The 574,254-nt window shown below is 42.5% G+C and overlaps 27 protein-coding genes, 1 long non-coding RNA gene and 1 pseudogene across 56 annotated transcripts; 14 read left to right on the top strand and 15 right to left on the bottom strand.

Moving 5' to 3' along the window:
- Nucleotides 1-406: 406 nt before the first annotated feature.
- On the bottom strand, nt 407-11,571 carry LOC117428968 (alpha/beta hydrolase domain-containing protein 17A). 2 transcript variants are annotated; one of them, XM_034048037.3, is made up of 5 exons: nt 10,908-11,571; nt 9,335-9,666; nt 8,086-8,280; nt 6,106-6,285; nt 407-5,055 (listed from the first exon to the last, which is right to left on the bottom strand). In XM_034048037.3, exons 2-5 carry the CDS (start codon nt 9,661-9,663, stop codon nt 4,830-4,832), a joined length of 930 nt encoding a protein of 309 aa, XP_033903928.3. In that variant the 5' UTR covers nt 9,664-9,666; nt 10,908-11,571; the 3' UTR covers nt 407-4,829. The 2 variants fall into 2 exon arrangements, with proteins under 2 accessions (XP_033903928.3, XP_033903925.3); XM_034048034.3 differs by having other exon boundaries at nt 9,335-9,696; nt 10,908-11,531.
- A 1,492-nt stretch (nt 11,572-13,063) lies between these two features.
- On the bottom strand, nt 13,064-19,549 carry LOC117428817 (AN1-type zinc finger protein 5-like). Of its 4 annotated transcripts, none has more exons than XM_034047767.3 (6): nt 19,401-19,549; nt 17,495-17,667; nt 17,280-17,394; nt 16,429-16,574; nt 16,138-16,257; nt 13,064-15,582 (listed from the first exon to the last, which is right to left on the bottom strand). In XM_034047767.3, exons 2-6 carry the CDS (start codon nt 17,637-17,639, stop codon nt 15,434-15,436), a joined length of 675 nt encoding a protein of 224 aa, XP_033903658.3. In that variant the 5' UTR covers nt 17,640-17,667; nt 19,401-19,549; the 3' UTR covers nt 13,064-15,433. The 4 variants fall into 4 exon arrangements, with proteins under 4 accessions (XP_033903658.3, XP_033903660.3, XP_058870116.1 ...); XM_034047769.3 differs by lacking the exon at nt 19,401-19,549 and adding an exon at nt 19,209-19,394; XM_059014133.1 differs by lacking the exon at nt 19,401-19,549 and adding an exon at nt 19,103-19,202.
- An 18,555-nt stretch (nt 19,550-38,104) lies between these two features.
- On the top strand, nt 38,105-53,291 carry LOC117428883 (nuclear receptor ROR-beta-like). Its single transcript, XM_034911968.2, has 10 exons — nt 38,105-38,416; nt 45,367-45,452; nt 46,028-46,169; nt 46,641-47,006; nt 48,207-48,328; nt 48,498-48,630; nt 50,100-50,207; nt 50,425-50,535; nt 50,623-50,735; nt 50,973-53,291. Exons 1-10 carry the CDS (start codon nt 38,410-38,412, stop codon nt 51,132-51,134), a joined length of 1,350 nt encoding a protein of 449 aa, XP_034767859.2. The 5' UTR covers nt 38,105-38,409; the 3' UTR covers nt 51,135-53,291.
- A 1,578-nt stretch (nt 53,292-54,869) lies between these two features.
- Nucleotides 54,870-61,270, top strand: LOC117428886 (secretory carrier-associated membrane protein 4-like). Of its 3 annotated transcripts, none has more exons than XM_034911630.2 (7): nt 54,870-54,998; nt 55,557-55,612; nt 56,179-56,307; nt 56,896-57,052; nt 57,438-57,539; nt 58,120-58,237; nt 58,334-61,270. In XM_034911630.2, exons 2-7 carry the CDS (start codon nt 55,606-55,608, stop codon nt 58,517-58,519), a joined length of 699 nt encoding a protein of 232 aa, XP_034767521.1. In that variant the 5' UTR covers nt 54,870-54,998; nt 55,557-55,605; the 3' UTR covers nt 58,520-61,270. The 3 variants fall into 3 exon arrangements, with proteins under 3 accessions (XP_034767521.1, XP_058870142.1, XP_058870141.1); XM_059014159.1 differs by lacking the exon at nt 54,870-54,998 and adding an exon at nt 55,007-55,118; XM_059014158.1 differs by lacking the exon at nt 54,870-54,998 and adding an exon at nt 55,169-55,358.
- A 705-nt stretch (nt 61,271-61,975) lies between these two features.
- Nucleotides 61,976-70,412, top strand: LOC117401268 (splicing factor Cactin-like). Its single transcript, XM_059014157.1, has 10 exons — nt 61,976-62,799; nt 63,687-64,950; nt 65,274-65,369; nt 65,997-66,142; nt 66,516-66,678; nt 66,987-67,101; nt 67,576-67,768; nt 67,943-68,065; nt 68,317-68,693; nt 69,114-70,412. Exons 1-10 carry the CDS (start codon nt 62,321-62,323, stop codon nt 69,602-69,604), a joined length of 3,447 nt encoding a protein of 1,148 aa, XP_058870140.1. The 5' UTR covers nt 61,976-62,320; the 3' UTR covers nt 69,605-70,412.
- Nucleotides 70,413-72,291: 1,879 nt separating this feature from the next.
- LOC117401471 (semaphorin-4E-like) lies at nt 72,292-92,619 on the bottom strand. Its single transcript, XM_034002219.3, has 16 exons — nt 92,365-92,619; nt 90,251-90,337; nt 81,000-81,389; nt 80,433-80,578; nt 80,094-80,156; nt 79,834-79,932; nt 79,451-79,550; nt 78,519-78,629; nt 78,245-78,396; nt 77,356-77,528; nt 76,814-76,970; nt 75,254-75,476; nt 75,002-75,117; nt 74,197-74,363; nt 74,022-74,074; nt 72,292-73,777 (listed from the first exon to the last, which is right to left on the bottom strand). The coding sequence occupies exons 3-16, from the start codon at nt 81,112-81,114 to the stop codon at nt 72,996-72,998; spliced, it is 2,457 nt and encodes an 818-aa protein (XP_033858110.3). The 5' UTR covers nt 81,115-81,389; nt 90,251-90,337; nt 92,365-92,619; the 3' UTR covers nt 72,292-72,995.
- A 3,866-nt stretch (nt 92,620-96,485) lies between these two features.
- On the bottom strand, nt 96,486-100,302 carry LOC117966316 (sphingosine 1-phosphate receptor 3-like). Its single transcript, XM_059014255.1, has 2 exons — nt 100,079-100,302; nt 96,486-98,508 (listed from the first exon to the last, which is right to left on the bottom strand). Exon 2 carries the CDS (start codon nt 98,337-98,339, stop codon nt 97,206-97,208), a length of 1,134 nt encoding a protein of 377 aa, XP_058870238.1. The 5' UTR covers nt 98,340-98,508; nt 100,079-100,302; the 3' UTR covers nt 96,486-97,205.
- Nucleotides 100,303-127,838: 27,536 nt separating this feature from the next.
- Nucleotides 127,839-140,753, bottom strand: LOC131721050 (mesoderm induction early response protein 2-like). 3 transcript variants are annotated; one of them, XM_059014080.1, is made up of 13 exons: nt 140,588-140,674; nt 138,790-138,877; nt 137,286-137,425; nt 136,591-136,716; nt 135,901-136,024; nt 135,521-135,615; nt 135,298-135,367; nt 134,661-134,812; nt 134,201-134,282; nt 133,600-133,694; nt 133,074-133,201; nt 132,363-132,505; nt 127,839-129,966 (listed from the first exon to the last, which is right to left on the bottom strand). In XM_059014080.1, the coding sequence occupies exons 1-13, from the start codon at nt 140,594-140,596 to the stop codon at nt 129,452-129,454; spliced, it is 1,767 nt and encodes a 588-aa protein (XP_058870063.1). In that variant the 5' UTR covers nt 140,597-140,674; the 3' UTR covers nt 127,839-129,451. The 3 variants fall into 3 exon arrangements, with proteins under 3 accessions (XP_058870063.1, XP_058870064.1, XP_058870062.1); XM_059014081.1 differs by lacking the exon at nt 140,588-140,674 and adding an exon at nt 139,732-139,798; XM_059014079.1 differs by lacking the exon at nt 138,790-138,877 and having other exon boundaries at nt 140,588-140,753.
- Nucleotides 140,754-141,406: 653 nt separating this feature from the next.
- LOC131721051 (testicular haploid expressed gene protein-like) lies at nt 141,407-148,039 on the bottom strand. Of its 2 annotated transcripts, none has more exons than XM_059014083.1 (7): nt 147,950-148,039; nt 147,419-147,491; nt 146,363-146,418; nt 144,217-144,283; nt 143,106-143,232; nt 142,635-142,815; nt 141,407-142,067 (listed from the first exon to the last, which is right to left on the bottom strand). In XM_059014083.1, exons 2-7 carry the CDS (start codon nt 147,478-147,480, stop codon nt 141,820-141,822), a joined length of 741 nt encoding a protein of 246 aa, XP_058870066.1. In that variant the 5' UTR covers nt 147,481-147,491; nt 147,950-148,039; the 3' UTR covers nt 141,407-141,819. The 2 variants fall into 2 exon arrangements, with proteins under 2 accessions (XP_058870066.1, XP_058870067.1); XM_059014084.1 differs by having other exon boundaries at nt 147,960-148,030.
- A 4,754-nt stretch (nt 148,040-152,793) lies between these two features.
- On the top strand, nt 152,794-157,594 carry LOC117966289 (insulin gene enhancer protein ISL-1-like; annotated as a pseudogene).
- Nucleotides 157,595-161,132: 3,538 nt separating this feature from the next.
- LOC117428866 (interleukin-6 receptor subunit beta-like) lies at nt 161,133-181,840 on the top strand. Of its 5 annotated transcripts, none has more exons than XM_059013855.1 (15): nt 161,133-161,322; nt 163,339-163,452; nt 171,516-171,608; nt 173,153-173,461; nt 174,636-174,756; nt 175,762-175,943; nt 176,333-176,493; nt 176,821-176,980; nt 177,179-177,261; nt 177,347-177,872; nt 177,959-178,105; nt 178,668-178,802; nt 179,396-179,492; nt 179,986-180,067; nt 180,856-181,840. In XM_059013855.1, the coding sequence occupies exons 2-15, from the start codon at nt 163,362-163,364 to the stop codon at nt 181,363-181,365; spliced, it is 2,697 nt and encodes an 898-aa protein (XP_058869838.1). In that variant the 5' UTR covers nt 161,133-161,322; nt 163,339-163,361; the 3' UTR covers nt 181,366-181,840. The 5 variants fall into 5 exon arrangements, with proteins under 5 accessions (XP_058869838.1, XP_058869837.1, XP_058869840.1 ...); XM_059013854.1 differs by having other exon boundaries at nt 173,138-173,461; XM_059013857.1 differs by lacking the exon at nt 163,339-163,452 and having other exon boundaries at nt 173,138-173,461.
- Nucleotides 181,841-186,275: 4,435 nt separating this feature from the next.
- On the top strand, nt 186,276-209,825 carry LOC117428969 (phospholipid phosphatase 2-like). The gene is made up of 6 exons (XM_034912111.2): nt 186,276-186,910; nt 205,755-205,906; nt 208,112-208,392; nt 208,480-208,537; nt 208,994-209,170; nt 209,548-209,825. The coding sequence occupies exons 1-6, from the start codon at nt 186,859-186,861 to the stop codon at nt 209,689-209,691; spliced, it is 864 nt and encodes a 287-aa protein (XP_034768002.2). The 5' UTR covers nt 186,276-186,858; the 3' UTR covers nt 209,692-209,825.
- A 6,236-nt stretch (nt 209,826-216,061) lies between these two features.
- LOC117428888 (MAP kinase-interacting serine/threonine-protein kinase 2-like) lies at nt 216,062-233,262 on the bottom strand. The gene is made up of 14 exons (XM_059013858.1): nt 233,089-233,262; nt 232,249-232,424; nt 231,147-231,234; nt 230,751-230,852; nt 229,825-229,922; nt 226,547-226,626; nt 225,958-226,031; nt 225,558-225,662; nt 224,951-225,006; nt 224,562-224,657; nt 220,528-220,722; nt 220,041-220,205; nt 219,856-219,896; nt 216,062-219,576 (listed from the first exon to the last, which is right to left on the bottom strand). Exons 2-14 carry the CDS (start codon nt 232,297-232,299, stop codon nt 219,318-219,320), a joined length of 1,410 nt encoding a protein of 469 aa, XP_058869841.1. The 5' UTR covers nt 232,300-232,424; nt 233,089-233,262; the 3' UTR covers nt 216,062-219,317.
- A 7,868-nt stretch (nt 233,263-241,130) lies between these two features.
- LOC117428938 (MOB kinase activator 3A) lies at nt 241,131-250,084 on the bottom strand. 2 transcript variants are annotated; one of them, XM_059013821.1, is made up of 5 exons: nt 249,752-250,084; nt 248,628-248,727; nt 245,797-246,308; nt 243,997-244,199; nt 241,131-243,421 (listed from the first exon to the last, which is right to left on the bottom strand). In XM_059013821.1, the coding sequence occupies exons 3-5, from the start codon at nt 246,212-246,214 to the stop codon at nt 243,392-243,394; spliced, it is 651 nt and encodes a 216-aa protein (XP_058869804.1). In that variant the 5' UTR covers nt 246,215-246,308; nt 248,628-248,727; nt 249,752-250,084; the 3' UTR covers nt 241,131-243,391. The 2 variants fall into 2 exon arrangements, with proteins under 2 accessions (XP_058869804.1, XP_033903873.1); XM_034047982.3 differs by lacking the exon at nt 249,752-250,084 and having other exon boundaries at nt 248,628-248,881.
- A 1,505-nt stretch (nt 250,085-251,589) lies between these two features.
- On the bottom strand, nt 251,590-319,810 carry LOC117401315 (tyrosine-protein kinase ZAP-70-like). Of its 2 annotated transcripts, none has more exons than XM_059013819.1 (13): nt 319,708-319,810; nt 258,691-259,151; nt 257,781-257,941; nt 257,374-257,512; nt 256,908-256,989; nt 256,757-256,788; nt 256,467-256,506; nt 255,755-255,947; nt 255,004-255,210; nt 254,577-254,769; nt 253,916-254,056; nt 253,092-253,204; nt 251,590-252,220 (listed from the first exon to the last, which is right to left on the bottom strand). In XM_059013819.1, exons 1-13 carry the CDS (start codon nt 319,757-319,759, stop codon nt 252,106-252,108), a joined length of 1,929 nt encoding a protein of 642 aa, XP_058869802.1. In that variant the 5' UTR covers nt 319,760-319,810; the 3' UTR covers nt 251,590-252,105. The 2 variants fall into 2 exon arrangements, with proteins under 2 accessions (XP_058869802.1, XP_058869803.1); XM_059013820.1 differs by lacking the exon at nt 319,708-319,810 and adding an exon at nt 274,593-274,795.
- On the top strand, nt 278,574-314,020 carry LOC117966318 (A disintegrin and metalloproteinase with thrombospondin motifs 10-like). The gene is made up of 25 exons (XM_059013818.1): nt 278,574-278,890; nt 285,933-286,310; nt 290,463-290,806; nt 291,683-291,842; nt 293,174-293,391; nt 293,776-293,859; nt 293,973-294,118; nt 294,197-294,240; nt 294,601-294,706; nt 296,289-296,435; nt 296,744-296,885; nt 297,134-297,241; nt 297,555-297,700; nt 297,884-297,947; nt 298,101-298,203; nt 302,288-302,421; nt 303,656-303,779; nt 307,679-307,759; nt 307,922-308,085; nt 308,272-308,398; nt 309,267-309,396; nt 310,269-310,473; nt 310,911-311,087; nt 311,826-311,982; nt 312,767-314,020. Exons 2-25 carry the CDS (start codon nt 286,193-286,195, stop codon nt 312,874-312,876), a joined length of 3,339 nt encoding a protein of 1,112 aa, XP_058869801.1. The 5' UTR covers nt 278,574-278,890; nt 285,933-286,192; the 3' UTR covers nt 312,877-314,020.
- Nucleotides 319,811-321,327: 1,517 nt separating the features above from the next.
- On the top strand, nt 321,328-352,195 carry LOC131721063 (unconventional myosin-If-like). The gene is made up of 28 exons (XM_059014183.1): nt 321,328-321,875; nt 331,813-331,941; nt 334,902-334,991; nt 335,211-335,305; nt 336,320-336,407; nt 336,681-336,770; nt 337,857-337,988; nt 338,579-338,713; nt 338,915-339,047; nt 339,681-339,877; nt 340,129-340,209; nt 340,691-340,777; nt 341,078-341,164; nt 341,480-341,647; nt 342,344-342,429; nt 342,529-342,610; nt 343,574-343,680; nt 343,841-343,939; nt 344,366-344,510; nt 344,809-344,923; nt 345,844-346,013; nt 346,409-346,554; nt 347,686-347,832; nt 348,255-348,403; nt 348,745-348,813; nt 349,528-349,726; nt 350,218-350,393; nt 350,703-352,195. The coding sequence occupies exons 1-28, from the start codon at nt 321,873-321,875 to the stop codon at nt 350,777-350,779; spliced, it is 3,282 nt and encodes a 1,093-aa protein (XP_058870166.1). The 5' UTR covers nt 321,328-321,872; the 3' UTR covers nt 350,780-352,195.
- Nucleotides 352,196-354,095: 1,900 nt separating this feature from the next.
- On the top strand, nt 354,096-361,258 carry LOC117401534 (zinc finger protein 414-like). 3 transcript variants are annotated; one of them, XM_034911634.2, is made up of 7 exons: nt 354,096-354,186; nt 355,135-355,296; nt 356,011-356,118; nt 356,208-356,313; nt 356,802-357,358; nt 358,049-358,201; nt 358,929-361,258. In XM_034911634.2, the coding sequence occupies exons 2-7, from the start codon at nt 355,239-355,241 to the stop codon at nt 359,003-359,005; spliced, it is 1,059 nt and encodes a 352-aa protein (XP_034767525.2). In that variant the 5' UTR covers nt 354,096-354,186; nt 355,135-355,238; the 3' UTR covers nt 359,006-361,258. The 3 variants fall into 3 exon arrangements, with proteins under 3 accessions (XP_034767525.2, XP_058869937.1, XP_034767526.2); XM_059013954.1 differs by having other exon boundaries at nt 354,106-354,260; nt 355,139-355,296; XM_034911635.2 differs by having other exon boundaries at nt 354,106-354,260.
- Nucleotides 361,259-363,543: 2,285 nt separating this feature from the next.
- LOC117401329 (acidic leucine-rich nuclear phosphoprotein 32 family member B-like) lies at nt 363,544-370,539 on the top strand. Its single transcript, XM_034001924.3, has 7 exons — nt 363,544-363,759; nt 365,482-365,631; nt 366,649-366,771; nt 367,767-367,950; nt 369,222-369,349; nt 369,614-369,671; nt 369,851-370,539. The coding sequence occupies exons 1-7, from the start codon at nt 363,706-363,708 to the stop codon at nt 369,925-369,927; spliced, it is 774 nt and encodes a 257-aa protein (XP_033857815.3). The 5' UTR covers nt 363,544-363,705; the 3' UTR covers nt 369,928-370,539.
- Nucleotides 370,540-371,687: 1,148 nt separating this feature from the next.
- On the top strand, nt 371,688-378,694 carry LOC117428912 (alkaline ceramidase 1-like). Of its 2 annotated transcripts, XM_034912037.2 has the most exons (7): nt 371,688-371,993; nt 372,303-372,475; nt 373,891-374,005; nt 375,014-375,152; nt 375,927-376,064; nt 376,555-376,692; nt 377,317-378,693. In XM_034912037.2, exons 2-7 carry the CDS (start codon nt 372,383-372,385, stop codon nt 377,492-377,494), a joined length of 801 nt encoding a protein of 266 aa, XP_034767928.2. In that variant the 5' UTR covers nt 371,688-371,993; nt 372,303-372,382; the 3' UTR covers nt 377,495-378,693. The 2 variants fall into 2 exon arrangements, with proteins under 2 accessions (XP_034767928.2, XP_058869938.1); XM_059013955.1 differs by lacking the exons at nt 371,688-371,993; nt 372,303-372,475 and adding an exon at nt 372,897-373,462 and having other exon boundaries at nt 377,317-378,694.
- Nucleotides 378,695-382,558: 3,864 nt separating this feature from the next.
- On the bottom strand, nt 382,559-385,223 carry LOC131721060 (uncharacterized). The gene is made up of 3 exons (XR_009319838.1): nt 384,651-385,223; nt 384,025-384,506; nt 382,559-382,692 (listed from the first exon to the last, which is right to left on the bottom strand). It is a non-coding gene; the product is annotated as an uncharacterized LOC131721060 (long non-coding RNA).
- Nucleotides 382,663-406,584, top strand: LOC117966224 (protein ENL-like). Of its 2 annotated transcripts, XM_059014175.1 has the most exons (12): nt 382,663-382,791; nt 387,762-387,942; nt 389,663-389,745; nt 394,062-394,205; nt 395,094-395,219; nt 395,676-396,326; nt 396,752-396,839; nt 399,202-399,313; nt 399,563-399,662; nt 400,174-400,242; nt 400,471-400,542; nt 401,261-406,584. In XM_059014175.1, the coding sequence occupies exons 1-12, from the start codon at nt 382,780-382,782 to the stop codon at nt 401,387-401,389; spliced, it is 1,767 nt and encodes a 588-aa protein (XP_058870158.1). In that variant the 5' UTR covers nt 382,663-382,779; the 3' UTR covers nt 401,390-406,584. The 2 variants fall into 2 exon arrangements, with proteins under 2 accessions (XP_058870158.1, XP_058870159.1); XM_059014176.1 differs by lacking the exons at nt 382,663-382,791; nt 387,762-387,942; nt 389,663-389,745 and adding an exon at nt 392,230-392,551.
- A 298-nt stretch (nt 406,585-406,882) lies between these two features.
- On the bottom strand, nt 406,883-429,431 carry LOC117401427 (long-chain-fatty-acid--CoA ligase ACSBG2-like). Of its 2 annotated transcripts, none has more exons than XM_034002137.3 (15): nt 429,281-429,431; nt 421,262-421,391; nt 420,253-420,374; nt 418,710-418,972; nt 417,558-417,646; nt 416,250-416,370; nt 415,988-416,068; nt 415,694-415,843; nt 414,945-415,121; nt 413,094-413,275; nt 411,999-412,232; nt 411,354-411,571; nt 410,927-411,066; nt 409,777-410,023; nt 406,883-409,149 (listed from the first exon to the last, which is right to left on the bottom strand). In XM_034002137.3, the coding sequence occupies exons 2-15, from the start codon at nt 421,366-421,368 to the stop codon at nt 409,031-409,033; spliced, it is 2,250 nt and encodes a 749-aa protein (XP_033858028.1). In that variant the 5' UTR covers nt 421,369-421,391; nt 429,281-429,431; the 3' UTR covers nt 406,883-409,030. The 2 variants fall into 2 exon arrangements, with proteins under 2 accessions (XP_033858028.1, XP_033858027.1); XM_034002136.3 differs by lacking the exon at nt 429,281-429,431 and adding an exon at nt 424,511-424,656.
- Nucleotides 429,432-434,600: 5,169 nt separating this feature from the next.
- LOC117962345 (DNA-binding protein RFX2-like) lies at nt 434,601-469,166 on the top strand. Of its 5 annotated transcripts, none has more exons than XM_059014288.1 (18): nt 434,601-434,796; nt 452,054-452,166; nt 452,598-452,687; nt 453,561-453,640; nt 454,457-454,724; nt 456,469-456,543; nt 457,479-457,660; nt 458,356-458,475; nt 458,808-458,929; nt 460,540-460,658; nt 462,851-462,963; nt 463,737-463,888; nt 464,273-464,370; nt 464,659-464,808; nt 465,420-465,628; nt 465,996-466,149; nt 466,425-466,467; nt 466,701-469,166. In XM_059014288.1, the coding sequence occupies exons 2-18, from the start codon at nt 452,062-452,064 to the stop codon at nt 466,823-466,825; spliced, it is 2,205 nt and encodes a 734-aa protein (XP_058870271.1). In that variant the 5' UTR covers nt 434,601-434,796; nt 452,054-452,061; the 3' UTR covers nt 466,826-469,166. The 5 variants fall into 5 exon arrangements, with proteins under 5 accessions (XP_058870271.1, XP_058870274.1, XP_058870270.1 ...); XM_059014287.1 differs by lacking the exon at nt 434,601-434,796 and adding an exon at nt 450,137-450,203; XM_059014289.1 differs by lacking the exon at nt 434,601-434,796 and adding an exon at nt 451,450-451,470.
- A 58-nt stretch (nt 469,167-469,224) lies between these two features.
- LOC117428898 (F-BAR domain only protein 1-like) lies at nt 469,225-506,905 on the bottom strand. Its single transcript, XM_059014292.1, is given in 29 exon segments — nt 469,225-469,969; nt 470,984-471,151; nt 471,793-471,857; nt 472,995-473,188; nt 473,468-473,600; nt 473,720-473,875; nt 474,163-474,274; nt 474,835-474,973; nt 475,343-475,452; nt 475,874-476,797; nt 479,337-479,416; nt 479,847-479,898; nt 480,226-480,291; nt 480,404-480,428; nt 480,903-481,077; nt 481,627-481,691; nt 482,183-482,207; nt 482,526-482,565; nt 482,568-482,642; nt 484,204-484,300; nt 486,085-486,183; nt 487,612-487,716; nt 487,858-488,010; nt 488,393-488,534; nt 489,025-489,099; nt 491,068-491,159; nt 501,333-501,394; nt 502,942-503,006; nt 506,780-506,905. Coding segments are annotated over 27 exon segments (3,423 nt in total). The 5' UTR covers nt 501,360-501,394; nt 502,942-503,006; nt 506,780-506,905; the 3' UTR covers nt 469,225-469,940.
- Nucleotides 506,906-511,124: 4,219 nt separating this feature from the next.
- LOC117401451 (microtubule-associated protein 1B-like) lies at nt 511,125-539,257 on the bottom strand. Its single transcript, XM_034002172.3, has 7 exons — nt 539,062-539,257; nt 529,787-529,888; nt 519,120-519,202; nt 518,823-518,963; nt 515,110-518,431; nt 514,550-514,773; nt 511,125-514,192 (listed from the first exon to the last, which is right to left on the bottom strand). The coding sequence occupies exons 1-7, from the start codon at nt 539,216-539,218 to the stop codon at nt 514,037-514,039; spliced, it is 4,185 nt and encodes a 1,394-aa protein (XP_033858063.3). The 5' UTR covers nt 539,219-539,257; the 3' UTR covers nt 511,125-514,036.
- Nucleotides 539,258-540,133: 876 nt separating this feature from the next.
- Nucleotides 540,134-543,924, bottom strand: LOC117428918 (cocaine- and amphetamine-regulated transcript protein-like). Its single transcript, XM_034911645.2, has 3 exons — nt 543,564-543,924; nt 541,742-541,825; nt 540,134-541,295 (listed from the first exon to the last, which is right to left on the bottom strand). Exons 1-3 carry the CDS (start codon nt 543,810-543,812, stop codon nt 541,188-541,190), a joined length of 441 nt encoding a protein of 146 aa, XP_034767536.2. The 5' UTR covers nt 543,813-543,924; the 3' UTR covers nt 540,134-541,187.
- A 5,692-nt stretch (nt 543,925-549,616) lies between these two features.
- LOC117428907 (survival motor neuron protein-like) lies at nt 549,617-556,666 on the bottom strand. Of its 5 annotated transcripts, none has more exons than XM_059014295.1 (9): nt 556,435-556,664; nt 555,907-555,966; nt 555,533-555,649; nt 554,587-554,913; nt 553,095-553,388; nt 552,538-552,696; nt 551,790-551,948; nt 551,212-551,312; nt 549,617-550,819 (listed from the first exon to the last, which is right to left on the bottom strand). In XM_059014295.1, exons 1-8 carry the CDS (start codon nt 556,480-556,482, stop codon nt 551,214-551,216), a joined length of 1,263 nt encoding a protein of 420 aa, XP_058870278.1. In that variant the 5' UTR covers nt 556,483-556,664; the 3' UTR covers nt 549,617-550,819; nt 551,212-551,213. The 5 variants fall into 5 exon arrangements, with proteins under 5 accessions (XP_058870278.1, XP_058870279.1, XP_058870277.1 ...); XM_059014296.1 differs by having other exon boundaries at nt 549,617-550,009; XM_059014294.1 differs by having other exon boundaries at nt 549,617-551,312.
- Nucleotides 556,667-563,413: 6,747 nt separating this feature from the next.
- Nucleotides 563,414-565,714, top strand: LOC117428915 (growth arrest and DNA damage-inducible protein GADD45 beta-like). The gene is made up of 4 exons (XM_034047946.3): nt 563,414-563,656; nt 563,931-564,032; nt 564,174-564,396; nt 564,822-565,714. Exons 1-4 carry the CDS (start codon nt 563,613-563,615, stop codon nt 564,933-564,935), a joined length of 483 nt encoding a protein of 160 aa, XP_033903837.3. The 5' UTR covers nt 563,414-563,612; the 3' UTR covers nt 564,936-565,714.
- The last annotated feature ends 8,540 nt before the right edge of the window (nt 565,715-574,254 follow it).

Raw genomic sequence — 574,254 nt, 5'->3', positions numbered from 1 at the left:
GGCTAGTCTAGGGGTGAATCGATGCACTGTCTCGTAATAGATGTCTGTAGCGTTTGCATTGAGATGCAAGAGCAGAAAGCACAACAGAGCTCATTGTTATGCATCACACAAGTAGCCAATCAGGACCACCGCATGCATTGTGATACATACCGTATTGTGACCTGCATATCGCGATACATATCGTGACATCAGTGTATCGTTAAACCCCTAGTCTAGTCGACCCATCTCTTTCCACAGCGCCCTGTGTGTTGTAATAATGGGTTATCTGGCTCTGGAATAACAGTGCCGAGCACACAGCAGTGTTTGGCTGGCTTGGAGATTGATGTACATAACACACTGTATGCAATTTGCTGGCTCTTTAAAGAATCCACTGACTGCAGTGAATTTGCTGGTTCAGAGTTGCAGATGTGTTTTTTTTTTTTTTTTTTCAGTTCTGGTTTGTGCAAAACATTGCCGGCATGCTCAGGAAGAGCGCTCAGCCAAATGATTAATAAACATAATGATTCAGTAATAATATTGATAAGCAAGCAAGCAGAGCACAAGCGAGAACGATCAAGTCCGGATTCTGTCATTTGCAAGGACGGAAATCAGACTACCAAAGCAGCTTCACCCATTCCAGGTATTAATACGAGCTTGGTTAGCCACAGTATGTAGGTATCAAGCTCTGGTGTGTCTTACTAAACTCCCAGTAAAACCAGGAAGCGATCAAACTGCTGTGCAGTGCAATTTATTTCCATTCCTGCTTTTGAGAAAGGACTGCCTTAACTGATTTTTTTTTTCCGGGCTCGTCACTTTATCAGTCACGGCAGCGACTGCTTCACGTTTGTGCTCTAGTAGTGTTCTTCGTTTTGGTTATTTCATTACAAGAACAAAAAAAAATATTTAAAAAAAAGACACTTGACTTTCAGACGGCAGTCAACTTTACAGTTCTGGAAAAGAAAATGCTAGCACAAGAAAATACAGTACGCAGATTTCAAAACAGGACCTTTTGTTGGTCTCAGACGCACCAACCAGAGTGCAACCCAAGGTAAGGGAGCTCGCTGCCTCCCTCAATTGAAGTCGCATTCCGAACACATGGTTTACGGACCAGAAGACTGAACAATTCCACTGCATTCCATTAGTGGGAGCTGAATTACACCTGAGCTCAATTAAAAAACATGCCACGTAGCTCAGATAAAGCTTACAGTGGAAGGCTCAAACCTTCGTTTATTTAGCAGACACCTTTATCCACTTAGAGACTAGGGTGTGTGAACTGTGCATCAGCTGCAGAGTCACTTACAACGTCTCGCCTGAAAGACGGAGCACAAGGAGGTTAAGTGACTTGGTCAGTCACACAGTGAGTGAGCCGGGCTTTGAACCGGGGACCTCCTGGTTACAAACCCTTTTCTTTAAGCACCTGACCACACCTCCTCCTAACGCAGGGGCTGTGTTCACAAAGCATTTTCCACCGTGCTAAGTTTGAAACCTTTGTTTTTGTGTTTTGTTTTTACAAATAAAATTGGTGCTAACTTAGCACAGTGGTAAATACTGGGATAAATTCTGCTATAAAAACAGCAAGTGGAGCACTCAGTTTCCCTGAAACAGGATTGGAGGGAGAACGCTGTTCAGAACCCTGCAGAACACTGCGTTTACACGAGAGAATTCCTGTCATATTCCGGATATTCGGAATGCTGGGGTCAGCATTTCTGCATCTCGTAAACCATGGCTGGAACACACGCTCCAAGAACAAAGAAAATATTATTTGCTTGTAAAGTGATTACATAACTGCTAACGTTCAGCAGATTCTTCCTAAACCAGATCAATAAAAAAAAAAAAGAAAAAGAAACTCCTAAATTACAAACCTACAAAAGCTGCAATACCCTAGCCTTTAAAAATGCACTGCTCATCCTAAAGGGCATTTGGTATGGCTGTGACACATCAAGAGTTTTTCAGATTAATTTTGTATATCATTCTCAGTAGCAGCGATTACATCCTGGTAACTTTTTAAAGTTTTAAAGCACCGCTGTGGTACATCAGGTACACCACAGTGGTACCATTAACCTGCCCCACTGCAACACCGCTAGCGGATGCAAGATACCTCGTTTGCCGATCCCCAGACTCTTACTGCAAACATGGCGTTTTTGACGTCCACTGGATGTGGGAGTGAGATTATTTTTACACACTTTTTATTACTGTCCATTCCATCTACAATAAAGCATTGAAAATCTCTCCAACATTTGCATCTACCCTCCACCATTACGAAGAAAACATGTCATAGCAACTGTACAGCCTGGAGATGCCAAAACACAGCTTCTCGGGTTTATTTTATATATATATAGACAAAGAGAAAGTCACAGTATAATCCAGACGGAAATAAGCCTCCTATTGCATGGCACTGACTCCAGGTTTTAATGTGCTTGCTTAGCCAGTGTATACAGGCAACAAGCTCAGGTGTGTCCCATTACATGACAAACTGCTCTGCAACAGGAATCTTCTTTCCATCTCTGTAATACTCGTTCTGGTTCTTTAAGGGTTAATCCCGTTCGCACAGGGAGACCGAAAATCAACAGATCCAACACCGCCCGTCTGTTTGAACACACAAACACGCGCGCACACGCTCAAACATGTTCTGTAATAGAGCAGATATGGGATCTAGGAGTCCTAATGCATTCTTTCCAGATTCAAAGAAACAATGACCCCCCCCCCCCAAAAAAAACAGAGACAAAAACACGCAAGGTGAAGCGTGTAATCCGTACGGGATGTCATGATACGACCCAAATAAAACCCCTGTGAGGTATCGCCTTCATTGGAATGGAATGGCTGGCAACTAAAAAACACACTGGTTAAGGGTATGATAAACCCTGCTGCCCCATTTTAAACAGGTCAAAATATATCAATGACTTTAGGGGTAATCATATCGGGTAAGGAAGGACCTGCAAAATCATGTAGTTATACCGCTTGACTTTTTTTTTTTTTTTTTTACTAGAAGAAATGCTATCCAGTTTTCTACATTTCGAAAGTTTTTAATATATAGGGAGAGCTTTAATTACCCTCAATTGATCCCCGCCTTCTAAACCACGTGACCAAGTCCATAAACGCTTTCCCCAGGGTGCGTTATTCTTCCCCTTTGAACTCCGAGTCTCTGTGCGACACAGACACAATCAAGCCATTCAAATCACATTTCTAAATCTGGAACCGTCCACACCTGCGCCTGACTACACAAGACTACGGGCTGTACAGACAGTATAAAAGTTTGGGTTATTTAGTGTTAGCGGTTTAGTGTTAAGGACCCTGATGTGACCCTGGGGCAGGGCTGAGGTGGGGGTGCCGACAGGCTGCCTGCCTGCAGTACAATGAATAATTACGCCACGTATGAAACAATACAGCTATCTATCTACTCCCCTCTACAAAGGGACTCCAAATATTAGCCCACGTTTCCGAATGTAAAAATCCATCCAGAATACATCAGTGACACATCTCTAGCTGAGCCCTAGATTTTAACGGCAGCACTACTGTTCTGTTTTATTTATTTTTTGGCACAGTCAGTCAAATTGAGTCAAGTAATGTATTTATTTAAATTATGAAACATACTGTCCCCGAGTGTTTGATCATTGTAAACAGCGTAGGAGGGCCTTCTACACAGCACTGAGTCCCGTCACGTTACTTAATCAAGATCTATAACTGCATGACAACTGATTTGGTTAACGAGGAAAAGAGCAGTAAATTGGGATGCATTATCGAAGGAAATCAGAATGCACCTGAACTGGAGTGCTGACAGTAGCTGCATCATCACTGGGTGGGGGGGGGGGCTGGTTCATTCAGACCCTGTCCTCTTCAATACCGATACTAGATACCAAAACGTTCTGGCATTCTACCCGGCCAGCACGGCACTTTGAAGGGAAACGGTCCGAGGACCCACAGGAAGGGATCAGGTACCAGGAAGTACACCAGGTAGCAGCACTTTCAATTTGAAAAATCTATAGTGCAGTATTTTTGCTTCTAGTTAAAACACAGGTTACAGAATCCAAACTGCGATAACGGGGGCCGCAGTGTTGCTGAATCCAACAAGAGGTCAGGTTTTTAGGATTCTAAACGCCCCTAGGAACTCCCCTTTTCCAGGTTTAGACTCCCAGAATACCCAGGACTGTTTCTACACCACAACTCATCCCCAGTATCAATCTCACCAGGGAAATGAAAGGGACAGAGAAGTGGGGGTTCAGAAGAGGAGGGAGGAAGGAAGGAAGGGTGGGGTCTGCCGGTTGAAAGGGAGAAAGGGCCCCCTGCCCATCTCCGGGACTGCAGTACAGAGAGGGGTATAGAAACGATCTCCCTCCTTGTGAGTGCTGGAAGTCGAAGCTGTTTAAAACACACCGCTCCGGGGGTTCAGTCATGGGAAGGGATTCAGCACTGCACTGAGGGGGTCCAGGGCCACGCTGGCCAGCTTTTACACCACGCTTACAATTTGAAAAATCTTGAAACTTGAAAAATCATGCTCGCTACTTCTCATTAAGCCTACCCTCCACCTCCTACTGAATCCCACCCCCTCAATCTTTTTATTTTTTTTTATAAAAATAGAGCAGTTCTTGTAATTTTTGTGTGTGTGTATATATATATATATATATATATATATATATATATATATATATATATATATATATATATATATACACATATACACACACACACACACACACACGTGTCTATATATAAAAGCAGGCTTGGTTTAAAACATGGTTTCTTTCCCTGGGTGCCAGGATTGGAAAGAGATATACAGAGGGGTATAAAGAGATCGAGGCAAGGGGAGACAGGGACCTCGCAGGCAGGCGGGCAGGAGGACAGGGAGGCATGGCTCAGGTCCGCTGGCTCGCCAGGTCTTGTGTGATGAACTTGCGCAGCCGCTCCAGGTACTGGCTGTACAGTTCGATGTCGTTGTGTCCGGCGCCCTCCACCCACAGCGGCTCCACGGCCTTGGGGCAGCGCTCGAACAGCGCCATCCCGTGAGAGAAGTCGATGACCTCGTCCTCCGTGCCGTGGATGATGAGGACGGGGGAGGTGATCTTGGAAACCTTCTCGATGCTGCGGGACGAGAGAAGCAGCGCGCCGTTACCGAGGGCAGTCTGTGATTTTTTTTTAACCCTTTCATGCATGCATTATTGAAAATAGCCACTGAAAAAGGTCGTTTTGGACACATCATAAATATATTTTTCATTACAAAATGTTTTCATTGTTTTTCCATTGCTTATAGGGGAAGAGAACAGCATCCTCCTATGAGGTCATCATGCATTTGCGTCTTCCAATGTCCCCATATAGAGAGCAGAAGTTTTTTTATCTGTTCCAGTACGAGGTCGCCATGCATGGAAGTTTAGATTTTACAACATAAGGAAATCCCCCATGCATTGCGTTTGAAAATGCTTTTGTGGATGGGCTGTAAACTCAACGGGCTGGTTTCACAGAACCCTGATTAGAAGAGGTCTTGGAATACCCAACGTTACTCTCTGTGCTAAATCGACTGGTGGCAAAGCACTGCATATGCAACACACTGATACATATTACAGGGTGTCATCAATCAAAAAGCAACTCCAATCAAACTGTTTCATGCACTGTAGACTAAGCTTACAAAAGTGTTCCTTACATGGATAGCGGTACTAACTATGTATTGTGATCACAAGAAGACTTATACTGCAAGTGACAGTCCTTAGATGAAGTATTTTTGCATGGTAATTGTTGCAGTTTTGCCAGGCTTCTCCCATAGCTAACCCTGGTTTGCCACGTTTATTAACCCCTTCAGGTACCCAAGGAATAGAGCCGGTTCTTCTTAAACATTTGAGAGTGACTCAAGCATCACAAGAAGGAAACTGACCATTCGGATGACCAGCTCCAGTCAGTATATTTTAAACCCTGTTTCGTGCACCTCGTTGCAAAAATAAGAAAGCTAGCATCATTTTATTTGTGGGACACGTATGTCCCTTGTACCTTAAAAGGGTTAATAAGCTTTATCATACCGTGCTATTCTTTACAATGCTTTCCTGTGCTTTAACAGGCTTTCACTGTGCTTTATTACACTTTGCTATGCTTTTGCTATGGGAAACCTTTAGAGAGAGCTGTACGCAGTGCAGGGGCACCTACTTGGGGAAGGCGTCGAAGCAGTAGGTCTTCTTGGTGTCTGGGAATGCCACCCTCATGCCGGAGGTGAGGGGGGAGTGCAGCACCACCGCGGCGCACTCGTAGCGCGATGCCAGGTCCACCGTGGGCACGGTGCCAATGCTCTGCCCGTACAGGATGATGTTCTCCGGGCTGATCCCGAACCTACCAAGGGGAGGGAGACGGAGAGTTAATAAGACACACCTGAGCTTGTTATTTACACACTGTGGCTAATCAAGCTCGTAGTGAAACCTAGAATGGGTGAAACTGGAGACCCCCTCTCAGCAGCTCCAGGGCTGGGTCAGGGCGTGAGTTTCCTGGTCTCCCAGATCAGGAGTCTTGTTGCCATCCCTGGAGATGTGAGAGCTGCTGTGAAGCAGAGGGGCAGCGGCGAACAGACGACTGGACAAACAGCACAGCAATGGTCAACCTCAGAGACTGGTAAGTCAACTAATCGCACGTCACATGATCGTGAAGTAACTGTGAAGCGTGGGGTTTTCAGATGGACCCAAAGCACAGCTGCATTTGCAATCCTTTAACATAGAAATGACATTTTAGAACATTAAGTTTCAGGCAGTTTTAAAATAGAAGACGACGACTTCTTTACCTAGCTGATAACTCCAATTGATGTGCAGCTGTGGCGGTGAGCCTCTCACACACAGTACCTACTTGCTCAATAACTCAATAGAAGTCTTTCTCAATGTCTTGTAAAAGCCTCTACACACCAGACTCGATGCGACAAGCGAAACTGTGCATTTCAAAGAAACTGGATAAGCCTGGCATGTACGATTTATTGTTGAAATACTGTCAGAGAAAACACTCTGAATTTCCACATCATGTTGAGGAATATGTACCAGTCTTGATCATAGTTTTGTCAATAGCAATTTTTTATATAGTTGTACAGATCTGGCAGTTTTCAAACTCTGTGTCCTTTCTGGTGTGTATGGTCATGTCGCAGCGAATGCGTCTCGAGGCAGCCTTAATGATGCAGAGCCGTGGAGCTGGGAGGCTGTGGGATTCGTTCCCAGGGATGGCGTGTTGTTGGATTAGTCTTTTCTAGCGCGCCTGACGGTTTTAGCACCTCCACGCCAGGGTGAAGTCTGGGCCTGCCAGCGCTGGATCTGTTTGAGGCCCTCAGGCAGATCCCAGGAATGTGGTAGGAGTTTCTCAGAGAGAGGCAGCGGAGCGGCCCCTGATCTGGGAGACCAGGAAGCTCACGCCCTGACCAGCCCTGGAGCTGCTGAGGGGGGGGCTCTGGCTCCAATCAGACTGCCTCTTGCCTCCCTGAGGACTGATCTCAATCAGTTTAGAGAACATACAGGAAGAAACATTGCCCAACTCCAGTTACGCAACATCTTAAATGTAATTTAGTCTATAACCAGCAACCTAAAAGACTGTGGTCAGGTATGTACAACTCTAGCAGGGACGGAAATAAGTCTCCCACTGCATAGCAGTTTCACCCATTCCAGGTTTTAATGCAAGCTTGATTAGCCCCAGTGTATAGGTAAGCTCAGGAGGGTCTTAAACCCATAGTAAAACCAGGAATGGATCAAGTGTCTTATTTCCATCCCTGGAATAAGATATACTGTGCAACTCTTCAGCTGTGTAATACCCAATGGAAATAGTCTGAACACACTAAGCCATTCCCACCTTGAAGACATTGGACCCGATTTTTCACTGTGGGCAAACACAGGCCCGTCTTCGTGACCGATTGAAGGATTCTCAAGATATAGCCAAGTGCGACGCTAGCACGTACACCACCGTGATATCCCAGCCCACACTAGCCCTGCACTCAGTCCAGGGTTATATTTATTTAAATGATCAGACGTTCTGATGTTAAATACAGGGCTCCATCCTTACAGCTGCTGCAAGAACGCCTCCCATGAGTAAACCTACAGACTCAGGTGTGGTCAGTCCAGCGTTAGCAGAGCCCCCCCTCCCCCAGCTCGGGTCGTGGGGCCTCACCTGGACCGGAGAGCATGCCAGGCGGCGTCGATGTCTGCGTACAGGTTCTTCTCGGACGGCTTGCCCGTGCTCACCCCGTAGCCCGAGTAGTCGTAGGAGAAGATGTTGCAGTTGATACGGGTGCCCAGGCCGATGTAGAAGCTGCTCATCTGCCCCAGATCCACCGCGTTCCCATGGGAGAAGAGGACCGTGAACCTGGAGGACCCCCGGAGAGAGAGAGCGAGGGAGAGAGACAGCGATCAGGATCGCAACCCCCTCTGTACAGCACACACCAGGGCTCGTTACGCAGCCCACCCAGGCTTTGGTAAGAGACGTCTTTTTTGACCGTTTACAAAATGAGAAATAAAACTGCCTAAACGTACTCAAACCTGCTGCTGTGTTTGTTTCTAGCTTTTTTGCAATGTTAGCAGATAAAAAAAATTAAAATAAAAAATGTATATATATATTAATTTAATCTTTGGAGTAAAAAAAATCAGCCTCACAGTATGAGTTTGATCATCTTGTGGCTTGCAGGCAGTGTGATGGATTTGCCCAATGTGAGATAATAACATGTAGGTTAGGTTGGCACAGCCCCTGTCCTCCCTTCCCCTCTCCTCTGTGGTTTGCTACCTCCCTCTCCCTCTCCCTCTCCTTCTCCTCCTCTGTCTCTCTCCCTCTCCTCCTCCTCCTGTCTCTCTCCCTCTCCTCCTCCCTCTCCTCCTCTCTCCCTCTCTTTCTGTCTCTCTCCCTCTCCTCCTCCTCCTCCTCTGTCTCTCTCCCTCTCCCTCTCCTCCTCTCTGTCTCTCCCTCTCCCTCTCCTTCTCTATGTCTCTCTCTCCCTCTCCTCCTCCTCTGTCTCTCTCCCTCCCTCTCCTCCTCCTCCTGTCTCTCCCTCTCCCTCTCCTCCTCCTCCTGTCTCTCCCTCTCCCTCTCCTCCTCTCTGTCTCTCCCTCTCCCTCTCCTCCTCTCTGTCTCTCCCTCTCCCTCTCCTTCTCTATGTCTCTCTCTCCCTCTCCTCCTCCTCTGTCTCTCTCCCTCCCTCTCCTCCTCCTCCTCCTCCTGTCTCTCCCTCTCCCTCTCCTCCTCTCTGTCTCTCCCTCTCTTTCTGTCTCTCTCCCTCTCCTCCTCCTCCTCCTCCTGTCTCTCTCCCTCTCCCTCTCCTCCTCCTCCTGTCTCTCTCCCTCTCTTCCTCCTCCTCTCTGTCTCTCTCCCTCTCCCACCTGGCAGCACACAGCCCCTTCCCTTCCCTAGCTTGCTCCCCCTCTCCCACCTGGCGGAGGGCACACAGCGGATGTACATGCAGCCGATGCGATTCCCGCGGCTGGAGCGCGCCAGGAACACCTCGGTGCTGTCGAGCTCCCGCTGCGAGTACTGGAACTCGGCCCTCTCCGTCAGGTGCAGCTTCCAGCGGGAGGAGGCGTCGGGGGTGCGGCCGCGCAGCGACGCGCTCCCCCCCGTGGGGGAGGGCCCGGACTCCAGCTCCGGCAGGAGGGAGTAGGTGGGCTCCGGAGGCAGGAAGGCCAGCTTGGCTGCGATCCGGCCAGGGCAGGGGGGGCAGCAGAAGAGGCAGCACAGCTCACTCACCGACAGACCATTCATCTTCTACCCAGGAGGAAAAGCAAGACAAGAGACCTGTTAGGAGACCACAGATAACACTTAAAAACAACCTCTAGAAAACTAGAGGCAGGTGAAGGCACTTAACATTGAACAAGAAGAATTAAGGATCTAGCACCACCATGCTTCATAAAGCCTGTGTGTTACTTTAACTGCTTACAATAGACACCCTTTGCTCCAACTACTAGTACAGGGGTGGAAATAAGACACCCAGTGCATAGCAGTTTCACCCATTCCAGGTTTTAATATGTGTTTGATTAGTAACAAGCTCATAGTAAAACCAGGAATGGATCACACTGCTTTGGAACTGGGGTCTCATTGCCATTCCATCCCTACAGTACTTGCACAGGGACACAGGGCACCGTTTCCTCACATGTAGCATTCTCCCCGTTTTTTTTTTTTTTTTCAAATTGGGCAGTAGTTTATATCCCGCTAGTTTTGTGGGTGGGTATCGTCTTTCTACCAAAGCAAAGCTTCATATGTTGGGAAAATGTCAAGTTAGTAACATGTTCACAGACACACACCGAGATGCCTGATCGGGTCAGAAAGAGACGGGTTTTGACAGTAGTTCATTTGCATGACAGATTCTGACCAAACAGCTAATTATTGTACCATAACCCCTTCAGTCATAGAGTGTATATGTGTGCGTTGTTTATGTTTCCCATTTCTGTATCTATTTTAAAATGAATAGATGCGTTTTTTTCCCCCAAAGTTTTGTTAGGACACCTTCTTAAATAAAACGCAATTAAAAACCGTGACCGAAGCGGATAACGAAATGACTCGCGAGTTGAAGCGTCACATCTCAGTTGCCTGACACAGAAACTCAAGCCGGGGTGTGTTGCGGTTGACACTAGCGAGCAGTTTAAAATGTACATCATAAACACAGCGGATCGATCCGAGGTTTGTAACCAAATCTAAAAATACAATTGCTGTAAGATCGTGTTGCAAGAGTTTTTTTTTTGTATACAAATGACAGCTGATCAAATGCCTTGCTCTCTATTTTGTACACATCGGCACGGCTGTGTATGAATTTTCTCAGATTACAGGCCACAGTCGTAACATATAATATAAGATAGGAAACATACATTTAATTGAATACATTATTCATTAAACAATAAGCGGTTGTGTATTTGAAAATGTGGGTTTGTGTCTGACTTAGTTGGCACATTTTCGCTAAACCTGGACTAACAATAGCAATGCACAATAAATAATAAGAATAATAACATTACCTTGTTTGTTTTTTTGTTTTGTTTTGTTTTGTTTTTTTTACCCCAAGGATATTCGAGTTAAATTAATGAGTCGCCTGCGAAATCTCAATAAATAAATAATTAAAAAATAATGCCTGTTGATTAAGCAACGTCAAATGTTGATTTAAAAAATAACAAATAAAACTAACTGAAAAATTAAAATAAAATAAAGCTATTTTGAATAAAGCTGAAAATTGGTAAACAAAGTCCGGACGGTACCCATTTTCAGAACTGGCGATGCTATTAAAACAAACATTTAAATGTAATAATGTATACTAAGAACTTAAATAAAAGCACATCCTATAGCATTCGGGGTATAACGAGATAAATGGTTTATATCACGGATTAAAAAATCTAAGAAGTAAAAACTGCTCGACTGTAATACATTTGAGTCCTTCTCCTCAGACGGTCCGTGTCTGCCGATCCAAACAAACCGAAAAAAACACGAAAGAAATCGGTTCCGTTGCGGATTGAGATTCTCCGTGGACAATATCGATATCTTACTACTGATACGGACTTGGCAGGACCAGAAAAAAAAACAGCAAGTATTCCTATTTTCTTTTTCTTCAATTTTCTTAATATAATTTGTGTTTTCCTCTCCAGGCTGTGCCGCTGCCGGATGTGACGAAGCCAGGACGTGACCAAGGCTTCAATTAAAAATAACTAGAAAAACACAAAGAAGATTCGGTAAAGAAAAAAATAGAATAATTAAACACGAAACAGTTTGTGGGAGAATCGTGAGCCTAATAAATCCTACCAAAATAAAATCACAGACTAGGGGGTTGGAATGAAATACAAATACAGAATATAATACTACAGAGGGAGGGGGCGAGCGAGTGAGAAATTAACCACTTCGTTGCCGCTTTTCTTCGTCTGCTGGTATTGCGAATCCCGTTTTTGTTTTACTGTGAAATGTTTTGTTCTACCGCTACTGCCACGAATAAACTTCACTGCCTGCGTCACCCACCTAGAAACAGCTTCACAAGTTCCAAAAACAGAAGTCAAACTCAACAAATGTTGTTTTTTTTTGGTTTGTTTGTTTCTCACAAAGGTTGAAATTTGCACTCTGATACTCCCAGGTGCAGGGTGGGTCCCCTTTCGGGGTGGGGGCGAGAGAAACTGGATTTCCTATAAATGCAAATCACAGATTAGCTGTGGGTGTGAAGCAAATTTGCCCAGTTTTGCTACAGTACTAATTTAATACAGGGGCACATACACACACACACACACACTGTTGGCTCCACCTGCTCTATAACAGGGGTGAGAGAGGCCTTGTGACGCTTCCAAGCACCCGCTTTCACTGCAGCACTGTCGTTGTTTTTTCTTCTTTTCATCAGATTTCAGTTGGGTTCCCTATTATTATTTTTTAAAAAGGGTTCCCCCCAAACAAACAAAATTGGAACCTTCTCTACTCCACAGAATGATGGAAATAAGACTCCCGCTCCAATTCCTAATCATGCACTGGATTTACAGAATCAGTAGATGGGTGACATGCCCCCCCCCCCCCCATGAAACCCTTTCCCCTGGCTGCTGTGTGGCACATCAAGAGCCCAGATGTGGAACTGCAACATCTGCTCCCCCGACTGGCTAATCCAAGCCCGTCTGAGACTCTGAAGGGGGATCAGAACTCTCTCTCTCTGCTTTGCTGTCAATTTCAGACTCACATCACCTCAGTCTAGGTAGGTTAAGCTAGACAGAGCATTTTAAGGTTGAATCCTTCTAAGCTTCCAAGTCTTATTGCAGTCAGCTACCAAAACACATTTAAAAAAATTAATAAATAATCCTCTGCTCCATAATGGCAGGAATAGCTAGACAACTGAGTACCACTAAAAACATGAAATAAAAATAAAGCTTAGTTTCATAGTACTTTTGACTTCTTACAGCAGTAAAGATATTATCAAAGACTTTTTAAATTCATACCCAAGTTACAAGCGATTGCCCTTACTTCCCTGTCGCTGCAGTCATTTATCCAGGTTTCAGCCGGCAGGGCCTGCAGCTGCAGTGTTAGTTACTGATGTTTAATTGTAAACACGACCACGGTGATATTTTCATTGCGTTTGAAACGTTTTACCCGCAAATCAGTGAAGGGGTGGACAAGTGGCACAGCAATAGCATAAATAAAAGCAACAAAAACAACGTTTGTAAATTTAAAATAAACTTTTTGTGATTTTATTCTTTATTCACATAATACAATCCTAAAATTAAGAGTAAGAAAAAAAAACATTTCAGCCTATGATGAGAATGAAGTATGTGATGACACACAGGAACACAAAAGTTTGTAGTCAGCATAGGGAAAGGAAAGACTTAAAAACTGACATCATGTCTATGCCTCACTGGCACCCCACTGGTGTGTGTGCAAATACACACACACACAACAGTGAGGGTGCCCAGAACAAAAGACTCAACCCTGAGTTTCACTGAAAAAACAGAACACCTCAGGGTGTTCCCTTAGCTGGCTCACATGCTGGACCCTGACTCCTCCCTCTGCACAGATGAGTTTGAGCAGCTAGCTGGCTGGATAATGGCCATTCTTGATTAATTCACCTGTCTACTGTGTTTGCAGTACCACTTGGGTAGACAACGTCTTGCACACGTGCAGTATGTTACACGGGGATTTGCAAAGATGGGGAGCGCAGAACCGAAGCATGCAGACATACATTACACGTGAAAGCCATCGTCATTGCGAAGCCTAATCCACGACAACAATGACGTCTTTGCAAGGGTACCTGCAAAAAACCTGCCGTCCAGATTAGCCCATCGAAACAGTGAACTGGCCAGTCGCTAGGGACTAGTGGGGCCGTCTCCTGTGTTAAAGTCCCTGTCTAATGTGGAGGAGCCCATCAGCCGTGGGTCACCTCCAACCTACAGCGCAAGGTCCCAACTGTCTTGTATGCAGGATGATCCACAGTGTACATTTGTACACAACGAAAAGCACGTTTTGTTGGAAGCTTTTCAAAAAAACAAAACCAAAAATAACACTAATAATAAAATAAAACAAGTGTCAGGGCAGATTAATATGAACTTTACATGATTCTTAAATTAATGAGAGAAAAAAAGAATTGGAAGATAAAAAGATTATTGCGTGCGCTCACACACAATCAATCAATCATCATGCCAATCCTGCACAAACCTCTCCTAAAAAACAAAATCACACAATCCAAGCCAACTACAATATATTAATAACAATAATAATAATAATAATAATAATAATAATAATAAATCCTCTGGTGCCATACATTAAAATAAAAAGGAAAACAAAAGCACAGATTCAAATCACTCAGTCATCTCAGGACCACCCACCCCTCAAACTGACATATACTGTACATGGTTCCAACACTGTAATTAACTGAAACAGTGGAGCAGAGGTTACAATCCCTCCTGAAAAGCAAGTACAACAATCTCAATTACAATCTCCATTCATCCATGGGGGGTGGGGGCACAGGCAGTCAGAAGCTGAACACACATTTATGGTATACTGTAAATTCGGCACTTCACTCTCTACTCCATCTCAACAGTCCAGGAGTTTGTATTTTATATTAAATATGTACTTTATAAAAGGTGCAGTAACAAGTCTTTGATCTTAACACCGGTGGTCACTCTGCCCTGCTGCAGCACTAAATGTCTGGCGGCAGCACACGGCTTCCTCGCTCCAGCTTCCTCCCTGCGTTACAAGTCAAAGGCTCCCACCTGACCTCACATGGCTTCTTATGGTCAGCATGGAACTGAAGTGTGAAGACTTTAGGTAGGATCTTGTAACCTGTTACACAAGCCAAGCAGGATGTAGAGTTCTGTGGAGAAAAAAAGGAGCTTCCTCTCTCCAGTTTACACCAGTCCAAAGTCTGCCTTCGTAGATATGATAACGTAAGTGCAGGTTATATATCTGGCTTGTCAGAAAGTCAATATAACTGCTAAACAATGCAATGCTGTTTCTAGTTACACCATCACAATTTGCTTTCTTTCCCAGACCTTGTTCCTCACATTCAAACTTTGTACCAGCAGCCGATGATGCTGAATGTCCCAATTTCCATCGGATCTCTTAAGCGGATTTTTTTAAAAAATAGTTTAGTCACATATTAATGCCAGTCTAACCCCCCCCCCCCCCCCCCCCCCACAAACACACACACACCCCCATTCTCTTCTCAGCATCAAGTTTCAAACCACACTCAGGAGCTCCCTTTTCACACGAAACACATTTGCATCATCATCCCCAAGTTCAAAAAGGTAAAAGCATACTGCATCTCTCGCTCTTGATTTTTTTGTGTGTTTTGGGGATTTTTTAAATATATATACACACACATCTTTTCAGTTTTTTTGTTGTTTGTTTTTCTTAAAAATCTCGTTGTCCATTTGTCCTGTGCCCCCGCTGCGGACGCCCCTAGTTAGTACAGGAAAGCATTCTCGGGTTCTCTCAAGATGTGCCACAACGACTTGTTTCGTCCTCAGGTTTGTTTCATTGTCAGTATTGTTTAGTTTAGTTGTTTTTTTTTTTGCACGGGAACGTAACGTTTTCACAGTTTCTGGATCTTCTCTGCCACCACGATGGGGTTCTCCTTGCGGATCTTCTCTGCTGCCTCTGCCCTGTAGTCGTACGGGCAGCTGTGCTCGTCAGAGTAGCGATGGATCCCGCAGAACAGGTTCCCGCAGCGGCAATCGAATCCTGCAGGGGGGGGTAAAGCGATGTCGTGGTTATTAAAATAATTGAACTGGACTCGGGTATGGTACTGGGGGGCCAGAATTACTAGCTTAATCTAAAAGAAAACCAATTACGACACAAACGCTTTGGACTTTATGGAAGGCAGAAGTTGAAATGTTTGTTGAGTACAGTGCTACTTAAGCCTTTTCAAAACCGGGTAACGGCTGAATGTTTTCCTAAAACCTGGAGGACCAAAGCAAGGACCGCTGCATATAAACTTGTAGGGCTTTCTTTAAGCATTTCATCCCCCACTGCAAAATTTTAAAAAAAGCTGCTCAGAAATAAACATCCAAAAGGATACTTTAAGTGCTTAACCTAAGTTGTTACCTCTTGGTTTTGTAACATATTTACAGTTGTTTCTTCCTTTTAGAAAACACAACTTAAAGGAAAAAGCATTACTGTGCACACCATTATTCTCTGTGTTGTTTTTTTTTGGCTAGGCGGGTCTCGGAGACCAGTCGTTGAGAGTCGCTGGTCAAGTATACCTGTGGCCCCTCCCTATACTGCTCAGTCACTTACCTGTTAGACCCAGCTTCTTCCTGCAGATAAAGCACCTGTTCTTTTTCTTCGCCTTGTCTGGTGTCTTCTCCTCCCCTTCAGAGGAACACTGCGCCGCTTCCAAAACTGCTCCAGAGCAACCTGACGAGAACAATGGAGGCCAAGAGTGAAGCGCTGCGCTGCTACGGTGAAGTCGTCTGCACTCACATAAGGGCTACTTTCCAAAAAAGGGGCTAAAGTCCAAAAAGGAGCTACCGATTCCTGGTTTAATAAAACCCCTTGTTTGCTACTCCTTCAAGGGCAGCGTGTTACCTGTTGATTTGGCTGCTCCGCCCTCCACCTTCTCCTCCTGCTGCTGCTGCTGCTCCACCTCCTTGCCCCCTCGCTCCGGCTCAGTCGTGCTGTCGTCCCGGGAGATGCTCATCGCTGTCATCTGCTGAGTGACGGGACTGGGGGTGCTGTGGACACAACACACACACTGTCATTTAACTTTCTTTTTTTTTTTTTTTTTTTTAATGTATGGACATAGGTTTTTGGTGCCTGTGAACTCTGTGCAAGGGACAACAGCACCGGTCAGTCACGCACGGTGCTTTAGGCATCACGGGAGCTTCCCCTCACAGCTCTGACAGCGATACGGTCTGCTGTTACGGATTCTGACCCCTGTCAGCGAGATGAGTGTAATCTGCACACAAGCCTGTCTCTTCTGCGCAGTGGTTAAGACGTCCTGTCATCTAAGCGTACCTCAATCCTGGGGTTTGTTATGTGATGTGCAATACTGTCCATTGGGGGCCAAGCTGAGACCCCCCTACAATTCTCTTGAGAGCACAGGTGAAAAGCAGAAACATTCACACATTCATACCAGTTAACTTTAGAGACCCCGTACAGAGATCACTTCTCACGATCGGATCACAGTTTACAGGATCTTACTGTGACAGCCTTGAAAGGAAATGTTCAGATCTATGAAGGACAGAAACACTTAAAAGGAGGCAGGAGCTTAAAAAACGAATTCCATTAACTAAAATCGGGACAAGGGCTTTCTCGATCCCACTATGTTAAATAAACTGCCCAAATGCCCCCCCCCCATCTTAAACACAGAGCACCTTATACAGGTACTTTGCTTCTGTCACCGGTCAGTGCCCAGCAGCGTACAGTCCCACCCCTACCTGGTCTTGCTCTCTTCAGACTCGGGGCTCCCCTCTGTGCACTGGACTGGGGTGCTCTCCCCCGAGACACTGCACCCCCCGGACCCACTGACCACCGAGGAGGGGGAGGAGGCCGCTGGAGAAAAACAAACACACACAACATGTTACCCATCCATTCACTCGTTCCCCTGGTCTATGGCGTACGACACCCCTCTCTCCTCCCAGACCGCACTCACCCGGGGGGCTGCTCCGGCCCTGCTGCCTCAGCAGGTGCTCCTTGTAGCAGACGGAGCACATGCCGTTGGTGCGTGGGTTTCCGTAAAAGCCACAGCCCATGGCGCACAGCGTGGGCACCTGCGTCTGGTTGGTCTCCTGTGCCATCCTCTCCGACGGGGGGCTGAGGGCAGTCCTAGGGAGGAGGATAAAAGCATTGGGAGGGTCAGGAATGCTATGCAATGGGAGTCTTATTTACATCCCTGCAGTCTCACCATCTGAAATGTTTTTTTTTTAAAAACGCCATTCAAAAGGTGTTTTAAAAGTTATGGGTAATGAAAATAATTAGAATATGAAAAACACTACTCATATTAATAGCTGCATCGAAGAGGACAATAATTGAGTTTCTACATTATATAGCATAGCCCACAAATCAAGGGGCTCCAATTTCAGACTCCCATTGCATAGCAGTGGTTGATCCATTCCTGGTTTTACTGTTTAATAAGACTCGCCTCAGCTTGTTACCTACATACTGGCTAAATCAAGCTTGTAGTAAAACCTAGAACGGCGAAACGGCTGTGCAAAATAAGTCTTATTTCCATCCCTGAATAAAAAAAACAACCCAAAAAACATAAGATCTCTGATATTGGGTAAGGGTTTAGCTGACGGTCCATTCTGTCTTTTTTGTGTAGGTTCGAGGTGAAACTATAACTGACAGCACCAGGAAGCCAATCATAGCGCGGAGACGGCTCAGCAAACCCGCAAATCCACCAATCACGACAGGCCAAATAAACAATGGGTCAAGTCGTACAACTACCTGGCCAAATAGCTGGAATTAAGCCGTAGCCCGATACGCCAGTCCGAGGCTTTGCGGCCTATCCGAAATATTTTCTCATTGTTGGAAACATATATATATATATATATATATATATATATATATATATATATATATATATATATATGCAAATGTAAATATATTTATTTATAAAAATGTCATTTAATCAGTTTGACCTCACTGGCAAAAGGAATATTTTGACAACGTAATCCAAGGTTTTAAGAGCAGTAGCAACTGGTAACGTATCTGGTTATGATATAAAAATCTATTCTGACAACGTATACAATATAGGTTTATTATATAGATTATAAAGATTTGTTTTATAAAGTCCTGACACAACAAACAATAAGAACATCCACAAATTTTTTAAAAAAATCAAATACTTAGCGTAAATTGTACCTGGAGAGTTCAGGCCGTTTGAACGATGATGTTAGAGATACAAGTTTTTCAGAAAACATTCATAAAAAAAGCCAGTGTTTTCAAAACCATGGGCTAAACTTCAAACTGTGTTGTTAACATGCGTGAAACGAGCTAAAAAAAACAACACGTCAGTTTCGACAACAATTTAAATAAACAGCATTAGTTCTAAACATCAAACTGTAAAACTAAACCTTTTCAAATAAACAAACGGTTCTCATTTGAATAGACACTCGCGTTTGATTAAGACTGGAATACACGTTTCAAGTGCTACTTAGGAATTCAAGCAAGCTTTAGTTTCATTACAACTCTTTAAAAAAAAAAATCAAAAACAAAACAAAAAAAAGTCATTTGGCAATTTCTCAAACAGCAGACGTACGTGAATTAAACCCCTGTTTCAGCGGATCAATAAAACATGCAGAAAACACACTTCGTACGCTTAAAAACGACTGTAGAATTTAAAACAACATGAAATTGTCGCCAACCTCTTTTTAAGTCGCCGCGTCTCGCAGTCTGTGGTTATTTTTAAGGGAAATATGGCGTTGATGCCACCTCGACCCAGCAGCGAATCCAGCTCAAATAGAGCAAACAACGGCGCAAATAAAGGCTTTAAAACAGAAGGGCAGCACAGAAAAGCACAAAGAAATGCATAACTATTTGATAAACCACGTAGTTACCTGTAAGGCAAAGAATGTTTACGCCTGCTTCTTCAATAAATAGAAATAAAAATAACAATAACAAAGCACTCGGCGTCTTTTAGAATTACTGTCCTTGGAATCCCCTCGATACACACACGTGAGGTCATCGTGATGTCATTAAAAACGTCATTTGTTGTTATTTTGGGCTTTGTTTTCTATCTAGCACTACAGTATCTTATATTTTGCGAAAGTACTTAATAATAATAATAATAATAATAATAATAATAATAATAATAATAATAATAATAATAATAATAATCCTGTGTCTGTATTTCAAGAATAGCGTAATTATAACGAGTTGGTGAAATCTGAATGATGTCACACATAATTCAAATACGTACAATATTATACACATGTGCATATTATTATTATTATTATTATTATTATTATTATTATTATTATTATTATTATTATTATGTATTTCTTAGCAGAGGAACTTATCCAGGGTGACTTACAGTTGTAACAAAATCACAGTACAAAGTATCACATTACAAAATATCAGATTTCGGAATATCACATTACAGATAAGAGCAGTTGTAAATAGCACAATAAAATCAAATCCGTAGCAAAAGATCAAAATCAAATAAGAGCAAAAGAAAATTGAGAATACAGTAAATAATTACATGTAAGAGCGGGTTCGACTGAGAGCAGGCAATTTATATGAACACGATTTGCTTATATGAGTAAAGTCCAGTAAGAGCACATAGTGAGTACGATGAATGGATGACAATGAATAGGGATACCTATAAGAGTAAAATCAAATACCAGGTACAGGAAGCAGTTATAATTAAGAGCAGTAGTAGAATCCGGTAAGGTGTGAGGCAGCTCCGTGCAAGTACTATAAACACGAGAAATGCATTTGCAAACACAAAAGTAATCTCTCTTAATTTCTGCACCGTTCTCTTTCAATGTGTTTTTTTAATTTTTTTTATTTTAGGTGTAGTTCTGATTTATAACACTAGGGGGTGCTGGTTGCATGTCAGTAAACCGTGTTTTTTATTCAATGGTTGTAATTTACACATAATCATATAGAATAATGACAGCATTTAAAAAAATATATATATATTATTACAGTTTAAGAACTGCAGTTTCATAGTCTGCTTAGTTTCCAGTTAGCACTGAAATAAAAGCTAAGCAAACACACACATATCATTTTCTTTAGCGATTTGGTTTGGACAGACACGTTTGACTCCACAATGGTCAAGTGAAGAGTGAAATATCGATATCTGGGACATTTAAAGACGTAACCGTGAACAATTTCGATTTAGTTGTCGGAAAAACTAGTAAGAGCCGGTAATCTGTATTTCAGTTGAGAGAGTTCTGTCCTTTTTATATTATTTGTATTTAAGAAAAGAAATTGTGCCAAACTTTCCACCAGCGGGGCAATGGTTGAGCAATCCGTCCCGATTTTATAAACACAATTATTGCTGCACATTCAGACCACAGATGTGTATTTATTTATTTTTTCTTTTTATATTGAACCTCCTGGTTAAAAGTCTATCAACAAAAACACAGCAAGCCCACTATTATTCCAGGTGAAATGGCTGGCCCTTTCAACAAAATTGAGTCATCATTCTCAAAACATTCTGGGTTTGAAAAACACTTTTTTTTTTTTTTTTTTTTTTTTATCGTGCCATTGTGTGCGCGCTGTGTCTTTCCAAGCGTTGTCGTAGAAACCAAACCGCTGATTGCCAACAACGGCAGAGGGTCTGAAAACAGAATTACATCTGCCCACCCTGACCGACTCCCTCAGTAACAAGGCTGTGATCGATTTTTCGTTTCATAAGTATTTTTTTTATTTGTGTAAGCATGATTTTTAGCACTTGCCCCAATTTTCTTTTTTTTAATTCCAGTTTAACGGGGGGGGGGGGGGGGGGGAGGGCGACTCGTAGATAGAATGGCGCTCCAGATTTAAAACTGGCCGGCAGTAATTATCCGACCCCAGCCTTTAAGAGCTGCGGCATTCCCCTTTAAGGATTTGTAACCTCTGATCGGTTTAGCTCCGCGCTTGTAGAAAAGCGCCTTTCCTCTCCTCCTCATCCATCAGATTTGAGCTCCTGTTATAATCTCTCACTCCGCCTCTAATTCTTTTTCTCCCTGTCTCTCACACACATACTCTCTCTAACTCTTTCTCGGTCCGTCTCTCCTCCCTCTCCCTCTCTTCCCCGACCCTCTTCCTCTGTGTAACCCTTTCCGCCAGTCTCTCCCTCTCCCTCTCTTTCTCCCCCTCTCCTCTCACCTCCCTCGGGGGATAGTTTGGGAGACACGCAGGACTGTTTTGTCACACTTCCACTATGCCTGTATTTCAATCATAAATACACAGAGCTGCTGTTTTTTCAGTAGAAACGTGTGCATTGAAATCCAGACCAGGATCACCCTTTATAATCCCGTGCGCCATGACCAACACGTCTCCTGATGACGTTCAGCGGTGCAGATGCACCTTCATCTATGACGTCACAAGCACAACTCTGACCCAAGGTTTTGCATCCCTCTATAGAATGAACTCATTTTGCTTCGTAAAGTCAAATGAAACCTGCTGAATAATGTCATTCAAACGTAATTATCTACTGCATTGTTTTTATGTTCTCTCATTTGAATTTGCTCTTACTTACTGTTGACTGTATTGTATTTTATAACTGCTCTTATTTGTAATGTGATTCTTTGTAATGTGACAATTTGTAACAACTGTAAATCGCACTGGATAAGGGTGTCTGCTAATAATAATAATAATAATAATAATAATAATAATAATAATAATAATAATAAGAATTAGTTAACATATTGAATTACATGCAAAAATAGCAAAAATTGAAAAATCTGAGATTTCACTGTACTACTATTATGGCTTCCGGTAGACTTTTGCGATATCATTTTGTAGTTTCTCTGATTACACAATGGTAAATAAAATATCTAAATTATGTTCATATAGTTTTATTTATTTATTTATTTATTTATTTATTTATTTATTTATTTTTAAAAAATGATGTCTCAATTCTAAAACTCTAGGTGATGCAAAAGATTTGTCCATGGCTATTAAAAGCATTTCCTTTCATTTGAAAAAGCTGGTTAAGCGTATTTGCTCAGTCAGCCTTTTTGTCTTACAGTTGCAGCGTGTCAGTGTCCTAACAGCAACAACACCATTCTCCTGGGCTGCTCGGCTCACACTATTGCAGAAACCCGGCCACACAAACACCGGCTACAACAAAGGAGCTTATATCTGTGACTCAGCCGCCTACAGAAGTTTCCCTGGGCTTTGCAAAGGCGCTGGTATAGAGAGCGTCCTTGCGCTATTCACAGGCTGACCTGGCTGTGCTAATTTCATTCGCTTCTGCATTGATTGTACCCCTCTTCGAGCTTTCTATTGTACGAATCCTCTTTCTTGAACAAACTCATTCATCCTCCCTGGATAGGGCAATTTATTTTCCATCATTTATTCAGAAAGTACGCTTGTGCACGGGGCTTTTGCTGCAGTAAAATGATTAAAGAATTGTTGTATTTTTTTTATTCATATTATAAGTAATAACCATGTCTTAGGTAACCGTTTTGTTCTCTCCGTGTCTTACATTGATTTCCTCTTGTAGGTCTCTCTTTGACTTTATCCCTGTGTGAAGACTGGTTCGCATTACATCTTGTTTAACTGCTAGTCCTAGTATTACCTGCCCTGCTATTCCTGTTGCAAGGTTATTAAATATAATTTATCTTCACAACATTGAGTTTGATTATGGGTTCTAATTATATTCCCAGCACAACAACCTCGACCCAGTTCCGAGGAGCACAGCAATCCCTATTCAACATGGAAGGAGAGAGAGAGAGGTAGAGCTTTATAAAGAGAGAGAGAGAGAGAGAGGAGAGAGGGATAGAGCTTTATAAAGAGAGAGGGCTTTATCTCTCTCTCTCTCTCTTTCTCTCTCTCTCTCTCTCTCTCTCTCTCTCTCTCTCTCTCTCTCTCTCTCTCTCTCTCTCTCTCTCTCTCTCTATATATATATATATATAAATAGCTAGTTTTTTAAAAATAGACAATGTCACGCTGACTATAAACCACAGAACTTGAACGCTGTCCAGTTTTGACCCTGGCAAAATGCTACAGTATGAATCATAGAAAATGAATGCGGGCCAAATACAGACAATCTAAAAGAGAGAAGCCTGTGGAATTGGAAAAAAAAACACATTTGATTGTTCTGCAGTAAACATACACATGTTGCTATTGGGGATGTCTTTGTAAATGTTACATGCAATTTGAATTTTTGTATATTGTGTATATTATTATTATTATTATTATTATTTATTTCTTAGCTGACGCCCTTATCCAGGGCGACTTACAATTGTTACAAGATATCACATTATTTTTACATACAATTACCCATTTATACAGTTGGGTTTTTACTGGAGCAATCTAGGTAAAGTACCTTGCTCAAGGGTACAGCAGCAGTGTCCCCCACCTGGGACTGAACCCACGACCCTCCGGTCAAGAGTCCAGAGCCCTAACCACTACTCCACACTGCTGCCCCTCTGCTGACATCTGGCCCATGAGCTCCCAGTTAATGGCAGCCATCCTATAGTTAAATGGTAATCTAGCATTTCATTGTAAGTCATTTCATGTCATTTGGGAAGGGGCAGACAGCCAGGATCATGTTTGATTTACTCCAATTTACCGTAGTCCTGCTTCCCTTTGATCGACAGCAAAGGCAACAAACCAGCTATGTCATTTTTGTGAACCACTAATTGCCTCCTTCACTGCTTCTAGTGAGACAACCCTCTTATCTATGCAGGATCTGAAAAATAAAACAAAACCATTTCTCTGTGCTCTTACGAATGCCACAGTGATGCTGCGGGGCTTAAGAGTCTTCTTCGAATCATCTCTGTAATGCTTGAAGCCGCTGTTACCCAATGCTCCTCCAGAGAATCAATGTCAAGTCGTGAGCCTGCAAATCTGAGTGGACAGGCCTGGAAACAGGGGGTCCTGCTCTCCAAGCAAGTCCGCACGCCTGTTTATATACTACAATAAAAGCAACTACAGCAAATTAGCATTTATTTAAGGACTATATATGTTGAGTCAGCATCTCAAGATTTCATAATTGTGCTCCCTTCAGTCTAGAGCAGGCTTGAGGCATGGAGACCGAACTGCTCCCTCCCTCTCTCACCCCCCTTAGAGAAAGGGTGCTCCCTCCAGTCCAGGGCCATTAGGTCATATTAAAAGTGTTATATTTGACTGTTTAAGGGCCCTTCCCTAATTCTTTGTTTTCAGTATTTTCACACTCTTATTTTGTTTGCATGTGTAAATCCCATTGCCAAATAAAGAGGCAGGTAAAGCTGTATTTGTGCATCGCCTTGCTGTTGCAGTGTGATTAAAAGTGGTTTGTGTTTGGAATTGCTGCTGGAGTTCCTGTCTCTGGCGCGGGGTGCGGGGCTGGCGGTGTCGGGTTGAGTTACTCACGCCTGAGCGCTGAAAGCTCTCTCAGACATGCAGGGGCTCAGCTGCTGCACCGAGAGACTCCCATCCCGCCCGGCCGCTGGCTCACAGGAAGCGATTCTCTGCTAGCACGACTCCAATCAGCCTTATCACAGTGGTGGATGAAAACTACCACCTTCCTTTAAAATTAAAAATAGAAATAAACAAATAACACTCCAGGACCAATACCAGGAACTCAATATGTATTGCAAATAGCCCTTCTGAAATTCATATTTTGGGAGTCTTTTCAGAAGCCTGACCGTGGGGTTAAAAGGGGTCGTTTTTTGCAGAAACAGCGATAGGGAATGACAGAGAAAACACGACAGGATTTTAAACAGATCAGAAAGTCTATATTTGGAAAGTTTAGGAGTATGTCCAAGGTTTTCTCGATGCTTTCCCCACGTTTATACTGTGCATTCACAATAGTTTACCATGGTTTGCCAGTTTTTATAATTTTTTTTAACATGCTTTACCATACCTCTGGGCTTTACAATGCTATGCTTTCACTGTGCTTTATTACACTTTGCTATGCCTTTGCTATAGGAAACGTTGATAAGGATTGCTGGCTGTCTAGGACAAAGATTGTGAAATCGCCGCTGGTTCTGTCAGCCTCCTCGCTCCCTCGCACAGCAAAGCCTGAGGGGCAGCTTCAAGCTGGCTTAAAATAAAGCCTTTGAGAGCCACTGTTCTCCTGACTCCACAGCGTGCTTAGCATTAGTATGATATCTTTATGTATGCTGTTTACAGCTGGTACCCTGGCCTGCCTGCACTGTGCTGCACACTGCGCCGCCGCTGCTAAAAATGAACAGGATGTTTTTCTCCTTTTAAAAAAATAGGAGTGAATTAAAACGAGAGGAAACACTTTGAAAAAAATCAAACCCTCCCCATTTTCCTCCCACTTTCTCTTTTATTCTCGTTTACGCAGAAAGCTGACGACTGGGTCCCAGAGTGGCTTGCGTGGCCAGTAGCTCGCTGACATCCGCTCTGGAGTTCGTGGGTGTGGAAGAGGAAGCTGGCTCGGTCATGGGATCGGAGGACGCCCGCTGAACCTTCACTTTTCTTAAGCTGTGTGGGGGATTGCTGCGGTGAGGGGAAAAAAAATGATTGGGCAAGAAAGCTGACGACAGGCCACACAATCAGTCTTAAAGGGTTACTGCTGCAGTCCTTGATGTTTTAATAGCAAAGTCAGTGAGACCCCCTGCGGAGAGCGAGAGCGAGAGGGAACGTGCGTGTCTCTGAGTGTGCCAGCCCGCGGGGTGATGGGAAGTTAACGGAGGGGGAAGCGAGAGAGAGAGAGAGAGAGAGAGAATCGACTGGTAAAATGATTGCCACAAACCTTTGTTGCTAATGAACAATTTGATCATTTTTAGGGCAGCAGTGTGGAGTAGTGGTCAGGGCTCTGGACTCTTGACCGGAGGGTCGTGGGTTCAATCCCAGGTGGGGGACACTGCTGCTGTACCCTTGAGCAAGGTACTTTACCTAGGTTGCTCCAGTAAAAACCCAACTGTATAAATGAGTAATTGTATGTAAAAATAATGTGATATCTGTATAATGTATAATGTGATATCTTGTAAGAATTGTAAATTGCCCTGGATAAGGGCATCTGCTAAGAAATAAATAATAATGTCATATATGTGCTGGGCTATTATTATCTGCACAGTTACAAAACCAGCCAGTTTTTCCCCCCCCACTAGTTGAAAGATATTTAGTGTTTTGTACAGTAATGCTGTGCAATGTGAAGTAGTATTACAGCCCTACCCTTATCAAAGTCTCCCCTAGTAAAAGCACAGCAAAGTTTAATAAAGCAGTGAAAGCATGCTAAATCATAGGCAAGCTTTGCAAAGACCAGCTAGGTATGGTAAAGCGTATTACAAACAAACATGGCAAACAAGGGTAAACTATAGGAACTGCATAATATAAGCATGGGAAAAGTGCAAACATACATGAGAACCTTTTATAAGGGTAACTTCAATTGTCTTTAACAATTTCTTGTTTTTTGACAAACTGTTCAGCAGGGATTATGCAGTTTTTCTTCGCCAGGTTTGCAAACCGTGAGGAGTGGGAATGTGTCTCAACATTATGCAAGACGCCCCGCTGTTGAGATGCATCTCTTACATAATCCAAACCCAGGGGAGTCTCCATGGAGAGACAGACAGTGCAGCAACACACTGTGGAGCACGCCCTGCAGAGAGACAACTAACTAGAGCAACGAAGAGGGGAAGAGCTCAGTCCTGGGGAATGCATGGACTGCGGACTCCCCTTTTAAAAGTCTGGGGCGGTATACCATTCTAAAAGCAAAGTCAAGTTTAGTAGTTCATTATATCATTCAACCCGTTAAGCCTGGAGTGGAATGACTTATAAAATGGGAAATTTGCAAGGCAGTTTTCCCCAGATGTTTACCACAGCTGATTTTTGATATGCTCTGCCATATATTACTGGGTTTTACAAAGCTTCCCTGTGCTTTATCATGCTTTCACTGTGCTTTACTGGTGTTCTTTTGCTATGGGAAACTTTTCTAAGGGCACCTAGCAACCCGTTCCTTCTATCGTTTCATCAGCGTCTCCGCTATCTAGATGGTGCTTCTTCTTCTTCTTCTTCTTCTTCTTCTTCTTCTTCTTCTTCTTCTTCTTCTTCTTCTTCTTCTTCTTCTTCTCATCCTCCTTGTTTTTCTTCCCCTCCTCAGATGTGTTGTGTTTTCTTTGAAGTGCTTTGGCTGCATGTAGGTCACTACAGCTCAGCAATCCATGGCCGAGACTAGCTGAGCACTGGAAGTAGGTCAGCCACACATCGACGGCCATGCAGAAAGAGGCAGCCGGCTTTCACTGACTCTCCAATAAGCAAACCTTCTTTACTATGGAAACGCAGCGGAGTGTGTGTGTGTGTGTGTGTGTGTGTGTGTGTGTGATAGAGAGGAGCACACTTAAACACGTTGACCTTAGTAAAAGCATAGGAAAGTGTAATAAACCACAGTTCAAACATGGTAAAGCACAGGTAAGCATTGTAAAAAATAGTGAGGTATGGTAAAGCATATTAATAAATATGACAAACTATGGCAAATGCATAGTATAACCATGGGAAAAGCATGGGGTACAAACTGCAAAAATACCATGCAGAAATACTGTGGTAAACTTTACAAGGGCAAGAGGGTGGGGAGCCTGGTTTGGGTCAGTGGATTGGATGCAAAGTGTCCTGCGCTAGCACAGTCACAGAGGCATCAATACAGGCTGTCAGTCACGACTTCTCTGTTTGGCAATACTGGAGATTTTCTGATTCCTGGTTTCAAGTTAGGGATAGAAAGCATGGTAAAGTGCATTAAATTGAATAAATGTCATGACAAAAAAAAAAATACAGATCCCAAGACGTTTCTCTTGCCACAGTAGAAGAACATGTTTATAACTATGAATTGATTTCTATTCACAAAACCTTATTGACTGTGTTAAGGAAGGTTTCGTTAAGGACGTTCATTTTGATTAATCAGGCGTGCGGTTCATTTTTCCACCAGAGAAGATTCAAACACCTTCTCGGTTTACAAAGCATTTTGAAACCTTAGAGAATGGTTTATAAACACTCTTAAAAAAAAAAAAAAACTGATGATAAACTGATGATAGCAACTGATGCTTTGAATGTCAAATACTCTTTCATTATGACTGAAAATCAGACAAAAGACATTGATCTGCGTCAGTACTGGACCTCCGCAGGTTACACTGGCTCGAGATCTCTTTTTGTAATCAAGGGCATTGACGTAAGCCTGCTTTTTTACAAGACCAGGCTAACTGAGAGCTATTTAAACATTTCATTTTTTTCCCCTTTAAACTAGCATGATTAAAGGAGCCCTAACCATTACTCAAAAAAATAGGTCAGTTGTGAACTACAACATGAAGTGATTAGGTACCAGGAAGCAACAGCAGCAACTTTTCAAATCTGTAGTGTGGTGTTAAAAAAAAAACAAAAAAAAAAAAAGTGCGTATTCTACATTGAAGTGCAACATTGAAGGAACATTTATTATAGATGGAACAGCCAGACTTCATAGCAGGGCATACCAGCTGCATAAGGAGAATGCCTCTCACGCAAGCATCAAGGGTAGTATTCATGTAAATGTGACGTGACTCCTGAGGACCAGGCACGCAGATCACACAGTGTTTATACAGTACATACAGGTCAGAAAGTTAGTAGGGCAGTTCAGCAGGTTGCAATAGCGAAAGGACTCCTGAGGTTTGGGCTGTTGCACTAGGATGGGTATGTAGGGTACTGCCCTGGCATATCGGTTTCTCGGTCCTTTCTATTATCCCTCCTTCTGTTTTCTCTTCACCCTTTTTCTGTCCTTTCCTCTCCCGTCACACTCTCCCTACCCCCTTTCCCCCTGCCCCTCTCTCCACACTCTTCCTTCCCTCTTCTCTCCTTTTACCCTCACTCGCTTCCTTTCCCCTGTCCCTCTCTCCCCACTTTCTCCTCTCCTCTTCCCTCTCTTCTTCCCTTGTCTGTTTCTGCTCTCCCCTGTCCCCTCCCTCTCTTTCGCGCCCCCTCACTCTTCCCTTTCCCTTCCTTTTTCCCTCTCTCTTTTGTGCTCTTTCCCTCTCCCTTCCCTCCCATCCTCCCAGAGCAGGAACAGAAACCGGAAACGGGTGGGGGTGTGGGTTTACCACAGAGGGCTTTCACTAACCAGATAGAGGTTGAATAGCAGGTTATCGTGACAGAAGAGTCGCGGTGTTTGTGGGCTAGGTCAAGCCCCCTAAGTAAGGAGTGAGGAGGCAGAGACACGGCTGGAAAAAAACCAAACGCACGCCTTTCCCCTCTTCACGCTTGGCCTCTCCAGATCTAAAGAGACATCACGGTCTGTCTGATTGATTTCAACAGCAGCAGATCTGAAAACACCCTTCATTTAAAAGCCATCCTGACTTTTTTTTTTTTCGGCTTCACATTTTTACAGGCAGAAACCAACTAAGAGAGGCTAATATGTATGACGTTTGATTTGCATAACCTCGGGCCTTTTTATAATTCATTTTTTTAATAGTGTTGCTTTTGAGTTGCGCCCTGGTTAATCGTTCCCTGCTGTCATAGTGCGGGTTACTCATCTAGTAATTAAAATGACAGAACCTTCCAGAACATCCTAAAAAAAAAAAAATATTGGGAGACCATTATAATGCCAGTAGGACAGTATTAGGTGAAGAAATTAGCAGACAATTTAGCGTTTTTTTTTTTTTTAATTTTCCACTGCATTTATCTCTCGTACCTTTTATTTTTTTCTGAAACATAAATAAAAACTATTTTGAGAGGGGCACCTATCGTTGTTTCATGTGGTTATTTATTTAAACCAATTGACTCTTTCATGTAGCCCTCATGCTGGTACCAGAGAGTGTAGGCTGATATTTGAGATTTGTTTATTGCACACTAGCAGATGAAGTGGTCATTTATTGACGTTATTTTGTGAATGCAATAGAATCATATTCCAAATTACAGCCAAGCCCTGCGTGTCGGAAGCTGTGCTGTGATCCATGCTGCGTTTTCACAGAGAGAATTGTCTCTCTCATGGCGTACTGACCCAGTGGGTCCTGTCACTGCGGGTGGCAGATGCCAGTGGATTAGTGGCTTTGCCTCAGATTCATGTTTTTAAATGGTCTTTAGCGAGCTGGGGGGCTGGGCTGGAAGATTAAGACCCACGGAGTCAGTACTGTACAGGACTGAATCATTCTTAATACCACGCTTCTTTTAAAAGCACACTCCTCGACCTCCGCTACAAGCTAACGACGCGAGGGAAAAAACGAAAAAGAAAGTTCTGACTACATGACTTCTAACACTTCATCCACAGAAATAAACTCTGAGGTCATACAATAAGAAACTCTTAACACACACACACACACACACACACACACACACAGGGTGAACAGGGCTTAATATTGAAGTCAAGCAGACAGGCTTAAAGATGCCTTGTCTTGACTCAAGAGAGACACAGCGATTGGAATATGATTTTTTTTATTAGCTTTTAGCCCTCATAGACATCTGCTCTTAAGCACAGTTTTTACACTGCATCCCTAAATCCAACCATCACTGCTTTAAGCTGGCTGTCTGTTACTTGTAATAAAGCATTTCCTTTGCTTGAAGCTCACATATCCTACTTGATAATTACATTGTCCCTGAAGAGACCCCTGTGTTGTATCTTCCGTGCTCAGTTTAATTCTGTCTGTTTAAACTGCATTACTTTGGCATTAACTACAATGGGGTTTTGTTTACTGTCTGTGTCTATTAAGGCCTGCGGTGAGCTCTCTCTCTCTCTCTCTCTCTCTCTCTCTCTCTCTCTCTCTCTCTCTCTCTCTCTCTCTCTCTCTCTCGTCACCCTTCTCCTTTCTGTGCCCCTCGTTTGCAGCAGGGCTGATAACAGACCATAATTAAGCGATTTCTTCATCTTTTTTTTCTTTTTTGTTTTTTTTCTAAGCTGCTGGGAGATACCGGAGCTACACCACTCCGATGCTTACATACTTGGAAGCGTTGCTAAGGCACCTTAGCTTGGTAACCAAATGCAGCATTACAGTATAGAAGAAGACAGGATCAATGCATGATGACACATGAGGGGAGGATGACTGAAGAGAGAGGGAGGGAGAGAAAAGTCTCTGCTCATGCAATTACAAAGAAAAACACCAAACAATACATGCAGGGCTGAATTAGGCCTTTATCCAAAAAAGAGCATTCAAATATTGGATTCATCTAAAAAATAGTGACCCAAACTCTATGATAAAGCCATGCAATACCAAGACTTGAGCCCAGAAAAGAGTCCCCTCAGCCAGCTGGTCCTGAAGCTCACCGAGCTGAGCAACACTGACATCATTCAGCTTCAGGACAGCACTGCAAAAACAATTCAAATTATAAAACATCTGAAACACTCCTATCTGGACCATTGGGATACAAACACTAAAACACAAAACTAAAACTCAATAGAAATGACACCCTGGCAGAATACCTGGTAACTGTCAGAAACACAAAGCAGAGGCAGATCCTGACCAAATACCGGCTCAGTGACCACAGCCTGGCCATTGAAAAAGGCCGACGCAGGCAGACCTGGCTGGCCAGGGAGAACTAAAGGGAGACTTCAGTTTTTTCAAACAGTGTTAGTGTGATGGTGTTCTAATGTATGAGCTGCTTTCCAGCATATCATGATAGGCTGCTAATAAAAGTCTAATTATAATAAGCTAATACTAAATCCAGGTAACAGTCACTGACTGACTCACTTATATTGCCGTCACTTCTCTCTGAAATAAGCCACTACTGCCAGGGTTCATCCTCTCACTCATTCTCATCCAAATTGAGTTTCAAAGTGGCCGACGTGCGTAATATTAAACTCTGCCTGGTAACAGTCAAAAGGGAGCGAGCGCGAGGGATCAATAATTCACGCGGTTGAAATCCGCCCTCTCTTCTTTTTTTCAGAAGAATATGAGCGCATGGACTTCATTGCAAACTGCAAGCTTTACTGACAGACTCCCAAGTGGGGCGGGGCAGCAGGTTAACGTGCTGGAAGTCAGGGTTCGAATCCGGCTTCTTGGATAATAAGTGAAATGGGTTTTGGAGGTCTCAGTTTTGTAGCCTTTATCCCCCAGTGCACAGAAGTGTAATACACGTGACCAGGGTGCTCCCTCCGGTCCAGGGCAGGCTTGAGGCATGGAGACTGAACTGTTCCCTCCCTCCCTCACCCCCTAAGAGAAAGGGTGCTCCCTCCAGTCCAGGGCAGGCTTGAGGCATGGAGACTGAACTGCTCCCTCCCTCCCTCACCCCCTAAGAGAAAAGTTGCTCCCTCCAGTCCAGGGCAGGCTTGAGGCATGGAGATTGAACTGCTCCCTCCCTCACCCCCTAAGAGAAAGGGTGCTCCCTCCAGTCCAGGGCAGGCTTGAGGCATGGAGACTGAACTGCTCCCTCCCTCACCCCCTAAGAGAAAGGGTGCTCCCTCCAGTCCAGGGCAGGCTTGAGGCATGGAGATTGAACTGCTCCCTCCCTCTCCCCCTAAGAGTAAGGGTGCTCCTCCAGTCCAGGGCAGGTCTGAGTCCTGCTCGCTGTGGCTTGGTATTGTGGGGAGCACACATTGCTTGTACCCTGGATTTTAATAACCAGTGAAAACTGTACTTTCCTAAGATCATATTTCACATCTGCTTAACAACACAGCATCATTTGCAACAGTGCGATTCGTCATGTCTGGATAGCCCGAGACCCCCAAGCAATACAACACGTCAGCCCCCCTGATCTATAAACTTGTATTCAATCTCAAATTCTCAAATGCTGAGCGACCTTGGCTGGGATTATTTCAAGAAGCACCTTTTCACCTGTAAGAGATGCATCGCAGACGATATGACTTACAGCTGCAGATCGATGCAGCTCGGCACTTACAATATTAACTGGGATAACAACATAAAAACATGTTGTGTAGGTCATTCAAAGGACACGCTGGTTAATGCGGGGAAAACTTCTCTGAGGTCTTAGCAGCTGTTTAAAAAATGGATTTAAATGGGATCTAGAGTTCCTGCTCTTTACAGACAACGCAGGCTGTTTGCGATAAGCAATGACACACCGGTAGCAGGATACTGTTTGAGTTTTTAATTAGGCGGTAGCTGTAGGCAACTCGTAGTGATGGATTTAAAATGACGGGCACTAAATTGAATTTGAGGAAGGCATCCAGCCGCAGCGCATCGTGCTTGCGTATCGGCTGTTTAAAAAAAAAAAAAAAAAAAGAATTTAAAATGAAGAAATGAATAAAGTAACGATGTGGAGTGAGTGCTGGTCATCTTACTACAGACTAAATTGAATTTTGCAATTCCCTGTGCTTTTATCCTCTTTACTTCTGCTGTGCGCGAATAATATAATAATAATAATAATAATAATAATAATAATAATAATAATAATAATAACAGGTGCCATTCCTGGATGATTAGACGAGAGAGAGAGAGAGAGAGAGAGAGAGAGAGAGAGAGAGAGAGAGAGAGAGAGAGAGAGAGAGAGAGTTAGCAGGAAGGTGAAAGTGCCCTCTCTTTTGTAAAGCACTGTAATTGCGCTGGCAGAGTATCTGTCTGTATTTATGCAATGGAAGATGCTGATCGCCGAGTGTTTTCCTTTTCAAGGGGCTCGTGTGAAGTGGGTCTCTGCCCGAGGCTAACGAGCCTAACGCTGCTCCACACAGTATTTCATTTTGCACTGTACTGTAAACACATCATTAGAAACAAAGAAAGGAAGAAGACATGCAGTAGCAGTATATAATGAGCTCTTCATGTTTTCTGTTCCTGAAACACATGCAGACACTTCACTGACCCCACGCGCACAGGGACAGGTAAGCCCCCCTGTTTGTAATGACAGCACCATGAACACTTTCACCCACACACAGCAAACTTCACTTCAGAGCCGAACCATTGGTGTAGCAAGACGGGCTACGACGGGTCAGCTGAGAGAATTTGAATACTGAGCTCGAGGATATCTTAATTAGGGTTAGGGTCAGGACCAGGGTTCAAAGAGAACGTTGCACGTGTTCCAAAGAATGTAGTGCGGTTTTACATTGGGCGGTTTTTTTCAGCACCAGGTAAAGAGCGAAGGCCGTCTTTCTGCACCTATCCCTCCATTCAATTATCGCTTGGAAACAGAGTTTCACATCAGCAATACAACGCCAAAACCGAAAACCTTGTACATCCAATTTGTTTTATTGCATGGATTTACGTTTTCTTCAAGCTCAAAGTGAAGTAACGGGACCCTGTGATAATTCAAGATGGCATGTAGGCTACTATTATTGAGGCGCTAAAATATATATTTTTGTACTGTATACAGGATTCTGCAGCAGATAAAAACATGGGGTCCACCGCTCGAGGCCCTGAGAAAAAAAAACAAAAAAAACGAAAGTTAAATATTTCCTATTTTAATATTCCGTTTTGATATACGGTTATTTAAATTGTACGTCAAATTATTAAAAAAAAAAAAAAAATCAAGTATGTAATGTTTTTTTCTGTTTTTATCATTATTGTTATTATTATTATTGTTAAGTACTTTTTGTAATCAATCATAGATTGTATTTTGGAAACATGGTAGTAATAATAAATTAAACAGGATAGTGCAGCAGTAATCCCCTTGCTAGGGTAAGAGAGAGAGCAGGTAGGAAACTCAAGGCCAGTGTTGCTGGGGAGTTAAGCAGCCAGCGGTCTCTTAGCACCCGGCTCCACTAACAGACTTTACACTAATCGCAGGAGCAAAACCACCAGAAACACACAGCGTGCCTATTAGAGGGGTTTACTGCAGTAATACAGCAGTAAAAGTGCGGTAAAGCACAGCGCCGACATGGTGACTCACTGAGTACAATGGTAAAAACACAGTAAGTGCATACAGGCATGGAAAAGCATGCAGAATTTAAAACCAAGCACATTTACACAATGTAAACTGTCAAAGGGATATTGCACTAAACACCTCTTCATGTTTATAAAATCCTGACTAATTACAGTTAGTATCTCTTGCATCCTGAGTTAAATCAACACCGTGATGTATTGAACTAAAGGAGAATGCAGAATTATATATATATATATATATATATTCTACCCATACGATATTCCCAGATTATCCCCTGTGCAGTATCATTTGAATAAATTAAACCCTATTTAGATAACCGTTAAAACTGACTCAGAAAACTGCTCTTAATTTGAATATACAATTGATATTTAAATTAAGGGTAATTACTTGAAAAGCATCAGACTGTTTCAAAGGACAGGCCTACTGTGCTGGCGAGACACGGTTTACTCAGCTATTCCTGTGCGCTACGGTAACATTAAAGATCGTCAGGCATCTCGCCTTGAAAAAAAAAACTCCATACAGCTGCCATAAAAAGGTAGCTGCTGTTTGATCCCTGCGTGAAAGCGCAGTAACATTCCTACTTCAGGCTGTCTGATTTCTTTGAAAAATAAAAACCTGCGAACTCAGCTTATCGGAAAACATCGACATCTGAACCAAATCCTTTGATCGGGAGAGGGCCCTTTCCAACCGGCAAGAAAGGACTGAGCCGCACTGGGAAATGGGATAGGCAGCTCTAGTATTACAAAGTACAAACTTTTTAAAGTTCCTGTTTGATATTCATGAAACTTTTCTATAACTCTCTTTAGCTGTTTGTTTTTACAAAGAAACCTAATGTTCAATGACAGGCCTTTGAACGAGAAGTCTTTCTCCGTGTCTTTATTGAAGGCAAGCTACCATACTGGGTAAGACAGTCGAAAAGTTTGTCATTTAACTTATTATGTTCCTTTTGGTATTTCTGTTGGTCCAGAGCTATTTAAATCGATATCAAAATGTATCGAATTAATCAAAACGGACTCTGGTTCGAGTGGGTTAACACAAACACACACAAACACACACACACACACACACACACACACACTGGAGACACACAGACACACACACACTAACACTAACACACACTCACACACACACAAACACAGACACACACACACACACACTAATACTAACACACACTCACACACACAAACACTAACACACACACACGTGCACACACTGGAGACACACAGACACACTAACACTAACGAACACACACACACACACACTGGAGACACACAGACACACACACACACCAATACTAACACACACACACACACTGGAGACACACAGACACACACACACTCAAACACACACACACGCGCACACACGCACACACAGAAAGACACACACACACACACACACACTAATACTAACACACACTCACACACACACACACACACACTGGAGACACACAGACACACACACACTAACACTAACACACACTCACACACACACACACACACAAACACAGACACACACACACACAAACACTAACACACACTCACACACACACAGAAACACACACTAACACACACACACAGAAACCCACACACACACAGAAACCCACACACACAGAAACCCACACTAACACACACACACACACACACACACATGAATCTGATATAAAAATACACACTGAGACTACATGCATCTCTGACACGAGTATGTATACAACAGACATACAGCTATGGCCAAAGGATTTGCATCTCCATGTAGAATTAACTCATTCTGCTTTATAAAGTTATTATTATTTATTTCTTAGCAGACGTCCTTATCCAGGGCGACTTACAATTGTTACAAGATATCACGTTATTTTTACATACAATTAAATTATTTTTTAAAATACAATTCCCCATTTATACAGTTGGGTTTTTACTGGAGCAATCTAGGTAAAGTACCTTGCTCAAGGGTACAGCAGCAGTGTCCCCCACCTGGGATTGAACCCATGACCCTCTGGTTAAGAGTCCAGAGCCCTAACCACTACTCCACACTGCTGCCGAGTTGCGTAAAACCTGCTGAATAATGTTAACATATTGAATTATATACGCTTTGCAGTAGTACAAAAAACTGACAAAATTTGAAAAATGTGGCATTTCGAAATCTAACATGAAATACGGTACTACTATTATAGCTACCGGTAGAGTTTTGCAATATCATTTTGTGGTTTCTCTGATTACATGATGCTAAATAAAAGATCTAAATAATGTTCATACAGTTGTTTTGTTTTTTTTAAATGATGCATCAATACTAAAATTGTAGGTGATGCAAAACTTTTGGCTATAGCTGTACACACACACACGCACGCACACGCACGCACACGTATTAATCACGATATACAAGCAGAGACACAGCCTCTTACAAACTTGCTGAGAAACAAGATGATTATACGACTATGGGGAAAAACCACAGGAGGGTGTGAGTTATACAGAGGTGTTAAGTGTTCCCTGTGAAAACTCTATATGGTGCTAGGCAATTAGCAGCAACACTTGCAGGTGACGCGTGCTGATAATGCAACTCACTGTTAGTTTTTTTTTCACAGCACATAATCCCTACACATGTACCCTGTCTTGCTCTACGACTTTGCCATGCTTTACCATATTTAATGATATGTTCTTCCACCTTTTAATCCAAGCTTGATTAACCACGGTATAGGTAACAAGCTCAGGTGTTTCTTATTAAACTCATAGTAAAACCAGGAATGGATCAAACCGCTATGCAATGGGAGTCTTATTTCCATCCCTATGCTATCCAGTAGACTGAGTAGAGGCTTGGCATCTCCTCCAGTCCTCCTTAAGAGCGCTGCAGTTTGATTGGAGCGTTGCCCCGGGCAGTGGGCGGGGCTCCGGCTCCGGCTTCGGGATCATGTGAGCTTCCACATGCAGCCAAAGCCAGCCTAAAAGTAGGTTAGCAGAGAAACAAGGCAATCGATGCAGAGAGGCGGAGAGCCAGCAACGACATCACCAAACTCTCTTATCACCTCTTCTGCACTCAGTTACGCAGCAAGGGGAAAAATAATACACAACCGAAACAAGCATACAAGACCAAAACCTACTAGAAAGATTTATAAACCGAGAGCGCCTTTTTTTAAAAAAAAGAAAAATATTTTTAACACAGCTTTTTGGGGCTTAAAAAAAAAAAAAGAAAATCGACATCTGGTTCTTTTCTCTTTGGAGTTACATGACTGTGGAAGTATAAACAGCAAATATGAGAGGTAAGTTACAGAAATATACATAGATGGCTCTGTTTTATGAATTCCAGCCAAGATATACAAAAATAAATGCTTTAGGGGCTTAATTCTATGCAGCTGTTTGGTGCTGTGCCATGCAAAAAGAAAAAATATGCATATTTCAAAAAGTTAAATATGACAGGAGGGTTTTTTTTCTTCATTTTGTTCTGTGCCTGACAGTCTGCTTGGAATTACAGTTGTGTAATTCACAGCGCTGTCCTGTCAGTCACGCTGTCATTTATTACACGGCTATGAAAAAGTTTTTAAAAGTCATTTTTTGGTGCAAGTACACGACTGCCCTGTGTTGAACGATTTGTTTTTCAGTGAAAAAGAAATGTTATGTGAGTTTTTATTTCACAAAGTGTCAAAGCAATTGCTTTTTAACTGGATTTGCTTGTGTTTTTTTCTGTGTTTGTTTTAGCGTGTGTTTAAGCTATCGGTGTCGTCTTTGTCCTTGCTTTAGTATCTTTCTGCGTACTAATTATTTCTGCTGGTTTAATAGCTGTCGTTAAATGAAAACTGAACGTGTTTGAGAAGCCTATGCGTTTAAAGGATTATAACATTTTCATTTTTATGACGGCTTTCTGTGTTATGTAAGAAAGGGATAAATACTAAAAAAAGGTACTGGCTATGATAAGTCACAATCATAATATGAATCTTAATAATAATACAATAACAACAGAACCCGCATTATAATATATATTTAATTTTTGGGTTATAAATATATCTGTGTATTTCATTGCTGACACAATTTGAGGAATCATCCTCAGTTTTATAAAAGTGTTTTATTTTTTTGGCGTGCATGGCCACACCAATCCGGTTGCAAGTTTTGCACAGATTGCTTTTCGGTTTGATCTTGCCGGTGATTGTGTAATAATTTCGTGTAGCGGTTTTAGTGTTGACTGGCTGTTGTTGGTGTTGCTGTTACCAGCGTGCTGGAGAATAAGCCAGCCCCACTGACCCAATTCTGTCACTGTGGCTTATCCACCTGAGCTAGGGGGCTGGGCTTCAGGCGACATGTGTACCTCCATGTGTAGCAGAGACTGTCACAGCACTCCTGCTGGCGGAGACGGGAATAGCACCGCGCTGGGACAGGAGACGGGAGGCAGGGAGGGGGACAAGGGGCTGCTATGGAACAAGCAGAGAGAGGCAATTATCCCTAAAAGTATGCCTTGATAAAAGGAAAGCATGGTAAAGTGCAGTCTGCAGTCTGTGCAAATTTACCCTGTTAAACGTATATAAGGATACATATTGCGTTGGTGATTCAGGGGTCAGCATTTGTTTAACTACAGCAGAGGTATAAAATGAAAGGCATCATTTGCATTTTATTGGGTGAATGGAGCATTACATGCAAATGTACCTATTTCTGTAAACTAGTATCCCCACCTGTAGACAAGTAAGGCAAAATTAATAACCCAGTTGTGTGGGTATTTCAACGACCAAGAAACCAGTAAATGTGGTTTGAAGTCCCTACTGCTGTTCACCTGCAAACCAGTGGAGTTGCTGGGAAGTCCAGCAAGAAATTCCAGCTTTCTCTAATAAAAGTTTCACATCGTAAAAGCACAGCAAAGTGTGAAAGTAGGTAAAGCACAGGGAGCCGATGAAGGGGGTTTGAGAACGCTGCGGTCACGTCAGGATTAGGACCCCCGCGGCCTGGTGGAAGGGTTGCCATGGTGACGAGACACTCACCGAAGTGGAAGATATTCTAGTGACATTAACCCTTCGGATCTCGTGGGGGGGCGGGGGGCGGGGGGCGGGGGGCGGGGGGGGGGGGGGGGGGGGCGGGGGGGGGCGCCCATTTTGCAGAACCGACGGCGGATCTGTTTTTATGATAGCAGCACAATCAACACGCGACGTGTGAAAACGACTCGGGGGCGCTCATGCACAAGCTGTCCAGGAATCTAGACTGACCTGCATTCTTGTTTTTAAGCTGTCCGTTTCAAATTGTATAAGTAGGAAAGCGCCCTGTTAAATCAGTCTGCATGTTCATTCAAATGAAAGGACTGTAGCAGGCTGTGTGAATGAACTGCATCCATTTGTGAGAATTCCACACTTACTCAGCACTCTGCTTGAGAATTCCACACTTACTCAGCATTCCACACTTACTCAGCACTCTGCTTGAGAATTCCACACTTACTCAGCATTCCACACTTACTCAGCACTCTGCTTGAAAATTCCACACTTACTCAGCATTCCACACTTACTCAGCACTCTGCTTGAGAATTCCACACTTACTCAGCATTCCACACTTACTCAGCACTCTGCTTGAAAATTCCACACTTACTCAGCATTCCACACTTACTCAGCACTCTGCTTGAGAATTCCACACTTACTCAGCATTCCCAGCTACTCGTTGTTCAGTGGACTCTTGTTGCTCTCGATAGCTGCTGTTTTTTGGTACTTCTGCACCTGACTCCGGGTTTGTTTTAGCTGGTACCCCTGGTTAGGGTTTAAATCATACAAAACGTAGCGGTGCCAAGCTGTGACTGATTAAAGCTCATGTGCTTGATTAGCCACAGCGTATAGGTAACAAGCTCAGGTGTGTCTTAGTAAAACCAGAAATGAATCAAACTGCTATGCAGTGGGAGTCCTATTTCCATCCCTGTATAGTCATAGTAAAGTAAACTGCAAATCGCACAGTATAGTGCTCTGTGCAAAGACACCATGTTAACCCTGGTGTATGGGAGAGCTTCTGTATTCCGTGACACTGTTAGAAACACAGAGTCCTACGATTTCACAGTCCTCTGCAGGGAAGCAGGCAGTCGGCCAGGGCTTAGCATTGGCATCAGCAGCTTTGCAATCTGGATGCTCACTTCACTGGCCCGCAAATTTACTGCCTTTAAAGAAACAAAACTGATCTGCTTGTTTCTGCCCGAGACAAGCTTGCTATTCGTATAATTGAGGAGCTGCCCAGCCCTTGGTATGAATGGGTGTTAATATAAGCGCTGTGTAACTGATGCATTGGGGGCTGTTCTGCACAGTACTTTTGAACCTTGATTTGGATGTGTATCACTCTCTTCACACTCTGTTCATTTAGGATGTGCTTGATGGGAGGAAAAAGGCAGGCGAACCTGCCCACGCCATGGGAAATAAACAATTCACTCTCTCAAGAAGAAAAAAAACAGACCCCAGCCCTTCCTATAAGAAGACTACAGCTAACGAGTAAAAGTTATGTGCTCAAATACACCTGATTAAACTCACAATTTAAAAAAATGTATAAGAACTATTAAACAGAATTGAGTACAAAGTTTTTTCCCAGTGCAATTCAAGAGCTGAAAATCAGAACTCCCAAGTGTATGGCATATGAAGGTTAAATATACAGCAGTGTGTTGCATAATGCAATGCTACAGCTAACCTTTGAGCCGCGCTAAACAAACCAGGCTGTGTGCTGAGTGAGCGACAGTGTGCCTAACTCTGCACCAGAAACAGCAGACCAGCAGGGCAAATTCCACATGCACTGTGAACATTAACCCAGCCGTCATGGCCATTGCATGTATTATTAGTTTATTTGGCAGACACCTTTATCCAAGGCGACTTACAGGTGTTGCAGGGCAGTACAGGGTTACAATGCAAAAACAATATTTAAATACAGTCTAGCATCTACAACGACATACTAGTATCTACACAGTCAGAGTGCAAGGATAGGGCATTATCTGAGAATCCAGTGACATGGTGCTCAGGTCAGGCAAGCCCAGTCTTTTGAAGGAAAACATTCTGTCGAATTCAGCCACAGACAGCTATTCCCTTGTGCCAGATTACTGATTGACAGTCAGTTTCATTTTAATAAATGGAAAGGGAAGATGAAACACAAAATAATTTCAAAGGCTTTCGCCGTGCACTCCACAGACACGCCTAGCAGAGGTTTTCTCTTTCTATATAGAGTAGACTTCTCGCTAATCCAAACCCCGCTAGTCCAAAATGACACAGCGTGATCCAAACCAGCGGTGGGGTTCTCAGCCAATCGATTCACCCGAATAGTAAATAAACAGGGCCTGTGAACCAATGGGAGGGGAGCAGTGAGTGCAGGCGGGGCGGGTGCTGCTTTGCTAAGGTGATGTCATAATCAGGTGTTTCTTTGTGTAGGAAGTGTCCAGCCCAAAGTGTCAGCTGTGATACTGGATTTATACTCTGTAGGGTGTCCACAAATACTAAGCATAGGACACTAAAGCAATGTGTGTGATACCGGACAGTGTATTTTATATATGGATATAGCATGGTACTGAGAATTCAAAAAACAGCAAGCAGCTCTCTATGCAAGGAGAGTCAGGATCCAACAGGATGCTCAATCATCACTAGAAATACTTAACGAGGACAATTGATAAACTGATTATTACAAGAAACCCGTCATGCAAAACTAGCAACCTTGTATGTAGTAACCAAAAATGTAGGAAAATAAAAAAATCTGTAGGAGAGACAGGTATTATATAATAGAGTGCAGAATCACCTCTCAAATAGGACAAATACAAAAAGAAAATGAACCAGCAGTTCAACACAGAACATGAATGACCATTACCAGGGCATCAAAGGACTATAAGAAGTACCTCCACTGTTTGTTTCAAGCACGCTTTCCCTTGACAAAGGCATGTTAAACACACTGAAACGTTGAGAAGTTGGCACTTTTGAGCAATTTGGCCAAGCTCCATTTCCTAATGTGTGTAATAGAGCCCGGGTAACGTCAGTGTGCCGGTGACTCACACAGGCCTGGAGGTGAGAAGTGTCTGTGAAAACCCAATTACCTTCAGCAGTTCCGCCACAGCCTTTAATTCCATATCGCATGGAAAATTAAAATGTTTTTCTGAGAACGCCTTCCCCTATTCTAATGTAATAAGGTGCTGTTCTTGTCGGGGTTGAAACGGCGTTGCTGAGGTTTAATGTCGCACCTCATCCTGTAGTTTCTAAAAAATAAATAAATAAAAAAAATTAAAAATTAAAGACCACTTGGCATTTCGTTTGCGTTTAAGAGTACGTACATGGCTTTTAAAGCAGTTTCAATGTTATTCATTTGGGAAGCATGTTGACAGTCTGGTTTGGTTACATGTGCCACGGTTTGTTCTAGGTGTGGGGGACCACATTCCCGTATTGAAACCTGTTTGTCAGCAAACCATGAACCCAACAGCTGTTTTTTTTTCCAGAATAAATGAAGTGTCTGTCTCACTGAGTACGTACAAGAATAACATCATACAATCATGTAAAACCAATTCAACAAACAAGGGCTGCCAAGGCTGCAGATATTAATAGGAGGCAGCGTGTGGGATTGAGCGTCACGCAGCACTGTGCTGAATGAGGACGAGCTGCACAAAGCTATCCACAAACCTGGGGCAGGGGACTGGTGAAAGCAACCAGGATAATGTGAAAATGAAAAAGCCTCCTCGATGAAGAGAGTCTGAGGACGGTTGCTACGTTTGCAACCCTGTTCTGTGGGTTTTTAATTAATTCTGCAAAGAAAAAAAAAAAGATTGTAAAAATGCACAAAAACATTTTTTTTTTCAAACTGCCCCGAGCTTCTAAGAGCTTGCTTTGATGTTTTTTTTAGTTTTTTTTTTAAATATAATGTTGAGCATTGAATGAAACCACAGAACCTATATTTAGTCAAGTGCTTGATCAAGTACAAGGATACACAGAACAAGAATCGTGCACCCTGTCACCCCGCTGTCTCTTCGGTCTCCCAGAGATTTGTGTAAATACAACAAGCATTGAGAGACCCAGCAACTTCTTCATACCCGCTGGTCCTGAGAGCGCTTTTCAAACCAGATCTCATTTTAGAAGCCGTGTTGCATTCATTCAAGTGCAGTGACAGGAGGACAGGGCTAACTGCTCTGTTCCGAACGACGCTGCGTTGCTCAGCAGGAAATTCAGAGAGCAGCTGTTAAATGTAGATTTAAAACAAGGGGTTAAAGTGAAGTGGCCGTTTCTTTCATGAGGGTGGCTTGGGGGCTATTCATCTGACCTCAGTCGTGGAGTAACTTGTCCTCTATGAATATTCATGGTGAATCCTCTATGTAGAGAGAGAGAGGCATGCTCAGGCAGCACTGCAAGCACTCCAGGGTCGTGGAGTATTCCTTTCTGTATAACCAGTACAGTGTATGGATAAGAAAGCATGATCTTGAACTGCACAATCCAGAGACTTGCTTTCCTTAAATCAGATTCGGACTTGAAAAGCGCGATTTGCCCCAGTCGGTGTGGAGCTGGATTGGTATAAATGCAAGACAAGATGCAATTAAAAAAATAAACATAGGCAATGCATTTCACTTAAATGCAACTGTTGTATACCGTGGAAAAAGCTTAGCTTGTAAAGCAAAGTGCAGCGGCTAGCATGGTAAAGCAGTGAAGCATGGCACAGACATACAGAGGTATGGTAAAGCTTGGTAAAGGCATGCTGTATATTGTGGACATGTACCATGTCAGTCTTTCACAAGGGTGTAACCAGAAGGCTTTGTTATAGTTCTAATACAGCATGTACAGACATTATTTTCCATGGCAGCGACTTGCCCTGATGACTCACAGTTGACGTCAGAAGAGTTTTTGTAGTCATGCATTCAAGCCAGAGAAACGACAGAGCTGCAAATGAGATACATTACAGCACTGCTGGGTCATGCACATGACTTGTGCATTTTGCATTGATACATGTGGGTTGAATCGAAGCACCATTGTACATACTGTATGCATAAGAACCCTTGTAAAGGTTTGCCGCAGTAAATGCGCACAACAGTGTTTTCCCATTTACCACGTCATATGCTTTATTACATGCTGCTGTGCTTTTACTAGGGGAAACTTTTATTAGGGGCAGCTAGGAGGCTTGTTCACTTATTGTCACACTTACATGAACTGGTTCTTTCCCCACCGTGGTAGTGCGCTGTACAGAACCTCTTGTTTTTTGTGATCCTGTGCTGGGATTAATGGATGTCTTCTTTCTCTCCTCTCGGTTTGCTTCCCAGCTCAAATCGAAGTGATACCGTGTAAAATCTGCGGGGACAAGTCCTCAGGGATACATTATGGCGTCATCACCTGCGAGGGCTGCAAGGTGAGCGTGGGCCACAAGGGGGCAGCGTCATACCACACAGCATCTTTAATGACAGCCGAGAGGCAGCTTAGTCCCCTCTTTTAAAAGGATTCCCATAGCATAACCAAGGGGAAAGCATGCAGGCAAGCCATGCATAAATTGCTGTGGTCATTTTATTTTTTTAGAAGGGATTTCCTATAAGAAAACAGCAGTTTCGTTTTGAATCCGAGTATCCAGAAAGCTCACACATGTGTCTTACATTCTCTGCTAAATAATTGCAGTAGTAAAATGGGACAAGAGCTGGATCAAGCAGTGTCTTGAATTTCATCAGCAGGCTGGATTCTCAAAGCTACATACCAAGTCATTAGCGCACTTTTTTTTTTGAATGAACACAAAAAGCAAACTTAACGCTCTGTTCAAACCCCTGAATTAAACGACTTTTATTTCTGGTCTGGTGACTTTATTGGGTGCGTTTCTCCTTTCTGATACAAGAAACTGAAACAGGTGCCAGTGACGATGGGGATAGCTGTGAGAATCTGGCGCTGTGTGTTTTGCGTGCTGTTATTTTACCCGGCTGCCTTGTTTTGTGGTTCCAGGGTTTTTTCCGACGCAGTCAGCAAAACAACGCCCTGTACTCCTGCTCTCGCCAGCGCAACTGCCTGATCGACCGGACCAACCGAAACCGCTGCCAGCACTGCCGCCTGCAGAAGTGCCTGTCCCTGGGCATGTCACGGGACGGTGAGTCCCAGGGGAGGACACCAGACTCCCACTGCATAGCGCTTGATCCGTTCCTGGATTTACTAATAAGACGCACAAACTGGTTCATTAAAATCGCAAGAAACAATTTAGGGGGCAGCGAACAAAACAAAAACATTCCGTTTTTTTCTAGCTCCGTGGTCTTGGAAATAAACTTCAAGACGAACTGACACCTACTGTCTTGAGACCTTTAAAGGAGTTCAAACAAACAAAACAAAAAAATTAAATAAAAATGGACATCTATATGAAATGTGTTTTTGTTTTGGCCGCTACTCTCTTGTATTGACTTTCTTGATCGGATCTCCCTTGGAAAAAGAGAATATAATCTTAATCCTGATTAAATAAAGGTTGCATGCATGCATGTATGTATGTAGGCATGTATACATGCATGCATGTATGATGTATGGACGGTCCCGGAGTGTGACCGGCGCCCCTCCTTGTCTCCCCGAACAGCGGTGAAGTTCGGTCGCATGTCCAAGAAACAGCGGGACAGCCTGTACGCGGAGGTCCAGAAGCACCAGCAGAGCCAGGAGCAGGCGGCCCCCAAGGAGGAGCCCGAGAGCCACAGCCACTACAGCAACAGCTCCAGCGCGGGGCTGAGCGACCTCGATGACATCAGCGCCCTGCCGGACGGGCTGCTCTTCGACCTCCCCCTGACCCCCGAGGGGGCCGGCTACTACAGCGCGGAGCTGCCGGCCTCGGCACAGTCCTCCCCGGAGCAGTGCAGCGTGGAGCTCTCGGACGCCAGGCTCATCAAGCAGGAGTACGAGCCCAGCCTCTTGTCTCCCCTGCCAGAGGGCACCTCCGTGCTGGAGATCGGTGAGCGCTCGCATGCACGCAACAGGGGTGGAAGTGAGGCTCATAGCTGTTTGATCCATTTACTGTGGGTTTTTTGTTACCTGTTCACTGTGGCTAATCAAGCTGCTATTAAAACCTGGAATGGGTGAAACTGCTATGCTACAGGAGTCTTATTTCCATCTCTGCACAAGCACACACACACACACACGAGAACATCAGTGCTCGTCCGGTTCCTAGCAGCTGATAAATGATACAAATTTGTCTGCTCTTGAAGGATCCCAAGTCTGTGCTCCCACTTGCACACACTCACTCACTCAGACTATCACAGGAAGGTATAGCTAGTGTTATACAGACCTTGCATTTACTGTGAGCTCTACCATGAAAGCTGATATCTCCACATTACATTCAGAGTGATAAAAAAGCAGCTCACAAACCTGACTTTTTTCCAGAAGGGTTAATCTTGTGGTTCATGTTGGCGTTACTATGTGCGCAGAAACCCCTGGGTGAAGCTTTGTGTGGCACTGGCATATCCCAGCAATCAGCCACGGGGAGTCTTTTCAGAAGCATTCCGAGTTGGAATAGTTAGCAAGCAAATAAACCAAGCAGAAATAAACTATAGGGAATCACAGAGTACGCACACACACAACCATCAAACAGATGAGAAATTAAAAACAAGCAGATTACCTAACACTTACCCCTTTGCATTAAGCTGATCAATGACAGTGATGAAGAGCTGCTTGGAGCTCCGGGCCCCGGTTCCCATGCAGCCTTTGTGCTGTCCGCTCTCCCAGCAGAGCACTCACAGGAAAGGTCATCTGTAATTACCGCGGCTGGGAGCTGGCAGCGACAGGGGAAGGCTGGGATTTAATTGCAGGGGGTGCTGGTGGAATCCAAATTGGTTATAAAACGCAGTTGAAGTGCTGTCGATTCACAGAGAGGTTTCGGGGTAAATTGCATGAAAGGAAAGCTCTGAGTGGATTGCCCTGGAAAGCCCGTACAGCCACGAGAGAGAGGCTACACTGGGATTAGCTGCGATCAGCCAACAGCACCCTGAGTGACGGGGCTTCTAACCCAGCGATCAGCACTGCTTAACCTTCTCTTAAAACCTTTCTTGTGTTCTTTTGCTTAGCTGTTTGGATCAATTGAATAGACTGAGAGCTTTTAGAAGGGTCTGCACTGTAGCGAGCAGGTTTCTGACCGTCTCTCTTCTCTCTGTCTCAGAGCGGGTCTCGCAGAACATTGTCAAGTCTCACTTGGAGACGTGTCGGTACACAGCGGAGGAGCTGAAGAGACTCACCTGGACTCTGTACACACAAGAGGAGATCCGGACCCTGCAGAGCAAGGTAACCCCCCCATGACCCCTACCCTCCACCCCCCCCCCCCCCCTCCCAGGACCCGTACCCCCCCCATAATTATCAGCAGGATTCTACAGGGTCTAGTCACTTCAGTAGGTGTGTTAGCAGGTATATTGCTGGCAGTGTCTAACCCCCACCTGTCTCCCCACCCCCTCAGTCCACGGAAGCTATGTGGCAGCATTGCGCTCACCAGCTCACTAATGCCATCCAGTACGTCGTGGAGTTTGCCAAGCGCATCACCGGCTTCATGGAGCTCTGCCAGAACGACCAGATCATTCTGCTCAAAGCGGGTCAGTATCACAGCCAGCAGCGCTGCAGTCAAATAGGGAACAGTTTTGTGTGACAGTAGCATTCCGCATTCCCAAACTCACTCACAGTATGACACATTAGCTGGCTTAAACACCTGATATCTGATGGTAACCACCACTGACTCACAGTGCAAGACATGCCCAATGCCACCCGTAGCATTTTAAATCCGTTAGTACTTATTACATTTTTACAAGTCGTTGGCCAAATCGATTTTGCTATCTTGTGCCGAGTTTGTGTGGCACTTAAGTTAGGAATTGCATCTTATAAATAATACAAATAATAATAAATGAAACTGATTGATCAGCCTGAATGTTCGTTTGAAAACCTGTTTGAAATACCAAAGCAATGCTCGCTCTAACGTTTGGCCTTCTTGTCTTTTTGTCTCCCCTCCTCCTCCCTACATATCTTCTCAATATGTTCTGTTTAAAAATGTCCAAAACATGGATTTCAATGAAAACGTTTCAAATCCTTTTTTTTTGTGTTGCTTGTTTTGGAATTCAATTTGTTTTTCGTGTCTGTCCCGGGATGGTGGAGCCCTCCTCTCCTCTCCTCTCCTCTCCTCTCCTCTCCTCTCTTCTCTCCTCTCCTCTCCTCTCTTCTCCCCTCTCCTCTCCTCTCCTCTCCTCTCTTCTCCTCTCCTATCCTCTCCCTCTCCTCCCCTCTCCTCCCCTCTCCTCTCCTCTCTTCTCCTCTCCTCTCCTCCCCTCTCCTCTCCTCTCCTATCCTCTCCCTCTCCCCTCTCTCTCCTCTCCCCTCTCTCCCCTCTCCTCCCCTCTCCTCTCCTCTCCTATCCTCTCCCTCTCCTCTCCTCCCCTCTCCTCTCCTCTCTTCTCCTCTCTTCTCCTCTCTTCTCCTCTCCTCTCCTCTCTTCTCCTCTCCTATCCTCTCCCTCTCCTCTCCTCTCCTCTCCTCTCCTCTCTTCTCCCCTCTCCTCTCCTCTCTTCTCCTCTCCTATCCTCTCCCTCTCCTCTCCTCTCCTCTCCTCTCTTCTCCCCTCCCCTCTCCTCTCCTCTCCTCTCCTCTCTTCTCCCCTCTCCTCTCCTCTCCTCTCTTCTCCTCTCCTATCCTCTCCCTCTCCTCCCCTCTCCTCTCCTCTCCTCCCCTCTCCTCTCCTCTCCTCTCTTCCCCTCCCCTCCCCTCTCCTCTCCTCTCCTCCCCTCCCCTCCCCTCTCCTCTCCTCTCCTCTCCTCTCCCTCTCCTCTCTTCTCCTCTCCTCTCTTCTCCTCTCCTATCCTCTCCCTCTCCTCTCCTCCCCTCTCCTCTCCTCTCCTCTCCTCCCCTCTCCTCTCCTCTCCTCTCCTATCCTCTCTTCTCCTCTCCTCTCCTCCCCTCTCCTCTCCTCTCCTCTCCTCCCCTCTCCTCTCCTCCCCTCTCCTCTCCTCCCCTCCCCTCCCCTCTCCTCTCCTCTCCTCTCCTCCCCTCTCCTCTCCTCTCCTCTCCTCTCGCTCAGGGTGCCTGGAGGTGCTGCTGATTCGTTCGTGCCGCGCCTTCAACCCCGTCAACAACACGCTGCTCTTCGACAGCAAGTTCGCAGGGACTCCGGTCTTCAAATCCCTCGGTGAGAGAGAGGGAGAGCACGAGTGAATTAGAGTGAAAGTGTGAGTGAGCTGGAGAATGAGAGTGAGAGAAGCGAGTTGGAGAGCGAGTCACAGAGTGAGAGAGTTAGGAAAAGTGTGAGCGAGGGAAGAAAGTGGGTGAGTGAGAGAATGAAAGAGCGAGCGACAGCGAGTGAAGCGGTCGGCCATCGATTGACACTCCTCCTCTTGCACGCACAGGCTGTGATGACCTCATCAACGCCGTGTTCGAGCTGGCGAAGGGGCTGAGCCGCCTGCAGCTGACGGAGGAGGAGATGGCTCTCTTCAGCGCCGCTGTGCTGCTGTCACCGGGTGAGTTCACGCTGCACACCCCCTCCCCACCCTCACCCTGGCGCTACCCCCGCTCACTAACTCCCTCTCCCCCTCCCTCCCCTCCAGACCGGCCCTGGCTGACGGACACTCAGAAGGTGCAGAGGCTGCAGGAGCGTGTCTACCTGGCCCTGCAGAGCTGCCTGCAGAGGAGCCCCACCAGCAAGGAGAAACTCACCAAGGTACCCGCAACCCGTCCGTCTGTCTGTCTGTCTGTCTGCGAGGGTGGAGAAGTGGGATAGCAGCCTCTTTAATATACAGTAGTCACTGAAACACTGAAAACATAGCGAAGGAAGACAGGAAAATATAGCATTTGAAAAAATACACTGTCAAATGAAACAGCACTGTGTGTATGGCAGAGTTGGAGCACTTTTGCAGACCGAGACCCTAACCCCCCTCTCTCTCCCTCGGTCACCCAGATGGTCTCCAAGCTGCCTCTGATGAAGTCAATCTGTAACCTGCACATGGACAAGCTGGAGTTCTTCAGCCTCGTGCACCCCGACACGGCCTACAGCTTCCCCCCCTTGTACCGCGAGGTCTTCGGCAGCGAGGTGCAGTACCCCGATTCCAGCGAGCGCTAAGCCAGGGGGTCCCCCAGGAAAATCCACTGACGCAGCGTTTCCCCCGGCCCCGAACCCCAACACAGAAAGCACTTGAGTGACTGAATGTACCACTCCTTGGACAATCCACCAAGGACCTACCCAACCGACAAGCTGCTCCAGCCCAGAGAATGTGTAGAACAGTGCACTTGAGAGACAGCGGAGGGGAGAGCCAAGCTGAGCTGTAGCTCAACCCTTCTAAGAGTTTTCTTAAGGAACAAACAAAAGGGACCAAGGAAACGAAGAGGGCAACCCCAGATGGAGCAATCCCCCATCTCCCCAGCCTGCCTCCATCCTCCTTCCCCACAACGCACACTCACACTCAACCCAGACACCGCTTTTCCTTGCACACCCACACGGGATAGAATTAGGGAGACTTTTAAACATGCTTTTTAAATTTTATATATAAATAGTATATATGTTCTGGTAAGGCCAGGCCTGATAGCCACCAGTTGTCTGACTTTTCAAGACGGGAATGGTGGTGGTGGGGGGGGGCGTTGCCCCCTCAGATTGCCGTGTGGGCTACCTGACAAAACTCCCAATATTGAGATATTGACAGTGCTGTACAATACTGACCCTCCTTCTAGTTAGAAAGCTCAGCCCGGTCTGGCATTGCGTAGCCATGGTAACGATCCGGTCTCTAGCAAAAGAGTAAAGAAAGTGTGCCACCTGCTGGACTTTTAAAATATATATTTGAAATGAAAAAAAATCAGAAAGTTGTCCCCACTGTTGGAGGGAGTCTCTCAGTGTGGTCCAAGCAGGACAGCTCAGACTGCCACCTCCAGGCTTGTACCCGGGCCTCTGAAAATTAAATAAATACATAAATAAATAATAACTTGTTTTGTTCGAAGCTCTCTCTGTAAATAGAAAGGTCAGTATTGTCGTCTTTTTTTGTACATTGGTGCTGACCGACAATACTGCTGTTTCCATTTGACTTGTCCGCAAACATGAAGGGACAGGAGATGCATTCAAGCCATGATTTACTAAATGAACTTATTAGCGATCTACCTTTGAATGGGACACAATGCCACACGTGAGGGCAGGACCATACAGAGGGATGCAGATTGCACTACAACACCCTACACTATTTTGCAGTATTTGATACAGATATTTGACAAAAGCAATAGTATAGGTTGTAAAAATCTTGTCGTGGGCTTGTGCAATACTCAGGAGTGCGCTATCTAGTGACGGGAGTGTGGCACTGCGGGCGGGCGGGCGGGCAGGCAGGCTATACAAGGGTACACTATCAGTTTATCTGGGCAGTCGTCACCGGGCATGGAATACATTCTGTATTAAAAAAAAAGACAGATCACTAGCCCCCTCTAGTGGAATGATTAGGGATTGCCAAAACAAAAACTCCTGAAAATGGGTTAACATCATAAAAAATGATGTTTAATACAGTATTTGTTACTTTTGTAGGATCTGGATTGAAGTTTATTTAGTAATCAAGGACATGGTTGGGACAAAGACCTGGACTGGAAGGTCCAAGGTTTATTTGCTAGTCTATCTGCTTGTACCACATGGTTTGTCAGTGATCTCTGCTTTGATTCCTGCTCACGCTGGTGAACACTCAGGGTGAGAGCTGAACTCTGCCAGCGTTGGGAGAAGCGTGTCGTTAGCGGAGTCTTGCTCAGAGTAGCATTCTGAAAACCTGCATCACGGTGTGCAATAGATGTTCTTGTGAATGTTGCGAGGAGAAAAGAACTCTAAAAAGCTATACACAGATATATGTTATTTTTTTTGTCTGTAAATGTAAAAAAGCTAATAAGCGTATATGAAAGTTTAAAAAAAATGTTGATGGATGTTATTTTTAGAATGCTAGCCTTCGTTTCAATGTGTTTTCTTTTCCCAATGTTTTTTTTTTTGTCTTGTAAAATTGTAATTCTATTTTTTTAAAAAGAACAAAAAAATGATTCTATGATGATGCTGAAGTTGACCAGACAGAAAATGGAAAGTGGATAAATAAAAATAAAAAATAAAACTAATCTGGATTTTTAATAAAACAAGAAAAATATGATATAATATATTATTATTATTATTATGGTTTAATGAGTTTAAAAACATGTGCATATTGTTGTATATTGAAAATACAGTATGTGGTTTTAAGAATGTAATAAAATAATTTTTTTTTATAGAAAATTGGGTATGAATAATGTGCTGTGATGGATTGTCGTGGGTCAGGAGTGTGCCATCTAGTGACCAGAGTGTGGCACTGCAGGCAGGCAGGCAGGCGGTCTGTACAATCTCCTTGAACAGGCAATGCCAGTCTGAAGGAGTCCTGGCTGTGTGTCACATGCATGTGTGTGTAAGAATGTTCTGTGCGTGTAAGTGTAACACGCCTGACAACAAAACTAACCTGAAGCTGCAGCATCCCCTTTCCGAATCCTAGTCTTGCGTGGACGCCAACACCCAGGCACATGAGCACAAGCATCCTTACAAGAGCTCACCAGAGTATTCTGGCACTTGTCCCATGCTTTTCCCATGGTTCTACTCTGCATTTACCACAGTTTACCCTGGTTTGCCATGTTTATTAATATACTTCACCATACCTCTCTGTGCATTACAATGCTTCCCTATGCGTTGCCATGCTGTCACTGTGCTTTGTTACACTTTGCTGTGCTTTTACTATGGGAAGCTTTTATAAGAGGCACCCAGTTAAGCTGAACTGAACCACACGGACCTGTTATAATGATCAGCCCAGCGACGGAGCTCTGACAAGACAATGAAGAAATGAATCAGAGAGCCCCAGAGGTATCAATATTGAGTATTGATTACTAGCTGCAGTTCTGTAATGACTGTCATGTTTCTCCTGGGTCATCGACTCTCAAACTCACTACAGCCAAATATTACTTATCAGCATTAAAACTCAAGACTCAGTTTAACAGCCCTTCTTAAAACTACACAGGCATATTTTTTTTTTTTTTTGTAAGCCAAGTTACTAGCCTACAGGGTGATTCATAATTCGCGCAACATGGCCGGGCATCGCAAAAACTGGGGTGCGCATGGAGGAGGAGGATATGCAAATGTGCCAGAGACGGATTGCCATCAAGTCCCAGACAAGGCTACCCTAGGGGGCGTTTTCTGAGATTGACCCCGCTGAAGGTTGTGTGTATGGGCAAGTGACTGACCTGACCTGTACCCTCACAATGCAAACCTCTCTGTCTCTGCAGGTCTCTCTCTCTCTCTGGTTTATTCAGACACCATGTTATGTTCTCTTTTTTTGGTGACCTCAGAAGAGGACTGATAAAAAAAAACACACCTAACTATCTCCTAGTCTTTATATGGGGACATATAGAAGACGCAAATGCATTTTTTAAAATGTATTTTATTGTAAAGAGTTGTGATGTGTTCCATCCGTCGCTTCATTGTGTCTATGTTTACTGTCATGCTGGTCGTGCGGTGTTGAGTTGAGAGGACACGTCTATTAGTGTTTTTTTAAGCATGACCCCTCCCATGTGTATGCTGCGTATACCACCCCCATCCTGTTCAAAGGCGCTGTATTAATATTTATATTCAATCAACAAAAAGTGGCATTGTTGTGACTCTGGACCCATCTGGTCGCCACATCACGCAACACAACAGCAACAGCTGCGCAGTGTGTTCTCTTATTAAACTGTCCACAGCGTCGGAGTCGTTCTTGGACATCATTTTTGGACATCACATGCCGACCACTCGCCCTCACGAACCTCCCTCTGGGGTTTGTAGTCTAGAATGCCGCGGCTGTTGCTTGACTAAACGTGGCACGGTGCGTCACGAGAACTACAGCTCCCAGAACCCTCCACGACAAGCTTCCTGGTTACAGGGGCTGGACTCTGCTCATCTAGAACTGCGCGTAGCGGTTTTCAGGTAACGAAATAAATAAAACAACACGGTTTTTGTTTGCTTTATTAACACAATTAGTCTGCTGTTATTTAAAATCGTTGTTTGTACCGGTAATCACAAGCTGCCCAAAAAGTTCAGAAGTCGGTCAGTGTCTTGCTCAGCACATTACATTACTATTGTATACATCGACGGTACACGTACTGGACTGCACGATAGTTTCTTCTCGCCCTAGTCAGGACTTTATAACTTCTCTAGCTGTGCTTATTATTGAATCAACAGGTGCGAGGAGTTTGAGGAATCAGGCCGCTGGTTAATCTGCTTTGACCTGATCACACGTCTCATCACAGCATGACAAGTCGCACCCGAGCCTGCAGGTTTACTGATGTTAGTTATTCGTGCAGCCTACTATAATGGACGGACAATGTATTTAACATTACGCGCCTGGATACTTCAATAATGTGCTTCATTGAAAGTAGTGCTGAAACCCCGGGACTGGTGCGAGTTTCAAGCCACGCAGACGGGTATCACAAGGTGAGATCGTTTGTGTGTGTTTTTTAAATCCTATTTATTTATTTATTTTAGCAGCTGGAGAACGGAGTGTGACTGACGGAAGGGAGCAGAGTTCACAGAAATGACGGGTGAGCAGCACTAGAATGGACGGAGATTGCAATGCAAATACACGGGGTCACAAAACTGGTAAAACCCGACACCTCTGGGGATGTGAATCCTGTCTTAATCCCAATCAATCCCTGGCGTTAAGAAGGGTAGGAGGGTTCCTTGGACTGATGCGTTATTAAGAGTATAAGAGAGTGTGGGATTATATGGGATTACCTGTATTTAACGGGTGCGATCACACATACAGTTTTCAATGTAACGAGTATATATCTGAACAACAATAGTCATAACACAGACAAATATGTAAATATATATATTTATATATATATATATACACACAACTCTGCTACAATAATGATCATTTTGCTGAATACTGTATATGACAGGGATGGAGATGAGTCTCCTTTTGCATAGCAGTTACACCCATTCCACGAGCTTGATTAGCCACAGCGTCTAGGTAACAAGCTCAGGTGTGTCTTATTAAAGTCACAGTAAAACCAGGAGTGGATCAAGCTGCTATGCAATGGGGGGGTCTCATGTCCACCCCTGTTTGGCTTCTCATTTCTCGTTTTTGTACCTGCTCCTGCAGAAAGGGTTAACAACTTCCCCCCGCTGCCCAAGTTTATCCCGCTGAAGCCCTGTTTCTATCAGGACTTTGAGGAGGACATCCCTGCAGCCCACCAGCAGCTGGTCAGGAGAGTGTATTACCTCTGGATATGTAAGTGCACCCCGCAAGGCAGTCAGAGCTCCATTCCTAACCAGTGCTGCACCGGCTGGGAACAGCAGGGATGGAAATACGTCACAGATTAGCCACAGTGTGTATGTAACAAGCTCAGGTGTGTCTTATTAAATTCTTTGTAAAACCAGGCATGGGTGAAACTGCTATGCAATAGGAGTCTTATTTCTGTCCCTATGTTGCATCTTAAACACTCTCTCTCCCTCTCTTCCTCCCTCTCCCCCTCTCTCTCCCTCCCTCTCTCCCTCTGTCTCTCCCTCTCTGTCTCCCTCCCTCTCTCCCTCCCTCTCTCCCTCTGTCTCTCCCTCTCTCCCCCTCCCTCTCCCTCTCTCCCTCCCTCTATCTCTCTCCCTCCCTCCCTCTCTCTCCCTCTTCCTCTCCCTCTCTCTCCCCCTCCCTCTCTGTCTCCCTCCCTCTGTCTCTCTCTCTGTCTCCCTCCCTCCCTCTCCCTCTCTCTCTCCCTCCCTCTCTCCCTCTTCCTCTCCCTCTCTCTCTCCCCCTCCCTCTCTGTCTCTCTCCCTCCCTCTCTCTCTCTCTCTCTCCCTCCCTCTCTGTCTCTCTCCCTGGCAGTGTATTCAATCACACTGGCCGTGAATCTCATCGCCTGCCTTGCCTGGTGGATCGGGGGTGGGAGTGGAGCTAATTTCGGGTTGGCGTTCGTGTGGCTGATCCTGTTCAGCCCCTGCAGTTATGTCTGCTGGTTCCGGCCCCTCTATAAGGCTTTGAAGTGAGTGCTGTTTTTTTTTTTTTCCTAATTTAAAAAACAAAAAACAAAATTAAACTGATGCTGTAGGCAAACATTTCTCCAGATGCACACAAGTCAGATCTGTCCATGTTTAGAACATTTTACTTCAAGGTCTGATCCCTGCTAAAGTATCCTTCACTTCAGATGCAAATCCTCAGCAATAAGGATACAAGTGCATTGGTATTTTACAGATATCTTGAAGACGTTTGGAAAGTCGTTTCATTCACATTAAATAACTATCAATGAATACAAGGATAATTGATATAAGTATAAGTAAATAACACCACAGCCCTACATGTCTTTCTGTATGTAGAGGTCTGATGTTTTTTTACTTCTTGAGTGTAGTTTTCGTTGCTGTTCTTTGCAGGACTGACAGCTCCTTTAACTTCATGGCCTTCTTCTTTATCTTCGGGGCGCAGTTCGTGCTGGTGGGGATCCAGGCTCTGGGGATCTCTGGCTGGGGAGCCTGGTGAGTGTGTTTGTGAGCCAGCCCGGGGTAGTCTGTCCACTTCAAAGCAGAGTTTAAAGCTGTTTATACAAGTGTTGAAAGCTTCGGGTACGTTCTTCATAGTCAACGCTGCAGAGTAAGATTCATTTTTTAAATTGATTTCACTTTGGGATCTACAGTACCTTGCATTCAAATCCAACTACAGAATGACCCCACAGATCCAAACCACGGAATTGATTTTAAAAAGGAATTGGAATTGAAAAACAGGAATTGACCCAACCCTGTTAGCAACCTGCATTATGGTTCAGATATACTGACACGCTCTCCTCTCTCCCTCTCCCTCCTCTATCCCTTCTGTCCTCCTCTCTCTCCTCTCCCTTCTCTCCCCTCCTCTCCCTTCTCTCTCCTCTCATCTCCTCTCCCTCTCCCTTTCTTCTCTCCCCCGCCCTTCTTTCTCCTCTCCCTCTCCCTTCTCCTCTCCCTTCTCTCTTCTCCCCCTCTCCCTTTTCTCGTCTCCCCCTCCCTTCTTTCTCCTCTCCCCTGTCTTTGCTTCTTCCCCTCTCCCTTCTCTCTCCTCCTCTCCTCTCCTCTCTCCTCTCAGCGGGTGGATCGCTGCAGTCATGTTTTTCAGCTCCAATATCGGCGCAGCCGTGGTGATGCTCGTGTCAGCCATCATGTTCACCGTGGTTACCGTCATGATGGGCGTGGCGCTGTTTAGGGTAAGTCTCATTTTGCAGGGATGGAGATTCTACTCCCATTGAATAGCAGTTCCACCCATTCCCTGTCCGTGTCTCACCTCTCTGTTACTCCTCCAGGTGCACAGGATGTATCGTGGAGGGGGCGGAAGCTTCCACAAGGCGCAGGAGGAGTGGAGCAGCGGCGCGTGGAAGAACGAGCGAGTCCGCGAGGCCGGGTTCCATGCTGTGTCCGGGGCGGGGAACACCCTGCCCCAGTATCCCACTCCCGTCCCGAGCTACCCCAGTGATGAGCACTGGTCCTAAACACCCGCGCCCCCTCCCTGCACCCCGTGAACCACCAGACTCGCACACAAACGCTTTCTTGCAGCTTACGAAGCGGCTTCCTGAAAAGGGGCCGTTTTTAAGCACTTTTCACTTACGACCCAAATTGAGATTATTTTATAATCCGGTGAAAATATAATCAGTTTAATCAGTCGATCAATCGATCAATTCCTCTATTTAACCAGGTAAAAAAAAATAATAACAGAAATAATTCTCAATTTTTAAAATGAGTGATCTGGACAAGAAATCCCCAAACTGCAGCAAAGACGACATATAATTAACATCCTTCGTAAAAAACGAAAAGCACTAACAGAACAGGAAGAAGAAAATCGCTTGCTGAGCTGCAAGAAGAAAGTTGCCCTGGTGTTTCATGGGCTTTACCTTCCCAGAACCGGACCGAGGGGGGCTGTATCTGCAAAAAACCAAACAAAACAGAAATCTACAGGCCCAGCAGTGGGGTAAGAGATACAGGACCAGTTTGACAGCCCCTGATTTGTACTAGACTTGGACTGCGTGATGTTAGATTAGACAAGACAGCCCGAGATTAGTGCGAATCAGGGTCTGAAAGCAGCTGTCAGACTGCTAGCTGTTTAAAGACATTACAATGAGCATCGTCATGCCTGAGCTGCATTACACATATTGGAGCTGCAACTCAGACCCTGTCCACAGTGTCTACAGAAGGCATGATCGCCACCATTCACTTCATGCTCCGTTTTCAGCGTGGGGGGTTGGGCAGTATTTTGGTGGCATGAACAGGGCATGCGTTTCCAGGGAAGTCTGGAATGGCTCCAATGCCATGCAACAGTAATCTATTACCTGGATACCTGGATAGTTTGATTTTTTTTTTTTTTTTTTATATATATATAACAGAAAGTGGCATTGTTTTTAATTCAGGTGGATAACCTTCTTTCCAAATGGTTTACATTTCATATCACAGAACCGGAGATGCGTGCTCCGTCAGCTTCTCATTTTCTAATGTAAACTGCAATTGCTACCAGCTATTTTTTTTTAACGTTTTAAAATCCTTGCTAGATTTCTTTTGCAAGAATGCAACGGGACCAGTTACACTGTATTATGCAGCTCTGTTTTAAAGGGGACCTAATGCAGTCATATCCAGAGAACAGTTCTGTCTACAACTGCCATGTTTATATCCCATCCCCAGAGCCAAACTGCTCTCCCCAAAAGAGATATCTGTGTGCTTTATACAACGGAGCTGTCTGATTCTGCATGTGGGATATTCTAGATAAAACAGTAAAACATTGCTCTGCATACAAATTGTTTTTTTTTTCTACAGATATAAACATGTCAGTGGTTTGAACAGCAGTGGAGCTTAATATAGTAACACAGATCACTCTCAGCTGTATATTGATTGTAATAAATCACACAGTTGGAAAACACTAGCACGTATTTTGATCAGGCGCAGGCATGGAAATAAGACTCCTGTTGCATAGCAGTTTCACCCATTCCAGGTTTTACTATGCGCTTGATTAGCCACAGTGAGTAAGTAGCGCAGGCGGGTCTTATTAAACTCAGCAAAACCAGGAGTGGATCAGACTGCTATGCAGTGGGAGTCTTATTTCCATCCCTGTCCAGATCATTAAAATAGACTCTTATTAGTGTCTTACTGGGCTGTTGAAGGAAATCAAAGCTCCCAGCAGCTTGAATGGCATTCTTATTGTAGTGAATTATTGGGAATGAAGGTACAGCCCCCTTCTTAACACTCCTCCAACCTCCCCTCTCCTAGAGACACGAGGTGGATAAGTAAGGGACCAGACTGGTTTGTACAGTGCTTTGCAGAGTCCACACTGTACTGGTTTAAATCCCTGTAAAAGAAGGCAGGGTGGTGCAGAAACCAGAACCGGTTTTGTTTTTATAGAGCTGAAAACGTGACTCTCATCTGCTTGGAGAGCTTTCTTTTCTTTTTTTTTTTTAGTTGGCTGATGTGCTGAAATCTTTGCGTGAATAAAAGGGTGGGAATCAGAATGGCATTGCGAACCGTTTTGAGCAGCTCTGGTGCCTCCCAGGCGCTTGAGTTAATGACAATTGCACTTAATTACGCCTAATTAGACAATCATGTGCTTCGCATGCAAACCCCCTGGTCACGTCTGGTTCCAGGAACTAAATTCTTTTTTCCATCCCTAGCATTAGTTCATATCATCTTAGATAGACAGATTTAGTGTGAGCGATTTTAGTTCCTTTATGACATGACTGAATTGATCAGGTGTTGGTCTTGACTACATGTGCCTTCGTCACTTGTCTTAATTTAAGCAGTGTAACACAGTGGAGTGATATGAGCCTTTTGATTATACCTTTGATGGTGCCTCTCTAAATTGATTTGGGCTGCGTCTCCGACCCATAAACTGCAAATCCCCTCGCCATAATGTGCTGCTTAACTCCTGCTTAGTGTGCTAAAACACTATTATAACAACGACTACAAGAAGTACACACTAAATAGTAAACTTTGGCAGTACCCAGCAAATAAAGGAGGATTCTCATTCCAGTACCTGCTACATAAGAGAAGTACAGATGTTAACAAACTAGCCACCTCTCTCTGCTTGCTGTTATCTATTCTATATATAACTGACATTTCCATTTTTGTGTTTTTTAACTTGAGCCTTGACAGTGTTATATTGTATTTTCTTAATCTGCGTTAAGGTGGGATTGTTGTGTTAAATTGTATTGTTGACTGACTATACTGGATCTACACTTAATAAACATTCCTTTGTCTCAGCATCGTAGACTCTCGCTGTGTTATTATGGCTATCGACAGAAAAAAAAACAAAAAAAGTTAAAAGACCTTGTCTGGTTCTAGTTGTCGATTGCTCTCCAGACTCAGTAAGGGATCCCAGTGATTCAGTATGAACAACATGACCAAATCACCTGTTCCATGCCCTCAGCACTCTGTGTAAAGCAGTGTCCCTTCCCCTCTCTCCTGAAGTCTCAATTTCATTTTCAGCTGGGTCCTCTGGACCTGGTTTCTGTGCTGTGCTCACAAGCAGATGCAACTTTATTTTTTTTGCTGCAGAACAGTGTGGTGGTCGCAACAGTAAGGGGGGGACTGGCTGACAGTGCTGTAACTGCAGATTATCTAGAGTAAAAGTCAGAGAAATACACAGAACCCAAGGCATACAGGTACAATCTTAATATATAAAGAAGAATGTCTGTCTGTCTGTCCTTTACGCATTCGGACCCTGCAGGAGCCAGTGCAACCAAACTCTGCACGGCCTCCTCTTTCATCCAGGGGAAGATCGAGGGCTGCGTTTGGATCCAAAATTTTGACCCCCCGGGGTCTTTATTTAGTAACCCCATTGCTGGATCACTACAGTAGGCGTGTATCTCAAATGAAAGAAACCCACAAAAACAAAAAAAATAATATAAATGAGAAAAAAACTCAAATAAATAAGGGAACGCCAGCGCTCGTTAGTATTTTGAATACTGTACAACAACCCACGTGACTCGGAGGGCTGCCCAAGTCACGTGATATTTCTAACCTGCGACGCAAAATAAAAGCGCCCATCGGTAAGAAGATAAAACAGAGTGTCTTTATCGCTGCCTAAAAACAAACCAAACAACTTAATATGTACCCAAGTCTTTTACCCTACATTTCATTACATTTACGTTTTTTTCTTGATAACGTATACTTTACAACGCCAGTGCACCCAAGACATTTAATAAAAACACATGTAGACATATTTAATACAGTAAATTATTAAGGCCACCTATATATGCGACGAAGATAGTGGAAGGTCCTAATCTCAATCTGAGAACATTGGTCAACACGACATGGACTCGAAATCGCGGAGGAGGTCCAGGTCGGTGTCCCGGGATCGGAACCAGACCTGGGACCGGCACGGGTCCAGGAGGAGCCGCTCACAGGAGCGGAAGAAACGACGAGAGCGGAGCCGGTCCGGGTCCAGACACCGACCCGGAACGGGGTTAGGAAGCAGAGCCGCGAGAAGGCAGGTTCGTTCCCGTTCGGGTTCCGCTGGTTTGAGGAGGTCCACGTCCCGTTCGGTTTCAAGGAGACGGTCCGGATCTAGTTCTGCGAGGAAGTCGCGGTCCAGTTCCCGGTCTCGATCTAGAGACGCTCTCAGGAGAAGCAGATCCAAATCAAGAGACAGTCCAGCTAAACGCTCCCAATCTCGGTCCAGTTCGAGTGTGCGTTCCGGGTCCCAATCCGATTCTGATTCAGGGAAGAGCGAGGGAAGCCGTTCCTGGAGACGGGAGCGAAAGAAAGCCTCTCCGGCCCGAGAAAGACGCCGGTAAGCCCGTCTGTGTGACCAGACAGTACCGCACTCAGTTTCCAGAGTGATAGAACCGGTAGAAAAATCTACTGGCGGCAGCCTTTGAGCGTTTTTATTACCAGTACACGTTCTACTGCCAGTAAGGAAGCCCGCAAAGACTGCTGCTAAAAATGTGTTCTGTGCAGCTACTGGCAACAGCGAAATCAGGTGTCTTACTGCCAGTAAAATATCAGACTGGTACAGTAACACCTGCCTATATTTCCCCCCTGATTAATAATTCCTATCAGTCTGTTTACTCCGTTCTTCCACCAGTAGGCGTTTTAAATGCACGGTAACAAAAGTAAAACAGACGCATGTGGAAACAGGGTCAGCTTTGCATATGTCCTTGTATCGATGATTTGTGATAGAGAGGCTGTATTGTTTATATCACTTTTTAGCCCCATTCACACTGGCATGCTCTACCCAGGTCAGACCCTGAGGGTCGACTATGTGATTTCACACTGCTTTTGATAAAGCAGGTTGACCTGGGTGACAGACGCAAGTACACAATACGCGTATCAATGCCCCGGAAGCAGCTTGTTACAGAGGCTTCCATCCAAGCTTCTCTGGATTGAACCGTCTGCCCACGTGTTGATTAGAGCAAATGTTTCTACATCCCTGCTGCCACCTGGCTCATGCTGTGTCGCAATCAACAAAAATATGGATAAACAGAAATGCCGGGTCAGACTGTGTCGACCCACATCCTGAGGTGGGTCGCTGAGACCCAGGTCGACCCAGGTACGTGGTTTCACACGACGCGGGATTGTTACCCGCGTAGGTGTGCCAGTGTGAAAGGGGCTTTTGAAGTGGTTGGCAGTGAGAAAAAAAAACAACTGATAAAACCTTTCTTTGGTTTCTGTATATAGATCTGGATCTGGAGACAGACGGCATAAGAGGAAAGCGAGAAAGCACAGAAGTGAGAAGAAGAGAGAGACCAGGAGCCGTCGGTCTGGGAGCTCAGACTCCGAGAGAGAGAACCGGAGGAGAGAGGGAAGGGAGAAGGAGAGAGGGGAGAGGGAGAGAGAGAACAGTGAGAGGCTGAGGAAAGAAACAGAAAGCAGAGAGAAGGAGCGAGAGGGAAGGGAGAAGGAGAAGAGGGAGAGAGAGAGCAGTGAGAGGCTGAGGAAAGAAACAGAAAGCAGAGAGAGGGAGAAGAGGGAGAGAGAGAGCATTGAGAGGCTGAGGAAAGAAACAGAAAGCAGAGAGAGGGAGAAGAGGGAGAGAGAGAGCATTGAGAGGCTGAGGAAAGAAACAGAAAGCAGAGAGAAGGAGCGAGAGGGAAGGGAGAGGGAGAAGAGGGAGAGAGAGAACATCGAGAGGCTGAGGAAAGAAACAGAAAGCAGGGAGAGAGAGAGAAAGGAGAGGGAGAGCCACAAGCAGAAGAACCGCAAGAGGGAGGAGAAGAGAGATGGAGAGAGGAGTGTGAGAGAGAGTCCAAAAAGACAGAAGAGAGGGAGGAAGGAAAGGGGGAGCAGTGACAGCAGCGAGAGAGAAAGCCTGGAGAGGAAGGAAGCCGGGAGAGGTGACAGCAGTGACAGGGAGAGAGGGAGGAGGGAAGCAGGGAGAGGTGACAGCAGCGACAGGGAGAGAGGGAGGAGGGAAGCGGGGAGAGGTGACAGCAGCGACAGGGAGAGAGGGAGGAGGGAAGCGGGGAGAGGTGACAGCAGTGACAGGGAGAGAGGGAGGAAGGAAAGTGGGAGCAGTGACAGCAGCGAGAGGGAGAAAGAACACTCGGAGAGGGGGAGGAAGAAGAAGAAGAGAGGAGGAGGCAGGAGCTCTCCGTCTGGGTCCTCGGTTACGTCGGGCTCCTCTGACTCCCAGTCTCGCAGCCCCGGGGGCGGCAGCAGCAGCAGCAGTGACGGCAGCAGCAGCAGGGGGCGGCAGCAGAGAAAGCAGGAGGCCAGAGCCAAGGACCCTCGCTCGGTTCGGCTGGAGCGCCACGCTCGGGAGGACATACTGAAAGCGATGGAGACGCCCGAGGAGAAACGCGCCCGCCGCCTGGCCAAGAAGGAGGCCAAGGAGCGCAAGAAGAGGGAGAAGATGGGCTGGAGCGAGGAGTACATGGGCTACACCAACGCAGACAACCCCTTCGGAGACAACAACCTGCTGGGCACCTTCAAGTGGCAGAAGGTGAAAACTTGGGGCTCCCTGAATTGAGAACCGATTAGCGTTTATTCAGTTCGGTGTGTTTTTTTAAATTTTTTTTACAGGCAAATATTTAAAAATCATTTGAAGATAACTAAATCAAGGAGAAGTTTTACTTTTATATTTGTGATTTTACGCCTTCGTCGGCATACAATTCCTTTGCTGTAAGTTTTTTCTTTTGTATTTGTGATTTCAGTGTATTTTTGATTGGATTTCGCTTGGTGTTGATCGTTCTGATGAGCCCCGTTTCTCTCTGGTTTCTCTTGGCTCTGCATGTAACCTGGCTGCCTGTGTTTTGTTGCCGGCAGGCTCTGGAGCTCAAGGGGATCGGGCACCTGGGGGAGAAGGACCTGAAGGAACGGAACAAGCGCATCCAGGAGGAAAACCGCCGGGAGCTGCAGAAAGTAAGTGGCCAGAGGGGGCGAGAGCGAGCAACGTTACCCAGCACTTCTGTGTATGAGGAATAGACTGTGAGCAAATACATTACCTCGTGCTGTACAGTGACAGCATTTATATTTCACACAAATTTAGACAGTATTCAGAACATGTAACATTTAAACTGTAAAGTATTCACACCCTAGTCGGGGAATGATCGCTCTTCAGAAACTATACCTTTCTGTAAAGTTGCTGAGAGAAACCAAGGCGTGGTTTCACACAACCTGATTAACACTGATCTCCACTACCTTACCTAACATAGCAGTAGAATATAATATACGTAGGCTAAGATTAGGCTTCATTGGAGTCTGTGAAACCGAAGGATAGTGATGAAAATAGAGCTGAATGTGTGGCTCATTTATAGACACAGCTGAATGGGATTCCAGCTACCTGTTTGAGGAGTTGATTCACAAATCTCTCTCTCTCTCTCTCTCTCTCTCTCTCTATATATATATTCTACATGTAAACCAATTTCAAACTGCAGTCGGCAGGTGGTTTAATGGGATTCAAGTGCACGCTGTTTCAGAAGCATTGTTTCTTACACTTAGTGCTGTTTTTGGCGTTGAACGTGTGTGTTTCTCTGGCGCCCCCTGCAGGTGAAGCAGCTGCGTCTGGAGCGTGAGCGCGAGAAGGCCATGCGGGAACAGGAACTGGAAATGCTGCAGCGTGAGAAGGAGGCGGAGCATTTCAAGACATGGGCGGAGCAAGAGGACAACTTCCACCTCCACCAGGCCAAGCTGCGGTGAGAGACGTTGGGACCCCGGGGAAAACACACTGCTGCCACCCAGTGGTTGGAGTTGCATTAGTTAACAAAGTTAACCCATTTTATATTGCATGTAACTGTGGGCTTTTGAGCTAGTAAACTCTGTGGGGGGAGGGGTGGAGATGAAATGTGTATGCAAGTGGTTTCTATTGCACATCAGTTTCCCCCATTCCAGGTTTTAATACTAGCTTGATTAGCCACAGTGAGTATAGGTAACGAGCTCAGGAGTGTCTGATTAAACTCGTAGTAGAACAGGAATCAAACCGCTATGCAGTGGGAGTCTTCTCTCCATCCCTGGGTCTGGCTGTGTCCGAGCCCTGCTGTCTGTAACCCACCTCCTGTGCGCCCGCAGCTCGAAGATCCGGATCCGGGACGGCCGGGCCAAGCCCATCGACCTGCTGGCCAAGTACATCAGCGCGGAGGACGATGACCTGGCTGTGGAGATGCACGAGCCGTACACCTTCCTCAACGGGCTGACCGTCTACGACATGGACGACCTGCTGGAGGACATCAAGGTGCGGTCCGGGGACACGGAGAACAGCCAGGGGGGGAGGGCAGGGGTGCTGTTATTTATTAAACCAGGAGATTTACACATTGAGACCGAGCACTCGTTTACAAGGGGGTGAAAATGTTCAACTTTTTCAGTAACAGGGGGGAAAAAAATAGTAACAAAGTTTTCTGCTTCATGGCTGGAGTTTTAAAAGCATTTTCTTTGGGGGTGAGACGCAAAAGAAGGCGAGTTTTATAGCAGCGCTAACACTGCGCACTCCTCTGTCTGTTTTGCTGTGTTTCTGACCTGGATTACGATGCCCCTCCTCTGCAGGTGTACATGGAGCTGGAGCAGGGGAAGAACGGGGATTTCTGGAGGGACATGACCATCATCACAGAGGACGAGATCAGCAAGCTGCGCAAGCTGGAGGCATCGGGCAGGGGGCCTGGTAAGAGACTGCACTCCCCACAGCGCTGCACAGAGAACAGGCCTCGGGGAAAAATACAACATCTGTGCTACATATGCCCTTCGGTAGATTTTTTTGGTGAACCGGGGTTGAAGTTGCCCTGGGATGGAAGAAAGACTCCCATTGCACAGCAGTTTAATCCATTCCTGGTTTTACAATGAGTTTAATAAGACACACTTGAGCTTGTTACCTAGACACTGTGGCTAATCAAGATTGTAGTAAAACCTGGAATGGGTGACACTGCTATGCAATAGGAGTCTTATTTCCATCCCAGTTCTCCCCTACATGCTTGTGAAGCAAAAGCTACGCTCATATACGTAGGAATACAAACTGATGGACTCGTTGACTTAGTTTCTTCTAGTTTCACCCTTTGAGAATTCTGACTGGGTGCTTTGAAGTTATGGTTCCGATGACGCTGTGGTTATAATAATAATAATCCTTCGTCCGCTGGCGCAGGGGACCGTCGGGAGGGCATCAACACCTCGGTCAGCACCGACGTTCAGACCGTCTTCAAGGGAAAGACCTACAACCAGCTGCAGGCTCTGCACCAGAACATCGAGGGCAAGATCCGCGGCGGCGGCTCCAATCTGGACATCGGATACTGGGAGTCCCTGATGCAGCAGGTCAAGGTCTACATGGCCCGGGCGAGGTGCGTCTGGGGAGGGGGAGCCTGTCAGCCTCTTGCTGTGCAAGACACACAATCTGTTTGCTTCTTCAGTCTGGTGGACAGGCGCTGTGCTGTGCTACACTGCTCTGCGGTGCTATACTGTGCTGTGCTACACTAATCTGTCCTGTGCTGACTCCTGTATCGTCTCTTCTCCAGGCTGCGGGAGAGGCACCAGGACGTGCTGAGGCAGAAGCTGTACAAGCTGAAGCAGGAGCAGGGGGTGGAGAGCGAGCCCCTGTTCCCCATCGTGAAGCAGGAGCCCCATTCCCCACAGTCACAGTGAGTGCCGACTGAGCATCCAAGAAATGGTCTGGTTTGAGATGAAAGTATTTTTAAGCAAGTGCAAAGCCACGTTTTGCACAGAGATGGTATTGAATTAGTATGGGGGGCTCAGTGACTTTCCTAACCGGGGTGAAGGGACATGTGAATATAACTTATCTGGGGAGAAGGGCAGCTGGAATTTGTTGAGCTCTGTATCGAAGGTGATGTGCAGGACTACTGTATGTACAGCGTGGGTGTCTGTGTTCCAGGTCCTGCAGTGACGGGGAATCGGCAGAGGTGCCAGGCACCTCCTCTTCCACCAGAGGGCAGGAAGGAGAGGGGGCTGGGGGAGAGGGACCGAGCGAGGGGCAGGGAGAGAACCAGCAGGAGGGACAGGGAGAGAATCAGGAGGAGAAGCAGGACGAGGGACAGGGAGAGAACCAGGAGGAGAAGCCGGCTGAGGGGCAGGGAGAGGCTGTGCTCACAGAGGAGGACCTGATCCAGCAGAGTCTAGATGACTATGACTCCGGGCGCTACAGCCCGAGTCTCCTGCAGAACTCGGACCTGCCCCTCGACACGCACCTGGTGGAGCCCGAAGAGGACCTGACCAGGCTGCAGGTGGCCCGCAACCAGATGCATGTCACAGGTGAGTGAGGCGGCTTTTCACTGTGGGGTTGTGTCGTGGAGCAACGCACACTCGCTCTGAGAGGGGGGTTCACTTTTTGTGCAATAAAGGAAAGCCATTGCTAAAATATATACATCTATTTATATATTTACAGGGCACGTCATAAGCCAGGCATCATAGGCAATATCATATATAATTTGGATTGGCATGTTAAGTGAAATTGGGAGGCCACACATCAAAATTATTTGAACTCTTTCTTTTTTGCTTAAAGAGATATATGAACAGTTATGGAAAAAATATGAAAACTTAAAATGCATACATACCTAACTGCAAATGCTTTGTATGGATGGCGTGCCACTGGTATAGTGGGCAGCGGAGGGGGCACATGGGGGGTCTGTGATGTGTGACGGAGGTGTGCTCTTCTCTCTCCCCGACACACAGGCGATGCCAGCGAGAGCGCGGAGGATGCGTTTGTGCGCAGGGCGCGGCAGGGCATGGGCGGAGACGAGGCCCAGTTCAGCGTGGAGATGCCCCTGACGGGGAAGGTGTACCTGTGGGCCGACAAGTACCGGCCCCGCAAGCCGCGCTTCTTCAACCGGGTCCACACGGGCTTCGAGTGGAACAAGTACAACCAGACCCACTACGACTTCGACAACCCGCCGCCCAAGATCGTGCAGGGCTACAAGTTCAACATCTTCTACCCCGACCTGATTGACAAGCGCTCCACGCCGCAGTACTTCCTGGAGCCCTCCCAGGACAACCGCGACTTCGGGGTGCTGCGCTTCCACGCGGGGCCCCCCTACGAGGACATCGCGTTCAAGATCGTCAACCGCGAGTGGGAGTACTCGCACCGCCACGGATTCCGCTGTCAGTTTGCCAACGGGATCTTCCAGCTCTGGTTCCACTTCAAGAGGTACCGCTACAGGAGATAGACGGGGGCGTCTGCGTGGACTCCGCGAGGGAACTGCTGGGGTTTTGTGGGGGGTGAGAGGGGGTAGATATTCACATTTCATCCACGGTTGTTGCTGACTTCTGATTTAACTCAGGATCTGAAGCAGTGATTTGATGTTCTTTTGCATTAGAAACTGATGCCATCTCAGAATAGAGAATCACGCTTTTCATATTGTGATCTGTCTGATCAGATGTAAGGCTGTACAGTTTTTTTCAGAGCATTATTGGACTTTTTTTTTTATTAATAAAAATAACTAAATAATCTTTGTTTTGTCACACCGTCTTGTGAATTACATGACATTTAAAACTCCTCAAAGCAGAGTTTAGATCCCTGAACTAGTTTTTGGTAACAGATTATTCTGAATTTGTAATATAATTAAGTTTCTAGTCACAGGATCCATGAATGATATTTAATGTTACTAGAAAGCAGAAAGCTGATTTAAAATAACAAGAGTAAAACTACTTGCTTATAAGTACAGCATGGTATAGAATTGTATACAAGGGCTCCACCTACTGGATTGACTTGAAATAGCGTTTGAAGAGCAACCCAGATTGTACTGTTGCTACCCGTGGAAACGTGTGCAGTACAGAAACACAAGTGTCACATTTCATTCTGAAACCCTTTTATGTCCTCCTTGTTTATTGTACATTAAATGCCTTAAATGATGCACCCAGAAGAGACACACAAATCATGTATTAGATATTTAACCAGCAGGATCTCATTAATTATGTATTTCCTGGTCCTCCAGCATCTTGCATTAAAGGATTCCTACACCGCGATCCTTTGAACTTCTACGGTTCAACAGAAAGAAAATTTCGATCCGTTCAGTTGCAGTTGGTGGTTTAAATTCTGCTGTTGCACACAGGCTTGTGTTGAGGTTCTGACCTCCACTTTCTTATTAGCAGTCTTTCATTTCTCTTCAGTAGTTCCATAAATTCCAGTTTTAATTTAATTTAATGTAATCTTATTTTCTTTTTGTCATGCTGCCATGCTTTCTGAATGGTTCAGCGCTCCGTTGGCTCTAACACCGAGATTCATTGCTATCCATTTTTTCCCTGCTATTGCTCAATCGAGCTGGCTGCCAACTTGCTTGCAGGCCCATGTTGTTTTGCCTCATTGTTCCTGGTTCTTGAAATCAGGTGATACTCTGGATTCCGCCTGCTTTGTGGCCAGTAAATAGTAAGCGTAGCTATTTGTCCTTGAATCAAGATGCACACCTACAAGTAGTACGATTATGGAAATAAGACACACTACAGCAGGGGTGTCACATTCCACTCCAAATTTCCCACCCTCAATTTGAGGATAAATATGCATAAATCAAATATTCATTTACAAAGATACAACCTCAATTACGCATATGGAGGCAGTTTGCGGTCGTCTGCTGCCACACAGAGCATTACAGTGATGTGCTGCTTCTCATTTCTAGTCCGGATTACCCACACCTGTTTTTCTCTCAATTTTCTGAACTGTGGTATTGCTTGGCATGTCGAAAAAATACGGGGGTCTGATCAGCAGTTCCGATCTGTCCAAGCTGGTCCTGTTGTTAGAAATGCTGAAATTGTAAAAGCTTCTCTTTGAATTCCTCAGGAAGCTAATGACGCTTCTATGAAAATGGCTGTCTGTGTGTCATGGATGATTCGAGATCGGGCAGTAACATTTTGGTTGTCTTTTGTCAGCAGTCAGTCACGTTGCTGCTTGTGTATTCGGGCAGTCAAGTCTTTTTGTTGCAGATTTTAATACACGCATCTTAAATTCGAAGGAATACGGTACGGAATTACTTCAGGGTCTGGATGGCAGTTTAATTCTTCCAATTAAACAATTTAGCACAGGGCTGAAACAAAGACCACGACTGGACGGGCCAACTTTGGCCACCCCTGCATCACAGCTACTGAGCAAACCAGAATAAAAAGGGTTAGAGACAAAAATGAGAATTACAGAAATGTAATAGACTGCTCCAAACTATTACGAGATAGTCAGAGAGGGCTATGTTAAGCGTTCTAAAAGACCCAACTTAACCCCCAAAGCAGAAACGGGCCTCAATGTGCAAATGCACTGCAGTCTGTGTAGGGAAATAGGTTCCCATTGCCCTCCCTGATAACCACATACACCAACACAGGCCTGGCGTGTCAGAAAGGAGTACCAATGGGTGCTGTATACACATGCTTAATATAAAAAGGTACACATCTGAATATACCTTCACTTTTCAGAGCAGCGTACAATTCTTGTTGTATCCTTACTGCTCGTGAAAAGCTGGGTTCATGAAATTCAACAGATCTAGTTGTTTATCAAGTGGCATTGCCATGATTTTAAGTATGTAGGGATGACAGCCTCCCAGCCTCACCTCTGGATCCACAGCAAAAACTGATAGCTGGCAAGAGGAATGCTATAGCAGAGCTGTAGAGCCCCAAGTAAGCAGCCTGACGTACACAAGCAGGCATGTGGTATTGTGGGGTGGGAGTGTAGATACCACTGGTATGGGTGTGCTGAAGTAACTAGGTTTTTACACCCCGACAATCAAGACATTTGGGATAAAATGTAGAGAATCTTGTACCGCAAATGGGCAAAACAAATAATTTCCAAACGGTATCTGATAGAGAATTCAAGGATTAGGAAAACAGGTAGATGGTGTTCTCAATGTAAATTATCCATACTACAACAAAGAGGAAGTGATTTCTTTTTTTTAAAATTTATTTTAAAAGTTAAAACAAGGATCACTGACAGTACCAAAACAATTTTTTTTTACAACTGAAAATCTGAAAAAAATAAAAAATAAATCCCTAGAATTTTATTTCATCTCCAGCACTGCACATTTTTGTTCAAAACTTGCTTTTAGCTTTTTTTTTTTTTTTTTTTTAAAAAAAGGTACATTCTTAAAAATGTGACTATACTAGTTTTAACAGCAATTCAATATTAGTTTCAGATTGTTTCAACTATGTACATATAATTACAAAATACTTGGAAATGTAAAGTGGTTTTGTAAAGTAAGAGACAACAGCAATGAAACTAGAAAGCTATTCAATCATCCACAGGCCCAACATTGAGTGCACTTGTTAAGAGAATACCACAGCTGGAAAAAAATCTGAGACTCAATCCAAAGAAAGGTTCCTGAACGAAAACTGTGCAAACAAACAGTCGCTGTCTGCAAGCGATCAGATTCCTTTTCATTCTCCAACATTAAAACCAGCAACAATATCGCTTGGACAGACAACAGAATTTAAAAACATTGAACAAAAAAAACAAAAAAAAAGTACAGGTCAATCAAGTTCATTTACATTTAAAAAAAAAAAAGAGAACACACTTTTGGGAAGTAACAAATAAGAAAAATCAAGGGAAAAAAGTTAGCTGCCTCAGTTTAAAAAAAAAAATATATATCAAATTTCAGATTCCTCATCAATATATTTGAAGTCGTCTGCTCCCAGTAACATCGAAGGTATAATGAAAGAGTCATGGTCCTTGCATTGTCGAGCAGCGTTATTGTTGTTGGTAATCCTGCTGTTCACAGTCGTTCCCGTCTGGCAGTTGTTAACCAGGGGGGATGCCTCAAAGTGTCCTCTAGCATTGAAGGAGACCTGGTGCGCGGTGGTGTCCACGCCGTCGATCAGCACCTTCCTCGACGGCTCCTTCACCTTTGGCTTCACGCAAGGCAGCGGCAAGTGCCGCTTGTACAAGTTCCAAGTCAGCAAACAAACCAGCAGGCATGCTAAAATGCCGACTAAAATTTGCAAGACCAGCACCCTTTTGTCATCCGTCTGCAGCATTATTTTCGGGTTCCATTCGCCTGGAACTATTGGCGGCGTGGGTGTGAATCTGGTGTTTCCTGGGGACTGTGTGGTCCCCGGGGACTGCATGGTCACTGCATTCTCAGTGTTCTGCTCCTGGCTCTGCTCTGGCTGTAGATTGTAAACGGCCATTGTCAGCAGGTATTGCTTCCCATTCGCTTGCTCCACAGACTGACAGGTGTACTGTCCCGTGTCCGCCACTGACACATTGAACAGAAGAATCCCACCGTTGTAGGTGTGGTATTTGGGGTTGCTCAGCTGAATGGAGCTCCCATTCAGAGTCCAGTGGATTTGTGCCAGGTTTGAGATGGGACTGCATTTGAGCTGAATGGTATTCCCAGGAATAAATGTGCGCTTTTTTGTTTTGATGTTTCCTGGGGGAAAAACAACATATTTAATATGGGAAGACGGCTCCTTTGTTCTTTAAATATTTTAAAGAAAAAAACAAGACTATAAAAAGACTGCAAGAATGCAATTGTATTTGTAATTTTTTATCAATTGTTTTGCTTTTAATGGTTTTGTATTATTTTACCACATGCAAGGTGGAATTTAGAGTTTGCCTCCCAGTGAATTTTTTAAATGCTAACTTTTTTTACAACTAAAATCAAAATCACATACCGAGATCTGGGCAGCTAGAGGCATCTCCTTTGCCTACACTCTGGATCAAGTTCCTGTAAGGAGGAAAAAACAACGTTTTGGATCAAAACCAAACACTAGTCTGTAATGTAAAATAGGAACTATAAGGGAAAAGATATATTATTATAAAAAAATTAAAAAACAACGAAATGCTTACTGTGGATCAGCAGTCCTATCAGCGGTAGCAGCACACCGATTCACAGCCAGGTCCCATGCACAGTATGGATCCCTCGCTAGCACGCAATCCAGACACGTCTCGTACCGTCTGCACACTGAGAAAGGCATTTGCACTACGCGGGACGGGGACCCGGCATAGACCTGACCCTGGCATCAACACACAACAAACAAGGACCATCTATCACACACAAAATCACTTACGTTAAGGACGAGAAAGAAACCCACAGGGCAAAAAGAAATCCAATCCTCATGCAAGTAAGACTCCTACTGCATAGCAGTTTCACCCATTCCAGGGTGTAATATGTGCTTGATTAGCCCAGGTGTGTAGGTGACAAGCTCAGGTGTGTCTTAGTCATACTAAAACCAGGAATGGATCAAACTGCTATGCAAGGGGAGTCTCATTCCCATCCCTGCTCATGTTATAAATGATATGGCAAAAAAGGCTACTTGTCCTAAAGATACCCAAATTAGTGGGGTGGGAGGGAAACACACTGTTAATTTCTAATTTGGTCTAGGTCGTGTTCGGATAATTTAATTACAACTGTGAAATGGTTTATTTGACTTTCCCCAATCAAGAAACCTCTTAAAAATGGTACAATTCAACCCACTTAAATACAGAACATACAGTACTGCACTGTTCTGTAAATACCAAAGATATTGGGCTGGTCAGCGCATTTTCTATTATGTTTTTGAATAATTCAAGGTTTTAATGTATTAATAAAGGTATAATGAATAGAAAGTGAAGGTTGGTTCACTTTAGCATTTGAATTGATATAAAAGGTTACCTTTTTTGAAGACAGAGTAAGACTCTGGACTGGCTCAGGTGGTTGAAAAAGCTGGACCTCTTCAATGATAAACATCTCCCCGTCGAAGTTCACAGCTTTCTGCAGGAACCCATTCTCTGTCAAGCAGAAATAACAACAACATAAATAAGGTTAATTGGACACCACCTGTAACCGATCTTTAATGAGAGAATAATAGAAAGCATGCCCAGATCAATGACCCAGACAGAGCTCATGTAAACAGGAGGCTCACACCTGTTCCGATGAACATGACATCGTATGGTTTGCCGTCCAGCGCTGTGATTCTGTCCACCACGATCCTGCTGAACCGGGACCCCCTCTTCACCAGTCTGGGCTGGCCGCCAATGGGGGTCACTGAATCATCCATCAAAGGATGGTCTCTCACGAACTGCAGCGTTTTGTCAGGCAGGTCGAGGGAGCGGTTGATACCCATAGCTCTTGCTTGGTTATTAATACACTATTAAAAAAACAAACAAAAAAAACATTTGCATATGTGCTAGATGCAGAAATGATGTATTTTATTGGCAGTGTTTAAAATAATCATTTTAAAAGCACGTTTGGGTATACAAACTGCTGCACAACGCCAACACTTGTCTTTGTTTATTGTATCAATTTAATGCAAATATACTGGACAAAATAGTGACACGATTAGTTTCAACATGCATCAATAAAACTATTGCTTTTGTTTTTAAATCAATGTCAGCCACTTTTACCACCGTATTTATTACAGGTCAGTACAAGGAAATTACCAAGGTTGCATCACCATTTCAAAATGAAATATGCAAAGCTGAAATATGAAACCATGCTGGGGTTAAGCAATACATATTAGTGCTGGGACAAACACGGGATTTCCATGTTTGAATATTTGCTCATAATTTAAATAGTAATAAAAGCCATTATCTTGCTCTGAACGCAGGTAGCGACAGCATAGCAGGGGGGCGTGGCCCGTGTGTGTGTGTCTTTATTTTACAGCAAGACGTTACACGTCAAAGTAGAAAAATATCCCAGGAGTAAAGAATTTTTTCATTCCTTGCCATCGCCGTTCTTCACAGTAAACAGCGGGCATAGACACATTTTCATAAAGTAATAATATGAGGTTAACTTGTACCTTTTTGCAGCTGAAGCAAATGTAAACTGAAATTTAACTTTAAACACTTTGAATAAAACAAACGTGGAAATGGCGTTGTAAAACAAAGGGGGAAAAAACTCACCGTTTTGGTTCTCGTTTATTACATAAGTCGCAATATAGAATATATAAAATCTATATAAAAAAATCACTACACAAAATTTCCAGCGAGTTGGGTACTGTATAAGCGAGGCATTTCAGAATGAAGTGCTTGCCTTTTTTTTCTGTCCCATGAGACTGACTCGCTCTAAAGCAGCACACCGCGTTTTTGACCCAGATGGCCTTCCATAGAGATCACTATGCATGCGCGCATAATCTGGTTTGCTTACTTTTTGCTGTCTAAAAAACTTTTAAATAGAGGCTTGAGCTGCTGTATTGATCCTGTGTTAGTTTTTATACATTAAATCTCACATATCACACAGAGCTCTTTTTCATTTGCCATTTTTGAAACTGTCACGCAAATTCTGGTGAGGCGGTAAATAAGTGCAAGGCATTTTTGTCATTTCTAGCGAATACGAACATTGGATATTTGTCCCAGCGCTAACATACATACATACATAAATAAATAAATAAATAAATAAATAAATAAATAAAAATTATTTTTATCCCCCAGCTGGACTAGTTCCATTTCATACACTACTGAAATCTGACTGGTTAGAAATACTCACAGCCCCAGGCCTGGGCACAGGCACCTCTCCACTGTACATCACCCACTTCACATGAGAGGACTCCACTGTAACGGGAGTTTTGTATTTCCCCTCTGAGAAAACATCCTGAACCGCGGTCATGCTGTACGCACACACTGCAGAGATATCCAGCGCCCCCCTACGACAAAATCGACAAAAACAAGTTACGACACACTGCTTTACACGCTGGCATCACATTTTTACGTATTCCTCTTAAAACACATAAAAACAAAAATGCTAACACCTCCTTAACAGTTACTGTTACTTTTTTTTTCTTCAAAATATAAATTTTAAATTTCTTGAAAGTTGAAATGTGTACTTAATAAATAGGTTACATGTCAAATAAACCGTGGTTGATGCTTCCCTTGAAATAATCATTTTTTTACTGATATTTCGTACCATAAAAACAAACCAAGTGCCTGTGCAACTGAGAAAGCCGCTTCTACATTTGTAACCAAATCAGTGGTAGCAAGAGACCGCATTTTTGTAAGGTACTTTCACTTCAGTATTCGAAGTCTACTCACGACTGCGGGATGAACACGGCGTAGAAGATGTTCTCTCTCCAGTCCTCCGACTTCAATACAAACACGTCCTGGACGATGAGCTGTACGTTCAGCTCTGGGACAGAACAGACCAGGCTGGCTTTTAAGAAGGTCGTCCATTTCTTCTGCAGCGTCCTCTGGCCTCCTAGATCACCCTGTTTAATTGTAAGTTACAAGGAGAAACAAAATAAAATGCACTTCTCAAACAGCAGCAATAAAAACACTGTGTTAGGTATTCTTTTTTTTTTGGCCTGGAATTAAAGCAAGTCTTTCAAATCTTAAAGGAATTGACATAGTTAACCTGAACAAATACTTTAAGCACAGTACAGAAACCAGGACCAGAGAACACAGTTGGAAACTAAGTGGAGATAGACTTAGGACAGAGGGAAGGAGACACTTCTCCACACAGAGCGATGAGGGTATGGAATGGGCTACGCAGTCATGTTGTTTAGACAGAATGACTTGGATCTTTTAAGACCCAACTTGACAAAGTTCTGAGATCAAACAGCTGCTAAGAACCTGACGGGTTTAGATGGGCCTAATGGCCTCCTCTTGTTTGTACATTTTCTTATGTTCTTATTAAATCTACCAGTGCAAATTTGACAAGTACCACATTTTATGCAATTCAAGTTTATGTAGAGGCTGCACTTGAGTTAGGAGTTACCAGACTGTTCTGACTAGGTACCACAAATTCAGGGTTTGACACCTTGGCACATGAAACATCAGGTCTATGGCGGCCGTTCAAGCCACTTACAGCATTTGCGAGACTGATAACTCACAAGTTAGATTTAAAATATAATTTTCCTCCAGAAGACAAGCTTTCTACTTCCACCGTTATTCTTTAACGCTGCTTTGTTCCTGTGAAACCAACCTTGCACACACGAGCAATCCTGGACACCAGCAGCTTGTTGTAGAAGTCGTACTCCACAGCAGTTTCACTGAAGAACAGGTACACTTTATCATCGTCTCCATCTGCGTTGTTCTGGCTCTCCTCCACCATGTCCATGTAAATGAAGTTGGGTTCTGAAAAAAAAAAAAAAAAAAACTTAAGGCAGTCTGTGTGACTTGATAAGAAACAGGGGTACACAAATACATATATAAAAAACAAAGTCATAATAACAGTGCCTGTGAAGAACAGTGCTGACCATTGAGCCAGGAGGCCTTGAATTCGGTCCGGAGGAAGTTTCCTGAATTGCGTATGACCGCTGGTTCCGATCCCAGGAAATTGATGGAAGTCGCAGCGTAGAGATGATCTTCTGCAATTGAACGCAGAGTTAACACTTGGATAAAAACAAACAGCTAAGTATTGACAAGAAAAAAAAAGAAAAAAAGAAAACCTTGGTCAGGCAGTAATACAATCCCTGCCCCCACTCTTTACAGGCACTCCAACGCCGCTCCCTCATCAGTCCACAGTGCACGGCTGACTCTGCTCCTTATCAGCTGAGGAGGGAGTGGAGGGAGCATGTACAGAGGAGAGTCCACATACACTCAATTAAGATAACTTCAGGGAGTGGAGGGAGCATGTACAGAGGTGAACAGAGGAGAGTCCGCATACACTCAATTATGATAACTTATAATTTAAAAAACATGCCTCATTTCTATTTTGCACCATTGCCAGAAAGAAAAAAAAACACATTTCATGAGCATTACCCATAAATGCTATGAATTTATATACAACTAATGAACTTATATACAAAGTGATACAGAACATGCATGTTTCTTTGTTACAATAAGCCCATTAAATACTTACTTGTGCCGACTATCTTTTTTTCTAATAAATCTGCATTTGGTGTGTATGTATTAATGGCTAGATAGACCAACCAGGGCAGATACAGGGGAGCACACATTCTGCTAACCTGCAAGTTCACTTTCCTACAGCCTGCAGGTATTTGAAGACATTTACAGCGGAAAAGGGTGCTGTGAAATAGCCCCCAATCAATGCGGCACTGCAGCTAATACACAATGTGCTAATGGTTTATGAATATGGGAATATGCATTCGGGCAACCCATCAAACAGGCCTGATTTATCTTGGGTCTAAAAAAAAGAAAAGAAGATAAAAACTGATACTGTACATACCAACCAGAACTGAGGCGTACCTCTGGAAGGGGTCAAAAGGACACTTGCCCTTACCCTCTTCAAAATTGTTTTCAAGCAGCAGTTGTCCTTTATTGAAAGTCTATTTAAAATAAAAACACACACAAGATTTAGTTTTATAAAATGCAGTTCACTTTAGTTAACAGCAAGGATAGAAATAAGACTCATATTACATAGCAGGTTTTACTATGAGCTTGATTAGTCACTGTGTGTAGGTAACAAGCTCAGGTGTGTCTTACTAAACTCAAAGGAAAACCAAGAATGGATCAAACTGCTATGCAATGGGAGTCTTATTGCCATCCCTGCTTCATAGAAATAGTTAATAGTTATGTATTATATAACTAGAAATACTTATTACAACTTACCATATAGGCACAGGTAGGACTGAAGGCATTTGTCCCACAAACATACATTTTGGCATCATCTATTTTGTGTAGGGTACGAATGTAGTTCCGACATTCTGTCTGAAAACGCAAAACATACATACATTAATACTTTCACTGCAAACTTCATCAGCTTTTAAAACAGGTAACTACTGCCAAGCCAGTGTCAACAAGTTTGAGGTCAAGCTCTACGATGTTTAAAAAGAACTCAGGTTGGTAAAAAGAACAACGTAAAAACACACATCTTTGTTTTTTCCTTTGTTGGTGCATTCACGCTGTTTGCTCTCCGGAACTGTCCAGTAAACCTGCAACACAAAAATAAAAGGCAAGTGAGTAAGGACAGAGTAAACTGAAAATGCCACATAGTCCCGGACTTCAACGCTTTTCAAATCACACATGTTTTTGCAGGCTAAATTAGTCCCATTCTTTCTGCGTTACCTAGAAACACAATGATCTTTACACCTGCAATTCAGCCTGGTGAAAACAAAAAAGAATTAGAAACAAAGTCATACCTGAACACTGACTACATGATTACAGCAAAAACAAAACAAAAAATAAACATGGTTTTGTTTTAGACTTACAGTAGATAGTCTCTCCGATATGTCCTCCATGTTAAGGGCATAGACGGCTTCCCTGGCTCCCACAAACAGAGTGTTAATGTCTTCTCTAACCAGCATGGTTGAATAATTGAAGAATCCTTCCTCTTTGAAAGTTTTAATGCTGCCATCTACAAGCAATAAATAAATCAATCAACAAATAAATACATAAATACATTTACAAAATATATAACTGTATATATAAGTTCTAAGTTATACATTAAGTTTCAAACCTTGTAGAGTTTACACTCTTCATTATTGTAGAACATATGTTTAACTAATAATTTAAAATTAAAAACACTATGAAATGTCTCTAGTATATGTAAGCAGTAATAATTTGTTGGTTTTCTTTCCCCATCTCACCTGGGAAAGTCCCAGTTTTAACACCATCATTATCATCTTTTGTTAGTGGAATTTTAAAAGGGAAATTGGTAATCCCAACAACAAAAGGTGAGGTCAGAACTAAGCTACCACTGCAGTTTCAAACATTTCTGTTCAGTAAAGTACACTATTGCTGACAGATTATGTAAATAAAACAAGAGAAGCCCTTACTTTGGTGGAGCACACTTTTCCTGGGGATGCAGTTTAACATAGAGGCGTCGAGCCTTCGGTTCAATCCACACAGCAGCAAGCAGAGCAAAGCTGCCATCGCAGTATTGCCAAACATTCTCAAGTTTCAGGTCTTTATGTACACTTTAAAAAAGTTAAAATCAGATGAAGTACCAGCACTGGCAAGCATGCTAAAAAAAAGTGGCTCTTGTCAGTTTCCCCCACCCCAGTTAATGAGTCTTAGGTCGGAGTGAGTCTCCAGTGCAGAGGCCTGCAACCTCTTGAAAACCTCTTCTGAAAATCCATCGCAGTAGTGCCACACATTTAGAGCCGGGATAGAAGACTTCTTGTTTTAAAAAGTACAAGCTGGTGCAAGATCCCTGCAGCCATTATCTGAAAAAGAATATATATATTTATACATTAATAGATTTAAATGGAAATAAGTGAGTGTAGTTACTGTGGCCTCAAAAGCCCAAACACACGTTCCCTTGACAAAGGTATTAAACATACCGAAAAGTTCGGAAGCTGTCTTTTTTTGTGAACAATTATTTTTTATTGTTTTTACATTTTACAAATAAAAGAAAGGAAATGAACGGATACAAATTCAATCAAAATACAACACAGTATGAACAAATTAAATAAAGTATATCAGAAAAACAAAAGTAAAATATATATAATTACAGTAATATAAAGTAACAAAGACATACATATATATATATATAAAGAGATTACACTATGAGAAATACTACAGGCATATTTCATGACCGATGTGATACTTTAAAACAACATTATATTGGAATGCACAGGTGAGATTATACAGGGATGAAAGTTACAACATACAAAAATAAAACATTAAAAAAAAAAAAGGAGTTGGGAATTTGACGTACAAAAAGAAAAGACTCCCAGCATCTCAATGGACAGCTCTGAAGGCAGGTGACTTGCAGAACCTTTGGATAGCTGGTAGTTAAGGGCTTGTGTAGAGTGCAGTAGCTCAGGAGGCAGATGTACCTAGGTCCCTTCACACCCCGCTTTGGGATAGTGAGAAACCTGGCCTACCTGCACCCCTGCACGTTGTGTGATTTTAAACAGGGATGCCAACACAGATTTGAGCAAATACAGCGAACACTGTCACAACACAGGGGCTGGGCATGTTGACACAGATATGCGTTTTTAAACCAACTGTAAACTGTCTAATGACTTCTTAAAGAAATAAGAAAGGCAACCATTTATTTATTTTTTCACTTGGCAAAGACACATTAATCTTCCAGAACGAATTATTTTACCCTTGCCCATGCCAAGACAAACATTCACATACTTAGCTACACTTTCAGCTTGCCCTCTATAAAGATTATCTGGCAGACAACAACCTCTTTAAAATATAGGCTCCCAACACATATTCACCTCCAACTTAGAATTACTCTTAAGCTATAGCAGAGAGAGAAGTCAGATCAGTCCTGTGCTAAAAACAGAAAGGTAACATTAACACCACCACCAGCATCATTATTTTGTTTGAGAAATAATAGGAGTTAGCACTGTTGCACACAAACAGCATTATGTAATAAATGTTTAATACCAGCAGAAATACCACTTCATCAGGAAGCAACTGAACCTGGCACTTGCAGGCACCTCACAATGTGCAAAGAGATATTTGAGGTCCTTCATGGGGAAAAGAGGCAGCATATCTATCGTATCTATATCTATAAACTGATTTAGCCATGACATACACAGCATGATCAGGCCAATGCCGCTTAACTTACATGAGCCAAGATCTGACTACAAGGTGGTCTGGCTTCAAGTTTTACACCCTATAGCTGCTCTGCCATACAGAGAAGTATGTACTGTATAATAAAATACACTGGATATTTTGTATGCACAACAAAACACAGTGTATTAAAATAACGATTCCGTGCAGCTCATACCTAGTTTAGTGTGTAAACATGCTGTCATATATGCTCACTGGCTGTCTCTTGCAATATCTTGCTCAAAATAGAGTACGCTTTTCCTGCATTAACAGAAACGTCACGATAAAGCTCCAGGTAACATTTAGGGCCTACATAAAAAGGTAAAGTGAAAGGTAAAAGGGCCCTGCTTATAAACAGTGTGGTTTGGGTATTGGAGGTGGTTGGCAGGGGTGGGGTTAATTTCCTATCCCTGTGAGAATGTGGCTGGAGCCTTACTTGAATGATTAATGGTTAATTAGGCTCCAGCCACATGGTATTTAAGGATGGGGAAATCCTTTGTTTGGAAGTAGGGAGTTGGGTGTGTGTACACTGTGAGTGTTTGCTGTTATTATATTGAAACTGTGTCGTGAAGGCTAATGCCCAGCCTACAGCTGTTTAGTATTTTGTCCTTTATTTTGGCCCTTGAGCCGGTTATTTTGTTTCTGCGTTTGGCTCATGTTGTTTGAGACTTGTTTTGTTAAACCTTGACTTGCCACCACACATCATTGTAGCTACATACTGGTTCGGAAAGCATCACTGTCTGTACCAGACTCTACAGCTGCAACAGAAATCCTCAGGTTAAAACACAACTTTATGTAAAACACCCGCAGAAGGTACTAAACACTGTACCGTACTTCCGTAGTGCAGAAAGCCTGAATTATTTCACTGCCATTTTCTCTACCCATGATGCATTGCAGTTTTCCTAAGAAAAGCTGGACAAAAGCATCTGCTGATGCATACCTGCTTAGGGAAAGTGTAGGTGAAAAGCTCCTGGCACTGTAAATTGGTGATATACATTTTAGGGAGTGGACTTTTCCCCTTAAACTATAGGTTTGCAGCTGAGCTAGATAAACACCTTTTGTTGGCTAACTGAAGTGATTTATATCAGGTATTGTATTTGTATACAGAAGTAGGAATGTACTAACAGGGAATGTATAACATGTCTATCTTCTTTTCTCAATAAAAACTTAATTATCACTGTACGAGCCAAAATGCATTGTGTTTACTGTACCACAGGGCAGTTTCATTTTCACTTAAATTTACAGATAAGCCAGAATACTTGTTGACTTTTGATTATGAACCAGTTGGGAGTCGATGAGTCAATGTCCTTGTGAGAGACCCGTGCACAAGATGTTGCAGTGCAAGGAGGAAGTGATGACACAGGAGAAATAGTAAATCATATCAATAACCATTAAAAGTAGCTGCCGACTGCTAGAGGTATTTTACCCCAGTCCCTTTCTGCTATTATAAGAGCTAACTTCCTCTAACTCTCCCTTTCTTTTTGAGCGAGGTCAAGGATCAGGTATATATACACCCCACCTCCTAGCCCCTCCCCTGGAATATACTATTTCATACAAACATATACAATCATTTACCAAACAGATTTAAAACCATCAACTTATAAAAACGCACCATTTACAGATCTACACAATATCTGCATTCAGACTGTCATGGATAGGTACTCTTTAGGCAACTAACACCCTTCACCATTTCAGCTTCCCTCTCCATAGACTAACATTAGGCACGTCCCTGCTATCCTGTGAAATGGCATGCATGACACACACGCCCGCCCTTACAGTGTACTGGCTACACACAGAGCACGCAGCAATTAAGTAAAAGCAAATGGTTTCAAGTTTCATAGCTGTACTTTGTCATATTTTCTTCCCCAAGGCTTTCCAATAACGTTTATTTAATTGAATCTTTGTTATTTACTTGTTGGTTCTTCATTTATACATAAGGTGACCATATGGCTCCGGGTTCACCGGCACAGTTCAGGCTTTTCAATTCACAACCCAATGCATTCTGGCAAGCGTAGTCCTGCTTCTCTTAAAGGAAAGAATGGTACCTGTGCCAGGTAAAACGTACCAGAATGCATTCGGTTGTGAGTTGAAAAGCTTGAACTGTCCCAAACTGTCCCGGTGAACACTGAGCCATATAGTCACCTTATTTATACAGAGAAACGCTGCAAGTTCACAGAGAGTGCACATGCCCAGCGAACCCCTACCACCCCTGCACTACCCGGGACCCAGACCCTAAACAATGCCCCTCACAGGTCAGTACATTTTGTTTCCTTATTCATGTATTTCAGGCTTAAAATATACTCTACTCGAGATCTATTACATACACAATAACAAAGTCTGTATTGTACATGTAGGTTGGTAATGTCAGAAACGGAGGGGATTTCAGTGCGTTACAGTCCTTATCACGTGTGCTCACACTGATTCACTACAGTATTGCACAGATATGTCATCTTCAACACTACAAGTAAGGTTATATACCCTGTAAAAAAAAAAAAAAACTAAGTGAAAGACCATCTGCTTATTAAAATACTAGTTTCAGACTCAGTCAATGGCATTTACTACTATATAAGCTTGAGAGAAAGGGATGACACAGTAAAAGACGTACACAAAGTAAAGCAAAGAAAAGTGATTTTCCACACATTAATGCACACAGGGATAGATTTTCATAGCTTTTACTCCAAATCACCAGCAGCACATTTTCTTAAGTAAAAACGCACCCAATAAAGTTCCTAAACTAGAATTAAACAAGTTAATTAGACATTTAACTTAGGGGCTTGTAGGTAGTCTCCAGTGGTTTCTTATTCATTTTAGTGTTTTCTCCTTTCACGCAGAAATTGCACCAACGACAATTTGGAGAAAAGGAAGTGTTTATTAAAGAACACTTTTACACAGCAGACAAACGTTTAGTCTTTCTTAACACACCTCCAGTACTGAACTGTCTGTCAGTAAACACCGTTTCAGAATCTGAAAATCCTGCTGAGCCAGACAGCCCTTCAACAACAAGCTTCAACAAGTCAGGATCCGAGGTTTTGCACAGATCTCAGATTTGTTTTTCAGGGCAGCTCTAAGATTTTTTAAATATATTAATAATTGTGCAACAGCCAAAAAAGTATTTTCTAGGAGACAAAAACAGCTTGTAGTAGGAGTCAGATTGCACTCCCATTGAAGGTAAATCAGACATCTTCAAGAGTCAACACATTCAGGTGCGACTAACGTAGTTACATTCACACATATTAAGCTTAACAAAGACTGAACAGCTATGCAAGTGGAGCCCGTAGTCTGTGCTACAGTACGGTCAAAATGCAGAGTTTCGCCAAAAAGAAATACACTGCACAACCAGTAGTAAGTTAATTTTAACAAATGGGCTTGAAGACAAGATTGTGTGGGAAACTGTAACGGAAAAGATAAAACACTTAATTCAGAGAGCCTGAGAAGGCACAAAAACTCATTCATATCTGGGAGATCACATACTTATCTAGACTTGCCACTGTATACTGTGTATTCAGTGCATACAATTTAAGTGGCAATGTCTACAACATTAACATTAATGAGTCACGGTTGCCATTACACTTTCCTAAATATTTCACTGATTGGTTAAAACGCTTTCTACTGTTCAAATTCTAAAACCAGGGAAGAAAAATTCAGCAGTTACAAAAGAGTGGGGCACAGATCATGCTTCCAACATCAGTCAGATCTGAATGCAATAAATGGTTTTCAAGCTGTCTGATGCTATACTTAGGGCTGGAGAAAACTCAAAAGACTGAATCAAAATTAAATGTACACAATAAAACACTTAGATTTCAAATAAGGTGGTGTGCTTACTGCAAGGCAAGAGGATCGTCAAACAAGACATCTACCTTAATCTACAAACAAGACACTGCAAATCTCAGCATGCAAACACTCGAGGAGACAGATTAGTGCCAGGAGATACAACCACACCCCAGAAAATCGAAGCCATCTGCATAATCCACATGGAGGTCCAATGGAAGCTTAATGATGAATTACAAATAGCCACTAGTCATGGAAAAACTCTCTCTTCTTTTGTGTATGTCTGTCAGTGCTAAGCCAACAATGGCTTTGCCATTCGATTAGAGCGCTCCCCCTTATAATGCTGCAGTCAGGAGCCATAGGTAACTGTGCAATTTGTGTTTTGCCTTACGAAAGAAAACACAGGCGCTAGTGTAGGGTCATTGCAAGGGCAAATGGGACCATACTGCCTTATAACCTGTTGCTCGTTATAAATGAAACACAAAATCAGATCAGTCGGGAAAAGGATGAGATGATCCAGTGCAATGATCATGGATTGCTACTAAGACTAAAACTACAGTGTTTCAAATGATTTACCGGGTTTTCAGATCAACAGACTGACTTTACGGCTACTGAACTTTACCACTGAAAAGTCAGCAGGCAGTCTCCTTTGCTGTCTGCAGTTCTTCTAAAATAAAATCAATCAAAACCATGCAAATGACTTTGGTCATTTGCCTATGATGAATAATAGACACACATTCAAATAGTTTTATGGGGGGGGGGGGGGGCACAGCCCTTAACTTTAAGGCATTTTCACAAAGATCATACATTTACAAATAATGCATAAATCATCAACCTGTATCACATGCTATTGGAAATGTACAAACCTGACTTAACTAATGAAGCACAATTATAAATCCCTAAGTGAACAATGTTGTCGCTCCATGTTATGTTATTGGATGAGCAAAGAGCAGCTCCACAGGCGTGGTTGCTAACAGTTATAAGCTGAAGTATCACAGAGAAGGGAAAGGGCTGCTGGAAAACACACTGGTACTTGCTTCAGCTGTGCTGAATATTCCCTTTGTACTAAAATTCAAAAAGAGCAAAGGACAGCAACAAAACCTCTGATAGGATCCTTAACCTGAACAATTTGTTGAACATTATTAAAAAGGTTGACACAGGGAAAGAGACTCCCACTGCAGAGAAATTTCAGGTTTTACAAGCTGTGCTTATTAGTTACACCTGACATTAAGGAAAAAACAAGTTACAGGTTCAGGTGCAATTAATTAAGCTTGCAGTAAAACTTGGAATGACTCCTACTTCCATGCATGCTTTAAATGTAGGCTGGAGTTATTAGATGTTGTTGGCCCAATCGGAGCTCACAGGTATTTCCTACAAAATGTTATTGGCAAACAAAAAAGATGCAATAGTCTTGTTTAAAAACAACAGAGCCTGTAGTAGACTGGAAGCTTTAGTTGAGGGACCATTTCAAATGGCAAGCAGGTTTCACAGGAAAGGGCAAGCGAACCAGGCTCCCTGCGGCTAAAGGAATGTAAAATATTGTCTGCTCCCTGATTGCAACGTCACAGTAGAGTCGTAGTATAGTGAATAAAAGAGACTTTGCAAAACAATCTTTGAGTATTACTACTACATATCCAACTACTGAGTGTTTTATACTTATGGATGAAGGCTACAGAAGAATGTACTAAAGGAAAGCATTTTTATACAGATTATATAAATCTTCTGTGCGGTTTGTGAGATGGAAACGAGGTGCAGATAAAATCCCTGCCTCCCCTCCCTAGCAGACACCGGTATATAGTTACGTTTGTTTAGCACCTCATGCGTCACCAAATGGCCCCACGCAGGGTGACAAGTCTAGCAGCTCAACACCACCTCCTTATCAGTGCCATGCCAATGATTCCAAGAGTTCCTTCGGTATTTTAAGACCAGAAGCTGCTGCGAGTTCAAACGGCCTGGCCCCTAGCTGTGGTGTTTGCAATAATAATGTTGTTGTCTTAATGTGCTCAGTAGTAGTAAGAGAGGGAGGCAGCAAGGTGTCACAGTTGTATTCCACATTCCAGTTTTATTTCCGTCACAACCCAAGTTGTTTTGATCTGGTAGCTTATACCACTGCTGACAAACAAAAGCAATCCCTTGTATTGCAAAGCCACTATGGGACAGATATACAGTAGAACATCAAAGATACAAACCCCTCAATTACTCTCTGTTGCGATTACCCGAACACACCAACTGAAACTAGAAACAGGGCTCCTGCCTACTGTTAAAGACTTGAGGAGCACAATTAAATACATCTCTCCTAGCTTATTCTTTTTTTTTGTCCTGCTGTTATTATTCCTCAGTTTTAACATTAAAGACAGTACCAATACTACAAGTGATATCATTGCAAATATTAAAAGGTTTCAGAGTAATAAACATTTGCAGCTTTATGAATACCCTCCGGTCCTGATGCGTGCGTAACTTTGAGGTTCGACTGCAGTAAGCTTTTGCTTCAGTGCAAAGTTTTCTATGTTAAATTGTTTTTTGAAATTAGTACCAACTGACACGCAGACAGGAGTCTATGACTCAGGAGATGCTTAGTAAATCAGGCTCAGTGTTTTTTGATGGGCCATTCTGCAGGTGCTCCTCATCTCTTTCCATCAATATCTTACTACAGCAGTGAGAGACGGGAATAAAAGCCAGATTGTTCAACGCTTGAATACATTTGCAGGTTTTCAAAAACAACAAAAGATGTGTTGATTACTCAGTCTTTACAGCACCATTACTGTGTATCATTGTAAATAGGAACTGTGTCTTCAGCCGATGTGCTAAATGTCTCTGGAATTTCCTCTTGAATTAAAAAAACACCAACAAGGTGTTGCTTATATGCCATCAAGCTGTGAACAGTTGCCACCATTTAACATAACAATTGGAGCTAGCAGCAATCAAGCAAAAACAGCAAGTAGTTTAATCAAACAGGACAGTATTTTGATAGCACAGGCACAGCATATTAAAAGGTGTCCAATTGTATAATTAAATAAATGTTAAAAAAAAAAAATCTGTTGCACTCAGGAACGTGCATTTGTTCTTACCCGATTTACTTTGATAAGGCATCCCAAAACCTTTTTGAGTTTGTGATATTTAGGAAACTTGGCCATCTTGTGAAACAGCAACCCAATGCATCCCTGTGCATTCTGCAGTGTTCACCGTCCTACAGGCTAACAACTCAGATATGTGCGTCACAGGCTAATGCCGTCAGCAACTGGACCAAAGAAGATGCCCACCACAGGCTGTGCTGCTTTCAGAGAACTTCTATTAGAGCGGTGCAGGGTGGCCAGGAACCTGTTACAGTAACCTTGTTGTCTACTTTTCACCTCCTCCTTTGCAGCTGGCTGTAATTTCAAAAACTAAAAATGCAGGTCTCGATTGCCACACATTTTAATGCAAAGTGCATATCTTTTCACCCGCTGGAGGCTAACTGTAGTGTTGTCCTGAACTATAGAATATGGTTCTTGGTTGCCTTGCTTTAAATATGAAAATGTGAAACCAGAACTCACCCGGAACAGCTGCTAGGGACGTATACACACTGAACAGCAAACCGGAAGACAATATCAGAAAGGAAAAACGGGCCTCGGGGGGGGGGGATTGTATTTATCAAAGGTTTGTTTGTTTGATCTTACCGTACAGGACTAATGAGATACACCTGCACTGTGTTCACATTTAGGGCTGAGAAAGAACAGCAGAAACAACACTTTTACCAGTCACTGACCTTTTAAACAAACTGGAGGCAAGTCTTCAAACATTTTGCTACCGGTCACAGGTCCAGTGGTTAATATATTCCATGTCTGCTTACACTCTGTGGGAGGAAAAAGAAAAAAAAAAAAAGAGTGCTTACGATAGCGGACAGCTTGTTCAATGATTTACAGAGATGACCAAAAAAAAAAAGCAAGATCCATTTCAGTAGTTTCTTTGTGAACTCCAGACACTTAATAAATACAACCTGTCCCTAGGACGACTGCTAAGACTGGTATGTCCAACTCACTTTGCACCAAGTCTTTCAAATTAACCTGTAGAGTGTATGTTACATTTTAATAAAACAACTTTAACCAAGAGAAAAGCACAACTTTTGGGCCAGTTCATTCAAAGTAAAAAATTGCATTCACTGTTACATCTCGTACATTTCTCTCTGGGTAAGTTGAAATGCTGGTCTTGTGTACAGTAAAATGTCTTTATTGATGCAAGTTTTGATAATGCAGCCAGTCCTTATTGTACTAAAACAAACATTTACAAAGAAAATAGAAAAGTCACAAAGGTAGAATCATAAACTACTCCTAACACACCCAGTGTAGAAATCTGCTCATCTTTGCTGGTTTCTAAAATGAATTCAAGCAAACGTGCCCTGGCAAGACTGAAAACCCTAAAATGATAGCATGACAACTAGGATGACTAAGCACCTACAGTAAACAGGCAAGGAGAGTGATATACTTCTTAAGAAGAAAAAAAAGGTTTGCAAACACACAGAACCCGAGTATACGGGTAAGCTGTGGTGTCCTACATGCACTTCAATTTAAACTAAGATAGGATTTCATGGTTAATGTTTATTGCAGAACCAACCAGGCCTGGTTGACTCTCCAGTTTGTTTACATGTCCTTGAAGCCTTTTTGGTCACCCTCTGAACTACGGAGGCCCCTGCTACCAACTGCAGCTGCAAGAGGTATACATGCCACAAGCCCCACTGCCACTGCAGCTCAGAGACACAAAACAAATAAAAACTGAGAGGGGTTCTCCTTCGAAACATGACGTTTCCAACAAATGCATACTTGATCTGACAGTTTCAGGTTCCATAGAGTACTTTTTTTTTTTTTTTTTTTAAACACATCACTTAATTACAGAGAGGTTCAACCTTATATATACACCTTATGGTGTAATTTGCCACACAAAGAAAACACTTAAATTAAGTTTGAAAACTACACTGTTTTCAGAGATTATGTAGAGGTCTTTCAATTTAAAAGGAAAAACCCAAATCCTATGTAACCCTGTCACGATGTGGAACTGCAATGCAACCGATTCAAGGCAAAAACATGCTGTGATATCCTTGTTTAGTTTGCTTATATTTAGCAACACATCACGAAACAAAATTAAATACTGTAGCCGTTGTAAGGCTTTCTACTCAGCCAATGTCATCCCTCCACCGAAATCTGGCAAGAAGGGATTAACGTGGTCTGCAAAACTGACTCGCAAATGTCAGTAAAAATCAAAGTGTGGCTGACTAAAATACACACGACATGACGATATTCAGATAAGCGCTTTTGAACCTCGGTTGCGAATTTATTTAATTCATCCCTATAATAGAAAGATATACTCACATTAATAAACATAACTACTTTCAGAATAAATAATTATACTTAATAATAAAACAAATTAAAAAAAACACTGACTGCGATAAGATTATGATTACGCTGAATGTAGTCATAAATTAATGATTAAATGGTCCAATGATAACGAATAAGCGGCACTGTTTGCAGACACTGACTGTAACTTTACAATAGAAAATACTCCCACTAAGGCAATATAAAGATTACGAAATTGCGATTATGAAATGTTTCAAATGATTCTCGCTTGACCTTTGCGCTTTCAGTTAAAAGAATAGCTGCATTTAAAAAAAATTACACATTTAATTCCAGAAACAAACGACGTGCTGCTTTAGTTTAAACAAACGTACTGTGGTATATATATTATATATATATATATATATATAAAGAAAACTATAAAAACCTGTGGCGCTGAGCGAGTCGGAGTCTGATGGTCTCCCGTCCTTGCTCGAATTTCCAATATAAATAATCGATGTAAACGCGCACACACACACAAAAAACACCTTCTTACCGTGTCTCTGTAACTTTTAGTCCCGTCAGGAAAGGGTATAAAGAAAAGTGACTGTGCTGAGTTCTGAGTTAACAAAACCTGAAGTCGGAGAAAAAAATTCTTTTATTTCACAATACTTCCCACAGCGCTTTTAAGTTTCCCAAGATATTATCAGAGCTACCTGAACTGCGTCTCTCAGTCTGAGGCAGTGACGGTTAAGAACGTCACGTGACCACGTCACGCAGCGCCCTTCGGCTCCCCTGCAGTTCAGGTATAGTGCGTGAGACTCAATTCTACTTAAATTTAAGCAGTCTGTAGTATTTTTGTTATTTATGTTTATTTGGTCTGGATTTCACATTGTCGTGTGTTGCAATGCCTATATTACTGTAGTTTGGAATTTATATACGCAAAGATAATATAAATCTAAAAAGAGGCAATCTCCATTAAAGTTTACTGCGATCAAACTAATAAAGCCTTGTAAAAGTGTGGTAACGCACAGTAAAGAGTGACTCTCTGGGTACTATGGAAATAATCATGGTGAAATAACAGGTATGCATGTGAAAAAGCAACCGCAACACTACCCCACATAAGAATGGGCTGACAGACACAGAGTGGTGAGCTGTTTTTTTGTTTGTCTGGGGGCAGATTGAAACGATAAGAGTCTACTGCAATATTTCAGTTCACACTTAACTATTACATAAACATGACAATCGATAACAGCAAACAAACTCCTTCCGGCTGTCGGATTGTTTAATTGGAGTGCTGGGTGAGTCATCCCTCCCCCCTCTGTTTTTGTAACACATATAATTTACAGGGAATACCTACACCCACCATTTCTCAAATACATATATTATTATTATTATTAATTTCTTAGCAGACGTCCTTATCCAGGGCGACTTACAATTGTTACAAGATATCACATTATACATTATTTCACATTATACAGTTATCACATTATTTTTACATACAATTGCCCATTTATACAGTTGGGTTTTTACTGGAGCAATCTAGGTAAAGTACCTTGCTCAAAGGTACAACAGCAGTGTCCCCCACTGGGGATTGAACCCACAACCCTCCGGTCAAGAGTCCAGTGCCCTAACCACTACTCCACACTGCTGCCCACATTATATATATATATATATATATATATATATATATATATATATATATATATATATATATATATATATATATATATATATATATATATATATATATATATATATATATATATATATATATATATATATATATATATATATAGCGCTTGTCAAAAGACAGATTGGCCGTTTTTTGTCATTCAAAATGACATTTTTCATTTATTTTTATTTTTTAAGAATGTTTTTCCCAGTTTACTGTCCTGTGGCAGGTGAGTGTAGCAGGATTCTTGTGGGTAACAATGTACCTCAGACTCATAAGCAGGCAACGCAGTACAGTAAAACATAACTAATAAGTCACTTGGTGTGGGGGTCCATTTGCCTGTTGCGCAGGAAGTGCATTTAGTCTGTGATGTCAGTATAAATTGACTTGAGCCAAAGTGAAAATAACACATGGAAAACTTAAACTAATCTTCTGCAAAATGAATGATATTATACTAAAATCAGAGGTGAGAGAATCATTCTGAAAACTTGTTTATTACAGCTTGAAACAGCCAGCAAGGTTCAGCCCCTTTACTGAACTTTGTCTCTCTGCTAGTCTGAACCAGTCTGAACCAATTAAACCTCCATCCAGACCCTGAAGTAGTTCATTATATCATTTTACCGGTTAAGCCTGGAGTGGAATGACCCTCCAGGACCGTGACTGGACACCCTGGAATAGGATATGAAGGTCAGGCACCTAGCGACTATTTGATATTTACAACCATTTCCCCTCGCAGTGGATTCAAACATTTTGTAACCAGTGTTCCTCAAGTGGCTCCAGGGTGTCTGCCCATCTCAAGCAGACACAACAGAGAGCAGGTTCACAGGCAGCATGCTTCCATCCCTCTGCCGAGCGACGCTGCATTATTGAAGGGGGAGCCGTGCCCCGGGCTAGACTGGAGAACAGAGCGAATGATAATGAGGCTATTCGTCTAATGCACTCTCACACAGGCATGCATGTAAAACAAATTAAAAGACTTTTTAATTATTAAGTAATTCATTATTATTAACTATGGACTTCACTTAGAAATGTCGCTGAAGACACAACACTCTGAAAAAAAAAGTTTCAATGCACAATGATTAGGGTGGCAGTGAAACTGTCACTGTTATCCACTTTTCTAAGTAAATGTTTTTTTAAGACAATGCTAACACACTATATATATATATCTATATATGTGATTATTATATATAGTGAGTCATATAATAATTACAGTTATTATGTTCAGTAAGTATATTGTAGTTTTCCAGGGTAAAAGCATAGCAAAGTGTGACAAAGCACACTTAAAGCATGGTAAAGATTAGGTAAGCATTGAGAAGTCCAGACAGGTATGGTAAAGCATAGGCTGGAGCTCCAGGCTCGGGTGCATTCAGACCCATGTCTGCCCAGGACCTCGACTCCGGAGTGGAGGCTGGAGCTCCAGGCTTGGGTGCATTCAGACCCATGTCTGCCCAGGACCTCGACGCCGGAGTGGAGGCTGGAGCTCCAGGCTCGGGTGCATTCAGACCCATGTCTACCCAGGACCTCGACTCCGGAGTGGAGGCTGGAACTCCAGGCTCGGGTGCATTCAGACCCATGTCTACCCAGGACTTCGACTCCGGAGCGGAGGCTGGAGCTCCAGGCTCGGGTGCATTCAGACCCATGTCTGCCCAGGACCTCGACTCCGGAGCAGAGGCTGGAACTCCAGGCTCGGGTGCATTCAGACCCATGTCTACCCAGGACCTCGACTCCGGAGCGGAGGCTGGAACTCCAGGCTCGGGTGCATTCAGACCCATGTCTACCCAGGACCTCGACTCCGGAGCGGAGGCTGGAACTCCAGGCTCGGGTGCATTCAGACCCATGTCTACCCAGGACCTCGACTCCGGAGCGGAGGCTGGAACTCCAGGCTCGGGTGCATTCAGACCCATGTCTACCCAGGACCTCGACTCCGGAGCGGAGGCTGGAGCTCCAGGCTCGGGTGCATTCAGACCCATGTCTGCCCAGGATCTCGACTCCGGAGCGGAGGCTGGAACTCCAGGCTCGGGTGCATTCAGACCCATGTCTACCCAGGACCTCGGCTCCAGAGCGGAGGCTGGAGCTCCAGGCTCGGGTGCATTCAGACCCATGTCTACCCAGGACCTCGACTCCGGAGTGGAGGCTGGAGCTCCAGGCTCGGGTGCATTCAGACCCATGTCTACCCAGGACTTCGACTCCGGAGCGGAGGCTGGAACTCCAGGCTCGGGTGCACAGCTGCAGGGCTGGAAGCCTCACCAGTTTATAATTAAACATCAATTAAATCTGCCCATACAGGACTGCTTGTGTTCCCAGTGTGGATTCAAAAACACACTCCCCAAATGGGAGTTGTTTTGATGTGACTTTCCCTTAGATATTACCTAATGTTTTAATTGGCTGCGTACCGTGTTTTACAGTGCTGGCAAAATCACTGTCTGGGAAACTCGCCAGCATTAACGAATGTGCTAGGCCAGAGGTGGTCAGCCCTGGTCCTGGAGAGCCACAATCCTGCAGGTTTTCTGAGTATCTTCAATAGCTGGAAAAAATGTTAGTGTTGACCAATTAAAAAAATAATTGGTTCAATTAAGTAATTGAGAACTCGGGTGGAGTGGAAACCAGGAGACCTCTGTGCTAGGCTGATATACACCTTCACTGGGGCAGTTCTTATTTTTTTTAACTTGCATCTCAAATGCATTGAGGTTACTTTGGGACTCTAAGAGAAGTAGGACTACAAGTACCAGAATGCACTGAGGTTCCTTTGGGACTCCAAGAGAAGCAGGACTACAAGTACCAGAATGCATTGCAATGCAAGTCGAGCTGTAAACTGACCCTGTGAAGTCAGAAAAAAAAAACACACAGAAGCAACGAGCACATCCACACAATATTGTAATTTGTATTTCTGTCACATTGTTTTTTTGTTAAAGTGCTCTATTTGGAAAGATATATGTACAGTACACAGATGTCAATGTAGACTAGTGTGATAACAACACAAAAAGATGCTGCGGGCATACATGACAGATCATTGTTTTTTATTTAAAACACTGTCTTCTCTGATTAAAATATCCCCATTTTTTCTCCGTTTATTTTACAAAAATAATTTCTGCTAGAGTGCTCTGTATTATTTTTTTTAACTGCAATATGTTTATGTAATTTCATTCCAATGGCATTTTAAATAAGTGCTAACCAATGTTTTAAGATCCATTTTCATGCATAATTCCATCACCTGACCGTCTTGCAGCCCAATAATTCAGTCTCAAAATGTTCAGAACAGTAATACTGCGTCTGGTTCTTCTGTTGGAAAATAAATTACAACTCGATAAAAACAAATCACTTTTACATTCATATGTAGAGCTTATATACATGCGTGGATCCCAATTCAAAATCAAAGTCACGATAATCTGCCAATATGTACAGGCAGTATAAAGGGTTACACTGATTTGTAAAGACAAAAAGATTATAGCAACGCGGTCCACTCTTTTCAGAGGCACAGTATTTTGAAATAGTTATTTGGGCTTAAAAAGTAAAAATAAACTTTATCTGTATGAAAAACCACACTGTTAGAGCAGTATGACATCACCAAAACGAAAGGGGCGAATTTGTAACCCATTTGATCACAGGTCCCTCTGAATATCAGATAATCCCAGGCAGTTTTATATCTCACAAGTAAGTAGCCTGGCTGGGCTGCACACTCTTTCAATACAAGTTTATTCGTTAGTACGACACTGTACGTCCCGTCAGAACTTGCCCTTTTGGGGGGAAATCCCGCTGGCTTTGACGAGCACGGCCGATATGAGCACGACGGCAGGGGGGGAGTCCGTGTCCTCCCGTGGTTTCGGGGGGCTACCGCCGCTGCTGGATTTGCTGTGGCTCTTGTCCACAGTCGGGGTGAGGGTCACGTTCTTGACCTCCTTCGCTCTGAGCTCGCAGCAGCACAGCAGCTTGAAGAAGGCGCTCCTCATCTCCCGGCTGGACAGGGTATAGATGAGAGGGTTGAGGGCCGAGTTCAGGACGGCCAGGGCGATGGACCAGTCCACTTTGTAGAGGAACGGGCACTCCTGGGGGCTGCAGGCCACGTCCAGCATGAGCAGCACGAAGAGGGGCCCCCAGCAGATGATGAACACCCCCAGGACGATCGCCACGGTCCGCAGCAGCGCCATGGAGCGCTCGGAGAAGCGTCCCTGCTGCCTGGAGGCGACCCGCTGGCTGCTGGAGTTGACCAGCCGGTAGATGCGCACGTACAGGATCACGATGGCCAGGAGGATGCCAGTGAAGATGGTGATGCAGATGGCCAGGTAGCTCTTGGAGTACAGGGGCAGGACGGTGGAGCATGAAGGCAGGTTCCCCATGCAGTTCCAGCCCAGGCTGGGCAGGGCGCTGAGGAAGATGGAGACCAGCCAGCAAGAGCCCAGCAACACGAAGAGCCGGTACCTCTTGGTGGCGCCGTAGGGCTTCATGTTGACCATGGTCATGTGTCTCTCAATGCCGATGGCCAGCAGGCTGAACGTGGAGGCGCTCAGGGCCACGAACATGCTGCCCTCCCTCATGAACCACTGCATGGGGGTCAGGAAGAAGGTACGCCGCCCAGAGCTGAAGATATTGACCACGTAGGCCACGCCGGCCAGGAGGTCAGACAGGGCCAGGTTCCCGATGAAGTAGTACATGCGGTTGTGGAACTTCTTGTTCTTCCACACGGCGAGGAGCACCATGACGTTCTCCAGCAGGATGAAGGAGCAGATGACTAGCAGCACTACAGTCTTGCCCGTGTCAATGCCCTTCTGCCGACCCCACTTCCCCGAGCTGTTGTAGTGGAGGACGATGGTGGGGTCCATGCCGATCTCCATGCGGCTCTGGTTATCGTACCCTTCCATTCTGCAGCTCCAGCTCTGCTCTGTTCAGTCCATAACTTTCCACACCTTTTTTTTTTTTCGAAGCACAGTCCCGTTCTCATACACACGAGGGCGCACTTGACACACTGATGCGAAACTTTTTCTAAGAAGTCCACATGTTGCAATGCGGTAAAACTTTTCAGGAGCTTATCTGTAAGAATAAAAAATAAAACAAAAAAAAAACAGCGAGTCAGTACAGAATAAAACTGAATTCTCTGTAATACACAGAATGCATCAAAAAGGCAGAAATGGAATAAAAACACCAGCTTTGTCAGGGCTGTCCAATCCGGTCCTGGAGGGCAGTTCCACTCCAGGTTTAACAGGTAAAATTAGACAATGAACTACTTCAGGGTCTGGATTGGTTCAATTAAACAATTTAGAACAGGGCTGGAACAAAGACCAGGAGAGGAAGGGCCAACTTTGGCCACCCCTGCTCTCACCTGACCTATGCAGTAACCTGTCTCTTACCAGCCCTTACCCACCTAAATGCACAGGGCAGAATCTAACTGTTTCTTTGTAATGCATTCACCTGGTAGTGAAGAACTACCATGCATTCCCAGTACAAATAAAACTGCTTCCTCCCTACTTTCTATTCTGAACCTCGGCTTTCATTTGCATCCTGTGACCCCACACTGTGTACTGAAGCAGTTGACTTGGGAACAGCGTTTGGGTTTCTACAGCCCTAACCCTAAACGTAGCCCTTACCCTCAGCCTAACCCGTCTCTCTTCCAGGCTGATAATCTGATTATCTTAACTTGTCTTTAGAGCTCAAGCTATCAGGAGCTCAGACCATCTTGTTTGCCCTTCCCTTCCAATAGCAAAAGCACAGCCAAGCGTAATCAGGCAGAGTGAAAGCACGGTAAAGCACAGGAAAGTGTTGTAAAGATTAGTGAGGTATGTGAAATACTAATATAGCACACCAGGGTGACCTGTGGTAAATCCACAGTATAACCATGAGAAAACTGAAAAAAAAAAAATACCACGTAAAACCAGAATTGCTGATAAAATGTTACAGCTAACTTGAAATACTATGGGGACCTTTTCTAGGCTGTCCTTCCACTCCGATGGATTAATACAAGCTTGACTGCACTGGAATTAGGCGCGTTAAATAATTATTAACCCCCAAAAACACAGTAATAACAGCAGGTTCTGTAGAAACAAAGAAAACAGAGGTATCTCTGCAAACGGCATACGCATTCTATTAATCACAACACGACACACGCGTTCATAACGATGTTATCTATGATACATAGAGAGATTAATTGGACCACGTACAAAAACAACAGTTTTTTGCAAACCTAATTCCCCGGTGTTTTTTTTTCCCATTCCTAGACTCCATGTTCTACCATCGTTTATATATTTTACGCGCTCTGCTCAAACACGTTTCCCCGTGTCATTCCCTTACGCTTCCTTCTCGTTTAACCATACGCCTCGTTATACTTCACCATGGTATACACAACCTACCGCAAACCACCTAATCTGGGTTTAACAGCATCTTCACACTTTTAACTGTACACTATTATATTTGCTCACTTACTTTGCTGATATGTGATGTACTCTATTAATTATTAAACAAACAACTGTTCGTCTCTGTATCCTAGTATTTGAACATATAATAATATGTGTTCAAATACAAATGAGAAACGTAATAATAATAATAATAATAATAATAATAATAATAATAATAATAATAATAGAAGGAATCGTGATCATATACATACCTGCTTTTGTGTAATATTTATTTCCAATATGTTTCCTTAAAAAAAAAAAAAAAAAGTTTCTTTCTGTATTCTTTCCAGAAAGGTTTTTGCTTGGTTGGTTAAGTATATTGCTTCCCGCAATGCTTCCTTTTCCGTGAATGTTTAAAGATAACGGTGTCGTTCTTCATGTGCTAATGCAGACGCTCATACATGTCCTTCCCTTCCCACTGTCCCGACTCGCTCTGTCAAACTTTCCCAAACTTTGTCCAGTATTTCGCTGGTGTGGGAGGAGTCGGGAGGCGTGGCCATCTCGGACTACCAAGCCATTCCACCAATCAGAAATTGGACAAAGATGAATCCGATCTAAATTATTACAAATACATTTAGAAACAGCAAAACAAAAAGAAAACAACAGCACTGTCGAATTTGAAAATGCTGTAATGTGCAACCCATCACAGAAGGAAGTGCACCGTACATGCAATGCTGATAATGACATTTATTAGTATTTTTTTGACATCACCCAGACAGTGATGTTCAGAGTTTTATTTTGCGGGTTTTAAATGTGGAATGCGCGTCACTTGGGTGGTCTGCAGCAGATCCTATTCGGGATGTTGTGTAGTGATGTTTGGCCTTCTCGACTTTTTTTTCACCCAATGGAAACACAAACTGGGCGTGAAACTAACAGAACGAGATATTCGACTTGCCTCAGAATGCTAAACCCTGGGAAGTGTCTCTCAGGCCGTTAGGAGCCAAACCATCCCAAACCTGCGCGGTTCAGGGGCGGTCCTGAACAACCAACGTGACAATATAATCCACTCCTCTTTGACTAATCTGCACTGTCACTGCACACAGCGTCACTGTTAGTTTCGATTACAGGCTAGAAACCCTTGTGGCACGAAAATAGATTTCACTATATTGGCATGTATTGTATGATATATTTTGTAATATATTACTTTATATTTTTCAATAGAGAGAGAGCAGTGTTTGTTTCTCTCTGGTAATGTGTAACACGTGTAACTGTTCTAACGTCGTCACCAGTACCCAACGAGAGGGCTCACATCCATGCTCACCCCCGGATAACTTTCACCCAGGCTCATTCTCACTCACATGAAGTTTATTTTATGATGGTTAGCCGGAGGTGAGCGCATTAGGCTGTGACACCAGCGTGAAAAAACTCCGGTTCAAATTCAGCGTGCGGGCGCCTACATCTTCGGGATGTAGATAAATCAATGGATCAGACGCAACGGTATAAATTCATATACATCAGTTTGCTTTTATGAGTTAGATTTCTCTCAGCTTCGTGATCTGGTGTTTTTTTATATGTATAATTTGCATTTTGCTTAAGTAGCGAATCAGATTTGTAACCAGTGTGTGTGTGATGCATTCTGGTAGGTATCCGTTTTGAACGATGTAGGCAAGTCATGTAAAGCTATTCTTGTATACTTTTCTTGTTTAAAGTGACAGCAGTAGCCGTACATTAATCTCGGTTGAAAATGCAAAAACATTTTGTATTTTTGATTCCAGGGCCAGCATGAATGCAGCACAGTTTGCATCAATGGCCCCAAGGCGAATTATTTTGTTTGAACTATTTCAACACTCTATACAGGTCTGGGGAAAAATAACATTGCAGTAAACTGATGATAATATACTGTGCATATATCTATGGCAGTTAACATTTTTTCAGCATGGATACTGTTTATCTAATTATCCTAGGGTAGTGTAACTCCTTAGTGCTGGAGGACTTACTGAAATTACACCTTATGTTTTTGGCAGTATTAGTGGACATTTACTGCAGAAATGTTCTGAAAACTGATTATTGGAATGGATGCAATGTATAAATAACACTTTGACCCAAAGCTTATTATTATATTTCATTGTTCTGAAGAGCCACCACCCAATTGGTTTTAAATTAAGTTTTATTACTCAACACTTCAAATCAGGCATCAGGCAGCTTTTTTGAAAAACACTTCTACACAGTGAAAAACTTCTACACAGTGAAAAACTTCTACACAGTGAAAACACTTCTACACAGTGAAAACACTTCTACACATTTTAAACACAACAAATGTGTTTTATTCTTTATTTAGTTTTGGTGTAAAACAAATGCTGTCGTTTTATTTCGCGTGTGTAGCTTGAGTGGCATAACTTTGCCTGTGTTGATTAAAGTTCTTTCTCATATAAAACACTCACACGAACACAGCACAATATACAGGATCTGCTACATTAGCAATGCATGTATTTATTATATAGCTCTGTCATGACTTCAGAGATAACAACCGCTACAGCAGCAAACATGAGGTTGCTCTGGCTTGTCAGAGCTTATTAACCCTTGTTCTCCTTGGCTCCACTCCCCACAGGCTAAGCCGCCCCTGGTACCCTGACACCCTGGTGCCCTGATAGCTGCCGCACAGTGTCATAGTTAAGTTTCCACTGGGTCACCCCCAGACCGGGGCTGAAGAACCCGTGTGTGTAAGAGACGGAGCAGCATCGTATCACACAGCGTCTTTCATGATATGCATTAAAGGGCAGTTTAGTCATCCCTTATAAAAGTTTACCTTGGCTAAAGCATAGCAGTGTAATAAATCATAGTGAAAGCATGGTAAAGCATAGGTAAGTATTGCAAATGATAACAAAGTACGGTAAACTATGGTACAGGCAAAGTATAACCATGGGAAAACTGCAAAAATAACTGATTGATCTCAACACTTTGCCAAGTCTGGTCTTGATGGATCCTGGCATTAACAACAACCTGGCTCTGTAGCCCATTCCATCCCCTCCCCACTCTCTCTGTGAAGACACGTCTCTTGCCTTCTGTCCTAAATCACCACTTCATTTCCATGTTGTGTCCTCTCCTCCTAGATTCTGTGCTGTGCTTAAAGTATTGGCTCGGGTTAACGTGGTCAATGCATTGCACACTAATACAATACAACGCAACTCGAAATCAAATCTGTGTTCAAGCAGGGGCCAGCATGCTGAGCACACTGCAGCCTGTCAGTCAGGCAGGTCAACAGTGTTACTGAGTTTATCAGGGTGTGCATCAGAGGTGCTGTTTAATACCTGCAGAGTCACTAAAACCTCACCCTGTAACGATGCAGAACAGTGTGTGTCTGGAGCTTTTGTTTCTGAACTTCCTGTACTTTTGCTTGCAGTGCTAATTTCATGCAAGAAGAAAAACAGTCCCTGTTCCCAAAACTATAAGGAACGCTTTATCAAGGACTGTTTTCGGTAAAGTCCATTTTAATTATTGAAATCAAGTTTGCAGTTCAGAAAACCCCCCTTTTAGCGGCTTTGAAGAAGTTATTAGTCTCTACACATTTTTTTCAAAGTTCTGTTTAACCTAACAGAAGGTTTATAAACACTCTTGAAAAAAAAAAGTCCTTAAAAAACATTCTCTAAAACAGTTGTTGAAGTTCAATCAGAGAAGTGGTGAATACAGATGAGCTATATTAGAAAAAGAAAACTTCAAGGGGTAAGACAAAATCATTTAAGAATTTAGTATAAACTCAAGATGCCACTGTGACTTGAATGTGTCTTAGTCTAACAGTATCTCTAAAAGAACTGAACGAGGGACCAGACTTCATGGATCTACAGAGCAATCAGCACGATGGATTTCTGTGCAGCGGTCTGGACGATGAAGGAGATGAGAGAAGAGGAACAGCAGCTGCTCCTTGAGACAGAACCACACAGTCAAAGCGCAGCCACCCTCGCCAGCGATCCTGCCAGGATAGATGCCAGCGCGGACCACCACTGCCACCCTTAACAGGTTAAAGGTTAAAAAAAAACGCTTTCCGCTGGAAGGGATTTCCCAGGAAGCATTTCTTCGCTGTGACTTGCTCGGCTGAGTCAGGCTTCAATACATAAATAATCACTGTCATTCGTCACAAATGTAAACTGTTTAGATCGAATCAAACAAGCAGTTCCCATCGCTAAACCCTCGGCCGTGTATTCCCACATGGGGGTGTGTCAGACCTTTTACCTACATGCTAATCGTGAGCACCGATTACTAGAAGGAGAAGCAGCTGGCATTAGTGCTTTTGAAAAGGCACTCTGTCTGCTGTGAGCAGTTAACCTGTCTGAGTTACTTCATGCGTTTCCGTCCATTTAAGTTATTTTGTTGTTATTGTTGCTTTTGTGACCATTAAAATAATTCAAACCCACGTACAATGCAGTCCACAAACCAGCTGGACGAGCCCCACGCCATAATCGCCCAGTATAAGAGATGGTTTGGCGTGACGTCTGTTTCCTGACCTTGTTTGCTAAGGGTTATAATTGCCTAATTGCAGGATTCCGTTGTTTACTGGATTCCAGAGTATAAATCGGCCAATGTCAAGCACAGAACATTTATCAGCAGCAAAACTCAAAGCAGGAATACATTGTGAATTTCAATTACAGGTCAGCTAAGCCCCTTCCCTTTGCCATTGGGATCCTCTTATAATACCACAGCCCTTCTAGAAGCTCACCATAGGAAAGGCATAGCAAAGTGCAATAAAGCACAGTTAAAGCATGGCAAAGCAGAGTAAAGAATAGCAAGGCATGGTAAAGATATTAATACACATGGGAAACTTTTATAAGGGAGGCAGACCACAGCATTGCCAGCTATAGCAACAATGGATTGCTAAGACAAATTCAGCAGAGCTACAAACAGAGTAGTGCAATGTATTACATAGGCAAACATTACCACAGTGGCACAGTCCCCCACTGGCAGCCATGCACTACAGAACCCCTGCATTGGCATTGCCTCAAATGCATTGCCATGTGTGCGTTTGCATTGCTCAGCTGTCTTGTCCTCACCTCCACTGTTCTCGAGTCTAGCCCCCTATATAAAAAATATCACTATAGGGACTACAGTTGTTTATAGTACTGTAGTACATACTATAGTCTGTTATAGAGCTTCTACAAACAGTATGTAAGTTGGTGGCTAGGGTTACCTCCGTGTCATGCGCTACGGGTCTGCCCTCTGGGTAAAGACAGCTCTGCAGCTGCTCTTTGTAGAGGTGAGTGTTGGCATGACTTTCCCCATCATGCTGGGACTTGCACACTTTACAGTTAGAGGCGTTTTCTCCATGCTCGTTAGCATACTCTGTTTCTTGTTCCAGTTTTGCCACCTTGAGCCAAACCTGTTTTTCTAAACCATCATCTGGTTCCTCACTTATCCCGTTTAACACTGATCTTGGATCAGCTAATGTTATTTATAACTTCAGATGGCTCAGTCAGAATTCTAAGATGACTCTACAAGAGACGAAGTGTGCTTTAGGACTTAGTATGCTTACTTGGTTTCCAATAGTTGTACCTTATTACCTAATGTACCCTTATGATGGCAGGTGAAATCAACTGTATAAACTATCGAACGTCTTCTCGCCTCGTTCACTTCCTTCCTGTGTCTCCGCTAAATAGGACCCCGCCTCTGATCGATTTCCTTTGCAACGCAGAATGTGAGTGTAAGGCTCAGGGGGGGACCCTATTACCTGTAACACAGGAAGTGGACAATTGTGATGTACTGGTTTAGAGATCAGCTGGAAAACAAATGTAGGTTACTTTATTTACTGGCGGAAACAATGGACTGCATGCAAACTTTGTAGCACACCCCTCACCTCCCACCTAACACCCCCACACACTCACTCACTCTCACTCTCTCACACCCACACGCTCACAAAAACAATCAGAGCTTCAGTTATTTCCAGAGAGGCAGATCGTTTTATTCAGAAAGCATTTCCTTCCGTTGTGGTGAGAGCCGTACCCGCTCCAGGACAGATTGGTGCAGCAGTGCAGACGCTACCACTGCTTCCAGTTTAACCACGCACCAATCAGAATGAGACAAAATATATAGCACATATTCAAATGAATCCATTCATAAACATGTGCATGCTGGTAGTACCCTTATGAAAGGTCCCCATAGTAAAAGCACAGCAAAGTGTAATAAAGCACAGTGAAAGCATTGTAAAGCATAGGGAAGCATTGTAAAGAACAGCAAGGTACGGTAAAGCATATTAATAAACCAGGATAAACTACGGTAAATGCAGAGTATAGGAGCAGGAAAAGCATGGGAAAAAAGCAAACACGCTGAGCAAAGATAGCGTAGTAAACTTTTATAAGGGCACAGCGATGATGGACTATTAGAGGTTAAGGGCGATCGTGTATTCATACCAACTAGAAATCACATCTAGGATACACAAGGATCCACTCCTAGCACTGACAGAGAAACTGCTACAGCTGGCCTTAGGTACTGTATGTTATATTTGATAACAGGCAGTCCTTTTAAAAAGTTTACCACACTAAATTTGCAAGGTCATTTTGCAGTTTTCCCATGGTTATACCATGCATTTACCATAGTTTACCATGGTTGGCTTTATAATATCCTTTACCAGGACTTTACAGTTACTGCCTATGCTTTACAATGATACACATGTCACATATTATTATTATTATTATTAATGTTATTATTATTATTATTATTATTATTATTATTATTATTATTATTATTTGTATATTTAGCAGATGCCTTTATCCAAAGCGACTTACAGAGACTAGGGTGTGTGAACTATGCATCAGCTGCAGAGTCACTTACAACTACGTCTCACCTGAAAGATGGAGCACAAGGAGGTTAAGTGACTTGCTCAGAGTCACACAGTGAGTGAGCTGGGATTTGAACCGGGGACCTCCTGGTTACAAGCCCTTTTCTTTAACCACCTGACCACCATAGCCTCCATACATATACCAGCACACCATAAAAACCAGCATATTAACAAACGAAAACACTGTTTCAAAGTCACAGAGCTTAAAGGAGAGAGGAGAGATTTTAAACTATGTGGCTAGAAAGAGCCTGCTGTCTGTCTGTCTGTCTGTCTGTCTGTGTCTGTCTGTCTGTCTGTCTGTCTGTCTGTCTGTCGTCTGCTGCTGCTATAAACAGAGTCAGAGATGGTGGGAAATGACAGGGAAGGAAGATCATTCAGCTCCGTGGGACAGAGAGGCTGAAGATTTCCAGTCACCTCTTGGCTGTTTCATCGCCCCTTTCCCACCATTCACCCTCTACACAATAAACAAACATCTGGCACCAAACCAAACCCATGGCAACTCTTACAAAGATGTGCTACAGTTAAAACACAGCAAAGTGCAATGAAGCACAGAGAAGGCATGATAAAGCAGAGGCAAGCATTGCAGAGCCCAGAGAGGTATGGTAAAGCATATTCAAAACAGTGTGATGCACGATAAACTAAGGTAAATGTATTGCACAACCATGGGAAAAGCATGGGCGGAAACTGCAAATTTACTGTAGTAAACTTTTATAAGGGATCTCAATCACGGGGCATGTTCACCCAGCCTGAGCGAGCCCGAATTCCTGCAAAGCCCACAGACCCTGGTTCTTGGGATAATTATAGCCTGGGCCCTGGCTTCCATTTCTCAGTCTGCATGTGCAGTAATCTCCCGGAACGATCTTCCCACACTGACACACCAATACATGTTTTTGTTTCAAACTCTTTTTTTGCATACGTTCTTTTCTGCAGTCTTTCCCAGCAGAGTGTCACAATGTAATAATAAACAGATCCACAGTCTGAGTGCTTTATTGCATGGGGAATGTACAGCCACTTGGAATGTTTACTAAACTTTGATGGACATAATTGCCCTTGCCCAAGGGACTGCTACAATGTTTGCATGGCACATTCTAGTATTATAACTGCTCTTTCTTTCTTTCTTTCTTTGTGCACAATGTGGATTTATCTTTATTTAATGGCCCGCTCGTGCAATTGTGCTAATTTTCTGTGTTCCTTTGCCCCCATTCCTTAACGTGAGCCCCATCTTTATATTTATTTTATTTATTTATTGCATTTATACAGCGCTTTTTATACAAATGAATCACAAAGCACTGTACAGTACATAGCAGAAAAAAAGAACAAACCACAATACATTTGTATAGCATGTCACACATATGACTGCCACACTCCATTGAAATACAGATTTCACAGTATACACATAATACAAAAGCAGCAAATTTAAAGTTACATTAAAACCCACTAAGATAAGCCATTTTATAAAAGTGCGTTATTATCTTTATTTTTTTATATAGCGCCTTTCATAGTGGACCACCATCACAAAACGCTTTTTAGTCTTGACTTGAAAACTGTAATGGTCCCAGCTTCCATGACAAACGAAGGCAGAGCATTCTATAATTTAGGAGCTCTACAAGAAAAAGCCCTAGCTCCTGTATTGCTTTTGTTGACCCTAGGAATAACCAGCAGCCCCGCGTCCTGTGATCTCAGAGTGTGGTTTGGAAGATACGGGGTCAGTAACTCCTGCAAATAACTAGGTGCTAATCCATTCAGGGCCTTGTAACAGCAAAATCTTAAAATCAATTCTGCACAGGGAGCCAGTGTAAAAAAGCCAAAACAGGGGTAATATGTTAACTTTTCCTGGTTTTAGTCAGAATTGTAGTGGCGGTATTCTGAAGCTGCAAGTGAGATACCACACGTTTTGGGACACCAGAAAAAAGTGCATTACAATAATCAATTCTAGATGAAACAAAGGCATGCATTTGCTTAAACAGCTTCTGTCTTCGGTGTGTTGCTCAGCATTATGCGATGTGAAAGCAAAGTACTGGATGCAGCCACTAACACACGTGTGCTTTGTGGCTGGGAGGTCTTATCAGCAAAGAGGTGAGGAAATTAGAAGCGAGATACTTGAAGAACCAACCACTGTCACTGGGAGAGGAAAAGCAAGTTAAGAACAGTATCTGCCATTACAGAACTTAAAATTTAAACCCTCTACTGGAAACTACTGCTTATTTACTTGTGCTACTTCTATACTATGCCTAACTGCAATCATAGCCACAGTAACGTTATATATAACGTCACAGTCAACCAATCAAAACGCCAGCTTTCAGAATATTCAGAAGTGTCGTCCCGTGCAGGCTAGACTGCAAACATTACAAACTCGATAGAAAAGTTCACGTGTGCGGTTGACCTAATTCGTCATTAGCACCATTTTTTTGCAGAAAGGAGAAACCCACCCAATAAAGTTACTATACCAGAAATAAACAACTGAGACTTTTAATTCAGAGGCTGAAATGGTCTCTCATTCTAATTGCGCTAATGACGATTAGGAGCTAATAGCTTTGAGAATCGAGCCCTGTGTCTCTTATGGTAGGACAGTGTCCTCTCGTGAGCACTTTGGGTGGCAAGAGGCTGGCAAAGCGAAGCTGAGCCGCTCTGTCATTGACTTGTCGTGTAAGCTTCTTGCAGGGTGCCTCATGCTACACAGAGAGAATCAGATCATTGGGAGGGCATTTCTCCTGATGTTCTCAGTCTGTTGGCAGGAGGTCATTGTTATCACTGGTAGGGACAGACAATGCCAACATTTGGGCAACACTGTAAGAATGAAAGCATTGTTCATTGTGCAGCCAAGGCGAGGAGGTGCCTTCAAGAAGAACAGCACACTTAACTAAATATTTATTTCCGCTGCACGGTTTTCTTTCCTTGAGAGAATCGAGTTGTTATTGGCTGACAGTAACCCTGTCCAGGGCTACTGGGAAGTGTCTGGCCAGTGAGTCCCACAGCAGAGACAGGTTGCAAAGCGTTCTGCTTAGCAGAGGATTAACAGATGTGTTTTTTTTCTTTTACCCTGGCTTCGAATCCAGTGTTGATCCTCGCTGAATTCCCACCGAACACAACAGGAAATACCCTCGGTGATCCGGGCTGATCCCTCGTGAAGTGACTCGGAGGGCGGCAGGAAGCAGCTTTGACACTACAAATCCCAGCGAGCTCAAGACCATCGAAGAAAACGTTTTTTAAAAAGTACAAGAACAAGAGACCCTGAGAGGGGGCAGAGGCGTCTAAACCACGTGGCGGAACGGGCACATGACCACACCCTCCCTCTTTGAAAACAGAGAGCGGTCAGACTCCTGTAACTCATTGTAGTTACACTATTGGCCCCTGCTCACTGCTGAAAGCCTCAACCCGTGAGTTATGTACAGGAATACAACGTTACCCCATGAGCGTTCATTGAGTCCTGTAGGTATTCCAGGTCTGAGGAGAGCTGGATAACTGGACGAGTGGGTGGTTGTAGAGAATAACCACAGGACTGTTTGTTGTATAAAGTGGTACATTCGTGACATTTTTATAGGCTACTGATAATGGGTGTCTCTATCAATCCTGTCCAGTCCAGGACCTTGTCAGAAGTTCAGTTCATGATTCCGGGACCTTGAGAAAGGGACAAAGCGAGTTCCACCGAGTCAAAGCTCTACGGTCAGAGTCCCAATGGTAAGGATGTTAACCGTTGAGTTCCTGTCTACATGTACAGACCAATTTAGATTCCTCAACGCTGCTGGTATGACTGTGGCTGTACTAGACCAACTAAAAATAGCCGTGAATTGCACTACAAATAGATTACAAATGACATGTGAATTGGTACGATAGGAATTCTTATCTTGCTGGTGATTAGCAGGCACTGTGGTGAATTAAAACAGGAGCCTGCATCAGCCCCTATCAGCCGCCTGCACTGGTTCAGGAGAAAGGCAGGCTGCATCAGGAAGGCAGTGTAACAGACGGAGCTCCAGGGATAAGTAATACTCAGAACAGCGGTGATAACACTGCTCCAGGCTGTACAATGCTGACGTTACTTAAACCATAAAACCCACCATGCACTGGTAGGTGCTGGATTTTCATAGCGCTGGAACACAAAGAAGACCTCAGTTCAAAGCTCTAGAACCCGATGTGTTCCGCCCCTAGACTTGAGCTGACCCCGTTAACCCTTTATATTCTGGATACACTCAGAACAGGCCCTATTGTATACTGTGCACCCTCTTCCTATAGGTGTTACTTGTACTCAACAGCTCTGGCCAAAAGTTTTGCTGCACCTAGAATTTTAGGATTGAGACACAGAGCCTCGAATTTCATGAAGATATTTTTGTGGGGTGTTTTGACCCCACACGAGGGACGCCTCTAATCTAAACAGGTGGAAACAGGAAGCAGCACAGATAAGCTGCTCCTCTGACACAGTGTTTCATGACGTTGTGCGGCGCAGTTTCTCTTTCTTCCTGTGACAGTTTCGAGGGGTCTTTATCGTTTCAAGGGTCACAACCGGAGCTGTCTGGCCCTCGTCGTGTTTGGATTAGCCGGTGAATCGCGTCTGAGTGGCTCGTCTGTCACTGTTTATCTCCCCCCACCTGGTAACTGTGACCCGGTCACTGGAGCCAGCCTGGACACCAGGAATAGCTTGGGGGTAATGGGAAAAGGACGAAGAGACAATGGGGGGCTAATTTCAAAAGCTTTTATTCCCCAAGAGTAAGTTTAAAAAAAAAACACCTCCTGCTAAACACAAGTTATAAACGTATTGTTAAACCTACCGCTCTCATCACTGTGATCTCTACACTTTGGTTGGCTGGCCCTCACTTCAAACACGTTGGCTATGTCGTTGGTACAGACTCATTTATAAAACCCTAATCGGGAAATCACCCCTCTATTTAAGCGAATTGTTGACTATATCAGTCTCCTATTCCAACCTTCGATTCAGCAATTTGATTAGTTTAATTGTCCCTCGTGTTTTTACTGCTGTTGGCCATAACTCATTCCAATATGTAGCTGCTCACAATTGGAATGAGTTCCAATCAAGGCTTAAACTCCCTGGTTTTATCTCAGAGGGTGCTTTCTTTTCTAGACTTGAAGCTTTGTTCCCTGTTTCATGTGCTTGTCAGAGCAGACACGGATTTTATTAGTTTTTTTTTTGTACTGATTTCATATTATTGTAATGTTTCTGTCTATGTATTGTTGTATTTAGTTGCCTCTTGGCCAGGTCGGCATTTTAAATGAGAACTTGTTCTCAGTGTCTTTATCTGGTTAAATAAAGGTTCGAATTGAATTGAATTGAATTTAGTCATTTAACAGAGATTGGGGGTGAACTGGCATCCCAGCTGCTGCTGCAGAGTCACTTACAATGTGACCTCGGCTTTATGTCTCATCCGAAGGAACGGAGCACAAGGAGGTTAAGTGACTTGCTCAGGGTCACACAGTGAGTCAGTGGCTGAGCTGGGATGGAACCTGAAACCTCCTGGTAACAAGACCCTTTCTGTAACCACTGGACCACCAAGCCCAGAAAGGCATCACATCAAGTTTTTAGATTGGCTAGATGGTTTTATGATTCAGTAACTTAATTATTATTTTTCCTTCTGTTGTTTGAACAAATTACAAATACCCTAAATGTGGGGCTCTAATGTTTGATAAATTCAGGTCAACGCATTCGAAAAGCATGGGAATCTATTTGCAGATTTGAGATTTATGTTCAGGGATTCCCCGCCCCCTTGCAGAGCTGTCTGCGTTGGCTGTGACATCACAGGGCTGGAATGCAATGGGAAACAAAGAGAGAGAGGAGTCAGGATGAGACCCTGACCTCGCTTCTCCCACACACTGCTATTGATCCAGCTTCCTATTATACAGTTTAAGTTTCAATGGGTCTGATCTACAAAGCATTTGCTTCAGTGCACAGTTTGCACAAATATATACACTGAACTGCTCCCTCCCTCACCCCCTAAGAGAAAGGGTGCTCCCTGCAGTCCAGGACAGGCTTGAGGCATGGAGACTGAACTGCTCTCTCCTTCACCCCCTAAGAGAAAGGGTGCTCCCTCCAGTCCAGGACAGGCTTGAGGCATGGAGACTGAACTGCTCTCTCCTTCACCCCCTAAGAGAAAGGGTGCTCCCTGCAGTCCAGGGCAGGCTTGAGGCATGGAGACTGAACTGCTCTCTCCTTCACCCCCTAAGAGAAAGGGTGCTCCCTGCAGTCCAGGACAGGCTTGAGGCATGGAGACTGAACTGCTCTCTCCTTCACCCCCTAAGAGAAAGGGTGCTCCCTGCAGTCCAGGACAGGCTTGAGGCATGGAGACTGAACTGCTCTCTCCTTCACCCCCTAAGAGAAAGGGTGCTCCCTGCAGTAAAGGGCAGGCTTGAGGCATGGAGACTGAACTGCTCTCTCCTTCACCCCCTAAGAGAAAGGGTGCTCCCTGCAGTCCAGGACAGGCTTGAGGCATGGAGACTGAACTGCTCTCTCCTTCACCCCCTAAGAGAAAGGGTGCTCCCTCCAGTCCAGGGCAGGCTTGAGGCATGGAGACTGGACTGCTCCCTCCCTCACCAATCCAGGTATCTTTCTACAAATGGCTCTTCCCATTGTAGCTGTGTTTGTGCAGAATGCACAGAAGCATTGCATTGCCATGTTAATGCTAATGCTTACACTGCCACAGAAGGTCATTTAGAAGGGCTCCCTACGTTCACTGGAATTTATATCTAGAAGACAAAAATAAAAATGCAAGGAACAGTGTGTGCATTTCTCGGAATACAATTTCTCAAAATCGGAGAAGTACCCCCAGTGCCTGCTAGCTTACTGACGTCGATCAGAGAGGTTTTATATACAAATACACGTGCGGAACCTTCTCAAATAACTAAAAATAGCAAACACCCTAAAGAGTCAAGCTTTCATCTAGCTAGCAAGCTGGTATGGCTTTGGGCAGCTTTGCTGTTCTGCTCTGTTATTAGTTTTTTGTGCCTCATCCACTCCTGTGTTCTCAGATTGGAAGCTGTGTTCCTGCCCCTGGGAGTCTGGAGACCTGAACAGAGCACAGCTTGGGTTCATCCTAAAATGGGACTCGGTTTCCTTCCACTATGCAATGCAGTTAGGCTCTGCTGCTGATTGACTTACCAAATTGAAAAGATGCCACCTGGTGGAGTCCCTTTGAAGATGCTGCATTCTGACCAATTCTGTGCTTTCCTCTCCATCCGAAATCCCCTGTGTGTATCGACCCAGAAGGACTGAAGGTTCGACAGGTGCCCTCCTCCCCTCCTCCTAGTCCACTACAGTAGTGTGTCAGGACTTGTCACTCATCAGTCTAAATAAAGCAAGAAATTCTAGAAGATCTCATAAAAGCAGGTGGCGTAGTCGGACAGTATCCTGTTTAGCACTAATGGACTGGCCTTCTCTGTACAGGCACTGCATGACCCATGAGGGTAGAAACTCGATTGTTATGGGTAGGGTGGAACAAACCTACAGGTTTTGGAAGGCCGTCGGAGAGAATATTTAAAACAGACTGCAACTCCACTGCCTGCACAGATCCTGAAGCACTCTTTCAGATAAGACTCAGGTCTGGGTTATTCTCAATTATTTAATGTACTTAATTATTCTTATTTATTTAGTGTTCCTCATGCCACCTAAAAGGAGAGTCTGATCTCAGTTGGGGCTCCTTGGTTCAATGAAGGATTTGACTGAGGATCCTTTTCACAGTGAATCCAACAAGTAAACACACAGAGCCATTCTCTGAAGGACAAGCTGTGTGTCTCTTTACACTTTCTCCAGAGGGGGAGACTTTCGCTAGCAGGTGTGCAATGGGGAGCTTTATTAATGGTCTGAAGCAGGACCCCACCCCTGTTTTATCATTTGACCTGGGTTCACCTTTTGCAGCACACTCCTATGATCGAATCGCAAAAAAAACAAAACAAAGCAAGCAAAAACGCTGGCAAACATAAAAAAAACCTTCCAGGAAACTTAGTCAATTAGAGGACTGTTTGGCTGGGCTGCCCAGGAGGAAGGAGAAGGGCATGTGTTTGGGAAAGCATGTTAGCAATCTGAACCGCCCTGCCCTCAGATCACATTTCTCCAAAGAAGAATATAAAGGGCTGTTTATCATCTACCAGAGAGGTCTGATCAACAGACCATTTACCACCAACACTTAGCTCCCAGTCATGAGCTGAGAGTATACTTGTGTTGCGTGATTCACTCGCATTACGGATTCTGTTCCCTGTCGGTGAGTTGAGATGAGGTTAAACGCTCTAAAACTATGAATGCAAAAGAGCCGGGGTTGCTGGTTCACGCTCCCAGCCTCCACCCTGTTACGATCAGACGTTTTTATTCTCTAAATAAATACATTTAAAAATGTTTTTATAATTATCCTTTACAAACTGGTTACTGTACCTTCAAGTAACAGATACGGGTCTTTAGCGCCACCTACTGGGTTGAATGTCTCTCAGTCGCGAGGAGGACGGAGAGCTGTGTAGACGTGCCATGGATGTATCTCGAGTAACGTGGGTTAACCAGCGGGCTGAATAATGTATAAGAACGTAAGAAAATGTACGAACGAGAGGAGGCCATTCAGCCCATCTAAGCTTGTCCGGTTCCTAACAGCTGATTGATCTCAGAACTTTGTCAACTTGGATCTTAAAGGATCCAAGCGATTCTGCCACAACAACATGACGAAGTAGCCCATTCCCTACCTTCACCACTCTCTGTGTGAAGGGTCTCCTTCCCTCTGGCCTACGTCTATCTGCACTTAATTATAGGAACATGCTATAGACTGGCACTGTGGGACTAGGCTGTGGATGTTCTGAAACAACTGACTGCTAAAATGAATGTGCTTGTACCTGCAGTCCGAGTCTGGACTCTCTATACTGCCTTCTGGCCTGGATTAGACTGAACCAGCCTGCCCAGCGTTACAGTGTGATGCCGCCTCCCTTTAGTTTTGCTGGTTCCGTTAGGATGTCCCGTTTTGATTAGTTGGTGATGAACACTGAGGAAGGATCATCAGACATCATCAGGGCAGAAGCACTAACCCGGGACAGACTCAAAGCCCCAGGCACCCGGCACAGTCTATCCCTTGGTGGTTTCTGGGAATCTGCCCGTGGTTTCAGTGCCCTCGCGTCAAAGCCTGGATGGCGTTTCCATAAGCAGCATTTCAAAAGCACAGCTTTTCTAAATATACACATAGTCATTCTTTTATTTATTTGTTTTGTAAAATCACAGGCTGGAAGAACAAGTGGTTCTACAGATGTTCTGCTAAAGCATGCTTGTTAAAATATCAAGGGCAACACGCAAGCCTTATCGGTCATTTTTTGATTTTTTTTAACGTTTTATGTGAACTCTATGGGGTATGTTCACCAGGAAAACAGATATGCATTATAAAGCACAGTGTTGCTAGGAAACTTGGCATAGTCTAATAATACACACATTGACCAAAGAGTGTATAGACAGCAATGCAAAATGTATCTTGTTTAAAGTTTGGACAATATACTTAAAGCAATGGTGAAGGATTCTGCATGTCTGAGTGTATACTCTGCAAAATGAAATATGAGTGTGTAAAAAAACAAACAAATGACAGGCCAGCTTGAGAAACCAATTCTAAACTCACGTCTGTGTTTTTTTTATTTTTCCATTCGCTGTGGATTGCGTTGTTTAGTTAAGACTTGAGTCAGTTGAGTAGGTCATTAGTTTGCTAGGAGGAGTCTCTTATTGTACCTTGGAACACAGACAGGAGCTCTAATAATATTTTGCATGATTATTGAATGTTTAAAACTATCTTAAGCATACCTGTGAAGTGCCTGGATGCAATTGGAAGTCTATTCTGTGTCCCATACGCATTTCATTTGATTGAATTTGTATTTCTCAACCTTTTTACAATAAGAGTCTCTGATATTCACAAAGTTTCTAAATTGAAATGCTGTGGCTCCCAATATGGTAAAAGTGACATTAGGTCTAGGGTTAAGAGCTGAGTAAAGCCACCACTGGCTGGGGCAAACGATTTCCATTTAAAAAGAACGAATAAAGTGAGCAAAATAGACAAGAGAGACAAGTTCCCAGAATGCCAGCAAGTTTCTCCTAAATGATACAAACTCCAACTTCCTGTTCCAGATGAGGTCTGTGGCTCTGGACGTCTTTCCTAATTCTTTCCCTGGGGAGCTGAGTAATCGGTCCTCGCCCCCCTTTTCCCGTCTCCCTATCTGGGTCATGTTGTAAAGGGGGCGCAGGTTAGAGCCGTGTCGGTCACTAAACCCGCCCCCCTGCCAGTACATCGCACCTCACTGCTGGTGACTCAGTCACTGGAGATCGCATCCCATCTGTTTCCTGGTGTCTTCTCTGTTACAGCAGTAAACAGTGTGCTCGGCGTGACACACACACCTAAACTCTGTCTATCCTGCTCTGCATCTAGTCAGTGTGTGGTCACTTTGTAAGGCTACTTATTACAAGTTTCCAATGACCTGCAGAGAAAATTACAAGGGGCGAAATCCTAAAACTCAAAACCATCTCCCAGAATAATTTCACGGAACAACCAAGTCTCTCCGGCAGTCGAATGGAGAACGAAGTGTGCAGACGTGCCTCTCTTGGCTTTATAACAGTCGGTGCTTTAGCCTTCCCCAGACTGGAGCTCCATTCGCAGGGGCCGCAGCTTCTCAGGAATGTACCCTACAGTCAGTGACCCGGCAAAAATGCAAACGGATTGCTGCGCCGAAGGCAAAATACCAAAGTGGAAATAGATTCTGTGGGTTAAGCGATTCCATATGTTCAGAACGACAGGAACCTCCCCCACACCACCTCCACACACTCTGTGTAAACATCTGGCAGATATTTCAGTTTGCTTGTTAAACCTGCTGAGTCATTCTGGATTTCCATCAGACTTTGCACGCTGCGTGCTTACTAGAGATGTAGTGACGCAGCTGTAGTGAAGAGGGATCCAGAGCTGCACTTTGGAAAAAGCCTTTCAGTTGCAGGGCATATGCTACATAGAAACGACCATGTCATTATTTGGAAATGTAGTGTATTTAATGCAATTGGGGGTGACCTTGTAGCTATGGGGTAACAAGGTTAGAGAACAGGGAACATACTCTCAAGTTGGTCAAATGAGTTCTCGGCTCAGAATCTGATTCACGTTCTGCTGTACTTTATTCCATGTCTCCAAGCTGACGAGAGCGTGCTTTTGCTGTCCATTGCCTCTCATTGAAATACCCCATGCGTTCATCCGAATGCTGATGCAATCTAACCTTTCTGTGTCTAGTTGCCGGGAGTCAATAGAAAGATAAGATCAGTGGTACAAAGCTGTGAGCTCCACAGTGAAAGAGAAATGCTTACTCGCTGAGATGAGCAGACGCCAGGACTCTGGGGCACAGTCTACTGATGGAGCAAGATACAGCTGACCCCATCGATGCTACTTTAGATCAAGAGCAGTACTCTATAATCACGCATTATATACGCATGCGCCTATACTTGGGCAGCAGTGTGGAGTAGTGGTTAGGGTGCTGGACTCTTGACTGGAGGGTCGTGGGTTCAATCCCAGGTGGGGGACACTGCTAGATTGCTCCAGTAAAAACCCAACTGTATAAATGGGTAATTGTATGTAAAAAAAAAAAAAGTGATATCTGTATAATGTGAAATAATGTGATATCTTGTAACAATTGTAGGTCGCCCTGGATAAGGGCGTCTGCTAAGAAATAAATAATAACAGTAAGATTTTTGAGAAAATACTGCAGATCCTTCAGTTTCATAGATAAGCCCAGGTCTCCAAGTACTCATGATCTACTATTAAACACAGAGGTGCTAATCGTGCGGCAGTGTTCTATGCATGGGATGACATCTGTAAGCCAGATGAGATAAAGGAATCCATTCCTTTGTAATGATTGAATTCTAGTCTACACCACACTTCTTCAGGGTAATAACATCATGGTGACAAGTCCTGTACACAGAGTTACTCTTCCACGAGCTCGTCTTGGCTCATCAAAACTAAGCCACAAGATGTTCTCAACATGCTTCACAGCGCGGGGTTGAGCGTCCAGTCATGCTTTGCGTTCAACACCTGTGCGGACGCCACATCTGGCCGGGCACAGCAACAGAACCGTCCTGATCCGATCGCGCCCGCAGGCCTCCCTGGAGATGAAGAAAGTCTTTTCACTGCTCCTCCCCCCCCCCTCGCCCCGCTGTTTATTTACACAGAATCAATTCGGTACAAAGAGGAATTTTCAAAAGGTCACGTCGCAGACATCCAAGGAATGGCGGCCGGTGCTTTCATTTGCCGTGAAAATAAACAGCCTTGGCTCTTCGGGAGGCAGAGGAACAATGTCCTTTCAGAGGAGGCTGCAGCACGGTGGAGAATATTACTGTGAAGGAGCTATCGCTCCCTCCCAGGTGTGCTCCAGATTCAGGACCTCTGTAGACAGAGACACTGCGGCTCTGTCTTAACGAGAAGGGAGCTCTTCCGGCCTCCCGCCACCTGATACTTCTGCTAAACACTGCAAACTGCAAGTTTCAGCACAATTTCAAACGTTTTCCACAATATCTGAAACGTGAAGTACAGATGGGAAGATGTACAGACGGAAAGTGAGTGCTTTTCTTTTTTATATAGTTTTTGTTTTGTTTTAAATGCTGGCTGTGCAAATCTCAAGCAGAACCCTTTAATTTTCTGATAAGTGGTATTGCAGGGTAAAGCAAGCATCTGGCTTTGGTTAGCAGAGAGGAAAACCAGATCACGTCTCTTTCCAGAGTTTACAGGATTAGACATATATTTACAAACATGCCCGTTTTATTACACTATATATATATATATATATATATATATATGATTATATGTTCTGCAGTGTAGAATAACCCACAATGTAAAAATGCTAAGGTAAAGAAACTAAGTCTAGTAGACCTGCATTCTGACGACCTCTGACCTGCCCGAGCCCTGGGCAGGAGCTCTGCTGCACGGAGCGGAAATCAAATCCCAGCACTGCTCCTGCGGGAACGGAGAGACACAAACCGGAACACAGGGAGCAAATGGAAGCTTCTGAGGTCTGGCCCGTAGATCCTAGAATTATATATTTAGGAAACAAAAGAACAATATTTCCTTTGCTGAAGAATCGCTGTGATTTACTGGCAGCCAAAGACTGTAGTGAACGGCGCTTGTGAACTCATTTCTGCCGTGGATTTCCATTTAATTGCCCGACACGTTCAGGAATGCTGTGAGCGGAGCACTTGGGTGCTTCCTGGGCTCTGAGCTCTGCACACTGCGGGAATAGCGTGGGCAATGTTAGGGTTTTCTTTTATTTCCACTGTCGTCAATCCCGTTTATGACCGGCAAACCATTATGAAATGGAATTCAATGTGATTGTCGAAGCCCACAGTAAATCAAAAGCAGTTGCTGAAGTTTCTAGCTTGCTCTGAATCGTCTATGAAGCATCTATAAAGCGCATCTCTCTATATTCATGTTGCTGACTGCATCTCCACCACGCATGGCATCGACTGTGCTCTCTCTGCTACGTAACACAGCGTCTTTTGAGATATACACAATCAAAGGTTTTAAAGACAATGATCATTGTTGTTATTTCTCTATCAGACCCTCCTGATGCAATAACACACTGCTATAGTAGTACAGTGTGAAAATAATACACTGCCTGTCATCTAGATGTTCTCTGTACCTTGCGGGGTTTGTGACTCTACAGTACAAAATCTCATCTACGTCACAGCATCCACAATACTCCCAGCATACAGAGGTTTGGGGTGGGCGGGGCAGGCTAATCTGAGCAGGATTAGAGGCACGCTGGGACTGCTGGTCGGAGGGGCCGCTCACGACCAGGGCTGAACAAACACAGATAGAGCCGAGTGGGACAGCACACGACAACACTGCTCTGGAGAGAGAGAGAGAGAGAGTCATTCCAGTAAAGCACTTTGAATTGAAATTGAATTGAATTGAGAGAGAGAGAGGAAATGTGCGTCCTCTAAAGGGTACAATTATCATAGACCATAACAAAAAATATGTTAGGCCTTACAGGCACATAACACAAGTAGTATTCAAAACATGTAACTATATAACAGAAAAAACATGTATAGAGGTTTTCATCCATAGCATGTACCTCAGAGAGAGAGAGAGAGAGAGAGAGAGAGAGAGAGAGAATGAGAGAATGAGAGAGAGACGCAGACACACACAGACATATAGAGAGAGGAGAGAGAGACACACACACAGAGACACAGAGAGAGAGAGAGAGAGAGAGAGACAGAGAGAGAGACACAGAGAGAGAGAGAATGAGAGAGACACACACACAGAGAGAGAGAGAGACGCAGACACACACAGACATAGAGAAGAGAGAGAGAGAGAGGAGAGAGAGACACACACAGAGACACAGAGAGAGAGAGAGAGAGAGAGAGAGAGGGAGAGAGAGAGAGAGAGACACGCACAGAGACACAGAGAGAAAGAGAGAGAGAGAGAGAGGGAGAGAGAGAGACACAGAGAGAGAGAGAGAGAGGGAGAGAGACACAGAGAGAGAGAGAGACACAGAGAGAGAGAGAGGGAGAGAAGTTGAATTTGAATTTGAATTTGAATTTGAGAGGGGGGGAGAGGCTGAGCCCCGAGCACTGCATCTTTAGCAGCATGGCTCTGCACTGAAGCAGCACATGGGCAGCTGTATCGGGACAAAGCTGCTGTTGGTAGAGCAGAAAGAACCACAGCGTGGGTAACATTGGTGGCAGACAGGACGTACTGAGGGGCAGTTCAGGTCAGGACTCGAGAGGCTGCAGAGCTGTGAGGGGTAGTGATTTGTCCCTCACCTGCTCTACTTCGCATAGTCCAAAGCGTGTTTATAGTTTATATTTCAACAGCCAGCTTGTATCAGCGTGACGTCACAAGGGCAAGGTTTGAATTCAGAGCTCCCCGTGGCGGCAGCAATGTTTAATCTGTAAAAATAAATGACCTATTCCATTCTATCATCATGGTGTGTTTTTTTGCCCGCGGCTCGCTGCGTTTATGTCTTCCCCTACTCCCTGTGCATTACCCACCGTGTTTCCCTTATAAAAGTTTCCCATAGTAAACGCATAGCAAAGTGTAATAAAGCAGAACAAAGCATAGACAAGCTTTGGAATGAATAGCGAGGTATGGTAAAAAATATATATAAAAGAAGCATGGTAAACCAGGGTAAACTATGGGAAACAGCATGGCAAAACTGCAAAAATACCATGAAGAAATAATGTGGGGAGCCGCTCTGTATGAGCACCACGATTCACAAGACTCACGAAACAGAAGAAGTTTGCGGGGGTTCAGAACTTTCCACCCACTAGAGTCCAGGGCTCCAGCGACACACACAGAGCTATCCATCATGCCTGTCAGTATGGCCGCCCCGCAGCCTCGCTTTAACAGAGGGCTTGTTTGGATAAAGGTGGGTAATACTTTTGGGGCCAATAAAAACAGCCGGCTTGTCCTTGTCAAAACAAAGGTCGGGAGCGATGCCAGAAAAGTAAAAAAATCCTTTCCGTTTTTCATCCCCTGCTCAAATGCACAAAAGCTGAAATCCGTTCCAGCTGAACTGTGTGTCGTTTGGTTTTCTGATTACACTCTGCCTGGTGGCTCAGTTAAAGTGAATTACACTTCAGGATACCAGTAACCTTCTCTGGTTTCCTGAGGAGTCAGATGCAAACCCAGGAGCAGGTCAAGCCTGCGGGCCGAGAGGTTCTCCCTTGTTCTTGGAAAGGTCGGACTGTGACTCACACAGCCAGGCTTCCTAAAGACTTCCTGCCCAGGCTCTGATCTCGCGGGCCGGCCACGCATCTGAAGCGAGAGTCATCAGAAACTGGGAACGCGAGGAACGGCACGGCATGATTTAGGAAAGTGAGCTGGAGTGGAGTCACGGACGCAGGGAACGTCACGCACATGTATGGTTAAAAGGACACGCACACAGCACCACCCCCTGATAGAATTTTTGGCCAGAGGTGAAGTCATGCTGTGGATGCTGAATCACAGGGATCCTTTGACAAAGTTCTGAGATCAATCAGCTGCTCTGAACCGGACGAGCACTGATGGGCTGAAGGGCCTCCTCTCGTTCGTAAACTTTCTTCTGTTCTTCTGTAAATGTCGAGGATTTGGTCACATTGTTACGTGATTTAAATGGAATGAGGAAGGCTGTTCAGTCCAGACAAGCTCAAAGCAAGTTCAACGTCCGATAAGAGCGAATTCCTGGAAGTGAACAGGCAAATCACATTCTGTATTGACTTAAACAGCATCCCTTAACTCAGTACAAGCATCCTTTAACTGAGTACAAGTCTCCACACACACACTCATATAAACACACACATACACACGCATACACACACTCATATACACACACACATGCCCTCACTAACACACACATACACACGCATACACACACACATGCACACACACACACACACACACACACACGCACACGCACGCACACACACCACAGTTCTGATGGATTGTTTCCATTTCCTCGAATCTCACAGTACAGTCAGTTAAGCACGGGGGTCTCCAAAAAACAAACACGATGGTGGCTGATAATATTGCTTAACAAGAGTTTTCTTTCTTCAAAACAACAACTATATACTATATATATATATATATATATATATATATATATATATATATATATATAAATAATCAATTTAAACCCAAAAACAAGAGACCTTATCATCGAGGCAAGATAAGAATTTGTTTTCTTTTCTATTTCAAAGAGACGTTGTTTTGACTTGGAGACCATATGGATTTTTTCGCAGCGCGGACGACCGAAGATGCCAGCAAGGTTTCTGAAGCCAAGACCCCACAGAGAAACAGAGGCTCGCTATCAGCTCATCGACGCTGCTCAACCTGTCCAGCATCCTGCTTTGAACAGTCCAACTGGAGCCACTCCGCCAGGAGGAGGGCACAATTCCATCCGCTGCATGGCAACTGCTGGATTTAAAAAGTGTAGCTACAAAAAGTTACTGCTAAGTTTCTACCTCCTTCAAGTTGGGACCCCTTATAAAGCCAAGGGAAGACAAAGTCACTTTTTTCAGGAATAGTGGGTTGAAACCTGTCTCCAGGAGATCTAGTTTGAGGCAACTTTGCTGTATCAAACCTCTTGGTGGAAGTGGAGACAGAGGGAAGGAGACACTTTTTCACAGAGGGACAGGGTATAGAATGAGTTATCTAGCCATGTTGCTGATGCTGAATCATGGGGATCCATTAACACCCAACTTGACAACATTTTAGGATGAATCTGCTGCTAGGAACTGGACGAGCACTGATGGGTGAAATGGCCTCTCGCTCGTAAACTTAGATCCGAATACTACAAATCTTCACTTTGTTTTCAGTTCTGTTTTGTGTGCTTCAGCACTTGGGAATGTTATTGAAGGAGCCCCCCCCTGACAAATACTTTTCCCCTAACGGCGCATTGCCACTCCTGCATCACAACCAGTGGGACTGGCCGACTCGTTTAGGAAAGCGGGCAGGAGAAGCTAGGAGTCCAACATCAACACGTTTCAGAAACAAGTTATTCTGGGAAGGGAGCCAGTGGAATGCCCATTAAATGAACATAATTACATCCTTTAAACTTGGAGCAGATTGAAACGGCACGATCGGACTCGCTATCGTACACTGCATCGCCCGTGACGGGAGCGTCACTGCAGATACATGCAGACCAGAGTGCCCAGCATGTCTGCAGGTTTCAACTGCAAGAAACGGCTTTAATCCCCCCTTTACTTTCGCAATACTACTGCCAAGGACAAGGGTCTCCAAGATGGGACTTTTAACAACCACAAATGCAACATTTACTGGGGAAGTTGTTTCGCCTTAGAACTACCTATACCTGAATAAATGAACTTCTTTGTGGGCCCACTATACCATAAACAACAACGTAGTAAATATTACAGATTTTGTCATCACTTGTAAGCAAAATTTTATAGACGCTTGTCTTTTACTGTCCTTAGAAATGTTTGCTGTGGTACCGATTTACCATAGCAAAGGCATGGAAAGAGTTGACACGCATTGTGAAGGCATGGTAAAGCACAGGGAAGCAGAGGCAGGGGTTCAGTTGTAGTGTTAGCCTTTGGATAGCATGACCACCCCTGGACAGCAGTGCCGTGTGCAACATGCTGTGGAAATGTTATTAACAAGCAGGACTGTGTTGTTAAACAGAACCTGCGTCCCTCTTATTACAGAGCCACATGAGACTGACGCGTGGCACAGGAACATGGGAATCTCACCAAGTGGATATTATTGGAGTGGACCTGGGCCAAAAGTGGCATTTTTCAACAGTGATGTCACCAACACGGGGGATTTAAAAAAACAAAAAAAAATCGAAAATAACAAAAAAAAAAAAAAACCATTTCCTGTTAAACAAAAACACTAGTAGGAAAAATGAAATCCCTTTCCTGTTTTGTTCAAAACCCGATTTTGTTCATGAGCGTAGAGGTTATTTTGAAGCCAGCTGTAAATACTGTAGCTGCGGCAGTGTGCCTGATCGTAGGACAAGCGTGCCAAGCAGGATCCAAGGAGGGGGAAGAAACGTGACTTGAACTACTTGTTAACAAACTGGACCATCAACAGAGTGTGCGTCGAATACAGAGCAGGAAAGATGGAACAGTGCACCACACGACGAGCGCTGTATCAATTCAATGCTATTCGCCTGGTATCATATTATGGAAAACACACACACAACAGTAATCTGGTGTAATTCTTCCTCCTGCTATCCTCTCATCTTGACTGTTGCGCTGTCTGCGTGCCGTCATGCAGGGCCTCCACGCTCGTCTGAATTTCAGCAGACTGTTTTATCTCTACCATTTCTCAGCCCAGGCGCGCTTGCATGCAGTCCACACAATCAGCTTACACACAAAGCAGTTTCTGCAAAATCAAGGGGAGGCGGCTGGATAACCCAGCGTGCCCTACACTTACCCTGCAGGGTTTGAATCTGGCTCAAGAGAAATGAGTTTGGGGGTCTCAAACTAGCCCCCACAGAGAACATTAATGTGCCGCACAGTTCAGTGCCTGCTTTAGTGTGGTCGAGGACTGTCAGGAAAGGTTGTTTGCCCCTCGACAATGACCCAGCTCCTTGCCCGGCTCACTTGGCGATATTCATGAAGAATTGTGACCAGAGAAAAGGTGCAGCCTGGATACTCCTGCTGGTCGATAAGCTGAAAGAGAAACCAGGCAGCTCCCAGACTTTCATTGTGAGTCTGTGCGAGTGGGGGAAGTCCAAGGTGAATTCCAGCTCCGTGCACAGCGTTCATGAATCGCGGAAAAGGCCGGAGCGTGCCAGGAACCACATTCCCATTCCTGGCAACTGGAGGGAAGCTTGGGGGAAACAAATCAAACGGACACCAGCAATCTGGATGTGGTGTAGATGCAAGGCGAGACCAGTATCGGGGGAGAAGAAGAATATCTCATGTCTGCTGTCAAGCTTTCTAGCTGCATGCATTGAGCAGCATAGCAAGCGTTTACTGTAGAGATCCACGTGAGAATGAGAAACTAGATTAAATGAACAGGACGCTTTCAGGGTTACAGTAAAGGAATAGAAGACATCCTCTGCCTCTCGTTGGCATGGAGATGAAAGATGCTACTGTATGGTACTGTATGCTATATAAAATAAAGATTGATTGATTGACTATCATACTAGTACTGCCCCCTGGTGGCTAATACTGCAATGGCAACTTTCAAAATTTTCTACAAGCTTGATTAGCCACAGTGTACAGGTAACAAGCTCAGGTGTCTGATTAAACTCATAGGAAAACCAGGAATGGATCAAACTGCTAAGCAATGGGAGTCTTGTTTCTATCCCTGTTTTTACCGTGGGACACCGCAGTAATCCACAGCGATCTTTTTTCTGCTCATCAATAAATAACAGACACATTAGACTCACAAGTATTAACAAAGATTTACAAGTTTATTGTCCTTGAGAAGATGATATCGCAGTGTGTGTGTGTGTGTGTGTGTGTGTGTGTGTGAAATAGTCCAGTGTCAATAAATGGCTCAATATACTGTTTTTATAATACAAAAAAAACAAAAATATTTACAAAAGGTTTCTTTGTGGAGTAAAGAAACAGAATATATACCCAGATCCTCCCCCCTTTAAAATCCCCTCAGAAATTGTAAACAAAAATATTTTTTTTCTTCTTCATAAAACTATTCAGTAAAAATGAAAAAAAAAAAGATTGCGCTGAAAAATAAATAAATAGGAGACATCACCGATGCCACATCTGAGAAACTGTTAAAATGAAACCATAATAATAATAATAATAATAATAATAATAATAATAATAATAATAATAATAATAATAATAAATAAATAGGTTTTGTAAAAGAAGCTGAGCAAACACTGTGGTGGTTTTGAAATTCCCACAGAGCTGCGTTTCCACTGCGCTCCACGCTCTCCGGCTCCCCCCCCTCCGGATAACGCTCCTCCCTGCAGCGAGTTAGCAAAGTGTTCCCAATGCGGGCTGAGCCGGCACACAGGAGGAAAAGACGCCACACGTGGGTAGGCACTGCAACACGACATCTACCGCCTATACAACACCCAGCGCAACTTTCTTTCCCCCCAGGATTAAGGGGTTTGTGCTTGAAAGCATCCTAGCTTGGAATTGGAAGCAACGGAGCACACATCTGAGCACAGTTCTACCCAGCAGGGGAAACACAGACTGGGGCTGCGTCGACAAAACGGAGCATGGGAGCCAAAGTACAATATCCGAGCTGGGTTTGGTGTGGTTCACACACACACCCACAGCCACCCACCTACCCACACACACACGACTGTACGGTCAAATACCAAATGCAAAGTCACGTTAATAAAGGTCATACACTCTACAAGGGCCAGGGGGGGTCGACTGGGAATAGCGGCACAGTCCAGCTGCTCAACACGGACACGGTTACCGCAGCAGAACGTTATGCTTTTCTTGGTTTTAATAATCGAGTAATTCACTACATACGTTTCAACACAACAATAGCATTAACGAGCTGACTGTGTAAAAATGCCCGAGTTGTTCTTGTTAAATCGGGGGTTCGGCACAAGCCACTGGGAATCTGAACTGCAGGTGTTTTATAGCAACTGGCCGCTGGTCCTTATACTGCTGTGGTCTCTCAAAGCTGTACTGCAATAATGATGTAGTGGGAGAGGAACTAAATCCGTTACAATCTACCACGACCTGCACTTAACCTTAACCTGTATCATAACGTCATTTTTTGTTTTACATTTTGGAACAAGTGGTTCAATGTTAAGAGAGTAAAATGATCATGCACCCCTCCCACCCACCCCAAGGGTTTGTCCCTAAAAAATATATTTTTTAAAATCTCTGCCGTGTTGTATAATCCTAGCCTGTCCCGTGCTTTCATTCTCAGTGTGTGACGTAGTAAGACTGCCCCCTTGTGGCGTGTAGCACACATGGCCAGGCTGTCCAGCATGACACAACACACTGGTGGCGCCCTCTATAGAAACAATTTGGAAGCGTCTGGTATTTGCTTCTGGTAAGACAAAATTTCTGTTTCTCAAAGTGCTTTGGTCCACAGCGATGTAGTCTGGAGCGCTGGAAGTGAGCAAAAAGGTTGGGGGGGAAATGCCTCTTGTTTTTCATATATTTTCTTCTTTGTTTTTTTTACAAAAAAATATATATAAAAGTACAAATATACACTGTATATAAAAGTGTTTCTGTGACTTCAAACATATAGATAATAATATAGACTCACACAAAAAGTCTGATGATCACAAATAAACCTGCTACAATCAGGTAGAATAATCACACCTCGGGCTGAATGCAGTTCTGCCAGACGAAAAAAAATAAAATGCATATAAAAAAATGTAATTAAAAAAACCACACCACACAGAGAGTACAGCACGGCGGCTTTCAGTTTCTTGGGGGGCCTGTGCATCCCCCAAACTTGCAGTAGAGAAAGGTTTTTGGGAGCTACACCCTAAACTAAAACCCAGGGGGGTCGTTCTGCATTTCTAGGCACAGTGCTCCCCCTTTATAACGCTGTAGACGGGAGCCGTAGTTTAGAGACCGTGCTTTTTGTGTTCTGCCTTATAACAAGGATACTAGTGTGGGAGCCATGACCATACCACCGTATAACCGGTTCCACAGTATAAAGGGCCGCCTTATAAAAGGGAAGCACCGTACCTTGCTGTATGTGAGAGGGGTGAGCTGCCGACCCAAAACAAATGCCCTTTCTGAACCCAGGGTGCGAGAACGGAGTGCTCTTGACCATCATTCCTTTCACAACACAGACCCATCTCAAAACATCGCCCGAGGTCTACGGTTTGCCAGCCACCTACGTTTGATTTGCTTCCTGTCGTCACCGACACGTGCAAAACGCTCAGAATAACGAGTTGAAGCTGCAAGAAAGAGAAACGGTCGAGCGAGCGACTTCTTCAGAATCACACTGAAGAAAGCGGCGGCCGAAACGTTTGTCTGCTTCATTTAGGTTTCTTACACCTACTGTCCGTTATCGTCATTTAAAGACGTTAGCGTTGTGTTACTGTAGTCAATAGTAGCAGGTTGCTCAAACTCTTGTGTTTCAACTGCTATAAAAGTTACTTGATTTAGTTAAACGCATGGTAACACGGTATTTGTCTGACAGACGTGCAGCGCGTTGAGAAGAACCTATTGCTTGTGATTTCATCTGGGACGCAAAGACTAACACAACCAACACAGGGATGGAAATAAGACTCCTACTGCATAGCAGTTTCACCCGTTCCAGGTTTTACTAGGAGCTTGACTAGCCACAGTTTATAGGTAACAAACTCAGGTGTGTCTTATCAAACTCATAGTAAAACCAGGAATGGATCAAACTGCTGTGCAATGGGAGTCTTATTTCTAGCCCTGCAATACTGTTTGCTCAGCTTTTTTTTATATATATATATATTTTAAGTTTTGATTTCATTGAGATAAAGGTTCAGACTGCTGCACTGTGCTGGGGGGGCACATGGGCATCTGGCCACTGAGAAAACTATTTACATCGCTAACACTGATTGGTCCAAAGTCGGTAGTCAAGGATACGGACACCTGCCCCGTCGTCGTTGCCGGGGAGACGGGCCGGGACGGCTCTGCGGGGAAACTTTCAGGGAGGCTAAACCCGACCTGTAACCTCTTGGCGGCGGCGGCGAGGTCTGTGGGCGGCTCGGGTGTGTGCGTGGCGAAGGGGTCCAGCTGCAGCTGGTAGAACACGCTGTCTGGCAGGTTCAGTTCCTGGCTGGTGGAGGCAGGGCTCCTGGAGGGCTGCCCAGCAGAGGGCTCCGTGGTCGGGCTGCTGTACGGACAGTCTGTGCTGGAGGATGCGGAGGGAGGCTGGCTGAGTCGGTACAGGGGCTCCCTCTCCTCCTCCTCCTCCTCGTTGTTGGTCTCACTCGCGTTCCCCTCGATGATGAACTCTCTGCTCTCCTGCCTCTCTTCGTCTGGGAACACAGATAAGACTTTACATCTTCGAGACAGGAATAGGTAGGCCGTGGTTCTGCTGGTACCAGACTCCAACCATATTAACAACATGTATTACATTACAGTGCTGCAGAGATGGAAAGAGACTCCGACTGCATAGCAGTTTCACCCATTCCAGGTTTTAACAGTGTCTAGGTAACAAGCTCAGTTGTGTCTAATTAAACTCATAGTAAAACCAGGAATGGATCAAATTGCATGGCGACCTCATGTGGGGTTGAATAAAAAAAAACTCTTCTAGTCTTTATATAGAGACACATAGTAGACGCAAACACATGATGACCTCACGTGAGGAGATAGTGGGTTAGCTTTGAATAATATATTTATTACGTGTCCAAAACTACTTCAAATGTTTGTTTTTTCAGTTATGTTTAATATTTTCATAGTAAAACCAGGACTGGATCTAACCACTATGCAATAGGAGTCTAATTTCCATCCCTGGTGCTGGGACAAAAGTTGGAATATTCAAACAAACAGTGCTTGAAATGTATTTGGTGGCAAAAAGTACAAAGTTTGTATCCGTTCATAAAACAGGATTGACCAATGACTGGATCAAACAGATATCACGCAAAAGTAAACCAACTGCATGAACAGCATCCAAAATAAGTAACATATATTTTACTGGAGTGCGGAGTGTTCCTCTCCTGTCTTTATAGCAGGTCATTTGATGGGGGTTCTGGTTTTCCAGTTAATTCCAGCAGAATATCTGAACATGCGTTTCGAATTTTAAAAGAATGTTCTAAAATGAAAACCCCCCTATTTTCATCCCAGCACTTTGCGTTAGACAATAAAATGAAATTAAAAACGCAGAGCAGAGATATTTGTATTCGTTTCTGCTGGCTGTTCTTCATGAAGCATTAGTCAGATCGCTCCTGCATGGTCACTGTTAACCTTCATAAAGCATTAGTCAGATCGCTCCTGCATGGTCACTGTTAACCTTCATAAAGCATTAGTCAGATCGCTCCTGCATGGTCACTGTTAACCTTCATAAAGCATTAGTCAGATCGCTCCTGCATGGTCACTGTTAACCTTCATAAAGCATTAGTCAGATCGCTCCTGCATGGTCACTGTTAACCTTCATAAAGCATTAGTCAGATCGCTCCTGCATGGTCACTGTTAACCTTCATAAAGCATTAGTCAGATCGCTCCTGCATGGTCACTGTTAACCTTCATAAAGCATTAGTCAGATCGCTCCTGCATGGTCACTGTTAACCTTCATAAAGCATTAGTCAGATCGCTCCTGCATGGTCACTGTTAACCTTCATAAAGCATTAGTCAGATCGCTCCTGCATGGTCACTGTTAACCTTCATAAAGCATTAGTCAGATCGCTCCTGCATGGTCACTGTTAACCTTCATAAAGCATTAGTCAGATCGCTCCTGCATGGTCACTGTTAACCTTCATAAAGCATTAGTCAGATCGCTCCTGCATGGTCACTGTTAACCTTCATAAAGCATTAGTCAGATCGCTCCTGCATGGTCACTGTTAACCTTCATAAAGCATTAGTCAGATCGCTCCTGCATGTAATCGTAGCGTGTGGTTTACCTGTATGCGTCTAAAGCTCAACTGTGTCGTTACGGTTTTAACTGTATGCGTGTTTGTCGCCTCCCGCTACGACCCCCTTGGACATGAGATGTATAGCTCAAGGATTCTTCTGCTGGTTGAATAAATGAAATGCATAAAAACAAAAATAAATGGCAAAAAAAAACACACACACACATATACACATTAAACAAAACAATCACTACACAATGCTTAAACACAAATTCTAAAAGGAAACTAAAACCATTTGAAGATGGAATCCAATGATAAACCGAAATAAATTCAAACTCACACACTTTTCCCCGTTGCTGGCAACCCCTGCGTGTTCATTATTGCATGCGCACATGGAGTGTGGACAGCGGCTTAAACGTTTCTGCAATGGGTTGTTCCCGTACCCCAGCACCTGCGGTTCTCCCTGCCCCACTCACTGTGCACTGGAAGGTAGCGCTGAACCGTTGTGATGGATAGCGCAACTTTCTTCAACGGTAAAGGGGAGACGCTGGCTACAGACTCCATAGTTACTGTGTTTTTTTGTCCCTAAACTGAATTTAGTGAGAGCTGCTCCCTTACCTTACCTAGCAGAGCCTGACGGCTGTGAGTTTAAATCCCAAAAGCCCAAGGCTAAAGCGTGGGTCTTACACTGGTGGGATCTCTAACCTGTGTGCGTGGAGGGAGCTGCAGTGTAGGGTAAGGAACAGCCAGGCTAACGTCCTGAATAATTATCAGTGTGGTCAGGGAGCTGCCACTTCAGCTCTGGAGCCAGCTGATCGAGGTCCCTATGCTCCCGGGACCCTGACAACAGGCACAGCGGCCCTTACCTGTGGCCCCCAGGTGGAGAGGGTCCTGGAGGAACTGGGAGTCCAGCTGGCTGGTGGTGGAGGGCACTGGGGTTGAGGGGGAGCTCCGCGAGTGGTTTGCGCCGTCCCCCTCGCCCGAGTCCATGTCCTGATCACCATCGTCTCTGTGAGGACAACAGAGCAGGGGTCAGGGTGGGAGACAGACAAGTGTTGAGGGCAATTTCTATTCTTTCTAGTGGTGTGGCTGGCTGGTGATCCAAGGGACACTGGTCCTCAGAGCTCCGGCTGGTCATGCTGCACGACCGTCTCCTGGTGGTCACAAGACTAATGTGTGATCTCTGTCTTAACTGATTGAACGCCAGGATAAAGTAGTTACCATTGTCCCTGTACTGGGACTTACAGAACACCAAGTTCATGTTAATTATTATTATTATTATTATTATTATTATTATTATTATTATTATTATAAGTAATGCTGTAAATCTATGTTTAAAAATGCAATGCCATTTAGGAGTTTTCTTTTTCTTTAGACTTAATCAGAAGTTAATAAAGCCTCCTACTGTATAAAGAAAACTGGTCCAGTGCAATATAATAATCGAAGAATAAATCACAGAAACGAACATGTTTCATTATATGGGGTTACATCTATGTCAGTGCAAAGTATTACTGAAGCATCACACCACTGGCAGGGCGTATGCGTGCAACGTGGGCACTGCTTGCAGTATTACTTACATTGTCTCTGGGTGTAGGCTGAACTTTTTCCTCCCGAATCTTGTCTGTTGCGTGAAATACTCATACCGATCTGACTTCTTCCACATGTAGTAATATTCCACGCACTCACCCACCGAGCGAGTCCGCACCTGGGGAGCCAGAGAGAGGGTCAGGTAGGGCTCTGTCGTGTGCAAGGCTTAACCTGGTGCAGTATGCATCAAAACGGCTGGCATTCCTGCTATAATATGCATCTCCAGCACTGTGCATCACCCCCAGGCGGTCCCCAGAATATGTTTGAAACTTGTGTAGAGTAACAGTGGTACAGTTCTTCCTTCTTGTTTGCTCTTTGCATTTTTCCACAGTTTTCAGTTGGAGGTCTCTATGACTGGTTGTAAAACAAACAGTCTGAGAAAACCTGACCTGCTAGACACGGTTTTATGAAAACCAATGCTCATTCAACGCACGTTTTTCTACCCGAGGTCATCTGGGGAAATATGCGAATGCGACTGTGGTCTGAACAGCTTTTCTGTGATGAAAGGCAACCTACTTTGTTGGCCTGTATGAGGTGGAAGTTCTTGCCGTGAACCCGGTAGCCGTGCTCGAAGTTCCGACACTCATCCTCGCTCCATGCACACAACTCGTCTGAACAGAGAGAGAGGGGGGGAGAGGGGGGAGAGAGAGAGAAAGAGAGAGAGGAGGGGGGAGAGGAGGCGAGAGGAGGGGGAGAGAGAGAGAGAGAAGGGGGAGAGAGAGAGGAGGGGAGTTAGAGAGAGGAGGGGAGAGAAGGGGGAGAGATAGGAGGGAGAGAGGAGGGGGAGAGAGAGAGGAGGGGAGAGAAGGGGAGAGAGAGGAGGGAGAGAGAGAGAGAGGAGGGGGAGAGAGAGAGGAGGGGGAGAGAGAAAAAGAGAGGAGGGGGAGACAGAGAGAGACAGAGAGGATGGGAGAGAGAGAGAGATGGGTCAGCTTTTAGTCCACTGAATCAACTTCACAATTTCAAAGGTAAAACTATACGGAAAACCAAGTCAAGCAGACAAACTTTTTTGTGTTCAGTATTCAGCAAACAAGGCACTAGCCAAAACGTTTGTCTGCTTGACTTGGTTTCTTTAACTTTTAAACGATGGCTGAAAAAAAAGAGAGCGAGGTGTTACCTCTTATTACTTTCACATTGAACCGCAGTCTTCTCAGCGCTTCTTCAGTGTTAAAATGACATTTCACCAGCTCGTACAGGGCCTGTGGAGTGGAATGTTCTCATCAAAGAGCACGCGGGCAGCGGAAGTCTACAGCAACTCAAGGACGTTCTATTTAATGAGCACGGCTATTAGTTCACAGTAAACCACCCTTATATTAATACAGCAAAAAACAAACGAGGGAGCAAAGCAACAGGGGCTTCAATTCAGGATGCTTTCAGGAATGATGGCGCACGTTTGTAACACTGAAATGCCTGCACAGAACAGGAGTTTCAGTGTAGTGCACTCTATTGATAAAGTGTCCTAGCACTCAGTTTGCCTTGGGTGGCGTAGTCGGGTTTAGAAAGTTACTTCCTCTCTTCCCCGTTCTCCCTCCCCCTCACCTTCCCGTCTCCTCCCCTCTCTCCTCTCCCCTCCTCACCTGCTCGTTGTCCCTGACCAGCGTTTCCTCCTGCAGGCTCTCCAAACTGGCCTCCTCACAGGACCTCCTCTCCGCCCTGCGCAGGAATCGCTCCACCTCCCCCTCCGGCAGCACGTGGGGGTCCCACAGCAGCTGGTCCTCGCTCTCGTACGCTGGCCAGAGGAGAAACAAGCACTCAGAACCAGATAACCCTGCCCATGCCGGCAAACCCTGCCCACGAGTAGCCCCACCCACTCCGGGTCACCCCGCCTGCACTGAGGAACCCCGCCCACACCGAGTAACCCCGCCTGCTCTGGTTAACCCTGCCCACACCAGGTAGCCCCACCTGCTCTGGGCAACCCCGCCCACACCAGGTAGCCCCGCCTGCTCTGGGTAACCCCGCCCACACCAGGTAGCCCTGCCTGCTCTGGTTAACCCCACCCACACCAGGCAGCCCTGCCTGCTCTGGTTAACCCCGCCCACAACAGGTAATGCCACCGCAACTGCATCCAGAGCAGGAGAGAAGAGAGTTAAAGAAACGATATCTGGGCTCTGTGAATGGATCATCACTTGGTCACTTAATGATCTAGGCCAGTTGCCTTTACAAATACCAGCTCAGTGAATCACATCATTAGCGTGTTGCCCTGCACTGCCTTACCTCTTTCTTGGTGTGTGTACAGGATGAGTGGAGGTATCATTGCCTGGTACTGAGGTCCCACCATAATGTCCTAAAACATAAAATAAGGCTTAACTGACCGCTCTGTGATGCATGCTGCTTTCAAATCGTAAAGGTTTTGAAATGGGGAAAGGTCAAGCGGTCCTGTAGGAACACACAAGGCATTAGAGCCCATCTGAAGAACACGCTCGACAGCTCCACCCACCTTCCTGCACTCGTTCGAGGGAACTGAATCGTCCTCAGACTCTTCCTCTGAGGAGCTGGAGGACGAATCTTTATCCTCGTCCACAATGGAGTTTGCTAGAAAACAAGTTTCCAGTTCTTCTTAATTCACATGAACCAGGAAAACATTCAGTCAACGCACTGACACCGAGTAACAGATTGTGATCAAGCACAAAGATCGCTGACTAATAAACAGTATTACATTTTAATATTGATACATATTCACATATTAGTCGTCTTTACGATTTCTTATAGAAGTCATACTATTATATAGTCTAAATGATAAAAGCAGATCTTTAATTCGTGTGATCATCTGATGTTAGGAGCTACCTCCTTTATCAAACCCCTGTGTATAAAACGTACTGTGCAGCGGATGTGGGAAGAGGTCAGATGCATCGTGGGATGTGACGGACGGAGTGAGGTCGTCTGCGGAGGACTGGGCTTCCTCCTCCTCCTCTCCAGACAGCAGGTCCTTAGCAATCTGCTCCTACCAAAAATCAATACAAGAGACATATGTTACCATGTGTTGACCCTGGGACGTCTTCTTAAAATGAAGAAAGCTTTTCATTGAAGGTCTATACTGTGCGAGTTTAACTAGTCAAAATGTATAGATTAGTTCTGCTGTGTCACATAAACCACACAGTAAAACTGACTTGAATTTAACTTTTCAGATATGAGCCTAAAATTACCCAAAATGGCACCTATAGCAGCCTTGCTCCACGTTATAAACCATGTATCAGAAATCAACCACAGACTTGTCAATATTTCAGTGCATCTTGTCCTGCATAGAGACATCATCCTGTACACTGAACACACGTTTAAAAGTATTAATACATTATGCCTTGTTTTCCAATGCCTTAAACCTTCAATAAAAACCTTTCTTCATTTTAAGAAGACGTCCCAGGACGTGCAGGGTGTTTATTAATACAGCTCAGCATTGTGTTGCCGATTCGGACCTCTCTCCTCTAACTGCAGAGATCTCTGTTATCCATGACCCTGCGTGCGACGCGATATCCGACAGTGCGGACGGGAGCGCTTCTCCGGCAGGCTCACCTTGTCCAGCGTCATGTCGGGCAGGCTGTGCGGGAGGTCGTGACCCTCGCTGTCGTGTTCAGAGACGGGGTCTGAGGCCTCGTACCCGTACAGAGCCAGCAGCTCCTCCAGAGGCATCTCGCTTCCCTGCGGAGCAAGCACAGCCAGAGGGGGTTAATAAACAACGGGACGGAACCAGGGAGGGAAGAACACTCCCATTGCACTGCAGTTTGATCCAGTCCTGGTTTTACCATGAGTTTAATAAGACACACCTGAGTTTGGTATCTGTACACTGTGGCTCGTAGTAAAACCTGGAATGGGTGAAACTGCTATGCAATAGGAGTTATTTCCATACATGGGTTGAAACACACTGTATTGCAAGCGCTGACCCGTCTGGAACAAGAGAGAAACGCTTGTGTATCTTAAAAAATATAAAACCTGTGTGGCTAAAGGAACTGTGTTGGCTCAGGTTTGTTATAAAGATACAGAGCGGGACCCAGTGCAGGTTAATGATCCACTGCAATGTAATCGTAACGCTTGTTTCAGAGTTACAGATTCTGGTCCGGTACCTGCTGTCCTTTATGGTCTCCCCAAATTCAGCAGGTCTCCTATCAGCTGCTGAAAAGCTTGCCTTCCAGACGAGTGGAAGTGGCTGCGGTCTCACGCAGCTCTCTTGCAGCTTGCTGCTAAAAGCAATAGGGGTGGCAGCACAGTACCTCCGAGCCGTGGAGGCTCTTCTCCAGCTCGTCTAGGGATTTCTGAGCTTCACACTCCTCCTGGTGCTCCCGGGAGCCATAGCTGTGCGACAGGATCTCGGCTAGATTGAATCCGTGTTCATCGGAGCCCATTGAGCCAGCTAGCGGAGAGAAAACATGACTGTGAGGCCCGGAGATCAACGTCTGCAATCTGCTCTAGCGAAGGACGTTTGAGACTCCTTTGCAAGCAGGTAAGGTAGCAGGTTTGGTAGAATTGTCCCACCACGCTTTTCACACTTTCTTATCCCATATCATCTAAAGTAACCATGTACACGTATTCAACAGTAGTGCATTAAACAGCTATTGAGTTCAATTTAATCTCGGCAGTGTGCAAAGACTTACTGAAATGAATAAAAACAGCATCAGTATTACGATTAATACAATAATCATTTTTATTAAAAGGCTAATAAGTCAATTGGTTAAACTCTCCTGTTAACTTTAAGCTTGTTTTTCAGTATTGCTTTGCAGCGGTGTATTAGTGTTTGCCTTCTAACTGCTTGCATAAACTCACTTGTGATCAATAAGCTTTATTGATAAACCTGGAAGCGAGCTGAGAAGTTGGAAAGCAATGTGTATGTGTGTGCTGTAGTAATGAAACTTCAGCACATCCGAACCCCAACATTACAGTGTGATAGACACGCGGGCGGGACTGCAGCGCAAAATGAAATACTTCTCACAATTCTGATTCAGAATGCATCCCGAGTTCTCCTGAATGCTAACGTGGACGTCCTCACTTCAACACAGTAAGTTAACATGTGTATATGCATTAGTAAAACATACACGCAAGGTATTATTGAAACTGAAAACTGATGCGTTTGAGTGTCGTTTATTTTTAATAACAGAGAATAACCGATTTTGACAAATCATAATAAAAAAACACCCCCAAACTCTAAAAAACGAAAAATTCAAGCCCCAATTATAATCCACGATTCTGCTCCGCTAGCAGTAACTTTTAGGGTGCCATAACGGAATGGGACTTTAAAACTCAAGGGGTTCTCCCCAATTGATCTTAACAGTGGTGGATTTTAATATCACAAGACCACAACAGAGCTCACTGTAGTTCACCAAGGTGCTCTTGAGTGAAGAATAAGAGGGTTTTTATAAGTGGTATGGATACATACTCTCCCTATCCCATTTCATGTTTGTCTTAACATTATAGCCCGTCATTAGAGGATCGTTTGATCTTATTATGCATCATACAGGCAGCCCCATCAGACCATTGCATGTATCGCGATGCATATTGTATCGCAACCTGCATATCACGATAGGTATCGTGAGATTAGTGAATCGTGACGCCCCTACAGTATGATTTCATTGGCGGTCGTATTAAGATCCGACACCCTTTAGATCAATTGAACACATCCTGTTCTAAAGTGGGTTCCGACAGTGTAGCGCAGACAACCCAGGCGCTGGATTGGCCGGCGATGACGTCACGGTTTATGAAGATCAGTAAAAGGGGCGGTACCTCCTGCAGTCTGAAGGCCGTTCTGTACAGGACATGGATTGCGGGTTCGATACAACGCTACCCTGGGGCTCTGTCTTCGGACGGAGGTCTTTAGGGGAGACACAAAGGAGAAAGCACATAATGTCAGAGCATGAGACTCCCCACAGAGTGGGGGGCCATGGCCCCACTGCCCCTGCCAGCTCTGGAACCCCTGCATTCCACCAGACCAAGATCAAGATCAAGACTGAAAATTGAAAAACAACAACAGTATTATCAGCTAACTACCACCAGGGATCACAAAGAGCCATGCTGTGTATGTATATCTGCATTACCTGCTCAATGTGTCTCAAAGTAGGGCTCTGTCATTCAGATATCATTACAGACAGCAGACAGAAGCACTCTCACAGGGACAAACTCCCACCTTTGGAGGAGTGGCATCTTTCAAATGATTGGAATGCTGTCATTGTTTTCTCTGCTGCAGCATTCCAAAGTGGTCAACTGTCTATAAAGCAGTCTGCATCACATGCTTTCTCTTACAGTTCAATCACTGCAGTGGCCCTCCGTAGCCATACACTTTAAACACAGAACATCTGATAATAACAGGGACCAGTGTTTCATACTGCTGAAATCTATCTTCTAAAATCTATCTTCTCTCTTTGTATTTACACTCTTCCTTTATATATATATATATATATATATATATATATATATATATATATATATATATATATTTTCTTTGCATCAGTTAGGGTTGACATTAAAACGACAAAAGTAGGGAAATACTATGAAAACTAACTCCACAGCCCCCTCCCCCCCTTTACTAGCAACGGAAGGGGTATGTGTTGGTACTTACAATGCTTCACACACATTCACTGCTAGTATTACTCTACCTTTCAGTACGACTCGAGGGAACATAACTTCTGGTCTCTAAAAAAGAAACAACAGCGGAGAAAACTAACTCACCGTTTACCACGATGATAACGTTAGAATGCGTTTACTTCACTCGGACAGCTAGTACAGCACCTGTACCTGCAGCGGTAGCGCTAGTGTCTCCTGACTGAAGACAGTGTAGTTTCTGTCATACAGACTGTACAGTAGAGCTGATCAAACCTGAAGCAAATTCTTTCGCGTACTTTAAAACTACAATATTTTTAATGTTTCATACTCAGAAAAAATAAAGCTGTATTAATATAGCATACGTGATAAAAATAACAACACCAGCAATAATAATAATAATAATAATAATAATAATAATAATAATAATAAAGCCGCTGGCAACTCCTTAACTTTCTCGCTGTCTTGGTCATTACGTGGTGTATGCATTCAGCTACTGATGCTATCCCAAGCGTCTTAGTGCTGAAATTTCATATAAAGCCATATTAAATGACATAACGGCTGCAAAGATGCTTGGCTCTAGACCGTAGCTCTTTGCATTGGCTCTGCCAAATGAGTCAAGTTAGTTTACAAACAATCCAGTCATTTAAAGGCGCATGCTTATCGAGGCGCACCTTGGACACTTTTGAGCAGCGCCGCGAAGCAGAGTCGCCGCTTTTCCTATGGCTCACTATCTGGCAGCTCGGGGATGGCTGTGTGTATGTTAAAGAACGCCGAGAAACCAGACCCGAGGACAGCGTTGCGAACACCCCATCTTTACTCATTTTAATAGCCGAGCTGAAGCCGAAATGACCGCCCGGAACCCTCGAAGCCGGGAGAGAAACATCTAATTGACAGTCTGTGCCGGTTGAAACCCAGCAAGACGCGGCTGTTTTAGAAAAAAATATATGATTATTATTCACCCCCAGCCCTTTGGCTCACTTACCTCCGCCATTCCGTTCTACGCAGGCTGAGTGGAATGCCCGGATGTAGCAGAGAGCTACAATAGGCGTTGATGTTTCTGGCTGATAACTAATGTTATAATAATGTAGCATAGGATGTTCCACTACAGGGTGTGGCGAAAGGACGGGGTACATATTACTTTTAAGAGAAAAATAAATAACAACAATAATATTATTTGTCTAGGTACACATTTTAATATGACTCGGTTTTTATAGGGTACCTCTACTTCACTCTTTTTTTTTTTAAGAAGTTCGTAATAGCACATCATAACCTATCCTTGAGGTTGTATTTAATAATAATAATCATAATAATAATAATAATAATTAATAAATAAAAATAAATAAAAAAACGATGTAGCCTCGAATTCTCAGGTTCAGTTGGAATGCATCATATTTAATATATTCTAGTATGTATGGGCAGATCAGATCAATAAGGTTGTATTTAATATTTGAATATGAAATAATAATGACACTGAGATTGATGCTGTGGGCTTTGGAAAAAAAATCCTGAAAAAATAAAAACAGGTGAAAGGTTTAAACCATGAGGGTTAAAAATCGCCCTCTGTGCAATACCATGTTCACGACTCCCTTATCGTCGTGTTGTACTTGTGCTGCTTATCGAGAGCCCCCCGTTATAAAAATTAATTTGCACAGTAATTTAGCAGTTTTCCCATAGTTGTACTATGTATTTAACATAGTTTCCCCTGTTTTGCCATTCTTTAAATATGCTTTACCATACCTCTCAGGCTTCCTTTGTTTTACCAGGCTAATACAACGAATTGTTTACCCATCAAACTTTTTTTTTTTTTTTTTTTTACAGTATCAAAATTATGAAAGAGCAGAGAAAAGGCTTACACTGTCAGAGCTGTCACTTTGCTTAACAAACATTCATACTAAACATTTCTGCTGGAAAAACAGAGATGTTTTATTAGAGAATAAGTCAATTCTAATGTTAGTTGAAGCTGAACTGCTGGTTTCACACAGTCATGATTAGCACTAATATCAGACTAATTTACCTAAACATTAGTGATTGGTTTCACAGACCCCTAAAATAACACAAGGTAGTCCAATATTAGTGCTAACTGGGGTCCTGTGAAACCGAACTAAAGCACTGTGTAGCAGTCATGAGGTAAGACAGCCTGAACACCTGGCATTTCATACACAGAAATTTATTGTAAAAACCAGCGACTGAATCTGCCTCTTCCTGGGTGCTTTCCTAGATCTTCTTGTGCCGCACTTTCCGTGGGAGTGGCATGGAGAGCTCCAGGACCCTCGGAGACGCCTGGGCCTGCTTGGCGGTCTCTGTCACTAGGTAGGGGTCGTAACCCTCGAAGATTCCCTTCTGTACTTTGGGTTTGGCCAGCATGTGGACGCGATCGCTAGCCACGACCTTCATGGCGCTTTCAGGGACCGGCCATGCCGTGGGCTTTTCCGGGAGGAACAGGGCGTGCACTTGTTTGGCCGCTGGAGGAAAAGAAGAAGGAAGCGCTGGATGGATTTGGGCAGGTGACCAGGGGCCATGATACCGACCCACAAGCTTTTTGTGTTACTTTTTCAAGTAACTACAGCCGTTGCAGGGGCAATTTTACAGCAAATCTTACCACATGACGAGTTCAAGCAACAACATCAAAATAACCTGGTGTGTGGGTATGAAATATGCATCAACTGTAACGGTTATCTTAACTAGCGTGATGTTATTGCTGTTGAGAATCACTTTGAATACCTCCTTCAATCATCTCATCCAGATGACTTTAAAGCCGTATATTAAAGCAACGAGTGCATGAAACCAGCAAGGAACGATTTAGTTACAGCAAAGAGCTGGTGTTTTTTTTTTTTTTTTGCTCTGAGCAACTCTTCTCTTGTTTTATACTGCTCAGATTGTTTTTATTTCTTTCCAAAAAAAAAAGGAAGAAATGGTCTTTGCATTTGCACTTGCTAAACAGAGAAAAAACAAACAGCAGAAAAACAAGGGCTGAATTCACTTTTACTGTAAAGGAAAAAAAGTCAGTAGTTAACGCAATGATGGCTTACTTGCTAGGTCCTGGAGCCGGGGAGTGGCGACGGCGCTGCACGCTGCCTCAGTGACAATGCTGATTCCCTGCTCCGGACTCCAGATCAGAGACTCACGAGCCACAGGGGGGTATCGCCTCTTGGGCCGGGCCAGCTGGAGAATGCGTGGGCTGGGGACTGCACTCTTCACAGCCTCGCTCACCTGCATTTTCACGTATTCCAGGTTTTGTTATGAGCTTGATTAGCCACTGACTACAGGTAACGAGCTCAGTCTTATTAAACTCACAGCAAAACCAGGAATGGATCAAACTGCTATGCAATGGGAGTCTTATTGCCATCCCTGATAAAGCATACTAAAAAACATGGCAAAGTATGATAAATGCAAAACCATGGGGAAAGCATGGAGGATAACTGCAAGATAACAATGGTGGTTTACAGTGGTGAAGTTTTAGAAGGGGGAATCATGGTCGTATAAGTGGGACTGTTACTTACTACTGAGTAAACGAAGCGCTGTGGCTCCCACTCCTGGCTAAGTGCTTTGGGCTGGGCTAGCTCCTCCAGTCTTTTGGTAGCCGTGGATTTAAGAGCAGCTGCACTCACTGTCCATATGGGAGAGCGTCTAACAGGTGAAAAAAAAAACCAACAACAATTTTCCAATTTTTAAGCGCTTTCCGTTTTGAAAAAAAACTTGATACCTTTATATAACACAAAACTACTGTGATAAAAAAATTATAAAACACAGGCAACAAAACAGCTGCAAAGGCCAATTTACTATAAAATTTAAAGACAAACCGATGCTATAACATCAAAAGCTGAGACGGTTGCAAAGGTCAGACTATGGAAACTAAGACTGAAGAAAATCTGAGTCCTTTAATACGCTTTGGAATTGCAGTGTTTAGGTGCTATACAGGTCATTTGGAAGAGCACGCGCTCCCTGGGTAGAGAATCTAACTCTCCACCAATAAACCAGATCTTGAGACAGCAGGGCACGACGGCCCCCTGTGGCAGAAGCCCTGCTGCTGTAAATAGTGTGTGTGTGGGAATGTAAGCTTGACAGGGTTAAATCTGTCCCTGCCAGCATCACAGGTTTGGCCATTCAACAGTTAGATAATTGAGGAGTGGCCACATGTATATAAAGATCCAGAAAGCCCGAGTGTTTGTGCTGTGATTTTCGTATTGTTTATTAGCATGGTAGTGAAGGCTAATGCCCAGCCTACACATAGTTATTCTTTTGTTTAAACCTTTTATTTTGTCCCTCATGCCGTGTTTATTTTGTTCCTGTGTTTTGTGTTATTTTGTTAAATAAACGTGCGCGTACGCACTCAAACCTGCAGCTTTCTATCTCTTGGTGTAATTCCTGCCGGTAGCCAGCCTGGGCCGTGACGCCACCCTGTCACACCCCCATATATTCATTCCATTACCCTCTTGTTAAAAAATACAAAACCAATAACCTGACATTTAACATCTTCTTTCATAACCAAGCCTATTTGCTTTATAGACAGCAGGAAAAACTAAATAATTAAAAGTAAGGTATATATATATATATATATATATACACACACACACACATATATATATATATAATAATCATCTAAAGGCTCACCTATCCTCGCTGTACTTCGTATTCAGCGCTTTGAACTGGCTCAATTCAGACAGTCTAGGTGTTAATACTGAAAAAGGAAGGAGAGCAGGATCCTTTTAAAGAGATGGTATTACACTTTATTAGGGTAGAGGAGAACCTATTTGGACCACTGGGGGGAGGGGATGACAATATTGACTACCATTGTACCCTGTTCAATTTACTCTATAAAAAACACACACACACACACACACACACACACACACATATATATATATATATATATATATATATATATATATATATATATATATATATATATATACATATATATATATATACACAGTATATTTTGATTTGATTAACACATTGTGAATCATGTATATGTTGTATAGATTTTTTAATTTGGGGTGTCCCATCTATTGAGATTATTAAATAAATAAATCACTATTCTTTATATTAGTAATAATTTATGTTAATAAGCACCAGCATGACCTAAAGCTATCTATTGCCAAAAATATAAATATAAAATAACAAAATAAATAAAGGAAACATGAGTCAAAGTGTCCGATCCCTAGACCTCTTAGTTCTATGAAGACACTTCGGTGGATCTAGCGTAAGATGCAATTGAGCACAGACTTATAAAACATCAACAAAATAAAAGACTTAGGGGCTCATATAAGGATAGGCGCTGTGACAACAATGGAGGCCAGGCAATTATTTTGCACTGTGGCCTATGTAAACTTAAGAGCAATGCAAATTACTCAACACGCGTAAATGAAGAGCTGCAATCATGATAATGAGGGTCTCAATGAGCGCCGCCTGTGCAGCGGGGTATTTAGCGGCCGCACTTACAGCCCAGACTTGAGGGGAGTTAGGAGTGCAGAGAGCAGCAGGCACTGGATGCGATTTGTGGAGCACGAAAATCAAACCAAACAAAAAAATATGTCAGAGGAATGGCAGCAAAGTCCTGTTGGTGCACGGAAGAGAAAAGTATTCAGAGGAGGAGCTGAGTGTCATTACAGCTGAGGTCACTCAGCATGAAAGTGAGTTATTAGGAAAATCCAACATCAGTTATGCTATCAAAGAGGCCATATGGTCCTCTATAGTGGAGAAAGTCAATGCTGTCAGTGTTGCCTGGAAGACCAGGTGATGAAAAGGTGGCAGGACCGGCGGTGGCAAACAAAAGCGAAACTCGCAACGCAGCACAGGCCTGCAGCAGGAACAGGAGGAGGGCATCACCGCTGGAGAGGCAAGCGGAGAGGACAACCCATCCCAAACAAAGTGACCCTGGCATCTCCGCCTTGCCCTTCTCCTCCGAAGGTTTTCCTGCCTGTCCTCAACAAGAGCCAAGCGTCGCCGCATCAGGACCACAGACAGCAGCCATCCTGAAGCCAATCACAGGTCTCTGAAGGTGTGTGGTTTTATGCAGCTCTTAATTACTTGCTTCTACAATGGTTTGCACCTTGTCAGAGGAGGTGCAAAGTTTTTGCAGGGTGAGCAATTGCCCAAGTGCAAGGCAAAATCCTTACATCTCACTGCAATGTTTGTGCCCAGTTAGTATTCCAGATCCCCACCCAATTCCATGCTTTTTTCTTCACTTGAATACATTTCAATATCATTTAAATGGATTAATGATGGCAAAGTGCTAATCTGACAGCGGGTGCAGAACGCCAGGTGAAAAACACTCTTTATATAAGCCGCATTTTTAGCGACCGCTAAAGTCCCACTTACATCTGCCCCTTAGTATTTAAGCAAATGCAATCAGAACCACTAGGAATGACAGCAAACATGATGAGCTTTACTGAAAGTTAAAAGCGACTTTCTCTTTAAATGCATTGTCATTCCCTCTCTTCCCTTATAAAAGTTTACCACTGTATTTGTGTACTTTTTCCATGCTGTTCCCATGCTTATACTCTGCATTTACCATAGTTTACCCTGCTGTGGCATGTTTATTAATATATGCTTTACCATATCTCGCTGGTCTTTACAATGCTTACCTGTGCTTTACCATGCTTTCCCTTTGCTTTATTACCCTTTGCTATGCTTTAATTGTGGTTCACTTTTATATGGGTTTTAAGAGCATGGCTGCTAAAACTGAGGCCAGAAAGTTGCTAAAATGAGGCATGCCAGTCTGCAACCCACTACTGCGTTGTGCCAGCCTCCTTACCACTGGTAGTTGCAGCCCTCTGTGAAGGCATGTTATCCAGCCAGTATACAGAATGCCTGCAAAGAAAGCACACACACTGTAAAACAAGCTTACAGGACAGCGTTATCCTTCGAAAGAATTATCACAGTAGGTTTGTAGTTTTCCCCATGCTTCTGCATTGGCTACACTGTGCATTTAACATAGTTTACTATGGTTTGCCATGCTTTAAAAATATTATGCTCTGGGCTTCCCAATGCGTAACTATGCTCTACCATGCTTTCACTATGCTTTTACTACGGTAAACTTGTTTAAGGGAGATCACTGTCAACAAAGACATGCATTTAAAAACAGGCAATTCTTGTGCTATAACAGAGTGAAAAATATCATAACCTCCTACTACTGCAATTAAATACTGGGCCATGCCAATTGTATTACAAAGTAAAGAAGTGGGTTTCAATTGCAGGAAAATTTGGGTTCCAATCTACAGCTAAATTATTATTATTATTATTATTATTATTATTTATTTCTTAGCAGACGCCCTTATCCAGGGCGACTTACAATTGTTACAAGATATCACATTATACATTATTTCACATACAATTACCCATTTATACAGTTGGGTTTTTACTAGAGCAATCTAGGTAAAGTTCCTTGCTCAAGGGTACAACAGCAGTGTCCTCTCACCAGGGATTGAACCCACAACCCTCCGGGCAAGAGTCAAGAGCCCTAACCACTACTCCACACTGCTGCCCTAAATCTACGACTGAGAGAATGTAAACTAACTGTACAGTAAACCAAGTCAACTGTGCACAGATGGGTAATCTGTGATCCATTGGAAACTGGTTTAAAATGTGCAGTTCACTAATATAATCAGTTTATTGAAAGTGAGGAAAAGTGAAGTTCCTGAGTTTTAAATATAAATATAAAGTACAATGCACCTTATGTAAGTTTATAGAGATATGCATCTTAAACATGTATATGATTATAAAGACTTTGATCAAAACAGCCAACTTCCCACACAAAATCTCTCTCTCTCTCTCTCTCTCTCGATTTTTTTTTTTTTTTTTTTTTTTTTACCTGTCTGGGAATTTCAGGAAATTCTTTTTGGGCTTGGCCAAAACATCTATCCGAGTTTCCATTACGAATTAATCTGGAAAATCAGTTACATTATTATTATTATTATTATTATTATTATTATTATTATTATTGCATAATGAGAAATATACATGTATTTGTCAGAGATTTTTATGATAAATACTGTACACAATTTCTGTACTTTCTCGAATACAGCACGAGTACAGTGCAAAAAATGTTTAATTAAATCAATACAAATTACAGAATTAATTAATTCTACAAATACAATTCTACATTGATTAATACAATGTTTTACTTGCACTAACGTACTATAAAGTAGTAACACATAAGCTATATTTTATAAATAGGCCTACATTACCATTAGCTAAGAAATAACTGATGATAGCGAGGCACCGCATTGTTGTGAAGCACGTTATCACTTTGCATAGTATTCAAGCTAATGTTTAATTTGCAGATAATGCAATTAAAGGATTTACGAACCAAAGGCGTGTTTTATTTGTTTAGGTACAGTACCTGTGTTTACCTTTGCTCTCCCGTGCCGATACAGCGTTCTGCAGAAAACTCTACCCGTCGCTGGGTAACTGTGGACGCGAGACACTGTTGCTTGGCAACACAAAGAATTCGCAGGTTCCCTGGATGACTTTGTTGCTGCCAGACCCCCGTCATGTGACAGGTGCGGTTACCTACATTCTTTTGAAGTAGAAAGAGTCTGGTATATAAAATGCATTCTCTAAAGTTCTGAAACGCTAACACAGATTATTAAAGAATGTTAGATTTTCATATCACAACGGAATGGCAATTCACCGTGCTTGTTTTAAACCATGCTTGCCTCTGGAGGCTGTGTGGTCCATTGGTTAAAGAAAAGGGCTTGTAACCAGGTCCCCGGTTCAAATCCCACCTCAGCCACTGACTCACTGTGTGACCCTAAGCAAGTCACTTAATCTCCTTGTGCTCCGTCTTTTGGGTGAGATGTATTTGTAAGTGACTCTGCAGCTGATGCATAGTTCACACACCCTAGTCTCTGTAAGTCGCCTTGGATAAAGGCATCTGCTAAATAAACAAATAATAATAATAGCTTTGTAGTTACTGTGCTTTTAATATGCATGCTATGGTGCACCTCAGCAGAATGTATACGACTCCCACAGGCCAGGGGGTTGTAAACTCTGTACAGTTTGTGTGTCTGAGGGTTATCAGATCCTTATCTCCAGGACCATGGCTCATTTGAAGTAGAAGCAGATCCTTTCCTCTGGACTGATCAGCCTCTCTCAAGTGGGAGACTCTTCATACTCTTTGTGTGTGGTCATATCATCACCCCCTATACTAGTCCAAACAGCCGCCTCTGATACTGCTAGATAAGGGAATGGTAAAGTAGCCCAGCAGGAAAAGAGATTGTGCTGTCGCTGGTGACAATGTTTCATCTGATTACTGGACCTGGAGAGTATCGGTGCTAGTCACACATGCACAAACACACGCACACAGACACACACACAAACACAAACATATGCACACACAAACAAACATGCACAAACACATGCACACACACAAATCAAATCTTTTTAGTTACTGTAAGACCAACTAACCATGTAAATACCAAGTTTCATCATAATTTAATAAGCAGCAATGTTCACGATATTTGCAAGAATGTAAGGCTGACGTAGAGATGGACACATTTATGGACAGACAGACAAATAAACAGACAGATAAACAAAGCAAGCGACAGTATCAGCTTTCATCACAATCGGATTAGGGGTTACATGGAAAAATAAAGTAAAGTGTGACTCACTCAAATCGGATCGTTTTTGGCACTGTAAGACCGACAAGAGACATTGGTTAAGTGGTGACCTGGGGAGCCGAGAGGGGAACCGGCCCCTGTTGAATATTACAGCAGCTGCTGGTGAGCGGGTGCAAGGGTGTGGATACCCAGGAGGTGCCGGTACATTACACAGGAGCACAGGTCTACAGCACTGAGATTCAGATAGGAGACCACTGCTGGTTCATTGATTTTAGAATAGTCAAGACTGACACGCGTATGGCCCATGTTAATATCAGATCACCAGATCACAGACCCCTATCCAATTACTAACCAGGGTCAACCCAGCGCAGCTTCCCAGATCTGGCGAGATCTGGTCCAAGGCTGCAGGACTTGCCCATATCTCTAGGAATGGATCCTTGTTCCATACTTGTCCCTTATTTGAATAAGCTGTTCTTTTAATCCACCCCCCCCCCCCCACACTCACACTCTTGCGTTTGACCTTGCGTGGATCCTCTATCCGAAGTTTCTTAATTTTCTCTTTTCAAACTTTCAGGGCTTTAATCTATTCGGTTCCCAAATTACCCCCGGCCCTAATGAAATTGATTTAATATTCGGTGACAGGTCTGTAACAAGCAGAGGACGTCCCCCCCACCCCCCCGCTCCTAACAGCTCCGTCCCGACACTTCACATTGCTAGTAATTAAAAGCAGCCCAATGGCGCCGCGGCCAAGTGATAAATATATATGCTGATCAGGCAGGGAAACACGCCCAGCAATTTACTCTGCTGGCTCCAAGGCTCCTAGCCCTTCCCTCCTCACTTTGCCTAATATAAACAGGGGGGTGAAAATGAAGAGGCATGTGTTTTAATTTTGTGAGGCATATAAAAAACCCTGCATTAGGTATGTATATTAATCACGGCTCCAGTGGCTGCAGGAGATGCAGGCCCCCTTCTTCGATCACAGAGAGTGAAAGTCAACGTCTATACAGCTAGGTGATTTACATTTTTCTTATTTGCAAACGCTGATCAGCTCTCAGCCCCCCTGAAATCATAATAACAATAACACTATATTGCATGCAGGAGAGAAAAATTAAACACGGGATGTAAATGTGCTGGCAGTGATGAATGAACCCTTCCTGTTATAGGAAACTGGACGGCAGCTGGCTTTCTTACCCAGCTCTGTGGAAGCCAGGGTAGATGGGGCAGGACAGATAGATTTGAGAACTGAAACCAGCCCCCTTGGAATATTACAGGTTTTCTTTGTGTTTTTGGGGTGTCGTGTCAAGAACATTCATTGTAACTTTAACAGATCCTTCTTCTATAGCCAGATTCCATTGTACCTTGTGTCTCTCTATCCGAAAAACACGTCCCCTGTGCACCTCTCTAGAGGAGGAAAGTGTAACCAACGTCAAAATGTCAGCGCCCTGGATGAGTGGAAAATCCGCTTCCAATCGGCTTTTAAATCACTCAGTGCAGAAGTTAATTGCCAGTGAGTGGTGCTCAATTGTAAAGGTGAGGGGAGGACAGCTTTTCCTGTTTTGAAATCAACACAGTAGTGAATGGTTTAATACCTGCCGGTGAATGCTTCTTTTAAAGGTGAATGCTGCTGTAATATGTAATTACAAGTGTGAGTAACAGTACAACCCAAGAGATATGAGTTTAGAGTCTTTCGCGGCATCCACCTCAAGCAGTATACAGTCCAAAAGCAAGCTAAAACATAGCTTTGTACAGGGGTTAAGGCACTGTAGGTGCTGGGATGCAGCTGATCAGCGTGGGGTGAGGGTGCATGTATGTGAAGCACTGTAGCAGATACTGGCCACAACTGCACACTCCCCACACAAGCTTCTTAACCGCTGTACAAAAGAGCGAGGCTGCTTTGTGAGAGCAGCTCTAGAGTCTGTAACCTCGTCTTTCCTGCGGGGGTCAGAGGAGGTGCATCACACGACGCGGCCCATTACTCTCACACTCTACAGTGAGGTGGGGAAGGCTGAGACCCGGAACCAGCAATACTCAACGGGACAGGGGACAGTGTCTCAGACCAGAATCAATCTCAGCAATTCGAAAGGAAAACAGTGACCTGGAATTATTAGACTACTGTTTCAATTGACCCTAAGTGTCAGAAAGCAGAATTGAAAGCAAAAGCAAACATGTGAAACGTATTTAACGTTGCAGTAAAGCAAATAGCATAAGCATAAAAAAAATAAATATATAAAACACCCAATAGTGCTAAATTTAAAAATACTAAGAGCAACTTAAACATAAATTCAATGGTAAACATTTCAACTTTTTTTTTTCAATGTCTTCTGTGTTGAAACAGTTTTAATCAGACATTATAAAAAGCTAAAACATCACTCATTTCAATTTAAGTTTCTTTTAGTATTGCATGATAGATGAAATGGGAGCTGTATCAGTCCAGAGATGATAGACAAAGAGAAGGAGAGGTGATATCTTTTACTGGACTAACTAAACAATAATCAGAAGCTTTCAAGATCTCAACAGTCTCTTCTTCAGGTGAAAGTAGGAAAGAGAGATTGGGCTGGGGGGGCTGGTAATCTGTGTCCATTTTCCCTGTGACGGACTGTGCGGGTCTCGCTAGGATCCACTCTCCCTTCGTAAATCTGCTGACCTCCTGCCCAGGCAGACGGAGCGGGGCTCTGGATGGGCAATTCATCTGCAGTCTGAAGGGCACAGGGGGCTGATTTATGCACTGTGCTCACGTTACTGTCTCACACAGACACTCACGCACACCACGGCTGCTGGGGGGGAAATTCTCGTGATTTGTGTCTCATGGGAAACATTGGCGCGCATCCCTGTCCCCAACCCACCTCTGGACTGGGGAAGAGGACGGCTGCAGAGGTATGTGCCATCATAAATGCATCAATCAAAATGTTGTATGGAGCAAAACAGTGTGCGTTGAGTTGACACTACTAGATGAGCTGATAAATAGTACATTTGCAAAGTAATTGTGCAGCTTAGCATGAATTTACCATAAACTATCGTGGTTTCCCATACTTATTTCATACCTCACTTTTCATTTTACCAAACCGTGCCGCAGGACTCTTATAGAATATTTTGAGTCAATATATTCTTTAAAATCAGCTCAATTAACCACGCAGACACACAGCCAACAAAACCAGTGCTTATTATTCCCCTGGCGCTGTTACTGGAGTATGATCTGATTCAAGAACACGCTTGTTTTGAGCCAAGCCCTAAACAGGGTGGATGCTTTGATAATAATTCCTCAGAGTCCTTGCTGTCACTCTGTATTGCACCCGACAAGCAGCTGGACAAATTAGTTTTAATTTTAATAACTTGGTGGGCGGGCTGCATTCCTTTTGTTTCCCTAATGAGGGGGTGGGGAGCTGGTCGCCACTGTCATTTCCCTAATAGATTAGGTGGCAAGGCAGTGCGTGTGTGAGAGTGTGTGTCGGGAGGGGGCCAGAGGTATAAAAGTGACTCACATCACAAAGTCTGGATCAGCTCTCTGTTGGAACGGGTTACTGTCTAGCTCTATCCCCGTCCCGGCAAACAGCAAAGAAACGCAACATTGTACAGGCTTTGCAGCTCTGTAGCTGAGTCTGGGAGGGGAGGAAGACAGCTGGGATCAATGGGAGAGGCTGCAGATTCAACAGAAAGTGAGTTCATTATTTTTCAGTAAGCATACTGTGTTATAGTACTAGTTTTAGTATTATTATTTATGATTCTTCTCATTATTATTATTATTATTATTATTATTATTATTATTATTATTATTATTATTATTATTATTATTATTATTATTAATAATATATGATACAAGGGTCACGTTTACAAAGACAGATCTCGCTGTAAAGTTTGCTGTTTCCATCATTACAGTACAGCCCAGTGTTTTCCTAGTGTTTGTCTAGCTGACTGTGTTTGTGGCACTGTACCACACTATGGGTAAAGTGACCGATTTAAAAGCTGCAAATTCTCGACTATCCTAACACTAACGTACATACTATAGTGTATTATAGGAAATGTTTTTAAACAGCACTAAAGTACTGTTTCCCCATTGATCACTGTTTGTGTAATTGTTAATGTTAATGGTTTAAAGTAAATCTATATTTCAATATGTAAGTCTTGGCAGGGCAGCTTCTCGTTCCCCATACAGCTTCTAAACATGTGTTTTGCACCGAGCACTGATGCACTTTACCCTGTTGGTCGTCTACCCGTCAGTGAGGTTCTCAATCAGAGAACGAGGGCTGTGTGTGCAGTAAGCCTGTTTCTGTGGCACAGGGGCGGTGTGTGCGGGCTGCGGGCTGCAGATTCGGGACCCCTTCATCCTGCACGTCTCCCCCGATCTGGAGTGGCACGCGTCCTGCCTGCGCTGCTCCTAGTGCCACTGCAGACTGGAGGACAGGGACAGCTGCTTCCTGAGAGACGGCAGGACATTCTGCAGAGAGGACTACCTCAGGTAGGAGCAGGCGTACATAAACATGCATACAGACACACAGGAATACACACACACACAGGCATACAGGGACAAAGGGCCACAGGAACATAGGGCATAGAGACACAAAGATATGAAATCCCACAAACACACTGGAACGCAGAGATGCAGGCATTCAGACATCAAGGAGCATAGGCACAGCATGAGTTCCCTACTTCTCACTATGTATTCTAAGTCATATTACTGTCGTGATTTCTGATGCTGGTCCTTTGTTTGTTGTCTATACAGTGCTGTATGTTTGTGTTGGGGTTTAGCAGCTGTTTGGGGGATTATCCCCTGTGCTTGGCAGCGGTGAGTCCTGGAAGCATTGCCCTGGTGTGCTCAGTGTACCGGTGTGTGTTGTGCTGTGTTCCAGGATGTTCACAGCAAGGTGTGCCCAGTGCGGGGGGTCCATCCTCCCCTCGGACCTGGTTCTGAAGGCCAGGGGGCGTGTCTATCACCGGCACTGCTTCCGCTGTGTGGTCTGTGCTCGGCAGCTCCTGCCTGGAGACCAGTTCACTCTGCAGCCAGGAGGGCTGCACTGCCAGACTGAGCAGCCAATCCCCGAGAGCCCAGAGGAGGGGGGCTCCGGCAGCCCACAGCCAGGGCTAACAGGTGAGCATGTTCAGCAAGAGAAGGGACTCAGAAACTCACAGGCTGTGCCCTCGAGAGAAGAGAAATACAGCTCACAACAGGGGCCCGACCCCTATACGAGTTTCCCAAGTAAAAGCACAGCAAAGTGTAATACAACACAGTTTAAGCATGGTAAAGCACAGTAAAAGCAATGTGTAATAAAGCATAGGTAAGCATTGTAAAGAATAACGAGGTATGGTAAAGATTATTAATAAACATGGCAAACCAAGGTAAACTTGTAACACTTTAGTTTAGAGGTCAGTTAATAGTGATTATAAACATGTTATTAATTATGCTATTAACAATTATAGAATTTGATTAGAAATAATAACACTATTTTATACACTTTTGCCATTGTTTTGTTTTGCTATTGTTTATAGTTATGACGGCTATAGGGCTGGGTTCACAGACCCTGATAAGCACTAATTTTGGACTATGTTACCTAAGGTTACATTAGGTAATCCAAGATTAGTGCTAATCATGGTCTGTGAAACCAGCCCATAGTCTATCTGTCTGTCTGTCTGTCTGTCTCCCTTTTCCGTTCTTTTTGTCCTTCTATGCCTGTCTGTCTGTCTTTATATTTTGCTGTTGTTTATAATTCCTTATAACGGATCCCTAGACTAAAATGTTACCAGTAAACTGTGGTAAATGCAATAATACAACCAAGGGAAAAACATGGGAAAACTGCAAAAATACTGTGCAAAAATACCATGCAAAAATACTGTGCAAAAATACTGTGCAAAAATGCCATGCAAAAATACTGTGCAAAAATACTGTGCAAACATGCTGTGCAAAAATACCGTGCAAAAATGCTGTGCAAAAATACCATGCAAAAATACCATGCAAAAATACCATGCAAAAATACTGTGCAAAAATGCCATGCAAAAATACTGTGCAAAAATACTGTGCAAAAATGCTGTGCAAAAATACCATGCAAAAATACTGTGCAAAAATGCTGTGCAAAAATGCCATGCAAAAATACTGTGCAAAAATACTGTGCAAAAATACTGTGCAAAAATGCTGTGCAAAAATACCATGCAAAAATACAGTAGTAAAATTTGATAAGGATTATTCACAAAGCTTTAACTGAGTTATTCAAAGAATATGTTTGTTTTTTTTATTTTTCAAAGTTTCTGTGAACAAATTAAAGTCTGATGTTCAGGAACCTTCTTTCACTGTTTCAATGGGAAGACAGCAACAAACTTGATTTCATTCATAAAAACTGACTTTGAACAAACAAACTAACCATATATATATATAGTGTGAATGTATCTACATGTACAAGGCAGCGCTACATTTTTGTACTGAATCCACACCTTTCTCATTTTAACTAAATGACAGTGTTTAATATTAATTCCATTGAACTCAACTGATCCTTGTACACAGTCGTAAGTTGACCGTGCTGTTGCTCTTTCTTTCCCCTCTCTCCCCGGCTGTTTGTTCTCAGGGAGCCCGTGCGAGGGTAAGGTGCTCCGTGGCGGGGAGAGACTTGCCCGTGTGCGCACTGTCCTGAGCGAGCCGCAGCTGCTGGCACTGCGGTCCTGCTATGCGATGAACCCGCGTCCTGACGCGCTGGCCAAGGAGCAGCTGGTCAAGGTGACCGGCCTCAGCCACCGCGTCGTACGCGTCTGGTTCCAGAACAAGCGGTGTAAGGACAAGAAGAGGATGCTGCTTCTGGCCAGGCAAGAGCCACTCACCCCCCGCGACAACACGGTGAGCACAACAAATACGCAGTTACCCCTCATGCTGGTTCCATGGTTATACTAAGCATGTGCCTGACCTGGTTTGTCATGTTTTTTTTTAAATATGCTTTACCATACCTCGCTCATCTTTACAATGCTTGCGTTGTGTGTGTTTTTTTTTACATGCATGCATAATATGACGATTGACATGTCTTCTCAGTAATACCCTTAGAAAAGTTTGACGGTAAATCTGCACGGTGACTTTGGAGAAATGGAGAAAGTCTTCGAAATGCTTGGCGTTGAAGCTTCTTTTAGTGTTTCTAAGCTTTTGCAGAAAGGGAAGCCACACAGCCCAATATACAGCACCGCTCACATTGGATTAAGCAAGCCCAGGGTCAGACAGCTGGTAAGGGGGACTGGGTAGTGCTGAACTGGATTTGAAATGCCAACGCTTCTGTCACGATTCAATCCTAACCTTTTTGTTTTATATATACAGCACAGTGCAGTTAACATAGTTTTTGCATTTTGCTGCAAGGTTATGAAAACCAACATTAACTCAAGTGACGGTGGTGTGGGAGTCTCTTTGGGATCCACTTGAACACAACATCTTTTTCGTTCAACCAGACTGGGGGTCGCTGCCTGCTGGCCAACATCCTTCCAGGGCAGGCTTCACTCCCGGCTGACGAATACTCCTTGGGTTTTGCAGACGAACACTAATAGCTGCATCGTGGTTCCACCATATTTTGATGCCATACTTTGCAAGTTTACTGTCTGAAAGGACGCCTTCTTGAGCCTGCAGGCAAACATTTTTCAGACGTCACGGATTGCTGCTCGTTTATCAGTTCCTCTTCTCTCCTGTCTTGTCTGTTTGTTGTCAAATCTTAGGAATCTCAAGATACTTTATACTTTTATCATTTCGAATCCTCTGCAGAACATCTGCTGTTGTATATCTTGAATATCGACGTGTTGCCATGTTGATGACCTATAGGAGACTACTCATGAATCAAGCTTGTTTTTATTGCAGAAGCCCAACAGATTTTCAGGAAATCACCTTTGTAGTTTCAGTCTCTGTTTTGGGGGAAACAAATCTAAGAATAGTAAAGCAGCATGCATGGCGGAGAAAGCAGAAAATCTTGGACCCAATTAATATGAATTCCTTAAAAAAAAATTGAATCATAACTTTCTGTAAGAACATTGCAGACATAGTTTCTGACAAAGTCAGAGGAGCAAATTGTGAGAAATGAAAAATAAATGGCAGCATACAATTGTAGTGCTGGGGGTCCAAAAGGTGATGAGGGTTAATCTGAATGGAGCCCAGTCTGTGATGAAGGCTGCCCAGTATACTATGAGGATCTCTGCTGTCTCTCTTGCAGACGCTGCAGGGTGTGGGTGCCACTCTGCTGGTGGCTTCGAGTCCGGAGCCCCAGGATGCCAGTTTCCCGCGCAGCCCTCTCAGGGTGGAACGCTACGAGTCGCCGTGGCAACGGCTCAGCGGCCTGCCGCTGCTGTCGGAGGAGCAGGAGACGCTGTTTCTGAAGCTGGTGGGTGCACTGGTATACTGGTATCACTGGTTCAGCGCCTGTCTGGCCCTGACCTTATCTAGGGATGGTCAGGAGACCCAAATGGCCCTTCCTGCAGAGTGAGAGAAGAGCAGTCATGTGACAGCATGGTTCTGCCAGTGGATTCATTAAACAGAACAAAGCTCTTCTCTGGAGCTGCTCTGCTGCTCCAGTGATCGCAAACACCAGTAAATACATGTGTGTGAATGAGTCCTGTTGTTACACTGATCCTCATGCCTCATCGTATTGTTTTTCTTTAATCATCACACTATGAAAAAAATATACATGACAGAGAACGAAGTACATTGACTAACAATTAAATGTAATTTAGGATTATTGTGACATAAAAGTTGAAATGCTTCATATATTTTTTTTTTATTTCATTGTATAAATATTTTCCTGTTTTATAGGTCAGCTTCTCAAAAGAATGGACTGATTCAAATTCGCCTGTTCCGGGTGATGCGCCACCTAGAGGCACCAGCATAAACTACACTATCATAAGCCAGGCAGCCAACCAATCACAACCGCAGTTCATCCAGCCCTGAGGATTCCGTAGCTGACTTTCCGGGAACAGCTGTAACTTCTGTTCTCATTGAGATGAAAAGCAAATGGCGATGACAGTCTCCACTGCGCTTCCAAATGGACCATTCGGTTAAACTGAGCCACGCAGAAACACCGTCCGGAATTACACCCACGTTTTTGACAGTGCCGTGGCTACATTCGCCTCCACCATCATCACTTTGTTTCAAAACACGAACCCTGTTGCTGTATTCACAATGCATTCTTTTGGCAGTCTTTTTTATTTATGGATTCATTCTACAATCAAAACGGATTCTTATGTAATCGTGCACGAATTCCTTTTTGAATTTAAAAATCTGCATCTCTTGAATATTATTGAATCAATAGTATTTGGATTTAAAATGCATTCGTATATGACCGTGATATTAAACATTTAAAAGCACTTGGGCTGTTGAAATGTGTCTGATAATGACTGAAATGTGCTTAGCATTATTAAACTTTGTTTGTTTTAATGAATTCAATGTTATTGCATAAATACTGTAACGCATGGCATGACATTTATAAGCATCATTAATATGGAGTATTAAACATAATTACTGCATCTTGCCATTTAGTCTTGTGTGAGCATCTGTGCATCTAATATGTTGCTGCTGCTGTTTAGTTCAAGCACTTTCTGTGTAAATAAAGATGCATTTATGCAGTTTTGTCACACACTGAGCAGTCGAATGGGCCTTCTGTATGCACAGTGACTGATTCTTTATGCAATTCCACGTTTTCGCCACTTGGTGGCAGCAATAAAACATCAGTGGGGAAATTCTTCTAGGGTGATTCAGAATGCAGAGCAACTGCTTTTCAAACTGTCTCTAAATTCCGTGAAAAATGATCTTGGGACTCTAATGTCAGAGTCCGTTTATAATTATAATCATTTTAAACTGCTCATTATTATTATTATTATTACTTATTTGGCAGGCGTCATATTATTATTATTATTATTATTATTGGGCGTTTGTTTCTATAAAAGCTTGTGAGTCTTATAACTGGTAATCGACTTGTTGAATTCATTTGAAAATATGCATACGCATTCATTATGGGGCAACGAAACGCAAAGTAGAATTGCAGATTATTATAACAAAGCTTTCCCCCAAAAAACACATAGAAAACACACCCCGTAAACCAAACAGCTAGCGCACTATAGCGGGAACCTGTTGTTAATAGATATTGCAACGCCTTGGTCAGAACGGAAGGGTGGAACAGGAGTTCTTCAAAAGCAGCAATCACTTTTACTTTGCATAAGCCCCGGATACGCAGGTCAGCAATACAGGTTACACGGGTACTTCTCCCACTCTCCACCCCCACAGCACGCAGACTGCCGCTTTATCCCACAACCCTTACAACAGTGTTTGTTAACCCCGACCAATCAGTGGCCGCTATCAGCCGCCCCACTCCCCCTGCCTCCTGCCAGGTGCACTAATGATCTCGGGAGCCCTTTCCCGCGCTTGGTAGGGGTCAGTGCTGGTGCAAGGCTGCCCCAATAGTCCAGTACAGGGGAACGGTGTCTGCAGCAGGGTAAACGGCTCCTACGCGCGGGAAGCACCGTTGCAGACCGTGCAACTTAGCTCTACAAAGCGGAATAGTTCAGTGCAAGCACAGACGCGCACACAAAGACCCAGCGTCAGCCCTTTGTTACAATATAGATAGGCCTATTTCTGTTTTGCAATGTATTGTCTCCTTTGGGCTTTTGTTTTCATTTCTTGCTGCTGTCATTTCAATTTGTGAAACACAAAGTCACGACGCTTGCTGGCCAGTTTTCAAACTATAACTCCTCTTCAGTTGTGCCTGCGTGTGTGTTACGTGCAGAATGTCGCGTGGGTGCTCCTTTTCTTCATTTGAGGTGTTCCCTCTCAACGTCACAATGCCTCCCGCTACCTATTGAAGGTTGTTGCACCTGAGTTATTGTTTTAACATTCAGTCAAGAGGGAACAATGTGGGCAGCTCAGTCTGCGATCCGTCTTGTGAAGCGCTCTCGGAGGGAACGCAGCAGCTTCGTCCAGGAAGGTGGGAGGAAGAAGTAAGAAAAAAGGCGCTGTTAATATTATAGTGATGCTAGCAGGCTCACAGATATTTATTAACCAGGAAATCTATACTTAACCAGTGGTACAGCCACAGCCGTGTTACTGAGAGTGTGACAAAATAAGAAAAGAAAAAAAAGTCCAACACGCTGTTTTGGCCTCGTGTTACAGCCAGCTAAGTGCGGTCTCCGGTTTCTCTTTCTGGTTCATTTATTCCTGCTTTTCTCTGGCTCTCTTGCTGTTTCTTCTCCTATTGTCTCTCTGTTCTTCAGCGGTCTGTCGCTTCCCGCTCTCGACCCCCTCATTGTTACATCGATCCCGCTCGCAAGGCAAGCCGAGCTTCTGATTGGTGGCGATTCTCCCGTCTCTGACATCTCTGCTGCAGTTGAACTTGACTCTGTGTCACAGAACCTTCCCGAACGCGGTCACAGCAGACCCCGGGGTCGTTACAATAGTATACTGTAGTTTTATTTGTATTTTATAATAACAAGGTTAACTGGTTAATCGCACTCGAATCAGAGTTAAATACTTCTTAACATATACGAATAGAAACCCTCAACTGAAAAGGAGAGTTAGCCAGCACTTTCATTGAACATAAATGAGTCAGCGGCATGTTGATGATTATAGAGGCAGACCCAGAGCTGTTAACCTCATCTCACCTCACCGGACAGAAGCCATTAGGACAGTGAATCACACAACACTGCCCGTAACACATGCATGCATTTCCATTACAAGGGCATTTCTTTCCCAAGAAGCTACCCTGTATGTATGTGGCAGGGCAGGGCCCTGCCTGTAAAGAATAATATTGTGTGGTGATTTTGGTGGTGGTTGGCGGGGATGGGGTTAATTTCCTATCCCTGCCAAAATACATGTGAGAATGTGGCTGGAGCTAATTGAGTAATTGATAATTAGGCTCCAGCCACATGGTATAAAAAGAGAAAATCCTTTGTTTGGTGGTGGGATTTTTTGGGTGAGGGTGAGGGTGAGGGTGAGGGTGAGGGTGAGGGTGAGGGTGAGGGTGAGGGTGAGGGTGAGGGTGTTTACAGTTTGTCACGGTGTTTCTGCATGTTTTGTTTGACAAAGTACAAAGTACGAGGTTCAGGGAAGGCTCTGCCCAGCCTGAACAGTTTTGTTTAAACTTTTGTTTTGGCCCTTGCGCTGGTTATTTTGTGAGTGTTTACTGTGTGTGAGATTTGTTTTTGTTTGCCCTTTTATTTCTGATCGGTGAGTAGTGTTTTATCTTGTATTTTTATTTTCTGTTTATTGATTAAACCGCGCAGCAGCGCTTCAACTGCAGTTTCCTTGCCTGAGTCTCTTTGCCTGCCGAATAACATCTGGGCCCACGACGCTACCCTTTCACAATGTATTGTAGCAGGAAAAAAAATGCCGTGATAAAAAACAGCAGCTTTTTTTTCTACAAGAACAGAGGGTAAAATAACAACAAACTCGGAGAGTTCCCTTTACTGTGGCGGGTACTGACTCTCCCCTAGAACCGCTCTCAAAGGGGCACGGACGAACCGAACATGTTCTTAAACCTTTTCAGCACAACTTTACTCGCTTACCATATTTTTTTCCCTGTAGACTTCATTTCCACTGGGATCATGATACGCCCGTTTATCCTGACGCCACACTCCAGATTCACTTCCTGTGGCAGGTAATAATGTCCTAATGGCGGGATTAAGAGGGAGCCACGTGATCATGGAACACTGCGGTTCCACCAATGAGGACGAGCCGATGTTCCACAGCTCCCCGAAGCGGGTCGAGAGAGTTGTTCACAGCCTTACTAATGAGTGAAGTAAACACAGCGCTCCATGAAGGCCATATATAAGCTTGTATATATTAAGAAATGGATAATAGTGGAAGTTTAAACCTAATAGCTGAGATGACAGTTCGTGACCTTTATTATGCTAAGTAGGAAGATAGCAGAACGCCTTAGCCGCGCTTTACTGCACTGTAACAAAAACGATTTCAAATGAGTTTTGTCTAAGGACCTCCATCCCAATCCCGTTGGTCTCTATTTTTCAGTCTCAGTACGGTTTTGAATCGCATAGTAGTACTGAGTCATCTGATTCAAATCTCTGAATGAAAAGTAGAACTGTATTCAAAGCAGTCCTAAAGAAAGTGATACAATCGCAGCAAAGCATAGAGGCTGCCTGTGAGAATTACGCGCTTCTCAATTCATATTCAAATACTCACGCTGAAGCACGCATGAAATACAGAGAGCTGGTGAAGTTCTCTAAAGCTCATTAGTGGAATGAAAAAGAAAATCTAATATTGTTGAATTAGCCGCAATTGTAATTGAAGGGAAGGGGGCTGGCTTCCGCATTCATTACTTGTTCCATATTTACCTCTAATTCTAACAGCTAGAGGATAGAATCCAATTAAAAAGTTGTAGCGAACAAAATAATCTCATAAATCTTTATCCATTGCACATCCATTCTGTATATGGGTCCCCAAGGTTTTTAACACATTCATAGCAACAGCAATTTGATTTTTTTAAAATGATATCTGGTAGTACACTAGATTAGAGGCCTCAGTTTGCAAGTCATGTTTTCGGCCAGTGTTGCACTTCCTTGGTCAACAGCTTAATTGTGGCAATCATTGTAAAAACAACAACACATCACCCCCTGTCTTGCCCAGCTGCACTGGCTACCTGTAAAGTTCAGGAACACTTTCAAAACTCTCCTGCTCACCTACAATGCCCTTCATCACACAGGCCCCGAGTACCTCCTCAGCTTGCTGACCCGCTGTGTCCCTACCTGCAAGCTGAGGTCCTCCGACTCTGGCCTGCTTGTTATCCCAAAAGCACACCACACTCGGAGATCGCTCGTTTAGCTTCATGTCCCCGACTCTCTGGAACTCTCTCCCGGCCTTGCTGCGTGATGCTCCCACCATCGCTCGCTTTAAATCAGCTCTCAAGACACCTGTTCTCTATTGCTTTCCATGCTCTTTAAGCCTGATATCTGTTATTAGCTGCTGTGTCTTCGCTAGTTCTAAGTTTTTTTTATTTTATTTTGTAATAAATGTATTATATATTGTTTTGTGTTTGTTGAAACTTATAAAGTGTAGAAAAATTCAACGGGGGGGGTAATACGGGGGTGAAGATAATTTAAACACTCCGCGCGAGTGAGGTTTCTCTACAGCCTAATAATCGTCTAGCAATAATGGCACCGTGGCAGTCATCACACAGTAATTGCAGTGGGAGTCACTTTTATTAAACTGAGGGTTTTCATTTCACAGTCCTCTTTAGACGTCAGCGCTGAATGCAGGTTGCGCTACCCCTCAAGACACATTGCTCCTGTGCCTCTGTACAGACGCTGCTATTGGTTACAGCTGAGACGCAAGGCCAGTTTGGTGAGAATAATCCCATCTATCATTTGTTTTTACACCAGGCGATATTGTGTTATTTATTCAGCAGAGCGAACCACTGGTATTAAAAAAATAAATTTATGAATTAAAAGAAACAGAAGATAAGTCTGTGAAGCAGGAGTGTAGCGCTCTCTCCTTCAAAACAACGAAACCTTGCCAGTGTATTTTTTATCTACAGATGTCATTGTTGCTCCTGACTCACACACTGATTAATTTCCCTGGAATAAATCAGAAAATTATATTACAGGAGCATTTCTGTTATCCGAACTAGTGAGTAATAAACCAACAGGTCGAGTATATGGATCAAGCGCTTTAATGGACGTCGGACACAGTAGCCGCTAGAGGGCGCTAAAAAGCGGTGTTGAAATAATAGTACAAAATGATTTTAATACTGTAGTAACACAGATAGGTTTAGGGGTTGAGATTAGGTTAGTTGTAGACATTAGGTTTAGGGGTAGGGGGTAGATTAAGGGGTTAATAGGCTAGTAGTACATACTGGCCCATTCCTATGGGATGATTTTTGCTTGATAACGTCCCATTGAATCGACTGATCTCAATCAGATCGGCTGTGCTGGGAGGGTATGGTCAAAAATACAGATTTTCTAAACGATTTTATAAAACCTGTAATTATTAGCACAAAATCGGAATGCTTACTAATCTGCTAGGGCTAAACGATATATTAACAAATTACATTACTGTAATTGCAGTAACTTCATATCTGGACGCATAAGTTACAGTTCAAACGGGGATGTGTGACTTTTCTCTATCAAGATGTACAATTCTATAAACAAAATAATGAAACAGTGGATTGTGATATGGGGATGAACCAAACGATAATAGTTAAGTCTTAAATCTTAATAGAGAGCTACCTTCCCAGTAACCCCTGTAGGCACAATTTGTAACCATTTCTATAAAACACATACATTATATACATACATTGGACTGTGTTGGATTAGGAGGCGTGAACCGAATTTAATTACAGCACTGTGTATCCAGACTGATATTGCGCAACCAACAGCGATACTGTCAACCATCGACGTGTTGTTCCTTATAATTCCTTACTATAAGTGCTACAATACTAACGCTGCTCCTTCGAAAGAAACACCTTTAAGATGTCTATAGTTTTTGGCCCCGTGTATGCCTGACGCGGTAAAGCTATGAACCCTAAACGAATGATAAAACATCACTGTAAAATTGTGTATCATCGTGCATAAAAAGCCTTCGTACATAATTGTAAACTGCGGTAGGATTACTATAGTGCTGGAGTGTATTCAGTTAATCCTACCTGGTTTCATGACAGTTAGCGTGTGTACACATCACTTTGAAATACCACTCCCCAAGTTCAGACCACAGAATTATTCACAGCATTTTCCTTTTGGGTCTCCTAAACAGAATCCGACCAGCCATTGGCTAGCACCTCCACCCCCCTCCTCTTTAAAACAGCCGCTCACCTCCCGTTCTCTCACCGAGCAGCACACTCGTAAATAGCAGGCGGGGAAGGATGTATTATAGTTTCCCTGGCTGTAGCGTAGTATGAAAACTTAATTGATAGAAGAAGAAGAAGAAGAAGAAGAAGAAGAAGAAGAAGAAGAAGAAGAAGAAGACTTTTCTTTCTCTCATCCCCTGCGATATATCGCTCCACCCAACGCAAAGGTAAAATGTATAGAAATGTGCGTCTGCGGTGTACCTGTGAGTGTGTCTGTTTATTACTCAAACGGTAAAAACTATAGTGAAGCGCATCGCAGAAGACACTGTTTAATGTTTAGCATTATAGTTTTACAAAATAAGCCTGGAGTTTTCCATTGTATTTTGTCTTGCCACGATGTACACAATTCTTTACCTGAAGCTTGAGATTGACCATGCCTGCGCATCACTGTGATTTCACTGTCGTTGTTATGTATGTATGTATGTATGTATGTATGTATGTATGTATGTATGTATGTATGTATGTGTTATCATGGTGTGTTTCAACAAACTTTATCAGTAGGGGAGACCGGGGAGAGTTGTAACACGGGTTCAATTGTAACACTTCAAATTTCTCCAATCTGAAACCAGCTAGTGATGAAACTCACTGTGCGCATGCTCTGTTAGGTACCCTACCTGACTCTAGTAAAGAAATTACCTGTGCTTAAATCATAAGATGTTATAAAAAAAAAACGATTTTTGAGGTAGGGAAGTACATTTTTATCACTGACTTTATTTTTGTGATATATTCCCGAGTTCACGAATCCAAACCTATATATACATATATATTTAACATGAATCTGTGTACTTATAATTGACAGCGTTGATTGATGTTAGCTGTGTCGTTTCTTGTCAAAACATGACGTTTAATAATGGCTCCCAGGGTTGGGGCCAGTTGACTCCATACAACACTAGCTCGTTACTGTATATATTATTTTGCTTTCCGTATGCTAAGAGTTAGACAAGTGAGAGCGTACCATGACACACATCCTGGAGAAGGCATCCGAGTGCAGAATGAGGGAAAGCCAGTGCGATCTGGAAAAATCATTTGATATTTGCCATGTAACATTGTCCAGATTTTGTAAGGCCAGAAGTTAGCTGGGGAAGGATCTAGAAAACTACCTGACAGGCTGGTGCAACTCGAGTCTTCACTGAGGAGCAGGGGGGAGAAGGGCAGACTAGCTACTGAAGGCTGCAGATTTGTGTTCTGGAGTCCGCAACGTCATTCTAAATAAATTAAATCAAGTTACATTAACTTCAATTCAAATTGTATTCATAACACTCATCCACTTTAAGTTAGTTGAACATTCAAACGTAAATAGTTTAAGTAGAAGCAGGGGGCTAGATTCCCATCAGGCCTTGCGGGACTTGTACAGTTTATTTTTGGACTCGTTTATTGTGTTGTTTCGTGTGTGTGCGGTTACACGCGTGTGTTGTGTTTGCTTGTCTTTTGTGTCCACGCCTGCTCCCTTACATGTGTTCACCTTGTGTGTGTGTGTGTGTGTGTGTGTGTGTGGCCACCCTCGTTTCTGAGTAGTGACGCGGAATGTAAAAACTGTTACAACTGTCCCTGGTCTCCCCTACTGCAGTATCCACACGTCTAACACAGTCGCAGATTTTTCAGTTTTATTCAGATATTCCCTTGAGAAAATAAAGACCGCTCGTATTTATCAAATTAAATCTACTCATGATTAAGACTGTCGAAACGCATTGAGATTTTGTTTGTGTTTTTTCGCTTTCTAAAAAATGTGAAGAGAAAACCTAATATATAAGAATGATGGAAGCAGTTTGTTAAAATAAATTATTTTTCGTTAAGAATTAGTCTTTTTCACTCGAATCAATGTATTCGGACATACCCAACATCTACAGCCAAGATTGGGTTCATTTGAAGCCAGTTTAATTGACTTAACAGTGACTTCAATTCAAGTCATTTAACTGAGAGAAGCACCTTTTAACAGAATATTGCTGATTGCAATGGTGTTCAGTGATGTGTTGAATGAAAGGGAATGGGAATTGGAATGGAATTAGAATGGAATTGGAATTGGAATTGGAATGGAATTGGAATGAAGGAACAGGAATTGGAATGGAATTGGAATGAAGGAACAGGAATTGGCCCCACCCAGTCTGCACGGTCTTATTAATGCTTCACTGATTCTGCTTTTGAATGCTTACCATGTTATGGAAGTAATGTAAAAGTGCAAGGCTTTGTGATAAACCACAGGCACGCATTGCAGATCACAGATAAGCATGGTAAAGCACAGTAAATTCTTGCAAATATGGTGATAAGCTACGGGAAACCTGCACACTCACATCTGAGGATACCAGTTAATATTTCACAAGTCTATACTTATCTAAAAGTTACCATACAGGTTTGTGGTTAGTAGACACCTCTGGGTTTTGGTTTAAAGGTCCATTCTAAGCAATGATAATCTGTAACACTTTCATTTAGGGATCTGTTATGGTTATAAGTGCTTATAAACAATAGCAAGAAAAAAACAAACCACAATGGAAAAAGTGTGTAATAACTGTGTTGTGAAAGCATAGCAGCCCCATACAATTGGTGAAACTGACATAAAAAACACACCTGAAAAGACAAACGGACTATATCCGTTATCAGAGATTATAAACAACAGCAAAATAAATAACAGCAGAATACAGCTCCTCTGTTTCCTGCTTGCTGTACATGCAAGCCAGGGTTCAAAGTGTTCTCTTGCATGTGTTCTGTGCCACTTCCCAGAACCCTGGTATTATTTTCTGCCTAGGAAATGACCTCCTTATCAAGTGGGATTATCATACCCACGGCTTCACCCCTCAGGGCAAATTAAAATCAAGACTACGGCTGTTGATGTGGCTAATGAATTCATTCCTGAGCCGGTGAAATACATATTTATCATGACAGTATAAAGCGAAGCACTCATTGATTAAAGGAGCAAGTAGCCTAGACTAGATCTTTTTTTTTTCCTTGTCAGTATCACAGACGCAGTAAATGTATGCGGTGCTGTGTCCCTTACCGTGTTCTTCAGCTTAAGGGCACAACAGGTTCCTGACCTGTGGACATGCATGTTAGACAGCTGTTCACTTCTCCCTGGAACACAATACATTGTGTGTTATCTGAATATAATATAATGCGCTGTGCACGGGGCCAGGCTCATTGCTTTGTTCATGTTTCACGTTGCTCCTGAAACGCTGGAAGGGACAACGACTGAAGCTGCCTCTTTGTGTGAAATAACAGCTTGTTCATAAATATCATCATCGCTGCCAATTGCATTCATCTAATATGGAAATGTAGCCCCTGCTGTTTGCTGTATAAATAAAATGTTTATTGTGCTCAATTTGCACGTAGTTTTTGTGGTTTACCTTCCTTTTACTAAGCTTTTGCCGTGGTATAGCACAGTATGCATTTATAAGAGGAATGCCACTGTTTCCTTCGCACAGTGAAAGCATGCTAAAGCACAGGTAAGCATTGTAAAGCCCAGAGAGGTATGGGAAAGCATATTAACCCTTTAAGTGCCATTGTCCTTAATTGAGGACAGGCTACTTTTGTAATTCTTTGGAGCATTTTTATCTACCTGTTATTTTAATTTTCTCTTGAACTATATTTTTATGATAACTCTAATTGTGTTAATTGCAAAAGTCTAAATGTATCAAATTACATAAATACAGCTTGCGTTCTGATTTTTGTTCAAAGAAAAACTCAACTGGTACTTCATGGGTAAACTATGCATAGTAAAACCATGGGGGGAAAACATGGGAGAAACTGCATAGAATACCATGCAAATGTAAAGGAGTAGTTTTCCAAGGGAAAGTGTTGGATAATGAATGGTAAAACCCTGGCTAGTACTGTAATGGAGTGACCTGATATTCCCATTCACATATGGAGTACATGGGGATTTCTCATGCACTTCTAGCTCTACTGTACTTCGAATCACAGCAGCGCAGCAAAATCTAACACAGCGAGCAATGTCTGCCATCAGCTTCCTGCCATTGAAAGCTTTACAGAAACACATTGTCACAGAGCAGAGACTGAGCTGGTATAACAATAGACCTTTCCTTTTAACCTTGTAAGGCACAAGAACATGTGTGTTCCACAGATAAATACAACACTAGCCTTCTCAGTTTTGCGATGAGGTGCACGGATCAGGGTTTAAAATGTACTGACCGGTGGGATCTGGTCATCCGAATGGTCAGTTTCCTCCTCGTGATGTTGGCATGGCAATGCTACCATAGTTTACCATGATTTGCCATGTTTCTTAATCCACTTTACCAGCCTATATGGCTTTTACAATGCTTGCCTCTGCTTTAGCATGCTTTCACAGCGTTTTATTACACGTTGCTATGCTTTTACTATGGGAACCTTTTAAGGGATGACAGGTAGCCCACGCAGGTCATTTTCCATATTGTAACTTTGCATTCAGTTTGTGTTTAGTATACTGTATTCCCTTTCTCTAAGTAATAGGACATGAAATTGGTTACAGGCCTCGATATTAATAAATGCCAGTTAACTTGGAATGGTTCTGGTTGAATTCTATTGAATACAGTCTTTGTGTTTATGATTTAAATAGGAATGCGTCATGCTTAGTGTCTGTATTGGAAGAGAGATGCCAATTTGCTTTGAGCAGCCAGAGATGACAGTTCAATGAGAATCCTACACTGCAGAGCTGCAGATCATCCTGTGTTGTATCTGATTGTATTGGACTGCCAGCTGTGTGATGTGATGGCGGTGACCGGTTACAATAAATCATCTTATCATCCCTACGGTGCATATATTTAAAAAAAAAAAAAAAAAACATCACACGTGTAAAAACAGGCTTCCATTGTGACATCACTGTGAACGTTCACCCCTGAAGACAGATCATTTTGAGTTTAGTTTGCATTAAAAAAAAAAAAACTTTAAATTCTCCCACGTACTGTATTTTACAAGTCTATGAAATGATTCAATATGTGTATTTAATTGAGTGCAGCTCACCTCAGAATGGATATCCAAAGCTGAAACTGTATATAATACAGGGATGGAAATAAGACTCCTATTGCATAGCAGTTTCATCCATGCCAGGTGTTAATACGAGCTTGATTAGCCACAGTGTATAGTTAGCAAACTCAGGTGTGTCTTAGGAATGGATCAAACTGCTATGCAATGGGAGTCTTATTTCCTTCCCTGTGTTATTTGAAGTCTCGATCATATAGGCATTTGGCACCTTTTTAAAGACTTTACTGGCAGCTGTGGCTTGACATTTCAGGCACATTCACCCCGAACGTGCGATCAAAGCAGATGAAATGTGCCCTGCCCTCCCACTTCCTTCAAAATATATATATATAAAAAAAAAAACGATTTCCTTTTGAAAAAAACTGATTTTTATCTCTCAAAACAGAGTTCTTTCGTGTGTTATTTAAGTGTCTCTTTATTGTGCAAGATGCTGATCTGGTTTAGTAAATGCAGCTCAGAAACTATCTGAGATACAGGCTTCATATTTGCCAGGGTACACGTGCTGATGACCTCCAATCTAATAGGGCTGTCGTATTGTGTTTGTGTGACTCCTTTTTTGGCTTACAGGACCAGAATTTAAAGCACTGCTGTGTTCTATGATTCTAGTACATTTGGTATTCATGCTTGTGCAATATCTTGAGATTATCCCGAATAAAAGTTTCCCAAAGTCATAGCTTAGTGTAATAAAGCATATGGAAAGCATGGTCAAGTACAGGTTAGCTGAAGCGCAGAGGTATGGTAAAGGCTTACTGTAAAGCATATTAATAAACAAACCAGGGTAAACTATGGTAAATATAACTATGGGAAAAGCATGATCATTCTGTAGTTCTGTGACAAATCAAAACAATGAGCAAATACAAAATTGGGTAACATTAAGTGTCTCGGTAATTACTATGTATTTACATAGCAGTTACTTAGTAGATACACGTGTGCTTCCACATAATAGCAATGTTATTATGCATAGCTACAATGTACTTCATGTGCAAATCTTTGTGCACGATATATCCCGAACCCGTTTCTGATGCAATTGTGTGCTTGCATATATCATGCAAAGATGGACCCGTTAAGTGCATTGTAACTATGCATAATAACATTGTGATTCTGTGCAAGCACACATGTGTTTACTATGTAAATCCACAGTAAGACACTTCATATAAGGTGTTGCCCCAAATTGTTTCATGCATCGTATGGCGCACAAAGATGGTGTTTTAATAAATGGTAGAGTGTTCCTTTGTGGAGCCGGTTCTTAAACAGGAATCAATCTCTCTGTCTCCTGCTCTGTTGTTTAAGAGCAACACAGAGAACTCACTGGGGAGTTCTTACTCAGAACCCAACCAAGAAAAAAGAACATTGCTAAACAGAGTCTGCTATGAATCAGCAGCACTGCCAAACACTCAGAATGAAAATGCATATCCAGGAACATGTGGTTTTATTAATGCTGTGGAATAACACTCCAGTTCACTAAACTTGTTTTCTGCTGTCTTCTGTTTATCTGACCTGGACTGGGAGCAGGTGTCCCTCTCCTTGAATTTTTATAGAATTAATTTATCAGTGGGAAGCAGCGAGCGCTTGGTGATCCCTGTGTGCGTTTCTCCCCCAGGCTTGGCCAGTGTGACTGAGAGGATGGTGTCTGTGCAGAAACACTGGGAGAGAGGCTGGCTCTACCCGCTGCTGTGGCTCACTTTGAAAGCAGGTGAGGCAGCTTGTACACCAAGTAAGCAGCCAGCCAGTGGCCAGGTGACCAGTAACAGATCACTGCGTGGGGGCAGCGTGGACCGCCATCATTAACCCTTTCAGTCCTGAATTGTTTTTGTGGAGCTGAAGAGAATGTGAAATGAAGTTCCATAATTCAAAAAGGAACTCCTTTATTGAGTACACATGAGAACAGGACAACCTTTTTTTTTTTTTTTTGCTAAACGGCAATCATTTTAAAATCCCATCATTACTTTAAGACACTCAAACGTCCACCTATTGAAAATGTGTGAAATTACAGTTAAGAACATAAGAAAGTTTACAAACGAGAGGAGGCCATTCGGCCCATCTTGCTCGTTAGGTTGTTAGTAGCTTATTGATCCCAGAATCTCATCAAGCAGCTTTAGGATTGATACAACATTAAAAAATGTATTAATATAATTGAGATCTTTTATTTAACATCGTGTAATCAAATTAACTTACAAAATGTATTGCAAAAGTCTACCGGAAGCCATAATAGTATATTTCATGTTAAATTTTGAAAGGTCACGTTTTTCAAATGTCGGTTTTTTCGTAGTATATTGGAAACTTCAAAGCAGTATATAATTCTATATGATCACATTATTCACCAGGTTTTATTAAACTTTATAACGTTAAATTCGTTCATTCGGTGCAAAACCTTTGGCCATAGCTCGGTATCGGCCATCGATATGTGAACCGACCTGAAATATATTTGACCCATAACTAAAAAATAAAATAAAATAAAATAAAATAAAACACCAAAGGGTGGCACATTTTAGAAATTCAATTAAAAAAAAAAGTGACTTTCGGTTGAAACAGATTATTATCCAGACCTACGGGAAGGGTGTCACGTTCATGTTGGATTTGAAATATCTGCATGATTGCAGTGAATTGACGCAATTGAAAATTGCAGTTCTAATATTATTAAAGTTCATGTTTTAAGTAGTATCGACACCTTCCCTCAGCCGCGCTGACACACAGCTTCCTGTGCCGCGCTGTGTTCCGACCCACTTGCAGTGCTTCGTTCCTTTCTGTGGTTCACTCTGCCTATCTAGCTGCTGATCAGGCTGCAGTGTGGGGTGGCTCCCTGGCATCTGATTAGCATCGCTGCTGTGCTTGGCACATTCACAGATTAGCATCACGACTATGCTATTGGTTCACGAAGGGGAGAGAAATGTGCCACAAACCACAACGAAAAATTTCGAAAAAGTGATGACAACAGGGTTAGTCATTATTAGTTCTACAATTGCGATTGAGTTTTTAAATAACGTCTAATTGAAATGTTGGGGCATTCCGGAGTGGTACTTTTGAAGTTCTAGAACATGATGTTAACGCATTTTATGTGTTCTGTTTTCAGAAAAACAGAATATAACCGAATCATGCAACAATTTTTTATAGAATTGCGAACCTCATACAGTCAAAGGTTCTACCATGCCATGCTGTACCAATTTCATATATATAGTGTTCAAGTTCGAGCATCCCAGGGCGCTACACTAAAATAAAACCCAGCGTTTCTCTTCTTAGGTGCAGAATCGTCATGGCAGGACTGCAGCACCCTGACGGTGCGCCCCCCTGTGGCCAGGCCAGGAAGTGCCGTGAGCGCGTCCTGTGTGCTGAGCCCTGCCTGTGCCCGGGAGCGCGGGGTTAACGCTGCGGACGTCGCGTGGAGGCTGGACGGAGAGGAGGTCCCCAGAGACCAGTACGGCTCTATCGGGAGCACCGTCTCCACAGTGACCCTGCCAGCCCTCCCCCTGGCTGGGGCCAATCTGAGCTGCCACGCCCGCTATGGAGGGTCCGACACGCTGCTTCAGAGCAGAGAGATCAGAGTGGCCTGTGAGTTTGTAATGCAGTACAGTAGCAACCTAAATAAAAACATCGTGAAAGAACAGTAAAGTGTAATAGAGCACGGTAAAGCATTGTAAAACCCAGAGAGGTATAGTAAAGCATATTAAAAAAAGATAAACTGTGGTACATACACAGTTTAACCATGAGAAGCATGGGGTGAGGAAACTGCAACATTGATGTAAAAATGTTTAGAAGGGACTATTTGAATCTTGTTTTGGTCCCGGCACAGTAGTTTGGTTTCTTATTTCATTGCAGTGGTTTTGATCTCTGCACAGTAGTTTGGGTTTGGTTTCTTTTTTCATTGCAGTGGTTTTGGTCCTGGCACAGTAGTTGCTGTGGCCGTTTACAATATTGTGGGCAACTGTGAAATTCCAGTTTGTCAGGTGGTTCTGGATCCTGTTGATCCAATAGCGAATTATTGTCATTTTTGTCTGTCTGTGAGCTTGTCTGGGAAATACTAACTGGCTAGGATTGAGCAGACTTGGTGGTTCCATTCAAATCATGTGACAGGCTGACCTTTGAACCTGTCTGGTCCCACTCACTCACCACCTCTTTATGTAGAGTGGGTTTGGGCTAGCAGAGTTGAAAGGTCACGTTGTCGCATGGTTTGAATGGATTGCGGTAGTCTGTTCAGTGCTGGGCAGTCTCTCCAGCTAAAGGCAGGTGTTGAGGAGAGAGATAATAACGCAGAACACACTCTCTGAACGTCACAAGAAGACAAGGGAAAGGCAGTATGAGAAAGAAAAGACATTTACTCTTTAATAGAGAGGCTATTTTGTACAGTAGGAACACCTGCAACTCTGGGGTCTGCAGATTTCTCAATGGTAACTATGTTAGATCACTGGTATGTAATATAAATGGTCTGCTAAGACCATTGTTAGATGTGCCCCTTATTACCATAGTTTTTCTAAGGTCAAAAAAGACAAAACGGAGGCAAATGTTGCGGCTAGTGCCTTCATCAGTGTTGAATGCTGTCAGCTTGATCCAATACTAAACGAAATCGAAGTTCAATGACTTCTGCTAGACGTCTTTCTCAGGAGTCTTTTCCTGAATGCTTTTGTAAGGTCTGGACCTAAGGGCTTCATCTCTGACCCGATTACCCAGCCCCTAACTCTCAAGGTCCCTGTCCACTCTTCACTCTGTTTCCTCTCTCCCTTCACAGCCGCCCCTGCACAGCCCAAGATCCTGTCCTGCATTTCCATTCATCTGGCCAACCTCAGCTGCTCCTGGGACCCTGGACCCGAAACTCTGCTGAGGACCAGCTTCACCCTGAGCGTGATGGAGTGAGTAGGCAGGGAGGGGGCAGGCAGGCTGGGTATCCTGCACTCCTCTGTGTGGTCCAGGAACGCCATGGTCGACTCGGTGGTAATCCATTGCCAGACCACTGCTTAGCATTGCCACCAAACCATGCCCAACTTGTCATTGGCAATGCAGACTCAGTGGCACTACAGACCAATGCAGACAGACAGTGGCACTACGTTGGCATGTTGTCAGTGCCGACAGACAGTGGTACTACATTGGCAATGCAGACAGACAGTGTGCTGCAGCATCAAGACCACTGTCTGGGCAAGTTGTGCAAATGTCATGCGTTGCCATTACTAGCAATGCTGTATGCAATGGGATTATAGTAGGATCCCTTTTTTTTAAACCGTTCAGGCTGTCTAAGCATTTGAAAGATCGGTCACTTTAATGGTTTTGTCAGCAGGTGAGATGAGAGATGGCTCTCTTGAGCACATGCCCCCCCAGTCTGTTGTTACCTGAGTGCTCCTGATCTACTTTGTGTGGCTGAGAGAAGCTCTGCACCCTCTGTGGTTTATCTCTTGTACGAGGAGTCTGGGGTGCAGGCTTGATCTGACTAGAACAGTTTCCCTGATAATGCGGAAGCATCTTTGCACAGAAATCTGATGCAACAAACCAGCTGATGTAATCAAACTCCCTTTTGCAAGTCAGTCTTGATCGGACAGCAAGTAGTGGCTTCGGTAGAGGCCTGGGATAGCTGGGGCTTGGTTGGCAGGTGCTTCTGGATCCATGACTGCTTAATTGGCCTTTGTACCACAGACTTAAGTGGAGCTTGTTTTCAGTTTATGGAAGGGGAGGCGGTGGACCAACATACCAAGGAATTTGCACACCTGGACAGATTGCTGTTCTTTATTGAAATAACCCGAAGCAACACCTTTTAACACAGTCCTTAAAGGTTTTGTGCATGAGGTCCCATGTGTTTGAAATCATGCAGAGATACCACTCTTTCTTCCAAGGCTGAGCTCGTTTCTTCTTGCTGGTCCCTATAGGGTGATGAGACGCTGTGGCTCCAAATTCAAAGACCCCCTGGAGTGCCGGGCTGCCCCGGGTGCGAGGTCGTGCCCAGTGCCCGCCAAGAACCTGTATGCTTCCTACAACGTGACGGTGAGGGCAGAGAACGAGCTGGGCAGCCAGACCTCCCCTGTGCTCTGCCTGTATGGAATGGATGCAGGTGAGCCCCCCCACACTCCCTTCACTCGGAGTAACAGCTGGGAAATGTGTCATTCTGGTAGTTTAATTTAATCAATTCACAGGATTGCTTGCCTTGAGTTTGCTATACATCTAGAGCATAGCACAGTGTAATGAAGCATGGTCAATCATAGGTAAGCATTGTAAAGCACAGAGAGGAATGGTAAAGCATATAAAAAAAAAAACATGGTATACTATTGAATATGCATAGTATAACCAGACTTATAAGGGTCGCCCCAAAGTGAAACTGTTCTGCTAAAAATATTACATTTCCATTGGGACAAAACTAAGAACTCCCTGTCCGATAGCAGTTCTTACCAGCGAGACCAGCCTGCTGTCTCAATCTCTGAAACTCTTTCTCTGCTCCCACAGTGAAGCTGTCTCCCCCGAGGGTTGTGAGCGTGTCTGCTGTAGCGGGACGGGAGGACTGTCTGGCGGTGATCTGGGACCTGCACTACTCGGAGATACACGACGCCTCGTCAGCTCTCTATGAGCTGCAGTACAGGGCAAGGGGGGAGAAGCTGTGGAAGCAAGTGAGCCCAACCACAGTGTGCAGGCTTGAAATAATCACAGGAGATGCAGAGCAAAACAAGATACTTGGTTTTAAACAGTTAGGCAGCACTGCTCGCTTTCATAGCTTGTTACAGGTGGCACCACACACTTACTGCAACAAATAAACTTATCTGAGATTGAAAAGCAAGCTTTTTTTCTTTCATGCATTTCTGAAAACGGTAGAGAGGGATGTATCTGAACATGTACTTCTGAGTAACCAATATTCTATACACTCCATGGAATCAGTAGCTACAGTGACATGCTTTGCCAGATGTTTAAGAGAGTCCCTCTGTCTCTGTGTAATGCAGACTCTCATTGATGTGAGAGAGGCCAGCCCTGTGCCGGTGAGGCTGTGTGACCTCCCCGCCTTCACAGAGTACACTTTCAGACTGAGGAGCAGATACAAGAGCGACATGAGCCACTGGAGTGAGTGGAGCAACAAGGGAGAGGCAAGGACACCAGAGAGAGGTGAGAGAGGCAGCTAACTACACAGCTAGCTGTACACACTGTGACTGCTGGGCTACACAGCTAACCCTGCTCACTGTGACTGCTGGGCTACACAGCTAACCCTGCTCACTGTGACTGCTGGGCTACACAGCTAACCCTGCTCACTGTGACTGCTGGGCTACACAGCCAGAGTTTACAGCTTTTGCTATTTATTTTCAGCTCCATCAAAAGAGCCCCAGCTTTGGAGACGCATTGAGCCTCTCGATTCGGAGGGAGAAAGACATGTCACACTCCTATGGAAGGTAGGGCTTCCCAATCCGACCATCATCAGAGCCTCTGAACCCCGCTATTCTGCAGACTAATCTCTTTTCTAACCCCTTCTCTTAGCCGCTGCAAAGACACGAAGCCAACGGCAGGATTCTGGGGTACAGGGTATTCCGCCAGCACCCGGGTACCCCAGAAAAGACAGAGCTGAGCGAGTGCGACGGCACCACTCCTCTAGCCAGCCCTGAATGCAGCGTCCTCCTGTCTGCCGAGCGCTGCGTCCTCTCCCTATCTGCGTACAGCTCCGCAGGGCAGTCCCCCCAGGCCAGCATCGCCATCCCAGCCGCCGGTCAAGCAGCGCTGCCCGGTCTCTCAACCCTGGCCGTGTCTCCTGCAGATGACCACAGCCTCCTGGTCCAGTGGAAGCCCCCAGAGAGGCCCTCTGTGTCCGGCTTCATCCTGGAGTGGTGTGTGCTGTCCGAGAGGGAGGGCTGCGTCCTGCACTGGCACCGACTGCCCCGTCACTCCAGGGACGCGGTCATTTCAGAGAGCATTGAGCCCGAGCGTCTATACAGAGTGTCTGCCTACGTGCTGGATGAGGGAGAGGCTGGTGACCCAGTGTCTGTACAGGCCTACTCCAGGCAGGGTGGTAAGCACCCCATACCATTAACACAGTGTTCATACGCTGTACCGCAGCTATGTACCTCATGCTGGCTCTCTCTGCCCCCCCCCCAGCTCCCTCCCGCGGCCCCTTGCTCCGTCCCAAGACCACCTGGAAGACTGGGTTGCAGCTGGAGTGGGACCCCATCCCGCTGGACGATCGCCGGGGGTTCATCCAAAATTACACCATCTTCTACCAGAGCGAAGGCGGGGTCTCGGACTGTGAGTAACACTGCCAGTCAATATATAATACAAGCACTATATAATACATGCAACTGTGGCTAAAAATGTTTTGCATCACCTAGAATTTTAGGATTGAGACATAATTAAAAAAGAAAACAAACTATGAATTAATTTAGATCTTTTATTTAACATTATGTAATCAAAGAAAGTGCAATGTGATATTGCAAAAGTAACAGTAGTACAGTATTTCATGTTAGATGTCTCATGTTTCGATTGTCAGTTTTTCGTGAAGTATATGGAAAACTACAAAGCGGTAATTCAATATGTCAACGTAACATTATTCAGCAGGTTTCACGCGACTTTATGAAGCAATATTTGTTTATTCTACATAGTGATGCTAAATGTTTGGCTATAACTGTATAATATAAGTCTCCACTTGGTTTGTGGGCCCATCGCCTGGCAGTTTGAACAAGACGTGGTTGGAATAATAAGGCTGTGATCAGGGGAGGGGGAGGTTCGTGAATCGATTCAGTGAAAGAGGGCGGAGTGAGGTGCTGTACTGGGCTCTGATTGGCTGTAACAGGCCCCTCTTGTCTTGCAGTTGTGGTGGTGAACGGCTCTGTGCACCAACTCCGGCTGGACGGTCTCTCCTCGGACCAGGAGTACAAACTCCACGCCGTGGCCTCGACTGACCAGGGGGGCACTGCAGGGCCGGACATCTACGTGCAGACGCTCCGTGAGTACTGGGGGTAGCGACATTTAAACGAGGGCAGTATGTAGATCAAGCAACTAGACCCCCATCATCTGAGACACCTTACATGGTAACTTATTACAATTCATCGCAGATTCATGAACTGCTTTGTGTGGAGGATGGGCGCAAAGTGGTGCGCACCGCAAAAGAGCGAGAGCCGGGCTCATCTGCATTCATGGATATAGAGCTTTTAACCTCATCTCACCGACAGGGAACAGAATCCGTGATGCGAGTGAATAACACAGCACTGCCCTCGCATTAACACGCTGCTGCTGGGTTCTTAATTCTAGAATTGTGCTGTGAGTTCTGTGAATGACATCACTGTACACAGCCGTGACGTGGTCAAAGGGCTGCTGTCCGCTTGTGTCTCAGATGTGTTTAGTTATATCTTGAGCTGCTCTTTCAATGTAAGCCCCAGACTTGGTATGGACATATCTTCTTCCTTCAGTTCTTCAGCACTAAATTCACAAGCAGTGTTAAAAGAAGAGAAAAAAACACAAATAATAATGTGCACTCTACTCTCTCCCTTCTCCCTCTAACTCTCTCCCTCCCTTCCTCCCCCTCTCCCTCCCTCTCAGGTGATGATGGTACCATGCTGCTGGTGATCCCTCTCTCCGCTCTTCTCACCCTGATCTCCATCATCATGCTCCTGGCCTGCGTTCAACAGAGGCAAGCGTAGGTACCAGGCAGCAAGGTCAACCGTTCAGAGTGATCACAACCAGCTCCAACAGTCCAGCCAGCAAACCTCAAAACCAGCGCTAGCCAAAGTGGTCCCTTCCACTCCTGGTCTTTGTTCCAGCCCTGTTGAGCCAATTCAACCTCCATCCAGACCCAGAAGTAGTTCTTTATCTCATTTTACCTGTTAATCCTGGAATTGACAGAGTCCTCCATTGAACACCCCTGGTGTAAATAACCACTGTTAGCCAGCCAGCACCGCGTCTCATCCCAGGCTGGAAGGACTGCGTGGGCTATAATCTTCCACTGTGGGCAAACTGCAGGCAAATTGCCCGCTCCGTACTAAATGCAGGAATGTACCTACGCTATGTGGTTAGCAACATGCAGTCAACCACAGAGCTAGCAGCAGCATTGAGCGTTCAGAGCACTGTGCACGGACAGTAGATTTGAGTAACACAGCTTGACTCTGATTTTTTGTTTGTCTGTTGTCCAGGATAAAGAAGCGTTTCTTTCCGACAATTCCAGACGCTGCGGATAGCAGCCTGGCCAACTGGATGCCCAAGAAGATCTGGATGGTAAGAGCCGTCGCTGTGAGCCGGGCAGGCGGGCAGGCGGGCAGGCAGGCAGGCAGGCCCCTTTTAACACAATGGAGCTGCAGGCTGCTTTCAAGCAGCTTAATACAAGTGGCAATTTCAAGCAATGCGAGCAAAGAACAACACAGTCTAACCAGCCTAGAGCTTAAATGCTTAAATGTCAACCTTCAGTTTGCTGTAACCCGTTGCCTGAACTGCAGAATGCACCACAGCTAACGTGAATTACCAGCACATTCACATTTATGAAGGATGTACACATTATAGTAAAAATATGTACCTGATGGGGGGCTGGGGGAGAGGGGAGAGATTTTTTTTGTTATGTAGATTGTGCTTGATCTCATGTTACCCTTTGAACAGATTACCACAGTAAATCTGCAGTGATTTTGCAGTTTTCCCATGCTATCACTGTGCATTATTGCACTTTGTGCTGTCACTGTGCTTTATTCCACTTTGCTGTGACATCGCTGTGCTGTCACTGTGCTTTATTCCACTTTGCTGTGACATCGCTGTGCTGTCACTGTGCTTTATTCCACTTTGCTATGACATCGCTGTGCTTTATTCCACTTTGCTATGACATCGCTGTGCTGTCACTGTGCTTTATTCCACTTTGCTATGACATCGCTGTGCTGTCACTGTGCTTTATTCCACTTTGCTATGACATCGCTGTGCTGTCACTGTGCTGTCAGTGTGTTTTATTCCACTTTGCTGTGCTTTCACTGTTACAAACTTTTCTTTTTAAAGAACACTGCTGTAAGTAAACATGCTTTCAGGATTTCAGAGACTACCAGGATGACCGCTGCCTCAAAGCACAAGTTGACATCGCCGCACCCCGGCCTGGCACCGTGCAGGAAACGCTGTCCTCGCTGAGCCGGCCGGAGTGCCAGGACCCTGCCAGCCTGGGGGGCGGAGTGACCATTCCCATCCAAACCTACTGCACCGCAGCGATCCTGCAGCACTGCACTGGCGAGGACTACGTAAGAGAAACTCCCGGGAGGAGCTGTGCTGAGCAGGGCTCTGTGGAGTACTCCACTGTGATGGGCATCGCGGGCGGGTATACCCAAATACCCCAAGCTAAGCTTGCCCTCCTACCCTGTAACCCTGATCTCAGAGTCCAAACCCCCTCCCAAGACCTCTTCAATAAGACCTATCAAAGCCTGTTGTATCCTGATATGAAGGACCCAGACCAGGGCACTGAGGAGGAGGAGGAGGGATCTATCAGTACGTCCCCCTTGTTACTGGAGCAGCTGATGCAGGGCATGGCCCAGAACTCAGGGCTCTGAGCCCGATAACAAGCCCCTGTCCACTGTGGAGGCTCAACTAGACAATACAATACAGATACTTATAACAGAGATGGAAATGAGACTCCCTGAAGTTTGATCCATTCCTAGTTTGACTATGAATTCAATGACACACCTGAGCTTGTTACCTATATAGTGGGGCTAATCAAGCATGTATTAAAACCTGGAATGACTGAGACTGCTGTGCAATAGGAGTCTTTATTTCCATCCCTATATAATGTCCTGAAAGTGAAGCTTTCCGTTTTTTTCAGCAACCAGAGGATTGAGTTCTGAAATAGAAATTTAGTAAAAGTCCACAAAATAAAAGAAGTGGGTTACTTTACTTCAAGAGTACACCACAGTACAGAACTGACCAACTATCAATTTCTGTACATTCAAATAATATTGAAAATATTCTTGTAAAAAACAAAAAATATTTTAAAAAGATGCTATTCTTGTAAATTTTTCAAATGTATTTTTTGGTTCAGACCATGTGGTTGTTTTTCTGATGAAGTGAGCCGATTGGAAATGCTTTTGCACTTTTAATTTTAATTCTGTGGGTTTTGGTATTATTGTGTCTTTGTGTGTTTTGAAGTTATTAAAAGCAAGTTACTGAATTCGATGACGTAATGTTGCTCAAGCAATCCGGAATTACAGTTTACAAAGGGTTAGTGCCATTCCATTTTGTTTCACTAGATGGCACCAAACTCCCTTGTGTGCATGACTTGTATTTTTTTAAACCAGCAGATGGCGCTATATATTATTTATTTATTAGCAGACGCCCTTATCCAGGTCGACTTACAATTGTTACAAGATATCACATTATTTTTACATACAATTACATTATTTTTTATACATTAATTTTACATACAATTACCCAGTAATTACAGTTGGGTTTTTACTGGAGCAATCTAGGTAAAGTACCTTGCTCAAGGGTACAGCAGCAGTGTCCCCCACCTGGGATTGAACCTACAACCCTCTGGTCAGGAGTCCAGAGCCCTATAATTTGCTCTGATAATCAAGCTCACAAGTGCAATGGGGGAATGTATGTTATTTTATTATGAATAATAGTATTATTAAAAACCAAACAAAAAAACTGATGAAAAAGAGTTATTAATGTGCCCAGGAAAATATAGGAGGTGAATGGAAAAGGAACTTGTATTTGCTGTGATTGGTTTTATTTTTCTTTATCTTTTAATACATTGATTTCAGTGTATCTCAAGAACCACTTCCCTTATACAGAGGTACCACAGTAAAAGCACTTCAAGTGTAATAAAGCACAGCGAAAGCGTGGTAAAGCAGAGGCAAGCATTGTGAAGAATAACGAGGTAGGGTAAAGTACATTAATAATCCAGATTGAACTATGGGAAATGCATCGTGTAACCAGGGGAAAAGCATGGCAAAAATGAATAAACAGAGTGCAAAAGATTTCTAATTGTTGTAGAGACCTATGTTTCCCTCAGCCATTGTCCAGATCTCATCTTACAACAGCACAGCTGGTGTGAATCTGTGTATTGTGTTAATTGATTCTTTAACCCCACGTAATTGAGCTTGTGTTAGTTTGTCTCTCACTGTCTGTCACCTCAGCTTGTCTGGTGCTGACACCTTCCCACTGTATGGATTGTAACCCGACCCTGAGGCTAGGAAACATGTTGTGTGTATTCAAAGGCAGGCCTGTGTTACTGGTTTCAATAGGAATTGTTGATCAGTCTGTTTTAAGCTCTTCTGCCCTGAGTTCAGGAGAAGCTCTCCAGTTTGAGCGGCCTGCCATAAAGGTCGGCCATCATGTTTGATGGAAACAAGAGACAGCGCCATCTAGTGATTGGCCACTTTGGATCAAATGTCCTTTTAGTTATGCTTGTAATACATGAGCTGTGCACTAGATGGTGCTGGTGCATACTGATATCAACCTGGCAGATCTAGCCCACATTATAGGTCTGAGGCAGGCTGTAGACACACTAGCCCGAAGTTTCAACAGTATATTGTAGTGCTAATCAGTTTTTAATGTTGTGTTGTTTGAGATCGCTGTGTTCCAGCTTCTGTCTGCCAGAACAAAAATAAATCTTGGAAAAGGCCGAGCAGTTAGTGCTAGGTACCGTATCAAATGCCAGAGCGAGATAAGGCAGACGCTTCCACCTAGACAATGCTAAACTCCAGACAATGAGTCTATTGTTTTCAAAGGGAAATCGAGGGGCAAACACTGTGCGCCTACCAGGAGTGTTGGCACTAGAGGGAATTATTATTATTTATTTCTTAGCAGACGCTCTTATCCAGGGCAACTTACAATTGTTACAAGACTTCACATTATTTTTACATACAATTACATTATTTTTTTACACATTATTTTTACATACAGTTATCCATGTATACAGTTGGGTTTTTTACTGGAACAATCTAGGTAAAGTACCTTGCTCAAGGGTACAGCAGCAGTGTCCCCGCACTTGGGATTGAACCCACGACCCTCCGGTCAAGAGTCCAGAGCCCTAACCACTACTCCACACTGAAGAAAACTAAACTTTACTGTAGTCTCAGTCTCAAGCTAGTCTTTGTTGAGAACCGAAAGCCGGCTCCCGCCTCACAGCAGGGAGAAAGTAAAGCTAGGGCCAGGTCAACCCCACCCAAGCGTCCTTGGGATAGCTGCAGTGTTGAGAGATTTCACTTCACAGTTATGTTCATTTCACACACATCTCCGTGTGGCTTGCTTCTGATGTACCTATGCATTAGGCTTGGGTAAGGGCGTCTTAGGCTTCCGCAACGTCCCGCCCCTCTGTGCCGTGCTTCCCTGTGCTATTGTGGTCTGCAGGCACCGTACTGCCCATCCCAGATGTGTAACAGCTTTAAATAGAGCAGGGCTGGTGCTGCTCGCATGAATTCAGGATCGGATGCAGACTGTCTGGTGTATTTCACCACCTGTTGCTTTAATCCATTCTGGACACACAGCGTGAAAATGAACTGGTGTAGATTGGTAAGGAGGTCCTCCATGGCACGGAGGGGTGCGCGCTTCATGGACAAGATGCACCAGCGGCTTTGGAGTTTATCTTTAGAAGTACCAAAATAAACTACAATTCAAATTGATAGTCTTATATATGCTCCGTGTTTGCCGATGTCCTGGTTGCAAAGGATCATGGGAGTCACGGCATCACAAAAGGCTTTGGAACACAGTTCCAACGGCTGTGTCTCCTAAGAATCATATGATTTGATGAGCTTCCATGACTGCTTGTGTGTGTGTGTGAGAGAGAGAGAGAGGGAGAGAGAGGGAGAGAGAGAGAGAGAGAGAATGTCAGCTCACAAATCAAGTCACCTACTCATTAATCGAGCAAACAACCCCCCTCCAACCGCTAGACAGTATTATTCTCCTGCTTATGATAAATCCATTGATTAACCCCTGTTAGAGGTGCGAGACTAGCCTCAGCCCCTGAGCAGGAGGAGGGCGCGCCTTTCCACACCTCCCCCGTCACTCCAATTCAAGGTGTGCAGCTTACCACTCGTAACCCGATACTGTCCAGCTACGCATCTAAACAATACAGACAACCTTCTATTAAACCTTCTTAAGAATGTCAGGAAATATACAAAGTACGGTTTTACCAAAACTCGTCAAGGGTCATGGGTAAATAATGCAAGATTCGCTTTTGTTTAAATCGTTGTTTTTTGGTATGTTTTTAAATGACATATATATGTATTATCTAAAATTATTTAAATCATTTTAAAATAGAAATACAAAAAAATGCTTTTACAAGCCTATACAGCACTTGGAATTATTGCATTAGTTAATTGATTATTATTATGATGATGATGTTGATGATAATTATTATGATGATGAGGATGATGATGAGGATGATGATGATGATGATGATGGTGTATTCTGGGCTGTGCGTTGCTGAATTGCTATTTGAGGATATCTGTGTTCTTTGCTTCGATACAGTGTTGCTCACAGATGCAGACCCGTGCACTAAATGATACAGAGCATCCGAGGCTAGCTGACAACATAAAGCGTCAAAGTGCAGTCAACATACATGCTACCGATCTGCTGCCTTTAAAATACTTTAACCATTTAAAAGCTGTCACCGTCACCACTCCTTTAAAAACATATATTTTATAGCAACCACAGTGCATTGCAGAGATAACACCCACAAGCACACATCAAATTATATATCACAGATCTCGAAATAGGTCTACTGTATGCGTTTGCCGTTCTTTCCTAAATTTTAAATACATTCTCAACATAACCGTAATGTGGTTATGATTCTTCGTGCAATGATTTTAAAATGTGTGTGCGTGTTTCTTTTTCCATTTATGGCTAAACGTCTAAATGAGTTCGGGTCTACAGCCCTGCAATGCCCGAGCATTTTTCTAAATGAGAACAGCTACTTTATTTATGTAGCTGCATTCCGCATGTGACAAATTCAGACCTGCGAGGCTGGTTTTAAAAAAAAAACAAAACGTCTTCAATTCTAAATACAGTCTCGACCTGACATCTGCACGTACGTGTGGTATTTCAAAGCAAACAGACCACAAACACAAATACATCTTCGTATGAAAGATGCTCCGAGTCCTAGTACTATAAATATTTCTTCCTATGTTAATGCATGTACTTCTATATGGTGAATCTACAAGGCTGTTGGAAAATTCTGAAATATGAAATTAATTGATACACAATTGTATGTCGACCTTAAAATTCGCAGCTTTTTTAATAAGACACACGCAAATATACTATTATAATTGATCTGCAGATTCGAAATTATATTTGCAGAATCAACAGCGAAAACCAGAAGCACTCCCAAGTTAAATAGAATAAAAACGCATGCAGCGTATTTTCCATTAAATGCATCCCTGCTTTCAAACAGCATGTGTTTTTAATGGAACAGGAAAAGGGTCTGGGTTTTAAATTTCCTTCAAATATATGTCGGTCATCAGGAAGCGACGTCTGGAGCCGTCTTCGTTCATTGATATATAGCAGCCAAGAAATTCTGTGAGCAGGACTTGTCGTTGTTTTTAAAAAGAAAAACATGTTTTTTTGAAACCCGTCCAGGGTTTAGGCAAGCGAAGCTGGCGTGACGTCAGGCGCAGGCAGGAGAGAGTGAGAAAGGGGAGGGATGACCGGAGCTACTCCTTGTAACCTTTTTCTTTTCTCCTTTCCCCAAAAATGTTCCGAAACAAATGACATTGCGAATGAAATAGCTTGGAGACAAAATGCACAAAGGACCGAGACAGGCTCGGATCGCAAACTAAAAGGCACCTGGGTTATTTTCTAAGATTTCCAGTTTGTTTTGGTGTTGTTATCGTTCCATAGTAGTACTGAAACAATCCAATTAAACAGGTAGCTCACCTCGAATCCGGAAGAACTCGCCTTGCAGGTTGTTGATAGCACAGCTTTCTCTAACTTCTCTAAGCAGTCTGCCGCATTCAGTTGTTTTTGTTTTTTACGCTTGTTTATAGTCCGAGGAGGGGGGGAAAGGGGATCAGAACCGTAGGCTATACGGATTAAGAGACAACAGGATGGAAAAAAGAAAGATCTTTGTTTTGGTGGACTTTGCGTGTGTCCTAGCGGGTAAGTGATCTGACAAATGTTTCTGTTAAATTAGTAAACTCTGGTCCCCGAGCGCTGCAGTAGCGTTGTAAAGGGAACCAGAAAGCTTGAGATGTTGTGAGTGTTACAATAAATACATAAATAATAACATCTTTTTTTTTTTACATATATTTTACTGTACTGAATTTTTTTTATTATACACAGGCGAGTCTGTGCTGGAAACGTTGCATAATAATAATAATAATAATAATAATAATAATAATCATCATCATCATCTCTGTCAATGTAGTATTTTCTATTAAGTTGTATAATTGCATCTTATTTATTTATTTTTATTTTGAACAATAAATGCACTTTTTTTTTTAAAAATAATCCTCATTTTTTTCTATTAGGCATTTTTCTCGTATTGTAAGCTGTCTGTGTAATCACATTTATTAAATGTTCAAACGTGCTTAGTACAATATTATCCTAGTTATTTTCTGTAGAGCTAATGTATACCCATTTTTGCAGATGGAAGTGAAATTGAAATCCTGACTAAGTGGATTGCTTGGAGACCGCTGAGCTGGAGTTTAGCATTTCGTTTTTCTCCAGTACAGTAGTGTCCTTCCTCGAGTGTCTGGTTTCTGCAGGGGTGCTGTACGGATTACAGTAGTTAAGCAGCCCCGTGTTTGCATGGTGAAACGCTGCCTTTAGTAAAATATAGCCTTTGATTGTTTTTCATGGATTGCAGCCTGACTGGTTATGCTGTTATTGTACGATATGCTACCGAAAAGCGAGCTGAGCTCGACAGTGTATGTAGATGTTATTTGTAATAAAAGCATCGGTGTTAAGCATTTCTGTGTGTTTTCATAGTTAGCCCAGGTGCATTTGACAACCCAAATGTGTTGTGGTTTTTATAGAACAGCTCTTTCTTTCTTTCTTTCTTTCTTTCTTTTGGTACAGTGTCCCATATGGCTTTTATTATTTATTTACTTATTTATTTATTTTTCTTACACGTTTCAAGACTATTTAAAACATTAGCTTTGTAACTTTCGTTTTTTATCTTGTAAAATATTCTCGGTATACAAAAGCATGCAGGGCAGCAGTGTGGAGTAGTGGTTAGGGCTCTGGACTCTTGACTGGAGGGTCGTGGGTTCAATCCCAGGTGGGGGACACTGCTGCTACACCCTTAAGCAAGGTACTTTACCTAGATTGCTCCAGTAAAAACCCAACTGTATAAATGGGTAATTGTATGTAAAAATAATGTGATATCTTTTAACAATTGTAAATCGCCCTCGATAAGGGCGTCTATGAAGAAATAAATAATAATAATAATAATAATGGTCCTGACTGGCTGCTTGCATGATGCATAAGAAGATAAAATGGTCCATAGTTGGTATGTAGTCATACCAGCTATAAAACACCCGGGCCTTATCCTTCATTCAGTGTTGTGGTCTTGGCCTTGTATCACGATACACGCAATAGGATATAGCGTGTAAAGAAAGTATCGCGATTCACGAGGAATCCTTCCGCCCCTGCTGTTAAATCCTCAAGTGGTTTAAGTGCACTGTTTTTCAAATATGTCAAGACTCGAGGCCTGTTGTCGTGTTTCTGTTAATCATTAAGAGAAAAACAGTCTGCAACGCTTTTTACGCATTGTTTTTCTAAATCTTATTAGCCATGTAAAAAAAAAGGCCTCTGATAACCCAGACTGCCTTTCCCCTTTCAAATCTCTTTTCACATCTCCTCGAGTTCTGTTCTTGCTGTACTCGGCTGACGGTTTTTTTTTTTTTGTTTTTTGTTCTGTCTCTTTCCAGGATAAAGGTGTGTGTTTGAAACGCTGACCCTGAAAAGGTTGCAGTGTGCTCGCACTTTCCTGACGTGATGTGTGCTTATTGTTTTTTTGTCTTTCTTTGCCAGCAGCAGCAAATTCCTTTATTATAAGCACTTCATTTGAATTTTGTTTAGTGGACCAAAATCCCTGTCGCAACATGCTGCGGGCAGTTTTCTTAAAAAAAAAAACAAAACAAAACTACATATTGTTTCTGCAGGTTTAGAATGAATTATTCAAGCCACTTTGTGTGTAGAACAGAAACAAGCATGGGCTTGTTACCTCTACACACTGTGGCTAATCAAGCACATAGTAAAACCTGGAATGGGTGAAGCTGCTGTGCAATAGGAGTCTTATTTCCACACCTGTATTACATTAAAGGTATTATTTCATTAGCTTAGAAGACATTTTTGTCATTTAAAATGCTGTGCTGTGGCTGGCTTACTTGTTGACCTCCATTGTAATGCAGGGATGGAAATAAGACTCCTATTGCATTGCAGGTTCACCCATTCCAGGTTTTAATAGGAGCTTGATTAGTCCCAGTTTATAAGTAACAAGCTCAGGTGTGTCTGATTAAACTCATAGTAAAATCAGGAACGGATCAAACTGCTATGTAATGAGAGTCTTATTTCCATCCCTGGGGTATCAGGATCCATCAGGGGACAGTGCTGTGTGTGCTCTGTCATGGAACGTGCCAGTGGGATGGTATAATGGGGTGAGTGGGAGCCTTGTGGTCTATAGGGCCACCTAATAAGATAGCTTTAAAGTACACAGCGATCCCTGTATTTTAAAAGCCATTATGTTTAAAAGTGCAGTAGAGTTAGGGTCTTGCTCAATCATGCAGCCTGTGTTTTAAGCTAAGAAGGGCAGTAATTACACAACGCTGACTCTGGCACTAATGTGGGTTGGGTTTATGATAGGTACCATGTGCCGAGGGGGGCTAGGTTGTTTGTGGTCACTTTGTAGTTTTCCGATAGCCCTTCATTTATTACTCAGCAGCAGCACAAATCTACCTGAACCGTGTAAAGAGCTCACGGCACTGACACTACACAGACAGAAGGAACCGTTAGCTATCAGTATCAAAGCGTTGTATAGTGATGTTCCTCATGTTAATAAAAGTCGACCGTCGATGGACTGAATGTCTCAATCTCAACGTGCGTTTCTTACCTTCTCCAGTTCATTGTCGTGCTGCATGTGCTGCGGTTGTAGGGCTTGGAGATCCACTTCCTCGTGATATTTAAAACCTTGTTTTGTTTTGTTATGTCGTGCCACTGTGAAGGAAAATAACAGGCAGATGTTCTGAGTTTTCAGCAAAATTTGTATATTTACATTAACATACATGTGGAAACAGGCATTTGAACAACTTTTTAGAGTACACTGCTAAAGACAGGGAGACATGCCGAGGATGGAAATAAGACTCCTATTGCACAGCAGTTTCACCCATTCCAGGTTTGTAGGTAACAAGCTCAGGTGTGTCTTATTAAGCTCCTAGTAAAACCAGGAATGGATGAAACTGCTATGCAATGGGAGTCTTCTTTCCATCCCTGGTTGCTTTTTGCAAATGCTGTCTGTCGCAGACAGGACATCTGGTCATGTTTATAACGGCATTACGGATGGACCGATTTTCTTTTGAATGTGGCTGCAGAGTCGATACTTGGTTAAATACTTGGTAAGCTGAAGTCTTTCCTCAGTACTGAGTCTCGCAGCGGTTCAGCTGTCTGCTAGGGACCCCTGTTGTGTCTGCAGAGCAAGACTCTTCAGCTGGCAGCCAAGTGGCCCGCCAACAGTCAGCGAAAATGATCAAAATTAACTAAAATAAATATGGAAAAGAAAAAACAAAAACAGCAACATCGTAAATCAATTTGTGATTAAGACGTGTTTTATTTCTGTATCCGGTAAAGCAGCGTGCGCATCACACAGCCCTGTTTTCTTTAAAGGTACATTTTTAATTTTAGAGGATTTTTTTAAGTTTTTTTTTTTCTGTCATGAAACATTTTGTTCCCTAATATTTATTCATAATGTGCAAGTCCTTCCTTTAGTAAGATGGTGGATGCCCGTTGGCAGCTGCGACGCTGATTTCTATAGAATTTCTCCAGACATTAGATTTACTTTGACTGCCACAGTATAAGATCACTTCCTGTGCAGCAAGTATTAGGACCCCCAGGCCCACAAAGTCTGTGCTGCATAGAATTCGAGTGAGAGGCACAGGTGGGGGCTTAATACTTGTTGCACAGGAAATAAATGTAGTTGAAAGAGCCGTGTTTAAGTGTTGTGCCAGTCAGTGAATATATATTCTGGAAAATGAAGAAAAAACTGCATTTACAGGTTTTTATTTCTCTTTACAGTGTAGCCATGGTGCGCCAATATGATATTACTGTAGGTTTAAGAATTATACAAGTACTGACAATGAATTGCATACATGACAATTGCAGATTCCTCTTAACTTAAAAACGAAAAGTGAACACATTACCTATGAAAATGCACATGCAGTAGATTCCTGTGAAATGCATATCCCGTGTGCCTAACACTTTTATACATTTAACCAGAATAAGGAACATACATTTTCAAAAGAAATGTGCTTCACAATTGTATGCAATTATCAGGCAAACAATTAAATATTACACTGTACCAATAATTGCATAAGCTGGTAACGACAGAAACATGTCTCTCTCTCTGCTCTAGCTAGTAACAAGAGAAAACGATGGTGAAAATCTTAGATTGGACCAATTCTTGTTTATTTTACCAACTGTACCGAAAGCAAAGCCAGTTTATGTATTGTGCAATGAATGTGTGTCAGTAGTACAATGTGAAAAGGCATTTTGAAACCAAACACAGAGCTTTTACGTATCCAGAGGGCTCTGCAGTTAGAGGCTCAGAGGTAGAGACGCTGTTCTCTTCCTCCAAGGTGCTTGTGCAGCTGGGCGATCTTGCACTCATTGATTGTTTTCTGAGATTCATTAGACAGTATACCATACAAAGGAGAGTAACAGTCTGGTTAGAAACAGCGAATTATTTGGGAAGTTAACCAAAACATAGAAACACGATTCCGACCCTTTCCATGGGACTGATCTGTTTTGTTTTTAACGTAGTTTTCATTGTTGTGTCAGAGATGGAACAGAAACCGACACAAGTTCATTTGTTTCAAGTGGCACTCTCACATGTTGAAAGTTTTTTGTGTCGCATCTTTACCTTACTTACAACCACACTGTGGCACAGTTCTCGCTCTCAGACTGTATATAATAGTGTATATCATAGTATAACTGTTATACTGTTACTATGTCACGTGCATTTTAAAATGTCATTCTCACAGGTCTTTGGCTACAGAAATAAATTGCAAAAGATTAAACAAAGGAAAAGGGAAATAAATCAACTGGAGACAGTCGAGATCAAGGGTTTTACAGACCTTTGTACTGCCTGGATCCGGGATGGGGAGAGACACTTATGTTGCTACGTTACCTGTTTGTCTTCCATGGGAGAGGCGGGGGCGGGAGGGGGAGGGGGAGGGGGAGGGGGCAATTGGAGAAACACGGCAGCATTTGTGAAGTTTTTTAGGGTGAAGGATTGTGAGCTTTGGGAATGGGATGAGAAACCCACACATGCCGCTCTCCCAGGGTGGTTCAAATCAGGTCGCCCGGTCGACGTGCAACCTTCAATTTGAATATGGCCAGTAGATTTGGCGACTAAGCATTTACAGTAAATACAACCGAACTTCAGTTCTGTAATAAAGGCTTTCTGCTTAACTGTCAGGATCTGCACCGCCCTGCTGATCTCGCAGAGCCAGTCCTTTCGTGGAACCAGTCCCCACTTTCTTGTTTCCATAGTAAAGAACTTTAAAAGGAAGTAGGTTCCCCTCACCCCAAGAACAACAAGGAAAGAAAGGAGTGTTGAGGTGTCTGTGCTGCCTTACCGCACAGACAGGGGGGGGGGTTAGAATAACTGCACGGCTTTTAAAAGATTCTCCGTGTTGCCGGAGGACTGCAGTGCTACAGGCCGTTGGGTTTCCCCCGACTCGCTCGGCTGATCAGCTTAGACTGCACGGGAAATTTAAAAAAAAAAAATTTTTACTTCTTACTTACCCAAAATAAAATGTCAAAGAAACTGAAGCAACAGTCAAATCTGTTTGCATTTGGATTTGGAAAATCCACATCTGGCCAACTCCATGACAATGCAAATGTAACACGACGAGAGGGCGTTATCAGAGTGCCAGTATTCTAGCCAGCCTTGACAGTAACTGTAAAATAAAGAAATGTGTTCACTTCCCTGGGATTTTTATATAGTTATCTTCCCTGGCATTTGATTCATATAGTTCTGTTTCCTGGAATTTTAATGTATCTAGTTCCCTGGCATTGTATGGAGTTAGTTCTCTGGCACATCAATTCTATATAGTTCCCCTCCCACAATATAAAGACAATTAAAAAAAACGCCCATTACATGAAAACAAAGCATGCAAATGCAATGAGTGTGCAGCATATACACGTCTCCTCATATTGAAAATGTGGGCCACCATAAAAGTTCACTTGGCCACCAGGTTTTGAAAGCTAGAGACCAAATGGCCACCAGGAAGGGTGTAGTGCTGGGGGGTCAGGGGGGAGTGCCGCCCCCCCACTTCTCTTGGGCAGGGAGAGCACTGCTTCTGTGCTTCACATGTAGAATATTGAACTGTTTTGCTCCTGTTGTTAATATATGGAGATATCCATGTGTATAACCCATACAAATAAGCAAAGAATACAATAACCACAAGAAACCCTTAAGAGATAGAGAATGAAACAGTTTGAATATAGCGTGCCTGGTCTGGAAGAGAGTAAGAGAGGTGAAGGGAGCCTGTATCAACGCTGTGCTGAGGTCTCAGCAGTTTACAATTAGATGTAATAATTCAAACAGTTCTTATTTTTAGACCCATATATAAGAAATAATGTAGATAAAATAAGCTAAACATTTATTTAAAAGATAAAACTCAATCGCAACAAACAAATAAAGGGTACCTGTGGCCTTGCACATCTTTTTTTGCAAACGGATGCACTTCTGTTTCAAAACTTCAGTCTCGTTCGCTCTTAAGTGGCTGCAATAGGACAGTGAGACGAGCTGATTCTGGACCAAACCATTCAATATACGAGGAGGGGGGAGGGGGGAGAGGGGGGAGAGGGGGGGGGGTTACGCATAGGATTAATAATAATAATGACTGCTTTTTAATCATGTGTGTAATAGTGTATGAAACTGGTTGAGGAAATGTGTACAGTATTTATTAATTAATTAATTTATTTATCTTTAGCTATTAGTCGCTATTAATAGTTATTAGTAGTTGCATTACAATAATACCTCAATACCTGATTGTCTGAATTTGTAATCAATTGGTACACTTGTTAGCCGTTTCCAAAACTTAAACTGTGGTTCTGTTGAGTGTATGAGGAAAGAGGGACTTCAGGCACGTGGTAGGGTTGAGAGAGCGGTGTGGGGAATAGATAATAGCGACCCCTCACTTCTAAATATAGCACTACACCCTGCCCTCTCAGTAACCAAACTGCAGTGGGACCACTGGGGAATAAAGCTGGATAGCAGTATTATTTGTTTATTTAGCAGATGCCTTTATCCAAGGCGACTTACAGAGACTAGGGTGTGTGAACTATGCATCAGCTGCAGAGTCACTTACAACTACGTCTCACCTGAAAGACGGAACACAAGGAGGTTAAGTGACTTGAACAGGGTCACACTGAGTCAGTGGCTGAGGTGGGATTTGAACCAGGGACCTCCTGGTTACAAGCCCGTTTTTTTAACCACTGGACCACACAGCCTCCTCCAGTACATATGGCCAGCTCTAATCTAAAATCAAAAAGCAAATGGTATGTGTGTGGGTGTGTCAAGTGAGGGTCATTGAACTGTGAATGAGGTGTGTGTTCAAGGTGGGGGAGGGAGTGGTAGAAGCAGTTTTAAGGTGGATTGTCTTGTTTCTCAGTGTTTGCTGTGGATCCTTCCCCCCCTTGCTCAGGAGCCCCCAGGTTTACAGCAAACAAACCAAACAAACTGAGGTTGGTCATTGTTTCCCAGAAACTCCTGGGATTTCCTTGTTAACAAGATGTTTCTTATCAAGCTGTTCCAGCGGGCTGGATTCTCAAAGCATTTCTTTCTCTGTCGTTAGTGCAATGTTTGGAGAGGAAAAAACCCCAGTTCTAAAATGTTGAAGAAACAACCCCAGACTATGCACAGCCCTTCAATGAAACGGCACGTTTCAGCTGTTGATTTGTCGGTAACTTCCAGGTGTTTTTAAAAAAAAAAAATTAACAATAATAATCTGAAATGTGCTAATGACGATTTGGAGTAAAGATCTTGGAGAATCTAATCCAGTGAGTTTTCACTGCGGTCTGGCTCATCCCCGTGTTTCTCGCTCTGATCTTGCTCTGTAAAGTTCAGTATGATTCAGTTTCCGGAGTTGTGCTGCTGTGTTGGTACATGCCCCATGCTGTGTTGGTACGTGCTCCATGCTATGTTGGTACATGCTCCATGCTGTATTGCAACACCTGTGTGTTCTGGAGAATGCTGATTTAGGTCCTTGTGCGCTTGCTTCCTCTGAGTACTGCCTGTAAGCAGAGAGAAAGGCTCTTTCACTGGGATCTTGCATTGATTGTTTCATTTTTATTTTTTAATATTTATAATATTTCTATACATTGTAAACCACTGTAATTGAGCCGGCTGTGAAAATCAATCTAATTTATTAATAGATACCGAAGTATAATATGAAAATGTGACCTTTTAAATATTAAATCAAATCTACTTTTTTTTATTGGAAATGTGTTTGATAAACACAATTTTATAAGCGACGTTTTAATCTGTGTAACGGTTTGCCGCTTTAGCAGAAAGTGAAACTGGTTGATCTAAGTGGAATGTCAGTAGCTTCATATTACACTGAAATCAGGGATGGGACTCCTACTGTGTAGCAGTTTCACCCATTCCAGGTTTTACCACAAGCTTGATTAGCTGCAGTGTTTATGTAACAAGCTCAGGTGTGTCTTATAATGAAACCAGGAATGGATCAAACTGCTATGCAAAGGGAATCTTCTTGCCATACTTGGGTATTACATCTGGATAATGAGGATGATGAAGATGATGATACTTAAACCACATGTGACGGAGAACAGGGGTTCAGGGGGGTGTGTCGTGTGTGTACATGCGTGCGTGCGTGCAGTGACCCACAGTGTCCCACAGTAAAAGCACAGCAAGGTGTAATAAAGCATAGGTAAGCATTGTAAAGACCAGTGAGGTATGGTAAAGCATGTTATTACAAATGGCAAACCACGTTGAACTTTGGTAAATGCGTAGTCTAACAATGGGAAAAGCATGGGAAAGCTGCAAAAATACAATGCAAAAATAAACTTTTATAAGAGAACTCACACTGCCATGTGGTTCTGAAAAGGTGGTCAAAGTGACAATTGTACGGACCTTTGATCTCATTCTTCCCATGTGGGGAATGGCCTTCACCAATAACGTTATCATTGTAAAGGATTTATGTGTGTAACTTGGTTCACTTAGAGCTGGACTGACCCAATTCACTAGAACTAGAACAAAACTTAATTTTACAAACTAAGTAGTTTTCTATTTTATCTTATGTTCCGTATTCCTTCAAGATTAGACATAAACAGGAAGATGTTTATTAAATGAGTCATAACCAGAGAAGGCAAGTTCCAACAACTGTCCCGGGTCCTCTTCTTACACTGAACAGAAATGAATCTTCCTCTATTGCACACTGAAAACCCAGCCCTTCCTGTAAAACAGAGGTTCTAACCATGTTGATTGTATTAGGGAGAGAGTGTGAAAGTGTTCACAGTGTGGATGGGTATCCCATTGCACAAGTGATCTACATTTTCCATTAGCTCCTACTGGCTGAGCTAATAAAGTCTATGAGCAATAATGCCCAAAGCTTCTTTACACCAAATTAGCATAATTATTTTCATAAAGGAGCAATGCACGCAATAAAGTTACCAAACCAGAAACCTCAAGGCTCTCGATTCAACTTTTAATAGGGTTTATTACAATTGTAACCTTTTTCCCCTCCCTTTTTTAAGCGGGTGCTTGTAATGATTCGCAGTTCAAAGCTCAGCTGATCTCTGAGATATTCAGAACGGCTGCCCCCAAAAATGTGATGAAAACGCCAATCCTCATAACGGGAATGTAGGTCAGGGCTGCAGAGCTTGCATATTGGGAACAGCTTGCTTGAATTTAACTGAACTTTGCGTGCACACTCATGAACACTCATACTCTCCTAACAGCCTCCCTGCTCTGTGCTGGTGGAGAAGGAGAAAGAGAGGCTCTTCTACTCTCTCAACAGCCTCCCTCTGTGCTGGTGGAGAAAGAGAAAAGGAGGTTATTATACTCTCTGAACAGCCTCCCACTGCTCTGTGCTGGTGGAATAGAGAAAGAGAAAGGGAGGCTCTTCTACTCTCTCAACAGCCTCCCTCTGCTGGTGGAGAAAGAGAAAGGGAGGCTCTTCTACTCTCTCAACAGCCTCCCTCTGCTGGTGGAGAAAGAGAAAGAGAGGCTCTTCTACTCTCTCAACAGCCTCCCTCTGCTGATGGAGAAAGAGAAAGAGAGGCTCTTCTACTCTCTCAACAGCCGTCTCTCTGTGCTGGTGGAGAAAGAGAAAGGGAAGCTCTTCTACTCTCTCAACAGCCTCCCTCTGCTGATGGAGAAAGAGAAAGGGAGGCTCTTCTACTCTCTCAACAGCCTCCCTCTGCTGATGGAGAAAGAGAGGCTCTTCTACTCTCTCAACAGCCGTGTCTCTGTGCTGGTGGAGAAAGAGAAAGGGAAGCTGCTTTGCTTTCTCAACAGCTTTCATTTCTCTGGGGAGTGAGAAAGTTAGAAAAGTAAATTAAGGTAGGTCAGCCACATAGTTTTTAATTTGATTTCCATTCCTTAGAATTCAAAGCTTTACAAACACCACCCCCTCTTCCAAACACACACACACAAGTACTGCTAAAATAACCTCTTCAAGGAATTGAACTTTTTTTATTTTTTGGCAGACTCTGTTCTTTAACACACTGGGTATGGAAGTGGGATGCATTCCTGTATGCTGAGTAATATTCCCCATTTCCCAATATATTCTATTCGCAGTTATACATGCTTAAAATATGGAGTGCGACTGGCTACAACACAGGGTCAAGCCAGAAAGAAAGAGCACTGTGAAGCTCCTAAGAGAAGCCAAGGCGAGTAGAAGTAATTAGCCCAGTAGTCCTCCAGTAATACAGCATGTTTTAACAGCTATCTTCCACCTTGATGGAATCTCTAATGCATGCAGAAGTGTGACGCAGTATTAAGTTAGATGAAAACGTTTTCTAAATGTATTACTGAAGAGCAGATTTCAGATTTAAAAACATGATTTCTATGCCAACAACACTGCATAAGATTCCCCCCAAACACAGCACTTGTCTTTATCACAATTGTTTTTTTATTAGTCATTTTGTAAGTTCCGCTGTAAGCAGGATGGCGCCGTGATAGAAAAATAAAACAATTCTCTCTGGTAACGGCCAGGCTGACTCGAACCAGGGGTCAAGCAGCTTCCTGTTGGGAAGGGTCTGGACTCCCGAGCAGGGGCCCCCAGCAATCTGGACAGGATAGATTGGAGGGGCCACGCCGGGAGCCACCCTGTGTCCAGTTTCAAGTCCCTTCGGTCAGTATTTGTTCTCGTGGAGATCCTGTTTCCTGAGCCAGCGCTGCCTGCCTCTGCCCCCAGACCAGGCCTGCTTTCCGGGCTGCTTTGTACTCGGCAGGGCTGGGCTGCCGACAGCTCTGACAGAAAGAAAAATAAATAAGACGACTGTGGGAGAGAATAATGCAGGGCTTCCATGTGACTAGGCAATGCGTAAATATAGAAAAAAGAAAATCTCCCAGCCACTGCCCTGTCACGTGGCTGTCAGGAGTCTTGCTTCCTTGGGATCCGCTCACTGGAACACAGGCTGATCCCCTCCTGGCTGGGTAAATCCCTCTTGAGGAAAAAGGCCAGCCCTGCAGGTGTCTGCTGCAGCTCTCCAGGCCAGTAGGGGTGCTCTTATCTGGTAGTCTCTGGCCCCAATACATTGCTCTCAGCATGATCATAAGCCAAGATAAGCAAGTTGACATTGCCAGGATGCGAACTTGGGCTCCCCCGACTGCATGACTCGCATGCTTGTGACTTTACCGGTGGATCCCTTTCTTTCTAAAAAAAATAAATTGATAGAGAATGATCAATGCTAGAAGGCTTGTAACCCCTTTTCTTCTCCCCTGCCACGGTGAATCTCGGACGCAGTCACATACAGCCCTAGATGAGATCATGTAATGGCACGCGTCTCAAACGCTCCAAAACAGCGAGACTCTTTTGGGAGCAACGGGGAAGCGCTTTCCAGCTGGAAGCACCTCAGCCAGCTTCCAAACTGAGACTTCCATGCAGTGTTAATCACAGCGGGACCCCAATGACCGGCTCAAAGAGAAAGGCCTGGAAACGGATTCACCCTGAGAGTCCAGATACCTCCAGCGCCAACTTTCCTGCCTTTGAGACCTGCCGCTGATTCTCCTGGGCTGAGCGTGATGTAGAGAGCAATCCTGGTGCCAAAAACACACGGCTCTTCACTGTATCTGAAAAAACTTAGTCGCTCTTGAAAAAGCCTCCCGATGAGGCTCCAATGTGAATCAGGCGGGCGGGGGGGGGCGGGGTCGGTCGGAGGGCTGTGAGTGAATTCCAACCGTCAGGAAGGTAATGAATGGCAATTATAGGAAAAGTGATCCATAGCATCCACCTTTGCGTAACTTTAGAACTTTATCAGAAATATGCTTGTGACATGTCGGCCTTAGTGTTTATGCAGTAATGACTATACTACAGTGTAAGGTTATTTATGAAATATTCAGCACTTATTCAAAGTCACATCAGTTTTATACACAGTAATATTGCAGTCATTTATTTGAAATTTGGAGGGGGGTGGGGATTCGTGTTCTGGGTTGAGTGATGATTACCAGCATTGCTGAAATGTTTAAATGCATAAATCTTTAAACCTTAAAGTTAAATAGAAACGCCTGCCGATGCCCACCCATTCCCAGAGGACTGGTGCAGCTGATGGGAAGCTGCCTAGCCCGGAGTTTACAGCTACCCATTGTAATTGCAGATCAGGAGCTAAAAATGGAAAGGCTGTCTTCGGCTTTCTGTTTTTAGTGTAGCTTTTTCAGTCGCTTAAAGGCTACTGTATTTGTGTGACTGACTGGCTACTCCAGGAGCCATCCTTAGAAAAAAATTAAAATAATCTTAACAAAACGAGCGTGGTGTGAGTGGTTCTGCTGCTCGCTGCTGAGCTCGAAATACCAGCAGCGGACTGGGCACTGTTGGCGTGTGTTTTTTCTAGTTTGACAATTTACTGTAATTAGTTCTTCAAGGATTTTAATTTAATAGCGGTGCCAGGCGTCTGAGTAATAGGTAGCTCCAGTCCATTTATTTTTAAGATGTGTTATAATTTACTACGCTGACTGCAAAACAGAAACCCTGTGTTGGACTGTGTGTCGGTTTCTGTACCGGGACAGTATTCTCTTGAGGATTTTGTTAATCTGGAAAAAGTTTTGAATCCCTGAAAGCTGCTAAGCCCAATAGAAATGCTCTTACAACTAAAGCCAGCTTTGTGTCATGTAAACAAACTAGGCTGTCAACCTGTCCTGCTTCTCAGTACACACAAAGTCATTGTTAGCAGCCTTTACTCGCAGTGAGTGACTCTTATTGGCCGGATAACAGGATTGCCACACCCACTTATATTCAGTGGTTAAACTGGGATTTTAAAAGAGGTGAAACTGGGATTTTAAGAGGCGGAACTCCCTTCCGAACCGTTCCGCCCCAATTTAACCCCTGCTTATATTGTGGTCAGCATGTATTGGTTCTTCATTTGTGTCACAGGAAGTGATCAGGTTCCAGGAAGCAGAATCAACTTCTCCTGTGTTGTCTTTCTACGTTCTCCAAATTGAAGAAAAAAAAAAAAAGGAAATAAAGTCAAGCAAAACACCCTAAAAGGGGACAGGTGCAAACGGACTCCATTCACGAAGCTTCGACTCGAGAGCTACTGAAATTATTTTTTTGAACCCTGTTTTTAGGAATACAGTGTTTTGATATTTCTGAAACTGTTCTGGATCATTGATGGTTTCATAACTGTCTAACTTTCATTTCTTTATAAAACGTAAATATTCTTTAAACAAGTCGTGAGTGAAAAATCTTTGGTAACCATTAACTTTGCCCTCTTCTGGTGATTTACTGACTTATAACATGTTTCCATGTGTTTGGTGGCTGCCTCTAATCAAGTTGACAAACAGAGCCTGATTCAAACTCTAACCCCAAACCATAATAATTCCACACTCCTTTCATCCATAGCTATAACACAGTGGGGACTTCAGAAACACTGAAAGAAACTTTGTAAATGCAACGACAAAAGTCTCTCGGTGTCTTCAGTCAACACGAAACGTTTGGCGTTGAATTTACTAAACTCTGCAAACCAGAGAACAACGGCACTGTAAATATTGTTCATTTGTGACAGATTTTTAGCCCTGGCCGACATTTTAGAAGATACATGTAATATAAAGGGATGAAAAGCAAACCTTTTTCAGGGTGTCTCTTGGCCAGAGAGGTGCTCATTGCAGCACCGTGTTCAGCTGAGTTTTGCTGGAGGATTTCATATGCCTGGAAAGGGATGCATACAGCTATCCCCTTACTAAAGCTTCCTATAGTAAAAGCATAGTAATCAGTAAACCAGACCTTGACCTCCAAGGTCAACAAAGTGTTTGAAGATCATATTTACTTGCTGTTCACCTATAAAAGTTTCCCCACAGTAAAAGTGTAACAGAGCACAGTGAAAGCATGGTCGGCATTGTAAAGCACAGAGAGACGTGGTAAAGCATATTAAAAACACAGCAAATTACTATAGCAAACTGTAGAGACAGCCAAGTTCTTGCAATGTAATGTGAGCATGCTGTATGATTTTTGGCTTGTCCATATTCCCGTAGTGAAGTTTCCGTGCCGCGCTGGTCCTGTCCCCTAAGCTCAGTCTCTGGTTCCTTGGTCTGAAACCCAGTTCTGACTCACACTTTCCTCTGCTAACTGGAAGCTGTAATTACTTAAAGCAGCAGAGTCACACACGCCAATCTAAAACATCATTCGATCCTTCTTCACCAAGCTGCTCGACTCCGAGGAAATGCACAGCCCCACACTAGGCTTAGTAGATGGTGTGATCGCATGCATTGAATTTTACATTCCACAATTTTTCTTTTGCTAGGCAGCGTGCATTCGTAACGGCAGAGTTAGGGTTTATTCATCACGCAGTTTAGTTTCCTTCATTGAAATGCAGACCCCTGTGTCCAGATAGTGTCTGTCCGCCTGCCTGTCGGTCACACACTACTGAAAACGAGAACTACCTTGAATCTTCTCCAGACTTTTATCATAGACGTCTAGAGCCTTGTTGCATTGCAGTTGAGTAGAATCAGATACAAGTGTATTTACCTGTCATGGATTTGAGGTTGTAAGGAACCCCACAGTATGGACCGGTTTGTTTTTTTAATGCAGCACTCCAGCCCCCCAGTGCTTTGAGGAGGTCATGGCAGATCTGCTCAGGCAGGTCCTGTGTTTGGTTTCGTGGTCGCTCGCTGCACACCAGGGCTCTGCTTCCAGATCTGGGGTTGGAATGAGTCCAGGACCTGCCCTGGAGGGATTCTATTAGGCTGGAATGTGTCGGCTGCTGTTTAATCATTTAAAGGGTGCTTAAGGATCTTTTTATTTTATTACACGTTCCCATGTGTTGCTACAACTGTTTACATAAGGTGTGTGTATTGTTTTAATTGTTTATTTATTTATTTTTTTTACATTTGACCACTTTTTTAAACCTTTAAATTGCATTCTCTGCCTCAAGATGGCTTTCCATGTACCCGCATGGACCTCTCAGAACTACATTTCCCATCATCCTCCTGCTTACATATGTAACTGAGATGGATTTACCAGTGAGCAGGAGGATGATGGGAAATGCCCCTGCCTGTCTGCCATTCAGTCCCGGGCCTCTCTCAAGCAGAGACTGACGCAAGTAGTGGTCTTGTATTTAATATATATTTACATGTGCAGTACATCGGTATATTAATAACAGGTCTTAATAGGTTCCAATGGGGGTGTGACTTATAATATTAAACATATGTCCAGCAATTTCATATACGAGGTTCCTCCACATGGGACATGTTTGTTTAGTCGAGTCTGAGGGCACGTAGGCTCTGTAAATTGATCCTAATTTGCTCAGCAGGAGCCCTGTAACAGCAGCAGCAGCGGTGGTGGTGTTGGTGGTGAAGGGGATTGAGTTGGGACGCCCTCTAGAGGCCAGGCTGTGTCAGTGCAGCGCAGTCCGGTATGTGTTGGTGGTTCTGTCTTCTCTTCACTGTTTTTGTGTCCAAACTGATCAAGATAAGAAGACGCTACTTGCAAAGCTGGAACTTAACTAAGCTGATTAATACCCAGCTTGATATTCATTCTAGAACGTTCCAGACTGCTCTGTTCCGGTTTACAGAGACCAGCTGGAAACACTGTGCTAGGTATGTCTTTCCATGTAACTAGTGTGTTCCCTGTTTTAAATAAATAAATGCAGCGTTATTATTTCTGTATTCTTAAACTCAAAAACTCAAACAGGTCATGTGAACGGGGCCCTATGTCTGTGTTCTACTAGAAGAGACATCGGTTCAACACACAGCCTTGTAGCTTCTGTTATACATGCTGGTTTGCACCTGCTTTAGCTGCTGTCACACCCAGGGCTTGGCTATCTCTGTCGAGGGTCAAAGTGCAGTCTGTCTTACAGTTGGGAATCCCTAGGGTTAAAGTCCTTTTCCTCCTGCAATAAATCTCTAAGTTCAATTTCCACACCCCTGGGAGTAGTCTGCATAACAGGAGCTGTTTAAAAAATGTGCAGAGAGGGGCCGAGCTACAATGGAAAACTAACTGATAAAAATATCTGAGCAGCATTATCCCCCCCACCCCTCCCCTTCGCCCTCACGTCTACTGAACCGGAGAAGCAGCCTTTTCATTAGCTGGGTTGATGCGGGTTACTGTATGAGTTTGACAGACCAGTGTTGACTGATTCATACAAAGCTGTAAGGTCCACATTCACAATGCTTCATGTCAAGGACTGTTTTTAAGAAATGTTTAGTTAAAAACCCATTTTGATTCATTCAATCCAGTGTGCAGTTCACAAAACCCCTGTCAGCTGTTTTTAAAGTGATCGAAGTTTATTGGCAGTTTTCGACGCACTGTTAAACCCAACAGGAAAAAAAAACATTCCTTAAAGCAGTCCTTAAGGGTTTTTATTTGGTTGGTCCTTTGACTTTTCCTTTGGGTGAGATTCTATTGCAGTAAACGGTGCTCAGTATATCAGGATTGCGGGACAGGGGTTGAAATAAGACTCCTATTACATAGCAGTTTCATCCCCAGGCTTTACCACGAGCTCGATTAGCCACAGTGTATATGAAACAATCAGGCGTGTCTTGTTAAACTCGCAGTAAAAACAGGAACGGATCAAACCGCTATGCAATGGGAGTCCACCCATTTCCACCCCTGTGGGACAGGGCATCTATAAGAAGTGGTGGGGTTTCCTGCAGTGTCTGGAAATGAAGGCAGGTACGTGGGGTCCTGGTGCTTGGGCAGTGAACAGTGCCAGGCAGGGCTCCCCAGACACACAGCAGACAGGGAGCGGGTGATCAGCAGCTCTGGTGCAGACTGATAGGAGGCACGACCGCGTAGATAGCGTCCGGGGCGAAGGCCACACCCTTTCACTGCTGCTGGGTCTCTTTTTAATTGAACTACGTTTCCAAAAGTTCCAAACCTTTCAAGTTGGAAAATGAGAAATAACACCCTAAGTGCTTCCCCATAGTAAAAGCAACGTGTAATAAAGCATGGTGAAGCACAGGTAAGCATGGTAAAGACTAGCGGTAAAGCAATTTAATAGACATGGCAAACCAGGGTACACTGTGCTAATTTCGATGAAACAGCGCATGATGTTGGTTAGGGTGCACTAACGCAGAGGAAGGCGGTAGTCCACCTGGTTTGGTATTGTTTGACCTCGTTTTGACTCCTGGGTGAATGGCACCATGCGGGTGGGCGTGCATGACTTCTTTTTTCCAAGTTCATATCCCTGATGGGGGTGTAGTATTACCTTGCTTTGTTGATTCTGAAATCAGCAGAAAAAAAGTAGGTGTTGGCTACAAAGCCCAACAAAGAAATTCATTGTCTCCTCCGGGCTACTGAAATGTGTACAGCTGGATAGGGCTGAGAAGTCAGTACTGTTGAATAGTAGAGGACAATAGTGGCCCACAAGGATCATCGCAGTGCTATTGTTGTTCTGTGCTTTAGTGCTGCCATCAGGTGTCTTACCCAGGCGGCTAATTCACCAGCCTCTGCGAGACAGACTCGGCTCCTGTGAAAACCTGTGAAGCTTCATACTGTGCAGAGCTAGGCAATGGGGGATCTTCCCCTTTCATCCCAGCCCAGCAGATAGCTCTACTGCACCCTCTGGTGGTTCAATAGAAACATGACAAGGATTAACAAAAGCTAAAAAAAAAAAAAAAAAATCGGAAATTGGCATTCCTTCAAAGAACACTCCAGTCCTTTTCTGAAGCCAGTTTTCCTCTCTAATCCTTTATTTCCAATACCTAGAGCCATCACGCAACATCTGTTTCTAATACTGTACCCAGGTCCTTTTATAAACACAGGAACTAAAATCTACATTGCACAACAAACCCTTGTAGCTTATAAAAAAAAACAGTGGAAAGTGCAATACAAGTCAACTGTTGCTGTTGTCTTTGTCGGCATTGTTACCCTCCTTAATGAAATAGTTTGTAGTGGAAGAAGCTCCTAATGTGTTCCTGCTTGACAACACCTCTGCTTCTCACTGCTGGGGTCGAAATCGCCAGCGTTTCTTAAGGAATAAACGCAGTGAAACCCTGTTTAGATAGACAGGCATCAGGGCGGACACCCCAACTCCCCAGGACGTGGTCCTCCGGAGCTGGCATGAGCCTCACACAGTTCTGCATGGTTGTTGTTCGCAGTCTCCCTGCCCTTCGTGATCATGACCCTGCTCCACAAGCCGTACCAGCGCGGGTTCTACTGCGACGACGAGAGCATCCGCTACCCCTACCGGGGGGAGACCATCTCCCACGGCATGATGGCAGGGGTCACCATCACCTGCAGCGTCCTCATCGTGAGTACAGGGGCTCCAGGGGGGTAGTGGTGAGCAGTGGGTGAACTCGCCTCTTTGGTGATCCAGGCTTGGCAGTGTCATGGGAGGCAGTAAAGCTGTACAGAGATGCTCTTAGCAGATCATGTCAGTTGTGGGTTATAGGTTAAGAGAGCCTGCCCAGCATTATATGCACTGCAGTCGCTTTTTATATAGTGAATTGGAACATGCCTCCGCTTGATTTAGCTACGATTTGCTTATCACTGGAGAGTAGGAGCGAGTAAACGCCTTATTCCTTAAAGGGTACATAAGGCCCTTTTTATTTTATTGTGTTACATGTTCCCATGTGTTGCTACAACTGTTTACGTAAGGTGTGTGTATTGTTTTATTTATTTATTTATTTAACATTTTGACCACTTTTTTAAATGCTTAAATTGCATTCCCTGCCTCAAGATGGCTTCCCATGTACCTGCATGGACCTCTCAGAACTACATTTCCCATCATCCTCCTGCTCACTGGTAAATCCATCTCAGTTACATATGTGAGCAGGAGGATGATGGGAAATGTAGTTCTGAGAGGTCCATGTGGGTACATGGGAAGCCATCTTTGAGGCAGGGAATGCAATTTAAAAGTTTTAAAAAGTGGTCAAAATGTAAAAATTAAAAATTAAAACAATACACACACCTTACGTAAACAGTTGTAGCAACACATGGGAACATGTAACATGTAACATAACATAAAATAAAAAGGTCCTTATGTGCCCTTTAAATGAGAAGCGGGTAACTCCATTTTTCCCCAAATGAGAAGTGAGTAAACTCTGCGTTTTACCCTCGGCTGCACTGCAGAGAGACACACTGCTTCCACATGTGGGCTTTACAGACCTTCCCCAACTATAAAACACTCAACAGTTTAAAAACGCTCAATTCAAACCTTTGTCATTGAATTTCTTCAGTTTCCTTTAGCACCTTTTTATAAAAAGATTATTATAGCCAAAGCAGAGCTTAGAGGGATGGTAAAGCCTATTAAAACATAATAAACAATGGTTAATACCTAGTCTAACCATGGGAAAAGAATTGCAAAATTGCTGTGCACATTTTTCAATGGAAACCACCCTGGCACCAGTTTATAGAGATCCATTTCCGTTCTAACAAGCAAGTCTATCTAAAAACTGCTGTGCTTTTCATTTTCTTTTTATAAAGGTCTTGCATTGATTTGTAAATGCTGTGCATAAAGAAACTGTTATTAAAAAGAATGCTTGATTGTGTGTTCAGATCCAGCCCCAGACTGCTGGCACCATGTGCTGGTATGAGTTAGAGCCTGATCACTTCATTCCAACATAATGTGAACTCACAGCAGAGTCTCGCTAAAACCCAACTATAATCTACACCAGCCCGCTAATGAAACGCAGGCTTCGCCTGTCATGTGATGAGCGCAAAACATGAACAGATTATTATTATTATTATTTATTTCTTAGCAGACGCCCTTATCCAGGGCGACTTACAATTGTTACAAGACATCACATTATACATTATTTCACATACAATTCCCCATTTATACAGTTGGGTTTTTACTGGAGCAATCTAGGTAAAGTACCTTGCTCAAGGGTACAACAGCAGTGTCCCCCACTGGGGATTGAACCCACAACCCTCCGGTCACGAGTCCAGAGCCCTAACCACTACTCCACACTGCTGCCCATCAGATGCCTCTGTATGTTTCATTCAAAGGGGTTATTACTGTTTTATTATTATTATTATTATTATTATTATTATTATTATTATTATTATTATTATTATTATTATTATTATTATTATTAAACACAAGGATTCAAAACATTAAAACAACATCTACACATTTTTACAAACCCATTACGATCTGATCAAGTCGCTAATGAGAACAGGGTTAGGTCCTAACTGAGAGTCTACTGCCTAAAGCAGTGCACTGGACAGGGCTGAAGGATGTCAAGGAGGCCTCCTGAGAGCCTGCTGCCCAAAGCAGTGCACTGGACAGGGCTGAAGGATGTCAAGGAGGCCTCCTGAGAGCCTGCTGCCCAAAGCAGTGCACTGGACAGGGCTGAAGGATGTCAAGGAGTCCTCCTGAGAGCCTGCTGCCCAAAGCAGTGCACTGGACAGGGCTGAAGGATGTCAAGGAGTCCTCCTGAGAGCCTGCTTCCCAAAGCAGTGCACTGGACAGGGCTGAAGGATGTCAAGGAGTCCCCTTCTTGTGTTCCAGATCGCATCAGGAGAGGCGTACTTGGTTTACTCGAAGCACCTCCACTCCAACAGCGATTTCAACCAGTACCTGTCTGCGCTGTACAAGGTGGTGGGCACCTTCATCTTCGGGGCGGGGGTCAGCCAGTCCATCACCGACCTGGCCAAGTACACTGTCGGCCGACTGCGCCCCAACTTCCTGGCAGTGTGTGACCCCGACTGGAACAAGATCAACTGCTCCAGGGGGTACGTGATGCTGGAGTCCATCTGCAGGGGGAGCCCCCGCAACGTCACCGAGTCCAGGTGAGGGGGCAGGACGGGTTACAGTGGGGAGTCTTGTATCAAGCAGAGTCTGTACAGTCTGTCAGCTTGTCCTCTTCTGTGTTCCAGGTTGTCCTTCTACTCCGGTCACTCCTCCTTCGGGATGTACTGTATGCTGTTCCTGGCAGTGAGTGCTTCTCCCTACTTCTCCCTACTTCAGATCTCCAAGTTAAACTATAGCGAGCCAAGCAGACAAAAAGTTTCAACAAAATGTAGATTTTTTACATTCCTGGCATTTGATTGTTTTAAAAATGTTCTGAGTTCTGAGACCCAGGACACTAAATGTTTGTCTGTTTGATTTGAGCTCCTTACTCTGGATTGTGTTTTTTTAAGCTACAGATGCTTGGTTCTAGTTTTGTTAAAAAAAAAATTAAAAACAGGAGTTCAAGACTCTTTGAAAATGTGCTACGCAGTTGTACGTGCAAAAAAAACATGTATTTTGCACTTAGGCGTTCATGTACAGACAGAGCAGGGATCTGAGAGAGGCAGCGTGTGTCTGCTGTTTACCACACTGTAGCTGGAACAGCAGTTGTCAGTGCTAACCGCATCGTGGTTGACCTGTTTGCCTCCTCTCCTCCCCCAGCTCTATGTCCACGCTCGTTTAGTGGCGAAATGGGCTCGTCTGCTCCGTCCCACGATCCAGTTCTTCCTCATCTCCTTCGCTCTGTACGTGGCCTACACGCGGGTCTCGGATTACATGCACCACTGGAGCGACGTTCTGGTGGGGCTCCTGCAGGGGGCGCTCATAGCCACTCTCAATGTAAGTGCAGCACGTCTCCTTTTAAAAGTTTAATAAGAGCATTCTGTAAATGTAAGGGGATAGTAAACAGGGTTGGGTCAAATTCCTTTTTTCAATTCCAATTCCTTTTTAAAATCAATTCCCATTCCCTTTCTATCAGTTTTAACACTTCATTAAGCAAAATTGCAATTCGCAAGTCACAGTTTGTTGATTAAATTGGCTTCAAAACTAAAACAATTATTATGTCCCGTCCCCCACCCTGGTACATATATAATGTATTTGGAGTGATTAAACAGACCGGATTTATTTATACTCCTCAGTTTTTCTTTTGTTCATAAATGGCCCGAGAGGTCAAATAAATAATAATGAAATAAAATGCCGTTCTCCTTCCCTCGCAGGTGCGTTACGTGTCCGATTTCTTCAAACGGAGACTCCCCAGAGTGCAGCAGAGAACGCAGCAGGATGAACTGGAGTGTAAACCAAGCCTGCATGCGGCTGATTTGGAACGCAACAGCCATTACAGCCTTCCAGGGGCTATCTAATGAACGAATGAGCGAGCGAGCGAGTGAACCACCCCCAAAAAACCACTGGACTTTAAAAGAGAGACCGAGAGAATTCGGACTGTGTAAAATCAATGACAGCGCTTCACCTTTATATATATATATATATATATATACACACATTATACATTATACATTATATATATATATATATAATGTATAGCAGACTCTTGATCCTTTTTATCAAGAGTTATTATTGTTTGTTCTTTGTCGTTGTTGTTGCCTGTGTGGTTGATATTTAGCTCCTACCTACGGATCTCGGGGGGGGGGGGGGGGGGGGGACTAAGCACTGGTCATGTGATCCATGGGTGTGTGATGGAATAAAATAAAATAATTGTTGATTTGGTGTGAGTTAGTGGGCATGTGCTCTTCGTTAAGGAAACTGCAGGTTTGACCAGGTTGGAGAACGGGATTCTGGGCAGCTGATTTAACTGCAGTAAGTGTTCCTGAGCTGTAGGGGGCGTATACGGCACTTTACACCCCAATCGCAGGATTAGAAACCCTCTCATGTCACCGATGTAGATCGCCATAGTCTTTAAACATTTGGAAACTTTCATATATCTATGGAAGACAACTGTAGTGCAGCCCCTGAATCTGATTATCAAAGCCCTGGTCAGCGCCCCTTCAGCAGCTGTCACTCGCGCTCAGCCTGTCCATAATCCCTTTAAAATAGGGCTCTCTGGGACCAGGTGGAAAAAATTTCCATGCTGACTTTTTCGGAAATGTGTTTCAGGTGGACCGGACTGCTGCAGATTTTCCTCTAGTTTCCAGTGTTTTCTCCGTGTCTGTCCTGTGATGTAATTAATTTCCCTTGATGTACAGCACAGGAGCAGACTACAGAGCTAATGCAAACAGTCTAGCAATACACCAGAAGACAGCCAAGAAGGGAAAACACATTTAATAAAACACTTCATTAAAAAACTTTTGGCAGGTGTGCTACAGCTTGGAGCAACACAAGGAGCACTTTTATTTTGGGTAGCAGCAGGGCATCGTGGGTATGCTTTGTTTTAATGTGGGGCGATACCAGCAGCTTCTAAAATATCCTGTCCACTCCGTCTGCATACAGTGGGCAGCGTTATTGAGCCAGCTTAGTACTGAACACAACTGTGTTGAGAGATGTGTTATAAATATCGCTCCAGTCACGCTTCTAAAAGCTTCATTAGAAATATACTGTCTCAGTTTGCCATTCCTCTTTCATATACTGTGTATGTCACCAGCTTGGTTAGTTCACTGTAAATTGACTTAATTCCATGTTGACAGTAAATTGTAAAAGACCTATAATTTCCTGTATAAGGCCCTTCATTCATTTGCTGTTGTCCATGTTTCACATTTTTTTGATGTGTGCAGCTATGGCCAAAAGTTTTGCATCACCTAGAATTTTAGGACTGACGTTATTTGAAAAAAAAAATGAAAAAAACTAAATGAACATAATTTCGATCTTTTTATTTAACATTATATAATCAAATAAACTACAAAATGATATCGCAAAAGTCTGCCGGAAACCATAATAGTAGTACAGTATTTCTTGTTAGATTTTGATGATTCAATGTTGTCAGTTTTTTAAGTATATGGGGAAACTACAATGCGGGGTGTAATTCAATATGTTAACATAACATTATTCAGCAGGTTTCATTGGACTTTATGAAGCAACATGAGTTAATTCCATAGGGGAATGCAAAACGTTTGGCCAGAGCTGTAGGTTAAATCTGAAAACAACGAGGGAGCATTGCAGTGTAGTGTACTGCACTGTACCAGCATTGATTCTGCTTCAGTGTGCACTAGTAGTACTTGTACTTTACCATATAAACCAGAAGAACTACAGAATAAAAACAGGTCTGCTAGGAATCTGTGTGCAGTAACGTACAAAAGCACAGATTATCAATCTTGGGAGAAAATTTCTTACACCCAGCCTTACAATAAAAAATAAAAAGCTGATTTTTTTTTTTTGTATTTGTTTTATTGTTATTCGTTAACAAAATAAAAAGAACTATTTTATAATCACTTCAGCCGTGCCTAGAATCGCTTTCTACCCTGCTTGCTGCTGTGCTTCGTACGTTAAGCTTTTGCTTCAGCGTGCCTCGGTCTGTTTTTAATAAGGGACTTGTTTAAATGCTGTTCTGTGCAAGTCTATTTTGAGACACCTTGACTGTCTCCTGCCGCCTCCATACCGAACCCTGCCAGGGCGTTGAAAGCCTCCACACAAGCACAGAGCCGCCCGCCACCTCCCAGGGTGTTGATGTTTTGTCTCCAGCGCTCTGTGCCAAGGAGGAGGCTGGATCCATGCAGCGGGGCTCTGTTTATACAGGACGTCCCGTTCATGTAAACGGTTGGGCCCCTGTGGTGGACTCGGGTAAGTGAAGCTCTTTCCTGGAACAGTGGTGGAGGTTGGGAGGCATGACAATGTGGCCATGCAGTTACAGGAGGAGATTTAGAAAGCTGAAGCCAGCAAGGTCTGTCCTGCTTTTAAACCTGAGAAAAATCAACATGTTGGATTGCAATGGCAGCTTCTTGCTCGTTGAGAGGATTATTAGTCACCCTGGAACATGGATTAGAAAAACTCCATCTGTACCCTTTAATAATAATTTAATTACATAGGAACGGACCTCGTTTTTAGGGGTGTAAACAGCAGGTATAGAACTGAGGGTTTGTGTTTGTTCATAGCCAGCTTGACTGTTATTAAACGAGTACAAACCAAGACTTTAAAATCCACTTGAATATTTCAAGGGCTGTAGAAGTTGCTTCAGCTGCTTCCTGGTACAGAATCACTTCCTGTGATGTAGATCAATCAGGCCTTGTAACCTACCCTTATAAAAGTGTACCTTAGTAAAAGCGTAGCAAAGTGTAGTAAAGTATCAGAAGCATCATAAAGCAAAGAGAGGTCTGGTAAAACATTGTAAGCTATGGTAAAAGCATTGGGGGCAAACTGCAAACGTACTGTGGTAAAGGAATCGACAGGATAAGAGGAGGTGAGAAACAGCTTGGTTTGATCGGCCAGTGCTGTGCTTGAAAAGGAATGCAGAGGTATTATCTATAGGTGTAGTTTGGATTCACTGTGATGAAGTCTGTGAAGTATTTTAATCTTGAGCTGGTGACAGATGAGAGGATCTTTATACAGTCGCAGAGAAGTATTAGCACCCTACTACACTTAATATAAGCAGTCAAGAAAACATGTTCCATGCAAGCATTTAGTGAACATTAGCCACTAATTAATACGACAAAGACCACAATGCACAATTTCTGGTAGTTTAACACAGGAGTCCCAAACTGTTTTATCTGAGGCTCACATTAGTCACTGTGGCCCACTATTAGCACTCCTTAAGAAAAATGACAAATAAAAAATATTTTTAAACCTGTAGCACTGTAAATAAACTTGATTTAAATTGTTCTTTTTTTTTATTTTGAATCTTATTTTTTTTCTTAATTTGCATTTATTGTTGCTTTAAGTAATTTCAAATATATTTTTCAAATTATAGCAAGTATAATTTGAAATGATCTATTAAAATAAATCTGCTCCAATTTAAAAGAAACTGTGTTGATCCATACAAACGTTACGAAGTGTGTGTGTGTGTGTGTGTGTGTGTGTGTGTGTGTGTGTGTGTGTGTGTGTTTTGTACCCCACAGTGCAGAAATCCGGAATCATAGGACAGCACAGGGAATCTGACTAGAAAGGTTGTTATGCAATTCCTGAAATTCCAAAGCTCCAGTCTGACATCCCACAGCTTTCCCAGGATTGGCAGCTGTAGTATTGTGCAATTACATTGGAAAAATATATCTAAACAAAGCGTGGAATGTGCTCATTTCTGAGCCTTGTGTGTGTGTGTGTGTGTGTGTATATATATATATATATATATATATATATTGAAAATGATATAGTAGACTGTATTGGGTGTAAAACATCAATCAGTTTGCACTAAAGCACTGCAGCACATCAACGCCTGCACTTTGGGTTGCATACAAAAAAAAATAAGGAGGCGTATGCTTGGATAATCACAATTCAATAAACTGTTATTTACATTTCTAACTTTTTTGGTAGGTATGTGGTAGGACACAGTTAGAAATCGAAACAGAATAGGTGAACTGGGAACGAAACTAAATGACCCCAGTTCCCCCAATTCCTGCTCTATGACAATTAGACAAAGTCTACAAACCCAGGACCACTATATTATCACCTGTAGACCTGAGTGGATGTGGCATTGCCCTGGTGTGAGGCGTATTCTCCTGGTATACCCTGGTGTGAGGCGTGTTCTCCTGGTATACCCTGGCGTGGGGCGTGTTCTCCTGGTATACCTGGTGTGGGGGCGTGTTCTCCTGGTATACCCTGGTGTGGGGCGTGTTCTCCTGGTATACCCTGGCGTGGGGCGTGTTCTCCTGGTATACCCTGGTGTGGGGCATGTTCTCCTGGTATACCCTGGTGTGAGGCGTGTTCTCCTGGTATACCCTGGCGTGGGGCGTGTTCTCCTGGTATACCTGGTGTGGGGGCGTGTTCTCCTGGTATACCCTGGTGTGGGGCGTGTTCTCCTGGTATACCCTGGCGTGGGGCGTGTTCTCCTGGTATACCCTGGTGTGGGGCATGTTCTCCTGGTATACCCTGGCGTGGGGCGGGTTCTCCTGGTATACTCCTTTAAAAGCAGCTGCGTGAAGGTATAACAATTGCAATATGCTGTGAAACCACTAGAGGGCGATCTTACACTGAGAAATGTAACTAGACAAATTAACTAAACAGAAGAAATCTCGTTTCATGAACAAGTTGTTTGCAGTTTGAGTTACTGTTCGTTATTTTAGCCTTCCAAACACACAATGATATTAAATAAAATGCTCAGAGGTCTGTTAACATCAGCTAAAGAGAATATTAATGCCACTCTCCGTTTCTTTTATGTTCTCTTTGGCATTTATTTATATTCTACAAAATATGCACACTTGCATTTTTTAAACTGTCCCATGTTTTTCTATCCCCCAGGTTTGTATTGTTCAGTATTCCTTATAGAGGTCTGAAATCACACGAGATAACCAGTTGTTAGGGCCTCATTATATAGGACGTATTTAGTTCTCCTCTGATAAAGTGTTCAGGACAGTGATCACTATAAAAAGGTATATAAACTATAAGGAGATAACCACTGTTCTATTGTGTTCTTGAGGGATTTTAGGTACAAACCATTTACAATCTTACAGGCAAAATCTTCCAAAAGGAGGATCTAACTCAAAAGATTTGAATAGCGCGTTTGCTTTGGCCCATGTTAAAAATGGCTATTGTAGCTGTATTTCCCGTCTCATGCGGTCAGTGTAACACGCCGGAACGTTATTTATAAGCTCCAATGCAGGTACAGCGTGCCGGACTGACATCATTGCAAATGTGTTTCAAGAGGAGAGGACGCTTGTTAGTTTGTAGCTAAAACTACTGATGTTAACAAAACCCAGGCAAACACAAACACGTACTGTTACAGAGCTTACACCTTTCGACCTTTAATACGCATCACATCTCATAATCCCAACCAACACACCGAAGACTGGAGTGCTGAAAGAGTGCGAGCACGTGGAATTAGATGCTAAGGAGGTAAATGGCACAAGTGGGTCTACATAGGATGTGACACAAACGATAACATTAAAATCCTATCTTAACCTTAACCGTTTCCTACCAGTATCAGCTCTGGTAGGTGTGATCTCCATTTCACTCGTTCCAGTTGGGTTAAAAGGGGCTCTACAATCTGATCAAAGGGCATTAGATCCCCTGACCAGACACAATGCAGCCACTTTCTCTATTTTCTGGGCAGATTCCTCCCGCTCGCCACTGCCGCACACTGAACTCGCGGTGAGGTGGAGTGGCAGGGCGTGCTGTGTGTATGAACTCACTGCAAGGTCGGCAGAAAAATTAAATAAAAACTGGCTGCAGGTTACATCAGACTGCCCCCAAACCCGCCTATTCCAGTCCAAACTAGTCTGCAAACTCGAGAGACGGACTGCAATTCTAGAAGGGCTGGTACAGTGGAGGATAAACATAGATGGTTCTTGTTAAAATTAATTAGCTGTCAAAACAGTTAAATAGAGCACTGTATTAAAGTGGAATTTAATTCTATTTCTATAGATCTATCGAGAGAGAGAGAGAGAGAGAGACAGACACTCAATTATAAAACAAAGAACAATCATTTGTCTGTTTTTTGGTTTTTTTTTTTTTAAAACACAGGCTGAATGCTACCATACTAAAGGTTTTCAATCTTTGAGTAAAATGGGGATAATGTGGATAATAGGTTTAGACAGGATGTTGTTATAAACCTGAATGGACCAATCCAGAAGAGCTGGTGAAACTTTCTTCTGGTCATATCACTCCCACTCCCACAGAGAACAAATCAACACACAATGTGGTTCAAAGCATTTATTTAAATTCTTTAAAAAAAGAGAATACAAAATCCTGGCAAGAGTAAGAAATTACCCGAGTGACCTGCCAGTCGTCTCCCGGTACAGTAAAGTGCTTTTTTTTTTTCTTCTTTTATTATTATTTTTTTTTTTTTACTTTTTAGGTAATTTTTTTGTTTTTAATGTCTGAACAGGAGCTTGTGGAGAACAGACTAAACCGTGTTGAACTTCACAAGTAATACTCGATTCGATCTGGCAGTCTAGGGACTGGAGTAGAAATCACAGCTATAACAAATTATATATATATATCTCCTTAAGATATCTCTTTCTGCACAAAACAAGTTATTAAATCAATTTGATCAATTTCCTTTCAGAAAAATCATACCTGTATGGTTATGATATGGAAAATAATTCTTTTTTTCATACAGGGCTGTTCTTCGGCCAAACTTTGTAGAATACAAGTTGTTGCAACTCAAATTATAATCCTTATAATTCCTTATAGAGGAATGGGATGTTAGCACCTCACTAAACAGGAGGCACGTGGGTCTCCTCTGACAAAGCGTTCAGGACAGTGATCACTATAGAAGGGCAATTGCTATAGAGGTAGCCACTGTTCTATTGTGTGCTACCCTCAATTCAAACATCTTTCACTGTGCGGGTGTGTGCTGGGACACACTGATCAGGGAACACTGCGATTCCACACACAAATAAAATAAAAACCTAGACTGCCAAACCCAAACTGTGGCTTTGTTTCTGCACAATGTAGCTTACAATTACAATAAAAAACAAAACAAATGCATATACGATTCAAGTAAGTCTTAGTATAAGACAAAACACCCACAAGAGGTCTCCATAGCAAGAAAAATTACAAAAGGTTTACAATCAGCGTCCTATTTTAACTTCCTCAGCATGAGAATGGTCAAGGCGGTTTTGTGTGTGTTTGTTTCTTTTAGTACCATACTAATGCTGGGAGGGTTACATCAACATTCACTTATGACATAAGTAAGCAGATCTGGGCAAGTTTGTTTCATTGTTCTTGGTGGCAAGCAAGGACTACAGCAAATCTGACAGCAGTCTCGTTATCGATAAAGACCCAACTCATGAAAAGGTAGCAATGAACCATTAAAATAAAATGGGGGTTTTACAATTAAAATCAGAAGCCAGCCCCCCCCCCCATCTCTAGTTAAAACACTTCAATGTGGTCAGGGGTAGCGAGGATAAGTTTTGGTAACCCGCTAAACAAATTGATAGGCAATTTTAAATTTCCCAGGGAAAAGGGGTTTCTATACCTCACATTTGCTTTGCCCAAACCTTTCCATCTAAAATAAAAGCATTACTTTCAGCTGTTGCCTTTTCAGATTCTTATTCAAAATATTCGAATGTTAAAATATGTATTTCCTTGTTTCTCATTTACCCCCCCTCCCCCCCAAAAACAGCTTTCAAAGACAAAATAAAACATCAAAGAAATACACCCTGTACAATTATACCTGCTTTAAAAGAAAAACAACTAAATAAAACAAAACTAAAATAAAACAACGTGTGGCACGTTTTGAATATCTGACTTATGGAGTTATCCACATATAAAAACAAAAGAACACATTCAAAAAAATAAAGAAAAAATCTCCATTCATTTTCACCGACTACACTGTCTTGGAAGACGCATCTTTTTTGGAATGCTACACACACACACACACTTTCAACACCCCACAGACTGTTCTTAAGCTTCAAATAGAAACTGTTATTCAGTATTTAACCCTCTCAACCAGATAAAGCCTTTATATGACTTAAAAAAACATCCAAGATTAGCACCACTCAGGCCTAAATGAAACAGAATTCTTCACACCCTGATAGATGTATTTTTAATTTTACTATAGCGGTGCTATAAACTTGAATTAAGGCCTTAGGCCAATTTAAGGTGGCCTTAACAGGTAGCAGACTAAAGCAACCTGAACACCAGCTATCTTTGTAGTGGACACCCAAAACCCCCTTAAAATAATCACACGCCCGTTATCCCACAAGGTTGTTGTGGCACAGATCCTGAGAGGTGGAGGGGTTTGTTTTAAATGGGTGTTATAAAGAGACTGTCCAATGGTTTCTCAAAGAGAAAAACACATTTTAAAATCAGTCTTGCTTGAGGTTCTGCAGCTTATCATGACTGATTTAAAAAAGTATCACGTGACCAGAAAGGAATCTACCACTGGAATGCTGGTAGAACTCCAATTGCTTGATTGCTTTTTTTTTTTTGTGCCGCAACGCTTTTTAGATCCAGTAGGTGGAGCTGTTGGGCTGCAAATAGTGCCGCTGCTATGAATTACAGACAGATGCACACATTATACACCACGCTGCTGCAATGAGATTGCACATGACAGCGAGCTGCAGATAGAACTGTATCTTAAACGGACCAGAACACAGATTCCCATCATGAGTATATATTTTTTTGTGTGCTAATAAAAGAATGCATTGCCGTCAAACCTGAGCTGTTTTAAAATGTACCACTGGGACATTCGAAGCTGTTTGATTTGTAATTAGTTACTGCTTTCATACAGCAATTCTGTACAGAATATGCTGGGGAGGGATAAGTCAACCTAACAACTGAAAAATCTCTGCACTGTACAAAGCACCAAGGAACGGAAGCATGAAATGTTGATTTTAGAATTCGAAAAAAATCTGATCACAATAAAAATAATTGCAGTTTTACTGAAAAAAAGTGGGGAAAAAAAAAATAATACTTATTTTGCTTAAGTAAAAAGGTTGGCCCGAACAGATTTTTCTTGTTTTTAAAAAGCATGCACAGTTCATCCTTTCTGCAGAGGATTTTCATTCTTCAGTCCAATCAGTAGGACGTTTCTTTAACACAACAGCCCGGGTTCCCTCGCTGCTCAGCGGCGGGCAGGTTCTGCAGCACATTCTTTCAGCACGGATTATAAACAGGGCATTTCCTTCAACAGAAAGCCTTCTATGGCAATCGCTGCCTAATCAGAAGTGTACACACACGGGGTATCCTGGCTTTTTTCTGTCGATTTTAAATAAAATGCTTCTCAACGTAATTCACAGTGAATCCAGTTGTAATACTTAAGCAGTGCAAGAGTAGTCCTTTGGTGTAAAAGTCCAAGAACCTTGCTAGAACATTCCCCTTTTGCCCAAGCCATTGCAAAAATCAGCCACGTTTGATTCAGCTGTACTTGTGTACTGAAAAACTGCTGGAAAAAAACCAGGAGGAAGGAGGAGAGGTTAGGGGCGGGTCTTGAGAGCAGCGGGTGTCACACGCAGTCCCCCACGATGACCAGCGGGGCCAACAGCTGGTGCAGTTCTGTGGCAGACACCGGCCCCCTTTTCAGCAGGCTGGCTCTCTGTCTCTTCTTGGCTAGCTTGGACTGGGAGGGAGGGGAGAGGCGCATGGAGCATGAGGTAGCTGTGATGAGGATAGGCTGCTCCTCCTCCTCCTGGTGCTGGGCGAGCTGGCGGTTCACAGCCATCGCCTCGGCCGTGAAAAACGTCAGGTCCTTGGCACTGCTGTTCCTGCAGAAACCATGCAGAGAAGGGAACATTATTGTAGGGGGCCAAACCCTTTCAGTGGGCCGTTTCTTGTAACTGATCAGTTATGTAATGCCTTGCTTCGCTTCAGTGTATTCATGACTATATTAGGGTGTCATAAATGTGGAGCTCTGTTAAAGCAACAGGTTTTCACCCAATTCCTGAACGTTTCCCCTTTCAGGAGTTCTCTCAGTCAATAAATATCTTGATTGTACAGTTTTGTCTAGCTTTTATGAAGTTATAATTAGTGACAGCTTTGCTTACCTCTGAAGTAGTATTGGAGTTGGTAGAGTATTTGGAGCACACTAGAGAGAAATAAAACACAAATGATTAGACATGTACAAGATGATCTAGCGACATTATTCTACAAACACATGGATAAACCCAGGATCTGAAGCAGCACATGGATTTCTCCGTGTTATTCTTTGCAGTAAGAGGCAGCCACCTACCCCCTGTACCCAGGGATGTTGCAGCACTTGGGCAGCACTCAGCCTCTTCTTGGCGTCCCGAACCAGCAGCTTGGAGATGAGGTCTTTGGCACTGAATGAAATGTGAGCCCAGTCCTTCTCGGGGAACTCGTACTTCCCTTCCTGAATGCTCTCGAACAGCATGTTCTGCAGAGAGAGGAGTTCAGTTACAATCCAGCCATCTCACAAACCAGAGCCACCATCATCAGCAAAGCATATTAAAATTGAGACACACTGATGACCCTTGTACAGAGATTTTAATGCTGCATCGTTGCAAACCTACCAATAGCAAGGCTTTTTACATTTAGTAATACTTTAGAAACTTAAATATCAATGACAAACATTTCAACCAAATACAGCTTTCAGTGGAGACACTAGATTACACTGGCATGTCTAAGTTTAGCAGTACCGCATGTTGTCTAGCGATGGATGAAATGTTTGACATGAATAAGTTTTGATGGGGTCTCACCTGGCAGTTGTGGCAGGGCTCCCCCCTGTCCCAGCCACAGTCTCCCCCGCAGTGACCCACGAAGGGGGGGTACCCGCTCAGCATGATGTAGAGGATCACGCCCAGACTCCACAGGTCACAGCGCTTGTCGTAGATGGTGGCCTCTTCATTGAACGCCTCCACCACTTCGGGAGCCATGTACTCCGCAGAGCCGCACTGCGGGAAACACACACACACGATTCTCACATTTCAAAATAAACAGCGAAGACATTGTTGCAGAGACAGCTCAGCCACAAGCACATGGTACCATGCCTTTGTTCTTCGACACAGAAAGGTATTGCTGTGTAATTAAAAGGCCTCTGGCATGTTTCGTCCTTCACTGCGTTGCACAAACTTTCCTAGAACTCGGGGGGGTTCAAAGTTCAATTATGCAAGCAGGCTGAAAGTCGGTCGAATGCCTGCCAGTGCCTCCACAGAGGATTGGCTACTCCTAAGACCGAAAATAAACCCGGCCCTCGTTATATAAAGATCACCCAACGGTGCCTTTCAGTAACTTGTGGAAAAACACAGATTACTGGACCATCTAATGAGTCTTAAATCTTGTCAAGAGTTCAGTAGATCATGATGCAAGACTGAGGAGTTGGGTCAAAAGGTTACCGGGTACAATGCACAGAGGTTTGCTTTACCCTTTAAGGTACACAAGGAACAAGAAAAGTTAGTACACAGGAAAAACTCCATTTTACTATAGGTTCACAGTTGTTGGTTCAACGTAATAAATAAGAATATGTTTGGATCAAAGACCTGTACTGGCAGAGTTGGATTATCCTTGCACACAAGCCCTGCAAGTCAGACAACAGGGATCCGGACTCTATTGTTTCTTGTGACCAGCTGCATGTCAACCAGACCCCACAGCAGCTGCGATAATACTGTCAGACTCAGAGTTCACGGTGTCGAATTCTCTGGCTCCAGGATTATCAGAGACAATGCTCTCAGTGTGGAGTCTGCTGCCTGCACCCTCTCTGGGAGTGCGGATTTACGAAGGCAGAACTCTCTTGATTAAACACTGAACTTCGGGTGTGATAAATCTACGGTCCGTCCTTTTTTATTTGCAAGAAAGAGCGGTGGTTGAATGGTTTTTGTTATCCGAATCTCTTGCAGCACATGCTTGTGTGAAGGTTATGGATGATTAAACAGCCTTTAAAATGATTTCCTGTGATTGTTAATCGTGACGATGCGCCATGTTTACTGTGCCTTTTGTTCAAAGTTAAGAATACAAAAATAGAAAACATCACAGGCCGTCCAGTTACAAATATAAAAAGGAAGTGTTCGAAAACATACTGTAGCAAATGCCTTAACAAAAGCTTACTGCCCACGCACAATTAAATACAAGACGTTTCCACTGTGTGTGTGTGTGAGAGAGAGAGAGAGAGAGAGGGTGCTTTCTCTATGTAAACACAGAAAGGCTCCTGTTGCACATTCTCTTATCAGAAAGGTGATCAAGTTTCAGGTCTAGGTCTTGTGTTGCAAACAAAACTGCTGCTGGGTTTGAAAAATAAACCAGCTTTGCGATGCCTGAAACATGTTGAGAGGGCAGCGGAGGGGAGGAGAGGCTGACAAACACAACCCATACCAAACTCATTTACACAGAGATATTCCTCAACTCAACGCTAAGGGAGATTTGCTGTATACTGTAGCTTCTTTTTACAGGGAATGAGTTGTCAAGCATTAGTCTGCACCAGTTCAAAATTGTACTTTTAAAAATCACATGTTTTAAAAGCTAAGAATTTCAAATTTTAGGAGGACCAAACTTAGTGCAAAGCCAGCTAGGTCCAATACTTTACTGCAACATTAAAGACTCCTTGCATCATTCTGCCTATAACATTCTCCTGCACCAGCCTGAAAAGAACTGGAAATTAGCTGATGCACTAGTTTTGCTGCTAAACTGAACCAGCCATGTGTGGGAGTTTCCAGATCACATGAGTCAGACCACACGGCAGCATGTGACTGAACCGCATTACAGAGAATTTCAGTTTGCACACACCGTTAACCACTCCCACACCTGCTGCCCAATAAGATAGAGATTAGAATTCCCCTAGAGCTGCAAATGCAAAACCCCAGCTGCATTACCACTCACTCCGAGCCCAACACACAACAAGCTGCTCTCGGATAACTTTACTTCCTAGAAAACTTCAAAATCCCCTCAGGCAGACAGGCGCTATCGAAACTACTGTACACTAGAATTCAGCCTTAAATTAACAACCCTTTATTTACACCCAAACCAAAGCACGGAGACTGGGAGCTTGAACCCACAGCCTCACATATTCAGCCCAGCGTGCCAACTGTGTAAAAAAAAACAAGAAATGGTTTCCTGCTCAAGTATAAAAACTGCCCCCAACCCCCATTCTACTATTGCAATGACAAGGGTCACCCATTCAGTGCCAGCGTCTCATATTTCTGTTGGCGTTGTAGCTAACCCTGCAGTAACAGGAGAGACGACACATCTGGAAAAGGACAATTAACGAAACTGCAATCCACCAGCACACAGAATCTCTACAACGACTTTCCCAGACATGCCCCACACTCTCCAGCAGTATAAACCTACACACAGCAAGTCAATTGACACCACAAATCAGCACACAAAGGGTTAACTCTACAGCCTTGCTTGGGGAACAAAAATAAGAAAAACAGTTTAGATAAGGAGCGCCCGCCCCAGCCGACTGGCTGACACACAACAGATCAACTAGCCCAGCCTTTAACTTCACTCCTATACCTCCTCCCTTCACAGCCAATGAGAGCCCAGTTGCTAGGTGGGGGCGGGCAGATTCTTATTATTGTGCCTGACTACAGAGCAATGTCGCAAACAGAAACAAAAGGGTGCAGATAAAACAGGATTATTGTACAGTGAAGTTTAGGGGTGTGTTATGCAACCAAGAAGCAGCAAACTTAAACTCTTAGATAGTGCAGGAATAGATCTGCGGACCCCTTTTCTAAATAGCGCTGAGTGCAAACACAAGGCAGTAGGGAGGATTGTGAGAGCTCAAGAAAAGCTTTGGCACAGGGGAATACTTATATATATTAAAAAAAAAACCTGACCTTTCCAATTAAAGTGGCTGTAATGGAAATTTAAATATGAATCGAGCCAGAAATACTTCCTAATTCCGTGCATCAATGAAGCAATCTAATTTCTAAAATAAATGCTGTTTAGCCCAATCCTTTTATGGGACAATTTATTTGAATAAGCGATTCATATATTTGCCAGCACAGCCTACAGGAGTACTTCCATTCTGCGCACAGGCACCGCTTCTTGGAAGTCCGTTCCTGGGAATGGAACACTATCCTGGTATATGAGGAAGCGTGGCGACGTTCCCAAAGGGAGGGCGGTGTTGTGATCCGATTACCACTGCCCCCCACCCCCCCCCCCCCCCCAAAACCACTCTGGAAAAAAACAACCTGAGCCGATTCATTCACTCCGTACTACAGTTTACAGAAATAGTCGAGAGTCTCCAGGAATACGGAGCCAGGATTGAGTTTCTGCCCTTGTCTGTGCCAGCCTGTACCTGCTGCTGCAGTCAGTCACTGAGACAGCAGAGCACTGTGTGGGGCTCTTTGCATCTGCACAGCTCTTAAGGTTAAGATTCACTGCACTTGTAAAAGTTGCACCCGTGTACAAAACTAGCTACAGATGCACATTTTTACAAAAAATGATTTGCAAAATCTCTGAACTTCATCCAGTTTATTATTTGACCTTTCAGGCTTGGAAACTTACCCATGAATCATAAGATACAGAGATACCACTGTTTATAAAAGGGGAATGCCTGGCTATTCAGGTAGCAAGCATACCATCATCGACAGAGGGACTGCATGTGAAGAACTGTTTAGTCAACATTAATGAACCTTGTATTGGAAGATCTCTATATACAAACATTATCAGTAAACAAAACCAGCTATAGTTCAAATTCACCCAGACTTGACAACACAGCCAGGTCTAATTCTTCAGAACCCACGAGAGATCTTCCTTTACCCCTCTTTAAAGATGCATGGAGCCCCTTGCTTACCGGTGTGAGCAGCTCAGGGGTGGAGATGGGGGAGCGATCGCTGTTCAGCTTGATTCCACTGCCAAGGTCAAAATCACAGATTTTAACAGGGGAGATCTGAAAAGAAGCACACATTCATTTCTTAAAAACTGCAAGCTTTTTAGAATTTCACCCAACAAACAGAGAGAAAACCACAGGACAAGAAACCCAGGAGCAATAAAGTCTTACCGAATCCCCACCCAGCCAGTTCCGTCATGAAATAAGCAATTTAAAATCATGTGTGACCAACCTCGAGATCCTACTGCAATGTCACACTTGTGTTTCACTTGTCACGTCTTATACAGTTCCGCACTGTTCTGTGTATATTGAATCGCAAAACAAAATTATCCTGCAAATTTAAAAATACTCACCCTGTCCTTATGTTCACACAGTATGTTTTCTGGCTTTAAGTCTCTGTGGGCCATTCCTGTGAAATATATATGCAAATATTTTAAATGCATACTGATTATATATATTTAAAATCAGCACTATGGGAGTAGTTCAAATATATTTAAAGCTGCTGTATTACTCAGCTCTGAAAAGGGATCACTGTCCCTTAACCCTTGAAGCAGTGCACTCTGCTCAGATGACAGCCCTGACCCAGCTTTATAAATAGATGGGGGAGGTACAGCAGCAAAGAGCTTGAGATGCTTCTAGGCTGACTCAAAGAACACGTGAATCTAAGAATGCAGTAGGGTAGAGAGGCAGGCTTAACTGCAGGCAAATCATGCGACAAAGAACACCCCAAACGGGATACTTAAAACAAGCACTAAAGTCTTTAAAATGAGTTTTTATACCAGTACATTTTGACCTAGAATGCGAAGGTGGATACAGTACACTTAAATCAGGAATGTCTGCAAATCCTTATGGGAGACCAAAGATGGGCACTGACACCCATTATTTAATGGGCAGTACCATTCTGCTATACAATTCAGGGCCCTGTGGTTTAACTGTAGGAAACGGATGGAATCTACAAACCTTTGTTGTGAAGGAAGTAGAGGGCGCTAGCGATTTCCTGCACCACTACGCTCGCTTCCTTCTCGTTGAAGTGTCGTCTCCGGTGGATATGACTCAAGATGGAACCTAGCGAAGCAGGAACACAGACAGAAAGCAATCAGCTAAGACCGTCTCAAGCCAGTACAAGCACCCAGCTACAAATCCCATAGCTCTCCATACTGGTTGATTGCTTCAAAGCCACATGCATGCTTGTCACATGGCATTTCTAACAGGCTCCTGCTTGGAGACCGCTGACAGCTGCAATAACAGGCTGTTACACAGAAATACCCGTCCTGGTATAACTGCTGCAGCATCAAAACAATGAAAGAATGGGATTACAGCCAGTGCTGCTTGTTTAAAAAGTTGTAAATGAGAAACTTACCTCCTCTCAGCTTCTCAAATACCAGGTAGAACTTGTCTTCCTCCTCAAAGAACTCTACCAGTTCCAGGATGTTTCTGGAAGAAGAAGAAAATGCATCAGTGACTGAGAAAGTGCCACCACCGCTCCCGTTACACAGGGGGGTGTGGTGGGGTGCATGTCCCATCCCGGTCCTGGAGAGTCATTCCACTCCAGCTTTAACAGGTCAAACGACATCATTAACTACTTCAGGGTCTGGATGGAGGTTCAATTTGCTCCAGCCCTGCTCGAAATTGTGAACCAAGACATCTGCTTTTGGTTAATGCCGACTGCAGCCCAGATAAGCCTGTGTAACAAATCTGCAGGGATCTGGCTATTTCAAGCGATGGCCTGAGGCTCTGTATTGCAGCGAGTACTCACCCCATAGATAATCTGCCTATCACTAATATTCCTTCATGTGTATGTGTGTTTGTAAGGGACAGAGTGCTAAATCAAACTGTTCCAAAAAAAATCTGCCCAAACCGAAGCAGCGTGAATGCACCCTTCTATTGGTAGTCCTATTCCTGATCGGCACAGCCCCAGTGGAAGTGCTAAAGCCCCGGGTGGTTCATACCTGTGACCCTGGCACTGATAGAGCATCTCCACCTCCCTGAACACACGGCCACGGCTGTGACCTGGTCTCTTCTCAATGATCTGAAACAGACAGGAGGGGGGCGCTGGTGAGACAAGTGATACCACTTCAAAAAAAAAAAAAAAAAAAAAAACAACAACATTCGGACAAAACTTTAGTCAAACTCCTGTAGAGGAAACAGAGGCAAGACAAACCGATTTACAGCATCATTGCACATAGCTTCAAAACTCTTGCACAGAAAGGGTAAACCAATGACAAACTAAGCTGAGAATAGTTTAAACCAATGCGTTCTTCAGCAAACTTCCAGCACTTACTAGTTTAAAGACACCTGGGATTTAAACTGATGATAGTTTAACACCAGCTGTACAGTTTTACTGTAGAATCTCAAAGTTTGTACAAAGAAGGTACCTGCAAATCAATGGGTTAACGCAGAAGCATCTCCGTTTCAAATGTAATGGAACGGGATCAATCCAGGAGGTAAATCACACACTATCTTTGAAGTTAATGCTCTTGTCAACACCTGGTTCATTTGAGACCCTCCCCCCAGCACGTACACAGCGACAGTTTGGAACGAAGGCTTGCAGCCTTGCATGCCTATCTCCACATTCCTTTCCCACCCCATTATGAAAACAAGACCATTCCCAAAGAGAATAAAAACGCAAGGTTAAAGTCTTAACTACACCCTCTAATCTGGTGTATTTTAGGGGACCAGTTTAAACACATGCAGGCTAATGCAGTCTACATATTTGCTTAGCCATGCATTTTTAAGCCCCCGTCCGCTATTGTAAAGTGCCCATTCCACTCCCACCCCCCTCCAACTGGATTCGACTGGTATTGTAACAAGGTGCACAAGCTCACAATGCCGGTCTCTGAGTAGCACAGACAGACACTGGCTCTATTTATGCACTCTAAGCCTGCAGCAATGCTCTGCAGATCCCCCTGACTCAGCAAGATGTGCTGCTGGATAACGTGCAGCCAGGGTTATCCAGCACCGCTTCACTCCCAGTTTCACCGCTTCACATCTTCATGCTTCACTGGGAATAATCTTGGGGTGGTCATATAACATGTAATCCTGTACCAGACCAGTAATCAAATTGTGCAAATAAAACAGCCGGTTTGTAGGTTATTAAACTGACCAAATGCTGTGCGTTGCCATTTTATACTTCCAAAACCTTAGAGGCTATAAAGCTATGCATTGAATCGCCTACCGACAAAGCTATTCTTTACATGGAGCTCAATTACTTCTGGACGGAAGCTCAATTCAATGAACAAAAGCAGGACCCCCTAAGCTAAACATCGTGATATCAATGGTCTACTGTGTGCAGGGCCATCACAGCACATTCTCTCAGCAAGAGTTGCTAGTCAGGACTGTCCATCACTACCAAGCTGTTAGGAGAGTGAAAGGATAAAAGGGGTTGACTCCATCTAAAAAGTTTGTAAATCAAAGATTGTAAACAGAAACTCAATCAGTATTCAGCCCTGCACTGAAGGCGATCCGTATGGCCTGTTGCTCTCACAGCTAGCCGTTTGTTCCAGATTACGACCCCAACCCACACCCCTGGGGAGAAAGACGACGGTTTAAAAGGAGCATCTGGTCCCCCTCCCTCACAAGCCATTCAGCAAGTCTCCAGATCTACAACAAACCCAAGCCTCTGTCTCACTGCAAAGTGGGGGAGGGAAGGCTGCGCACCAGACTACCAGTTGATCAACCAGCAAGAAATGCAATTAAACCCGTCTGAGGTTTTGTAAAGAGAGGACGTGTAAAAGCAGGGTTTGCACACAGCCTAAAGCAAAAAAAAAAAAATCCTTATTACAAAATACAATTTTCCACGCACAACTAAAGTCAATAACATAATTCAATAAAATCCTTACAATTACAATTTGAGTTTTCAATTTCATATCTTTAAATATGCAATTTAGAGCTGACTTGCATGTAGGAGATGCTGCCAAGTTATTAACTTTATACTTTATGTATATCAACACATTAATAACTTTATACTTTATGTATATCAACACATGTTAATGTTTGCACCAGGCAACAATATACGGGCCTTCCACAGAGATTCTTACTGGAGATGCATTTTATATTTCCTTTAAATTGCTTATAAAATCTGTTTATGGTTGCTGAAGAACCACCTACTTTTAATAAACCACCACAGATGTCTGCAATATGCTACGTGAAAAACATGCCGCGCATTTCCTTTGTGAGACAGGACAAGGTCTTACTGCAGTGACATAAATTACTGGAGCGTCATTCGGTAACACAACCACAATCCTGCCTGTTTACAACACACGTTTCTAGCAGTACTGGGTTGCACCCTTTCTGTTATTTGGCTGCAAAAACGTAAGCACGAATCTGTTGCACAACCAGAATTCCTAGAGGACATTTAAATAAATGAAGCACAGAATTAACAGCTGCCCTCGCTGTAAACTTAGTTATGAAAAGCAAGTCTGTCCCCACCCCTCCTCTTTCTGTCTTGTTTTGGCACAGATGCCACTGCATCGTGTTCTCGCTGGGGTTACGCAGGGGGGTGGGGCCGACAGACCTCCGCCTCCTGCTTCCGATTGGCCGGCCAGCAGCACAGCAACAAAAATAAAGGAAGCTTCTATGCTGAGTTAGCAGAGCACTGCCTTTAGCAAGAGGACGGAAACACAGTCCCCTAACTCACCCCATTCTGAGAGCTGTTTACTTCAATGTTTAAAGCTATAGCACTTTATCATACCACTGACTGCACAAAACACTAGAACGCATATAAAAGTTTATAGACCATGTAAACAAAGTGGTAATTAATTTGCCACTAAATTGTCAGATACCTCCAGCCCCACCTGTTGTTTACCCCTCATCCACACATGCATTTCACATGGACTGTGCAAAGTCACTTCTGACCCCTTCTCATATCCAATCACTGCACACAAGCACCAAGGAACGGGACTGTGCAGAACATTCACTGTGACTAAAACACAAGCGCATGGCCGTACTCTACCACGCAGTGAACCCAGATCTCCTACTCCCCAAACACCAACCCACATGGCTCAGCCTGAATTAGTCTTTCTGCCTCCTAATGATCATACCTATAGATCATTTCAGATCAGTGCTGGGACACACATTCACAGAAACCCTGCTTGATGCATTCAGTAGAAAGTTACCACAACTTCAACCTTCCAGAATTCAAAAGGTAAAACTATGAGAAGTCAAACAAATTCTAAACTGGCAATAGGTATCCCAGAGGAATGACAGAACCCCAGTAAAGCAGTAATACCTTGACTGCGTACTCCTTGTTGGTAATCACATTGATGCAGGTCTGCACTCTAGCACAGGCCCCTTCACCCAGAACCTCTTCCTGCAGGATATAGACATCTGCCGAAATACAAGGAGAGCCATTAGCACCACGCTTCAGCAACCTGTAGCAGCGGCTCACAGTCCTTTACACAGCGACCCCTGCTGGTGGAAGCTTCTCAAGCAAGAGACATGTGGAAAAGGGGCTACCGCCTCAGGACACATACAAAGACCGTTCTGTTAATTCAACCAAAATGGGAAATTAAGCTCCACATCAGGGCTTGAAACTCGCACTAGCTCAGCACACACTACTGGGTTTCAGAACAATCCAGTCCCTGGTAAATCTGTTCTGAACTGATCACTCTTATCACAGCACGAAGTGACCCGTGTGTCTTTGCGAACAGGAGTTCATGCAGCTCCAAGGAAGGAACAATTCAACATCCAACTCCTGGCGCCTGACCACTTAAACACAGAGGATCGTTCAGAATCGCATCACTGGGTGCAGATCTAGTGCGATTTTCAAGACATGCAACATATTAACAGATCTTCCACTACTCTCTATAAACTTGCAGTTGTGCCAAATTTGTGCAATCCTTTCAAACACATGAGATTTGTGGGCTTGTCACTACTGTGCATCGAAATACGAGGCTGTGCTGTCCAGTGGTTAAAGAAACGGGCCTCTAACCAGGAGGTCCCCGGTTCAAATCCCGACTCGCTCACTGTGCGACTCTCTGAGCAAGTCACTTCACCTCCTTGTGCTCCGTCTTTCAGGTGAGACGTTGTTGTTAGTGACTCTGCAGCTGATGCACAGTTCACACACTCTAGTCTAAGTCGCCTTGCTAAATAAACCAATTCTAAACGGCTTGATCCAGGCAAATCAACACATGACTGCGGCTCCACGGCTCCTACCTTCGAATCTGCCAGAGAAGCTGTCGGTGGCACGGCACCTCTTTTTCTTCTTGTTCCTTTTCTTGGCGTCTGGGATGTCGATAGGCTGGCTGGCAGGCAGGTCTGCCATTGGGAAGGAAGTATGAAATTACCAGTAAATACTTTGAACAAATGAATCTACGGCTGGCAAACACACAGTGCATGACACCACAACCACCTCAGACAAGCTTTAAAAATCAGTTTAGTCAACGTGTTGCAACCCGCGTTTCCCTCATGGCAAGCGCCTTCTCAATGGAGCTGCATCAGGCATGCAACAAGTCAGCTCCATCTTGTGAACACGTGGTGAGTCTAAATACACCCTTCACACTACTATGGACCCTAATGTACAACTAGTTAACAGTGGAAGTGGAATCCTACCTCGTCTGGTGGGACAGTCGAAATTAAAAGCCGATTCCAGGTGACGGGATCCTGTTTTACTGCAGTCTGTTTGAAATGGATTCTGTCCCTGGAATTAAAGGCAGAATTAGGTGAAGCTCCATGCAAAAAAAGACATGACTTATTGTGATTGAAACCACAGATTCCAGGCAGCTTTATTCATTCAGAACACACAGCACTGTGCTCTAAACCGTGCCTTCTCATCTTGTCTGTCTTACACCGCGAAGTACCATCGAGTTTGCTCCATTGGGTTCTATGGAATAAAAAATGCCCACGTTCCGGAAGTAAAGCTATGCATGTCGATGTCATAGTCAGCGTCCTTTATTCCTGGTATATTCGCTCATTTTAATTCCATAAAAAGCTTAGAAGCATAAGCTGGCCGGTCTCCACCAGCTCACGATAGTACTTAACATAGCCCCGTTAAATAAAATTGGGACGGAGCCTGTTTGAGGAGACTGACGTAACGCTACGCTCACTGTCGCCCACCCATATCTATTTCTACCAGCCTGCTTTCAAATCTACCCACTTTCTAATTTCAAACACTGTTGCCAGCAGGGACACGTCATGGTCGCTATATATCCAGCTCAATGACTTGCTAGATAAAGTGAATCATAACATATTTGTCCCGCTGTCGCCACAGCCCCTCCTCCCCTCTCAAAAGGGGAACTATATCTATCTACATAACAAATGCCCGAGCACCAGTAAAGCGAGTTTATCCAGATATGTTTGCTAACAGGAAGCAGACAGCTCGCATACAGTTAATATGGACCAACTGTATATCCCACGTAATTTCATTGCTCGCCCACAATAACTCTCGATACCTTGTCTGAACTCCTCCACACCACTGTGGGCTCAAAGCAAGCACCAAAGACAAGCAGTCTTTAAAACATCAAACCCTTATCAGTGGCTGCAGAGTACAAGACACAGCGGTATGGAGCAGCGAAGTGGCTACCTCGCTTACAACAGTGCAGTCGCGGGCAGAGAGTAACTTATTACGGTTTATACAGCTCTGCAAAACATCACCACGGCACTGGATACAAGCACGCAAGCGGGTGATATGTATCAACTGTAAAAACAGACCAACCTTGAAGGAGCGGTGGAATCCGGAGATTTCTGTGATCTTGTTTTGCACCATTTTGTCGATCAACACAACCCTGCGCTTCCTCTCAAACTCAAAAAGATCCGTTGCCCAGAGAAGAAGCAGAAAAGCTCCCGGTGAATTCTGGCGAGGAGATCTTTGAGGTGTCGGAAAAGGGAGTCCTGTCAAAAACAAAACACCGTTTTAAATCTGCACACATTAAATTAAATCGCTGCTGTTGCTGCACTGTGGTGGAATGCAACCCACACACTTTGTTACAGCTCGGCACAGGATGTTTGAATGCAAAACAGCTTGCCCGAGCATGCACGCACAGAATTAAGTGGTCCAGTTTCAGATTTATTACCGATTGGTACTGATATAAAATCATGGCTGCGGAAACGCGTACTGTAGTGCTTTTTGAACACAATAACACAACCGTCAGAATTTACACAGCTTTCCTGCATGCATAAAGCAATGTTTCAATAACAAAAACGCAACTTCCTGCGCCACTGCGCAGTATTCCTCGTCTTTGCCGATTGCATGTACAGTATTTATATGCATGGTGTAACAGTCACCATATTTGTAAAATCACTCTTTAGCAGTGATGCCATTGCAATGTTCCCATCCCAACTATTTTCTGCCATTTAAAAAAAAATATTCAGACATTCCCAATCCTGTGTTGTTGTGTTTATATTTTCCACATGCGACACTTTCAGTAAATCCACCAACGAAACCTCATTTAAATCGACCTTTTTTTTTTGCGCATTGTCTTTCAAACAGAAATCCTCCAGATCATTTTAAGTTAAAACCCCGCAATGTTATCTTAATCATTACACCGTCTCTCACCCAGTTAACGCGCGCACAGCTCCAGCCTGCAGAACCGTCGGCAGCCCACTGCTACAAATACGCAGACGGCGAGGGAACAAAACAAAGTTCTCTGTGGCGTGTGGAAGCTGTTTTGGTTTGCTGCATAGTCTTTATATAACCTCCCCTCTGGTGCCCGCCCCCTAACCATGCTGTAAACACACCCCTCACCAGCAGAACATTGCTGACGGCTGCATCAGCTTGCTACGTGCTGCAAACTGAGGGGAACCGTGCCAGCAGTTTGACTGCGGAGCTACAATCTGTACAGGCCGGTCTGCTCCGGTTAGCCACCCCCCCACTGAGCCCGAACATTCTTCCATTGTTTTCCATACAGAGAGAGGGAGAGAGAGAGAGTTTTTTTTATTTATGTACAAACACGTTTTACATGATTCAATTTATTCCAAGACGTTTCAGATAAAGGTCCCTCAGCTGTGTTAAGCGTACTGCACTGTGTTTACGTTTTAGCTACACACATGAAGAAGGGATTTTTTTTTTTGTCAGAAACGTCCTGAAATATATATTGTTTTAATCATATAAACCTCTTGCGTACATAATAAAGCAGTTATTATTGTATCGTGGTATTCTATGTTCAAGTTTTGTTTAATTACAAAGTAAAGTTGTAACAACAGAGTAGAGGAGTTTATTGTTAAAAAAAACAAAAATTACTCAAAGGCAATTAGCATTTGTTTTTATATAGAGAAAGGCACTTATAGATGATGTTAGGTGTTTTGGTGTATAACACATAACCTGTTTAGGTGTTGTTAATATTTGAATCTCCATTAGGGCATAATGCTATATAAAACATTTATAACCACCTGTTTGTGGTTATTAAATCTTCAGCTCTGTCTCGTGACGGTTTAGCCACCCTCCCGGGTATTTATTATCGTGACCTCTGACTAGCTCTACTGTACTACAATACAGCGCCTTAACACAATAATATCACTATAACACAGCTTACTTTAAAGGATTCGGTGTTAATGTCGTGTAAATCAAACGTCTGAAATCACCACATTTCAACTCCGTGTCTGACAGTGAACGGGGACTAAATACTGTAAAATTACTTTCTGGGAAGCGTATCTCATTGTAAGGCTGCACAGGGAAGGCACGGGTGTTATTTTATTTTATTTCTGAGCCTCTCATGCAATGCGTTTGTTTAAAGTCACCTGGTCCCGAAGGTGTGCTGCGAATCACACGGTGTGGATGTAATACCGATGACATCATCCCAGGCCGGGCGTGGTGGGAATTTTTTGAGAGGTGATTAGTTTATATTTCTGCTACAAGGAAGAAGTTTTAGACTCTGGGTGCGTTCGCAATTGTTTCCGAAATTTACACCATCGTGAAAAATATTGCATCAACCTGACCACCGTTTTGTAAATGTTAGGTATTCACTAAAGCGTTCTGTGTATTAATTCATATTGGATTACTCTTAGTAAACAATAGGACACATTGGCTGACATTCCAGAACCCTAAATAATCCACCTTATCGTTCACAGAACTTTACATTAGAATGGGTTCATGAATAATGTAATCAATTAAATATATTTTTACAACTCTACCTGACGTCTTTAGGTATTTATAAAAGCCTATACAACGCAAATAAGGGACATCCTATTAGATGTGTCCTATAGCACAGTTTATCTTCCCAAAAATAAAAACACATCTATACAGTATAGGCCTATGTTGTTTAATTTGCTGTAATAATAATACTAAATTGAATGAACAATATCTGGGCTCAGACCTGTTAGCCTTTTAAGTTTGATTGTAAATCAATGCCACAGTAATACTACAGGCGACCGAAATGTAATATATAGGATTGCGCTGGTAGCAGAGGTGGCTTATATATTTCTTATTTTATAATAATAATAATAATAATAATAATAATAATAATAATAATAATAATAATAATAATAATAATAATAAAGACATCACTTTTTATTTGGCTCCAGACCAGTGCATGCATGTTACTCTCTGATTGTCTTGCTAAGCTATGACAGATGTTGAGATCTGCTGGTGTAACCTTGCTTCTAGTTGGCCAGTAGCAGCATTAAAATCATATGAGTGATGTAGCATAACAGGTTCAGTATGGTTGAGTCCCTCCAGCTATAACTGCCATAACGAAATGTCAACCTGCCAGGTCACATATGACTACAGGAATGAATATCCATAAAACTGAGAACAAAGTGGTCAGCTGGGTCTGCTATGGATACAATAGATTGCACACAAGCCCATAGTAAACACATTCACGAATACTGTGTGATGCATGCATGGTTTAGCATGTTCATGCATTCTCTTTAAATCCACATTTAATGACATACACAATTATGCATTTGCTTACCACCATACAGTAGGAATTATTAGTGTGGATCAGGGATAAACATTCAAATAATAATAATAATAATAATAATAATAATAATAATAATAATAATAATAATAATAATAATAATAATAATACATTCAAAAAATGCATTAGATGTGCCACTGTTGTTCTGGCACACCGTTTTGACCAGATTCCCAGGGCACGCAAAAAATACAGGGAGCACATGATTCCGGTGTTGCCCCTGTGATCACTGTGTGTAAACTCAAGTCCAGTTCCGTGTCTTGGCAGAGAGGTGGGAACAGTATGTTTTAATTTAACTCGATGATGTGCAGCAGTAACTTTTACAAGCTCTGCAGCTCTGCATCTGAGATTCTGGCAGCTGTAAGCATGTTCTTCAAAGTGCTTTTCCTTCTCGATGCATAAGCACAACGAACAAATACAACACACAACTACAAAGCCATCCATTGAGGGCTGTCCTGGAAAAACGCGATAACCCACAACTTCACTTTCAACACTGAAGTGGCTGTGGCTTATTAAGTTATAATCATCACACCATGATTATAATAAGCAAAATGAAGTGAATATTTGTTTTTATTTTCACTCCAAATTACTAAAAAATAACAGTAGTGATACAGATAACCGACTTCTGTTTTTTTTAATGTAATGTTAACTTAAGATAATTGCACACAGTTATTATTTTGTTTGTGATTAGGTACATTTTAAAATCCGCTACAACGATCATCAAAATACTGAGCAACTGAAACTGATCTGAGGAGTGGCAGAAAATATCTCACATATGCAAAGATCTTCTATATCCTCAGCCAAGATATCTGGGTGTCAGTAGTTTTATTTCAGTATTTTACTAAACTCGGTACTGTGGTCAATTCTAATTGATTAATTGCACATCAAAGTGACAACACTACCTTACCAGATGCTGTTTTATGTGCTGCCATTCAATGCTAAACAACACCTTCCACTAGTATGTTAAATAACACAGCAGGCCTATGAGACACACATATACCCGTCCCATGGAATTGGACTATTAAACAGCCATTAAACAGAGCAGTCGATCCGCTGCCCATGTATATAAACATATATACATCAATACAGTCTTTAATGTACTGAACAACGTGTGCCTTCACTTTCCTCGCAAACAACTTCCATGGGCGTGCCTGTAATGTTTTCTGAACGTCTTGTGACTATGCGCTTCCCTTATATACATCTGCCAATGCACACATATTCAAGCAAACACTATGCAGTGTTTTGGCTCTGTGCCCTGCCTCACATGATGCAATTTCAAGGTCTGAAGAGAAAGAAAACAAGGCGTTCGAAGAAGGAAACCGCAAAAGAACGCGTGTAAACGAATACTGTATTCAGAGGCGAATGAACCCCCAACACGTTCAGATGCATTACAATGATTTAATGAATAACAATAGTATTGGTTTTGCAGAACAGTGCGTACCATAGATACTAAACAATTCTGTATCTTTAAAAAATAACACTATTACCTGTGTGTTTCATATCCCATAATCCCACAAATGAACCCCTTCCCTCAATACTAGAACTCCGGCATACTCTTCTAAGCACATACTTTTACGATAAGTGTAACTGCTCCCAGTCGAAATCGCTCTCAAATGTAATTATTTACTGTATGCCTTATTTTCTCTTATTTGATTTTGCTCTTACTTACCACTGACTTTATTGTATTTTATAACTACTGTATAAAATACAACTCTTAATGTGATATTTTGTACTGTGATATTTTATACTGTGATGTTAAGAAAATTAGAGTAAGTTATCATAACAATATAGTTAGAGAAATTAAAATGACAGGTAAGATGCCAGTTAAAAATGCTCAAAAAATGACAAAGTAGCCTGTCCTCAAATGAAGACAATGGCATCTTCAGTGGCGTTTTTGAAATGCGGTCTATGCCAGGATCTCCGGGGCTAAGAGCAATGTGTTAAAGTTTATTTTCTGTCAAAAACAATATCTGGTATTGCTATTAGACTATTGGCAGGTCCTGTTGCGGGGCCGATTATTTCGAATTCAAAGCTAGATAACATTTATTATCTTGCATACATCGTACCATTTTTAGAGTTACACATGCAGAGTAACCTTCGTTATGTAAGCTACACGTACGTACGTACAAAACGTGCTTGCCAACTATTATGTAATTTCTGATAAACTGAACACAGCGCAGCGTATTCGTTATTCTTTATGTTAAAAAATATAATTTGTATGTAAGATACAAGCATGAAAAATAGACACTGTAGCCCAAGTGACATATACAGTATGAAACGCTTAAAAAGAAATCTATATCTTGGAAAGAGATAACCGTGTCTTATCAATTCCATGCTTGTCTGCTATATTCTTATATCATTTAATTATGTACAATTGTCATTTAGAAATGAGAAGTTTTATTAAGCATGACTATGTAGTTTTCTGCCCCACAAAATGTCTTTAGAAAATGTTTTTTTTTTTAACAAGCACGTTTCTTGATGACGCCCCTTTTAAAATGTTTCGCACAAGTGCACGTTTGTTCCTTTGCTTTTCTAAAAGGATGAAAAACAAACTTTAAGTACCTGTAAATGATTCTGTACGTCACTCCTGCAATGAAGGTGTTTCTGGCACGAACATTAAAGATGTTTTTCTAGGTTTAATAAAACCGAAGCAGGTGTTGAGCCGGTCCTGAAGAGAACTGCGCCAGTCAAAGCAGAACAAAAACATCTGTACATTGTACAGCATGTTTATTGTGCAATTAGACTGGAGATTGCTGTTATTTTTATTTTTTGTAAAACTGAAACAATTCAATTATGAAACTGAAACAGATGCCCTATTCATCCACCCGTCTGTCCATACATACAGACAGGCAGACAGACAGACAGACAGGCATACATACATACAGACAGACAGACAGACAGACAGACAGACAGACAGACAGGCAGCCATACATACACACAGACAGACAGACAGACAGGCAGCCATACATACACACAGACAGACAGACACACATACAGACAGACATACAGACATACACACAGACAGACAGACAGACAGGCATACATACACACAGACAGACCGACAGACAGGCATACATACAAACAGACAGACAGACAGACACACAGACAGACAGTCATACACACAGACAGACAGACAGACAGGCATACATACAGACATACACACAGACAGACCGACAGCCACCGGCTTCTCAGAGATTCTAGAAGCTTCCAGGAACCTCTGTATGATTCCAAAACATATCTTGAAAGCTCCCTGGGCATGCCATGGTCAACTCCAGCGATAGGTCACAGCAGCAGGCTGATATAACTCTGATTGGGACTGGCGTCTGTTCATTCATAGATCAGATCTTTATGATGTCTTTACATAGTGAACGTATTATAAATATTATAAAAAGCGTGGGAATATGAAGGTTTACTTTAAGTACATGTATTTAATTGTCTTGAATTGTGTACATGTTATTGTTATATGGGTACTATCCAGTTAACGTTGTCACTCAATTGGACTGTGTGTCCAGTCCTGGACTTGTTTTGTCACGTAGGGCTATTCTGTACTGCGGGTAACTTTAGACTTGAATCATAATAGGATTTCTCATGATCCCTGGTTAAATACAAAAAATAGACAAGAAACTCAAACGGACACAATGTACCACTACTGTACAAGGGTCTCTGTATGCGAGGGAATGAAATGTACTGTTCAAACGCCTAACTTCAGTGCCCGACCGCACGTCTCCCTCGCCTCGGAGCTAGATCTGTGATACAGCGGAACCACGTGGTCTGCAAACTACATGCAATAGCTGGCAACAGAAACGAGGCGGCTGTACACGGAGCGAATGCAATTAAACAGCAGCATTGCGCCAGCATCCGGCTGCATGATAAACTAGTACTTACTGGCAACTACAAACCGAGGCTAGGCCTTACTCACAGCCAGTGCCGGGGAGGGACCGTGTGTCACAGTTTCTGGTTAGCTGGTCACGTTGCACCGATAAAGCATTTAAGATGATGACAACATTCTGCACTGACTGCAATCAAACCAAAACGCATCATGGGGTAATTAAAACACAGCGCAGCAAAAATGAAATCGGTGTATATCAATAAACGCAGGAAAAACACTGGAAATGGTTATCAATTCACCAATTCTTGCTATATTACTGTACTATGATTTCCACGCGTGGAATTTAAAATTGCAAATAGCTTATACTATTGCATACTAAGGGCTAGAGAGAGGGGGGTATGCAGAACTTATTTGTAGACAAAAAGGTTTTGTTTTTCAAATACAGCTTCCATAACAGTCTTGCATACTGAAATACAGTATATTGTCCGGTTGCTACTGAATTGAATGGATCATTTCATACAGTTGTATACCCAGCCGGGTTACAGTAATGATGCTGATGAGCGCGGTGTATTAAAGCGAAATAATCTCCTCCAGTCACCACTTTGTTAAGACATCTCACAGCGAGATCTGAAGGGCCGCTGCGATACGTCACAAACCAGCACTCCTTTCATCTCCCGGCGTTGATTGTCCCTGATTTTCGGCGTGGTCATTCGAGCTCTGTTTCAAAAGGAAATTGCCCTAATTGGCGACAGTGCGTTGAACTGTTGTGTTGAATTTCTTTTTTTATTACATTTATAGACCATGACGAGTTTTTTTAACGATCAAGCTAGTTCTATACTTTTCTACACATACACAAATAAATAAATACATAAATAAACGAGTCTATAGTCTGCATGGGGTTTGTCGTTACTTGAGCAAATTCTCCTGCGGGTAACAACAATATCAATTAAAACAATACTGTTGCCAGGAGTTTGATATCCGGGTTGAAAAACGAGGAATAGTTATACTTATTGATCTAAATTGTAAATAAATGACATGTTCGGTGTGTTATAGCCCGAGCATCGTCTACTACCTATATTAAGAATACAAAATATATCAAACATGCGTCATGCATGGTCCCATTTTACTAAATTTGATCGACAGCGCCCCCTGCTGGTGCGGCTGTGCTGCAACATGTAGAAACTGAAAAGTCCCATATATATATATATATATATATATATATATATATATATATATATATATATATATATATATATATAATTTACAACTGCAACTAACATTTACTGACCTTATTCAAGGAACATGTCATTAATCATATAAATCACACCAGGCTCTGACACAATACACCACACACTGCAACCGAGGCACAACTAGCAGGTACAGTGGCACCATCTAGTGGAGAAAGTGAAACATAACAGCCAAGCCACAGTAACACGATTCTGCTCAGGCTGAAGATTCCGGGAACAGGATGGAATTTCCAGTGGCTAATGCCAATTAAAGTCTCAACCACACGCATAACTCACAGGAGGGCTGTAGATCACAGCTATGGAATATGACAATAGAGATCGCTTTGACTTTTTTTTTTTTCCAGTGGGACTTTTCTTTTGTTTTTTCCAGTGGGAGAAGCACACCGATGACTGATTAAATATAAGTGATTTACTTATTGTGAAGTGTTGCTTCTGTAATTCCTCTAAGTAAAATATCCAGCTTCTCATGTGAACGGCATAATGCGGAAATCTGAGTTTGAAAGAAAAATAACCCTAACCAGACAAGTTTATTGACTTTTAAAATATTTGTAACCATAAGCAGCGAGAAGAGCTTTAACACCAGAGAGAAATAAGTCAAGAGAAAACCTAATTTCATAAAATAACGTGGCTTTATTGTATATCTCATTATATATATAAACCTAAAAGCATCAAATTAAATACACATGTAATCTGTAACACATCCAAACCCTGCCCCCAGCTTGCCTGTTAATTAAATTAATACAGATGTCTTTAACACTACAGAGCTGAAGCAGGCACTAGTCTTGGAAGATTCTGTACCAGTAAACACAATAGTCAGAGGCGACAAAGAAAAGGCAGGAATCTGTGTTGTGCTGGTCCACTCTAATGCCTTTAAAACCCCACAGTCCCTCAGCAGCTGGTGGGACAGGCATCCCAGCTATAACATAGCAGTTCTGGCTCATTAAAACACATGGGGAGTGTTAAAGGCGAAACAAGTCAAGTATTTTAATAATACCAAGTCTCCCATCGTTTAATTTAAAACCTCAACATGATGCCATTAATTATCCATCAAGTACAAAGACAAAAGACAACTCCTTGAAATTATTAAATAAATTAAAAATGCAAACAAAATATCCATTGATATCTAAAGACTGGAACTGATGCCTCGAGGTTGGAGTTAAAAGATGAGACAAATTCAACTCCGGATTGACTAGACAGAAATCGCCCTCAGTGATGGGTTGCACAATTGGTGTGTGAATCAGTCTAAAAGCTACAGAACCCCGATTGGTAATAGAGAGTGTTTACTCAACCTCCCTTCTGGTTTAATCCGCAGTGCCACATGTTTTTAATAAACTAATGATGCATCCTTTTCAAATCTGGGTTTTTCTTCTATACAATGACTGGTTTCCACAAACCTGGCAGTGTACTTGCTACTAGACATGTAAATCTGTGTTACGAAAAATCCACTTTCAAAAGATCAGGGCTTTTTCTTTGGAAACAAGTGATCTGACAGCTAAAGCTACAGTATCTCACCGTGGACTTGCTTTGTTGAGCCGACAAAAAGCACAGTTGATTTTAATCTTAAATGGAATTTAATTGCTACTGAGGGCCATGAGAAGTAATCAAAGGACACTGGTAAATCATCCTTTTATACACATAATAACAACCTAGCCAACCCTAAATAGTATTGTATGCATTTAATAAGTGTAACCCATTTCACACTGCAGCATGCATTGTGCCCCCCTCTTCCTAATCTGAAGGGCATCCTGTTACTGTTTAACAAGTGAATATTATCTGGCTATTAAGGGACAAATATAGCCAACTACGGGAGAACAAACAGAGTTCACCACTAAAGTACTACATTTCAAAAAAATGGAGCAAACAGCAAGCTAGGGAAGCAGCCTCTTTGTCTTCTGAAGCGTCCCTGGAATATTCCACGACCTCCTATCCTACTGAGGAGGGATGATTTAGTCCAGTTATCTTTCTAGCTAAGATGGCTCATTAATGAAACGTTAATCCAATTAAAATAAATACTGCTTCACAGTAACTTCGATCATTGCCTTCCAAAACACAAGCTAGCAGCGTCATCGAGTCAGGCTTTCTTGTACTGTTGCCCATAGACTGGGGTGTAGCTGGGAGATCACAATTCGACAGTATGAAGCTGAATTGGCAATTATAAAACTGTTTATTACGAACGTCGTTCAAAGTCTGCATATTCTTTCAAAGTGGTTTCACTTTTAATCTGAATAGCACTTAGCGCTTAGATAGCCTCCGAGACTTAATGCAAACCAATCTGGTCCCAGCGGTCAGGATATGATGTGGCTACTTCAGGATTCATTGGTCAAACTTGCATTGATTAAATAAGTATGTGATTGATTTGCAGCTACCTCTTTACTGAATTTCACTTCCACGTTATTAAACAGATGACATGAAATAGGTTTGCTTGTATCCACCGCTGTCATTCTGTGCTCACATTCTGTCTAGAGAATATATCTTGCATCTATTGACTGCTTATTACCATTAAACCGAACAGCAATCAATATTGCATATCAATTATATACTTAAGATGCAGTCACACACAGTTTAGTTTTCATCCCAACATTTGTTACACTATAAAACAGATTTCTAAAATTTACATTAACAAAAACAACAGTAACAAAGTTTCAACTAAGTTAAAAAAAAAGCTTTAAAAACAGCTAATACTCATAAAACATCAGTTACACCAAAAATATGATACTTTTAGCAGATTATATATTTTTATACATATATCTTTTTTGCTCAAAAAGAGCCACATATAAAAATAAACTCTCTTTCTGTCTCCACAGTGGTCTCCGAGATGGAATGTTGCCCCAAAGCTTGTCTCTCTACAGTCTGAAGGGAGATGATCCATTTTCAATGACAGATCCGGGCTGTCATTTCTTTCTGTTGGATACGAGGAGGAAAACGACAGGGTTAAATAAAGCTGCATGTTTACATAAAAATCACTGAGATTCAGGGGTTTGCTTATTAGAAATAACTATGTTTCCCTTAGGCAGTCAAAACAGCCGCTTCGCATTCTTACCAGTAAACTGTGTTGTGGCAAGTATGGTCTTGTGAACAGAAAACAAACGACAAGTTTGGCAACATGCTTTTAACTAGGTGGTTTAAAACAGATTAATATCTCATATTAAAACTTGTATGAAACGCATCAACCATCTTTATGCTTGCAATTCTGCGCAGGTAAATGATACACCTTCAATCCAGAAATTTCCCTGGCTTGTATAATACTATACACCAGGGCTCTCCAATCCTGGTCCTGGAGGGCCGGTGTCCCTCCTGGTTTTTATTTTCTAACTGTACACTAAGTTAATGAATTGGACCTATTAAGTAATTTAGGGTACAGTTGGAACAAAAACCAGGAGGGACCGACCCTCCAGGAGCAGCATGTGGTCTGCTGGCCTCAAGCCCCTACCTGGAGACCGCACTGCCCTCCTGTCCTCCTGCAAAGCAGAACTCACCAGCGGCTCCAGCTCCTTGTGGTCTATGAGGTTGAACTCCTTGACGAAGTAATAGAAGTGCTTGTAGCATGTGTTGACGTGCGCCTCGGCCCCCATCTGCAGGACACGGTCGAAGTGGTGGATGTAGACATGCACGAAGACCCGGAAGAGACGGGACAGGATCTTCTTCGCCACCTGCATGAAGTTCTTTGGGAAGGGGGTACCTAGGGGAGCGAGGGATCAAATACACAATTACAACACGCACTGCACGGCGGTCGCTATACATATTTGGTTGAGCCGTGACAAAGCTACAGGGATGGCATCACTGGGCATGCCAAGACACTGTCATGTGTTCAAGGTCAAAACTCGCTGAAGCCACCAGTGGCACAGAGTTCTTACATGTACAGCTGCGGTTAAAAGTTTTGCATCACCCTATAGAATTAACTCATTTTACTTCATAAAGTCGAGTGACCTGGAAAACGAAACAGACACTAACAAACCAAGGAGCTTAGAGTGAAATGGAGTAACGCGCGGTCAAGTTCAGCTTAATAAAGTAAGATGAGAAACTATCGGAGAATGCATTCAGCTAATGCACTATCCTTGCACTACTAATGTCGTTGTAGATATAACTTGCTGTAATCCTTACTTGTTGCATCCTAGTTCATATAGAACTTTAGTTGTATTATTTGCACTTACCGTAAACTACACTGCATTTAAACATTAACCTTGTATTGTAATACTGTACTGCCCTGTAACACCTGCAAGTCATCTTGAATAAAGGTGAGTGCCAAATAAATAACAACAACAGTGTATACCTGAATGACAGACACAGCTTCAGAACAGCTGTCGATCCAAACTAGGACAGATTGAAAAGAAGGGAGGAGAAAGAACAGGAAACAACGGCAGAAAGATGTCCGCGTCTTAAAGAGAAGGGAGTGAAATCGTGCCGAGGAAGTCCTTTCACATTGTTCAAAAGCAACAGGAAGGGGCCAGCACTGAGGTAGGCGAGCAGCTACAGAACTGTGTGACGTCTTTGTTGTGTTACTATAGCGACGGCCACAGCCACAAAACTGAGGAGCGGCCCTTTTAGATCTCTAGTATGCTGAAACAGCTGAGGAACTGCAATAAAAACACACCACAATAAAAAGCCTTCGTGTTATCAGAATTAACATCACATGTTACTGGAACGAGAAGCTAAAAGAATAATCTCTTCTGAACCTATTAATGCCACACGCCATCATATAACAAGACAGTTTAAAAGGAAGTAGCATCATTAACCCTGGGCAAAGAGATATTACTCTGTGCTTGCCAAGTAAATTAGCGTAGTATAACATGGTAGAATAAGAAAGTAGAGAACAGTAGTTAAATAGCAACTATGATATGCACCTTAAGTCCTGTACGTAAGCAAATGGTCAACTAGTATGTCTATCATAAATTTCCATGATGTAGGAAAAAATAAGTGGTTCTCCAGATGGGTTATTTGGCCAGACTCATTGGTAGAATAACTACAGTACTCCATGAAGGTTCATGGTGCATCTGCTAGATTCCCTGCAGGTGATAATAATAGCAATTCATTCTTCTGGTGACAGACGTGCAGAAAGACGTGCCACGCTCCTCGCCTGGTGCAGAAAGACGGGCCAATGCAAAAACAATATCGAGTGTGAAACTAAATGAACTGCCTTAAATTAGATTCTTCTGCGGCCCTAAAATGTGTGTTGGAATTAAGAACAGATCTTAAACTCGGTATTGGAATTCTCTCAGCTGGCCTGTCGTTGAAAAGCCTGGCCTACTCCCGTGTCTGTTTTAGAAAGCGCTCCGTACCGACGTTGGTGGGGAAGATGACCTCGTTATTGATCTGCATCTCAATCCAGTCCATCAGCAGGCTCATGTACTTGGGCGCGGGGAGGGCGGTGGGCTTCTTGTACTTGTGCTCGTCCTGCCAGCGGTACTCGTACTTGGGGCCGCCGGACATGACCGGGCACGACTCGTCGGTGCAGGACTCGCTGATGGTGCCGTAGATCAGGTTGACGCGGTTGAAGAAGTCCACGGCGTGAACCGCCACCCAGTCGCTGAGCCCCTCCCCGTGAGGCAGCAGCACAGCCTGCTTCAGATCCAGCCCGGCGTTCAGAGACGCCTGGGCCTTCTTATGCAGGTCGAAGCGCTGGGTGCCCTGCTCAAACTTGCGCTTGGGCCGGAATGTTTTGTCCTTGTTGAACACTTGCTTGAGTGCCATCGACATCTCTGGGTGGGGAGTGGGGGGTGCTTCTTAAGACTTGTATGCCAAAGTCAAGTCTTTGATACGTAGCAGCCGTTTCTTCTAATGCTCATGGAACCTGTTCAAAATAAATATGTATTAATAAGTTGGCAGAGTCTGACACTTGCATTAGCCCTGCACCCACACCTGGACTTCAATTGGGTATAGTATTCAAATGATCAGAAGCCAGGCGTTCAATGTAAAATAAACAGTTTCTCCCTTCCAGCTCCTATTAGTAGTTTATTCATGCTGTGATCAGTTCAAAGCACATTTACCAGGGGTACAATTATTTATACTCCCGGCAACTGATCATTTCAATCCCTTAAAAAATTCTGAAACTCAGGTATGGGTGCAGGGCGAGTGAGAGTTTCAAGCACAGCATTCTGTTATATGTTAGGCTGAATATTTATTTAACTTTTCTCACAAAAAAAAAGACATCCGATATCCCCCACCTGTATTTGAAGGACTGACAGCTAGGTACGAGTCACATGCAACACTTACATGGATGCAATGCACAAATGAAATAAGCATGGCTAGATTTAGAGTGGAGTTCACACTAAAACAAAAGGATGGAAATAAGACTCCTATTGCATAGTAGTTTCAGCCATTCCAGGTTTTAATACCAGCTTGATTAGCCAGAGTGTATAGGTAGCAAGCTCAGGTGTGTCTTACTAAACTCATAGTAAAACCAGGAATGGATCAAACTGCTATGCAATGGGAGTCTTATTTCCAGTCCTGAAAACGCTTCCATCAGTTGGATGGGTTTTCAGTGCAGAGCAATGTTTCGATGTGCAGTTTGCATGAAGAGCCAGCTGGTAATCTGCCTTTCAGAAGCTCAGTGCCAGTCTCTCAGATGTACAAGTGCTTGATTAATGAAGCATTAACATGCAGGACGTGAGCTTGTCACAACACATCCAGGGCAGCTGGATTAAGGTTTTTACTCTGATGCATAACATGCAGTCTTTTCTCAAAACAAAATTCAACTTGGATTAAATCTTGGGACTAGCTAACGTCACCTCAGGTAAGGCAGGCCAAGATTAGTGACTTGATATTGCATTGGCTGATTTTACAAAGATTCAATGAAGGCAACTCATCAGAACTAGTACTTTTATCCAATACAAGTGTGCAAGTTATTTTAGCTGTGAGTGACATCTGTGTTAGCAACTTATAAACAGCTACTTTAGACTACTTTTTACAGGCATTTTAAACTAATCTGATAAATAAAACACCCACACACACTTTGTTTATAGACACTCTTCTATAGCCAGTTCTTTACACTGTGAAACCTGACACCTTCAGTTGTCTGCACCAAAATATCAACACCCCTAAAGATAAGGATTTTTTCACTCATAGTCCTTGTCATCTGTTGAAAGGGCAGGTCTTGGTTAGAACAAACCGTGGATAATCTTTCCTAAGGTAACATTAGGTTTTCTAAACTAGCAAACAGTCCAAAAGTTTCTTGTGATATGGTACTGGGTACTAGCTGACTTGTGTACTGCTGAATCATTTAAAAATTACAAGACTACTTTTCATTAAAATAATAATAATAATAATAATAATAATAATAATAATAATTGTACAGCACAGCGATGGAAATAAGACTCCTATTGCATAGCAGTTTCACCGAGAGCATGATTCTCCACGCTGCACTGGTATCAAGCTTAGTGTGTTCTATTAAACTCACAGTAAAACCTGGAATGGATCACACTGCTATGCAACAGGAGTCTTATTCCCATCCCAGCAGCTGTACACTGTGGACACATACATCAAACGACCTTCCAACAAAAAAGACTAAAACATGCAAGCCTGGTTATACATTTGAAGTGACAGCTTAGCATATGTTTTTGTACCACTTATATTTAGTGTACCGCAACTGAAAGAGAAAGTTAGCCCGGGTTATTCCCCGTGGACTGCAGGAACAGCTTATTTTTAGGGTAACTCCGGTATAGGAAAGAAATCGGTCAGAGCTATCGAGGGCGAGTCCCCCCAGTGCTGCATAATAAAACAAATAAAGGACAAAACATATCCCGCGACGGTTTTCACAACGGGATACACTAGGTTGATCAAATAGTAAGCGCCTTATTCAACTAAACACGTACAACGTCTTTAAAAAAAGCATTTCACATTGCTTTCCTCAGTGATGATTATAAGACAGTCGCAACAGCATGCTAATCTTGTCGACCCGCGGCGGCGCCAATTCTGGACACAAACGGCGCAACATACATTATATAATGCGGATAACAAGCAGTGGTTGTTTGAATTCATTTTGTTTGTGAGATATCGGTGTTTGAACAGAACACAGCAGTATTGCGAAACGTGACAGCCATTTCCCCCCGTCACGCCTGCACTAGCGTTTGATTTTTTTTTAATTTTTTTTTTAATAACTTTCCACACTTACCTCCTTGATTACTGGATGGCGTATAACACAGCAGTAAGTTATCGCCGGTCTTCAGGACTCCAATAATAACTCGGTGTTGACTAGCAACTCTTCAGCAAACCTTCAAATAAAAGCGAATCCAAAATTACAAAAATCAACAAGTAATTTAAGAGACTTTCAAAATACGCGTCGGGGTTTAGAATTGAAGGCCCCTCCTCGCTCGAGCAGGACACACTTCCTCTCAAGAAAGCGTCACCCAATACCGTATAATCACGCATACAGGCGCATCACGTTGGGCGACACGCTTATATTAATTATATAAGCGAACTAAGCATCGGTTTGTAATGGGACTTCAAATAAATAAATAAAAAGAGTTAAAGAAAAATTGAATAGTGAAACTGATAGAAAGACAGTCACCGTCAACCAATGGGGCGCTTATACTCGTAGCTTTACATATGAAACCAAAGAAGCGACAGCATTTTTGTTTCACAAAAAACCGCAAGTATACTCGTATACGTTTATTTATACGATTATACGGTAAACATCTGAGACTAAAGAGAGACGGGTCACATTTCTGGGGCGGTAATTGCGGTAAATAATTGGCAAGGACTGGAGTTTAACCCCCTTGAGCAGCCCATAATACCCCACTGGCAGTTTACACCATGCCCAGGGCTAAGGTAAGGGCTAAGGTGAACTCAGGGGTACCCCTATTGACTTTTTCTTTAAATGTTATGTCTTGAAATACGACATAGGTCAGTACAGTATATAAAACCTGCTACCCGAGTGATATTTAGGATAAAAGACAGTAAAATAAACACATGAAATTGACCATTTTAAAGTAATTAATGCAGCGCGTACAGAGTTCAACTATGAAGTCACAACAGAATACAAAAATAAGTTAATTTAATGCCGGGGTAAAACACGTTCGAAGTCGAATACCGTTGGTAGTAATTGGGGCGATTGTGTTAGGTTGTAATTCATATTCTTACAAACTTCTGAATATCATCACACGACACCGCCTGTTGCATTTGCTTCGTCTAATTTCCTATACGCTGAGTTTCTGATGAAGATCCGCTATATCTTTGTATATAAAAAGTAAACACGCAGACTATTAACTCATAGACCACGTTAGAAAATAAACTTACCTGCTTTAACGTGATGCGCGGCGAGACTGTAACGTAACGTGTGTTTAAATCCCTTTTATTTATTAATCCAACTTTTCTCAAAGATAGGAAATCCCCACTTCCGGTGTGACTCACGAAGTCCCAACGATGGGACTGATAAAGCTAATTCTGCTGCCTTAAAAAGACAGGGTGTTATTATTCTAATTTCTATTCATATAACACAATTAAAAAAGAAACGACCGATTAAGACGCTCAGCATTACAATCACGCTTCTTTCCCATATATTTATGCCAACTTTTAAAAAAGGGATATTTAAGGGACGCACACGTGGTCCTTTAGGCCAGCTGGGGTTTCTCACCCTACCCCGTTGGAGGCAAACAGAGACAATCCTGCAGCAGTAGAAAGTTATATAATGGCGCCTTCAAGCGAGCCAAGGCAGCAGAACAGAGATTAAAACTGAAGAGCTGCATTTTTGAACTCATAGGGTCTTTAAGGAGAAGGGGGGTTACCTTTTAAAACTCCCATTTCTTTGTTTAAAAATTTACCGCAAGGGAGTCTACATCCTCTCCCACTCACAGAAAAAAAACCCTCACCAAGAACCTCACAATAGATATTTGGCTTTAGTGTCATTTTCAGATCCTTGGCATTTCAAAGAGAATGAGGAACTGGCTCCTTTAAGGTTAATGTTACGGGAAATTCCAGAAAGGCCCCAGAGTTCAGGAGAGATTATAGAACTGCCTTTTCCAAGAAACAGGCGTTCATGCCTCCTCAGCTGTTTACAAAACAAAAACTGCTTTCAAGTTCATAAATCCCTTTCACCTGCTGCTGACTTACTCAGATTGTGACAGCCGTGACCAGAGAGCAGACTCTAATGAATCTTAATGCACGCCTGTGCTTTCAATGCCTCTTGTATTATTCAGGTTGTGTGAATAGCGTTAGCGGGAGTCTGATTTCTCTCCGAACTTCTTAAAACTCGGCCATTTCAGTTGTGTACCCAAACAAGTGGAGTTCTGAAACTCAGAAACAGTGCAGGACGATTGGTGTGAGTTTCTAACCATGGGTCTGTGTCCCATTCAAAAGTGCATTTACCTCCTTGGATACTGAAGCTTAGCAAAGCTGGACCTGCTTGGATGGGGGATCTCTAAGTAACATGAGGGTGTGCAGTGTGCAGTGTGCAGTAATAGTTTTCCCTTCACTCTTTGCCATCGCTCTACCTAGACCTCAGCATAGTGTTACCGTCGTTGTGCTATGGAAGCCCCCTGGTCGCAGCAACAGTAGATTTCAATAGAATGAAAGTGTTTTGTGGCTTGCAGGTTATTATGATAAAGCTGGGATTTGGTGTTGGGGCACAGGCTGTACTAAGGTATGCTGCAGGAAACACAAATCATAAATCAGAGTTTGAGTTTACTTAACCTTCACCGAAGTCCTGCTTTTTAGAAACACCTGGTTAGCAATGTAAGTAATCAGACCATTAAATCTGCACAGAACTGGTTTTATCCCAATTGTTGTCTTATGCAACAGGGCAGAAGCTGGGCGCGAACCAGCGACCCGCACACCACAAATGAGCATCTTAACCACTATGCAAGAGCTGGGCTCGTCAGCATTGGTGGTTTTAGAGATCTTAACCTCACTGACGGGACACAGTCCGTATCACACAACACTGCCTGTAACACTTATCTTTATCTGTTGTTAATCATTTAAAGACCTGTAGACTCAGGTGATACTGGTTGGCTGTAAAAAGTCTGATCGGCAAAGAGCAGATTACTGATCTGAACAAGGTAGTTCTGAAAACCAGGACTGGGTTCAGGGAATGTGGAGACATGTTATTGGGTAGACTGGAATGGGAAGATTACATACATTTCAACAATCAGCATATGGTCTTTATTGATAGTAGACAGGAACCAAAAACTCAAAACACACAAACAGTTAAGAATCAAACAAGGCCATTCTGACCATCAACAGGTCAATGCAATCTTTTCAAAAGGGTTCAAACTTGCACTGGACAGGTGGGAAACATAAACTGTTTTGCAAGATACAGAGTTCAATGAGATAAATGCACAAGCTGGCAACACTATAACACTCCCATATAAACAAGCTGTTCTTTTACCTTACACAAATCATGATTCATACCCAAAACTCCTACTTCCTTTGCATGGCAAATAGTTCATGTCATTGACATGAATCTGCTGTACAAGTCTGATGATATGCTGCTGTTTCATTTTCAAAAGAAAGTGCATGCTAAGACAGAAGCCTATAGAATCCCTTATTTTCAACGAACTAAATGTAGCGCGTTTGCAGTTCTCGGTTTTTCATTATCTCTGTCTTGCATTCATTCTTCAAAGTGAAACCGGTGCCCCAGAGTGAGAAACGCTGCTCTAAGTTGGCGCAGCCTCACTGCTTTCTGCCTCCGTTGTAGTTTTTTGGGATATGGAGTAATGATAGCTTCGCATGCGGGCTTCCACATCCACAAATCCAGGGCGATCCTCGTACCTGAAAGATCAGATCAATAAATAAATAAAGGCATGGTCGACAATGGAACGGGTCAGAGAGCTCAGCGATGGTACAGCTTCCCCTCTCAAGCTCTGTGAGCAAGTGCACCTCAGTGTTGGGTTACCATATGACTGCATGTACACTACAACAGTTTGGGACAGTTTGGGCTTTTCAACTCATACCCCAATGCATTCTGGGAAGTGTAGTCCTGCTGTGAAAGGTGCCCCTGAGACAGGTAAAATGTACCAGAATGCATTGCATTGGGAGTTTGGAAAGCCTGAACTGTCCTGGTGTTCATGGAGTCATATTGTAACCCAGCCTCAATGCTTAACTCAACTAATTCTGTGGCAGGTTTGCAACGAGGGACTGAGTCAAACTCAGCTCCCTTTTCTTGCCCTTTTAAACCCGCTTAAACCTCTGTCTCTAGATTGCATGGTATCCCTGAACACAGATAATTGTCCCATTTTCGAATGAAGCAGGACATCTCACAAACTCATTGGCACTCCGAATGTTATCCAGCGACTGGGAGGGATATTTGTTCTTCGTTCCTGTTATGGTTCCTGTTATGGTGACTGGAAGCTTTGTGTCCTTTCTGCTAAAACTTACTTTGTGGAACGTAAACAACCTGGGGTGGTTATTCCTGTCTTTACCAGCAGATGTCACTGCTGTGCTTTATTTCCACTACCTTTTATCATAGCGTCGAGATCACAAGATAGATTAGCTCAGGATCTCAATGTTTAAATGTCAAGATGCTGAGATAAATTATGATAACTCGAAATAAGATTGTATTATTATTATTATTATTATTATTATTATTATTATTATTATTATTCATACAGTGTCACTTTGACACAGCGGCTGCAGCTCTTACTTGAAGATCCAGCAGTCAGTCATGACGGCGAACATTTCCTCCGGGCATACGGACGGGCGCTCCATTCGATTGCCAGCCTCGATGAACTGCATCACCTCCGGCCCTTTCATTTTCTACAGCGACACACACATAATCAACGAGAAGCCCCTTTGAGTGCCTCCTCCACTGTTTTGTTTGTGTTTCTCAGGCATTTTGTAAAGATGAATCATTAAAAAAAAAATATATATATATATATATATATATATATATATATATATATATAAATATAAAAAAATATTCTAAAAATCCATATTAAAATAACATAACAATTAATGTAAAAATATAAATAGAATATACAAAATATCCAATGAAAACAAATATAATAATATAACAAATCTAAAATAATATAAATATAAACATGTATATAAAAATAGAATATAAATATAATATTGTGGGACAGTTGACTATAGCTAATCCTAACTGATGGCAGCTGCAGCAACAAAGCTCAATATATTTCTAGAACATACTGTTTTCTTAAAAGACGTGCATATTTATATGTAAAATATTACGATCAGTACCCGAACAAGTCACAAACATGGGTCTACTGTAGTGTATACTGCAGGCACCAATCGTGTGATAATGGCACTAATAGTGTGATAATGGCACCATGTCCTTAAATAACCCTTATAAAAGACTGGCACAGTAAATTGGTCATTTTGCAACGCTGCAACACGCTATCCATACACTCATTTCAGCCTGCTTTCACTGGGCTGTGTTTCCTATGACAATGGCTGCAGGATAGATTCAGTGCAGTGCTGTAGGAGTCGTGTGACTGAGTGCTGTACCCTGTAGGGTTTCTGCCCGTAGGTAAAGGCTTCCCACATGGTGACCCCAAAGCTCCACACGTCACTCTTGCTTGAGAACTTGTGGAAGTTGATGCATTCCGGAGCGTACCACTTCAGAGGCCACTTTCCAGCGGAACGAGCCTGGAGACAACAATAGGGAAGAAATGCAGTCAGCCCCTGGTTACTGAGGCAGGCAAAGTGCCCTGGCTAGGCTCACTTCAGACCATCTTCATCGTAACATTTCATTTCAACCCTCTTTGTGTTGTCTGTAATCCTATTGCTGTTGTTTCCTCTTAAACCATTATCAACCAGGCTTGCAAACTAATGCTTCTGAAAAGACTCCCAAAAGCTTATTTTCAGAAGTGGTTTTAAAAATGACCACTAGGGGGTGTGCAACTGTGGGAGTTAGTACAGTAGTTTTCAACCCTGATCCTGGGGACCCCCTGGTTTTCATTCCAACTGAGCTCTCAATTAGTTAACTAGACCCTTCATTGAACAGATCATTTGCTTAATTAGACCTTTTCAATTGCTTTCAGCTCTTAAACAGTTGCAGAGTTCAAGTTACATATAAAATGTTACCGCTAATTTGAAATCTGCATCTGTTTAAGAGCTGAAAACAATCTCTATATAAAATCACAGAGATGACACAATGGGCCTTCACCTTGTAGTAATTGTCATTGGCTCCCAGGGCCTTTGACAGGCCGAAGTCGCTGATCTTGGCGTAATGCTGGTTTACCAGAAGCACGTTCCTGGCAGCCAGGTCCCGGTGTACAAAGTTCTTCTGCTCCAGGTAGAGCATTCCCATGGACACCTGGTGCATCAGCTCCACCACATTCTCCACGGAGATCTGATCCCTGGCGGGGGGGGGGGTGGTTGTTAATGAAAATGACTACAGTATACTGGCACAGTATACCGTCACAAACACTATAGCATATTGTCACAAACATTACAGTATACTGTCACAAAAATTACTGTACACTGTCATTCAAATACCATAGTTGAAATTGTGTTCAATTGTAGACTTTGTGATCCAAAAAAAGCCTCTTAATATAAAACCCATATATCCCGGCTCTGTAGCCTCCACTCACTTCTTGGTGGAGAGGAACTTGTTGAGAGGACCCCCTGATGCCATCTCCATGACCAGCATGAGGTTCTCCGCCTCGCACACCCCGATCATGCGCACGATGTAGGGGTTGTCCAGCTTGTGCATGATCTCCGCCTCCTTCATCATCTCTTCCTTCGCTCCCTTCTCATTCTCACTCTTCAGAACCTTGATCGCCACGTCGATCTGCTTCCTGCAGCACCGGAACAATACCCAGTCAGACAGACTCCGGGACTGTGTTACAGAACTATTGAAACCAACGCTACTCATGGGACCTTCGTACAGGGTCCTTAATCAAGGATCTGGTTCTAATCGGGTCTTTATCTATTTATTTTAACTCCTAGGTTCAATTCAAAGAAGGACTGGAAGGGACTGAAAGAGCCAGTTTACTCTATACTTTTTATGTTTCAAAACTTTGTATTTTTGAAACATTTTTGAATTACCATTCTCATGGCTTGTTTCACAGACCCTGATCAGCATTAGTCTTGGTCTACTTTACCTTAAATAACATTAGCTAGTCCAAGATGAGTGACAACAGGGGTCTGTGAAACCAGCCTCTGGTTCGTTACACCCAAACCTTTCAAAGTCTATTTTAATTAATAGAATATGTTTGATATTCATGGTCTGCACTGGGAAGCCATGTTCTCTTAATTGTATGTTAATAAGTGGCTCTGCACTGTCACCAGCAGGATTAATACAGAGCGGTGGAATTAGAGAGCTGATGGCGTGGGTCTGACCTCCTCATCTTGTAGACGCCCTTCTTGACGCAGCCGAAGTTGCCCGAGCCGAGCTCCACCTCGTCGATCATCAGCTGCTCCCTCTTCAGGAAGAGCTTCTTGTCCTTGAGCTCCTCGGGGTCGCTGTAGGGGCTCTCGTACACGCTGGTGTCCATGGGCAGGAGCGGGCGCTGACCGCTCGGCACCTCCGGAGCTGCAGGGGCACAGAAAAGGCACGAGGGGGGGGGGTGGGTGGGTGGGTGCGCACAAAACATTTCAGAGTAAGTAGCTGCAAATGTGAAAGTTTATTGTATTCAAATCACGTGACAATGTGACCTTTCAACCCTGACAGCCCGATCTTCGCTCTCTGTTTATATATACTAAAAGAAAAATACTTTTTAGTCGAAAGGTTTGTCGTTGAGCTTCTCAAGTTTCTTTTAGTATTTAATTATAGGTATAGTTATGGACAATAACCTCTAAGTACATCAGGTACACCAGAGTGTAACTGTACAACATGACCCCCTGCAACACTGACATTTGTTACCCAGAGCAAATGTGCTAATTCTTACATCCCAATGTGTTCACTTTTATATAGAAGTGATATTTCTTACACAAGTGTGGTACGGCTAGTAATTGTGGGTCAGCTGTGAGTCCACGGAGTCACATGACTCTAGAGGTACCACTGTAGTTCTAGAATATCAAATGCAATAAACTAACAAAATAAAAGACTCACCTTTTGGTGGTGGGGTGTATCCATTATGACCTGCAGGTCTCTGTAAAGAAAAACAACCAGAGCTGTTTGAGAAAACAAGTGCTTTACAAGGGAATGCACTAGTTGGTATTGAGTCAAGAGAACCTGGTTGCTCATGTTAATAAGTAGTAAGAAATGTGATAGTAAAGCCTATAGTTATTACAGCTTTAGGCCCTTGTGTAAATATGACACAAGGCCACCAGGAGGCGGTCTTTTAAGCATTAGGTGTGGAAAGCAGGCAACAGCTGGGGAAGCAGAGAAATGAAACTCACTTTATATGTGGGTACGTTTGGAGTTGGGATGACTGAAAGTAAAAAAAAAACAGAAATCAATTCATTTGTCCTTAAACTCCATTTAATTTTACATTAATTTATATGACAGTTCTCATATGGAAACAGGTGAAACAAATGGCTGTTTGCATACCAGTTGCGTGGTTGGGGTTCGTGCATGGCTCCATGAGCGTGTGAATCAATCCGTCTGGTTTGATCTTGAGATATTCCACGAGCTGCAAACACGTTGGCGAGAAATACAGATTATTGTTTAATTCAAGCATCTTTTTTTTTTTGTTCAATTTATCCTCAAATTAACGGCCCCACTTAAGTCCCACTTCAGTTAACCGAGAATAAATCCGGACCCCTGGATATTTAAAAACATCCACATTCTCAATCTGAAAACCTGCAAGAAACAGGAAAGAATCTAACAAACAGATGAGTTGAGTATCTTATCACGAGAAGTTCGAGTGAATGCCCTGCCAGATTGGGACAAGCTGAATGCATTGTTGGACTGTTTTCAGCAGTTTCAATCAGACTGGTTGACAAAGCCTCGGGTTCAGATTGGAGCAAGCTGCCCACATACTGGAGCAGCTGTGGGCTGTTGTGTGTTACTCTACCTGCCACACGGTATCGAATTTGGTTCCTTCAGGCATGGAGTACTTCCCTGACTTGTCCAGGATGATCTGGTAATGGTAGACTGATTTTCCGTACATCATCGAGAGAGCGAATGTCCCTGCTTCTTTCCGATCTCTTATTCTAAGGAAAGAACAATGACCTCGAAGCATTAGCCAATGCAGAGGAAGCCCTTTGGAATTGTGGCAATGGATGAGAATGGATGCCAATGTAGACTAAGAGACTAATCAAAATGATGGGTGCTGTTCACACACAGCTTTCACAGGGATATCAAACCACCACATACAGGGCAAACATTTCAGCCAGGAGGCACTAGCAATGACATCTGTCTACTCGACTTATAGTTTAGCCAATAAAACCCCATGCAGAGGGAATAAAAGGACCTGCTTACAGGAACTTGCCGTCTGGCTGCATTCCGGAGTAGAGTCTCCGCTCACCCTCCTCTCTGGTGATGGAGCCGTGGTACCAGGGCATCTTCTCGTGGGCTGTGGTGGCAATCAGCTTCTCCAGCTGGGGGGCCTGGCTGATGATGGCCTGCTCCACTGCGTCCCCCTGAAACAACAGAGCCGCGTCGTCACTGCCTTGTGGAAGAACGAAACGGCATCCCATCTCAAGAGGAGATAAGCAGGGATGGGCACACCCTCCTGGAAACAGCAGTGCTCCCCTTTATGCTACAGAACGTTTGCAGTAAATATTCATTTACAGGGTTTTTTCAGGGTATTTCCAATCCATTCATTGGTAGAATAGAAAGGGAATATATTATAAATGGTATCATGACGGTATGACCCAATCCAGATTGGCCATCGATTGCAGCATCATGGTCCCATATCAGAATCAGCATTAGACAACATTCATTGGGTAGCCATGGCTCTGTCAAATTCATAGAAGGTTATGATATGAGGTTGCATAATGCACTGGTGAGAGAGCAATACAAAAAGGTCAGTGTGGAGAGAATCCAGTGAAGAGCAACTGGACTAAAAACAATTTGAGAAACCCTAGCCAATACCTGAAGCGCAGCAGAGAAACCAGGACCAGAGGACACAGTTGGAAATTAGGACAGAGAATCGATTCATTAGCCACGTTTATGGCACCGGATCATTGAGTTCTCAAGCTGGCTTTACAATGTTTTTAGATCAACCAGCATCCAGGAACCAGAAGACCGCTGATGTGCTGGATGGTCTCCTCTTGTTCTTAATTTTTCTTCATTATATTTAAATGGGAACTGCCTGTACGGGTTCAGCTAAATGTAGCGTTGCTGAAGGATGCCCCCCTCCACCGGTTCCGAAACGAGAGACCCTTACCTCCAGATTCCAGGTCTGCCGCACGTATTCGCGCAGCATGTTGTCACGCAGGCTGTCGAAGACGCCGGCCCTGGGCAGGGTGCCGCTCTGGCGCAGGCAGGGCTTGCGGAGGGTGCACACCAGGCCATCGGGGTCCTTGGAGTAGAACTCGCAGAGCTCCTCTGGACCGCAGTGGGCCTTGCCTCCGGCGATGGCGAAGGTGCCGTTCAGCTGCCTCTCGATGGGGTAGTGGTGGATGCGCACGTCGTACACGACCGTCAGCACGTACCCGCCCAGACTGCGCAGGCACTGCCGCAGCAGGAACAGCCCGTCCGCCATGCCCGCCAGCTTTAGCTGCTCCTCCGCCTCCTGCCGGCTGATGCTGCCGTAGAAGAAGGGCAGGTCCGCGGCCGGGTCCGGCATCGCAGCTCTCCTGTGAGACTCCTGTGTGTGGCACTGAACACTGACTGCTGCTTCCAAACCTGCAACAGAAACAGCAGATAAAAACCCAGTGAGCTTCCCACGGCTTCAGAACACACTGAAAATGAAACTATTACTATTACTATTACTCACAACAAACCTTAAGCTGTCTCAGAGTCCTACAGAAATGAAGATTAGGAATGTAGGCTGGGATGGAAACGAGACTCCTATTGCAAAACAGTTTCAGGTTTTACTACGAGATTTAGATGAGTCACAGTGCACAAGTGTGTCTTATTAAACTCATAGTAAAATCAGGAATGGATCAAACTGCTCTGCAACAGGAGTCTTATTTCCATCCCTGGTATGAATGCGCTGATGTCAAAATGTTCACTTGCTTTGTCAGGTGTCAGGGCCCTTTGGGAACAGCAGTTTGGAAACACTGCCCTATAGGATTGCTTGCTACTCCTTTTGTAAAAATGTTAAACATTCACACTCTTCTCCACATAAGCACCTTTTTACAGCGGTTATGTTTGATACCTTAATATAGGCATCAAAAGAAACATTTCTACATTTTGTTGAAAATTCCCTCAAGTTCTGCAGCTCAGATGTATATCTCTTTCGCTTTCTGAGCTAATTTAAAATATGACTCATTTGTTTGCCCTGTTGTGTCTCTAGTGTTTTGAAGAGAAACATCTGAGCCATGTACCAGACTCAAGGTCTCCTTGTGGAAGTGCACACAGGTTCCTTTGAGAAGGAGCGAGCACACGCTGTTGTCAGTGCTGACGCAGTGCTGTGTCGAGCAGGTTTGAGTGCAGTTATACACCCCCAGCCCGGCGTCTACAGGAAACCACAACAGGAAGCTCTGAACATGAGGTCCTCCTGCCAGCGCTTCACACAGGTGCGCTGCTAGAACGTTCGCTGGCAATTCTAAACCGCATCAGCCAATCAGAGTCCAAGGTACGTTAAACTTCCAAATGAGGGCTGCAAATCTCTTCCAATGGAATAGCTGTGTTCTTATGATATTCCATTGGGAAGAATGACGATGAAATATTTTGTAATTGACATAGGCTATTACCAGTACTTTACTCCTAGAGTATTCTATCCTCTGCATTTGCAGTCGCTGATTCAGTACAGTGGCATAGCTGGGATCATTGATCAGGGGTTCTGAAAATTACCAATTTATGACATACTAATAAACTGTGCTAAAAGTCATTATCATTCTAACTGCAACACTTGCAGTCATTTTAGCACTGTATTTAAAGACACTTAAAAACTGGACCGTCCAACCGATGACCTTTGACCTCTGCACAAGAAGGATATCATCACTGTAATTAAAATGCAAAGGCCATTGCGGAAGAACATTTTGAGTTGATCCTTTTTTATGGTGTTTTATGAAGTTCAGATTGTTTTAGTCTTGGAGGCAAACTAGTCATAAAAAAAGAAAGTGTTAACCGACACTGCAAAGTACTTTCACACCTCTATATGATAATAACGTATTTTATTGATGATGTTAAATTGTTAGTAGCTCACCACACCAGTGACTCAGTGCACGCTGCAACACCTCATACCCTCAGTGGCATCCGGCAGTGCAATACTTGTTTTTATCGAATCACACCAGCACTGTAGCTGTAGCTGGAAACATTTCAACCTTCAACTTGATTCAGTGGGCGTCCTCCGATTGCACGAACAAGCCAGCTTCCTTTTTCACCCAGGAACTCGAGAGCAGATGTCACTGGGCGTCTGGCCAGCAGGGTTCGCTGTAGAGCGATGAGGAGAAACAGTCCAGGACGGTTTTACCTCCCTAACCTACGGGACCACCAGAGCCAATTCAAGGCTCCCTTCAGAGTCCCCAGCGAATACAAGCCTACTGCACACAGCCAGGACGTGAACCTGCGCTGTATGACTCACCCTGCGCACCATGTGGCTGCGCTTCTGCCAGTCGGGGACCCCTTCTCCACTCCTTCAACCAAAACTTAAACCTACTCTTAACATTCTCGCTAATACTACATGTATATATTATGCTTCTAGCGGCTTTTAAAAAATACAAAATAACAAAAACAATGATAAAATAAAATGCCAAAAAACATCATTCATTTTGTTATTTAGAAATACTGAAAGAAACTTATTAAATAATGACCAGAAGTTTTTTTTCAATGTGTTCAGGTCTGTTCTTTTCAAAAAAACTTCTGGTTTACCAAATGTCTTGGTGAACACATATAGCATACGCAACGGTTATAAGATCCTTCACTTTCCATGAATGCCTGTATGGCGTTGATGGTCTACTCTGTATAAATACGTAGATAATTAGTGAACATAAATATACGCATCTTCCAAAAAACAACCAAAAAATAATTCAGTTTCATCAAGAGATATAAGAAACATTTGCTGTTCTGGGGGAAAGGGTGATGGGGTTGATAAAGAGTGGAAAAAAAACCTCTTAATACCAAACCCAAATGCCACGTCACCTCTGATTGCTTTGTGGTTGCTGGAAGGATGCTAGCAAGCAGAATCTGATTTTCCATAACTGTAAAGAGGTAGAAGGTTGGGGCAAACCAGCTGCCTGGGCAAGTAGGATCCACCTGAAAGCAGCAGTGCGATACTCTGTACGATTCACAGCTCTGATGCTATTGCAAGCCTACGCATTCTGAAGTTACTTTCGGAGCACGGCCATCGCTGCCTTCTCCGTTTTACTTTTTTATTTTGAATTATTTGATTATGGAAAATAAACGTTCACTGTATTTCGGAAATTCTACCTTCAGTTTCGTGAACTGAGGTCGTAACAGGATAAAATAGGTCAAAGAATTAGCCTGCAATCGCTTACGTCTTTAAGAACTGCATTTCAAAAACAGACATCACCAACTTTCATTGCATGGAAAGTCTTTTAAAATTTCACAGTGCTAAAAAAAAAACCCCTACACACAAGTTACCTCTAATGATACTAACATTCTGTAAACTACCAGACCCTCTGAAAACCTGGATTCGACATGATGTCTGGAGGTCTGGGATCTTATCAAAGCTATTGCTTGAGTTACATTGTGCAAACACATGGCAAACTGCACAGTTACTGTGGATCAGGGGACATGTAACAGCTGAAGGCTATTGTGTGTCCCGTGTCTGAATCTAGGTTGTGATTTTACTGCTCTTTGTGCTTTTTTTAGCTTCTTAGTTCACCTGTGGCTTTTCAGAAGCCACAAGTGCTGGCGAGAGATGTTTCATGGTGCCCACACTGGAATCTGAACAGCCCCCGCACAGCCGCACGCAAACGGGCTGACCAGAGACGCAGCAGCTATCTCCACACCACAGAGCGTTTAACAAGAAACGCTGAAAAGGAAATCTTTCATCAGAAAGATCTTGTCAAAGCCACTGATATCCATCCTTTGGGGGCCGCTACAGAAAAGCTGCAGAAAGATCACTTTGAAAACCAATCACTGAACCCCAGTGTGGATCCATTACCAGGCCGCAGCATTGCCAGCAATGGATTTGGACACATATTGCATAGTGGTGCAGCTATGGTAGCACACTGAGTGCTGTAGATATGGTGCCATGGTACTCCAATGGATTACCAGGGTATTTAATCACACCAATTCTGATAGCAGTGTCTTCATATAACTGTAGCTTCATGTGAACCCTTAATACAGAACCATTGCCATCATTGCGTTGTTGCTGCATTGCCATTGGGCATCATGATTCACATTCTTATGATTATGAAAACGCTATGATTGCCTGTTTTGGGCGATTTTGACAGGATGTTATATTCAATTGATCTATACAGATCTAATCTAAATATACACTGTTTACACAATTATTAAAGGGGCAGTGGTTGGAAAATCAAACATCCAACAGTACTCTTTTTTCCGTCTGTAAAAACACGTTCAATTATGGCAGTATTTACTGTAGATCCTACATGCTTGGATTTCTTAAAGATATTTTTTAACATGGGTGACCAGCAGATAAACAGTGCTTTAGCAGTCGATACTAAAAAGTATTCATTGATATGTTTTTGCTACATTTGAATTATGCTTATAGTACCAAAAAAACAACACAAACAGATCATTATCTTGTTTCAACAAAGCGAACACATTTCTAACGAACTTGCAAAATTTGGATTCTAGCGAACAAACAGCTCTACTAATGACGTCACGCGCTTAAAAAAATGGTCATCGCATAATTTTCCATCAATTTTTATTCACTCGCTAGACTATCGTATAAACTCTTGCTTGACTGAATTGATCAATAAGGAATATATATATATTATTATTATTTTAATTATGTGCCATTAAGGTCTAATTAAGTGCCCAGTGCTGTGTTGCGTTGACCACGTAAATACCACAATATGACTGAAGAAACTATGCGCTAGCACATACAATTCACACAAAGTAATTCCATTGCATTAGTGCGCTTCAGTTATCGTGCAGGACACGTTTTTATCCGTCCCAATAGAACATACTTATTTTTTAATTTTATTTTTTTTTCGCTCGCATGAATTAACCGATTTTGGCCTGTTTCCATCACGGCTGTCGAGCTAATTTTTATTTTTGTTTTTCGCATGAGTTTTAGCTTAGAAAAAAGTTTGATGGAAACGTACCACCGTATGACTGAACACACTACGCGCTAGCTCATAAAATCCGCTCGTAAAGTATTTCCATTGCATTTGTGAGCTTCGTTTATCCTAAAGGATACATTTTTTTATCCACCGCTAAAAACGTTTTGTTTCTGTGTTTGTTCGCTCGCATGAATTAACCGAATTTGGCCTGTTTCCATCAACATGTGGCCATTTTAAACAGTGTTAGCATGAAAGAATTGCACACAGTTCATCACAGTTTTTGTTATTTGGTACATTTTAAAAACTGCTATAAGGCTAGTGTCGCATTAATTTAAAATGTTACAATGGAGTAAGATGTAGAGACGGATTAGTCACCATTGAGAACCGATAACCGTTGAGTATCTGTGAAAACGCCAGTACATCTTCTGTGTATGTACGTCACCCCCTGCATGAACTTCACTGTGCACCAAATTATACTTTATAAGGCAAACAAATCGTTAAAATCCCCCCCCGTCCCCCCCCCCCCCCCGTCCCGTTTCGGACCCGCTCCCCTGCAATAGCTCATCACTTTGAACATCCTACCTAGTATGGATCAAGTTACATGCCATTGACGTTATGAATTGGAAATTGGACGTTTAGAGTTTCTCGATGGAGGAAGTGAAACTGGGGGTGGAGAATCGTGTGGAAACAAACACCCAAAAGAAGTTTCTAGAATGGAATCAAAACTATAAGCATGCATCGTGACTTACACCGCAGGTAACTGCTAAGAATAATTTCACCGCTACGTGAAACTCAGTTATCAACAGTTACGTTAATGACCTTTGTATTGGATATTAATGCTGTTATATTTTGGATTGCATCAGCTGCTTGAAATGTAAAGTAGCACTTTAAAACGAGTTCAATATTTTAAAGTCCCATTAGCTACCAGTACAATAATGACCTGTTTGATGGGCTGAAACAGCCAGATTATATCATTAATTCCAGCACAAAAAGGTTGCCAGGGAGACCTTCCCCTCATCCTTATATAGAACAACAGCTGGGCTGCAGTAAATTACAAGGTTATTATAATTGCATGAGATGCAAGCTTAACCTCACATGATTCACTTCAGCCCCTTGTGTTATTGTTTGTAATGTATATGGATTCCTCAAGGATTACATGGAAGGCTGTTTTCTTTGTTGTGTTTTTGCTTTCTTGGCCTCTGATGAACAATTCTCTGCAGGCTGGCTTCTGGCGTGAGAATTTTAAAAATAATAACAAAGTCAGCAGTTTAAAATACAGAGAATTGAAAAAAAAATGGTTGGGAAAGTTAGAAATTGCTGATGTGTCGCCACGTCGCTTAATTATGACTTTTTTTTTCATACGGACTGAGACGCAATTATAGTACTCATCCATATATTATATATTTAATAAAATTAAATGCCAGATGTGACCCTGTTTATAATATTTAAACAGTTGGTGGTGCTCAATTGAACAGCCACTTCTAGACCTGTTCATGCAGTAAATACACATGTAATTAAATAGTAACTACTCCACACAGAAACATGTGTAATGAGATTCCTTTTATGATCTAATCAGCGGCCAGCCCCAAAAAATGTATTTCTCTAAGTCTAGAGATATGAATTGGGTGGTAAATAAGAAACACCAGCAGGATTCAAATAGAGTTAAAGGCGGCGCTATTTAGATCCGCTACTGCTGAGATCATTCATGTTGACCCCTGCTCTAGAGTCTTACTACAGACAAAATGGCTTATTTCTTTGTGCATCTATGACCGTGTTCTCAAGGCCTCCATTTTACATTGCAGCCTTATTATAGTGTCGCTGCCTATTTGTTAATGACAGCACACCCACCTATCACTTCTAACTGTGAAGTATGAACAGCCAATCAGAAGTTCCAAGGCGGGCATTAAAGTGTAATGGATCACTGTGCTGTGGATCACAGTATAGCTGCTGGCCCACGCAGAACTAATTTAAAAACAAAGCCTGCCTTTAACTTCAGAAGGAAGTTGCGTTTTGACCAGTTCTATGTTTAATTTTACACTACTGCATTTCATTATTTACAAAATATATTCCTGATACTCTGGAAATGTAAAGTTAGCAAGCTTCGAAAAACAAATTCTGGTCTTTTTTAAATGGTACAGGGTGGCCTAAGTTCCAGTTAAAATGCCCTCTTGAGTTGGTTCTGTGTTTGAGCAAAGTAAGCTACTGCAGTGCCATGCGCTGATGAATGCTTGTTTTGTGTGATTAACATGCCCCCGTGGTTTCAAAAACCCAGTTCCAGGGTGTGGGCAGCGTGTTAGCAGTACACCTACACACAAACAAACGCTATTAAATCAAAACAAAGTGGTTCAGGGCACTTTTTAAACTAAATGACTTTCTCATCTTGGGGCAAGACATATACAGAGCAAGACAAAAAAATGTAAAAAAAACAAGGTCTATACAGAACCTTTCCCTGTGTGTGTTTTATTTGCAGTCCACCATCTCTCTGGTCTGTGACCAGGCACTGGTCTCTCAGCGCTAAGCAGTGTTGAAGCAATATTTGCCTTATAGCACGCACTTCACTTCAATAAAAGAGATTCTGCTTTACACAGAGCCGTGGGGGTTTGTGCCAGACTTCCAAATTGAAATCCAAGGAGGAAATGGCTTTAACATACACATTCTCGGACAAGCTGGTATTTCTATACACCTCAAAAGAGACTGAAATATTTATAAATGCAGATCCCACATGTGTTAAAAGATGAAACACCCTTACTTTAGCTTGGCTTTGTTCTGTGTCGTCCTTATTGCCGCGGTATCATTTTATCATCCCCATTTCATCATGGGATCTATTCAGCTGAGCAAATCCGTGTGGGATCTGACCTTTAAACCGCTGTAGGATCCCTCCCTGAGGAAATGTACTGAAGACACTCACATGCACGGTGTTGGATGTTGGATTTTCATAACCGTGATGCTCAGATTTCAAATGCCTCAGTGGCTGGTGTTCAGATCGGCTGCTGTTTAGACCAACTGAGCTGAAGACATTTCTTAACTGTTCCCACAATAGCTGCTCGTTCCAATCAGAGCATTAGCGTTGCTGCAGGACTGAGCGTGATCTTATTAGACGCTCGTAAAACAAATCCTCTTTCTCCTAGTGGATCCTACTGAGTACAGATTAAGAAGTCACTGATTTACGACATGAATAAAAATATCAAAACGATGGGATCTATGCATGGTCTATTAAAGGTAATATCAACTGGTAACGATATTCCCTGTAATAGACTATGCTGATTCCGTATACATGACTGCATCCCACACAGTTCTGACAAAGCTGGTTCCCATCTATAATAGTGCTGCAGGATTTTGCAGGTTACACCCAGCCCCACTGTACTCTCTGTGAATCTTTAGGATGGCTCCGTTTAGACAATAGAAGGCTCTGTCATTTTTTGTGTTTAGTTTATAAGGCGTACGCTGGAAATGCTCCAAGTTACCTTACATCTGTTAGAGACACATAACTGTATCTATGCCCTACAATCCCCAAATTGAGATCTAGTACGGGCCAACGTGTTTTTATATGTCAGGCATCTCATCTTTGGAATTCATTGCCTTGAAAACGGCCTCTTCACAATACCTTTTGAAATCACTCCTAAATATTTTAAATCTGACCAGGGTTGCAAATCCTATGACCAGAGTCATGCAAATAGGAATTGTTCTATTTTTCCATGTTCTTATTTTGTATTTCTGTTTTTACGGCTGTTTAAATTGCTTTTGTCCTGGTTGAATGCTTTGTCTCTTTTTTTGCCGTGGATGTTATAATCTTATTTCTTGCCAGGACCCCCTTGATAACGAGATGTATATCTCAAGGGTTCTGTCCTGCTTAAATAAACACATTTATGTTTAAAAATATAACACAGGCAACATGGAATGCAGAAAAAGTAAAGTAATGTGCTTCTTATAAAAAAACAAAACAAAAAGAAAAAGCTTTATACTTACCCTAGGATTAAATGTGTAATTAGCCGCTTTTAAAAAAATACCAAGCAGCAAAACAAAAAACAAACTGTGACAAAGATAACCAATGTTTTTTTTTTGGTTTGTTTATAATGTAGCGTTACCATTAAATAATTCCACACGGTTCTCATAGTTATGGCTGTCTGGTACTTTTTTAAGGATAGCGACTCCATAATTCAAACTGAATCCCAGGATTAGACCCGTGACTGAACACTATGACTTTCGGCTTTCTTTTCTGGCTCTGATGGAAGTGTCCACATGTAACCCCGTTATATTTCAGAGGAAAACGTCTTGCCACATTTTATTCCATGTTGCTGACCTCTAGGTTAGTGTGTCTGAGTGAGTGGATCTATAACTACACCGCTGGTTTATACAGTGCAAGAGCGCAATGTCTTTTCCGTGCCTCGTCTTGCACGATCAGAAAGCTCTTAACAGGTGAACAATGATGATAAAAAGTGTTACATTAAATACACATGCTGCACCTTTTCCAAAATAAAGTCTGGTAACTCACATTGGGTGTCTCCTTCGGAGTCTGCATAGTACACTCAGTTTAAATTTACTTTATGACTCTTTCTCCCTGGCAAATGTTTGTGCCACCGACTACCAGAAAGCGTGCCCAGGCTGCGTTTAATATTTCTGTTTGTTCTTGCTATGTAAAGAGTGGAGATCCTGTACAATGCACGTGTAACCATGCAGTTAAACTGAAAATATTGTTTGGGTTAATGAAAACCAACCTCAATTGATTTGTACTGGAATCTGTTCCATTGTTAAAATGCCTTGTCTAGTCTTTGTTTTATGTTTATTCATACTTCATCAGAAATCAGCAGTAACTAGTTGAATTAAACATGCACAGACAACTGTAAATGTTTTGCACACTCATCACAGAATTATGATGATGTTTCTACGGCTGCAATCTGCGTGCGTTTCATCACGATTCAGATGATAGGTCAGTTTGGACCAGCGGGGTTCGGATTAACACGACTCTGCTGTATTTATGCACAGCCGGACAAAACCAATAAGAAGCCATGAGTCTGCAAAGCATGTTTCAATAGTTTTAAATATTGCATAACCGTCCCCTTTGCATATTCTGACCTGTAACACAGAAAAGAACAAAATGAGCTCCTGTTTTAATTAGGCTTCCAGGGTTAACAACTGGATTTAACCAAGCAAAACAGAACATCAATTTTATAGTTAAAAACCTCTCTTAGTATCCAGCGTAGTGGGCATTCCTGAAAGTGACCGCTGTGAGAGTTCAGGCGAGGGCACTTTATGAAAGATAAAGGATACAGGAGCAATGTGTTCGGAATTCTCCAGCATGGACTTGTCAGGGTATCTGTAAGGGTCGTGTTTAGGACTGGGTATCTACATCCACAAATTTCTTTGAATACGTTTGGAAAATTGAATTAAATTACATTTTGAATAAGGTGATATTGAAAGGTATGATTATAAAGTAAAATAAATCTAACATGTTTTTTCAAATATCTGTATTGTATCTTATTAGTATTGTTTGCAAACATCATGAGGACTATTTGAATTTTGATCATTTTGAATGACTGAATCATTAATTAACTAATTGAGGTCATGTGTTAATGCATTTAATGGCAAGGGCGGTGTCTATTCACTACAGCTTGATGAAGGCTGTCTGGCCGAAACGTCGCTCTGTTTTTAACAATGGAAATTTGTTTGAATGGAAATTTGATCTATGATCTGTTATTAAGGTGTTGCACCTCTGCTTGAATGATATTGGGATATTTGGGATCCTGACAGTAGCACCCAAAAATGGAAGTACTGGTAATTATATAAAATAGTCAGTGTGTGATATAAGCTACATGTTTTGGACTTAACGTTTTTAATGCACACATAACATGTTATAAACCTCGGGGAATGTTTCAGCCATTCAGGTTCTGAGTACGTTGTGGAACTGTAGGGTCTTTAAAATGCAACGTACATTTCAAGTCGCCTAAGAGATCCAGATTAAAATGTAACCCTGAAACTAATTTAAAAATTGTCTTCAAAGACACAAACACCGAAGCCCGCTGCATATATCATTACCTGCTAGATATCTGACCTTGTCTTTCGTCAGCTGCATCGGATTTTAATCTTGCAGGGGCATTTAAATAGCGTGGTACATCGTCAGAATGTGGTATGTGTATCACAACTTGACCCGTGTAATGTCAAGACTCAAGTACTGCATATGATAAATATTCACATTCTATTTTCTTAATGGTGGAACAATATGATATATTGCATTAAAAACGATTGGAGGCTGTGTGGTCCAGTGGTTAAAGAAAAGGGCTTGTAACCAGGAGGTCCCCGGTTCCTTGTGCTCCGTCTTTCGGGTGAGACTTAATTGTAAGTGACTCTGCAGCTGATGCATCGTTCACACACCCTAGTCTCTGTAAGTCGCCTTGGATAAAGGCGTCTGCTAAATAAACAAATAATAATAATAACAAAATATGATTCAATTAAAAAAGGGACTGAAAACAACATAACGTACCGGATTTGAATGGCCGTTGCCCTGCTTTCCTAGCGGAAGCTGTTTAGCCGTGTGCGAGCCAGCGCAGTGAGCTGCGGACCACGTTTTAACACATACCTGAAAACTGATTGCTGTAAATTATTTGTTATGACTTGAATTTAAGAATTTGGGTATTTTAGAGATCTGGCTACTTTGTTTGATTGTGACGACAAAACCATCCCATACAAGTTAATCCGTACTATATAAGCATGCAATGGATTTTACATCATCTAGTGTTGTAGAAAATGATTTACGCATTTTAGTAATTAAATGGAAAATGCACTTTTTTGTGTGTCTCTCTTCCTTTTATCCTGCTTAATGACCCTGAACTCCAGCATACCCTGACATGGTGTGTGAATGTGTCCTGTAAGCTAATGCTGTTACCTCTTACTCACACCGTGACAACAATTACTAAGTAGCTGCAAAGTAAAGTAAATCGTTTCTAACGTTAACATTTCGTTAGCAAATTATAACTGCGTAATTGCTGTGAGATCTGTGCACAGTAACTGAAAGCATTGCTTCATTTGTAAACACCTCCAGCAGCTTCAGCTCCAAAGAGTCACATATGTTGCAGGAAATTGTGTGAAGCCACAGGAGAGCATGTGTGCATCATGCACATGATGTTAGGGGCTCAGAAAAGCAACGGCATGGGGTCTGAAAACCCATTTTATTAGAGAATCTGGTGCTTGAGTCCTATATTCCTTATGCAATAATAATAATAATAATAATAATAAGGCATGACAATGGACTATGGACTTAAACATACATAGGCCCTTAATCTAGTTACAATGCAAGGGAAACTGGTCTTTATTGTGACTCTACAGTATGTCCTCCCACTGGCTTATCATCATGAGAACTCAATGTGATTATCATAATACTTTATCAACGCTGCACAAAACACCCGATAAAGAAATTAGAAGATGACATCAGAGCTTCTAAAGGCTCTGTTAAAAATAGATGCTGCGAAGTCGATGGGGACCTTGTAGTTCTGTTACGCAACTTCAAGAATTTGTATCTGTGGCAAGGCGAGCGCCATTTTAGGGCTCTTTCTCAATTCATTAAAAGAGCAATTAATAAATGACTTAAACAAAGAGTAGCATTGACTGTTGTTGCTTAGCTGTGCTGACATGCTCAGAACTGAGGAAAAGCAGATTGTACAAATGAAACGTGCAGAAATTAAAAACGCCTCTATTACTGGAATGACTAGCAACGCAATGGGCCTTCCTGTTTGATACAGTATAATACCGCACTCCACCAGCACCTATTAAAACAATTCCATATCGAAAGCTACTCTTTAAAATAATGACCTCACATTTCTACGTATTCCAATTGCAGTAGCTGCCATTCCACTTTAAATTCATTCTGATAATTGTATTACACAACGACAAAAATCAGCAAACACTACCCGTCCAGCCTCTCGGTGTTATCACTTTGCATCGGCCCTGTGTGATGCGTGTCTCGGATTCTTTAGATAGTATTGTGTAGAAGACTTGTTTATTTTATCTTTTGTATTGAAAAATCAAGATAATGCTTCAAACACAGTTTTATCGTCTTGGCAGGGCTCTGTTTTCAGTTTTAACAATGAACACAGACACATTTCCTGAGCTTTTGTGTCTGTTTGTGTTAGGTTTATTTTTGCATGTTTAACCTTTGACAGAGCTGCTAAGTATATCCAAACAAATAATGTTTTTATTACAATAGTAGTATTAGTAAAAAAAATAATACTATTATTATATTATTACTAGATATAATACAAGATTATCCTTTTTTTTTAATCTTCAAAAAAGCAAAACAAAAGAAATGAAGCCCTCCCTTAAAACCCAGCCATTCCACAGGGAACCTTACAACAGAATATTCATTATTATTATGAGACAAAATGAACAAGTATACACAGAAATACATGCACTTATGTGTATATCTATGTACACACAATACACACACACACACACACACACACACACACACACACACACACACATATATATATATATACATGTATTTATACACAAATATGTGTGCAGAAATATAATAACCACAAACATACGCATGTAAAGATGTACTAGCAACAAGAGCAGGCCTGCTATACTGAATGGAAGAGATACGGCATTATAACTCCTGAGCCATGAAACCCATTTTGTTTTTACAAGATTATCTTTAAGCATCTTTTTGCTGTAGAGAGTGAAAAAATAAATACATACATAAATGATTATGTATTTTAAAAAAATTACAACAGACACCTGCTATCTGTTATGGTCTGTATAATAACACGATTCCTTCGTCAAAAATACTAGGCTTTCTTGTTTAAGTCCCATTAATAACAATGTAATAACACAGTAAACACTGCAATGTTTTACAAAGTAATTACAACTGAGTTTGTATGCATTCAACAATGCATTGGACACTAATTTGTATTGAGCTCTTAAAGCATAGCAGAATCACAAATGTAGAATTCCTGCATACATGTTATGAATAAGATTTGAATGCACTATTAGAATGCATTTGTATGAATTCTATATGATTTTGAAAAATGTAACAAGTGTTTTTAAATGTATTTATATTGTTACTAATGGAATTTAAATTACTGCATTACAAATTATTTGTCTAAACAAAAATCATACGAACGCTTGAAAATATTATTATGTACATGTCTTATAATTAAAAGTATTGTTCACAGCTGTAAAATGTGTTTATGATCAGGTAAAGAATAATACAGCAGTTTTGAAGTATTGACATTAATTTAATGTGTGGCAAAACCATGTCCAGGAATGTTTTAAATGCTATTTTGTCAGCATCTTCACTTTACTGTATTCTTAAAAACAAATATGTTAATTAATATGTATTGTTTAAAAATTAAAAAGTGCTTTACTTGTGATTTAGAAACCATAAATATAAATTAAAATGTTTTTAAGAAAATAATATAGCGAAGACTCTAAGCATTTTCACAAGTATAATTCTGTGCTTGACAGTGGTGACTTTTTAACTGAGGCCCTTTCAGAGTTTTTAAGTGGTTTAGTTATTTTTATGTGTTTTGTAACATTCGAAATGTTTTCATGCAGGGTAATTTCAAGGGAAAGTCAAGATTTATTTTTTTCAGCAAGCTTTCCCCATAATTTAAACACGCTTCTCCTGTGAATGTAAACCAGCAATATAACTGGGAAACTCATCTAAGAATTTTCAAAAATCTGCCTTTGAAAACTTAAAAAAAGTATTTTCAATTAAACACAGTATACACTTTGTGTCTCTGAGAGGAACATCATTTGGGCCTGAATTGGAAGCAAGTGCCAAAAAAAAAAAAAAAAAACTGTAAAAAAATGACAAAATACACAAGAAACGACTATGTTGTAGGAAGGAGAAGGAAAAAGACTGTTTCGATTTTCTTGTGTGTTTTATAACATTAACATTATTTTATTCCTTTCATGGAAATTGTGGGCGAGCTCGCGTTTTAAAAAATAAAAACAGGATACAATTTAAAGTACCGGTGCATTAACGGTGTAATTACAATGTGTTTAATAAATGCACTTAGCACATGCGATGCTGTGCTTGTGAGGGTGGAAATACATACAGTAACAATATACATGGAACTAAGTTTTTTTTCTGGATGATATAATTTTATTGTAACAAAAACTGTAACAAAAGTGAATCTAGAATGCATGTATTTTGAACTGTATCAAAAATGTGTCAGTGAGTACCTAGTTACAATATGTTCACACACACACACACATATATATATATATATATATATATATATATATATATATATATATATATATATATATATATATATATACACACACACACATATACAGTATTATGTTAATGTCTTATATGTTGATTATTTGAAATTAACCCTAATTATGTCAAACAAAATGTAGGCTAACTGCAAACTTGCATTTAGTTTTGAAGCTGCTATTTTTAAACAGCACCTGCAATGCAGGACCCGGTCTTGTGGGCTGCATTGATGGAAACATTTTTTGATCACAAGATACATTTTTTAAAAATTGGATTAGACAGAGTTGCTTCCACCCCGTAGCTCACAAAACGAATACATGTTTTCTTTAACTTAATAATGTCTCGTTAGCCAATTCCCTTAAAAAAAAAAACTGCGGTAAACTTTTGTAAAACCATAAAAAGTGCAGTAAAGCATAGAAAAATCGATATGGTAATACTGTGTTAACTGGACCTGTTTTCAACAGTTTTGAATAAATCCATTCTAATATCCAATAACCATTCTAGGCTGCTGTTTGGTTATTTTCTAGAAGTCTAGAAAGGTTTAATGCATGATTGAATTCAATATAAATGAATAAAAACTGAAAATACGCCTGAGTTTGAATAGGGTAAGGTAAATGCAAAACGACTGCACAGATGTACCAGTGTAGACCTATAGAAATAAATAATACCTTTTGATGAGTATGAAATAGCTTACAATAAGAGGATAATGCACATTAATCCGACTCACTCACTTACCTTTATTTATCACAGCTGGCTAAAACATTTGTCCTGACCTCTTCTTTAGTTTTTTCCCCTTGTTGGATTCTCGTATCGTCCCGAGAGAGGCTAGCAGGAGAATCCCAAAAAGTTATTTTCATGTATCAACGACAAGAGCAGCGAGGCGTCAGAGCGCGCAGGCAGGCATCAGTAACAGCTCGCAAAGTGATGTGGACTGACTGACAGATTCTGCAGTTTCTCAGAAACCGTGACCTACTTCCTCACTCTTCTCAAACTGCCACAGATGAGATAAACTAAAAAACGTTACCATCTCCTTTGCTCACATAGCAGTGGGTTCCAGAAGCCCATCTTGCTGATTGATAGTTTGAGCACAAGTTAGATAAATCAGGACACAATATTACTGGAATAGACACATAATATGAATTCATCCCCAGCACTGTAGTAGTAATATTATCAATGTTTCCTATTGGATGAATATAGGATTTCTAAAGAGTAAGTGTTTTTAACAGCCCCCATATTCCATTCGGAGGTCCCGGTTTTTCGTACCTCAGAGGTGGCAGCCCTAGAGACACCTCCGAGATGACTATCAATCAGCAAGATGGGATGAATTATTCCCCAATAAGGATTTGCAGTTGTCTCCAGCATTCCAGAATCTCTTACACACCTAGACTAGTAAGAGTGATATTATGTTCCTGCAGCTCAGGCAGACCTCATGTATTCTATAGCTGTGTTTCTATTTTAAACTGTGAACATTGATCAAATAGCCAACTCCAGGTCCATTGCTGAGCGCTGGCTACTGTACTGAATAGCTGATTAACTCAACAATGGACATGCAACATCCTGTCTAGTATGGCCAACTGTATAGGCTCAGCTCACCGCTACCATCCCCACGCTGACTCGGGAGCAGCAAAGATGAACACACGCTGTCCTCCAAAACGTGGGCCATCAGCCGACCGCTTCTTTTCACTCTGCAGGCCCACCATGCAGCCAACCCAGAGCTACAGCGTCGGAGGACAACGCAGCTCTGGGCAGCTTACTGGCAAGCCTGCAGGCGCCCGGCCAGACTCGGCCAATTGTGCGCCGCCCCCTGGGAGTTCCTGTCCACGGTCGGCAGTGGAATAGCCTGGACTCGAACCGGCGACTTCCAGGCTATAGGGCGCATCCTGCACTCTACGCGGAGCGCCTTTACTGGATGCGCCACTTGGGTGCCCCAATCTTTTTTTAGGTGAGTTTGCATGCTGGTTCTAACCATTCCGGACCCATATCTGTCTCTTTCACAGTGGACCCCTTTGTGGACAGCAGGAAGCTGTAACACGCAGACCCCCCTGGTCAGTGGGATGTGCAGCACCGTCTTTGTAGCGATTCCACCGGTCACTGGGTTGAGGTCCAAGTTACAGAGGACAGTTCCTGACACAGCATGTTTGTACCCGAAGTCTCCTTTGAAATACAGTCTCCTTTGTTGCAATACCCTAGTGCACTGACATTCTCTCAAATCTGAAATACTGGGCAAGCTTCTTAAGTTTGCTATAATTTACTCCCAGGTCTTTGTTTTTTGAAGAGGGTGCATGCATGAATGATCATTTTGGGTCTTCAATTAGCCCTACTTACAAACACCCTCATGCTGTACCTGGTCCAACATGTTCACTATATCTGTATGCTGTACTTGCATATAGCCCTGCCTTATAATTAAGCCAGTTGTTACAGTTGACTGTTTATATAATTGCGAGAGGTCTTTGGTGTACCTCTGCTATCCACACAGGTCTGTATTCAGTGCTATATTTTGCCTGTCCTTAATTGCTCTGAGTGGGTGTATAATTACACGCTTTCCTCCAACAGATAAAAGACCCACGCTGCGGGCTAAACCAAAAATGAGACAAACTGGTGCCACGTTGAATTTACTCCACAGACAAACAGACTATTTTGTATCTACTGATAAGCTTGTATTACGATGCCTTCCCCAGAGTTCAGGAGCTGCTCTGCAGTACTAGTTGCCTGCCACAGATATACTGTATGTAACAGGCTGGATCAGCCACAGGAAATCAAACACATTCTCAACACTAGGAATCTCATCGATTTCGTACCTCCGCTATAAGCTGAGAGACTGCAGCTTGTGAAAGGCTTTTTCTAACAGCTGCCACTGTAAATGTGGGACTGCAGGAGATAGACTGACGTGCTTTTCTTCTGTCTCTGTGCAGAGGGCGCTCTAAACCAAGCAAAAGGAAGATGTTCCCATGACAGCAAAGGCTCAATAGCCCCAGTATTCTACAGGATTTAAAAGGACAGGCGTCATATCTTTCAGGGTTTTTGACACTGTGGACCACGGGACCCTCTGGGAGCACCAGCAGTCCCGTGTCGGACTGTCTAAATCCAGGTTTTAAGTTGTTGCGTAATCGTCCGGAACAGCGTTCAGAATTCTGTTTCTGGTCATGTGATTGAAAGTAAAATTCTGTTCCTGGTCTTCTGATAGAAAGTAAAAAGCACCAATCACAGAGCACCCACTGCTATACAGTTACAGCAACTGTTTAATGCTAGATGCAATATATTTAGTAAAATGACGTTGCATAGTTTATTCAGTTGTAATTTTGATGGTTATAGGTGCTTATGTCCTCTGTTGTATCACGCTGCTACTCTCATCCAGAACTCAAGGCATCCAGGTTAGAACACACACCAAATTAACTCACGAGCACACCCACCCCCGTCAACAGCCTTACACGGGCCACGACCGCTCCACCTCTTCACAACTGTTCTGCCTCAAATGCCTGGAATCTGTTATTTCTTTTTGGCACCTGAGTAGTATAGCTGGGTTGAGGTCTGTGCTGTCCCAGGCTGATGCTGAGACAGATTCATGCTGTTGTAACCTCTAGGGCTGATTATTGTAATTCCTTGCTGGTCTCTCTGATGCCTCATTGAACAGGTTGCAGCTCATATAAAATGCCTCTGCAAGAACACTGACACACACTAAATCTATTTGCCACATTTCCCCAGTTTTAAGGTCACTACGTTGGCTTCTCGTGAAGCAGTGCATTCAAACACTGCTTCTCTTACAAGGCTATCCATGGTTCTGGCCCTGCCAGTCTGCGTGAGTTACTTATTCCTGTAAGCTCGTACTTTGAGATCAAATGAACGAGAACTCTAATAAAAATGGTTCAAGGGCTTGAGGTTCCTTCACTTTGGAATTCCGGAATACTGAGCCTGTCAATATTTCAAATCTAAGCTCAGAACACCTCTCTTTGATTTGGTATTACACCAGCGAGCAGCATGGAGCTCCTTTGGCTTGCTATTTATTACATTTTTCTGGTAAAGCGCCTTTGGATGCTTGCACATGAAGGACACTATATACATGACATTGGTATTGTATGGTATGCTAGCTTCTTATTTAGCGCCTTTCATAGTGGACCACCATCACGAAGTGGTTTACAGAGGTAGGCTGTGAGCTGTGCATTATATGCAGAGTCACTTACAATAGGACATTGATTTAACATCTCATCCGCAGGATGGAGCACAAGGAGGTTAAGTGACTTGCTCAGGGTCACACAGTGAGTCAGTCAGTGGCAGAGGTGGGATTTGAACTGGTGACCTTCTGGTGACACTCCCTGGACTTTAACCACTGGACCACACTGCCTCCTTGATGGTATGGTATTATATACAGTATATCTCATACCATACAGTGGGGTGCACAGAAGGCCAAACTATGTACATTGTAGTAAACAGACACTTAAGAACTGTATTTTAGTGCAAAAACTGGAGACACAAAACGTCTTATAAAATATGAAATGTAATAAAACACATAATTCAACATTAATATAAATATACATACTATTGCATACACATGTCATTTTGGACAGTATTTTTGACAGGGGTATTGCTAAAATCCAAACTTTTCTTAAAGTACAGTTGGTAGTTATATCGACGTTCTATATATTCCTGCAAATTGCCAGTCGCTAGCATTTAAAATAGCGTCTGAGATACCCAGTTTATTCTTCTCCAAAGATGTCATCGCTTTGGGTCTGGCCGCGTCTGTTATTATTTTTTCCCCTCATCTTGGCAGGGTTCCCAGTGGCGAGGGAAAGAACTTGGAAGCCGATCTCTGCACGCTGGGCTCCGGTGTATTTACTGCTCACTTCCTGAACTCGCTCTCAGAAGTTTGAAAAATCCAGGCAGGCAAGCTGCGGGAAAGTGTCCTTTTTCAGCCTGAGCACAGACAGACACTGCGCTGCAAAAAGCAGGGAGCGTTTAAGGGGAAAAAACAGAAGCTGACTGGACGATCGTCGTTGTACTGTGTAGCTGCTGCCGCTCCAGAAAACACAGAAGAAAAGGTGCGGATACATTTTTAATATAGATTGTTTCAAACTTTTTTTTAAACGCTGTGAAAAATAACGACTTAACCCGAACACAAGCCGCTGACATTTCTGTTAGCTTGGTAAAGTTTGAATTATTGCACGCTAATTGCACTGGTATTGCGACGTCAAATCGTGCCAGGGTACTTAAAAAGTACAGCACAAGGAACTTTTTAATATATATATATATATATATATATATATATATATATATATATATATATATATATATATATATATATATATATATATATATATATATAAGCATATAACGTTTTTGCAATGCAATATAATTGGCTTGCATTTGCAACCGACACGTATTGTTAAACTGTGACTTGGTAATGCAATTGCGGAGCTTTACAGTATCAATTTGAAATGCCTAAATTACATCTCATTGCAAACTCTTGAAATGGTAAATATAAACAACACCAAAAGCTCAGTAATTATGTCCGGTTTATAACAAGGTGTGTTGTTGATGTGGACATTTTTTTAAGCAATATATGTGATTTAATTAAAAAATAGAACAAAAAAAAAATATCAGACTGGTGTGCACTGTAAAATCAAATATGAAGTAAAGCCCTACAGTGCCATACATTTCTTTTTTCAGCATTTTTTTTTTAAAGGTATTTAATGCACAGAGCAACGTTTGACTTATACAATAGTGCTATTCATGAGAGGTGCCGGGTTGATTTGAGTTGTTAAAAACGCGCGCACACACAAGTTGAATTTAATTAGCAGCGTATAATTATATGTATGCATTCAGGCAGAGATCTGCTAAGGATTCTGTGGCACGCGGCCAGGAAGTCTGGGTCACATGGCACTTGTCCATAACTTTTCATAACTTTAGTTTGTTAGGGAGTGGACCAGCATGGGAACCGTTATTTAACCGCTGAAATACTGGAAACCCGGCCCTTATTTTATAACAATGTGTAGATTCCAGTAGCAGCCAGTTAGTCAGACTGGTTTATAATGGTCTTGTTAACTTGAACATTGTTTAAATTAGTCAACCCTACTCAACTTTGAATTAGTGTAACTTCATTTTAAAATATGGTATGATTTTTATTGTGTATTGAATATGATGAAAAATACCTTATGTTGCACTTTCCAAGGCTGATTACACAGGGATATATTTATATATTGATCTGGGGATTCATTATGCACAGGGTTTGGTCAACAAAAAATGACACCTGCCACATGTAGCACATACTTCGGAGTGGCCTGTCCCTTACATGCCTGATTAATTCGTTATGCAAATGGAATCCCTGGGAAATTGTGTGCAATATATAACAACTCAATGATCGCGGGCTGATAGTAGATGCTTGGTTGGCACGTGCTTCCATTTTAAAGACTGCATAAATTGCTGATGGTTCACAAGGAACAGCCTTCAAATACCCTGACGGTATTAGAGGAATGACCGTGTATTTCTGCAGGGCCATTTAAAGACATTGCGTCGAGTCAGTGCCCTCCTGAAATTGTGTTAGGGTGGGTGTTTCTAGATCTTTGTCCAATGTCTGTAATTCTTTTTTTTAACCTTATAATAATGTGCAGTGGCTGTGACCGCTATCTTGAGAGCCCTGAGAAGTAATCCTGAAGTTGAAATCGAACACTGTACTTAGGGCTAGGCTGGAACAAAGAAACTGGACTTGAACCAGCAACCATTTTATTACTACCCATAAAACATGAAAAGTACTACAGTACACTATTGTTGGGCCAAAATTCCTATTGTAGAATTTTTGACACAATATTAACTCATATGGGTAACACGACTGAAGAATTTTGCTTCGGCGATATTCCCTTATCAACCTCTTAGCCTCTGTTGGGATCAATCCCAGATTCAACACTCATTTACTTTAGTGTCCTAGAGGGGCAGCTGCAGGTGATTTACTTAATGAGTTTGGTTGTGCCAGACTGTTGACCGCTTGACGATCTGCCCTACCTGTTGCAGATGCCTAGCACCATGCAGGCTGCTCTCAGAAGCTAAGCAGCGTTGTGCCCTGGCAGTACTTGAATGGGTGCCCACCATGGAAAACCAGGTACTGTAGTGTTGTCGGTGGTCAGTAGGGGGCACTCTTCAATCAGCTGCAGCCAATCTATGACATGCTGGTCATGGCACCAATATGACAGGGCAGAGGCTGGGCGCGAACTGGCGACACCACACACCGCAAGAGAGAGTCTACCTCGTCTCAGCTCAGGGACGGGACAGAATCTGTGACTGCAGTGTATCACGCAACACTGCCCGTTACACCTGCCGGTAGGGGTGGCAATGTTTTTTAGGAGATGTTGTCTTTCTTATGAAATACTAAACGCAACACGCAGACCAGCGACATCAGATCACTGCACGCTTGTATATAAGAGCTCCAGTCTCTTCCTGGGGCAAGCGTATACTACCATGCTACAGTTTACTGTTTGCAGACCCGCGTTAGTGCAGCACCAGCCTGATTAAAGTCATGAAGCCGGATTGGCCTGCCCAGTTGCTTGCTGTAGTCCAAGGTATAGGGAACTGATTGAATCCCATTCTTAACTAATATAGATTACTCAAACTATATAGCATAATAAAATCACGGTAAAGCATAGGTAAGCATTGTAAAGCACAGAGAGGTACGGTAAAACATGACAAACCATGATGAACTATGGCAAAGTATGTGGAAAATTACTGCGGTAAACAATTGTAAGGGCAGTCTTAGTTTTGCTTTAAGAAGTCTGTGCTTATATGAGTTGTAACAACTCATTTCCAAGATAGTCCCAGAGGCCTCCGATTGAACAATCGGAGCTTTTAGAATCCAAACCCTAAGCACAGCGCCTCTCTTTGACACCGCTTCCAAAGAGCCTCTGGCTGCACTGGCCCTCAGTGCTCTGTTATAAAAGCAGCTGCAGACTGTAGCTGCCTAGCGCTCACTCAAGACCAGTTGCTATTTTCTGACCCATGGCTTGGCTTCTTCAGTCCTGTTCGGTGCAATCCAGAATGACCTGCGGGTGGTGGAAGACTGAAACGAGTTCAATACTGCTGCACTGGGATACACTCAAATACTGCTTTCAGTAACGAGGAACCAGAGACTATAAAACATTTCAAGAGCTAGTGGCTTGCACATCAAATGTCTTTACGGGCGTTTTTTTATTATGTATATTTAGCATACGTATAAAATGTACAACTTAAAAGAAAAGTAAAGAATCCTTGCAAATTTCCCAATTTTCCTGAAAAATACTGGGTAATAGCGTGCCCATCTCTTTCTAGTTGCTGTGAATGCCAACAGCTGTCCGAGTGAATGTGTAATAGTGGTGAAGTTAGCCTGTGTCAGCACTACAGTGCGTAGAACCGACAGCCCCATATCACACTAAAAACAATTCCTTATTTACAATGGATTTCTTGGTATAAATCAGTATGTTTTTGGGCCAAATTCGGTGTGAAAATCGTCAAAAAAAGCCCCCAACAACCTGTTGCTGAAATGGGCCTTGATCAGGTTATTTATATGCTTATTGATGTACATTAATTAGCCCAGTAATTGTCTATCTGAGATTCCTCATGTCCTCACTATCAGTAGTTGCCTGGTTGCAATGCTGTGTTCTGATCCTAGTGAATTGCACACTGGCACTGCTACGATACCATGGTGTATCAATGGATCCGAATATGAAAATACTTTTGGCACAGTAGCTAGGGTGAAAATTGTGAAAAATGAATCATGCTTATGCCAAGTGCTAAGAACAGTTAGAGCAAGTAGGAGTGGAATTGTTGGCAGGGTCACCTAACATCTATATACGCATTAAAAACTAAATTAGCCAAATGTGCACTTTAATGAAAACCATTTCAATAAACTCTGAAAAACCACACAATAATAGAAGATAATACAGAAAAGAGCTTATGAAAATAAAAGGAAGTCAGGCCCAGCAGGAAATGGTATGAGAGAGCCTGGGGTACAGCTAGGGTGCAGAGGGGCCGCTGTACATTTTGACAGCTAAAAAAAATGATTCTTTCTAAATGAAAACACTAAGAAAAGCCCAGTGTTGGCTGGTTGATAGAACATGTTTAAACATTTGAATGTGGATCATTCTTTCTTTACAGCTTATTTTTTCCCCTGTGGGCAAATCCTTCAGACTCAAAGGACCTGATTTTCCACTGTGGGCAAATTGCCCATGTAATACTTTTACTGTGGATGGCTTTACTATAACTGTTTTATGATGGTGGTATTTAGATCAGGCGCTATTTAGATCAACTGAACCCCAGTGTGTTACAGATAACAATCAGAAACCCTTATCTGTAGGGCTCAGGGGCAGTAAGCACATAAGAACATAAGAAAGAGAGACGAGAGGAGGCCATTAGGCCCATCTTGCTCATTTGGTTGTTAGTAGCTTATTGATCCCAGAATCTCATCAAGCAGCTTCTTGAAGGATCCCAGGGTGTCAGCTTCAACAACATTACTGGGGAGTTGGTTCCAGATTCCCACAATTTTCTGTGTAAATAAAGTGCCTCCTATTTTCTGTTCTGAATGCTCCTTTATCTAATCTCCATTTGTGGCCCCTGGTCCTTGTTTCTTTTTTCAGGTCAAAAAAGTCCCTTGGGTCGACATTGTCAATACCTTTTAGAATTTTGAATGCTTGAATCAGAACACCGCGTAGTCTTCTTTGTTCAAGACTGAATAGATTAATTTCTTTTAGCCTGTCTGCATACAACATGCCTTTTAAACTCGGGATAATTCTGGTTGCTCTTCTTTGTACTCTTTCTAGAGCCTTACTAATGCATTGTAAAGTTTTAACATTACTTCCCTTGATTTAAATTTAACACTTTTCACTATATATCTGAGCATTTTGTTGGCCTTTTTTATAGCTTCCCTTTCTATGTCAACATACACTCCTAGGTCTTTTTCATAGATTCCTTCTTCAATTTCAGTATCTCCCATATGGTACCTATAATTCACATTTTTATTGCCTGCGTGCAGTCCCTTACACTTTTCTCTATTAAATGTCATTTGCCATGTGTCTGCCCAGTTCTGAATGCTGTCTAGATCATTTTGAATGACTTTTGCTGCTGCAACAGTGTTTGCCACTCCTCCTATTTTTGTGTCGTCTGCAAATTTAAAAAGTTTGCTTACTATGCCAGAATCTAAGTAATTAATGTAGATTAGGAATAGAAGATGACCTAATACTGATCCCTGTGGTACTCCACTGGTTAACTTGCTCCATTTTGAGGTTTCTCCTCAAATCAGTACTTTCTGTTTTCTACATGTTAACCACTCCCTATTCGAGTAGGGTGACCGTGGACAGCCAGTACAGTACTGAATACATGACATGACGAAACACGTTTGCAAAGTCGTTATGGGTGGACATGGGACCAGTGCAGACAGTGTACCGTGTTGCATACGGAGAGCACCAGGCCAACCCGAGCACCTATTTTCAGCTGTAATTCAACATCTGCCTGCTGTCTCTTTACATGGCTTCAAATTCCCACTAGCCCTGCACCCACTCAGAACTACCTTCAGTTAAGTGTGATATTTAAATGATCAGGAGCCAGGATTATGACGTTAAATAAGTGATTCCTCCCTTAAAACTGCATGAGCAACTCCTATTAATAAACCTACAAACTCCGGGATGACTTATTCAGCTGTGATAAGTGAGATCAGTTATTATTATTATTATTATTTATTTATTAGTAACTTACAATTATTATAAGATATCACATTATTTTTTTACACATTATTTTTACATACGATTACCCATTTATACAGTTGGGCTTTTTTTTACTGGAGCAATCTAGGTAAAGTACTTTGCTCAAGGGTACAGCAGCAGTGTTCCCCACCTGGGATTGAACCCACGACCCTCCGGTCAAGAGTCCAGAGCCCTAACCACTACTCCACACTGCTGCCAGTTCAGAGCAGATTTACCAGGGCATCTGGTCATTTCAATAATATACCTAAACAGGACATGTTCTGGGTGCGGGGATACTGTGAGTTTCAAAACATGTGCCTGTTATGCCCAAATGAAAAATCTTGCAACAGGGATATGCAGCCCTTGTTGAATACATTATAGAATACATCTCAGGGATACCATTCATTTACATGCAATAAAGCATGTGTTTATAATGTCTGTACAAAGAGAGTGTGTCAGTTTGGTATATAAAATTGCGTATAGAGTCAGGGAAGTTGCCACGGTGTAGTGTTGACTGTTAATTCCGAAATGGGAATAACAGCTGAGCCTGCAATCTGGGAAAGGGAGCAGTGTCCTCCCGAGCCCTGGAGCTCAGTCCCCTTTCCGGAGGAGGAGAGACGTTCCCTTCCTCCGGAGCCAAATCATTTCCCATCTGCTTCCGATTACCTTTGCCTGGAGTTGGTCGGCAGCCAGGCAGCTGGCCGATGTGGCTGTTCTTCGCTTTCCTCAAACCTCACATTGCAAAAAATAATATCAACTTGATAAAGGAAGAAAAAAAAGTTATTAACATTAACATTACTACACAAGTGACTAAATACAAATTACTTCACAAAAGAAAAATGGATAGAGTTGCCTTTTTAGTTTGTACCCTGAAGTCATGCAGATCCACCAGAGTACATTAATTGTCCATTTGACCATTTACACACAATTCTGGCTGCATTATTGTGTTGAGAGTAGCCATTGCCATCAGGGTACAAGTGCAGCATTGTTGGATGGACTGCAACCAGGCTTAAGTAAACTGTGGCATTCATTTGGCTTCCTAAAATTATCAAGGGACCCAGGGTATACCAGGAGAACGTGCCCCACACCAGGGCGATGCCACATCCAGTTGGGTAGACAGGCAGCGTATATGTACAGTAGCATGGCTCTAGGATTACCGGGACAGTTTTTAAAACTCGTATCACAATGCATTCTGGTACTTGTAGTCTTGCATCTCTTAAAGAAAAGACCTGGCCTGCCCTGTTGGACTTGTAGACATATGGTCAACCCACAATGCATTTTACCTTTAGTAAACACTTGAATCAGCAAAATCCCATTTTATAGACACATAGTACATGAAACACATATTGGTGGGCATTAACAGTAGCCTGTTTCTCTTCTGCAGGAGGGAGAACGCTATGAGGCCCATTGGATTTTGATTATCACGTGCAGAAGACGTTGCCTCACCAGCCCTGCATTACGGTGTGTGCGTGCGTGTGTGTGGGTGTGTGTGTGTGTGCGTGTGTGTGTGCAGACAGCACGATTGCAGCGAAGGAAGGGCCTGCCCGCCGCGATGGAACAGAAGAGAACGCCATCGTCTCTGTGAGCAGAGGTCAGGGGTGGAAGACATGTTGGGACAGAGAGCCTCGGCCTGGGACAGCACTGATGCTAGCATTAGTAACCATGGAAACGGTTTGGAGGACTGTAGCGTGCTTTGTGATCGTCGCCATGGTTGCCACGGAAGTCACAGGAAGTCAGACTACTGAAAGGTTTAAGTCACAAGGTGGGTAGCGACATAAATGCAATTTTTTTAGTTTTTTTTAAATAATGCCTGTCGCTTGTAGCTTTGTTGAAAACTTTAATAAAGTGTAAAAATTCTAAATTACTCTCCAGGTTTGCCACAGTAGGGTTTAACAAACTGCCATGAGTAATTCTTATACAGGCTGCTATTTGCCTGAGTTGGTTATAATTGTTAAAACTGGAAAAGATGTAGACTTTCCTTTATTGGAAATGTAGGTACGGTATTTTCCTCCAAATGACATAATGCTGAGATATTGTCATGTTGATTGCATTAAGTCATCTTGTTATGATTACTGTTATAAAATCTTTTTAAGAACTCTCTTTTTCTGTGACTGAGCTAAGACGAATTATGTTACACAACACTGTGATTGTACCTAACCCTTAATGATGCAATTTAGTCTTTCGGATGAGACGTAAAACCAAGGTCCTATTGTAAGTGCAGTAGCAGTTTTGATGCATAGTTCACCCCCTAATCTCTGTAAATCGCTTTGGATAAAAGCGTCTGCTAAATTCATAATGAATAGAAACCGCATTAGACAGGGGGTGTTAACAATTAAACCACCCCAGTAAGCTGTTTCCATTGATACTGTGAAAGCAGTCTGTAAAAGTCTCATCTTATAGCTGATGGTTACATCTGCAGTCTACAATGCAGTGTGCAACTGAACGTTACACAAAGGTAAAATATTGTTCATCACAGTTTTGTCCAATTCCAAATCAAACCATATGGATCGCATTGGAGCGCTTATTAGTCAACTTCAGAGCGAGTTAGAGAGACCATATTCTGCCAGCCCACTAACTGAGACTGACAGAGTCTCAATTCAAATCTGTTTGCACTCCTCTGCTACCAATGGAAGCAGCCAGGACCGGTTTCAATTTGTGATCCAGTCTTAGTAAAAGATGGAAACCTGGCGTCAGGCAGCAAGGCAAGACGGATTAAGACAGATTCTGACAGCCCTCCAAAGCCGACCTCTGAAACAGATTCTGTCCAGCTGCAAACATCTGGGATTTATAAGGGGAAAAGGCTATTTTCATTGGGGAAAGTATATACACGGGGCGCTATGCCATTTGAGAGGCCTGCTTAGGGTTCCTTCTTTTAAAGCCTAGAACAAACTGAACCAAAGTCTGACCTAGCATTGTTTATTTTCACGAGGTGAGCTTTTTATTTTTACAGAATGGGAGGAATGGATTTAATGAGGTCTCCAGTAAAATAAAGATAGCAGTGTTCCTTCAGTGGGGGAGACGAGGACTCAAATCTGAACTTCTTAAAGGTTTTTTGGGTTCATGTTTCCATTGAAAAGTCTCAATTGAAGAATGAGACCATCTGAAAGAACACATTGCACGTCACCATGATGCACCTTGTAATTCTGCTGTGGAATAAAGACATTCACCCATAACGTCAACACTAAGTGCCATATTTTTAAAGCATTTACTTTTTGAAAGGTAAAAATCACACTGGCATACATTACACAAATTATGTAAATGTGATACATTAGACCTATATAAGCTGTGTGACATTTCTGAATAATTGCACACAACTAATCTGCTAAGAAATAAATAATAAAAAGGATCTCTGTGACTTCAAAATAATAGGGAGTTCCCTTTTATGGCTATAGTATAGTTAATTAAGGAGTGAATGCTTTGAAAATATGCCACTAAACCAAGTGTGCCCTGATAACCCTGACATTAGCCAAAAGACTACTTCACAGGGGTCAAAAATAGCTTTTTTGCAGCCATCAACCCTCAGTATAACATACATGACGTTTGTATGCCAAACGTCTGTCAGGCTATAACAGTGGCAGCAGTGTGGAGTAGTGGTTAGGGCTCTGGACTCTTGACCGGAGGGTCGTGGGTTCAATCCCAATGGAGGACACTGCTGCAAGGTACCTTACCTAGATTGCTCCAGTAAAAACCCAACTGTATAAATGGGTAATTATATGTAAAAATAATGTGATATCTTGTAACAATTGTATAACTGGATAAGGGTGTCTGCTAAGAAATAAATAATAATAATAATAATAATACAAAACGCAACTTTGTACAAGTTTAATGATACACTTGCAAACACACATGAAGTGATATTTGTTTGGATATTCCAATCCCAGCAGCACTAAAGACAGTTTCCGAGGCAGTGGTGCTACTCAGCTGGCTCCCTTGTAATTCTAGCCCCGGATTAACTCCACCCCAGGTGGGAGGCTCTGGCACTGGCCAAGTGGAAAAAAAACACTGGTAACCAAGAAGGGGCTTGGCAGGGGCGAGGAACATGGAGCTTCAGGTGCAGGCTGTGAGAACTGCCTAATTAAATGCAAGCCCACTGGGGGTAATCCTATTAGTGCCATGTGTCTGGCTTTGGAATAAAAGAAGAGCTGGCAGCGGCGGCACAAACCTGATTAGCAAGCAGTTTGCTCTTCTAGTTAGATGGAGGGGTGGTTGTAGGATCGGCCACTTTGCACTGCTGTTGTGGAATAACCATTCACTGCAGAGCAAAGGCAGGTAGGCGAGGCACCAGATGACGGCTGATGTCTAATATTAACAGCGGCAGAGGCAGCATTTTTATTTACAGGGACACACAACCCTTCTTGAACAGAGCCTTCAAAGAGGTTTGATTGAATAGTACCACAGAACTGGCAAATAGCAATGGTCATAAAGAAAAAAAAAACAGCTGGAAATAGACTTGATCCATAACTTCAAGACACTCAAGCAAAAATATAATGTAAATAATGGCTTTCTATCAAAAAATTTCAAATTTAAAGGAACTTATAAACATGGACTGCTGTATACCATGGTAAAAGCATAGCAGTGTAGATAGGGAACAATCATATAGTAATGCCTGGATACCAAGGGAATACTTACACACTGCCAGTGTTAGGAAACATGAGCCAAAGGCGATTATTTCATTTATGCAACTCTTTCAATATTAAAGTTTCTACTTCTTTCTGTCTGTGTGGAGTTACAAAGGATAGACCTTCTTGTCCTGCGTAGTACTGAGGCGGCCGGTATCGACCTATGATATGGTAAAATATATATATATATATATATATATATATATATATATATATATATATATATATTAGTGAAGCACAGTACATGCATAATTAAATGAATACCAAACCATGACCATGGTAAACTTTCTTTTATTAGGGATGTGCAGAGCAGATGTGTTGTTTTTTTCCTAGGGAAATAGCAGTTTCTATAAATATACAGTCATGGAATATTTAACACTCCCTGTTAACGAGATTGCTCAGACAGCACAGTCGGATCCCATTAGACAGCCCCACAGGTCATAAAGGATTGCTACAAAGTTGAAAGGAAAGGGCTCTCGGTTGTAGACCTGATGGGGCTTTTTTAACATCCCCTCTAAGTGGTACCAACTGTTTTGCAATTGATTGACTGTGACTCCACTCTTTACTTTAGCATGCATTATATACCATAATTCAGCGCCGCTTGGACCCAGGGAGAACAGTAAACCCCTGGTGTATTACCGAGGCCTTGGAAACTTTTAAGGCATTTAATGTCTTTTCTGTCTCATTAATTTAGTGCTCGACAATGAAAATCACAGTCATTGCATTAGGGCAGCGTTTCTCATAACTGGGAGTCCCGACCCAAAAGTGGGTTGCAAGGCTATTGTAGGGGGGTTGCGTGATCACAAAAAATACTGACATAACCTTAGGATTAGGGCTTCTGAGTTTCGGTTTTAACAGATAAAAACCGATAAAACACCTGATACAAAAATGGAAACATTAGAAATGGTAACTCAATACACATGGACTTCACCTCTTTCCCATTAAAAAAAACCCAAAAACCTAAAACAGAACCACCTTTCCCAGTGCAGCTGAGTAATGTCCCTCCTTCTTGACCACCTCAAGGTGAACTTAAATAATTCCCTCTAAGAAAGGCAGAGAAACAATATTACTGCAATTTCTCTTTCATTCAATCATAGGATAATTAACTACACTACTGGTGTTGTTTTCTCTGGGGGGAAAAATAAGTGTAGAACAGAAGTGCAAGAACACTAAAAGAAATCCAATATTATTAGGCTTCTCTTAGTGTCTAAACTCAGCTTGAGTGTTTGATGCTGTAGTTATGGATGAAGTGATGCTAAGTGCCTGCTGATGCTAAGTGCCTGCTCTCTCCTCAGCTGAGTTCCTCTCCAGCCTGGATCACTATGAGATCGCTATCCCGGTGCGGGTGGGCCCACGGGGGGAGGTCCTGAGCGGATTGGGGCGGCGGCGGGTGCGCCGCGGTCTGGAGGCCGAGCCGATGGAGAGGCAGCTGTTCTACAGCGTTGCAGCACCCCGCACAAACTTCCTGCTGAACCTCACGCTGCACTCCGGCCTGCTCTCGGACCGATTCCGCGTGGAGTACTGGAAGAGGGGCCGGCTGGCCTGGAGCCACCGCTACTCCCCCCACTGCCACTACGTGGGACACATCCTCCAGCAGCGCTCCAGCAGCAAGGTGGCCCTCAGCAACTGCAACGGGCTGGTAAGAGCAGGCACACACTGCCATTTACATTGCTCTGCTTGCGGATGTAGCGCTATTGGCTGGTAAAAAAAAAGTAGATAGCTTCAGATACCGTTTTGAATTGATTCTTTACATGTTTGAAATCATTCTGCGTGCTTATGGGTTGCTCCAATACCAAGTTGGAGAAAGATGATGATAACTCAATACAGAAGTGAACTTGGTTGTGGAGCTTTGCAGGTTTAAGTAAAAATCTATGTAAGAATATTAGCATGACAGGGGTCATAACCTAGATTGTATTTTTAATCGAATAAAACAGCCTCTGGTACTACTCAAGCAAAGCTGCAGTCACTGACAGGCAAGAGCACCTGGAGGCAATAAAACTGAAATATTATGAAAGGATATGAGAGACGGGTTCATCTGTTTACCCAAACTACTCTTTTGATTAACCTGCTCACCCTTTTTAGTGACTAATAATCACCATCTAGGAGCCAGATGTTTCTTTGAATACTGTGTTGGCTGTTTCTATTTTTCTTTCCATGTTTTTTTCACTACATTAGTAAAACTATTCATAGTGTATTACCTACACCTAGAGTAACTGGTACAGGGCATTTAAAAATAATTCTCTAGTATAGTAATTCTGTTTTCTTTCAAAACAGCTGTACAAAATCTCACAGTAGTTGTGGGAGTATCCAAAACATAAAAGATACAAAAAGGCATTTTTAGTGTGGCATAGATTACGATCAGTATTGAAATCAGTAAACTGAACAGGGTCATGCCCAACTGGTTTGTACTAGCGAGTCTACTGTATACAGTATGCTTTTGGATTATATCAGAGGAATCTTTCAACAAGGAAAAGCCCCCAGGTTCAGGAAAGCTCACTGCATCCCCATCTTCCAGCAGGGGGTGATAGTGGCAGGGGAGGAGGAGTACTTTATCGAACCCTTGACCTCAACAGAAAACATCACCAGCTTCCAGGAGAGAGAAGGACGCCCCCATGTGGTCTACAAGCGATCGTCTCTGCGACACCAGCACATGGACCCGTCCTGTGGAGTTATAGGTACTGTACTGTGCTCAATGTGATGGGTATGTGAAAAATCTTGGAACGGTCTTAGCAGAGATTTAGTAAAAGTTTTGTTTGCACCCCATTTCTTCTGCAAGTAGAAAAACCATCAAACGTCTAAGTAACAATCTAAGCAGTGGCTTTAAACTCTTTATTCCAAAAGAAATTATGTTGCAAACTTTTTACGTTGGCGTTATTAAGATAGGCCTCTGTTCAGATCATTAAAATAGACCTCTCAATGAAATCTGGTTTGTAGTCCTCATGGTACAGGTATCTGTGTAGACCTCATGGTGCAGGTATCTGGTTTGTAGACCTCATGGTACAGGTATCTGGTTTGAAGACCTCATGGTGCAGGTATCTGGTTTATAGACCTCATAGTGCAGGTATCTGGTTTGTAGACCTCATGGTACATGTATCTGGTTTATAGACCTCATAGTGCAGGAATCTGGTTTGTAGACCTCATGCTACAAGTATCTGGTTTGTAGACCTCATGGTGCAGGTATCTGGTTTGTAGACCTCATGCTACAGGTATCTGGTTTGTAGACCTCATGCTACAGGTATCTGGTTTGTAGACCTCATGGTGCAGGTATCTGGTTTGTAGACCTCATGGTGCAGGTATCTGGTTTGTAGACCTCATGGTGCAGGTATCTGGTTTGTAGACCTCATGGTACAGGTATCTGGTTTGTAGACCTCATGGTGCAGGTATCTGGTTTGTAGACCTCATGGTACAGGTATCTGGTTTGTAGACCTCATGGTGCAGGTATCTGGTTTGTAGACCTCATGGTACAGGTATCTGGTTTGTAGACCTCATGGTACAGGTATCTGTGTAGACCTCATGGTACAGGTATCTGTGTAGACCTCATGGTACAGGTATCTGGTTTGTAGACCTCATGGTACAGGTATCTGTGTAGACCTCATGGTGCAGGTATCTGGTTTGTAGACCTCATGGTGCAGGTATCTGGTTTGTAGACCTCATGGTACAGGTATCTGTGTAGACCTCATGGTACAGGTATCTGTGTAGACCTCATGGTACAGGTATCTGGTTTGTAGACCTCATGGTACAGGTATCTGGTTTATAGATCTCATGGTGCAGGTATCTGGTTTGTAGACCTCATGGTGCAGGTATCTGGTTTGTAGACCTCATGGTTACAGGTATCTGTGTAGACCTCATGGTACAGGTATCTGGTTTGTAGACCTCATGGTAAAGGTATCTGGTTTGTAGACCTCATGGTACAGGTATCTGGTTTGTAGACCTTATGGTACAGGTATCTGGTTTGTAGACATCATGGTAAAGGTATCGGGTTTCAGGAGAAGCTTCCTGTTTTCAGATGAGAAGCCGGGCAAAGGGCGACCCTGGTGGCTGCGGAACCTAAAAACCTCACCCCTGAGCCCCTTGACCAATCAGATGCCACGGGGCCAGCTGCCGCTCAAGCGCTCGGTCAGCACAGAGCGCTACGTGGAGACCCTGGTGGTGGCAGACAAGATGATGGTGGGCTACCACGGACGCAGAGACATCGAGCAGTACATCCTCGCAGTCATGAATATTGTAAGTTGTATATCATATCTGAGCTCTTAACAATGGTCTGCTTCCTGGCCACACTTTCTCTTGATAGTAATAATTGTTTTTAATACAATTATTCTAAAACCAGAATACAGAACCTCAAGATCCGTCTTTGTTTAGTTAATGACACATACTGTCTTAGATTCTCTTCGCGTTCAGACACCTGGTCTTGCTTCAGCTGGAAGTAAATGAAGCCAGTTAGCAGCAGTTAACCACAAGTTTTCAGCACTCGCCTGCTCTGTAGTGATCTGACTTCTAATTTATACGAATAATCGAAGGATGAAAACATTCAACGCATTTACAGCCTGCAGAACAAACAGACAAGGGTTCTTTTTTAAGACTGGTCTTTTCTTGTTTCCTGGAGGTCAGGTTGCCAAACTGTTCCAGGATTCGAGCCTGGGGAATGCAGTGAACATCGTGGTGACCAGACTCATCCTGCTGACAGAGGACCAGGTGAGACTGGAGCCAAACTCTCAAAATGTGCTATTCCCTTGCTTAGGTACATTACTGACAAGTATTATACATGATATCGTTTGAATGCCAGTTCTCTTTTCCCTCACTCTCAGCCCACGTTAGAAATCAACCACCATGCAGGCAAATCCCTGGACAGCTTCTGCAAGTGGCAGAAATCCATTCTGAACCGCAATGGCAACGGCAACGCCATTCCTGATAATGGGATTGCGCACCACGACACTGCAGTGCTCATCACCAGGTAAGGGCTGGTATACACTGTGCTAGGAAATAAGCAGCATTTTCTTGCACATTTTTAATGGCATTCCTGTATTTCCAGGTATGACATTTGCATCTACAAGAACAAGCCCTGTGGAACTCTAGGTAGGAGACAGGCTTCAAGAAATGGTTGCCTAACATACATTTAATTAATACACTGTTAATATCCAGTCTAGTATTCATTTCAGTAATATGCCTTCTAAAAGTTTAAACGGGTAATTTGGCCGTTTCCCATGCTATGCATATACCATGCATTAACATATTTCTGTATGTTTTAACATGCTTCTCTGTTATTTATCATGCGTGCCATACTAACTGCACTTTGCTATGCCTTCACCACTTTTTCAGTTACTCTTCAAAGCTACAAGACCTGAGAAGTGTTTGGGTTTATATCACGTAGGGCTGTCACAACACTAACATGCAAGCTAACGTGTCGTCGTTGCGTGTTTGTGTGTGTGTCTGCAGGCCTGGCCCCAGTAGGGGGGATGTGTGAGCCGGAGCGGAGCTGCAGCATTAACGAGGACATCGGGCTGGCCACTGCTTTCACCATCGCACACGAGATCGGACACACGTGAGTGCACGCTCACACTCCAGGGGAGTTCAGGGGAAGCTCTTCAGTTCTAGTTCCTGCCATTGAAAAACATTAAGTTAGGGTTAGATCAGCCAATGTTCATAGAAGGAAGAGGCAGCGCCATCTAGTGATCTGCCACTTTGGATCAAGTGCTGGCGCTTACTGATATTACATGTATCTATGGCAGGTAGCTACAACCAAACAGCAACTCCTGAACACATGAAATGCACCTTAACCCTTATAAAAAAATAAAGACTGTATTTAAGCAATGGCAAAAAGAACCACTCTGAATCATTGCAAACATCCTAGACAGTAAAACGTAATTGTAGGCTTCTTTCTCTTTCCCTTGTTCATGCTAAGAATGATCAGGGGTTGTTTTCTAACCTTGCTCCCTTTTTAAACGGGTCCGTTCCCACAGCGTGTGTCCCCTGCTCCATGCGCGTCTTGCTCTGTCAGCAGTGGAGGAATGGAGCTTCACGGTTTTCTCTTTTTCGGGTGCAGTGCCCACTCTCTCCGTCTGGCACCTGTTGGACTGTTTCACACAGCCCTCTCCTGGCTTTTCCCTAAATTCTCAATTAAAGTCGCTCTTCAGCGGGATGTCACTGAGGAGCTCCAGCTGCGCTGACCGAGGAGCTGGCGCCCCAGTGCAGTGAACCCATCTCGGCGCTCCCACAGGCTGCAGGCACTGCTTTCAGTTTCGTTTTAAGGTGGGCAGAAATTACAGCCCACTTCAGATGTCTTTTCTTATCCAGCAGTTGAAAAGTATAGTAAGCCTGATACATAATGATCTAAGCAGACTTATCCGAAACACAGCATCCCTTTAATCTTTCTGTATTTGAACAGGTGGCAAACGTATTGGTGCCAATCCATATAATAGGAAGCCCAGGTGATCTGTCATTTGTGAGTGTGCTGGTACAATCCTCTGGTAGGATGGGCTCGGTCTAGACACAAGTCTACTACAAGGAGTCTAGCTGTGTCCGATCACTGGGGATCACAATTGCTTTTCCAATTTTTCCATCACTTCTTCATGTTTTGTTTGCTCAATGATTTGAGTTGTGCTTGTCTCCAGACATTGAGGCAATAAGAAGAAACCAGAATAGCAGGGGGTTGGAAGGGCAGTTATCAATGAAACTGACAACAGATACTTTTCTTACATGTTCCTTACTAGCGGTAAGGAGTTGAAAGGTCACATTGCCACATGATTTAAATGCAGTAAGGAAGGCTGTTCAGCTGTAGAGAAAGATTTAGAGAAAAATTATAAAAGCTCAATACTGGAACAACAGAACCCAATACAATAGTAAGGGGAATTAAAAAAAAAAAAAAAAGATATTACAATTACTTTTGAAGCTACTCTAATGTTCATCTGTCATCATTTTTTCAATGATTTATCCTAAACAATCCCACTTAAAGTGACTATAAATACTGTACAAACAAGGTAAATGGGGTATGAATATGAATGGCAGCGATGCTAACCGGCCGCTTCACCCCACCTGTGTATGTCCTGTATCTCCTCAACTGTCTTCACTATGCTTTCCATGGAGATTCCTTAATAAATACATTCTGCCACTGAAATGCATTGCAGGTTTGGGATGAACCACGACAGCGTGGGCAATGCCTGCGGCTCGCGGGGCCAGGAGACTGCCAAGCTGATGGCTGCTCACATCACTATGAAGACCAACCCCTTTGTGTGGTCTACCTGCAGTCGCGACTACATCACCAACTTCCTGGAGTAAGAGCCAGTCACACCCACACTCGCCTGCTCCCGAGACTGTAACCAAAGACCCTACCACTCAGCACAACACAGTGTAGCAAGCATGTCCTAGGAGATTGCTGTAAACAGAGTAAAGGGTGGAATGTCACGCTAGCTAGTCAGCAAATTGCCACTAGCAGCAACTAGCCAGTTCACATTATTGTGTTGAATAAGAAAATACATTATGGGAATGGCAAATTTGATCAAGGGTGTCGGCATTCAGATTTATCATTGATCATTGAAACAGCCCCCCAGTGTTGTTAACGGAGTCCCTTTTTCCTTGTCAGCTCGGGAATGGGGATCTGCCTGAACAACGCGCCCCCCAGGCAGGAGTTCGTCTACCCGACCTCGGCTCCCGGCCAGGCCTACGACGCGGACGAGCAGTGCCGCTTCCAGTACGGGGTGAAGTCTCGCCAGTGTAAATACGGGGTACTCGCCTTTCTCTTCGCTTCTGCACCTGCTTCCAGCCAGCCTAGCCTTACTGCTGCTGACCAGTCCTGCGTCTCCTATCTCAGCCCATACACATTTTAATAGTCATTGCAAGATGAATACAAATGTTCTATTCGGGTAATAAGCCAAGTTGGCAGAAAGTTGTCACATGGATTCTGCGGTGAGTCAGCTTGCCCATGGAAACCCATCCGGTTTGACTGAGGGTGTGTGTACTTTTCCTCTGGCAGGAAGTGTGCAGTGAGCTGTGGTGCATCAGCAAGAGCAACCGCTGCATCACCAGCAGCATCCCTGCCGCGGAAGGAACCATCTGCCAGACTAACACCATAGACAAGGGGGTGAGTATCAGGGTAAACCAACACCATCCACAGATAGGGGAGACAGCGGTTATAGGAGGATGGAAATCTAACCACCAGGCCTTTCGCCTGATAGGGTGTATAAACCCCAAGATTGCAAGTGTTGACCCCATATGGTGGCAGTAGTCGGATTGTAAACGGACCCTGAACAGAAGGAAACTATTTCTGGCTAGAAATACCAGTTCTTTTGACATCATGGGGCTGTTTAAAAGTCAATCCAGTGATTGCCCAGTTTTAAACCTACACCTAGTACAATAAATTGCCTAATTTTGTGTCCTGATGTCTTTCTTTGCAGTGGTGCTACAAGAGGGAGTGTGTCCCCTTCGGAACCCGCCCAGAGGGCATCAACGGGGGGTGGGGCCTTTGGTCGCCATGGGGAGAGTGCAGCCGCACATGTGGGGGCGGAGTCTCATCTTCAGTCCGTCACTGCGACAGCCCCAGGTAGCTAGATTTCTAGTTCCAGTCATAGTACTGCCTGCCAGGTTAAATCCCCTCCACACTGGTCATTTTGATCAAATAAGTCTGCAATTGTGTTATCTTTTTTAAAGAATGTTGTATTTTTATTTTTAAAATAATTCAAATCTGATTGGAAGGAAGAGTAGCTGGTTTTGATTTTGTTCTCAGGCCAACCATAGGTGGAAAGTACTGTCTGGGAGAAAGGAAGCGCTTCAGATCCTGTAATATTGACGTGAGTAGGACGGCTGTCCTCAGGAGCACTAGTTATGAACAGTAGTGTGTTGAACTGCACCAGAACATTTCAGTATTACAAATATACTGTGGTGAACAGTCACCAATAGAAATCATGTCAAAGCTGTAAACTACAGCTGTAAACTATCCACAGGAATGCCCAGCTGGCTCTCAGGATTTTCGGGGACTGCAGTGTGCCGACTTTGACAGTGTGCCGTTCCGAGGAAAGTATTACACCTGGAAACCCTACAGAGGAGGTGAGCACAGACAAGCCAAGATTCTAACCTTTGACATGGTTACCAATACAAAGACATGTTTTTTAAACATTTACCAAGAAAACACAACAGCCTTTAAATAGGTTATATACTTACATCTCAATAGAATAACAACTTTAAGATCCTGCTACAACACTGTGGTGTATACTTCAATGGCCCTTTGGTCATAGTTATACTGTACAAACTAGTACCTTAAAGTACTGTTCTGTGTATTGTAATCCCTAATTGTTAGTAATCCTTGCATTTAAGAGATGTATTTTATGTTGTAGGTATTGTCGTTCCCATTAGTTACCAATACATACCTTCAAGGGCAGTGCTTTGTGTTCAGTGTACAGTAATGGTCATTTGTTAAGCCTTACCTTTTAAGAGCAGTACTTTCTGTGTCCACTCCCCAATAACACAGATATGTGTGTTGTAGAAATTGTTTTGTTTTTTTCATCACACTTTTCATGGCCTCAGTCAAAGCTAATCTGCAGCTGAAAATAAGCAATGGGACTGCAGGGCGGATTTTCACGGGGGTTTCTGAATCTGCCAAGCTCCTATATTCTGGCCTGCACATGGTTTACTGAAAAGCCCTTCTCTGAAATTGGCGTTTGGAGAACTGGAGCATTCCTTAGCCTTGATGAGCACGGAGCAGGAAGAGAAGGATAAATCCTGTTGACGACATGACTGCCTTTAATCTGGGAGTCTAATAACATAATGGCTTACTGAGGGGCCCTTCTTCTCCCAGCAACAAGTGCTCCTTTCATCAACTCAGCTGATTTTACAATGGAAATCCCTCACAGCTGTTAAAATATGCAGAGTGCCACGGTCTGCACTGCGTTAGGTCCGGCCTGCACATCCCAGCAGCACAGCTCTCCCTCCACCCAGACACTGGGGCTGTCGAAGCAAAGGCAGCCAAGGACAGTTCATTAATAAAATAAAACAAATGTATTTGTTTCTTTAAGAAAGGAAAATTGCCGTGCTTCTGCCAATAAACCATGAACTTGGCACAACCTTCCATCTCCTCAGGAGGCCTTTGCACTATCAAAGAATTCTGGGAGTTGAAGTTTATTTTTGGATTAAAACGATTGCAGCAACTTTTTAAATACAAACTACACATCCCATAGTTCTTCCATGTGCAGAAAAGTTATTGCGCATCCATATGAAGTATGAGAGCTCTCTCTTTCTATCTGCTGTATTAGCAGTGCACACTGCAGGCTTGCTCTCTCGCTCAGATTGCAGGATTACCAAACTCCAGCTTTGCAGAGGATTGCTGAGCGTTGCTCTTTTCATTGCACCTTTGTGTTTTGATCTGTTGACCCTCTGCGGCACTTTTGCCAAAAGCTTAAACTTATTAAAAACAAAGAAGGTCTCAGTGGGGGGGGGGGGGTGTATAATCACTTTCAGCTGCCTGCCCAAGACCTCAATCCAAACTCCCTCACCTCTCCTCTGCTCTCTCCAGACCCCTCAGCTCTCACTTGGCACTCACACACATGTGCAGCAGCTGAGAGAGTGCTTTCCGACAGCGCTGCCCTTCCCCTATAGAGAACATTCGATTACAGAAAAAGCTTCATCACAAATCAGTGCAATGTTTTTGCTACTTCTTAAGAGTGGGGTTCCGAAAAAATACAGCGTTACACGTTCCCACATGTCGCTATAACTGTTTAAATAACCTACCTGCTTTTTTTCTTTGCATTGTTAACATCCTGACAACTTTTTACGCTTCTAAATTTAAAGTGTGTTTCAAATCTCTTTTCAAAATGTCCACTCTAGTGCACTGGGGTTTGAGATCTAAATCACTGCAGGAAGAGTGATTTAAAAACTAAAAACATAAGTGCTCTGGCTTTTCTGTTCCGTACTACATCATGGCTCTTTATTGCTGTGTTACCTGTTTAACAATGTGGGCAATAATCCTTACACTATCCGTGCTCTAGAGCAGACATTTTGAAAAGAGCTTTGAAGCTCAGAAGTTAAAAGTGTAAAAAAGTTGTCAGGATGTTAACAATGAAAAGAAAAATGGCAGGTACGTTATTTAAATAGTTGAAGCAACACATGGGGGCGTGTAATGCTATATTTTTTCGGAACCCTGCTACTTGCTCATTAAATCTACATTTTTCTAACATTTCATTTTTCCTCACTATCCTCGGATGTTGGTGCAGCAGTGGCCTGCATGTTCTTTTCAGGATCCTCCACACAGATAACATCCACCTTGATGGGGTCCTGCCACTCAATAGATTAAAAAAAAACTTTTCTTAATAATGCTTTGTGTAAAATGATACATTATTCATCACGGTACAGCATTCACACTGCACACCCAGCACATCACACAACCATTCACACAGCCCAGCCAGAACTTCACACAGCCCAACCAGAATATGACAGCCATTCACACTGCCCAACCAGTGGCTTGGTGGTCCAGTGGTTAAAGAAAGGGGCTTGTTACCAGGAGGTTGCCGGTTCAGTCCTAGCCTCTGCAATGTGTGTGACCCTGAGCAAGTCACTGAACCTCCTTGTGCTCTGTCCTTCGGATGTAACGTAAGACCGAGGTTGTGCTGTAAGTGACCCTGCAGCAGCAGTTGTGATGCATTGTTCACCCCCATGTCTCTGTAAGTCACTTTGGATAAAAGCGTCTGCTAAATAATAAAAATAATAATCATCGAAAGCAATTCCCTGTAAACAAACTGGGCTGGCAGCGCGTCTTCAGGCGGAGCATCTGGCTCTCTCATAAACTGTTTACAAAAAGTAACAAACACAAAACCCCCCAAACGAAAACAAAACACAAACCAAACATTTCTCATGTGTTGGGCCTCAACCCTGCCACGTAAGGGTTATAAGAAAATGTACGAACGTGAGGAGGCCATTTAGCCCTCAGTCCTCGTCTGGTTCCTAGCAGATGGTTAATCTCAAAACTTTGTCGAGTCAATCTTAAAGGATCCTAATGATTCAACATGACCTACTCCATTGCCTCTCCACTCTGTGCTGTGGTCTGTGTTGTGCTTGTCCGCACCTTTTAAGACTTTACTCTTTAAGAGTTTGTGACACACTGCGGCTGTGTACTACATTATTGTAAACTCTTGTATTGTCTCTAATGGGGATGAGTAAGAAAACAAGAAGTGGGTTTTACATGGCACGGCGCCCCAGCTCTCACCCCTCATCTGTTTCACTCGCTATAAAGTTTACCAGCTCTTGCCTGCAATGAAACGGCTATTGATTTTTCAAACCACTTGCAGCTTGATTTCCTGGCTCTGCAGTGCAATCCTGCCCTCACCAGTCCCTAGCTTGGATCTGATGGATTTATCAGACTGTGGCCAAAGCAGGTGTTTCTCCATATCTGGCTCAACACAGTTGTGGATTCAGAAGCTTTTTTTAGATAATGCCTTTTTCAGAATTAAGAAAAACCTGCCTGCTCCGACTGAACGCGATCTGGCAGTGTCCATGTAAAAGCCATCAGCTCAGGGCTCCAACCCAACTCCAGCTACAGTACATTAAATTAAAACACAGCCAGGATTTATTTATTTTTTTATTTATTTATTTTTTGACGGATTACTTAACCCCCTTTAAATCCCCTACATCTGGAAATTAAAAATTGAACAGCATGTATTTTCTGAAGGTATTGCGCAGTGTTGCAGGTTAATGGTTACACTCTGCTGTTTATGATACAGGGGTGCTTTAAGCTTAAGGAACAGAACATTATTCACATTGAATCTAAACACATCAAAAATTCATTAGTTATGGATAACTCTAAAATGTAAGTTTCTCATTAAGTTATTAAATAAACATTAGGAAAACAGGCTAAAAGTAATAGCACACAAATAAATAGTGGTTTAATGGACACTAGGTCATTCATTAATCTGTACAAAGCAACTTGTAGAAGGCTGATGCAGACAAAACATTTTATTTGTGTTGCTTGGTTCTGCGGACAACTATGTCAAAAATAGTTGACAATTTAAATGAAGATTTAGACTGTATCTGCGCTTTTTACGACAGCCCTGTTGAAAAACCCAATTTGGGGCATGATGTGAGCAGTGACCGCATTGAAACGCTGCACAGCAGGCTGACAAGCGCCGCGCTTCTGTATCTGCAGGGGGGGTGAAGTCCTGCTCTCTCAACTGCCTGGCCGAAGGATTCAACTTCTACACTGAGCGCGCTCCGGCCGTGGTGGACGGCACGCCCTGCCGCGATGACTCACAGGACATCTGCGTCAACGGGGAATGCAAGGTACAGCAGGACTCAGATTTTCGAGGAATCAAAGTATAACTTAGCCACAGCCCACAGTCACTGGAGGGCACCTGATCTGCACCTGTTTCACTGGGGAATATGAGGAATGGCACGTTGTGATTAAACAGGGAATGTGAGGTATGGCCCACGTTCCTGCTGCACAGGGCAAATGAGAACCAGATCCAGGACACTTCTCACAGATGCATCAGCAGTTTAACATTCACACACGCCTTTCTCGAGCTATTGCATGAACTCCCATTCTATTATCTTCATGATCAAGCAATTTAAACGCCCCCACAAGGTGAAAGTAGTGGGGGGCTTTTGTTTTAGTTTTTTGTTTGATGCTTGTCCATACTTTTAAATGCCCTTAAGACATAAAAGAAACTTGGTAATAAAATGAGGAAAGTTTTTTTATAATATCATGTATATATTTATAGCATAATGCTTAATATAGGAATGTGGTAGGGGCTCCTGAGTGGCGCATCCTGTAAAGGCGCACCACGTGGAGTGCAGGATGTGACCTATAGCCAGGAGATCGCAGGTTTGAATCCAGGCTATGTCACTGCCGACCGTGACCGGGGGTTTCTAGGGGGCAGCGCACAATTGGCTGAGCGCCGCCTGGGTAGGGAGGGCTTTGGTCGGCAGGGCAATCCACGGTTTACCGCGCACCAGCGACCCCTGTGGCTGACAGGGCGCCTGCGGGTCTGCAGTAGAGCCATTCAGATCTGTGTTGTCTTCCAGCACTATAGGTCTGGTGGCTTCGCTGTGGATCCGCAGTGCAAAAAATGGATTGGCAGGAACACGTTTCGGAGGGCGCGTGTTTCAGCCTCCGTTTCGCCGGGGGGTTACAGCGGTGAACCAGGATAAAAATAATAATTGAGCATTCCAAATTGGGGAGAAAACCGGGGTAAAAACCATTGGCGACGACTAAATTTCTAAAAAATTAAATAAATAAATAAATATAGGAATGTGGTAAATGTATATTGTTTGCACACATGCTATAAGTATCTATTTACATGTGTTTCATAAAATACTTTCAAAAGTACATTATAAAACATGACCAAAACCGTTATGAACCATAAAAATAAATAGGATATGTTAATTTCAAAGACATAAATCCCAGTGATAAAGGTTATAAGGTTAGTTAGTTACAGTCTTGTATTATTATACCTCTCATCAAAGAGAGTAAAGACTAATTGTTCACACCAATGTGTGTGTGTGTGTGTCCATACAGCACGTGGGGTGCGACCGCATCTTGGGCTCGGACACGCGGGAAGACCGCTGCAGGGTGTGCGGGGGCGACGGCGGGACCTGTGAGGTCATCGAGGGGGTCTTCAACGACTCGCTGCCTGAAGGAGGTCAGACTGGAAGCTTGAAACTGGTTGTAATGATCTAAACGATGATGAACCTAAACATAAGATTATTAACCTCACTGAAGTGGAAAGAGGTCCGTGACATAGCAGGGGTTTGAGTTTGAAAAGAGCTGGTTGAATCTCAGCCATTTTGATTATTAAAATAGTTCCCAATCACTTTGAATAAATGGCAGTGTCCTTCAAAGTATTTCAAAAATTCTGATTCCAAAATGCTAAATAAAATGACAATGAAATACTGATTGAGCAACATCTCAAAGGCAGAGTTTAAAAGCACAGAGTAGTAGATTGTAATGACTTCCTCTACTACCACTACATCAGTATTGCTGTATTCCAGATTATGTCGGCTGCCGTTGCTGGCACAAGACTATGTTCTAGCCGGAATGAAATTGCCCACGGGCACAGCTTTTAGGACCACTGATGTAGAGGAGAATAAGGCAGGGAGTTTTGCAGGATAGATTTATATCAGCAATAGTAACCTGGTCACCGGATGTTTTTTATCTTGAAGAATTTTTCTGCCCCAACAAGCAGGCTGTCTGCTCAAAGGTACTCACTTTAGACCGTGTGCCCGGGCTAAGTCAGTCTGGAAGTGCCCATGCCAGAGCGGGTGACACAAACCTCACTGCACCAACTAGATGCGCAGGAATACAAACCGAAGGTTAAATAAAGTCGCTTTAACCACAGAGTTGTTTTGATAACAGGAGTGTGATTCATATTGTTGCCGCTTTGTAGTTTATCACACACACCATCTTACACAGCAAACCGTAATGCTGTGAGCTTCGTAGCAGTGCTGTTATGTGGGGGCGTCCCCCAGACAACTTCCCTCACACAGGCAGGTCTGTACAGAAGTGTGTGGGAGAAAGAGATGACAACGACAGCCCGGAAGAACAGAAGAACTTGAGGAAGAGGCTGCGGGGCCCATCGAGGTTCCACAGAGTGCCAAATTCTTCTTTTTATTGTTTCCATTGGTTTAGATTCAGCTCACGTTTACTGCTCTCTGCGGACAAAAAAACTACTTAAGTTCTTAAGTTGTACAATATTCTAATTAACCATGCTGAAAATATCTTCTGGAAGAATGTTATTTGTATTTCTCAGAAGGCATAAAAGTCAAAGCCCGTGTTAAGAATAAGATGTACTGAATTAGTTTAATTTACATCCTACTATTACACAGTTCTCTTACTGTGTTCTAGAAGTTCATCCTTTGTCCAGTACGCAGAACACTGTAGCTGGATAAATACATTTTGATTGTTATAACAAATAAAGCATTACATGTTCTAATATGGCTATTAGAACCATATTAGAACGTGTAAGACACAACCTTGTTCCAAGGTTGACATTCGTGGCTATTTCCCCTTAAATTATAACATACAGCAGTACACTGCTACTATAGTCATTACAGCTCAAACAAAGGCGGTAAAACCCACTGTATGCCGTCATCCTGCACTCCCATTAAAACTCTGCTTAACCGCAGTCGTCTATTCGGAGAGCCTCACATGGCCTTTGGACTGAGTTCCCCAGCAGCTGGTAGCGGTTGACTGCACAGCCCTGCTGTGGTGAGGATATCAGACAGCCACGAGTCCAGCCCAGTCCCCAGAGCCAGACACGGAACGGACCATCCATTAATATCCAGCATGAGAGGGAAAATATTGCACCGGACTTGAAATTGTCTTTAAAAAAATGACACCATTCCTGCACGCAAGTGGAAGACTACTTAACATCCCTTCAGTCTGGAATATGTAAACGTGGTACACCATCTAAGACTTGCATTAAAACTAGAACTGTCACTCAATTTTAAAATTTGTATCTGTTAATTTATGGACATTAGTTGATTCATCGGAAGATTAATCCGTGCACGATCGTATAGTGGTTGTCCTGCATAGCAATACTTAAAAAAAAATATGCCCAATGGGAATTTGGTCTTTTTAAAACCATTTTTATTATTACTTTAGTAAACGTCCTATTACCCTAATAAAGATTTAGGGACCTGATAACTCCCATGGGCCAGAGCATCACAGTTGTGTGTACTGTTTAACCACTCTGGGGTAGCCACTAAACAGCAAAATTATTAGCAATGCACAAACACGAAAACAAAAAACACTCGGAGGTTTATAACTAAATCAACAGTTTATTATGTTGGTCAAGATAAATGCGGCACGCTGGATTTTACCACAGCGCTTAACAGCTCTGGTTACAATGCACACGAGTAACTTTGCAGACACGTTTGGCAATCATTTAAATCAACGTAGATAAACATTCCAATTCCAAATATTTACGTACATCCGTAGCACACTATCAGCAATCCTTGTACAAAACAAGACAACAATTATGATTTGAACCCCTTTTTATACAAGCTTAAAACCACAGTGTCCTTCCACTTCTGGGGAGAGAGAGAGAGCGCGCAGTTCAAATCAGCACTTCCCTAAACAGCAGCACGTGTTCCTCTATCTACCCAGAATGCACGATTAAATTGTAAATTGCCTTAGCATTGTTCATATTCTTGGGTGACACATCTTATTTAAGACCTGTGTCTTGCTGTATGCTCAAATCAACTGTGAATTGAAGGAGGGTGGCAACAGAAAATGAAAGCTTAAAAAAACACTTTAATAAGTCTATGGGGTATATTCAATTGATTTCAATGGTAGCAAATATAACTAAAAAGATCTCATAGTTTACCATGCTTTAGCATGTTTTTTGTTTTAAACATGGTTTACCATACTCCCTGGGCTTTGCAATGTTACCTATGTTTTATTACATGCACTTCCCATGGTAACCTTTCTCGGGCTCATAAACACAAGCCTGGTGGCAGCAGTCCACAGTGGAGTTAAGCCGACAGCTAGCCTTGACCTCAGGTTACCCAGGGGATCACGGCAGCGGTTTTAGAGCACTTTGGCGCCCGTGACCCCACCAGCCACGCTTTCAAAGGAGTATATTTACAGCTCTGGATAGTTTACAGCCGCTATCTTTGTTTGCCAAGCCACACATGTTTGGTTATTAAATTACATAAACTCCAAGACTGGGCTTGGGTTAGCCGCAAAGAAATCTCTGTCCTTTCTCGAAGACTGAAGGATGGAATGTGTTAGCAGTGCGATGTAACCCTTAACCCTTCAAAGTGCAGAGACCAAATTCATGAAGAATGATCAGTCCAGATAATACATTATGTACTTGAGAGTTGATCTTAGTCAGTCTGTACCCTGTGGGGAAAAGTCACAGCGGGATTTTTTTAGAGCATTTTACTGTGCTTTTTAGAGCATTTTAGAGTGCTGTAAAATGCTTTTAAAAATACAGCTGTGGTGTATCCTTACAAAAGTTTATCAAATTGACCCCTAGGCAACATATTTCTTTACGTGACATTGACAAGTGCAAGAAGCAAGTTATTGAGAACTATAGACTATTCAACACTAATTTACATTGTAATTGACATTCAATTATAAATACTTGGGAGTTGATGTTCATGGCAACTGTGGAGTAGTTTTCTGCTGAATCTTCAAAAGTAATCAAAATGGAAGATCAAAGGATGTGATCATAGATGTTTTTTTTTATTTTTTTAATTACCAAAACCAAGAGGTTAAATTTGAAAGACAAGGGGGGAGATAACGGTCTCCTGGATTCAAGGCTGCTGTTTCCAGTACACTAGATGCAGCCTCTAGTTTTAGTTCATGTATCACAAGTGCTTTGGTCTTTCCTTGTTCTAAGGGCCTGGTTTTCAATAAAAAAAGTCAGTTAGTGGAAAACTCTTTGACCTTCTTATATATCAGTAGCGGGCAGTGTGTGTGGTTTTGAAAGGGCAAGGAGATTCCACGAAACGCAACAAACAATTAAAAATGATTGAACGTCTAGGCCTGAAAAAGCAGTTAAAATACAGCTCTCTCTTGGGTTTCATCTTTCAGGTTATGAAGAGGTTGTTCACATTCCAAAGGGATCCGTACACATCAGTATACAGGAACTTAACGTTTCCCTCAACTATCTGGGTGAGAATTTGTATATTTGTAATTATATAATATAATATTATATTCTGAACTGATATCCATACTCTTCACTCAATATACAGCCTTTGGCAGGCCTCCTTTGCTGTTGATATTATATACTGTATTTTCTCTATGTATGATGTGTGCTCCTGGTGGTGTGTTCAGTGCTAAAAGACGAGGGGGATCAGTACTTCATCAACGGGAAGCTGACCATCGACACCCCCAGGCGTTTCGACATTGCTGGAACCATCTTCCACTATCGCAGGCCTGTGGATGAACCAGAAACCCTGGAGGCGCTAGGCCCCACCAACATTTCCATCGTCGTTATGGTAACACATTTGCGTACTCTTGTGAATATGTAGTCATACTAAAAAAAAAACTTTTGCATAGCTCTTTGTTGAGAAACCACAAGAAGTCCTAGAAAGTTTCTGCTAGTGCTACTGCTTGTTTTAAACTCTGTATTCCCGAGTGGTTGCAGCACTGGTACATTTCTTCAAATTTTTCTTTTCGTGCAGGTGCTAGTCCGAGAAGAGAACCAGGGCATTCGTTACCGGTTCAACCCTCCGTTCTCCCGGGAAACTCTGACCGGCTCCGCCTGGCACTACACTGCCTGGTCCCGCTGCTCTGCCATCTGTGCTGGAGGTATGAGGCTCACTCACAACTTGTTGAAGCAGCGATAACATGCTTGAGTGGGACAACATTCAGAAAACAAAACTGCGAAGTCCTTCGAAGACAGTAGTGTAATCTGTGGTCGATTTTAATGACCCTGAAGATGGTAAAACAATTGGAATTGTGTTTTAAAAAGAATATTTTGCAATGAGACTGCAGCAGTAAATAGCGAAGTACATAGGCAGCAATATATAGGTGTTAGAAACAGGCCAGCTGCTGATATGCCTTTATTACATTCAGTAAGTCAGCCAGGTGAACGGTTCTCTGTTCGGGTAATACCAAGTCCACACCTCGTATCACATAAAATACATCTACCCACTACTGAAGATCTACAATAAATGTTCCTGCTTTTACATATGTAGTATCACAAGAAAACATAATCCTGGGTATTAAAAGAATGCATAACCAGGTAGGATAAAGAGACCTGGGAAGGTTTCAGTTCCTTTCGCAATGGGGGATTAAATGAGATCTGTGAATCTCTGTCTGCTTGCATTTTAAACACGCTCAAGATCTGAGGTTGATTAGCTGAGCCATGCGAGGCCTCTTTTAATACTGCACGGCTGGTTTGCTTTAAATGTCATCAGATACTATCTCACCGGAAAGGGATGCAGATAAAACAGCATTTTCCATTACGCCAGTCTGTGTCTTTGTTTGTTTTAAATTGGTATTTTATCATTTCTTTGAAATATGTAAGGGGACGCCTATAACTTATTCACATTGTTGCCCCCATTTGCAGCATTTCTTGAGATGTTACAAAACAAATTATAAATTCCTGGATATCCCAGGAGTTACATTAGCCTGTACTTTACCATGCTTTTATTTTTACCCTCTCCAATTCCAGGGATCCAGACCCAGCAGGTGTTTTGCAAGAAGCAGGGGGATCATTCTGTGGTGCTTAACCATTACTGTGAGCAGAAGAGCAAGCCAAAGGAGAAGAAGAGAGCCTGCAACTCTGAGCCCTGTCCACCGGCGTGAGTACTGCCCACAACACTGCCCACAGTCCTGACTGAAACAACGATCACAACTACGACCGCACACTGACCATAACAACTGTCCTTAACCCTGACCATAGCACTGACTGTACACTGGCCAGTGACCATAACATTGCTAATTCAGGCCTGGCTATCTATTGCTTGGCCGGGAATCCTCCAAAGAACACTTGGTGCTTTAGTGCATGGAATTGTAACCTTGAGTGTGGTTCAGGGGGCAGGAGCTAGGGTTCCTCCCTCGTTCGGTCCCGGCAAAATATCTGCCAATCTCCCTAATTAAACACCAAGTCATGCCCTTAGTCTCCCTCTGGCTTTTTCGTTTCCTCCATCCTCCCTTCCTCCTCCACATTGCTGCTCCACCTCTGCAATGGTCTCCCTCTGGGGGCAAGTGAAGCTCACTTCCCAACCTTAGAGGCCCAGCTGCGCCAGAGGGGACCCCAGGCCAGATCTCCTTAATTTTCCCGTTCTCTGTCCAATCTAGGTTCCCCTTGGGGGAAGTAACGCTTGCTTCCCAGCCTTGGAGGACGATCATTTCGGTCTCACCTCTGCGAGGGCGGCTGTCTGCAAGCCAAGGGGAAACCCTGCCCTCTCTTCTGAGTCACAAAGCACTTCTCACCTATTTCAATTCCTGAGGTTCTTCCTCCATGCAGCCCCTTCTCTTGTGAATCTGTTTTTGGACTTTGTTAATATTAAATAGTAGTTTGTTAGAATTATTATTTATTTTTTAAATCATCATACTGTGTGGCTAATTCCTTTCATATTAGCACTGACAACTTTATCATTTCTATCGTGATGAAGATCTGTATCAAAGTAAAATAAAAAGCTCAGAGCCTTCTGCTCCTCCCTACCCCTAGCTGGACTCTGGGGAGCTGGTCTGAGTGCAGTCGGAGCTGTAACGGCGGGGTGCGGACGCGCGAAGTGCTCTGCAAGAGCAAGATCTCTCCCACGGAAGAGAAGACCCTCGATGACGGAGCCTGTCTCTCACCCAGACCCCCTCTCACTGAGCCCTGCAACAACCAGACTTGCCCTCCTGAGTGGGCGGCCCTCGATTGGTCCGAGGTAGGCAGCTTGTAACGTATTGCGTTCCCCGCATCTGTTACCAACAGTACACCCACACACCTGTCTTGACAGCTGGATTTGGAGAATTGCTTTCCTTAGATCAAACTGGTTATCCAATACTAGATCTTGGACTTGCCCTACAAAATGTTTAGTAAAGGTTGGCTTTTTCAAAGCACGTTTTTATTAATTAAACAAAGTTTGCAGTTTGTGAAACCACTGCAAACAGTTATTCATGTTATAATTACTATGTGTCTAATAACATTGGCAATGTAATAATTTGAAGCAGTTGTAACACAAGTAAGAAAGTTAAAACGGGTAGGTAAAGTTTAAAGTGAAGATACCATTCCTTAATTCCAGTAGCTAACAATGCTAAGAGGCTGACTGTGACGCTCTGCCAGGGTGCTGGACTGACAGTCTGTGGTGTTGCTTCCCTACAGTGTACCCCGAGCTGTGGGCCGGGATTTCGTCACCGGATTATCCTGTGTAAGAGTGGGGACCACAGCATCACCCTGCCAGCCACTCGCTGCCCTGACGAGGACAAGCCTTCCACCAGCATGAGGTGCAACCTGCAACGCTGCCCACCTCCGCACTGGGCCGTGGGGGAGTGGGGAGAGGTGCGCTGTGCTTTCATGCAATCAGGGTCTCACTTGACCCAAGTACTAAAACACTTACAGCATACAGAATTTCATACAGGGTCCTGTACCAAACAATCTGATATCCAACCCCACAAGCCTGCATTCTGGCCTTTTGAATTCTGGGCTTTTTCTGTAATACTGTAATAGGTAAATAATAATTACAAATTATAGATAATCTTAATGGATGTCTTTTACATCTGGTACAAACTATCTGATACAAAGAACTTGACAATGGTTGTGTCGCATCAATGTCAGGGTCTGCTGTATAATATAACATTACTATGACAGTGATCCAGAGCCTTGTCCCATCCAAGTTTTTAATGGTTTGATTGAGCCTAGGTGTTGGTACAAGGTCCTGGAATGAAATGGACTGAAAGAACCACAGATGCGTACCACTGCACTGTGGCAAACATATCAATCTATTTAACTGAACACTGGCTTTTGTATGTTATCTGCATAATCTTATCATGTATTTGAAACACATTAGGCACACAGTTGTATGTATACATATAGTACCATTACAATCAAAAGGAGAACAGGTAAATAGCCTCATACCTTACGATACATCCTGTTTTGTATTTTCACTTTAAATGTAATTTAAAACTCGAAAGAATATATAGTAAAAAGATTCATAGAAGGACAGATCTGCATTTTGAAATCTTTTCTAATCAGTACTCTTCATGCTTTCTGTTCCTCTCCCCCCTCCCCCCTCCCCAGTGCTCAGCCAAGTGTGGTCTGGGCCAACAGATGCGGTCAGTCCAGTGCTTGACCTACACCGGTCAGCCGTCCAGCGAGTGTCCTGAGGCTCTGCAGCCAGCAGGCATGCAGCAGTGTGAGAGCCAGTGTAACCCTGGCCCCACGGATAATCCCGAAGGTGAGACAGCACTGTCTCTACAGGTCTAGTTATTGGAGCACTTTGGCCTTTCAAAGCTTCTCTTCTGAGGAAAAAAGTATTCTGACATTCAAATATATATATTTTATTGTATCTAAACGACATAACTTACTTGAGCGTCTTATACTTTAAAACACCTCTGTGGCCTCAATAAAGCTCTCAGAATCATGTCTAACCTCCTATCACATCGAAGCATTAATAGTGTAACTATTAATCTGTCCTCATGCAACACTCTGCCCCTGGCGGATGTAAGAAATACCACATTTGTTATTTGTGTTTTCTCTCACATTCACTAGTGTTGCAGGGGGGGCTGGTTAATGGTTACACTCTGGTGGACCAGATTTGAGTATAGACATGATTTTGAAAGATATGTTGAGGCTACTTTTTAAAGTCACAAAGATATGACGCCTGAAACAGAAAATTATATACAAAGTGAATCTAAACAACAACATTTTTATTGAAGTTTAATATAGAAACTTTTGAGAACAGTTCCATTGTTAACGAAATGTTCATACAAGTGTTACCGCAGATGTAATTGCGCAATAATACATCAGTTGCGATGACATTTCACCACCACACCGTATTGCCCTTGGTAATATACCCCAATACGACCTATAGTTCCACCTTTTAATTCCAGCCTTTCTGCTCGTGGGTGTTATCAATGAGGAGAGAGGTAAGGTCAGCTGGTTTCACCAGTACCAGGAGCGAATAGTTAAACAGATGTATGAACTAACTGGATCTCACTCTTTCCTCCTCTATTCTCCAGAATGCAAAGATGTGAACACGGTGGCCTACTGCCCTCTGGTGCTAAAGTTTCGCTTCTGCAGCCGCCCCTACTTCAGGCAGATGTGCTGCAAGACCTGTCAAGGACATTGACCTTCCAACCCCATTCCGGAGCACTGCAGAGCCCTCGACACAAGACCACTCGACTCAGGCATTCCGTGAGGGCAGCCAGCCAGCCACAGCCCCCTCGCTCGGCTGTCTCAGTGTGGCAGGGGGAGATTGAGAGGAAGGGGGGGGTCCTACCCTAATGAGAAGTGCACTTTACTGGTGTCTTCCTTCAATGCCTAGGGAGAACTTCGAGCACAGTTGCTTTTCATACCCGTTTTATTATGTGCAAAAATGAAAATCAATACTGAAGCATTGGTCTATATAAGTCAAAAAGTGTCTCCAAAGTGAATTATATTTAGCACCCACTTCTCTGACTTAAGTGGGAAGGGAAGAAGTGTGTTTTGAACTTGGATGCAATCCTTTTAAAGGGAATGTGCAATTCTCATTTTCTGCCCACTTGTATTGTGTTGTAAGTGCAGGCAGACGGATTGTAAAACTACAACGGATTCTGTAACCAGTTACACTGTACTAGGATGGCCGCAAATTCTTATGAACATTACACTGATGCTAATGATATTTCATTGGGATGCATTAATTAGGAAATTCACTACAGTAGAAACATAAGCTATTCAGATGTTTACATGAGATTTCATTTTATAGGATATGAAATAGTGGACAGTTTGTATAAAGTGTTACAGTACTGATCAGAACACATGCTGTGACCATGCTGACTGCCATACTCCCATGACTCTGTGACCTGATCCATTGGTGCCTACTTCTGTAAAGATCCATTATGCAGAATGCAGACTAATAAAACAATTCAGTGTTCATTATCGCAGATGTGAGGTGACGTATTCAGTTTGTTTAGCCACATTTTTACACGGAAAAAGGAACAACTATTATTATTTCTTCTTAATAAAAATCGTCAGAGGCTTAAACTACCCCTTCATTTATAACTACAAAACACACAATGGTGGTAAATTTAGAAATACTAAAAGAAACTTTGTAAAATTCAGTGACAAACGTTGTAGGTACTTTCCCAGTGCCTTCATTTTTTAAACGTCCATGCTGCTGCCACAGCTGTACTTTTGCATTTCAAATCTCCACAGCTCTGGGGTTTTTGCTCAAATCATCCAGTTCACTCTTCGTTTAAGTAGTCTCAGTGTGACACTGTGCCTCATCTGTGCTTTCATACCACAGCCTTATTAAAAAAAAGCAGGTGTGCTCAAAAAGCCTCCATAAGTATTTTCTTTTTTACTAGTCTAGTAACAATAGATATATATAGAGGTCTTTTTCCCCACCATGGCTCAATGACTTTAGTATTCTGCCCTCCACACAGTGACCCCTGCTGGTATGATCAGTGCTCCACAACAAACCCATGTTTTATCACATCCACATATCAGGTGAACATCCTGTTCATCTGATATGTGGTTTATACACTTGTAGCAACACGTGGTGGGCGTATAACGCTGTATTTTTTCGGAAATCTGCTACTTTCTCTTTAAGAAGTAGCAAAAACTTTGCACTGATTTGTGATGAAGCTTCTTCTGTAATCGAATGTTCTCTACAGGGGAAGGGCAGCGCTGTCAACAAGCACTCTCTCAGCTGCTGCACATGTGTGTCAGTGCCAAGTGAGAGCTGAGATCATTGAAATAAACCCCACCGAGAGGTTCCAGTAATACCTTACACATCAATATTACCAGGGTGACAGAATAAAACATGCCTGTAATAATTACAGCGCCCTGCCTTATTAAAACGAACAGTCTTGAAACAGAGGTGACATTTATTATACCAAACTGCAACACAACGTGAGCACAAAACCGAGCAGAAACAAACACATCAGGATCTGCTAGCTTGGCAGGGCCTGAACCCGTGCAGGCTTGGAATCCATGAGATTCTGTATTGAACTCTGCTCCAGATTCTGCCACAGTTCGATGAGTTTTGGCCGCAGTTCATTCACATTGGCAGGTAGTGGTCGAGTTCTCCACGGTTGTTTATCGAGGTGTTCCAGATGTTCTAGGTTCATTTTGGGACTCTGAGGAGTCCAGGGAAGAAGCTGCAGCCCGTTGTCTCTTCCAGGTAGTGGTGATTCTGGATGTATATCATGTGTCGCTGTCTTCCTGCAGATGGTGCAATGTAAACTGTAAAACCCTGTGACCGAGCAATTGTATGAGACGGTTCTGATGGATAGCATTGTAACATTCCAAACTGAGCCATCCCTCCATGACAACCAGCTCTTTCCACTGAACCAAATCGTACCCCGGGCCGTGACGCTGCAGCCACTATGTTTTAACATTCCCTTTAAGCAATCGCTCTGCAGTTCACCTCCAGCCCTCTTCCATTCCCACATGTGTCTATTCTAATTGAATTGTTGGAAGTGGGATTTATCTGAAATCAGAAAACGGTTCTCCACATCTGCAGAGGCCTGTATAACATTTGCCAGGCCCAGTGTTTTGTGCACTGTACATCTGCATGGGTGGGTGAGCAGGGATTTCCAGCAGGTGACTCAACCATTGTAGCCGAGCCCATGCAGAACCCGTTGTGCTGCTGCGCGTTGGCTCATGTTTGTGGAGCTGACAATGTTATTTATTATTATTATTTATTTCTTAGCAGACGCCCTTACCCTCTGGGTTGGGATGGACCTGGCGAGCAGGTGCTGTCGATGGGTGGCCAGGCCGACGTTGTGCAGCGGTCAGACACTCCTGTCGATCACAATACTGTTCTGCACACACCCATTCGAAAGTCCAAGATCTCTGGCAATCTGCCTCGCACTTCACCAACAGTCAGAATGCCCAATTCTGCGACCTTCTTGTATACTCCTTCTGAGCTCTACGATGCAGACGCCATTACCACTATTTTAGGAGGTGCTCATTTTAATACGGCAGCACACTACTAATGTATCTTGAATATGTATTTGGCTGTCAGATAGTGACAATACCACTAGATGGCAGCATACCACTAGAGCAGGGGTCCTCAACCTTTTTGCTTCTGAATCTCTATAAAAATTCCACGGCCCACCATATACATTATATATATATAGATATATATATATATATATATATATATATATATATATATATATACATACACATACACACAAATCAGGGTTGGAAATAACTCATATTGCTATAGTAGCTTGATTAGCCCCAGTGTGAACAAGTTCAGGTTTGTCTTATTAAACCACTAACACCAAGAATGGATCGAACTGCTATGCAATAGGAGTCTCATTTCTATCCCTGACACACACATATATACAGACGTGCTCAAATTTGTTGGTACCCCTCCACATATATATATATAATTATTTTTGTTTTGCTTACTTTTGTTTTGAAACTTGTTGCTGGTGCTGAGTTTCTGTCAAGACGTAGAGGTATCTTCGCTAAGCACACAAGCATGTCATGGTCAATGTTCATCCTGGCTCGGTACTTTGTTTTCCACTTTCATCGCTGCAAAAGAAGCAGTGCTGTATTCATCGGAGTACTCACACCACAATGTCTCCAGCAGCATTTCACTGAAGTTGGTTCTGAGGGAGCTGTCTGATGAAATGTCAATGAGCTCTTCTAACAGCTTTGATGGGAGAGAGGGTGGCAGTTTAGCTTCAATATTCTCACTAATGGTTCAGGAAAGTAAGTATTACATTTGTTGAGTAGACCAGACAGATGCGCTGCCAGCAGCGGTTTGATTACGTCAAAGAGGTCAAACATATCAGTAGTCCCCCCACAGACACGAACTTTCCAGAGTTGTAGTTTCATTTTGAACGCGTCAATTCTTTCACGCTGGGCAATAATATGAGTGTTCCCACCGTGCATAGTTTTATTCAGCTTATTCATTTCGCTGAATATGTCTGCAAGGTAACCCAGTTTTGCCAGCCACACGTCATCTTTCAGCACTTCGGCAAGTTGGGGTTTCTTATCAGCTGAGGAAGTACGTAACTATTCCTTGAGATTAAATATACGGGTAAGCATTCTGCCTTGAGATAGCCATCACACCTCTGTATTGTGCTCTGCGCCCATTTCCTCACAAAGTGCAGCAAAGCACCTGGAGTTTGTTGCTCTGGATTTAAAAAAATTAACGAGTGTTACCGCTGTGTCAAGAACACTGAAGACCTGGTTCAACATGTTTCGCAGCAAGCGCCTCTCGGTGTAAAAAGCAATGTGTCCAAATAGCGCGAAGTGCAACGGCTTTTATTTTTTGCACAACACCAGAGTGCTTTCCGAGCAATGCTGCGGCTCCACCAGTGCAGACCCCAATGCAATGAGTCCAGCTGATTTCTGCTGAAGTCATAAGATCATCTAAGAGTTTGAAAATATCATCTGACTTTGTTGTTGTCTTGAGCTCCTTGCAAAACAAAGCGTTTTACTTTATTTCCTTATTCCACTTATGCCCATCAATGCACTGCGAAACTATGTCTTCTGACATAAAAGCGATCCGTCGTTTGAAAGTGTCCTTTGGCACTGGTATTTTTGCCGGTTCTTTGGCCTTCCGCTCTCCAAACATTTCCTTTACAATTTCAATGGCACACGGCATTATCAACGCCTCAGCAATCGTATGTGATTTTTTTGCTTTAGCAGTGTTCTGCGCCACTATGTAGGCTGACACTACAAGCTTTTTATCCGCGGTAGTTGTGGATTTCATTACGGCTTTAGTACCAAACAGTTCCTTAGCCTTTGGCTCAGAAAATGAATGTTGCTTGTTTTTATATATTATTATTATTAATTTCTTAGCAGACGCCCTTATCCAGGGCGACTTATAATTGTTAGAAGATATCACATTATACATAATTTCACATTATACAGCTATCACATTATTTTTTTTTACATACAATTCCCCATTTATACAGTTGGGTTTTTACTGGAGCAATCTAGGTAAAGTACCTTCCTCAAGGGTACAGCAGCAGTGTCCCCCACAAGGGATTGAACCCACGACCCTCTGGTCAGGAGTCCAGAGCCCTAACCACTACGCCACACTGCTGCTTCATGCTTCATGCTTGGTAATTAAACGTCTCTAATTTGCAGGGTTTCAAACATTCACTGGACAGTACTTGTGCACAAATGTCGAGGTACATCTCCACTTCCAGTACAAATAAAACTGAAATTCAACTAGCTGTCTTCATATTTCCTTCAATTTGCAAGGTTAATAACGACGTCCTGTTTTTTACTCACTTATGAAGCTAATAGGTTTCAGCATGTCACACACATGCAGGGAAAATAACACATTCTCTGGTTTATTTTTGGAGTACCCCTTGAATCCTCCTCAAGGCACTGGAGCAGCAGCACTCTGGTCCTTTAAATGAGCACTGCTCTCTCGCTCGAACTCTCTGCGTTATTAGTGAGTAGCTCTCAGCCAATCAACATGTTTAGAAAGCGCGCACGGCCCTCCAGGTTACACAGGTCTGTAGATTATTTTCTACTGACACTTTCGTAAACCTTTCCAACCAACCAGATCGCTCCGTTGCTGTAGGATATGTCACGATACACTACAGCTTGTGATTTCTTTAATGAGCGAAACAGAAGTAGTTTAAGCTGGGGGAAAAAAAAACTCTATCATTATGACAACCATGGAGATGACCGCAGAAGACAGCAAAAGAAAGAAAGGCAAAAAGCTAAAGAGAGATAACAGAACACGTTTTAAGGGTTTGTTTTTTTAATGGTCTATAATAACAATGATTTGTTTTTAAGTGCAGTGATAACAAATTATCGTTTAAAAACACACACAGAACACAGTTGCTTTTTAGTACTTAGTAGGAAATAATAATTGTATTTTTTTTTCTTCAACAATTTATGTGGTAGCCGTCATAAGTCATTTTTAAAACTTGTGAAAATAGTCTGGCACTAAATAAGGAAGTATAATAAATGGGCTTTGAAATTCTCTTGAACATTAACCATAATAACACTGCACAGTCCTCTACAATCCCAATCAGTATGTTTCAAAAGTCTTTCCTGAGCTCTTGAGCCCATGAGTCAGTAATCAGTAGTGCCAATGTATCCCCAAGCAACACACATATCTGAGGCTTATTTGTTGAGTTTATTCATTTAAAAGGTATAGCGGGCTACACAGACGCTTCAGCTAGTGTTAGAGTACTGGTAACTGCCATATCAACTGGTGGGTGACAGTTGTGGGTGTGCAGGGGTTTACCTGGGTGAATCAACACCACGTGGCCATGAGTTTGTGGGTGGTCCATGGGCTGCAGCTCACTTCAAACCACTGTTTCTTCTCTGTCAGGTGTTACAGAACAACACGTTGATGTGGGGTGCCTCCATAGAGTGTAATGTGAACGGTGTTATCTAGTAATTAAATTATATAATGACAAGGCCTGTGTCAACTCCTGATACGCAATGCTCATCGGTTAATGAACTTCAATTAATTCTCCGGAACGTTTACTGAATATCAGATAATAAACAAGAATGATAAAGTGACAGTGATGATGAGGGTAATGGGGAATAACACCCAAAAGTTAAATTATAACAATACAAGAAACAATACATGTGCAAATATACAGAAACTTGCAAATATATTCACTCACTCACACACATAATCGATAAGAAGATGTGGGCTAAATATACTACAGTATTTATTTACGTGTCCTGTTAGCTAGGCTAATGCTCATGAGCTAGTAACTTTAGCTATTGCTGTTAGGAAACTGGGCCACGATAGAAAAGAAGAAAAAATAAAAAATGAACAAATACAAGTGCCGGCCCCAGTAAACCAAACCAAACGATGTGTATTAACTACTCGCTCACTACTCCAAGAACTGCGTGATGCAACCCGCAGCTCGGTACTCACGCAGGCGCACAGGCTCCGTCTCCAGCTCTACGCGTGAGTCGCGTTACAGCAATACGGACGACACCCTGAATAAAACGGGGGTGTTTCACTCACCTGGCGAGGCTCCTCTTCCATCAAACGTCGACAGATTTACTCGGGGTTTCATCCGGGTCACCCCGAGTGCTATCTGGATATCCCAATATTTCTTCAGCGGCTATTTTTCTGTTTATTTTCTCCGTGTACAGCCTAATGAGAATATTTGTTATTAATTTGTTATGAAAAGCACTGTCCCATCAAAATTAAGCCGGTTTCTAAACACATTTAAAAAAAAAAAAAAAAAAAAAAAAAAAGTTATCCATGACATAAAAGTGATTGTCTGATTTTAAAACTAAATAAAACAAACAGAGGTTAGTCTGGTTGACTAACAATCAAAATTCTGTCAATATCTGGTCGATATAATTGCTTACGAATCGCTGAAGAAATATTTCTTTCCCGCTCGACTGTCTTCGCGCGCGCTCTCTCCCTCTCTCAATCGCTCACTGTTCTGACCCACTAAATCCCTCCCCCTTATCAAAGATGTGCTCGTGGATTGGCTGTAGGGGCGAGCTCTAACCAATGGCCTCCTAGCAAGCTAAACTAATCTAAACTAGTTTTGCACACGAACTGTTATTGTTTACAGTGGGGCTGACCACTGGAGGCGGCAGAAAACAAAACGTTTGTCTACTTGCGTCTTACAAGTTTTACCTTAGGATTTTGATTGACAGGTTTGAATAATTGATAGTATTATCTTCAAGGCTGTAAAATGTGTTATTTCCTCAACTCAAAGTTTTGGGTAATTTCCGTTTCCCAACCACAATATAGCTACCTAAAAACAGTACGTGATAAGTCTACAATGTAAGTTTAAAACGGCAAGAATAGAGGCAGCAATTTGATTGGCTAACAACAAGTGCTCCTACCTGTGCAGATATGTCGCCATAGCAGCACAGCTTGGCGGTTTCAGGACCACTGTGAATGATTCATAGAGTGGTCCAAAAACCGCAGGACTAGGCCTCCTGCCAAGCAACACCCGGAGTCGTGCAGGTATTAGACTATATTTGAACACCCTGTCGGGAGTTATTGATTGTATACGTCATGTGAAGGAGTCTTATTGCAGAAGAGATGTCATCTCTGTGTGAAATGAAGTCTAATAATAAGAGACACCCTTTTTTTTATTTAATTGACTGCTTTACCGAATCAACATCTTATTGTGAATGGATTTGAAAGCTTTTCTTGTGGTGTGTACTGACCACATTCTCTGCAGCTAGACACTTAATGTAAGTAAATCTGCTGTACACTAGTGACATTGGGCAGCAGTGTGGAGTAGTGGTTAGGGCTCTGGACTCTTGACCGGAGGGTCGTGGGTTCAATCCCAGGTGGGGGATGCTGCTGCTGTATCCTTGAGCAAGGTACTTTACCTAGATTGCTCAAGTAAAAAAACCCAACTGCGTAATTGTATGTAAAAAATAATGTGATATCTTGTAACAATTGTAAGTTGCCCTGGATAAGGGTGTCTACTAAGAAATAAATAATAATATTTGATGAAGGTAAGGGGGCAGCTAGTGGTATAGTGTGCTTGTAAACCTAAAGATTCCATTTAGAAATAGTTTTGGTTTGTTTCCGCCGGTTGTTAGTCTGTGTTGAAACTCTGTGGGTGGGTGGCAGAGTTAATACACAGCTTAAATTTCTTATTCATGTATACTTTCCATCTCTGCAAGTAGCAGCAGCTGGAGCATATTTGTTTCACAGAATGGGGATGTGGTTTCAAAGCAGAAGGAAGCACAGGTCCTTACAGCTCCAAACCTGGAGGACTTAAACTAACTGGACAGTGCACAGAAGGCGATGGAAGAATGCATTCTTCCACTGAGAAGACACCCCCTGTTCTATGCTTTTGATGTTTGAAATATTGACTAGCCCTTCTGACCTGTAACCCACCACAGATGTTTAAACCTGTTCCTTTGAAAGTAACTTAAAAAAATTAGCCTTTTTCAAAAACTGTTACAACTTTAAATGATTGAGGAAGTTGAAGTTGAAGGAGGAACTGCGAGCGGCTTGCCGAGAGACCTGCAGTGTGCAGTGCGACTGAGCAGGACTAAGCAGGGCTGCACTCTGCTGAAGAGCTTTCAGAAATCCCAAAGAGATGTGTTGCATTTAAAGGGACAGGGGCTTGGGAATAGGATCTGGATTGAGTTGGTGCTGCTGTACAGGGAGGAGGTGGGGGCTGGAATATAAAAGGCTGCAAGATGGTAAGTACAAACTTTTCTTGCTCTCTTTATCAGAACTGGGTGTATAATATCATAGAGCAAACTTTGATAACTATATATAGATTCATAGCTCATTCTCATGTTGGCTAACAAGTGGTAGCTATCACACCAAAACATTTTAAAGGATACAAGTGCTACATCTGTGTAGCTAGGTTTGGCTTACTAAATTTTAACAGTCAAACCACAGACTACAAAACAGAGTTCTGTAATAAACCTTTCATGCTGTGTTTTGGAGTAAAACTCAATTACACCAAAGGAATTGCAAAGAATATATTATAAATAATTATTTTGGTAGAATTTCTATTGTTTATATTAAATGCCAGTTAAAACAAAACACAGCTAGGGTTGTAAAAGAGTTTGGCAATAAGCCACAAACCAGGAAGTTAGGCTGAAAGTTTAATATATGATACAGTTAATATAAGATACATTGGTGTGCCTAAATGCAATTCATTTATCTTATCAGAGAATTGCATGCCATAAATGTATGGCTGTTGACTCATAACAGTAGCGATGTGTGAAACTAAAACAGAAAAGTGTAGATTAAATTGCTTCTCCTTTAAAGAGATTATGAAAAGTAATAGTGCATAGTACCACCTGGTGGTCATATAAAACTACACCCCTGGTTTTAACCCCTTGTTACCAGTGTCTGTTTCCAATACTGCAATACGCTGATGCCTCTAAACCTGTGTGTAAATAATGATTCATACTGTACCCCCTTCGGGTAGTTTAAAAAAAATCATGTGAACTCTCTGAGGTATGAAAAGTTCTCTGCCAAGACTTTTAAAAAACACACATGCATTCTAAAGTATATACATAGATAAGACTTAAGATGGTATGACATGTATTGACCAAAGGGAATATTGTAAGAATGGCCAGCAATGGACAGGAGCTGATGGAAGTTGGTAATTTTTTGGCTACATCCTGAAAAGACAGTAATGATCAATAATGCGTTTAGTAAAGAAACGTTTAATCATAACTAGGCTTGCTACTTTTCAATATTAATCAGTAAAGCTTGTTAAATGTCAAATTCCCCAAAAATATAAGTTCGACTGAAATAAATAAATATAGGATAAACGTCAGTAAAACCACTTGCTATTTTTTATTTTCTTACTAAAAATAATCATTTAGAAATCCTCTTTAGTTTGTGTAGTTTTTATGCTTACTGTCTGTCCCGTCTCCTTTCCGCTCTAAATGGCTGGGGGTCGCTGTCAGTCATCTCAGTGGTCCATTAGTACTGTAGTTTCACTGGCACTGTCATTTCACCCTGTTCTGACATCGTTGACTGAAGCAGCACTCGAATGCTCTCATTCGCTTAAATGACTGTCAATCATCATGACCTGCACCGACTGTGCACTTTCATTTGCCAGCTACAGCGCCTGTCATTCAAAGCGCCTACTTTGAAATTAGGTGATTAAGGTGTACGTAAGCTTTTGCTTTAGGTATACGGTGACCGTTACTTGTTTGAATTGAAAATGAGGTACAAGAGGAAAACACTTAATGAATATTGTGCACAATACCCTGCTGACGGCTGAAGTCTCTGCGGCAGGACGAAGCGGGCCTGTCTGTCTTGCCTTCCAGTGACTCTGAGTCCAGCTGTGCTGAGCCTGAAGCAGGACGGGGAGCTCAGACTCCGAATAATAAGTGCAAGTTAGTTCTGTTCAACTATCTATTGTTTTGTTCTGTGCATATTATTTTTACTCGTAAATTTATGCTATAAAAGTCTGTGTAATACACTTTTATATGCTGCGTTTTCTACAGTTTATTTGAGACAAATTTGACAAAAAAATAAAAATCAAATAATAGCAAACCTAATCATAAATATCTGCAATCATTCAGTGTATGTTTATTAAAATGTGGTTTGACCTACAGTCTTGCATATGGATAAAATCCCAAACATCTTCAAGATATAGCTATTATGAAGTGCTGTGGTTTGGATTGTAATCAATAAGCCATAATCACCCTAATGCAAGTTTGCCATGGTATTTTACCAGGCTTGTTCCATGGTAATACCATGTATTAACCATAATTTACCCTGCTTTGCCATGTTTATTAATATGCTTTACCATACCTCGCTGTTCTTTACATTGCTTTGCTATGCTTTAGCATGCTTTCACTATGCTTTATTATGCTGTGCTATGCTTTTACTATGGAAAACATTTCTAAGGGCAATAAGTCATCTCTGTGCTGATTCGGCTGTGTCTTTCGATGGCCTTCGCAGGAAGACAGGATTCGTTAAGTGTGGCAGAAAGATTCCACTCGTTCTAATGTATTACAACCGCCTTGATTCCCTAAACACCTAACGCTGAATAGCACACTCTCCTACTAGAAAGGTCTTCTGAATTGCTGATGCGCTCAGGGCTGCTGAATGCACTACACTGTAAATATGCACAGCATTTAAAAAAACAAAACAAAAAACAGTTGATTAATTCCATAACTAAACACCACCCATCACAAAATCCTATTGACACCTAGTGCTTGTTTTCATTCTCTGTGTGTGTGTGTGTGTGTGTCTAATATCGGCTGTATAGGCCTGCCTGTGGGTTTCAATTACCCAAACAGGCCCCCTGGGGCTCCACTGCATCCTGTTAAGGTGATGGTTCTTGTTATTTTGATGCTTGTCATGCTCTCAGCCCAAATATGGACTGTGCTAATCATCCTTGTACAACCCCCTCCCACCCACTGCCATTCGTTCTAAATTAATTTGCTATGAATTACAAGCCGTGCAAAGATTTCGAATTGCATACCGCAGCAACAGCGGGCAGTCCGGCGTATTCAAAAAAGTTCAATTGCGCAATGATAAGGGGAGCAGTGAAAGCAATACTGAAGCCAATGAAACAGGAACATCGATTTAAAAGAATATGACTTGGATAGGATTGTACAAAAAAAAAAAAAAAAAAAAACGGGACCTCCGAACAGAAGGAGGGTTGTTAAAAATGTAAAACTCTCTTTAGAAATCCTGTATTCATCCAATGGGAAACATTGATAATATTACTACTATAGTGTTGACAACCCATTAATATTATGTGTCTATTGCAGTAATATTGTGTCCCAATTTATCGAACTTGTGCTCAATTTACTGTCACTTAGTGTCCTGGGAAGGCATGTTTAATTCCCGGGACACCTTCCTCAAAACCGGGGCGATCCAGGGAAAACAGAGACAGGTGGCAACGTCGAAAAATGCTGTCAAGTGAACGCTAAATTACAGAAACTTGTGAAGCACAGATCAGACGCATGCTAGGAGATTCTTCCCCTGTGGATTTCAGCTTGCCTCTGAAAAGAGGTAGTAGGGCAGCTTCACAGAAGGGAGATGTTGAAAAGATGACCGTACATGATGCAAGAATAAAATAAGGAACTAGTGCTGATACAGTCAGAGCCTCTCAGAATGATCCAGCATCTTAATAACCATCTGCCACAGCGTAAATACATTGCAAAACCACTTCATACTGGGGAGAAGAGTATGTGCCAATAGGGGAAAGAAATTCTATTCAGAACATATTTTTTGCTCTTCCCTTTACCTCTTTATGATGTGTGCACACCTTCTCAAATGTTGTGTTTTTGAGGGGTTTTGAATATGAGTTCTCTAGATCAGCCAAAGCAGGTATCAGAAACATGGCCTGCAAAGCAGCGTATTGCCAGCAAAACAAAACAAGATCCACTAATCTAGCTTATGTTACCTATACCTATGGCAGGCAATTGGAGCTGAAGAGCAGCTATGGACAGGTGAAGCTGTCTTGCAAACACCATAGAAAGGGTATCATTAAAGCTACATCCTCTTTACAGAGGGTTGTCTTAGCTAATGAAAGTCATTCCATGAATCCTACCTGTCGTGCACCTTGTGATTCGCTATGTAGAGCTCACATGTGTATTGGTGAAGGAAGCTATTGGGATTGCAAACTTACTTTCAGGTAGTTGGTTCCACTTCTTGGCTCATTGGTTCCCAGCAGTGTCTTCCGGGGGTCAAAACGTGTCTGGCTTCACAGTCTTTAGGGGAAGCAGCTGGTTGGTTTATGACAGGTGCTGAAGAGGTGGGGACAGTTTCACTCAGAAAAGTGTGGGCCACATCTGACAGCATCCCCAAAGGCTTGTCATATGCTGTCACTGTGGAGTAAACCATAGATCTTTCCAGATAGTGGCCTAAACAACAAGGGCTGTGTCATAACAGTAAGAACCTGGTATAAAACGGGCATTTATTATTATTATTATTATTATTATTATTATTATTTTGACATATAAATCATAAATAACAGAAACTAAAGTTATCTAATTATAAGAAACTAAAGTTAACCCAACATAAGTTTTGTCCAAATTGACTAAAGTATATATAAAAAATAAAAAAAATAAAAAATGATGTAAGGGTAACAAAACATTACTTAAAACTTTGTGTTAATAGAAGCCATTATATGAAGTTTGGCTACAGCCGCTATTAGCGTGCATTACGTTATGATACCATAATTATAGGCCAGTGGGGTCTACTGTTCTGCCCTACTGTATATTTTATAGTTCTGTGTAATTAGCCTTGTATTGCTGCTCAGTCTCACTGCTGGTCAGGCCTCTGACTGGGCAGTGAGACTGAGAGATGACCTGAAATGAGAAAAACAAACTCTTGCGGTCTGAGCTATCTCATACACGGCAGCTATTTTCTTTTACATGCATGCTAATAGGAGCGCAGAACTAAGCAGTGTATTTATAGATGTGGTCTACTAACCGAGAAGAAAAGCCTGAGAGAATGCAAAGACACTTTTCTGCTGCTGATTCTCCTCTTTATCACATTTACGGCTTGCAAGATTAAAACGCATTTCGGCTAGTAAAAATAGCAATTCATTCCCGAAAAGCTGAATTTCAGGCCTTGAAGAGAACGTTATTGTTTGCAGCTAGTTGTGTGACTTTAACAGCTGGATGTATCATCTTGATAAGGTTCCCGTATTTTTAAGTTCAAAGATGCAGGGCTTTTTCAGGACTGTGTTGAAATCCATTCAGCCGCTTACATCCTCTTTTCAAAGACTGTTGCCTTGGATACCAGTACTATTCATGTTACTGGCTTTAAAGAAAACCAAAATATCTGTACACTTATAGATATTAGAACGTCTAACAACATGTCAGGCATTGCTGGAACAATTAACGTTTATTTTAAATATATCAATCTTAGATATACTATGTGTGACCTACCAAAAAATAGAAACCTTTTGTATTGCACACTTATTAGGTAACTTCCCCCATCAGTGTGGAGAGATGGAGTTCTGCCAGCCTGCAATCCTAACTGGAGCTGACTGACAGTTTAAATGGATTTGAGTCCCAGTTTAAATGGATTTGATCTCGATCTGCTGCTGATGGAAATGAACAAGTCTGATGTCAAACCACTTTCAACTCCATCTCAGTGGCAGATGAAAATGTGGCATTGATATCTTGGTATCCATCAATACATAATGATGCCTTTCTTGAAAATAGGCCTTCAGAAGGAAGGCGTCTCACAATTGGGTGGATTTTCTTCATATTAATCCCTGAAAATGGGTTTCTGCCATGGTGGCTCCCAACACTGGTACAGTGAAGGGTTATTTTATCATATCTACCATTCCAGCCTCAAGGACCAAGTCGAAAACGTCAGCATCTACTTAGTTAGTAAGCAGGAAATAATGGCAATGGCAAGCTGGGAAACAGAGTTCCCAAGGTAAAAGATTAGAAGCCGTTCACTGAGGCCAATCAGCTGCCTTGAACAGTCGAGCCCAGGAATCACAGGCAGTGACAGGATCCCAAGACTAGGTTTTAAAAACAAGTTTGACTCACTTCAGTGTTTTAAAAATTAAAAGACGAACGGCAATGTGAGCGGGTAAGATGGGTGGGTTATTTAAATGATTATTTTACAGGTATTATTGGGTTAACTTGATTGGGTATGATAAAGGGTTACATTTGCATTTAGCAGTGGTATGGTTGCTGCTTGGCACCGGGTGAACATTTTCTGTTAATAATAATCACATTAGTTAACTATAAGGGGGGACTTTCAGGCTTTGAAAATGTATCATCCATTATTTTTAGAGCATTGTGGTTAGCATCACCATAAAACTGTTAGCAGAGACACAGATTAATAGGTCTATATGCACTTTCAGAGCTGTTTACTGCAATTCAAAATGCCTATCCTGGGCTTTACCGTAATAGTGGTAGACTGGTATGATTATATGATGCTGTACCAGCATGGCAAATTCCATCCAGGGGCACATTTTGTCAGATAAAGTCACGTCAGGAATTTCCTTTGAGTAGAAAAAGTCGTAAAGGCAAGCCACTGGATGATTTTTGATCTATTGCGGCTCTCCTGTTAAATCTGTTTATATAATAATCTGTAATGAAGTACTGGATTATTAATAAATTAAACCATACGTTGAGTTTGTATTTGTTTTTATCTCTGCAGACTTAATATACAATATAATAATACCATTTTATATACAGTGTATATTTGCATGAATCGTATTGTAATTAAATCTGATGATGTATGACTTGATGTCCTGTTTTTCTTTTCTGCCCTTTTGAAATTTGCCACCAGATGGAATTTGCCACCACAACCCTGTACTGAGAGAACCTGTTTAGTTAATATCAAACCCACATCTGGTACAGCAGCGTTACATTAATTATGTACCTTACACTTTTCAGCCTCTTTAGTATTAGAAACTGCAAGAAAACTCATTTTAAAATGTAGGACAATCCTAGGGCAATTTATAAGTCCTCAATACCAACATTTCGACGCTATTCCCCCATTAAGTTCTACAATATTCTACATTGAAATCACATGTATGGCTTTTTATTCAAGGGTCTCCGCTAAAGAAAACCCTGTAAAAACAGTGGTGCTGCTGACACTATAGACACCTAGCCTGCTGCATTATCTACACAAGACACCCCAACAACACTTTACATTAAGTGTCTCAGTTTGGTTCTATAATAATTACATTGTAATTACACAACCACCCCTGAGAAAGACACTAAATCAGACTTATTGTTCCAGTGTTATTGCAGGATAATTACTGTAGCTACACACAGCTAAATATATTGGATACTTGACTTTGTCTGTTATTAATTTAAAGCCGGAGTGCCCAATTCAAGTAATGGAGGTCCATTCCTCTCCAGGGTTGATTAGGATACATTGTAAAGGTAAAAATAGGTCAATAATTTAGGGTCTGAATTAGGGCCATTAAACCATTTGGAAAACAGTTTGGACAACTGGGATTGAATGGGCTTGCTTTGTATTCCTTGATTGTGAATGCTCCATGATAGAGAACATTGAAGGTGGATACTAATAAGGAGATTGGTTGGAACTGCTGGAAGGCGGGACAGAGGCTGAATGAAGGCTTCCACCTACCAATGGAAATCCACTGCAGGCAATGCTCTGCTTCGTTTTGTAAGGAGATAATTGACAGTTCAAGAAAACTTTTAAGAAGAATTGATCTTAACAGGCATTCAGGGAAACATACTGGATTTTAATGTGGCCGTGAAAAAATGTTTGATCTTAACTGCAATGTTCGTCATTTCTAAAAATTCCCTATTTTGTTATCAACCCTTTGCAGAAAATGAAACACCCCACCCACACTTCTAAAAAAAGAAGACAGTGTGTTCGTAGAGTAGATGCTACATGGTGTCATGCCTTTGAACTGATTTTAACCTTGCCTTTGTCTTGTGAACTTACAGGACTGCAGTTAAAAGTATGCAGAATGCAACAATGTGTTCTGCTACCTTTATTAGAAATAGATGCAAACGGATTAATTAGTTTTAGAACCTAAACATAGCCATTAAAAGTCACCTGAATATGCAATCTGTTGATACAGCAAAGGGACTTTTGGAGAGTTTTGCGTAGATAATCTGAAAAAGCACAAAATAACAACAAAAGAGTCTAAACTTGAAACCACATTTTCCGAACCCAATAAAACCAACCAATCCACGATATCATTAAAGTACTCTAAGACTTCTTTACTCTGAGACTTCTTAACAGTAATTCTTGTTAGGATGCACAAGTATTAGCTCAGATTTTACATTTTTTACACGTTTGTATGCAGCGATATAAAATTTGCTCTGCAAAAGTTGCAATCAGTCTTGAGGTTTCTGAATAATGTGTGCAGAGCCAAGACAACGCCAGACAGGTGCAAAACGTTTCTCACATCTCTGCAGAGGACTTCATACACAATACAGTAATATTCAAGGTCTGGTCCAATTACATTTTATCAAGATGCCAAATACAACGATTAAAAATCTAATACCGCAGAATTTAGAAATACTAAAAGAAGAAATAAATTCAATGACAAACGTTTTGACTTGAAGTTTATTTTTTAATGCAAACTTCTAGTTGAAACGTTTGAGTTTCTTTTAGTATTTGTAAATGTTGAGTGCGATGCAGAGGGAAACGATAAGTTCATAGTGCATAACTAGCAGAACAGAAATTATTCTTAAGATAAATGAGGTTTATGTTGTCCAACCGTTGGCTCCAGTCTTTAATTCACTCATATTTCTTGCAAGGAGAAATACAATTAAAATGATACCACGCGTTTTTGAAAATTTGTGTCAAAACTAAAGCCCATGGTCTTTTCAGGGCTCGCAAGTTCTTTATTTCTCATTTATTATAACGCAGACTTTTCACTCCTGAATGTTTCATTGCGGCCGTGTTAATTAAATCCAAGGAAATGTTATCGGTCTGTATTATTATTATTATTATTATTATTATTATTATTATTATTATTATTATTATTATTATTATTATTATTATTATTTATTTCTTAGCAGACACCCTTATCCAGGGCAACTTACAGTCGTAAACAAAAATACATTTCAAGGATCACAGTAAAAGTAATAATACAATTAAGAGCAAGATAAATACAATGACTTTGGTTCTAGGAAGTACAAGTATGACAAAATACGATTCAATAACGGAGCAGAGTGTCAGTGATAGTTACATCAGGATATAATCAAATACAAAATACTACAGATTAAATAACACTTGACAGATTACAGTACTCTAAAGTACAGGATTAAATGCAGTAAAATAGGGGGCAGATAAGAGCAAGTCAAGCGCATTTAAGGAAGAGTGATAAGTGTCCTGGGGGGAAAAAAAGAGTTCTACAGGTGCTGTCTGTAGAGGCTGAAATGCAAAGAAACACAAGCAGAAATGAGTGTGAAAGCTGTGGTCGAGCCCGCTGCACGTCACCTGAGTTTTCACATCACTTTTGCAAACACTTTGCTTCAGATGTCCGCAGTGTGCTGTCAGTCACCTGACCAGCGTCAATATTTAGTTATGTATTTGTTAGAGCTAAAAACGTCTGCTTCAGAAGCTGCACAAAACAATCTCATGAAATGAATTCTAGAAACTACAAAACCCCCTGTAATATGAATTCACTGTTGAAGCATTATGAAAAAAAAAAATTGTCAAAATGTAATTCTTATCCTGTGTACAGATACCATTTTGTGCACATAAACACATATGTTAATAAGTAAAAAAAAAAATAAAAAAAAAATAGCAACACTTTTTTATTATTGTTTTAATAGTAGTGCAGTCTTCTCTTCTATAATTTATAATTGTGAGTCACATTGTGGACAATTTGAGCTCAGCTTCGTTTCACCATCCTCCCAAACCTCACAAGATGACATTCTTTAAGCAATAAGAATCAACCTATGATGTATTCACTTATTATATAATGCAAATACTGACAGACACCTGTCCCTATGCTTTCATTTCCAATCCGTCTCAATGCTCAATTCACCTCTTCTCCTGCCTAAGCTGTCCGGACTGGTCCGGGCTGCAGGCAGGTCTGCCCAACAGGATCCCAGACTCTTCCCTTCCCGCGGATCCCACTGAAATGGGGTTTACCTAAACCCAATCTCAGTACCGATTGAGTGCTTGCAGATCTGGATGAGATAACACCTGCAGTGACTCTTCTTTCTTGTCTTGCAGGCCAAGTATCACTGGCAGAGCCAGAACGTCAAGCAGAGTGGGGTGGATGACATGGTCCTCCTGTCCAAAATCACAGAGGACGCCATCGTGGAGAATCTCAAGAAACGCTACATGGACGACTACATCTTTGTATCCTTTAGAGAAACCGAATGGAGAAGTGCGAGCGCTCAGCCAACAGCTGCCAGGCAAGCCCCTTTAGATGCAAGTGGTGAAAGTTGTTCTTTATATGCCACTGCGACACCCATTTTCATGAATGGTTTTGTTGTTGTTTTTACTTTTGTTTGAAACTGGAAGGAGTTTTAATGTTATTTTTGGAAGCAAGCAGTGGCCTCCCCTGATAGATGATTGGCTGGCTTGTGTGTGGATGGGTTGAGTTGGAGGCCATTTGTTTATGACATCACCAACCAAAAGTGTGAAGTACCCAATCGCAAGCATTGTCTGCCTGTCTCCATTTCACTAATTACCAGTTGATGCAACCCACCTAGGGGACAAAGAAATCAAATTAATTGCCCCAAATCCTCCAAAAAATAAACTAGGCATTTTATACCTTATGCTCGTGAATATAAATATTACATTTAACACTTTATATTTGATCTGATATATAAACCCACAGTGATACCCACCACAAGCACTCTGGCAGTCTGGCAAACCGTTCGTTAATGTGGGGTCATTTGAATGGTGACTTTTGCCTGTAGGCTCCTGTTTCCTCTTTACTGAGGGACAGAAATGGGGAAGTATGAAGCAGTGCCCTCCCCTGCAACCCTTGTGCACAGTGACTCAAACCGAGGGAGTCTGTGAGGCTTAATACCGTACAAGGACAGTAGGAAAGGCTTGCATCTGAGTGTGGCAGGGGGGTGTTAGGAAGCGAACCACTACATAGTAACTACCCTACACACTCACACACACACACACACACACACAGACAGACAGAAACACGCACACACCACACACACACACACACACAGACAGAAACACGCACACACACACACACACAGACAGACAGAAACACGCACACACCACACACACACACACACAGAAACACACACACACCACACACACACACACACACAGAAACACGCACACACCACACACACAAACATGCACACACGCAGACGCACACACACATTCTTCTGTGATTCTGTTCCTGTTCTCCTATAGCCACTCTATCTCTTGCATGAGTCAACAAACAACCGAACAGTTCCCTTTTCACAGGAAACTTCTGACCAATGAGGAGCACAGTCCAGTGTGTGCGTGTGTGTGTGTGTCAGTGCTGTATATGTATGTGTTATGGTGTTCATCCACCATCTAGTTATTTAGGCTCAAAATGGGCCCCATTCATGCATTATTATCTGTGATCTTGTTTCATGCCAGCAAGACAAAAGGAAATACATAATTGCAAAAAGAACCACTCAGAAGGAACATCATTAAAAGTTATACAAAATCAGAACATTCATTCTGAAGCTAGCACTCTGTATAACTGCTGTGCCATTGCGTTGCCTTTGAAGATCATTTGGGAGACTGCTTCTGCATAACGTCTTCAGTGAGTAGAAACAGACTTGGGGGCGGCTGAAGACTGACGACCCTTTATCTTGCTAATCTAACGAAAGAACTGCTGCAGACAGACAGACAGACAGACAGGAAGCAGGTGGGCTAACCTGCAGTGCATCGGACAAGCAGCGTTTCATGAGAATGTATTAACACCCTGCACCCACTCTCAACCACAGATTATTAACTTGAAATATTTAGCATTCTTCAGTACAGAAAAGTGACTGGACTTCCTTTGCTTTAACAGGAACATTGTTTTTGGTAGTTTGTGGCAAAGTGAGGAAGTGAGAATTTTTTTTTTTTTTTTGCAAAGACGTTCACATGAATTTAGCAACATTTTTTACGGCATACGGTAATCTGAAACAGGAAGACACAAAATAAATGAGTCATTTGTTGTAAACCAATTACATGTAGTGTTGGAAATAGCTAGGATGAGTTCATCTGACACACAGAAAACAAAGGTTAACTTTTGATGATGGTAACTTTTGTGAAGAGTTTTTTATAATCATATGATGTGCATCCAAATCAGGTCAAACGGTACAAAATAAATGATTCAGTGATGGGAGATACAGCCCAGTTACACAAAACCCCATCTTATGACCGCATAGACCATTAGACTAGGCAACAACCATGGAAGACTGTGATCATCTAGAGTCTATGTTTCGGTTGTCAAGGTGCCAAACGAAGCTAAGGTTTTTACATTAATATGTTCAAATACATTCAGATTCAAAGCTATTAAACTATTGCATCCTCATGCTTTTGCTGTGGGTAACATGATCTGATGCCACCACTGGAGTTTTAACCATCGGCTTGTATTTCAATGACTTATGTGCAGAAGTACTGTACATGTCTGGATTGGCCCTCCCCTGCTGTCTCTAAAACCAACAGATTTTAACTAAATCAATAATACATAAGTCTGTGGTCTTCACCTACAAGGCACAAAGTGATTAGGCACAGTACTGTGAAGCAGCAACTTCTCATTAATGGCGTTGAAATATCTGCATGTTTCACGGTATAAAACACATGAAAAGAGCGGACAAAGGAACGGTGCTTATACACACTCGCACAAGATGAAGTCAGAGGTGGTATTAAAAACCATGAACACTGTGGATGCGCAACCTTCTCTATCTTCCCCCTGCAAGAGATCTTAGTTCCAGTTCCACAGGGGGCAGAAATTAGAGCTGCACACCCCTAGTGGTCATTATCAGCTTCTGCGAGTCTTTAGATTAAGCAGGCCAGGTGGTTGTAGAAAGGGAAGTTTTGCTAGAATACTTAGTAATCTGAGCATGACAATAGCAGGAAATGATACAGAACAGTAATACGTGACATAGTTTACCATGAACGCTTTATAGGAGCCCTTGTTTTCACTGCCTAGCTTTTCTTGTCTTTAAGAGCACCTGGTGATACTTCTCCATGAATGGTGCATTATAAACCTAAATTGTATTGCACAGTATAGTGTACTATACTATGATACAATATAGTGTTGTTTGGTATTGTATGGTATTGTACTGTGTTGTATTGTATTCCTTGACTCTAACCTACAGACATACATCGGCTCAGTGTTAATATCAGTGAATCCATTTAAGCAGATGCCCTACTTCACAGACAGAGAAATCGAACTCTACCAGGGAGCTGTAAGTATCATTATAGAATATGTATCTATTGTAGCTTTATGGGTGTGCGTGTGTATTCCAAAAGAGAAACTGTGCCTTTACAGTGTTAGTCAGTAAACATGGCAAAGTGATGATCAATGCATAAATATTAAACTAATCAGTATTGACATTTTATTGAATTTGCTTAAACTCTGGAATGCCTGTTGTTACCCAGTCGATGTAATGCATGTCTCTTCACAGGCTCAGTATGAGAACCCACCCCATGTCTACGCCTTGACAGACAACATGTACAGGAACATGATTATTGATGCAGAGAACCAGTGTGTCATTATCAGGTACAGTCTAGCACCATTACTGCACTTCAGTGCGTCATTATCAGGTACAGTCTAGCACCATTACTGCACTTCAAGTGGACTGACTGGACAGTACAGCATGTGTACGACTGCAGGAAGACACTTATCTGAAAATTGTGTGTGTGTGTGTGTGTGCGTGCTTTATATCATTGCATTTGTATCATCAGTGAACTTGAAAAGTCCCACAGACTTGGAACATACCCTTACAAAGACAACGTCTGAAGACTTTAGTAAACCGAGACAAAACCTGAGCTGGGTGGTTTCTGGTTTCTATAGTTTCTGTTAACTATTATTTTGTGAACTAAACCAGAAACTAGTTACCAAAAGGTTTGCTCATTTGAATAGTTTGTGGTTAAGATATAAAATGAACCGCATTACTCCTCACCCGGCAGCCGCCCTCTCTCGGTTACCTTTCTTAGAAAATATTGCTGATTCCTTTCTGAAAGGCATCCAGATGCAATCACACAAGTATTGTATTGCTGTACTCTGAGAGCGGGACAGCCAGTCACTGCAACTTTGACCTTTATCAGTTAGGAGTGATATTGCGTAGAAGCAGCGTTGTTCACATAGAAACCGGGTCTAAAAACACATTTTAAATACAGGAAAACCACGATAACCTTAACTAATTGGAGCCAGGGTGTGTTTGTCAAATCAATTTGTTTTTGATAATCAAATTATTACTTTATTCACAGAAACCTCCAGACCTGATTCCAATACAACCCATATACAATCAATAATAATAATAATAATAATACATTTTTTATAACAGCCATAAGAAACCAAACAAAAAATAACATAGGAAAACATTTTTTAACTGCTCTACACACTGCTTCAGCATCATTGTGCTCGTTAAACAGGTCAAATATTTAAATACGAAAATCCCTTTTGTTGCTCTTTGACTTCCAAAAGCCTTCAGCTCTAAATCATGATTGCTGTGGGACAACCCTCGTCTGGAGAAATAACCTCATCTCTCTCCTGTCTTGTCCCTTCCTTCAGTGGTGAGAGTGGAGCCGGCAAAACAGTGGCAGCTAAATACATCATGGGCTACATCTCCAAGGTGTCGGGGGGAGGAGACAAGGTGCAGGTAAGAGCTGAGAAACCGTGAGCCACGGAAGACGAAGATCATGCAGATTGTCAGAAATAGCCAACAGAGAGTCTTCAAACTGGATTCTAAATGCAGGCCAAAAGGATTGATATTTGGACTGCATGTTTTTGACAATCATTAAACGTTTAGGGTAAATTTGAAATTAATTCCATGCTAAATTATTGGCACCCCTGGGTCTTAACTTTTAACAACGCAACGAGATGTATGATTGAGTGTTTTTTTGTAAATATAACCCCTTTCTTAAACCTGCAGCACGTCAAAGACATCATTCTGCAGTCAAACCCCCTTCTAGAAGCTTTCGGGAACGCCAAGACTGTCCGGAACAACAACTCCAGCAGATTTGTGAGTCCCGTCCCTCTTTACAGCTCTGCTGCTTTGAGTTGAAATAAGATTAAACAATATGAATTTTCAGATTTGAAACAGCCGACTGAAACTCTTTTATTAAAGGATCCTCTGTTTGAAACAGTAACTGAAAAGTGAAACTGCAGTCCGCAGAGCCACACAGGAAGTGGGAGGGGTCAAGCACACACTGATGGGAGTTACATTATATAGATAACACCCCCCCCCACCCCGCCAACCCCAGCAACAGACCCTCACACACAGCGCACACCGCGCATCACTACAGACACCCTGCAGCCATCTGAAAACACACTACATTAAAGAAGGGTTGCCCATATAGATAAGATTTTATGATTAACTGCAGCATATAATATATCATTAATATATGAGTAACTTGATACTTTGATTTGAGCTTTACTGTCTTCCCAAATGTTGCCTTTGGGAGTTAGTCATTCTTATTGCAAGTACTACAATAATATATTTCTTTTAGTTCTGTGTTAAGGTATTTTGACTACGAGATCAGGAGCTGCCTTCAGTTCTTGCTGCCTGCCATAGACACATGTAATGCAGGCTAGATCAGCCAGAGTGTCTTTATATTAGTAGGCGCCAGCGCCATCTAGTGCACAGCTGTGTATTGCCAGCAAAACAAAAAGAAACTTCATCAGAAATGGCAGATCACAAGGTGGCGCTGGCTCTTACTTCTGTGAAAATACGTTGACCAAAATAAACAATGGCTGTGATAAAGATAAACTGATGACTTTTGGTATGTTGTGCAGCGAAAGCATTAAATAATTGAACACAGTTTTTGTTACTTGGTTCTTTTTAACACCTGCAAAAAGAACAGCCATGTCTTAATTCAAACCCATGTGATAGGAAGATATCTCTCAAGCACACCACTGCTTAAAACAGCAAAATAGTTAAAAACCTGTATTCAAATTTCAGGAGCCCTTAATTCAAACCACATGCAAGCCGTGCCGTGATGATTTCTGACATGGAATAGGGAAATAACGCAGAAGAACCTACCCCTGCGGTCCGGGGCAGTTTTAAACCCAAACGCACCACACAGAAACCCTTCCGGTCTAATTTCAGGGGAAATATTTTGAGATCCAGTTCAGCCGTGGAGGTGAGCCGGATGGAGGGAAGATCTCCAACTTCCTGCTGGAGAAGTCGCGAGTGGTGAGCCAGAACGAGAACGAGAGGAACTTCCATATCTACTACCAGGTCAGCAGGAGGATTAAATCAAACTGAGCCTCCTATGGTCAGTGAATACCCCCAGCATAGCAGAGGCAACTGCACAAGGCTGGGTCTACAGCTATGGCTAAACATCATGCATCACCTAGAATTTTAGGATTGAGACATAATTTATCTCTCTCTCTCTCTCTCTCTCTCTCTCTCTCTCTCTCTCTCTCTCTCTCTCTCTCTCTCTCTCTCTCTCTCTCTCTCTCTATATATATATATATATATATATATATATATATATATATATGAACATAATTTAGATCTTTTTTTTAACATCATGCAATCAAAGAAACTATAAAATGATATCACAAAAGTCTACTGGAAGACATAATAGTAGTACAGTATTTCATGTTAGATTTCGAAATGTCACATTTTTTCAAGTATAGGGGAAAAAAATGGTATGTAATTGAATATGTTACCGTAACATTATTCAGCAGATTTCATTTTACTTTATGAAGCAAAATCAGTTCATTCTATGGGGTGATGCAAAACCTTTGGCCCAAGCTGTAGGTCTATTAGCTTTGCCTTGGCCACACCCATGATGGATTCCTCTTCCTGTCCTCGCTGTCTAGTTGTTAGACGGGGCCTCCAAGGATCAGCACGAGGCTCTGGGTATTATGACACCGGATTACTATTTCTATCTGAACCAATCTGGGACCTACAAGGTGGACGGCACTAATGACAGCAAAGACTTCCAGGAAACCATGGTGAGTTTTCTCTAATCCTACCCCCTTCAGAGCAGATAGAAACATGCCTGCTCCTGTAAGTGAGCCCTGAATTCACCGCAGGGATTGAATATCTGCTGTAAATGGCACGTTCAGCCTCATGGTGTGAAATAGACAGCCGGAGAAGCCGGTTTTATGGATCAGCGAGAGTCTGCTGTAAAGGCTTCTCCCTTCTTTCCCCAGGAAGCCATGAAGGTGATTGGCATCTCCCAGGCTGACCAGGCTCAGGTGCTGCAGATTGTGGCTGGAATCCTTCACCTGGGAAACATCTCCTTCATTGAGGCGGGCAACTACGGGCAAGTGGAGAGCACAGACTGTGAGTGAGGCTGCTGTGAACCCCTTCTGTAGTCAACCCTTATAATGAGCCCGCTACATTGTGAACCAGATACAGCTGAGAACTAACTCATGTCATGCAGTATCTTTTTGAACAGATTCCTGCGATATTTTCATCCACATGTTCTGCATCGAACGGAAGTATGCCTTTGTTTCGGGGCAGCAGGATTGCTTCCCCGGTCACTTAATAACAATGGGGCTAAATATATTAGGGTTGGGTTTATGTGCAGTAATTACCTGGGTAAAAAAGGCAATATGTTACGAATTCCAACAGGGGCATAACTTATAGAAGACGTTTCAGTTTTTTAGTAAGTGAGTAATAATTATTACAGTTACAGCTTGGCATAACCGTATTGTGACATCACTGCTAGAAGCTGGCCATTGAGAGCAAAGATAATTGTTTGGAACACCCACACGTGTTCCAAACAATGTCCTATTGTAAGTGACAGTTCACAGCCTACCGCTGTAAAGCGCTTTGTGATGGTGGTCCACTATGAAACTCGCTATATAAAAATATATATTATTATTATTATTATAAAATCTCTTATAGTCGTCGTGATTGCTGGGGATGGTTAGCAGGCAGGTTCCTGACAGTGTCCTTGTTTTGTCGCGTCAGTGCTGGCGTTCCCGGCCTACCTGCTGGGGATCGATCAGAACCGACTGAACGAGAAGCTGACCAGCAGGAAGATGGACAGCAAGTGGGGCGGGAAGTCAGAGTCCATCGATGTGACCCTGAACAGAGAGCAGGCCACCTACACCCGCGATGCCCTGGCCAAGGCCCTGTTCACACGGCTCTTCGACTACCTGGTGGAGGTGAGAGCAGCCAGACTCGCAGCATACCCCTGTGCTGCAGGGGGCACTGCGGGGGAATGCACAGAATAGACACTTATAAATATAATACATCTACAGGGAAATGACATGTGATCAGTTTATATGGTGGTCAATTACATTTACACAAACAGAACTATCTTTTTTTTACTTCTAATGCAATTTTGCATAGCACACAGTGCCATTCTGTGGTCAGTTGCTGTAATGCCTAAATTCTTGTGTGTCTCTGTTTTCAGGCAATTAACAAGGCAATCCAGAAACCGCATGAGGAATTCAGCATTGGAGTTCTGGATATCTACGGATTTGAAATATTTAAAGTATATAAATGTTTTTATTATTATTATTATTATTATTATTATTATTATTATTATTATTATTATTATTATTATTATTATTATTATTTTTAGCCAAGAGTAAATAGCTACAAATGCCATTACAATAGCTTTTTTAATCTGCCTTTACCTGGTTTTGAGCTTGTCTGGAAAACCCAGAGTGCTGGAACTGAACACCCTTCTTCATTTCATTCAATTCTTTGTATCGTTGCATATTTCTTTTTTAAAGCCAGTTGTGATTGTTTTGCTATGGAATAGTAAATCATTATAAATCAAGCAAACAATGTCTACCACTGAACTGCCTCTTTAGTTATCAGGCTAACATGTCTACTTCCCCTTTGCCTATAAATAGAGGCTGGAGCCTGTAAACAGATAGCTGTGAATATGTCCAGGAGAGATATATCAGCACGCACTAACTGGGTATGTGTGGTATCCCCAATTGAAATGTATTTTCTGCCTTTCTCAGAGGAACGGGTTCGAGCAGTTTTGTATTAACTTTGTCAACGAGAAGCTGCAACAGATATTCATTGAACTGACGCTAAAAGCTGAACAGGTAGGACCAGCTTAGGAAAACTGCAGCTTCACATTGCCTTTATTTATTGATGTATTTGTTTGTTTGTTTTACTGTATCTGATGGTTGCAGTTATGCTGAAATGGTTCTGATTTTAATTACTCAAACACGGTTGTAAATGTTTCGATAAGTCTGCAAGTATGCTTATTGTCCAGGAGGGGGCTAGAACCACAGGTACAGCGATGGCCAAAAGTTATGCAAAGCCTTTGTTTGTAGCTGTAAAATGCAGCTGCAACCTACAGAGACCTCAGTCTCATCTTCCTGTTCTCTGTTGTTTTACAGGAGGAGTATGTCCAGGAAGGTATTAAGTGGTCGCCCATTGAATATTTTAACAACAAGATTGTCTGTGACCTCATTGAAAACAAACTGGTAAGAGCGTGCCGGTTTAAAAACAGCACAGGATGGATTCTAAAATGAAAAATAGACTGCTTCAGATGACTCACAAACCCCTAAATGAAATGTCTGAGCTGTTTTGGTTTTACTAACTTTATAGGGTGTGTTTTTACTACCTGATAAAACTATGCTAATTTGGAGTGAATAGCTTGATTTCACGCATGTCAATTTGATTTTAAAATGCTGTATAAAACTGTGTGCAGAAGTCTAGATGGTCCGCCTGGGAGTGAAGTCCAGGCTCCCCTGGTTTAAAAGCTGTCGTGCTCTCCTAAGCAGCTGTTGTGTCCACAGAACCCCCCCGGGATCATGAGTGTCCTGGACGATGTCTGTGCCACCATGCATGCCAAGGGAGAAGGGGCGGACGGCACGCTGCTCCAGAAACTGCAGGGCGCCGTGGGTACCCACGAGCACTTCAACAGCTGGAACTCCGGCTTCATCATCCACCACTACGCAGGCAAGGTGTGGAGGAAGGGTGTTCTGGGGGTCGGGACCATACCGAAGCAGGGGGCTTTTCTGAATTTCAATCATAGCTGTATCTGTGCTTCAGATTGATTTCCACTGCAGAAATACTTATTGTTGGGATTAATTTGTAAACATGAACAACTATATAAAGACGCTGTTGTGATTTGCCACAGAGGGGGTTATCTCAAAGAGGAATAGGGGGTCCTTCTTTGTTTTTCAGATTTTACAATTATACTGTGTTCTTTTTTTTTATTTGTATTCCAATTTTAACATTTTTGTTTTCAACTCTTTTACTTGATCTTTTTCTACAAACTAGCTTTTTATCTTAGTTTTTTATCATTTTAAATTAAAAGCAATTTTTAAAAAAAATATTTTTTCAATTTCTGTTTTATCAAATTCTGTATTAGACAGTTTTTAATTTAATGGTTTCTTTTTTTTACACTTTGGGATCCAATCAATCAATCAATCAATCAATCAATCAATCAATCAATCTTTATTTTATATAGCACCTTTCATAGTGGACCACCATCACAAAGCGCTTTACAAGATGCAGTAACAACAAGAAAATCGATAATACTTTAAATACAGAGAAATGCATGATACATTACCTTGTGATGAAAGGCGCTGTAGCAATGTGAATCCTTGCTGTTGTTACGTTCTGTAAGACTCAAAGATGTGTTCTGCTTGGTACAGGTGTCCTACGACATTAACGGCTTCTGTGAAAGAAACAGAGACGTCCTCTTCACGGACCTCATCGACCTCATGCAGAGCAGTGAATAGTAAGTGCATTGTAACCAGCGCTGGGTGCTGTTTCATACAAACCCTGGCTGTTCTTGTGTCAGCACTGGTACTGACAGCATCGCCTCCTGTCTCCCCAGTGCTTTCATCAGGGGGCTCTTCCCTGAGAGCCTGAACACCGACAAGAAAAGCAGACCCACCACAGCCAGCACGAAGATTAAGGTACGCACTTCATCCCTCACTTCAGACCCTGCAGAACGAATTCGGGAAGACATGCGCAATGTAACGTAACCAGACTTTGCAAAACAGGGAGGTATAAATGGCGACTGTTTTTACATTACTGAGTAGAGGCCCTGTATAGATGGTAGTGTATCTGCATGTTTCTGTCTTATCAGTGAGGATCGTCATTTTGTGGTTTTACGCATTTTGCCAGAGGACTGACACAACGCACTGACGGGTTACCTACTTGTGATTTCTAAAAACTGGCATTGAAACCACTGTGAGTCAGGCAGCTGGCAATATGCAAGACTAACCCCACAGCAGTCTAGAAATGTTTCACGAATGTTACCTTGAATTAAGACAATTGTCATCAACACTGACACCTGCATTGTGTATGTCCTATCCCCTGTTGGACAATAAAAACATTGCATTCTTTTAGGAACTGGTCAAAATGTTAGTTATTGGGAGCGATTTTCTTTCAAACTTTCATATTACAAAACAACAGATGTTTCACAGAAGACAGTATTTACAGTGCTCCCCCTTTATAAGGCGGCCCTGTATACTGCGGAACAGGTTATAAGGCGGTACAGTCATGGCTCCCATTTGCCCCATAATGCCATTACACTAACACTAGTAGTCTCATTATAAGGCGGAACACAAAAAGCACGGTCTCTTAACTACAGCTCCCGATTACAGTGTTATAAAGGGGGAGCACTGTATGTGTTTAACATTTCCAAGTTAAAAAAAAAAATGTATGAGATTTTTATACTGTTACTTTTAGAAGGCTTATGCATATGGGTCGGGGGAATTTTTTTGTTTTTGAAATGATAGATCCTGTTAGTTTCGAAGTGCCTCCCTTGACAATGACGAGGCCGTGTGTTGCAATGGCACCGCGAGAGAATGTGGCTTGGTGGTGGTGCTGCCTTTGCACACAGTGAAATTGATGGATTGTGTGTATTTGTTTAGAAACAAGCCAATGACCTGGTGAACACCCTGATGAAGTGCACGCCACACTACATCCGCTGCATAAAACCCAACGAGACAAAGCGCTCCAAGGACTGGGAGGAGAGCAGGTCAGCAAAGCCAAAGAGAGACCCGCGCAGGGGCTGACAAACTGGGGGGACTGAACATCATTTAACACCATACCATAGACATTTGCACAGCTATACCACCACAAATGGCAACAGCAAACAATTTTGAGCAAGGCTTGATGCTCTGCTGGTTTTGTTCCAGGGTGAAGCACCAGGTGGAGTACCTCGGGCTCAGGGAGAACATCCGAGTGCGCAGAGCTGGCTTCGCCTACCGGAGAGTCTTCAACAAGTTCATGCAGAGGTAGAGCCACCAGGAAACTGCATTGCACTCAGCTGTGTCTGTGTGCATGTGTGTGTGTGCGTGCGTGCATTTGTGTGTGTGTGCGTGCATGTGTTGGTTTGTATGATTTCCCTCTTTCTCACAGTGTGTGTGTGTATCACCCTAACTCTATGAGCCATATTTTCAAAGCGTTCACTCTGTAATTAACTCCTATTTCTTGATTAAGAGACCTGCAATCACATAAATGAAATGTTTGATACTAGTTTGGTAAAGTCAATAGGTTTAAAATAGGAGTTCCTTAATTAAAGACTGGAGTGAACTCTTTGAAGAGATGGCCATGTGTGTGTTAACAGGTACCTGACCCTGCCTGTGTGCGTTGACAGGTACTTCACCCTTGCTCTGTGTGCGTTGACAGGTACTTCACCCTTGCTCTGTGTGCGTTGACAGGTACGCTATCCTGACAGCAGAGACCTGGCCGTGTTGGCGCGGGGACGAGCGGCAGGGGGTGCAGCACCTGCTCCGCGCGGTCAACATGGACACTGATCAGTACCAGATGGGAAAAAGCAAGGTGTTCGTCAAGAACCCAGAGTCGGTACGGCAGCGTCTCTCTGCCCGTCTGTCAGTCTGTGTGCAGAATCTATCATTCAGTTTAGGAGTTACCCAACCCGACTCCAGCAGAAGCCCAATATAAAGGGAGTTATGGTGGCATGTAAATTGAGTCAAAGTGAGTCTGGGACTCAATAAAGATAATAAGTATGGCTTCTAAGAAAGAATCTTTGAAACCTTGATTGCTACCCCTTTCGTATGCATACGATATTCATGTACCCCTCCCCCACCTTCCTGAACCCACAATGTCAAGTTAATGCCCCCGTGTTGTTGCCCCGATACAGCTGTTCCTCCTGGAGGAAATGCGCGAGAGGAAGTTCGACACCTTCGCCCGGACCATCCAGAAAGCGTGGCGGAAATACATCGCCAGGAGGAAGTACGAGCAGATGAGGGAGGAAGGTAAGAGCATTGCCAGCTCACTGCAGAGCAGGCTGTTGATTCAAACAGCTCCAGGATGGACTCCAGAGAAACTGAACACGTCAGTGTGTGAACTGCCTCTGGATTCTACACACACACACACTGCTCGCATCGCGTCAGCGCCAATAACACAACTACTGCTTCAGGGTGCTCCTGAAATCTCTTCAGCTAAATATTTACAGCAAGTGTACAGGATGAGCTGTGTACTTAATTTTTTTTTAAAGTATTAGAAACTAACAAACTAATCCGTAAGATTTAAGGCCAATAAAATGTAAATGTTTCAATTTCTTCAGCCCTGATGTTAATGAATGTTAAGAAACAAAAAAAAAAATCCTTTTAGGAATTAGGATAGGAATTAAAATAAAAAAAAAAACAATTAAAACCACTTTTATTAATATTAATATCTAAATAACTATCCCAACCTAGACATGATCCATTTTCTACACAGTGAAAGCCCAGGATGTGACCCCCAAAAAGACTTGCAATGAACCAGAAAGCTAAAGCCTAAAGGTATTAGCAAAAGGGCTCAAAGCTTCCTTTTGGGCCCTTGACTGCCTGTGGCTCCTGGTTTCAATATGTTTGTTATTTTGTTTTTATTTAGCAGACACCTTTATCCAAGGTGACTTACAGAGACTCGGGTGTATGAACTATGCATCAGCTGCAGAGTCACTTACAATTACGCCTCACCCGAAAGACGGAGCACAAGGAGGTTAAGTGACTTGCTCAGGGTCACACAATGAGTCAGTGGCTGAGGTGGGATTTGAACTGGGGACCTCCTGGTTACACGCCCATTTCTTTAACCACTGGACCACACAGCCTCCTAATAGCACAGGCAGTCACTCTGAATGGACAGGGGCCTCAGTGACTGGCTGCTAATCCCATGTGAAACCCTCTGTGCTCAGCCTCAGATATCCTGTTCAACTGGAAGGAGCGGAGGAGGAACAGCATCAACAGGAACTTCGTGGGGGATTACCTGGGCATGGAAGACAAGCCGGAGCTGAGACAGTTCCTGGCCAAGCGAGAGCGCGTCGACTTCGCAGACTCTGTCAACAAGTACGACCGGAGATTCAAGGTACAGATCAGCTGGAAACACTCAGTCGTTGGGTTTGATCTGTTTTCGTATTTGCCGTTTAGGTAAAGTATGTGTGTTTTGAATTGCGTTTACGTTGTAATGAATCTCCTCCTAGTGCCTCTAGACTACAGAGCTTGCTGTTCAGTTGAATGGAAAGGCGTTTGTCTTTGAACTGTATGGTTTGTGGTTCAAGTCCAGCCTTTACCTTTCCATTCGATGGGCTGAGATGCCAATTCATAACAACGTGTTATTGCAAGATGCAATAAATTCTTAGTGTAGTTACCGTTCTAATGAGGTCATGACTTATGACTTAATATTTTAGAGCGTACTTTTTTTTTTTTTTAAATATATATATATATTGATAATGCCAGTACTGTCACCTTTCCTGCTTGCAGAGTATAAAGCGCGACCTCATCCTGACCCCCAAAGGCATTTACCTGATTGGTCGAGAAAAGATCAAGAAGGGTCCTGAAAAGGGACAGATCAGAGAGGTTCTGAAGAGAAAGATGGAGATTCAGAGCATCCGGAGTGTGTCTTTAAGGTTTGTAACCCCTTCAAACCCCAGCCCTCGCTTCAGCTGCTGACAAGTCACTTTCCAGTGGAGTCACCTCGTCGGGGGTGGACTGCGCTCTTATCAGCTGTCTCATCACAGAGGTGGCCTAGTTTCAGATTGCAGGAAGGGGAATTTATTATAGTGGCAGTTATTTTGTTGTTGCTGAAATAAGCAGCAAATGCGACACTTATCTTTTCAATGGTTGTGCAACGGAAGCACAATAGCTGACGATGCAGGGCAGCAGAGAGAGCCTAAGACAGAGAAGGAGGTGTGCTAGAGCTTATGAGGAATGACTCGCAACACCTCCGGCTGAACCACTGATTCCCCTTCTGTAGTTTAAAAGGAGGAGTCAGAACTGCTCCACATGTGCCTGTTCCATTGCCGCAGTTGTTTGTAACTGTTATTTGTGTGGAAAGTTTGAGTCAGATGTGATGAAGTTCATGTTAAGTTACAGGGCAAATGCTCCCACATTATCACAAACCATGTAATCACTGTGTCATCATCCCACATGACTGCATTACCCCACCGGTTCACAAACCTCTAAGGACCTTTTTAAGGGGTTTGGGTTTCAGATTAACATTCAGTTAGGCGGTGCTTTCAGAACAAAATAGGCACCAATATGAATGATATGCCTTTAAGGCAAAACCAGTATAATGAGTGTTAACTGGCTCACTGCTGTGAGTCTTATTGTGTGGATGAATCCAGAATCATTCGCTCAATACAGCAATTAGTCAGTTTAATACAAATACTTTATTCAAGTCAAAATCAACATGCAATACGAAAAAGGCATTAATGTGCATAATCAGCAATTCTTTCTTTTGTAATTTTTTTGTCCATTACAGCTTTGTCTCGGTCCTTCTAATAAACATACTCGCAATCCATGCATTTGACACACACACCCTGCTTTATCACTACCAGAGATAGCAAGACACAGGAAGAGTACAAGTCACCGACAACCCAAATACGGAATGTGTCTTTATCAGTAACCTTCCACAAGCTTGCCTTTACATTGAATTTAAGAAAACACCCACAGACAAAGCCTAGCAACATATAGAAGAGAAATGTATTACAAAAGCAACCCCTTATCTTCTGACATGAGTGTGTGTTCCTGTGTTGCAGCATGCGGCAGGACGATTTCTTTGTGATTCACGAGGAGCAGTATGACAGCCTGCTGGAGTCCATGTTCAAGACAGAGTTCCTGAGCCTGCTGTGCAAGCGCTTCGAGGAGCTCACCAAGAGCAAACTGAACCTCAACTTCAGTGACAGGTAGGGCCCGTACTCAACTCAAACTAGGCTTCGAGATGTGAAGGGGGTCCCTGAGGCACGGCCACTTGGAGTGCAGGGTGAGTCATGCAGTCAGGGGAGAGCAGGTTTGAGTTCCAGCTGTGCAAAGTTGCAAATTAGCAGGGACTGTATCTCTTCACTGTGCTACAGAGGACCTTACCAGCCAGGGGTACATCTGCAGGGCTGGTCTTTGACCCCCAGGGGCTGGTAGAGCTCCTGGGTCAAAGAGGCAAATGGCTTGGAAGTGGGATCGGAAGAGCTGTGAGCATCTGACAAGCAGCCTCTAACCATCTCCTCATCTTATTGTCAAGTAGGGCTGATTGAGAGCGAAACTGAAGGCTGCCGTGAATATGAAGGGAAGGTCAGTGTGTCTCCCAGTTAAAGCTGTGTCTCTCCTCCTCCAGGATCGAGTTCAAGGTGAAGAAGGAGGGCTGGGGCGGAGGGGGGTCTCGTCTGGTCTTGTTTAGCCGGGGCCAGGGCGACGTGGCACAACAGAAACCAGGAGGCAAGACCCTGAGTGTCAGCATCGGGGACGGCCTGCCCAAAACCTCCAGTGAGTCTGCGGGCCTGAAGCACTCACCTGCTGCCACCAGTCTGCTTTTTGGTTTTTTTAATTGAAAAATGCTTGGTTTTCAATATTCCCCTGAAAAACTGTTCTATATACATAACAGCACTTATTTTTCTGTCTGACTCAAACATGTTGAAAACCACTAAAGTGTAGAAGATATACAACTTACTGCCTACATGACCAAACCGTGAAAACAATGATCAGTCATCTCTCCATCTGTTTAGACAATAAACTCAGCTCATAATATGAATGCTATTGACTGATAGGAAGATACAGTACAATGTATTTTCCATAATATAAAATCAAATACTATTCTGTTTTCACAGAACCCACGAAGAAAGGCCAGGGCCAGAGCAGAGCCCCTCCTCAGAGATCTGCCCCTGGGCCCCCTAGAGGTAAGGAACCAATCACAGCATTGCAAGGAATGAACCAATCACAGCATTGCAAATAATGTACCAATCACAGCATTGCAACGAATGTACCAATCACAGCATTGTAAGCAATTAACCAATCACAGCATTGCAAGGAATGAACCAATCACAGCATTGAAAGGAATGAACCAATCACAGCATTGCAAGCATTGATGCATTCTCTGAGCTAACAGGGCTGGTGACTTCTGGGGACACTGTGTAGTGATTAGTGAATTGCTGTATGGTGTCTACTAAAGTAATAGGAACATTTCAGGGTGCTGTACAAAAGGCTTCTAATTTAGAATTTTCTTCTGGTGGACAAATGTTCACTGCAAATTCCTTTAAGGGGTTTTGGAAGAGAACCTGCTGCAACTGCATCTGTGTGATAATTTAAGCCCTGCATGTGCCCTTGAGCTATCTGTCTTAAACAACAGGAACAGGGGGGGTTATTTTAGAGCAAGTGCAAATGCAAATTAATTACTGAATGAAACGATTTGAACGGTAATACACTTACAAGAAACAACTTAGTGCCAGGTTGGAGCAGGTCATTTCTTCAGTGCATTGCATTTCATTCACACCTTGCTGCATGAAATGATTGTATTTGTCACCTGGCTTCTAAATAGCAACGCTGTTAATCCTGTATTGAGAAGCGTCTGTACTGCTGCTCCTCATGTAATTTCCTGCACTTTGCCTCTTCAGGTAACTGCAAGAATGGAGCGGCGCAGTTCTCCCGCAATGACACCAGGAGGCAGGACCAGCAGTACTCCATGCCCCAGAAGCAGGGCCGCCCCCCTATGGGGATGTTGCCCAAGCAGGGCTCTACGTCCAAGGCCCGGCACGCTGTCCCAGAGGCAGAGAACCTGGAGTTCCTCAACGTGCCCGACCAGGGTGTGGCAGGGTAACGTCACCTCTGGTTTGATTTTCTGAAATGCCGGTGCTCGAGAATGAAACGCTCCCGGCGATGAGGGGCTGCGGCCTGTTTCAGCTATATACTGTATGTGATCTTGAGCTGCACAGTCGAAGATCCAAATACTGCCACTGTTTAAATATTAAAATAGGAACAAATTCCAGCACCGAAGACTTGGCTAAAGAATCGACACGTTTGTTATTGTATTTGTCAGAAAAGGAACAAATCTGTCGGTTTACTTTTTAAAGACAGGAATACTCCTAAGAGACTCACACATGCTGTACTGTTAGAGATTTAGGTTATTAAGAAGATCTAACTGCTGCGGTATTAAAATCAGTTTCGATCAACTGAATAAACCTCTGTGTGTGGTAGTCTTCCATAAAAACAAACTCAGCCAGTGCATTTGCAGTATATATAATGGGTGAGCAATGCAGGGATCCTTGTCTTGGTTTTTCTGTAAGTGTGTCTCTCTTGTCCCGCAGGATGCAAAGGAAGAAGAGCATCAGCCAGCACCGCCCCCCTCCGGCTGTGACGGGACGGCCCAAACCCCAGGCCCGCCCCCAGGGGCCCCGCTGTCGGGCCCTCTATCAGTACGTGGGACAGGACACCGACGAGCTCAGCTTCAATGTCAATGACATCATCGACATTCTAAACGAGGGTGAGGAAGCGGGGCCACGCTGTGACATCACTCACTGTGGGAGGGGCATACACACCGGGCCTGATTTTACTACTGTGGGCAAATCTTCCCCAAAAAACAGGCTATAACAGTTTAAGTGCTATAGGTATATAGCAGAAAGCGTCCCAATACTTTTTGGGGGTAGTGTTAGAAATCCAATCAAACCGTTTTTCATCAAGGAAGTATTTACAGTAAAGTCACTCGCTTTGCCACGCAAAGGATTAACGATTTAACTGTGATTCTTTTACATTTTTTTAAAAAATGTTCTGTCCTTCTATTCTCTTTTCTTAGACAGTTCCGGTTGGTGGAGAGGAAAATTTAAAGGCAAAGAAGGGCTTTTCCCAGGGAACTACGTGGAGAAGATGTGAATTCTTCATCTGAGAAGAATCTCCATCACACCCAGGCCCGGGACAAAGGAGCAGCTTTAAACAGTTCCAAGTTGTCAACATATGTATATGTATATATATAATCACACCTCCACAGCCACATGCTGCACCAAACATGCAGAAAAACATCGAAATGTGTTCTGGGGCTACGATAGTAATGCTGCAGTCCAGCACAGGATTTGAAAGGTTGTTCTGCTATGGGGGTGTGATCTATATACAGTACTGTACAGTCGTGCAAATAGAGATGCACACTTACACTGGGGAGATAAACACACTGGCTTGCATGCAGTGAAGCCGATTAGAAATCCACCTACTTTAATATGGTATTTTATACAGTTTACCCAACTTGCCATACTCTTGCAAAGCAATGCCTAAGCATTCAGACCCCATGCCTTACATATGCACTCATCTTCAGCCATGGAGCACTTACACACAGATGCATGCGTTATGTATGAAACTAAAGACTGAATTTTCACAGGAAACAGTGTACACCCCAGCAGAAGCCCGTACCCCTTTTTGCACGATTTATACGGTACAGGTTGCTCAAGAAGGGCATTAGATGTTGTATGTCATAGAGAGAGGCCGATCATCTGTGATCATCCTGTATGGAGTATTGATCGATCAGCCTGCGCAATGCTTGATGAACCACTCTTATTTATTGAGAGCTGAATGAAGCACTGCTCCTTGCAGAGGGAGGGAGAGCAGTTATTGGAACAGCTCGGTGTTCTTTGAGAATCGTGGGACCCGGCTTGAATCCAGTCAGCCCTGTATTTAATATATTTTAATAGTAGAACAAGGATGCCAGCTGCTAAGGGACATTGCGTTAGTGCAGTGCACCCCGAGCAGCCTGCAGTGAAACCAAATGAAAGCATCGTCATCAACATGTGCGTTATACCAAAGAACTTACAGTGTGTGCAATAAGGTGCTACTGAGTTCTTACAGCCTAGAGTGTAGCTATATTTATGTGCCCACAAAAATGTAAGATACTTCAATGTGATTGAGGTTCACAGTCCATGTTGTTTTCAAATTCATTTTAAAAGTAATAAATATGTTTTAGATCAAACATTTTGAAAGAATGGTTATTTGCTATGCATGAGGAAGTGTTGTATAACCTCCAACTGCTGCAAGTAGAAACAGAAACCTGCCTAATTAGATCACAAAGTAACATAGTGGGGAGCCAATGAAGTTGCTTTTGACGAATGTAAACAATGGTCGACTTTCTAAGGTGTGTGTGGAATACACACACTCACGCAGACACACACACACAGACAGACACAGAGACACACAGACACAGACACACACAGAGACAGACACACACACACAGACACAAACACACACAGACAGACACACACACACACACACACACAGACACTTAAAAACACACACACACACTCAGAATGATACACAACTAGCAATAAACTTGACACCAAATAAATATGTTTTAAAATTGAGGGACAGTGCAGATTTAACCTCCATTGTTTTCTTTTATGTAAACTTAAAAAAAAAAAAAATCACCTCAAAGTTCGGTACTGATTTAAGACGATATGTGTAAGGTATTTGGGAGATTGTTACGTTACTGCCATCTACAGGCTATTAAGAGATATGACATTCTATGGGGGTAGATACTGTTTGTGTGTGTTGACCAGCACTAATGCAGTTGGTTTTTGCATCTCTTTGTTTATCACCTAATAACATATACACTGGGTTCAATGTATAGTCTTTGATTACATCTATAGAAGGATTATTTTAGTTTCCATGCATGCATCATGTGTGTCGTGTAATTGTGTAGTTTTTTTTTTTCTATCTAACGTCTTTGTAAATTAATGAGAACTACTGCTCCCCTAAACCTGGAATGTCGTTGGTGTTCCTGTATAATGTACACAATCATTTTTTATAGATTTTTTTTTTCTGTATTCAGTTAAAAAAAAAAAAAAAAAAGCTTTTTCTGAAGTATTGTGAATGAAAAATAAAAGCAGTATTGCATTCTTTGGTCGTCTCCAGTGAGTGGTGTCTAATAGAGGAAGATGATGGCTGCAGAGGTAGTCATGCTATTTCATCAGAGTACACTGGGTGCCAGTGGAACCTAATGCAACACTTCCTGTGGGTTTTACTATCCTTTATAAAACAGGGTCATATTCACAAACCATGTCCCACCTTTTTAAAAGGAAGGAGCTTTTAAATTAACTGTAGCTAGCAAAATAGTTGCATGACATTTTTCCACCATGGACATCTATACCCTTTCTAGCTCCTTGCTCGTTTGGTTGTTAGTAGCTTATTGATCCCAGAATCTCATCAAGCAGCTTCTTGAAGGTATCCCAGGGTGTCAGCTTCAACAACATTACTGGGGAGTTGGTTCCAGACCCTCACAACACTTAATATCTGGCACTACACTAGCTGAAAGAAAACTGTTCGCAAGCCATACAATGTTGTATTTCCTGAGTCCTTTCACCTGGAGAGTGAAATTGTCCCCACCTCATTCACCGGCTTCTTTCCTGTCAATAACCAATCAGCTGTATCCCTTATTGACTGACATGCTTTCGTCAGCCAGTAACATGCTTTGACAAAGAAGACACTGCTGGAGTGAAATGATCCAGGAAGTACAAGTGCAAACAAGGACTACACGAATAAACCATAGAAACTGAGAGCTTATTTTAACCTAATACAGTACCAGATATAATGTTTGAAAATGAAAATACATGTAACATGCGTTTCTTTCGAAACTACACATTTGAAAGCTAGGTAGCTAGTGGCAGTGCAGCTACAATTATTTAAATCAACCTCCTGATTTATTTTAAGCTTTTTTATTTTAATTGTGTTTGGTTTTTTTCTGGAGAATTAGGGCATCTGGGATCGTGTGAATACCACCCATTTAGTGCAGTGCTTTGTACACAGTAACTCACACTGTCTGAGTACAAACACAGAAACATGCTTTTGCAGTTGGAACCCCATTAGTGTTAGAAATCCAATTAATGCAGAATATTTTGCATTAGAATATTTTGCACAATTTAAAAAAAAAAAAAACGCAAAAAAAAAAAAAAAAAAAAGTTTAGGTCATTCCTCCATTTCAAAGGAATTTAAAAGGTAATTTCCAGCAATGTGTTCTTTAACACTGCCGCCCACTCGACAAGTTTGAGTTAATAACACGTCTGTCTTGTGAACGGGTGGAACTTTGCAACAATAACGAAATCCTGTGACTGTACAACAATAAACTGTACTAACTGTAAACAGACTTCATGACAGTTTAAAGACGATGTGCATAAACACACGCGCACCAACCAAGGGTATTGCGTCACAGTAACTCCGCCCCCTTATTTATCTCGCGACAGCTCGTCTCATCCAAAATGGCTGCGTAGACCCTTAATAGAAACATAATATTTGTTCTTTAAAAGGTAATAAGATTTATATTTTAAAAATGTTTTAAACTGTCTTGACTTGAGAGAATACGAACGTAATTCCACGTACGGTGAGTGTCGGGGAACCTGTCTAATAGAGTCATTTTGTTTTTTTCCCGCGATGGAAGGTCTACAGACAGTTCCCTCTTTTGAACGCAACACTTACTTATTCCTGTCCTGTTTTATTGGTACTATATATTAAAAATAATAATAAAATAAAAAGGTGCATTGACAATGTTGTGACCATAGATATGACTATTTTACACAGCGGTATACAATGTGTTGATTAAGCAGAACTGTCTCACAATGAGGATGTTTGTTTACCGTAGTATGTGTGTACATTTCACACACGGAAATAAGAAGCCAACAATAGACACATTAATATGTGTTTATGAGAAATGAGAGTAAAATATAACTTAAAAAAAACGTGAATTTAGTTTTTAAAAATATTAGGCATCACATGTGCCACTTCTAACAACTTTGTGTGTGTGTGTGTGAAGTAGGGTTGTTAATAATATATATTATAACCGTTATCCCAGTGTTTACCGTTTTGAATGTTGATTATCTTTATCACATAAAGTTGTTCGCGTGTGTTTGTGCAGTATATGCGTACGTAAGGGCAACTAGGCTGATTCCAGGACTTCATGACATGAACTATGAGGACAGGTTAAAATAATTCAATCTCTTCAGCCTAGACACGACTTGAAATTTAGCAGAGTAGAACAAGAGCGCATAAGTGGAAGCTGAGTAAAAGTAAGTTCAGAACAGAAGGTAGGATCAAAACACTGGGAAGATTGTAAAGAAAGATTTAAAGCATTCAGTGGTCAGGATGCTTTTTCTGCTTGATACTGTACTTTAGTGTGTGTAAAATAAACATAGCTAGTTGTCTCAGCTTTGATGCTTTTGTTGATGGACTTGCTGAAGCCAGTGTTTGTTTTGTTCTAGACAGTATCCCCTGGTGAAGCTGTCAGACCTCCTGGCCGCAGTTGAAGCCCAGTCCGCAAGTGGGGTTTCTTTACCAGGAGCCCCTGGCCTCTGCAGGCACCGACATGTCCGTGTTACCAAAGGAGGAGCAGGGAGCGCTGGTCTCCTGCAACGCCATGGAAGGTATTATATCAGACAGACCTGGCGGTAATTGCAATTGGAATTGTGCAATTCAGAATTAATTGCCTTGCCATTGTAATTGCACCATTGGCACATCTGTGTAATTGAAATTGTAATGATGCCATATACACATTCTATCATCATTCTTGTATTTCAATCCCTTTTGGTGACTCCCATTTGTTTTTTAAAAAAATAAAATAAAATGTTTTATATAGTATGTTTTGGTATTTGTAGCTGTGATCAGTTATTTAGAGTAAACAGAGTGAACATGTTAGTGTGTGTAGTTTAGGTAACTTTTTTAGTGCAATTTCATCAAGCAATGCTGCTGTAATAGTAGTTCTGATTATAACTGACCTCAGGTCAAGTATGAGATGCAGGTGCAACATCTGCAGGATTCAGTGGGGAGATCCACTTGTTGAGATGGTCAGGCAACAGCAATTTGCTGGTTAAGGTAATCTGTGGAAGTGAAGCTTGCTAGAGGTTGGATAACTCGTGCAAGGTGTTTAATTAGCTCAGAGGAGGTTATTGAGGTGTGCAATAAAGCATCCAAGACATATTCTTTAAAAAATAAAAAGAAAAAAATACAGGAAATGATGTGGAGCTCAGTAGGACAACAATTAAGAACAATCATTTTAAATTAGCTGCATGAAGGTAATCTCACAACGGTTAGCCTGGAGTAGAAAACTTGGGTTTGACAATATTTCTGTCCTTTTACAGGAAAAGGGATGCATTGCTCTTTTTCCGGCTGCAAGCAAGTCTTTTGGGACATGCAAGAGCTAATGAGTCACACGGGAAGCCACTACATCGCAACGCAGTCCTTGCAGGGTAAGCACAGCTAGCACAAACAGGACAGGGGCTGGCTCCTTTTGTGCAGACGAAAGGGTGCTCAGTGAGTGTGTGTTCTTCTCTTCCAGGTAAACTGTTCCATTGCTCCACTCTGAGGTGCACAAGGACCTTTCCCAGCATGCAACAGCTCATGGATCATATGCGTCAACATTACAAACCCAATCGCTACTTCATGTGAGTAAATTGGAAGAGGGGGGTGTGGAGGACATCTATACTTGGGTACCAAGCTAGGCGATCTATTTATTTGAATTAAACAGAGATAGATCTGAGTGTATTTATGTTTTCACAAGTATGTGGAACGCCAGGAAAGGCTCTATTTTAATAATTTAAAGAGTATATTTAGGTAGACCAATTGAATATATAAATATATCCAGTTGATATGTTTTGTGCTTGTGAAAGGCATACCTAGTAAATGAGGCCCCAAGTAGCTTGATACTAAAGTAACCATGGTAATAAAACTGGACAAATGTTTTGACAGGTAGTCTTTGTCCTGTGGGATTCCCTACACTTGCCTCTACTCATGTACCTCAACTACCCTAGGAGGTGAGAGGGTACATCAGAGTCCATACCCATCCAATTCTTGGTCTTTCTGAGAAACAGTCTGCAGTGGCAGTTGTAAAGGGAGCTTTTCAGAACCACGTTTTTTTTTTGTTTTTTTGTAGATGTGAAAACTGCAAGGTGCATTTGCGCACGCACCGGGCCCTCTTCAAGCATCTCCACGTCTGCGCCAAGGTTGTCAAAAACAAAGGAGCTCACAAGCTGGAGAAGCCTAAACCAGCCACTCCGCCAGCCACGGAGCTCTCCAAACCGCAGGTCAAACGAGCCGCCCCAGAGCTGCCCAAACTGCAGAGCGTCATCCGGCATCTTGAGAAGCTGGTGCCCTCGAGCCAGGCTTCGGCTCCCTCCCAGCCCTTGCCCTCCCAAGCTGCCCCCTCCCTCCCCAGCAGCCTGCCCAGCGTCCACAGCTCTCTCAGCTCTGCACCCCTGGTCTCTCCCGGCCCGCACCCCTTCCAGCTGCTCGAACCCTCCCAGTTCGGATCCTCACCCCTGCGCTTTGCTGGCCAGTCGCACGGCGCTTCCATGCCTGGTCATTTCCTGCCCTACGTGCATCCCACTTCCTACTCCATGCCCCAGTCTGCCGTACAGCAACGTCTCGGGCCGTACGTCCCCAACCAAGCCGGGCTTCCTGCCTCCAACGCTGTGTGGAAGAAAAACCAAGGTGAGATGCGTGGATTATGGAAGGTGTCTAATAGAAGGTCAGTGTAGGACGAGGTTTGACTGAAATCTCTGTCTGTTTTTTCAAGAAAGTGGACATTATACACGACTCAAATCTAAGAAATGATTTAGTCTGATGCAACAATTCCATAGTCTATAAATAGTAAAATTATTTTCCTGCAGCCTGCCAAATCAGACAATGTGTGGTTTGGGGAGATTTAGGATTAATGTCATTTTTTTTTTTATTGACTGAGCAGTCTTGTCCTAACAAGGTCAAGTGTTCAATTCAGTACTGAAGGATCTGGCTGGAACGAGGTCCTGGATTGGAATGGACCAAAAGTGATGTGGTTACAACACAATTGGCCAAGCTGTTGAAAGCAATATCTATAGTAGTTGATGGGCGGCTTGCAGTAAATAGTTTGACCTCTCAGCTGAGATTAACTGGAATAATAATAATAATACTCCTAACTTGTTGCATCTTAGTAGTATAATTTGCACTTCTGTAAATTATACTGTATTTAAATATCAATTTAGCATTGTAACCCTTTACTGCCCTGTAACTCCTGTAAGTCGCCTTGGATAAAGGGGTCTGCCAAATAAATAAATGTTAATAATAATAACATTATTATTATTATTATTATTATTATTATTATTATTATTATTATTATTATTTTCTGTCTGTTGACATTCACAGGCCAGTCCTTCAACAGTCGCATTGTGTGGGAGCACACTAGAGGGCGCTATAACTGCCTGCAGTGCTCGCACTCCACCCCATCCCGCGAGGAGATGACACTGCACATCGAGGAGCAGCACAAGAGTCCTGTCAGCCGGATGCAGGGAGACATGGGTAGGGGGGTGCAGGGAGAGATGGGTAGGGGCCTTGCAGCATTCTGCTGCCCCTGAGTCGAACAACTTACACCTCGCCTTTCTGTCACGGCTGGGTTTTATTTGAGCATTCTTCAGCACTGGGAAATCGCCCTGGATTTCATGGATAGGTGGTAGATAAGGGTGATTCCTCAGTGCTGTGAAATGCTCCAGAAACACCCAGCTGTAGCATAACTCTGCTGACTAGGATGATCGAACTGATCCCTTCATTTCTTATACTGTGTGTTTTATTTTGTAATTTATGATTGTGTTTTGAAGTTATGGATGAATTGCTGCTGCTATTCCAGTGGTCAGGATGCTAATATTACGCTTCGCACAGATCTTAACGTCACGAACAGCATTTTGATATCCGATTCTTAAGGAGAAAATAGGCAAAAATGGGAACCGTATTTTTCTCCAGTGTTGAAGAAAAACACAGTAAATGGTTGCGGGTTTTCATGACACTACTCACTTTCAGAGATATAAACTGGGGAATGCACTTTGTTTGAACTCTTAAGCTCTAATATGTATCTAAGGTCAAGGTATCAAACTCATCTGAGCAGTACCTTAGACCAGACCAAGAACCTGTTAACACTTATTTCAATGCGGTCGGAAGTTTTACACGGATGGATTTAGTTATTAAAGCTCTGCAGTCAGACCATGTCCCGTGTTCGTTTAATTATCTAATGGTTTGTTTCAATTTATTTCAGATTTTGATGTCGGACTCCCGTCCTTTCACTCGAAATTGACTTCAGAAATGGAGAGCTCCCTCTTTTCACATCTCTGATGGGTTTTTTACTGGGTGGGTGGGTTTGTGGGGTTTGATGTAAAAATGGGGAGATTTACAGAGGATAATCTGGTCTGTCAGCTCCATTCCTCTGGTACCTTTTAATTCCAATTTTTTTTTTTTTTTTTTTTTTTTTTATACAACCATAAACTTTTTTTTTTTTTTTTAAATCGTATGTTCTGCATTGATTTCAAGAAGTGCCATCTTGACAGCACTCGGATGTATGACATTAATCAATCTATTTTTCCCGTACTATACCAGACCTGTTCAGTTCAAAACGGTGTGCCTGCAGTGTTAAGAACCCGGGCTATAGCGTTGAGGTGCCAGGGTTGCATTTCCTTTTTTTCTTTTTTATTTAGTCATCGGCAATGGTTTTTACCCCGTTTTTCTCCCCAATTTGGAATGCCCAATTATGATTTTTATCCCGGTTCACCGCTGCAACTCCCGCGCCGACTCGGGAAACGGCGGCAGACACGTGTCCTCCCAAACGTGTTCTGCCAAGCCGTCTTTCTGTTTTCACGCTGCAGGTTTTCTGCGAAGCCACCAGACCCATAGTGCTGAAGGACAACACAGATCTGAGTGGCTTCTACAACAGACCTGCAGGCGCCCTATCGGCCACAGGGGTCTGGTGCGCAGCGAACCGAGGATTACCCTGCCGACCTGAGCCCTCCCCACCCGGGCGGCACTCGAACCAGCGATCTCCAGGCTATAGGGCGCATCCTGCACTCCACACGGAGCGCCTTTACTGGATGCGCCACTCGGGAGCCCCTAGGGTTACATTTAACCTCCCCCATGGGCAACATACAAGATCTGACCATTTTCCACTAACTTCACAGTTTAAAAGAAAAAATGTGCTTTGATCTGCAGCTATAAATCACTCCCCCAGAAACAAGCAAGTCACCATTTTGGTTCCTTGATAATTCTGGAGAAGGGAATCAGAAATCTGAAATTATATACTATGTATACTCTTTCACTTCTTCAGTGAAGCAGTAATAATTCATCTGGCACCGCGCCAGTCTGTTCTCTCGCCGCATGTGTGGCATTGAACCACTGAACTGAATGTGCTAAACTCAATCCAGACGTCCTGAAACACGTCCTCACTCATTGGCGTTAGCAGATCAACGTTTACCAAAACATTCCTACACTGAATGGACTTCATGTGAGTTCTGTTTGTCCTGTGTAGTGCACACTGTATGCAGTATAGTCCTATACTGAAATGTAAGAATTCCGTTTTGAGCCGTTCTAAATCTGTGGAGAAACAGCCTGTATCTTCAAAGGGAATCGCAAGGGGGGAAATATATGACAGCGCTGTTATAATATCTGGAACAAGGTTAGGTTACTTTCACACTAAGAATGTGATAAAAGCAGTAACATGTTGTGGCTGTGTAACCCCCTTTTTTTTTTTTTTAAGAACAGTTCAAGTGAAAATAAGAATGAGTTCAAACAAAAAAAATGAACTGCACAGTATGTGTTTTACTGTATAATTGGAGCGTGCATTTCCTTGTTTCATTTCTGAAGTGTTTTGATCTAGATTCTCCGAAGCTGTTCAGATCTCTCTGTGCTTGCAGTGCTGCAGTTTGTGGTTCACGTCCCTGTAGAGTCTCATGACAGCGTGCTTGCACAATGTAAAGTGCTGGTGTTGCCTGTTGCGTTGCAAGGCAAGAGAAATAAATTCAGCAAGAGAACTTCAAACGGAAACCAAAAAAAGTCAGCTGCCAATCTCGGCCAAACTTCTAATCCAGTCAAGTTTTAGGAAGGCTGTCTCGAGCCGTGCAGCCAAAGAGCTTGCAGAAGATCCAGTCCTGGGTCTCGCACTTCAGTCATGTACATACCCGGTATTCAGAACCCCTTTTGCATTCTTTCTGTGATGTAGGCTTGTGTGGGATGTCCGAGGGAGAGGAGGGGAGGAGCTGGCTACAGGGAGGTCACTTCAAATGTATACAGAATATTGTGTCCTTTTTATAAGAAATGTGCTGGTTACGTTTGACACCTCTGTTTTTACTGTTCTTGATGGATATTTAAATGTTATGTTGTAATGGATCAATTTTCTACCAAATCCAGGCAACAACTACCAACAGTAAGCAACAAACAAGTTTATAACAGATTCACAGTGTTCTGTATCACTATAAGCGCCCCAAGTTAATTTACTGGAACTTGCTTCATAACTTGGAGTACTTTCTCTTCTGTTCTGTGTATCAACAAGCTATATCTTTATAATAAACAGTTTCTTGATGATTGTTGACTAAAAGAAAAGTCGTATGTTTTTTTACCAGTAGCATAATCATACCGGGACTTAAATAATGTATTAAAATTGAGGAGGGGAACAATAGGTGAACGAAAAAGTTTGTTCACTAGTAATTAACAATAGATTTTAAAACGAGCACGTGTTTTGTCAGGACTGCGGATTACGCTATTGAATCCACTAGAGGGCGCTTAATTTTAGGCTTTTGTGCATAACAGACACCAGCGATGGTTCTTTGTAGGTTAAGAGTATTTGTGTTTAGTTGGGTTTTCAATAGCGCCCTTCGTGTAATATTCTGTTCTCTGTGTTGCTGGTGCATTATTCACGATACCCATGCATGCCCCCTGCTAAAATAAACAATGATATGCTCAACACAGTCAGTGACCACAGTTGATCCATCCGTTTGGCAATGTGCATTTTACACCAGATCGATCATCTTATATATTGGAAATCATGAAGCAGTCCCATTTCGTAGCATGTGATCCTTTAAATGTGTGGTTTTTTTTGTTTTTTTTTGTAAAGTTCACTATAAATTAGATTTTGGCACCGTGTATAACGTGAACAGATTATATTAATTGCTATGAACTCATTTACGTCCTTGTTGTAGAGACATTGTTTAATATATAAAGTGCCATATATATATAAGCTTTTGATGTGCACAGATGCATTCGTGGTTAGATTATATGAATGTTATAAAATAGGATCAAGGATACATTTTCATGAATGTTTTCAAAAGCGCTAGTAAAACTTGACTTGTGCAATATTGGGCATCACTGCCCTGAAACGGAAGCATGTGCTGAGATCGGCCATTCGTGCTGGGCCTGGACACCTGGGGAAGACCATCAGCGCCACAAAGGTTAAGATGTAGAGCGACTGAGTGGAGGAGCTTGGGGGGGTGGGACAGGTGGGGGGGTCGCTGCAAGAAACGTGGCAATCCACAAGCATCGTGACCGAGAAGCGCGCAGTATAAACTGCACAGACAAGTGTCTGTTATAGTTCCAGTTTCAATCCAGCATATAAACACACAGGAGAGTTCGCTGTGGCTGCTGTGGTGTTTTCATAGAAATAACTGGACAGATAAATCGACGAGAACTAATTTCGAATTTCAAAATGATTTATTTAACCTTGAGATACATATCTAATTTTCCAGTGGGGTCTTGGCAAAACAAGTAAGATACCAGTTGAGGTTTTTTTTTTTTTTTTTTTTTTTTTTACTGAGCTGCTGGTTTTTAGTTGCCAGTAGACTTTCTACTAAATCTCATTCTGAAAAACAAAAACAGCTCCGTGACAATAATTAATATAATCATCTGTAGTAGTAACTTTGCTGTTGTTGCTCGTTTGTAAATTAAAAGTAAGGGCAGCGTTTCGTGGTTAAAACTAACATGGGAGGCAGGACTGCAGACATTTCCATGGGGGCGCTCAAACAAACATGTTGTCCTCTCCCAGCCAATCCGCTGCACTTACTGGCCCGACCCGTCTGGGCGGCGCGGCAGGCGGGTTTGGGGTGGGAGGTTATTTAAATGCCCGCGGAGATTTCTGAACAAAGCAACATTTGTTTTTTTTTGTTGTTTTGTTTTTATGTTTTGTTTCTGGGGTGTGTGGTCAAGTAGTAAATCCTCATCCCCAATGAAATACCTGCAACTTTACATCTCAGACACCGCCACTCTGTACCTACACCCCCTTTGGTCACGATTTTTTCTTTTTTTTTTTTTCAAGAAATTTTAAAACAGTTTGTATGAACATTTTGAAAAAAAAACCCCATTACGCATTATGAAATCGATACATAGATGGGAAACTTAACATGGTAAAAATATACCCGCAGTGACTGAAGGGGGTATTTTAGGTGTCTTTAATGACAAGATATGTTCTGTGTGCGGTGGGTCCACTAGGGGGCAGAATTAAGCATTTTGGAGACCGTATACTTTTCACTGTACATTATTTTTTTTACACGTATTTCTGCACATTACTCAGTCAGTAAAATTAATGACCAAAATAAAACCAACAAAGTCATTATTTTAAACGGTTTGACCATTTATTTTATTTTTATTTTTTTATTGTGTAGGTTCCAGCGGAAACGTAGTTCATTTTTTATCTTTGGTTGCTTCGGTTTTATAAAACGTGAACTGTTCAATGAAATTAAAACTGATTGTTTCCCATTTTAACCCTACATCGAGGTCCTTGGCAGACTTGCTTGACACTCAGTAGTGTCTAGACCTGCCCAGAATTAAAAAGGTGTTACTGTCCCTTTAAATCTGATTGGTTGCAACGCTCCATATAACCTCGTGGGGGCAGGGTTGAGCTCGCTAGAACTCTTTGTGGTGGTTGGCGCCTGAAGTTCTCTATAAAAACAAACTAGGCAGATTTGTTTTGGGCGATTTTAATCATTTTTTAAAAAGGCTTCTCTTTTTTTTCCACCCCATTTCGTGGCACTGCAAAGCCGAAAGAAAACTTTAAGAAAATGGAAATGAAAAAGAGAATCAATTTGGAGCTGAGAAACAGGAAGCCCGCGGAAGTAAGTCTCGCAATGATGTGAAAATCGAATCTAGGGTGGAAATAAAGCCGTGTTTTTATTTAGTTTTTGTGGTTTAAAAGTTATTTACACGGCGGGGTGTACGTTTATCTGCGTGCTTGAGTGGTGGGCGTTTGGAAAACGCATCCAATTTATAGTTTAACAAATCAGAAGTTTGTTTTTTTAAATTATTTTTACGGTGCAGCTTGTGTAACATAGCACATGGTGGCAAAGAAATTCATTCATTCGCTTCGACTTCCTTATGCAGCGCGCTAACATGTTATTTAAAGTTTTCTAAATAATGCATCCTCGGGTGTTTGTTTGGTTAACGCGTTTATTTTGATGTCGGATCACACGTGTGTCGTTTCAAACGTGGCCCCGTAGAAATGCCCTAAGCTTAGGGTAATGGTGTCGCTGGTTTTGCATGCACTACACAATAAATGGCCATTTCAAGCGATAGGCGCGGTGCACGCTGTCCTTTTGAAAACGGACCGTATTCATATTTAAACACGCTTTTTGTTAACTTCATGGGCAATGTAAACTCCTTGGGTCCATTAAAATGGGACCCTTTCTAAACGCAACGTGCTGTCGAGCAGGGTGCTGAGCGTGTCCGTGTGGCTTCATGATTATCACCGGTTATTTCTTAGCAGACGCCCTTATCCAGGGCGATTTATAGTTACAAAATATCAATCGCAAAATACCACATTACAGATAAGAGCAGTTACAAGAGTCAATAGTTCTTGGTAAATAGGAGCAAATTCAAATAAGAGAAAATAAAACGGTACATTTTCCGTATGAGAGCGATTTCGGTTAAGAGCACTTTTATAATTCCATTTAAGAGAAAGTAGTAAGTTCGATAAATGGCGTGTCTGGGGAACGTGTAGTCAGAGCCGTAGTTTATTTTCTGTTATCTCCGATAATGTTTGCCTCGCTTAAGTTACCAGGACCGCATTGTGATGTTTAATTTGTTAATCGGATTCCACGGCGTCATTAATAATGGCGAAAGAGTGAAATGGTGTGTAGGGCGGAAACTGCTGTACTCCGTGTACTCTACCCGAATTGCTGCAGTAACAAGACCCCCTCTTCTGAAATGTACAGGCTTTTTTTCGGGTGTATCTTGTAAATCATAAGCGGCAAGCACTTGTGGTGTTTTTGAAAATCTTGTAAAAGTTTGCTTTGGTTTTTATTAATTTAAAACAGTTGCGAAATTTAAGGGCGATTTCTGTCTCCTGAAATAAGTGGTTATTTTGGCGGGGCCCAGGAAGAAGCGGATTGGTCCTTGGCAGGAAGACTGTACTGAGTTTAGTTTTAAATATGAATTGCTGTCTGATCATTATATTAAATATACACACCACATGGAACCCTGGCGGGTAGACACGTGACCAGCAGAAGGAAGGGAACCGGTTAGTGTGGGTCTACCAGCCCTGGAACCGTGTAGAAACATTTAGGTGATTTGATGATTTAACTTGGAGTTTAAAAAATAAAAATTCCCCAAAAGCTTATTTCTTTGTCTGCAAATTTCTTGTAGGTTGGAGAAATTGTTTATTTTTAATGCAAACGTATCGCATGGCAGTACATTTGTAAACAATTTAGGCCTTGGTTCTGACCCAGTAATTGATGTAATTTTGCCAACAACTTGGAAAACTATTTATCAGAAACCGAACAGTTGCCAGTATCTGACACCAGACCCCTGTTTTTTTTTTTTTTCCTTCTCCTGGCCCCCAGGTGAAGGAGCTGGTGTTGGATAACTGCCGCTCGGACGATGGGAAGATCACCGGACTCACTGCTGACTTTGAAAACCTGGAGTTCCTCAGCATGATCAACGTGAACCTCCTGTCTGTATCCAACCTGCCCAAACTCAACAAGCTGAGAAAGGTGAGAGTGCGCCTGCTTCAGCCTCCCTGGAGGGGTTCCTGCCCGGCCTGGTTTAGTAACCCCAGCCTGATACTCCGTGTGTGGGGGCGGACGGGGCTCTGTACATTCCAGGCATGTGCCTGGCTGACTTTCCCGCTGCTTGTAAACCTGTGCAGTTTACAGCCTTTGTAAATGGGTACAAGTAAGGCCTAATATTATGCCCTATAGAAAGCTTTATTAAGTGGCCATTATGTGGAAAGGGGACTAAATTCATGGTGTATCTGATTGTGGGCAATTCTTTCAAATGGAGGTGGGGGGTGGTATTCTGCCTATGAGTCATGTTGTCTCAATAGACACTCCCATTGTTATTTCAGTGCTGTTTTGTGGTTAACACCAGCCCCATGTCTGTCTGCATTCTGTTGTGTAGCAGTCTCGCTCAATTTTTCCGCAAACTGGACTTGCAAGCTGTTTGCCCTTGTCTCCCGATATATCCCTGTTTAAGTTTTCACATGACGTTTTTTTTAAAACATTAATTCGTTTAGAGGGAGGGTGGAGCCGCCACTTCTGGTTGTATATGAAGCAATAGTTATCGGATTAATTTGTACTTCTCCCCTGGAACACTAGTGGGTGCTGTTTTACTTGTTGCCTCTAGAACTGCTTAGAATGGGTATTCATATCTGAACAGATGCTTGCTATAAATCTGTTCTCGCAGGGAATTAAGTAACTTTAACTTTAAATGTAGATTCCCCTTCTACTTTGTTCACCTACAATTATTTCCCCCCCCCCCCACCACTCATGTAAAGACTAAAAGGGCATATATATTTTTGTAAAGATCTTAGTGGGTTTTACAGCTTCATCTGTGGTCTATCTTGATGCATTACAAACTACTTTAATATTGTATGTAAAGCTGTAAATACTAATTGTATTTAGTGCTGAATCAACCCATTTTTATTTACATTTTTGGCTAATCTGTTGAAGTACATTTAAAGAGCGATCACATTGAAGTGGTAATTGACTGTGTGTTTGTGTGCATTGCAGCTGGAGCTGAGTGATAACAGGATATCTGGGGGCCTGGAGGCTCTGGCTGAGAAGTGTCCCAGCCTGACGCATCTCAACCTGAGTGGCAACAAAATCAAGGACCTCAGCACCCTCGACCCGCTGGTAGGTCCATGCCCAGTCTGCTGTAGCGTCTCGTCTGCCTGCTGCTGCATCTTTTGCCCATAGCTTCGAGTTTCTAAAACTTTGTAGAACAGAACCAGTAGTGATGGACGGTTCTGCAAAAAGCTGGAACCGCATCCAGAACCACGCTGTACCTTCAGAACAGCGCTCGACCTTTGGAACCGCGGCTCCAGACAAACCTGTTGAGGTTTTCCTGAAATGTATTTCCTAAATGTGTTGGCTATTCCCTGGCTCTTTGCTCAGCAAGCACTACATACAAATACTTGCTGCAGTAAAACTAAAATGTCTTGATAAAAGCATATAAAGAATTGTACATTAATACAAGCGATTTCCAGCTGAACTCAAATTCACTTGTTTTGCATGAAGTGCACAGTGATTGTGTGTATTTGGGAATGGATTGCTTAATGTTAACTGGTATTAAATGGGTAGGGTAAGACACGCATAGACTAACCAGTGGTCGCTTCCAGTGTTCATTGTGGGCTGTCGATTTCAGTTTAGGTGTTTTCTATGCAGTTTGACATGCCACGGAGCCCTGTAGCGTGCGTTGTACTTGCACAAGGCAGCTAACAATGAAAGATGGGCACTCATGACTACAGTAAATGTGTGATTTGGTTTCCTGAATGTCCCTGGCTAGCTGTAGAAAACTCGCTACAAGACTTCAGAGCAACATTCTTTAGGTGAACACAGTAAAGCAGAGTTGCATGCAGTTAACTTAACAGTTGCGACAATATTTATAGAAGTGTAGAGGGTTTGTTTTTGCCCTGTGCCCAGCTCGGGTCCACACAAGCTCATACTTCACATAGCGTCATTGTCTAACTCTGGGTAAGAGACCAAACGTTAGCCCCAAAGGGGCTGGGCACCCATTCACTATTCTTGGACACAGTCCTGTCTACAGGACAATTAAACCCATGTGGTGGTGTTTTGTCCTTTGAAAGGGGGTGTGTATGAAACTGACCCTCCACTCCACTCCTCTGTAGAAGAAGCTGCCCAGCCTGAACAGCGTTGACCTGTTTAACTGTGAGGTGACGATGCTGATGGATTACCGGGAGAGCGTGCTGGAGCTGCTTCCTCAGCTCACCTACCTGGACGGCTTCGACGCAGACGACCAGGAGGCTCCGGACTCCGACCCAGAGGGGCTGGACGATGACCTGGACGACGAAGGTGAGAGACCGGGGTTCTGTGCCTGTGATGGCAATCTGATTTCTCTAACGCAGGAACTGAAGACGCTGCTGTCCTGTAGTCTCTGCTTTTTATCAGTTGAGGAATCCTGCATTTGAATGTAAGAAATGATCATACCTTATGAGAAACACAAGTGTCTGTGGCCAAAGCCTGAGGATCCCTGGTGTACATGCAAGAGCTCAAATACATGGAGTTTAAGTCCCACAGATCAGCTATCCTGTTTTTTCCATTCCTTGGTTCCCTGGCTGTGTTCCAGCTGGGGCAGGTAGTGCTGGCTCTGGAGGGGGTGGGGGGGGAGTTGAGTTTTTTTTTTTTTGTGTTTTAAGCATGTTTGGAACTAGGGGCGTAAAGTGAAAGTGCCAGAGTTGCCTCTACCTGGCAACTCATAACTGGTTGGATAACCTTTCTAACAAGTCGGGCAAGAATTTCAGCAAGTTTCTGTTCTTGTTCTATCCTGGAACCCCTAGTTATATGAATAGTGCAAACTCAGATTTTAAGATTTGTGAAATTTCACTTATTTTTAGGTTCTCTGCCCTTTTTTTTTTTTTTTTTTTTTTAGCAGACCCAGAAATTGAATTTAAGCACATTTCGTGCAATTATGTACAGGAATAAAATATCAAAACCAAGCCTAACTCCCATGCTAATCTTTCTTTCCGGTTCTAACTAATTGGATGGCTAAGCCATATGTATATTTAAACTTTACAAGCACACACAAAAAAAGTTTACACACTACCTTTTTCTATGAACCACACCTCTTGCCTTCACACAGACTGCCCTGAACAAACATTTCTGCCCTTTGCTAATCGCAGGCAGGTGGCATTCATTAAATATTGGAGCCAGGTGTATCTTATCCTGGCTCTGCCCCGTGACATTCTGGGGGATGTAGTTCTTTAACCCCTCCAGGACTACATTTCTCTTCCCTTCTCTCCCTAGTCTGCACAGATTGTGCTTCTACTACTGCAGTCTTGTGGCTTCAGTGTCCTACCTGGTTCTTTAACATTGCTAACACCCTAACTATAGTGTGTGGTATGTGAATCATATTCCACCTTCTGTAGGGGATAAAGCAGTGTATATCCATTAGATGGCACACTTTGTCCTAACCGGATTTATAGCAGCAGTTTGTGCTAAATACGTTCATGATCATCTGTACCATACATGTCGTAGTTTTTCTACAGTTGCTATCGGCATGCATTCTGTAAAGGTGATGTGGTTTCTATTGACATGTGACCTGTATATTGCATGTGTGTTTGTAGATGAGGATGAGGAAGGAGAGGAGGAGGATGAGGATGACGAAGAGGAGGAGGAGGATTGCGATGAGGATGGAGTTGTGGACGAGGGGCTAGATGATGAGGATGATGATGACGAGGGGGCTGAGGAAGAGGTAAGCGCAGGGGGCAGGGTACCTTTTTTTATATCCATGAGCTAATTAACTCCAGCCGACATGAGGGAACTTGTGGGAGGTAACTTTTTCACCAGGTGACTGGTTCAAACTACAATATCTGAACAGCCTTGCTTTGAGCTACTTGCTTGAATGTCCCTCCAACAAGTTGCATTAAAGTGCCTGGTGTTGCGTGGGTTTAAAGCAGCCCAAGTTTGTCTGCATTGTGCAATCTGACTTCAGATGCTGGCTCTGCTTTCCTTCCAGGAGGACGATGATGACGAAGATGAAGATGACGACGACAGCGAGGATGAAGTAGTGGATGGTTAGTAGTCTTTGTTTTTTATTAATATTTAGCGGAAGTGTGGTCATTCTGTATCCAAGCTTTGCTACATATTTAAATAGTTAAGTTTGTTAGATTTTATTTCTGTATTTCATCCTTGCCTCCTTTAAAAACCTTGTAATTTCCAAGTCCTGCAACAACCACTAATGTCTTCATTATAGATGCTGCTCCAGGACAGAAGAGGAAGAGGGATGTAGAAGATGATGGAGAGGAGGAAGAGGAAGAGGATGATGAATAAGCTCAGCTAGAAGAAAGCTGAAGAGCTGTACAGACACTGACCTCCTGGACTGTTTTAACCAACTATGCACAAGGCTGACTGTAACTGGGAGTGAATGGGCAAGGGTGACTGGTTCCCGGTCAGCGTGTCTGGGGTGGGATTGGGAGGGCTGACCAGGGACTAGCTAATCTGTTGTAATACCCTGATGGGTGCTGGTCTAGCATCCATCTTTCGAAACCCTGGTCACATTAAATTAATTGGATAGCTGGTGGGGAGGGGGGGGGATAGTGCGCTTTTAGCAGGCATCTCTGAAAAATGAATCGATCCCATTCAAACTGAGCCAGGTTTTAGCCAATCTGTGCATGCTTGTTTTTGTTTGTTTTAAAGTTGCATCTGTTGTGCATTGAACAAAAGGCTGCTTTTTTTTTTTTCTTTAAGCGTCGTTTTTTCCAAATTAGTTTTAAACTGGTTATTTTGTAAATGTATGTACATACTTTTGAATGCAATTAGGTTTTTTTTGTGGCAGTTTGAGTTCAGTGCTGTAATTTTCCACCCCCCCTTTTCTTGAAGAGGAATGCATTGTTTTTAACTGACTTGTAAAGGTTTGTAAAAATAATAAAAGAAATGGCTGCACCTTTTTTAGTTTGCTGTTTTAAAACAGACTGGAATGAAATCTTACTTGAACAAGCGATCTGATTGGGAGAGAGAGGGTGTTGGTGCCGTGACTAGTCTCTTGTGTGCAGCTATGGCCAGAAGCCAAGCATCACCTAGAATTTTAGGATTGAGACATTAAATATATATGTATGAATAATGTTTTATTAAACATGTAATCAAAGAAACTACAATTTATATTGCAAAAGTCTACTGGAAGCCATAATAGTATAGCAGTTCATGTTGGATTGTGAAATTTTTCAATTTGTCGATTTTTAACCATATGGAAAACTACACAGCGGTGTTTAATTCAATATGTTACCGTAACATTCAGCAGGTTTCATTTGACTTTAGGAAGCAAAATTAGTTAATTCTATAGGGTGGTGCAAAACTTTTGGTTATAATCCATGCTCAGTTAAGCCTTCATTAAAATGGAATTGGTCCAGATCAAATCAGTTTTTGAACGTGGTGTATTTATATAAACTTTAATCTCCAGCTTTTATTTGGTTGTAGAAAATGCAGACACTAGGGGCTTTCTCAGCTGTCATGAAGTGAAGTTTTTTTTTTTGTTTTTTTTTTTTTGAAACCCAGTATATTCGTGATCTTAAGGGTTTCATGTTTCTAGTTTTGTAAAGAAACTGAATTAAAACAATAAAAAGAAACGTGTTTGACGGGCTAGTTCTGTTTAAAGGAAACATTCGCATCTGATTATTCATCAGGTATGTTCTGTATCCTCTTTGGCAAGCTCAAGCATTTGGATTTCAATAATGAGTTTGCTGGTAACTGATCACAACAGCGAGTTTGATTACCTGCAGGGAGGAGGGCTGGCCACGCCCACTCTGGAGACGGGCGTTCTTTTACAGAACAAGTTCAGATTGAAGTGGAGACCCTTACCGTGCCTCACACACGCGCGCTTACACCTCCGCTTCAATTCTGTACAGGCAGCGAAAAATAATAGCTTGAATATTACCGGTTTAGGTCATACCTACCTTTCTACTCTCCTTTAAAAATTCAACTCTTAAGCCATTCGCGTATCTCAATCACAAATGAGAAACGCGTTATAAAATTTAATTTACGTTTTTTGTTTTTTTTAAACAATTAAATGGAATTCTTAGAGTATATAAATATGGGCAAAACACTGAAAATCAGGAGCCCTCAGTATAATACACGGAATGCCTGCATCGGTTTGTCAAGCGTGTCATTGAATTTCTGTTCTATACAGGTATGCATAAACAGAACAACGTGCATACCGGTATAAAAGGAGAAATAATTGGGTGGACACTGCATTTAAAAAACAAAACAGGGGAGTGACAGTTTCTTCCTGGAGACACAGTTTATTTGTTTGTCACAGAGGGAGATTAGAGTTTCCAGTTTCAGTGAAACCGGTCTGTACGTTAATTCATTTTTCATTGTGTGCTTGCTGCACCGTTTGCATGGTAAGTACAAGCTACAACACCCGGCTCTTCTATGTAAGTTGCTTTATTTTCTGTAAGCCGTAAAATATTGAACTTTTATCCTAGAAACACGTTATTATTAACCCTGTGTTACATATTACAATCATCGCTATCTAGTCATTTAGTGTTAAACTACTGTCTATGTATGTGCATCTGTACATAAGCACGTAAGTACTTCACATTTTGAGGTCTAGTAGTGCTTTGAATCACAGTTAATAAAACGTAGCAAGTCTTCAACACTTTTTTGGAAACACGACGTCAGAATCTCCCCGCATTGTTGTGTGTATGTAGCCCGTGATTCCCCCTGTGGGTCCGCGTGTGTGTTTGAAGAAGGAGTCGTTTCCTCTTCAGTCCTGGGCAGCGCTGGCGAGATGGCTGGGGTCTTTGCCTATCAGAGCTCCGAGGTGGACTGGTGTGAAGATAATTACCAGCACTACGACACTGTGGCCGAGTTCTACAACACGGTGAGCGATCGAGGCTTTATAAGAACTGCAAACCAGTATTCAAACCTTTTCAATATCTATTAGAAACGACTCTGCATACATGAAGTGAATTAGTGGAGTGGGCTTAGTTCACCAATGACATGCACAACACTTTATAATAATAATATAAAACTTAAACAATGACATGTCATATAAAGTAATCAATTTATCAATGACATGCACAACACTTTGTAATTGTAATATAAATAACTTTATCAGTGACATGTGCAACACATTGTAAGGGCTGAAGTCATTGTATTTTGTATCTTGTTCTTAATTGTATTGTAATTCTTAAGTAAGTTTTTACTGTTAGTCGTCCTGGGTAAGTTTGCTAAGAAATAAATCATAATATAAAGTAATAAGTTTAATACTGCACTGCAACTTACTTCCATGTAAATCTTTATTTGAAAAGTTCAGAGTAGAAATCAGCTGTATGTTAAATGCCAGTGTTTATTAATCGGAGTGTAATAATGTAATTCACCAGCTTCCAATATTTCCCACACAGTATAAAATATCCCCTTCAGCCACGATTGCTCTATTTCCTTTGTAGAATTTTTCTAAACAGTTTGTGTGAACTCTATAGGGTTCAAGAAATTGCCCTGCCAAAACTGTGCTTGAGAGTTAACCCTAACTGGGGCTGACAGACACACTCACCTCCAAATGTTCTCGATCGCTTTGCTGAAGGAAATAGATCTGATTTGAAATCACTTTCAGTTCTATCCCTGTGAAATGTGGCTTTATCTAGAGCCTGATCTGTTTTTGTCTCACAGATTCATGGCAGGTGGGTGGCAGGTGCTATTGGCCTGTTTATTCTGTCAGTTGCCTTGGTGCACCCGTTCCTTGATAAACAACAGATGACCTGCTTGCAAACATATCAGAAGAAAGACCTTTCTGTTTGGTGGTACAGCCAACAATGTGGGTGTCCTGACTATGTGCAGAGAACTGCAGTGTTTGCATAAACATAGGCAGGTAGGCACCATTAGAAAGGTACACACTGGTGAACTCAAAGCTTTCCCGCTCTTGAGTCCAGCCTCTGTTTAACATTGGGGCAGTGAGTCTTTTTAAACATCCACAGCATTACAGACACAGTAATTTATAATTCATTTTTAAAATAGACAATAACCAAGCCTTAGATATTTTCTTTTTAGTTTTTCATTTTCAATTTTGACCAGGGGAAGTTCATTTATCCTGCCATCGCGCTACATGTTCAATTCCTGTGCATCGATTTCTCACCTCTTACTAGCTTTACTAACAGTTCTTAACATTCCTTAAAACAGTCCTTAATGTTTTGTGTCAAGCCCACTGTTTGATTGCAGCTTTAAAAAGGAGTCACGTTGAAAATTCAGCAGAATTCAGCCAGTTGTTTTGAGTGTTTTTGCACCGTTTGTCCTCCGCAGGTCAGCAACGTGAGCTTCTTCATCTTCTCCCCGATCATGATGTACCTGCTGCACCCCTACGCCCGGGAGAGGACCAGGGCAGTGCACCTCGTCTGGCTCATGATGATGGTCGTAGGTAAGCCAGGAACAGGGGGTCCCTCTGGTCTGCGACTTGACTGGCTCCACACACCTCGGTTAGGACTAATCTTGGAGTACCTCACCTAACATAGCGTTAGGTGATCAAGATCTGTGCTGGTCTGTGAAACCAGCCGTTAGCTGCTTGTAGTTTTTACCCCTGTAATGCGGGCATGCCAGGACAGTTGTTACACCGGTAAGTCAATATTGTTCTAAAGGCGTTGTATTACCACAATGATGAAGGCATTGGCCGAATTGTATATGCACTTGACGTTGGTCTACTAGACTTTGAAGCTTTTCCTTGCAGAATCACCCAACACCCAGTTAAAGGAGCCCTTACCCAGGCTTTCATTTTCTTACCTCTTAGTAGCACAAGCTCCATTGTCACTGGCTCCCCTTTCCTTGTGTATTTTATTCCTGAATTTGAAACAAGCAGATATTTGTAAAATAACACTTTAGATAAACAGCTGCTGTTGCTTCCTGGTACCCCATCACTTCCTGTGTTGAAGCTCAAACTCACGCCAATGGTCTGGCTGCTATCAGACCAATGATATAGCTGCAATTAGACCATGTGACCTACAGCAATGGTACCAGAAAACAAGTGAAAAACCAAAAGATTCTCTGCTGTAACAATGTTAATAAAGCTAATGAGAAGTAAGAAAATGGATTTAAAATAATTGGTCAACACTCCTTTAAGAACGGTGTCTTGAAAAACAAATACAGGATTGGGCGTGTGGCCAATCCCATCGAACTGGAACTGGAGATGCAGTCACCAGCCCCAACATAATTAGTGTATGTGGGAAAAACAAGAAACACAAGATCTGCCCATACAATGTTTAATGTTCATGTACAGCTCATTAAACACAAAGGACTTTCTTATAATCCATTGAAAAGGGTCTGGTCCGCGGCCAGCATGCAGTGTGGCTAGTGCATTGGAAGGCTTTAGGTGTCCACAAAGAATGCCTGAGTATTTGGAGTGTTCAGCTAGTGCTGCGTCCTTCCTTCACAGGTGTGTTCTCCGCATACTATCACATGACTCTCAGCTACATGGGTCAGATGCTGGACGAGCTCTCCATCCTTTGGGTCCTAGCCATTGGCTACACACTGTGGTTTCCACGGCGACTCTTCCCAGCATTCATTAGGAGCAGGTAAGAACCACAACACAACAAACGCCGCCTTAAATACTTAGATGATAATTCCGAGCAATGTGCATTTAATGTCTGTTTTGCAGTACTGGTGAAGACATTCATAGTCTTGCTTGAGCGTGTGTGGTCGCTGTGAGAGGATCTGTTTCAGTAATGCAGAATCCTGCCTCGTGGGCTCTTGGGCCGGCCCTGCACTGATGCACATGTCAGGGCAGCCCCCCCCCCCTTTGTGTCGGGGCTCTTCCATTACAGCTGCCATTGTGTGACAGTCCGCACTCAGAGCTGCTTTCTGTCACTGCAGTGCAGTTTTATGAAATATGCAGCAGGCACAGACCCAAAACCAAAATGAGTCCAGCTTCACGTTTCAGAATGTGGGGTAACATCACCGTCCAGGTGACAAACCCTGTTGTCTGAGGCATACGATTTCAACGTGGGGTGGTTTCACATTGTAAGTTTACACACGCACACACACAGCTGCTCCTTCGCCAAAATCTTCCCTTGAATGCAGGGCTGTCTGTCCACACATCTGTATGTCACACTTTCATTTTTACAACAAAAGAAGTTCCAAATAAAGAAGTCATTTTAATGCTACTAACACCTAGATCTTAAACACACTTATGCTAATGTTTTATTTGCCTGCATAAATAAGTATTTCATAAATATTCTAGCAGCAGCCTTGCGCTATATTAGGAACCGTGCCCGTGATTTTCTCTGATTTCCTATTGGCTGGGAAGCACCATGTGACTCAGCCAGTATTCTCTCCTCTCTGTATTGCAGGAGTCAGTTTGCATGCCTGATGTTTTTGGCAGCCACCATCAGCACTCTGTCCTCCTTTGCCAAGCCCACCATCAACGCTTACGCACTCAACTGCGTTTCTCTGCACATTCTCTACATCCTGCAGCTCGAGCTCAGGAGGTATGTCACTTCCTGTTCGGAGCAGTATCTAATCGCCCAATGAAATTCACTCTTTTTTTTTCCTAGGGAAATACTTTACTATACTAAAATAAATCTTTTATTGTTTTACATTTAATTTGTGTGTTAATTTTATTAATCTGTTTTAATCTTTTTTTTACCAGTTGATCTAATAACACCAGTTGTGTATAATGGGGATATTAATCACACACACAACAAACAAGTGATAATTCTCTGTTCTTAAAATCAGAAAGTCATCAAATTATATGCATCAAAATGTATGTTAATGTATTACTAATTAAGCTTTGTACTTAATCTATTACACAAAAATTGACTGAATATTTTACTGGAACATTTTAATAAAAAGAAATGTGTCAGGACAGTGATTTTTCACCACACGTCACGCGAGAGGCTGATGAGATATTGAAACGTCTTCAAGTTGGACAAGTTTCTAAGATGTCTTTTTCTTTCTCCCTGCTCTCTCTGTGTCCAGCTGCAGTGACCCGCGGATCCACAGGCTCGCCCTGGTCACTGTGGCCTGGTGGGCTTTAGCCATCTCCTGCTGGCTGAGTGACCGCCTGCTGTGCAGCTTCTGGAAGAGAATCCACTTCTGCTACCTGCACAGCTTCTGGTGAGGGGGACTGCCAGCACTGAAACTATATAGAATAGCACCTACAACACAAGCGAATTACAGTGGGGTGTTATTTCTATCCTGGTTTTACTATGTGTTTAATAAGACACACCTGTTACCTGTACACTGTAATCAAGCTCCTTGTAAAACCTGGAATGGGTGACACTGCTATTATTATTATTATTATTATTATTATTATTTGTTTATTTAGCAGACGCCTTTATCCAAGGCGACTTACAGAGACTAGGGTGTGTGAACTATGCATCAGCTGCAGAGTCACTTACAATTACGTCTCACCCGAAAGACGGAGCACAAGGAGGTTAAGTGACTTGCTCAGGGTCACACAATGAGTCAATGGCTGAGGTGGGATTTGAACCGGGGACCTCCTGGTTACAAGCCTTTTTCTTTAACCACTGGACCACACAGCCTGGGAGTCTTATTTCCATCCCTGTACTTGTATGTGTTAGAAGTCATTTCAACATTTAGTAGAAGCGCTTTTCATGGGATGCACTTTTTTAGTATTCCTACAGTTAGCGCTGAAAGAAGACAAGCATCGTCCCTGTGTTTGCAGCCCTCCAGCTCTCCGTCTGTCCCTGTCTAACCAGTCTCTGCTTCTCTCGGCAGGCACGTTCTCATCTCGGTGGCCTCTGCTCACGGCTGTGCCCTCTTTGCGTACTTCGATGCCCAGTCCGAGATCCCAGAGGCCAAGCCTGAGCTGCGTTACTGGCCAGAGAACCGCTGGAACCTGGGAATGCCCTACCTGTCTGTGAGGGAGGGGTCCACACAGCGGAAGCAGTGCTGATCTTCCCTGCTGGGGGGGGGGCACACACACACTCACACACGCCCTGCCTGATACAGAAGAGTCGGGCAAAACCAACCTCATCTAAAGGGAGCGGCACACCGCTTTAATTCTGTTTGGCTTTTGTGACTTGACTGATAGTTGTCATAATAAGAAAGCTTTTAATGCAGAAGTATTTTTCTGGTTGCACCTGTGGATTTGGAAATAGACAACACTTAGCAACAATCAATTTGTAAATATTTTAATGCGCTGATTTATTATTAGTGAGAAGAAAAAAAAAAACAGATTTGTACAGATAAATATCAGAGAGCTTTAGATTCTCATTGTGATTGAAATACCGATCAATGTTTCAGGCTCTCACTTTGTACTGGCACAGCAATGCGTGTGTGCGTTTCATTTTTAATACCACTAATTATTACTATTATTATTATTATTATTATTATTATTATTATTATTATTATTATTATTATTATTATTATTATTAGATGTCGTTTCATCATTTACATGTATTATTTTTTAAGAACAGAACTGTGATGTGTGTTGGTGGGAGCTGATCTCTTTTTCTATGTTATTTATCGGTGGAAAATGTCACAATAACAGAGAACCTCAGGACACTTACCACTGCTAAACCCTGGAAGCCTGTGCTATATGTTATGCAGTCATAGTGTTTTATTGTATTTGGGTAGGAACAGCAGTTTTACCTTCTCTACAGAAACATTGAGTATTACACAGTGGTCCTGGCTCGGCTGCACACAGTATTGTAATGGAGTGCCCATGTGTGTGCTGGTGTGAAAACACTAGGGAGGGGCGATACTCAGAAAATGATGTAAATTAGCCAGGACCTTGTTCACTGTCCAGTTTGTTTGCATATACATTTTCAACCTTGCCTTTGAACACATGCTTGCATCAGCCCTGTGCATGCTTCTATCACCGCTTACAGCAATAGGAGGTTATTAATGACATGTTCAAGCTGGAAGAAAGCACTGATGCCAATATGATGAAAACTGCACTGCATTTTATTCTGTGTCTCAATGTCACAAAAGCTAAAGTATTCATTGATAAGGCCTGTGTACAAAATGTCACCACAGTGAATGTATTTCTGTATTTTTAAATACCGAGACACCAAGAAAACACAACTGACTTCTCACTGTGTCCACTGTTGTAACATCTGAAATAAAAAAAAAACATTTTTAATACAAAGCTGTGTTGTACTGGTCTTCATAAGTTCAGAACCTGCTAAGGAGAGGGTGTATTTTATGCCAACATAAAACACTTAACATAGGGCTTTGTAAGACAAACACAGACCTCTAATTTCAGGGCAAATCCTGCCGATTGTATAGTTTAAAGGGACTGCAGCTGAAACGTAGGTCTCAAAATGTGAAGTTTTGAAAGAAACACATGTTACAGCATGTTTTATTTCATTTTAAAATGTGATGTCTGGTACTGCACTAAGCTATAGAAAGTATTCAGTTTCCATGACTTAAGTATCTTACAAATAGGTTACACTTCCCCATACCAGGTAATTTCACCAGTGTCTTCTGGGTCAAAGCATATTATTGGCTACAAAGTATGTTAATCAAAGGGGGAAGCAGTTGGTTAATGACAGGAAAGTCTGCTTTGAAGAGGGAATTCCTTAGACCTATAGAAATAGGGCAGCAGTGTGGAGTAGTGGTTAGGGCTCTGGACTCTTGACCGGAGGGTTGTGGGTTCAATCCCAGGTGGGGGACACTTCTGCTGTACACTTGAGCAAGGTACTTTACCTAGATTGCTCCAGTAAAAACCCAACTGTATAAATGGGTAATTGTATGTAAAAAAATAAATAATGTAATTGTATGTAAAAATAATGTGATATCTTGTAACAATTGTAAGTTGCCCTGGATAAGGGCGTCTGCTAAGAAATAAATAATAATAATGAATATAATTGCACAACAAGTAAGCTTGATGGAATAATGCTGTTAGATACAGCCACTGTAATGAACCACCTTTGAAGTCAGTGTTGCTTTTTAAAGTGCAAGAAAGTCTCACCGAATCGTGTTGCCATACTAATCTCTACCCTTTCCCCTGCAGCAATGCTGTCTGACATGTATTGTGCTAGAGCTGAATGAACCTCACCCTGTTTGCTATCTCCCTCACTCTTTCTGAGTGCGGCAGACAGCAAACTGTGCAAACACGGCTGGCTCCTCACTGACCTTCAGCAGACCACTGACACAAAAAACACAGCAGGGGTGCAAGGTCAGTGAAGGACCCCAGGGTCACCGGTGGGAGCTTGTCTGGGGTCAGCCAGGGGTCGTGTTAGTCCAGGAGGGAAACCGCGGACAGTGTCCACACATTCCGTCCACTGCAGGAGAAGAACGAGACACAAGTGTACAAGAGCAGTTATACACAATAGATTTACACTCAAGCTTGCAACTATAAATCCTGTATATTATGACAACGGAACCTATTAGACCCTTCTCACTTTACTACACCCGATTGACCACTGGGTGTCACTGTAGCTTCATGTAAACTTGAGTTGTTCTTTTTTTCCCACAATTCCATCTGAGCTACTTGAAGATGTAGAAACATTGTAGCTTTCCAATACGTTTTTTTTTTTAGTAGAGAAAAACACTGTCGTTTTTCATCTTGCTCCATTTAGCCCCTGGAATGACAGTGATCCTCTAAACAGCCTTCTTTCTCAGCCAGTTCAGGCAGTTCCGCCCCACGCTGGTTACAGAACAATGCAGCGCTGTGGCTTCAGCGAGCCTCGTGAGGAGCTTTCTGGCTCAGCATCTCATCCTGTCTTTGTTGAACATAAGAACCTTTGCTTTGCCTTTGAGAAAGCAGCGCAGCTTTATGAGAAGTGAGATGAGTTTTGCCAGAACTGCAATACAGAGCATTTCTAATTGTAGTAAATCAATATGGTCACATAGACTTTTTTTTTTTTTTTGTGCAGTTTTCAAGTTCTGACACTCTCTGCAATAATTTTAATTAGCTGTATTTACTATTATATGATGCATGGAGTCTCTCTGCTATTCACTTTCATTGAGATGCAATAACAGGACAGTACAGTTTGGATGAACAAACGTCACCAAGGGTCCCAGTGACGAAGCAACACTGCTGACTTTTTAAAATCCAATTCATACAGTAGCTCTAACAGGAGGATGGATCAAGGGTACTTGGGGTCTCCTTTGCTAATATGTAATTGATTTGTTTATGACTTTTTTTATCCATCTCCTTGTGTCCTGTAGTTAACACTTAAATTTTTTTTTCTGATAAAACAATTGAATGAATTACAATCAATTAAAATAAATTGAATTGAATCAAACCATATTCAGTTATCTTTAAACAGTGAAGACTGTCCATCTAAAGGATAAACTTTTTCATTTCACTTTAAAAATCACTGTGTGTCTCTTTATCACATGTGTAAGTAAAGGTAATATGGTCAACATTTCTTGCTTTCTTTCCATACCAGGAAACAATCCAGGATCAGTTAAACTATCAAAAACATTCCCTTGGCAGGAGTAGTTGATGTAAAAACTGTTTTAAATGATATTTTTTTATTGTAAGTTAGTTGATTGAAGATCCAGACAAAATTATAAATAGTCACATCCTGAATATGTAAACCATTTTACTCAAAAGGTTTAAAACAATTTTAAAAGATCAAATCACCTTTTTAAAATGCATTTCTCATTTGTGTTTTTAACCCCTAAACCTTCAAGTACTATGCATGCTATATTTGTAACTAAGTCAATTTACACAATCTTCGACTTTCTTGCATTCAGCCCATAGCACCCCCTCCCCCATCTGTCTCTGTCTGCCTGCACAATCGTGTTGCATGTTTTCTAATAAAATACAGAAGTTTCAATAAGGGGATTGCAGCATACGGGGTGCAAAAGCACGGTAATAATCTCAGCATTGTGTTCCTCTGTGGAGACGAGGCCTCCTTCGGATTAGCTATTCAATCGCCTAGCAGGAGTATTTAAAGCTGCAGTGTCACATCGTTCAATGTTAAACTAGAATATAATTCCTGTGTGACTTTGCCTTTGCATTCTTCCATACGTAATCCTTCTGGGCAGCTGAAACAATGCAGACCTCGTTGGCTTTCCAGTTTGTTTGCATTCCCTTCAGTCAAAGGAACACCATCTTTCTCCCTTGATAAAGTTTTTTTTTTTTTGCTACTCTGTTGCTTTGTGAAATATAGACACTCATGTTCCTGATACTGTACTTGCAGCAGCTGGAGGTTATTGATGTTTTCTCGAAGCTCTGTTGGTCACTATAGCAAGCAAAGCAAAACTGTGTCAAGCTCTTACATCAATGCTTTATGTCACTTTCAATGTGTTGTGGTTGTGTGGAAAAGGACACAGTGCAGTTCGGGGGATCTTTAAAGTTCCTTTTAAAATGAGGATAACTTTATTAGTCTAGGTCAGGCCTTACCAACATGGACAGCCATTATCTGACAAGGATCCGCCCAAGAAGTATCGTTAAAACACCCTGAAATCTGAAAAAAAAGACAACCAAGCGGCTACTGTCAACCCATAATCAGACAAAACTACTGCTCAAAATAAAAGAGAGTCAATTTTCCGTTTTCAACTTTTTGCTTAAAAAAAAACCCCAAAAAACTGGACGGAATATACACGGACCATTCCAGTGTATGTGACGCAGCATTACCAGACGTCGAGGGAAGCAGCCTCATTTTTCAGCCTTCATTTTTTTCTCCTGGTCGGAAAACAGTAAAATTGTTAAATTGGCTATTTTGTACAAAACTGTAGCAGTAGGCCCAGCAAACTGACACCACAGAAACTATATATATATATATATATAAAACCCACGTTATAAAACGCAAGACAATATAGTATGTTTTATTTAGAATATGTACTATCAGCACAAAAAAAAACATATTTATAAATAATTTACACAATTAAAAAAGTGATGAAACGCACCCTCTACATTTTGAAAAGGCGCCCGTGTCGCATCTTTAAGCACCATGGCAACACAGGCCCAACCTCCGTCGCTCCCTCATTGGCTGCGTTGCCTGACAGCTCCAGGATAACCATTGGTACCCTCCCCTGTCAATTACCAACAGGAAGTCCAGCCTTCTCGTCCATTCGACTGGCGCTCCCCGCTGCTGCCCCGCCCCCTGGCAGATCCCATTGGTTGGCGGAGCGTTCTGTTTTGGGCCGCTGGCGAGACTCTTGGAGGAGGGGGAGAATGACTTCCGGTTTCTGGGTGAAATTGACACACAATGAGGAGCTGCGATCAACCTCACTAAATCTGCCGTAAATAAAACAGCAGCAACAAAAACGCAGACCATGGACAATCAGGTAACGCAGCCGCTTCTCTCGCGTGGGTTATACTAGCCAGCCACTGCTTAGGAAAGCGTTTTCCAAACAGAGTACATTCATTTCGGCACACACACACACAATAAGGTGCTGTGGCGAGGCCTTGGAAATCAAAACCGGAGACAATCAGGTAGTGGAATTCATTGATTCCGTTTTGTCAGAAGGGAATACCCCCACGCAGGTGACTGGCGGTTCAGTCCACTTTGCTGTGGGTTTAGCGAGTAACGCTTTCTGGAGAACGGGGTGGAGGTAATGTGCTGCCGGCGCGCGTTGGTTGTGATCCGACTTGTGTTGGAAACCAGGGAGTATTGTTACTCGTGTTTATTGCAGTCAGATACTCCTGCCAGTGGCAGTGATTGTAGGGGCTGGCTGGATTGTAGCCGCTAGTATAATCGCTGTTGTTTCAGACCCCCCAGCCTTGCTGTACTTGTCCGTTAAGTTCAGAGAAAAAACAAAACCCGCTGTGGAAAGTCGCCAAAGTTTAAACTCAACCCCCCCCTCCCCCTTCTAACGAGCAAGTGCGAGTTGTGTTAGTTTTGGCCCCCATTTACTTTCTATGCTTTTGAAATTCTTACACTTAACTGATTTCATGCCGGTTTGAATACTACACCTACGGCCGTCCGCTGATCGTGTTATTTTGTAAATCTACCGCGCTAACTCCACAGTTTGTACTGTGAAAAGTGTGATACGGTTTCGAGATGTGCCACTGCTGCCTGTGCCGCTCCGGCGCAGAAGGGGGTTGCCCGAGTCTGGAATTTCACGTCAAGGCGAAGGCCACACTCTCACGGTGCGATCCGATCCCTCCCCCAGCTCAGAGCAGCCCAAGCAGCAGCGATCTCCCAGCTCCAGTGCAGCCTTGTACAGCAACTCGGTGGGGTGCTTGGAGAACTACAGGCCCAATTAATAAGAGTAACGTCACTGATCTGCCATTACCCCGTGCATATCAAGCGAAAACTAATTCCAGCAGCACCTGCATTGCATGTGTAAGCTGTTGTCTAAGGTTACTAACTTAAATACATTATATATCACATATACTCTTTGACAAAGTGCGTTTTGGCTCATCTTTTTAATACTTTTGTGACTGGCAAGTAATAGTGGGTTGCCTAAGAATCTCCACCATGCTTACATTTTACTGAGAACTGCCAATTGTGACAAAACTTTGGGGGCATCTTTACCTCAGGTTCATGTGTCAGACTTTAGATCTTGAAGACTTACTAGTGTAGTCGTTTGACATCTGTAAAGGTGCAACACTGTAGATCATCCCTCTCCATGTTGGTCCGCACCTTTAAGTGTCCCCCCGGCTATTCTTGCTGACCTACTAGAGTCTCTTCCCAGTTAGAACTCCACTGAACACACTCTGTGCTGTCCTGTTGTCCGCTGAAACTGGGGTACTCTAATATTCCTTTCCACCAGCACAGCCGAGCCGTGAAGCCCTGGGGCCCTCGCGGTACGGGTGGCTCTCCACTGGCCGAGAGAGAACCAAACCGTGAATCTCTGGCCTCGCAAGACACCCGAATCTGTCTCGGAGCTGAGCAGGTCTGGGGGCGGGGTTTATGGTTTTCATATCTTGCTCATCAGATGCAAGTTACTGTCTCTCCAAGAAGCATTCTTCTCCTCTTTGAGTAATCAGCCTGTCGCTGCATTACAGTTGGATCAACATTGTGGAGGCATTGTAAGCTCAGTGATGTCTAGAAAACCTAGAAAGAAAAGGTGAACTTGAATGAAGACTCCATGATAAGTTTGACATGCACAAAGACATTTAGAGGCATCCATGCCGGGTTATGCTGTAGACTTCTCATTGAGACATTTTGGTGTTAACTCGTTTTTTTTTCTGTTATTACCGTGTAGGAAATGTACACCTTTCAGGGGATGCAGATTATTCTATTCTAGCTGTCCTGTGATAGTGTATTTGTTCTGGATCGCATTGTCTTCTTTTGAGCTGTGGAAGAAAACCCGTTTGTGGATATTAAGTGGCAGGCAGTGCTGTGCTATTGTCGTTGCGAAACCTTTGTAAATCATTGAAGACAGGGAGGGGGTGTACTCTATTGACCTGTCAAATAGAAAAGTGTTGCAATTGCGTTTGCCAAGGAGTGTGTCTATAAATACAGCGCGGCCTGATTAACGTCAGTCGGTGGCAGCTCTCGTTCACTTGTATTGAAAGACATGTGATCCAAGGTCTTCTAGTGGCATGAAACTCGCACTAACCCTGCACCCAGACCTGGGTTTCAGTAATAGCCTTAACTAAGTATATTATTGAAATGATCAGGGGCCGGAAGTTCGATGTTGAATAAACTGTTCCTCCTAGCTGCATGAACTGCTGTTTGTAAATCTACAGCTGTGATAAGTGCGATCAGTTCAGAGCAGATTTACCAGGGCCTGCATGTTCAGTCTCCTGATCATATCAACATAGCAGAACAAGGGAAGTCAGAACTGGACTGGGTGCAGGGCTAGTGTCACTTTCAAGCCCTGCTCTGGTGGACAAATGCTAGTCTTTCTGAACTCCAGGATGTGTAACATGGCCTTCTCTATACCCTGCTGTTAAATGACTTTGGCACCAAGTTGTGATCTGGTCGTTTGTATTTTGTCAGCAGTTTATTTGAAGGCGTTGACTGATTAAAGAATCCTGGTGATCCACAGCTACAGGGACATGAGCATTTTTGAGAACTTCATTACTGTGCAGAACAACTGGGCACCTCGCCCTCTAGCTGGAGTGGCAAGTGGTGTCGGAGTTCACTCACTCAGTGTGTGGTTTCAAACATCCTTGACGCAGGTCGTGCTGTTATTTACATGCACAGATCACAATCTAAAGTGGACAAGAAACGGCAAAGATGTAGCAGAAATCAAAGTGGCATCTAGCACTCCACAAGGCACAGCGAGTGTATCTGAAAGACAGCTGCGGTGTCTCAGGTTGAAGTTGTGCAGAGTTCAGAAGCTAGTAGAGAGTTCATGGACTGACTGTAATGGCAGCTGTATTGTATCATTTTTTCTTTACCCCCTGTATATTACATAAATAAGGCTTCTGTTGCATAACAGTTTGATCCATTCCTGGTTTTACTCTGAGTTTAATAAGACACCCCTGAGCTTGTAACCTACACACTGGGGCTAATCAAGCTCGTAAATTCTGAGATCTAATGATTTATCAATGTGCCTCTACATCTTATCCTGTGGACAGATGTCATCGCGCATACAGAACATACAGCATAATTACAAGTACAAGATCTGTTTCTGTGATTTTATACCAAAGTAATCCATTGTGTGTCGGGTCTCTGAGGGATAGAAATAAGGCCCCTATTGCATAGCAGTTTCACCCATTCCAGGTTTTATTACAAGCTTGATTAGCTTGTGTACAAGTAACAAGCTCAAGTGTGCCTTAATAAAGTCATCGTAAAACCGGGACTGGATCAGACTGCTATGCAATGGGAGTCTTATTTCCATCACTCTCTTATTATGAGACGTCATTTCGCACAATCAGCCAGAACCCAAACTGCATGAGATGACACCCTCTCCACAGTTTCCTGCCTGAAATATCACCCTTTTTCAGTGTTGTCACAGATACACAACAGAAACAGATACACAGCAGAAAACAATGTGTAGAACAAGGCTGATGCATCTGATAAACAATACGAAAAAAAGATTGAGAAATATACAAATTGCGAATACCTATGACCAGTGCTGTATGTTTTTCTGAGGTTTGTGTTTTGGTGTAATGCCTCTATCAAGTTGAAACTTGTACGTGCCTGTGTGCGTGTGCACTAACACCATATCATTATAACCACACTGACTAACAAGCATCTGACCTTATGTGGGCAGAACAAAATGCACTATTCACGTTATTCATATTTCCTGATGGCTCTGTTAGTTGTAGTAATGTTTTTATTTGACTTTTACAGCGAATTCTGTATTTGGAATGCGTGGGCAGGGAGCAGTTTCTTTATGTGTGGTACATCTGTCCACTTCCCTTCTTTGTGCATTACAAATCCTGCATTTGTTTTGTGGTGCAGGGATCGAAATAAGACTGCCATTGCATAGCAGTGTGATCCATGCCTGTTCTTACAAGGAGCTGAATAAGATACACCTGAGCTTGTTACCTGTACACTGCGGCTAATCAAGCTTGTAATAAAACCTGGAATGGGTGAATCTGCTGTGCAGTAGGAGTCTTATTCCCATCCCTGTGATATCCAGTAGTAGCTAACTTCTGGACCAGGGTCAATTTAGTTTTGTTCAACCCTTGGTTCATATCTCTTCGGAGGTGTATATGCAGTATTGAGGAGATGTGCGTTTATGACTGTCAGATTTGAGATCTTTAGAATTGTGCTGCATCTTTTAAATTATTCATGTGTTCTTGTGATTTGTAAGGCTGCTGCAGGATCTTAAGAACAGGTTGCCTCAGTTTTTAGAAAAAAAAAAAAAACACTTTGCGTGTGTATTTGATGTAAGAACATCCTGTGAATGCAGATGGTCTGTTTGTGTTTTCTGTGATGTGTTTTTAGAACTATTCATCAAATTGTGATGAAACTTCTATTATTACAAGTGCTGTGCAGTAAAGAAATCTGAAACAGAAAGCTGAGAACATTAGCTTCATACTGGCAAACTTCGACTTGAGTCGGGTTATTGCAATCTTTGAATGGTCACCATTGTAACCGATTTGTAAGAACTGTCTTGTCCTGGATTATAATTAGGGGTTTTGGTTTTTTTCTTGTTAATTTGAATAGTTATACCCTCTATGCATCACTTTTTACAGCTTAGATTCGTTTTTGAGTTCATATTTCTTCTGCTAAAAAGGTCAGGGAATTCCCAGGTGTAATATTCTGCCGTTTTACTTTGATGAGGCATTTTAGAATATTGAATGAAGTTTTCACTACATGTTAACTGTACAGTTGGATGCAATCTGTGTTAGAGTGCTGGGAGAAATCCCCTGATCCCTGATCCCCTGTCCCCTCTTCTCCTGGCAGTGCACGGTGCAGGTGAAGCTGGAGTTGGGACATCGTGCTCAGCTCCGCAAGAAGCCCACCACGGAGGGGTTCACCCACGACTGGATGGTGTTCGTGCGCGGCCCCGAGCAGTGTGACATCCAGCACTTTGTCGAGAGGGTGGTCTTCAGGCTTCACGAGAGCTTCCCAAAACCCAAGCGAGGTGAGCTGGAAACGGGGAGAGGAGTGGGATTGCAGGGGCGGGTGGAGGTCCAGTGTTTGCTCTTAAGAGCCTCAGTTTCATAAACTATCTAAATGATATCTTCATCCCGATTTAGTTTAGGGGGACCTGCACATCCCAAATCCTCAGGATTTCTGTCTTTGACTCTTATCCCAGGCTTCTGTTACGTGATACAGTCCAAGTGTCTTGTTTCAACCTCAGACTTTAATAATTGCTTGTAGCCAACAGAATAATTGCACCAATCTGTATATTTCAATTAGCTGCATCTCAAATGCTCAGTTTTGAAGAAACACTCACTTTCCATACTCAAAACTGTTGGAGGCATGCTTTGCAAAATGAGAATTCTTGAACCTAGTGTAGTTCTTAAATAACAAACGGAATTGCACAACAATTACGATTGTGGGAATCACAATATTGCACCTGAGCTTGATACCTATACACTGGGGCTAATCAAGCTCATAGTAAAAACTGGAATGGGTAAAACTGGTATGCAATAGGAGTCTTATTCCCATCCCTGGTATGGTCTTCATTGAGAACTGTGTTTAAAGTCACAGGTCTTAACGTCAGGTTCAACCTGGGAACTCATTTCTTAAGAAGCTGTGTGTTTTTTTCCGCATTTAAAGTCCTCATTCTGGTGAAGGTCGTACTGCACTCTGATTGGCTAGGGATGCTTGAAGCCTTGAAACCTCCGCAGAGGCCAGCCTATCGGATGGTTCTGAACTTTGACCCCGGCCAAGCAGCTTGGGGAGGGCTGAGATGACGGTGGTTAACAGGTGCTGATTAGCCATGCTGTGAAGAAAGGCTTCTCTGTGTTAAGAGAGAGAGAGAGAGGGGATCGCGGGGGGTAAGAAGCAGAGTCAAGCGGTCGCACTCTTTGGAAAGCACACTGGCCTCCAGCTCTGGCGTTTTAGTGGCCAGCCGATTACCCAGGGCACTGCGCTGGGGAGCAGCTACCAGAGGAGCAAGGTTGGGTTGACTCTTTGCTTATAATATGGATTTGTTGAGCTGCTGGCAGGCACAGCCTAACAGTCAGGCTCATTGCTTAGGGGAGAGCTACTGTATTAGAAACAAGGCAGTTGTTTTCAATGTTGGTAAGTTCCGTTCAGTAAAACTCCACTGATAACATTCTCTAGAACTGAAAAAATGCAAAGCATGGCACATTTGCTTACAACGTACCTGAGAAACAGAGAATTTACATTTCAGATTAGTCTAAAAGTGAGCCTGGTTTACTGGAACATGGCTGGTATTTTTTTCCTGAACTGGAAAGGCAGATAGTTTTGCAGTTGTTGACTTGATGTTTCTGCGGTATTGTTTTCTTTGGGAATATCATTTTAAGTAACCGTGAGCAGGGTTAGTTGAGAGAGAAAACCTTTTGGCTTTTTAGCTATGCTTTGCTTTCCCGTGCACTAAGCTTCTGAAACTTTCGAAGGGCTGTTGCGTTCTGTTCAGTATGGTCAGAAACGTATTTATCTATTTTAGTGCCGAGACAAATGTTTGAATATTCAAACGAAGGCATTTGTTTGTATTAGAAACGACTGTTTAAAACAATATGGTCTCAAAGATACCAATGCATGAATAATGTGTGAAACAGATGCAGTTGTCTGTCTTGAATATGTTTTGAAGTTGCTCTGCATGTTGAAGCAGTCAGTCCAGCTGTGCGATGCTGACACTAATGCCTGTGTCCCCCCCCGTCCCCCCACAGTGTGTAAGGAGCCCCCCTACAAAGTGGAGGAGTCGGGCTACGCTGGCTTCATTATGCCCATAGAGGTCTACTTCAAAAACAAGGTGAGTGCAGCCTTGCCTTATCTAACAATCTTTTTATTTATGTTTATATAAAGAAACAATATGACATGACTGCCTATTTACAGTAAATACTGCCCATTCCCTCTATAAAAATACAATAAGATAAAATCCAAAAATATATATTTATATTGCTCTACTACTGTGGGGCTGTCATCATAATTGCACATACAGCAATCTACCCTTAAAATAAAGGATAGGATTTATACTTCAGTCCCATTTCACTGAAGCAGGGCTCCAGTATACAAGCATGGGGTTTCTCAGTATTTAAAACACTAAGCAAAGCAGATTCATTCATTCAAATCTATTCAAAACCAAAACAGCATTTGCTCCAGTGCAATGTTTGCACCACTGAAGTAAAACAAAGAATTAGCATACTAATGCAAAGTACAAGCAAACAAGCCATATTTTCCCGAAAAGGAATACACAGCTAATGCTTATCGACAGCACATTCCCACTCCCATTCCAGCCCACTGTTGTAAAATCGGCACATCGTTGTTTTGGCACTGTCAGCCTCACACATCCCCTCATGCTCAAATTCTTTTCAGCGTTCGCTCAAAATTATACATTTGGGCAAGTTCTAGAGAGAGCTTCCGTTTCCCTTCAGACCGCGTCTATGGTAACGGCTGAGCCTTGACAACTACGATTGCAAGTATTCATTTTCAAGTATTTTTTTGTATAAACCTCCCAAAAATGTGTTTGTGATTTTTTGTTTGATTTCGTTTTTATGTTGCGTTTTGTTTGATTTCGTGTTATTTTGTATTTGCGAAAAACACAGTTAATTGGTTATGTGTGAAACTGGGAAAAAAAAAAACAAATAACACAAACCGATTCTGAGAGAGCCAATGGAAGGAGATAGAGATTGAATCCAGGCCAGGACCATGCGTTCTCTCAGTCTCCTGGTTTAATGAGAAGTAGAATCTCATCCCTCATTTCCATTGCTTTATGCAACAGCTGAGGCTTTTCCAAGCCTTGTACGAGTGCTAGTTAAATAATGTGTGTTACCTGAGCCGGATCATTTCAATTGCAAATAATGCTTCTAAAGCGTGCAGCATTAGGAACTACAGGTACTTGAGTGCCAGGGATGCTCAAGCCACTTGCACTGTGGATATAAATCCCCTACCAGCAGGGAAGCAGGCTCCTGTTGTGCTGGATATAGTGGAGGCACTTGGCATCCCATGTCATTTTTAGATTTTAAAAAAAAAGGGGAAATGCAATTTGTGATGAAACTTAGCATAGTCGTGTATCCGAATCATGCAGATGTAGCCATGCTGTCATGAGAAGCAGTCTTATCAGTTCAGTGCAGGTTTACCAGGGGCCTGATTGTGCAAACTCCTGTTCATTTCACTCCTGGTAGTAGTGGCGCCTGGAGCATCGTTATCACTGCTGCTCTGCGAGTGGGTTTGAGCTCTGAAGCAGAGAGAACCCATTCGGTCACCACAACTTCCCTTCACAGCCTCTCAGCCTACACTTTGATAGTGTTGAAATGCAGCTGAAAACGACATTTCCGTCTGAAAGATGAAGAAGAGAGAGAACTTCTTACTAAAAGCTGTAGTATAAAGGGGATAATGAACATTGCTATGTGCTTTGAGGCTGCCTAAAAGATGTGTGTTTGCTGTATCAGTTAATGCTTTAGCATTGCTGATGTGAAGATAAAGTTTCAGGTTTACTGAAAGTAAAAATGTGTCCATTTCTTTTATTACAATACAAATTTGAGAGCTGATCTGTTTGGGACGGCACATAGTGGTCTTAATACTGAATCAAGGAGTGAATGTGACTTCAGATTTCTGTCAGTAGCCTGTGCAAATCTGGACTGGCTTGCAGCGTGGTCTCAGGCGTGGTTTACTGTACTTCACGTCATACAAGTATTTGGGTTGGGGTTAAAATGTGGGCAGACGGGTTACACCAGTGCCATTCCTCAACTTCAAACAAGTAATTGCATAATTTTAATGTTCTGTGGAAGTAAATCCTATAGAAATGATATTCTGTGCCCAAGACCTCTTTTAGTTTTTACTGTGTTGTGAGTTGTCCCTTGTCTTAAAGCACTGCTGCACCAGCACACATTTTGACCTGTTCATTGGGGTTTGGGAAACAGTGTAACACTAACAGCAGTCTTCCACAAGATAATAAATGTTTCCCCTGCGGCACCTGCCCTGGTTACACATTAGAGAAGATTAGTTTGAGTGGGGGTTGGGGGGGTTGTACTACAAGCTGTTAGTTTCTCACCCCTCCCAGACTGGAACACAACTGGTTTTGTAGCTGAGTTACAATTCAGTAAGTACTGGCAGATTCCTTTGTTAAATTAGCAGCATAGCTGGGGGTGACAGATGCAAAAGCAGTTAGAATGAAACAGTGTGGCGGGGGACACACCCTCTTTGTATTTAGTATTTGGTTGTTTATTTTTTTTAACTTCAAATAAGGGCTATATCTTGGGATCTCTGCTCTTCAGTATGTATTGGGAATGCCTGTGTGTCCGTACTTGCTAGAACAGACATACAGCGTGCTCCTGACATCCCTGTACTGTGTTGTAAGGTTAATCCTGTTCTAAAAAAACAGTAATAAAATCCAGTTGAAGGTAGAACACTCCCCAGGGTACGGTGCTCCTCCACATTTTGTGTGGAATGTAGGGAACGTTTCCCGGGGCTACAGTGAACCATCCCAGTTTCTGCTTGTTCCAGCTTCTTTATCTGATTGGTGGGGGTGTTATTGGTCTTGGTTAAATCCAGCTCTAGAGAGGGTCTGGAGCTCACCTGAGCTGCACGTACTGGCAGTCTGTGTGGGAAGGGGTATGGTAAGTACAGCAGTTACTTTTGGTAACGTAACGGCAGATTGGAAAACTTTAAAAGCAAGAAGGGTCACATTTTTGTATTTATTTGTTACTTACATTGCCTTTATGGTGTTTTGCTCTTCCAATTCAAATATCTAAAAGTCTGTGTTGAGGTGCTTTTAACTATGAGTTCAGGAGCTGCTTTTCAATTCTAGTTGTCTGCCACAGACACATGTGTTCCAGTAATCCATTGCATATCCGACTGCGGTGGGACCAGTCAAGGCAGATAAATGAATCCTGTTTTAAATACCATTATACACAGCTGTAACAATAACTATATTCACACAATTATAGTTTTGAGATTCAGCTTTTAATAAATCCCTTGTTTAGAAAGAGACAGGGTATTCATGCTTGTGACAGGGTAGCCGTCTGCCGCGTGGGTGCGTGCATTCGCTGCTGAGTGACAGGCAGGAGATCGAGACGGAGGTTGAAGTTCCTCCCTGTACAGCTCACGTGACACTACCAGCAATGGCAGCGCACGGAGCACATACAACACAGTGTACGGAAACTTTAGTAGGATCTACAATCTCTGAACTAATCTTCTCTGTTCAGTACTAAACTAACGTTGCTGAAGAGATCCTGGTGGATTTAACGGTGAGGACGGAAATGCGACAGATTGCTGTATGTATAGGGCAGCAGTGTGGAGTAATGGTTAGGGCTCTGGACTCTTGACCGGAGGGTCGAGGGTTCAATCCCCGGTCAGGGACACTGCTGTTGTACCCTTGAGCAAGGTACTTTACCTAGATTGCTCCAGTAAAAACCCAACTGTATAAATGGGTAATTGTATGTAAAAATAATGTGATATCTTCTAACAATTGTAAGTCGCCCTGGATAAGGGCGTCTGCTAAGAAATAAATAATAATAATAATAATGTATTAACTAGTGCACTGCAGTGTATTGCTAAAAAACAAGCAAATGGGAGGTTGATTCATTGCATAGCTGATCACCAGATCGCTCTGGCTCCTCCTTCTATAAAGACACTTTGCATGATCTGTACCTCGTTACACATATCTGTAGCAAACCGATAGAACTGAAGAGCAGCTCCGAAACCTGTACCAGTGTTTGAGTCCAATAAGAACCACTCCGAATGATTGCAAACGCCATGCTAAAGTCTGATTTTTGATGAAACGTGTTTTATTTTACTGCATGTTGCTGAGAGTATCTTATTCTGCATCTCAAGTTCGTGAGTTTCACAGTCTAAAGGGTGCACGGAGTTGGCAGCATTCAGTCAAGGAGATCAAAGTGAAATTGGTAATATTACAATGCATTTCAGTTCTCTGCCCCGAGCATCTGGAATCTCCTTCCTGATGGCCTGAAGCTTTAACGGTCCCCTAGAAAAACATGTTTTAAAGTTAAATGCTGGGTGTCACTACCTAGACGAGAGAGTTTTCTGTGCTGGTGAAAACCATGCACGTTTACCCAGCACCAAAAAAAATACAAAAAAAAAATAAATGGGGTTGTGTTTCTCTTGCAGGAGGAGCCTAAGAGAGTGTGTTTTACCTACGACTTGTTCCTGAACCTGGAAGGAAACCCGCCTGTCAATCACCTGCGCTGTGAGAAGCTCACCTTCAACAACCCCACCAGGGAGTTCCGACACAAGCTGGTCAAGGCAGGGGGGGTGAGTGAGGCAGGGAGAGGGAAAGGAGCAGGGCCGAGGAGGAAGGGAGAGGAGCCAGGGCCGAGGAGGAGGGGAGAGGAGCCAGGGCTGGGAGGAGGGGAGAGGAGCCAGGGCTGGGAGGAGGGGAGAGGAGCCAGGGCTGGGAAGAGGGGAGAGGAGCCAGGGCTGGGAGGAGGGGAGAGGAGCCAGGGCTGGGAGGAGGGGAGAGGAGCCAGGGCTGGGAGGAGGGGAGAGGAGCCAGGGCTGGGAGGAGGGGGTGAGCTCAGGAGGGGAGTGGTTGAGAGGGTGTGTAATAACCAAGACTTCCACTTTTTCATACTAAAAAAACAAGTAATTATCCTCAGAAATCCTTTTTTGTTCTTGAACATTTATCCAACAATCCTGTTTTTCAATCGCTCAGTATTTATAGAGGTTGCGGAGTGTTACCGCCTTCCTCGTGAGTGAAATAAACAGAGCACTCAATACAACTACAAAGTATGAAAAAGAAAGTATGTCTGATACTAAATTTAGCAACTGAATTCGGGGAAGTACTTTCCTATTAAACTCTGCTGAGCAAAGCGTTATCGTTTGCAACAGTGTGATTCACCTTGTCATTCTGTCATTGGATTTGAAAGAATGCAAAATAGATCACAGAATAAGATCCAGTAAAACAAGTGATTCACCCTGCAGTGGTAAATAAGAACGTTTTTGGACGTTGTATGAAAATAAATAATGAACTGTGCCATCTGCTTTTCTATGATGTTTGCAAACGTTGCTGTCTGTGCTTTCCTGATACGGATGAGCTCACTCCTGGACCTGGCGTTCCTGTGGTCACAGAGAGACAGACGGACGGACGGACAGAGAGACAGACGGACGGTTAATTTGTTCTGCTCCTCCTCTCGTTCCCAGGTCATGGTGATGCCCGAGGGAGCGGAGGCCGTCACCAGGCCGAGTCCAGACTACCCCATGTTACCCACAATCCCCCTCTCTGCATTCTCCGATCCCAAGAAGACCAAACCTTCCCACGGGTCAAAGGTCAGTTTAATTCCAGTGTGTTGGTTTAGTGAACGGACAGAATAAAAAGCTCTCTTGTGGGTTGTCTGAAAGGTACAAAAAAATATATTTGTGTCCAAACCAATTATTTATTTTTTTTAACTGTTTTCAATGTTACGTGCATGAAAGGGTTCAGACACTTTGGCCGATCTATCCTATATTACATGTGTCTGTAGCAGACAGCTAGAGATGAATCCCAGCTCCTTAACTCATAGTCAAAGCACCTTGGAAAGGGAAGAAAAAAAAGCTAAAAAACTAAGACTTGCTCTTTCATTCTACCTCCTGTCCCTGTACTAGAAGCACACTCAGTGCTGTGAATATATTCTGAATATGATCGCGCTGCACACATGCTACTGTATAAACACTAACATCTTTATTTGACATGCAGATTTTCAACTAACGCTTCTACTCTAAACCCTCCATGCCTACCTCTCCCAGGAGCCCAGTAAAGACAGCAGCAGCAGCAAGACGTCCAAGCCTCACAAAGTGACCAAGGAGCACCGGGGAGAGCGGCCACGCAAGGACTCCGAGAGCAAGGGCTCCAGCAAGGGGGAGGGGGAGCGCGAGGCCAGCAAGCCCGCCAAGGAGGCCCCGTCGGCACGGAAGCTGGACAGCAAGGGAAACAAAGAGGAGGTCAAGGCGCCCCCCAAAGCAGCGTTCAAGGAGCCCAAACTGACCCTGAAGGAGGCCAAAATGGAGGGCATGTCCCCAAAAGGTGGGGGGAGCGGAGGTGGAGGGGGTGGGGGAGGGGGCGGGGCTGTTGGTGGGGGAGGCGGCCAGCCAGAGCCCAAGGCATTCAGTAAGAGGCCGGCCAACGTGGAGTCCCCCAAGCCCAGCACGAAGAAGCAGAAGAAGGGCAGCTCAGAGAGTTTGAAGAGCATTACCGGCACCTCCCCCCGCGTCTCCTCCTCCACCGCCACCACCGCTGCCCCGCCCCCCCCCAGCTGCCCCGAGAAGAAGCCCCCCAAAGAGAAGAGCAGCGGCCGCCCGGAGAAGGTGAAAACCGAGACCACCGAAGTGAAGGAGGTGAAGAAGCCAGCAGAGACGGACGACTCCAATTCCGAGGACGAGGCCTCGTCGAAATCGGAGGTGAGGCGCGGTGAGCTCCATCCAGAGTGGCACACTGAAATCACCTGAGTGTTCAAAAGCAGGAAGCAAAAATAATCTTTAGACTTTCTGACAAAAGCCTTCCAATCCGTCTGAATGCACACCGTGGAGGCCTGGCTCTGAATCCAGCTCAAGTCACGAGTGAAATGAATGCAGTGGTGTGTCTTGCTTTTTAAGACCATAATTCATGTTCATAATAATCAATGCATGTAAAGTATTACTGTTATATCACAGTTTTGCTTCGTGCTTTTGAATAGTCTTCTCAATATATTGATGACTTATCTCATATTGCAGTAGGAATACAGTTGTTGAACGCACCCCTACAGTTTAGTGTATAGTGAATTGTGAGATGCAGCTAAATCCACTGCTGTCGGTGCGCTTGACCTCTTTACCTTTTCCCCTTCCAGTCTGTGCCGTCAAGTCCGTCAAATTCCAGTTCCAGCTCCGATTCCAGCTCCGATTCGGACTTCGAGCCCTCGCAGAACCACACTCAAGGTACCACACTCCCAATCCCCAACGCTCTGCTTAACACCAGTGGCTGCCATTGGCTGTTTGAGACTTTTTTCACCAGTGCACACCTAGTGCTCCCAGTTCATGCCTGGGCCAGGTCCCCCTTTTGTAAGAGAGAATTAATCGGGACTTCGTAGAAGCACAGCCGAGTGGTGCTCAGGGTGAGTCATACAGCTGTGTTCCGTTTCAGTATGGAACATGAAAGCTGAAGATTTCTCCCACTGAACACTGCGGGGTGGGGGGTGAATTGAGACTAGGCGTCTGGCCAACACACTGCTAAGAGGAAGGGAGTCAGGCTGTAGCACAGAAAGGGAATTACTAGGAACCGGCGATTACTGAATACAAGGAATACGTGAAGCAGAGGCTGTGGGGGCCTGAAAGCGCAGGCCTTTGATCAGAATGAGATTAAAAGCCCTGTCTGTGTGGGTTATCTTTTTATCTGGGATCCAGCAGCGGTTTTGTAGCTTGTGTTGCAGCCCACATTGTCAATAGAGAATCTAAGACAGGCTTTTAGAAGGGAGGGATGACATCAGCTTCCTGTCTGAGTTCTCGTAAACTTTTGACTGTTCTTTATGGTTCCTAAAATTAACACAGAGTTTGGAAAAAGAACATTTTGAGTTTTCTGCGCCGTGATCTTCGAATAAACTTCAAAAGGAATTTAAACTTAGTGCCAGCGCTGGGGTCAATTAGAATTCTGATTACTATCACAGCAGAATTGTTTTCTGAAATTGCAGTTACAATTACAAGGATATTTTGTTCAATTACATTTACAGTTACAGTTCTGCTGCAGTGTTTACAATCACACTGAAAAGTAACAAACCGCTACACACTATCATTTTACTCCCTCTTCTAAATAACCCAGCAATAATCACTGGTGCAAATACAGAAACATACTAGAGAACTTATTTTTTTTAAATAAATGGGGTCACCAAAAGTGTCCTTTTTACTCCTGTGCGAATCAACCATGTCAGTGTTGTGTTAGAATTGATGCAGCATTTCCAGGATATTCGCCTCAAAGCAACACCAGACTTTACAATAAATCGTAATACAGTAATCCGTCGCGTAACTGCAGTGGGACCAGAGTCAGGGCGGATATGTAAAAAGTCAGGTAAATGAGTCCTGTTTTAAATACCATTATACACAGCTGTAACAATGACTATATTCACACAGTTATTGTTTTGAGATTCAGCTTTTATTAGGGAGCTCCTCTAAATCCCTCGTTTAGAAAGATACAGGGTATTAATGCTAGCAGGGTAGCCGTCTGTGTGACAGGCAGGAGATCGAGACGGAGGTTGAAGTTGATACGCCTCGCAGGCAAACAGAATTTATTTACATATCAACACACTGAACAGCTCGCGTGACACTACCAGCAACGGTGGAGCACGGAACACATACAACACAGTGTACGAAAACTTTGGTGGGATCTACAATCTCTGAGCTAATCTTCTCTGTTCAATAATAAACTCTGGCTACTTGCCCAGCTGTCTGTGGTTTCGACTTGTTTACTCACTCTTCGGTATTCAGCCCTGGGTCTGACTCGCTCACACACTCACTCACTCACTCACTCACTCACTCACTCACTCACTCACTCACTCACTCACACACGCACCCACACGCACCCACACGTCATTGAAGTTCAGCGTCTGGGAGGTTACTGGACATCCTCTGCTTTTGACCAGCTCTGAGGACACCTGGTTGTTCGTCCCATGCGAATCATGCTTATGTGTGTGTGATCTGTATATGTGGATTTTCCAGAAAGGGTGTTTTTTCCAAAACTCTCAAAATTTCCACCCAAGATTATGTTTCTATAGTTTCAATGCAAAGAACCACACCTTAGAAAAAGCTCTGGACAAGGTTGGAAGAACACACAGGGACTGTCGTCCGCACAGAGTCATCTAACCTATAATGACCGTGTTTGTGTTGACCAGCCTTCAGTGTCTGAATCGCTCTGTGCTGGGATTTCAGAGACTCAGTTGATCATTTATCCTTAAATCCAGTCCAATTCTGTGAGTTAACTATCATTGACGACAGCTTTATTATATTAGTCTTGAGCAAGAATACTGACGCCCACACCTTGTGTCTTAAGTAAGGTTCAAGATACAGCTGTGGCCAAAAGTTTTGCATCACCTAGAATATATATAATGAACATAATTTTAGATATTTTATTTGACATCCTGTAATCAAAGAAACTACAAAATTCTACCGGAAACCGTAGTAGTAGTACAGTATTTCTGTTAGATTTCAAAATGTCATTCTGTAGGGTGATGCAAGGTGTTTGGCCACAGCTGTGTTTGAATTGCAGTGTGTCCCTGCTGGTTTTGCACTGAGCTCTGCTCTCTCCTCCCAGGCCCCCTGCGCTCCATGGTGGAGGACCTGCAGTCAGAGGAGTCCGACGATGATGACAGCAGCACCGAGGGGGAGACGCCGGTGAAAACCAACCCGCCCAACAGAGACACAAGGTCAGTGTGTGCGTCTGGCTCGGTCACTCGCTCAGCCTGGACCAGTCACTCGCTCAGCCCGGACCCAGTCACTCGCTCAGCCTGGGCCCAGTCACTCGCTCAGCCTGCCTAATAATGACAATCCTGAACTCCCATAAACCTTTTGGGCTCATCGGTCTCTTAAGCGGGCAACGGTAATATTCAGTAGACCTTGGTTAAAGTAACTCTTCAGTTGGCTTTGTTTCACCTTTCATTCTGTTTCCTTGGCAGGTTAAGTCTGGGCAGCGAGAGTGACAGCAGCGAAGGGTCCCACCCCCGCAGTCGAGATCCTCCGCCCCCCCCTCTGAAGCACAGCTCGGCCAACAACAAGGTGAGCGCCCCCTCTAGTGGATCAGCGGGGGGACTGCACCTCGCTCACAGGCTGCTCAGGTTCACTGTGTTGTCTGTGTTTCAGAGTGCGGTATCTCCATTCTTAGCAGAATGAAGAGTGCAGTTGCTGGGATCCAAGCTAAGATTTAAACTCTCTTTCTGCCAGGCTAAGCAAATGATCGAATATATCCAGGGACATGGGCAGGGAGAAGTAAGACCATTGGGAAATGTAAATGGGAGATCGAATCTTAGCCTATGCAAACCAGTACAGCTTTTTGTAGACCGAAGTGTGTATGCTACTTTTTATCTAGAGAAACTGTGGATGAATGACATATAATAGTTATTATAAATGACATATCAGCAATCAACCAATCACAGTACAGTATTTGCCAAAATTATCTTATCCTGTGTACAGATGTCATCCCGTGCATAGAACTAGAGAAAAGGTGGAGAAATGACATAATCTTGAAAGTGCATCTTGACGTGATCAGTGTGACTTTCCTTTTGCTCAGGTCTCTGGGAGGAAGAGTCCAGACCCCTGCAGCAGACCTGAGAAGATGTTGAAGAAGGGATACGACAAGGTGAATACAAATCAACACTGGGCTGCGTGAAAGTCTTCCCCTTCCGGGAGCTCTAAATGAGATAAAGCAGATTCATTCCGGGACTCCAGTCCAGGTTTTCCCTGTGCCTTTGTTAGTTACCTGTATACACAGTTATTATTATTATTATTATTATTATTTATTTCTTAGCAGACGCCCTTATCCAGGGCGACTTACAATCGTAAGCACAGTTTCTGTTTGTCTCCTCAGGCGTACACAGACGAGCTTGTGGATCTGCACAGGCGGCTGATGGCACTTCGAGAACGGAACGTCCTGCAACAGGTAAGCCTGCCTGCCTGCTGTCATGTGACTAGCTGGGAATGTAATCCTCCAGCGATGGGGGGTACTGTGTGTGTCTAAATACCAGCTCATAAAACCGTGATTAAACATTATTTAGCTTTCTGGCCGTGCTGATCGATATGTGAGCTGCTCTGGGCACCCGTTCCTGATTGTTTGGAGCACCTTGTTCAGAAGTGATACTGTGATGATCCGGTGCCAGCAATCCCATGCTAAATGCAACTCTTCCTGCATCCATTAAGAGCAGATTCAGGGGAGACGTATGGCAGGTCCTGTAATGACTTGGCAAGAGCCTGGATGTTCAGATTGCAGGCATCATTTCAGTAACACTTCTCAGAACAGGTGACACACCTGTCATTGCTTAGCGTTACCACAATATCATGATGGAAATCCGAGAGATTCAGGGTCCAGACCCCTTTTGAGATTTCCTCGGAGTGGCAGGTACCTCCAGCTGCTCCTGATTCAGCACGACACCCATTGAGGTCTCACGTCTTGTCTTGGAGGGCATTGCTAGCAAGCGAATAACATTCTGCACATGCGAAAATCAAAGTGACTAATGTGTGGGCTAATGAAGTCTACGGTATATCAGAACCATTTATCTGAACTGGAAATTTGTAGTAAAAATTCAAACAAATCTGTACCTGCAAACACTCAAATGATAACTTGAACCCAGGAGATAAAACATGTCCTCTCCCCCCTGCAGATTGTGAACCTCATCGAGGAGACGGGCCATTTCAACGTCACCAACACCACCTTTGACTTTGACCTCTTCTCATTGGACGAATCGACTGTCCGTAAACTACAGAGCTACCTGGAAGCCACGGCTACGTGACAGGAAGTCCGGGAGCGGGCGGGGCTTTGTCTTTCCTAAGAACTCGGGGTGGGAAAACAAAAATCAAACAAACGACACAGGAAGCTGTGGCAGCGGAGGGGGGGTACCAAGAGGGGGAGTGGCCGTCGTGCACCCCAATCCACTGCCCCCCCCCCCTGGAGCGAGAGATCTGCCACCGTCACAGCGAATAGACACTCAGAGGCTGTATCTTATATAGATATATTATATATATGTGTATAGGTATAGCCGGCAGCGTGACAGGTTTTCTGTGGTCACACTTGCTCTCGATTTTATAACATGCACAATGGCTGGACTGAGACAAGGTTCCAGAGACACAGGCCTGGCTCGCAGACCCATCCTTTTAGTTTTCTTCCTCAAATCCAGTGTTTCTTCATCTTCAGTAGTTTTGGGTGGGATTCGGTAAGTTGCCAGGAGAGGCGTGAAGCTGCAGGTCCCTTCTGGGTTCGGGTCGCACTGTTGTAGGCACCATGATGTCATCGTTGAGCAGAATGGTTTTTATCTGCATTCAGGACTGGGTTCCAGCACCCCATGAAATTATTTAAGTTTTAAAGCAGAATATGCACGCCATAGACTGCCTGACGTATCTTTTAAAGTGCATCTCGGTGTGGATGCAAGTGTCCCTGTTTGCGTTCCTCGGATTGCTTCAATTCACCCGGTCTCTCTCTGTTTCGGTCGTCGCATCCTGGTGGCGTTTTAAAGCTCCTGTCGTCGGTACAGCTCTCAGAATCACGTGTAACCATTAACCTGTCCCCCTTTCAACACTAAGACACCAGACAGTAAGAAATGCCACGTAGAACCAGCCGAGTTAGATTCAGGGAGATATGTCGAGGCCACACTATACCTTTTAAAAAGCTCTTGATATTTCATACCCACACCAATGTGCTGTTTTAAGAGGACTTTATTTTCTGTGGCCTGGGGAGTCCATTTTAAATGACTGTATCGAACTGTGTTAAAGGCACCCGAAGAACCAAGCTGAGCACTTTTGATTTGAAGTCTTGTGTGTTTTTAAAGGTCTTGTTTTAAAAGCTACTGCTTCACCCCTCTCCCTGTACCTGACCTCCCCGTGTATCGCCTTTCACTGGCTGAGTTAACCCACCACAGTCGAGCATTTGAACTTCAGCTTGCTAGATTAGAAATCCAATCGACATCGCTGCTCCAGATTTTACTAAGTTTAAGTAACTACTAAGTTTTAAGAGTAAATCCCATTTTAATAGATTTTCTGAGGTCAGCATTGAATGCTGCTGCTATGATTTTTAGTACATCAAGTTCCCCTTATTTATTTTTTTTAAGTATTGTAGCAGCTCAGAATCACTCCGTTTTTACTGTTTTAGTAACGCATCATGCATTATTTCGTAGGGGTCAAATGCAACTAAGGAAGCACAATCTGGAGTAGCTTATTAAACAGTCTGAGCGTGTAGGAGTCTGGTTTGTTGTTTTCGTCTGCAGGTTATTTATATTTATTTATTTAATTAGTTTAATTTGCAGAGTGCCCATTGAGATTGTAATATATTTACAGAAGCAAGCATACACTTTCTACAATGCAATGTATCGCATCCATGCACTCTAGGGCTCAAGTTTGTTAGTGACTTCCCAAAGGTGTATGTATATTAGACTGTAAGGATTTCTTTTGTAGAACAACAGCACCCCTCTGTGGTCAGATGGGTTCATTGCAGTTGAAATCCTGGCCAGTTTGAATTCAAATCCCGTTTACCGAGTTTGAAAAACGGTTAAGCAGCATTCTAAATGGTTAAAGGAAGGTGTTTTGAGGGATTTTATAAAATGTTTACAATACCCACCGTTTCCAGTGTTTCAGTCCGCGCCTTGTATGAAGATGTTAGATTTTTATTAACAAACTCTTGAACCTGGGCCAACATTAGCCCAAAAAGAAATTCAGCGGCTACCAAAAAAAAAAGTTTCTTAGGCTGCTGAGCTTTTGCTTCAGTGCAAAGTTGACACCAAACAGAAACTGAACTAAAATGCGTTTATTTTTTTGCTTATGTATAGTTTTGTCATTTGACAGAAAACAAAATGGCACAAACTTTGCTCTGAAGCAAAAGCTGATTCTGTGTTCCCTGAAAAACCCTGAAGATTGTGACTGAGCAAAGGGGCGTGACTTGAATAACAGGTTCCCATTGGCTGAAGGACGCCGGTACTAGCCAATCAGAAGGTATTAAACAGGGTAGAGACGGGACTTTGAGCTCTACTTTCTCCTGGCGCTGAATCTAAATATCTTCCATTATCACCTTTCAGTAGAATGACACCTTTGAATAAATAAGGCCTGTATTAAGGAACTGGACAAAAACAGGAGAAGCACCTTTGATATGTAGCTCTGCATTACATATTCTCTAATCTAAAAGCACCCCCCTGCAATTCAGTGTGTCAGGATGGGCAAGGCAACTGACAGACTGTGATCGGTGGCTCTCAGTTGGCGGGTGCTTCTGCATTCCAGCTTGCACATATTCCTGAGTTCAATAGGAAGGAATTGTTCTCATTCACGAAGGGATGGTCACTTCTCCCCCCAGAACAATAAATACCTTGCATCCTCTGCATTGAATCAGTGGCGACACAGCGGCCGATTGACAGTGATATGGCAGGTGTTTCTAATTTTGTTGTCCCAACTCCCTGTGGGGTTGTTTTGGGGTACCTGCCGGTTGTGCAGTAGTGGTGGGGGAAGGTGTTTCCATTTCTTGGGATTGTGTTTCGACTCAAGGCAGATGAACCCCATTTAGTAAGAGAACCCCAACAATTAGCGAGTTGAATTAGCGAGGCTCTGTAATTGTGCGACTGTCTGCCCGTCCGAGGAGGACTGGTCACCTGGGTTGAATTTTACTCTTGCTGGTCACATTGTGATCATACCCAAGTATGAGTCAGCCTTTACAAATGGAATTGGACAGCAAATCACACCACCTCAGTCAGGCTGGTCTGTACTGCTGTGCTGGCAGCCCAGATGTGAACCAGTTCCCTTAGTCTTCTCAGAACAGTGGACTCTAGTCCGAACACACGGGGATCAGATGAAAAGCTGTAGGTTCAGGTACTGGTGTTCTGGTACAGATCACTGATCCGAACAGGGTTCAGGTTAGCGTGGGTCTACTGTACCTGGAAACACCGATCAGAATAAGCTATAACCTGAAGTTCCACTCTGCTGTCTGAGAATATACCCAACAGGCCTGGTTTGCTAACAAATTGCAAATAATGGACGTTGTTCAGCATATTAACTATGGAAGTCTTTTCATCTGGAATGAAACTGCCGTAGGGTGTGCACTGAAGAAATGAACTCGTCTATTGTCACATTCTTAGTATTTTCCGTGCATTTCGACTCCTATGCAGGCCCACAATTTTGCATCCCTTTTTTAATGCGAGCAGCATTTTGAAACCGTGTTCAGTGTGTTGTTTAGCATTTTAAAATGGAGGCAAATAACTTCTTTTCTCTTACAAAGTGCTGAACGCTCCAGAATCCAGCCATGTTGATTAACACTAGGGCAAGCATGGCACCAATCAACTTACACGGTTTAAATCGGTCTGGAGACTGTGCTTGCAGTGTAGACTCTCGCATTGATCCGAGTGCTGGGAGCCAAAGGGAAGATTAAAATACAGCACCTGGACATTTTTAAAATCTTTGACATAAAAAAAGACTAGCAGTGAAAGTGACTGCCCTTCTCATTATGTAAACCCTAGTGACCCTCATTGTTTTTACATGTGTCTGGTTAGTGCCTGGGTTAGGCGTCAGTGTGGTCTTTATATAATAAATCCTTGATCTACAGTTACTTGTGCCGCTTCACTTTGCTGTCGTCTCGGTTAACGTTAAGCTCCCCTGTTATTTATTTATTTATTTATTCATTTTTTCCTGAAGGTGAAAGAAAAAACAAACAATGCCGATCAAACTATGAGCATGAAATTTAGTAGGAGCAATTAAATTATTTAAGTCTTTGCTTGCGATTTTTTTTTATTTGTTTTCCTTTCAGAAACACTTTTCACTCAAGGGGTTGATTTTAAAACGCTTGTTCATTTTCTGTGGCTGCTGTCCATTAACTGCAGATCCGTTTTTCTTGAAGGAAGCCTGGATGGGAAACTGTATTCTAAGAATACAAACCCCGGCCCTGTAGTCGATGCATATAAATTCTTGCATTACTGCTACAGCAGAAGTGCTATAATGAAAGAGACCACGCAAGTAATAATGAGATGCAGTTTATTATAAGAGATACCCAGGTGCTGACACTGCTTCTAAAAGCAGACCTGCCTCTCAGAGATGGGGGGGTCTAGGAAAGGGTGCAAACCTACAGTATAATAATCTGCCAATAGTTAATATTCAGTTTGTTTGAATACCTCTGCACTTATTGGCAGTGACGAATCCAATACTTGTTTTAATTACCTAAGCTGTATTTTGATAATTGTGTACAATATTTGCATTAAATTAAGTTTCAATTTCTTTTTTTAAATTTTTACTTCAGTAAGCTGACAGACATTATCCCCCCCCCCCCCCCCCCCCCGAAACACGATTACAAAACCACAGCACCACGATGAATTCAGTGTTTCAAAGGATTTATCCCAGACCACTAAAACACACACTAGAAAAATAATTCCATCTGAAACTACCAGGGAAGCGTTTCAGCTCAATATATTATATATATATATAGAAGTGTAAAATAAATGTAAGTAGGAAATCTACTGTGTGTATTTAAAGACAAATGGTTACATAAAGTACTTTTTAAACACATATATATATAGTTTTTTTTTATTTTTTACCTTTTATAAAAACCTCCTTTCAATGTTTTGAATGAGAACAATGTCTGCTGTTTCATTGTGATTTCAATGGGGTAAAAGAAATGCCACCCTGTGTTACTATTGCCCAAGTCAGAGTACAGTTTTAATCCCTAGTGTTGGGGTACTAAGCGAGGAAGCAATATTTTAGGGATGTGCCAAAAAGAACAGTGACCTTATGGCTGATATTTATTCCCTTTGTTGTATATTAACATTTGACCTCTGATGGGATTTTTGCATTGCACACAATGCCACTGCTGGCCAAATGTTTAAACTGCAGTTTCCCTATTTGGGGGTGTTAACTGGCCTGTGGAAAGGACCTTTAAACATGACAAATTATTATTATTATTATTATTATTATTATTTTATTTTTTATTTTTTTTTAACAATAAACTTGTTGATTACTGTAAAGTTTATTTGTTGGACTGTTTCATTTTAAACAATACTTGGTCCGTTGACAGATAAGCCCGGGTGGAGTTAAAGCATTCAGTCCTATTTTTTGTAAAGGAGAAAAACAATAACACACTTCATTTGTTTGTTTTTTTAACCTTGCTGGTTGGTATTTTTTATTCAATAGCAATAGCATACAGGGACCAAGGATGTTACAAAATTGTATGTTTCAGTTTGATCATTTTCATCATACTGTAGTTTTCACTTCATTATCAATGCATTCTTTCACCCCAACTAAATTAAAATGAGGAAAGACAAAATATATAAATATACAGGCATTTTATTTGTAATAATCACACACATTCATAGTTTCACAGTTGCTTGTCTGCATCGATAATTGAACAGACGCAAAAAATAAAATGCACACGAGATTTTAAAAGAGGGATGAAAGATGCCTTCATATCTTCAGATGTGTGAAAATCAGGAAGAGCTGGGACTATTTCATTACAGCTAGACTGCGGAGAACCCAAACCCTGCTTTCATCGCTGGAGGAAACTCTTTCTGGTGTACAGTATCACACCTCTGTCACAAAACTAAATAAAGAAAGCCATTTTGAATGAGTTCTCGTCAGTCCTTGCTATTAAGAGAGACACATTGCAGTGCACCTTTCATGCCTCACTTGTAACACACTGAACGCTCAAGAAACTGTTCTTCAATACAAACTCAGTCCTACCCGGTTAGCTGCCCTACAGTAAAAAAACTTGTTCAGTTTTTCCAAAAGCAATGTTTACTCAGGTTAGTTTATCAACTTAAGCAGGATTCAGAGAGTTGCTGGAAATTAATGTATCTGTAAAGCTGCTCCAAATGCAAGTTTCTGAATCCCTTGTTGGCACTCCAGCAACGATTACAGCTTGAAAACAAAAGAAATTCAAGTGTAACAATTTGCTTGTAGAAAAACAGCTCTGGTTTTTCCACACCCTTACCACAGAAGCACTAATTTACACGAGGTTTCACGATCACACCCAACAGCAATGAGATCTTCAAAGATTTCTATACAGCTATTATTTTACATTAAATTCAATCCTATGCCAACTAACAGATTCATCTCTGAGGTGTCTCAACCCCCTAATCGAGGCAATTCCTTCACGAGTTCCATTTCCTTCATAAAAACAAGGTAAGGCTTTTTATTAGGTGGCACCAACTACAAAAGTACTGTGCATCTACCTGGGGTACACATAGATCTAGTGAACCAAGCGTTTTGGAGTTTGGGTATTATAAATAGAGATGTGGGTTACAGTAGTGTATATTTATAATGAGTTGGTATTTGGGGGCATGCAATGCTCTTGGGGTTAATGGAGCAGTTATGTGTATGATGTTTAAGCATTGTCTATAGTACGCTGTAACTACTAAATTACAGCACTTGCATTATACTGTGTGATTTTGGTGCCACTTAAGCTGTGTTGAAAAAAAAAGAAAAGGATTTTCACTTCCACAACATTAACTGTATGATATCAGCCAGAGTGGGCTGTTCCACATCATGAGGTTTCTGACAAATTCAATTACAATTCATTTAAACCATGGCGTACAAAAATAAAAAAAGTAAACATTTGAATGTTAAAATATTTCATTTGTGGTCCATATGACCTGATTTAGAATGTGCCCTTGCTTTCCAAACGAAAGTAAAAGTAGTATGGCTTGTTTTTTTGCAGCATGACGCTTCGTTTCACTTAGCGAAAGGCTTTTTAAAGACATCACTATTAAGACAGTGCATGGCCACGGACAAGAACAAAAAAAAAAGGTAAAGCTTGTGGCATAAAAGACATTAACTTTGATGACATCTCCATATTAAAACTTCAAAACATTTGGCTTAAACAAGATCAAGCAATATTGCACAACGCCAAAGCAAGAGGCGATTAAGACAGGAGCTAGATATTATACAGCTTTCATTCATCAAGTTTATACATTTAAAATGAACAGAACCAAAACAATACAATGCAATAAATAAAAGGGAATGATATGTTTTGCAGTCTTCCATATATTACACTGTATATCTCTGTGATAGTGTCTTGTTGAACTTTGGCTAGCTACAAATAATGTATCATGCACCCCTCGGCTATGCTTACAATGCAATATACTGGTCCAAACAAACAGATTTTTACATGTAATGTGAACCGATACATAAATAAATAACTAGCTAAAAACAATACTTTACAATGTTTCTTCCACCCTATTCATTTTTGTGTTTAAATTATAAACAATTTTGGTATTTTAATAAATATTTACTTTAAAAAAAATATAAATAAAATTGGACAACCAAGTCTGTATATTTGTAATTCATTAATAATGTGTTTTGGTTTTTTTACAAACATAAAATGACTCAATTCTAAACAAACTGCACAGGGTTACAATATAAAGAGCTATACAGAGATCATGTGTTTGCGATTGGTGTCTGTTACAACCCGGAGACATGTCCTATTTGGTTGAGAGGGGGTTCTCTGGGACGGTTGGTGTAATAACGTCCTTATAGAAGTTGTCGATTTGGTCCTTGTACATCTTCATGACAACTGGTCGTTTCAGCTTCATTGTGGGGCCTGAAAAGATACACATTATTATTATTTATTTCTTAACAGACGCCCTTATCCAGGGCGACTTACAATTGTACAAGATATCACATTATTTTTACATACAATTACCCAGCAATCTAGGTACAGTACCTTGCTCAGGGGTACAGCAGCAGTGTCCCCCACCGGGGATTGAACCCACGACCCTCTGGTCAAGAGTCCAAAGCCCTAACCGCTACTCCACACTTGAAGAGTATTGGCTCACTCGCATAATAAATAAATACATTTTACAAAACTGATAACACTAATTTGAATGTCCTTTTTAAAGTCCGAATACGCATCATTCCCTATTGAAAACTTATTTTAAATAGGACTTTAATAAATGCACACTCTAATTTTTGCAGTTGTCCCATGCAAATTCAAAGCATTTACCATTGTTTACCGCTGTTCTTATCAAGCTGGCTCATGCATTTCTATGTGTGTAAAGACAAAATCAACTCGGGACTCTGCTTCTATCTCCCTCACTCACGTTATCTTTCCGTTAGCCACTCAGATCCGTTGTGCTTCCTCTCTTTGTTCCTGACACATTCCATGCTAAACTCTTCTTCAGGAGTGACTGGACAGGCTGCTCTTTCTGTCACTAACTGCAATCTTTACCTAACTCTCCTCCGGGAAGGGAGAAGTCCTTCTCCAGAATGGTCCACTTCTGGATCTTCTGTGCGTTGGAGCTGGCCTGCTCGTTCACCCGGTCGATCCCCTCTTGGATTGCTTTGTGCACGGCTCGGTCTTTGCCTCCAACGATGTCCGAGACCTTGAGGGCCTTGCTGCCCAGCTTCTGACAGAACTCAATGGCTTCCGGGGTTAGCTCATCCTCTGGCTCTCCAGAATCGGGGTTCACATTGCACTGTGGTTAAAGAAACACAGATCAGGTTACACAGTGTCCAGGCCACCACCTGTTCTGAACACATGGCTGTATGGCTCCTATTTACACTTAAATCAGAGGCCCACTTTAATAGAAATACATAGAAGTATTTCCGGGGGGGTGACAGTGGAACACCTGTCTATTATTATTATTATTATTATTATTATTATTATCATTATTATCATTATTAGGCTGCTTACACATCAATGCCACCAGATGGCAGTACAGTGCCACATTTACAAGATTTCTTGAAGTTAGGGGACAGAACCTGGTGGTAGTATTAAGGATCAAGATATATACAAAAAATGAATGATCATTTGAAAACAAGTGTGATATTTTCAAGTCACTGCTGTGTATTCATTACTAAGAACATCCATCAGTGATGAGCTGAGCCACTGAAGAAGCTGAGCGCTCCATCACATCAGTGATGAGCTGAGCCACTGAAGAAGCTGAGAGCTCCGTCACATCAGTGATGAACTGAGCCACTGAAGAAGCTGAGAGCTCCGTCACATCAGTGATGAGCTGAGCCACTGAAGAAGCTGAGAGCTCCATCACATCAGTGATGAGCTGAGCCACTGAAGAAGCTGAGAGCTCCATCACATCAGTGATGAACTGAATAACTGAAGAAGCTGAGAGCTCCATCACATCAGTGATGAGCTGAGCCACTGAAGAAGCTGAGAGCTCCATCACATCAGTGATGAACTGAATAACTGAAGAAGCTGAGAGCTCCATCACATCAGTGATGAGCTGAGCCACTGAAGAAGCTGAGAGCTCCGTCACATCAGTGATGAGCTGAGCCACTGAAGAAGCTGAGAGCTCCGTCACATCAGTGATGAGCTGAGCCACTGAAGAAGCTGAGAGCACCATCACTGTTTGGTTAAATACCTTAAGTGTCAAAAGCATGGACAGGAACTTCTTCTTGTCTCCGATCAGCATGGCATTGCTAATAACAGGCAGCAACTCCTTCAATGCATCTTCAGTTGGGACAGGAGGGATATTCTCACCACCGGCTGTGATAATAAGCTCTATAAATCCCCCCCCAAAAAAAGAAAGAATTAGTGCTCGCCACCACAAGAAAACAATACTATTCACGACTGCTACTGGGTATTCAGATATACGAGTTTGATATAACACAGTTAGCTGACAAATATGGCACTTATTAAGTATGTGATCTAAGGATGATCTGTCGTCCAGCAGTAACAATCTGTAACACCAGGTTTACTGTGAAGCGACTGCATGTGTACCGTCATGGTGCGTTACAGTGTGTACAACCCTGCTTGCCCCAGGTGCAATGCATTTGCTTTTGTTTTACCTTTAATTCTGCCGGTGATGAAGAGGAAGCCCTCCTTATCGTGCTTCCCCAGGTCTCCGGAGTGAAGCCAGCCATCGCTGTCCAGAGACTCCTCCGTCTTGTCCTCCATGTTTAGGTACCCCATGAAGACATGTCGCCCCCAGAAACAGATCTCCCCGTTCCCTTCACTGTCTGGGCTGAAAATCTTGGTCTCGCACCCAGAGATCACTTTCCCACAACTGCAGAGGATGGAATGAAACTCAGGTCAGGAAATGTTGAATTGCAGGTTACTTGAGGAGCCCTAAAGCAGTTCTTGGCAAGGATCTTGCATAAGTGAACCTGTCACAACTGGTACAAGAATCCAGCATGGAACTGGCTTTAGTATTTTTCTTGTAATCAAAACCGGAGCTGCACAAAGAGGGGAATAGTGATGACGATGGTACTGAATGTCTAAAGGGAATTGATCAACACAGTCCTAAGCAGAAGCCAAGTATAGTGCGAGTTGTTTAGAGAGATCAATAGTACTCCTGTAAGGGTAGTTACTAGACATGGTGTGTGAGTTTACTCACCCTGGGTAATGTCTTAGCTCACTATGACTGGAACAAAATGTGCTTGTGCCGGTGCTACAGGAATGAGGCCGGAGCCCAGGACACAATGAAACCCTACCTGGTGAGCCTGTGAGCGCTGGGAATGGAAATCGTGTGCGGCCCTGTGCTCTCGCTCATGCCGTACAGCTCATACAAGGGAATGTCGAGACTCAGGAAGAACTCCAGGGTATCTTTAGTAATGGGAGCTGCACCGGTGTAGCACTTGGTACAGCGGTCCAGACCCAAAGCCTTGCGCACCTTCTTAAACACCAGCTTCTTTGCCAGGCGGTAACTGAACGGGAGTGAGGAATTCCTAAGGGAAAAAAAAAAGATTTAACACATTTTACGCATTTACACAGTCAGTATCGCGACGGAGAACGCATTTACACAGTCAGTATCGCGACGGAGAACGCATTTACACAGTCAGTATCGCGACGGAGAACGCATTTACACAGTCAGTATCGCGACGGAGAACAATTTACACAGTCAGAATCGCGACAGAGAACGCATTTACACAGTCAGTATCGCGATGGAGATCACGCTGTCATTTCCACTGAGGTCAAGAGGGGAGGCAAGAGGCAACAAGTTACAAGTCAAGTGCAAGCACATTAAACACCTGACCACAAAAGAAAACACTTTACAAAGTTGTGAATACATTTCCCTTGTTCTGTTGGACATATACAAGGCACACCAGAGGATCTAAACGATCAGTGCTTATGAATCTGAATTACTATGGACTGACATGGCATTAGAAAACTCTACTCAAAGTGAGAAGGTTTGGAATATAGAATTAAGGAAGCACTCCAATGTTTTGCTAAGTTAAGATAGGAAGGTAAAGCAATAAGATATTTAGCGGGACTGTATTTATCACTGTACTCCTTCTATGCTACTGGACCCTCAGCTAATACACCCTCCTTACACTATTGCACTACTAATATGTCATTATAGATATTACTTGCTGTAATCCTAACTTGTTGCATCCTAGTTCATATTTTATTTTAGTAGTATTATTTGCACTTACTGTCAACTATACTGTATTTAAATATTAAGCCTGCATTGTAACCCTGTACTGCCCTGTAATACCTGTAAGTCACCTTGGATGAATGCGTCTGCCAAATAAATAATAATAATAATAATAATAATAATAGACGGCACATTGTCTTCACTGACGTACCCGTGCATTTTGTTCAGGTTCGTCTGGAGCCCCACGTCTTTAGCCCAGGATGCCACCCTCCTCTGGACAGTAGAAGACTTGGCGCCGACCGATTTCATTTTCTCCTGCATTTTTTCCCAGACGCGAGGGACGCCCATAAATGCTGTGGGTCTCACCTCTTTGAGGGTGATCGCCAGGGAGCCCTGTGGAAACACGCCAACGTGCATCAGGGTAAACACTGGGGTTAACAGGAGGACCAAAATCAACTGATTCATATTTTCCTCATTTCATCTGATCAAGGCCATGGGATCATATCAGCAGATTTCAAAAATAAGCATTGACATTACATAGCTATTCTATGCATATATATATATATATATATATATATATATATATATATATATATATATATATATATATATATATATATATATATATATATTTCCTCAAGCAAAGTTAAATGCAAGTACAATAAAGATAAGCTGACTAAGAACCTCAAGCAATTGTAAAACTAGTGTCATCTGTTTACAAACTTGGATCCACCTACAGCGATGATGCGGGTTGGGAACCACTTGATCAATCCTCTTAACAAGCAGAAGGGCTTGTTACTGTAAGAGACCAGGGCGAAACTGTGATCTCTAAAGCTCTAAAGCGTCTGTAAAGTTTCACTGCTGCTTGTAATAACAGTATCTCTATCAAGCTATCCACTTAAAAAGGTTGCTTTATCTTCCATAAATCGAAATAAGTTACTCAGTTAAGTATTTAATTGGATTACTTGGTTATTAAACTTTAATAAGATCAACTAGTCGCCACAGGGGGTCTCCAGCCTTTGAAATCCGGGGAAGACACACACCATGGGCTGTATTCATAAAAGCCAATGTATCACAGCAATGACATACTACTTGAACTGCTTTCTTTTTGTAACTTTGGGCCACTTACTATGAATATTTAGTCTTACGAAACTTGCTGAATTAATTATCCTCACATTCAATAACATCTCTTTAATTGTATTACTAAGTTTAAACTGATTTGTACCAATCCTCTTAAAGTTACTGAATGTTGCAAAAGACCCGGGCTGGCCAACCCTGGTCCTGGAGAGCCACAATCCTGCAGGTTTTCTGGGTAACTTTAAATCATCAATAGCTAAAAGACCTAGAAAAAAAGTTAGTGTTGACCAAATTATGCAAAAAATTGGTTCAAGTAAGTAAAGCCTGGAACACACTGCCCGATGCAGGAGGTCGCATCACAAAAAAATCTTTGCTAGCGTGCATCACACGCTGCCTGACTGAAATCGCAGGAAGGGACGCACAATTTGTGATCCCACCCCCCCACTGATGTTTGTGGCAATGGGGCAAATCAATGACAATAGGCGAAAACATAAGGCTATGACAGTGCTATCTACAATTTTGGCTAGAAGGCAGAGTGATTGTGAAAACCACATAGGACTGGACACATATATTCTCTCTCTCTATTAATACACACACACACACACACAAGGTATTCCATTGGTTTGTATATAATGTCTGTGCCGATATCTTTTAAACGCAAGCCCTGACAGCCCCATAAGCATTGTACAATTTAACTATTTGCAAAATATTTACAGAATGAGGGAATTGCATTGCGAAATATTAAACATGTTTAAACATTGCGATCGATCGGCCGATCCTGTAAAATCACATCGCAAAGCATAATACACTGCCCTGAAAAGTCGCAATGCCATTGATCGCATCGGGCAGCGTGTCCAGGGCTTAACTGAGAACTCGGGTGGGACACAAACCAGAAGACCTGGATCAGGGTCAGCCACCCCTGCAATAGACTGTGCTGCTTTATGACTGGAAAGCACCCCTTTGTCAAGTGTGCATCTTTCCTTACCTTCAGTGCATCAGGCTGTGCAAAGTAGATGACCCCTCCGTATTTGATGGGTAGCCATATATCAATCATCTGAGCTGCTATATGGCTGAGCGGCAAGTAGCTGACTACCACCTCCTGGGCCTCGCAGGCGTGCTTCAGCTTCACCGTCTTTCCTGTAGCAGACGCGGTCCAGGTTATCTGCAATAGAGGGGACACAGGGATTCAAACCCAGCTAGGAAAACCAGGCTACAGGGATTCCTATATGCTACATATTATTAGGCACCGCATATTTCCATTTTTAGAAAACGGTTTGAGAACTCTCTGGGGTGCTAGAAGAGGCCCTGCTACGGCTTCTGTGAATAGGAAGTATAGATAGGAAATATAACATGGTACAATTATACAAGCAGTGGCTGAAGGGGATATATTTAATACTCATAAGAAAGCAAGCCCATAAAATATCATTGTAAGGGCTGCTTAAGAGACCCGATTCATCTGGGTCTTTATATTGTGATTAGACAGGTCGGACAATCAATACACGTGGTTGCATGTATGCAGTTCTAGCAGAGTACTGTTTACAAGTAAGTTAAAGGGCTGTGTTTTGCGGTGGCATTTTGCCACTAGGTAACAGTGTAGTGGCGTGTTTAAAGATCCCACGTCAGTACTTGGTGGAAATGTCTTCAGGGAAGTACTAGTGGCTCATTCCCTTAATGAGCAGGGTGGACGACAGGAAACTACGTTCGCCAGTCAAAGGGAACAGTGTTTGTACTCACATTATCATGGCTAAGCATAACTCCTTTGGGCTGGCCGGTGGTCCCTGAGGTGTAGATTAGAGTGCAGCACTGATTGGGCTTCTGGGAGGCAATGATCTCATCCAGCTGGGAATCTGGGACATCTGTTCCCATCTCCATAAACTCTGCCCACTGTTTATAAAAGAAAGAAAAGAATTTTCTATTATGCCAGGGTTTATTTCAATGTAATCCATGCAAGCAAATACAAACTTTACTGAACGACTTCAATACGAAGCTAAACTTCCGTCAACTTACTGAAGAAAAGAAATGTCTTACCGTGTAGAGGTTTGGTTTCTTCTCTTTTAGTGCATCTTTGTACTGAATAATGGCTTTCACATGTGGGAGTTTGTCTTGAATCTAAAAGGCAAAATGCTGATATTTACCACATGAATATTACTATACTTGCAGAAATATACATTAATGCAACCTGCTGTTTCTTTGACAGCAGTTTTGCAGTGCAATTTCCTAAACAATTTGCGCAAAGGAATGCTTATTAGCTAGAACTTGATCAAACTAAAACAGCAGCACAAATAATTACCTGAAGAATCTTCTGCAGCTGTTTATGATTTTCAACGACAAGGACGTTCGCTTTACAGTTTTCTGCCACGTACTGACAAGCTTCAGGAGAGTTTGTAGTGTAGATGCCAACTGCAAATCCTCTGTAAAATTCAGAAGAAAAGATAAGATACAGTTATTTATAACAGCCTGTTTCCAGCTGTGTGATACAACTCTTTTTGTGGCAGGCATAACTATATATTATTTTTGTGTAATTTTCACACAGGAACTATTTTCAGACTCTCGAACCTGGCTTGACACTTAACTCCTAGGGTATGAATTTAGCTTTCAAAAGCTGGGTCATTTTGTAGCTATACGTACAAGTAATGCACAACTACGGCCAAAATTATTTATATATATATATACACTGCTGTGCAAAAGTCTCAGACGTGGCATTTTTCTATCCTGATGCATTATGAGCATCAACAATTTACTCAAAGCCTCCACTAGTGTTTTCTACTATTATAACAACCTTAACTTGCATAAAGAAGGAAAAACATTGAGTGAAATAGCTCGCATCACTCGATTTTCAAGCATACTCAACAAGTACAGAGAAACATCATCTGTAATTGACAAAGCCAGGACTGGAAGACCCAGAAAGCTGTCTAACAAGGATGAGCAATACTTGAAGATAATATCCTTAAGAAGTATAAAAGACAAGAGTTGAATTGACAACAGAACTGGCAGAAGGCACAGGTGTCGTGTCAATCAAATCAACAGTACGAAGGTCACTCTTGAAATCAGGACTTAAAGGATGTGTTGCAGTAAGAATACCTCTGTTAAGAAAGGGGAATGAGACTAAAATATGCACAAGAACACATTGGACTATGGAACAACAGTCAAAGGTGCTTTGGACTGTTGATGTTTACTAAAATAAACAAGCAGACTCCTTCAGGAATGACAAGGTGATCAGGATACATGCTACAAAACGACTTGTTCAAACAGATAACATCTTTCTGAATGTTTATGTTTACACCCAATTCCTGTTTGTTGCACATCCAAACACACCCCACCCAAAACAATAGTATTTACATGCCAGAGAGACACCAGCAGCTACCCAAGAGGGCTGAATAGCAAGAGACAGCTTCACTGTAAGTGGCGGCCGGGTTAACAAGTTTCACTCAGTGCAGCAGATTTACAAAAAACAAAAGACACTGGGGGCTAGGTGCCTCCTGGGGGGGGAGGCAGAACAAAACAGGTGCCTCCTGGGGGGGGAGGCAGAACAAAACAGTGACCAAATATTGTTCTGTAGAGAATACGGTAAGGTGTGAGATGGTTTGATTGTTCTTACCCTGCTAGAATAGCTCCGATATCTGCAATGAACCATTCAGGAGAGTTGAATCCCAGGATCCCAACTCCATGGTAACGCTCCAGCCCAAGCTGCAAACAAAGGCACTTGCTTACCACACAGGTACGGAACACATCAATATCAGAGCCACATGTTCAGGTGACATTCTACACCACCTCTTTTGTTTCCTCCGATTGCCAAAAGGAAGATTAATGACACCTTCATTGAATTAGGTTTACAATAAACTGGCATTACAAAAACTAGAGTCAAAGGTTCATCATTGTCTACGAATGCAGTTACCATGTTAGCCAGGTTGTTTATAAACTCCAAGCAATACAGTAGCTTTGTAGGCTTAACTCTTTGTATAATGTCTGAAAGAATAAATTCTGAAAGTCATTTTTCAGTTTACCATCCTTTTACACTATTGCATTTAACATAGATTACTGCATTTCGTTTTTTATTCTGTACCATACTTCTTTACCAAGCTTGCCAATGCATTTTCATAATTTCACTATGCTCTACTGCACTTTGCTGTATGCTTTTATTACAGCATACAGAAATAAAACTTTATAAAAGGGACACCTGTGCTTTGTTCCAAAGAGGGAGAACTGCGATAAGCTACTGATCTGGATTAGAATGAAGAAAACAGAGAATTTGAGATAAAAACGCATAAATATCAAGCAAAACTAAACTAAAATGATCCCATTCATCTAGCCGCAGAATGTTAATGAATTAGAGCAGTATTAATGAATTCACCTGCAGGTTACTTGGAGCATGTGTTTTGTCATTTTGTTTTTACTTTCATTATTGAAGCAAGATAAATTTCACCTGGGGGTTAAGTTGTGATTTGTATACTTCAAAAAGTTTGCTAAATAAAACAATACAACAAAATACTTTGGCTAAGTTAATCTGCACCTCAAATGGCATTAGATAGTCTCTGCGTTCCATTTGGATATTCGGTTCTGTGGATATTGCAAAACAAAACCCTTTCAGAGAGCAGTCGCTAACAAGCAAGGGCAGGCAATACATTCCCTAGCATCAACTGCTAAAGTTCAGCAGACCGGAGAGTTAGTTTACATGTTATTAAACTACAAGAAGGAGCGTTCTGTTCAGTGGTCGAGCCTACTGCAAAGAAACATTCAAAACTAAAATGACCTTTAAAAAGCTTTTAGCTGCCGTTCGACATCTCTGATAGTACTCTTTATAGGTCAGTCTGTTCCAGTTGTCTCCGTCCTTGGATGCCAGCGCCACTTGGTCCCCATACTGCTCCACAGTTTGCAGGAACATTTGATTGACTGTGATAGCGGGCTCTGCAGCTTGGCCAGAATCTCCCATCCTCAGCTTCACCTCCCCATCCTCTTTTGTTGTGCATAGCTTTAGCTCATTAAGGTTTAACGTGTCGGGACGCAACACATCCGCTGGAAATCAAACAAGCAGTGCTCATTATTAGCATTTGCTGATGCAGAATATATATATTTTTCTAATCTTATACAACTATAAAGTTGATCACCAGCAGCAACAAATGTTTACTCCTTGTTTTTCAAGCAAGCTGTCGAGTTGTGTCAATTCTATTTGCACAGCCTACACTGCTGCAATAAAATATGCATGAATAAAAAAAGGGCAAAAAAAGGAAAATTGTACTTAAATCAGCCCTGTTAATGGTATGCTTAATTGTCAGGCTTTTATGAATGTCTTCCCATAAATCTCTATTCCAAGCAGGCTCTCAGGGTTGGCAGCACTCTGGCAGCTTTGAAGCTCCGTCAGCTTGTTTATTTACTGTTCAGAATAAAGTGCTTGCCCCAGAGTCCCCCTGGCCGACACACTGCACTCAGAGGAAATGAAAAAGGCCTTTTCATTAGCGTTGCCGTCCATCTCTTATGCTGATTAACTGAGATGCAGCATGAATAGGGAAGCACTGTTCCGGGCAGCATGTGGCACGAGCCACACAATGCTTCCAATGGGGGTGCCTCACGTTACAAACTGGCAGCCCTCCAGGACATGAACTGACTGCAGCGTCGCGCCACAAGCACATTCGTTGTTTAGCATAACAATGAATTATTAAGTAGGTACATTCTTCTTGTATACCTTTTGTGGAATATTTCATTTACCTGACTAACTCACTGAGTACATGCACAGGCATTCCATCAAATCTTTTAACATTCAAATTTCTGTACTGAAAGAATGGACTGGACATGTAATGTGTGACTGCAGAAGTGCTTAACAATACTGAATGCAACAGAGTTCTGGAATAACCCGATCATCAGGCCAGGTAAATCACCAAAAAATACCCAGTGGATTGGAGTTCGTTTTCCATTAACAGACTAAGGAAGTAATTACAGAAGAGGAAGTCACTGAGAACACACAATGCATTATGTAAATACACCAAGGCATGGCCAAGAGAGCACACTGTGAATGCATTTTCTAAAACGGCCACAGTGGGAAAACAAACCGCACTTACTAGTATGAGTATTGTTGGAAAACACAGTGGCCTTGTGACTTATTTATAACATTTTATGACACGTCAGTACATTTATACTGTACGATAGCCGATTACTGATTACATCGAAAATCAGAAACAGCTTCATCTATTCATCACCTATTTCTGTTGGCTTGATTGCAATCTTTTTTTTTTCTGCCTGCTGTTGTTGCAGATGTGCTGAATTGTTCTGTAGTGAAGGTAATGGAAGTCCTGCCTCACCGTTTGCCGTTACTGGCTTGCTTTCCTGTGTGCTAACAGAGCTTCCACTCTGCAGGGCTGGGGTCATCTCTGTGTCTGCTTCCTCTTCCCTCTCTGAAGAACACTCTTCCTCTGATGAATCACTAATGACAAGAACACTGCTTGTGAGTCACGGCTTCTTGAGAACAGAACCTTCACCTTTGAATAATACAGCGAATCTCCATTTTCTGTCTTTCTTTTAATTAGTAATTTTCATTGAAATGGTGTTATTTATTCTAAGACGAGTACACAAAAAACCTACGCACACTATAATAAGTTCTTGCTACTTCTGTTAGTCATTTTGAATTATTTTCCCTACAAACTCATTTATGATGCCTGGTCCTGTGCGGAACATGTAATACCTCACACCATGTTTGTGTAAATAAATACCCATGCGTTATGCAATTTTCATTGTAAATTTGTGACAAGTGACAAGTATACTCTTATCTAGCATCCAAACAAGCTATAAAAGCTTGTAAAGCAATCCAGTCGATTTCACACGTTTGAACCACACAGTAATTAAAAAAATAAAAAAAGTGAAACCCAATCTGATCATTTTAACTGCTGTTGTCTTTTTACCTTTGTAAATAAACTGCTATCTGACACTGAAGAAACCTTTATTAAAAGCGATACTCAAAAGCAGACAATTATCCAAATTAAGGTGGCCTCGGCTTGAACTAATTATAACAGAGATGAAACAGGCCAGACAGACAGACAGACAAATTAAAACATTTACATTTTAATGTGGTTCTGTGGGCATTGCTTTTTGATGACATAACTATAAAAAGAATATATAAGATGGCACACAATAAAGCCCAACATATTATATAAATTGTCGTTTGACCTACAAATATTTGGCAGACAAGCAACCAGATATTAAGCCACATGTTATGCAAATAGATTGTAAAATAAATACTCCATTGAGAGAGAGAAAACAGACGTACTGTGTAGAGACACCAAGACGTTTTAAATATACAGGGCTGGTACATACTTTGCTGGAGACTCCACAGCAACATCTATCACTGAGACATCACACTCCTCAGGGCTGCATGACTGCAGGTATTCTCCAGTTGGCTCCATCACTGCTGCAGCTGTCATCGTGGTTTCACTCAATAGGGTTACTGTGAATTACAATACAAGGTCAGCGTGTGCTGAAGCAGACAATTCAGAGTCACAGTTCTGATGGGATCCATTTATATTCCTATGCTTCACGTCACCGGGCAGCAACATTGTGTTTCCAAACGAGGGTTATGTTTTAATCCAATTGCATAGCAAGGAGAACGCCCAAGGTGGTAGCCAGTTAAGAGATTTCCTCAAGTGTAGGTATATCTGAAATGGGGTTAGTTTACTCTTGGTTCCATAATTATTAAACAACAATTGCTTTTAATAATGCAGCAGGAGAGAAATTATTTCACAACAAATCATTTCTCCCTATTCAAAGTTGGTGCTAAATTACTAAAGGGGTTAAGCAAGGGCTGCATGCTGCTTCATTTTGTGGCAATTTAGGAAGCAAGTTATGTAATCAGAATACTCCTTAATTAGGATGCAGGTATAATCTGTTGTAACCAACATATTAAGTGAATAGCCCAGGCATACTTTTTTTATTTACAATTATTAATTTTATTTTATTTTATATTACCTTCATTGTGAAACTGATTTTAATATATTGCGATTTTGAACTGAAACCCATTATCCCCATTAGCTTATCTGTATAATATATAATAAACAAACAGTGACACCAGATGTCTTTGTTATTCCCCAATTCACATCCTGTTTATGTAGCCTTGTGAAGAAGTCTGCTCTCAATCAAAGGGTTTAACTTGTAAAGGATTAGCCTAATTCCTTTTTACCAGAGACTGGTTTTCAGGTTTACTGAGATTAGTTTGGTTTTATTATCCCCTTATTTAAACAAGTATTTTAGGGCAGGGGAGCAATCTGAAGCAACACATCTTTGGAAAGGCAACAGGAACATTTTGTTTCACTCAAAATGTATTTACACTGAAAAATGCGAACAGTTTGCATTCTACCCCATGTGTTGTAATTCAATGCGTCTCACTTTGGCTGTATGTAACTCATGCTCTCTTACTCGTGCTGTCCGGATGCTTCGAGGTCACAGTGTGGTGTGCTAGCTCATTCTCCACTGATGCTCGAACCTGCGGAACTTGGCCCCACACTTTTTGTTCCTTAATACTGTGAAGCCATAAATATTTGGCGAATCACACCCATAAAACCTATTTTGCTCCAGAAATGTTGGTGACCTGTTGCAATATATGAAGTATGTATTGTTACTGGAATTGGATATTCGTGCCAAAAATCATACGCGAAAAACTCATAATAAAAGACTTGCAAATCTTTATGGCTTTACAGAATATTATTTGTGTGAAGTGTGTGTGTGTGTGTGTGTGTGTGTGTGTGTGTGTGAGAATATGCTTCATGCAACCTGAAGGTTAGTACATCAGTTAGGTAAGAAAAATTATTAAAACATGTTAAAAAATAAATAAATTAAAAAAAACCTGTGTGTTAGAAAAGTTAGGGAATTGTTAGGAAACTGAATTGTTAAGCAAGAATTTCATCAGCTTGATTTCCTCATCTTTTATCAGCAGATCATGTCCATATGAAATGGCCCAAACATCCTGGAAGTTACTACCGGTTAAGACCATGTATAACCTTCAGATAAGAGAAGCAAACCTGCTTGATTTATTCATTTATACAAAGCCAAAGTTAAATCAATATCTCTTTCTTACATTAAAGCTTAACTTCCAGTTAGAATAATAGGAAGATACACTATTCATAGAGGAACACTACATTGATGATAAAAATAAAAAAATATATATATACATATATATAAAACTCATAACCCTAACAACTATTTAATTTAAAACACCCCCTGTAAATGTTAATCAAGGGTTTTTTTTATGGAACAAATAAACAAAAAAGCACTTTCAACCAAAATGAATGCTTCTACATGCATTCCTTACGCCTAAACAACACCCACAGCACATTTCTCACTATATCATCAGGACTAAGTGCATTTGAATAAGCACATTTCTGCCAACATACCTCATATACACAGATATGCTTCCATGAAAAACGTAAATGACTTCTCGGTCTTCCATGTAAACTGCACTTACTACATACTCGTAAAAATATAATCACTGGACAAGTCCTGATCAGTTTTGTTTAGTTGTGTTTTAGTGCCAGTGGCTGGCTTACATTCCTGGGAGTGGTTTCCACGGGTTACATTCCTTCCTTACCAGTTTTACAACACATCTCAAAACACTTGGGTTCACAGTAAATTATGCATTGCATAGTATAGTATAGTATATATATATATATATATATATAATTTTAGAAACTCATGCCTCTACCTATTGTATGCTAATGTACTGGCTCATTGAGGCACTACAAGTAAATGCACTGTACAAATCAAGTGATGTTAAATATGTTCCACATTCCTCTATGGCCAGCCCTACCCAGCATTTACACTGTGAAGCCCCTTGCATGAACGGGGGCTGTTTCACAGGGCTGCTGCAGCTGTCTAGCTGGATTACTGTGATTTTTTTTTAATCAATGAGGCTCATTCATAAACTGACAGTGAAGGAGAACAATTCCTACAATAGCTGTTTTTTCTTAAGGCGTCGGGTTTAAACTCTCAGTAAAATGTGCTGCTGCATCCGTGTGCTGTATACCATGCTGTGTGCAATTCTATAACCATTTCAAAATGCCTTTTCCATTTTGAATATACTTCTCACTCCTCACTTGTGCATGATAGTTTTTTCACATTAACGGTTTAAATGCATGAGTTTGTTGTGCATGCATGTAGCTGCTGTGATATATCAGACACAAAATCAATATAAAACAGTAAAAGAATATATTAATATAAACCCAACTACAAAGACCCCTAGACAAGCAGGGATATGCATGTGTTCAATAACATTTAAATCACCAATAGTAATATTCTACTAACTGCATAAAGTACAGTATGTTCAAATGTCTGTATAAAATCACCACTCTATGGAGATCGTTTTCAGATCATGTAGTTTAGTGAGAGTTTGGTTTCAATATATATCACAAGTTTTAACAACCACATTGTGTGTATTTAAATATTCAATTTTAAAGGATAATACTAGGATAATAATGACCTTAAATTATTAGATTGTGAAGCACTTTCATGTAAAGTGAAAACAAATCATTACAGTGTTAATGTAATAGTAATTAAAAAAAAAAAAAAGAGTCTTACAGTGCATAGTGGAGTGGTCCGAGTGCAGTTATCTTCTTAAATTCCTATGATCTACTTGTCCTCTAGTAACTGGTTTTAAAGCCAGCTGTGTATGCAGTCTCTTTAGGAGTAACCAGACCTTGCCTTGCTTCACAGAAGTGAAACACATCATTCATTTTCAAACAGCACTCCCCACCCCCCCAGCAGGCGATGTCACAGACACAGCATTCTGATTGGTGGATCTTACCGGGCCCTCATCACACCACACGCTGTACTCCCATATATGGACATGCCTTTAGATCACATGGTGTGGCAGGATATGCACTAGCTCACTGGGGCTGCAGGTCCATTTTCCTACAGGATGCTCAAACCTTTTTTTTTTTTTGCATATCTGGTAAAAGGACACGCCCACGTCAACGGCACAGTTTTGCAGCTAAAAGTGAACAGGGGTTACTATAGGACAAACAAGCCAGAAGCTTGCCACTGCAAACACAAGACAGACGGCATTTTAAAGCTATCGATAACATATTTCTTACTTTGTAAACAGAGAAGTCAATCAAGATAAAACAAATATCTTCTGTTTCATTTCCGTATGTTGTAAAAAGATTACATTATATGGTGTTTTCTAGGTGTGAATGGTAACCTTTAGAATCTTCACACACATATATATATATATATATATTATATATATATATATATATATATATATATATATATATATATATATATATATATATATATATATATATACAAACACATACACACATATACACACTCACGAAAATAATATCTAACAGATTAATTTACAGGAGCTGTGCTCCAAAAGGCCAGTGGTCTGAGAGCTTATGCTAACACAGTTATCAAAATACACAGAGGGTGGTAAATGTTATTCACAAGCAGCTGAACTGCAGTGGGGGGAGACCATCTACACCATCCCCGCCAGCTCTCTGCACCATCCCCACTCGCTCTCTGGAGGTGAGAAAGTGACCTCTATTACATTCAAACTCGCAAAATGGCCGGGGATCTTAGATCATGTTCATGCAGAAACTTCAACATAGAAGCTCATTCAAGGATGTTTTGATATTAGCCAGGGTTTCTGTTTTGTTTTCTTGTTATAGTGAGTCACCCACAGAAATTCGTTTTTAAATACAGAGATCATAACTGTCTTTCAATTTTTTTTTTTTTTTTTTTAAGGTAACCTAAAATTGCAGTTGTAATTGCCATTTAAACTACTCCACCTAAAAATAGCGCTGGCGTGCCCACTCACTTCGACAGGCGCTGCAGATGAAGCATTGCCTGCTAATCGGTTTTCTTTTCTGGACTAGCCATGCTCTCTTTGCTGATGCTGCATCCTTCACGCAGGGAAGGTTATGATAAAAATGAGGGTAAAACAGTAAGTACTTGTATTGTAACACTTGAAATGTATTTGCTTACGATTGTAAGTCGCCCTGGATAAGGGCGTCTGCTAAGAAATAAATAATAATAAATAAATAATAAAGTAATACACGAGGCAAGCCTAATGGTTTTGGGGAGAGATGAAGGTTATTAAATTAAGATGATCTTCTGGACAGTTGTTGGGGTCACAACATTTATTTGCTCTATCAAGCGAGCCTGATGATATAACATGAGGGCAATGTGTATCTTTTCAGTTGCTGCACGAGGCACAGATGAAAGTAATAATCACCAAACTTTCCCACCCGAGGCAGATACTTTATAAATAGAGTTGTGATCATGTTGCCTCTTTGGGGATTTCCCTGACTGATCCCATCCCATTGCAAACACTGTTACAACTCATCAGCAACCCTCTTCAAAATGCTTTCTTAAGTGCACTAAAGAAGTGTCAGTATTAGGGATTAATGGCAGTTTATATTCACTTTCCCTGCTTGCATGTTTTCTTTCTCCATTAGACCCTCTATTTCTAGAAGCGTATGTCATACAAGTTTGCACAGTCATTATTTCTTTGTTGTGGGTTATTTTGCTGCACCTGCAAAAGGGAAGGTTCCCCATGTATTGCTCATTGACTAATTTAGTAAAGTGTAAACTGTATAAAGCAGAACCTAGGGAATACATTATATATATGTGTGTGTGTGTGTTATTTTTACCCCACACTACCAAGATGTTGTCCACTGCCCTCTTCATCCATAATAAACTTCAACAAAAAGCACAAACTCTGCTTAGGCAGCTAAGCGTCATGTGCTGATCAGTATCTATCTGTGAAGACATGTGTGGCGAGTTTCTTTTTGAAGCGGTCTGCCTGTCTAATGGGATCTAACATTCCTGACTCATTCTTACAAACAGCTTTTCAGCTGGTAGAACACGTGCCTTAAGGAACGACTTTGACGTGTTAGTCATGAACATGGGTCTCAAATGATTTGCTCTTGCTTAAATATATACAGAAATTAAGACGAGAATGTTTTCACCATGGTAAGAAATGTATATAGGATATATATATCCTAGTATGAAGAATTGTTCACCAGAATATTTGCAATACCCACCACATAGCATATGCCTTGTCTGACCATGGTAATTATTTTCCAAATCTGAAATGCACAATTTGTGTGGGGAAGGGGAAGTTAAATTATATATAAGAAAAAAAAAACGCACACACACACGTGTGAAATACTGGATATACCTGTAAAGTAGGTCCAATTGCATGATTCCTCACCCCACCCGTCCCATTATTTGTAATTATGGTGCCAGCTCTCCCTGCTGTTATAATTAACAAGCTCCATCCTAAATAAACAACTAAAATATGAAATACAGACTTCCCCTATGAGTCAGAGTCACTTTCAGAATTTCCCCAAACGGACTGACACTGTAAAAAATATATTTTAAAAACTCCACGCATATAAAGTGCCTGGCATGAAAGCAAGACAGCTGCATCTAAATGCTCAGCCCCATCCCTTTCCATTGCAGCTGTCTCAGGAGAAACACCATATAGCCAGATCATTTCAACCAATCCAGAGGCAAGACTTGCCCATCTGCACACAGTCACATGACAGCTGAGCCCATCTGCCCATTCCAAAGAGGAGCAAATTCGCAGAGGTTACTGTCGTTCACTGGGATAATGTCAATAATTTCAGACGCCTGTTGTGGTAGAGACTCCTCCCCTATGTACTTCAATAGCCAAAGAGCTTGGCTACAGGATGGCAGGTAAATTAATAAATCGGTGTGCCCTCTGCACAGGAAACATCAGCTTAAGCCTGCCACACCATGTGGAGCTCCAGCACAGACAGCATCAGAGAATGACATTAGAGATTACAATGCATGTGAACCTGCTTCTGCGAGTGACAGAGCAGACTAACAGCAGGTTAATACAAATAGGTAAAGAAATCCACTGCTGCTTCTTTAAACTGATGCGCAGCGAGACATGAACCTACCCCGGGAGCAGAGGATACCTGTATGTAGATAATAACTGCACAGCACTCTGAAATACTGCTTATGAAATGAATCTGATTAACAGTTATCATAACAAGCTTAACAAATGCAGACTGTGTCCTGTGTGTCCTGGGGGTGCTTTAGTACTTACTGCAGTATGATCTCAAACTGTTGTGTGGCAGACAAGGATGACTGGGCATGTGGATTATGACTAGTTTTTTCTGCCACAAGGTCACAAGTCCCATACTTGTGATCGGTCAGCCTATTAATTATAGCAGGCTAGAAATAATTGGTTTTAAATAGCTTCTTGAGATACGGAGTAGAAAAGGTTGGTCTTGTTTTCGACCCTTATTAATTTTCCACGCAGAAAAAAAAAATTAGTAAAACGTGGAACTGTGTCTAAACGTTTTTTTTTGGCTACAGCATTTGCCAAGAACAAATACGGCGTTTTTCTGTACTTATTATTTGAAAAAAATCTTAAACTCGACCCGGTTGTAGGAATTTCAATGGAAAAAAACCAAACCTGCAGCGTCAGCCCATATTTCCAGCACTGCGTTTCAGAATTGGGTTTGAATTACTCCGTTATTATGACATGGACACTGAAACTTAATATTCACTCAAATTATTCCGAGTACTGTTCGGATATGGTATTATCGAAGGTTGGCTTCACAACTTAAAAAATAAATATATATTTTGTTCACTAAGCTTTACATTAACAAATAATTGCTTTGCTTTAACATTTGTTAATAACATTAAAAAAAATACACTGACTAACTAGGATTAAAGCTGGTCCATTCAGCCCTGTTACTGTAGCGCATATGGGATATTCTAATGATTTTCACAAATCATGTACAGAATTCACCAGTAAAGCAAAGTTTGTGAAAATACACTGGTCAGCTTCACATTAAAGTTGGTTTGAAAAGTCTAAATGACACTGTTGCTGATATCAAATGAATATCGAATTTATAATTCAGTTAGGTATAACAATATACAGAGAAAACAAACAAAAACAAACTCCTCAAACGACGTATACTCGACATGTATCTATCTAAAATGCCACATGCTTTTAAACTTTAGGCATTAATTTTATACTAGAGAATATCATAACAATTAACAACACAAATGTTTAAATTCTAGTAATTCGTCGCTTATCAAGAAGTAGGACCTACCAGGAAAAGAATTAAAACATACCACAATAAGTTGGTGGTCAGAAAAGAAGGAAGATGGGTTATTATTTGATACGGGTTATTATAATTAATAACGCACACTGACATTGTATTAACTTATATAATACGACACTGAACGCCACACACACACATTACAGGTATTGTTTTGGTTTACAAAAATAAACTTCTAAATGGGTGATTTTGTATGTATGTATTTATTTATTTATTTATTTTAAAACAGTCTTACCTTGGCTGAACAACAATAGTTAGAAAATATGAAAAGATTATTTTGTTCGCCCGGCGAATTTCTATCCCGTCTGTAAGAAGGATCGGTTTTGACTTTTCTGCCCACGTGCGCGCGCACTTGAGGGAAATACGCAAATAATCGTGGCGCGTGCAGAAGAGAAACAAACCCGGACCCGAGGGGGGGAGGAGCGTCTTCACCAACTAATGTCAATCCTTCATGACAGCCAATCAGAGCCGTGCCTCAAAAAACACGCCACCGGAGAGCGCGCCCCCGGGGCGGGGTCGGGGGCGGAGACCCTGAGATCCAATCTGCGGTGCTACTCCAGGTCAACGAGGTCTCCAGGCTGCACAGAGAAAGGGAAGCGGCAGCCAGCAGCTGGCTTCTGTCACTAATTTATTTTTCAGTGTGTGACACGTAGGTTAATGCCATTGGCCGGACTTAATAATAAACTACTGCAATAAACATGTGTTTTTTCTTAAGGAAACTGGTGTATTAAACTGGAACTTTCTGTTTTTTTAGCATGGTGTCACGTTTTCCATAGTCCCTGAAACAGCTCTGCAAGCTGTATTATTATTCACTTTCTACGTTATCAGATAAAACAGTGTGTTAATATTACACATCTACACTAATCTGACCTTATTAACGATACAGTTGGTTTATATCCCCCGTAAGTTCCCTCCTCATTGAATTCTGCTTACCGCTATGTAACTGAGACAAATTGGTCCTACCAGCAGCAGGAGGAGGTTATAAGTGAACACCTACAGAGCTGACATTTTCAGCATGAGCTAAAGAAGTAGCACCATCTTTAAATATGGGGTGCTGCACCTTTAAGAGATAGCCGCTGCTCAATGCTGCAGCTTGCAAGCACAAGCTGAAGGCTTGCAATGGGGCTGCTCACCACAGAAGGCCTGTTAAAGCAGGTGGTGGAGGACTGTGCAATGAAGATGCAAATAAACACGCTCTCACTGAATGCAGGAAACCCACTGCGCATACAGCCTTCCCAGCACTGCAGTGTATACCATAAAAACACTGATATCTTTATAATACTGGACTTGATGGAACATGGAACACAAACTGAAAAATACTGGACTGTCCTGTGTCAGAGAATATATGTACCCCGCCCCCCCACCCTCCCTGCCCTGAATATTTGCTTTGGGGCAGTTTGAAGGCTGGATAGAAGAGAATGCCAGTTGCTGTTTTACAGTAAGTGGATCTACCTGTTTGCCTCCTAGACAGCCAATCACAGACCCAGACCTAAAAATGCTTAGCAAGGTCATGAGGTTCAACATATTTAAAATACTCTTTTCAATGCGGAACTTCTCTTTATATCGTGTACAATCCGTGCTTTATAACATCTCATTGATGCGGCGCATCTAATAGTCTATATAGTGCAAAAATGAATCAGTCAACTCTTCTTGCAGATTTACTTTCTGACCGAATACTCACAAACAGCATTGCACTGCCACCCTGTGGCGTATTGGAGTATTACTGCACATTTTCCTTTTTCCTTGTAAGCACCTATACCCAATTTTCTTCAGTTGAATTGATTTGAACGTTAGCTACAATGTTTCGGCCTCCGCTTTCTTCAGATATCATGGTAGAAATAGCGAGGTAGACCGAAAAACTATCTGGCTATTTCTACCATGCTATCTGAAGAATGCAGAAGCCGAAACGTTGTAGCTAATTATTAAAATAGGGGGTTATCAGTTTAGCACTATGCTAGCATTACTTTTGATTGTGTTTTTTTTTTTTGCAATAAATAGCATTGCCACTAGAGGGAGAAAATGGTCTTGTAAGGTAAGCTGTGCCTGTCTGAAATCAAAATGCCGTCAAAATCATCATCCATCACGTGACTGGGAATGGGATAGGACCATTCTTCATGACAGTTGCCCACAACCAGGCGCAGTTTTGCACAAAATTAGAAATTTTTCCCTGTGAAGGGATTCTCACAATTCCAGTAAATGGTATCCTGTGTAGAGATCCCGTGCATAGAACGGCCACACAGTTCTAAAATAATTAGAATAACCAAATCAAATCAAATCAAATGCTCAATAGCAGTTCCTGAGGACGGCCATCCTTTGTGATTTCCGATCAGTCAATAGGCTGTGTGTCTCTTATATGAGAAAACATTTCGCAGTTTGAGCAGCCATCACCTCTTGCTCAAACTGCATGTTGTAATGACATTGTTTTAACAATAATGGTGTGTAATTCGGTTCACCGCCTTGGTTAGCCTTGTGCGAACAACGTTGCTGACAGTCCAGTGTCTAGTTCCAATCCCCCTGAAGTTAGTTTTAACTGTACGGACACAAGCATCCTCCCCCTTTGAAACATGCTACCATTAAGGGCTTGATTTGATCACCCTCGTCCCCTGCTGGGATAAGCTACAGCTGGATTTCTAGAGCATTTTATGGTACTAGTGCAATGGAAGAGGTCAGTAAATGAATAGAAAGCTGCTTCCTTCACAGACATATACATGTATTGCTGTACAACAAATCCACGGCCTTGTCACAGAGGCTCGTAAAAAGGCCACACAATTTGACAGCTGGGATTTGAGCTGTCTCTCAGTCCCCAGCACTACCCTTCACACCACACTGTCATTCCCCCTTGAGTTTTCTATTTATAACCATTTCAATAGACAGTGTGGTGTTGCGGTGAGAGGCGAGCCAGGAGCCTTGGGTTTGAATCCCTACCCAGGCAACAAGCTTTCTCTGCGACAAATCACTGGACTGGGTTTGTGTCACTTTCAATTGTGGCAGAAATGCTATTAATACTGAGATATCCAAGAGTTTCTAAATTGTTTTTTTTACCAGCTGGTTACAGCAATTGGTAATCTGGCTAAAACAGTTGATTAAGAAATAAATTAATAAATAAAAATGACAAGCTAGTCTTACTAGTTTGTCGCAGCTGCTGTGTCCCCCAGTTGTTTTCAATTTGATATACTGGTATTATGCACTCATACTTTGGAGATTGCTAGCTGCATTCTTCTATAGTTTAGTCTTTAGAAACCAGACCTTGTTGGCTTACTAGTTTGCTTACGTAGTCCCGCAGTTTTATCTGTAGGCACACAGGGTTCCTCCCTCCCTGAAGTATTCTTGTCATGCCACTCTGTGCACTAAACTCGTCTGCTCTCATTGCTACCAGCATCTGCCTATTTATTCTGTTTTTTTTCATGAGGAAGCAGAACAAAAATATAAACAAATGACGAAAGCATTTTAGCAGAAACCCCAATAGAATTTTTTTTTTTTTTTAGATTCATGGGATGCCCAACTTTGCACTGGAGGAAAAGTTTAGTCGCTCAAGTGCTAAGGACTCTCTGACCCATTTTAATCAATACAATACGATGACAACTGTTTTCACATTTGAAATAGGGTGACAGGGTGCTGACAGTGAGCTACACAGCCCAGTCATTCTCCATTAGGCTTCCTGTTGGGCCATGTTGCATGAATTCCACAACAAGACGAGGGCCCAGTGTACCATGGGATCTCACAGACTCAAGGATTGCTGTGATCTGAAGCACTGGTTTTAATACACACTTCAGTTTTAGATTTAAGCATTTAACGTCTGGTTTCACAAACCACGATTAACACTAATCTTGGACTCATCTGTGTTAATTTAGGCGAAGTCATCCAAGATTAGAGCTAATCAGGGTCTGTGAAACTTGACGATAATCCACTAAATACAACGAACAGGCCAAGTTATCAGAAAGAGTAGCATAAGCAACTATTTTCATCCAGTGCAAAGTTGGGCATCCTATGAATAAAAAAAAAAATATTGCAACGCCTTGGTAAGAAAGGAAGGGTGGAACAGGAGTTCTTTAAAAGCAGCAATCACTTTTACTTTGCATAAAAGCTCCGGAATAGCAGGTCAGCAATACTTCACAGCAAGACAGGTTACACAGGTTACTTGCACTTCTGCAACTCTACCCCCCCACCCCACACTACACCCCCGGCTGCCTCTTTTATTATTTGTTTATTTAGCAGGCACCTTTATCCAAGGTGACTTACTTACAGAGATTAGGGTGTGTGAACTATACAGAGTCACTTATAACTACGTCTCACCTGAAAGACAGAGCACAAGGAGGTTAAGTGACTTGCGCAAGTTCACACAGTGACTGAGCCGGGATTTGAACTGGGGACCTCCTGGTTACATGCCCTTTTCTTTAACCACCAGACAACACAGCCTCCTATATTATATCCCTTACAACAGTGTAGGTTAACCCCGACTAATCAGTGGCCGCTATCAGCCGCCCCACTCCCCCTGCCTCCTGCCAGGTGCACATAATGATCCCGGGAGCCCTTTCCCGCGCTTGGTAGGGGTCAGTGCTGGTGCAAGGCTGCCTCAATAGTCCAGTACAGGGGAACAGTGTCTGCAGCAGGGTAAACGGCTCCTACGCGCGGGAAGCACCGTTGCAAACCGTGCAACTTAGCTCTACAAAGCGGAATAGTTCAGTGCAAGCACAGACTCACACACCAGTCCCAACGCCAGCCCTTTGTTAAAATATTTAATTCCACATGGAGAGTGGAATAATAATAATCATGACCAACCCATGACTGTATGTACACTCCATTCATTTATGGGTACTTAATTGCAAATTATATCATTTTAAATTAACCAATGCTGTTGTTTTCTTTTATTGATTCCAAATGTAATTTTAGTAATTTAGGCCTGATTAATCATTGTCCAAAATGTTCGCCAGGACGGTTGAACAGCAGCGGGGCCACGTACAATGGCGTTGGGTCACTGTGTGCTCTAAGGTGCTTGGTTACTGGTGAGAGGGTCTGGCTGGGTAAAATCTGGATTAGGTCAAACGAAAGTGAAAGGCGTGGTCAGTGACTGTCACAGTCAATCACCCTTAAAACCTTTAGACTTTCTCCGCAAAGATGGTCCCTTTCTCCGTATTCACAACGCTGTCCGTGTTATTCTCCTGGGGAAACGGGTCATAGGAGCTTCTACCGACTATATAATGTCGACGCACCAACAAAATAGCTACCCCCTGCTTTTTGGAGACAGCCTCTTGTGCTGCAAATCATTATCAACTTCCTTACACGAAACAAAACCACATTTTCTACTTCTGCTTAGTGTATAACACACTTTTCTGATACAACTTCGGTTAAAAAAAAAAAAAAACCATTAAAAAACAAAACAAAGAAACGACAAAACGGTTTCCACACTAAAGATGGCGTCCACCCCATCCATTGTTTTGGAGTCTCGGCTCTCCCTCCCCCACCATCCAGTTCCCGCGATGTGGACAGGAAAGAGACGAGAACGCGCCAGTGATCTCGTCCAACGCGGGAGGAAGGGGGAGGGTAGAAAAGGTTTGGTCCGCCTTTTTCCCTTGGTTTTGCCGTTGATGACGTATAGAGGAGAGGGTAGCAACAGTTGCCTCGAGACCCCCGCGCGCCATAGTGACTGTAGTCGTGGAGACAGTTACTTACCAACGGGAGCAACACGCAGCAACAGCAGCAGCAACGAGAGAGAGTGAGAGCAGCCAGGGCAGAACTAAACACAAGGCAAAGGTGAATATATCTATACTGGATACAATGTATTGCTTATACTCGCTACGAAAACGGGATTTATGTTTTTTCACAACCCCCCAAAAATCATCACAAAAGGCGCCCGGTTCCAAATGGAGTTGGGGGGTTTCCTTTGATTCGTGTTTTTTTTCTTTCTTAAAAATCAATCTTGAAACCAGGCGGTTAGCATTTTGGATACAGTTGTATTTACCAGATACAACTCGAACCCCCATTTTCTTTTGTTCAAGTCAGACAGAAGACATGTCTGTATTTCAGCTTTTTAATTGAAGTGTAGTTTCCCCTTTTTTTCTCTTTTAAAAAAAACAACACGGAGTGTTCTGGGAGAAATAAATATACCGGGCTGTTAAGACAGTGTGTTACTAGCGAGAGAAAGGCCGTGAAAAAAACTTTTCTTAAACTCCAGGCAAGTTAGGTATGAGTCACTTTCTTTGTATATTTAGTATTTAACAATTTTAAGGTGTTGTATCTTAAAATGCGTAATATACCAGCTGTAGTTGTAGCTGATCGTAGGAACCAGGCACTGGCTTGTGAATACTGACGTAAGGTTATCGTAAAAAGTCACACGCCTATTAATAATCATTAGAATCATACATATCTGCTTCACATTTCTTTTGAATCGGTGCTTGGTTTTTCTGTTAATTTAATTGTTGCGTTGGTCGTAAATAATCTATTACGTTTCGAAAATGTTATCGCCACCTGTTAGTTATTTTTTCGTATTTTCGATTCAGTTGCGATAACGTTTTAAGCACAGTTTTTGTCCTAAACCTGTGCGTTTTCCTCCTTGACAGTCTGTTGTTTTCTTGGATAGAATGGTCAAACGTGCCGTACGGTATTTAAAATCCTCTAAAGTTTACATGCGTGAGATTTTTACCTTGTTTAGCTACTGGGTATTTTAATCGCAGACGCCAACGGTAGCTTGTTGCATCTGATTGAAAATAAGCTAAATACTTTCTACTGTCATTGTAAATGTAACCTGTCGGAGTATCCTTTCTGTGTTCATGTCTTTGAAAGTATCTAACAGTAATCGTGTGCTAAATGTGTGCCCCACAGTAGAGTTTTCTAGTGCCTTCATAGGTGTAAAATAACGAGCAGAGGCTGGACATAACCTGTTTGTACAGTATGTTTATTCCTTTAAAACATGAAATATATTGTACCTTTTACACTATAAAGAGACTCCCACACTGCCCACTTTGACTAGCAGGTTTTTCCAATGAACTGTATGATCTGCTTGGGGTCTGTAGAAGATAAATACAATAACAGAACCACGCTATTATCCCAAAATAGCTTTTATGAAAGTCAGCAAAGTTGCACAAGCAAGCTCAGTGCTTAGTGATTTTTTAAAACTAAGCTCTGGTCACCTAAAAGTGTTTTTTTTTTGGTTTTTATCATTTTTTTTTTCTTCCTTTTTTAATAATGTGCAGAAAATATCTAATCTAGGCATGTGTTATTTTGGGGTCCTCCAAGTTTCGGTATTTGTAAAGTCTAATTAATAACTGCTTAAGGGTGTATAAAATGTCTCTTATAAAAAAAACTAACCTTGTATATTATATGCAGGCACATTAACATGACAAACTGTATACAATGCCTCGGCTGTAGTCGGTTGTTCCAACAGCATTTAGGTAGCTTTTCCAGGTTTAACTGTCATCTGCAGGCTGTTTATTGTTCAGAGGCTCCAAGCAAGCTAGGCAAGGCAAGCCAGTTTATTAGTTCAACCTGCTGCTAGCTTTAAAGTTGTACAGGCCTGTTTAATAATATGTAGGCAGCGCTGGTTCACATTTAACTTGTCTGTTAGAAAGACTGACATGCGTTGGGATCCGTACCTAATGCATTTATCATTCAAACTACACGTTTTAAAAACCCAACTCTCTTGATTTGAACATTTAATAAACTGCTTTCTACAGAAAGTGTATTATTAACCCACAAATCAATACTATCTGGAATATTTAGCTTGTTTTTAAAGAAACAAAGTTTCAATTCTGCATTTGAAGTTGGAGGAAAAAGAAAGAAGAAAAATCTGATATCGGGCATTTCTTTTAAATTTAAAGAAACCTATCAGTTGTACAACATTTATTGCCTGAGCTACATTCATGTACAAGATTCTTAAAGAAAGGTTACTGTATACAAAATCAGGTTTAAATAATGCTATTCAGAATAATTGCTTTCTTGTTTGTTAGCAGATTTCTTTAATTAACATACACAAATCTAAATGATTTGATTCTTGCACCCTCCACAATACACAATATCCACAAACATTTTAATTCAACAAAATATATTGTCACTGGTAATGGGATACACAGCTACAGGTGCTACAGCACTATCAAAGTTTACATATTTTATAAGGAGAACCTTATGTCTTAGGAAATAATTAATAATGTATCTATGAATCGGGTAAAGAACGGTCCTTTCAAAGTTTTCTCTTTGTCTGTTACCAAGACACATTCGTTAGTGCATTGAAGCATGTTAGCATGCCTTTTGAGAAATGTCTTTAACTAAATAACGAGGTACTTGGTAAATCTGTGTACAAGTCGTTGTCTCTAGTAACCAGGTAGACAAGCTATTGACAGATTTAGCACATCAATCGCTTACAGTTTAGCTCCAACTGGAGTGATCTGTCTTTGACAAGCTTTGTTTGTTTTGTGTGTGTGTTTTATTTAAAACTTGCCAGCGTCCGAATAGGAACATTTTGAAAATGGGCACATACCTGTTCGACCTGGCAACCACCTGATAATAAGACCTGTCTGCTGTCAACAGCAGTGTAAAAAAAACACCAAAATGAAAACCTCTAGGGCTTTCAATCCAGCTGACAATCAGATCACAGGTGCTCCCTTTAAAATGAAGAATGAACAGTGGAGCTTGGCCTTTAAACGTTGCGCTAATGAGCATGTTAATTAGTCTTCAGAGCTTTAAACCTGAAAGGCTGTTCTGGGGTTTCTTTTCAGTTTGTACCAAAGTGTCTCCTTTCTTTAAACAAGGTACCCAGTCCTTTTAAAAAAAGAAACCTGCCATAAAGAAAGTCTCTTCCTTCTCTTTTATACATACAGTACCTTATCAGAGATACAGTAACATTTCCATGTGCTTATCTAATTTTTGATTTCAATTAAAACTAACAATAACAACGGCAGATGTTTAAGAAGGGCTCTGCCTTCTCAGGTTGCCTGGTGAGTACACATGACACCAATGAAACCCTCAGTCAAAATACTACTTTGGATCACTTAAAAAGGTACCTAGTCTAGAAAACGGATGCCATGTATGTGGAAATATAAGGCATTGTTAAGTGTACAGGCTCCTGTCTCTAAGGTTAGACAGTACATTTGGTGCCATGCTGTACATTTGTCATACATGGATCATGCGTTGAAAAATTATCTTCTACGTCAGTAAAGTAAAACTGGGTCATTTCTTTAAGGCCAAGAAAGAAAGAGAAAATCAGCTGTTGACTACCGTATTCTCAAAGTCTGGTATTTAAGTCTTTGATGGGGGCACACTAATTGGATGTGGTAGTAACTGAATGTCCATCTTATTAAAATTTTGGATCTTGCACCATGTTTTTTATGTCATAGTAATCTTTAAACTGTTCTGCATTTCCCCCAAAAATGTCAGTCTAAATTAGGCAGCATCCACACTGAACAGAGCAACACGAGCGAAGTCGCTAAATGTCAATCCACACCAGACACGACTTCAAAACGAACCAAAAAGACTGGAAATACATGACCCCGCCCATGCATTCCTATTGGACATGCTAGAGATGGGCGGTCCCATTACAAAACAGGGCTTGTTTTGATAAAAGGTTACCACCCTGACCTCCGGCAGCTGCGTTGTAAAATAAAGGTTGGTCTTGTAAAATCTATAGATCAGAGTTATTGAACATCCCTATATATCCAACAGTTTTATTGTTATCATTATTATTAGTAGTAATTGTACAGTTTTTTTTGGTACCAGTAGTTGTAGCAGTCCGATTTTGAAGCCCTGTAAAAGCCCGGTCAGAAGACACCTGGAAAATAGCAGAATAGTTGAACTCATATTTTCAACAAAATTATTTTATTGTTATACATTCATATATACAGCTTACTGCAATCTCAATGGTGTTTCTTTACAAATTCCTTCTTTGAGCCTTTTTGTTTATTAACTTGAAGTATTTTAAAGTGCATTATTATTATTATTATTATTATTATTATTATTATTATTACGCTGTTGTTAAGCACTACATAATCACCATCTTCATTATTATTACCTGTGTTATTATGAGCAGGTCACCACTTACCTTGTATTATTATTTACTTTTATTTAGTTTTTCCTTTTAAAACAGTCAGGTGAACTTAACAGAAAATGCTTTATAAATATGGCTCATGATCTAAACTATGTATGAGCTTGGTAATGTTGGGATGTGTCACATAGAATACAAACGTGTTGCTGGCTTTGTTTTACAACGTATGGAATAGTAGGACCTCAATATTTTTGTTTGTTTGGTGAATCTCCACAAAACTTCACGTTTATGTGTATCTAAAGACCACCTTCTTGTCACAAATTTGTGCCACAGAGCAATTTAGTGAACAATACGTTATTTATCAAAAGCAAACAAACCAAAAAAAAGCCATAGTTTAAAATCAGGTCACATGTTCAAGTTGTGTGAATGCAGGACCTTTTGTGTCATTTTTAAAAGCCAGCAAAAGTGCACATTTTTCATTTAAATGCTGGATATGTAGACTGCATGTATGGTCCTGTTTATTTTTGCTTCTTAATAAACCTATTTTTATGCAACTTGCATAATCAGAAAGAAAATGTCTTGGTGCTAAATGCACCACATGCAAGGCACAACTACTGGTACTACATAAAAATCGCTGTACCCTACTCACCAGAGACACCAGCAACCGCTGCGATGTTCACCCAGGCATTGTCTTTCTTCATTCAATTTGCAATCCTATAATAATGGATACTGCTTCACCTCATAAATTTAATTTTTCATCGTCCATGATTAACTTGTTTTGAGGCGTGTGTTTGACGTGTGTCGAGGGTGTTAACCTTGCTTCTGATTGGTCAGTTTGATTAAAAAAAATAAATAAATAAAAAATAGAAACAGGTTCTATTTTAGCGACGTCGCTCGCTGCTGGTGTGGATGCTCCCATTTGACTGCACTGACTTCTAAATTATTCGCTCGCGACCAGTGTGGATACGGCTTAACTGCAATATAATCCCCTGCCACTCCATGCCCTAAGATGATGATTATTATTATTATTATTATTATTATTATTATTATTATTATTATTATTATTATTAATATTATTAATAAAACATACATAAAAAAATATCAATGCACAGAGAATTTGGGTAAAAATGGCCTGCACAAAAACATGAAAAAAAACTTGTTATGCCTTGTGGTTTAACATTTTTCATTTGCTTTTTTGATCTACTTCTTTCTTCATAAACATACTTTATGCTTGCACAGGCAGGTTAAGATAAAACCTGCACCACAGAGAAAAAACAGGTATAGACTAGATTAGGTTTAGCTGTAACTGACTCAATCTGAATATCACTACATGGATGAATTACTGAAAAAGGATAAATACAATTAAAGGTTACTACTGCCACTGTTTAGGTCATTAGCATAGACCCTGTTCTCCCCAATAAAGCACCCTTTGCAATGCACTTTGGCTTCGTTGTGAAACTAGTTTGCGGAGGTGAGGGTAGAATCAAAGAATTAATGTCTGTTTGTTTGTTTCATCTATAGTATCAAATTCTGTCAAAATATTGCTCACTGACATAGATATAGGGTAAGCAGGTCATGGGATTGATGAAAACCGTAGAATACCAGGAAGCAATGGCAGGACTGTCAGAACTTGACTTCAGTGGAAACTTCCCTTGATCTGAAGGTAGCTGCACCAGAGGTAATGTAGGTGTTCTTAAAGCTATGGCTGTCAGGAGTGGTTACACTCTGTGGGAAGAATAAACAGCTTGACAGCGGAAAAAATGACTGACTGGTTACATTTCAGATAGGCGGATAGATAGTTGTCTCAAAGCAAACCGATGAAATCTATTATAGAAAAAACATCTAATTCCAAAATGTTTTAGGTTCTGTTTTTAGAAGAGGGCTCTTCTGCTTCTACACATATTGTGTATGGAAGAGTAAAGTCTGGCTTTACAGATGTTTGTTCTTATTACCAGCTACTAAATCCCCTTTCTGACTGGTAAATTCTGACATTTCAAGTTCAAAATTGAAAAGTTCCAGTGTGCTTTTTATTTTATTTATTTATTTATTTATTTATTTGAAAACCGTTGCCGTTTGCTGGCCACATATTTATGTAGACCTTGTAACAACCCAAGTGCTGTAATTTCAAATCTAGATTATAAGTAAAGATTTTTTTTTCACTGCAGATTTTGAATGATTCTGGGTCTGTTCTTGTCAACGCCCCCTAGGCATGAATTGGATTTTGATCTTAATTGGGGGATGGGTGATGACAAGATTGATTGTTACTACTGAGGTGATAAATATTAAATGAAAAGATGTGCAGTTTAAAAATAGGTCTGATAAATTGATATCGAACACCCCATTTTGTTTAAGGAAATAAGAATAAAAGCTACGCAGGATGTATTGTGAAAGAATAGTTAAATGTTTCACATTTCTCCTTTTAGTTCCTCATCAGCATACAAGACAGTTTCAAGTGCTAGAAAGGGGACCTGTGTGGTCTGGAAAGCTGGTGTCTAATAAATATTTTGTTGGGTTTTATAATTGGATCCAGTTTTGTTCTGCTTCACTACAGCTAGACCTAGAATAACATTTTTTTTTTTTTTTAAGCATCTTCACATTTTTGGATGGTCTTCAGTTAAACAGGCTAAAGTCCCTAACAGGAATCTTGTGGAACAAAGCAATATGTTTAAGACAAAAAAAAGATCTAAATTCTCAAGATGCGTGTTGCAACTTGTGTTCTGATAAGTGTTTTTTCCCCACTCGTATCCATGGGCATTCTTAGAATTCCACCCAACTTGTATCGTAGCTACACACAACAACTAATTAAATTTACTGACAATAACAGAAGACAAGGCTAAAATTAGCATTACAATGGGTATTATGTTTTTTTTTTTTCATTTATTCAATGACTGTGAAAGAGGGCCCCAGAATACTAAGTCGCACCCTTGTGACACTCTTTTTATGAAAACTTCCCATAGCCCCTTTCATTTGCTGCTATTTTATATTAATTTAATACTGTTTCTCCAAGAGTAGCTAAGCAGCGAGCCCATCTTGTCAAGCCCTTCAATCCTAGCTTTCGCTAACATTACGTTTCAACTCTTAAGAACCATGTTCAGTTTAGTCTACCCTATATTAAACATGTGGACAGATGGGGTTGTGGTCAAGGACAAGGGCCTTGAAAGACCTCTTGTCATTGAAGTTCAGATTTTATGCCCCCATTTACACTTGCTAGCTGTCACTAAAACGGTTTAGCTGAATCCTGCTTTGTTGCAGATGTAAACAGCTACAGTGGATGTCCTACTACTAGCCACAGCCATTCAGCCATAGTGGAATACATTAACTCCACTGCACAATAGAAGTAGATGGCTTTTTGTTAAACCCCGTTTCTGCCCCAGGTGTCCGATAGTTTAATATTAAGAATGCTTTTAATTGGGATTAATTAGCCCCAACACATAATACATCCAGAAACAACTATTGCCACATTATTTTGGCAACAAAGAATTGTGGTTCTTGCAGTATAGAGTATTTAAATCAGATCAGCCCAGACTGGATTTATATTTTCCCTGATCCATACACCACTGTTTTTGAGGTAGGAGGTGTGGAAGTGGCTAGATTAGACAGTCTAGTTACAGCCTAGTTTCATTTGGCAGATATATCCATAACAGTTTGGTTTGTGATTGGCCTGAGACAAAAAAAAAAAAAAGAAAAGTATCCCTTTTAGTTTCATTGTTCTGCTTGTGTTGGGGATATTAGCCCGTACGCAGTTGGTCAGAATATTTATTTTTGTACATACAAATGAATTTTTTTTTTTTATGTTTTTGCTTCATCTGTTTCACACACGTATCCCATGCACCAAATTCACAACTTTTGTTCAACCCCATTATTCTGGGCCTTATTTGCTAAGCTTTTTACTGCCAGCACTCTATTGTAGTGAGAAATTGAACAAAGCCTGCGAGAAAGAAGGCAGGCTTGTGTACATCAGCTGCCTAAACTTAGGGCACTTCATACGGATAAGTAATGGGGAGATTCTGATCAGGGCCTTGCAAGGCAGAGCCAAGGCTGAACAAAGCAGGCATTTTGTCAACACTGTCTTCGGTACTTTTAGCAACGTTACAATAACATAAATGCAGATGCTTAATGTCTGTTAATAGGTGAACAGAATGGGTTAGAAACTCACACTAGTCCTGCATCCAGTCCTGTTTTTATTTTTTAATTTTTTTTATTAACTACAATTTAGGTATCCTTTCCAATTACCAGGTCCCAGGAATTAGGCTTTTTAAAAAAAATCTCACCTGAGTTTATAGGTTTTACGCTTCATAACAGTTCATGCAGTTATAGGGGAGGAACAATTTATTTAACAAGGGCCTGATTCAAATAATAGTTCATTGAGGGTAGTTCTGAAACCTCGGACTGTGTGTAGGGTTAGTGTAAGTTTCTAACCCTGAAAAGGATACGAGGTTAGTTTAAACATTAAATTATTTATGGTAAATATTTTAATTAAATGTTTATAGATATTTAGTGTTATTTTTTATGTACCATTAAACAGTGCTTTGGGATTTAGATTAGCAAAATCTAAATTCCCCAAAAAGTCCCTTTACAAATTGCAGTTGTTGTAAAAGATGTATTAACAAGAAGTAATCCAGGCAAGTCTCTTTCTGCTTCTTGGATTGAGATTTCCAGCAGAGTTTTTAAAATGCGTCTCCAGAGAGGCGTCAGACAGTAGACACCACGCTCACCGTGACGTGATGCTGCTGATCCTTGCTTGTGTGTTCACCCATCAAGCAGGGCAGGAGAGCGTGCTGGCCCTTTAATTATTGCTAGTGGAACTGGCAGGCCTCATTTGCAGAGTGTCAGTGCGGATTTCACAAAGCCACAGCACTGGCCTCCTTCTCGATTGGCTCGAGACTGGGAACTCATAAAGCAGCTCCTGTGTTTACACTGCAAGAGCCAGGTTAAACTGACAGATTCTGATTTTAATCTTTAGCTGCACATGGAAAGTTGAGAAGGCTTTTTTATTTTTTATAAATCTATTTTGGATTATGTTTTGAACCACATAACTGACTTTACTGGGGAATTAAGCAGCTAGAACAATGATCTCAGTCATTTATTTTCTCAGGTTTTTAAAGCAGAGTTTTTTAGTGCAGTAAGAGCAACTGTGTTTATTCAAACTGAATGTGGCTATGCTCAATTTGCTTGGTAGTGTTTGGATAAAACCACCACGTGTTTTGGTTACAGTTTGGCTTAAACCCTTCTTACAGTTAGGTGGAATGTGTTCCCTACAGGTCAAAGTAAAACAATGTTGGTAAACCTGCTCTATACAATATAAAATGTGGCTGCTGTAGCCCCAGGATAGCTTGTAAATTAGCAGTCTCAGTTTACTGTACTGGTTAAAGCGGAGAGGTGCAGTGGTTTGATCACTGCTGGGCTTCAGTTCTGACCTGAGGCACCCATGTAAGTTGTTGCTCTGGTGTTCTTAACCCACAAAGATAATTGAAGTTGAAAAGAGGCCAGTTAGAGGGCTTCTTGATGCCATTTACTTCTGAACCCCTGGGTGTGACTCTTGCTCAGTTCACAATGGGTCTGATGGTTTCACTTAATTGCATTTGTCCCTCACCTTTCATTTTTGTACCTTTTGAGGTCCTGTGTGGATCAAAGGTGTTGTATGCGTGTCCCATTCCATAAAGCACATCTACTGTAAGTCCATAACTGAGGACCATTCTGTTATTCAGAAAGTGTTCGAGACATCAAGACGTTATCAATATTTTTCCAACTGTTATATCAAACTAGCTATCCTGCGCCTGCCTTTCAGCCTGAGCTAAGAATTCCTTTCAAACTGCTATACAAGTGCCCTGTGCTTTTCCCCGCCCCGACACACCCTAATAGCTTACTGTGCAAACAGCTGTAAAACAGATTGGATGATACAGCAGTAATAAACAACTGAAATTTAACAAACAAATCCCACATTTTGTAGTGATCTGAAAAACCTGTAGTGATCTGAAAAAGTGACATTTGAAAAACATAAAGAGAAGTTTATACAGGAGTTTCTAACCAAGCAGTGCAACAAACCTATACTACATCTACTTGGAAACTGGGAAATATACAACTTTGCAAATGTGCCATCTTCCCATGGTAGACTGCAGTTAGGAAGCAGTGCCATTAGATAAGTAATACAATATTGATATATATTGTATTGCAGAAAGATGTTAAATCATCCTTTTGAGGTGCCTCTGGATGCATGTTTGGAATTGATTGATTGATTGATCATTGGTCTATACCCAGAGAGAGGGATTTTATATGAATGAAAATCTTATTAAATTGGTTTCTCCAAGTACAGTACTGTACAGCTGGTAACCCATGTCCTCTAACATGCCCCTAATTTACTCTAGTGCTCTTGAGATCTGATCTCCGAGTTTTGCGGACAGCTGCTACTCCTCCTACAGTACAACACGACCCCACTCTAAATCCACCAGCAACCGAAAACAATCCCACCAAACAAACCGCTAGCCCCCGGGTTTGTTTGTGTACTTCTAGTGCTTAACTTCTGACATCTAAATTCCTTAAATGTGTTAACCGGGGGATGTAAAACTGTCTGGACTGTCAAGTTTGCTTTATAATGTACACACAAGAATGCTAGCGAGACAGTTTTGATACAGTTGAACATAACTGTGTGCCACTACGGCTTGCAGCTTTTGAGATTTGTAACATCTTTTTTTAAAAATCTCTCATGGGAATGTTCTGTTGTGTGATGGGACCTGAATACAGTACAAGCTGTAGACACAAAAATATACTGGAAGTTAAATGTTGCAATCGTCCAGGAACTTAATCGTCCAGCATATGGACTTTTTTAAATAGAGGCATATATAAATGCCTCTTTTCTGAAGGCCGTATTTAAGTAAAACTGGTTTTCATTTTCATTGGGAGTTTCTTTCCTGCTGTTTTGCATCGTTTTTTCTGTTGATTGAATACGCCTTGCTTCTGAACTTGCAATGCAAATTTCAAATTATATGGAGGTATGCCACTTTTTTTTTTTTATTAAATAAACTTGCGTCCCTGAGCCCAACTGGTTTGTTCTGAGTAATCTGAAACGTACTGTAATGCTTGCCAAGTATTGCATATTTTTAGCTTTCATTTATTAATATTTTTTCTTAGCATTATAAAGAAACTTTCATATTTGTACACTTTTGCTAATTATCAAAAGTTAAAGTATTTTGTAACGAATACATTTTAATAATAATATACTATTGTATTGTTCTTATGTTTGACTGGTTTTCCTTGCTTAGTACAAGAGCAAAAGCTGTACTGTAATGTATGTAAATGTGGCCCAGTATGTCATTTAGTGTATAGGGCAGTCTTGCTTGTATCTGGTTTTAGGGATGGAAATGAGCACAGTGGGTTAAGTGACTGACTCACTGACATTCAGAGCCATGCAGTAAATCATTGGTTGAGCCTGGATCTCATGGCTCTCGTCCTTAACTCTGTACACACTACACTAACACTATACGATTCATCATGACAGTTGTTAAACTTACTATGGTTAGTATAATCTGTTGCCATGGCTACCCATTTACTGTATCTCCAATTTGTTTTATTTAATTATTTTAACCAGTTTCAGCACTAGAAATGCTTTTTTTTAAAGAAATGCACAGTCATAGTGTTCAACAAAGGCATACTGCAACTACAGAGCAGATCTGTAAAGCTAAGGTTAATTATGAAAGGCAGTGTGACGGGATTTGCCTTTGAATATACAAGACCCTGGTGGCTCCCCAACAGAGCTGTGAACTGTGTAGAACATAACAACAGGGACTGTTACTGGAAACAGGAGAGACTTATTTGCTATATCAAGAGGCACAGTAGTAGTGGGGGGTTGGGTGGGGTGGGGGGGGGGGGGGGGGAACTAGTATCACTATAGTTTATTAACAGGACTGAACTTTCGAGTATTGCTGTGACATTTTCAGTTGGTTCTCTATAGACCTTGTCAAGTGTGGCTTATTTGTGTCCAGTTTTATATTGCCCCTCCCTATTTTGTTAATGTGAAATGGTCAGCTTGCATATGTGTTACGAAACCTAGATAATACTATTAGCTAGTATGCAATATATTTTTCCAGCAGAAGTGTGTGTGTGTGTGTGTGTAATACATATATGATTGATAAAAATCAAATGACATTATGGGCATGGCAGAGGTGTCTCCTTGTGTTGTAATTCCAGTTTAAAATGTTATTAGTACTCATGACCCCCAAAATGGCATGCTTTTTAAATATCTTGGTTGTATTTACTATGGAGGAAAGTGTTTATCTAAAAGGAGATAATGCATACATAAGTGTCTTTTACGGAATAACTGTTTAATCTGTACTCTCTTTGGTAAAGAAATAATGTTGCCCCTTTCACTGTTTTTTCTGAAACTAATAGCTTACATATTTATTGTTGTAGTTTCTGGTTAATGTGAGATAGAGGGATCAGTTGGGGGATGGCATTGTTTGGTTTGGGAAGTATTCTGTTGGTTGCTTAGCAACGAGCTCCTGGAAACGGGAGTGGACTGCGTCGTCCCTGGCAACCGTTGTTGCTCAGCAAACAATGTGGGCCAGTGCAAACAAGAGCCAAGACTTAGGGCTCCTGTTTTTAATTGAACATCTGTATGTGTTTTTCTCTGATTAAACGCTGTTTAAGTTAGATTTGTCAGTGAAGGATGTGTTTAAATCTAGTCCAAGCTTTCATATGGACTGGCAGGTATTGGTTTATAGTGTAATGCCAATTGCCTAAAACTTAATTGCAGGCCTCTTCCATTGATAATGCAGTCGCAACTATTTAAATCCTACATTTAAACCATTGAACTACATTTTCTCATTTTAGTGTTTTAGTTTTCCAGGAGCGATATTTCAGCAGTGTGTAAAGTGTACTTAACTTTTATGGTTACAGTCTGTTGTAATTGAACTGCTATGATTGTCAGAAAATAGCTTTTGTTGTGTATCTATCCGATGGCAGCTGGTGGACAATGTATCTGGCTTCTAACCTTTAGTAAGACGCACTGTCTAGCTCGGGTATTCAACCTTTTTTTTAAACTGTACCCCTTCTGTCTGGAGTTTTCAGCTCAAGTACCCTTTACAATTTTCACTCGACTAATTGGTACCACAGTTGCAATAAAAGGCAGAATATTTTGATGAACACATTTCTTTTTTCCCCCTGTTTTATTTCATATATAATTTGTCACAACAGTTTGGGTCAGAAACTGCTGGTTTAGGACAGAATACCAAGTAGTAGGCTTAATTCTTAAAACTTAATTACAATTGGATGCACAGAATTAAGAGATAGTATTTGGGAATCTCTTTGGGAACACTCATCGCTTCCTATTCATCAGAGTTATTATAAATAATACAGAATAGTCTGCACTGTAAATGTTTAACGCGTTACCATTTACTTCCCCATCTGAGGATAATTGTGTGCCATTAAAAATGTTTACAATATCAAAAACATTAACCTCATAATAACCTTGATAAACTGTTTTATTAAAGCCAACATAAAAAATGATCCAGAGGGATTCGGTAGAACTTTGTCACTGCACTTTCTGTACTGTTTTTTTCCGTTTTGTTTTTCTTTTACATGTAAGAAATGTATCCATTTCAAGCAGCCGTGGTTGATTGCTGTTACTAAAAATGCAGCCACGCCTAATAAATAAGACAAAAACTGTAAAAGTATAAGTATTAGTATTGTGATTATTATTTGTTTACCGGAGTATTTATACTTTTAAAAAATGCTGAAATATTGTGCGTCACCGATTAGTATTCAATTATAGGACAAGTTAAAAACAGCAGAGTGAATGAGCAGCACATAGCGCTCTCCAGAGGCAGAATCACCAGACCCCTGCTTCACACACCCATATCAGAGTGGAAATCCATTCAATCAAAATCACGCGTGCGTACAGGTGGAAAGTACGAACGTGATAGATTCTGTGATTTATTTATTTATTTTTTCCCCCCCATCTGCGGTTCACTTTGAGCTGCAAAACAAAAATGTAATATTTATGCACGATGGTTTAGAGATAATATATAAACCTGTTAATCAGTTCAAGACCATTATTTTCTTTTACTTTTGTTTTTATTTGTGCATTTCCAAGTCGTCCTGCATACACCCTATGACCCTTCGAAGTAACCCCAGGGGTACGCGTACCCCCGGTTGAAAACTCCTGGTCCAGCTTATAAACTGACTACTGAATATATTTACCAGCAGAATCCTTTTTCACAACTAGCACTAATGCACAGGGAATCCCACAGATAAGACCATACACTAAAACCTTAGTTGAAAACAAACCAATTCGAGTAGCACCTTGTGGTTAAATTCCATTATTTTTATGACTCGGAACAGAAACTGTGTTTGTTATGCTAATACTGTAATACTTTTCTTTATTCATTTTTTTTGAAAAGTGAAGGAACGCAATTGTGAAAGGGAAAACTTGGGTGTGTTTGTTTGTGGGAATGTGCTTGTATTTAGAATACAAATGTAGCCCGGTCTGGACTGATTATTCCTGTACCTTCAGCTAAACCTTACACACACTTGTTGCTTTTAGACTAAAAGTGAGAAAAGCACATAGCTCTAAGCACAAAATCAGAACCTTATGGACTGAAGACAAAGGAGTTCTGTTGCTTAAGCAGAATTTAGAATAATCTTTTAACCCAATGTTGCAAGTAGCAGCTGCAACTTTCACAGTTTTGTTACATTATTAATTTATGATAGTCTGGCTGGTTGTATTTCTCTATTGAAATGTCCTTTCTTTATGGCTGCTGAATTCAGTTGTTATTTTTTCAGTTAATGCCATAGTATTAACAGTTTGCCTGCAGCCAAAATGCACCACGTTGGGGTATTATTAGAAGGGGGCACATGATCCCTAGATTCTCCTCCTCCCTTTTATTTGATTTTCCTTTTTTATACACACCCACACTGTCTTGCACAAAGTCCTTCACCACCTACTTCGCAGCCCTGATTAGCTTTGCATTCCTGCACTTTATTTCAAAACCCTTTCACCACCACCAGTGTTATCCCTGTTGCGCTCTGGCTATTACAAAGTCATACATGCACACCTTCTTGGTCATTGTTGCCTATTCGTTATGCAACAGTGTTTCAACCCTGTTGACATGACTGATTCATAGATTGAAAATTTTCTTGCGGATGCATGGCCGTGTTCAACAAAGAAAACAAGGAACCCAGCTCTTCTTTAAAAGTTTGTTTTTCTAAATTATTCAAAATCTTTAGATCTGTGTGTTTTTTAAATCTGTATTTGTAGAGTTTTGTGTAACTTTTATCACCAATTTTAGCTACTAGCTTCTGAATGAGTACCATGTTATCTTACTACTCTTAATTGGCATTTCCTTGTAATCAAATTATCTGTACTGTTGAACGAGTGAGTCAATTTGATTTATAAAGGCAGTGTTACACGTAGACATTTATACGTGAAAACTTTACATTTAAAGTAAGAACGTTCATGTATGTCAATTGAACATTTGCATACTACAATATTACCTTTATTAATGAGGTGTTGATTTAAAATGTTTTTTTTAATATTACGTTTTAGTGTAAAATGTAATTTATTGATTTATCACTACATTGATTGGATGATTGATACTTTTTTAAATCTCCACTAATAAACATTTTAACAATTACCTGAGGGCTGTTTGTGGCTCTTCTGATCCACTATTGGATATGCTCTCAATCTATAGACCAAAGCCATGGTCCCCCCTTTTTATGATATCCCTTAAAGTACTTTGCTTTTTAGCTTTAAATATAAAACTCCTAGGGATGAATGTGGGGGGTGGTCACCATGGCTTCTTCTCCATAGCAACCACCAAACATTTACAAAGCATTCAGGAATTTCCTCATATCAGCTGGATTATTGGAAGCCCCAGAGAATGGTTTTCATCTAAAAAAAAAAAAAAAAAAATTAAAATTGGAAAACTGAGGTACAGAACCCACGCGGCTGTTTGAATTGCTAATAACATTTTTTATTAAAGTTTAGTTTGGAAGTTGGAATAGTTATGTGTCTGTCCTGTTTTGTTAACACCAAAATAATGTATTAAACACGGTCCAAATTCTTCCGTTTTGTATTGCATTACAGATATATATCAATTTGACTTTTATTTAGTTAGATTTTCTTTGATAAAGGAAGACCCAAATCCTGGCCCTTAAGAGACAGAATATTTGTGCCTGTGCAATACAGATTTTGATTGCTGGTACTCAAATATATAGTTTAAGGGCCGGCGTAATGCATTTATACAGATCATATTATCCCTGTAAAATCTGTTAACACCGATAGTCATTTTTAGTACTGGCTGTAAGCAGTACTGTTTGGCACAGATTGAAGGGTTTGCTGAACAGACCGTTTTAACAGCTGTTTATTTACTTTTATATTGTCTCTCCCTTTCTGTGTGTGACTTCGAAAGATGAAATGGGAGCCGTATTAGTCCAGAGATGATAGACAAAGAGAAGGAGAGGTGATGCCTTTTATTGAACTAACTAAACAATAATTAATCACAAGCTTCCAAGACCTCAAAAGTCTCTTCAGGTGAAAGTAGGAAAGAGAGATTGATGTTTACATTCAAAGGTGGCATCAGAATTTGAACAAAAAGAACCCATTTTGAATCCCTACAATTCTAATGCAAGGAAAAAAGCTGTGTTGGGAGGGGGGCTGCATAATAAACAGACAAAATAAATAAATACAATTTTACTTTGAGTGGGTTTGAGAAAGGATGCATGAGCAAAACATTGTATAGTTAGAAGTTTAAGACGACTTATGTGGGTGTGTGACAACATCTTTTAAAGGTTTAACAAATTATAATTTTTTTTTTAAACCAAATTGGTGAATGCCATTTCCAACCTTAAGATCTTTAAATGTCGCTTGACGAGACATAAGTCTCTATGTGTTATTTAGTATCTTCTGAATAATCTTTACCTGTGGTGTTCTGTTTTCTTTGTGTGTGTGTGTGTAATTTTAAAGTTGCTACTGAGGCAGCAAGTCCTGTTTTGTATTAGATTCTCCCATATTCAGTCCTAAACTAATCTTCTGATTCCCTTCAGAGTCGAGCATGCAGAATTCAGAGGGAGGATCTGATTCGCCGGCCACGGTTGCTCTGCGGACTTCGACCTCGGCACAAGCCCCTGTAGTGCAGCCAGTCCCAGCATCCCAACAGGTACCCCAGATTCAAGCTCTGTAGGGGCATTACACGCGACAGCACTGCACCTTTGCATGGCCACCCTCTGCACAACCCCCCGTGAAAAAAACTACCCTTCTGATGGGAACCTGCTGAGTTATTAATCAATTATTACTGCTTTAGCATGCAAAAAAAAAAAAACATTCACGTTGCAGCTCTAAAACAGACCTCCCAAAACGCTATGCCTGTTGTATTGTAAAAAGCTCTTGGCAATAAGCATGAAACATTAACCCTTTAAGGACCAGACCTTTTTTGGTCGGAATTCCAAATTCTGAGGCAAAGCTTTGTCAAGTAACATGTTTATCCGTGTTTTAAAACACACACGGAAGTACTCTCCAGCTTCAGTGCGACTGGTGTTTTGACTCGGTGGAGCTGTTTAATCATCAGCGCTGCACCTGTTTTCTTCACAGAGGGTCCTGGTGCAGGCAACAGGCTCAGCCCAGAAGGGAGGACAGGTTCAGCAGCTTTCTGTACCCAGAGTGCAACAGGTCCCACAACAGGTGAGGCTGAAGCACCTTGTCGCTAAACAACTCAGTAACCCAGCCTTCGATTTCCCCCTATCCCTGTACATGGGAACCCCGCTTGAAAACAAGATCTCGGTGGCTCTGTCGGAGTCTGTCCCAGTTTAAATATGTTTAAGACTCCGGTGACACAACCTTTTCAGTCCCTCTCCTCTTTGGTGGATTAAAACTGCTACTGCGGCTTATCTATTCATGAACACCTTCATGCCCCCTTCCTTAATAAACGAGTGACTCAACATTGCAACATGCTAGTTTTCTATGAGGCTTGTTGCTACAGAGACTCCTGTTTAACCCTTCTTCTCCTGGGTTTCTCCGTTGCTGCAGTATAATTTATATCCAGGCTGTAACTCCATATTCGTAGTTCTGACTGCATCTTTTCTAGAAGCTGAAACGATTAACAAACTGAACTATTGAAGTAAAGATCACGTGTGCTATGAAAGATGAACCAACTACACTGCGAAGTTTATCAAGTATTAACAAAAATGTAATACTTTGAAATCACCTGATTTCATAGACCCCGAGTTTCAGTGTTCCTGGACTACCAAATGAAACCACACAATACCAGCATGCAAACATTTTCATGGCTAAGATATGTGTACCAATTTACTATAGATTTACTATCAGTAGTACATTGATGTTAATACGCTCGGGTAGAATGAGATTTTAATTGCCGGCAGGCTTAACTGTCTTTCAGGCGCCGTGGACTTGTATGAAAATCCCTTAGAGGGGGAAAAAAACATAATTGGAAGTAAGCTGGTCGGCTCTACACCTGTTGCCTCCCGTGGGCTTGTTAATTGTTCACACTTGTTAACCAGTTTTGTTTCTTTTTTTTCTTCTTTCTTTAATAATTAGATACAGCAAGTTCAGCATGTGTACCCATCCCAAGTCCAGTATGTAGAGGGTGGAGAGGCAGTGTACACCAATGGAACCATGTAAGCACCAACATGTCATCTCTTGCTTTTGATCCAGTATTGCATGATTTATTCCCTTGACTTTGCAAGAACACTCACTCTTCTCTACATACTTTTTCGGAATCCTTTTTTAAAACCAGATTACTTCTGGTTCCCATCTGAATTTCAAAGTATATAATGTGGGATCTTACTTAAACACTTTGAAAGCTTCCAGTATTTGGATACGACAGTCAACACTTTAAATTATAGCAAATAGTGTTGGAATTTGCTTACTTTGAAATATGATACCTACATCTTAAGAGACTTGTTTGCATCATTTGAGATCTAGGTTTTTGTGTCCCTGCTAGCAAATAAAAGTGAAGCTAGTGAAGAAAACAGGTACACTATTTGAATGATTTAAGGAGGCAGCATTTAACACACTAATGGCTGGTTTTACAGACTCCTATTTAGCAGTAATCTTGGACTACCCCAAAATATTTCTTATCAGGGTTTGTGAACTGTAAATCTACATTTCCTGAATAAAAGACTATGTTGTCTTTGTGTTTGTCGCAGGTATCTCAATGTTTAGATGTGTCTAAACAATCCCCATTTTGTCTGACAAAGCCCCTATTTGCAGTGACAGCTCTAGAAGTTAAGCTGTCCTCAACTGAGTTTAATTAATTTGCCCTCCTTTTGAGTTTTAACTTCTTATGTTGGTGAATAATTAGGGAAATATAAATCATTTGTTTAGATGGCCCGGTTCCCAGTAAAGCCACTCCCTATAAAGGGAGGTGGGGGGAAATAATCATCTGTTTATCTCATATGCATTAGTTTTTCTCCCTCTTTCATTCTATGTAGTCGCACAGCCTATGCTTACAACCCAGAGGCCCAGCTGTACGGGCAGGGCAGCGGTGGCCCCTACTTCGACTCACAGGCAGGGAGTGCCCAGGTGACCACGGTGGTGTCTTCTGCCAGCGGGGTCCCACCGCACGGCATGGTGGGCATTGCCATGGACGTGGGAGGAAGCCAGATCATCTCCAGCACCGGGACCTACCTCATCCACGGAGGGGGCATGGACGGGAACCGACACCATGCTTCCCACACCTCCCGTTCCTCATCCGCAATGGTACGATCCAGGGATTCATTGAACATTAACCAGTCCAGGTTTAACACAGTGGGTTCTAACTTAAGCACCTGAAGTGTATTGATAAGCTGTCCCCAGAAAAAATGAAATATTCATCTTGTATTTCAACCTATACTGAACTACAAATCAACACCTGAAATATCAGCGACCTGAAAACACTCAAACCAAGTTTTGAATGTTTGCCCTCGAATGGCTTATTAACTCTTCCTCCCTTCAATACTCCTTATCACACAATAAACACTTTCTTTCCATGTTGAATTGTGTAAAAAGGCCATTGGTTCCCCCCAATAAAGGGTTATTGCTAGAGTATGTGTGTGCTGCATTCTGTTATCGCTACTTCGATCACTCTGGTTCTTGGGTAACCATTTGTAGTCCTTGCTTTATCCTGCAGAAAAGGTTTGAGTCTAGAGTCAATGATATTTAGTAAAAGTAACTTTACATCTAAAACAAGAAGTAAAAGTTCAATATTTGCGGTTGTATTGAGCACATAAACAACAACATCAAGTGTATTTCATTTAGCAACGTTGAGAGTCAGGGACAATTTAAATATGGAGTATTGCATGATAGTATAATGTTAGAAAATATGACTGGAATATACAGCATACACAGTGAATCTAGGTGCAATTGAACTTTTTTTTAATTTCTCGATTCATACAAATTTCATGAGTGCACCAGATGATGGCAGTATGAGCCAGACCATTACTGTTTTTTAATAAATAATTCAGCACTGCCTTGTTTTAATCAGTTTTCATAGTTGAACGTGTTGAATTAAGCACAGCAACTTGAGCATCTCATAAAACAAAGCACTACTCATGGTTTATTCCTGGTTTGGCTAAACTCCCTTTGGATTTGAATGCTTGGAGGTCTGCCACAGCAATTGCCCACTACTTGTTGTGCAGGGCTTTGTGATTGGAGTGCAGAACCAAGGCATAGAGGCTTTTAACTCCACCTCGGCCAGTGCGTGCCACTACTTTACAGCATTGCAAAACAACTTAAATGTGCATCTGCAAAAGCTCCATCTGCAAAAACTATTCTATGGGCATATCAAGTTCCCACCTGATAAATAAAACATGAGCTTAGAACATTAATTATAATTTGTTAGAGTTACCCCTATATTAAACCAGCTTGTAAAAAGCACAAATTGCAATTTAAATACAGAAAAGTGATCTGTGTTAGGGCATGTTTACAAGGGTGATGGTATTTAGATCTGCTACTGTTAAGAGTACCCTTTGATTTCTCATTGCATTGGATAACTGTTCAGGAAAACTGTGAAACAAAGGGTGGTTAAAATAGACCCCCCCATGTATCAATTTGAGAAATTATACTTTACATGTATACTTTACATATAGGGAAGAAAACAAAAGTTTTCTTAAGGTAAATAATTCTAATCGAGTAAGTGTCTTTCCTATCTTGAGGTGCATGTTTTTAGAATCAAACTGGAAGCTGCAGTCTTGTCCTCAATGACAGCACAGTAACCTGTGTCCCCTTCTGTGCATAAATTAATTGTAGCAAACAAGGCAGGCGTTCAGTGAGCAGCTTAACCCTATAAGTACCTCATTTGCATGCTTTTGTCTAGTGATCATTCATTCTCCCACAGCATTGTAAAAGGGGAAAAAAATCTGGCTTCTGCTAACATTCTTATTTCCTTTCTGTTTTTTTATTTTTTTATTTCTCTCTTTCTCCTCTCTGTCTCTCTCTTTATATTTTGGCATGCTTTTTTCTTTAGCTTGAAATGGCGATTGAAAACCTCCAAAAGTCTGAAGGGATTGCATCTCACAAAAGCAGCCTGCTCAACAGCCATGTAAGTTAACCAGGAACTTTGTAAACACACTGCTTTTGTCTGCTTCCGCAGTTATGTTTTGGCCAAATTTGTACCCCTTGTTTTTTATCTCCTCAAAGATTTCAGTGAGAAAGAAATTGCCCATTGTTAGATTGTATTATAATGGCTGATTTGAAACCAGACCTTGTGGTTTACTTTATAGCTGCTTTACCAGTAGGGCTACTGTTCACCAACTTGCTAGAGCTGCTGCCTTCTTACTTCTCTCCTGCATGCAGCTTGGCATGCTTTAATATGTAAAGTGTGTTTGGACTGATCTACTAATCTAGTTTACGAGATCTTTCTCAATGGGGGAGACTTGCCGTACACACATACATATTGTATCAGCAATATGCTTTCTGATAGCTGCATATGATTTTTTTTCTTCATATCAAATTCAAACCCATATTCTATCCTGTTCTTTCTGTCCCACTCGCTTTACAGTAGTTCTATACCGTCTTGCTTGCTTTTACTCTTGATTTCTTCTGGACATGAGATCTGATTATCATATTTAATCGTCTTGTTTCACAGACCCAGAGTCTTACTACATTAACTAAAGATGAATGCTTATCTGGGTCTGTGAAACCAGCCATACAGGATATGTTTTATATTCCTAGACAACTAAAAAAAAACCAAAAAAAAAAACTGCTGCTGCAGATCCGTCTGCTAATCTGTTAAAAGGTACATATAACACTAAGGCTTCAATTTCTCCAGAGATGTGCAAGTGTCAAATAGAAATGATATCCTCCAGGTTAACTGCATCAGGACAATGAATAGGATCCTGTAGTTTTCTCTTACATCTTTGTTGTCAGGGTTGTGCTTCATTGCCCAGCATGTTATCCCCAGAGCCCAGCTCTGCTTGGCCTGTAATTTGCCACACTGCTGACTGATCTCCCCCTCCCCCTCCCTCTCCCTCACAGCTGCAATGGCTGCTAGACAACTACGAAACTGCAGAGGGGGTCAGTCTCCCCAGGAGCTCCCTCTACAACCACTACCTTCGCCACTGCCAGGAGCAGAAACTGGATCCCGTCAACGCAGCCTCCTTCGGGAAGCTCATTCGCTCCGTTTTCATGGGGCTGAGAACCAGACGGCTGGGCACAAGGTATATCAGCATTAGAATATTATACCTCACAGCCAGCTGTGTTACAAAATGCTAGTTTACACTAAATGTCACATTTGCATTTTGTGTTCTCTTCTCTGTTGTCACCCCAACTTAAACAGCTTGCACTTTGCTGTTCACCATCCCAGTGTTAATAATAGAGAAAAATGGTCAAGTATGGATCACTCGGGCTATTGAATTTCTATATAGGTTTTTATTTTGACATTCACCCCATTTTTTTAAACTCCCATTATATGAATGAGTTATGGCTTCTTCTCAAGTGACACATGATCTATAAAGCAGACTGAATCTCTGTTATCTTTCATATGACAGATGGTGCCCCTATCTCCACAGACACCTCCACCCCATTTACACCCTTTTTGTAATTGAGCTGCCTCAGTTCTGCTGCAAGCAAGACCAATTATTATCATTATTTAAGAAATACTTTTAAAATAAAAAAAATGAAATTCAGCCAAGCCAACCCCACCCCTAACTTATCAGAAAAGGGATCCCTTTGCTTGCAGTTTCATATAGACGAAGACATTGTTTAGTTCACCTGGTGTCACAGGTAGTTTTCCGTTTCATTTTTATTTCAGTTGGCAAATGCCAGGCTTTCTCTGAAACTTAAAACCTGATGTCATCACTTGACTATGTGCTTCGTTTTTGTATTTTTTGTATTGTATTTTTCTTTCTCCCAGAGGGAACTCGAAGTATCACTACTATGGGATCCGTCTGAAACCAGACTCTCCCCTGAACCGCTTGCAGGAAGATTCCCAGTACATGGCAATGAGACAGCAGCCTGTCCACCAAAAACAAAGGTAAGGGACTGAAAAAAAAGGTGAAATGATCCACTGTTTCGAGTTTCTACTAATGCCTTATAAAAGACCTTCAAGGTTTTTCTTGTGCATAGAGTAGAATTTTGTATGCGTTAAGACGTCTTGTTCAGTTTCTCTGTCGTCGTTTAACCTGTAAATGTAATATTAATCTGGTAGCATTAACTCTTCAGAGGCTGGCATCACAGTTCGTTCTAGAATGGGAATCTGCTGCCTTTGCTAGAGGTTGCAGCCTTTGTCAGCTGTCCTTCTCTGTCTGTGACTGTCATCCCAGGTTTAGGACCTTTCTCACTGGTCTGTGCTGTTCCTCTCTCCAGGTTTAAGCCATTGCAAAAGGTGGATGGCATGGGGGACAATTTAGCCGGCGGTGCCCAGAATTCGGCAGCAACCCCAGAACAATCTGTGGCTGCTCAAAGTCAGCATCACCAACAGTTTATTGGTAAGGGATGGTGGTAAATACTCAATAGATATGTAAGAGGGGTGCTTATGTGTATTCAACATTAGACTGATAGTACAATTTTGTGCTTATATTCCATAAGGAATTTGAGTATTATTATTATTATTATTATTATTATTATTATTATTATTATTATTATTATTAGTATTATTATTATTTATTTCTTAGCAGACGACCTTATCCAGGGCGACTTACAATCGTAAGCAAATACATTTCAAGTGTTACAATACAAGTAATACAATAAGAGCAAGAAATACAATAACTTTTGTTCAAGCAAAGTACAAGTGTGACAAAACACAATTCAATAATACAGCAGATAATAGTGATAGTTACATCAGGATATGATTAAATAGTGAGAGTTACATCAGGATATGATTAAATACAAAATACTACAGGTTAAACACTTGGCAGATTACAGTATTAGTGTTATTTAATTATTTAAGAGCTACAGAGACAGCGATTAGTTTTTTTTATTTTTTTTTATAAAAGGTTAATGACATTGTGTTGGATACCAAGGTTAGTGTATTTTCAGAAGTCAATAGTACTGTTTGGACTGTTGGTTGTTGCTCTATAATGAGCCCTAACAGATGGCACTATTTAATAGACAATTAAGCAAGAAAAAAGGGTAATTTAGGAAAAATAAGAAAGTCGGTGGAATTGTCTGTCAAAAGGTAGCGATGTCTCTGAAATGTGTAAAAGTTGCAAATGAGAAGTGACTCATCTAATGAGGACTGTTAAGAGGGTGAGCAGCATTTGTGTGGTGGCTGGTATATGGTGGCATAAATGTTTGTAAGAAAAACAACTTATGTGTCGGGCTTCGAGCTCTCATTAATTAGACCAGGTTAATTATCACTGCATAGTTTTTAGCCCTCTTTAAAATTGGATCATTTTTAAACCAGACATGCAACTTTAACTGCTTAGTTTCCTTAAATCACACCACCTAGTATTTTATTTGTAGATGTTTTACTTAATGTTGTCTGACACAATATCCTCTCAAGTCCCATCACTTTTGTACACAGGCACCACACCTCCCCTCCCGCACACAGATGCTAATATTATTATTTTAGTCATTTAGCAGACGCTTTTATCCAAAGCGACTTAGAGACCAAGGGGTGAACTATGCATTAAACTGTTGCAGAGTCACTTACAATAGGACCTCGGATTTATGTCTCATCCGAAGGGCGGTAATACAGAAATCAAAACCATGAGTTTAGAATGTGGAAACCCCTTGACAAAGGGCTGCATTGTTTCTGCAGGACTAGTAGTCGGTTACAGGAATCTACTCTGATAATCTAAACTGTGATGCCTCTCCAACACTATTCAGTGTATTTTATTCTTCTTGTGTAGAAATAACAATCCGGTCTGTTTGTGATCATTTATTTCACAACCCTTCATTCAAAATCATCAGTTTCTTGTTAAAACTACTGTAACTAATTACGTCATACCATTGTTATTTATATGATTTTGTTGGATTTGGACAGACAATCCTCCAACCATTTGACATGGTTAAGAGGTTATTTATTAAAAATGAGTGATGGGGCACTATTGTTCGAGTGTGAATCCTGACTGGAACTTTCTTTTCTTTGTGTTAGACGTGTCCCATGTTTTGCCTGAATTCCCGGCCCCTGAGATTGGCACCTCTCCAGTGCCTGAGGGTATCAGCATGAATGATGTCAAGAAGCTGCAGATCCTCTACAGGGAGCACTGTGAGGTAAGACACACAGCAGTGCCTGCTGAACATGCTGTTTGCACTAAATAAAACCCACCTTTTCTATAGTAATTGTTCACATTCTTGACATTATAATCAATTCTAGTAATTCACAAGCATATTGAGTAGTGATCAGTTAATACTGGGGTTGTCCCTTCCTTTGGATGAGACGTAAAACCGAGGTCCAATTGTAAGTGACTCTGCAGCAGCAGTTGTGATGCATAGTTCACCCCCTAGTATCCGTAAGTCGCTTTGGATAAAAGCGTCTGCTAATGACTAATTAATAATAATAATAATAATAATAACTCCTTTATTTACCATGAAAATATTTATTTATTCAGTCATTTAAAAATGACGTCTGTCTGTTTCAGCAGACCAGGATATGTACTGTAATAAGTATCTGTGCAGGTTAAAAACAGTTGAATCTTTTGCTTTTTACAGTCCCAGTTCCATGCATTTTCTGTTTTTCAGTGCTTTGGTGGTACTTGCCCTCATTATCGGGTCCTGTTATAGCATCCTCCTTTTGTTACAAGACCTTTTTATCTGGATGCTTAAGTACAGGAGATCCCAATTAACTGTCTAGGTAGTAAGACCTCGGTTGTCATGGGGCAGGCGAAGGTCTTGATGGCATTCCATTGAAGCGCATAACCAGAACAATGTTCTGCAACAGCAAGCTCATTACGAGCTCTGACCTGGCAGTTTGTTAGCAGCCACTGCAGTTCAGATACACGACCTGCCACTTAAATATCCACCCTTTCCTCTTAAGCTTAGTTTGAGCTTGAGAGATGTTGTAATGTTTCATTACATTGTTGTGTTTTTTTTGTTGTTTGAAAATGCAATACAGGAATACACATTTATTTAGACATGGCACCATGGAATCATCAGTCCATCAGACTGGAATTCTAATACATTGTTTTATGTATATTAACTTATTTTATTCCCTATATGCTGTATCTCTGGAATATTGACACTAATACAAACTGGTACAGTACAGTAGCTGTAGGAGGCTTTAGGAGAGATGTATCCTTATCCCTGGTGAAAGGGTGCTGCCCGTACATATAATTTGCACTGTTAGCAGCGTGAGAATTGCTCTTATAGTTGTGATAAAACTTGGCACGGGGCATCTTTGTGTAGCACTAACTGTCCATACCAGTTAAAATACCTGGCTGTCTTTGAAAGCATTTTATGATTAAACTATACTTGAGTGTTTGTTGTACATCTACAGCAGAATTGAATCTTGTCAAGACAGGGGATCTACTTTTCCCAATGCTTTGCTTTGCCTTGCTTTGCTTTTCTGGACAGAGATGAATGTCGGTGGTTAAGGGGTTCACTGAGTTGCTGGAGGGTTTGTTAGGGAGTGTTGAACGTTTGAGCGGTTTTAGTTTGTTGTGGAGTGCTATTGGTAACTGTAAACATGGTTACCATAGTGATGGTGCTGGGGAAACATGTCATGTGACAAGAAGGGAAAACAAATCCAGCAGACTAAAATTACAGTAACATGATAGGAAGAATGGAGTATTAAAGATACCAATTATACATTACAGGGTCAGTGTGCATGGATTGAGTTTTCTGTTCTTTGTTCATTTTGCTTTACAACTCGTCACCTGTGGCACCGAGTGATAATGGAAAAACACGCAGATATGCCCAAATCAAAATTTGGATTAATTAAGTCAAGGTTTCTGTTTTTTAAATCCTATCACAAATGGATGTCAAACTTAGTCAAAATGACTACAATTGCACCATACTGAAAATAATGCAAAGGGAATCTTTTGAATTAAAACTTAAATATATATATTCTGTATTTTAAATGATCCCACTGTGGTCCAGTGGTTAAAGTCCAGGGCTTGTAGCCTGAAGGTCACCGGTTCAAATCCCACCTCTGCCACTAACTCTCACTGTGTGACCCTGAGCAAGTCACTTAACCTCCTTGTGCTCCGTCCTGCGGATGAGATGTTAAATCAATGTCCTATTGTAAGTGACTCTGCATATAATGCACAGTTCACAGCCTACCTCTGTAAAGCGCTTTGTGATGGTGATCCATTATGAAAGGCGCTATATAAAAATAAAGATGATATATTATTGTTATTATTATTATTAAAATTACTGCAAAAAGAGCGGCACATTATATTTGTCTACATATAGAAAGGTTTAACTATGGCAGTAACAGTGTTCTGGGCACACTGTTTTTCCCTTAGGCAACCCTGGATGTAGTGATGAACCTGCAGTTCCATTTCATTGAGAAGCTATGGCAGACATTCTGGTATTCAACAGCGCCATCTAGTGATGGAGCCACTACAGTCTCTCCCAGGTAAGTCAGTTTCTACCTATTCAGTAAAAGCCTTTATTCTGTTAACTACCTAGAAAAAAATACAAAAAAGAAACAAAAATATTGATATTGTTTAGTGAATGTGTAATATGATTATAGTCAAATATATTAACCTGTGCTTACTGAGTTCATATTTACAGAGATAACATTTCCATAGAAAGGGCTTTTCTCAAGCAATGTTTGGCATTTAAATCTGTTGATTTGTTCCTCCCACATGTATTTTTTCTAATTTTAACTTTCATGGGTCACTTACTGTACCATGTCAGTCAAAATCAACTGGGATTTGAAACATGCATCTCCTATTTCATGTCAAACTGCTTCACCATGTTGTCATTGACCCCATAATAACTCCCTGGCTGTGGGCACGAGAATATTGGTAGTATTTATGTGTTTGGCTGATGCAAGCTACAAGCGTCCTTAAGAGTCCCTGCATTTGGCAAGCCGGCACCTAGTAAAATTCTTTAGCATACCAAAGGTCTTGCAGTATATCACGTGTTCATCAGTGTCAATGGGGTCTGTTGAATATTTTTTTTATACTGCCACCATTTTAAATCACTGCTTTACATTTTAAAGACATGTATATAAAAATGACTTGCACGACCTGTTTGATACTCATTCTTAACCTTGGGACACAAAGGAAGGACCCTGTTTCAATGATCTTAACAGTTGCAGTGTTTAGATCTGTAGTTAGCGGCTCTCACTGCGAAATCTTGTGTGATTTTCTAAAGTGTCTCCTGCCTGGTTTTGTTCCTCAGCGAGGAGGAATCAGAAAGCGTCATTCCCAGGGAGAAGCTGATTGCTCTGTGTAAATACGAGCCTGTCAGGGTGTGGATGCGGAGCTGTGATCACATCCTCTACCAGGCACTGGTGGAGATCCTCATCCCCGATGTACTCAGACCAGTGCCGAGTAAGTGTTAACGTGGGGTTAAATGGATGCCAACGCAGTTAAGGAAAGATTATGTATGTGTGTGCCAAGCGGGTGCGTCTAAAGTGCTTCATTTATGGATGCTGTGCAAAGTGGCACTCTGTACATACTAAATGCTGTGGCTGCCACTATTAGAAGCTGGTCATGTGGAAGCTTCTTATATCAGACCTGAATAATAATCTTCAATATGAAATGTGCTAATTTTAATAAGCTGTTCAATAAAGGTATGGAATGTGTCTTGGTGTGTTTGTCTGCATATCAAAGGTTATAATTGCTATGTTCATGTACAAAACGTTATTTTTACTATCTTCAAACCATAGTCCTCTTATGGTTTTGACCTTTTTTATATATATATATATTTTTAAGGTACCCTTACTCAAGCCATTCGTAACTTTGCAAAGAGTTTGGAAGGATGGCTGACCACGGCTATGAATGACTTTCCACAGGAGATTGTTCGCACCAAGGTAACTGTTAATTCCAGCTGATTTGGAGGGGTAAACTGCAAACTCTGTAGACAGTCATGTGTCATAATACTTGGCAGCTTACAAAATAATAAACTATACTTTTGCTTTAACCCTGTTTCTTCAGGAATCCTGTTTCTGATATTGCAGTCTAAAGCTTGCCATCATGTATCTGTATAGCTCAACACTATAGATTTAGGCCTTGCAAATGGTTCTGGAAATACTTCCAAAAACGGTTGGAAGTTGAGTATGAAGAGGCTGTAATGGCCAATGCTCTGCCTTGTTTTGCAGGCAGCAGTGGTGAGTGCCTTTGCCCAGACCCTAAGACGTTACACCTCTCTGAACCACCTGGCTCAGGCTGCCAGGGCAGTGCTACAGAACACTTCTCAGATCAACCAGATGCTGAGCGACCTCAATCGGGTGGACTTTGCCAACGTGCAGGTATGTAGACAGATGCACTGAAATAACTTGTCTGGTTTTATTATCCTTTTTTTTCTTTGTTTCCATGCAAATGTAACATTTATTTTTAACCTTTTGGTCATTTTTATAATGCATCGCACTGAATGGAACTTTGTCTTGAGTCTTCCTGGCCTGTCAATCAAACACCACCTTACTGATTTCATTGTTACCAAAGCAAAGGTCACCTGTCACTGTTATCAGCCTGTTTGGGTGATAGCTGTGCTAACCTTTACAGTAGAGCAAGATTTTAAATTAAAATAAATAGTGCTATAAACAGGATAGCTGATACCTGGTTATTATGTATATTAATCTATCAACCAGGTGGTTGTTCAAACTGTGATCGTGAAGTATAACTCGTCTGTTTTTTTCTTTTTTTTTTTTTTTTTATTTAAATCACAACCAACAATTTGAGACATGGCAAATGGCACTGCCTTCAAGGTAGAACTCAAAGGATGCCTGCTGGTATTATAGACAGATTTATAATCATCTCTACCTTACTTAACATTAGGCAGTGGTGCTAACAGGGGACTGTGAATCCAGCTGAACATGGTCATGTGTTTAACGGCTGTGCTTTTGCTCCTTGTGCTGTGCAGGAGCAGGCATCCTGGGTGTGTCAGTGCGAGGAGGGGATGGTCCAGCGGCTGGAGCAGGACTTCAAGGTGACCCTGCAGCAGCAGAGCTCTCTGGACCAGTGGGCAGCCTGGCTGGACAATGTCGTCAACCAGGTCCTGAAGCCACACGAGGGAAGCCCCAGTTTCCCCAAGGCAGCTCGCCAGTTCCTGCTGAAGTGGTCCTTCTACAGGTAAAGCACACACTCCAGACAGCACGGTACTGGCTGCTGCTGTTGCTAGACTTTTAAAAAGCTAGGGCTGGGGAAACTCACAGATTTCTTTAAGTAACACATAGTGTTACTTAGTATTGGTGATATGATTTTTATACTTGAATCCATGCCATTTAAGTGTTTAACAAGAGTCCATTATTAATGATCTTCATACATATCATACAACATAGCCCCTCAGGATTATCACGTGGCAAGATCTTACTGTGAGTTTAGTGTGTGCACTCTACAGTTTAAAGATCTAGGTCTAATTTGGGGATACAGAATGTCCTGGGCGGTCACGGCGCACACCGGCAGTGTAAGATGCTGACCCCAGTATGCTGTGTTTCAGCTCGATGGTGATCCGGGACCTGACCCTGCGCAGTGCGGCCAGCTTCGGCTCCTTCCACCTCATCAGGCTGCTCTACGACGAGTACATGTTCTACCTGGTGGAGCACCGCGTGGCCCAGGCCACAGGGGAGACACCCATCGCAGTGATGGGAGAGGTGAGTTCAGCACTGCACACAATCACTCAATCAGTGCAGGCATGGCTACATCAGCTCTGATATGCAGTTTAATAAAAGGATTCATTTTTAGTTCAGTTTAATGCACTTTTAACCATTACCTTTTCTCTCTTTGAAATAAACTGCTGCTTATAATAGTAAACCGATAAGATGGATTCTCTATATTGTTGAGAGTATCTTGTTTTAAAGTTACTTGTTGTAATATATTGAAATTGCTATGCCAGTATTAACTTCATCTCTTTCTTTTCGGATTGCAGTTCAGTGATCTCAACTCCATGATGCCTTTGCTTATGGATAAAGGTAACACACATTTTACTACTACTGTATTGTTACTATAACACATGTTATACGTGTCGCCTTAACTGTCTGTAAAATGATTTTATTAAGTAATAAGAATACCACAAATAATCCACTTGGACCATCAAGTTGTTGCTTTGGTACCTAGGTCACTGGCATAGAAAGAGAATGCATGAAAGATCACTGCCTGTCCATTTGTGTCCTGTGCCAGTGTTGATCCACTCCTCTGTTTGCAGACCAGTCTCATTTCTCAGATGACATGAGTGATGTTGGGAGTGAGGCGGACAGTTCCAGAGGACCGAGCGAGCCCCCAGTCAAACGGGAGCGCATTGAACTGAACCACTCTCTGCAGGAGATCTGAGGAGGATCTGAAACCCAAGTAGCTCCCCACTTTAGTACTGTCATGTTCCTGCTAGCTGTTAAGCAAACTGTTTGCTTTCCTAGTGCATATGGGCTGTGGGGAGACAATTGCAACAAGCTTATTCTGATATAGCACTGACTGCGGGTGGGGATACTGCAGCTTTAAATAAGGCAGCCAAAAACCTTTTCTTTTTTTAAAACATGTGGGGAGAAAACATAATAATCATATGTAATGATTTTTTTAATCATTTATCTTTCATGTACATCCCCTCAAACTAAATTTATATATATAGTTATAATTTTACACACACAGAGTTCTCTGGAAGGCTATCAGTGCCCTCCCCTCCCAAAGCAGGTTGTATAGAAAATGAGAAAGATGGTTCCCCCGTTTTAAATCCCAGAAAATATGAACGTTTATATTAAACCGTTTTTGTTATTTTATTTTGGGGATTTCGTTACTTTTTGTTACTGTGAATAGATGTGTGACATGGATGTTGTACAGTACATTAGTTTAGTTCCACAATTCTGCTGGAGTAATGTTTAAATAGGTGTGCCATAGTTAATGCAGTGCCTTAGACGAAACACAACCTGTACAGATTTTTGTTGGTTTTTCTTTAACTGTGCCTATTTATATCTACAGCTGTCTGCATTCCTCCTTCTTCATGCTTTTCATAATGTCAAATCAAATGCCTCACAATACAAGCCCCAACCCAAACCAAAAGCAAAAAATCTGCCTTGACGTTTTCTAAAGGAGCATAGAATGTAAAGGTCTCGGCTACCATGTAATGGCTGGTGGCTGCCGCTGGGATGTGATGTCAGTTGTTAGAGGAATACTGACTGTTATCTAGTCTTGTTTTCGATGCTGCAGTACGTAATGTTCCACAGTCTTGCTCTACTCCAGTAACCTGCTCCTAGGCTTGGTGATGGGTTCTTATATTCTTATACTGTACTCTGTAGCACAGTGTTCTAGCTGCTGCGCTGCTGCTCCCTGCACTCTTCTGCTGCTCAAACCCCTTGCCTTCCATACTATAGATTGTGTGTTTTAACTAAGCCACTCACACACGTTATATTCTTTCTGGTGTTTTTTTGTTTGTTTGTTTATTGAAACATTTTCTGTGTAAATGTGGCTTGTGCATTTGTTTCAGTGGTAGTGGTGGGTGAGGGTAATTTGTGTCTAAAGCATTTCAGTTGAGAGTAACCCAGGGGATGAGGAGAACAGATCTAGCAGTCAAATCCTCACCCTTTCTAGGGGGGCAGAAGTAGAAGAATTTCACCTTTCTGTGCCTCAGTCCCATCTAACTTTGGACAAGCTGAAATGGTAGTTCCCTGTTAGACTAACCTTAGATAGTGATTTAAAAGTAACTATTTTTTATAATAATGAATTGGATCTTGTTATTTTAAGTGGAGCTGGCCTATTAAAAAGAAATTGCTATATATCTGTAGCCACTGTTCTAGATTTATTGTTATACATTAAATATGTAGAATTTTATAAACTTTTCATACGGTAGGAAAGAAACAACTGTTGTTATTTTAGGATTTAGAAATGTAGTAAGGCATTTTGTGGCCTTTCAAACCACTTTGGAAAGTTTCAGCTTTCTGAAAAAATATTGTGAAAATATATATTTAAATGTTTCTTCCCCTCTCCTTTAGTCTATTAAACTTACTTTGCCCCAAAGTGCAGGCAGCAGGTTCTGATTTCACCACATCATTGCATAGGATGGAATGGAACAAGACGCTCCAAATCCCAGTGCCTTGATGTGACCAGAGCCATGCGATTTACACAGTACACAAAAGGAGTCCTGTTCATGTAGAATCTTAAAGCCTCATGTTACCTGCAGTAACACTCCCTCACACTAGGATCCAGTGTAGAGAAGAAGGGCCACTGGCTTCTTTTGCAGCACAATCTGCAGCAATGAGCCTTGGGGAAAGATGTCTTGTATAAACCTCAAATGGCTGCCTAACATTTACCTATCCATTCACTAAAAATTAGCTCAGAGCAGTGAAGGTATATATTTTGTCCCTTTTCTGCTGGGGGTGGAAGGGAAGATGGTATACATTTTTTCTCCCTTTTTTAGATTATATTTACATTTGGGATTCGGGGTTGTTTTTAATTGTACTAGTTCAAAGTTTGCCGCCTTTGATGTATTTTGTATATATATTTTTTCTTTTGTCTTATTTTCTACTGTTTATAATTTTTAAAAACTGTTTTGGATTATACCCAATCTAGTCAGGAGAAGAATGAACAGTCTTGTTGTCTGTAACTTGCATTGCAAAAAAAAAAAAAAAAAAAAATTGTATTTTGTACTGGTCAAAATGTCTAATAAATTGGTGTAAAAAGTAAAGCTGAGAACAGTGTGTATTTGTGTATTTGTTTTGAAAATGGTTTATTTTACCAACACTTTAAATATATACTGGGGAGGACTATTGAATTTCATTGCTCATCAAATGGTGCCAGACTGATTACACTGTTGGTCCAAAACAAAGCATGGCAGACATCAGCAATTGTCAATCATCCACACAGTAAATCACACCTACCTTGTTCTGAAAGTTTCAATTTGTGATGTGGACACCAAACATAGTCCGAAGGTCCACTAAACTCCTGGACCCCCTTTTTGAACAAATCTACCTTGCAATCGCACCACTTTTAATTCAGCCTACTCATGTACGATCAGTCTCCAAGGCACACAGCATCCCAACTGTATAGAGCACACGCACAAAAGTAATTACAAAGAAAACACAGAATCCAATAATTACAATCAAATTAAACAAGCCTGAAGGGGCTGGCCTGGTCCGAAAGCTTCATGGTCCTTTTACTACGTGCAGTTTCTAAGAGCAGGAGTCCCACGGATAAAAACTCCAGGACCTTTCTCCTGCAACAAGACTGGATTCCAAGAGGCTGAAGGGGGTTTCTTTTCATGTTATAAAACTCTTCCATTTACATATCAGCCAACTGGGTCTGCAGAAATAATTTGCCGATACATGGTTTAAAATTGTTAACTCTTCAGCTTATCCTTTCATCTGTGTCATTCTCGCAAAGTTCACTGAAGTTTGTAGGGGACTGAAAGTGCAAATTTGTGCTTCTGGTTTCTCTGTAAGAGATGGTCCCTCCATCGTCCTCATATTGAACAGCCAGCCATGTACTTTCCTACAGAAAAAAAAAAAAACACAAGCTGCATTCTGTTTCCAATTGAAGCTACTGGCGCAAATACAGGAGAATGGAGATACAGTACAGCACTAGATAGCTTTCATCTGCCATCTAGGAGGTTGTCTATGGTACTGCAACAGAAGGGATAACAACCTAATCAGATATAATGGAAGTATGAAAAGACACTATAGAAGACTATATTGATAGTGCTACTTCTATGCTTTTGTAAATCAGTAAATTACTGTGCGGGACTACTGTAGTATTTTCTCACCCTTCCAATAGTAAATCGAGCCCATCAGGTCTCAGATTTCATACACTTATTTTTATTAGTTTATGATTTTTCATGCTTAATCTGATTAATGAAAAAAGTACATCTGTCTATACCACTGCATCATTAGAAACTACAAAATTTCTTCAAAATGATCTCTAATTTGACTTCTTGCAAACAGTGATTTCAACAATTCATTCGGAAACAAAAAGCTAAAACCGCAAAGCATACAGCTATGCACCGATCCTCTGCATGGCCTGTGTATGAAAACGCAGTTTCTGGGAAGGTCTGTCCAGCTAAAGTGTATTATCCACTCAACTTATCAATTAAGGGTTTCCTAGCCCTTACTGATGCCATTCAGTTTCTCCTAGAGGGTCTATAATCAAAACAAGTGGCGTTTGGAATGTGTCGCGCAGCTCCAGGAAGATAAAGGGCAGAGCGATGAATGATGCATCGGTAGTCACCTCTAGGTGGCTAGGAAATAGGTGCAATATGTGTTTGGCCTATGGTTGGCGAGATAAAGTCCTGCAAATGTACATACATTGACAGAATGTAATGCCCTTTACAGAAAAACCCCATTCGATGCCAGTCTACAGCTTGAAACCTGTCGTTTCAGTCAATAGAAACATGGCCTGAATTTCTCCACCAAGGGGATGGCATGTCACTTCTGCACCTCCTCTTGGTTCTCCATTGAGGGCCTCTTCAAACAGACAGCCCCAGTGCTGGTGCCCAGTCCTCCCAGTTACCTGTGGCGAAGCGCTTCTTGACAAGAGACATGCGGTAACGCCCGCCCACCAGTTCCAGGTCCACCCCAGACAGGGCTTCTCCCGAGCCCACGAACTGCACCCCCACGCTGGGGAGAGCCCCGCGCAGGACGTCCCGGCACTGCCAGCTCGCACACACAGTCCCGGCACCTGGGACGACAGGCACATCAGTACCAGTTACTGAACCTGCTCCATTCATCATCTCACAGCCATCGGGCCCTCATGCATAACTCAAACAAAACATTCTACAACAAACATTTTCCTACTAAAAAACAAAAGGTATGAATACCTCGTATACATTAATACAACTGGATTATCTGATTTTCTCATGGGGTGCGAAGAGGTATTTCTGCATCAGATCCTAGACATTTGATTGCACATTTATAGGCTCATAGGTAAAGACATCTCCTTTTGTTCGCAGATTCACTAACTCGGGCTACAGAATGTCCTGACCCATCATAATTGGCTAATCTGTTCCTTAGTAGATGTATGTAAACTCTGAAGTGATATCCCTGTTGCTGGGGGTAATAATTCCAATAAGCTACGTGAGGCAGTGACACTGTAGCTTTAACAGAGCCACTGACAGCAGGCTCATATCCTCGCCCCCCCCTCCTCATCATCAGCCCCCTGTGGGCGAGACCCGACAGACAAGCCGGTCCACAGCCCTGGCTTTCTCATGCTAATGCTGATATTTAAAAGATAGATAATGACACCCTTTTTACAATTAAATAAATAAAAAAAGAGGCGGCAGGGAATAACGTGGAGTTTATTTTTGGAGACAAGGTAATTACCTTTCCCATCAGCCGTGGGAGAGAGATTGTGCAGTTTCCATAGCAACCGCTGCTCCTCCGCGTTCCTGAGCACAGAGAAATCCGTCAGTGAATTCAAACCGGCAAAACTGACACCTCGGTATAAAAACTGGAATACGAGCCAGGCGCTGGCACCTGCTTACACTGGGTAGTGAAGGGATAGTGCCCTGGCTCCTGGGGGTCAAACGAGGAGCCTGGATGGGGAACTAATGAGCGTTATTTAAATACATTAGGAACGTAATGGATTACTGTAATGTTTATCATTGGGACTTCTTTGAAGTGACATCGCAGGAGTGCTACTCTGTCTGTTTATTAAACTAGCGGCATGTTAACACACGCGTCTCATTACTTCTGTCTATTCAGTCAATGCGTATTCGACCAGTAAAGAATCTAGGTGCAATAACTCCACTCAAGGTAGCAGACTAGCCCAGCCTTGTTCGCATATCATTTTTGAATGACTTGTTTCCATATAAGACACTGAAACTTTTTAATTAGATATAGTGGTTGTCTTTTAAAAACAGTTACTTAGGGGAGATTTGAGCTGGATTTTTAGAGCATTTTACAGCACCCTGGATTGCATTAACATTTGAGGTGCAACCCCAGGAGAACCACAGGTAGGTGGTTGACTCCCTGGTGGTGTAAAATGCTCTATAAATCCAGCCGTTATTAGGGTATAGGCTGATCGAAACTAACCTCTCAGTGCTTAAAGTTAGAGAACACTAATCCTTTATTAATTTATACATAATAACTCAATATTAACTTTATTAAAGTTTAAGTAAGTAGGTTAACAAAGCCAGCGGGCATTAAAGTATTTGTAGCTAACAAAATAATTTCCTATCATTGAAAGCATCAGCTTCTTCTCTGTTTGACATGCTTTCAGTAACATGAAATGACTTGCATAGTGAAGCAGTCAGACTCCCTCAGAGCAAAGCTGAAGAACACAAAGCCACTTTGGGACGCTTGGAACTTGGTTTCAGGAGATTAGGTTTCAGGCCACTGCACGGCACACCCGGGGAGACTTGGGGTTTGACACAGCAAAGCTGCCTACAAACTAGGTCTCTTGGAACCAGGTCTCAAGCCACTGTTCCTGAACAAAGTGGCTTTGTGTTCCCTCAGCTGAAGGCATGGGAACTGGGGAGTTTCTTTGGCAGGCCCTGGCTCTCGGCTCTCGGCTCTCTGCTCACCACACTCCGGGCGGCTGGCAGTGCACGTCCGTGGCGGAGTCCTCCAGAGAGATGACCACCTGGACGTTGCTGAGCTCCGTGGCGGGGGAGGCAGGGCAGCAGTGATAGTCCAGAGAGACGTGGGTCAGGGAGCCGCTGCACTGGCACCGAGCGGAGAGGTGGAGGGGGGCACAACCGGGGTCCTGAGAGGAGACCTGCAGCACAGCGGAACATATGTATGTATGGAAGTAATGTAGCAATCTAGTAAATAACTTAAGCACACCACTAACTCTTTACACCAACGTTCCTGGTCCTCTGCCACTACGTTTGACTTACTCTAGAGCCTGCGCACCCACTGCGTGCCCAGTCCACAAAGAGGGGGACATGATGGTGCCATCTAGTGCGAGCCAAGGGGAGTACAAGCCAAGTTGTTTTTGAGGGACTGTTGTCTGCTCTGTGGTCTCGGCTGTGCCCCGTTTCTGGTTCACACTCACCTGGTATTTGAGGAGGCCTACGTTGTAGTATGAAGCCTGGGGGTTGAGTTCCGCCTCTCTCTGGAGGTGGAGAGTCAGAGCCTGCATGTTGAACCAGAAGTCTTTGGAGTCTGGATCGCTCTGGGAAGGGTCACTTGGAAGAGAAACAGTTCTCCGATTAAAATGTAAACCATCTATAAAACATGTGAGCAAATGCGCTGACAATTAAGAAGCGCTCATGTTTTTAGTTGTAACGGTGAAGACCGCGCCCACCTGTAGAGGAGTTTCTGATTGGGCAGGAAGTGGTCGACCCTGGACGTGTTGACCAATCGGAAGCTGAGGACGGGTGCGGTGGGGTTGGCGTTGAAGATGCGGGTGATTCCGGCTGGAAAGGACATGGTGAGGTCTCCTGTTATCTTCACCAGGCAGCTGGGGGACAAAACACACAACATTGCATTGCGTTAGCACAACACTCAACAATGCATAGAAACCACAGACATGACATCAACCCCAGGGCTGGGAGTTAGTTTACTCATAGCTTCACAGTTGTGTAGACAAGTCTCAATGGACATGCACACTGACTGCTTGTATATTCCTTGACAGACGAACAGGATAGAGAGCAGCAGTGCTTCGTGACACCCGCTTTTAATCTCGAACAGATGAAATGTTTTGAACTCAAGGTGAATGAAAGTCAGAACAGTGAGAGGTGCGCTCACCGGTTCAGCTCTCCTCCCTTGAAGTAGGCGTTGATATACTCTGTGATGGCAGCAGCCACAGGCCACGCATCCTGGGAGCTCAGGGAGATAGGGCTCGGACCGCGGGACAGCCCTGCGAGGAGGGGGGGGGAGGGGGGGCACAGGGTTTAACCAGGGGTCCTGCAGCCACACCTCAGTTTCTTCTCAAACACACACACTTAAGAAAGGAATGTTAAACATACTGAAACTTTGGACAGTTGGCTCAATAAGGCCCAGGAGGAATACTTACAAATCCTTACAAAACATGTAACGACCTCATTGGTTTATATATTATATTAGTCTCTACAATGGAATTCACATTATTTTTACAGAAAAAATAATAATAATACACACTTCCTACAAAAGGAACTGTTTTATGCTTCTCCCATGTTCTGCTGCTCATGTCCTGGTAGCAGAAATCAGGAAAAAAAAAAAAAGTCACATGATCAATGCGAGTTCCGAAAGCTCCAGGGCAGCATCAAGCAACGCTGCTCACCCCCCCGATTCCATCAACCAGCAAATGAGAGCACAGGACAAGCTAAAACAGTTCCTTATATAAATCTGTTGGTTAGTGAAGGAAATTGTATTAAATGAATCTGCTAGCTCTCAGTCCTCCAGAGCAGTGTATGAATACAGCATGTCAGAGACACCTACCTCGTGGGGGGCTGGCTGGGCGAGGCGTGGGGGTGTGGACCCCCCACTCACAGGGGCTGGACGAGGAGGAGGAGGAGGAGGTGGTGGTGGTGAGGGGGGGGCTGGGCTCCAGGAGAGGGGATGAGCACACCGACCTGGACTGAGACACACACAGACAGACACTTTCTCAGTCCCACAGCTATACCCTGCTTACAGCTGCTGCTGCAGTTTAGTCCCAGAGCTTCAGGATATAAAAAGACTGGATTGTGATTGGAAAACAATCAATCACTTCCTAACCTTTCTGTAAGTAAGTATGTGTCGTTAATCCTCCCCTGGATAATCAAAGTCTGTTTTTGGTGGATGATTTATCACTTCACCTCCCTTTTTCCACCCATTTAAATAAGGGGAAAAAAAAAAAACTACAAAAAATCCTGCAGTACAATCCTAGTCTCTCTCTCTCTCTATATATATATATAAATACACACACAGAGTTGACTATATCTCCATTGCGCCTCCTGTGGTCTCTTACCCGCTCACAGCCACTCAGCCTCCCACCCGGGGCCCTCTTGGCTCTTGAGGGCCGGGGAGGAGCCACTACTGCCATCTCTGGGCCGTCCTGTCTGGAGATAGGGGGGGGGCCTGGGGGAGCAACACAATTGGGAAACATCTGCTCCATTACTGAGGCAAATGCTTATTTATCAGCATTCTTTAAACACTTCATCTCCATAAAAAGAAAGTCAGTAACGCACACAGCTCCACCACTGCAGTACAGTTCTCAATATCATTACAAAGGAGAGCATGATCGTGACCCACAGTTGGTACGTGCGTGACATGCATGAGGGGGAGAGGTGACGCCATACACCCCCGGATTCTGAAACCCTCATTAATGATGTGATGAAACTTGGATAGGCACTGCTTTGATAATGGAAGAACATGTGAACGCCTCCGCTACATCCCTATTGCCATGGATACCCATCCCCTGGGATGGAAAAAAAAAAAAAAAAAAACCACAAAGGATGAATAAATACTTATAACAAACAAGATCTGCATTTTTGCGTACCTGCATTCCGAAACTGGGAGCCCGCATTGCGGCTAGACGCTTCCCCCTCTTTGTCAGGGAAGTCTGAATTCCCGAGGCTGGAGAACACACTGAAGGAGAGGACCTCCTCCGTCCCTGAATTCCTCCTGGAGAGGATGGCTCCCCTGGGTGCCCGCTGCCTCCTGCCCGCCCCGGAGCCCTCCACGAAGGGGTTGTGCAGGGAGTTCCAGCGCACCAGCTCCTTCCTGCCCGCTCTGGGGCCGGGGGCGCTCCGAGCGGGGTTGGAACCCGAGAGGGAGGACTGGTGCGTGGGGCTGCCCAGCATGGTGATGGAGAACGGGTCTTCAGGAGAGCCTTCGAGGGGCAGCTCAGCCGGTTTGGAAGAGACGGCCGCCCCGGTGTCAGAGGGGGTGCTGAAGGAGATGGCGAAAGGGTCTCCGTGCGACACTGGGCACACCGCGGCTGAGCTGCGGGCCCTGCCTTCATGGGGCGCTCTGGGATTGGGGTTCCAGGGCTCGGAGCTGCCTCTTACTTTAGGAGTCCGGTCAAAGTCAGCCAGGAAAGGATCACACTGTTTGCTGAGAGGAGTTCGGGACAGGCCAGGCCAGGAAGGGGGCTCACATTCAGAAGAAGAGGGGCGGCTGAAGGCAGCGAAAGTGGACGACGAGAAAGAGGAGGATTCGTCATCCCCCGCCCCCCTGGGGCTCTGATTGGCCGGCAGCCAGCCCCTGGGGGAGGAGGAAGAGGAGGGCTCGCGGGACACTGTCAGGAAAGGGTCGCCGGCTGAGCCCGCCTCCTTGCTCTGTGATGTCACGGCAGGCCAGGCAGCCCAGGTGCAGGGTTCCGGGGAGGGCCCCAGAGGCTGATGGGAAGGAGAGTCGAGCCCGGAGTCCTCCACGTTCTCAGGGGAGGAGGAGTCGGAAGAGGAGGTGGTCGGTTTGGAGTCTGCAGAGTGGAGAAAGGGAAGGGGATTCACTGTACAGCTCAGTCATTATGGGTTCTATTTTTTTTGCATTGGGGTTTGAACACATCTTCTTTTTCTTCTTGCAGAAAAAAGCAAACCTACTTTGCACTAGCTACCATTAGGTCATTTCTATGCCTAACCAAGAACCTACTGGGATCTGATATTAATGGGTTCCTTGAGGTCAATTACAAACAAACGGCATTCTAACACATTCTACAGGGCGTCCCATAACACAGGAATCAAGGGGCAGAATTGTTAATATCAGTCGTCTCGCTTTCTTTCAGGTGTGAAATGGCTTGAAGCAAAGAGGAGTGAATTCAGATCATTTTGATGTGTGATGCAGACAGTCAGTGTGTGGCTGCCTGATTTATTGCCTCTGATATCCTACGTTTAAAACAACAAACAGAAGAAATATTATTATCAAATCTAAAAGTCCATGCCTCGTCTCCGGAGGTATAAGAGAGCTTGAATAATGTATAACCATCTACAGTAGCAGTATCTTGCCTGTTCTATTTGGCACAAGTACTGGGGGGGGTCGACAAACTGGAATGTCAACTAGGTCTATTTTATGATGCGTGCGCAGAGGAATGAAGCAAGCCAGGAAATTAAGTTTCAGTGCAAAATTAGACCTTGTTGTGCAAGATTTAAAATGGAAAAAAAAGACAAAAACTGGATTTTTTTTTTTTTTTTTTTTTTTTTTTTTTAAAAAAGGCCATGTCAGAAACTATAAAGCAAAACAACAGGGCTTTGAAAGGAGAAGTTGGCAGAGGATGCGACAGCACTGGAAGACTCCTGGATTTAATTAAATCCCAAAACAAACTCCAGCATCTTGCTCCAAAACAGGCTGGTATTTGACATCTCGTAATGGACCCAGCTCATGTTTTAAACAAGGAACACATTTATAATGTCGGCAGCGACTAAGATAAGCCATAACAAGACTGAAATGCCTGCGGTGTGACTGTGCATCAGACTGCATGTGCACGAGTGTGTGTATGACCAGACTGCATGTGCACGAGTGTGTGTATGACCAGACTGCATGTGCACGAGGGTGTGTATGACCAGACTGCATGTGCACGAGGGTGTGTATGACCAGACTGCATGTGCACGAGGGTGTGTATGACCAGACTGCATGTGCACGAGGGTGTGTATGATGAGACTGCATGTGCACGAGGGTGTGTATGATGAGACTGCATGTGCACGAGTGTGTGTATGATCAGACTGCATGTACACGAGTGTGTGTATGATCAGACTGCATGTGCACGAGTGTGTGTATGATGAGACTGCATGTGCACGAGTGTGTGTATGATGAGACTGCATGTGCACGAGTGTGTGTATGATCAGACTGCATGTACACGAGTGTGTGTATGATCAGACTGCATGTGCACGAGTGTGTGTATGATCAGACTGCATGTACACGAGTGTGTGTATGATCAGACTGCATGTGCACGAGTGTGTGTATGATCAGACTGCATGTACACGAGGGTGTGTATGATGAGACTGCATGTGCACGAGGGTGTGTATGATCAGACTGCATATGCACGAGTGTGTGTATGATGAGACTGCATGTGCACGAGTGTGTGTATGACGAGACTGCATGTGCACGAGTGTGTGTATGATCAGACTGCATGTACACGAGGGTGTGTATGATGAGACTGCATGTGCACGAGGGTGTGTATGATCAGACTGCATGTACACGAGTGTGTGTATGATCAGACTGCATGTGCACGAGTGTGTGTATGATCAGACTGCATGTACACGAGTGTGTGTATGATGAGACTGCATGTGCACGAGTGTGTGTATGATGAGACTGCATGTACACGAGGGTGTGTATGATGAGACTGCATGTGCACGAGTGTGTGTATGACCAGACTGCATGTGCACGAGGGTGTGTATGACCAGACTGCATGTGCACGAGGGTGTGTATGATCAGACTGCATGTGCACGAGGGTGTGTATGACCAGACTGCATGTGCACGAGGGTGTGTATGATCAGACTGCATGTGCACGAGGGTGTGTATGATCAGACTGCATGTGCACGAGGGTGTGTATGATCAGACTGCATGTGCACGAGGGTGTGTATGATCAGACTGCATGTGCACGAGGGTGTGTATGATGAGACTGCATGTGCACGAGTGTGTGTATGATCAGACTGCATGTGCACGAGTGTGTGTATGATCAGACTGCATGTGCACGAGTGTGTGTATGATGAGACTGCATGTGCACGAGGGTGTGTATGATGAGACTGCATGTGCACGAGGGTGTGTATGATGAGACTGCATGTGCACGAGTGTGTGTATGATCAGACTGCATGTGCACGAGGGTGTGTATGGAGCGGATATGAATACATCAAATAAACACTACGGCCCACATCTACAGTATATTTCACATGAATATTTCTGATAACGTTGAGACGTCGTCTAAATATTTAACATGCTTAAAGCGTTCCCAGATAGGTTTTAGTTGTTTAAACATCCTATGAATTGCTGGTTTTACATTGTCCCAAAGCTGCCCCTCTCTGTACCTGTGAAGCCGCTGTGTTTGAATGCAGACTCCAGCGGAGGACCAAACAGAGGCTCAGGGGGCAGAGCTGCAGAGATCAGCCTTAGAGGAGACACACAATGAGGAAGCAAATAAATACATTACAGATGCTGTACCGCCTTGATAACATATTCACTGAAGTGGCAAGTGTTGAGACAAAGAGGGGTTTCGTGTCATGTTGGACAGCCGGTTATTTTGAGGTTCTTAACATCACCGCTCAGCCCCAAACACTGGTGCCATGGCTGGGGTGGGCACTGGAGACCAGACCTGGATCTATTAGAATTACAATTACAATTACAGCAGCATTGTGCGCTGAAATTACAATTACAAGGATATTCTGTTCAATTGCAATTACAGTTACAATTATGATGCAGTAATTTCAATTACAATTACACTACACAGATCTTCAAAAATTACCAAGCAGTAAAATATCACGGATACAAATACAGAAATCAAATGAGATTCCAGTAAGAGCTTCCAGGAAGCACTTTACCTGTTCGGCACTGGGCTGGATGCACATCTTCGGTACCCGTCATGCTCGTTGCCTGGGGGGCAAAGAATTAATTTATGATTTTTTTTTGCTCACATGAAAATATTCATTACCAAATAACTACACGAAATATCAAGTCAGATTACATGTGAATTCAGCAAGCTGTCTAATGTAAATATCCAGAGACAGCAGTGCATTGCATACTTGCATGCTGGAATTGGCAGATGCAGTTTTAGTCGCTCCAGGTTTTGCTGTGTGTCTTATTAAGAGGCCGGCTCAGATTCCTGATGAGTCTCGATCAGCTCACAGTACACTGGACCGGCTCGCAGTGCCATGCAACAGCAGCGCTAGGTTAGTTTGTGATCTGGAAGTCGAGACTCACCTCTCTGGCTGCTGCACGGGTCCCCTTCCCCGTCAGACCGGGCCCCGGTCACGGAGGTGGAGTTCCCTGAGACACAGAGAGAGGTTTCAGAAAGAGCAGCTCTGTGGTTCTACACCCATAACAGAGGCTTCACATTAATCAGACAAGAAAGAAAGAAAGAAAACTGGCTCCAACTCACTTGAGAGGTGTCTCTTGACCGAGGCCTGCGAAGATAAAAGGAGAGAAAACACGCAGATTACTTTCAAATATCTTAACGTGCCAACGGAAGCCATCAGTGCAAGTACTTAACAAGTCCCACTTTTTTAAAACCATTTCAATTTGCTTTGTGATGGAAAATTGCACAATCCAATAAAACAAATAATAATAATAATAATAATGTCTTTAATGATAAAGTTCTCAATGCATAGATTATATTACTATAATAATATGTACTTTGTGAAGTCTAAACATATTTTTGCTTTCTTTTAAATACTACTGTATAGCCCCGATTAGGTCCGATATTCGATTAGGAAACTGGTTTTGGATTGCAGTCTAATGCATACAGACAATGACCCCCTAGTTTATCAAGCAGCGGTTCCTAGCTCCAGTTCCTGCTGGTCATACACTCCAGGTTTCTAAAGCCTTGTTGTTGAGAAGACGCCGTGCCTCCTGGTTGAAGTGGAGTAGCTCCCACCTACCACTCGGTTGGGTGGCAGGGTCAGCGCCCCCACGGTTGCCTTCAGCTCCTGCTCCGTGGCCGCGCTGTTCCGGCAGCTCCCGCTCGCGGGGGGGCGGATCTGGACGTGGAATTTCTTGGGCTCGTCGTCGTCGAAGTCCGAGTCGCTCGAGTAGAAGTTGGTCTCTTTGTCATGTTTGGCAGAGTCAAGGAAGCTGAGCTGAACTGTGCCAGCACTGACAAGAGACAGAAAGACGACTTCCCATTGCAGCTCGCTCGGAGCAAAAACCTGGAATGGATCCAACTGCTACTCAATGGGAATCTTACTGTACAGTGTGCACACACAAGGACGATCGCACACACCGTAAAAAAACAAAATTACTTGTTCAGTTTTATTTCTTTAAGTATTTTAGCTGCAGATACATTAAAACAACTACCACATCACACCAAACACACTTCTATAGCACCATTCATGTACACGAACATTTCGGGCAACCACTGAGGGAATGCTAAATCAAAAATTCATCTCTCGGTATCTTATTTTGACACGCTAATAAAAAGCCACAGATCTACATATTGACGTATTAGTCCACTGGACTGCTGTTTTGGGAGTAGTCATTCCAGTGCAGCTGTAGAAGGGTGCATTTTAAGTGGTGTTTTCTCTCTGAGACCTGTATACCAGCCCAGCTCCTGTGTTAGGGGTCTGGGTTCGGGATCTGGCACACCCCGCTGTTCAGACTGAGGGAAGGATATCGTTCCTGTTGACGTCGGCTCGGATTACAAACCCGTCCTCGTCGACCTCTGGAGAGTTCTGGAGACAGGGAGAGGAAGAGTTACATCATTCTGGATGGGAGGCAGGTCTAGCTACCAGAGAACTCAGGAAATAACAGAACTGCTCCCTGCCAATCCAGCTCTGTGATGATGTTAAAAAGGGTCATTCTTGATTGTATGATTGAGGGTGGTGAATCATTTGTAGTTCAGATATAACTAAGTTTTGTATCACCTACAATTTTAGGATTGAGACAAAGAAAAAAAAAGAAAAACTAGATGAATATAATTTAGATATTTTATTATATAAAGTCAAAAGAAACTACAAAATGATATCGCAAGAGTCTCCCGGAAGCCATAATAGCAGTACAGTATTTCATGTTAGATTTCGAAATGTCACATTTTTTAATTTCTGTCAGTTTGTCGTGAAGTATATGGGAAAACTACAAATGGGTATGCAATTCAATGTGTTAACGTAACATCATTCAGCAAAATGTGTTCATTCTATAGGGTGATGCAAAACTGGATACTTACTGGTGTATCAGCTGCTGCAGAGTCCCTGAAAACAACAATGAAACTGATCAGGTGAGATCAAGAAGCGTTCTCAAGTCACACTTTTTACTGAATTCATTTTGAAGAATCCTTCACCTAGATCAAACCAATGCCAACACACACAGAATTGTGCTGCACAATATCATGCATTCCTGATCATTGCTGAAAACTGCAGGCATTGCAATTCTGCTCAGTTTAAGGTCTCGTCACCTACAGTAATAAATCTATACTAATAATGATCATCATGATGATGATCATGATGATGATCATGATGATGATCAGGATGATGATCAGGATGATAATAATAATAACTCCTCCCCCTCACGTGGAGTTGGGCTCCTTCTCTTTCTTGCTGAGCCCGGGATGCGAAAGGTCTTGTTCCGGATCTTTTTGATCCCTTCCTGCAGACTGGAGACGCTGGATTCCTCGAAGCTGCCCGGAGCTGTGTGAGAGTGAGAGTGAGTGAGAGAGAGAGAGAGAGAGAGAGAGAGAGAGAGAGAGAGAGAGAGAGAGAGAGAGAGAGGAGAGAGAGAGAGAGGAGAGAGAGAGAGAGAGAGAGGAGAGAGAGAGAGAGGAAGAGAGAGAGAGAGAGAGAGAGAGAGAGAGAGAGAGGAGTGTGTGAGAGAGTGAAGGAGAGAGGGAGGGATAGGGAGAGAGAGAGAGAGAGAGAGAGAGAGAGAGAGAGAAAGAGAGAGAGAGTGTGTGTGAGAGAGAGAGAGAGAGAGAGAGAGAGAGAGAGAGAGTGAGTGAGTGAGTGAGAGAGAGAGAGAGAGAGTGTGTGAGAGAGAGAGAGAGAGAGAGAGAGAGAGAGAGAGAGTGTGTGAGAGAGTGAGAGTGTGTGAGAGAGTGAAGGGAGAGAGGGAGGGATAGGGAGAGAGAGAGAGAGAGAGAGAGAGAGAGAGAGACTGCCATTACATCAGAGCAGCCTGTAATTTAAGCAGCTAGACATGCAACTGGATATACATCATGCACAGGCACTTCACAGGAAGACTAATTAAACACTTTCAGCGTCTTGTACTAAATAAACAAGCACGGGCATAGACATTTATATTTAGTATATTGGGTTAGCTGAACTGGTCTGCTGTTTCAAGTGAAGAGGTCATTTAGACCTGTATACAGATCTGCAGTGTTGATTAAATTCATTTCCTATTGATTTAAAAACAGAGATCAGGAACAAACTGTTAACTGATAACCCCAATAAAACCAACCTCTGAATGCAACAGTGGTGAGCAAGCTGCACTGACCAGAACAGTAAAGGACAGAGCATATTTCACATAGTGGCTAGAGCCTGTATTCTGGCAGCTCATTCCAATGATACAGAAAATGTTCTTAGCAATAACAAGCAGCTTCAGTAAAAAAACAAACACAATCACCCCACTAGAGCCATTCACAAATTATTAGAAAACAAATGAATCATTAGGGCAAAGAACAGGCATGTGCAGTTTGAGCAGATTTTAACAGCAGTGTGGAGTAGTGGTTAGGGCTCTGGACTCTTGACCGGAGGGTCGTGGGTTCAATCCCCAGTGGGGGACACTGCTGCTGTACCCTTGAGCAAGGTACTTTACCTAGATTGCTCCAGTAAAAAACCCAACTGTATAAATGGGTAATTGTATGTAAAATAATGTGATATCTGTATAATATGTATAATGTGGTATCTTGTAACAATTGTAAGTCGCCCTGGATAAGGGCGTCTGCCAAGAAATAAATAATAATAATAATAATAATAACACATTTTCTCATCATTTGGAGCTCTTCTTGTTCGGCCAGTTGGTGGGCATTTGGCTTCTACTGGACATACAGAAGGGTACCACTTATATCATTCAATTTTCATTTTAAATATCTCTTTAAAATGGAGAGCACATGTACGGTTCTTTATCTGAATGCTTCATTTATTCCAAATCCCAAAGTGGTTCAAGTGAAATCATCGGGCCCTGGCTTTGTCCCCGCTGTACCTGGAGCCCTGGCGTGATGAGCCGCTATACACGCTGCAGCTGTGGTTGAGCCTGGCCTGTCCCTGCCAGTGCCTTTCTGATCAGAGAACTTCTGAATGAGATTATCAACCCCAATGTTCTCCACGTTCTGTTTGAACTCCTCGTGCACCTGCGCGAGTCAAATCAGGATCATTAACATCTCTCCATTTCAAACAGTGCAATGATCAATACTTCTCTTGTAAATGTTCCAATATGTTTCATGTTTCACCTTTTTTGTCCAATTTGATTAAGGATAACTTATGTAAGTAATACAAATGAAAAAATACTGAGAACAAATATCTGATGCATGCATGTATATTTCAATTTGTTCTCCAATAATAACTAAAGTGTGACGCAAGGTCACTGTGGATTGCATGATCCAAAGAGAGACACTAAATTAAAATTGAAAAGTGGTTACACCGACACCAAAAGACAATAATGAGTGGAAGAACAGATACCTTTCTAAATCACTAAAATGAAGTACATGATTAGAAGAGGGCATATGAAACTCATAATCGACAGAGTTTAAACTAACTGATCGATCGGTTGGAAAAGGGTGAGAAGCTTTCAGAAATACTGATGGACTCCAGTGGCCATCAATAATAAAAATTCTGAATATGAAGTCTTTAATTTATTTTGCAAAGAAAGTCAAACAGAACACAAAAGTAACATGCAGGCTATGTGTTTTGCAGTCACTCCTACTCGATGTATATTTGACACTAGTTTATTTCTATTGTGTTAATTGTGTTAATAGAAGCATAGGTAAAAAATGTGCAAAAATCATTTAGTTTAAATTTAAAATAATCTATTATTATTTTTGCATTGTACAGTGTGCAATGCAGCAGCAGGATTTATTTTGCGGTAGTCTAAAGTAAAAACAAAGTGCGCTAGACTTCAATTTGATTTTACTACTGTACTGTATAGACCTACTGTACAGATTTATATTTTTACATAATGTAATGTGTACAGGCTCGCTAAAATACATTTGTTGCTCCCAAAATATGACGCAGGCACACAGATTATATAATAAGAGGATGCTGCACAAATGTTGAGGCTCTGCTTTTATTTGAGGAGCGAGGGGGTGGCGAGTGAGTCACCCTGAGTGAACCAGTGTGCGCCTGCACCCCCAGACAGGGGAACCACAGGTGCAAGGGAATGAAAACAGCCAGCCTTTCATGTGTGAATCAGTGGGATCTATAAAAAGAACTTCAAAGACTGTGGGGGTGGGAGTTTAGCAGTAATGTCATTCCAAAAAAATGCTGGAACTCTCATATCGGACGTCATCGCTATCAGAGTAATAGAAAAGACCAGCATTCTGTGCCTGCAGATCTATCCTGGTAAGTTTGACCATCAAAAGGTCTTGGGCTTGACCAGTACTGATAAACTGATGTACAAATGGACCCTGATTAGCTTTAATCTTGGACTACCTTACCTGAAATTACATTTGGTAGTTCAAGATTACTGAAATCAGCCTTAAACTTTAGTAATAACACACTTAAACTTTGAAGGCAAATCTGAAAAGTCACTATAAAGAAACCCTCTCACTTTGTTTGTATAAATGACTGCGATCTATTTGAGAGCATATACAGCATGTCATTGTATATGGAAGAGAGTGACGAGTGATCAAATAAAATTAGCCTGCATTGTACACAAGATGAACACCTATATTTGTCCTGCATATTTTTTTACAATGGTAAAACTTGTAGGTAAAATTGTAAAGGATGGTTTCACAGCCCCCGTTAGCACTCGTCTTGGGCTACCCAATGTTAACGTAGGTAAGGCAGTCCCAAGATTACTTCTGATCAGGGTCTGTGAAACCAGCCGTAAAGGTATTAACAGTAACACACCCAGTCTAAACGGAGACGTGTGCGTGTGTATCTGTGCTGAGAGGAGCGCAGCGTGTTGAAGCCTCACCTGCCCCACTTGCACGTGTGTGTCCTCGATGGAGTGGGAGTAGGACTTGATCAGCACCTTCATCTGCCTCAGGTGAGCCTCCTCAATCTCCTGGAACTTCTGCACACACACCAGCAACCACAAAAATACCCACTACATCAGAGCGTTCCAATCCGGTTCACTGGGAGCACCGCAGCTGCGTTTCCACTGCCCTGAAATCAGCCCCAAACCCCCTCTCACTCTGCTGAAAGGAGGCTGAATCAGGACTTGGTAGAGGGAAGGATTGTCACTGCAGGCTGGGGGGCTGCACAGAGCTTGAAATGGGCATGTTGGTTTCTGTGTAACTCCCTAAGGGAAGCGTTTAAACTTCCAACGCTGGCCCTTGTTTTTTGTTTTCAATATGTCAATTACTGCAGCATCCCTGCGTATAAGACTACACATGTGCAGCCATGGGTTGTATAAGGAAAAGACTTTGCATAAAGATTACCTGGGAAATAAATGATCTTACACGGCACACACTGTAATTTGACGTGCACCCCTCGCTGGAAAGAGATCAATTGGGGCTGGTGCTCTTTAAGGATCGTTTCATTTCCTCTTTTAGGCACACGTGTCTAACTAAACTGTGTTTAAATGTGTTCAATAGGAACAGAGGGCAGTGGAAACAGCCTAGCAGTCCAGCAGGGTTCTCTCTTGAACCCGTTTCAGAGAAGCGCAGTGCTCCGCTTGCTGTTTCAAGTGTGGCTTCTGATTAGTCCGATTGGCTCATTGACTGCTCTTGGCATGGGGGGGCAGGTTAAGCACTCGGCTTCCCTGACATGGAATCAAGAGAGAACAGACTTTTTTTTTTTTTGCTTCCGTTCCTAAAACATAATAAATCTATTGTGTTAAAATATACAGTTCTAGCCTCACCTAGAATTTTAGGATTGAGACATAATTTAATTTTTTTTTTTTAAAAAGGTAAAAACTATATGAACATAATTTATAATATTTAACATCATGTAATCAAAGAAACTACAAAATGATATTGCAAAAGTCTACCGGAAGCCATAATAGTAGTTAGATGTTAGATTTCGAAATGTCACATTTATCAATGTTTTGTTAAGTATACGGAAACTACGAAGTGGTTATTCAATATGTTAACATAACATTATTCAGCAGCTTTCATGCGACTTTATGAAGCAAAAGGTGTTAATTCTATAGGGTGATGCAAAACATTTGGCCGTAACTGATTCTGCATACAGAACAATACGACATTCTAATAAATATCAGTCTGTTTGCGTGGCTGCTATCAAACTACATGTTTAAATTTCTAAAATGGAAATTAGACATACTAGCATTATAGGAAACAAAACGATATTTAATTTGAAAAGATATGAGGCAGTAAAATAGGGAAACATAGAGCAGTGCTTTTGATTTGAAGCCTCTAGATTATCCAGAACTATTAAAACACTAAATGGTACTGAATATAGAAACACTACAAAGAGGTTTGTCAGGGCAATAACCTCCCCAGAATCTGCTCACTCCCTCACTGCTAACCCCGCCCCTCACCTGTGCTGATTCGTTCATCTTGCGCTCAAAGTCTCCGCCCACTCGATTGTACTTCTCCACACAGGCGCTGAACGTCTCTGCTGCTTTCTTAGACTTTGCCTCTGCCTGGAAATCAGAGAGACGGGGAGAGAGACCGGGTTTGGGAAGCACTGTAGTAGGATGTGCACAGTGTAATATCACTTACAGGTCCATATAACCCATACACTAACGAATCTAAACCCGTGTGAACGTGAAAGCAGTGCCCACCTTCTCCACCTCCTTCTGGTTGGCTCCCTCCTTGCGGAGACGCTCGTGCTCCAGGCATCGGCTGAGGTAGCTCTCCCTGGCCTTGTGCAGGTGGCTGCTGGAGACCTGCATGCTCTGCACGGCCTCCAGGGTGCCCGTCACCTCCTCCTTAGTCTGGGAAAGAAAACGCAGGGAGGAATTAATCCCGATAGTGGCAGACACACTACCCCTCCCTTAATCTAAGAAACTAACCAGAAATGAAGTTAGAGCACACTGACAGATGTATGTATCATAAAGAGGTAGGTCACCAGGACTGTTAGACCTGGTCATTCAAATACATCTCAACAGGAGACCTTTCGCTGTAAAATATCCCAAAGGTTTTCAAATGGAAGGGTATTGAGAATATTCAGAAGATAAGACTTCTAGTCGAAAAGTCAGTCAAGGACTATGCAACAGGTATAACATGTTCTAGCACTGGGTGAGTGGTTGGCAGGTGTGTCAGAGTCAAGCTGTTTTTATTCTCTGTTGAAAGCTGCTCCGCGGCACGAGGCGGTACCTTGCGGTGAACTTTGACCTGCTCGTCCCCGTACTTGTTGATCTCCCGGATGAGGTCGCTCAGCTTCCTCGTGAGCTCCAGGTGGCACAGCGCCAGCTTGTCCGAGGAGACGCGGAACAAATCCCACATGGGCGCAAACGTTCTGCCAGAGAGAGAGAGAGAGAGAGAGAGAGAGACAGGTGGTCTTATAGATCTGATAACACTTCACATTAAATACCTCTGACTACACTGTAACTGCACTGTAACTACATGCATGTTGTGTAGTCATAATTAAACATGCTTAATGTTGCTAGCACCCTTTTGTAATTACACTGTTTTTACACATGCATTTCAGTATTTCCACAGTAATTACTCCTGGGTCTAACCACATAGCCAATATAAGTCTAGTTTTAGACACTATTACCAGTGTTTGTTTTTTCTTTATTTTTAAACTTGGTTGTAGGTATTACATCACTGTATGGATGTAGCGCAGCATCACATGACAAACATCATCCAATCCCGTGTCAGTCAGTACCATGCAGGTCACATTCTCAATATGTGCAATATAAACTAATCTGGACGAGTGGTTCTCGAGATATAGCCTTCGTTATCCATCGCTGCCTCCCTGGGGCTGCAGGGGCTCTTGCACTCACCCGAGCTGGCTGCTGCTGCTCGCCATCTTGGACAGTTTGCTCATAGACTTGGAGTAGCTCTCCTCAACGGCAGCCCTGCGCACACCAGAAGCAACAGCGCATCAGAAATGTGCTCATATTAGGAGAAGTGGTGAGTACAGTAAAGTGCATGCAAATAGCAAAATAACTGATTCATCTTATCTGTTGCATTGCCACCACTTTGCAGATCTCGCATTTTGCATTATAAGAGACAAAAAATGGTAAACATGAATTCCATTTTTTTTTTTACCTGCATTTTCTCCAAAGCTATTAACAAGCAAAACATGTACTGATTGCTCTGTAAAAACGATACGTTGATAATATCACACTTCTGGCAAGCCCTAGACTTTCTGATGATTAACCTGCTGTGTTTAAGGATCATCTCAGCAACGTCCCAATATCTAAACATGCAAGTGACAAGTACCTCCAAACATGCATCCCTATGGGGGATAAAGTGTCTAAAGAACTAGCAGTGCCCTTGGAAACTGTGTTTAAATAATGAATTACCTAATCCCGTCTACCACTGTGTAATGGATATCCATTTCTGTACAAAACACAAATCATACAGGCAGGTATCATTTAACCCTTATGTGGTATTATCAAACAATGGACCCTACTCAGAAAGCTTTAACTCATGAGATATTTAAAGAATGTTTTTATGAATAAAATACAGGTCATTCCTGTTCAAGACGGCTATCTTCTCCGACAGCAATCTAGATCACGAACATCAACAAACTGACTTGGCAAACTTTATTAAATAACTCATGAGCCAAGGCTTCAGAAATCCCCTGGAAGTTTTTGTAGACTCTACTGATAAATATTCAAGCTAGTAAGCAGATTTCACTTCCAGGGGAAGTCCATTTGGATGCAAATGTAATCTTAAAAAAAACAAAAACATCATTTTTTTTTTTTCGACTTGGGGAAACACTATTGTAAACCCTTTTCAAACTGCAGAACAGGCTTCAGTGTTATTGAAGCAGCCTGACTGGAAAAAACTGCTCCACGGAAGCAGACAATACAGATTAGATACGAGTGTCCTTTGCCAGGCGACAGTGGATTGGACAAGAGACTGCACTGGTTTCCTTTCAGATAACCTCATCTTCACTACAGGAAGCCTGCTGTGTGACTCTGAACCGAGGACGTGTGCAAATCAGAGTGCACTGGATCTGTGACTGTCCTCCTCAATCCATTACAAACCAGCATGGAGACTACCTGTCCAGCCAAGGCCTTCTTCAGCACTAATCAGCAGAAACGTCTGTCTCGAGTTTAGTTTGGAGTTCCGGATGAACTGCTGTTTAACAAAAGTAGTAGTTCTCCCTCATTTATAAAACCACACCGGCGTCTCGTTTAGAGGTGAAAATCAGAACGTGGGGTGAAGTATGGGTGCCGAGAGGAGATAAACAACTACATGTTTGGGTTAGGTAAGTCAAATGATGCCTTACATTGGTAATGTTTGTAATCGGAAAGGGGTATGGAAACGGTTCAGTCTCCGTACCTCAAGCCTGTCCTGGACTGGAGGGAGCACCCTTTCTCTAAGGGGGTGAGGGAGGGAGCAGTTCAGTCTCCATGCCTCAAGCCTGCCCCTGACTGGAGGGAGCACCCTTTCTCTAAGGGGGTGAGGGAGGGAGCAGTTCAGTCTCCATGCCTCAAGCCTGCCCCTGACTGGAGGGAGCACCCTTTCTCTAGGGAACAGTTCAGTTTGATCTCAGGCCTGCGCTGGACACATGCTTTGGTTTTGATATACTGCAGTAAACTTCCAGGAGAAGGTAACTGCTGTTCTTGGTGTCTAGTGCAGTTCTTTTTTGCTGTGTCTGGTTATGAGATTGTGAACGTTCAGAAAGGGCTACAATGCACTTCCAGTTGCTGTGGCAGGTATTCCAGCACCTTTAACCTGCTCAGGCTTGCACTGTGTAATAACGTTCTTTACATAGTCAATTACAGCAGTGCCTGAAACTTGCCAGTAAGTCTTCAATTCAATACAGACCCGTACGGAGTGTGTAATACTACAACCACACCAGCCCTCACCTCTCGCGGACAAACTCAGCCAGCTCCTTGGTGGAAATCTGTCCATGCTTCATGTTGTGATACAGGACGTCGAACCCAGCGTTCCTCTCCCCCTGAAAGGAAAGAAATATCACCCGATTACATATTCAGTGCTTCGCTTTCGCGTTTAATTGTCTGGCTGTTAAGATTGTAACAGCCGAGAAGTAAAACACTATGGAGGTTGTTTCATCTTAATGGTACATTTGCAGAAATGAACTTGTAATATTTTTAATGTGAGCGCCATCCTCAAACAACTTCAGCATGTTGTTCATCATTATGCTTTTTGCGTCCGTAGGAAGTATTTCATTTTCGGCCGTCACTTGTTAGCAAAGTCCCCATGTTATTGTCCTTTTATTGCCTGAACAATTCTGACATACAAGACTAGTGTAGTTTTTTGTAAAACAGAAATTTAGTGCCATCTGAGCACTCTTCAGACAAAATGAGAACCTAAAGTGCATTAACCTTAAATATTCGACATCTACCGAGACAGATACAATCAGCTTCCTGCCTGTTGTTTACCAGTTGAGCAGTAACCAAGGCTTTGAGGACAAGCACATAAACCACAGGCCCCGCTTCCTCTCTCATCATTCACACCCACTAGCCGCACACACAGTGCTGGAGACAGCATCTGCAGCACTGCAGGAGCCTGGCGCAGCTAGGAGGTGCCAGTTTCTGTGGCCTGGCGCACAGCAGGTGGGTGCAGCCAAGTGGTGTTTGTGACGACGTGTTCAATTAAAGAGAAAACAGAATTAACCGTTCACCAGGGGCACTAAACTCTGGCAATAGGCAAGGTGTAATTTGCTTGAAATTAAACTTTCAGTGAAATAACTTCCAACGGCAGTGATGCATACATTTAAGTGTATCGTTATAAAATCTCACTAGACCAGAGCAGTCAAAGCTTGCTGGCGAAAGGAGTCACAACCATTACTAGGTAGCTCTTACAGACCCAGTTAGTAGCAACTACTCAGAGACAGAAAACCACGGGATACAAAATAGCCATGCTGGGGAGTTCAAGAGCCATCTGTTCGTTGTCTTAAGACTGTCTATCTCTTCCAGGAATCACAGCCAGCAGAACGGCACAATATACCCTTCCTAGTCTTCTTAACCAGTCCGTTTCAACTGCTTAACCCTTTACGGTCCTAAGTCAGACCAAGTCCGACATTACAATTTTCCCTTTCCTGTCTGACATCATCAAAAAGACGTAGGAAAAAAACAGGTTTCTAATCGTTTTTTCTCCGGAAAAAGCGGAGAAAACCATTCAATGGACGAAAAAAAAGGGGCGTATCTCATGAATACTGATTGCCCCGACACCACATAGACGACACGGACATAAACAAACAAGATAGCTGCTTCTGCATCCAGTGCTCAAAGAATATCAAGGACATTTGCGCAGCTTTTTGAGATGTTATAGTAATAAAATAATTACTTGGATCACATTATTGAGGAGTTTGGTGATAAAACGAGTGATCAGGAGATGATTTATCGGTATGCACTACTATGTAGAGGTATGTGAAAAATACAGCGAACAAGGGGTGGGGCGGGGCTGGAGATGCAGTACTGAGTGTCCTGTTGATATGCAGTGCCTTTTAAACCTGTTTTACTGTGAAATTAATACTTTTAAACAGCGCGTCTAAAATAAATTACGCGTGTGAAAATAAATTGGACCTGACGCGCCCGAGACGCTGAATAAATGGACCGCAAAGGGTTAACACATGACAGACTGGATTCAGAAAGGAGGTTTACACCACGGTGGTGTTAAAACACATCCTCAGAATCCACACGTACTGCCTGCTCCTCTGGGGAAGAGCAGTGAAACAGATGAAGGGTGTCCATGCTCATGGGCCACACTGTGCGTCTGCCCTGGGGAAGATCACACAGACGTGCACTTGGTTTCAGTCTTTCAGTATCACGATTATATTTCTCTTCTCTGAGTCAGGAGCTCTTGCAAGACTATAAAATGCTGCATCTATTACAAGTTACTAATGACCGATTTTGGCATCGATTTTGGTTTTTTTTTTTTTAGTTAAAAAGACTAAAGGCGGGTCTTCTCAACTAATGTAAAGGTGGCAGATCTAAAAACTGCTGTTTAAATCATAAAAAAAAAAACACTAAACACTTAAATATGGCAGCGGAACAGAATTTGCCAGAATGCCAAATAACAGGAAAAAATATAGTCATTTATTTTATACAGAAACACTGTACAGGCTACAAAAAGTGCTAGACAAACAGCACAGGAGTGAAAAGGTGCAAACGTTTCTGTCAATTCAAGATGGACGGTTTTGAGCTAACTGTTTTGCTGTGATGTTTAACGGTGTTCAGTGTGCAGGTCAAGTACATGTCTTATTTATGAACTCCTGGGGGTCTACACACCTGAACCATAGTACCTGTTGAACGCCATTGTCTAAGGAGCAGTAAATAACTACTGTACTTGAGATTCGAAATCATTAACAGTGCACGGGTCTCCTCGGTGCAGTCTCATCTTTGAAAGCAAGTAAACGCTGCTTCAATATTTAATCACGACAATAGATTTGAAGACAAATATTTCGACTAGAAGTCTTTTTTCAATGTCCTTAGCACTACCGACCGGGTCTTCAAAAGCTCTGGATGTTTATTGGATTAACTGTGATGTGCAAACATTGGCTTTCAAGACCTCAAGAGGCTCTTCCCCAGGTGCAAGTGGAAATTTAAAAAAAAAAAAAAAAATTCTTACTATTTAAAACAGTATTAACATCCCTCATCGTTTAGATCAATTGAATAAAAAGATTTCCTAAGATTTTGCTCCAGTTCAACAATGCAAGTATTACACAATCCCACAATCCCAAAAGTCGTGACGTTTCTAAACCCAAACAAAGAGCCGACTGATTGGCTGGCCCGCTTTACAGAAACTGACGGCAAATTAGTTTGCTTGACATTGGCGATCCGGGTTCTCTTTGAAGCGATGGTCCTGTTTGTTTTATCTGAGACGTGTTAAGACAGCCAGAAGGGTTTCACTGGTCTTGTGCAGGGGGGGGTCAGGGTGGGCCTCTCGTCTCTGCACGCTATCGGAGCTCAGAAAGCTCTAGAAATAGCCAGCAGATAAAGGGCAGTCTCAGGAGCTGTTCCCAGGTAGCTGTGGAATGTGAGGAATGCGATGGATCCCAGGACAGCAGAGGCGGCCAGGCCACAGAGAGGGAGAGAGAGAGTGAGGGAGAGAAATACTCTTTCAAGCTGGCACAAATACAGTCACTTAATAGCGCCTCTTAATACCACCACACTGAAATACTACCCTACTTAATATCACTGGAAAATAAAAGCATCTAAATACAGTATCAACGTTGTTTAAACTCTTTCAATCAGGACTCTTTCTAGAAGAAATAGAAGCAACAAATGATCCTCTGCACCATATAATCCAGTGAGAGGGGGTAGGAACAGGTGGCAGAGCACTTGCGCCTTGCTCATGCCAGAAGCCCCCGTCATGGCACGACAAGCCAGCCTCCAGGAGACTGCTGTTGTAAGGAGCTCCCAGCCCTCCAGGGTCATCCCACCAACTCCTCAATATTCATTTAGAACCAGAGGGTGGCATTCATAAAGAAGGGGCAGAGGGAGGGGGTCTCACTCTCTCTGTGTCCGTCTGTCCGTCTACCCTTTTCAAACCCATCTCCACATCACCCAGACAGTCTCTTCCCCTCTCAGTGCTTCTGGTCTCTCCTGGTGAATCTCCAAGCTGTAATGTGAGTTGCACAGGTAGCTGGTCCCATCATGCAACATTCACAGAGCACGTTCACAGCCTCACCATCTCACACAGGCTACAGGAATTAAAGCCAGGTTCTGAATCAGAGGGTCTCTCTCTCTCTCTCTCTCCCTCACAGAAGGAGAGCGTGGGCAGACAGCAGCTCCTCGACTGTGCTGTGAGATACGTGGGCTTCCTCAGATGAAATGCTCACAGTGACTCATTCCAGATTCCATGGGCACCAATGAACGACCGTTAAGACAGGAGGAATCAAGCAACACTACAGACCTTTAGAACTCTGTTATAATGAACGAGACGCCAACACTCGGCATGTGTGACTATCATACTGCTAATGACAATCTGCACGGCTGCAAGTTGCATGTGGAAAAGGCACTGAATACGAAAAATACTGGCTTTATGCTGTCCTGCTGTCTGTTATATACACTAAGCACATTTTAAACAAGGTAAACGTTCCAGTCTAAATTCTAAAGGTTTAACAATCTAATAAATATAGTAATGTTAGAGTAATGATTTTATTTTGTTATTAAGTAAAGCACATTTTTGTATTTTAACATTTCAGGTTACTGATAGATCATTTCTTTTCTGTAGTGCAGGCATTGATCAAGTGGGCCTTTTTCTATTCTTTTTGTGATTTCCGTGCCAGGCTGTACAAAGCTCTATTGACAAGGCAGGGACACCTGCCGCTGCTGTGTCAGCCCCCACTCCCAGCTTCAGGATTGGAACGAGGCCCGGACAGGCCAACTGCTTAACAAAGAGCGGTCCAGGGCTCACTCGTACAGGAATACAAATCAACACATACTGTATACCAGCGCCACACACACACACACAACACCACGCGTGAGAATTATAGCATTAGGAGTACTTTACGTCCTTGAAAAAATAAATGATCCAAATACAATGACATCTGAAAACAAACTAAAGTAAATTCACATTAAATGGAGTGGTAAATCAGCTAAATTGCCTCGCGTACACACTCCAGTACTAATGTATTAATTCTACACAGTGAAAGTATACAGAAAGTGCATGGCATTGAGATTAACGGCACGCGTCTTTAATTTGTGTTGCAAATGCAAATAACCCTGCGCATTACTGAGGGGTCCTTTGATCCGTGATACGCAGAATACAAAGAAAGTCTCATTTAGGTTACTGCAAAATACACACCTCGCAATGCTGCATTCTTTATATTATATTAGCTTTCCTAATATTTCTTTCTTATGGGTTACATATCCTATTTTGCACGTTATCTGTGATTACTGTTGTTTCTGCTTGGGTCACGCTTCTGAAAAGACTCCTCAAGGCCAAGGAGGGGAAACATTTCAGCGTTGTACACAGACGTCGCTACACAATCATTCTTCAGACACGGTTTCCGACGAACTACTTACTGTCCCCCGGGGGACAAAAACCAGCGGTGCGGGTGTCCGCTTGAGCTCACCAGCCTCCTGGCCAGTAGAGTGCGCTGTAGCGTGGTAATGACGACACACTGCCTGCTGATCTCGTCTCCCCCAACCCGTTGGGAGGGCCAGGGCAAGTGCAACGCTTTTCTGCCCTTCTAGAGTTCTCAGGAATCAAGTATTATAAACCCGAAGCGCTGATCTGCAAGGATTAGTACACGTACATGGATACCACAACAGAACAAAACAAAACCCTTTGCACTGCCGACTGCAAGAAGATTAGTGTCATGGGTAGCAAAGGAAAGACAACTGTCCCCTTTTATCCATGGGAAAAGTCAAAGTTATGTGCTCCGTCTCTGTAAAACAAAATACTTTTTCCCCCTACTGCCGTATTATCATTATTCTAATTTTGGTGCAGAAGAATAAAATGGCGATCTAATTAAATGCCCTTATCCCTCTGAAAGGAGACACCCAGCTCTGCTGAAATGGATGCCAGCGCTGAAAGCTTAGACAGCGGACCTGCTTTGACTGACCTCACAATAAAGTGCTGTCACACTCGCACAGAGGCTGCCTATTCAGCTGGGCCTGGTTGCCAACGCAACCCGGTCACCTAGCAACCAGCTACTCCCAGCGCATGCTAACCCAGCTTTGTGACCCAGGGCTTTTCTATTTACTACAGTCCTCACCCCCTGTAGCGGTTGGATTTAGGGGGGAAAAATAAAAAAAAATCACCCAAAATCAGTCCAAAAACCACTACCAGCCTTCCAGCAGCATCCACACTATAAATATGAGACGTCTTTACACGGTTCAGTGATAGCCACAATAACACAGCCCATCATTTTAAATGTTTACGTCATTCTTAAAAGGCTATAGTATCGAATGCTGAAATATATCGCTTCCTAAAACATTTTATGCTTCCACCCCATTACTGATTCATCTTTTCACAAATGCATTCCTCTGGTTTGTGGGTATTCAAATGTGGGTGCTAAATGATACACATTTGTTTACTGAGGCTGTTTTCGGTTTAAACATTAAAACGGAAAACGAAAATAAAAACCCAGAACAGCACAGGATATTATTAAATGCTTAACTGAAACTTTCCCGTTTTATTTTGATATATTTATTTTTTTCAAAAAGTTCCTTCAACTTAATACATGCCAGGATGGAAGACGGAGTCAAATGTGATAAGACAAAAGGAAAAAATAAAACTACAAAACGATATCAAGTCTCCACAACTGAAGCTGGGTACGACAGTTCAAAACGGTAAACAACCATTTACACAGAAGTTGTAAAACATGTAATCTGTTAAAACCTAAAATTACTGAAGTGTTACATTTGACTACAAAGAGAGTTTGTATTCTACTGAATACTCAGCTACCTCCGTGCTACTGATCAGAATAGTGTTACTGTCTATGCCAAGAGTAGAAACGGCATGTTTTGTTGTGTGAATTCTAAAAGGAATAGAAAGTCAAAGGGCTGAGGGGCGGTATGACAGGTGCACTGCTAACAGGAGAGGAGGACAGACTGGCAGCAGCACCACACTCAGGGCTATCTGCTTCAACAGGGCTTCAATTATTTAAGTGACCCCTCAGTGTGTTTAATAATTGAGTACCTCGCTGAAACAGAGGCCCGGAATAGCCTGCGGGCCCCCGGCTGGGCCCTGATGAAGGAGTTTCAGCTCCCAGGCTGGTTGATAAAGGTGCAGCTCAAAACACAGCCCAGAGGTTAGCTGAGGTGCAGCGTTGCTACAAGATGCCCCAAAAAAAAATCAAACAAAAAAAAAAAAAAACACTGTCTCTTATCTGTCCAAAAGAGTTCCTCCGAGTCAGGGATGTGAATAACAAATAGGCCATTTACACTGAAGTATGTGCCATGTGCTGGCGTTTCTAATCCCTCTCACACCCTCAAAGCGTGGAGACCACGAGAGCACAATTTTGGTCCTCCTTGTTTATAGGTTTCATTAAATAATGAAGTGAGTAAGACCAGGAAGGAAGTTGGTTCTATTAAGTAATTTAGGGTAGAGGTTGAAGACCGCTGTCCACCCACTGCAACAGGGCTGGACGAGAATTACATTCTAAATTGGTGATCACGAGTTAAAACTTGGGACGATAATCACAATTATCCTAAATCATGTTTAAGCTTCCATTAAACATGATTTCAAACAGTCTGTGTTTAGCTTGTTGTCTTTTTAAGATAAAGCCATTCCACAGTTCTCTCCCAATAGAGGAGGGGTCTGAATTTAAATACATGGCACTGACCGAGATAAACCACATGCTGCTGTTTGGTCAGCAGATAACCTGCATGGTTAACCTCGTTACAATAACAATGTCAGCTCTGTCAAAGGGCTGCCTCACAATACAGGGCTGTGTGTCACAGAGGAATCATTTACAAACCACAGCCCCGACACACACACACACAAAACACACGTACGCACGCACACACACACACCCTGGGACTGCGGCACTGACTGCAGCTTCCTCACAATTAGAAGCTACTGCAGGGAACTCAAGAATGTGGGTTGAGATCGCTAGAGGAGGATATCCTGGAGAGTCTTGATCTGCGCTGCCGCTAACGTTTTTTAAATCAAACTGTACTTGTGTGTCGTCCCAGGATCGAGACTGTGTGTCGTTGGGGTTCCTCGCTTTCAGTGTGTTTTAAATGCCGTAGCACTTGGACCTACTGATCATGAGCCAGCTCTTCATGGCAACGTCATTAAAACGTGTTAGCAGTGCAACAGGCTGGCTTTAAGGGGAGGCTTTGCTGCTTTCTGTGATCATATTCAAATTCATTCAATTTCTGACCAGCAAACACAAACCGACTTGAGTGTAGCACAGACACCTAAGGCAATAAATGAGACAAGCCAGCTGTCAATCATGCCTAACAGACAGACTTAGAGCGAAATGGCGAATCCTGACAATGAATAAAAAAAAAGCTCAAAACAAGTACTTCACCGCTAAAGCACAGTGGTTTATTGGAGCCTTGTGAGCGCTCCTGGAATGAAGAATCCGACGCCTCATGATACAGGAGCAGCAGTACACAGCTACCTGCAGCCTAACATGTGCTTCTCGAAGGAAGAGTAAGGGATTGATTCATGAATATGAAGACATGCCGACCCACATCAAAGTTCTGCACTCAGCTTTACTTACATAACCCCCAGCGTGTTCCGCTTTATCACTCTACTGTACTTCCGTTTGAAATGAAAATCTGCTCTAAAACGCTCTCCAGTCAAGTTACTGAGCGATCAGAGCTCAAAAACACATTCTTCATGTCAGCAGCACTACTGTACTTTTGAATTGTCTGGAACACAGTGACTTGAGGGGGTGCATTTCTCTTGGGAGTGTCATTAGTGAGTCAGGACATACAAGACCCCAGAAACATTTACCCAAGTGCCAATTTAAAACAGGCGACCGATAAGCAGAAAACAGGCAGATTTGAAATGTTGAGCTTCACGGAGCGGCTGTCTGCTCAGGATCGACTCATTGCTAGAGCAAGTTCACGCCTGTTTATACCTTCAAGCACAGATCACGATAAACAAGAGAGCTCCTTCAAACACAATTCACCTGAAACACTCCGTCATTATAGATGCATGAAAAAGAAAAAAAAAAAAAGTTTTCAATAAAACAAATGTTCAGCTGAATTTAAAAAAAATGTTGTTTGTTAAGAAGTACTGAAATAGCGAACACTGAGATATAATAAAGATCAGAAGAGCGACATATTCATCTCCTTGTGGGGACAATGACATATGTAATAAAAAAGAAGATGAATGTACATTGAGCCCAACACAGCGCCAGTTCCACTGCAATGATATTAAAAGCAATACTCCCACTCACTGAATCACTCGATTAGAAACAGGAACACCCCGCTTCTATACAGCACAACGGGTACTTCACCAAAACCACCTACAGCTTAATACCACCACCCTGCAATTCAGGAACCCCACTTACACACCTCGTTTCACTGGGTTTGCATTGAACGCTACTCATTTCAACATCAAAGGATACTTTTGGTGTAAACTACTAGCTATATATTTCAGGTCCTCTTCAGCACTCTCACAGTGTGGCTGTAGGTCATTTTGTAACTAACAGGATTTGTTTTCCTTTCACAAAAACAGGAGTTCAAGAAGGGACAGCAGTGTGGAGTAGTGGTTAGGGCTCTGGACTCTTGACCGGAGGGTCGTGGGTTCAATCCTAATAATTTTTTAATTATTATTTTATTCCTTACCAACCATAGACGGGGATAGTTTCTCATCAGAAAAAAAATATTTTGTAAACTATTTAAATTCTTTTCTTTTATTTTAACACCACCCTTTGAAAAATGGATTGCGCCAGTCATTTAATTTGTCAGATCATTCTTTACTGCTGTGCCCCACAGTTCTGGAATGCTAGTGCAGCGGGCTCTGTGTGGCTGGACTTGATTTCTAACAAAACACACCCGTTACATTTCAGCCTGTAGCCTCGCTTGTCTAATTAAGCTCAGGTGGGTGACTAATTAGGCTTATAGAACTCAAAACATTCTACAAAGTGAAATTTCAAGTGTGGATCTACACGAAATGAGAAATGAACATCCATCGTCCCCTCCGGTACATTTCTGACAGTGGTGCTGTCCCGAGTGTACTGAGATTTGCATCTGATTCATATTCACGCCTACAGGACACAGCTTAACAAGAGACGCTTTTAAACAGTGTAGACTGACTGCTGGGCTGGGTGAATACAAGGGCACCAGCAGTGAAGCTTGTTAGCGTGAAAGCAGGACGCACCTGAAATAGCACAGCCAGCAGACCCTGTATCCACCCCCCCAGACAGGCTCCAGGGGCTCCATGATGAACGACTGCACCTTTATTTTTATTCATGTATTCGTATAGGGAATAAAACCCCATGATATGTATGCAAGGATTCTGCAAATCCCAACAAATATACATAAAACATGCATACAAGACTGTTGCCTTGAAAATATCATCCCTATACGAATTTCCTGTAGTATTTTATTACAGCAGGACAAGAAAACTGCCGTTTTTAAATGAATGTCATTCTCAGCGGTACAGAATATCTGATTTTAATTTTACATTTTCAAATTTGTAACCAAGAAAAAAAGGAAAAGAAGAAACCCAAAATAAAGACTTGGCTTACCCAGAAATTCTCTCGGAAGCAGGACATCTTGGCTCAAGTGTAGCTTCAGGATTTACAGGGAACTGGAATTTGAAAAGAAATCAGGGAATCAGGTTAGTAACACACCCATCTGTCATGAAGGAGACAACATCACAGAGCATGAGAATCAATCAATCAATCTTTATCTTCTATAGCGCCTTTCATAGTGGACCACCATCACAAAGTGCTTTACAAGATAGTGAGGAACAATGCATAATACATTAAATACAGTGAAATACAGGGCATGGGACATGAAATACATTCAGCAGTGTGGAGTAGTGGTTAGGGCTCTGACCAGAGGGTTGTGGGTTCAATCCCTAGTGGGGGACACTTCTGTTGTACACTTGAGCAAGGTACTTTACCTAGATTGCTCCAGTAAAAACCCATCTGTATAAATGGGTAATTGTATGTAAAAAATAATGTAATTGTATGTAAAAAATAATGTGATATCTTGTAACAATTGTAAGTCGCCCTGGATAAGGACGTCTGCTAAGAAATAAATAACAATAATAATAATAATTCTTCAATACAGGCATAATACAGTGCAAATACATGAACTACAGGCATATTACACTAAATACAGGGCTAGGATGTGAATTCTAGACATTGTGGATGCATGCGTCACAGAATCATATGAATAAGAGGGAGTGAAAAACCTGAAATAGTAATTTAGACAACAGCTAATAACAGATATCAGGCTTGAAGAGCATTGAAAGCAAGAGAGAGCAAGTGGGTCTTGAGAGTTGATTTGAAGCGAGCGACTGTAGGAGCTGCATGCACTAAATCTGGGAGAGTTCCAGAGAGTCGGGGACATGAAGCTAAACGAGCGCTCTCCGAGTGTGGTGTGCTTTTGGGATAACAAGCAGGCCAGAGTCAGAGGACCTCAGCTTGCGGGCAGGGACACAGCGGGTCAGCAGGTTGGAGAGATACTCGGGACCTGTGTGATGAAGGGCCTTGTAGGCAAGCAGGAGAATTTTGAAAGTAATCCTGAACTTTACAGGTGGCCAGTGCAGCTGGGCAAGACAGGGGTTAATGTGATCACGTTTTTTACATCTGGTAAGGATCCTAGCAGCGGCATTTTGAACCAGCAGCAAACGGTTTATGGCGCGTGACGGAAGACCACAGCAGGCTCCCATGACCTACAGCAGCACCTGCACCGCAGGTAGCACGAGGCTCTACAGGTAGACCTTTAGAACAAACGGATTGGCACATCATACAGCAGCACACATTTACACAGAGGGTAGAAATCTAGGCATACAGGAATATTTCACAAAGACATCATTTTCGTCAGATGCACAGAAATTCCAGAGGGCTGTATCACATTAATATTGGGGTCTGCTATAATGTGCACACATCGATAGCACTGTGTTTAGGGTTACACATGCCCTGCATTTATGTACACATGGAAAAAAAAAAAAACTCTCAATAGATACATAGATGAGCATGAAATCACTGTAGTTACCACGGTATAAACATATGCACATTTTGAACTTTTAAACTATTAATAAGCCCAGGGAGAATTGAGAGGAGAAAGCAGGAAGAAAAATCAATCAATCCTCTGCCCCACTGAGGAGCGTATCGCTGAACTCACCTGTCTGAAAGCACGGGGAGCTAGATCACAAACTGTCACTCAGCCCTGACGCCAGCGTGCTGCACCTAGTGAAGAAACACACACACAGGGAGATTCGCAAACAGCTTTACAATGATGCACTAAATGTTATTACAGAACATGTCTGGATTGACCTGGCATAGGTAATTATTTGATTCAGGTGAGCTAGGATATTGTCCAGAGTTCAGAGTGTGATATGCAAGATTTCACAGTTACCTGTAATACTTCGCATGAGTGCGTCTCCTCTTTAAATAAACCAGGGATGGGAATAAGACTCCCATTACATAGCAGTTTGATCCATTCCGGGTTTACTACGAGCTTAATAAGACACACATGAGTTTGTTTCCTATACAATGTGGCTAATCAAGCTCATAGTAAAACCTGGAATGGGTGAAACTTATTTCCATCCCTGGAAACAGACATGGTCACTACACTATGGGGTCCAAAAAGCTACGTGCAGTGATTTGGACTAAGAAAAGTTTGATGATACAGCTGATCTCGATATCGCTGCCCTGAGAAATGTCCTGTTTATCACCAGTCTAGAAAGCATGGAACCAGTGCTGCACTCTCACACAGCGTGTGTATGAGAATACAACCTGCTTGCTACCCACTGACTGCTACAGAAAGATGAGTGGAGCTGGAGCTGGACTGGTTCACAAAGACTATCAAACCTGATCTAGCATGCATGATGACTCACACGGTCTGGCATCAGAACGCAATGAGCCCAGCTGGGAAACAAGTGCAGCTTCTGAGCTGGAATAAGAGGGACTGAATTATATAAAACTACTGAGCACAGAAACTGAACTGCTCGTTTTGCAGGTCTCTGTTCCAACAAATCCTTCCCCTAGGCAGTAAAGTGGGCCAGTCTCTTTCAACGCTAACTTTATTTTGCCTTCTAACAAGAATACTGAACAAATAACAAGCAGCACCTGCCACATGTAGCACACACTTGTGCAAGCAGTATCCCCGACGCATGTGTAAAAGCTGCATCTCCCTGTTGTATCCCAGCGTCCCAAGACTGCACAGATTACTAACGCTATGCAGATTCCTAATATTCCTGGAGAATCGATTTTGCTGTTGATTTCCTCCCCAGCTAGGAAGGCTGTAAATCACGGAGGAATGGTCACGCATTCCCCCAGACTAACTCAAACACATGCAAGTGTTCATGTAAGTGTTCATGCAGAAAGCGTTGAGTGGGTAAACTGAACGTGTCACCTGCCAAAGCTTCTCTACTGTCATGCATTCATCACTGAATGAGAAAATGAACATGCTTGCTGTTTTGTTTGTTCATGAGACCCTCTGTGTGCGATATGAACGTGTGTGCTCTAGCTCTATACTAAAGCATATTCATCCGTCTGGCTCCCAAAATACCGCTCCACCTTGAAATAAAAAGACATGTCAAATTTTACAAAACTTCCAATTAAAATGCAATGTCGTTTTTTCTATTTCTCAAAAGAGACAAACCATTTTCAACAGCTCCCATTCGGATCAGCGCATGATCGCCCTCCTAATGCATGTGCAAATCATTTATAATAAGGCAACCCCCAGCAGCTGCATCAAATCTCTATTGTAAATGAGCCGTAACTGAATAGATTATATTTAGGGCTTGCAGACTCGGCATACTGTTCCAGCCATCTTTAAGCACTGTCACCACCAGCATGCAGAGCTCAAAGAGCCCCAGGCAGTGTAGATAGCGGGCAGGGCTCAGCGATGCGGAACATGGTCTGAACTTGTCCACAAGAACATGTGCCCACTTGTCAGTGCAATTGTGAGGCTGGGGCAATGCATATTCTAGAGAAAGATTTACACAACTGGAGGGATACAAGTCTGATTCCTATTCTGAAGGTAAAGTTATCCAACAGCATAGACAGCTCCAGAAACAAGTCTCTTAGGGGGAGGTGGGGGGGTGAATTTACAGATTCTGCCTGATGTGTTACTTTGTTAAAAGCCCATTTTGTGTGAACCTTACAAGAGAGCGGGCAGCTCTTGTTGACAGTCCTGTTTGTTTACATGCCCCATACAGATGAATGGACACAAGTTTCCTCAGGCCTAGAAAGACGGGCCAGTTTCACAAAGCACAGCACTTATTTTTACCTGTTAATGTTTACATATACATATATATATATATATATATATATATATATATATATACACACACACACACACATACATACATTCTCCCAGTAGCGCTTTGAATAAATAAACCCAAAACAGAAAAGGGCAACTTCATATCAGAAAACAGTTACTGTGTTTCAGAAAAGTATTCTCCTGCCAACCGAACTTTGGCCGGGTTAAAAAAATAAATAAACATTTTCTGGGTGGCCAAGAATTAGTGCCCGCAGAATTTACAAGTAACAATTATATTGGACTTCAAAGCGTTATTTTGTTAGTAGCAGTTAACAAGACAACTACACGTATTTGCCTCCCCTGCACTTTATCAAAATGTAACAGTCATGAACCCAAAAGTTACATTTGGGCATGATTTATATCGGCGATGTTTTAATCCATATCTTCTCTCTGTCACGCTTTCACTCGGTGGTCTCAATTATACTCACCTGTGAAAATGGCTAAATTCGATATTGCCTCCGACCTAAAAGAGGGTTCAAATGACTTGATACGTGAGGTAAAAAGACAAAACACGAGAGCACGCTGCTGTTTTCACCTAACAGTAACCCTTTACAAATTTGCATGGCACTGTCCTTATTCAAATGTTATTTAAATAAACAGTTACATTCCATGTTTATCTGGTCTCGGTTTTAATCCAGCGTGCTGGTCTCTGCAGACTCGTGTCTCAGTGTTCGTCCCAGACAGAAAACAATCAGACAGTCAAACAAACGTCATACACTCGATGACAAACGTCACTGACAAACACGTCTAACTCAATTTCTAGTCGTAACGTTTGTCATGGGATGAAGTGCGCTTCTTTCAGTAATTTCGAAACACTCTCGAGTCTAACCTCTATCGCTAACCCCCTGATGGAGAATGTCAATGATAGGATGCGCACAGAAACACCAGGTGCAAACTGAGTCCGTTTCCCTCTTGTGAGACCGCAGCAAGAGCAACACGAAACTAAAGAAGCGCACACCGCATACCGACAGACCAGAAGATGACACACATGTAACCGTGCCTGGCGTTAACATGCGGCAGTTTGCATTGCAAAAACGCTGTGTGCAAGCTCCCTAACCCGTGCTGTCTAATCCACGGAGCACTGGATAGGGTTGCTGGTACTATATATAACCAGACTAACACTGTGCTGATCTGTTATAGCCCTGTGCTATAAATCCCCAGCAGAAGATATATGACCTCCAACGTGCTATTATTAGAAAGCAAACAACTAGCTGCCATTGCAACATGTTGATAATTTCATCCGAAGTTTACACGAAGACTAAACGTCATCGTGTTCCCACAGTACCCTGCCCGTGGCATCAAATGACAAGACAGGTCCACCAACTCCCGAAACCAACACAAAAATAACTAGACACCCTTTTCCACGGGTCATGTTAAACTTCTGTTTCCTGTCTGCCAGTCTGCCTGTGTGTGCCACATTTTAATAAACAAACACACACCCTGATCTTAGCGAACTGAATTACTATTTAATATCAACCATGCATTTTACTTTCTTTCTTTATTTTTTTAAAATTGGTATTATTTATGATAATAATAATATAGCAACGCGCTTGTTGTTATGAAACACACCAAATATAAAATTCGATTAAGCTCGGGCACCGCTGTTTTAAATGCATCGCACTATCATTTTAAACCCTGTTACATTCCCCGCTCTATTACAACAATAAACCGCGCTCTTTCGTCTTTCTGTTACCTGTCGGTGTATTCAGATGTAACGTTTCATCCGACATCACTTCCCATTCACCTGTCTTCCTTCAATGCAAAAGTGTTCAGATTCGATTTCAACTCGCCGTTCCAGCAGTGCCCGCTAGCCCCGCCCCGCGCTTCTCCCATTGGCCACAAGCCCAGTCCTTCTTCTCCCTGGAGAAGACAGACGTGGGCGTGGTTACAACTTTAGGGCGTGTCCACGCTCGGTTCCCTTACTCCAATCAGGGGACACAAACCTAATTAAATAACGCCCACCTGGTAAAGACTGGAAAAGATATACAATGATTGGATGAATTGACCATCAATACTGAGATGAAAATAAGCGGGAGACTGGATTTGAAACCCACAAATGTACTACTATTGGACCAGTCCAACGCCGTTCATATCTTAAAGGCGGGGTATAGCAATAAACCCGCCCAGTCTACACGGATTGGTTTAGAAAGGTAAACGACCCGATAGTAATTGTAATACAGTACATGATTTATCTAACCAGGAAAAATGCAGATAAATTAGTTTCTCAAGCCCCAATGCACTTCAGTAAATAGCTGCATATGCTGTATCCTGCACTGTAGTCATGTATCACTGAGTTAAATACTTAAAAAAAAACACATAGATGATTAAATAATGGACGAGATGAAATATAATTGTTATTGACGTGACCACGCGGTTTCGTGTGCGCCTCCGAAGTAAATAACGTGCTACCAACACGTGTGAAAAAAAAACAGGTACTACAGAAGAAGCGAAACTAATCGAGCTGATGTCTTCAGTTACATAATTTTTTTTTTAAATGTCATTATATTTATTGAAAAACTACACTCTCTCATGTCTTAAGAGTGAAACTAACTTATATTCAACTAATTAGAATTACCTTACTACTCACCTTTATATAATAACTCACAGTTTACACGCGATGGTATTTTAGGTAGATTCCTGAGGATAATCAGACCCCACCCGCCTACTGCCCAAACTTAAGCTAAAGACAAAAACACGTTCTACTAAACAAAAACAACGTCTTCTTTTATTATTGAGCTGTACGTACAGATTAGCTTGCAGTACCACAGCGCCACCTATTGACTGAAATTCACTGTGCTGCTTATACAGTGGATGGATTCAGCCCCAAATCAAGAGGTACCAGAGTTGTCACGTTTCGTGACGGGTTTTATTGTTGATGCTATATGTAAAATAGATGCAAGCTTTGCACAGGGTGAATGGACCCATGCCGTTATTTTCAGGTGAAAATAAATAAATAAATCAAGCATTTGAAACGTTTGCGAAGAGCACACTGACCCGCGGTGCTCCCCTATAATTGCCTGGTCAGACAGAACGCGCCTGCTTATTTCAGAGTTCATTCTAGCACTGCATGAGAACACTCTGGGTGCTTTAACACATACAGGCACAAGAGGGCAGCAGAACCACAGAGAGCACAGCTTTATCAGTCCCTGTACGGCCACAATGTTCCGATTTGGGGTTCTGATGTTCCAACAGAGTTATCATATTTTCCCTTGAATTTTGCCTTCACCTGGCCTTAAAATTGCTCTGAGCTTGTCTGGAGAACCCTAAGTGCCGGGACGGAACAGCCTTCCTTATTGAATTCAAATCATGTGACAGTGTGACCAGCACCCTGTCTAGTCGTGTAGAGCAGGATGGGCTGGCAAGGCTGTCATTGATTTAAGTGGAATGAGAAAGGCTGGTCAGTTCCGGCAGTTAGGATTCTCCAAGCAGCTCCCAGCCAGGTAAAGGCAATTTCAAAATGTAAGCGGTTACGACTCAGTAGTGGAGCGACAGTACCCAGCCCACTCCTAATGGTTTCAGACCCCATGACTAGCAAGGGGAGCTAGCCCCTTACTTCATGGTGCGGTCCTGTCCCAACATTTTCAAGAAACATCCATTCGATTCAAATTTCAGTGCAGGGTGGACTGTCCTGATCTATTAAAACTGACACAATGGGGACGCACCCGAAACAGGCCACAGCAAATACAATCTTGTATTCCTGTTCATACTGCATTTTCTTTTCTTTTTCAGAAAAAAAACAAGTGCTGTGTCTTTAAACTCCTTGCTGAGTGCTTTAGACTTCCAGCAGCATCCGACAGGGAGAAGTTAACTGGGAGGTTGCCGTGGAAACCAGCTCACCTCATCTCTGCCTGAGGTGGCCTCTGTCCAATCAAAAGCCCCCCTCTACAGTCACCTGACAGCTACCTTTCAGGAGGTCAACATTTTGCAGCAGCCTTGGAAACAACACAGTCTTGAGTCTAATGAGCTGCTGCAAGCAGATGGCATAACTGCTTGTTCAGCAACATTTTCTTTTAGATGAGGAGAGTGAAGTTTTGCAAGTCTAAATATTTAGCCCCTTCCCCAAAAGCAATGCTTTGATGCTGGTCTCTGCGTACTGTTCACACAACAGACACTTCTACACAAAACGTTACCCACTATTCTTAAGGAATCGACACAATAGAAGATGATAGGATACCATTTACATGACAAATGAATCAGCCATGCATATTCAAGGACAGGTCATACTGCTAATGTTTCCAAAGCGTTGTGCATGTCGAGTATAGTAATAGGAAACGTTTGGACTATGAAGACATGTTCATTAGATTAGAAGAGAGTGCCACGTTTCCCTAATGTACTTCTAGATGCATCTCGACTGTGTTTAACGTTATGGATGATAGCGGAGGTCACCTGTAATATCAGGTGTTGTGTCTACTCTGCATGAATAAGACATGTAAACCAAAGAAACTACAAAATGTAAGTCTACTGGAAGCCATAATAGCAGGACAGCATTTCATGTTCGATTCGGACATTTTTCAATTTGTCTTTTTTTCGTTCAGTATATGGAAAACTACAAAGCGGTGCGTAATTCAACAGGTTAACGTAACATTATTCAGCAGGTTTCAATTTGACTTTATGAAGCAACAGGAGTGAATTCTATCGGGTGATGCAAAACGTTTGGCCACAGCTGTAGTGTTCGTGTTAACCGTGGGCTGTGAAACCAGCCAATTGCAACTCAGCTGTTATAAAACCCAGCTGTACAACATTACACACACACTTCCCTATACAAACATGAAAAACACACAGACACACAAACACATCAAAATAAACTACAGCACACAGCAGTGGGGGTGGTTCACAGGTTTATTGAGCTCTGGAGTCTCATTACCTAACCCGACTGTACACTGCAGCTTCACAAACACACCGTATAGATCTATAGGGGGGTTGGTGGCTTTTGTATCTATAGGACCCACGAGTGAGTGAGGCGTGTGAGGTACTGTAGACAAAAACCCCGACCCCTCCACAATTACAGCAGCGAGCATATGTTATCATGGTTACATTAAGAATGAAATACTTCACTGCAGAAACCCTCTCCTTTGAAAGCACATAGGATAATAATAGCTACTCCATGACATCCCTGCATACAACAATGCACAGCCTTCCCTAGGGGCATCCTTCTCACATACTGTGGATGCTCTATGAACCCTGTGCCAAGTCACAACGAGAGCCAGTTGACATCTTTGAATAAATTACTGTGTTTCATCTCACAGGATATCTTTAACTTTATAAAGGCAAGTAAATCTCAAAAGCAGCATACATTAAAACTTGCACTTGAGGTATAGATCACTCAAAGTTACATTGAACAGCATCCAAGATGACTTCTGTTATTGTTTTGTGCAGCTATCATTTCTTTGGTTTTGTTTTGCATGAAAATGAGTTTGCATTCTGGTTCAGTTACAATTTGCATATTCAGTTTGCATTGCAATGACATGCTTACTCTTCGTTCATGCACATTTGCACAGAACGCTAATCCGGCAAACATTCTGAATGTCAAGCGATACCTGTTGACATCCCTTTCAAATCCATTTTGAATGCAAACATAATCCTGAATGAATGCATTTAGAATCTATAGAATTTTAACTTGGGGATGAAATGCAAATTCATTTCCTCAAAACGTTGGCAATGCTGCAGTTTGAGAGCCAGATGAAGAACACAGAGCCAAAGACACTTCCTTGGATAATTTATTCTTTTTATGTTATTAGTTATTGATTTTTTATATTAAAAAGTGATGCTATAGGTTTATAAACCAAAGGAATCCAATATCGTAAGTTTATCAATCAATATTAATCAAAACAATATTATCAGGGTAATATTGGTTGTAATTTAGGGCAGTCTGTTTTTCTATACTGCACACTAGTCTGCATATATAGAGATTTCTGTTTATTTAATTTGGTATCAAGCATCCTATATCAATCCTATATCTTTCCAACATGGCACTTAACATTCACTTATTAGTACATCACTTAGACATCTTTCTGAAAAAAAGAAAGAAAGAAACTTAATTGGGTTATAAAAGAAGCATATTTATTGAAAGAAAAAAACATTAGTGTTCAATACTGAATCAGCCTTCATTAAAATACACTCCTTTCCCCTCTGTTACCAAAAGCACAGGAAAATCACAAGCGTCTCACTGTGCAGCTAAGCAGCCCACAAGGACAGATTCTTACAGCTGTGATAGAGCTACAAACATTCAACACCGCAAATAAGCAAACATGATCACTTATTTTCAGAGTTTTGTTTTACGTTTTAAATAAGGGGGAGGGAGGGGGAATGTAAATGTTGTCAACATGTGTCAATAGCAGGGTTTCCTGTCACAATTACCATATCTGTCCACCAGGTGGCATGTGTTTATTATGAATAATGTCCTTCTGAATATCTCACAACAACAAATCGCCAAACAGAAACTTCAGGAGCATTTACTTGTTTTGTTATTTTTAGGGGAAGACATTATAACCTAAAGAGCCACCTGATGCTTTAGACTAGTCCTTCAAGGGGAAAGGATTAATTCAAATAGGAGGCACCTGTTATTCCTAAAGTTTACAGATCTTCCCAAACTGAATTAATTGATACTGCAAAAAAAAAACCAAAAATAAACAAAAAACACAATATTAATTTAAAACAAAAATAAATAAAGATGGGCAATTGAATTTGCTTCTTTTTGTTTTTTACATTACATTTGAATGAATACATGTTGAATAATTGTACAGTTAAATAAAAATAAAAAAAACACTAATTTGCAAGGTCACAGCTTGTATCTATTACTGCACATGTAAACAAGGAGTTAACAGGCCTCTGTTGTTGCCCCTAGCAACATACATAACAGGAAGTCTCCAACATGCCGAATTGTTCATTAATATTCTACATTGTCTGTCTGTTTAAGGCCCTATTCATTTCCTCAAAATATTTGAAAAAAAAACAAAAAAAACCCCACACAACCACATTTATAAAGCTAATCTAAGATTATAGTAAATATGTACTGTATTATATTTAGGATATGTTATATTTAATTTACACCCTCAATATTAAAAGGGAATAAAAGTATGAAATGTGAGGGAGATTGGTTTGTTTTTTGTTATCTTTCAAATTTCAATTCTTTTTAGCAATTCACAATTTGGCCTTTGTACCGCTTGACCGAACCATGAAATGTGTCTCAACTTTCTGTTGGGTACAGCATGCTCTTCATCTTTCTAGCCAATTAACCACCTCATCAAGGGCGATCTTTACACGAGTCGGAACAGAGCGAAAGTCTTGAACGAAGTACATCCTGGCCAAAGAAACCACAGCGTTGCCCGTCTAGCTATACTTCCTTTACCCAAAGCAAAAATTAAACCTTAATCCTTCAACTGCTTTAAGACTTGCAGCCTTTCCACAGACAGTTCCTCAAAGTGCATCCGTTCCTTCAGCTCCAACCCTCCGTGTACTCCACCTCCCCACCTCATCTGAAGCGCATGCATTATGTGTGTATAGATTAGGCTAATGTAAGCGTCAATAACAAATACACAAGACACAAGCCTGCTACACACTACAGCATTACTCCAGAAGTAACAAATAAGGGGCAGGGACACGTTACAAATGTGGAGATCACTTTTTTTTTTTTTTTTTTTTTTTACTTTTACGATATTTTTGTGTAAATATTTTACATTCAGGAGAGCTTGATCGGAATAATCAAAGAACTGGTTTGTGCACTACTAGTAGATATTATATATATTATATTGTGGGATAGTAAATATAATGCAATTAATTAACCAGTGATTGCATTAAGATGTTATCACACATAACAGGTTAATATAGTTAATCTTCAAGGGGCAGTTGGATCACAGACTTCCCACCCCATATCATTAGCAGTGTGCCTGCATATTCATGCATTACAGTAACTGCAGTTACACAATATTTTTTTTTACTATTTTGGTGAGAGTTCAGGGATCAACAGGTGTTTTGTATAAAAGTGCAGGAATGCCATCGACAGGATCACACCATAAAACCAGGAACGACACTACAGAGCTCGCTCTGGTAAAAGGTACAAGACTGGTCCACTAAGACTACTAATACAGGAAGTCCTATAAAAGCACATGGCTGGGTTGTGGATTCTCCGGCAACAGCTTTTATGCGTCCAAGTGAATGCTTTCCAAGGGTAGTGAAGAAACCCAACCCACAGGGACTCCAATCTGCAAAAGCATCAGCCAGTTACTCTAGTGGGGAAGCAAGGGTGCAGTGAATAAAAAAAATAAAACTGAATATCAAAAAGGGTCTCCTGCATGGGGGAACCTTCCAAAACAAGGAGCTCAAACACAGGCAACATCCTGGGGGACAGGGAGTGCGGAGTTTCAAGGGATTGGTCCTTTAAAAAAAAAAAAAAAAAAAATCTTTTTAAACCATGTCAACTTTTTTTTTTTTCTTTTGACATCAAATAGATAGAAAAGTGATTTTGAAGTTACTTCTAATTTTTATTTCTGATCCCAGGTAAAATGTTTCAAAGATATTCTACACAACTTAAAAGGAACACAGCCTTAGGAAAAATCAGTTCAAACCGTCACAGAATTAGCTGCAGTCATGTCTGCTGCGGAGTTTGGGACTGATCCGCGAGGCAGGAAAATGCAACTCTAAAAGAAAAAACACCCCAATAACACCCTGTGAAAAAGAAAGGATACTTCTGCTCATGTCAGATGCAGGTAATTTCTTAAGATGGCCCAGTGTGGTTTCTCAAAACACAAGAGTGACTTGGTGTGCGGGAGTGACGCTGTTAAACATGGCAGTGCTGCATGCAGTACTCCGACAGCTGACCGCGGGAGTGTGGAAAAGCTTGAAAGGGCTGGTTGTGTTTCACTGGTGGCTGTAGCTGTTTGATTAAAGGGGGAGTGAGGGGTGGGGTTATGGGGGTTTGTTGGGTAAAGGTTCGTGCTGGATTCAGGGGCGCTCAGAACTCCACTTTGCATGCTGGGAAGGTCTCGTCCTGCATGGCCACCGTGCTGTTGCTGCCCAGCACAGTGACGGCCAGCTCACGCTGCCGCTCATGGGTCTGCTGGTACCACTCGTGCATCACCAGAGAGTCAAAGGTCGGGATCAAGGTCACCTATAAAAAGAAGAAGAAAGGAGACCATGAACCAAGCAGGCAAAAACATGAACGGACCATGCACTTCCGTTTTAAGAGCAAAATACAATTAGCCTTTGGTATCTGGTTTTACATTAGCACAACATCCACAAAAATGTCTAAGCAGTTTACTCAATTATCCAGCCACAATGCTATCAAGAATCATTATTTTCTGACCAAATATCCCTGCCACAAAACGTGTGTGCAGCCCAAAAGGGGTACAAGCTGCACAGAATGTAAACTAGGTACTAGGTGTTTATTCTCGCTGTGTCATGGCAGGATAAAAAGGTTAGTTCTGCGAGGCTGCTGCTTTAATGAGCGAGGCAGTGCTGCCCTGACCTGCATGTTGCTGTCCCACAGAGCCTTGCCGTCCAGCAGTGCGTCCAGCAGGGGCCTCATGACGCTCTCCTTGAGGGGCTCGTCGCCGCTGATCACGTAGCAGGAGGAGCGTAGCCGGCGGAAGAACTCCACGTTGACGGAGGGGGCGCCGCGGCCCGAGGGCAGGTACGCCAGGTCCAGGTACACAGGGGTGCCGGCCGGGGGGGTCCTACTGCCCACAGAGCCTGGAAACAACCAGCAGCCAGTCAGATACCACAAAAAGGGACACTCTCTCTCTCGCATGCACACACACGTTACTGACTCACACAAAGAAGTTAGGCACATACCAGAAATAGACCTTAGGTCACACACACACACACAGAGGAAACTAATCTCATGAGGGGTTATCTATATAGAACATACGGTATATGGGGCTGGGGGAAGTTACCGCTCAATTGTGATCAGGCATGTCGTGTAACAAAATCATTATACTCTGGTTTTAAAAGATGTAAATTCTCTAGTTTTGCAAACTAAGAAAAAGGGCAAGAAAATACTCAAAGTAGTAAAACAAACACACTTGCCTGCAGTGGAGGGCCTGGCGGGCGTGTTTTTGGTGTTTCTGGGTGCAGCGGGGCCGCTCGGAGCCCCTTTTGTTTTAGTGTTCTGGGGCGCAGCGCCTGCAGAGCTCGGCCTCCCCGTGCTCAGCTGCTTCTTCACCTTGGTCGCATCCCGTTTGCCGTTCTTCGCCTGCTGCTCGGCTTCGGGGTTCACCATACAGGTGCCGGGCTGGGGGGGCAGGGGAGGGAGGTCCTTCATGGGGGCTGGAGGGGGGTCCCGGGATGACAGGGCCCGATGGGAGGAGCGCGACAGGGGGCGGTCCTGGGCAGGGAAGCTCTCGGAATCATCGTCCGAATCCAAGCCCCCGTCTGCAGTGATAGAGGGGCAGTCTTCAGTACCGGGAGGCACGTCCGAGTCGGACTGGGTGGGTAGAGACTCGCTGGCGGAAGTGGGCGGTGTCTCGCAGCCCTGGGGAGCTTTGCGATTGGCGCAGGACCGCCGCTCGGTTAGAGGCTTGGCCAGTTCCTGGGAAAGGTCACTATCGTCAGAGAGCTCCCGAGGACTGGGGTTGACTAGGGCAGGGGAGAGCTGGTGTTCAAGGGATTTGGGGTGCTTGAACTCACAGGGGGAGACCAGGCAGAGGTCAACGTCATGAGGAGGGAGCTCGGACAGAGGCAGGACACCATGGGGTGGAGGGATGCGCCCTTCCAAACCATCCCCGGGAGGACGGACATTGTGGGACGTCCTCAGAGGCAGCGTCATTCCCACCTTGGCTTCTGGGTCCACAGAGTAGTGGCCGTTAGAGTAGGGTCGGTCGCTCATCTCCTCTTGGGGAGACTCACTCACCGGCGGCAGTACCTGCTCAAATGACACCGACAAAGACTCGTCCACTTCCGTGGAATGGGGGGAACCCACTTCGGCTGGGAAGGAGGAGGTGGTGATGGTGGAGGAGACATCAGGCATCATGTCCCTGAAGGGGCTAAGGGATAGGAAGCTGGATTGGTTGTACTGGGAGGAAGAAGAGTTTTCCATGCCAGACCTGGGGCAGCCGGACTCAGAATTCCTGCAAGAACCCAAAAGCTTTGCATCATCAAAGACCAGGCTGGAGATCTTACCTCCTAAACTGCTTTCCTCTCCAGAGCCCAGGGCATCCTCTACTGGGGACTGGTTGAAAGGCGTATGACCAGCACTGGCAGGACCTGAATCTGGAGGAGATACCATCTCCAGGGTCTTCTCATCCGAACTGGCACATGGGTCCTCCTGGCCATTCTTTAGAAATCCATCCTTCAAGCCTCCCTCTAGTAGCATGTACTCTGTAGGGGTCAGGTCGAAGTTCACACTACGGTCACTCTTCGGGGTCTTTGCTAGTGGAGAAGGGGGGCCCAGGCTTTTGATGGGGTTGGGGATGGCCTCCATATTGCGGAACTTCTCTGGGCTTTCAAACTCTTCCTCTCCTGCCGTTTCTCCTTCGTTTTGGTGATTAGTTCCTTTGTCCTCGGGTGACCAATCGTGCTGGCTTTCTGTCCCGGTGATCCCTTCATCTGTCGACTCTCCCTTGGCTTTATTTCCAGCATCTCCACCCTGCTCCCTTTTGCTCTCCTCTTTAAGCTTCTCAAACTCTGCGGTCATGTCCTCAGGAGTGGACATCTTGGAACGTTCTGAATCATCTTCTGAAGGGCCAGCTGCTGATTGGCTCTTGGGATCAGACTCCTTCTTAAGGGTCTTTGGTTTTGCACCTTTGGCCAGAGGTGTAGCTTTCCCTGTCACTCCATCCTTCTTCAGTGTACCCGCTTTACCAGGTAGCTTCTTAGGGTCTGCTGCGGCAGCTGTACCACCCATGGATTTCCTGACCTCTTTGGCTGGCTGCTTGGTCACTTTTTTCTCCTCTGCTGTCACATCCTTTTTGACTTCCTTCTTGGGTTCCACCTTGAGGTCTTTCTTCAGTTTTGTGCTGAAGTCCTTCTTCACTAGTTCTTTCTTCCCCTCCTTTTTCTCCCCATTGTCATCTTTCTTAGCAGGGACTTTCTCTTCCTTTTTCTTGACCTCCCTTTTATCATCTTTTGAGGGATCCTTTTTGGCTGCTGGCTTCTCCTTTGTAGACTTTGGCTTCATGTCAGCTTTTAGTTTGTCATCCCCTTCCTTCCCGACTGCCCCCTCTTTTGGCAAGTCGCTTGATGCAGTTTTGCCTTTTTCCTTACCTTTTGTCTCTGGTTTCTTCTGAACCAATTTATCCTTCAGTGTACTGCTACCAGATCTTGAATCTCTCTGACCAGACTTAAGACTCTCTCTGCTCTCCGTCCTCTTGGGTTGTTTGTCAGATTTGGGGGCATCCAGATCTTTCTGGCTCACCACTGGGTGCTTGAGACACTCCAGGTGCTTCATCTTTTCTAGGCCTTCCAAGATCTTGCCTTGAGGTGTGCAGCCGGGGAAGAGAACACGGATGATCTTCTCCAAAGGATTAGCAGGGTGCCAGATCAAAAGAGCACAGATGGAAGCCAGACACTCTGAGTCTTTGGGGGAACCGTTGCCAGGCCAGTTCTGCATCAAGGCTTCTAGTTCCTTGCTGCCCTTAACAGGATTGAGAACGTACATCTCCAGGCGGCCCACCCCCATCTTCTGGAAAAGGATGACTGGCTCCACCACTGCAGCGTTGGTCCGACAGAGAGGTTCTGGACGAATACCCAACCTGTCCAGGTGCTGTAAGGTCAGTGCCACTTGATCGCAGCTCCTCAGCACTTTTGGATTGCTCTCTATGGTCTTGAGCCTCTCGGGGGCATTGAGAAACACCACCCCCAGCTCAGGGGAGATCAGATTCTTCAGCCAGTCCTCGTTGCTCTGGGATCCTGCAGACTGATCTTCCTCCACCTCTGCAGTCTTCCTCTGCAGAAAGCTGTTGATCCCAGGCAGGTTGTCAATGCCGATGTGGGTCAGTAGTACGGCATCTATCCTGTCTAAATGACGCACCAGTTTCCAGAAGCAGGACCTGGGATCCGAGCCCCCGTTGACCAGGACATTGAATCCGTTAACCGCGAAAAAGGCAGAGTCCCCCCTCCCGCCTGGGAAGATGTAGCAGCATGGCCTGGAAAGCTTCAGGAAGCCCACTGTGTTGGGCTGCTCCAAGAGCTCGAAGGGAGAGCGGGGTTCGAGGGACTCCGAGAGGTATTCTGTGAACTCCTGCAGCCCCTCCATCTCGGGGAGGATGGCAGGGGGGTTGGATTTGATCTCGATGAAGTCTTGGAGGTTGTGTTTCTCCAGCACGGAGTTATTCCAGTCCCCACAGTCGGGACAAGCCAAGGTGAGACTGGCTTTGTGTGTGGGGTCGGCTGAGCTCAGCAACTCGCCAATCTGAGGGGGACAGAAACAAAACCAGGTCAGGAACACAAACCCACACCACAACTGTAAATTGTAAATTCGAGCCAACAGAAAATGTTGATGACAGTGACGTAGATTGACAGTTACTACAGATCAGAACATGTTCTCAAGACACACCGCCAGCTTAAATGGCTTCAAAATGCAGGCATGGAAATAAGAGTTTCACCCCTTCCAGGTTTTGCTGCTTGATTAGCCATAATGTATTGGTAAAGCTCAGATGTGCCTTATTAAACTCAAAGTAAAACCAGTAATGGATCAAACTGCTATGCAATGGGAGTCTTATTTCCAGCCCTGCATTGTACCGTTTCCAACACATTTCAATAGTTATACTGTATCAATATTAAAAGCATGGGCTGATACTGACCTCTTTGTCTGCGAAGATCTGAATGAAATCCTGGAGTGAAAAGCAGCCTGTTTGCAACACGAGGTCCCCAGTGTCCTCCACACACTGACCCGCAAGAACCAGCAGCTTGTGTCGTGAAACATCAGAGATCAGTCTCCGGACCTGCAGGGAAACAGCTGTCTTATTTATTCACCTACAGCAGGGCTGTGCAACCGACAGCTCTTTAGCCATGTGTCGCTTATTGAGCTCCACAGTATGGCTCTCTTCATTTAGAGGTGCAGACTGGATGACGAGCAGAAAATGGACACGGGGCCTCACCTCTGAGCACACAAAGTCATCCGAAGGGTTAACGATGACCTGTGTCTCAAGCACATCCCCGCTGTGGTGGAGGGTCCTCTGTCCTGAAAAAGAAAGGGAGACAAGGGAACGGATCAGCACGAACAATACTGTGGTCTGCACAGAGTGAGCAAAGAATCAAATACTGGCTTCTGCAAAAACATTCCAATCAAGTGACTGATTCTAAATCTGACCACGGAATCCGACTTCATATCTATAATTTATACTGACTCAGGGCTTGAATATCTGCTGGCTTCCTCGCCGAAATTGATATAGAGCGTTCCTGTAATGACCCAAACAACGTATTTGTGAATTGGTCCAGTACAAATCATTCTGTACAGAGAGAAAGGGAATGCTACGGCTTTCAGGAGAAACAGCAAAGGGAGACAAGAGTCAGGTACCCGAGCAGCGGTGCGTATCCAGTGAAGAACAGCGAGCCAGCGCAGCATGAACACACAACACCACGCCTTAGTAACAAGAGAGAGGGAGAGGGAGAGCTTTGATTTGAAAGCTTAGAGCTTACAGTAATACAAAGCTACAAGGTTAAAATGACAGCTGGTTAAAAAATATAAATAAATAATTTTTCCCCCCCGTGACAACCCCATCACAGCATACAGCTCTACTTGTTTATGAGCCTGTTTGAATGTGTCACGTTTACAGTAACATTGCTTGAATATGACATTTGCAACCTCCCATTTACAAAGCAGCAGCATTCACATTCAGCTCAGAATGACAATGTCTCAAGCTAGAGGGCCCCAGTGAGCCCAAGAGAGCTAGAGGGGCTGAGAATCCCTCCCCTCCAATACCTCAAATCACACCAAAACAGAAACTGCAACACTGACGAAGATTGTCAAATCAGATCTTCACCTCACTTGGTTTCTTGACCTACTACTTCATGTTAAAGTGATATTGAGAACTATAGCAAGACACAGGTTTAAAACCTCTGCCCTCAGGATAAACACACTTAAAAACCTCTGCCTGGATCTCACAGCCTGGCACTACAGTAGCTGAAATCTATCGCTTGCATTAACGAGCACTGGGGAAGTCTCATCCCCTTTCTCAACACACAGAGAATTAGCATCCTGCATTATTTAATAAACCTTTTACCAACCTCAGATCGGTCACAGCAGTGCACAGGCTTCTCCGCTCCCTGGCAAAGACGAAGAGCTTACTGAGAGAGCGTCAACGGGTGCGCAGCGCTTGAGAACAGCAGCATCTTACTGGATTACAGCCCTGTTAAGAAGGGAGCTGCACACAGTGTGGTAGAAGCAGATGGCTCGGGTACTGGATTACCTGACAAGCCCAGGAGGCGCCGTGTTGCTGCGATACATCATGCTCCAGAGTGGAGGAAGAACCAATCAATCAGCTCCCCGCAAGCAACGGCAAGACTATATGAACCCCTTCACCTCTGGAACCAATTTTCAATGCCTCCAGCGTGCCCCTGTGCCACACTGGTATCTTTTAAACCCCTGTGACCGATACACTCCGCTGTGACTCTGTACAAAACTTAGTGCGGAAGACACAAGGTGCTTGAAGACAGTCCCTAGGCCAGGATCAAAGGTAGGGAGCAGAGCAGCTCAGTCATTTAGTGTGGCCCAGTGGTTAGAGCAGAGGAGAGCCAGGCATACAGTGTGACTTCGTGGACAGTGCTGAGGACTGGGAGGGAAGCAGTATGGTCTAGTGATTAAAGGCAATAGACCTGAAGGCAGTGCGGTCTAGCGGTTTAGAGCAGGAGGCAGAGAGGGGAGTCTTTAAATTCCAACACAGGTTAATTATTTAGCTATCAGAGCCTCCTTAAATTAGTGGGTTTCAATGGTTTCCCAATCTACTCAATTGTTTTGCTTGCAGGATAGGCGCTAGAGAAAGTTAACCATTTAATCCCCAAACGTATGACCCAAGTTGTCCGTTCCCAGCCACAACAGGAGGTCACCAATCTGCAAGCAAACTGCGCCTGCCTTCTCCATAGTCACTGTGGATTTAAAAGGGAGCGCAGTACAGGACACAGACGATTCCTGATGCAGAGGGAAACTCTGGAAATGAAGGACTCCCAAGGGAAAGGGGGTTAAGAAAAGCAAATAAAAAAGGCAGCACACTGCTCCATGTTTACACATCCAAAACGCTGGCTTCACCGTTCCAATCAGGAACCTTTGAACTTCTGTTTCCTGAAGCTATGTGTTTGGGGGTGGAAGTAATAAGAGCGACACAGCTGTGTAGGAAATAGTGAATCTGGAAAGCAAACAAGAACTTAAGAACGAGGGATTTAGTTCCACAATTTGGGGAAACATCATCGTTAATATTTTTTGTATTTCTTTAAAATTGGCCCACAGATCTTACTCAAGCCCATAACCCTTCTCACTGCAGACCAGCAGTTTATTTATTTCTCCAACGCTGAGCTCCTCCTCCTGCCAACCACTTTCCACACTGCAGCCACAGAAACCACAATACAGTTCAGACAAGCGCACGGTGTTCCTTTTTATCAATGTTAAACTGACTGACAGATAAACTGTTTCCTAAACAAATTCAGACCCACCTGTTCAGGATGCAATCTCCGTAAACTGTAGCACTTTTTGTTAAGCTCCTCCCAAAGATTTGAATCTGAATCAGCAACTCCCCCCCCCCCCCCCATTTAATTTTCAGTCAAGGTTACCGTAGTCAGCCTTGACAGAGGGGGAGGCAGCTCAACACAACTTCCTTCCTCTGTAGGCCTGAGGCCTGCTGATTAAGCTGGTTGCCATAACAATCGGGCCTACAGATACTGCCCTGAAACCAAATTGGTATACCTAAAACATGCACCGTCTATAAGCTTCTCTTAAAATCCCTTTCAACTGAGTCGGACCGGATTAAAAAGCTTTAGTTGTAGGGTTGAAAGGTATAGGCTTGTTATACCATATAAATGTATTAAACAACTTGTTTTCCAAAACCATTTTACATTCAAAACTTGAGAGAGATGATTTCCTTTTTCAGAGAAAATGACATTAATAAAGAAATCACTAAATCACAGTAACTGCATTAGGTGGCTACTCGTAGCTGCAATACTTATTATAATTAGGGCTTCTGATTTTCGGTTTTAACTGATAAAATACCCCCCCGATACAAAAAAAAAAATGAAATCTGTGAATAGCCAATAAACACCGGAAAAACTGTGGAAATGGTTAATCAATTCACGCTGACTTTACCCTTTTCCCATTAATAGATAATAGACAAAAATAAACACATTTCCCAGTGCTGCTGGGCAGTGTCCCACCTTCCTGACTTGTATCTATCATTGATTCGTTCTGAATACTTTAAACCTGTCCCAACTACTGAGTGAATGAACATTACTACATTTCTATTGGAGACTCTGCTTGCAAGACTTAAAACAAGATTACAATTAGGAAAGGAGGCTTGTTCGCAGGATTTAAAGCTGTATTACAGTTAAGACACAGCGGATTGAAAACAGAATTGTGGCAAAATGTAAAAAAAAATGCCTACACACAAAAACCCCAGAAGAATGTGCCTGTGGCCATAAGGACTTCGTTGTGGAAGACAGCAAAGGAAAGAAGGTACAACTTAAGTGTGCAAGTACTGTCGAGTTACTACTATACATATTTTGACAGAAAAAAACCCCAGCATTTTGGAAAGTAACCGAGAACACTAATTTCATACAGTATATGTATGAAGGGAGCTTCATTTACTGTGCATGTACTGAAATGAGTTGTATTTGCCTGATTACTTTGTTGCTACGTTGTAGGCATATTGATCAAATTCAAGTGTAAGGGCCTTATCCATGCAGTCCTATGTATTCTAGTACCAGGCTGTAATAAACCAGCACACTAATTGAGAACTCTGCGTATGTTTTGTGGGGGCTGGCGGCAGGCTGGATTTCTAGCTTTAGTTTATTGCTGACACAAAATCTGCATGACATTTTAAACTAGAAGCGCTGCCTCATCAGAAACTTTCAAAATGCTGCCACACATCAGTGACTTTGAACCCAACATGCGGAAAAAATAACTGCAAATTCAAAAACCACGAGCTGCAGTTCCACTCAGACGTGATGTTTCACATACAGTCGACAAGGTTAAATATCTCAATACATTTCTCCATTGAGTCTCATTGTAAATACACTGGTATGTGTGATGCAGTAATACTGTACTGCTTCCATTGGTTCACATTCTGTAGGGAGTATCATACTGTATACCCCTGAGCCCGTCACATCCTGTGCAGTCTGTTCTGGGTACCTCTCCATTTCACGGGGGGGGGGGGGGGGGGGGTGACTCTCTAAAGAATCTTTTCATATTCCTTTGATCCGATGGAATTCCTCGGATAACCAACCTTTCCCAAGAACAATCCACGTTTGGAATTGCATCCTCATAAGCACGTCTATTAAAAATGGGGGTTGGGAGCAATGTAGGATTTCATATTGAATTCCAGTCATCTGGGCTTTGGTGAATAAACTATGCATCACACAAAGCTACACTTGGTACAGTAAAAGTGGACAGAGCAGTTGCATGGTTTCTTATCTTTCATAGATATTTCATAAGAGGGTAGCCTTTCTCTTCTTGTCCATTCCTCTGTGTCTCCCCATCAGCACAGACATTTTTAATCTCTTACACAAACTGCCCGACTCCAGGAGTCGCTTGCCAGCACCTGCTGGATTAGAAATGACAATTCTGTTTAATAACCCTGAAGGATTTTCCTGCTGTAGCCAATGGTTCTTCAGGACAACATCAAAACATCTCCTTAGTCCAGGAGCCACCTCCTGCCACAGGCTTCCAACCCCTTCCTGACTCGCTGCCCACAGCACCTTGCTCGCACAGATGCAGTTTCAATTTGGATATGCTCAATAACTTGACCTTCATAATGTCCTCACCGAGTTTTATTACAATTGGATAAGTGGTTCACTAGACATGATTGTAAAATGTTTAGGAGATGAAAATCTCTAACATGTGAAATGTGTCATGGAAGGACTCCAATAAAATAAAACTGTGTTGCTGTGCAGATTTGGCACAGCTGGGGAGTTGATTGTCAATCTTGTGTGTGCCTCTTGTCCAAGCACTTCCACTAGTGACAAGATTGCAGTAACCTCGAGACTACTGACAAGATTTTAAAGAAAGTTATCCTTTGGAGTGAAACAATATAAAACCCAAATGAATGACATGAGAAATCAGGCTGCTGTCACTTTAACAATGATCTGAGACTCAGCAGCAGAGACAGCTGGGCCAGCTGGACTGCGAGATTTCCAGCAGGCCCAGAGAAACCCGAGCCCCGTCGCTCCCACTCGGGAAGCGGCTGGATCCAGGCTCTCGAGTCCCCCCCCCCGCGATACATTTCATCACTGCAAGGATGCCGGAGGCACGGCACAGACTGTCGGGCTCACAGACAAAGAGACTACTGTCACATTCCAGGAGAGCCCAGCCGGCCGCAGCCGCTCAGACAGCCCTGCAGGAGCAATCCTCTCCACGCAGGGGTTAATCCAGGCACAGGAAGCCAGGGATGTGCCGACAGCAGCCTGGGCAACAGCTGGACAACCAGGAATAGAGAGGGGCAGCTTTGCGGCTGCAGCTGAGGGACATTGATGAAGGTCTGAGATGGGGCGACACGGGCCGTGACAACACGCCAATCTTACTCCGGATAAGGCTGAGGCATTGTGACCTAGAGGTGGGAGGCAGGGAGTGAGGGTTTGAACTGAAGGACTGGGTTGGAAGCAGTGTAGCCTCTGGGTAAAAGCTGATGGAGGGAAGCAACGTGGCTTAGAAATGAGTTCAGAATGAGAGGCAGGAGGTATTGGCAAGTGGTTACAGCCAAGGAATCCACAGGTCGACAGGCTCATGGTTCTCTTTGGATCAAAGTGCTGTGTTCACTCAAAAGGAGGCCAACCTTGCATAAATATCTTCAAATAATAAACTAATATTAGCAGTTGAGTTTATCTGGTTTCACTCCTGCCAAGAATCGCAGCTCTGCAGATTCAACAGAGTCCCCATTGTGGGCGTCGGCAGACAGACGGCATCGCCGCACAATCCGTTCCAGGCTGTTTTCATTCTTTTACAGGCTCTGTCAACGCAGCTGAACAGGGACCTGAAGAAGGGCTCCGTTGTTAACAGGCAGTCAGAAGCAAAACAGGCTATTTCTATTTCCCTTGAAGAAAAGACCCTTTTTAAAATATTTTCTTATAAAACAGCTGGAGCCCAAGGCTAGTGCTGAACCAGAAAACTCTGCTCAGATATCCCGAAACCCGGAGACCGTTGTAAACGCCCCAGTTCCGTCCCAGGACTGCTGTTTTAATCCGGGTACGAATTAAGATTTCATTTAAAGATCTGTTCTTCCAGACGGATCTTTTTGCGGACTGCGTAACAATCCATTTTATTGTGGTAGATAGTCAATCATTAACTTCCTTGCAGGAAAGTAAACCACAGTTCACCATTACTCCCCTGGTATCAATGCCAAACCGATAACCGATAAGCTGTGGTTGAAACCAAGCTGCCTGCAACAAGGTTTCACATATAAAACGCATCAAAGTCCGAAATAAATAAAACGCAGCATTGTGCTCTACGAAAGTGCAAATTTTAATTTGTTAGGGTACAGGGTTTAAATATAAACACCACATTACAAGCATCAACACATTGTTCTATCATAATTGGACTGGAAGCGGTTTCTATAACAAATAGAAGGTGTCAGATCAGTATTGTAATGACAAATGATATCGCCACGGGAACATTCATACAGTGTCCATACAATCTGCTGGCGATGATGACCCACTATGAACACAGTGCCCATTAACAACAAGACTTATCACTTGCTATCACACGGTTAGCCCTGGGGCATCATCTAATGGCTTTCTGAATGATCCCAGTGTTTTAGTTGCTACAACAACCTCATCAGTAAGCAGTAAACTATTCATTGCATCTCCTACTCCTCTTACCTCCTCTATAACTTTCCCTCAGCCCAGGGACAGTGTGTGGTCTGGCGAAGTGGATAGAGCTCAGGAACTAGGAGCATTTTCAGAATACATGTTCAGGGATGGAAATCAGACTCCCATTGCATAGCAGTTTGATCCATTCCTGGTTTTACTATGAGTTTATTAAGACATTTGAGCGTTTTACTGTACAAACACACTGGGGCTAATCAAGCTTGTAGTAACACCTGGAATGGATGAAACTGCAATGCAACCGGAGTCTTAACTCCATCCCTGCTGTTCAGAGCATGAGACTGCCTTCGGAGGAGTTCAGAGACTGCCTTCGGAGGAGTTCAGAGACTGCCTTCGGAGGAGTTCAGAGACTGCCTTCGGAGGAGTTCAGAGACTGCTCAGTTCTTTCATCATAGCCCCTCTGCCATGTTAATGGAGCGTCCCTGGAGTAAAGTCCTACAGCACACCAGACTGCAGCGACTCAATACAACTCTCCCTTAAACCTGACATCCAATACCCAACAGCACAAAAAAATAAAATCAATGTCGAGTAACATGACACGGCCACAGATAATGAAATATAGTTACCAATTTGCTCAGCCAATCCTCCAGTGCAAATCTGACTATTCATCACAGAAATATGTAGTACATGCATTCATTTCAAGCCAGTTTGCATGCACATGCATCCATTTCGAACACAAAAAGTAATCTGGAACTTAAAGACTTCTGTCTTGGGATAATGATCTGCGAGTGGTGTGACTTGCAGTGTTTGGAATACTCCCTTTCAGCTCAGTCTGAGATTGGACACTGTGTTAAACCCTTTGGTAAGAACTTGTTTGGGACGCCAAGATCCTTGAAGCTGTAATCACATAAAAAACAATTGAAATACCACCGCTGTTTTTAAATATTACATTGTGCTGGACCAATGCCAGTGGCATCACATGTTTGAGGCAAAAATATAACAGACTACCTGTATACACCAGTGAAGCAAGGCATTACTCGCAAAATGGATTTGTAATGGGTTTAATACAATGCACTGAAGGGATCCAAATTAGACCCAACCTCTAAACTTAGAGGCACATCGGATTGAATGTATAATATAGTGCATGTTTGTGCCTGCGTCTCTCTCGGCTATGCTGCAGTCAGCAGCTCAGGGACAGGAGCTGGCAGGCTGGCTAGCGAGTCCCAGCTGCTTGTTTACTCAGTCGCTCAGCTCCTCTCCTCTCCTCTCCTCTCAGCTCTGTTATTTTTTTTCCTCCATGTGCTCCAGTCCTGGGGGACCCTCAAGGCAGCCAGCGCTATCAAAGTGACAAGAGAGAGGGCAAAAACAGGACTGTACCTTTCAGAGCGTCATACACGATTCAAATCACTTTCCAAAAGTAACACTGCACATTGTGTGTGGATACACACACGCACACACGTTTGTTGCATACAGTATTCCTTCAAATTTAAGACACTCTTTTGTTTTACAATCTTTTGCTTCTCAAATAGCCTGCGTCTAAACTTCGAGTACAGTACAGTATTAAAAATCGCCAAAGAATAGACGTCACTGCCCGAGTACACAAACAGAAATGTGACACTGCTAGGGGCTCCCGAGTGGCGCATCCAGTAAAGGAGCTCCATGTGGAGTGCAGGATGCGCTCTATAGTCTGGACGTCGCGAGTTCGAGTCCAGGCTATTCCACTGCCGACCGTGGACAGGAGCTCCCAGGGGGTGGCGCACAATTGGCCGAGCGTCGCCCGGGGGGAGGGAGGGTTAGGTCGGCCAGGGTGTCCTCGGCTCACCGTGCACCAGCGACCCCTGTAGTCTGGCCAGGCGCTTGCGGGCTTGCCTGTAAGCTGCCCGAGAGCTGTGTTGTCCTCCGACGCTGTAGCTCTTCGGTGGCTGCATGGTGAGTCCACAGTGTGAAAAAAAGCGGTCGGCTGACGGCACACGCTTCGGAGGACAGCGTGTGTTCGTCTTCGCCCCTCCCGAGTCAGCGCAGGGGTAGCGGTGAGCTGAAAATAATAAAATAATTGGCAATTCCAAATTGGGAGAAAATAATAAAAATAATTGGCAACGACTAAATTTATAAAAAAAAAAAAAAAAAGAAATGTGACACTGCTGAGAAAAAACAAACCCAGCTTCCTGCGGAATACCAAGAGAAACGTTTACAACTTCAGCATTTCTAACAAACAGGACCAGCTTGGACAGATCGGAAATGCTGATCAGACCCCCGTGTTTTTCGACATGCCCAGCAGTGTTCAATGCTGGTGTGGTTGCTGGGTTACATGTTGCCTGATGCCATGGAGTGTTGAGTCATGCTCGCTGTACCAGGATGTGGGATGCCGTGAGTGAGTGCTGGTGTGTGTACGACAGAGACGCCATCCGAAGTATTATACTGTGCGCAGCACAACAAACCAGCTCTGTGGTTGATCTACAACAACACTGTTTCGGGTCAGTTTTGTACGATACAACAGCGTAATTGAGGCTGTATCTTTGTAAATGTATATTTATTTGATTTTTTTTCCTCAAATTGAGGATGGTAAATTTGGGCTGTGTCTTATATTCGAAGGAATACGGTAATTTGGGAGTTCACTGAACAAGTGTGCCATCTTCAGTTCCCCTGGGGCTCTGATTACATCTGTATAAATGCCATGACATGCAGCTCTATTCATATTGGAACGCGTGTGCAGTCAGGACAAGAGCTCTGTAATGAACAGATTATCTTAAGAGGCTTGTTAAAAGATAATCCGTTAATTACAAATGGGTTTACTGCTAAAGGCAAAGGGATTTTCAACCTATTACATTTTTGGTAAAAATTAAAAAGTTATACAGGTATTCCGAGCCATCAACGTTTAAATTAATTGAAACCTCTTTGGTATCGATCTCCAGCCAGCATGTTTTCTCTTAAAATAGGTCAGCTTGGGCTAGCCCTGCTCCACCAACTCCAGTTTCTCATGGACTTGACAACCCAACAAAGCAAGACGAACCAAAACACCTTAAAAAGCTACCATATGGAAACAACGCTGTGTGGATTAGTCAAAACCCGGGTGTTTCTTTGAAGCATTATTTCTTGATACCCTTTGCTTTCCAAGGATGTCAAACAAACATGAAAACGCTGAAACAGCAACAATTCAATCAAAGAAGCTACTGGCTACGGAGAGACTGCGCAGCAAAAACAAACACATACAAAACATTCAGCTTCCAAAACAGAAACGGAGCGCACACAAAGAGGGTCCTCATAATCGATGCTGAAAATGGATGAATTTGTATAAAATCAGTTTTATCGGATTACACCCCAATGTAATCTGTAAGGTTTATATTGAAACCCTATGCTCTCCTACGGTAAGGGAGTCTGAAAGGCTCATTTGTATACTTGCATGTATTGGGTTTGCATACAGTACTCTGTTACAGTTGTTACTCGTACCAAGAACAGCATCTCATCCACAAATCCGCATGGATAGTTCAACTTAACAGGACACAAGATATAGCCTTCAACAGCCAGCCAATCAGGCACAAGGAATTACATTGACAGAAAGCAGAACAAACTTATTATAACAATTAAAACAAATTCAGATTAACTTTCATGACTTTACAGCCTTCAATATGGCAGCCAATCCACAGTAAAATAAAACACACACACAGAGGTTACGGTGAGCTACGCTCACAAAACACAGAGAGATTGTTGGAGCAAACATCCCTGCAAAGTGCAACCAAATTCCAAAGCACAATTCCATCTGCATGTGCAATGTCTTTGACCCGGGCAGATGAGGCCGATATTTTACCTTTGACCTCCTCGCAGAAGGAGGCGGAGTGGCGCGACACGAAGAGCTTGAGCTGCTCGTCCAGGTTGCAGGCAGTCAGCTCCACGTCCCACGAGCGGATCCCTGGAGGAGGAGAGAGACAGGGGCGTTAGAGACAGAGAGAGCTACACACTGAACCAATACTTTACACTCAGCACAGAAACCAGCAACTCCAGTAAATGGAGACGGGCTTAGGACAGAGGTTAGGAGGCACTTCTTTACATGAAGAGTGCTACCAAGACACGCTGCTGATGTGCTGAATCATCAGGATCCTGCAAGACCTGACAAAGCTTTGAAACACACTTAAATCACAATTACAATGATATTGTGTTCAATTACAATTAGTTACAATTATGCTGCCGTAACTGCAATTATTAATTGCACTAAAAAGTAGTAAATCACAGGTACAAATACAGAAACACACCTATATAACTAATGGGGTCACTAAAAGTGGTTGAAAATACGAGAATACTGATTGCTCCATGCAAAACACAACATGGAACTGCAGTGGAGAGCAGTGTGGAGTAGTGGTTAGGGCTCTGGACTCTTGACCGGAGGGTCGTGGGTTCAATCCCAGGTGGGGGACACTGCTGCTGTACCCTTGAGCAAGGTACTTTACCTAGATTGCTCCAGTAAAAACCCAACTGTATAAATGGGTAATTGTATGTCAAAATAATGTGTAAAAAATAATGTAATGTAAAAATAATGTGATATCTTGTAACAATTGTAAGTCGCCCTGGATAAGGGCGTCTAAGAAATAAATAAGAAGAAGAAGAAGAATAATGGAACTGCGAATTATTAAGCTTGGAGAGGTGTGTAATTGAACTGTAAATAATCAATTACATTGCAATTAATTACAAATTACAATTGTACTTGACCAGCTCTGAAAGTCAGCCTGAATGACCAGTTCAGCAATAAAACTTGTTCAGAATATATGAGCGCTAACCATTAGAAACCAAGTCAAGTCAAGTTTAGGAGTCAGGTACTCGCTGCTGGGAATGCAGAATTCTGCATCCGCTTCCCCCCCCCCCCCAGCTGGGAATGCAGCAGGCAGGGTCAGTGCTTCAACAGACATCCGCTCTGCAAGCAGATTGCAGCCATTCTTTAATAGCAAGATCCAGCAGACAGTCAATCAATGCCAGCTACAGCTACAGTCCAGCAATCCTCCCATCAGCCAGGCAGTCAGACAGACAGGCCCTGTCAGCTCTGTTTAATCACATGAAGTATTCCACCCCCCCTTAATTCAATAATTTGGATTCATCTCAAAAGGACAAAGCTGCTGATGGAAAAAAAATGCAACTCAACTTCCTTTACCATCTTATCTGTCATCACCCGCCACTACAAGAGGATTTCAAACTAACAATAATTAGACATGGCTGGAAGAGATGGCAGGATCAATTAAACAGATTCAAAGACCCAAAGGAGTCTGCTCGTCAGAGCTTCCTCAACTCTAGGTGGTCACAAGACTAATGAACCAGCCTTTAATGGAAAAGCTGCCGAGTGCCTCACAAAAACTTAGCATCCAGGGGCAGACTGCAATTCTACGGGTCGCCATACAGACCAAACTACACAATGTTGTAAAAGACTAGAATACACCCTGCATCCACAACTCCACCCCAAGAACGACCGGTTGTCTGTGTGTGACTGGAAGCCTCGGCTAAAGGGTTAACAGGAGAGAATTCACTCACTGTGCCGCCAGATCACAATCCCCAGGCAGCAGGAAGATTAACTGTTCAGGCACAGAATGAGTTGCATCGCTGCTGCGTTCTTCACTATTGGCTTTCAAACAGCAGGAAAAGCATTCCTGAGACCAGATCACCTTATAAGGTTCCCTGTCAGTTTCACCAGCACCCTGCCATTGATGCTTCACACAGTACCTCTTTCGAAGTGGATTTTCATGTAACATGGCGCTACTGAATCAAGTTTTCCAGTGTTCGGTTGAGAATTTTTTTTTTGATAAAACAGGACCATTCAGCAGAAAAAGAGAAATAGGGTGATTCACAAAGCAGTTCAGAGACTAACGATACACAAATTAAATTTCTAGAAGACTGCATTCTGCTTTGGTTGCAATAAAATAATAATAAAAAATACAACCACACACTTGATTTCAGCATTAGCTTCCAGTTCATCCATTTGCCTGGGAAATTAAAAGCTGCAAATGAAATCAAACCCAGAAAAGGTCTCTCTTCAGCTGCTCCTGGAATCTGTGCATTCTGGGGCCTGCCTGCAATTGGAATTGTTCAAATGGTCTCCTGTACTCTGCAGCACTGCTCAGTACTGGAAGACAACCCCCGAGGACTCTGCACTTTCCAGCCTGTGATATTATTGCTAGTGCGGATAAGAGGTAAGGATTTGAAAGCATTTGCTGTGAGTAGTAAGTGTAACGTGATTAATGTGCCAGTGAGACGTGCCTGGAATCAGCAAGAGGCTGCTTGCAAACAGATCCCCGGACTTTCCAATCCGTCAATACTCTGCGTCTCTCTCTCTCTCTCTCTCTCACCAGCAGGGAAGCTTTGAACTTCAAAAAGAAGATGAGATGCTCCAGCTTTCTGAACAAGGCAGGCAACCTTTCAGTAGACACTGCCTTTGTAACTGCAAACATCAGCAGCCACAAAGAATCACAAAAACTCAAAAGATCTCTCTTCTTCCTATCAGGAATTTACAGTCCCTTCTTATCAATCCTATAGACATCAAGGCCCAGTGATGCTCTCTCCAGGCAGGGGTGCAGTTAAACAGCCCCCCCCCCCCCCCAGAGAAAGCAATCAAAGGGCGTATTTACAACAAAATGCATTATCCACAGGATATTACTCTGAGGACACTTGGCCAGTACTGAATTGTACTGAATGTTTGTTCAATTTCTAATATATATTTCATGCCTGTTTAATATCACGTGATGTTTTCGATTCCCTGTTACTGCTTGGATGTATTTTTTTTACTAACTATTACAGCAAACACTGCTTTTGAAAAGGCAGACTGTGGGGAAGCGAGGCAGGGGAGCACAGTAGTGTTGCATAGGCTTCAGTGCACAATGCTTTACCACTGGGCTTCAGTGCACAGCATAACACTAATGTAGATGATATAAAGTATCCCTTTAATGCAATTCACATTTCTTGGAAATGTAGTGCGTCATAAGGCAAATTGAATTGCATTAAAAAATAAATAAGGCTGCTTATCACTGCTGCATTTGATCACATCCAAAATCAAAAGACCAAAACAATTTCGATGCAGACAAATTGCAGTCTGCAGTTTCGCAATACAACGGACTACAGAAAGGAGCACTGCGTCTTTAAGACAGACAGCCCCCTTTGTTTCCTCAGCAGCCGGTGGCGATGAATCACACTGTCGCTGCAGCTCATCATCTTCCCTGTTGAAGGTGTTTGTCTGAGATCACAAGCACAGAGTCCGGGTTTACAGAAAGACCCAGAGCTCTAATCCAGTCCTCACTGCGCATGCCTTCCAGCTGTGGTGCTACTGTGTGGAGCAGCGTGATCTCAGAGCAGAGACACTGAGGTCGTTGTTTATATATGGAACTCTAACACACTGGAGGTGATTTAGATTAATAAATCCAATTAGCACCCGTCCCCGCCCCCGATTTTACTGTGGGCACGTCTCACAGTCTGCATGGTGCAAAAGACAGGGTTTCAATATTGTTCCTGGAATTTCTGAATCATTCCAGACAATCTTGTTTTAATGCACAGAAGCATTAAACTTACAAAGCACTGTCCGGCAAACGTTGATGACATTATCCATTTGAGCCACTCCGCTCTCATTCAAATACATGCACAACATTGGAGCAGCGTGTGACTGGCAACACATTGTCAGATAGCCAGTAATCAAGAGATCTGAGGCAACACAAGCCCCAGTCATACAGCATGTATTCATCTGTCTCAATACACCTTGGAGGCTTGCCTAAGTTACTGTTGATTCTGCATACTTGGTTTTAAATACATATTAAAGCCCTGGATGTCACCCAGATGAGTGAAGACAGCAAGCCTGTGTACAATACAGTGCATGTACTTAAAACCATCTAAGAAATATGATATCGTCTTTCTGAAAGGGAAGGGTTTTTTGTCACTAATCTTTCTTAACCACACAGACCGTTCTGAGCACTCAGCTGTTCTAGTGCTGTAACGAAGGGCAAATATAGTCGCAATTAATTCCTCGCCAACAGTACTGGCTACACAGCAATTGAACAAATGAGTACATTTGGGCAGGTTATTAAAACTGGACGTTTGCACCTTAGAAGGCACATGCAGCTGAACACCCTGTGTGTTATTAACAGCACAGAATCATTGTGTGCTCAGTGTGTCGCGTGCTCTACTGGGTCTCTCTAATGCAAGAATCCACCGAGGCCTGGTCTCATCCCTCGCACCATCTGCACGGCACTCAGCTGTCACAAACCCACTCCCAGCAGCCTCTTCCCGGGCTCAATTCCTCAAGTGCGCCCAACATCCCCCCCCCCCAAAAAAAAACCGGGAACCATCTGGTTTCAATCTGTATCTTGCTTGTCATCACCCACACAAAAGGGAAGCGAGGTCTATGGTCTTGGAAAAGGGTTCTGGAAACAGACATTCCTCCATGTGGGGGACGTGGGTTACACAGCTCTACCCTGGCACCCTTTTCTCCATCGAATGTGCTTCATGCACCATCAACCGCAGACACAGGAAAGACGGACACAGTAAGAGCTTCATTCACAGCAAGCTGAACAACCTCTTAAGAAATGCTTTATGCAATTTCCTGAAGAGTTCTTATCTGTTTGAAAAGGACGATTCACATCGCCCTCTGTGCTGTGTTTATACCCGTCGTCTTCTTCGTAGACACAACAGATCATCTGCCCCCCGCTTAAAACACCTTGGAAAATGCAAACGGCAATACTCAGTCCTGGGACACATTATTCCAGATGCTTATTGCTTTTCTCGTCTTCATACTGTTTCGTATTTACTCTGCGTTTCCTGGTTCTCTCAAGCAGTCTCTCAGAATTGGCTGGGTGGGACGGAGCTGTAGGTCAGGGTGCCCCCTGGGTGCATGGCTGCAGTTTGGCTGTACTTCCTTCACAGTAACTGGAGGCGTAAAGCACTAGCTTCTGTAAAAACGCAAGGCAGACCGATATCTGTGGCGAGATGCATTATTATTATTAGTTTATTTAGCAGACGCCTTTATCCAAGGCGACTTACAGAGACTAAGGTGTGTGAACTATGCATCAGCTGCAGAGTCACTTACAATTACGTCTCACCTGAAAGACGGAGCACAAGGAGGTTAAGTGACTTGCTCTGGGTCACACAATGAGTCAGTGGCTCAGGTGGGATTTGAACTGGGGATCCCCTGGTTACAAGCCCTTTTCTTTAACCACTGGACCACACAGCCTCCTACTGCATTAAAAGCAGTGATGGGCACCAATATTGATATTTTTCCATATGGCAATATCATGAGACTTTACATTTTTAAATCAAAACCTTTTTTGATGAAACTTGAGAGCTTTTGGTGAAATACGCAGGGTGTACAAGACAACTAAGCTAAACATCAGTTTTCTTGAAGTTTTAACAATAATATCAATTTGCTAGGCTGTAAATTGATTTTTTTTTAAATAGAACTGATTCATTTTTCAGTATAGCAAAACCAGAAATCTCACCCAGCACACACACTCTCCATAAAAACACATACGGCCAGCTTGAGACATGCTTTGCATTGCTGATGCTACAGTACTAACGCAGTATAATCACGCTTATTTTACATTGAGACACAATAAATCCCAAACACACCAATCACTGTCAGCCTCATAGGCACAGAAACACAGCACACTAAAGCATTACTGAAGCATTGCATTTCATTGACTGACATTTACCAAACGCTATTTGTATTCTGCATTAAGTTTGGCACTGCTGGGGTAGGGTGTTACTCCATGGATATTATGAAGCAAAGGATCACTAAGTTAAAGTTACTGCTTTTCATATGTAAATATCTGTTAACGTCTGTTCTATTAATAGATAGGATATTTTTGTGATTTTGTTTTGGAAGAATTAGATATCGCTAACAAAACACATGCACGATATCTGTCAAACTTTCATATCGTTGCCCACCACTGATTCAAAGGATCAGTTACTACTGTTATGATCGTACAGAGAAATGACAATTCTTGAAGGCATGTTCCAATAACTTTGACAGTATTGACACATTTTCCAGTCCAGTTTTTTCAGAATAGTTGACAGTTTCTTCATATCACACACAGGTACAGAGATACCCTCAGAGCACATGCTAAGAAATGCCCATCATTCTGTTTGAAACTGGATGAGCAAGAAGCAGAGCCAGGACTCACTGCAATGTTTAAGGTTGATATAAAGCAGCTGTTTATCAGTTTCTCTCTCAGCTTCAATCACCTGTTTACTGAGCGAGAGAACCCCCCGTGGGACCCCCAGCCTCCCCCTCTAAAAAATCTTTTTTTAGGCTTACAGGAAACGCCTACTGGATAGCCAACACAAGTAAATTATAATGGCAAAACCACCCTCCGCTTCTTAGCATCACTAGTGTCAGATCATTTATACAAATGTGTCAGGCTGGGCTGGTGAAAGCACCCAGGAACCGCAGTTCATACAGATATAGACCTTCACAATATACACACTGCATCTATGAAGCTTCTATTTTGGATTCATAATGGATCTCTGAGCTGCCTGTTGCCTCCAGACCACACTGAAAGCAAGCCCTCGAGTCTCAGTGAGTAACATCCCCATTAAACCAAGCTGAAATAAAGAAATATATTATTCATGTACTTCTAGCACTGTCATTATGAGACTTCTCAAAGGAAGCCAAGGGCTAAAGCAGTCGTCACATTATCTCCCATTTACAAATCACTACAGAATAAAGCAGATACCCTCTACCCAGAGGAAGGGAGAGGGGCTTCACAGAAAGATGCCTGACGCTGCACTGGCTACTAAAACAAGTATGTTAGAAACAGTTCCCACGATCACAGTGGGAATAAGACTCCTATTCCACAGCAGTTTGATCCATTCCTGGTTTCACTATGAATTTATTAAGACCCACCTGCACTTGTTACCTATACACTCAGGCTAATCAAGCACATTAAAACCTGGAACGGGTGAAACTGCTATGCAACAGGAGTCTTATTACCATCCCTGCTGGGTGGTACTGGCTGGTATAAGGAGAGGAAAAATAAATCGTAGTGCTTTTGTTAATAACTTAGGAGAAAGAATCACGTGTCCTGAGAAACCTGTCTTAGAATCGTGTTGTCCATGATGGACCTGGCAGACTTCATGCGCTCTGCAATTGCACCAGCGTGGCACAGCTGTCAAGTGAATTTTTAACCACCTTGTACAAAACAAAGAGCAATACTGTTTAAAACTGCCTCACACATGAACATCTGGGTCGTCTGCACAATGCATTCTTTTCAAGTCAGATCTGTATTGATAATAACCTGATTGAGAGCATGTGTGTGCCTCATCCTCTACAGGAGAGCCAGTATATTTGTGGAGAGGACTTTTCCTATATTAAAACGGTACCCTTCTTCGTGATTCTCTGGCACTGCGGAGACAGCCAGCCCAGCTCCAGTACTCTCTGCCAGCGCTGTGCTTGCCTGGGAGCGGCCCTGTAAGGGTTAAACGCACGTCGGTCCTCGGTTCAAACAGAGCAGGGCAATTCTAGAGAGGCTGTCTCCTAGCTGCTTCAGTGATGCATTTTGCTTAATGGTTTTCTGTAAAGCACATTGGAGATATGAGCTGAAAAGCGCTACTGAAATAAATCATTCATGTCATCGCCAATGCTGTACTGTATAACTGTGGACTTTATATGAAAAAAAAAACCATGAACCAGTCTTTACTGCAGGGGACTTCCTTATTAGAGTGTATTGTTTTATTACAGTGTGTGCAATCTGGGTTTCTATAGTCTTACATAGATGAAATGGAAGCCGTATCAGTCAGGAGATGACAGACAAAGAGAAGGAGAGGTGATACCTTTTATTGAACTAACTAAACAATAATGAATCAGTCTTTTAGAGGTCTTGAAAGCTTGTGATTAATTATTGTTTATTTAGTTCAATAAAAGGACTCGCATCTAATTCTCTTTGTCTACAGTCTTGCACATAATCATTGCGTAGCGTCATTCAGTTTGTTTCAACATACATGTTTTGAACATGCACCGTTATTATGGGAGGGGTCGTTTATAGTTACAGTACAAACACACACTCTACCTTAATGCCACAGCATAGAGTCAGAGGGTAGGGCAGTGGTTGTGTAAACAGATCAATGAAGCACGTTGCACAGATATCACGGGTAGGGGACGGGCTATAGAGAGCGGGCACGGTCGGGTCTTGCTAATGTTTAGTTACATAGTTACACAGAGAACACAAACGTATGGCCTTCCTTCCTGCGCGGTAGCGCGCAGCTTCAACTAAACACAGTCCTTTCGTCCTGTCCGGAGCAACTGGCATCGGAAGGCCCTCCTTTAATTCAGATCGCACTAAATAACATACAAGACTGATGATTCTTAAATATATAGCTGTGGAACCAGAGATACGCGCACAGCCATCACCCAGAAAACCATATATTTTCTGTGGATCGCTATTTAGAACCGCTCTGTAACCCGACGTCATCACTTTAGAGCACACCGAACTAGGATGTCGTGGCAATGCTACCGGATTTACTTTCTGTCAGTTCTGCGGGTTTCAATTCAAAAACAGACCTCGGCTGCATAGCAGTACCTGTCTCTTCAGCCCTTTCGATCTCAGGGTGTGACTCCGCAATACACAGCATCATCAAATCCGTTCATCTACTGTCATCCATCGTACTTTGTAAAAATGACACGTTTATTTATTATTTTCCATTACTAATAGTATTGTTGTTGTTGTTATTATTTGGCCAATGCATAGTGAAAAGACGAGAGGTGTTTCTAAATTTGTTATGTTTAAAATCCTATTCCCTCTACCAAATTCACCATAAGCATGCTAATAATACCTCCCCTCCCCTCCCCTCCCAGAGTCGCGGGTCCACATTATCATATGGCTCAGTTGTTGCCAAATTTCTTGGCGGGTTTTTGCCACTTCTGCAGAAAAAAAATTCTGAGCCACGACAAGCCAATTGCAATAATAAATTATATAAAAAAACACAGTTATAGTTTTAAAGGCAAAAATGAATACCATGCAATGCTTATTGCTTACAATAAAACAGATAGCTGTCTCGTCTAAGTAAGAAGCATTGTACTGAATGGGAAACTTTGTATCGGTATACACATTTATATAACAAACGGCTCACCTCTCTCTATTTCCGAAACTACGTATTCCACCAGGCCCTGGCGGCTGTACTCCCCGACAATAACAAGCAAGGAGTATTTCTCATTGCTGAAGCCCGGGTGAGGAGACCTGTGCTGGGTTAGTGCTCCCTCCATCTCTCCTGCCTGCTCCGTCGCCATGTTGAGAAGCTAACCCTATGACGTCACCGCGCAACAGCCCTATTTATAGAAGGGCGGTATGTTCCGCCCAACTTCCCTCGCAACCAATCAGAACGCGATTAGGTAGGCGTGGTATTAGAACGCTTAAGGAATCATACACATTCTGACACATTTTATCCTGTACGTCCAGGGTGAATACAGTGTTGATGAGGTATTTATTTTTACAGTGGTTTGAATTTTCTGAAATAGCGTCCATATACTAAAATGTCACGTGATTATAATTTACCTAAACATATTTGTTGCTTTTCATTTATAAGGTTTCAGCATAGTTACTAATCATTTGAGGGGGTGAGATAGTATTTGACCTTAAATATGATATGCACGTGTTGTAATCATTTAATTTGGTAGTTGGGTGCTATTTTATTTAGACAAACTGGATTTTTTTTGTGTAAGGGGAGATTTTACAGCTTAAATGTAGCCTAAACTTAAACTGAAACAAGTCGTCATTCTGGTTGGGTCCGAAACTCACGGAAGTGTCATTATTTTTAGTGACACAAGCAAGTGATTCAACCCCATGACAAAAACACGGTGCATTTCATAAAATGAGTAACTTCCGCGTGCTCAGAAAGAACGGAAAAAACAGTCCGAGACTAAGAGTGATTCACGATCGACCTCTCATTCCTTAAACAACAAACTACATTCACCACACCCCCCCTAGATTAGTCCCCGAGTTCTGTTCCCGTTACTTTCAGTGGCGTTTGTCGCCCCCTGGTGATGATGCACTACTTCCAGGAACTGCTGTACGAGTAATTACCGTTCAGTTCTGCTCATGCACCTTGGCGACCTCTGGTGGTTTAGGCTTGTATTGCAATACTCATTTGGTCATCCATTGACTAGCGAAAAGGGAAAGCAGCTCGTTTTGTAAATAAAGTATTTATTGACTTTTATACAAACAACATCGGGATCAACCACATTACACATTTCACTAGGATCACACACACGCACACACGCACACACACACACACACAGTATAGATTATATTGTTTGCACAGGGTCTGCAACATGATGTGTTACTGATTAATGTAATTTACAGTATCCTATATATCCCGAAAGCGTTTATATTCCAGCCCAGCCACTGCCAGGCATATTTCATTACTGAGTTCAAAATGGAATTCATTGCGTGCTACGTCATCATTCGTGCTACGTCATTATTCGAGTGACCGATTGGCCGCGCTGTTTTATATTCTAGGTCTGCATGCTGTGGGTATAGAAATTGAATTTGAAGTCGGAAACAGACTTGTATTGGCGCGTCGATTTGCAAAGCAGACGTTCAAAACCAAATTCCACCTGCAATATAACTTAACAATTTGGTTTGCACGGTGGTCTAAATCTGTATGCATTCAAGGCTCCAACACGAGGCACTAACCCGCTTGTTACAGTTCAAAGTATTGTACCAATCGCATGGACTTCACTCGACTGTTGTGCCAAATAACAATCTCTGTGATTAATCTCTGTGATAATCTCTCTCTACACTAACATACAACGTAACCCCTTCATTACTGAACCGGTGATGTTGTTTCATTTTGTATATTGGACACACTGAGTAGCGCTTTCTGGTTGTGCATTGTGGGTTCGAATCCAGGCTCCGGGTCCCCGTATGGACCCCTAATCTATACCATCACAATGGGGGTGGGGACGCTGCATTTATGCAAAAGCAAACTTTTAATATACAGCGCATTGCCCTGTGAGGCAGCACATGCAGGAGGCGGGCGTTTCACTTTTTATTTTCTTTTATTTATTTATTGTTTGTACAGAATAAATATAACAAAAAGTGCCTTTTGGATGGGGATCAACGACAGTCTTCCTGTCGCTTTCTGTGAGGATGAGAGGCGAGCCAGAGGTACTTGCTGCTGTGACCACGTCTCTGTGTCAGCCTCACTCTCTCACACACGTACACGCACACGCACACACACTCCCGCCCAATCCATCTCTATAAACACTTGAGGATGTAGAAGTTGCAGGACGTTCCTCTCGGGCAGTTACACAGCTTTCCAATCCTGGAGCCCTTCCGAACTGCGCACTGCTCTCCCGCATCACACTGGAGAATGACAATAATACACACAGAGAATATGAACAACAGTACACTACTACTACACTACTACACTACTACTACTGCTAATAATAATAATAATGCCTGTGCACATTCCGATTAATAAGGCTGTAATTCTGGTGGTATAAACTATAAGAGGATTGCAAGGTCAATGGTTGCAATAACTTAAGCTACATGTCTTTGATCAGGTAACACAGACTGCTTCCAGATTTCCACACCTTCTACCGGCATATAAAATATTGTCACACCGGAGCGTTTGTAAAAGATCTGGGGCTGGATCGCTTCAGAAATCGATTCCAGTGCTTCTAGCCCGTGCTCCTTTACTTATGCGAGAGAAGATCGCTGATCCTCTCCCGCGAGCAGATCGGCTGCTCGAATCGCGTAATTGCGCGTGCGTTTTAAAGGAGTCATGGAAACGAGGAGAGCGTGCTTACCGACGGGACCCAGCCCAGCTTCTTCTCTGCAGACGGCAGTCTCTTGCTCTTCAGCTTTTCCAGAACTTCTTGCAGCGCTTCAATCTGCGAACCCACAAGTTGAAAAAGCATGAGAGGAATGCATTTACCACAAAGCGTGCAACAAGCGCCAGCGATGCAAACGAGCAATCGTGCAGGACAGCCACTCGAAGCTGCCAGTTCCTTTTTAAAAGAATGATATTTCAAAGTATAACAACAAAGACACATACTTGTCATCTCCAAAAATAACAATGGTTAAAAAAAGTTTAAAGCAATTTAATTGATTAGCCATACCTGGAAAACAATGTAATCTATAGCCTGCTATTGCTGTGGAGAAATTTAGCAATGAATGCGTTAACCTACACAGAAAATACATTTCTTTTGTAAAGATCCACATTCACAATGTGGTATAGCTGACATACGTACTGAATTAACTATGATTTTAAAGCAAACAACCTCTATTTAATATTAATTAATCCTTAGTGTGATCTTGCAAATGCGTTCAAATGAAACACCTTTTGCTGTAATGTATTTTTGTGGGTAAGACGATTGCATCAAATGATGGCATCTAATCTATTTTGTAGCACAAGAGCTCGCCAGTCGGGTATTATTAATTATGAACAGAATCCCACAAATCACCAAGATGCAGGTATTCTATCACCGGTATTCTATCACCTGTAATCTATCACCGGTAATCTATCACCGGTATTCTATCACTGGTATTCTATCACCGGTATTCTATCACTGGTATTCTATCACCGGTATTCTATCACTGGTATTCTATCACCAGTATTCTATCACTGGTATTCTATCACCGGTATTCTATCACCAGTATTCTATCACCGGTATTCTATCACCGGTATTCTATCACTGGTATTCTATCACCAGTATTCTATCACCGGTATTCTATCACCAGTATTCTATCACCGGTATTCTATCACCAGTATTCTATCACAGAACACCAACACAGCGTCGTCTCTTTCCTTGTGTTAATAGCTAAAGTCGGTTATATAAAAAATATGAAGAAATAAAACACAGACACAAATCAAGCGTCCTTGTGTAAGTCACGGGTTTGTCGTTGACGTGTTTGATGTATTTCTTTTGTTCAGTTTTTCTATTCATATTTAATGTAATGACTCAACACTGCAGCGAGGATTGAATGAAGTTTCAGAAACTATCTGACACGCAGCATTCCTACCAAGTGTTAGAGGCTGTGATTTTTAACACACGCCAATACAGTTTAATGGGACAACTATTCCATTTTAATTCAGTCTTTCTTTACACTACTGTTAAAATTCACAGACTATATATAGTTAGTAGACTATATAAAACAAAGTATGTTCTGCATCTCCTATGAAGGAAGGATCTATCTATCTATGAATCTAGGATATTCATGCCTGCAACATTAACATTGCGTCCACAGCTGCTATAACGAGAACGTCTTTCAGTTTCTCCCTTTACTGTTCTTAAGAAAGATTTACTCCAAATACTCATCAGCACATGTATCTATTTATTTTTTTCAGAAAGGAAAAACGCACACAGTAAAGTAAACCAGGAATGTAAAAAAGTCCAGACATTGAATCTAAGCGATTGGTGTTCGTGCGCACTATTCCAATAGTATTATACTGGTGTTGGCATTTATTTCAGTGTATCGTCTGCAATGTAGCATGTTTCTTCAAAGGTTTCAGTCGACACGATTTTGTATTTCCTTCATACTGTACATTGTTTATAATGAAATCAACATTAAAAAAAAGGATAATATAATATAATATAATATCTACCATCCATTAATAAGTTATCTCACCAGTTCTTTCTCTTCTTGGCTTTTGTTAGAGTTGTCTATGGACCGGACTTCCACAGCCTCCTCGCAGTAGACCAGCACAAACAGGACCGAGCAGGTGATGCATAGCAGGAGTAGGCGGCTGCTGACCATGGTGCTGAAAGAAGTCGCGGAGTTCACTTGCAACAGAGAACGTTCGAAGAGAGTTTCTGTGCTTCTCAATGTTCTATGGAACACTCGCCCGGACCTCCACTTTATATACTGCGCTGACATCACCTGTTGAAATATTTACGTCCCAATTCCGAGTGATGAGATTGGTGTATTGATTTTCTTTTTAGACACTTGTCTTTAACAACCCGTGTTTGTCATCGTGTCTCCTGGCTTGATCTTTCTGATACACACACACACACACACACACACACACACACACACACACACACACACACACACACACACACACACACACACACACACACACACACTCTTTCACACACACACACACACACACTCTTTCACACACACACACACAAACACACACAGACACACACACACACACACCATTAGACCTTCTTAACAGCCTCCTAGCTCTTCACATCTAACCGCGCTGCTGCCAGGGGAGTTTCCCTCGGCTGTGGAATGGCTCGTTTCTGATTCTTCTCTTTAAGATTTTGGGTAAAGTGGAAGGGAGCTGATATTTCATCATTTCAAAGGCTCAATTAATCCAGTCAAATTCAGTGTGGTGATGAAGGAACTAACACATTGTATTCAACTGTTCCCGGGTCATTAAACTGAGGAATTGCTACCGTAGTAATTTCCCTGTCTACCACTCCTGCTGTGTTTGTAGATAATCTCTAGTTTTCTATTTGAGCATCATGTTTCTGTGTGAAAACAAAATGTATTTTTTTGTTAAAATCAGCAACAAGGTTAAAAAGAGATCTATGTTTTCCTCATATGTATATCTGTGCTATGTATGATTCTCTGTTGGTATTTCTGCTTAGACTACTGTTTGACTGAAAAAAATGCTCCTAACAAGATCCTCAAGTCTGATTATGGAGAAGTGAGGTGGGGAAGACTATCAGTGTTGCACCGTTTTCAGTGCACCACTAATATGCTTCCCCACCTCCTTTTATAAACAATTTTTGCTGGAACTGTAAGCATGGCAGATAATGATCTAAGCAGAACAGCAATATAGAATCATACTGACCACACATAATAGAATATAAAACAGGTAGGAAATTAAACAGTAGGAAAATGTAGATGTTTTTTCTTTAGACAGACTTTGATTAAGACACAAACTCCTGTTCTTTCTGAGATTACAGTATATAGCAGAACTGGGAGTCCTTGTCGCCCACACCAAGTTAAACTGAAAATCGTTAGTGAAACCAATTCTGTGACTCCCTGCTGTTCTTCTGGCAAGGGGATCCCTGGTCTAATTGAGAAGGACTTTTCTAAGACCTATAAAAATGTCAGCATGGTGTAAAGCAATGTAATATGTGCGCGTTGGGGGTCATTAGAGCCCCAGTCAGATAGACCAGTTCCCGGTTACCGTGAAAACTACAGGGACGGCAAACGGATGACTTATCAGAAATAATTCCCAGATGGGCAGCGCTGACAAATAGAGCCAGTATTTCAAAAATCTATTAGGTTTGCAGGACTGTAAATCTATCTAGTCTGGGCAAAACTGAGTATCGACACTGGAATAAAAATCTCGCTGAGGGGTAGGATAACTTGCTAATAATTAACTTTTTTTTTTCTATTACTGAACAGTAATTTGCTCAGGATTGTTCAGAGGAGACATGATAATAGAGGGAGGGATCTGACACGTATTATAAAGCTGACTGAAGCACAGTTAAGGCACCAGAGCTGTGTTTCCACTGCACAGTGCTCAGATGTGTTCTGCATGAGTATTATTATTTATTTCTTAGCAGACGCCCACAAGATATCACATTATTTTTACATACATTTACATTCCCATTTATACAGTTGGGTTTTTACTGGAGCAATCTAGGTAAAGTACCTTACTCAAGGGTACAGCAGCAGTGTCCCCCACTAGGGATTGAACCCACGACCCTCTGATCAAGAGTCCAGAGCCCTAACCACTACTCCACACTACTGCCCCGTATTGTTCTCTGACAACTAAAATGAGGAAATTAGAAATTAGCCTTCAATGAATCCATTAGGTCATGTATCACCTATATAAAATGCGTGACAGGCTGTGTGCAACTACTCAACAACAATCATGGGAAAGCTGAAGTGAAGTGCATGGCTTCACAAGGGGCATGATCGTGGGTGCCCGTGCGACTGGCTTGTGCTTTAACACAGTGGCTGCATCAAGACAGTCTTCCAGGTATTCCTGAAATGGTTCACAGAAAACCACCATCGGGAAGAAGACACCGCTCCGGTGATCACGAAGGATCGACTCTGCAGACGTGCACAACGTATTGCGGCACGCGACAGTCAAATAACCAACAGTAACCTTCAGCCCTTTATACTCAGGTTCATTTCTCCTGTTCTATGGCGCTATTCAATCAATCACATTTGAACTCATTTATTTCACAACAACTGTATATCATTTACAGGTCACTCTTGTAAAATTAATAAATGATGAAAAAATCATGTCTCTGTAAAGGGGTGAATTTTGCAATGAATCAGAAATGAGATGGGTGCTGTATATTTTGATAGAATCTACCCCGTAGTAACATATGGATTACAGTAGTGACACTAACTGTAGAATGAATGTTGTCTCCAGGTATTCCGGAATGCTCCCTGGGTGTGCATGTTATCTTCGGTGACTCCCCTCTCCTCTGATTGAAGTGCAAACACTGGCTCCATATCCGCCCCCGTGCTGTGTAAACACCGCTCTCTCCTGGGACTGCACCATGGATCCGCTGCAGGTTGTTCCAATCTCCACTGGCTGACCTGCAGGGGAAATGAGCCAGGAGCCTGCGTCCCAGGGGCAGGCTGGCTACACAACGGGGGCCTCCAATTAAACCAGCATTACAGGACATTTATATATGTATTAGAATTCATGGCAAGTCAGTTCCTCAGCCTGAAAGACTAACATGGATTAAGAACAGAGATATGAATCTGCTCTGGTCAGTTTGGACTCGGTAAGTTTCTGTTCTGGTCTGTTTTGACTCAGTAAGTTTCAGTTCTGGTCCGTTTCGACTCAGTAAGTTTCTGTTCTGGTCCGTTTCGACAGTAAGTTTCTGTTCTGGTCCGTTTCGACTCAGTAAGTTTGTGTTCTGGTCCATTTCGATTCAGTAAGTTTGTGTTCTGGTCCGTTTCGACTCAGTAAGTTTGTGTTCTGGTCCATTTCGATTCAGTAAGTTTGTGTTCTGGTCCGTTTCGACTCAGTAAGTTTGTGTTCTGGTCCATTTCGATTCAGTAAGTTTGTGTTCTGGTCTGTTTCGACTCAGTAAGTTTGTGTTCTGGTCTGTTTCGACTCAGTAAGTTTGTGTTCTGGTCCATTTCGATTCAGTAAGTTTGTGTTCTGGTCCGTTTCGACTCAGTAAGTTTGTGTTCTGGTCCATTTCGATTCAGTAAGTTTGTGTTCTGGTCCGTTTCGACTCAGTAAGTTTGTGTTCTGGTCTGTTTCGACTCAGTAAGTTTGTGTTCTGGTCTGTTTCGACTCAGTAAGTTTGTGTTCTGGTCCGTTTCGACTCAGTAAGTTTGTGTTCTGGTCCGTTTCGACTCAGTAAGTTTGTGTTCTGGTCTGTTTTGGCTACTTCTGGTGTGTTTCAGCTTTTACCCACTCCCGATCGTATCTGTGACTTCAAGATTATTCTTTCGAGCGAGGAGCAGCTGCTCCCAAAGTGCATTTACTCCAAATCCCTTGAGACTCTCACAAGCATTTCTTGGCTTAAGGGTGTAATAGGGAAACACTCATTTCCTGCCCGCCCCTTGGCTGAAGATTCACAACAACTATTCTTTGTAAAAAGTCATTGCACATTCGCACAAACGTGAGTGTACGTGCTCTCGTGAGGGTGTTGCAGAGAACAGTTCACGACCAGACCAGACCACGTGTGAACTCAAGTTTGAGAACGTCCAGAGACACGTATAGTTTGTGAAAGTTATTCTTTGTTATTCTCTCAACGGCAGCTTTTGTGAAACGGCCCTCGGCTTCTCTGGCGTTCTGAAATGATTCCCTCAGGAAAGCCGAACACAGAGACTACATCTTGTTTCCACTGACAGCTGTATACAACACGACCCAATAAGATCTTACATAGAGCCTCTCAATACCCAGTATCCCAAAGCCCTGCATATACGGGGCATCAATAAACAACACTGATTAGGACGGACTGTGGGCCTGAGGGGAAAGGATTGCACTGCTGAAATTTATTATCCACTCTGCATGTCACCTGCTTGAAAGGTCTGGTTAAATATTTAAACTATTCCTGAGAATTTTTTTTAAAAGGGGGTTGCATTGGGCAGTGGGGGGAGGGGGTAGCTCAGCAATCGTTTCACGAATGATCTTCAATGGCAATGCAGCTGCAGGGTTGAGTCGTAGGGATGAGCCATTGTGGGAATGGTTCCACAGTAAAGTGGCCACTTTCTCTTATTTTGACATATCAATGACATCACAATTGCGTGACCCGACACACGGCACTGCAGCGCCATGGCAATACATCATTACCGTTGAACAGTGTTTTGTTCAGATGCATTGTAATGTTGTGGTCTGCTAATGGCTGTCTGGGGTCTCTTCAGGGTAATACAGGGATGGAAATAAGACTCGCATAGCAGATTGATCCATTCATGGTTTTACAAAGAGTTTAATAAGACGCATCTGAGCTTGTCACCTACACACTGTGGCTAATCAAGCTCATAGTAAAACCTGGAATAGGTGAAACTGCTATGCAATAGGACTCTTATTTCCTTCCCTGTGGAGTCACAGTCACTCCGGTGTAGCTATGGGCAAAAGTGTTGCAGAACCTACAATTTTAAGATTGAGATATAATTCGAAACGTCACATTTTTCAATTTCTTTTTACGTTAAGTATATTGGAAAACTACAAAGCGGTGTGTAATTCAGTATGTTAACGTAACATTATTTCAGCAGGTTTCATTCAACTTTATGAAGCAAAATTAGTTAATTCTTTAGGGTGATACTAAACTTTTGGCCACAGCTGTAGTTAATTAGGTTCATTTAGAGACATTGTTTTAGAGAAGAGTTTCCAGTGTGAGATTTAAACACCTCTACTAGTTAATGTTACATTAGGAGCAAACCTGTCAAACACACACACACACACACACTGCCACACACCGTCAGAAATGCTGTTTTTCAAAGATCCCTTCTTTTAATGATTTAGAAGACAGGGATTTAGATCAATCTCCTTTTAGAACATTTGGGAAGACCCATTATTTGCGTTGAATTAACCATAATGCAGCAAATCACAACTTCTCATGAACGTTGAGAATTCAGAATCTACAGTGCTCAGTGGGGGGCACACAATATGAGCGTTATAAACGGGGGAGGGGGGCACCCCAGGACACACAAAAACACATATCCGACAAACACAAAATGAAATAACTCCCTCTCTATAATGCACGTATAGTGAAGCAAAAATGTAACATATCGTGAATTAACCACGCAAAAGCACCATGTAATCAACGCTATATTTTTTACAAAAAAACAAACAAACAAACAAAAAAAAGGTAACATTCCCACTCGTGGCTCATTTTAATTAGCAGTTTTTAAACTATAAAGAGCCGGGCTAAAGCGTCCCGTCTCCCGGAGAGAGATGAAGCTCCTCTCGCAGCAAGAAAGAAAATACATTAGAAAAGATAACCACGTAATAGGCCTAATATCTATTCAGTTATAAAACGCATGCTGAATAAGATGTCTGTGTTACAAAGTGCCAGCGCAGCTTCTCTTCAGTTCAGATACTGTATCAAAAGGAAGAGACAGAAACGGTACACCACCGGTACTGTACTTACTGTAGAAATATTGCATGAATCACTACTATAGGGAATTGGGGGACATGCTGTAGGAGAGTTATATCCGAGAGCCTTACAGTGAGGGAGCACTGTATTGCACAAGAAAGAGTAGTTATTTCTGTATCAAAGAGGACTAAAGGATCCAAAAAACAAACAGTGTTTATTTTATTTACAATGGCAAAAACACCTTACTTACAAATGTCACCGGCTGTATCACACATTAGCAAAAAGGAATGACCGCCTGGGTTCATGGGACTGCCTAATGTTACCTGGGGTACGCTAGCCCAGGTGTAGTGCTAATCAGGGTCTGCGAAAGCAGACGATATCGGACAAAACCAAACTGAATCTGAAAGGGCATTTCCAGTCATGGTGGCGTGTCCACCATACTCAAAAGAGAAAAGAACATCTACCTGATGATGATGAGAATTAACAGCGCAGATCTTCTTGACCAGGTCCAGCCCTGAGATTCTGACCAGTTCTTTTTGCTTGAATCCCCTGCAACAACGAGAAGCGAGCACAGGGAGACGAGAAGTGCTGAGAAAACAACACAAACAGGGCTTCATGTGAAAGTGGCATGAAACTTGGATATAGCTTTAGCATGTACCGAATCAGACTTTCCTCTGGTATCTCTAAAGCAGACCTGGGTAGATCCCTTAAGAAGTTGGTACCAGAGTCAATCCACGCAATGGACTGGAGTAATAATGCACTATACATTGTGGAAGAGTTACCTCTAGACTTCTCTCATTTATTGCCAGTTTGACAGAGTTTTAATCTTATTTTAAATGCAATCACCCCTATTTAAAAAACATACCTAAATGGTCCATAACATTTTAATAAACAATTACATGGATTTCAAGAATGCATTTTCTATCTTCATTGTTGAAACACAGAACCATGCTGATATACCACATGGTCTACCTTTATTTCCTGCAGGATGCACTGTGCAGGAGCTCATTTGAAGCTCAGAAAAATAACATGGCAAACCTTGCATTTTTTAATTGCGTGCTTTAGAAGTTACAAAAACACAGCGGCACTCTGCAAAAATGCATTCAAATATTATAGTCGGTTTTTAAATAGAGGTAATTTCCATTAACATGCATGTTACATCAGTATTCAGAAACATCCAATGAGATCATTGCTGAAGTGCAAAATCAAGTGGGTAGGGAGTTAGGATCCACACTCATCTGAGCCTATCTGCTCCACATCACATTAGTCCAGACCCTCATTGCACTCTGACAGCAGAGGAGCAGACTGAGGGAGACGCAGCTCTGCCGAATCTGAATCCCAATCAGGCCTGATAATGTCTGACCGCTGTCATCAGCTTGCTGTTGTATCCGAACACAGCTGTAATGAAACACAGGCGACAGACAGACCCTTTCAAACAAGATCTGCCCCAAACCGTTATTAAAAGGTACCGAGCTGCAGACAAGGAGCAAGCGGCAGCCAACAGCTCCCAAACTAATAACGAAAAGATGATCGATGTGAACGTTCACTTGGAAAATAAAACAGAGCAGATACATCAGCTGGGAGACGTACTGCATACGCCATGTATTGTAAATTAATAAATCGTTAAGTGCAGGAATACCAAAAAAATTATTCAAATGCAAAGATTTGATTTTTTTTTCTTTTTCTGTTCAGAAAAAACTTGTGTGAATTAGATTACAAGCAGCCACCGAAGCACTTCTGTCTGCAGTGCTGCAGTAACAGGAGAGAAGGACAGGGTCTGCTGAACATACCTCTATGAGAGGTTCTTCCTGAGTTTCCTGTTGGTGTTCAGCTGAGCTTGTTTGATTTTGGCACAGTTTTTCTCAGCTTCTGCTCGACCCTGCTGCAAGCCCTGGAAGACAAGAACTATAAAGCTATTGAACAGGGAGAGGAGCTGGGAGCGTGCTAGAGAAGGGAGGGGGGCGTCAAGACAGAAGCAGATCTCTGCAAAGTATCGGGGGGTTAATTAACACCTCGATCGACAGAACTACATGCACAAAGTGCACTCCTAGGTGTTGAAGCTGGAGAATGGAAGGAAATGGAAGGAGGTTTTTTTTTTTTTGCAAAATCACGGACAAACATTAAAACAGAAATAAATACATAAAAAAACCTGGAAATAATCTAAAAAGCCTGGCTGTACTATCAGGGCTAATCAGAAAAGGTCTGGTTTGAATACATATTTCGGGAGATGCAGATACAGTATGGTAGGATAGGAAGAAAAATTGTAAAACGTTGAAATATTGAAGTCTGCAATCCCTGTACCGTGCAGACCTACAGCTGCTGAAGTACAAGCACGTGATGCTGATGATGCTGGGCGTGGATCTCTTACCAGGTGGAAGCCGGTGTGATATCCACACAAGTACCAGGAGAGCAGCATGCTGGACAGCGAGTCCACGTCGATCTCGTCAGCAGCTCCTTCACAGTTAGAGGAGTGGAAAGTGAAGGCAGGGGGAGGGGGAGGGGGAGGGGGTGGGAGGGGCAGGAAGGTCTGTTGGCAGGTAACAGAACAAAAAAAAAAAAAACTATTTTAGTAACAAAGATCCTGCATCGCAGCTGTAAAAGCAAGCTCAGAGCTTGCAGTATCGCGATAAAGTAGATCACCACGACCGACATCCACTGTATGTTGATATAAAAATTTAAAGCGTGACACAGGCAGGTTCCATTCATCCCTGTATTCAGATACTCTCAATAACGTGCAGTGAAATGTCATATCCAGATTTCATCACAATCGGACTGGCATTTCTCTAGATATAAGTATATACAGACAGGCCTTAAGAAAGCACTGGCCAAACTGTTTTTCTGCTTGACTTTGTTTCTTATACGCTATCATAGAACCTATGATGGAGTGCTTTTTAAGTCATGGATACATTTTCTTAGCAACTTTCATCCCAACTAGCTATGCAGTGACGTGGGAGAGGCAGCTAAAAGAAATCAAAGTTAAGGAGATTTGCTTGACTACCAGCAGTCTGGAAATTCAGAATAAAAACACCACTAACCCCACCGTGTGGCTGAGAATAGAACTGCAAGTTTACAGGTTTATTTTTTGATGCTTTGAAACCCCTTGTCCTGTTACTCACGGGCCCGCCGCTGTATCCCTGTGGCATTGGGGGGGGGAACGGGAAGGGGAACGGGAAAGCGTGGTTGCGTTCAGGGCAGGAGCGGCCCTGCTTCTTTGCCTTTTCCTTTTTCACAGGTTTCAAAGACTCCGGGCGGCTTTCATCCTCACCATCCTCCTCCTGGTTCAATAAAAACACAGCGTCACCCGAAGCATGGAGAACACCACCCATACCCAACAGCAAGATCCCTCCTGCTCAGAGGCACTGCTTCCAAAGAATCGGCACCCAATAAAGCCTGGCAGACTCTCCAACCTGTTCAAAGGATTTCTTAGAAACGCTTTCAGGTTAAAACTTCAGAACTTATTCCCAACCTTATCCTAAGGCCTTTTAACACATTCACTTAAAGCAATAGTCCTATACAAAAAATTACAATTTCCATATAAAATACACATAGCTCCCCAATTGTTTGAGTTTTAAAGTTTTGAATCGCATTAACAGAAAGCAGATGCTTGGATTCTCAGCATGTTAACATTATAACCCCTCTCGCAGCGCTGTGTTCAGTTGACACGGATACGCACATGTAGTTCTGTGGTGTGGGTGGGCTCAGAGTCTTGGGTTTGGGTGGGACCGGAGGGCTCAGAGTCCTGGGTTTGGTTGGGACTGGAGGGCTCAGAGTCCTGGGTGTGGGTGGGATCGGAGGGCTCAGAGTCCTGGGCTGGCAGCAGGGCGCTGAGATCCTGCTCCTCCTCGTTCCCGTAGCCCTCAAACCGAACTACACACCTCCCTCGGACCGGCAACAGCTTGCGCACCACTGCGGGGTACACCAGCCCATCCTCCGACCAGACTGCACAACACCGCCACCCAACCTGCCACTGACACACACAGGGAGAGGAGAGCTTAGAGCAGGGACACAACACACTGACACACACAGGGAGAGGAGACAGAGCAGGGACACAACACACTGACACACACAGGGAGAGGAGAGCTTAGAGCAGGGACACAACACACTGACACACACAGGGAGAGGAGACAGAGCAGGGACACAACACACTGACACACACAGGGACAGAAGACAGAGCAGGGACACAACACACTGACACACACAGGGAGAGGAGAGCTTAGAGCAGGGACACATCACACTGACACACACAGGGAGAGGAGACAGAGCAGGGACATAACACACTGACACACACAGGGAGAGGACAGCTTAGAGCAGGGACACAACACACTGACACACACAGGGAGAGGAGAGCTTAGAGCAGGGACACATCACACTGACACACACAGGGAGAGGAGACAGAGCAGAGACACAACACACTGACACACACGGATATGCACCAGGGCCACAACGGCACACACCAACACACAAGGTCTCTGACACATAGGGAGAGACCAGCATGGCACAGACTCTGGACCTCAGACGAAGGACACAGTCACAAGATCAGTAGGGGGTGTAATGACTGCTTATTGATAAATCCTGATACTTTCTTTGTACAATTTATTGTATTGTTACAGATGTCTGAATTACATCATGATGCAGGACCAAAAGCACTAGAACGCTATTTGCTGTCCACCAAATGCTTCTTGAATGCTGAATTTATGTGATTTCAGAATCAATAAATGATCTCTCTCTTATAAATGTTTGCCTTTTTATAAAATAGTCATTAATGACCACATAAGTTACTGACCTTAGCAGAGCCTAGAATAGCTTGTGATATTACTACTTTGTAGCTCCCTATAGAGCACACAGTCTTATCTTTTTGCTCATCATACAAAACAGCCCATCAGTACCAGAACATTCAGCGTAAAGAACAGTGTAGTGTGACCTGAACACTGAGACGTGTATTCCAATGTGATCTTAGTGTATACCCCCAGAGATCAGGTCTAACACCAGGGGCACGATGACACACAGGTGGAGTGCACTGCTGCCCTTTGTAGTCCGCATGCCTGACCATAAACTAATGATTTCAGTTGAAAAAGAGAAAAGGTATGCATTAAATTTTCGTCTATATCAACCTTGATATTCTGAAAACAAATATGCATCTGAATTAAAACAAAGAAACATGATACCTGTGATGCCTGTCCAGATTCTGGTTGTGGTTCAGAGGTGTGGGTGGGATCGGAGGGCTCAGAGTCCTGGGTGTGGGTGGGATCGGACGGCTCAGAGTCCTGGGTGTGGGTGGGATCGGAGGGCTCAGAGTCCTGGGTGTGGGTGGGATCGGAGGGCTCAGAGTCCTGGGCTGGCAGCAGGGCGCTGAGATCCTGCTCCTCCTCGTTCCCGTAGCCCTCAAACCGAACTACACACCTCCCTCGGTCCGGCAACAGCTTGCGCACCATTGCGGGGTACACCAGCCCATCCTCCGACCAGACTGCACAACACCGCCACCCCACCTGCCACTGACAACACACAGGGAGAGGAGAGTTTAGAGCAGAGACACAACACACTGACACACACAGGGAGAGGAGACAGAGCAGGGACACAACACACTGACACACACAGGGAGAGGAGAGCTTAGAGCAGGGACACAACACACTGACACACACAGGGAGAGGAGACACAGCAGGGACACAACACACTGACACACACAGGGAGAGGAGAGCTTAGAGCAGGGACACAACACACTGACACACACAGGGAGAGGAGACACAGCAGGGACACAACACACTGACACACACAGGGAGAGGAGAGCTTAGAGCAGGGACACAACACACTGACACACACAGGGAGAGGAGAGCTTAGGTTCACAATGATACAGGTTTTACTGGGAGCTTGGTTAGCCCCAGTGCATAGGTAACAAGCTTAGGTGTGTCTTATTAAACTCATAGCAAAACCAGGAATGGATTAAACTGCTATGTAATGGGAGTCTTAGTTCCAGCCCTGGACCAGGGACAAAGTGAGACACACACAGATAGACAACCTTACACAAGGGACACAATGACAGACAGAAAGACAGAGAAGGCCTTAGATCAGGGCCACTGTGGGCCGTCCCGTATTGGAACAGTTCGTTTTACGCACCTGCACTTTTGTCCCCTTGTCTTCCTCTTCCTCTCTCTTTGTCTCGTTCTCTCCTTCAGATTCCCCCGGGACGTTGACGTGCGGGTGACAGCCCTCGCGCTCCATCGCCGGGACGCTCTGTTCATTAGAAATGAAAAACAAAATAACCAGCTTTCGACACAGGTCCACAAACCACAGCGTGAACTTAACAAGCTCAGGTGTGTCTTAAAGTCATAGTAAAACCAGGAATGGATCAAACTGCTGTGCAATCAATGAGAGTATCATTTCCATCACTGAACAGGTAAAACTGCTACACAACAAAGGGAGTGTTACACTGTTCTTGCAGTGTTAAACAACACAAGCACACGCACAGTGTAAAGAGCTGTCTTTTTCACCTGTAATGCCTTGTCATAGGCTCTGACCAGCGCTGTATCCTCACAGAAAGACTCACCCACCTGGACAGAACACAACAGTCTGGTTAAAGACAACGAGGAGCTTAATTCAGTCATAGTGAGCTGACGGATAAATGCGAGTCACCCCATATGTCCTAGCATAAGGATTTATAATTGGCGATTCTTTTGACAATATCAAATATAAAACCGGGCTTTCAAAATAATTTAAATGTGAACAGTTATAATAATGACAGTTTTCACTGGTGAACGTGACTCACCAGTGAAAACTGTCATTATTATAACTGTTGAAAGTTGAAAACTGACAGATTAATGTGTCGTAAAACGTCCACTAAAAATACAACAATGAAACAGTAGCGTTTGCAAACGTCCACCACTTATAAAACATATTTAAATTACTAAATTATTAAAGTAACGCGGAAAATGTCATTATGCTTTTTTTATTATTATTATTTTTTTTATTATTACTATTATTATTAATAAACACAAAACGAGTTACTTTTTAAAACTTACTTCTGTTCTGCCACTCTGGTAGACTATTTCTCCGTCCAATTCCGCCATTGTGAAACAAAAAGGGTTTATTTATGTATTATTCCAACTAATAAACAGGAATAAACAAACGCGCACTCCTGTTCAAATTAAACCAAGTTCAGCATTCATACAGACAGCACAGCTCGTGTGGCTGTGCTCAAGCTATGTGGGAGTCGTAGTTTTCACGTGTATTCGGGGTGCGTAACGCAATGGTATTGGACTACACCTCCCACAATGCAGTGCCACCGTTACAGTTGCAGAAAAGATCACTTGATGGTTTAATGTTTTTACAATATCGCCTCCTCGCGACGTGGAAGAATAAATAAATAATACACGCAATGTTCTCCAAATAGCAGTCCGTAAACCACGCAGCTGTCATTTTGAAATGTAAATGTGGTTACTAGACCCGGAGAAGGTGACGTTAATTCGGTGGGCTCTGCTTTGAGTGATTGCACCGCCGATGGCATTCAGGCTGAACTGCTCTATCACTGTATAAGAGAAACGATGGTCCCTCCAGTCCAGCGCAGGCTTCGGCTAAGCCAGCATTTGCACAAGCACCAAATTCAACCACTGAAAATAAAAAATAAACAATAAAAGTGCATGTATATATTTTTCTTGGAAGATAAATCCTGTTTGTATTCATTTATTTTTGGTCAATGCTCACTTAGCCCCCTCTAGTGTTGATTTACAATATAGCCCTAGATATGTCAAGTCTGTTATAGTGACAAATTACTATAATTAACCCTTTCATGCATGAAATATTAAATGGACAGAAAAATAGTTTTGGACACATAATAAATATATTTTTCTTTGAAAAGCCTTTCCATTTTTTCCATTGCTTTATATGGGGAAACAGCGGCATCCTCCTAAGAGGTCATCATGCGTTTGGTCTTCCATATGTCCCAGTATAAAGACTAGAAGATAATGTCGACTCCTCACTTCTAAATATAGCACTACACCACTAGAGGGAGCCATTTATGCTTCATCGCCATCTGCCACAGGGATGGACTTATTTCAGATCAGACCTGTTCATTTCCACCAGCAGCAGATCTAGGGGACTCTGTCAGTCCGAGTTCGGATTGCAGGCTGGCAGAATCTCTCCAAACTGATGGGGGAAGTTACCTAACAAGCGTCCAATGCAAAGGGTTTTAAATCTTTGACTGCAGAAGAAAACGTAGGCTGAATATGAAGGCTGTGGATTTATTATACTGTCAGGGAAATACTGGAGGCTGGTGAATTCATTTATAAATAGCAATAATAATAATAGCAATTATGTAAATGCTTTTATTCCTGTTAAGTAAAAGCTTGCGCACAACAATCGCACACTCCTGAAATGCGAAGGGTAATTATTATGATTATTATGTAACACGCCTGGTTGCAGATTGGCTTGTAGGGTGCAGATGAAACCGGCTGGCTGATACTGGGAACGGAATGAGATTGCGTTTGACAGACTGGTTTCATGGTGCTGATGGAAATGTGGTGTTTGACTGGCTAGTTTGTCGGGAGAACAGGACGTCCCAGACCCAGGACAGGAGACCTCACCCCTGTCACCCATGTAGTTTGTGATGAGAAGCATAGCCTTGTTTCTCTGCTGTTCAATTCAATACTAAAAGGGCATTGTGGCTCATTAGTCGAGTGAAGAACAACCAGATCAATTCAAGGGATTGAATAAACAAGCTATTACAGTTGAGGGAAGTGGGTTTATTGAGCTTCAAACAAATACAAATTAGGGATGATGTTTCTGTCTTAAAAACTGTTGACAAAGTTAATGCTAGCCTATACTTTATCACAGAAACCAAGACCAGAAGAGACAGTTAGGAGACTGAGTGTGGCGTGTAGGAGAAAGAAAGAAAGAAAGAAAGAAAGAAAGAAAGAAAGAAAGAAAGAAAGAAAGAAAGAAAGAAAGAAAGAATAATCACCTTTGGTAATTAGGAAAAAACGCTCATTATATTGTGCTAAAAATAGACTCTTGGCTCACCTGAGCGCTTTAACCGTGGGGAGTCTCGCGTGCTCTCGCTAGGGTAACAACCTGTGCGCTCCCCGAGTCGAGACGGTGTTTACAACGACGGCAACTTAAAAATAACACGACTGAACCCAAGACTACAAGTGGGTGCATATATATGTGGAATAAAATCCCAAAAGGGAAAACTCATTTTCAACGCGGTGCTATTTATACCTATTAACGAGATCCCGAGGTATTAAAAACAGTTCAGCTAATAAAACAAAACAAACGACGGCCGCTGCGGGGCTTTTTCTTGTAGTATTCATGATTGAATCTCTAGAGAATGCAGCTTTCCTTTTTTAGCTGTTGACTTGTTGTATCACAGAAACGGTGTTTTGTTTTGGTGTTGAGTGAAAAATTACAGTGTGGATATTTGTGTGCCTTACTCTATGCTGACCCTTTGAACTCTCGGCAGGCTACAGTGCTGGTACAGTGACCAAACCCCAGCCTAGCCCGTTGCATTGTTGTCTACTGTAGAGGCTGACCCAACTCAAAGAAAAAAATGAGAGTAATCTAAAGATCTTGGGTTTGAATGGTAGTTTAGTTGCAACAGTCTTTATGGCGCTATATTCATGGCGGGGTCATCGTTTGACACAACTGCACGATAAAATACAGTCAGCTTAAAAAGATTAGGACAGGTCACAGGTGTAGTGTTATTGATGGCAGGACAACGGGCATTAATGAACACCAAGGCACCATAGAACTCAAACGGGTATAGAGGCACCACGAATGCATCTCATGTTTAAGGCTCTGAGGCCCCGGTGACGCCACGCTGTACCCTGAAGGAGGAAGGTGAAGGTGGGGTCGATGGAAGTTTACAGCAAAACATGACCCAGGAAGATTTCAATAGCGCTAGCAAAACTGGACAACATGCTGAATTCAATACCAAAGTATTGAAATCACTGGAATAAAGTGGAAACAAAGCAAATTAACTCCTGCAACTGTGGGGCTGCAAAATATTGCATACGTAGCAACAGCTATTACTGCAGGCATGCTTTACCCTTATAAAAGCTTCCATAGCAAAAGCAAAGCAAAGTGTGATAAAGCACAGTGAAGCATGGGTGCATATTGTAAAGCCAAGAGAGGTGTGGTCAAGTTCTATAGTACGATATGGCAATTTCAAGTATAGCCATGGGAAAACTGCAAATGTAAGTTACAAATTTAGAGTGGTAAACTTTTACAAGGGCGGTTAATCCACATGACCAATTTCTCATATTAATAACATAATGAATTAGAGGGATAGATGTGTATGACAAGATTGCACATTGCTTTCCATAGACAGCCATCCTTTATTGTGCTCACCCTCTATGTGGTTGCCTATGCAGAAAAATGCATTCGCTTCCCTGAAGCACGATTTAAATACATGTTCTTTTGAAATGAGAATAAATGTTCATGAAAACGCACATAACAACACAAAGACATCAACCCTCAAACTGACTATAAAACAAACTCACTGTGCGTCACCGCCGTTTTAGAATAGACGGGCGTCGGTTGGGACGGTGTTACAGAGCTGTCGGAGTCATCATGAGGTATTTTAATGTGTCGATTTTCATCAGAAGGACGTGAAAGATTGCCTTGTGTATTCAGTGCGAGGCCGGTATTAACCAGACAGCCAGGGAATCAACGGCGTGAACAATTAACTGAAAACCAGGCGACTACAATACTAGAAGAGCCATTTGTGTTATGAGATCAGATTGAATACGGAGGTGATTTTATTAAATAAAGTGCTAATAGTTCTTACACGCTGTACACAATACCTAATCTAGGGCGTTCATTGATGGTCTCACGAGTATTATGCGAACTGTCCATTGAGAAGGGGTGGGGTGGCGAAAGAGGCGCCGTTATGCCATTAATTAACCTCGTTTTGTAATATCCAGCTGGGACACAGTCGAGTACCCAATCCATCGGATTTGAATACAGTGCTACTGTACTGGCTTCCTTTTAATTATGAAGGAAATCTGTAACCATGGTCTGAAATCTCATTTGGCTAATTAGCAAAACGACACTGTAATTTAACTCTGATATATATAAAAAGATCTTACAGCGAACGCTCCCGGGTGTCGGTGTGCGTGCTGTGTGTGTGTGTCTGCTTGATCCAACTTACAATTAAATAGCTGCGTTTCTTGTATTGATCATGACCGGGGAGGGGAGGGGGGGGGGGGGGGGTACTGGTTTTCCCTGCAATGCTGGTTCAAGAGATTGCATTACTGGTTTGACCAGTTCTCGTTTCTCTGCTCTTCTGCAACATAATTCAACGTTCAATGTTTGTTTACATTACCCAAAATGTATAGAAATATGAATAAAAAACTTGCATCAGTAGCATGTTATAAATGACTTTTTCAAACAAATAGACATATTGTGCGCACAATGTGGGCTACTTTTGAAATTGAAATAGTGAGATTTCGGATATTTTTCTGCACTCGTGGAGTATTCTCTTTCAAGGCATAATCTCCCTGTGGGAGGTCGCACTGTGGACTCCACACCGCGTGGCTGTGGGGTGTGTAGGTACAGTGACTGACAACACCGCTGATAAACACTGTAGGATGATGCCGTGACTCACGACTAAGGCAAGCTACTACCTCGTTACCTCTGTTAGATGATGACTAACTGATTTCACTGAGTCAGCTCACAGTGTGAGATGTACAATCGCATTTACAGGAACATGCCTAATGGCGTGTCTGTGTCACACGTGTGCACCAAAAACGAGCACAACGATGATGTTAAAGAGATGACCTCCCTTCGATTAAAGGGGGTTAACAATGGCAAAAAAAAAAAAAACACAAAACGCGGCTGAGAGCCATCAATCACACAGGAGACTAATCACAGCGGGGGTAAGATGCTCTACACTGGAGGAATTAGCCAGACCTCTTGATCTGTGACGGGGTAATGTGCCTTGAGCTAAAATTGAGGCTCATTTGCAATTTGATGCAATTAGTTTTTACAATGAATTCTTAACAGGTAGACTGCGATTCCCTGTCCCTGACATTGATTTAAAAACATGGAAAGTTCCACTTTTAATACTAATATTGTATAAATGTACTGACCGACATCTATTATTCACCTACTTTCCTGTACACCCAAACAGCGTGTTAGTGTTTGTTTAAATGTTAAAACATAATAAGCTCCCGTACTTCCTTGACATTGCAGTGGCACCATGGTTGGAGTTATAGACAGACCTCTTTAAGTTTACAGTATAGCCATACCACTGTGATTTGAAGTGCAGTATAAATTAGAATTAAATTGTACCAGCAGGTGGCAGCATTGGCTTAAAATGTATTTAATGTACCGGTATTGTAGTCCACCAGGGGGCACACGCGGACAATGTCTTGAATCTCCGCATTGAATTCTTGTTTTTGCGATTTTAAAATTACTACTGTATGAATACTGATTATATATAAGATTTCAATTAATAAAAACAATAATTTTAGAACGTTTCTGACAAAAGCCCTTGATCAGCTTTCTACCCGTGAGTTTCACCCATTCCAGGTTTTACTACGAGTTTGATTAGCCGCAGTGTATTAGCAACAAGCTCAGGTGTGTCTTATTAAACTCATATAGTAAAACCAGCATTAAATCGAACTGCTATGCCATGGGGGTCTTACTGCCAATGCGAGTCTTAATGGAGTCTTATATATAGCATGAATACAAAAATAAAAAATCTACAATGTAGCAATAAAGATTTGGTGTTGTTTAATGTAGGCTATATATTTATTTTAATTTCATTTACAGTTTCACAATAATAATAATAATAATAATAATAATAATAATAATAATAATAATAATAATAATAATACGTTTATTATGTTTGGTAATGGAAACAAAACACCACTTTGCATTTTAAAACTGGTCAATCATAATCAAGTTTAGAATGTGACACTAATATCAAATAATATGACGGGAAATGGAAAGCGACCTGACTTCTTTTATGGTAAAATTGCAACGTGTTGCAACATGTTTTTCCTCTACGGCTGCAAGGACAGCGCCAGGCCGCCAGAGTGCGCCAGAGAACGCGAATTGGCTACAATACAATACAGTACTTACAAGATGCTGGGAAGGACAAGGCAAACGGTTTCGTAAGATACTTACAACTCAGTCACATATGAGCTTTGTGTTATACAACTCTATTATGAAATACAAAATGTGCAAAAACATGCTTAGATTGGAAATTCGTACGATAACACAAAGGTTGGTGGCCGTAATTCCAGCAGCTTTGCAAAAATTGTCAGGGCTACTATAATGTAGCAGTCTAAAAAGTTTGCAGGAATAAACACGCAGATCAAAGCTCCAGATTAATATACTAATAAGAATTGCGTGTATTGTACATCTGTCTTTCTGAACCTGTTATGCTCAACCTATTGCCCAATTTTATTTGGGAGACCGATAAACACGCATAATAATAAACACGAGGTGTTGTTCGTGTTGCGAGCCTATCATCTTCCAGGCGTTGCAAAACCCATGGAGTTGCATGAGCTTATCCGGTGTTCCAATGGGCCTCTGTGCACGAGTTAGGTCAGGCGCTAATGAACCAGGGATGCAGGTCACGAGAGTAGAAATCACCTTATGCAAAAAAGAATGAATTTGTTTTTTGCAATTAAAAAACACATATTTTGCACCATACAAACACAAATATTGGTACATATTTCAGCTAGTTGCATAACAATTTAGTTTCCATTGTATTCGCTGTATTTCCTAAAAAGGCCGGACTCTGCAATAGTTTCGTGTATTAATATCGTTGTGTTGCAGAAAGTGCAGAAGAAACCCCCTATACAAGCAACGTGGGACATTCCAGAGGATTCCAAAAAAAAAAACGCGTCTATCAACCCCACGTGGGGCTCATTTGCGTATCCACCCAATTGCTTCAAAGGCTAAAGATTCCATTGAAAGCTATTGGCTGAAGCTGCGGGTTTCGGTTTGAAACCACGCCCCTAGCGAGAGTGTATAAAAACCTCTACGTTCATAAGTACACGCAGCACAAACTGATCTATCACTCACAGTACGCAACAGAACTTGGGATCTATCACTTAGAAGCTAACGCACTGTCTGATACGAATCCTGTGACTCAACAACCAACTGGATTATACTATACAGCTCATTGCAAAACTGACGCCGCTTTTTCTTCGGATATTATCCAAACCTTGTGGATTATTTTACTTACAACATGACTCTAGAAGAAGTCGTTGGCTGCAACACAACTGAAAAAAAGTAAGTCTAGTTTATTAAAAGATTATATTGCCTGGTGCAGCTGCACTAATTGTGTACCCTGTACTGTAGCGTGAATAGCAATGCTGTATAGCAGCCGTGCAGGCTGGTATGTGCGGCATAGCCAACAGAAACCCCGGTTTATCGGGGAAGTACTATACCTGGCTGTGCTGTATCATGCAGTCTGTACTGAATTGACTGCATGTCGCTTTACTCTGAACTTTTGCAATGCAACCACAGCCACATGTCTAATGTCTTTTTTTTTTCTTTTTTGAAGGATGGAAACTGTAAACCAAGCTTTAGAAGAATTGCTGGCCGCAGCACAGAGGCGAGATTGCCTAACTGTGGGAGTCTACGAGTCTGCGAAGCTGATGAATGTGTAAGTACACTATCCCCGTGCAGCATCATTGCAATTGCAGTATTTGAAATACAGATGTATTTTTTTTTAACGGTGCAGATATACCGTAGCACAGTAAAACGCATCAATAAACTAACATGTAGATGTGTCTCTCCTTCACAGCGATCCTGATAGCGTCATTCTGTGCATCCTAGCGACCGACGAGGAAGACGAGGGTGACATTGCCTTGCAAATTCACTTCACCCTCATCCAAGCTTTCTGCTGTGATAACGACATCAACATCCTGCGAGTGTCCGGCATGCAGAGACTAGCCGAGGTTCTGGGCGAAACCAACGCGGAGAGCAACGGCAACGAACCGAAAGACCTGCACTGCATCCTTGTCACTGTAAGTACCTGGACTGCGACGAGAAAGCCAGCGCTACAGCGTAACAGTGGCAAACACATTTAGCGCGAGCACTAGCGAGGCTCTACTAGAAACCCCGAGTTTTATCTTTGCATGCACAGAGCAAACCTGCGCATCCCAGCGCGCTCTGGCAGGGTCTCGATTAGAGATGCACATGCTACAACTTGCGTGCCCTATTCAAATTGAGGATGCTGCATTGCAAGGTAGAAGCGAACCTAATTAGTGCATGCGTTTGAATGTTGTAAGCGGAAATAGTAGCAGGGGAAGTATTGCTGTATTACGTTTGTAGAAAAAAAAATGTTTTAATGCGTATTTAGCCATCATTGCTTAACTAATAACCGCAATGCAACATAACACAGATCACTTTCAGGAGTAATAACATTGCGTTTTGTTTTTTGTCTTCTCAGAATCCCCACACAGATACTTGGAAAAACCAAGCTCTTGAGGAAGTGGGCAGCTACTGCGCGGAAAGCCGCTGCAAAAACCAGTGGATCCCGTACATCTCAATGCAACAGCGCTGAATACAAACAACGGCGCGAGACGGAGCGCACAAGGAAGAAATAAATTTTAAACAAAGAATAAGACAATTACACGTCACATTCTTGGGTGAATACAAGACAAAATATTAACCGTAAGCCCTGGCTGACCTGCGGGGGTGAAGAAGCCGGACGGAGGTTAAAGGATACAGGGGCGGTGCAACCGATACACCCCTACCGTTGCAACTCGGAATGGGTTGAGCAAGAGGACAGGGCTCGAGGGCGGAGAAGCCGGATTTGCTCGATGTCAGCCGGTCGGTCTGTGACGGAGGTCGTTCCTCCCTGATTCAGTGTCAGGAGGTGTAGAGTACAGACTGTTCCCGGACAATTTTAAGGAACGGCGTGGGGCTGTGTGCCAATCAGTTTGGCTCGGAGAAAGTTTGAAACATGTCTGGACTGACATTTTAATTGAATTTTTTGTAGGAGAAAGGCTGACTCGTTTTAAATAGTTTAAAAGAAAGCTTGCAAACTTAAATGCCGACTGAATTGACTCGCGTTCGAGCTGCGCCACATGCAACTGTACAATAGTTCTTGGATTGAAAAAGAAACATTTTAATTTATTTGAAGTCGAAACGAACCGCTGCAACTGTAATGGTGCACGTAACTTTCATGGGACGCTGTGCAAAAAAAAACATTAACTTGTGTGTTTTGAAAGTGTTATGAAAAAATAATATATGCCAATATTTCTGATTTAATGTTGTCATGTATGTATTTGTCTGAATTAATTTGGAATTCATTCTATTCAATAAATTATTTAACTGAAATGTCTGCCTGTTCACTAAATGTGTGGGTTACTGTGATGTATCCTGTTCCATGGCAAGAAGTACTAACTTAAGAGAAGAATACTATGCTCTGTCATATGCGTGGGGGTAGGGATACTGATCAAAAGCAATGCAATATCCAATGTGCCAATTCATACAAAAATACTCTTCAGTGTAAGCCATAAAGATGCACAGTGCAGTGAAGCACATGTCTGACGTGGAACTGTGACCCGGTGCACTTTGCACTATTTGTTAGAAGGACCTGGCTCTGCCAGCTCAGTTGACGCAAGCCTGCAGTTTGAAGTGGCTCTGCTCCAGACACTGAAAGCCTGTGGAGTAATTAGAGGCGTAATGCCCCATCCTGTTTCAATCCGACTCCTTTAACAAGGTCATTACTCTCTTATCTCTTCAGGAGTATAAAACACTCACGTTGGGGACATTTTAGTAAAACTGAAAGAACCCTTTTAAAAACATTTCAGCTAGAGGTCTTTGTTAGTCATGTTGAAAACCTCAGCTCTATAGATGAACTATATTAGTAGTTTTGTTGCCAGAGGTTTAGTGATTGTATGTTCACATGTAAACCCAGGCGTTCTATTTCAGTGTGCAATACAATATGACTGGGGGTCCATGGCAGCCTTCAGTTACTGTCCCATACAGCACCTACTTTTGTGTCCTATGCCTGATTGTAATGCAAAAGGGATCCATGACCTGTACAATGCAATATATAAAAGCTGCATCTCCCTGTTTCAAGTCAGCATAAATCAGGGGCAAGGATGGAGAGCTAATAGTAGGCATTCTGTTCAACACAGGCTGAAAATGACACAGTGAAAGTAGAGCTCAATGCAGCACTAGTCTGCACACAGGCAGAGTAATAGCACGTTGCTCAGTGTTAAACTCTAACCACAATGTGACGAATAGGGTGGAGCAGCAAGATAAGACTCTTTTTTCTGGAAGAAAGCAGTGTGACGGAGTGGGTGGTTATCCTTGGAAACAGAAGACTACAGCTTCTCTTGCACTCTACTCTCAAGGGAGCGTGTAAAATGACAGAACAGCCGTCCAGATGCTGTAATGAGCTTGTCCACGTGCTCCAGACCCCTGTGAAAGACAACACTGAGATACATGAGGAACGTTTGAAGACACTCCCCACTGAACCACACGCACACACACACACACACGTGCCTTACCGATGACAAATCTTTATCGTGCACCTGTCTTATGCATATTATGGAAAAGGCATTTATGTCATGTTATGAAAGGGTTCCCCTTTCATAACTTTGGAAAGGTCTTTATATACCATGTGCTTTACCATGCTTTCAATATGATTTCACTATGTTTTACTTTTCAAATGTTTTAATACTCACTAAACTTTTAAAAGGGAAAGTGCAAGGGATACAAAGCTGAGTTTCACATTTTACGGAGATACATCACGATGGAGGCCACTCCCCCCACAGATAGCCCCGCACAGTCTCCACATCTTTCACTCAACTTATGCTTTGACTCAATTTACGCTTTCTAAACAGCCCCAACCTCTCCAGAAACAAGCGGAGACTGTGCTGGGGGTGTCCGTGAAGTATTTCCATTGTGAAATCACTTCTGTTTCAGTTCTGGGCTTGTTTTGTATTTGTGTTTTGCACCTCAGGGTCATTGTAGAAAGCACTACCCCCCCTCCCCCCTCCATGTTTCCCCAATATAGTAGGTTTTTCAAGGACTTTTCCAAAAATATAGAACACACTTGCATTCAAAATGCATGAGAAGGTGTATTCAGCTGTGCCCATGCCAAAAGCAAAAGTGTTAGCTGGCAGCCTCAGTCACCCTAGACCTGAACACAGTGAATTCCAATAGAGACTCCAGGGAAAGCGTGAATAAGGAGCCTGGCTGCAGACGCACACAAGCACGCCTCAGACAGCGGCAGGGAGATTTTCCTTTTACTCTCCCTGCCTCAATTGTCTGCACTAACCAAAGAGCAGGGCAGTCAGCAGACCAGAAACTGCAGAGTTGAGCTTTGCTGTCTGGCTGCAGAGAGAGAGAGACAGGCATTATAGTGGAGGTCTGCTGTAGCACTGCAGCAAGATCAAAGAGGACAAACATGACCCTGATGTCTGCTTTTTCAATAGCGTCTCATTACCCTTTTATGGGGCTAACAGCCAGTTAGGATGCTGTTTTTTTATGTACTTAAAAAAAAAAAAAATATTTGTGATGAATTAAAGGTTCTGAATTGGCATGCACTAAATAGTCCTCTTGTTAATCCACACAACAGCGGTAGCACAAGGTATGCTTTCTCTTAGGGGTTGAGGAAGGGAGCAGTTCGGTCTCCGTGCTTCAATCTGCTCTGGACTGGAGGGAGCACCCTTTCTCTTAGGGGCTGAGGAAGGGAGCAGTTCGGTCTCCATGCCTCAAGCCTGCCCTGGACTGGAGGGAGCACCCTTTCTCTTAGGGAGTGAGGGAGCAGTTCGGTCTCCATGCTTCAATCTGCTCTGGACTGGAGGGAGCACCCTTTCTCAGGGGGTGAGGGAGGGAGCAATTCAGTCTCCATGCCTATCCAATCCTTGTCCTGTGTTTTTGTTAGGCTCTGGACAAATAACTATGTAAAAAGTGGTTAGAGTTTAGAAATATTAAATTTTGCTGGTCTGGTTATGTAATTTCAGTCTATGACAGTAAACACACACACACACACACACGTATGAACATGAGATACAACCTTTTTTCCTTCCCTGAATCAGGCATTGCCATGGTAACAAAGTGCCAAATCTATTTTACTCGTTCGTACGTACGTGCATGTTAAGATCCCACGTATAGATATATATATATATATATATATATATATAAGCACAGGAAGTCTGATGTCCATGTAAGGATTACAGCACTTTCCACAGGCTTCAGAAGTGTGTGGTGCCCATCCCTAGGGTTCTAGAACATTCAAGACCTATAGGACAAGTCTGTTTTGAGGAATGAAACAATGCAGCTATGAAGATCAGTTATATGAATTCCAAACTATATTTAATTCAGCAAATTAGAAATCTTTAAATAACTAATTTCTATGAATATGGGTTGCTGTTGCAAATAAGTACCATTGAAAATGGATGATTGCAAACCTGCCCCACTCCCCTACCAACCAACTACCCAACCAACCAATCAGTGTGCTTCCACTCCTCATGACAGGGTCAGTTTAGTTACGGTAAGCCTTACCATAACCTTCAGTGGCAATACAGCCTTAGCATTGGAATGATAAATATACTAAGGGGCGCGGGTAACAAGAAGGCATAGTCATTTCCACTCTCCAAGGCTGCCAAACCAGAACGGTGAGCTCATCTCATTTAAAGACAATAACAAACACCTTAAAAGGGTGCCGGATCTCAGTAAACAGGGACCTTGGCGCTTTTCAGGAGGTGCTTATTAATTATTTCTAATCTCTGAAGGTCTTCCCGTCATTGATTGGATTCCAATACCTTTAGCAGCAGCAGTAAACATGTTACTAATTCCTACAAAACAATTTCAAATATGCAAATCCTGCCTTCGGAAAAACAAGGGGGCAATAAGGAACAGGCCGGCTTTCCCTGCTGAACACACTGCTTGGAACGAAGGCACGTGCGAGCGTGTGGAGCTCTGCATGCTCCGGGACTCTCCTACATACAAAAGACAGCGCTAATTTGACTGTAATCTTTTTGTATTTGGAATGCAGGAAGGTCATTTGGTTATTTTTTAACAGCAGCAGATCTTCCTTGTTAACTGTTAAGTGGCACTGCAGTTCATTTTTAGACAAAGAGTTTACTGCTCTGTATGGAAGCATGGTAGAGTGCAGAGAGGTACGGTAAAGCACAGAGAGGTACGGTAAAGCACAGAGAGGTACGGTAAAGCACAGAGAGGTATGGTAAAGCACAGCGAGGTACGGTAAAGCACAGAGAGGTACGGTAAAGCACAGAGAGGTACGGTAAAGAACAGAGAGGTATGGTAAAGCACAGCGAGGTACGGTAAAGCACAGAGAGGTACGGTAAAGCACAGAGAGGTACGGTAAAGAACAGAGAGGTATGGTAAAGCACAGAGAGGTACGGTAAAGCACAGAGAGGTACGGTAAAGAACAGAGAGTACGGTAAAGCACAGAGAGGTACGGTAAAGCACAGAGAGGTACAGCATGGTAAAGCACAGAGAGGTACAGTAAAGCACAGAGAGGTACAGCATGGTAAAGCACAGAGAGGTACGGTAAAGCACAGAGAGTACGGTAAAGCACAGAGAGGTACGGTAAAGCACAGAGGTACAGCATGGTAAAGCACAGAGAGGTACAGTAAAGCACAGAGAGGTACAGCATGGTAAAGCACAGAGAGGTATGGTAAAGCACAGAGAGGTACGGTAAAGCACAGAGAGGTACAGCATGGTAAAGCACAGAGAGTACGGTAAAGCACAGAGAGGTACGGTAAAGCACAGAGAGGTACGGTAAAGCACAGAGAGGTACAGCATGGTAAAGCACAGAGAGGTACAGTAAAGCACAGAGAGGTACAGTAAAGCACAGAGAGGTACAGTATGGTAAAGCACAGAGAGGTACGGTAAAGCACAGAGAGGTACAGTAAAGCACAGAGAGGTATGGTGAAGCACAGAGAGGTACAGTAAAGTTCAGTAATCCATATACCACACAGTGAATTGCATAGGGTGCACGGGCCCCTAGCAGTATTATCTAGTTCAGAAGGAATTCTCTTCCTCACTCATTTCATTGCCTTGTTTCCAATCAAAGCCAGACAGGATGTTGACTGCATTGCCTGTTAGCCCCATTTCGTTTGAAGTGTTTTTGACATGACAGGCAGTAATCCTTAAAAGGACAACCACTTCCTGCAAGCCAGGATATTTACACATGTTCTTGTGTTTCTGTGCTTTCTCATTGAAATTTCTAATGTGTACCTCTTTTATATTTGTTTTTATAAAACTGTGATTTCTTTTTGCGAAGAGTTTAGTAAATCTAGGCTGTTTGATACGTGCATGTGTGTGTGTTTAATATTTATCATCAATGTTGTTTTTGGTTGTTCTCAGAAACGTACAACCCAGTTTTAACATGAGTCACAGAACTTAAGGAGAAATGTGTCTCATCCTGTATCCAGTAAGTATGCTGTCAAATAATTCTGACCCCTACCGGTGAGAAGAGGTAATTATTATTTGTTTATTTAGCAGATGCTGAGGTGGGATTTGAACTGGGGACCTCCTGGTTACAAGCCCTTTTCTTTAACCACTGGACCACACAGCCTCACCACTGGACCACACAGCCTCACCCCTGGACCACACAGTAATGTGATGTAACCACCTGTGTGAACAGGGCTGACCCTTTTGTGAAGTGGTTATGCTGCTCACCTGATGTCATTTCACCCGCAGTGTAGAATTCTCCACTCCTTCATGGCCTCCTTTGCTGTCACTAATCAACCAGCTGCTTTGCTTCATGGCTGACGTGCTTTGACCCCAAAGACACGTGAAATGACCTAGGATGTGCAAACCGACTATCTGAAAGCAAGACATACAAACTGAGAGCTTTCTTTAACCTCGTGCGGTGCCAGATAGGGGCGTGCTTCTTACGAGACTTCACACGTGAGAGCTACGTAGCACACGGAGATGCACAGCAGCTGAGATCCATGGAATTATTTCAGCACACCTGCGTGGCCAGAGAAATATCTCAAACTTTCCACTAATTCCAGTGCTCCTGTGAACTGCCATGCTGTAGCCTAGTGAATCTACCGGGAGAGGAACTACCTGCTTTGGTCTGCAAACTACCTGGCCTTCCTTTAACTACAATGCAACACAGCCCAATTTACATAGCGTATTATGGGATGTGCTCCTCAAGGTGAAGGCTCAGCATGACCTAGCCATGGAAAGACATTTCATTGGACTGCTATAACCAGTAGTCAAGTAAGTGTTAAGTAGAAATGTATAAACTTTACTGCATTTACTAGTCTGAAACCAAGCAGTAAATACTTAGGTCGTACACTAGTAGTGGCCACTGATCCAGTTACATTTGAATCCCTTCTTAAGCTCCATATAAAGGCAAGAGGGTCTATTTTATTGACCAGTGGTGGTGGATTGCAAAGTTCTTTTATGCATCCTAATGCTTTCCTCCACCCCAGACTGGGTGACCCCCTTATCAATGAATACAACGGGTTAGCAACTCACAGGCAGCCAGGCCTGGGTTTCAGAGCTCCCTTATTTAGGCATATTACTGAACTGACCAGGTGCTGGAAGTTGAGCTAGCAGTCCCCTGTAAAACTGAATGCACTTATCACAGCAGGGATAAGCCTCTTCAGAGCCTGTGGCTTTGCTGTTTGGAGGAACCGTTCGTGCCGCTATAGGGGTTGAACAATTTAACACGGGTCTGATTGTTCAAACTGGTACCCCATCATCTTCATAACATATTTAACTGAGGGCAGTTGTGAAATCCAGGACTGGCTGCAGGACCAGTGTGAGTTTGTAACTGTGATGTTTTTATGATCACCCAAGCTCACTATTAAGGGACCTTTTGGCTGGTCCCTTTCAAGATCGGAACACCATTAGGATAAGCTATCTATTAAGGGCACTTTACACAGTCCCATTGACATAACAGAGGAATGCCATTGTAGTTTAAGAGGCACTTAAAGGTACAGTCTGCTAATTCCAGCCCTGCTTTCTTTTAGGTACTTGTTTGCTTCTGTGGGGCTGCAGCACTTAGGTAGTCCAAACACAGCTACAAAGCAGTCATTTAGTTGTGCTTTCTAGGCAGGGGTGTGATCAGGGAGAGGCCAGGGAGAAGAGGTTTGAAAGGTTTTAAACTCAACAATACCAGCTTGGTGTCACGTTCCCACAGCTCTCTAGGTAAGAAGCTACTGGCTTGGGCTTTACCACGATGATCTGCCAAGGGTCTTCAGTGGCACTGTACTGCACTGCAGTGTGGAGTCCTACATCTGAAGGTACCGGAACACCGCGAAAACACTGATTTTCTTAAATGGATTATTATACAAATTCACATTTTATTTGTATATGTCTAGTAACACATATAATATAGGTAATGCATTTATCTCATTTCTATAAGTATGAGTGTGTGTGTGTGTGAGTGAGTGTGTGTGTGTGCGTGCGTGTGTGTGCGTGCGTGTGTGTGCGCGTGTGTGCGCGTGTGTGTGTGAGTGTGCGTGTGTGTTTCTGTGTGCGTGTGTGTGTGCGTGTGCGTGCGTGCATGTGTGTGTGTGTGAGTGTGTGTGTGTGTGTCTTCCTCAGCATTTTTAGTCTTCTTAAAGGAGTTCATAATGGTAGAAGTTCCTAATGCTCTTTTCATTGCATCAAGAGGAATCAGACAGCCGTGCAGGAGATGTGAATCATGTGACTTAGGGTTGAAACCGCACTAGCCCTGCGCCCAGTCCTGTGTTTCAGAACCCCCCTTGTTTAGATATATATAAAGTGCCAGGCGTTTGAACATGCAGGCTCCTGGTAAATCTGATCTGAACTCATTGCCCTCATCAGGAGTTGTTCATGCAGCTATAAGGGAGGAACAAATGACCTGTATTTAACATCAAGGACTTGTGTTCTGATCATTTTAAATAAGATATATAATTGAGGGCAGTTGTGAAACCCAGGATCGGGTGGAGCGCTAGCGTGAGTTTCAAGCCCTGCACTCTGTTGACATTGCTGGTAATCCTTTGCACTGCTAATTGTTCTGTTGTAATGGAATCTACACTTTCCATTAGTGTAGGTTTTTTTTTAAAAATCCGCAGATGCCGCCTGCCAAAATCATTTTCTTCCAATAGGCATTCAATTCACAACAAGCGGCCAAGCCTTTAGTATAATTACTAGTGACCCGGCCAGACTGACACAAACTCAGTTTATATTTAGAATATCTTTTTTTAGATGCGTTTTCTCTGAAGAGCAGTTTGAATGAGCTCACAGCACACAGCAGTTAGGCACCGTTGAAGGGTGAGATATTGCTCTGGACTGTATGTTACTCTGCGAGAGCCAGGAGCCGTTCTGTTAAAGGTCAAAGAGTGGAAGACAGCAGTCACAGGACAGAATGAACCTGCAGGTTTCCAAAAGCTATCTATTAAACTGCTGCTTGTGTCCTGCCAGTCCTGACACGAGAACTGCTTTAATACTTACTGGCAGGGCAGGACAGTGGCAGCTGTTTCCCATCTAGCTGGCACAATCACGAATTATGGGGTCTATTTTAATGATCCAAACAGCAGCGGATCTTAATAACGCCACCCTAAAACCTGCTCTAAACAATCAAACTGCTCCTAGCTGCAGGATTCCATTGGAATTATGGAGGCGCTATCCTTATAGTGGCTTTTAAGAGCCAGTAAAGCACAGAGAGGTACAACAATTAATCAATGAATCGCCCTATTTAGAGCCTTATACTTATTTGACTTCTTGTTTTATAATGACGTTTTCTCAATTATATTACTATTTTTTCCCTGTTTTGGTAAGCACTAGCTGTTTAAACCTCTGCCTCAGTTTCCCAGCCCTCTCCTTGTGCTAATAAAGTTTCCATATTCATGCCATGGCAGTGATTGATGGGGTACTGGTGTACCTGTGCTGTACAGCACTCGGGATGG

This window comes from Acipenser ruthenus, chromosome 47 (genome assembly GCF_902713425.1).
Source record: "Acipenser ruthenus chromosome 47, fAciRut3.2 maternal haplotype, whole genome shotgun sequence".
In the NCBI taxonomy this organism is placed as follows: domain Eukaryota; kingdom Metazoa; phylum Chordata; class Actinopteri; order Acipenseriformes; family Acipenseridae; genus Acipenser; species Acipenser ruthenus.
Note: the sequence above shows the minus strand (reverse complement) of the source record. Positions and strands in the feature narration are given on the sequence as shown.

Bases quoted from the DNA above. Each gene is read 5' to 3' on its own strand.
- LOC117428968 (XM_034048037.3), bottom strand. From the start codon at position 9,663: ATGAATGGTCTGTCGGTGAGTGAGCTGTGCTGCCTCTTCTGCTGCCCC. The intron at 8,281-9,334 runs GTGGGAGAGGGG...GGGGTCCTCCAG, and splicing joins CGCTGTGTGCCCTCCGCCAG to GTTCACGGTCCTCTTCTCCC. The intron at 5,056-6,105 runs GTAGGTGCCCCT...CTCGTCCCGCAG, and splicing joins TGCTTCGACGCCTTCCCCAA to CATCGAGAAGGTTTCCAAGA.
- LOC117428817 (XM_034912204.2), bottom strand. From the start codon at position 18,764: ATGTTTTCTGAAAAACTTGTATCTCTAACATCATCGTTCAAACGGCCT. The intron at 17,668-18,705 runs GTACAATTTACG...CCTCCTCCCTAG, and splicing joins AAACGGCCTGAACTCTCCAG to GACTGCCCTCAGCCCCCCGT. The intron at 16,258-16,428 runs GTAACACGCTGC...TGTTCTCGTCAG, and splicing joins CGGAGCAGCCAAATCAACAG to GTTGCTCTGGAGCAGTTTTG.
- LOC117428883 (XM_034911968.2), top strand. The intron at 46,170-46,640 runs GTGAGTCCCAGG...CTCCCCGAACAG, and splicing joins CCTGGGCATGTCACGGGACG to CGGTGAAGTTCGGTCGCATG. The intron at 48,631-50,099 runs GTCAGTATCACA...CCTCTCGCTCAG, and splicing joins GATCATTCTGCTCAAAGCGG to GGTGCCTGGAGGTGCTGCTG.
- LOC117428886 (XM_034911630.2), top strand. The intron at 56,308-56,895 runs GTAAGTGCACCC...TCTCCCTGGCAG, and splicing joins AGTGTATTACCTCTGGATAT to TGTATTCAATCACACTGGCC. The intron at 57,053-57,437 runs GTGAGTGCTGTT...TGTTCTTTGCAG, and splicing joins CCCCTCTATAAGGCTTTGAA to GACTGACAGCTCCTTTAACT.
- LOC117401268 (XM_059014157.1), top strand. From the start codon at position 62,321: ATGGACTCGAAATCGCGGAGGAGGTCCAGGTCGGTGTCCCGGGATCGG. The intron at 62,800-63,686 runs GTAAGCCCGTCT...TTCTGTATATAG, and splicing joins CCGGCCCGAGAAAGACGCCG to ATCTGGATCTGGAGACAGAC. The intron at 66,143-66,515 runs GTGAGAGACGTT...GTGCGCCCGCAG, and splicing joins CTCCACCAGGCCAAGCTGCG to CTCGAAGATCCGGATCCGGG.
- LOC117401471 (XM_034002219.3), bottom strand. From the start codon at position 81,114: ATGTTTGGCAATACTGCGATGGCAGCTTTGCTCTGCTTGCTGCTGTGT. The intron at 75,118-75,253 runs GTGTGAGCCTCC...TCTGCTTGACAG, and splicing joins TGTCATGTTCATCGGAACAG to AGAATGGGTTCCTGCAGAAA. The intron at 74,364-75,001 runs GTAACCTTTTAT...TGTTGATGCCAG, and splicing joins TTACTCTGTCTTCAAAAAAG to GGTCAGGTCTATGCCGGGTC.
- LOC117966316 (XM_059014255.1), bottom strand. From the start codon at position 98,339: ATGGAAGGGTACGATAACCAGAGCCGCATGGAGATCGGCATGGACCCC.
- LOC131721050 (XM_059014079.1), bottom strand. From the start codon at position 140,738: ATGTACCCCGTCCTTTCGCCACACCCTGTAGTGGAACATCCTATGCTA. The intron at 134,283-134,660 runs GTGAGGAGGGGA...TCCACTCCACAG, and splicing joins TGGTCAGGGACAACGAGCAG to GCCCTGTACGAGCTGGTGAA. The intron at 133,695-134,200 runs GTAACACCTCGC...CTCTCTGTTCAG, and splicing joins CAATGTGAAAGTAATAAGAG to ACGAGTTGTGTGCATGGAGC.
- LOC131721051 (XM_059014083.1), bottom strand. From the start codon at position 147,480: ATGGAAACTCGGATAGATGTTTTGGCCAAGCCCAAAAAGAATTTCCTG. The intron at 144,284-146,362 runs GTAAGGAGGCTG...TTCCTTTTTCAG, and splicing joins GAGGGCTGCAACTACCAGTG to TATTAACACCTAGACTGTCT. The intron at 143,233-144,216 runs GTGAGCCTTTAG...TTCACCTGTTAG, and splicing joins ACGAAGTACAGCGAGGATAG to ACGCTCTCCCATATGGACAG.
- LOC117428866 (XM_059013854.1), top strand. From the start codon at position 163,362: ATGCAGGTTGCGCTACCCCTCAAGACACATTGCTCCTGTGCCTCTGTA. The intron at 171,609-173,137 runs GTGAGGCAGCTT...AATAAAACCCAG, and splicing joins GTGGCTCACTTTGAAAGCAG to CGTTTCTCTTCTTAGGTGCA. The intron at 180,068-180,855 runs GTAAGAGCCGTC...ACATGCTTTCAG, and splicing joins TGCCCAAGAAGATCTGGATG to GATTTCAGAGACTACCAGGA.
- LOC117428969 (XM_034912111.2), top strand. From the start codon at position 186,859: ATGGAAAAAAGAAAGATCTTTGTTTTGGTGGACTTTGCGTGTGTCCTA. The intron at 186,911-205,754 runs GTAAGTGATCTG...TGTTGTTCGCAG, and splicing joins CTTTGCGTGTGTCCTAGCGG to TCTCCCTGCCCTTCGTGATC. The intron at 208,538-208,993 runs GTGAGTGCTTCT...CTCCTCCCCCAG, and splicing joins ACTGTATGCTGTTCCTGGCA to CTCTATGTCCACGCTCGTTT.
- LOC117428888 (XM_059013858.1), bottom strand. From the start codon at position 232,299: ATGGTGCAAAACAAGATCACAGAAATCTCCGGATTCCACCGCTCCTTC. The intron at 229,923-230,750 runs GTAGGAGCCGTG...GTATTTCGGCAG, and splicing joins CTTCTCTGGCAGATTCGAAG to ATGTCTATATCCTGCAGGAA. The intron at 226,627-229,824 runs GTATTACTGCTT...TGTCTGTTTCAG, and splicing joins ACAAGGAGTACGCAGTCAAG to ATCATTGAGAAGAGACCAGG.
- LOC117428938 (XM_059013821.1), bottom strand. From the start codon at position 246,214: ATGTCGATGGCACTCAAGCAAGTGTTCAACAAGGACAAAACATTCCGG. The intron at 244,200-245,796 runs GTACGGAGCGCT...TCGCTCCCCTAG, and splicing joins CATCTTCCCCACCAACGTCG to GTACCCCCTTCCCAAAGAAC. The intron at 243,422-243,996 runs GTGAGTTCTGCT...CGTATCCAACAG, and splicing joins ACAAGGAGCTGGAGCCGCTG to AAAGAAATGACAGCCCGGAT.
- LOC117966318 (XM_059013818.1), top strand. From the start codon at position 286,193: ATGCTAGCATTAGTAACCATGGAAACGGTTTGGAGGACTGTAGCGTGC. The intron at 290,807-291,682 runs GTAAGAGCAGGC...CCCATCTTCCAG, and splicing joins TCAGCAACTGCAACGGGCTG to CAGGGGGTGATAGTGGCAGG. The intron at 293,860-293,972 runs GTGAGACTGGAG...CCTCACTCTCAG, and splicing joins TCCTGCTGACAGAGGACCAG to CCCACGTTAGAAATCAACCA.
- LOC117401315 (XM_059013819.1), bottom strand. From the start codon at position 319,759: ATGAAACCCCGAGTAAATCTGTCGACGTTTGATGGAAGAGGAGCCTCG. The intron at 256,990-257,373 runs GTAGAGTAACAC...ACGTGTTTGCAG, and splicing joins AATTCGATACCGTGTGGCAG to CTCGTGGAATATCTCAAGAT. The intron at 255,948-256,466 runs GTGAGTCTTTTA...GTGCCCCTGCAG, and splicing joins ATACACCCCACCACCAAAAG to CTCCGGAGGTGCCGAGCGGT.
- LOC131721063 (XM_059014183.1), top strand. The intron at 334,992-335,210 runs GTAAGTATCATT...GTCTCTTCACAG, and splicing joins TCGAACTCTACCAGGGAGCT to GCTCAGTATGAGAACCCACC. The intron at 343,940-344,365 runs GTAGAGCCACCA...GTGCGTTGACAG, and splicing joins TTCAACAAGTTCATGCAGAG to GTACGCTATCCTGACAGCAG.
- LOC117401534 (XM_034911634.2), top strand. From the start codon at position 355,239: ATGTCCGTGTTACCAAAGGAGGAGCAGGGAGCGCTGGTCTCCTGCAAC. The intron at 356,119-356,207 runs GTAAGCACAGCT...CTTCTCTTCCAG, and splicing joins CGCAACGCAGTCCTTGCAGG to GTAAACTGTTCCATTGCTCC. The intron at 357,359-358,048 runs GTGAGATGCGTG...TGACATTCACAG, and splicing joins TGTGTGGAAGAAAAACCAAG to GCCAGTCCTTCAACAGTCGC.
- LOC117401329 (XM_034001924.3), top strand. From the start codon at position 363,706: ATGGAAATGAAAAAGAGAATCAATTTGGAGCTGAGAAACAGGAAGCCC. The intron at 365,632-366,648 runs GTGAGAGTGCGC...TGTGCATTGCAG, and splicing joins AACTCAACAAGCTGAGAAAG to CTGGAGCTGAGTGATAACAG. The intron at 369,350-369,613 runs GTAAGCGCAGGG...CTTTCCTTCCAG, and splicing joins ACGAGGGGGCTGAGGAAGAG to GAGGACGATGATGACGAAGA.
- LOC117428912 (XM_034912037.2), top strand. From the start codon at position 372,383: ATGGCTGGGGTCTTTGCCTATCAGAGCTCCGAGGTGGACTGGTGTGAA. The intron at 375,153-375,926 runs GTAAGAACCACA...TCTGTATTGCAG, and splicing joins CCAGCATTCATTAGGAGCAG to GAGTCAGTTTGCATGCCTGA. The intron at 376,693-377,316 runs GTGAGGGGGACT...TTCTCTCGGCAG, and splicing joins TGCTACCTGCACAGCTTCTG to GCACGTTCTCATCTCGGTGG.
- LOC117966224 (XM_059014175.1), top strand. The intron at 396,840-399,201 runs GTACCACACTCC...CTCTCCTCCCAG, and splicing joins CTCGCAGAACCACACTCAAG to GCCCCCTGCGCTCCATGGTG. The intron at 399,314-399,562 runs GTCAGTGTGTGC...TTTCCTTGGCAG, and splicing joins CCGCCCAACAGAGACACAAG to GTTAAGTCTGGGCAGCGAGA.
- LOC117401427 (XM_034002136.3), bottom strand. The intron at 412,233-413,093 runs GTACGTCAGTGA...TTTTTCCCTTAG, and splicing joins AACCTGAACAAAATGCACGG to GAATTCCTCACTCCCGTTCA. The intron at 411,572-411,998 runs GTAGGGTTTCAT...CATCCTCTGCAG, and splicing joins AGCGCTCACAGGCTCACCAG to TTGTGGGAAAGTGATCTCTG.
- LOC117962345 (XM_059014287.1), top strand. From the start codon at position 450,152: ATGCATGGCCGTGTTCAACAAAGAAAACAAGGAACCCAGCTCTTCTTT. The intron at 452,688-453,560 runs GTGAGGCTGAAG...TTTAATAATTAG, and splicing joins TGCAACAGGTCCCACAACAG to ATACAGCAAGTTCAGCATGT. The intron at 466,150-466,424 runs GTGAGTTCAGCA...TTCGGATTGCAG, and splicing joins CCATCGCAGTGATGGGAGAG to TTCAGTGATCTCAACTCCAT.
- LOC117401451 (XM_034002172.3), bottom strand. From the start codon at position 539,218: ATGGCGACGGAGCAGGCAGGAGAGATGGAGGGAGCACTAACCCAGCAC. The intron at 518,964-519,119 runs GTGAGGCCCCGT...GTTTCCCTGCAG, and splicing joins ATGACTTTGTGTGCTCAGAG to GTCCGGAGACTGATCTCTGA. The intron at 514,193-514,549 runs GTCAGGGCAGCA...TTCTTTTTATAG, and splicing joins TGTGGGACAGCAACATGCAG to GTGACCTTGATCCCGACCTT.
- LOC117428918 (XM_034911645.2), bottom strand. From the start codon at position 543,812: ATGTCAGCGCAGTATATAAAGTGGAGGTCCGGGCGAGTGTTCCATAGA. The intron at 541,826-543,563 runs GTGAGATAACTT...GTGGGTTCGCAG, and splicing joins GCCAAGAAGAGAAAGAACTG to ATTGAAGCGCTGCAAGAAGT. The intron at 541,296-541,741 runs GTAAGCACGCTC...GTCATTCTCCAG, and splicing joins AGCTGGGCTGGGTCCCGTCG to TGTGATGCGGGAGAGCAGTG.
- LOC117428907 (XM_059014294.1), bottom strand. From the start codon at position 556,482: ATGGCGGAATTGGACGGAGAAATAGTCTACCAGAGTGGCAGAACAGAA. The intron at 552,697-553,094 runs GTGCGTATCCGT...TTATTGAACCAG, and splicing joins CCCACACCACAGAACTACAT to GAGGAGGATGGTGAGGATGA. The intron at 551,949-552,537 runs GTGAGTAACAGG...ACCTGCCAACAG, and splicing joins AGGGATACAGCGGCGGGCCC to ACCTTCCTGCCCCTCCCACC.
- LOC117428915 (XM_034047946.3), top strand. From the start codon at position 563,613: ATGACTCTAGAAGAAGTCGTTGGCTGCAACACAACTGAAAAAAA. The intron at 563,657-563,930 runs GTAAGTCTAGTT...TCTTTTTTGAAG, and splicing joins TGCAACACAACTGAAAAAAA to GATGGAAACTGTAAACCAAG. The intron at 564,397-564,821 runs GTAAGTACCTGG...TTGTCTTCTCAG, and splicing joins TGCACTGCATCCTTGTCACT to AATCCCCACACAGATACTTG.